The 576,716-nt window shown below is 37.7% G+C and overlaps 1 pseudogene; it reads left to right on the top strand.

Annotated features, from left to right (window-relative positions):
- The first annotated feature begins 170,052 nt into the window (after nucleotides 1-170,052).
- On the top strand, nucleotides 170,053-171,684 carry LOC138077163 (suppressor of cytokine signaling 6-like; annotated as a pseudogene).
- The last annotated feature ends 405,032 nt before the right edge of the window (nucleotides 171,685-576,716 follow it).

Below are 576,716 nucleotides of genomic sequence, written 5' to 3' on the forward strand. Positions count from 1 at the left end.
TACCATTTAAAATATAGCTCTTTTATTTAAGCATTCCATCTCAAATCACCTCCAATTCCAGGCTTCAATTTTTGTAGCTCCTAAATAGATGGGGAAACAGTGGAAACAGTGTCAGACTTTATTTTTGGGGCCTCCAAAATCACTGCAGATGGTGATTGCAGCCATTAAATTAAAAGATGCTTACTCTTTGGAAAGAAAGTTATGACCAGCCTAGATAGCATATTAAAAACCCGAGACATTACTTGGCTAACAAAGGTCCATCTAGTCAAGGCAATGGTTTTTCCAGTGATCATGTATGGATGTGAGAGCTGGACTGTAAAGAAAGCTGAGCACCAAAGAATTGATGCTTTTGAACTGTGCTGTTGGAGAAGACTCCTGAGAGTCCCTTGGACTGAAAGGAGATCCAACCAGTTCATCCTAAAGGAGATCAGTCCTGGATGTTCATTGAAAGGACTGATGCTAAAGCTGAAACTCCAATACTTAGGCCACCTCATGCGAAGAGTTGACTCATTGGAAAAGACCCTGATGCTGGGAGGGATTTGGGGCAGGAGGAGAAGGGGACAACAGAGGATGAGATGGCTGGATGGCATCACCGACTCAATGGACATGAGTTTGAATAAACTCCAGGAGTTTGTGATGGACAGGGAGGCCTGGCGTGCTGCAATTCATGGGGTCACAGAGTCGGACATGACTGAGCGATTGAACTGAACTGAACTGTCCATCTTACTTCACTAACTATTTTTCCAGAAAATACCACATTTCTATGGCCTTCCTTTTCATTATATTAATTTAGGGATATTTTAGAATTACATCTACAACCCTACAGAATCAAATTCCCTACCTATAAAAAATAGAATTGATATAGGGAGATTACTTAGTACAGATAATATACTATAAAAAGGAAAGTATATTTTCTAAGTTGGGTCTGTTCTAAGACAGAATGGACCACCATTTGAAATGAAGTCCTTGAAATAAGGTCTTCCATCAGAGATAAGTCATCATGGCTCAGGAGTCTCTATCTAGCATGGATCCTGCACTGGGAGAAGGATTGTATATTAGCTTCTAATCTGCTTGTTCTTTGGAATTAGGAGGGGAGGAGTCTTTATTGCAGTTAAAGTTATGGGATCATTTGGCAGTAATCCAAAATTCTGTTAAGATTCTTACCTTCAAGAGCTGGACATTAGTTTCCTTCTCCTTGAGGGTGGACTAAACTTAGAAATCAACTTCTAAAGAACAGAATAGAGTGCAGGTGATGATGTGTGACGTGATGACTATGCATTCTGGTCTCCTCTTTGTCCTCGTTCTGGGATAGCTTACTCTGAACATAGCTAGCTGTCAAACTATCAGGACACTAAAGCCATCCTAAGGAGAGGCCCATGTGATGAGGAGCTGTAGCCTCCTTCTAAAGTTGAAGCTTTCCATCAGCAGTCATGCCAGTGAGGCATGTGGCTGTAGAGCTAGCAGCCTGAATCGCATCTTCAGAGGACCCCAGCCAAGTTAATGCCTTGATTCTGCCTCAAGAGAGATCTTAGATCAGGACAACCTGGCTGACGACTGACCCTCAGAAATTACACGAGATAGTAAAAATGTTGTTAGCAGCTAAACTTTGGACTAATTTGTTACACAGAATGAATAGTAACTAACATAAATTCATGCCTGGAGTTCCTGATTCAAAGAATTTGAGGTGAAGCTAAAAATCTATGTTTAGTATAATCATCCTCTTGATTCTAGTGCAGTTACTCTATCACTGGGTATTTGGGAGCCATTTCAATCTTCCCTCCAGGGGTGTATTCGCTTGATTTTACCTATGCCTGAGGCCTACTCAAGTTAGTAATATCATTCTTCCTATTATTATCTCTCTTACTTTACCTTATAATCAAGAACATAACAGAAAAAGTGTTACCTGATAAGGATTATACTTATGAAAGTAGTACTTTTACATTTTTATTATGAAAATAATAACATATGCTTATTGTAAAACATGGAAAATTGTCTTAAAGGTATAAAGAATCCAAAGCATACTCATATATTCTCTCAAATATCTCTATTGCTTAATTTTGATATGCTTTCTTTATATTAATTGTAAAGAATCATGACACGGCTGTCATACAATTCCCCATCAATTTTTTTGCCTTCTACTGAAACAGTGACTGGCATACAATGCAGTTTAGTGAATATTTGTTACATAACTATTTCCTAAACATTTTCCAAAATATTTAAAATTCTTTAGGAGAAATAAATGACTGAACAATATTGCATCATGTTTATGTACTATCATTAATTTTAAACTCACTAAACAAAAATTTATAAACATACTGCCTAGAAAGGCAATGGTATTCTTACTTTGAAAGTGATTTTAAATGGTCAAAATTTCATAGGTGAAAGCATGGTTGTTATAATAAAACAAAGATAAAAGATTAAGGCCAGTGTGTAGCATGGGATTTATATACACAATATTAAAACTGTGCACCCAAATTTGATTCTAAACTTATCTGAATTGGGTGAAACAAAAACTTTTTTCTAAGAGGATAGAAAAGGGAGTAAATTACAGAAGAGAAGGGATGAGGTAATGGAGTGAGTGTGGATTATAGCTCTCCAGATAGCAATAGAAATCTACCCAATACTTCTCTAAATTATAAGCAGCAATACTGGGGAAAAGAAAGCCTGGCAGTGGGTTGATCTCTTACAAGAATATACCTCATTATAACATGACTTTCAACAAAGGAATGATGGAATGGAACTCAATGGTGACTGGGCAGTTTCTCCTGGCGTGGAAGAATGACAATTATAAAAACTTCACAGTGTATAGTTTAACCCTAAAGACAGTATTTTCTAAAATTAAAAAAAAAAAAAATCTATCAAGATGCAGGAAGCATCTTTATGTGTAAATTAGTGAAAAAGCAATCCCAACTATGCCTGTTAGATATGCAATATTGTTTTATTTATGAATCTAGTTTATAGGTTGAGGGGCGTGTCCTAAAGAGAAAATGTAGCTGACACATGCAATGGATTCAGAAAGTCTGAGAGATATAGGGCACACAGAGTGGTTGTGATTGTTACATATTGAGGGACATGAGAAATTCTAGAGAATGATGAACCCAAGTAATATTATGGTCATGGTCCTTATCTACTGGAGAGGATGATGAGAAAGAAAGGAGTGTGTCGTGTTCCGCATGTTGCTATTATTATGGATTCTAAATACGAAGGATAACAATGATGATAATAATAATATTTTGTCCTGAAAGAAGAAGGAATTCTTTATTGGTTAATAGCTCATGTATTGTTCTTCCTCATTTACTGTATTTTTTTCCATGATTTACTTATTTTAAAGAATATGAATGTAATGAATATGAAGATACAGGAAAGATGTCTGAATAGCTTATATTTAAAAGTTAAAGCCATAGCAATCATTCATCTGAATATATCTAAATCAATTGAAAATTTGATAATAATGCACACCTGAATATTATTTAGAAAACATGGTAAATTTTGTGAAAATAATTTAAAAAAATGAGAAAATCTCCCTTATGTAAGACTTCAACAAGCCAATTTAAAATCATTATAGAACCAAAAGGCAAACATTGGAAGCCCACCTAAACATCAGCTGCTTTTGTGAAAAAGAGAAAAAGTAAGTTTCCTGGAGCCCTTATACTAGCAATATTTCCTTCAGGCACACATGCCCCACTCTGACATATCAAGAAAATAAACCTGGTCCATAGTTTTAAAGAAATGTAATTTTTGGAATTTTTCAAATTTTTATTGAATGTTCAAGAGAATTAAAAGAGCCTGCCAAGACACAGTGTATGACTAACCCCATCTCCCTCCAAGTCTCCCAGACATTGGTGAATGAATCACTGAGTTAGTCTTTCAACAATCCATGTCTCTCTGGAGCTAATTCAGTGGTTGGTAATACCCTATATAATCTTACCACTGGACTTGTTCATCAGCAACAATATTTGGTTGAAAAAAAGTGAAAAATGATCCATCTGGTTTCTAAAGTTGAACTGATAACCAAATTGAAACAACCACCTAGCAGAACTAATTAATTGTAGAGAGTGGTTATGAATGCAGCGGGAAATACCATTTCACCTGAAAAATAGTTGTTTCAGAGGTTGCCTGGGACTGCCAAGTCTGTCTATGACAACATAATTTTCAGAGACTAAATTCTTAGAAGCACAAAATTGTGATTTGGGGACATTGTAAAGTCTTCACATACATAGGAGCCATAGAAACTAATCATCTTTCTTACATTTTACATTCTTAAACAACTAGTTTTATACTTGGTTTGAACAGCAGAGTAGACAAACACTGTGCCAAAGGTAGTTTGAGGGAGGGAGAGGAATCCAGATGTAGGCTCAGTTATATATGGAGCTCTGAATGAACCTTTACAGGTTTCTTAACCTCTTATTTGGTTATTATTTTTTTAATTATTTTTAAAATATTTTCTTGGCCACACCATATGCCATATGGGATCTTATTTCCCTGATGAGGGATCGAAGCCATGTTCTTTTCAATGGAAACACAGTCTGGACAATCAGAGAATTGCCCTCATTCAGTTTTCCTCAATAGGATGAGTACCATATTGCCTAAGGGCCACTTATTTTGAGAATTATATAAAAGTTAAAATATACTTTTAAGTATCCAATATAGAGTCTGAAATAGAGCAAATATTCAATAAATATTTGTTCAATGAATGATTCCAAGATGAAATAAATGAATAAATGATTAGGATTTCATATAAATTTCTTAAAAACCAGAAGAGGAAGGGAAAATGGTGATCTAAATCTTATTGACTATTCTACTTCCTTTCTGTCCCTAATACATTGACTAAGATGAGCTATAAAACAAAGAAGATTAAACAGAAAGTTAAATAAGAGTAATATTAGGAACTGCTACTGAGGAAATTGAAGCATTTTCTTACATTATTTAATAAAAACAATAGATTTTATAACACCAGCTGTGTGCCACACACCATACTAAGCACTTTACGTGTGTTTGCTCATTTATAATTCTGATGAAACGTTATAAAGTTGATGTGTTTCCCTGATAGTTCAGTTGGTAAAGAATATGCCTGCAATGCAGGAGATACCGGTTTGATTCCTGGGTTGAGAAGATCCACTGGAGAAGGGGTAGGCTACACTCCAGTATTCTTGGGCTTCCCTTGTGACTCAGCTGGTAAAGAATCTGCCTACAGTGCAGGAGCCCTGGGTTCAATCCCTGGATTGCGAAGATCCCCTGGAGAAAGGAAAGGCTACCAACTCCAGTATTCTGGCCTGGAGAAATCTGTGGACAGTATAGTCCATGGGATTGCAAAGAGTAGGACATGACTGAGCGAATTTCACTTCACTATAAAGTTGATGCTCTATATACCTGCATATCTTGCATGAGGTTATTATCCCCATCCACACATGAAAAACTGAAACTTCAGTACATTAAATAACTCTAACCAAGGCTTTATAGTCTACAGGTTCTGTTACTTTGACTGCTTCACCAAAGAAAAAAGTCTCTCCTTTGAAAGAATGTGAACGGACCAAGTGGATTTTTTAATAGCAGTGAAGAAGGCATATGACAAGGGATCTTAGAAGAAAAAGGGATGATCAGCAGATGGCAAGTCTTGGCCAGAGAATGAGATAATGGAAGTGTTAATTAGTCAGTCGTGTTCAAGTCTTTGGACCACCTGGGTCCTCTGTCCATGGCATTCTCCAGATCATCATACTGGAGTGGGTTGCCATTCCTTTCTCCAGGGGATCTTCCCAAACCAGGAATTGAACCCTGGCCTCCTGCATTGCAGGCAGATTCTTTACCATCCAAGCCACCAAGGAAACGCTAGTGAATTAGAATGAATGAAAATGAGAGTTGATGCTTAATCCTGGGACACTGCATTCCTATCTGTTAGGAGAAGGTAGCTGAACTGTGCCCATTCTGGGTGTCCTACATTATAACATTGTGAAGGTATAATTCCTTGTATTGAGAAAAGAACTTGGGATGACAGCTGAGCTATCTGTATCAATAATAGTTTCAGAAAACATTTACGTTAGCCTTCTTAAAGAGTTCTTCTTTTTTTTTATGTAGATGATCTGAAGTATTTTGTGAATTAGTTACCATATTGCTTCAGTTTTATGTTTTAGTTTTTTGGTTGTGAGGTATGTGAGAACTTACCTTCCCAACCAAAGACAGAATCTGCACCTCTTGCATTGGAAGGGCAAGTCTTAACCACCGGACCACCAGGGAATTCCCCACATTAGCCTTCTAATGACTATACATATGTTCTATTCAAACTGGAAAATACTTTCTTGTAAAGGATTTTAGCAAAGATGAACTAAAATGTAAAAACTGAGGTGCGTTTCATTATCAATGTTTGCCAAACTATTGAGTTAACTAATCTATTAATTGAAATCTTATTTTAAGTATGATGTATCTAACTGAGAAATTCCTTCACATGATCTTTGTCTGGCACTCTCTTTGTCTGGAATAATGAAATGAATTTGTTAATACTCAACAGTAAATTTTTCCTGTGTCTGGTTATAAGTTTGATGGTTTTGAAAAGCCCATTAAATTCATGGCTTTCACCATCTAGTTTTCTACTTATCACTAAATCATTTAGGTCTGTTACCCTATTTGCTGTGAAGTCAGGCTTATTTATATTCATATTATTCATCTCCCTCAAAAGTATTCAGCCTCCTTGTACTGATTCCTGTCAGTCAGAGAGGCAGCATCCCTTCCTGGATGAAAGACAATACTGAGTGTCCTGCTGTATAAAACTCATCTCTAATCAAAGACTTCTGATTTTCAGGAGGCATGACTCCACTGTCTACTTTGAAGCTTTTGTCTGCCAGGAGACCCATATCCAGCTAGTTGGGAAGTTTATCGTGGTGATCAAGTCTAGAAAGTAATAAAAGATATTTCCTTTCTTCTTCTTTCTCCACTTACTGATCCCTGTCTCACCAGCTCTCCCCCTCCAGAGATCTCTAGTTTTCCTGTATTTGAGGATGGAAATAAACATTCCAAATCATCACCCCTAACTTTTACATAGCCTGGGACAAGAGGACAAGTCAAGGTACATTTTCCTTATTTCCAAAGGTTTAAATATTCTAAATCAAACCAACAAACCATTAAAATAGAAGATGCCTATAATACAATTTGAAAAATATACCTTTGTTTTATAAAAATGACATTAGAATTTATAAATCTATGACTTTTAATATGACTAAGATTTGGAAAAATATTAGCTAAATTAGCATGATTTTTTCAGAAAATGCTACAAAAGTTATTTCATCATTTAGAGAATATCGCTTGTATAGTAATTTGTATTGCCTCTTAAAACAGCATCAAAATTCACACAGTCAATAATTATTTTTTTAATTAAAAAAAGAAAAGAAAGGGAGTATATAGTTCTCTTTTTAAAGCTACATTAATACAATACCTCCAAACACCTAGAGTAGATTATTTTTTAAAGCTGGAGGTGATAATTTATTACATATACCTCTATAACAAAATACATTTAGAATAAATGCTTAAAATAATTTTACATATATACAATGTAATAACGATAGAAGGTTATAAAGAAAATTGAAACTAGGAATATTGCTCATCTTATTAAGAGTCTTTTAAAGCAAAACTACCTTCATCCATGAATGGCATGTGCATGGCTAAAGAATACTTAAGCTCTACAGCCTGGCAACAGATACTTATAAGGGTACCCGGTATGCTCTCCTGCAGGGTCTGAAGAAAGCTGTTTTATTTTATTTTTTCTTATATGTATCAACTCTGGCACCATGATATTAATAATAAATTGTATTGTATTGTCATTCCTTATTGGTTAAATGAGCTTTATTTGAATACAATTGATTATAAAAGACTTGATTATGCATTCCAGGAACTTAATGTGGTAAGTTTAGTTGTAAAATTGGCCTTACACAGGGATTTATGCTTTTATTTTTCTTTTAGGGTCCTTTGGATCCCTTCTTTTCCTTCAGGCTTTGACAATAGTATAAAACCTGGGCCTCTAAATCAAACTGGCACCAGGAACCACAGTCACTACTCGTAGTAGCTTTCTTTCTGTAACAAATACCCGAATTATTTACCACTACCTGACATTGTTAATTGTAAACATTTTGAGGACATTGGTCAAAAGTCTGACTTGTACACTGACATATTCCCAGGGCCTAACAAAGGATCCAGAGCTTAATAAATTCAAAATAAGCATTTATTGAATACTTATGTGTACTAGAGCTTATTTTTCAAAATAAACTTGAAATATTACATTGATAATCAAATATAATTCATCTGCCCTCTTTTGTCTTCCCTATGAAACAAAGTCATTTACATGTAGAACTGTTTCTAAATCTTAATTCTCAAATATTTAATGTTCAACTTTTGAAGATATGAATGAAACTAGCCTTTATTCAAACTAAACTAAACTTCAGCAAACTAAATAATATATAAAACAGCTTTATGTTGGTAGGTGTGGAGAATGTGTGCTGGGCAGCTTCGGAGAAAGATGACTAGTAAGGTCTGAAGTTGTCAGGAAGGTGAGTGTGACCTGGCTCCCAAAGAAAGACTGAAAATTAAAATGGCTGAAAAGAGAGGAAAGGCAGTCTCTGCTGTGTAAAGAAAGCAATTATCATCATGCTTTTCAAGAGAGTAAAGTCATTAAAGACTCAGTAAGAGTATTGCTGGAAATAAGAATGCATTGGTAGAATGAAATAAAATAGATTGTTCACAACCTCAAATGCAGGAGAAGAATTTGAATTTGGAGAATTAGGCTATCATTAAAGATTTTGAAGATCAATATATTTGTTTTTTTATATAGCAGTAGAATGTTCTAATATGATCGCTGTGGAAGTTCACCTTCTAAATGGAAATGTGTGTGTGTGTGTGTGTTTGTGTGTGATTCTTAAAATGCATCGATGATAAATGGAATGGAGAGAATCAGATTAAGATAAGGTATTTGCATCATAACCTTTGGCTTCTCAAACTTAATGTTTTGTTTTGAACTCTGAAAAAAAAAATTACTTCCCCATAAAAGTCATGCACTTCAACCATAACTAACATAGAATTTGGAGTTGGAAGTATTTCAAGGATACTTGATATAGTAGCTTCTTTTGCCCAAGTTTGATGACATTTTGGTAACATATAAAAATGTCAGCATATGACAAAACCAAACTTAAACTAAAATAGATGAAGAATTTGAAGTGGTAAATCTTTGAAGCCAATTTTAAACTGGCTCAATTTAATGTCTTGTTTTATGTCACTGAATGTATGATTGATAAATATATGTTAAATAAACCATCAGGTTGATTCAAACTTCCTGATAAGAGCTGAGATTTTCCAAATTGGTGGAAAATGAATGATATTTTAACTTTCATCTTATATAAATATGTGAAATAATTTAAAAGGAGATATTAAAAATACTGGGGTTCCCAATGGCTCAAGTGGTAAACAATCTGCCTGTAATGCAGGAGACTCAAGAGACACAGGTTCAATTCCTGGGTCAGGAATCCCTTGCAGAAGGAAATTACAACCCAACCCAGTATTCTTGATTGTAAAATCTCATGGACAGAGAAGCCTGGTATTTGCAGTCTGCGCATGTATGCATGGTAGGACGCTTCAGTTGTATCTGACTCTTTGCAACCCTATAGACTGTAGCTTTTCAGGCTCCCCTAACCATGGGAATCTCCAGACAAGAATACTAGAGTGGATTGCCATGCTCTCCTCCAGGGGATCATCCCCACCAGTGACCAAACCCCCGTCTCTTATATCTCCTGCATGGGCAGGCAGGTTCTTTACCACTAGTGCTACCTGGGAAGCTCTGTATACTGTCCATAGGGTCACAAAGAATTGGACAGAACTGACATGTACACTCACACATTAAAAATACTATATCTGTATGTTTTTTAAAGTAATCAATCAATTCATGTTTTTAGAATCATAGTTTGAATATTGCTTCTTGGGGATTTCACTTGCAGAACAAAGTGTGTGTGTGTGTGTGTGTGTGTGTGTGTGTGTGTGTGTAAAGAAACAGAACGAGAAACTTTCTGCACAGCAGGTAAATAAAGTGGCTCCTAAGTCCTGAGGGTTCACTACTTTCTTCACCTTGGTCTAATGACTTCTTGAAGATGCCTTTTTATTCTCACCATTACCATAGATGGTATTTTTTTTATTACTCTTTTTTGAATACTCATTGAACTTATGAGGAGGTCGAGCAATTTGACAAAAATGAACATCTTCAAGCAGTGATTTCAGAAATCAGAACTACATGACCTTAAAGCCCCCCTGTTAAGCCTCTAGGCATCAGCCTTCCAGAGTTTGACAGTTTGCTCAGAGGTGCTTGAGATCAATAAAGCCCCAGTATTGCAAAAACAAAAGAGAATACTATCTATACAGCTTCCAAGCATGCTGCTAATTATAGGCATGCTACACTTTATAGCACCTCTCTATTTCCTTTATTTTTTAATAGAAGTTAGTATTAATATTTCGGTGAAGGCAATGGCACCCCACTCCAGTACTCTTGCCTGGAAAATCCCATGGACTGAGGAGCCTGGTGGGCTGCAGTCCGCGAGGTCGCTAACAGTCAGACATGACTGAGTGACTTCACTTTCACTTTTCACTTTCATGCATTGGAGAAGGAAATGGTAACCCATTCCAATGTTCTTGCCTGGAGAATCCCAGGGACAGGGGAGCCTGGTGGGCTGCTGTCTATGGGGTCGCTCAGAGTCAGACACGGCTGAAACAACCTAGCAGCAGCAGCAGCTGCATCAGTATTAATATTTAGTTCCAAAATAGAGAACTCATAAATGTTTTCCTTTTACTCAAAATTAAAACGTTACACATAGGGAAATTGGACTTTTATTATAGTGCTCAAGCAACCCCCTTTTTCTTTTCCCATCTATTTTCCTAAGACATCATAGTTATTAACTTAGCTTTGACCTTCTTGTCTCTTTATAATGCATTGACATTTATGGTGCACACACATGTATAAAATATGTAATATTTAATTATATAAATTCTATTATCCAGTAAATATTATTTTTCACAAGCTACTTTTATTCAACAGTAGATTTCTGTCCATTTCAACCTTATAAAATATTATGCAAAATTCTCACATATGAATATATCAGTTTAGAAATTACCTTCTTAATTTTTTTGTTTGTTTTTCTTTAATAAAAATCCTCTTTCTGATCTTGTTGTTTTTACTTGTGAATAATTTTCTAAGGAAGATGCCTCAAAGAATTACTGGATCATGTGGTATTTGTACTTTGTATTTTGATAGCAATTTCAAACTGTCATTCAATTTCCCCATGCCAATTTATTCTCTCACAAGAGTGTATACGCATTTCAATTTCCAAGCAAACTCACCAAGAGTTGATATCAAACGTTTTAATGTCTACATTCTGATATGTGAAAAATGGTATTGTTTAATCTGATTTCTCTGATTGCTAGTAACTTAGAAAATTTTATTCAATGTAGCATTACAGCGTTTTTTTTAATATCTTTGCAACTTGCCTGTTTCTATTCATTGCCCATTTTTCTAGATATCTGGTTGCCTTGCTTTTATTGTTTTGTGGTTCTTAACATGCTGAGCACCAACCTTTTGTTGGATATAATTTCATTTTCTGTCATAGAAGTTAAATTATTTTGCTTTTTTCATTCAGACTTCACCTTGTAGAGAATTACATTACAAAAGCCTCTTCAAGAAAGCTAGTAGGGACCACTGTATTTGTGTCTCAGGAGAGTCTTATTTTTAAAAATGCTATCAAAGAAATTGTGAAAATTGCATTTTGAATACTTTTTTAGTGTGCTTTTTTGAATCAGAAAGTGCAACAAAAATGCAGATTGGCATTCAGGACAGTTGGATTCTGATAATTTTGTTCCTTATTAATGATTTTTGGTCATGGCAATTAATGATTTTGGTATTGGCATTGATTTCACTGGGTGTAGGGCATCCTGATAGATACAACATAAAGTTTTCAGGTGCCTGGGCAGCCCAAGGCTGAACCTAATAGACCAATGGAGCTACAAGAAGCACAGCTATAGGAAGGGTCACAGTGATGGAGAAAGAAAAAAAAAAAAAAAGTATTTCCAAGATGAGAAAGACAGACAAAAAACAACGAAGAGCTGTACATTGGCAAGGGGATAACAGTGCACATTAATAAAAGTCTTTGCTTATCCAGTTCAGTAATAGTGGGCTCAGACTCTCTACTTTATATATAGACATTGCCTAAAGAGCAAATTCTTTGAAGAAATGCATGATGTATTCATGAGATTATTAAAAAATAATATAATTAGCATAAACACAAATGTTAATTTAAAAAATAAAGAATATTAGGTGGGAAGACAAAGGTCCAGCAAACATGGACTTAATAACATCTAATGCAATCCATGTACATAGAATTTTTTGTTTTCAAGATTCTTTCCTCTGTTCTCAGTATTGTTATAAGTGAAAAAAGGAAAAGGACAAGCTATTAATAAAATCCAGAACCTCCTTTCTCCACTCATGAACTGTGTAAATGGATGGTTCTAGCCCACCCAGTTATGTTTAGGGGCACAAAAGAAACAACTACAAGAGTTGCCCACCTACCTAGTGTTCACTGAAGCTACTCTCTCTCTCTCCCACTTTTTTTTTGTTTTTAAATCCTCCCAGTTTCCTGATCTCTTCTCAATCACAGATCCTATTAACTTCAGACCATTGAATGGCTTTCAGGCAGATAGCATGATCACCTTTTTAAATCACAAAGAGTTTTTTCTCTGGAGTCTGGAGGGGGAAATTTATTGGGATGGACAGTAGAAGACCAGTAAGAGAGCTCTCACAATATCCCAGGCAGGAAGTGAAGACCTGGATTTCAACAAGAGAAGCTGGGATAAAGCAGGCACAAGACAGCATACAGAGAAAGTTCAGTTCAGTCACTCAGTCTTGTCCAACTCTTTGCAACCCCATGACTGCGGTACAACAGGCTTCCCTGTCCATAACCCAACTCCTGGAACTTGCTCAAACTCATGTCCATTGAGTCAGTGATGCAATGCAACCATCTCATCCTCTGTAGTCCCCTTCTCCTCCTGTCTTCAATCTTTCCCAGCATCAAGGTCATTCAAATGAGTCAGTTCTTTGCATCAGGAGGTGAAAATATTGGAGTTTCAGCTTCAGCAACAGTCCTTCCAATGAATATTCAGAAATGATTTTCTTTAGGATGGACTGGTTGGATCTCCTTGAAGTCCAAGGGACTTTCAAGAGTCTTCAACACCACAGTTCAAAATCATCAATTGTTCTGTGCTTACCTTTCTTTATAGTCCATATCTCACATCCATACATGACTACTGGAAAAACCACAGCTTTGACTAGACGGAACTTTGTTGGCAAAGTAATGCCTCTGCTTTTTAATATGCTGTCTAGGTTTGTTATAGCTTTCCTTCCAAGGAGAAAGTGTCTTAATTTCATGTCTGCAATCACCATCTGCAGTGATTTTGGCAGTCAAGAAAATAAAGTCCGTCACTGTTTCCATTGTTTCCCTATCTATTTGCCATGAAGTGATGGGACCAGATGCCATGATCTTTGTTTTTTGAACATTGAGTTTTAAGCCAGCCTTTTCACTCCCCTCTTTCACTTTCATCAAGAGGCTCTTTAGTTCTTCCTCACTTTCTGCCATAAGGGTGATGTCATCTGCATCCCTGAGGTTATTGGTATTTATCCCTACAATCATGCTTCATCCAGCCTAGCATTTTGCATGATGTTTGTTGTACATAAGTTAAATAAACAGGGTGACAATATACAGCCTTGATGGACTCCTTTCACAATTTGGAACCAGTCCATTGTCCATGTTGGATTCTAACTGTTGCTTCTTGACCTGCATACAGAATTCTCAGGAGGCAGGTAAGGTGGTCTGATATTCCCATCTCTTTAAGTTTATTTTACACTGTGTTGTTATCCACACAATCCAAGGCTTTGGTGTAGTCAATAAAGCAGAAGTAGATGTTTTTCAAGAACTTTCTATGATCCAGTGGATGTTGGCAGTTTGATCTCTGGTTCCTCTACCTTTTCTAAAACCAGCTCGAACATCTGGAAGTTCTTGGTTCAGGTAGTGTTTAAGCCTTGCTTGAAGAATTTTGAACATTACTTTGCTAGCTTGTAAGATGATTGCAATTATGTGGAGCTTGAACATTTTGGCATTGCCTTTCTTTTGAATTGGAATTAAAACTGACCTTCTCTAGTCCTGTGGCCACCTCTGAGTTTTCCAAATTTGTTGGTATATTGATTGCAGCACTTTAACATCATATTTTAGGATTTGGAATAGCTCAACTGGAATTCCATCACCTCCACTAGCTTTCTTCATAGTGATGCAGCCTAAGGACCACTGCGCTTAGCATTCCAGGATGTCTGGCTCTAGGTGAGTGATCACACCATCATAGTTATCTGGGTATCTGGGTTATATTTATTGTATAATTCTTCTGTGTCTTCTTGCCACCTATGGTAGCCATAAATTTGCCTTCCATATTCATGACTCTATTTTTATTAAGTAAATAAATTTGAAGTATATGCTCTTATGACAGCTTTTGATTAAGAGGAAATTTCAATAAGAAAATGCCTAAGATAATGCCAAATATAGGTTTTTAATTATGTGTTTTGATTCTTGTTTTCCATGTGTATTTGCTATTGTAAAAAATATACAATAGCTTAGACTATGAGTTTTGTTTGCAAAGCCACATCTATCATCCTGTTCCTTAGTAAGCTATTCTAGTACAGGGTTTCATGATTTTAATTCAAAGTATTGTCTATACCTGTCTGGTGCTGATATGTTTCTCTTCTACTGAAATCACATGAAATCACAAGGCAAAGGCATTGTAACTTGTCTTGGACAAAGATACCAGATATGACATGTGATATCTAAAGATGTAGGCTGTTGAGAATGGAAAGGTAACAAAGGAGTAGATTGTATCTTATTCACTTTAGAGTTTCAAGAATTTTACTTGCCATGGAAATTTGCACAAAGCACAGGTTTGGTTTATTAAGCAATTGCCTACATTTCACTCAGCTGAAGTGATGGAAGACCTTAATCCTTGCAAACTGTCAATTAGAAGGAATTAACATCTGTCTTGAAGATGTGATTTTAGGTACATTTCACAAGACACTTAAGCTAGGCAGAATTATTTACTTTTATTTCTGAGCCAAGTTACTGACATGGGAATACAGAATTCTATTCTTACCAGAGTCACACCTCCCATATTCTATATTGCTATTTAATAGCTATTATCCATGGATAGTTAAAACCTATTAAAGTGCATATTTACTTATGTTTAAAATTTTTGTAGGCTTATTAATTTCATTTGAGTAAAAATGAAAATTCCGTTCAGTTAGTTAACTCTTTTATATATCGCTAAAGCATCTTTCTCAAAGGATTATAGAACTATAGGCACTTAAAATTAAAATGGAGCTTAAAGTCATTTAACATAGAAGAAGGTAATTGTAATAAATTGGATCGTATTTTGTGTCAGATAGTGATAAATGCTCTTCCTGCACTGTTTTATACTCTAGGACAATGATTCAACAGGCAGGCTTACATCAGAGTCAGCTGGGGAGCTTGTACCTAAATGATCCTGGGCCACTGTGATGTATTTAGCTCTCCAGATTGTCTGCCACATGCCAAAGTTTTTGGAGCATTGCTCTTAGAGGTGAAAACCATATCATCTTTATTTTGAACACTGTGAAAACTGAAGCTCATAGGTAGTAACTTTCAGGAGGTTGCAGAGCCAGTAAGTGATAGAGACAGTATCCAATCCTTTGGCTGATGCTGATGGGGTGGTACATTTTATAGCTCTGCTCTGTGAGTTGGCAACCAAATGGGCTGGCTGAGATTAGTGACGGCTGCTTGAAAGTCTGCATGGGAAAGGATAGCAAAATCACTTTGGGACTCACAGATAGATCATGACTAAGGTCTGGTGCCTGCAATGAATACAGGGCAGTCCCCCAGTTCAATATCTTTAATGTAAAAGTAACTCAAGAGGCATTCTGTGTTTTCATCCAACCACACTAACTCCACACTGGCTTTAGCAATTTCTGATGAAAGACTCCTTGTCTCAGGAATGTCTTATATATCTTATAAAAGTGTTGAAAGTAAAGAAAAACCCAGGAAATCAAGAACCAGGACACAAGTTCCAGTCTCTGCCTTGATAACTTGGAGTGTGAGTTTTGCCAAGATATTTTGTTGTTGTTGTTGTTGTTGGATAGCAGTTTCTCATGACAGAGTTGAGTTATTTGGACTCAGTCATCAGAATGCATTTTTCTTAGTCTAACATGATTAGTTCTCCATATTTTGACAGAAATGTTTCTAACAGTTTAGGGGTAATATTCTGACCCCCAATCTCAATGTTTTATCATTTCCCAAAACAATAACCATATGCAGAAGTGAATACACAAAGAAATACATTGCCAGGAGTTAACTTCAAAAGCCTCTCTAATTTGGGGGATGGGAAAGAGAGAGGCAACTATGTAAAGGATTGTAAAAATTGTGATGAAATCTGATAGTCTAAGAGAAAATTACTTACAAATAATGTGAGATCTTTCAGATTTAATGGTTAGGGAAAAAGTAAAGAATCTGTTCAAACTGTAATTAGTGGTGGTTTTTCAGTAGCCAAGTCATGTCCGACTTCGCTACCCCATGGACTGCAGCATGCCAGGCCTCCTTATCCCCTACCATATTCTGGAGTTTTCCCAAGTTCATGTCCGTTGCATCAGTGATGTCATCCAACCATCTCATCCTTTGTCACCCTCTTCTCCTGCCTTCAGTCTTTCCCATCATCAGGTTCTTTTCCAGTGAGTCAGCTGTTTATATCAGGTGGCCAAATGTTGGAGCTTCAACTTCAGCATCAGCCCCTGTAATGAATATTCAGGGTTGATTTTCTTTAAGATTGACTGGTTTGATCTCCTTGGTGTCCAAGGGACTCACAAGAGTTGTTGGTGGTAGATATCTATAAAAATCTACACATAATACACGTGTAGAGATTGTCCAGTCTGCTTTGGTCCATTTTTCTAAGATTTTTTTTTTTTCAAAAAGTGTGTTCCTTCTTTCAATTTTCATGAAGATGCCAGGAAATAATTATGTTTATTTTGCAGACTTTTCTACAAATAGATCCCTAACCAAGTATGTTTACAAATGTAGACAGGATACAAAAATGAAGTCCCCTACCCTTTCTATACTCTCATGCCTGTATGCTCAGTCACTCATTTGTGTCTGACTCTTGTGATCCCATGAACTGTAGCACACCAGGCTTTTCTATCCATGGGATTATCGTAGCAGAAATACTGGCTGCTGCTGCTAAGTTGCTTCAGTCGTGTCCAACTCTGTGCAACCCCATAGATGGCAGCCCATCAGGCTCCCCTGTCCCTGGGATTCTCCAGGCAAGAATACTGGAGTGGGTTGCCATTTCCTTCTCCAATGCCTGAAAGTGAAAAGTCGCTCTGTCGTGTCCGACTCTTCGCAACCCTATGGACTGCAGCCTACCAGGCTCCTCCGTCCATGGGATTTTCCAGGCAAGAGTACTGGAGTGGGTTGCCATTTCCTCCTTCAGGAGATCTCCCCAACCCAGGGATCAAACCTGAGTCTCCTACATTAAAGGCAGATTCTTTACCACTGAGCAATCTGGGAAGCCCTTCTCATAACCACCTTCTCGAGAGAGAACTTTTTTTTCCCTAGTCTTGTCTCCACAAGACTTTGAAATGTCATTTTGTAAAAATTACTGAAATTCTTTAGTCATTAGTTTTGTTGTCTCTAAAAAAAGTAAAATAGTTATCTCACAAAATTTTACCAGGATTAGATAACAATATGGAGGCATAAAAACTCATCAATGGATATTATATACATATATGTATCTAAAGGGATGTGATCACTACCAGGCAGGAAATATCAAGTCAAAGAATGACAAAGTTTACAGTCATTGTAAATAGGACAGCTAAGATGAAAGTGCACACTTCCAGACTCCCAGTTCAAAACCTTTTCCTAGTTGTCAAACTGCTTATTCATATTTTATGTGGCTCCTAGGGAACTCTTACTATGGGGAAATGCATTATAGAAACAGAATGCTTAAGAGTTTAGTTTGTCATCCTCATGGTTTTGCTTAACTGTCAGGGCACTTAACCTAGAAGACTGAAAATAACTCAGTACATAGAGAACAGGAGAATTCTCTGTGTTTAAATGTTTCTATCTCTGTCTCTTGCATCAGGTCTCCTTTCTTCATTAAAAGCAAGATGAATACAAGGAATCCTGCTCCTTACCCCAGGCATTATTTCTCTGCCTATTAGTCCCTCAGCCCCCAAATACACATCTCCCATCTAAATCCCATTTTCTAAGTTAACATCCCAGGTCTCTGAATCCTGGCCTGCATTAATATGCAATCCATTCTTTTTAATCTCTAATCTTTCCTATTGGCTTTTCCCTCAGAGTGCATCTTATTTTTACAGATCAATTTTATTTACATATTCCAGGCATGGATATCTGCCTTCTTTATGTAACTTTTCATTCTGTTAGGGAGAAAATAACCCTGCTCCCTCCAATCCCACTGTCAGCAATCTTAAATCTTAAATCATAGAAAGGGACCTAGCAAAGCACACAATTACTGAAAAGAAATGTCCTTAACAGTTATCATTTCTCAACATGACTATAACTCCAATCTACAAAAGCAGTATTCTTTGATTACTATCATCAAAAGCCCATTACTCTAAAGTGGACAGTACACATTTTGAATGATGTTATTAAGGTGTTTATGTGTGTGTGTGTGGCTGAAGTTGCTAAATAGTGAATACTTTACTCCTGTCCAGTCGTGCAGGGAGCATTGAAATATTTAAAATACGAGGCAATCAGGCACTGAACCCAATATTTACTCTCTGAATCACTTAGTTATATTTCATCAGCTCCCCTGGTCTTCTGAATTTTCATCAACAGAACATATATCATGAAATCCTCCAGTGTGGGGGAAGGTCATAACAATACCTTCCGGCGAGGTCTGTGGTGATGACATTAAAATCTGAAGATACATTCATTTCCTGAGATATGCTGTTCCCTTGTGAAATGAGGAGAGACCAAGCGTTCATCCTGAAGAAAATAAGACCAGTCTTTTTCGGTCTGCCCTTAAATCATGCAGAACTTGTCACTGCCTTCTGTATTCACTTTGCATAATACTATTTTCGTTTCCTCCTATGCATTTTCCCTCCCTACTATATTCACTGTATTCAGACATTGATCAGGCAGGATAAGTGAGCCCAACATATATCTTAAAAAATCATGACTGTGCTCATTTCTTTAAGACCTTGAGTTTATATCTTGAAATAGCTACTTCACCCCAAGAGAGAAAGCTTCACTGAGCTTATCATTTAAAGGGCACAGGTAGAGGTGAAGCACAGAGAGACAGCAGGAGCTCCATGGAAAATGGTCTGGATGGAGCAGCTGCATTTGCATTTCAGCTCTGTCAATTTGCAGCTGTGGGACTTTGGCAAACTATTTAACCCATAGGAACCTTTGATTCTTTATCTTTACATTAAGGATTATGGAAAATAAAAGACAAAAATTTATGATGTGTAGAAAACATCTTAAATTGTCAGTATTATTATTGTAAATGCAATCCTAGGCATGAAGTTTATTTTAAGGGTAAGGATTATTAAAGGTAAGGATTCTATCATTGACTTTTGTATTTTTTTAAATGTAAACATTGGTTAATGAGTATAATTTACTATTGAACTTAGCATTAGAAAGTGTGATGGAAATTTGATTCTATTATCTCCCTACTATATTTCTCTAAGCAAGAAGAAACTAATTTTTAACTTTGCTATTTTTAAAATGTGGAATTAATATCTGCTTCAAATGTATAACACCAGCATAAAATGAGACTCATGTAAAGCTGTGAACAGCAAGTGTTTAGTACATGATAGGGATATTTTGAGAAATATATATATAGTTTTTCTTTTTTCTCCTAAATTGAATTGGCTTTAGATAAATTTATTACTATCAAAATCAAGGTATTTAAAATATTATAAATTTTTAAAATATAGGATGAAAGGTAAAAGTGACAATTACAATGATAGATTACTTTTTATCACTGACTAAAACCAATAGAGAATATACAATATCAATGCAATCAGAATCAAAATCCCCACATAAGTTCCTAATATATATGCAACATCTAATCTTAACACTTTGGCCTTTAAGTTTTATGGCTGATGATATCTACAGATTGATTCTCAAAAAGCTTTATACTTTTCTGTTTCTTACATTCTTAACCGAAGATAAATGCTATTATTTGCAACCTTTGAGGAAATGGGGAAAATTTAATATATGTGATTGGGTCAAGATGTGGAATTATAGAAAGGCATTTTGATTAGAAGTCAGGCAATGTAGATCTGACCTCTGAGTCAAAATCATAAAATCACCAATCTGTAGTTGCAACTGTTCCTTTTGCAAGATTCCCAAGATATATGTTCTACAAAGTACTCATTTCCTATAATATTAATAGTCATCATAAGAGGAAAATATCAATGAGAAATGCTTTTAAAAAGAATTAACCCCCTTTGTGGATGAAATATAGAATTTTTATATGCTGACATGATGATGATATAATTGAAATGCAAAAAAAAAAAAAAAAAAGCCTCCATCATTTGCCTGGATCTACAACAACCTGCTCAAATTACTATTCTTTCCCCTGTTGCTCACAAAAATCCATCTTCCCTGGCCTTCCAAATATCCTACCCTTTATCTATGAGCAACACACCCTCCCTCAAAGCTTTGTATTGTTTTGTTTATCTTTGTTTATCTTCTTCTACATGTATCCATGCTTCCTTCACTTTATTCAAGCGACTGTTCAAAGGGCACATATTCAGAGATACTTCACTCTCCATGCAACATGAAATGGTACTCCAGTCAATCTTTATTTCTTCACTTGCTTTTTCTCTCTTCCCTCCTCCTCTTCTCTATCCTTTCCTCTCTCCCTCCTTTTTCCTTTTTCCCTTCCTCCTTTTTTTTCTACCTTCCTTCCTTCCCTCCTGTCTTTCTTTTTCAAATTTACAGGTACTTAACCTTGATCATTGAACTATCTATGCTTACTTAGACACTCAGTCATGTCTGATTCTTTGCAATTCCATGGACTGTAGCCCACCAGGCTCCTCTGTCCATGGAATTTGCCAGGAAAGAATACTGCAGTGGGTCTCCATTTCTTATCCCAGGGGATATTCCTGACTCAGTCTCTTTTGTCTTCTGCACTGGCAGGCATATTCTTAACCACAGTGTCAACTGGGAAGCCCTGAACTATCTTTATTGTTTCTTAATTGTCTGGTAATTGTCTTGTTCTCCAACTGATTCATAGGGACAGCACTAAAGCCCTTTGGTTCATGCTGAACCATGAACTTGAGCTCTAGAACAGTAGTCTTTACCGAGTACATGCACAAGGAGCATTGTTGATAAACAGTCTGTGGGAAAAAGTAAAAAAATTGCCACTAGCAGACCATACCATATTTGGAATAATTTCCAAATTTAGAAAGCAAAACAAGCCAAATACATAGATAAATCAAGGTAACAGCACAGCCTGAAATGCAATAAAGAGAGGTCCTGGGAAATTTCTTACCACCAGACAAAAGTCAGGAAATAAAAGGGTTGTACTGAGAGAAGTTAAACCTTCATGTGCCTCTGCTTACATTGCTCACGTGAAGGAGCTATCTGCAAGGGCTTTTGCTCCAAGATCATATCAGTCATAAGCTACTCCCTTAGCCTACTCAAGGCAAGAAAAGAAAGAATATTCTCCACATCCTTAGGAAAACCTGCTATCACCTGCAGCATACACCCTGCCTACCACCACCTCAGCTGATGGGTTTTAGCACATAATACAGACAGTTAAGCAGGAATTTGCCAAAACAGAATAATTAAAATTCACTAATTCAACCAACAATATGAAATGAGCCAAAATCAACAGAAAAGAGTGGCTCATAGTTGGGGAGGTCACATCTCCATAGAGATACCAAGAATATGTCTTTATTTCCAAAATTAACAGTTGGAAAACTTAACAGACTGGTTGTTGAATAGAATGAGTACAGATGAAGAGGCCATGAGTTGAAAGATGAATCAAAATAATTTTGTCTAAAATTTAGCTGTTGCTGTTATGAGTCATTTATGTGTGTGCAGCTCTTCATGACCCCATGGCCTGCAGCACACCAGGCTTCGATGCCCCGCACCATCTCCTGGAGTCTGGCCAAGTTCATAAATTGGTGATGCCATCCAACCATTGTATTCTTTGTTACCCTCTACTCTTTCTGCCTTCAATCTTTCCCAGCATCAGGGTCTTTTCCAATGATTCACTGTTCACATCAGGTGATCAAAATATTGGAACTTCAGCTTGAGCATCAGTCCTTTGAACGAACATTCAGGGTTGATTTCCTTTAAGATTGACTGATTTGATCTGCTTGCAGTCCAAGGGACTCTCAAGAGTCCTCTCCAGCACCACAGTTCCAAAGTACTGGAATTCCAAAAGTTCCAATTCTTTGGCACTCTGCCTTGTGGTCCAGCTTTCACAACCATATATGACTATTGGAAAGGCCATAGCCTTGATTATACAGATTTTTCAGCAAAGTAATACCTTTGCTTTTTAACATGCTGTTTAGGTTTGTCATAGTTTTCCTGTCTGTATGTACAGACAGACTAAGATATGATATGTCTGAAAGAAAATTGAGAAAGAATAAAGCTTAGCATATCATCTGGATGCAAAAATAAATGAGACTTATGTTGCCAGATTTTTGTCTCTGAGAAAGTTATCATTTAGATGAGAAAACAGGATTTTCTACATACAAACACATATAAAAACACATACCGTAAATCTCTGAAATATTTTCAAATGGCATGGGGTCTTCAAGCCCTAAAATGATAGTTATAAATTGGGGTCTCTTTCCAAACACAAGGGACATTTTAATGTACCTGAAGAATTTGAGGAAGTCTTCCTCAAAATAGACTTTATGGAATGCAGTCTGCTAGGTGTATCATGAATGTGTCATTAGTGGTTTATTTTTAACACACTATCTCATGAACACAAAATATATTTCATTCCTGTACATATTTACAATAACCAGTGATAAAGAAATATAAGTAAACCCTGAATACACGTTTTTGATATGGTGATACATTGTTCGGGAAAAGTGAATGGGAGAGGCAATAGCAGAGAAGAATGATAAATAGAAACATCTTCTTCTCAGAGGAAGAATGTCTGATCTCAGGGACATTAGACAAACACTCATCAAAATTACTTTTCTCTACCCCTGTCTTTGGTCAGAATGTAACAAAATTTGGTGATGGCATTTGTGTTTTGATGTGCTATTCTAATAACAAAGAGTTCAGTTAACTTCATTTATTCATTTGTGCTGACTCTTTGTGACCCCATGAATCACAGCAGCCCAGGCCTCCCTGTCCATCATCAACTCCCAGAATTTACCCAAACTCATGTCCATCAAGTCAGTGATGCCATCCAGCCCTCTCATCCTCTGTCATCCCCTTCTCCTCCTACCCCCAATCCTTCCCAACATCAGGGTCTTTTCCAGTGAGTCAACTCTTCACATGAGGTGGCCAAAGTATTGGAGTTTCAGCTTCAACATCAGTCGTTCCCATGAACAACCAGGATGATATCCCTTAGGATGGACTGGTTGGATTTCCTTGCAGTCCAAGGGACTCTCAAGAGTCTTCTCCAACATCACATTTCAAAAGCATCAATTCTTCAGCACTCAGCTTTCTTCATAGTCCAACTCTCACATCCATACATGACCACCTAAAAAACCATAGACTTGACTAGATAGATCTTTGTTTGCAAAGTAATATATCTGCTTTTTAATATGCAATCTAGTTTGGTCATAATTTTTCTTCCAAGGAGTAAGTGTGTTTTAATTTCATGGCTGCAGTCACCATCCACAGTGATTTTGGTGCCCCCCAAAATAAAGTCTGACACTGTTTCCACTGTTTCCCCATCTATTTCCCATGAAGTGATGGGACCAGATGCCATGATCTTCGTTTTCTGAATGTTGACTTTTAAGCCAACGTTTTCACTCTCCTCTTTCACTTTCCTCAAGAGGCTTTTTAGTTCCTCTTCACTTTCTGCCATAAGGATGGTGTCATCTGCATATCTGAGGTTACTGATATTTCTCCCGGTAATCTTGATTTCAGCTTGGGCTTCTTCCAGTGCAGCGTTTCTCATGATGTACTCTGCATATAAGTTAAATAAGCCAGGTGACAATATAAAGCCTTGACATACTCCTTTTCCTATTAGGAACCAGTCTGTTGTTCCATGTCCATTTCTAACTGTTGTTTCCTGGCCTGCATCCAGATTTCTCAAGAGACAAGTCAGGTAATCTTGTATTCTCATCTCTTGAAAATTTTTCCACAGTTTATAGTGATCCACAGAGTCAAAAACTTTGGCATAGTCTATAATGCAGAAATAGATGTTTTTCTGGAACTCTCTTGCTTTTGATGATCCAGCGGATGTTGGCAATTTGATCTCTTGTTCCTCTGCCTTTTCTAAAATCAGCTTGAACATCTCGAAGTTCATGGCTCACATATTGCTGAAGCCTGGCTTGGAGAATTTTGAGCATTACTTTACTAGCATGTGAGATGAGTACAATTGTGCAGTAGTTTGAGCATTCTTTGGCATTACCTTTCTTTGGAATTGGAATGAAAACTAACCTTTTCCAGTCCTGTGGCCACTGCTGAGTTTTCCATATTTGCTGGCATATTGAGCACAGCACTTTCACAGCATCATCTTTCAGAATTTGAAATAGCTCAACTGGAATTCCATCACCTCCACTAGCTTTGTTTGTAGTGATGCTTTCTAAGGCCCACTTGACTTCACATTCCAAGATGTTTGGTTCTAGGTGAATGATCACACTATCATGATTACCTCGGTTGTCAAGATCTTTTTTGTACAGTTCTTCTGTGTATTCTTGCCACCTCTTCTTAATATCTTCTCTTTCTGTTAGGTCCATATCATTTATGTCCTTTATTGAGCCCATCTTAGCATGAAATGTTCCATTGGCATCTCTAATTTTCTTGAAGAGATCTCTAGTTTTTCCTATTCTGTTGTTTTCCTCTATTTCTTTGCATTGATCACTGAGGAAGGCTTTCTTATCTCTCCTTGCAATTCTTTGGTACTCTGTATTCAAATAATCCAAGGGGAATTTAACCTGTTGTGTCTGATCACTTTAACTCACTAACAGAGTCTCTTCTTTGAGGGTTTTCATGCCTACAAAACTGACAGAACCTTTCCAATCAGTGAGCAGGGAGCATACTTGTTCTAGTAATCACACAAAGACAACTTCAAAAGATTCATGTTAAAGTAGAATATTAAATCTTAAGATATTTGAATAGTGCCTTAGCCAGAGTCAATGGACCATTTTCTCCCTTGCTTTGTATTTTGTGCAGCACTCATTTATTGCATATCACTGAATACACCCAACAGCTCTCTAGCAGATCAAATGTCTGAATGGGAAAGATCATTAAAAAGTGATTTGTATCTGTTAAGCCCAGGAAATAATCCTGCTAAATAGAAAGAAACCACATGGGGTGAGAATGCATCCTCATTCATTTTGTAATGTGGGTTGTTAGGGACTTTAAAACTTTCCTAATATCATGTGTAAAAACTAATCTGCAGACCTTATAACCTTAAAAATTCTCCTTCAAACAGAGCTCAAGTCTTTTATCGCCCCCTGTGGAGTGTGATGACAAAGCAGGAGCTGTAAGAGAAGACAGATCTAGCAGAAACCTATTTCTTGGGAATTTTCAATCAGTTTAAGAAACAAAACTCTGGGAAATGTTAGTTTCCAAATAAACAGTTTTGGTTGTTTTGTTTATTTTTTTCTCAAGGTTATCATAGAAGATACAATTCTATCTTCTGCTAGGTGTAGATACTGCTAGGAGACTAAGGCAGCACCCAGTGAAGTAAAGATCTTTCTTATAAGATCATGGATATGAATTTAAATGTAACTGGAAATGGATAGGGAGTGTAAAGTTCAGTCTAGCACATCTTGTGATAATAACTCGGGATGGAGGATTTTCTGATTCCTAAACAGTGTTGGAAATGCTTAGCCTTCTTTGTAATCAGATAGAGTAGGAGTACAGGACTTTTTTTGAGTCACAGTATTCAGTTACAACTCTTTCCTTTGCGTGTTACTTATTTGATCTTAGACAATGTCAGTAATCTATCTTTCTCTCAGTTTAAGGATGTTGTGATAGCTTTTTAGCATAGTGCATATAAAATGCCTAGCTCAGGGAGTCGCACGTAAACTTATTAAGATATTGTTCATTATATGAGTGCAGTGGATTACTCTAAGGAATAAAATATTTTCAATAGTATCTCTAAAATTCCAAGTAAATAATTGTCACTTCCTTTGAGATTTGCTATTGTTGTTGAGTCAGTCATGTCCAACTCTTTCCAACCCCATGGACTGCAGTATGCCAGGCTTCCTTGTCTTTCAAATTTTCCAGAGTTTGCTCAGATACATGTCAACGGAATCAATGATGCTATCCAATCATCTCATCCTCTGTCACCCACTTCTCCTCCTGCCCTCAATCTTTCCCAACATCAGGGTCTTCTCCAATGAGTTGGTTCTTCTCACCAGGTGGCCAAAATATTGGAGCTTCAGGGTCAGTCTTTCCAATGAAGATTTAGGGTTGATTTCTCTTAGGATTGACTGGTTTGATCTTCTTGTAGTTCAAGTGATTATCAAGAGTATTCTCTAGCACCACAATTTGAAAGCATTAATTCTCTGGTGCTCAGCCTTACATCTGTACATGACTACACCCTGCTTATTTAACTTATATGCAGAGTACATCATGAGAAACATTAGGCTGGAATAAGCACAAGCTGGAATCAAGATTGCCAGGAGATATATCAATATCAATAACCTCAGATATGCAGATGACACCACCCTTATGGCAGAAAGTGAAGAGGAACTAAAAAGCCTCTTGACGAAAGTGAAAGAGGAGAGTGAAAATGTCGGCTTAAAGCTCAACATTCAGAAAACGAAGATCAGGGCATCTGGTCCCATCACTTCATGGGAAATAGATGAGGAAACAGTGGAAACAATGTCAGACTTCATTTTGGGGGGCTCCAAAATCACTGCAGATGGTGATTGCAGCCATGAAATTAAAAGACGCTTGTACTTGGAAGGAAAATTATGACCAATCTACATAGCCAAGTCTCTGCCCCAACCAGTAACACTGAAGAAGCTGAAGTTGAACAGTTTTGTGAAGACCTACAAGACCTTTTAGAACTAACGCCCAAAAAAGATGTCCTTTTCATTATAGGGGACTGGAATGCAAAAGTAGGAAGTCAAGAAACACCTGGAGTAATAGGCAAATTTGGCCTTGGAATGTGGAGTGAAGCAGGGCAAAGACTAATAGAGTTCTGCCAAGAAAATGCACTGGTCATAGCAAATACCCTCTTCCAACAATACAAGAGAAGACTCTACACATGGACATTGTCAGATGGTCAACACTGAAATCAGATTGATTATATTCTATGCAGCCAAATATGGAGAAGCTCTATACAGTCAAGAGAAACAAGACCAGGAGCTGACTGTGGCTCAGATCATGAACGCCTTATTGCCAGGTTTAGACTTAAATAGAAGAAAGTAGGGAAAACTGCCAGGCCATACAGGTATGACCTAAATCAAATTAATTATGATTATACAGTGGAAGTGAGAAATAGATTTAAGGGCCTAGATCTGATAGATAGAGTGCCTGATGAACTATGGAATAAGGTTCGTGACATTGTACAGGAGACAGGGATCAAGACCATCCCCATGGAAAAGAAATGCAAAAAAGCAAAATGTCTGTCTGGGGAGGCCTTACAAATAGCTGTGAAAAGAAGAGAGGTGAAAAGCAAAGGAGAAAAGGTAAGATATAAGCATCTGAATGCCGAGTTCCAAAGAATAGCAAGGACAGATAAGAAAGCCTTCTTCAGCGATCAGTGCAAAGAAACAGAGGAAAAGAACAGAATGAGAAAGACTAGCGATCTCTTCAAGAAAATTAGAGATACCAAGGGAACATTTCATGCAAAGATGGGCTAGATAAATGACAGAAATGGTATGGACCTAACAGAAACGGAAGATATTAAGAAGAGGTGGCAAGAATACATGGAAGAACTGTACAAAAAAGATCTTCACGACCCAGATAATCATGATGATGTGATCACTAATAAAGAGCCAGACATCTTGGAAAGTGAAGTCAAGTGGGCTTTAGAAAGCATCACTATGAACAAAGCTAGTGGAGGTGATGGAATTCCAGTTGAGCTATTTCAAATCCTGAAAGATGATGCTGTGAAAGTGCTGCACTCAATATGCCAGCAAGTTCGGAAAACTCAGCAGTGGCCACAGGACTGGAAAAGGTCAGTTTTCATTCCAATTCCAAAGAAAGGCAATGCCAAAGAATGCTCAAACTGCTGCACAATTGTACTCATCTCACATGCTAGTAAAGTAATGCTCAAAATTCTCCAAGCCAGGCTTCAGCAATACGTGAAACGTGAACTCCCTGATGTTCAAGCTGGTTTTAGAAAAGGCAGAGGAACCAGAGATCAAATTGCCAACATCTGCTGGATCATGGAAAAAGCAGGAGAGTTCCAGAAAAACATCTATATCTGCTTTATTGACTATGCCAAAGCCTTTGACTGTATGGATCACAATCAACTGTGGAAAATTCTGAAAGAGATGGGAATACCAGAGCACCTAACCTGCCTCTTGAGAAATCTGTATGCAGGTCAGGAAGCAACAGTTAGAACTGGACATGGAACAACAGACTGGTTCCAAATAGGAAAAGGATTACATTAAGGCTGTATATTGTCACCCTGCTTATTAACTTATGTGCAGAGTACATCATGAGAAACATTAGGCTGGAATAAGCACAAGCTGGAATCAAGATTGCCGGGAGAAATATCAATAACCTCAGATATGCAGATGACACCACCCTCATGGCAGAAAGTGAAGAGGAGCTAAAAACCCTCTTGATGAAAGTGAAAGAGGAGAGTGAAAAAGTTGGCTTAAAGCTCAACATTCAGAAAACAAAGATCATGGCATCTGGCCCCATCACTTCATGGGATATAGATGGGGAAACAGTGGAAACAGTGTCAGACTTTATTTTTTTGGCCTCCAAAATCACTGCAAATGATGATTGCAGCCATGAAATTAAAAGACGCTTACTTCTTGGAAGAAAATTTATGACCATCCTAGATAGTATATTAAAAAGCAGAGACATTACTTTGCCAACTACAGTCCATCTAGTCAAGGCTATGGTTTTTCCTGTGGTCATGTATGGATGTGAGAGTTGGACTAGAAGAAGGCTAAGCACTGAAGAATTGATGCTTTTGAGGTGTGGTTTTAGAGAAGACTCTTGAGAGAATCTTGGACTGCAAGGAGATCCAACCAGTCCATTCAGAAGGAGATGAGCCCTGGGATTTCTTTGGAAGGAATGATGCTAAAGCTGAAACTCCAGTACTTTGGCCACCTCATGCAAAGAGTTGACTCATTGGAAAAGACTCTGATGCTGTGAGGGATTGGGGGCAGGAGAAGGGGACAACAGAGGATGAGATGGCTGGATGACACCACTGACTCGATGGGTGTGAGTTTGAGTGAACTCCAGGAGTTGGTGATGGACAGGGAGGCCTGGTGTGCTGCAATTCATGGGGTCACAAAGAGTCAGACACAACTGAGTGACTGAACTGAACTTGTAAAAAAAAAAAAAAATCATAGCTTTAACTATATGGTCCTTTTTTGGCAGTGATGTCTCTGCTTTCTAATATGCCATCTAGGCTTGTCCTTCAAGATTACACTTAATTTGTTCCCCATATAACTTGCTTTTCTTAGTTCATTGCACTTTGTGTATAAAACCTCTCCTCTGTTTGTCTCCTTTTTTCTTAGAAATGCCCTTTATTTTTCAACCAAAATATTGTTATTCAAGCTGACTACCAACTAATCCACACAGACACTCTTTCTTTTCTGCTTTTTTATGTCCTTTGAATGATTCCCTTGCATGAAGTCTGAATATCACTGTTCTATGTGTATCTAATATCAAGTATGTTGTGATGTGTGTAGGCCTTTTACTAATCTCAACTAGGCAACTATCTTTTCCAATGTGGAAGCTACACTCTGTTAGTTGTGTTGCCTAGAGTAGCCTGTTTAAAAAGAAATAATTATTTTGGTTTTCTTTTATGGTAAATAAATATTACAGTTGGTCCCTTAACTTTAACTTATCACTCATAAATGGCCTTTTCTTATGAAAAATAGGAAACTTTTTCTCAGCATCAAGAGTTCAGCTTTTCCATCAGTTAAGTTTTTCATTCTTTCACAATGATTTGTTGAATCACCTTGAAATCATTCAAATTGTTGCAAAAATATTAGTAAGAAAGACCAATGGAGTCTACACACTTGGGAAACACAAAATCAAATTAATCAGACGTATAAAACAACCAACTCTACTCCAATGTAGCATGTGTTCTACTAGAGATATACAAAGCCAGAAGTACCTCTAGGGTGAAAAAGAATATGGTGAATAGACAGAAAGAAAAAAAAAAAAAAGATAGATAGTTAGGTGGTAGATGAATAGATGGTGACTGGATAGAAAGAGACAGAAAGAGAGAAACAGAGACACAAAAATGATAACTAGATAGCTGAGTAGATACATAGACAGGTAGATCATAGTCACATGGTAGATCGATAGCTACATATATAGATTTTTTTTTTTTAAGCACTGTCTGGTATTCTTTTTTCTTTCCTTCAAATGTGGGGTTTCATCTGGAGTCATTTCACTCAGAACACTTTTCAGCAATTTTTTTCTGAAATCAGCAGAAGATAAAATCTCTCTACTTTTTCTGAGGCAAAATGCAATTATTTCACTTCATTTTCTCAAATCAAATTTGTGAAGTGTAATTTTACATATGTTAGAATGATCTGGCTTCAATGTGTCTTTTAAAGATTTTGGGCAGATTTACACATATGTAACCAACACTAAAGTAAAAATATAAAATATTTCTATTTGGAAAAAAAATAATAAATTATCTGTATCTCTATCAGGACAATCTGTGATATTGTCACAATCACTAAAATTCTTTCTAAATATACATTCAAATTATCTTTCTATAGTTTCAAATAAATAGAATCATATGATATGCACATTTTTGTGTCAGTCTCCTTTGTTTATAATAATGTTTATGAGAATCACTAATGCTGTTTTGTGGATCAGTACTTCCTGTATTTTTATTGCTGAGTAGTATTATGTTGTATGAATATACAATAATTTGTTTTTCCATTCAATCATTGATGAATTGTGTCCAAATTATACCTTTTTTGAAAAAAGTTTCTGTGACTATTTGTGTGCAAATTTTCATTTGAAGGTATATTTTCATTTTCCTTTGGTATATGCCTAGGGGCGTAATTTCTAGATTGTAATAAATGAATGTTGCATTTTACTAAGAACTGCTGAATTATTTTCCAAAGAGACTCTACAGTTGTGTTTCACACCATCACCCCACAACAGTGCTATGTAGTTTTGCTGCACTTTGTACTGTTAGTCCTTATAATTTTAGCAGTTAAATGGATTTAACTGTATCATACTGTGCTATTAATATGAATCTCCCTGTTATTAGAGTTTCCCTGGTGACATGGTGGTAAAGAATAATCCTGCCCATGTAGGAAATGCAAGTTCAGTGCTTGGGTCAGAAGATCCCCTGGAGAAAGAAATGGCAACCCATTCCATTATTCTTCCCTGGGAAATCCCATGGACAGAGGAGCCTGAGGGGCTACACTCCATGGGATATCAAAAGAGTCAGACACATCTTAGCAACTAAACAGCCTTACTATTAATTCTGTTAAATATTCCTTTTCATGTGACTATTGACTATTTGTATGTCTTTTCTCTGAAGTATTCAAATTTTGCCCTTAATTTTTATCTTTAAATTTATAGAAAGCAAAATTAACTTTATTTTTTGAATATAATTTCATGAGTTTTAATACAAGATTAGATTTACATATATCACACACAATTATTATTACTCCAAAACTAGTTAAGCATGTATATGTATGTGTTTTTTTGGACTCTGCTTTATTGACCAATATGTCCCTAAATCTTTTAGCCTTATAGTAAATCACTGTTGACCCATGCCTCCACGAGAGACTCCTGGACACTTAAAGACAAGTCTGGATCAGTCTCTTGTGAATTCACTGCTCCTTTCATCTGGGTCCAGGTGCACACAAGGTTTTGTTTGTGCTCCCTAAGAGTCTGTTTCCCCAGCCCTGTGTATGTTCTGTAATCAAATCCCACTGGCCTCCAAAGTCAACTTCTCTGGAAGTTCTCAATCCCTTTGCTAGATCCCCAGGCTGGGAAATCTGTTGTGGGTCCTAGAACTTTCTTAACAGTGAGAGAATTTCTTTGGTATAATTGTTCTGCAGTTTGTGGGGCATCTGCTCTTTGGATCTATGATGAGGTTAATGGTAACCTCCTCCAAGAAGGCTTAGGCCACAGGCTGTGTGACAGGTAGAAGCAACCAGAGTCCCTGCCCCCACAGCAGGCCACTGCTGACTTGTACCTCTGTAGGAGACTCAAACACAGACCTGACTCAGTCTCTGTGGGGTCTCTGGGTACTGGGGAGCACAAGGTTCTATTTGAGCCCTCCAGGTGTCTCCTGCTGCAGAGTTGGGGGTATTGAGTGCAGCAGTGCATGCACAGGACCTTTTGAAGAAGGTCGCCATTATCTTCATTACCTTCACCAAAGTTTGGCCTCAGGTCAACCAACAGAGAGGGAACAAATCCCCACCCATCAACAGAATATTGAGTTAAAGATTTACTGAGCATAGCCCCGCCCATCACAACAAGAACCAGTTTCCCCCAGAGTCAATCTTGCCCATCAGAAAGCTTCCAGAAGCCTCTTATCCTTATCAATCAGAGAAAGAAAGAATGAAAACCACAATCACAGAAAACGAATCAAATTGATCACATGGATCACAGCCTTGTCTAACTCGATAAAACTCAGCCACAATGTGTAGGGCCAGCCAAGACAGATGGGTCATGGTGAAGAGTTCTGACAGGACATAGTTCACTGGAGAAGGGAAGGGCAAACCTCTTCAGTATTGCCTTGAGAACCCCATGAACAGTATGAAAAGGCAAAAAGATATGACAGTGAAAGATGAACTCCCCAGATCAGTATGTGCCCAGTATGCTACTGGAGAAGAGTGGAGAAATGACTCTGGAAAGAAAGAAGAGATGGAGACAAGGTGAAAACAACACCTAGCTGTGGATGCAACTGCTGATGGAAGTAAAGTTTGATGCTGTGCAGAACAATATTTCATAGCAATTTTAGGTCTATGAATAAAGGTAAATTGGAAGTGGCCAAACAGGAGATGGCAAGAGTGAACATTGACATTTTAGGAATCAGTGAACTAAAATGGGCTGGAATGAGTGAATAGATGACCGTTATATCTACTACTATGGGCAAGAATCCCTTAGAAGAAATGGAGTAGCCATCATAGTCAACAAAAGAGTCGGAAATGCAGTACTTGGATGGAATCCCAAAGATGACAGAATAATCTCTGTTTGTTTCCAAACCAAACCGTTCAATATCACAGTAATCCAAGTCTATGCCCCAACCAGTAATGCTGAAGAAGTTGAAATAAAATGGGCCTATAAAGACCTACAAGACCTTCTAGACTAATACCCAAAAAAGATGTCCTTTTCATTACAGGGGACTGGGAGGCAGAAGTAGGAAGTCAAGAGATAACCTGTAGTAACTGGCAAATTTGGCCTTGGAGTACAAAATGAAGCAGGTCAAAGGCTAGCAGTTTTGCAAAGAGAACACACTGGTTATAGCAAATACCCTCTTCCAAGAACACAAGAGAACACTCTACACGTGAACATCAGCAGATGGTCAATACCAAAATCAGACTGATTATATTCTTTGCAGACAAAGAAGGAGAAGCTCTATACAGTCAGCACAAACAAGACCAGGAGTTGACTGTGGCTCAGATCATTAACTCATTATCATAAATTCAGACTTAAATTGAAAAAGAGGGAAAGCCACTATATCATTTAGGTATGACCTAAATCAAACCCCTTACAATTATACAGTGGAAGTGACAAAGAGATTCAAGAGAGTGGATCTGATAGACAGAGTGTCTAAGAACTATGTACAGAGGTTCATCACATTGTACAGGAGGCAGTGATCAAGACCATTCTCAAGAAAAAGAAAGGCAAAAAAGCAAAATGGTTGTCTGAGGAGGCCTTACAATAAGCTGAGAAAAGAAGGGAAGCGAAAGGCAAAGGAGCAAAGGAAAGATATACCCATCTGAATGCAGAGTTCCAATGAATAGCAAGGAGAGATAAGAAATCCTTCCTAAGTGAGCAATGCAAAGAAATTGAGGAAAATGATAGAATTAGAAAGACTAGAGATCTCATCAAGAAAATTGGAGATAGCAAGGGAATATTTCATGCAAAGATGAGCTCAATAAAGGACAGAAATGGTATGGACCTAACAGAAGCAGAAGATATTAAGAAGAGGTGGCAAGAACACACAGAAGAACTATACACAAAAGATCTTCATGACCCATATAATCATGATGGCATGATCGCTCATCTAGAGCCAGACATCCTGGAATGTAAAGTCAAGTGGGCCTTAGGAATCATCACTATGAACAAAGCTAGCAGAGGTGTGCTATTTCAAATCATGACTGCAGCCATGAAATTAAAAGGCACTTGCTCTTTGGAAGAAAAGCTATGACCAACTTAAACATAATATTAAAACACACAGACATTACTTTGCTGACAAAGGTCCATCTAGTCAAAACTATGGTTTATCCAGTAGTCATGTATGGATGTGAGAGTTAGACTATAAAGAAAGCTGGGGGCCAAAGAATTGATGCTTTTGAACTGTGGTGTTGAAGAAGACTCTTAAGAGTCACTTGGACTGCAAGGAGATCCAACCAGTCTATCCTAAGGAAATCAGTACTGAATATTCATTGGAAGGACTGATGTTGAAGCTGAAACTCCAATACTTTAGCCACTTGATGTGAAGAACTGCCTCACTGGAAAAGACCCTAATGCTGGGAAGATTGAAGGCTGGAGGAGAAGAGGATGACAGAGGCTGAGATGGTTGGATGGCATCACATACTTGATGGACATGAATTTGGGCAAGTTCCAGGAACTGATAATGTACAGGGAAGCCTGGCATACAGTTGTCCATGGGGTCACAAAGGGTCAGACATGGCTGAGCGATGGAATTGAACTGAAATCATACTCACAGAAAACTAGCTAATCTAATCACACTAGGACCACAGCCTTGTCTAATTCAATGAAACCAAGCCATGCCCGCTGGGCAACCCAAGACGGGTGGGCCATGGTGGAGAGGTCTGACAATGTGGTCCACTGGAGAAGGGAATGGCAAACCACTTCAGTATTCTTGCCTTGAGAACCCCATGAACAGTGTGAAAAGGCAAAATGATAGGATACTGAAAGAGGAACTCTCCAGGTCGATTGGTGCCCAATATGCTACCAGAGATCAGTGGAGAAATAACTCCAGAAAGAATGAAGGGATGGAGCCAAAGCAAAAACAGTACCCAGCTGTGGATGTGACTGGTGATAGAAGCAAGATCCGATGCTGTAAAGAGCAATATTGCATAGGAACATGGAATGTTAGGTCCATGAATAAAGGCAAATTGTAGTGGTCAAACAAGAGATGGCAAGAGTGAATGTCGACATTCTAGGAATCAGCAAATTACAATGGACAGGAATGGGTGAATTTAACTCAGATGTCCATTATATCTACTAGTGCGGGCAGGAATCCCTCAGAAGAAACGGAGTAGCCATCATGGTCAGCAAAAGAGTCCGAAATGCAGTACTTGGATGCAGTCTCAAAAATGACAGAATGATCTCTGTTCATCTCCAAGGCAAACCATTCAATATCACAGTTATCCAAGACTTTGCCCCAACCAGTAACGCTGAAGAAGCTGAAGTTGAACGGTTTTATGAAAATCTACAAGATCTTTTAGAACTAACACCCAAAAAAGATGTCCTTTTCATTATAGGGGACTGGAATGCAAAAGTAGGAAGTAAAGAAACACCTGAAGTAACAGGCAAATCTGGCCTTGGAATGCGGAATGAAGTAGGGCAAAGACTAATAGAGTTTTGCCAAGAAAATGCACTGGTCATAGCAAACACCCTCTTCCAACAACACGAGAGAAGACTCTACACATGGACATCACCAGATAGTCAACACCAAAATCAGATTGATTATATTTTATGCAGCCAAATATGGAGAAGCTCTACACAGTCAACAAAAACAAGGCCAGAAGCTGACTGTGGCTCAGACCATGAACTCCTTCTTACCAAATTCATACTCAAACTGAAGAAAGTTGGCAAAACCACAAGACCATTCAGGTATGACCTAAATTAAATCCCTTATGATTCTACAGTGAAAGTGAGAAATAGATTTAAGGGCCTAGATCTGATAGACAGAGTGCCTGATGAACTATGGAATGAGGCTCGTGACATTGTACAGGAGACAGGGATCAAGACCATCCTCATGGAAAAGAAATGCAAAAAAGCTAAATGGCTGTCTGGGGAGGCCTTACAAATAGCTGTGAAAAGAAGAGAGGCAAAAAGCCAAGGAGACAAGGTAAGATATAAGCATCTGAGTGCCGAGTTCCAAAGAATAGCAAGAAGAGATAAGAAAGCCTTCTTCAGTGATCAATGCAAAGAAATAGAGGAAAACAACAGAATGGGAAAGACTAGCGATCTCTTCAAGAAAATTAGAGATACCAAGGGAATATTTCATGCAAAGATGGGGTCGATAAAGGACAGAAATGGTATGGACCTAACAGAAGCAGAAGATATTAAGAAGAGGTGGCAAGAATACAAAGGAGAACTGTACAAAAAAGATCTTCACGACCCAGATTATCATGATGGTGTGATCACTAATCTAGACCCAGACATTCTGGAATGTGATGTCAAGTGGGCCTTAGAAAGCATCACTACTAACAAAGCTAGTGGAGGTGACGGAATTCCAGTTGAGCTGTTTCAAATCCTGAAAGATGATGCTGTGAAAGTGCTGCACCTAATATGCCAGCAAGTTTGGAAAACTCAGCAGCTCCCACAGGACTGGAAAAGGTCAGTTTTCATTCCAATCCCAAAGAAAGGTAATGCCAAAGAATAGTCAAACTAGCACACAATTGCACTCTTCCCACATGCTAGTAAAGTAATGCTCAAAATTCTCCCAGCCAGGCTTCAGCAATACGTGAAACGTGAACTCCCTGATGTTCAAGCTGGTTTTAGAAAAGGCAGAGGAACCAGAGATCAAATTACCAACATCTGCTGGATCATGGAAAAAGCAAGAGAGTTCCATAAAAACATCTATTTCTGCTTTCTTGACTATGCCAAAGCCTTTGACTGTGTGGATCACAATCAACTGTGGAAAATTCTGAAAGAGATGGGAATACCAGACCACCTGACCTGCCTTTTGAGAAATGTGTATGCAGGTCAGGAAGCAGCAGTTAGAACTGGACATGAAACAACAGACTGGTTCCAAATAGGAAAAGGAATATGTCAAGGCTATATATTGTCACCCTGCTTATTTAAGTTATGTGCAGAGTACATCATGAGAAACGCTGGACTGGAAGAAACACAAGCTGGAATCAAGATTGCTGGGAGAAATATCAATAACGTCAGATATGCAGATGACACCACCCTTATGGCAGAAAGTGAAGAAGAACTAAAAAGCTTCTTGATGAAAGTGAAAGAGGAGAGTGAAAAAGTTGGCCTAAAGCTCAGCATTCAGAAAACGAAGATTATGGCATCTGCTCCCATTACTTCATGGGAAATAGATGGGGAAACAGTAGAAACAGTGTCAGACTTTATTTTTCTGGCCTCCAAAATCACTGCAGATAGTGATTACAGCCATGAAATTAAAAGACACTTACTCCTTAGAAGAAAAGTTATGACCAACCTAGATAGAATATTAAAAAGCAGAGAATTACTTTCCCGACTAAGGTCCGTCTAGTCAAGGCTATGGTTTTTCCTGTGGTCACGTATGGATGTGAGAGTTGGTTTGTGAAGAAGGCTGAGTGCTGAAGAATTGATGCTTTTAAACTGTGGTGTTGGAGAAGACTCTTGAGAGTCCCTTGGACTGCAAGGAGATCCAACCAGTCCATTCTGAAGGTGATCAGCCCTGTGATTTCTTTGGAAGGAATGATCCTAAAGCTGAAACTCCAGTACTTTGGCCACTTCATGCAAAGAGCTGACTCATTGGAAAAGACTGTGATGCTGGGAGGGATTGTGGGCAGGAGGAGAAGGGGACGACAGAGGAGGAGATGGCTGGATGGCATCACTGACTCGATGGACATGAGTCTGAGTGAACTCCGGGAGTTGGTGATGGACACAGAGGCCTGGCGTGCTGTGATTCATGGGTGGCAAAGAGTTGGACACGAGTGAGCGACTGAACTAAACTGAACTGATAGTAAGTCATGGGATCAGGCTGTGTGATTCCTCCTATTTTATCGCTTTTTTCATTATTGTTATCTTTTTTTTTTTTAACTTAGCATAAGCATTTAAAAGTCATCCATGTCTTTTTGTGACTCAATAGCTGATTTCTTTTTATCTCTGAAAAATTCCAATTGTATAATTGTAGCTCAATATGTTAATTCAGTTGAAAGACATCTTGATCAGTTCCTGTCTTTGGTGATTGTTAATAAAGCTGTTATAAACGTTAGTGTCCAGGTTTTTGTATGGGCATAATTTGTCAAGTTCCTGAACTTTTGCTAGTCCAATCTGCCTTGATCCTCATCTTGACCACCCTTTTCCTCAGTTTCTTCCAGAGTCTTTAGGGTGAGATGCACTCATGGTCTCCTCAACCACTTTACAGACAGAAATTTGCTGTGGTTGCTTGTTCTGTCTCCCCCACACATGTAACAGCACCAGAGATGTCCTGCTGAGTCATCTGCATTTATTCAGAAAATCTTTGAGAATCCTGGTCAATGTGTTATACACCATAGTGAGCCCTAAACTAAACCTAGCATCAAAACATCTTCCTTAAACATTGGTTTGTGTTGGCAAGAGTTACTTTCAACTAGACTTCTTATATACAATGATTTTTGGTCACCAAATTATAGTCAGCTGTCTGAATCTGTCTCTTAGCCCTAAGGTAAGTGCCTTCCTTGTATTATTATTTTCTTTTTCCAAAATCTTCTCTGCATTGTTTCTCAGCTTATTATTGCTTTTTTCTCATTAATTATTTTTGTTCATAACACCCTTCTAGGAAGCCCTGATTCTACAGTAAATTAGCCATTTAAAATCATCACATTCTACAGCAGAAACCATCCTATGCATACACATTCTCACCAAGCAGAACAAATTCTCTGACCTTAGACAATACTTTTTCCCTACTTGTTCTTTTTTTTTTTTTCTGTTATTCTCATATTTTATTTTGTTTGAGAAAAAGTTAAGTTTTTTTTTACCACTTTCAATTACGTACAAACTTGTTAAATTTTAAATGAACAAACCTTATTTTAAAGTCCATCAGAGCCTTTTATTAGCTGTGTAATCTTGAGTAAAGCTTATAACTTATCTAAGCTTCATTTTTCTCTTATGAAAAATAGAGATACTATCCATTTTATAAGGTTTATGAGAGTCAAGTTTGAAAATATCTAATAAGTGCCTGGGAGAGTTATTTTGAACATATGAGCTCTTTTTCACTTGCTCTTATCTTATAGAATTTCATTTTCCAATATTCTTATCAAACCCTTCTCTGATTTGTCCTCTCAAGGCTATGATTTCCAAGTAGAGTAGTCATAGTGAGTTAAGAACAATACTTTGTTAGAACTTGTAAGTACCTTGTCATGCTAATAGTGAGATTGCTTTGTATATAAAGACTTATAGTCAACTTTGAAAGTCCTACCATGTAGGCGGCTGATAGCACATTAATATTCAGTAGAATAAAAACTGAATCTACATGTATACAACACATACTGCAGATGACTTCAGTGTTAAGTACTTTAAAATATATCATTATATATGTGTGCACAGATAGTATAAATGACATCTGCTTAACATTTAATGAGCACATACTATATACTATTATATAAATGTTATAGTTTTACATAGGTATAGTTTTTAAATTACTCACCATCACAAAGTCAGTCAGTGACAAACCTTAGCACAGAGCTAAGGACATAGTACACACTCAATATATAGTTGCTAAATCAATTACTGCAAGTTTTGAGATTTTATCCAAAGACTGTCTCTGTCCATTTCCATATTCTTACACCATATCACTGTAAAGTGATTTAAACACACCTCTCAAGGAGTGCTTTCTAAATGTAGCATTCAAAAGATTGTATAGCACAGGAAACTCTACTCAAAAGTCTGTAATGACCTATATGGGAAAAGAATCTTAAAAAGAGTGGAGATATATGTTTATATATACATGCATAGTTGTTTAACTTTGCTGTACAAGTGAAATTAACACTGCAACACTCCAATAAAAATTATTTTAAAAATTGGAAAATAAAAAACTGAGCACAACAGTTTCAGGGCACAGTCCTTTCCAGACACTTGACTTTCCGTTATAGATGTAGGTGGCATGTTAGCAAAGAGTCAGGTCAGGATGAGGGCTCAGACAAAGGACTTGTCAAGTATCAATGCTGTTCTCTCTGTATGCTAGAAAATTCTCATATTTTCCTGAAGATGGAAAAGACATGTGATTTCCCTGTAATAAAATTGTGACCTGGTTATGACTCCTCTAAAACATGTAAATATATCATGAGAATAAAGCTCTCACTATTCTACATCTGTGATGTGATCAACTTTTATTTTGAAGAGAGTAATCAATGACAATAGCAAAATCATTAGTAGGTAAACAAAAGTTATGTCATTCATATATGTCACCTCTATAGGTTAATTTCATTAATAATCATGATTGTTTCATGTTAACATCTACATTTAAAAGAAAGGATACACAGAGTTAAATGATAGAACCAGACACCAAGCCTAGTTTTATCTCAACTTTCAAGTCCATGCTATTTAAAGAAACGTGGGGCTGGGAGAAAGGGGAGAAGAGGGGCTTATGCTTCCACTTTGGAATTTTAACATAATTTAAAAGCCTATCTAGCCACATTGACAATACACTCGGTCTTGCCCTTTCCATTAACCAATCTTTTCTGAACAGAAAGAGCTTTAAACACCTCTATTACACCTCTGGTTAAAGTTTGTCCACCTAGGGACCAGGTAATTTTCCTTAGATCTTGGCATGATCTACTCATGTTGGTGGACACAAGTCTACCAGATAGACGCTTCCCTGCTAGATATTTACACTCTGTCTTAGACATATAACTCAAATACTGCCTTTCGAGGAACTCTTGGCATGGGTGTGCAAATTATGCCCTTCATGAGTGTCTTATATAAATCATCTGACAGCATAAGACAGCTTCCACATTCCAGAGGTGAATGTGTGGGACAGTAAAGGGCATGTCTCAGCAGCATTCCTCCCTTAGAAGGAAAAATAACAAAATCCTCTCCAAGAAGTCCAGCCCTTTTACCTTTAGTACTTGAGACCAATTATGTGAAGAACATCTTGGGCAAGATGGTATTTTACACATTCCAAATACAGTTTAGAAGTGGGAGACTCAGGACACACACATACACAGTCACTGGGACTGTATAGTTCTAAACAATTTTCACATTTTTCTTTAACATTTTTGCAACTTCTAAAACATCCCAAGTTGCTGAGATATCATATATCCCAGAGGTGCACTTAGATTTAATTATGTAATTAATCTTGGATAAATTCACAGGCCAAATTTATCAAGATCTACTTATTTGTTCATGTTACTTGCTTTTAAAATTTATGTGAAAAACTTTCTGATTTCTAAGCAAAACTGATTATCCTAAATCTATAAAGGAAAATATTGATATATTTTACCATAGGAGAAAGAAAAAAAATGAGAGCTAACATAAAGTTACCATAAGTTATATATCATGCAACAATTTTACTGGTATAAACTTATTTATCCTCATCAAGCCCTACGAGTAGGTTCACTTATTATACCCATTTTATAGATGAGAAAATTGAGGCACGGATAGGTTAGATAACTTGCCTAATATCACATTGGTAGTAAAGCAGTAGAACTGTAACTCACATCTAGATAGTCTAACATGTAGTACTACATTATCTTTCAAATATATTTATGACACAAAACAATGTGAACCAATTCAAAAGAATAAAAACCAAGTTAAAATTTGTAATCATAATATGATATATAAAATATTAATTTCATTAATTAAAAATAAATTATATAAATCAATAAGAAAAAATATTGCCACCTGAGATTTAAAAATCAGCAAAAAATATAAACACTTTAACATGTACAATGTCCAATGAGCATATAAAAAGATTTTTGGCATCAGCAGCAAAATACAAAAGGAATAAAAGTCAGAACAATAAAATAAGGATTTTCTGTCAGAAAAATAAAAATGAGAAAAGTTTAATGATTCCCAATACCGATTGTGTGTGGAGAGACAAGACCTCTCATAAAAGTTGATGGCAGTATAAACTGGCACAAAATTTCCAGAGAGCAATTTGCCAATGTCTTTAAAAATAAAAATGCATATATACTTTGGCCCAGCAGCTAAGGGATACATTTTTCCAATTCATCTTACACACTTTTACCAATTTAATATATAAGAGATGTCCATTGCAGCAACTTCAGTCACAGCAAAAACTTGGAAACCTGAATTAAAAAAAAAAAAAAAAACAAAAAACTCTAAAATTATGATACATAAATACAATGAAATATTATTAAACCATTCCAATTTAACCAATATACAAGATCTCTTACATGGATAATTAAGTTAAAAAATAAAGCAAGGAACAGTGTTTACAGTATAATTCCTTTTTTGAAAAATATTTCTCCATGAATCAAATAAGTGATTTTAAATGAAAGAAAAGAATTGGATCTGAGAGCACTTGACAAACAACGGTGCTGACCTGATGTCTATGTTCTTGGGCAGAGGGAGTCTTGCTCTCTTGGTTGTGACTGGAGTCCATTGGTTATCTAGTTTTGCCATGCTTTCACAAGCAGGCATCACTGCAGTGCTCTTTGCCAATGGTCTTATATATAATCTAAATAAGGAGATTGGTTTCATTCAAGTCAGACCAGGTTCATGTCTGACAGTGTCTTAGCTCTCTGGACCCTTTTTAAAGGGCAGTCTTTCCATCTTCTTAGTTTCTTCAGCGATATTCTTTCCAGAACCCACCTTCCTATTTCTTCATCTGTTTATGGTAGTGAACTCCTTTTTATCTTCCTTCCAAGTTGGCCAGAAAATTTGCCTTCAGGTTTTCCCACAGGTGGTCATGGAGAGAATGGGAAATTGCTAAAATCTGTCTGAGTGATGCACACGAAACTCCTCTATGAGTTAAAATAGGTTAAATGAAAAAAAAAAAAAAGAAGAAGCAAAAACACAACAACTAAACAAGATCTCATAGCACAGTTAAGACTTCTTTATTTTTAGGTCCATTTTTCCATTATGATTTAGTGGGGAAGTGGGGATGGGGTCAGAGGCTGGGCTCCACACAGTCATTCAGCCTCCTTGATTGATGAGTTTCCACTGTGTTTTTATTTTTTTAATAGGGATATAGTTGCTTAAAAGTGTTGTGTCAGTTTATGCCCTACAACAAAGTGAAACAGCTATATATATATATATATATATATATATATATATATATATATATAGATATAGATATAGATATAGATATAGATATAGATATAGATATAGATATACATCTACACATATCCCCTCTTTCTTGGACCTCCCTTCTATACTCCCGTCTCATCCATCTAGGTCACTATAGAGCACTGAGCTGAGCTCCCTGTACTATACAGTAGGTTCCCACTAGTTATCAGTTTCACATATGGATTTCCTGAGAACTCAGTTGGTAAAGAATCCACCTGCAATGCAGGAGACCCCAGTTCAATTCCTGGGTTTGGGAGATCTGCTGGAGAAAGGATAGGCTATCCACTTCAGTGTTCTTGGGCTTCCTTGGCTCAGTTGGTAAAGAATCTGCCTGCAATAAGGGAGACCTGGATTCAATCCATGGGGTGGGAAGATGCCCTGGAGAAGGGAATGGCTACCCACTCCAGTATTCTGGCCTCAAAAATTCCATGGACTGGAAAGTCCATGGGGTCCCATCACCAGTGCAAGAGGGTTCCCTTTTCACTACACCTTCTCCAGCATTTATTATTTGTAGATTTCTTGATGATGGCCATTCTGAGTGGTGTGAGGTGATACCTCATTGTAGTTTTTATATGCATGTCTCTAATAATTAGTGATGTTGAGCATCTTTCCACGTACCTCTTGGCCATCAGCATGTATTCTTTGGAGAAATGTCTATTTAGATATTTTGAACATTTTATTTTATTGGTTTATCTATTTATTTTTATATAGTGCTTTATGAGTTGTTTCCCACTGCATTTTTGCCACTCATCTTGGAAGTGATGACATCCTCCAGGGCAATGGTATGAAAGACAAGCTAAAGTTGCGTCACTTGGAAATGTTTCAGCCTGAACAAACAAAAGGTGTTTCAGTCCCAATTAGAAACTGTCCTGGGAGCATCCCTAACTGCAAAGGGATGAGAACCTGTTGTCCTCCCAACTTCCTAGAAACAGAAAACATTGAATACGAGTGACTAGAAGTTACTCTCAAAGTGGCACGCTGAAATCACCCACTGTTTCAAGTTAAAACAGAGCAGGGCATTGGGGGTCTGAGAGTTTGAGGGTCTTTCTCTATGTTAGGATCCATAAAAGCCCCCCTCGGACAGCTTGGTTGGCGGGTGGGGTGCCTGTAAAGTAGCTGAGAGAATTGCCCTGTAGGGGGAAGTGCACGGTGAGTAGTGTCAGATGGACAGGGCTTTAATCCGAGCTCTTGTGCTACAAGCAGCATGGCTGTGGACAAATCACAGACCTCTATATGCCTTAGTCTCTTGTCAGAGCCATGGCATTAATTTCCTAGGATTGTAAGATTAAACTAATATAGGTAAATTGTACTAATTACTCTAGCATGCAGCAAAATTTATATAATAAACTATAATAATGATTGCTATTATTTAAATTAGCTATATAAAGCTACTATATCAAGCACCTGGTCAATCAGTTCAGTTCAGTTCAGTTCAGTCGCTCAGTCGTGTCCGACTCTTTGCCACCCCATGAATCTCAGCACACCAGTTCTCCCTGTCCATCACTAACTCATGGAGCTCACTCACACTCGCGTCCATTGAGTCAGTGATGCCATCCAGCCAGCTCATCCTCTGCAGTCCCCTTCTTCTCCTGCCCTCAATCCTTCCCAGCATCAGAGTCTTTTCCAATGAGTCAACTCTTTGCATGACGTGGCCAAAATACTGGAGTTTCAGCTTTAGCATCATTCCTTCCAAAGAACACCCAGGATTGATCTCGTTCAGAATGGACTAGTTGGATCTCCTTGCAGTCCAAGAGACTCGCAAGAGTCTTCTCCAAAACCACAGCTCAAAAGCATCAATTCTTCAGTGCTCAGCTTTCTTCACAGTCCAACTCTCATATCCATACATGACCACTGGAAAAACCATAGCCTTGACTAGATGGACCTTTGTTGACAAAGTAATGTCTCTGCTTTTGAATATGCTATCTAGGTTGGTCATAACTTTCTGTTCAAGGAGTAAGCATCTTTTAATTTTATGGCTGAAGTCACCATGTGCAGTGGTTTTGAGCCCCCCCCCCCAAATAAAGTCTGACACTGTTTCCCCATCTATTTCCCATGAAGTGATGAAACCAGATGCCATGATCTTCGTTTTCTGAATGTTAAGCTTTAAGTCAACCTTTTCATTCTCCTCTTTCACTTTCATCAAGAGGCTTTTTAGTTCCTCTTCTCTTTCTGCCATAAAGGTGGTGTCATCTGCGTATCTGAGGTTATTGATATTTCTCCTGGCAATCTTGATTCCAGCTTGTGGTTCTTCCAACCCAGCGTTTCTCATGATGTACTCTGCATATAAGTAAAATAAGCAGGGTGACAGTATACAGCCTTGATGTACTCCTTTTCCTATTTGGAACCAGTCTGTTGTTTCATGTCCAGTTCCAACTGTTGCTTCCTGACCTGCATATAGGTTTGTCAAGAGGCAGGTCAGGTGGTCTGGTATTCCCATCTCTTTCAGAATTTTCCACAGTTTATTGTGATCCACACAGTCAAAGGCTTTGGCATAGTCAATAAAGCAGAAATAGATGTTTTTCTGGAACTCTCTTGCTTTTTCGATGATCCAGCAGATGTTGACAACTTGATCTCTGGTTCCTGTGCGTTTTCTAAAGCCAGCTTGAACATCAGGAAGTTCACGGTTCATGTATTGCTGAAGCTTGGCTTGGAGAATTTTGAGCATTACTTTACTAGTGTGTGAGATGAGTGCAATTGTGCGGTAGTTTGAGCATTCATGGTTTAGCAAAAGCTCTCTGGGAAGAAAGAATACCTCTTTCTGCAAGGTTGTAGCTGTCTTATGTCTTCAGAGCACTTTTACTGAATCAGGGTACCAATATGTTGATATGTCCCTAGAGCTCATGACAGTGGGGTTCTCAGGCTGCTCCGTTTACATCCACAGTGTAAAGAGACGCTTGACTTTGGGCATGGTGACCCCGGAATCCACTAGGGCTGAATGGTCTGGTTTTCACTACTGACACCTTGTAGTAGGGAGAGTAACTGCAATGGGAAAAGTTCCAACATGAGGTGAAAGCAGTCTCCTTGTTCCTCTTTTCCCTGTATTCTGACCACGGCTGAATCCTTTAAGGACAATTTTAAATCAGAGCAAAGATTTTGAAGATGTAATGAAAACATCCTTCTGAGCCTCCAAGACATTTAGTTTTAAAATAGAAAGGCCTGTGTCTATATTTCTTAACAATAAAATGGGATATACAAATTAATTATATATTCAGCCACATATATTTATTGAAATGGATAGATGCAACAATGCTTATGTTTATTTTTAGGTCTTATTTTATATTTTGTTGTTTCACACCTTTTGATGAACAAAACTGAGTAACCCAAAATGTGAGAATAATTAAAAGAAAGTTTATTCAGCAAAGCTTGGGGGGAATATTTGTTAAAACTAAATGGTATATTGAGGGACTGTCTGTTCACATAAGCTTATGAGTCAGTCTTAGGCAGGCATCTCTCCCTGCAGGAGGGTTGTGCTCAGCTGAGTTCTCATTTTAACATCATATTGGCTTCTTCAAGCCTCTGCTACTGCTGCTGCTGCATCGCTTCAGTCGTGTCTGACTCTGTGCGACCCCATAGACGGCAGCCCACCAGGCTCCCCTGTCCCTGGGATTCTCCAGGCAAGAACACTGGTGGGTTGCCATTTCCTTCTCCAAAGGGTGAAAGTGAAGTCGCTCAGTCGTGTCCGACTCTTAGTGACCCCATGGACCGCAGCCCACCAGGCTCCTCCGTCTATGGGATTTTCCAGGCAAGAGTACTAGACCCTGGCTTTTCTCTCAGCAAGTTTCTCCTGCTCTTGTCTAACCTAATCTATCAAGAGCATTTCACAGTCAGACTGATTAGTGAATATTTTCACTCTTGTCTCTGAGTTTCCTCTTTAATAACAGCTGGACAATCTGCAAGCACTGTTTTGTTTTGTTTTTTTTTTTTTTTTTAATAAGAAATAAAGGATTTTTCTCATCTGATTTGCTTTGAGCCACTGTTTTTCAAATTTCATGAAGACATAAATACAAAAGTTCAAATAAATTGTAATTTTCCATTGGCTTCTTCAAAGGCATGAAGCATCATCTCTGATTTCTACTGTCATCATTCTAATCCCCAATTTCTATTAATCCAGGATTAAAAAATCAATCAGCAGGAACTACAGGGACGATTACTGGAGCTCAGGATAACTTTAGGCATTATGGGGCTGAAAAGTAGATGTAACATTAAGTTTTAAAATCAGCTATTGCCCTACAATGGTGATAGTTCTTGTGATCACTTTAATATAGCAAACTGAAAAGGCAGCAGAATTAACCATTCAGTCACGCCACTCTTACATTCAAGTCTTTGTTTAAATTTGGCCAGATTCTTGATCTAAATGATCCATTAACCAAGATATATTTTTGTTCACTTTGCAGGAATAAAAAGGAGTTTGGTTGCTTCAAAATATTTTTTTCTTTTTGAAATTCAACTGATAAATATCAGCAGTAAAACAATTAATAAGTATATATATTTATTTTACAATATTTGTCATGAACAGTTTCATAATCATAAAAGTGAAGTTTTAAAATGTGAGGTTTTCATTTTCTACCTTTAAACCTTTAAAAAAATTTTATTGAAATATACTTAATTTGCAATGTTGTATTAATTTCTGCTGTATAGCAAAGTGATTTAATTGTATATATACATACAAATTTAGTTGTATATATATATATATATATACACATATATATACATATATATACATACATATATATACACACATATATATATATTTGGCCAAAAATTTCATTTGAATTTTTGTGTAAGTTCACCAGAATGTCCTTTTAGGCTAATGTTATATATGTATTTTTTTTTCACATTCTTTTTGATCATGCTTTATCACAGGGTATTGAATATAGTTCCCCGTGTTATACAGTAGGACCTTGTTGTTTATTCATTCTATATAAAATAGTTTACATTTGTTAATCCTAAACTCCCAATCCATCCTTCCCCCACCCCTCCATCCCCTTTGGCACAAGTAATGTTATATAAGTCTGTAAGTCTGTTTCTATTTCATAAATATATTCAATTGTGTCATATTTAAAGTAGTAAAAGCACCTAAAAATTCAAGGTCGGACTTGTTTTACAAAGATATTCAAACAATCTTAAAAAAGGCAATTTGAAAACTATTCAATCATAAGCTTAGCATAGTAATACAAATTTTCAAGTCAAAAGAAATACCAGGAATTCTCAGAGTTAGCTCCTTTCTGCTCAGTTTTTTTTTTTTCTTTTTTGAAACATTTTTAATGGGTAATTTTGATGTGGCAATGGAAAATAATTTAAATGATAATGTGTTCTGCAAAAATGACTCTTTTCCTCAGCTATGTCTATGAAAGATTCTTCATCCAAATCATGTTTTACTCACAACACTCATAAATGCCCTCTTATTTTCAAAGAAGACATTGCTGGGAGTTTGAAATTACCTGGAATTTTGGTGATACATTTATCAAGTTAGCAAAATTCTTAGATGATTTTTCTACCTTCAACACTCACTTTGAACCTGTAATTGTATACCTAGAAAAAAAACGTATATCTAGCAAAAGCCTTTCATTTAGGTTTAAAGAAACTGACATAGAACTTCAGTGACTTACTGAAGGTTACTAGAGAAGCTCAAGGGCTAAAATAGTGTTCCCCTGCCCCTCAGATCTGCCTAAGACCTAATATCATAGCCTCATTGTAGCCAGTTATGTGGTCATGGAGGGAAAGAGTGAAGACGCTCAGTCGTATCCCACTCTTTGTGGCCCCATGAACTGTAGGCTCAGTTTTCTCTGTCCATGGAATTTTGGGTTGCCATTTCCTGCTCCAGGGGATCTTCCCAACTCACTGTGTCTCCCACAGTGCAGACAGACTCTATCTTCTGAACCACCAGGGAAATCCCTTCTATGGTCATATTCCTGTTTAAAAACAAGTATCTGTTTTGTTATCTGGTAAGTCAAAGTTATGGCCTGTTGTATAGAACTAGATGGAACTGAAAGGTAAGATGAGCTTTATTAGCATTTTTATTATTCATTAGGATTTTTAAATTTTAGTTTTAGTGACTACTTCTTCAGGTAAGTAAAGTTATGGGAATTTGGGGTATAATTCTGGGAGTTTTGGAAGGGAGCGATAGAGAAGGGAATGACATTTTTCATTTCTAATTTTATTAGGAAAGATGATAATAGAGAAGAGAGGTTAGCAAAGTAAAAAAAAAAAAAAAAAAGAGAGAGAGAGAGAAATGAAATCCCACATGTCCATAATGCTCCCCATGTCAAGTGCAAGTTCCCACTCCATCTCCGGTTGAATTTCAGTTTTGTCAACTTTAACATTTTTAATATGTAAGCATATCTCCAGTACTAGAAGAGAAGTGATTAAAGGAGCGTTTGTTCTCACAGAAATTTCCTTAGCATCAGCTTTGAGGAATCTGTCTCAAATTGTCACATCTCTTTGTACTTGGTATGAAAATATGACTCATACCTCATTAAATAAACTGTATTATATTATAAATGGATCAGTGTTTTCTATATTGCTTTTTTGAGCTATGATAGGATCCACAGAAGTCTTTTCCATTGAGCCATTGAGTTTGAAATGTGTTTTCTGTAAAGAAAGGCGAAGAAAACATTTTCATCTTTTGGGGGGAAACATAAACATATTTTTATTGTATATTATGAGCTAGATATCTTAAAGAATTGAAACAGATTCATTGATGCCTCTCTGTCAATAATCTTCCATGGGGAAATGCAAGATGAAGGAGAAAAAATAACTTAATGCTGATGGTACCTCCACCAATGAAAGGACATCATTTTCAGTATATAATGTCTATTTCCTTTACCTGGGTATACAACCTGGCCTCTCCTGTTTCTTCCATGAAAGACTTTGCAAGTGGAAGTTTGCTGAAAGAATGAATGTGGAATGCCTTGAGGACAAATGGGATTGTGAAGCAAACTCCCATCTTATCCTTCAGGGAAACATCAGCAACAAATGTGGGAGAGGGGAGAACAGTGATTATTGTATAAAGGATAATGCTGCGGCAAACAAAGACATATATCCAATCCGCCTACCATAATTCATGGTAATGATGCATATGCACCCATTTTCACCTGCTGTAATGTTGTTCTACTTGGGCAAATGCATCGTAGCTGTCATTGTCAAATGTCACTTTCTTTCTTCATTTGTCTTTAACATTTAGCTACATTCCCCAATTCTGATGCATCATTTTAAACTGAAAATTATTTCTAAGTGTAACTAGACACCAGTAGTCTTTTAATCATGGGCCTGAAGTAATTCCTTTTTTTATATAATTAAATCACCGATTAATTTGTTGATATCATAAATATCAATATTTAATATACTTTGTCTACAATTTCATTGAAAAGTGAAAGTTGCTCAGTCCTGTCCTTTTTGTGACCCTACAGACTATATAGTCCATGGAATTCTCCAGGCCAGAATACTGGAGTGGGTAGACTTTCCCTCCTCCAGGGGACCTTCCTAACCCAGGGATTGAAGCCAGGTCTCCCACATTGCAGGCAGATTCTTTACCAGCTGAGCCACAAGAGAAACCCACAATTTCATTGAGCAAAGGTACAAATTATGATTATACAAATATATAAGACAAGTTTTATAATAATATTGATGTAGGGAGTACATTTTATTAATAAAATTTGAAAATGTGTAGTATAAATCATATTTATATCTGATATAAATATATAATAATAAATATTATAGCACTGTAGACCTTCATTTTATAAAAAAATTTGATGTAAAAATTGAGATCTAGACAATACTTTTCTATTTTCAAGATAAATAACATGTTGTTGGTGAAATCAAGCCCTAATATTGTTCATATTTTTAAGAGCTTTTGATGAAGCAATACTATAATTTTCTACAATAAACTATTTCAAAAAGTAAGAGAATTCTAACTTAGAATTGTAATTTTTAGTTTTCAATACCTAGTAAATTTCATTTGTAAAACATGAGTATTCAAAAGCACTTCTTGACTTTTACTGAATTTCTAAACTGAATTCAGTAAATAACATTTTGTTAAACTACCAACCTCTATTCATTCATTCATTCATCACTATTTATTGAGCATTTGCATGCTGTAAGGAATTCTGTTTGGTCTTATGGATTTAAATGTGAATAAAACAAGGTCTGTGCTCAGTTCCTTCAGATGAGTAGAGGGTGGAAAAACAAGTCTGCAAAACACAGTAGTTTGTCAAGTTCTCTGACAGCGTATTTCTGCCACCAGGAAGTCTCAGGAGATACTTTTTGGATCAAATGAGAAAATGATGTTAGGACCCATGCTGTCTCAGATCTCCTGGATTCCAGAATCAAGATTAAACAAACAAACAAAAGACATGTAACTGTAATAGCAAGAAGAATGAAATAAGTATAGTGATACTAAACAAATGAACATGAAGTGATAATATAGAGACAGAAACTAAATATAATCTTTATATTAGGGTCTATTTTACAAGAGATCTGCCATTTGAACAGGGGATAAGTAGAATGTTGTCTGTGATATAGTGATGAAATTATTTTGTACCTGGGACAAAATTATTATTATTTATTTTTATGTACAAAGTTTTCATTTTTAATATCTGGTTAAACAAAATATATCTTTTGTAAGCAAACCCATTACACGGCCAACAAAAAGCAATAAAAGCAAGAAAAATAAAAAGCCTATGATTACCCCTTACTGACCATAAGGGTCAGGACTGCTCCTTTCCTTAAAGGAAGTGTCTTGCCCTAAAGTATCAGCCTAGCTCCCTGCTCCTAAGCACTAGAATTAGGTATGAATAGAGAAACCAGCCCTGAAATGTGTGTCTTTGCATAGCCCATGGGCTCATGGACTCCAAGTGCAGAGGGACTCCTTTGAAGCACTGTCTACACAGGCCCAAGCAGACTGGTAGAGAAAAGTTTTCTCTTCCTCCTCCCAGGAAATGGTTTACATCACGGACAGTGCCAGTGGACCCAAGGTCCTGCTTGGGGGAACAATTTTTAATAACAAAGGCACAGAGAAATCCAACTGGATAGCAAGTTGGTAAAGGGTTGTTTTCCAATAAAACTGGAAGATCGTGTTGCATGTAGGATAGACCAGGATGGAGAAGCAACCCCAGGGCTTTAAGTTTCAGACTGCTTTTATCGTAATTTGCTCCAGGTCAGTGTCAGTTCAGAGTATATGCAGAAGAGGCTATGGAAGCAGGTTGACTGGGATCTTAGGTTCCTATACTATATGATCTTGAATAAGGGAATGGTCTTCCGTTTAGTTTCACAATTTCTTACTGGTTTTTCTAAATGAGACCCTGCTCTTTTCTGACTCTGCTTCTCTGTGCCTTTCCTGATGCTCATGCCACTAGAGTGTCACATCTTTCTTGTTCCCCTTTGAAGAGAGCCTTCCTCACTCCAGGTCTTTACACATGCTGTTGCCATGGCTTTTGTTTGACTACCTTCTCACTGGTCTCCCTGGGAAATCTTCCCAAGTCCATGTTCATCAGTAGCCTCATCCTCCAACCTGTGTTGTTGTTATTTCTCCACAGACCTCCTTAACCCATTTTCATAAGTGTTTCACTGTGAGAAATTACATAATTTATTGGTCTGTGTGCATGTTCATTTTTCTTTGTGATATTGACTCCCTGTGAGTGTGGCCTTTTCAGTCTTGTTCAGTGTTGCATGACCAAGGTGTGGCACAGAGTAATTTCTCACTAAATTCATGTGAGATGAGTGATGCAATAAAAATCAGCTGGCTTCAATTGTCTCAAACCGTCTCTACTTACCAACCAGAGAATTTAGGCCAAGAGTCTCCTCTAGCCCAACACACCACTGGGAAATAGAAATAGATGAATGATAATTTTTAATAATATTCCAAATATGTAGTTTTTTCAAGTAAAGTTGGACTAAGAAAGGCCAACATAATGCTTTTATCCTAAGACAAATAGCAAACTAATGTTGAACTTTGATGGGATCCAGTGAAATATTCTCTTAGGCAATCAAAATTTAGAAATGAAGAAAGTCGTTCAGCTGTCTGCTGCTCAGTGACTTTCACATGCAGTAACTTGTTTAAAACATTGATGAAGTCCATACCTTGAGCTTCACCCATGGGGCTATGCTCTTCAACAATCTTACCGTCTGAAGCAAAGATGGAGGTATCCTTGCTTTCAGGCCTGTGAAGTATGAGTCTGTGGAGAAAATGTCAGTCCACAGTTACCTTTAGGTTCCTTCTGTACTTTGCTTAAAGAATAGTACACTGTTCACAGCCAAATAATCCTATGGTCCCATCCAGTAAATTCCAAGAAGTCCAGCTATCTTCATTCCATCTCACTTTGTCTGTCCCTTTTAGTGCTAGCTGCCAGTGACTTTGCTCTTATGATCTTATCTCTTCTCTTAGCTTCTGTTGAAATGAATAATTGAGTTCATGATCTCTTTATCGAATGATTGTATAGGCACATCCTTAGTGTTTTCTTCAGAAAAAGATGTCTTACTTTTTGCTGTTTGGATAGACATGATTTTATAAATCTTCATGCTCTTCTCCTTTTTTCCATATATATATATATATATATATATATATATATATATATATATATATATATATATATATACATATATACCCTACCCTTCATTTCTCTCTCCTTTGGAATTTTGCTATAAGCAGCCAACAGGATCAAAGCTGCTTCTTCAACACCTCTTGCCTGGGAATCTCCTTAGCTAAAGATCTAATTTCCTTCTTCACTAGTTCTACCTTCCAAAAAACACTAGAACACTGTTCTGTAATGTCTTCATCACCTTCTACCAAGGATTGTTTTTATTTGAATAATACACTTCGCATTTATGTCTGATACTTCAGCAGAGTTACCCGTAAAGTCTATATTTCTAGGATGCACCCCAAGATGCTTCCAGCATCTACCCATTACCACTTCCAAAGCTGCCTCCACATGCTCGGTATACAAATATACATATTCAAATACAAGTGTATTTATTAGAGCAGCACCCCACTTCTCTATACCAAAATGAGTCCCAGTCAGTTCTGTATGCCATAACAAAATACCATAGATGAGGTGGCTTACACCATAGAAATTTTCCTTTTCACAGTTCTGGAAACTGGAAAGTCCAAGACCAAAATTTCAGCATGGTCAGGTGAGAGCTCTCTTCCTGGGTTGTAGAGCACTGCCTTCCCATTGTCTCCTCTCATGACACAGAGAAAGAGAGCAAATTCTCTTGTGTCTCTTGTTACAAGGTCAACAATTCCCCACAGATCGGCATCTTTCTCTTATTATTTCCTCCAACCCCGAATTTCTACCAAAGTCCCCATCTCCGAATGCTATAACACTCATGAGTAGAGCATAAACATATGAATTTTGTGAAAAGATACAAACATTCAGTTTATAACACTCCCGAAATTCAATGTCACTCTCTTCTGTCTACCACAAAATACATTTGCCTTTGGGGCCTTTTGGTGCCTTTTGTTACACTCTGAATTAGATTGTAAGGATTTAATAGCAGGGGAAGAACACTCTCATCAAATTATCAAACATTCAAATTCTACTTTTGCCATTCACTAGTGTAGTATTGGGTGAACTGCTCATGTTCATCAATATCCTGTCTCCTCTCCTAGAAAATGGGAATGCTCCCAGCTACACCATACCATTGTTTAAATAATTAAGAAATAATATATCTCACATGCATAGAATAAATGATAAATATATCTATATCTATCAATATTAATAACAACACAACTCATGGCTATTATTATATCCCCCATTTCAGAATAAAAATGATTTGAGATCAGGGATTTATATTCATCTACAAATATGATATCCATCTACCTAACATAACAATCAGGCCCAGGCAACACTTGTGCATATAAATGGCAGGGGTAATTGTGGAAGATTCTCTGAAAGAAAGTGGCTTTATTCTTGTTGACATGTGTGTATATGGATCAAGACTATTGCCCATGGTAAAAAGCTGAAATGGCCCAGAGCATGAGTAAGACTAGCTGAAAGTAAGCTTTCTTTGAGGATAAGAGAAGATGCAATAGTGCACTTAAGGAACAGAGTCAATATTAAAAAATCGATCTTCACTTTCAAGGAGTGAAAAGGAGGCTAAAGCCTATATATCTGTGACTAGAGAGGTGATCAAGATGAGAGTGTGAAAGGTAACAGAATGATGCCCAATGTATCCCATTTTGGCCTCCATCCAGCAGGTCTTTTCTCTCTCTGCTCTCTGATCAAAGAGGCAGATTTGTATAGACAATATCAAAGTGCTCCTGTGGATTCAAACATCAGGATCCCAGCAGAAGATTGGAGAAGGAAGGGAAATTAAATCAAGGTATTTATTCCATTGGCTTTTATTTCTTTTGGTTATTTTGAAAAGATTGTGTGCATCATTATGGTTTCTGTAAATGAAGATCAGTCGACCAAAGTACCTTTCAGTTCAGTTCAGTCGCTCAGTCGTGTCTGACTCTTTGCGACCCCATGAATCGCAGCACGCCAGACCTCCCTGTCCATCACCAACTCCTGGAGTTCACTCAAACTCATGTCCGTCGAGTCGATGATGCCATCCAGCCATCTCATCCTCTGTTGTCACCTTTTCCTCCTGCCCCCAATCTCTCCCAGCATCAGAGTCTTTTCCAATGAGTCAGTTCTTCACATCAGGTGGCCAAAGTATTGGAGTTTCAGCTTTAGCATCATTCCTTCCAATGAACACCCAGGACTGAGCTCCTTTAGGATGGACTGGTGGGATCTCCTTGCAGTCCAAGAGACTCTCAAAAGTCTGCTCCAACACCACAGTTCAAAAGCATCAATACTTCAGCGCTCAGCTTTCTTCACAGTCCAACTCTCACATCCATACATGACCACCTAAAAAACCACAGCCTTGACTAGATGGACCTTTGTTTGCAAAGTAATGTCTCTGCTTTTTAATATGCTATCTAGGCTGGTTATAACTTTCCTTCCAAGAAGTAAGCATCTTTTAATTTCATGGCTGCAGTCACCATCTGCAGTGATTTTGGAGCCCCAAAAAATAAAGTCTGACACTGTTTCCACTGTTTCCCCATCTATTTCCCATGAAGTGATGGGACCAGATGCTATGATCTTCATTTTCTGAATGTTGAGCTTTAAGCCAACTTTTTCACTCTCCTTTTTCACTTTCATCTTTAATAAGCCTAATTTGGCTATCTGGCTATTTCTATCTGGGACTTTGATAGAAGTGAGGTGATAAAGCCTAAGGAGGAGGCTGTGAATAGAAGCTGGCCATGGAGATTCTATCCTCTAGGGGAGGATGGTGAGCAAGTGACTAGGCAGCTTATGATCAAAGCATCAAAGAGACAGACAGACTCTTGCCTCAGTTTTCAAAAAGCTACATGATTTTAGGCAAGTTATCTGGATCATTGAACATCAGACATAAATAAAATATAATGAACAGAACTATCTTCCCATGAAATGTATTTAACGTGAAAAGAGACAGTGTCTCTTCAATACCCAAACTAGCACTGTTAATGACCTCTTGGTGGTCCCCAGAAAACCTCATTTTGCTGAAATGATCCAAGCTCTTTTACAAACTTGTTTCACCAGGGGCAGTAAGAAACAGGTGTCCACATTCTTTCTTCTCTTATTCTAAAGATATTGGTTGAAAGTGAAAAAATAATTTAAAAAATACTTTCCTTCAGTTCTAACAGTGCAACAAAGACCTGGTGCAGTTCCAACTACTATAAAAACATTTTCTTTCACAATGATAAATCCTCAGATAGTCTACGTTTCAAATAGTGAAAGCTTCATGTTGATTTGAAATGTAATAGTGGGTAACGAGAGAGAGTAGAAGCACTGAAATGGAAGTAAATCCTCAATATGGAATATACAGAATCTAAATAAGAACAAATGGACAGGATAATGAAATTAAAATTGCCTTTGCCACATGCTTTTTAAGCAATGGTAAAACATAATTTCTAAGGCAATTTCCACAACATCAACACCACCAGTTATCAGAGAAATGCAAATCAAAACTGCAATGAGGTACTAACTCACACTAGTCAGAAGGGCCATCATTAAAAAGTCTACAAATAATAAATGCTGGAGAGGTTATGGAGAAAAGGGAACTTTACTACACTGTTAGTGGGAATGTAAATTGGTGCAAGCACCATGGAGAATGATACGGGAGTTTCTTAAAAAATAAAAATAAAGTTGTCATATTATCCAGCAATTCCACTCCTGAGCACATATCAGGATCAAAGCTAAAATTCAAATGGTATATTCACTCCAGTGTTCATTGCGACACTATTTACAATAACTAAGACATGGAAATAGCCTAAATGTCTGTTGACAGATGAATGGATAAAGAAGATGTGGTATACATATAAAATGAAATAGTACACAGCCATAAAAAGAATGAAATAATGCCATCTGCAGCTACATGGATGCACCTAGAGTTTATTATACTATATAAAGTCAGACAAAGACAGAAACCATATGATATCACTTACGTGTGAAATTTAAAATGTGACAAAAAATGAACTAGAATAAAGAGAATGGATAAGCAACAAAATCCTACTGTACAGCCCAGGGAACTATATTTAATATCCTGTGACAAAAAATAATGAAAAAAAAAAAAAAAACAATGGATACATATATATGCATAGCTAAATCACTTTTCTGTAACAGAAATTAGTACATTTTAAATCAACTGTACATCAACAAAATAAATTTTTAAAAAGTTAATATAATACAAATTATAAAACAGAGTTGAGATGTACCTTAACAGACTCTCAGGGGAAAACCACAAACATCATCACCGACTACATTGCACCATTCACCCATATCTGACCTACACGATGACATTTAATACTCATACTGACAAAGGTCAAGGAAATTGTGAACTTTATTATTGATGTTAAGAAGAGGTGGCAAGGATACACAGAAGAACTGTACAAAAAATAGCTTCACGACCAAGATAATCACAATGGTGTGATCACTCACCTAGAGTTAGACACCTTGGAATATGAAGTCAAGGGGGCCTTAGAAAGCATCACTACAAACAAAGCTAGTGGAGGTGATGGAATTCCAGTTGAGCTATTTCAAATCCTGAAAGGTGATGCTGTGAAAGTGCTGCACTCAATATGCCAGTAAACTTGGAAAACTCAGCAGTGGCCACAGGGCTGGAAAAGGTCAGTTTTCATTCCAATTCCAAAGAAAGGCAGTACCAAAGAATGTTCAAACTACTGCATAATTGCACTCATCTCACACACTAGTAAAGTAATGCTCAAAATTCTCCAAGCCAGGCTTCAACAATACATGAACCGTGAACTTCCAGATGTTCAAGCTGGTTTTAGACAAGGCAGAGGAAACAGAGATCAAATTGCCAACATCTCTGGATCATCAAAAAAGCAAGAGAGTTCCAGAAAAACACCTATTTCTGCTTTATTGACAATGCCAAAGCTTTGACTGTGTAGATCACAATTAACAGTGGAAAATTCTGAACGAGAAGGGAATACCAGACCACCTGACTTGCCTCTTGAGAAATCTATATGCAGGTCAGGAAGCACCAGTTAGAACTGGACATGGGACAACAGACTGGTTTCAAATAGGAAAAGGCGTACATCAAGGGAGTATACTGTTACCCTGCTCATTTAACTTATATGCAGAGTGCATCATGAGAAACCCTGGGCTGTAAGAAACACAAGCAGAAATCAAGATTGCCGGAGAAATATCAATAACGTCAGATATGCAGATGACACCACCCTTATGGCAGAAAGTGAAGAGGAACTAAAATGCCTCTTGATAGTGAAACAAGAAAGTGAAAATGTTGGTAAAGCTCAACACTCAGAAAACGAAGATCATGACATCTGGTCCCATCACTTCATGGCAAATAGATGGGGAAACAGTGAAAACAGTGTCAGACTTTATTTTTTGGGCTCCAAAATCACTGCAGATGGTGACTGCAGCCATGATATTAAAAGACGCTTACTCCTTGGAAGGAAAGTTATGACCAACCTAGATAGCATATTCAAAAGCAGAGACATTATTTTGTCAACAAAAGTCCGTCTAGTCAAGGCTATGGTTTTTCCTGTGGTCATGTATGGATGTGAGAGTTGGACTGTGAAGAAGGCTGAGCGCCGAAGAATTGATGCTTTTGAACTGTGGTGTTGGAGAAGACTCTTGAGAGTCCTTTGGACTGCAAGGAGATCCAACCAGTCCTTTATAAAGGAGATCAATCCTGGGTGTTCTTTGGAAAGAAAGATGCTAAAGCTGAAACTCCAGTACTTTGGCCACCTCATGCAAAGAGTTGACTCATTGGAAAAGACTCTGATGCTGGGAGAGATTGGGGGCAGGAAGAGAAGGGAACAACAGAGGATGAGATGACTGGATGGCATCACCGACTCGATGGGCATGAGTCCAAGTGAACTCCAGGAGTTGGTGATGGACAGGGAGGCCTGATGTGCTGCGATTCATGGGGTCACAAAGAGTCAGACACGACTGAGTGACAGAACTAAAACAATATTAGTTTCGCCGGTGCTTTATTCAAATTTTCTTAGCACAAGTGTGTTTTTAAGGAAAGGGTTATTATTATTGTGTCTTTGCAAATATAAATGACTATTTAAAGGGTCATATTAGCCCTAGATCAGTTTATTACCTTGACCTTTACCATAGTCCCCTGACCAGGCGTTAAACTTGGGCCCTAGGCAATGAAAATGCCAAAGCCTAATCACTGGACCATTAGGAAATTCATGAAAAATCCCCATGCTGTGCCATGCAGCATATGGGATCTTGGTCCCCTGACCAGGATTAAATCTGCAGTGTCTGCAGTGGAAGTGTTTTAGCACTTTAGCACTGGACCACCAGGGAAGTCCCAAAACATGTCCTTCTTTTGAAAATTTCATCTGTAAAGCAAACTAACCAATTTCATCTGGAGGTAAATTAAAAAAAAAAACTCATCTCTCTATTTGTGTTTACTTGGTCAGTAACTTGAGGCTCAGGAATCTCCTGGGAAGGCAGCCCGAGCTATATATATAGTAACAGCTCCTGTTACATGAGCAAGCTCAAGTAAAGAAGCATAGAACCTTTGTAAAGAGGCTCAGATTTCAGGGAGACATTATTCAGAGAAATTGAAGAGATTAAAATGGCAAACAGCTGAATTCAGAAATAGAACAGGGGTCTGGATGTGGTTTTGGGAGAGAATGGTGAGATTATATGTATTCATCCACTTCTGGTCACCACTGTCACTCAGCTTATATAAACACATTGGGAACAAATAAATGAACACACAGGTGAGATCTAAAGCAAAATGTCTCTTTCCTTCAACTTACAATACATTGATTCTAAAGCCTCCCTCTCTTTTATTTATTTCAATTTTCTTATTGAAGTATAGTTGGTTTACACTGTTTCAGATATACAGCAAAGATTTACAATGTTTTAGACATTCATATTCTATTCCATTATAGGTTATAACAAGATACTGAATATAGTTCCCTGTGCTGTACAGTAGGTTCTTGTTCACCTATTGTATACATAATAGTGTGTGTCTGTTAGTCCCATATTCCAAATTTATCCCTCCCCTGATTTCCTCTTTGGTAACCACAAGTTTGTTTTATATGCCTGTGAATCTATTTTTGTTTTGTAAGTGAATTTGTATCACTTTTTAATATTTCACATATAGATGATATATTATTTTTCTCTTTCTGATTTGCTTTACTTAGCATGATAATTTTTAGGGCCACCTGTATAGCTGCAAATGGCATTATTTTATTATTTTTTATGACTGGCAGAAAGTGAAGAGGAGCTAAAAAGCCTCTTGATGAAAGTGAAAGAGGAGAGTGAAAAAGCTGGCTTAAAGCTCAACATTCAGAAAATGAAGATCATGGCATCCGGTCCCATCACTTCATGGGAAATAGATGGGGAAACAGTGAAAACAGTGTCAGACTTTATATTTTTGGCCTCCAAAATCACTGCAGATGGTGACTGCAGCCATGAAATTAAAAGACGCTTACTCCTTGGAAGAAAAGTTATGACCAACCAAATAGTATATTCAAAAGCTGAGACATTACTTTGCCAACTAAGGTCCGTCTAGTCAAGGCTATGGTTTTTCCTGTGGTCATGTATGGATATGAGAGTTAGACTGTGAAGAAGGCTGAGCGCCGAAGAATTAATGCTTTTGAACTGTGGTGTTGGAGAAGACTCTTGAGAGTCCCTTGGACTGCAAGGAGATCCAACCAGTCCATTCTGAAGGAGATCAGCCCTGGGATTTCTTTGGAAGGAATGATGCTAAAGCTGACGCTCCAGTACTTTGACCACGTCATGCGAAGAGTTGACTTATTGGAAAAGACTGTGATGCTGGGAGGGATTGGGGGCAGGAGGAGAAGGGGATGACTGAGGATGAGATGGCTGGATGGCATCACCTACTCAATGGACGTGTCTGAGTGAACTCCAGGAGATGGTGATGGACAGGGAGGCCTGGCGTGCTGTGATTCATGGGGTTGCAAAGAGTCAGACACGACTGAGTGACTGAACTGAACTGAACTGAACTGACCTGAACTGAAGGATGATTAAAGCTAATATTTGATTTGAAAGGAAAGATGGACCTCAAACCTGATTAATAAGAAAGGAATAAAAACCAGTTAAAACATGTTATTCTTAAGAAATTCTAAAGTTATTCTTAAGTAATAATGAGCTAATTTAATGTTCTAACCAACGTCCCAAACCACTTCCTCAATCATGTATTATATGTCATTTTCAAGTTTATTTTGATGCTTAAAGAGGTTGTATTTAGCTCTAAAAACATATTGGATGAGTTTAAAGATCTATGAATTATAGCTCTACCATACTGAGCAATATGTTACCCAAGGAGCTGGGCTCCATTGCATGATAAAGGGCCAACTGAAACTTAGAAAAAGACAAAGATCATCAGATTTTCATATGTAAGTTTTATTTATCCACTTGAAGAATTAAAATATTAACATTCATGCTTGCTTTGGCAGCATATACACTCAAAAGTTCCTACTATGTGTGTACTTGAAGGCCTTTATTAATAATTAAGGGAAGGCTGAATTAACAAAATTTTACAACCTGAGGACATTTATTGTTTAAATAACAAGAAATGTAAAGTTTGGTGGTCTCATGAATGATTTTGTAACTCACCAATGTTTGCTTTGAAGCTGCTGAAATTTTGTTGATCTTTTCCTCATGATCCTGAGTCACAATGAATGGAGTCCTAAGTAACAAGTAAAAGTGAAAGTGTTAGTTTCTCAGTCATGTCCGACTCTTTGTGACTCCATGGACTGTAATCACCAAGCTCCTCAGTCCTTGGAATTCTCCAGGCAAGAACACTGGAGTGGATAAATCATTCTCTTCTCCAGGGGATCTTCCTGACCCAGGGTTCAAGCCCTAGTCTCCAGAATTGCAGGCAGAGTCTTTACCATTTGAGCCATAGGGCTAAAACATGTTCTTAACAACAATTTATGATGTTTTCATCTGGAAAGGGAAGTAAACACTCAGTAGATCAATCATAACTCATCCTTTGAATGTTGGGGGAGGGAGCAGGATTATGTTAACAATGGGAACTGGCTTTCTGATTTAGGCAGTTAAAAGTGTCAAAAAATAAGAAATTTAATGTATATCAAAATCATACAGATTAAGTGAACTTTATATATATATATATATATATATATATATATGACTTCCCAGGTGGCATAGTGGTAAAGAATCTGCCTGCCAATGAAAGAGACTCATGTTCAATCCCTGGTTTGGGAAGATCCCGTGTAGTAGGAAATAGCAAATCACTCCAATATTCTTGCCTGGAAAAGTCCATGGGCAGAGGAACCTGGTGGGCTACAGTCCTTGGGGTCGCAAAAAGTCAGACATAACTGAGTGACTGAGAACAGAACAGTATATACGTATAGTAAAATTATGAAATTACCTAAATGTGTATCTAGATTGATATTATTGTTCCACAAGGATGTCGATAAAATTAAAGCAAGTTGTTAAAATGAAACAAAAACAAGAACAGATATCCCAGATGTGTGTTATTTTATTTGTATGTGCTCAGAGAGAGTTGGAAATCATCATTCTAACTTGTTACCATGAATTACTTCATTAAGAGGCAAGAATGGAGGTCTATAATTAAGTTTTTCTCTGTGTACTTTTACACTGGCTCATCACTTGCAATGGTTTTATGCTTGCTTTACCAAATAATGAACTTTTTTTTTTTTTAATTAAGAAAGGAACAATAAACAATAGAACAAATAACATATTCAAAGTAAAATGAAATGCTAATTAGCATAAGGATTGATTGCTGAGCATGAGTACAAGGCCAGAAGAGGGTGAAGTTAGAAACTGAAATTTAATGAGGACTTATTATATGCAAGAAATCACCTAGAGAAATGTGTAAATGTAATATTATTATTTCTATGATTATTGGGAAGGTAAGAAGCAAGAGTTAGAACTGGACATGGAACAACAGACTGGTTCCAAATAGGAAAAGGAGTATGTCAAGGATGAATATTGTCACCCTGCTTATTTAACTTGTATACAGAGTACATCATGAGAAATGCTGGGCTGGAAGAAGCACAAGCAGGAATCACAATTGCGGGGAGAAATATCAATAACGTCAGATATGCAGATGACACCACCCTTATGGCAGAAAGTGAAGAGGAACTAAAAAGCTTCTTGATGAAAGTGAAAGAGGAGAATGAAAATGTTGGCTTAAAGCTCAACATTCAGAAAATGAAGATCATGGCATCTGGTCCCATCACTTCATGGCAAATAGATGGGGAAACAGTGGTAACAGTGTCAGACTTTATTATTTTGGGCTCCAAAATCACTGCAGATGCTGAATGCAGTCATGAAATTAGGAGACACTTACTCCTTGGAAGAAAAGTTATGACCAACCTAGATAGCATATTCAAAGCAGAGACATTACTTTGCTGACTAAGGTCCGTCTAGTCAAGGCTACGGTTTTTCCAGTGGTCATGTATGGATGTGAGAGTTGGTCTGTGAAGAAAGCTGAGCACCAAAGAATTGATGCTTTTGAACTGTGGTGTTGGAGAAGACTCCTGAGAGTCCCTTGGACCACAAGGAAATCCAACCAGTTCATTCTAAAGGAGATCAATCCTGGGTGTTCCTTGGAGGGAATGATGCTGAAGCTGAAACTCCAGTACTTTGGCCACCTCATGCAAAGAGTTGACTCACTGGAAAAGACTGTGATGCTGGGAGGGATTGGGGGCAGGAGGAGAAGGTGACAACAGAGGATGAGCTGGCTGGATGGCATCACTGACTTGAGGGACATGAGTCTGAGTGAACTCCGGGAGTTGGTGATGGACAGAGAGGCCTGGCGTGCTGCGATTCATGAGGTCGCAAAGAGTCGGACACGATTGAGTGACTGAACTGAACTGAACTGAAGTTCATTATTATTTCATTTTGATAAATAAATAAACTTCTCCATGTCAAAAAGTGGGGAACTGGATTTCAAACCCTAGTCCTACTGACTTCAAGTGCCTCCAACAAGCCATAGCCAGTGACTTAGAAATTAAAGATGGTTATCAGGAAATAGTGGTGGAGTTTATGATGAGTCTTGATATAAAGCAGAAAGTTAGAGACTGGTAACACATTTGTACAGGGAATGAGTTTGGAACAGTTATGTTAGCTAGTTTGAGGATCAACTTGAGGACCAACACATAAAATATGGAAGAAATATAACTTAAAAATTACTGCTAGAGACAGATACTAGATCTTTCAGGCTTAGTTTAAAAAGGAAATTTAGTTTGGATTAGTTTTGTTTATGGAGAAATATTTAATTGGCAAATACATTAAGAATGAATACTCATAAAACTTCTCTGATTCTTTGCAACCCTATAGATTGTAGACTGCCAGGCTCATTTGTCATTGAAATTCTCTAGGCAAGGATACTCTAGTGGATAGGCTTTCTCTTCTCCAGGGGATATCCCTTACTTAGGGATTGAACCTGTGTCTGCTGCATTGCATGTTAATTCTTTACTGTCTGAGTCACCAGGGAAGCCCATCTTAATTTTTTAAATGTTCTAATAAAATAACATAGTCAGTGTATGTAGTCAATGTATGTAATTTAGAAAATGCCAAAAAATGAAAACTATTTATTAGTGACTTCTACCTTATACCAATATTATGGTGAATATATTTTCAGCACCTTCCCCAACACAATGTATTTCTGATAATTCTGAATATTCTAAGTCATAAGCTACATATTTTCCCCTTATATACTTTATATAGACCTTTTTTCTATGTCATTCAATATCTTTATACAACAGCATAATATTAATATATATTCTACATTAGATACTGTGCAGTCCAGGAAACTGATATACCTTGATTTATTTAATGATATATTTATATATATTTTATATGTATATTTTATTCTTCATAATTATATAGATATTCCAAATTTTTATTTTTCTGAATAAATCAAAGTATATGTAAAAAGCTAAAAAGAAATTAGAATAAGTAACAAAAACAGCAAAAGGTAGAATATAATGCTACAAATATTTATGGTCAGCAAAAAATTCCTTTAGCATTAAAAATTAAAGATAAATAAAATGATAGTAAAGATTTGTTACTTCCTTATTCTATCAATCAAATGTCTAATCAACTAGCTTGCTTTTGACCAGATTTCTTTATGCTAATATTAAATTCATAATATGCCAATATATACTTATATATATGTATCATCACTTCAGAATAATTGTATTAAGCTAAATTTGAAGGAAGATTAGCAAACAATATGCTGGTTTTCAACAATTTTTACTTTGAAATAACATTAGTGCAGGTGGAGTAACAACAATGTGAACAATGATGATAAAATGATGAAATATTTAACAGTAATAGCTCAACGTTCAGAAAACTAGTATCATGGCATCTGGTCCTGTCACTTCATGGCAAATAGATGGGGAAACAGTGGAAACAATGGCTGGCTTTATGTTTTTGGGTGCCAAAATCACTGCAGATGGTGATTGCAGCCATGAAATTAAAAGACGCTTACTCTTTGGAAGGAAAGTTATGATCAACCTAGATAGCATATTAAAATGCAGAGATATCACTTTGCCAAAAAACGTCCATCTAGCGAAAGCTATGGTTTTTCCAGTAGTTATGCATGGATGTGAGAGTTAGACTATAAAGAAAACTGAGCTCCAAAGAATTGATGCTTTTGAACTGTGGTGTTGGAGAAGACTCTTGAGAGTCCCTTGGACTGCAAGGAGATCCAACCAGTCCATCCTAAAGGGGATCAGTCCTGGGTGTTCACTGGAAGGACTGATGTTGAAGCAGAAACTTCAATACTTTGGCCACCTGATACGAAGAGCTGACTCATTGGAAAAGACCCTGATGCTGGGAGAGATTGAGAGCAGGAGAAGAGGGGGACGACAAAGGATGAGATGGTTGGATGGCATCACCGACTCATTGGACATGAGTTTTGGTGGACTCCAGGAGTTGGTGATGGACCAGGAGGCCTGGCATGCTGCAGTTCATGGGGTCACAAAGAGTCAGACACCACTGAGTGACTGAAATGAACTGAACTGAACTGAACTGAGTCTAAATCCCTCGAAGACAAATCATTAATTAAAAATAAGGAGGCTTCCTTGGTGGGTCAGCTAGTAAAGAATCTACCTGCAGTTCAGGAGACCCCAGTTTGATTTTTGGGTCAGGAATATCTCCTAGAGAATGGATAGGCTACTCAGTCCAGTATTCTGGGCTCCTGGTGACTCAAACGATAAAGAAGCTGCTTCAGTGCAGGACAGTTGGGTTTGATCCCTAGGTTGGGAAGATCCCCTGAAGGAGGGCATGGCAACCCACTCCAGTATTCTGGCCTCAAGAATCCTCATGGACAGAGGACGCTGGCAGGCTACAGTCAATGGGGTCACAAACAGTCAGACATGATTGGCCGATTAAGCACAGCACAGCACACAAGGAAGCATTTCCATTATGTTGATGGAAAAATCAAGCTCTTAGAGCCTGCTATTTTTTATCTTTTAGCCACCCTGCATGGCATGTGGGAACCTAGTTCCTTGACCAGATATTAAACCCATGTCCCTTGTATTGGAAACTTGTAGTCTCAACCACTGGACTCTCAAGGTCATCACACTCTCATCATTTATCTAAGGAAGCAGAAAGTGACTCATGTGGAATTTCAGTCAATGACTTACTAACTTCAAGAGCTTTATAACTTTGTACTCACAATTGCTCTACTTTAAAACCATATTTAGAACTTCAAGACTGGTGGTGGCTGTGTGTGTGTGTGTGTGTGTGTGTGTGTGTGTGTGTGTGTGTGTGTGTGTGCATGTGTGTATGTTGGGCAGATGGTGCATCATTGGAAAAGAAATGTCTGAACTGGATTTGGCACCTCATTGGAATAGTGAGGAAGCTCCTAATAAAAAGTGTTCCTGGGGAAAACCCACATATCTCAGTCAATACATCTCATTGTCCTATAAATGGTTAAAGATTCATATATTATTGAAAAACTTTACCATCTCCTAGTTACTGTGACTAGTGTCTGATAATAACTCATGCCTGTCCCTGTCTCACCACACTATCCCACCCACACTCTGAACCTCAGCTAAGGACTAGCTCGGAGGGCTCCTTTTTCCCAAGTTGGGATAATTTGGGTGCAGTTTGTAGTCTAGAACTCTCCATATCCAAGCATATCTGTTTGACCAGCTCCCACACCCACAGTTGCATTGTCAAGCATATGCAATATTTATATCTGGTCAGGAACATGCAAATATGGAAAACTAATAGAAAATGTCATTATAGGCTCATCCTTTTATTCTTGTATATTTATGTATCTGTTCACTTACTTGACTATTCATTTATTCATTCATTCATTTGACTATTATTTTATTCAAAATATTACCTAATTTTTTCCTTTGTTTATTCATTTTAAAAGTACACATATTTAATATGATAAGTTCTGTGGTTGCAAAGAGAACTGACACCGAATCCATCCATTCAGGGACTCCTGGTGTGATGAAGGAAACACATCCATAAGTATGCCAGTGTATTACAGAGTTGTTTTTTGTAGGAGAATCAATGCATGATCAAAGAGCAGTATGGCTGAGAGGACAAAATACCATTAGAAAGGCTTTATAAAGGAGGGAATAGCTGATATTCTTTTTATCAGGGGCAAAAGATGGTATAGTTGCTTCTCAAAGAAGAGAAAACAGGAAGGAACAGGCATTCTAGACAGATAACAGATGATGACATAGAAGTTAGGGCTTCCCAGGTGGCTCAGTGGTAAAGAATCTGCCTGCCAATGCAGGAGAAACCAGAGATGCCTGTTTAATCACTGGGTCTGGAAGATGTCCTGGAGGAGGAAATGACAACTCATTCCAGTATTCTTGCCTGGAAAATCACATGGAGAGTGTAGCCTGGTGGACTACAGTTCTTGGGGTTGCAAAGAGTTTGGGACATGACTGAGCATACACTCACACATGACACCAAAGTTAAAGAAAATTGGAGCCAGAGGGAATAAAAAATGGGAAGAAGAGTCAGGAGAGAGGTGTCTGGAAGGAAAGCTCCAGTTAGAGGCACCGAGTGCTATTTCAGAGCTGAGAATTCACAACACTCTCAGCCAGCCATCAGGAGCTTACATCAAGGGGCTGAGACAAGCTGGGATCCAGAATCATATGCTGCAGGGTGTGCTCCTGGAAAAAAAAACTCTTCTTGAACAAAAAAATACAAAGAAATTGTATGGAACTGAAAATAACTGCATGCATTGGAAAAAACGCTGAATGAAAAGACACAAAAAGACCAGAAGACCTAACTGCCACTCTGTAGTCAGAAGCAAAAACCAGATGTTGGGAGCAAAAGCAGGATGCTGTGCATGCCCCGCCATACTCAGCACCACAAGTTCAGTTTGGTTCAGTTCAGTTGCTCAGTCTTGACTGACTCATTGTGACCCTATGGACAGCAGCACACCAGGTCTCCCTGTCCATCACCAACTCCCGCAGTTTGCTCAAACTCATGTCCATTGAGTCGGTGATGCCATCCAGCCATCTCATCCTCTGTCGTCCCCTTCTCCTCCCACCTTCAATCTTTCCCAGCATCAGGGTCTTTCAAATGAGTCAGTTCTTCGCATGAGGTAGCCAAAGTACTGGAGTTTCAGCTTCAGCATCAGTCCTTCCAGTGAACACCCAGGACTGATCTTTAGGATGGACTGGTTGAATCTTCTCTCAGTCCAAGGGACTCTCAAGAGTCTTCTCCAGCACCACAGTTCAAAAGCATCAATTCTCCAGCATTCAGCTTTCTTTATAGTCCAACTCTCACATCCATACATGACTACTGGAAAAACCATAGCCTTGACTAGACGGACCTTGTTGGCAAAGTAACGTCTCTGTTTTTTAACGTGCTGTCTAGGTTTGTCATAACTTCTCTTCCAAGGTGTAAGTGTCTTTTAATTTCATGGCTGCAATGACCATCTAAGTGATTTTGGAGCTCAAAAAAAAAAAAAAAAAAAATGAAGTCAGCCACTGATTCCCCTGTTTCCCATCTATTTGCCATGAAATGATGGGACTGGGTACCATGATCTTAGTTTTCTGAATGTTGAGCTTTAAGCCAACTTTTTCACTCTCCTCTTTCACTTTCAAGAGGCTCTTCAGTTCTTCTTTGCTTTCTGCATAAGGATGGTGTCATCTGCATATCTGAGGTTATTGATTTTTCTCCCAGTAATCTTGACTCCAAGTTGTGCTTCATCCAGCCCAGTGTTTCTCATGATGTACCCTGCATATAAGTTAAATAAGCAAGGTGACAATATACAGCCTTGATATATTCCTTCTCAAATTTGGAATCAGTCTCTTGTTCCATGTTGGTTCTTGACCTGCATACAGATTTCCCAAGAGGCAGGTCAGGTGGTCTGGTATTCCCATCTCTTTCAGAATTTTCCAGTTTGTGGTGATCCACACAGTCAAAGGCTTTGGCATAGTCAATAAAGCATAAGTAGATGTTTTTCTGGAACTCTCTTGTCACAAGGAGGTGCATAAACCACCTAACCCATCCCTCAGGCCCAAACCCAGACACATCCCTACCTTTGTCCCAATTAAAGAGCCAAAACACCCCCCACTCCCAGCTCAGGTAAAGAGCCAAGGAAACTTTTACTTGTTTTCCCTCGCTCATGTGGGTGCATGGGCCACAATAAAGCCTTGCCTGAATTTCTTGTCTTGCCTCTAGTCAATTTCTATTGATTAAGGAGGCCAAGAACCCTCTTTGGTATCAGCACCAGGCAGCCATCCCAGAGGCCTCGTGTCTCTTGCACTGTTGGAGTGGGATGCAGGGTGAAACAAGGTGGTTGCAATTGTCAGAGGGAGAGAGGACCCTTCATCTTCTTCTCTTGGGAGAGAGGAAATTAGGAAAAAATTAAAAAGGTAATGTCCCCATTTGGAGGTGGTGCTAGGAATCAAAGGATGAGGAATAATTTAGGTAAAAGAAAAAACTCAGGGTCTCTGTGAGGGTGACTGGAAGAGGCTTAGTGAATGGGCATCATCATCACATACTCTTTAAAACCTTCTCTACTGAAAGAAAGAAACTGCTTAAATTTAAACAACATTTGTTATACAATAAATGTTTGATAATCCATTAAACAGAACAGTCCCTATCTTGAGAAGCACTAGACATCTCCCACTTCAACAGGTTTTCCATGAGTTTGATCACAGAATACAAATATCTGCCTTTGTGCCTTTCATTTTTGAATAGGTTAGCAGTTTTGAAACAGATTTTTCTATCCACTCAGGCTTAATTAAATCTGCAAATATAAAAGTGGGGTATTTCTAAAGATTGAGTGATTACATATAATTACCATAGCTTAATGTTCTTTTAGCTTATGGAATAATGTGTCTAGAGATAAAAATGTATAAAGTTTTAATAGATCTGAGATGTACCAATAAGGAAAGTTGGAAATCTGATGGTTCACTTAATCTAAAATCTTATCGTTTTTCCTTTAGAGACAGATAACCTAGTATTACAATCCGTTTTGTGGTTGTTGTTGTTGTAAATAGATTCTATTATTAATGATAAATTGAGAAATACTTTGAAAATTCACTCCCCATGAGTCATATTTCAGGACATTTTTGTTGAAGAAACAGGAACTATATGCAGATTAAATGGCTTTCTCAAAGCTTCCTCTTCCTCTCTAGGAAAAGGTTTATTATTTATAAGTGGTACTTGCTGCAATACAAGCAAACAAAATAAATATGTCTTTAACATTATTAAAGAAAAATGTCTTTAGAGTGTGGGGTCAGGACAGAGGGCTGACGTACCCATCTGTCATATGAAAATATTCAAGACATTGATACATGCACTCAAAGCATTAACAGTTACTTTTAACAATTATTAAGCTTTTCTTCATTCTTATTATTTTTCATATATTCAGCATATCTTTAATGATTTTAAAGGGAGAGAAATAAATATTTGTAAGTATCCACTAAATGTCAGATGTAATCATGCACAGCTTTGCATGAGACACTTAACCTAATCCACACAGCAGCTCAATGTGCTCTAATCTTGCAGACGAGCACACAGAAGCTCAGACAGGGAAATGCTACCCAAGGCAGTGCCAGGATTCCCAAAGAAATTCCCAAAACATTTCTCTCTCAGACCAAAGACCATGTTCTTTCTTTATCCCCCTTGTGTGTATATGCTAAGTCATGTCTGTCTCTTTGCATCCTCATGGATTGCAGCTCACCAGGCTCCCCTGTCCACAGAATTCTCCAGGCAAGAATACTGTAGTGGGTAGCCGTGCCCTCCTCCTGGAGATTCTCCCAACTCAGGGATTGAACCTGGGTCTCTTATATCTCCTGGATTGGCAGGTGGGTTCTTTACCACTAATAAAGGGGGATGCCACCTCATTCCCCCTTAACATGTCATATTTCAATGTATCCTAAACTAGTTTTTCAGAATTAGATGAAGTTCTCCTGCTAGAATTCTACAAGTGAGACATATCTTTTCCTTAAAATCAGACAGTTTAGAAATAAATTAAAAAAAAAAAAACTAAAACTGAACTTTTGTCCTTGTCTAAAGGAAAACCAAAAAAATTAAAACTGCAAGTACCAATTCTATTTTTCTCTTGAAATCAGTGAGATCAGAATTATTTCCTTGAAACCGAAAACCAGAAATGATATTCTGTTAGTTTGATCTATGATGTTTTTATATCTTCCTGAAGTTTCAGCTCTGAAATAGGCAGTTTCTTCCTACGTGACTGCTGGATTTCTATGTGGATTTCCTCTCTTGTTCTGCATGGTCATCATCCTCCTAGTAGACATTCCCAGAAAGGGCAGGTCTTGTCCACTTGTGTGAGATTTTAGGCATGACTCTGATTTAGTGGTTCCAATATCCACTTACAGTCGATGCCTGAGCAACTTAATTTCACATCAAATGGTCACTCCAGTGGGATTCCTCTAATGACTGAAATGTGGGATGACAGCTTATTTATTCTTTTTGCCTTCTCTCTTTTTAATTAAGATATTAAAAGGATAGACTCATATCAGCCATTTGTATGCTTATTGTATTAAAGCTGTCAGCAATCAAATAACCTTTAAAATGTCCAATTAGGGAAACACAGTCCCTAATTCATAAGTTCAAGACAACTTAAATAGGAGCCACCTGCTTACATAATAAAGATAGTTACTTACTTTCACATTTTTTTTTTTATTTAGCAATACTTAAAGATATTGTTCTACATGCTTTATGAATCTTAGCTCATTTAACTCCTCTGATAGTCTCATTTTTATAACACTTCTAAATTATCACCCATTTTATAGGTGAAGAAACTGAGTCACAAGAGAGTAATGTGATTTGCCAAGGTCACACAATTTTTAAGGGATGGATCAGAGATTTAAAGCCAGACAATTTACCTTACCTCCCCCATTTGTTCTGCTTCATAACCATCAGTGAACTGTGGTATTTGTTTCGGTCCTTAAACGCCTTTATTTCCTCCTTTTCCCATAGTCGTGCCAGGAGAGGTGGACTACATTAGCCGGAGAGAAAAAGCAAAGACTAACTTATGTACAGTTGACCTACACTGCAACATATACGGTCCAAATGAAATTCTACCCAAAAATATAATAATGCTAGACTCAGGAGAGAGCCATGGCCAAGGAACATAGGAGGAAAGTTAAGGGAGATGATGCCATTTTTAGTATCTGTAGTGGGCCTGACTGAAAGGTCATGCGTGCTAGCAATAAAAACAGTTTCCATCATAGCCTGGAATCCTTGCCTACTGGGGAATAAAGTTGCATGCATACTTTCATACTACTGAAGGAATGAGTCATTACACCTTTCCAGTCATTTCAGAGCATAGAAGTAGTGTTACATGAGGGACTTCATTATTTACTCACCAAATGAACTCATAAGGTAGATTTTTCATGACTGTCTTCCAGATGGGTTTACTGAGTGTTAGAGATAGGATGCTGTTGCTTAAAAGTTCACAGCCTCTAAGATAAGACTGAAATTCTCATTTAAATATAGTGTTTCATTTTGGGGAGATACCTCTTTCTAGGTTCATTTGAAAATAACCAACCCACCCTAAAAATACAATTGTGTGAGGAGATGATTTTCTATGTAAAGTCCAGTAATAGATTATCTTTGGATATCTCTCATGGCTTATTCTTTTATTTCTGTAATTATGAAACTGAAGACATTATGTTTAAAGTTGATTCTTGGCCAGTTGCAACCATTCTGTGTCTTTATTCAGTTCTGAATTACCCTAAAGGGAGTGTGGGTCAAAGGAATAATTTTCCCCAAAGTCTTGTAATTTAGTCAGAAGCATATTTTCAGTAAACCTTGTTGTTTAATAAAGTATTCCTCTCTTTTCATGTATTTTCCCCTTGACATCCCTCTGTGGCCTAAAAGTGAAAGTGAAAGTAGCTCCATCATGTCCCACTCTATGAAGACCCACGGACTGGAATTCTCCAGGACAGAATACTGTAGTGGGTAGCCGTTCCCTTCTCCAGGGGATCTTCCCAACCCAGGGATCTAATCCAGGTCTTCCTCATTGCAGGCAGATTCTTTACCAGCTGAGCCACCAAGGATGCCCAAGAATACTGGAGTGGGTAGCCTACCTAGACTATAAATGCAGCATCTACTTTGAGACTCTGGTTCTCCATTTAGGTCTATGCTACTCAAAAGGGAAAGAAAACTCATTATGAAGTTTCACTTATAATTCTATCATTATTTGAAAATTATGAGTAGTGTTATAACCAATTTCAGTTAGTGTTATAACCAGTTTTCTTTTATCTTCTTGAATGTGCAATTAATTACAGCACCTGAGTTATACAAAAATTGAGACTTTCATGGTTTTGTCAGGTTTTGTAAGCATAGATTACTCAGATCCAAGTATAATAATGCCTATAATTTAAGAGATCGACTGCAATTTGATCAAAAATTTCCAGTTGTGATCCATAATGAAAGGAATAAGGGGTGACTAAATGGCAGATAAGACTGTTTATTTCATTTGTCTTTTAGAGCCTATATGAATCTTTTCTGGGTTGATAGGTATTTAAAAATATTAGTTCAGATAAACATATTGCCATCCTGTCTTTCATTTTAAATGAATCCCATTTCTTCTGTTTGCATTTAAATTTACTTTAAAGAGTCACAAATAAAATATATTATATCATAAGAATCATAAAATGCAGGTGTTGGGATGAAAGAGCGTCTTAGTACCTGCCTTTTATGGGGACATAAAGGAGATATATAATACAGTTAAAAGAAATGTGTTTGCCTTTGTTTCCTCTGAGAAAGAATTCAACAGTACTTGGTCCCTCTAGAAAGAAATATGTAAACTAGCAATGTGTTTAAAAGTGAAAAAGAAAAAGAAGAAAGGATAAAGAAAGTGTTGCTTCAGAGCAGGAATGCCCATGTATGCATGCCATAAATATGATACTTTAATAAACGACATTATAAATATAAAATGTGCAGATAATTAAGAATGTGCATAGCATCACAGCCACTTATTTCACTTCTGTTTCTGAAAGATCTAAGTGTAATACGTATCTAAAAGTAATCACCACACCCAGAATGGGTGCCTTGACTTTGTACACATGAGTTGCATGTATACTTGTAAACCTTGCTAGAGAAAATGACAGATTAGTCCTGGGTTAGATTTGGCATCTTCCAAGATCCAAACAAATGTGAATTTGTAGATCAACGGCAGTCACCATCAATACATGTCTGTTACTGGCAGCCAAGTCATCAAAGGAAAGTTAAGAGAATGTCTCCATCAAAGAAATATCCAACAGCACCACCAGAGGGGAAGATCTATCTGTTCTTGAAGGGGCTTGATGCACAGATTTGGCTTCCAGGACCACATATATATCCATAAGCCTTTTACGTGGATGCTTCTTTTCTGGTTGTATTTATTTGTACCTAGATTTCAAATGGTTCCACAGGCTAACTCATCTTTTCCTAAGATAGGACAGGTGAAAATGAGCTGTCATTCTGAACTTCCTTTAACTCCTGGGAGTGGTGCCTTTGCACAAGGCTTAACTCTAAACCCAACTCTAACTTTGCCTTAGCCTCCAAGTTTTCTGCTAAAAAGCTGTTAGCATCACTCATCTCCCAGTTCATTCATCAAAGGAGCACTTCCCAACTTGATACTTAAAAATGTTCAACCAAAAAGTCCTCTGCTAGGCTATAGATTTTCTTAGGAAAAACAGATTTCACTTACTAACAAGACAGATTCAAGAGAAAATAGCAACTCTATGCATTTGCTCAGTAAGTCTGTTTGTGCAAAGATATTGTCACTGGGGGACCTCAGATGTATAACATACCATATACAACAAACTGTCAAGCATCAAAGCTACCCTGGGCCTTTGGGAGAGAGTGGTGGCAAGGGCTGGATCAGATATTTATTTAGATGTGAGAAAAGCAATGGAATACAGTCAGTGTGTTGAACTTACTTTCTGGAGCAGAGGACCATTAGAAGGAAAGTGACATTACAAGGTCCAAAGTTGACTGTCTCTAAAAACTCAGTGAAAGAAAATGGGAAGACCACTCAAAGAAATGAGTAATTGTGCAACCAGGATATGCCCAACCATTCTCTGTGGTTTGCTTGTTTCATCTTCTTTAATACTCATAGCCAGCCTGCAAAATAGAACTGTTACTTTCATTTACAAATGACCAAACTCAGGTTCAGTAATATATATTTTAATTTCAGCTGAAATTAAAGCTCTGAAAGAGGATTGCCTACCCCTTCGAATCTGCCACTCTTTCCACATTGCTCTTTTACTTGTGTTTATACATCCAAGACCTTGTGGGAGTGGGAAAAATGGCTCATTCTCATGCAGCTTATTGTCACCTCGTGTAGAGACACTCATCCAATTCTTATTTTTAGTTCATGATGATGTTCATATTTGGGTAATAACTGGCCTCAGATGACTTACGATGCTTGTTCACAAAATAAAAATAAAATAAATGCAATCACATGATAGTTACTGACTGAACATTTCCAGTGCATCAAATTATGGCAATTTTTAATGGAGAGACAAGAAATCTGTTCTTGAACAGACTTGTGTTTGTCAAGGTGGAGGAGGAGTAGAGGAAAGGCAGATTAGAAGTTTGAGTGTTGGCAGATGCAAACTATTATGTGTAGAATGAATAAACAAAAAGATCCCACTGATAAAACATAATGGAAAAGAATGTATACCTGAGTATAACTGAATCACTTTGCTGTATAGTAAAAATTAACACAACATTGTAAATCAATTACACTTCAATAAAATAAAACAAAATCTCTTAAGGAAGTTCCAGCTATGTGATATTGTATTCAGAGTGGATTAAAAAAATTAATAATAACTAGGTGTTCTCTAAAGTCCTAAAATTTTAATTTGAAGTCTATTTAATTTATATAAAATATAATTTATAGTGTATATAATATATAAACTATGTATTTACATTTTATAAATATAAATGCAGTTTACATTTTTGACATATTATTCTAAATATACTCTCCAGACTTGCTTAGAATCTATTAATCTTCTTTCATTTAATATGGTAAGAAATGAATAGACAGTAAGATAGAAACATACTTTTATTTCTATCTTTTGGCATCAAAACTTTTCAAGACAATACAAATTACCCAAATTAATTTACATAATATAAGGTAATATCTTTTGTTTTTATTCTAAGGAAGAGGAGGGAGAAGAGATGAGAAAACACTTAAAAGTGAAGTAAAAGAGGAAAAGACAAGGTGAAGGGAAGAAAAGGCAAGTCCCCACTGGGAATGCAAAGGCTTTCTTTTTTTTAATATAAATTTATTTATTTCAGTTAGAGGTTAATTACTTTACAATATTATATTAGTTTTGCCATACAAAGGCTTTTGAAGGTGGGTGTGAATAAATGTTCTGCTTGAAGCTGCTTGTCTTGCTTTCTGGTTACAGCCTTCAACTGTGATGGAGGGTTCTGAGCTACTGAGAGAAAGTTTAATTAATGCCCCTCTGAGGCCCTTTTTCGGAGAAGGCAATGGAACCCCACTCCAGTACTCTTGCCTGGAAAATCCCATGAATGGAGGAGCCTGGTAGGCCGAGGTCCATGGGGTCGCTAAGAGTCGGACACGACCGAGCGACTTCACTTTCACTTTTCACTCTCCTGCATTGGAGAAGGAAATGGCAACCCACTCCAGTGTTCTTGCCTGGAGAATCCCAGGGGCGGGGGAGCCTGGTGGGCTGACGTCTATTGGGTCACACAGAGTCGGACGTGACTGAAGTGACTTAGAAGCAGCAGCAGAGGCCCTTTTTAGCTCAGGGGCTAAAAGACTTCCACTGGTATCTTTATTACATATATATTACATGCAACTACTCATACACATATGCATTTACACACACATACATGCATTTTGTGTAAAAGCTATGTCTTTTACATGGTTTATTTAATCCCCCCTTTTTTGTTTTGGCAGGGGACTTACTGGGAACCATACAATTTAGGAGATTGAAATCCACTTTGGGAGTGTGAAGTTAAGCCACTGACTGCCAGGGAAGTCCTGTAATAATTTTTGAAGTAGTTTTTATTCCTATCCTCTTTTTCACACATTAAAAACAGGGTTTAGAAACATCAGATACTGCCTTGAAAATACATATAGTTAGAGTAATAATAGATTAGAATGTAGATGTATCTGTTAACAAAGCCCATCATTTGAAAATACCATAATATTTACATTTTTCTGATTAAAATAAACAAATAACAATGATCATAACAAACTTTTTAGTGTGTTTTCTACACTTAATATGTGCCAGAAGACTTTAAACGCATTTGCTAACTCATAAAGTCTCAATAATCATGATATATTATTAATCCTGTTACACAATATGCAGAGGGATTCAGGAGCCAGTTCAAGGTCACAATGCTAGGAAGAGGAGGATCTAGGATGTCAGTACAGAAAGTGCCTCAGGAGTCTGTGTCCTCTACCACTTTGGTTCACAACATCTCCTGGATGTCATAGAAACCACTTCAAAGTTGTATATAACATTAAAATGTCTGTTATTTGAATATAGAATGACAGTCTCAGACTTCAAACCAGAGTCTAACACAAAAATCAGTGCTTTTTCTACAAAATTAGTGGCTCTCAGACTTTTGATTTCAAGGGTTCATAAAAGATTTAAATAATACCATCTAATAATACTGTATGTGAAGTGAAGTCGCTCAGTTGTTTCCGACTCTTTGCGACCCCACGGACTGTAGCCTATCAGGCTACTCTGTCCATGGGATTTTCCAGGCAAGAGTGCTGGAGTGGATTGCCATTTCCTTCTCCAGGGGATCTTCCCGACCCAGGAATCGAACCCGGGTCTCCCTCATTGCAGGCAGACGCTTTACCGTCTGAGCCATGCATAGCTGAAATTTGCTAAGAGTCTATCTTAAAAGATATCATCACAGGAAATAAAATGGATAATTCTTTAGTGTGAAGGATATTGACTAGATTTTTTGTGGTGATTATCTTTCAACATACACAAATATTAACACATTATGTTGTATTGTTGTTTAGCTACCAAATCATGTCCAACACTTTTGCAACCCCATGGACTGTAGCCCACCAGGTCCTCTATCCATGAGATTTCCCAGGCAAGAATACTGGTGTGGGCAAAAATACAGGAGTGGTTGCCATTTCCTTCTCTGGGGGATCTTCCTGATCCAGGGGTCAAACTTGTGTCTCCTGCATCGGCAGGTGGATTCTTTACCACTTAGCCACTAGGGAAGCCCATGATTATATTATATACCTGAAACTAATATGATTATGTCAACTAAACATCATTTTCCAAAAAAAAAAAAAAAATAGTTTTGAGGCTACTACTAAATGTTGATTTTAGAGGTCACTTCCAACAGCCTATCTGGTTAGCAAGTAGCAAGAAATCAATATTTTTACAAAACTTCATATTTAAAATTCATAGCAATTCAAATTCTGAAACTTTTAAATTATGTTTACTCCAAGTAATTCAAACTTAGTTTTTTCAAAGTAGTTAAGAGGCCCCTGACATAGAAGGAAATAAAATTCTTAGAATGTTAGTATCAATAATTCCTTTAATGCTGCCAGTCTCTTCAAAAGTAATGAAAGAGTCAATAATTTTTAAATCAATATTTTCCTTCCAGAGCATAGTTCCTGTAGCATAGCTGGCTACAAGACAAACATAAACTTAATAGAAGCTTGAAAAAAGGTTTCTTATCAAGGTTTTTCCCTTCTGGAATTTAAATAGGGAATTTCAAATAAACTCTAAAAATAAATTTATAGGAAAATTAGCCATAGAACACAATATACAAATATTCCTCCTACCCTCTAATTGGGATATTTAAACAACTTCATTCAAGAGTCCATAAACAAATTAAAGTGCTATATAGTAAGTGCAATGAAAATGAAAGGAAGTCTCTCTTTAATGCAGCCTTCTGGCAACACTAAAACAGGAGCACTTCATCTCAGAAGCAGAAATTCTAAACCTTCCACAGCCGATATATTATTTTAATGCATGGATTTAGGTCAGAAGGCTTTTTGGAACCTGAAATAAATAAATCAATAAAGATCACCATCTCTCCTACTCATTATGTAAAGGAAGATGTCTTGAACCCTAAAATATATAAAAAAGCATCCTGTTTTATTTTTATTTTTCTCATTTTATTACGCACTGGTATTCTTTAGCATCATCAAGGAGCATTCTTTATAAAAAGAGTCACTTAATTACAATCTGCTGATTGGAAGACTTGGTGACAGATGATCCTGTGATCTATTAAGAAGCACAAACAGCAGCTTAGCCTTTAGAGAACCCTCTCTGAGACTAAGAGGACAAAGGAATAATATGTGAAAAGTAAGCTAGTGCCAGCGTGATGAGAACAGCATTCCCTCATAGGGAGCCAAGTTCTGCCCCTGTGGCCCAGGCCACAGGCACCAGGTAGAGACTCTGAACCCTGCAGGACAATTGTTTTAAATATCTCCTAATGATTAATTTAATAGCCCTCCCTTTCATGTGCTTTAAATCAAAATGTGGTTTAAAACCTCAGTGGTAAACAAATATCATCCAGCTACAGCGCTTTTTCTGGAGAGAGCAAAGTGGCTAGTTAGTTCATCTGTCTCTTTTGCACGTATCCAAAATGAGTCCTTTGAAGGCAAACAGGATATTGGTTCCTCTTCAGAGAAGATTCATTTGTTATTCTGTGGGTCTGATTATTAGACTGATATTGCAAATACTGGCTTGTTAATTAATTTTCAGCATGGCTTTAGAGTTGAGAAAACTCATTTCACTAAATGTCACATGAGAATGGGAAGAAAGAGGCTCAATTTTTAGTCCTCATTGCCATAATTAATTTAGATTTCTTACCAAAAAATTGCATGGAATTTTTTTCTTTATATATTTATACATACATACATACATACATACATACATATATATATATATATATATGTTTTTCAGAAACACTGAATTTAAAGAATTAAAAGGAAGTGTGAATTTAAACATTTTTCATTGAACTACAGAAGTGATCACCTATAAGTATTTAATTTGTGCTTCCCTGATAACTCAGTTGGTAAAGAATCTGCCTGCAATGCAGGAGACACCAGTTCGATTCCTGGGTGAGGAAGATCCACTGGAGAAGGGAAAGGCTACCCAATCCAATATTCTGGCCTGTAGAATTTCATGGAACACAGTCCATGGGGTAGCAAAGAGTTGGACATGACTGAGCAACTTTCTATGTATCTATGTATAACAATATTTCTATGCTCTTTGTTGTTTTTCTTTTTTGCTTTTACATATATATGTATATTTTATACATATACTTTTTACTCAAAAGTCTTTGCTACAAATTGCTAGAAACACTGTTCTCTCAGAAGCATATTCCATACTAATTGTCTGCCTTTGTCTTAACATAGGGACAGACTCCATTACCCCTTATTTCTGAACATTCTTTGTTTTTTTCCTTTGTGTTTTTTCCTTAGATCTCTAATATTTTGTACACTCTGCTGCTGATGTTATGCAATTAACTGCTTTTGAAAATTACAATCACTTTTTAATCTTACTATCAACTGAAAGAAATTATTTTATTAACAAGTCCCATGACAGTGGATCCTTACAAATGCCAGTACTCAATTCTTGTCAAATACTTGATGGGAATTTATAGGTAGTCATTGAACCCTCTTAAAAAAATCCTGTTGTCACTTTGACTATCTTTCCCTTGTTTCAAGCTTTAAGACAGAATTAAATGACAACTAGAGACTTCAGTTCAAAGTCAATTTTGTGGGAGAATTGTCACTATAATAAACTGTCTCATTTTACTTATTTATTCTCTGTTCATCAAAATATTCTTCCACCCATCCATCTGTATATCCATTATTCATGGTAATAACACTTGCTTTCATTTTCAAACATAGAAGAATCACAGTAAAAAATAGAGAAGTCCAACTTTATTATTATTTTAAAAATATTTATTTTGTGATCAGAGCAAAAATTTAAATTAAAGTTCTCCTTTTAAAGTGGAAGCAATTTTGTCAGAATCAGTTAGTTTTATGACCCAGAAAGAAAGTGTAGGAACTACTCAGAGAAGTGCTTGAAGAAATGAGAATAGCTCATTGACCTGAATTCTAGAAACATAGAATTAGAGGAAATTGGGATAGGGAATGTAGTGGAGGCAACTAGGGGTGTACATCCTTTTGCAGATGATGAAGACCCATGGATTTATTGTGTCGTCAAATATATTAGGAAAAAAGGACATGAGGGGATCAATTTCTTGACAATGTATTTGGGGTAGAGGGCACGCTGTTGTGTGCAGAAAAATCCTAGTTTTCCACTAGTTTTCCACAGTTCCTAGTTTAACTCCTGCAAAACTATGTTTCTGGAGGTGAGAGGTGGGAAGCAAAGTCCCATAATGGGATGAAACATTCTGTGTACCCCTTCAAACATGTGGTTGGTGGTGTCAGGGCAATAAAATAGTGTATCTATCACAAGAAAATACGTGCCTCAAAAATAATACCAGCAGGAAACATTTTGCAGGAACATGTGCTAATCTTTGAAAGAATCTTGCTCAATCTCTGATGTGCATGGAAGATAAAAAATGACTCAGCCTGTTTTCTAGTTTAGCTCAAAGGATGAAAGTCTCTGGCAGTGCCCTTTAGCAAATCGTGTTTATGAGACATTCAGAAGGCATAAGCACTCTCAAAATGCCTTTTCCACACATTTGGCTCTCAGCAAAGTCAAATTAAAAAGAAAAATATTTTGGAAATCTTATCAAATTTCCATCAGCTCATTAATATTCTTTTAATCTTCCATGTTCAGCAGTTTAATTTAGTTGATGTTTCTAATTTACATACAGACAACCCTCTTAATTGATTTAATCCCAGCTTCTGTCTTTCTAGTAAACTATTACTATTTATTGATTTTCATTAATATATACAGATCTCAAATTTCAGCTTTGAAAGCCAGAAGTTCTTTTTTGTGGTCTTGCCTTCTGAGCCAGATTACGAGTTTAATCTCTGTGCCTATTTATAGTATTCTAATCTTATTCATCTATTTATTAAATATATTTATTAAGTACTTATTCTGTCCTAAGCAATCAGTTCAGTTCAGTTCAGTCACTCAGTCCTGTCCGACTCTTTGCTATCCCATGGACTATACAGGCCAGAATACTGGAAACGGGTAGCTTTCCCTTCTCTAGGGGATCTTCCCAACCCAGGTCATCTGCATTACAGGCACATTCTTTACCAGCTGAGCCACAAGGCAAGCCCAAGAATACTGGAGTGGGTAACCTATCCTTTCTCCAGAGGATCTTCCAAACTCAGGAATAAAACCGGGGTCTTCTGCATTGCAGGTGGATTCTTTACCAAATGAGCTATCAGGAAACCCAATGCAATAATTCCATTCACCAGTTGATAAACATGCGGGTTGTTTCCAATTTGAGATTACTTTGAATAAATTTGTGTGCATGCATGCTGACACTTTTGTCATGTCCAACAGACCCTATGAACTGTAGCCCTGTAGATACCAGGCTTCTCTGCCGATGGGATTCTCCAGGCAAGAATACTAGAGTGGGTTGCCATGCCCTCCTCCAGGGAATCTTCCCTACCAAGGGATGAAACCCACTTCTGTCTTGTGCATTGGCAGGTGGATTCTTTATCACTGTCTCCACCTTGGGAGCCCAAAGTTAATATAAACATCTGTTCATAGGTTTTGTGGAGATGTATGTTTTCATTTCTATTGGGTAAATTCCTAAGAATGGTACTGCTGAGTCTTAGGATGATGTTTAATGTTATAAGAAACTGTCAAGCTTCTTTCTAAAGTCTTTATACCACTTGACATTCACAAGAGCAGTCTATGAGAATTCCAGTAGCTCTGCATACTTACCAGCACTTGACATTGTCTTTTATTTGAGCCAGACAACTTAATATATTCTTTTTTTTTTTTTCTGTTTGTTGTAATTTCCATTCATTCTGTAAATGTTTGATGTGTTTTTTTGTTGTTTAGCCACCAAGTTGTGTCCAACACTTATGCGACCCATGGACTGTATGCAAACCACCAAGCTCTTCAGTCTGTGGGATTTCTCAGTCAAGAATACTGGAGGGGATTGCCCTTTCCTTCTTCAGGAGTTCTTCCCCACCAAGGGATTGAACCCACATCACCTGCACTGACAGACAAATTCTTTACCGCTAAGCCACCAAGGACGCTCAGCACCTACTAAGGGTTCCTTAGGAGTGTATATTCTAATAATAATAGGATATGACAACTGTTAGAAATAGACAATGACTTTATAACTTCTCCTTGTGGCTCAAATGGTGAAGAATCTGCCTGCAATGAAGGAGACCTGAATTTGATCCCTAGGTCAGAAAGATCCCCTGGAGAACGGAATTGCAACCCACTCCAGTATTCTTGCCTGGAGAATTCCATGGACTTAGGAGCCTGGCAGGCTACAGTCCATGTGGTTGCAAAGAGTTGGACATGACTAAGAGACAACTAACACTAATAACACAATTGCTCAAAAGAGATTTGCCTAATTTAGACAAAGCTGAATCTTAAAAGATGTCTGCCTGTTATGTAGGAAAATTAAGACAGTGTATAAAATATTGTTGCTGTTTTTCAGTTACCCAGTTGTGTCCCACTCTTTGTGACCCCATGGACTGCAGCACACCAGGCATCCCTGTCCCTCACCATCTCCAGAATTTTGCTCAAGTTCATGTCCATTGCATCAGTGATGCCATCCAGACATCTCATTACCTGATGCCATCTTCTGTATAAGACATTAGCCTACATATAATTAAGTTCAAAATTGAGCCCAACAGATATTGCTTACTGGTTACTTGGCTCTCTTTATCTAAAATGTGTGAGTTTGGAGCTGTTGATCCTTGCAGAATATCCTTGTACTATATATGCCCTTTTTCATACTACAAAAGATTTTCTGCATTATTGAGTGATCACATATTTTTCTCAGTGTCAGTCAAAAGAAATTCACTCAACCTCTCTTTGCATGTTAAGTCACTTCAGTTGTGTCCGCTTCTGTGACCTGTGGACTGTAGCCCACCAGGCTCCTCTGCCCATGGGATTCTCCAAGCAAGAATACTGGAGTGGGTTGCCATGCCCTCCTCCAAGGTATGTTCCCAACCCAGGGATTGAACCCGCATTTCTTACATATCCTGCATTGGCAGGAGGGTTCTGTACTCTCCAAAATTTGCTGTTTGATGTAATTTATCTATAGTGAGAATAGAGTCCACCATTAACAAGGACAGACTAATATGCTTTCTGCTCTCACCTGACTAATTGCCCATCCTCAGACTTATTAAACTCATACCAGGTTGGCTGGACAATTTGAGCCAATGTCTACCACTTTTATTCTTAATGATACACCAACCTATTCATGGGGAAAAGAAAAAAAAAAAAAACAATAGCATGGAAAATCTTCTTAAAGTCTGTTTAAAAAAAAAAAAAAAGCATAACCACAATAAATCAAATGTATAGGAAAATCCCCATTGAATCAGACAGATTAGGCTGAAATAACAAACAACTGGCAAATCCAGGGCTTACAACAAATATTTAAGTTTTTTTTTTTTTTTCCACATTAAATAGTGACTTCAGTTTAGTGTGTTTCTGTTCCCCATAATTTTTAATCTGTAATCCAGACCCATATCTGGAGATACTCATATCTGGATATAGCAGGGGAAAAGATGAAGAGAAGATCTGGCATTAGAGTGAGAGAAAAATATTTTAAGGGCTGCTAAAATATCTGCTTGAAAATGGTCCTGAAAAAGTTATTATGCTAACATTCCTTTTACATTCATTTTATTGACTAAAATCAAAAGAGAAACTCCATCAAAAAATAGATTTTCCAACAGCCATAGGCCTGGAGAATATGGGAGTGTTTGAGAGAACAGTAATTATATTGAATGAATAGTCTAACACACACACACACACACAAATCTTCAAAATTCAGTTTTGTTTTCTTTTTGTTTGTTTGTTTGTTTTTCCTTTGTGCAGTGGAGATGGATCCAAATGGAAAGGATCTTTTCAATTGATTTTTTTTAATTGGAAAGAAAGAAATCCTGAGATCCTAAAACACAACTACTATCACTGAAAGCCTACCTATTATAAAAAAAAATAAATAAATAAATACCACTTATACTTCTAGTTTGGAGGGGCACATACAAAGCAGAAAAGAATTTTAGGACCTATTGAGATGATTTCCTTTAAAATAGACTTAGCTATTTGCTAAGAAGTATTGTTTTTTTTTTTTTTTCTGACTAGAATTCTTAATACAGGAGCCAAATACACTGAGCCTAATGAGGAATATTTTCTAACCTAGAAGAACAAGAAAGGGAAGGGAGGGAGAATTATTCCGTATGTAGAGTCATTTTCACCTCTACTAAATCAACTGATGATAATACAGGGATATTCAATCTTCAACAGACAACTGACTGCTAATGGGCTTTCTAGCAAGAAAACCACACAGACAAAGTTCTCTTGTGGAACAACTTGTGAAACTTGTCATCCTTCTTCTAGATTGATAAGTTTAATAATATAAATCTAAATCATTCAAGCCTTAGCACTGAGGGTGTAGTTGGAGGGTTTGAGGTTGATGTGCATACACTGTTATATTTAAGATGGATAATCAACAAGGTCTGGTTGTTGATAACCAACAACAGCACAGGGACCTCTGTTCAATGCTATGTGGCAGCCTGGATGGCAGGGGAGTTTGCAGGAAAATGAATACACATATACGTATGGCTGGGTCCTTTAGCTGTGAACCTGAAACTATCACAACACTGTTAACTGTCTATGAAAGAAAGTGAAAGTGAAAGTCGATCAGTCCTGTCCAACTCTTTGTGACCCCATAGACTATACAGTCCATGGAATTCTCCAGCCCAGAATACTGGAGTGGATAACCATTCCCATCTCCAGGGGATCTTCCCAATCCAGGGACTGAACACAGATCTCCCACATTGCAGGCAGACTCTTTACCAGCTGAGCCAGTACTTCAATATAAAATAAAATGTTTTTAAAACAGAAAAAAATCTAAAGATGCCCAGGAAAATAGAAAGGCAGATCCAAAAAGAAACCAAACAAGGTTTTGAGATGAATAGTAAGTTTTGTTAGGTGTGGACAATAGAATTTTGAATAAACAAAAATGAAAGCATAGTTCTTATGAAGAAACTTTACAACATAAAAGAATATATGCGTATACACACACACACACACACACACACACACACACACACACACACACACATATATATATATATATATATATATATACATGAAATATGCAGATGAAAAAGACTCTTGGAGATTAGCTCCATAAATCAGAATAAAATTGTACAAAAACTGCTTTATATGTACATCAAAGAAGCATGGCCTTGATGATTAATGAGACAGGGCAACAAATTGAGATAAATTTGAAGCCAACTGAGTTAAAAGAAAATTGTTCCAGTGAAGAATTTATGACTACCTAAAAAATGGTTAAGGTGGAAATGACATCGCAGAAAATTGACTTACAGATGTGCAGAAGGATGGCTCAAAGGTTTGCACTAAAACCCATGTTAAAGTGCAAACCAATCCATGGAGAAGATGATGGTGATGATCTCATTGCTTGAGCATGTGCTACATATCCTGGGCACTAGTATAGGGTTTCTAAATCTAAAAACATTTTTTATGACTGATGTACTGAAAAGGACTTATTGCCCAGGACCAGATATGTATCTGGCAAAAGCTTTGAGGTAACTTTCAAGGTAACTTAATATACTGCAATATGCAATTCTATTGAGAAGGAAAACCAATGAATTTAATCTAATAAGAAATGCTAAGTCAAAAATTCTGCAATATATTGTAATATAAGCTTATTCTTCCTAATATTTTAAAAGAGATCAAGATCCTTTGGCTATGTTTTAAAAGGCAAAATGCTGTCTTTGTTTTGTGGATACCTGCTCATAGCTTTTTGTGATTCAGAAGACATTTTATACTCTGAATCTGAAGATTTAGAAACCTACTCTTATGGTAATATAATTTTAAAAGGTGGTACATAACTATAAGAATATTTTTAAGAGAATATATAATCATAATATACATGCCCATTATTAAGGATCATTTAGTAACTTTTTCTCAGTGTGCATCAAGTATAGTAGAGCATTTTTTCTTTCTTCTTCTTTTCATTCCATTATAAAATTCATGTAATATGAATTGAGAACAGAATGTTAACATCTATACATTCCTAGGGGAAAAAAATCTATAAGCCCTGAATCCTAGATCCAGCCAATATAAATTATACTCTGAGTTCCAGGCTCACACATCTAACTGTATGTTTGACATTTTCCTCTTGGACATGCACTGAGCATTAAAAACTAAATATGCCAATGCTAAACAAATAATTTTCCCTTCTATATCAGCCTACCCACAGATAATAATAGCTCCATTTCTTGGTTTCTTGGGCCCAAACTTTGGGATATTTCCTGACTCTTCTCTTTCTCTTACACTTTATATCCAGTAAATCAGAACATTCTATTTTCTTTATCTCCAGGATTAATTAGAAATCCTGCATGTTCTGCCATCTTCACTATTTCCACCATAATCATATTACCATGTGTCTCATCCAGATTAGTGCAGTATCTTCCTAACTGTTCTCTTACCTTATACCCTTCTCTCTTCTTTGCTTGGTAGTTAAAGAGATCCCATAAAAGTTATCAGATCATGTCATTCCTCTGCTCAAAGCTACCCACTCACATCTAACTCAAAATAGAAGCCAAGAAGTTTACAATGACCTACACGACTCCACAGGATAAGACTCTGGTTTATACAGTGTCTCTGTACCATTGCCTATTACTCCCACCATCCCCCATCCTCCTAATACTCCAGCCCACTGGTCTCTTAGGTATCAGTTGGCGGGCCCTCCATTATTCATGTGAAGCAGGAACTTCATGTCCCCTATGCTCCTCCTCTGGAATACTCCACTAAATGACACTGGTGACACACTCATTCATCTTCTATAGACATTTGCTGAAAGGGAAACTTCTCAGCAGTAATATCCATGACAACCATGTTGAAGATTACTGTAGTTCAACATTTGCTGAGCCACTTAGCAGCTTTATTTTTCTTCATTAATCTTGTTGGCATCTGCCCTACTTAAATCCTTAATAATTTATTTATGCCACCAGTTCAGATCAATTCAGTCACTCAGTCATGTCCAATTCTCTGGGATCCCATGAACCACAGCACACCAGACCTCCCTGTCCACCACCAACTCCCAGAGTTTACCCAAACTCATGTCCATTGAGTTGGTGATGCCATCCAACCATCTCATCCTCTGTCATCCCCTGCTCTTCCTGCATCAATCATTCCCAGCATCAGGGTCTTCTCAAATGAGTCAGCTCTTCACATCAGGTAGCCAAAGTATTGGAGTTTCAGCTTCAACATCAATCCTTCCAATGAACACCAGGACTAATCTCCTTTAGGATGGACTGGTTGGATCTCCTTGCAGTCCAAGGGACTCTCAAGAGTCTTCTCCAACACCACAGTTCAAAAGCATCAGTTCTTCAGTACTCAGCTTTCAACTCTCACATACATACATGACCACTGGAAAAACCATAGCCTTGACTAGATGGACCATTATTGACAAAATAATGTCTCTGCTTTTTAATATGCTGTCTAATTTGGTCATAACCTTCCTTCCAAGGAATAAGGGTCTTTTCATTTCATGGCTGCAATCATCATCTGCAGTGATCTTGGAGCCCCCCAAAATAAAGTCTAACACTATTTCCACTGTTTCCCTATATATTTGTCATAAAGTGATGGGACCAGATGCTATGATCTTCATTTTCTGAATGTTGAGCTTTAAGCCAACTTTTTCACTCTCCTCTTTCACTTTCATCAAGAGGCTCTTTAGTTCTTCTTCACTTTCTGCCATAAGGGTCGTGTCATCTGCATAGCTGAGGTTATTGATATTTCTCCCAGCAATGTTGATTCCAGCTTGTGCTTCATCCAGCCCAGCGTTTCTCATGATGTACTCTGCATAGAAGTTAAATAAGCAGGGTGACAATATACAGCCTTAACGTACTTCTTTTCCTATTTGGAACCAGTCTGTTGTTCCATGTCCAGTTCTAACTGATGCTTCCTGACCTGCATACAGGTTTCTCCAGAGGCAGATCAGGTGGTCTAGTATTCCCATCTCTTTCAGAATTTTCCACAGTTTATTGTAATCCACACAGTCAAAGGCTTTGGTATAGTCAATAAAGCAGAAATAGATGCTTATCTGGAACTTAGCTTGCCTTGAAAAGTTTATTTCTTTATTCTATTAATTTTTATGAGTATTGATATATATAAGACATTTTTAAGCTTTGAAGAAAAATGAGTTTAAACTCATTATACAGCAGTACTCAAAAAATTAATAGAATAAAGAAATAAACTTTTCAAGGCAAGCAAAGTTAGACCTGCAACATCTCAAAAGAATAACCCTGATGTTATTATCCAAAGAAAAATATTCAATTTACACTTACCTTTCTCCCTCAATCTAGTCCACTGAGATCAATGAGATCTAGGTACCTTGAGATCAAAATTAAAGAAGATGAATAGATAGAAAAGAGTAGGAAGTTAATTATGTTAATACTAAAAAGATGCCACAAAGTTCTTTAGAAATGTGTAATAAAAATGCCGACTATGAGATAAATAACAAACATAACAAATACTCATGAGCTGAAAGAATAGTTTAAAATTACTCAAGCAATGTACATTAAGTTAGAAGGTGGCAAAGTTAATAAAATAAATGTCTCACAAGTATTTCATCTTAGGTGTTAATGTTGAGTAAATAAAATATGAATATAGTATATAAACAAAATATAGATGTAGACATACAGTTATGTTATTATGATCCTATGACCCAAAAATCATAGGATCACAACTAAACTTTGCAAGCATTGTAGAATTTCAAATTAAGGGACAGAAGCCATGTGCATATTTATGTGTAGAAGAGGTAAGGGAGTGGTTGGTATATGAAGAGGAAACATTGAAGAAATAAAACTGATCACAGAAAGTGAAGTAAGAAAATTGAAAACAAAGATGCAATTTAAAAGATACAATAAATATCTGCGATAAAATAAGACAGAGAGGACACAGTAAAACATGTTATATTAAATATAAAAGGACTGAAGTATTCCATTAAAGATAGATGCACTGGGCTATTAATAAAAATGACTTAAGTGTATAGCTATAAAAAATGATAAGTAAAAGATAAAAATAAAGGATACACAAAAATAGGGTACGATACATGCTCACTGCATTCAACACCACCAAAGTGTCTAAGCCACCCCTTCTGCCTGACCCTTGGACATACACTTACCCTCACCCCATACAAAGAACAAGTTCAGTGAGTGACCAAGTAAAAGTATCTGTTACAAAAAATAATATTGATCATAATTATAGCTCAAAATATTCAACTAAGAAAAGTAATAAATTATAAGGATAGAAAACAGAATCCATGAAATTATCGAAGATCATGGCATCTGGTCCCATCACTTCATGGGAAATAGATGGGGAAACAGTGGAAACAGTGTCAGACTTTATTTTGGGGGGCTCCAAAATCACTGCAGATGGTGACTGCAGCCATGAAATTAAAAGATGCTTACTCCTTGGAAGAAAAGTTATGACCAACCTAGATAGTATATCAAAAGCAGAGACATTACTTTGCTGACTAAGGTCCATCTAGCAAGGCTATGGTTTTTCCTGTGGTCATGTATGGATGTGAGAGTTGGACTGTGAAGAAGGCTTAGCACTGAAGAATTGATGCTTTTGAACTGTGGTGTTGGAGAAGACTCTTGAGAGTCCCTTGGACTGCAAGGAGATCCAACCAGTCTATTCTGAAGGAGATCAGTCCTGGGATTTCTTTGGAAAGAATGATGCTAAAGCTGAAGCTTCAGTACTTTGGGCACCTCATGGAAAGAGTTGACTCATTGGAAAAGACTGTGATGCTGGGAGGGATTGGGGGCAGTAGGAGAAAGGGATGACTGAGGATGAGATGGCTGGATGGCATCACGGACTCGATGGACGTGAATCTGAGTGAACTCCCGGAGATGGTGATGGACAGGGAGGTCTGGCGTGCTGCAATTCATGGGGTTGCAAAGAGTCGGACACGGCTGAGCGACTGAACTGGACTGAACTGAACTGAAATATGAGTTACATCAAATACAGGAGATCATCAAATAAAGGAGACTTTGTTTGAAAAAACAAAGGTAACATTAGTAAATTTTCAGATAAGTCTCTAAGAGTAATTAACCTCCAATTAAAATAAATACACATGTTTACCTGTGGTGGATACATGTTGATGTATGGCAAAACCAATACAATATTGTAAAGTAATTAACCAAAAATAAATAAATAAATAAATTTTAAAAATAAATTAATTTATATTTAAAAAAAGAAAAAGAAATGTGAAGCTTATGTAGTTAAAATATCAGTAGAGGTACAATAAAGGCTGCTCCTGCTAAGTCGCTTCAGTCGTGTCTGACTCTGTGTGACCCCATAGATGGCAGCCCAGCAGACTCCCCCATCCCTGTGATTCTCCAGGCAAGAACACTGGAGTGGGTTGCCATTTCCTTCTCCAATGCATGAAAGTGAAAAGTGAAAGTGAAGTCGCTCAGTGGTGTCTGACTCCTAGCGACCCCATGGACTGCAGCCTACCAGGCTCCTCCGTCCATGGGATTTGTCAGGTAAGAGTATTGGAATGGGTTGCCATTGCCTTCTCAATAAAGGCTAGATCATTAAGAAGAAAAAAAAAAAGAATTTGATAGATCACGGATGCCCATAAGAAATATTCAAATGAATGTTTATAGGATATATTCTTAATGAAAACAAAATTTATGATAATGAAGTAAACAAAGAAAACACTGAGAAACAAACCAAAAAAAAGTAACCATTTGGAAATTAAGAAACGTTTTCCTGATTTGGGAGAATGGCATTGAAACATGTATACTATCATGAAAGAATCGAATCGCCAGTCTATGTCCGATGCAGGATACAGCATGCTTGGGGCTGGTGCACAGTGATGACCCAGAGAGATGTTATGGGGAGGGAGGTGGGAGGGGGGTTCATGTTTGGGAACGCATGTACACCCATGGTGGATTCATCTCAGTGTATGGCAAAACCAATACAGTACTGTAAAGTAAAATAAAGTAAAAATTAAAAAAAAAAAAACAAAACAAAACAAAACAAAAAGTTCAAGGACAAATGTTACTTGGAAAGAAAGAAAACTAGAACATTTTAGGGAAAACCCTTTAGGACAATGCCTGACCTTTATTCAGAGGAAAAATTCTTTGTCAAAAATATTTTTATTAGTAATATAAAAAAATAACAAATTTGCATTTAAACAAATTGGAAAGTGATTCTAAGAAAGATGATAAATAAAGCCAATAGCATTGGAAAAAAACATTTCTAAGACTAAATAAACCAAGAACTGTTTCTTTGAAATGACCATTTAACAGATAAGTGTCTAGCAAGACTTCTTAAACCATGGAAGGATGAGAAAGGAAATTCAACCATATACTTGGAATAGATTATAATAATTATAAGAGATTCCAGAGTTTGGGCAAAATCAGAATTAAACCCTAGCTACCAGTGCTGTTCCCACCCCCACCCGCACACACACTCAACCCCAGCTAAGTCCAAGGAGTGAAGGAAAACGTTCTGAAACACCGTGAACACAGAAATACCAGTAGTCTGAAGAGAAAACACTTCCTGAAATAAGTGAGATGGATTGGAGGGATGTCTTCACTTTGACACCTTCCATTTGCTCTTTGTACCATGGGGAACATCACTTGTCCAGGTAAAGGCTAGGATCTGGGCCCTTTGTCACAATACTTAAATCTGGACAAACATCTCCTTCAGCAACAAAAGACAAAGAAACCATATGAAACTAAAAATGAATCCATGTATATGCAGTTGGGGCAAATTCTGGACAAAAGATATAAAGAAAACAACATCAACAACATAACAATTGCTGCTTTCGAAGAGCTCGGGACATAAACAGAGTGTTGGGAGCAAAAGAAGGGTACTGTGCATGGCCCTTGCACTCAACACTACCAGAGTGGTGACCAAATCACCTAAGCCACACCTCCGATGTGACCACTGGACATACCCTTACCTTCACCCCAAATAGGAGAAGGCAATGGCACCCCACTCCAGTACTCTTGCCTGGAAAATCCCATGAGTGGAGGAGCCTGGTAGGCTGCAGTCCATGGGGTCACAAAGAGCTGGACGCGACTGAGCGACTTCACTTTCACTTTTCACTTTAATGCATTGGAGAAGGAAATGGCAACCCACTCCAGTGTTCTTGCCTGGAGAATCCCAGGGACGGGGAAGCCTGGTGGGCTGCCATCTATGGGGTCACACAAAGTCGAACACGACTGAAGTGACTTAGTAGAAGCAGCAGCACCCCAAATAAAGAACAAGCTCAGCAAAGGAAAGTCACCTGCTGCAATGAGGAACCCTGACTATGTCCTCCTTCTCTTTGACCACCCCATGTGTCTCCTTCCCATAGGGACCATGTGACTTTCCCTTGGCAAAGGCTAGTATCAGTGAGGCACTAAAAAGAAAGCCAGTCACCTTACTGATGGAAGAGCAAATTCCATCTACCCAGTCTGTCTTAATGAGGGCTCTCAGAAGCTGGACATGCTTCTTGCTTAGGTTTCTTGGTACATAGTGTCAGTCAATACAACTGATAGTGTAGGCAAATATGAATTTACATTCAAAGTCATCTACTCATTGATAAATAAGCAGAAGGAACTAAACACCTTTTATAAAGTCCAATAGAATTAAAGCCACTGATAAGCAATTTAGTTAATAAAACAATGTGTGCATAGTAAATTGCTTCAGTCTTTGACTATTTGTGACCCTATGGAATGTAGCCCACCAGGCTCCTCTATCCATCAGATTCTCCAGGCAATAATACTGGAGTGGATTGCCATGCCCTTCTCCAGAGGATCTTCCCAACCCAGGGATGGAACCTTCGACTCTCATGCCTCCTGTACTGGCAAGCAGGTTCTTCACCACTAACACCACTGGGAAGTCAAATATAATACATATTGCAAAATAAGCATGTGAAAATATTAGTCATATGAAGCAGAAGCACACAGATATACAGAGAAATACCAAATAAAATGATAAGGATACCTTTTGTAGATAGTGAAATTTAAGATTAAGCACAATGGTAAATTTTGAATCTTCCAGACATTAAAAAGTGTATCTTCAGAAAGTTTCAATGACAAGATATAATCAGACAACTCATCAGCAATATCGAATGCAGAGGGAAAAATGTAATATTGTCTTCATAATTACAATAATTTTGATCCTAGAATTGCATATTCTTTTTTTAAAATATTTTTTTTTTTATTTTTATTTTTTTCTTTACAATACTGTATTGGTTTTGCCATACATTGACATGAATCCACCACAGGTGTACATGAGTTCCCAACCGTGAACCCCCCTCCCACCTCCTTCCCCATATCATCTCTCTGGGTCATCCCAGTGCACCAGCCCCAAGCATCCAGCATCCTGTATCGAACCTAGACTAGTGATTCATTTCTTACATGATAGTATACATGTTTCAATGCCATTCTCCCAAATCATCCCACCCTCTCCCTCTCCCACAGAGTCCAAAATTCTGTTCTTTACATCTGTGTCTCTTTTGCTCTCTCACATACAGGGTTGTCATTACCATGTTTTTAAATTCCATATATATGTGTTAGTATACTGTATTGATGTTTTTCTTTCTGGCTTACTTCACTGTATAATCAGCTCCAGTTTCATCCATCTCATTAGAACTGATTCAAATGTATTCTTTTCAATTGCTGAGTAATATTCCATTGTGTATATGTACCACAGCTTTCTTATCCATTCATCTGCTGATGGACATCTAGGTTGCTTCCATGTCCTGGCTATTATAAACAGTGTTGCGATGAACATTGGGGTACACGTGTCTCCTTTAATTCTGGTTTCCTTGGTGTGTATGCCCAGCAGTGGTATTGCTGGGTCATAAGGCAGTTCTATTTCCAGTTTTTTAAGGAATCTCCACACTGTTCTCCATGGTGGCTGTACTAGTTTGCATTCCCACCAACAGTGTAAGAGGGTTCCCTTTTCTCCACACCCTCTCCAGCATTTATTACTTGTAGACTTTTGGATTGCAGCCATTCTGAATGGTGTGAAATGGTACCTCATTGTGGCCTTGATTTGCATTTCTCTGATAATGAGTGATGTTGAGCATCTTTTCATGTGTTTGTTAGCCATCCTAATGTCTTCTTTGGAGAAATGTCTATTTAGTTCTTTGGCCCATTTTTTGATTGGGTCATTTATTTTTATAGAATTGAGCTGCAGGAGTTGCTTGTATATTTTTGAGATTAGTTGTTTGTCAGTTGCTTCATTTGCTATTATTTCCTCCCATTCAGAAGGCTGTCTTTTCACCTTGCTTATAGTTTCCTTGTTGTGCAGAAGCTTTTAATTTTAATTAGATCCCATTTGTTTATTTTTGCTTTTATTTACAGAATACTGGGAGGTGGATCATAGAGGATCCTGCTGTGATTTATGTTAGAGAGTATTTTGCCTATGTTCTCCTCTAGGAGTTTTATAGTTTCTGGTCTTACGTTTAGATCTTTAATCTATTTTGAGTTTATTTTTGTGAATGGTGTTAGAAAGTGTTCTAGTTTCATTCTTTTACAAGTGGTTGTCTAGTTTTCCCAGCACCACTTGTTAAAGAGATTGTCTTTAACCCATTGTATCTTCTTGCCTCCTTTGTCAAAGATAAGGTGTTCATAGGTGTGTGGATTTATCTCTGGGCTTTCTATATTGTTCCATTGATCTATATGTCTTTCTTTGTGCCAGTACCATACTGTCTTGATGACTGTGGCTTTGTAGTAGAGCCTGAAGTCAGGCAGGTTGACTTCTCCAGTTCCATTCTTCTTTCTCAAGTTGCTTTGGATATTCGAGGTTGTTTGTATTTCCATACAAATTGTGAAATTATTTGTTCTAGCTCTGTGAAAAATACCACTGGTAGCTTGATAGGGATTGCATTGAATCTGTAGATTGCTTTGGGTAGTATACTCATTTTCACTATATTGATTCTTCTGATCCATGAACATGGTATATTTCTCCATCTGTTAGTGTCCTCTTTGATTTCTTTCACCAGTGTTTTACAGTTTTCTATATATAGGTCTTTAGTTTCTTTAGGTAGATATATTTCTAAGTATTTTATTCTTTTCGTTGCAATGGTGAATGGAATTGTTTCCTTAATTTCTCTTTCTATTTTCTCGTCATTATTGTATAGGAATGCAAGGGATTTCTGTGTGTTGATTTTATATCCCACAACTTTACTATATTCATTGAATAGCTCTAATAATTTTCTGGTGGAGTCTTTAGGGTTTTCTATGTAGAGGATCATGTCATCTGCAAACAGTGAGAGTTTTATTTCTTCTTTTCCAATTTGGATTCCTTTCATTTCTTTTTCTGCTCTGATTGCTGTGGGCAAAACTTCCAGAACTATGTTGAATAGTAGCAGTGAAAGTAGGCACCCTTGTCTTGTTCCTGACTCTAGGGGAAATGCTTTCAATTTTTCACCATCGAGGATAATGTTTGCTGTGGGTTTGTCATATATAGCTTTTATTATGTTGAGGTATTTTTGGAGAAGACTCTTGAGAGTCCCTTGGACTGCTAGGAGATCCAACCAGTCCATTCTGAAGGAGATCAACCCTGGGATTTCTTTGGAAGGAATGATGCTGAAACTGAAACTCCAGTACTTTGGCCACCTCATGCAAAGGGTTGACTCATTGGAAAAGACTTTGATGCTGGGAGGGATTGGGGGCAGGAGGGAAAGGGGACGACAGAGGATGAGATGGCTGGATGGCATCACGACCCAATGGACCGTGAGTCTGAGTGAACTCCAGGAGTTGGAGATGGACAGGGAGGCCTGGTGTGCTGCAGTTCATGGGGTCACAAAGAGTCGGACACGACTGAGTGACTGAACTGAACTGAACTGAACTTAACTGATGTTCCTTCTATTCCTGCTTTCTGGAGAGTTTTTATCATAAATGGATGTTGAATTTTGTCAAAGGCTTTCTCTGCAACTATTGAGATAATCATATGGCTTTTATTTTTCAATTTTTTAATGTGGTGAATTACATTTTGATTGATTTGCGGATATTGAAGAATCCTTGCATCCCTGGGATAAAGCTCGCTTGGTCATGGTGTATGATCTTTTTAATGTGTTGCTGGATTCTGATTGCTAGAATTTTATTAAGGATTTTTGCATCTATGTTCATCAGTGATATCGGCCTATAGTTTTCTTTTCTTGTGGCATCTTTGTCAGGTTTTGGTATTAGGGTAATGGTGGCCTTGTAGAATGAATTAGGAAGTTTACCTTCCTCTGCAATGTTCTGAAAGAGTTTGAGTAGGATAGGTGTTAGCTCTTCTCAAACTTTTTGGTAGAATTCAGCTGTGAAGCCATCTGGACCTGGGCTTTTGTTTGCTGGAAGATTTCTCATTACAGTTTCAATTTCTGTGCTTGTGATGGGTCTGTTAAGATTTTCTATTTCTTCCTGATTCAGTTTTGGAAAGTTGTACTTTTCTAAGAATTTGTCCATTTCTTCCACGTTGTCCATTTTATTGGCATACAACTGCTGATAGTAGTCTCTTATAACCCTTTGTATTTCTGTGTTGTCTGCTGTGATCTCTCCATTTTCATTTCTAATTTTATTGATTTGATTTTTCTCCCTTTGTTTCTTGATGAGTCTGGCTAATTGTCTGTCAATTTTATTTTTCCTTTCAAAGAACCAGCTTTTGGCTTTGTTGATTTTTGCTATGGTCTCTTTTGTTTCTTTTACATTTATTTCTGCCCTAATTTTTAAGATTTCCTTCCTTCTACTAACTCTGGAGTTCTCCATTTCTTCCTTTTCTAGTTGCTTTAAGTGCAGAATTAGGTTATTTATTTGACTTTTTTCTTGTTTCATGAGGTATGCCTGTATTGCTATGAACTTTCCCTTTAACACTGCTTTTATAGTATCCCACAGGTTTGGGGTTGTTGTGTTTTCATTTTCATTCGTTTCTATGCAGAATTTGATTTCTTTTTTGATTTCTTCTGTGATTTGTTGATTATTCAGAAGTGTGTTGTTCAGCCTCCATATGTTGGATTTTTTAATGGTTTTTCTCCTGTAATTGAGATCTAATCTTAATGCATTATGGTCAGAAAAGATGCTTGGAATGATTTCAATTTTTTTTTAATTTATCAAGGCTAGATTTATGGCCCAGGATGTGATCTATCCTGGGGAAGGTTCCGTGAGCTCTTGAGAAAAAGGTGAAATTCATTGTTTTGGGGTGAAATGTCCTATAGATATCAATTAGGTCCAACTGGTCTATTGTATCATTTAAAGTTTGTGTTTCTTTGTTAATTTTCTGTTTAGTTGATCTACCTATAGGTGTGAGTGGGGTATTAAAGTCTCCCACTATTATTGTGTTATTGTTAATTTCCCCTTATATACTTGTTAGCATTTGTCTTACATATTGCAGTGCTCCTATGTTGGGTGCATATATATTTATAATTGTTATATTTTCCTCTTGGATTGATCATTTGATCATTATGTAGTGGCCTTCTTTGTCTGTTTTCACAGCCTTTGTTTTAAAGTCTATTTTATCTGATATGAGTATAACTACTCCTGCTTTCTTTTGGTCTCTATTTGCATGGAATATCTTTTTCCAGCCCTTCACTTTCAGTCAGTATGTGTCCCTTGTTTTGAGGTGGGTCTCTTGTAGACAATATATATAGGGGTCTTGTTTTTGTATCCATTCATCCAGTCTTTTGGTTTTGGCATTCAACCCATTTACATTTAAAGTAATTGTTGATAAGTATGATTCCATAGCCATTTACTTTATTGTTTTGGGTTCGGGTTTATATACCCTTTTTGTGTTTCCTATCTAGAGAATATCCTTTAGAATTTGTTGGAGAGCTGGTTTGGTGGTGCTGAATTCTCTCAGCTTTTGCTTGTCTGTAAAGCTTTTGATTTCTCCTTCATATTTTAATGAGATCTTTGCTGGGTACAGTAATCTGGGCTGTAGGTTATTTTCTTTCATCACTTTAAGTATGCCTTGCCATTCCCTCCTGGCCTGAAGAGTTTTTATTGAAAGATCAGCTGTTATCCTTATGGGAATCCCCTTGTGTGTTATTTGTTGTTTTTCTCTTGCTGCTTTTAATATTTGTTCTTTATGTTTGATCTTTGTTAATTTGATTAGTATGTGTCTTGGGGTGTTTCACCTTGGGTTTATCCTGTTTGGGACTCTCTGAGTTTCTTGGACTTGGGTGATTATTTCCTTCTCCATTTTAGGGAAGTTTTCAACTATTATCTCCTCAAGGATTTTCTCATGGTCTTTCTTTTTGTCTTCTTCTTCTGGGACTCCTATAATTCGAATGTTGGAGCATTTCATATTGTCCTGGAGGTCTCTGAGATTGTCCTCATTTCTTTTAATTCATTTTTCTTTTTTCCTCTCTGATTCATTTATTTCTACCATTCTATCTTCTATTTTACTAACCCTATCTTCTGCCTCCATTATTCTACTATTTGTTTCCTCCAGAGTGTTTTTTTTTTTAATCTCATTTATTGCATTATTCATTATATATTGACTCCTTTTTATTTCTTCTAGGTCCTTGTTAAACCTTTCTTGCATCTTCTCAGTCCTTGTTTCCAGGCTCTTTATCTGTGATTCCATTTTGATTTCAAGATTTTGGGTCATTTTCACTATCATTATTCAGAATTCTTTATCAGGTAGATTCCCTATCTCTTCCTCTTTTGTTTGGTTTGATGGACATTTATCCTGTTCCTTTACCTGCTGGGTATTCCTCTGTCTCTTCATCTTGGTTATATTGCTGCGTTTGGGGTGACCTTTCTGTATTCTGGCAGTTTGTGGAGTTCTCTTTATTGTGGAGTTTCCTTGCTGTGAATGGGGTTGTATCAGTGGCTTGTCAAGGTTTCTTGGTTAGGGAAGCTTGTGTTGGAGTTCTGGTGGCTGGAGCTGGAATTCTTCTCTCTGGAGTGCAATGAAGTGTCCAGTAATGAGTTATGAGATGTCAATGGTTTTGGAGTAACTTGAGCTGCCTGTATATTGAAGCTCAGGGGTGTGTTCCTGTGTTGCTGGAGAATTTGCATGATATGTCTTGCTCTGGAATTTGTTGGCCCTTGGGTGGTGCTTGGTTTCAGTGTAGATAGGGAGGCATTTGATGAGCTCCTATCAATTAATGTTCCCTGGAGTCAGGAGTTCTCTGATGTTCTCAGGATTTGGACTTAAGCCTTCTGCTTCTGGTTTTCAGTTTTATTTTTACAGTAGCCTCAAGACTTCTCCATCTGTTTTTGAAGACAATGATCTGCTTTTCTGGTTCCTGATGTCTTCTGCCAGCATTCAGAATTTGTTGTGAAGTTTGCTCAGCATTGAAATGTTTTTTTTTGATGAATTTGTGAGGGAGAAAGTGGTCTCTCTACTATTCCTCTGCTATCTTAGGACCCTCCTGCATATTCTTTTAAATGAGGAGAAACAATAAAATATTTTTAGGAATTCAGGATCTTAGATTGCTCATAATACAAAATCTCACTTTAACAATAATTTGATGAATCCCTTTCAGCAAAATAAAATAAAACAAAACAAATGATGTAAAAAAGTAAGAATAAATAAATTTGTAAAATATGTTGCTTTTTAAAGGAATAATAATTTTAAATTTTATATTGTTTAACATATAGCAACATATTAAAATCCAGCAGATAATACCAGTTCAATGGAGGAGGCACAGTGCAGTAGAAGTCAGTGCAGACTAAGGAAAAGAGAATTCTAAACTGCATAGCATGTTTGGAGAGAAATACAAACTTTATGAAATCCACAAAGTCAACTAGAAAAAGGTAAGCAGAAATATTACCAAAGGAAAAAATAAAAATATAGCTTTCAAATAATCAAGTAAAAAGTTTCTGTCCATTGAAAGTCAGGAAGGAAAAAGGAAAAGCATGATAATTCAAAAATATATGAAATAAAATGGTAGAAATGAGTTTTGATAGAGAAATAACAGTAAGCATAAATGCATTTGACTTACCCCTCAAAAACTCTTGGTACTATATTGTTTAAGAAAAACAAGACACAATATGACAATATGTGTCCTACAAGGAAACATCAGGGCTTCCCAAGTGGTACTAGTGGTAAAGAACTTGCCTGTCAACGCAAGAGACACAAGAGATACAAGTTCAATCCCTGGGTCAGGAAGATCCACTGGAGTAGGAAATGGCAACCCACTCCAATATTCTTGTCTAGAGAATCCAATGAATCGAGAAGCCTTGTGGGAAATGCAAAAAAATTAAATACAAAGAATTTGAAAAGAAAAGAAAATAACTCAGTAAGTATAAAGCAATTCTAATATCTTATAAAATAGAATGAAAGCAAACATTAAAAAAGTGGACCGATAATTATATACTATTAAAATAGCACATATGTACCTAATAATTTAACTTTCATATAATGATAAAAGACAGAATATACAAGTAAATAAACTATTTAAATATGACACTAAAATTATGAAAAAACCTCAAAAAGGAAGAGTATGAACAAAAATAAGCAATTATATATTAAATTGAAATAACAAATTTAGTAAGGTCTAACAAAAGCTATAGAAATTAATATACCATAAATAGAGAATACAGGTTCTTTTTGAATACAAGTGAATATGGTGAACATACTTAAAATGGAGCATATTCTAAGAGAGAAAAAAACAGTCTCATTAATTTGTATAGACTCACTATCATAAAGAATAAACTTTCTGACCATAATGTACATTAAAAAAAAGTATAAGACACAAATGCAGAGATAATCTTCATGTCTGGAAAGAAAAAAGTAACTTTTGCTTTAACAAAGTTAAAAATAAAACCTTTTCTTATATAGATACCAAGCCATAGCTAAAGCAGTTTTATAAAGAAAAACATATAATGTTAAGTATTTTATTTGTCAATAAATAAGAAATCCTGAAAATAAGTGAGTTAATTTTGATGGAGACTGCTACATTTCTAAGAAAAGTTGTTCTTGGCTTCATTCATAGCAATAGAGAGGTAGTATGATCATGACTCACACTGGGACTACAATTCTTGGTTCCCTTGTTAGAACACAAATAATAGAATGTGAGTATAAAGAGTTTGAACAATCAGACTTGTGTTTTTATTAGTAATTTTTAACTTACCTTTAAGTTAATGTTTATTTTACTCTTTATTTTCATTTTCATTTTCTGTTGAATCCATTTCAATCATTCTTTGGAATGCACATCTCATCCTCTGTCACCCCCTTCTCCTCTTGCCCTCAATCTTTCTCAGTATCAGAGTCTTTTCCAATAAGTCGGCTCTTCACATCAGAAGCCAAAGTATTCATCATCAGTCCTTCCAATGAATATTCAGTGTTTGTTTCCTTTAGGATTAATGTGTAGGATCTCCTTGCTCTCCAAGGGGACTCTCAAGAGTCTTCTCCAGTACCACAGTTCAAAAGCATCAATTCTTCAGCATTCAGCCTTCTTTATGATCCAACTCTCATATCCATACATAAACCACAGCTTTGACTACATATACCTTTGTTGGCAAAGTGATGCCTCTGCTTTTTAGCACATTGTCTAGGTTTGTCATAGCTTTTCTTCCAAGGAGCAAGTGTCTTTTAATTTTTTGCCTGTGGTCACTGTCTGTGGTGATTTTGGAGACCAAGAAAATAAAATCTGTCACTGTTTCCACTTTTTCCCCATCTATTTGCCACAAAATGATGGGACTGGAGGCCATGGTCTTCCTTTCTTGAATGCTAGAACTTGTCAGTTCATCACTTCCTTCTCTTGGATACACATTCTTTATTTGCTCCCTCTATCGCTTGTACTTCACCAGCCTGCTCTGGAGTTTTAGACCCTTAAAGTTATGGGCCTTATGAAGAGTCTTTTGAAGTCCATCTAAGAACTGGTTATCTGGGAGATGTTGCCCCAGAGTGGTCTCTTTTGGAGTTGGCATGTATGAATGCAGAGGTTGTTCCCCAAACTATTTCAAGATGTAGAGAAGTCTCTGGGGTATGAAGTGTGAAGGGCAGGGAATGAGCTTCAGGCAAAATACTGCCACATTGCACACACAGAAGGATGGTTAAAATGTGCAGTGAACAGGACTCTGCAAAAGTGACTGGAGTAGGCTGCAGACAAAGCACATTAAAATGAAATCAAAATATGTCTGATATACCTTCTAAAAAGCAGAACAACACTCACTTTGACTTTCTAAAAATCTATTTCACCATAGCCATTCTTCTCCCAGGCCCCCAGGTGGTGCAGTGGTAAAAAATGTGACTGTCAGTGCAGGAGATGTGAGTTCAATCCCTGGATCAGGAAGATCCCTTGGAGAAGGAAATGCAAACCCACTCAATATTCTTGCCTGGGAAATCATATGGACAGAGGAGCCTGGTGGGCTACTCTTTTTGACTCTTGCAAAATGAGTCAGACATGATTTAGTGACTAAACATATTCTCATCTTGGAAATGGCAACTCAAGTATTCTAGCCAATTTGGCAAGTATTCTAGCCCATGTTCTCGGACCATCTGAAAGCCATATATCCACCAGGGACTTCTCTTGGCTTTACCTTCAAAGTGTGCTTACAGATTTACCACTTTTTACTGCCTTCTGTAGGCTGAGCCATCATCATCTTCTGATAGATAACTCCATCATCACTTTAATAATGTACCCTCCAAAATGATCCTTTTTTAATATTTTTTATTTGACAGATTTCAAATTTAAAGAAAATTTGCAAGAAAGGTAAAGTATATATATATATATATATATATATTCTTCACCAAGAGACCCATTTGAATTTTGCCAATTTATCTAGTGATGCATTTTATAACAAAGAATTTAGCCCAAGGTCACATGTTGCACTCAGTTGTGTTTTCATTCTGTTTATTCTGGAACATATTTTCAGTCTTTTCATGACTTTGAGAAAACATTAAAAAAAAAACACAAATAGTCTAAAAAGTGACAAGTGTATAATTTTCAGAGTCATTTTTTGAAAAGATAAAAGAGGCAGATTGGATCACTCTGGCTAAAACTTTATACTGATTTCTTGTCTCACTTAGTAAAAGCCAGCATTTTTGCAGTGTCCTAAAGGAATCACATGTTTTAGCCCTCCCCTTCCTTGTCTACTATTGAACCTTATCTTCCAGAGTTTCCTAATTCCTCCCTCTTCTTTCCCTGACACCCTGGTCTCTCATTTTTGCATAAAAATAGCCAAGTTCTTTCAGTTCAGTTCAGTTCAGTTCACTTCAGTTCAGTTCAGTTCAGTCGCTCAGTCCTGTCCGACTCTTTGGGACCCCAAGAATCGCAGCACGCCAGGCCTCCCTGTCCATCACCATCTCCCGGAATTCACTCAGACTCACATTCATCGAGTCACTGATGCCATCCAGACATCTCATCCTCTGTCGTCCCCTTCTCCTTCTGCCCCCAATCCCTCTGAGAATCAGAGTCTTTTCCAACGAGTCAACTCTTCGCATGAGGTGTCCAAAGTACTGGAGCTTCAGCTTTAGCATCATTCCTTCCAAAGTAATCCCAGGGCTGATCTCCTCCAGAATGGACTGGTTGGATCTCCTTGCAGTCCAAAGGACTCTCAAGAGTCTTCTCCAAAACCACAGTTCAAAAGCATCAATTCTTTGGCGCTCAGCCTTCTTCACAGTCCAACTCTCACATCCATACATGACCACAGGAAAAACCATAGCCTTGACTAGACGGAGCTTAGTCAGCAAAGTAATGTCTCTGCTTTTGAATATACTATCTAGGTTGGTCATAACTTTTCTTCCAAGGAGTAAGTGTCTTTTAATTTCATGGCTGCAGTCACCATCTGCAGTGATTTTGGAGCCCCCCAAAATAAAATCTGACACTGCTGCCACTGTTTCCCCATCTATATCCCATGAAGTGATGGGACAGGATGCCATGATCTTCATTTTCTGAATGTTGAGCTTTAAGCCAACTTTTTCACTCTCCTCTTTCACTTTCATCAAGAGGCTTTTTAGCTCCTCTTCTTTTCTCCCATAAGGGTGGCATCATCTGCATAGCTGAGGTTATTGATTTTTCTCCCGGCAATCTTGATTCCAGCTTGTGTTTCTTCCAGTCCAGCATCTCTCATGATGTACTCTGCACATAATTTAAATAAGCAGGATGACAATATACAGCCTTGACATACTCCTTTTCCTATTTGGAACCAGTCTCTTGTTCCATGTCCAGTTCTAACTGGTGCTTCCTGACCTGCATACAGGTTTCTCAAGAGGCAGGTCAGGTGGTCTGGTATTCCCATCTCTTTCAGAATTTTCCACAGTTTCTTGTGATCCACACAGTCAAAGGCTTTGGAATAGTCAATAAAGCAGAAATAGATGTTTTTCTGGAACTCTCTTGCTTTTTCCATGATCCAGCGGATGTTGGCAATTTGATCTGTGGTTCCTCTGCCTTTTCTAAAACCAGCTTGAACATCAGGGAGTTCACGGTTCATGTATTGCTGAAGCCTGGCTTGGAGAATTTTGAGCATTACTTTACTAGCATGTGAGATGAGCGCAATTGTGCAGTAGTTTGAGCATTCTTTGGCATTGCCTTTCTTTGGAATTGGAATGAAAACTGACCTTCTCCAGTCCTGTGGCCACTGCTGAGTTTTCCAAACTTGCCGGCATATTGAGTGCAGCACTTTCACAGCATCATCTTTCAGGATTTGAAACAGCTCAACTGGAATTCCATCACCTCCACTAGCTTTGTTCATAGTGATGCTTTCTTTGGCCCACTTGACTTCACATTCCAAGATGTCTGGCTCTAGATTATTGATCACATCATCATGATTATCTGGGTCGTGAAGATCTTTTTTGTACAGTTCTTCCATGTATTCTTGCCACCTCTTCTTAATATCTTCTGCTTCTGTTAGGTCCATACCATTTCTGTCCTTTATTGACACCATCTTTGCAAGTTCTTTAGGGCTTCTGAAATGGCTGTTCTGTAGTATTTTTAGATTTCCTCATTTAGATTTTTGCTCAAATTTTCTGTTTTAATAAGCCCTATCGCAGCTAGTCTAAATTGCAATAAAGTTTCTCACATCCATCTTTGACCTGCTCTTATTTTTAAGAGCATCTACCCACTTCTGAGCTATTCTATATGACAATAGTTTACTATGTTCACTCTTTACTATAGGACTATTTTACATGCAGTGATTAACACAAACTCCATTAAGGACAGGATTCTATTATTTTTCACTGATGTATTTCAAGTTATTTAATATTTTCAGTAAAGTGTAATACCTGAAACCATGACTGAGACACAATCAGTTCAGTTCAGTTCAGTTGATCAGTCGTATCCAACCCTTTGTGACCCCGCGAACTGCACTACATCAGGCCTCCCTGTCCATCACCAACTCCCGGGGTCCACCCAAACCCATGTCCATCGAGTTGATGATGCCGTTCAATCATCTCATCCTCTGCTAATCCTTTCCCTCCTGCTCTCAATTTTTCCCAGCATCAGGGTCTTTTCAAATGAGTAAGCTCTTCCCATCAGGTGGCCAAAGTGTTGGAGTTAGGCTTCAACATCACTCCTTCCAATGAACATCCAGGACTGATCTCCTTTAGGAGGGCCTGGTTGCAGTCCAAGAGACTCTCAGGAGTCTTCTTCAACACCACAGTTCAAAAGCATCAATTCTCCGGTGCTCAGTTTTCTTTATAGTCCAACACTGACATCCACACGTAACCACTGGAAAAACCATAGCCTTAACTAGACAGACCTTTATTAGCAAAGTAATGGCATTGCTTTTTAATATGCTGCCTAGGTTGGTCATAACTTTCCTTCCAAGGAGTAAGTGTCTTTTAATTTCATGGCTGCAGTCACCATCTGCAGTGATTTTAGAGCCCCCCCCCCCCCCAAATAAAGTCAGCCACTGTTTCCATTGTTTCCCAATTTTTTTGCCATGGAGTGATGGGACCAGATGCCATAATCTTAGTTTCTGAATGTTGAGCTTTAAGCCAACTTTTTCACTCTCCTCTTTCACTTTCATCAAGAGGCTCTTTAGTTCTTCACTTTCTGCCATAAGGGTGGTGTCATCTGCATAGCTGAGGTTATTGATTTTTCTCCTGGCAATCTTGATTCCAGCTTGTGCTTCTTACAGCCCAACATTCCTCATGATGTACTCTGCATATAATATAAATAAGCAGGGTGACAATATACAGCCTTGATGTACTCCTTTTCCTATTTGAAACCAGTCTCTTGTTCCATGTCCAGATCTAACTGATGCTTCCTGACCTGCATACAGGTTTCTCAAGAGGCAGGTCAGGTAGTCTGGTATTCCCATCTCTTTCAGAATTTTCCACAGTTTCTTGTGATCCACACAGTCAAAGGCTTTGGCATAGTCAATAAAGCAGAATTAGATGTTTTTTCTGGAACTCTTCCTTTTTCCATGATCCAGCGGATGTTGGCAATTTGATCTATGGTTCTTCTGTCTTTTCTAAAACCAGCTTGAACATCAGGGAGTTCACGGTTCATGTATTGCTGAAGCCAGGCTTGGAGAATTTGAGCATTACTTTACTAGAGTGTGAGATGAGTGCTATTGTGTGGTAGTTTGAGCATTCTTTGGCATTGCCTTTCTTTGGGATTGGAATGAAAACTGACCTTCTCCAATCCTGTGGCCACTGCTGAGTTTTCCAAATTTGCTGGCAAATTTAGTGCAGCACTTTCACAGCACCATCTTTCAGGATTTGAAACAGCTCCACTGGAATTCCATCACCTCCACTAGCTTTGTTCGTAGTGATACTTTCTAATGCCCACTTGACTTCACATTCCAGGATGTCTGGTTTTAGGTGAGTGATCACACCATCGTGATTATCTGGGTCGTGAAGATCTTTTTGTATACTTCTTCTGTGTATTCTTGCCACCTCGTCTTAATATCTTCTGCTTCTTTTAGGCCCCTACCATTTCTGTCCTTTATTGAGCCCATCTTTGCATGAAATGTTTCCTTGGTGTCTCTAATTTTCTTGAAGAGATCTCTAGTCTTTCCCATTCTATTGTTTTCCTCTCTTTCTTTGCATTGTTCACTGAGGAAGGCTTTCTTATCTCTCCTTGCTATTCTTTGGAACTATGCATTCAAACGGGTATATCTTTCCTTTTCTCCTTTGCTTTTCATTTCCCTTCCTTTCACAGCTATTTGTAAGGCCTTCCCAGACAGCTATTTTGCTTTTTCGCATTTCTTTTTCTTGGGGATGATCTTGATCCCTGTCTTCTGTACAATGTCACAAACCTCCATCCATATTTCATCAGGCACTCTTTCTATCAGACCTAATCCTTTAAATGTATTTCTCACTAGATTCTCAATAAATATCAATTGAATGAATAAACAAATAGGAAAATGTGCAGCATTCAGTAAATACTATTAGTACAGTTGGTTGCTAATATAAGGGATAAAAGAAGAGAGTAATCTGATCTCATAGTTTTCCAAATGTTAATTTCTCTTGGATTAAATACTGAAATATGTAGAGCAAAACTTTAAGAGTGTTGGGGGAGTGTGTAATTTCCTTGGTTCTGTCTCATCACAACAAAAGTTGAAGCGAAGGACCACCAGCTCTTAGATGGATCTGTGTTACAGCTCTGTGTCACAGCTCAGTTTTATTTAGAAAATAAGGGAGAATGCATCTTTGTGGTTCAAAGGCATGGTGACCCAAAAGACACAACGGAGAGAGCGAGAGATCCCAGGCCCCTTGGCTCCTCTTTTAATATGCTTTTTCTTCTCCCACTGGACCTGCCTTATGTAAATTGGGCTAGTCAAGAGTGCTGTTTGTTCTACCTGAGGTCCTCACTCTGACCCTCGGACCTTCCTTTGTTCTATTTTCATGGCGTTTCCCTTCCTTGTCTTTGATCCAACACCATTCTGGACTCCTTTTTCCTATTTTAACCACCTAACAAGAGTTTTGAAAGAGGATATAGGAAATTATCTTCACTACTCTAAGTTGATAGGATTTCCAAAGCAAGACACAATTGCCCTAACGCAATGAACTATATAAAATAGACTTCGTACTTACTTTTTTAGAAAAATAAATAACATTAAAACTGATGAATAAATCTAAATAATTAAACTTTGAAAACAGTCAAATTCAGTTTAGTCACTTAATCAGTTCAGCACACCAGACCTCACCAACTCTTGGAGTTTAATTAAATTCATGTCTATTGAGTTGGTGATGTCATCCAGCCATCTCATCCTCTGTTGTCCACTTCTCCTCCCACCTTCGATCTTTCCCAACATCAGTGTCTTTTCAGATGAGTTAATTATTCGCATCAGCTGGCGAAAGTATTGGAGTTTCAGCTTCAACATCAGTCCTTTCAATGATTATTCAGGACTGATTTCCTTTAGGATCAACTGGTTGAATCTCCTTGCAGTCCCAGGTACTCTCAAGAGTCTTCTCCAACACCACAGTTCAAAAGCATCAGTTCTTCAGTGCTCACTTTTTTTTATAGTCCAACTGTCACATCCATACATGACTACTGGAAAAGCCATAGCTTTGACTAGATGGACCTCTGTTGGCAAAGTAATGTCTCTGCTTTGTAATATGCTGTCTAGGCTGGTCATAACTTTTCTTCCAAGGAGTAAGCATCTTTTAATTTCATTACAATCCACATAAATAAAATCAATTGATCTTTGCCAGGGGAATAGAGGTAACACAATGGAGTGAATACAGTCTCTTTCACAAACTGTTCTAAAAAATCTGGACATCTATATACAGAAAAATAAATCTAGATGCAGAACTTATATTATTCACAAATATTAACTCAAAATGGATCATATACCTAAATACAAAACTGTAAAAGAACTCCAAGAAGACAACAGCAGGAAAACCTATCTGACCTTGGGTATCTATGAAATAAATAAGTGATAAACTGGACTTCACTAAACTAAAAATCACACCTTATGCAAGACAGTATGAAGACAATTAGAAGACAAGCCCCTCACCGGGAAAACATTTGAAAAAGACCCATCTGTTAAATGACTGATACCCAAAATGTATGAGGAATAGTTAAAAACTTCAATGATTTAAAATGAAAAAAAAAAAAAAAAAAGCCATGCTAAAAAGTGGACAAAAGTCCTGAACAGAAATCTCACCAAAGAAGGCATATAGATGGCAAATAAGCAGATGAAAAAATGTTCAACATCATATGTCATCAGGGAAATACAAATTAAAACAGTCATGAAATACTGTCACACATCTATCTAAGTGATCAAAATACAGATTACTAGCAATACTAAAGGCTGGCAAGGATGTAAAGAAACAAGAACTGTTGCAACATTGCTGATGGAAATGCAGAATTACATAACAACTCTGAAGGACAGTTTAGCAATTAATTACAAAACTAATCACACTTTTATTCATAAAATCCGGGAATAGTGCTTACCCAAAGGAGTTGAAAACTTTATGTCCACACAAAAACCTGCAAACAGATGTTCATAGTAACCTTATTCATGATTGCCAATAGTCAAAAGCAACCAAATTGTCCTTCAGCAAGGAAATGACAAACTGTGGTACATCTAGATTATGGAATAGCATTCAGTGATAAAAAAGAAATGAGCTATTTAGGTATGGAGAAACTGAAAATGCATATTAGAAGGAAAATTCAATATTTAAAAGCTACTTATCCTATGGTTCCAATGACATGAGATTCTGGAAAAGGTAAAGCTATGTAATAAAAAGATCAGAGATCACCTGGGTTTAGGTGTATCGGAGAGATAAATAGCCAGAACACAGAGGATTTTTAGGAGACTGAAATACTCTGCATGCGAGTATGATGATGAATTTATGTCTGTATAATTTTGTTCAAATACGTGAAATATATAGGACCTAAAGAGAACGGGTGGAGAAGGAAATGGCATCCAACTCCGGTATTCTTGCCTGGAGAAACCTGTGGATGAAGGAGCTTGGTGGGCTGCTGTCCATGGGGTTGCACAGAGTTGGACACGACTGAAGTGACTTAGCATCAGCAGCAGCAGAGAGAACCGGATGGTAAACTACTGACTTTGGGTGATTATGATGTGTTAATGTAGGCAAATCCTTGGTTAAGAAAAAATGTACAATTCTGGTGAAAGATGTTGATAATGGGAGAAGCTATTAATATGTAGGAACAAAGGTATATGTGAAACCTTTGTTTTTCCTTCAATTTTGTTGTAAATTAAAGCTTCTATAAAAATAAAGTCTTTTAAAAATAAAACTAGAGTTTAATATAAAATTAAATGGGAATTGATACAATCAAATAAAATATTAAAATGAATTTATACTAATTAATGTTGATCCATTTAAGATTTGTCTGAAAGAACTGAAATATAAAAAATAAACTACATTAAGTGAATAAAAGGTAGAAATTCTAAAAGAAATAAATATAACCATAAATAAATTGGAAAAGAAATATAAATCCACAAAAAGCCTTGACTATTGAGTTTTTATGAGTTTTTAATCAAAATAAATACTCTTCCCTTAGTATCTTCAAAGGATTGGTTCCAGAGAAGCCTGCTGCATACCAGCATTTGCAGGTGCTCAAGTCTCTCATATAAAATAAAGTAGTATAAGACAGCCAATTGATCCTCTGTATCCTTGGATTTCCCAATCTCAGATTAAACCACCTGTGGATGGAAATTTCAATCCATGTTTAACTGAATCCATGGATGCTTAACTAGTGAATATGGAGGGCAAGTGCATATTTATTTTTTAAATATATTTGTATAAATGGACCCACACAGTTCAAACCTTTGTTGTTCAGGGGACGTTTGGAGTTTCAGCTTCAGCATCAGTCCTTACAATGAATATTTAGGACTGATTTCCTTTAGGGTTGACTGGTTTGATCTCTTTGCAGTCCAAGGCTTCCTAATATTTTTTGAGGCTTGCAAACCTTGCATCACCACCTTAAAAATATGTGGAAAAAATCATGCTATTTCATTGTTAATAATGATTCAACAATTCTACATTAATAGTTAGAAAATAAAACCCACTGATGTATTAAAATAGTACTCACTGACCAATCAATATTCATTCTGAAACACTGGAATGATTCATCGTCATGACATCTATTAATATCATTCATCCTCTCTTTAGACCAAAAAATAAATAGTAGATGTATGATTGTCCTAAGAGATACTGAAAAAGCATAATAGTATTTAATATCTAAACCTATTTTTAAATGCACTCTTAGAAAACTGGCATAATGTTCTATAACTTAAAATAATTATATATGAAAATAGTAATAGCAATAATAATAATTAAGGTTGAATAATAGTATAAAAGTGCTAGCAGACAGAATTATACAAGTAAATTTAAACTAAGAAAAACAGCAGAAGCTATTAGAAGGAAATATTATTTAAAAGAATTATAATCCTTGTTTGAAATAAACAAATTTAAATGGATAACTTATACATAATTACGACCTCAGCAAGGAGGTCAGTCTCAAAACAAAAGTACTCAAATCATTGCATTTATGACATATATTTAATAACTAATGAGACAAAAACAATGTTGGTAGTAAACTTTTAAAATAGCAACTAAACTACAATTTTAAAACATCATTAATAATTCAAGTTTTAGATTTATATTTGTATGGCTTTTTTTTTTTTTCCTGAGTGCATGCTCCAGAACATGCAGGGCAAAGCCCTTTTCTGGGGCTGCAGAAAGCAGGGGTAGAATTCCAGAAAAGTAGGAAGCCACAAAAAAGAACACTTGAAATCTATATGTGAACTAACGTCAAATCTGTATCTGATCCATGAACTGTACAAGTGTGGGAAAGAAAACAGAGAGTCAGATGGAAAACTAAAAAACATGCACAGAGATTTCAACTATCATCCAACAAGGAGATATTAATAGAATTTTTAGTTGTAATCCCACCAAGTTAGAGGAATAATCCACCAAGCTTCCTACTAAAAATCAAAAAAGGCCATAGTTAATGATTACAGAATATACACTATACCTAAGGATTTTCCCCAACACAAAGGACAAACTTTAACATAATCTCACTAATGAAACCAAGCATCCAGAAGCTCAAGGTTGTCAGCAAGGAATTTATCTACCTATTTAAACAGAAAGTAATATTATTCAGAGAACAAAAGGCAGAAGCCCTATAATATAAAGAGGTATAATGCACATCATACAACTGACAGAGTACACGGAAGAAACATGAAAATACAATTCATAGCTAAGAAAAAGAAAAAAAAAAAATCAGCCAATAAAGATAGATCTACAGTTCACACAGATGTTGGAATTATCTGACAAGCACTTTGAAGAACCGATTATAAATATGCTGAATAATATAAAAAAGATGTCACAATGAAGGAACAGATGGTAAATAACAGCACAGTAATGCAAACGATAAAAAAAAAAAAAGAACAATTTTGAATTCTAAAATAAAAAAAGTAGAATATCTGAAATAAAGGTTCAATGTATTGGTGTAATAACAAATAGATGGTAGAAAAAAGAATCAGTTCAGTTCAGTCACTCAGTCGTGTTCGACTCTACGACCCCATGAATCGCAGCATGCCAGGCCTCCCTGTCCATCACCATCTCCCGGAGTTCACTCAGATTCATGTCCATTGAGTCGGTGATGCCATCCAGCCATCTCTTCCTCGGTCATTCCCTTCTCCTTCTGCCCCCAATCCCTCCCAGCATCACAGTCTTTTCCAATGAGCCAGCTCTTTGCATGAGGTGGCCAAAGTACTGGAGCTTCAGCTTTAGCATCATTCCTTCCAAAGAAATCCCAGAGTTGATTTCCTTCAGAATGGACTGGTTGGATCTCCTTGCAGTCCAAGGGACTCTCAAGACTCTTCTCCAACACCACAGTTCAAAAGCATCAATTATTTGGCGCTCAACCTTCTTCACAGTCCAAATCTCACATCCATACATGACCACAGGAAAAACCATAGCTTGACTAGACGGACCTTAGTTGGCAAAGTAATGTCTCTGTTTTTGCATATACTATCTAGGTTGGTCATAACTTTTCTTCCAAGGAGTAAGCGTCTTGTAATAAAAAAGCTAAAAATGGAAAAATATACATTATGTGCCCTCTTCCACAGAGAGAAAAAAAAGACGAAAATATAAGTTAACAAAACCACAGTTACATGTAGGACGATACGAAGTTGTCTAATTCAAATATAAACAAAATTTCCAAAGGGTAAAATAAGATAGAAGAGGACAGAAAATATACTTGAAAAAAAAAAGCCGAAATATTGTCAAATTTCACACATGCTTCCAAGAATTTCAGCAAACTCTGAGCAGGATAAATATAATGAAGACCATTATGAAACACATTGCAGTCAAAGTGCTGGAAAGAGAGAGGAAATATTTTCAAAAGTGGATTACAAACAAGAAAATGATTGTAATAAATAATTCCAGGAACTAGGAGGCCATAAAACAATAGGGAAATATTTTAAAAGTTCTAAATAAAAAATAATTTTGTATTCAGGGAAAATTTTCTTCAAAATGGAATCTAAATAATTTTTCAGATAAAAGAGATGCAGAAAGATATTTTCAGGATAAAATGATACTAAACGGGAAGTTGGACCAACCAGAACAGATAAAAATATAAAAAGTGGATTTATTTTTATTATGATTTAAAGAAACTAAAGGTCTAAAAGTTTCACCAGTGAATTAAATCAAATATTTAAGGGAAATACAAATCTTTCTGAGAACAGAGGCAGAGAAAACACCCACCTATATTTTGTGTAATCAGCATAATTCGATACAAAAATCTAATCAAAATGTTATGAGGAAACCAACTATAAACCAATATTTTTCATGAACATAGACACAATCACCCTTAATTAAAATGTTATCCAAACTGAACCCAGCATTACATATAAAACTTTTTGGCCAACTGAAGTTTATACAGGGAGTTTGGTTTAATATTTGAAAATCAATTACCTTATCCAGCATAAAAACAAAATACCTTTTAAAAGAAAATATTTAAATGTTAGTTATTTGAATTGCCTGCTGCTAAGTTGCTTCAGTCCTGTCCAACTCTGTGCGACCCCATAGACGTCAGCCCACCAGGCTCCCCCACCCCTGGGATTCTCCAGGCAAGAACACTGGAGTGGGTTGCCATTTCCTTCTCCAGTGCATGAAAGTGAAAAGTGAAGGTGAAGTCGCTCAGTTGTGTCTGACTGTTAGCAACCCCATGGACTGCAACCCACCAGGCTCCTCCGTCCATGGGATTTTCCAGGCAAGAGTGCTGGAGTGGGGTGCCATTTGGATTGCCTAATCTCTGTTATCTCTCTTCAGGTTTCTGAATTACTTCTGCCAATTCACCATCTCCTCTTGAACACTTCTAGTAAAATTTCCTTTCAGTTGTATTATTCAAATCCAGATTTTCGTTTTTTAAAGTAATTTTATCTATATGGATATTCTCTACCTGATGAGATATTGAAGTAAATTTTCATTATTAAGCATGATTCCCATTATTTATTTGAATATGGTGTCTATCATGAAGTCTTCATGAAAGAAAGTGAAATCACTCAGTAGTGTCCCATTCTTTGCAACCCCATGGACTATAGCCTACCAGGCTCGTCCATCCATGGGATTTTTAAGGCGAGAATACTGGAACGGGTTGCCATTTCCTACTCCAGGGAATCTTCCCGACCCAGGGATTGAACCCGGGTCTCCCACATTGTAGGCAGACATTATTTACCGTCTGAGCCACCAGGGAAGTCCCAAGGTTTCTTCAGTTCTCAACTGTTCATGGCAGATTTTGTTGCTTACATTATGTTTTTCTTTTTCCTGCTGTATGTAAGTCAGACTTTCTTGTTTCTTTGCCAACTTTATAATTTTTTTTGAAACCTGATGATTATAGATAATATATTGCAGATATTCTGGTTTATTGTCTTCCCACATCTGCTTTCCTGTTTTTATTCACTTTTTAAATTTGTTCAATGACTGGCTGAACTATTTTAATGATGTCTATTTTCTTCTGCCATGTGACTCCTCTGATATTATTCTTCAAACTACACAGACTGGATATTTGCAAATTCACCTTGACAAGACAAAGATTTTAATAAGGCTCCTTCTTTCATTTTCTGACCACATTCAGCTATTATGTTTCACTAATTGCCAGCTGATTGCTCTATTATTTTCAACAATACCCTGGGGCCTCACTTATTCCATAGGCTGTTGGCATTCTTTGCAGTGGTTGTTTCTGAAATAGGTCTTTGTGATTTGTTCTTATCTCTAGAGGACCCTTCTTAGCTCTCTTTCTTTGTTCTCTCTGATAACATAGCTTGCTTATGATTTAGCTTGCTTACTATCAAAATTCTCATTGTTTTTTAAGAGTTCCCTTAGGACTGAAATTCTCCTTTCTCTGTTTTAAATAAGTTCAGCTCTTGAGGGGAGACCATCTCTAACTCTGGTCAAAATATCTGATCCAGAGCTCTGGTGCCTAAACCAGGGACGTGGTGTAATTCTTTTGGACTGGCACCCTTACTTTATTTTATTTTATTTTTAATATGTAATTTATCTGTTTGATTGCACTGGGTCTTTGCTGCAGTATGCTGGATTTTTTATCTTCATTGCAGCATGCAGGATCCTTAATTATGGTAAGCGAATTCTTAGTTGCAGCATGAGGGATCAAGTTCCCTGTTCAGGCATGCTAAGTTGCTTCAGTCCTGTCTGACTCTTTGTGACCCCATGGACTGTATGTAACCCATCAAGCTCATCTGCCCATGGGCTTCTCCAGGCAAGAATACTGAAATGGGTTGCCGTGCCCTCCTCCAGGGGATCTTTCTGACAGAGGTATTAAACTGGTACCTCTTAAGTCTCATTGATTGTCAGGCAGGTTTTTTTTACAGAATAACTTAACAAAAAAAGATCCTAATTAACTAGGTAACCACGAAGGTGTGGTCATTCACTCAGAGCCAGACATTCTGGAGTGTGAAGTCAAGTGGCCCTTAGGAAGCACTGCTGTCAGTAAAGCTAGTGGATGTGATGGAATTCCAGTAGGCCTATTCAAAACCCTAAAAGATGATGCTATCAAAGTGTTGCTCTCAATATGTCAGTGAAAGGTTGTTGTTGAATTACGACGCCGGGATTCTTGGCCCCCGGAGGAGAAGAATTCAATCCGGGGCCAGAGACGAGGCTTGATCGCTCAGAGCTTTTGTGTAATAAAGTTTTATTAAAGTATAAAGGAGATAGAGAAAGCTTCTGACATACTCATCAGAAGGGGGCAGAAAGAGTACCCCCCTGCTAGTCTTTAGCTGGATGTTATATAGTTACCAGCAGTCTGTTAATGAAAGAAAGGAATGTCTCAAAACTTAGAATGGCACCAGGCCCCTCACCCATGAGATGTATTTTGGGATAATCTTGGCTCCATATGGTTCATTTTGGGCCATAAAAGGATTAACTTGAATCTTGAAGAAGGGCAGAGCACCATGCAAATAGTGTTATTTACATAGATTAGAGGAACAGTATCAGTGTATAACATCAGGGTTTGGGGTAAATGCATAGTACATTAGCATAGCCTAAGATAAACATTTCCATAAGAAAACGGCATTTGTTAACTTCAGGTGAAACCAGGCGTCATGGCAACACAGAATTTTATGAGAAACCTCCTTTTAAATTTGTGTAGAGAAGGAAAAATATTGCTACTTTGTTTCCTCCTGCCGCTTAAGAGAGAAAAAAATGTCTGACACTTGCAGGTTATTTCCTCCGTTTGGAGACCTCTGGCCTTCCTGCCTGTTACCCTCTCATCAGCAAATCTGGAAGATCCAGCTGTGGCCACAGGGCTGGAAAAGGTCAGTCCTCATCCTAATTCCCAAGAAGGGCAGTACTAAAGAATGTTCTAACTATCAGACAATTGCATTCAGCTCCCATGCTAGTAAGGCCATGCTTAAAACCTTTCATGGTAGGGCTTCAACATTATGCAGACCAAGAATTTCCAGATATCCAAGCTGGGTTTAGAAAAGGCAGAGAAACCAGAGATCAAATTTTCAACATTCACTGGATCATAGAGAAAGCAAGGGAATTCCAGAAAAATATCTACCTCTGTTTCATTGACTATGCTACAGCCTTTGACGGTGTGGATGACAACAAATTGTGGAAAGCTTCTAAAGAGATTGAAATACCAGACCATCTTATCTGTCTCCTGAGAAATCTGTATAAGGATCAAAAAGCAACATTTAGAACCCTGTTGGAGCAACTGATTGGTTCAGAATTGAGAAAGGGGTACAGCAGGACTATCTGTTCTCACCCTGTTAATTTAATCTTATATGCTGAGCACATCATGAGAAATGCTGGGCTGGATGAGTTATAGGTTGGAATCAAAATTGATTGTGGGGAGAAACATAAACAACCTCAGATATTCATATGATACCACTCAAATGACAGACAAAGAGGAACTAAATAACATTTTGATGATGGTGAATGAGGAGAATGAAAAACCCTGTTTAAAACTAAATATTAAAAAAAAAAAAAAAACTAAGATCATAGCATCTGGCCCCATTTAGTCCAGTTCAGTCGCTCAGCCATGTCCGACTCTTTGCAACCCCATGAACTACAGCACGCCAGGCCTCCCTGTCCATCACCATCTCCCGGAATTCACTCAGACTGATGACCATCGAGTCCGTGATGCCATCCAGACATCTCTTCCTCGGTCGTTCCCTTCTCCTCCTGCCCCCAATCCCTCCCAGCATCAGAGTCTTTTCCAATGAGTCAACTCTTCGCATGAGGTGGCCAAAGAACTGGAGCTTCAGCTTTAGCATCATTCCTTCCAAAGAAATCCAAGGGATGATCTCCTTCAGAATGGACTGGTTGGATCTCCTTGCAGTCCAAAGGACTCTCAAGAGTCTTCTCTAACACCACAGTTCAAACACATCAATTCTTTGGCGCTCAGCCTTCTTCACAGTCCAACTCTCACATCCATACATGACCACAGGAAAAACCGTAGCTTGACTAGACGGACCTTAGTTGGCAAAGTAATGTCTCTGCTTTTGAATATACTATCTAGGTTGGTCATAACTTTTCTTCCAAGGAGTAAGCGTCTTTTAATTTCATGGCTGCAGTCACCATCTGCAGTGATTTTGGAGCCCAAAAAAATAAAGTCTGACACTGTTTCTATTTTTTTCCCATCTATTTCCCATGAAGTGATGGGACCAGATGCCATGATCTTCATTTTCTGAATGTTGACTTCATGGCAAATTGATGGAGAAAGGTGGAAGTAGTGACAAATTTCCTCTTCTTGTGCTCTAAAATCACTGTGGATGGTGACTGAAGCCATGAAATCATAAGATGATTGCTTCTTGGCAAGAGAGCTATGAAAAACCTAGACAGTGTGTTGAAAAGCAGAGACATCAGTCTGCCAACAAAGATCTGTATACTCATGGCTATGGTTTTCCCAGTGGTCCTGTAAGGTTGTGAGAGCTAGATCTAAATAAGGCAAGGCACCAAAGAATTGATGCCTTCGAATTGTGGTGCTAGAGAGGACTCCTGAGAGTCCCTTGGACTGCAAAGAGATCAAGTCAGTCAATATTAAAGGAAGTCAACCCTGAACATTCATTGGAAGGACTGATGCTGATGATGAAGTTTCAGTATTTTGGTCACCTGATGTGAACAACTGACTCATTGGAAAAGTCCCTGATGCTGGGAAATATTGAGAAGGAGAAGGAGGAAAAGAAGCAGAACCAGGGGGAGAAGAAGCAGAAGTAGAAGGAGAAGAGGGCATCAGAGGATGAGATGGTTGTATGGCATCACCAATGAAATGGGCATGAACTTGGGCAAATTCTTGGAGATGGTAAGGGACAGGGAGGCCTGGTGTACTGCAGTCCATGGGGTTGCAAAGAGTCGGAAATAATTGGGTGACTGAACAATACCTGAGAATCCCTGGTGTTTGCTAACCAGAGATCAAACCTGGCCCCTGCATTGAGAGCACAGAATCTTAGCCACTGGTCCACAAGGGAAGCCCCATGACACCCCTACTTCAGATGAAGTTTAAAGCAGATGTCATAGCTTCTGCTATGACTTTTTGAGTTTCCTTCCCCTGCATAAGAGAGTACTCTATGAAAGCACTTAGTACTCCATGAGTTCACTAAGTGCCTCTTGATGATCTAAGGTGAGGATGATTAGGGTTCTTGTATTATCATTCTGACACATCTTTCATGATATGAAAGGCTGTGTGAAAGAGAATCCCCAACTTCCCAGCAACACCAGCCTTGAATTAAGCCTTTGCAACTCAGATTTAGAAAAATAGGAATTTGGGGAGATTGCCCCTCCTGGGAGGATACTATAGCTCTTGACTGGATCTGGGGCTGGGCAAGGGCAATGCTCTTGGCTGCATCCACCTGAAAAGAGCTTCTGTTGTGCTGATCTGGGAGGAGGAAAGGAGGTCACACTTTGAATGCCACAGACTTGTTATTTTATTGTGTTTTAGTAGATTATCTTTAATAAATATTTCTTTACTTTCTGTATGCTCTTAGGACAATTTCCAGAGACTTTTTTTGGAGAGGGACATGCCACGTAGCTTGTGGGATCTTAGTTCCCTGATCAGGGATTAAACCCAGGCCTCTGGCAATGGTAGTATGAGGATCTACTGTACCATCAGGAAATTCCCTTTAGAGACTAAGTGATTGGTTTTTAAATAATTTTTACCAGTTATGCCCATTTCTTCAGAGCCTTGGAACTCTGGAACTTTCTGCTGCTGCTGCTGCTCTGCTACGTTGCTTTAATCATGTCCGACTCTGTGTGACCCCATAGACAGCAGCCCACCAGGCTCCCCTGTCCCCAGGATTCTCCAGGGAAGAACACTGGAGTGGATTGCCATTTCCTTCTCCTATGCGTGAAAGTGAAAAGTGAAATTGAATTTGCTCAGTCGTGTCCGACTCAGCGATACCATGGACTACAGCCTACCAGGCTCCTCTACCCATGGGATTTTCCAGGCAAGAGTACTGGAGTAGGGTGCCATTGCCTTCTCTGTGGAACTTTCTAAAGTGAAGAAAATGGTGTATATCTGAATTGAGATGCTAATTATAAAGTTGTAAACATCTACCACAACAATAAGTTGAAAATATGATTTCTGCTTTACTCTATACAAAATTTTACTACAACAAAAGATAAACTTTTAAATTTTAAATGAAAAACTTTAAATAAAAAATAAATTTTACTACAATAAACAATATTCAGAGTCCATATGAAGACTAATAACATTTCTACTGCAAAACATCTTTTATAAGTGTCATGAATACACACATACACAAATACACTCTGATTTTAATACATTTATCAGGCTCCAAACAGGAAAAAAGACATTACACATGAAATGGAAAAAACAAACAGGAAACAACAAAACTAGATTGGAGGGAGATAACACCTGGATGGAAGCTAGAACCAAAGTGGATATCTAACAATGAAATTAACACCAAAGAGGAGATCTTTATATATATATATATATATATATATATATATATAGTAAATATGCAATGTATATACTATATATATAGAGTAAATATACAATATATATTTATAAATACACAATTTGCATATATATATAGTAAATATACACATGATCTGATATATTATCTGTGACTAAAATAAGCACGTGGATATATGGGCTGGTTTCTTGCACTTACACAGATCCAGAGGTCTGGATTGGCTCCTGGTCCTGACCTTCTTTTCTCTGTGAGAGGAACTATTTCTCAATGGGGAGTTCCCTCTTGTCACTGAGCAATGTCAGCCTGATGGATGGGATGATGAAAGCAATATGCAGCTGTCTTCCTTCTTTTTGTTCAGTTAATCTCAGATTGTTGTACTACATTGCTGAAGTTTCTTAAGTGGGCTTTCCTAGAGCTATTTTTGTTTGTGGATGCCTGTCTAATGTGGATTTTTGTGAGGGGATGAAGGTTGGGATCTCCTATCCACCATCTCAATGCTGTCACCTCTGTTTGATAGATAAATGAAATAATTATTGTCAATATGTAACAAAACTTCTGACAAATGGAATGTTCTCAGAAAGATTAGCCACTATTGATATTCCTATTTTAATGCTTTATCATTCTATTCAGCAAAACCTCCAAGGATTATCTTAATGGATCTCCCCAACTCCTTTCAGAACTTATGACCTTTCTACCTCTGTGTAAGTTGCTACTTTTCTTCTCTCAAACCTGGACGGTCTATACAATGTTATAGAAAGGTAAGCTAAAGTATGCCATTTTTCAACCTTAGAAAACTAAGAACCAAAGAATTCTGTCTACATTAAGTTCAAAGTACTAACATATATATGGGCTAATATAAGCAGGGATTACTTTTTGAGGACAAGAACCATGGTAACAGCTAAATTAGTATACAATATGTATAATATATGGAGAAAGAAATGGCAACCTACTCTGGTACGTTTGCCTTTTCCATGGACAGGAGCCTAGCAGGCTACACTTCCATGGGATCACAAAGATTCAGACACAACTGAGCAACTACTACTACTACTATTATTATTATGTAAAATATAATATTACATCAAAAAATATTATCACATTTGTTCCCACTATAATAATGAAGGTAATGAAGGTAAGGTTTCTATTATCTATGAAAGAAAAAAAAAGTTGATAATATTTCCTAAAGGTAGAAAAACATGGATGCATATATTTTTCATTTTTATAATTGAAATCTATTATTTTTAAAGTGATAGTTGAATGGAAAACATTGTTATAACCTGGAAAATTTATTTATGAGAAAGTTTCTCTCTCACTAATGCAAAATAAAGAACTGTTAGTATATTAAGCATTAGTCTTCAAAATATGAATTGAGAAAACTTTTCAGAAAAGCATCTCTCTTTCTTGAACAAATCATATCTCGACCTTGCTTTCTCTGAGTAAGAATCTTTGGGTCTTTTCAGCATATCTTGCTTCTGAATTTTCAAATTATTGAAGCAGCCCAAATTTCCTAGTAATAAACTCTCAGCCAAAATCCTCCTGCCAATTTGGCTCCCATGAAAGGAAAGTATCAGCATCAGTTCAGTTGCTCAGTCGTGTCCGATTCTTTGTGACCCCATGAACTGCAGCTCGCCAAGCCTCCCTGTCCATCACCAACTCCTGGAGTTTACCCAAACTCATCCATTAAGTCGATGATGCCATCTAACCATCACATCCTCTGTTGTCCCCTTCTCCTCCTGCCCTCAATCCTTCCCAACATCAGGGTCTTTTCAGATGAGTCAGCTCTTTGCATCAGGTGGCCAAAATATTGGAGTTTCAGCTTCAACATCAGTCCTTCCAATGAACACCCAGGACTGATTTTACTTAGATGGACTAAAGGAAAGGAAAGCATAGTGCTTTTATTTCATCATGACTTTTGCTGTTTGCATTTACCATGCTTGCCCATTTAACTTTGTATTTCCTCATCTTCTTTTATTTTCTTCTTTTTTTCCACTATTGTCTATACGTTTGATTATTAATGTCATATACATGTTGCATATTCTTCTACTGGCAAACTGATTTAAATAGGTACAATGAAAATGTGCTCTCCAGAGCTCCCGTTTGGGGATATTCTCCTCGCATTCTTTAATCAGTTTTTCTTTGTTGGCCTATCTTTCACTCACCTGTCCTTTGGACCTATTCCATCTGGAATCTGTCAGCCACCCAAAGTCTGCATATTTTAATAGTGTTCAATGAATCCCTCATCCATTATTCATGAACTTTCTTTTCATCTGAATTTGTTTATTATGTTTATGGTGTGCTAACACAGCTTTGTAGAATTCGTGTTTGATCTCCTCCCTTAGTACTTGTCTATCAAATGTGTTGTCTGTCACTGCTCATTGTATTCATGCTAAGCAACACCCATTTAGAACATAAAAGTGATCAGGAAGCTTATTCAGTTCAAGTTTATTTTAAGTAAACTGAGGTCACTTTTATTAATAGTTAAAGAGAAAAGTTGATCATCCAGCAGGTGTTTCATCATTAGCAACAGTATCTCTACAATTGCCTGACTTTTCTTTAATCCTCTTTGGAGAATGGACATATTATATGTATAAAGTCTTCAAGTTATTAAGAGAGGAGGTCTTCCTCAATCTAAATCAAACTGTATCTAATCTGAACTCGCAGATTTACACAGTCCTATGCATTTGTCCAGTGCATAAGAATCATTGAAAACAAATATAAATGCCCTTTAAAAACTTGGTGCTTCTGTGTCTTGCCTATTGGAAATAGTGTTGCATATTCAGACTTGTGCTCATTCTCAATCACTCAGTCATATACACACTACTATATATAAAATAAATAACCAATGAAGACTAGTATATAGAACAGGGAAATTTGCTTAACATTTTTAATAATGCATAAAGAAAAGAACCTGAAAAAGAATATATATATGGCTTCCCAGGTGGAATAGTGGTATAGAATCTACCTGCCGATGCAGGAGATGCAAGAGACTTGGATTCGATCCCTGGGTCAGGAAGATCCCATGGAATAGGAAATAGCAACTCGTTCTAGTATTTTTGCCTGGAAAAAAAGAGTTGGACACAACTAAATGCACACGCACACATATAATTGAATCACTTTGCTGTACACCTGAAACTAACATAACATTGTAAGTCAATTATACTTCAATTAAGAAAAAAAATGTAAGCATGTTGCATACAAGCATTGGATTACTGGATGTGGAGGAAACACTATTTCGAAGGAACTTTCTTGGTCTCCACTAATAGCCTTTATTTTGTACTAATTTAGTCAGTTAAAGAAAAAAGGAGTGGGATCCTGATGTATCAACTGGTCTAGAAGTTCTTAGTGGAGAAATGGGGGAAAAAGAAGTACGGTTATGTTCATTTGTCTACTGCTCAATAATCATCCAATTCCCTGAGTATTTTACATTTTACAGTATACGTCACACCAGGACTCTGACTTAAAAATAGAGAGTATCAGTGTCCATGTACTGTTTTTCATCTGGGTGGGAGGCAGTGTGTCTAGCACTTTTGATAGATTATCACCTCAGTATTTTATTTCAAAATAATATTTCTAAGGTGATACTTAGTGGTCTGAAACTTTCACTTAGAACTTTGAACTTTCCTAACTTATTCTATCAATCCTCTCATACTGAGTTCTATGGTCATAGTTCCATTTTCTATGAATTATTTCTTAATGCTCTATACTTTGCAAAATCTGTACAAAGACTTATTTTCTGATCTCATAACTCTGTGAGTTAACTAGGCCCATTTAACAGCTGAAGAAATTGAGGAAGTGGCTTTTCAGGCGGCACTAGTGGTAAAGAATCCACCTGTCTGCCAATGCGGGAGATGCAGGAGAAATAGGTTCGATGTCTGGGTCAAGAAGATGTCCTGGAGGAAGGCATGGCAACCCACTCCAGTAATCTTGCCTAGTGAATCCCATGCACAGAGGAGCCTGGCTGGCTATGGTTCATAGGCTCACAAAGAGTCAGATAGGACTGAAGCAATTTAGCATGCATTAGCATACAGGGGATGGCATGGCCAAGAGGGCATGATTAATCCAGACCTGTAGGATGAGCCTATGACTCAAACTTCCAGACTAGGGTTCCCACTTTTTCCTCTAGGACTTCTTTGCCCTTCACCAAATGGAATATCCATGCCCTATTTCTCCATGAAGCCTGACACACTTTCCCTGACACTCTATTTATTCTGATACAAGCATATCAGCACAACCAGACACTAAGCTGGTAATTCTTTCCTCCACCCTGAACAAATCAGAAAACAAAGTAGACAGTTTAATAAGCAAGATTTCTCAATCCTATGAATGAAATGAAATCTAACACAAAGCAAGTCTTCTATCTAGTGGCTTCATTTTCCATCTCTTCTGTCTCCATTTGCTGCATTTCACCTTTCTCCTTTCCATAAGTTATGAAAGCGATGTTCCAAAACAAAGCAAGAAAAATATATCAAAACTTGATTCGAAAGTTTTGATCAACTAAAATTGATTTTCAAGGAAATCCCCCAAATCAAATAAAACTTTAAACTCAAATGTCTCCCCTGGTCCCATGCTAAGTCACTTCAGTCATGTCCGACTCTGTGCGACCCTGTAGATGGCAGCCCACCAGGCTCCCCTGTCCCTGGGATTCTCCAGGCAAGAACACAGTAGTGTGTTGCCATTTCCTTCTGTAATGCATGAATGTGAAAAGTGAAAGTGAAGTCACTCAGTCATGTCTGACTCTTAGCAACCCCATGGATTGCAGCCTACCAGGCTCCTCCACCCATGGGATTTTCCAGGCAAGAGTACTGGAGTGGGGTGCCATTGCCTTCTCCACCCCTGGTCCCATAGGGATTCCAAATATTATGACCCATTGAACCAGATCAGATAAAATCACATTTGCTCAAGCACAGAAACTTTCTTATTTTCTCATCATGATTTTCAGTACAAGGTATGCCTATAATCCACCCAGTGGATAAAGTGGATAAAATTACACCCAGTGGGTAAAGTGTATAATTGGTCTTATCACTATATCCCCAATCCCCTCTTCAGAGTGGATGTACCCATCCCTTGGCTGCTGGAATATCCATTGCTGATAGCTCATAGACACACAACCTACTGTGGGAGTTCTGCCTGACCCAGGGGCAGCCAGCAGCAGATGACTGGCTGACGGAGGACTACAAAGACCTCAAACCATGCTCCTCCTCAGAACACCTCTGTAAGACTGATCAACTCTAGAGCTTCATGTAAGATGTTCAGAGGCTGCAGCTACAGTCATCAGGGTTCACCTGCTCCCTGCTCTCCTTGTTTCTCTGGAAGTGTATGTCCCAAGAGTTTTCCTTAGTATGTTTTCTACAGGCAACACTCAGTTTCAGAGTTTGTTTCCAGGGAAACCAAAGTAGGATACCACATAAAACAGTGTCAGAGTAATAAAAACAATACAGCTATCATGATTTGAATAATCATCAAAACTTTGAAAAACTTCATTAAAGTTGTTACTTTATTACTCAGGTTACTTTCTTAGGAATTCAGTGTGTATATGGAGAGTGGGGTTGAGCTCATAGTCAGATCCATGATCACTTTCTGATTCAATTCAGTAATGATGAGCTAAATACCCCAGAGGAAATATTATTTTCCTCTCTTTGTTTCCACTTAAATGTCAATAAAACCCAAACATATGTAATAATTTAATTGAGCTAATAAACACCACTGGTAAAATCAAAGACTCATGGTCATCTTAAATGAATCTGCCTACTTGATTATCTTAAGGGGTTCTTGTGGGATTATCAGCCATGAATCACTTAGCTGATACCATCAATGTCTTCTGTAATCTTTATACTTGGATTTCAGAGTGAAAAAGCATGAATGCTTCTCATTTATAACAATGAATAGATTATAGCTAACTATTCATTTTATTTATTTCATCATGAGATATATATTTTTTTTGAGAAAATATGAGTACTTTTCCCCTTAAATTTACTGAGTAAACTGAGTTTTACTGAGTAATTGAGAGGCTACTTTGCTTTGAGATGACAAACTAGACACACATCTGAGAAAAGAACTAGTGTCTATTTAGCATGTACTCTCCATGTCCCGAAATATAGGGTGATGAAGAGTACCACCTGGATTGAAAGCCATGCTCACTCATTTCCTGATTTCAGGGGACTTCCAGAGAACCATATGTCTGCATCAGCCCCAGACACACATCTTTATTCAGCACTTCTGGTCACTGTTCTGGTAATATCTAGTCCACCGTTTACTACTCTTTCCTTCCAGTCCTCTGCACATGCTGTTCTAGATACTTAGGAAGCCTGCCTTCTGATTTCTTTGTGGGATGACCTCTCTATTTATTAAAGTATGCAATATAAGTTATAATTACAAATATCATTGAACCTGTCATGTAATAAACCTAGTGACTATTACAAAAGGACTCAACTTCCTTCGATTTGTATGACAAAATGGCAACTCTCTATTAAAAAAAATAAAAATTAAAGAACATCTTATAATTTACATAAATAAAAGAAAGGACCCCTTTCAGTAGTCTAAGCTTTCATAGATAGCGATTACTGATAACTGGGTGTCTGTCCATTTGCCTGGCTACCTTCAAAACATAATGAGTAGGTACCACCTTTACCAGGAAGATTCCCCAGCATAAATTTCATGTTCCTCTGGGTTCCTATGTTTAGCTGCTCATACTATCTCACAGCATATCACAACACACTGAAAGCATTGTTTTCCAGAAATATTGACAGTGAAAAATCAAGGTTGAGGCCATGAAATATTCATTTTTATGTCACATGAATGAAGCTAACCTCCAGGCTTATAGTAGATGTTTAATAAATAACAATCGAATTGAACTGAGTTGATCTGAGAAGTCTTGTACCATTTATGCTGTGAAATTTAAATTGTGGAGATTTGGCTAAAAACTTCCTGGAAAATGTTACCAAAGTCTTTGTAAATTTTCCTCCTTATAAGTGACATCAGAACTCTGCTCAATATAATGTACCAACCTAAATGGAAAAAGAATTTGATAAAGAATAGATACATGTATTTGTACAACTGAATCACTTTGCCATACATCTGAAATGATTACAATATTGTTAATCAAATATACTCCAATATAGAATAAAAAGTCAAGGACTTCCCTGGTAGTCTAGTGGTTAAGAATCCACTTTACACTGCAGATGACTCAGGTTCAGTCCCTGGTTAGGGAACTAAGATCCCATATGCCACAGAACAACTAAGCCCATGCAGCACAGCTAAAGAGTCCATATGCTGCAACTAGAGATCCCAAGGATGCAACGAAGATCCTGCCTGCTGCAAGTAAGACCTGATGAATACATAAATGAATACATAAATAGATAAATGCTAAAAATAAAAGTTAAAAATAAACAAAGTTGACATCAGAGTACTGTTCAGCCTTTTTGGTCACTACCGTCATCAAAGAAAAGTAGGGCAACCATTCAGAGCAGTCTAGTGATTACATTAAAAAGTTAGAGTGATAAGGCAGGACATTGTATCCCTGGGGAACAATCAATTATATCTTCAAACATCCTGTTTTTATTAGTAACAGCCAAACTCAAACGGCCTCCACAGGCCCCTTTTACTTTCATGATCAAGTCTTTCTACCAGTGTTGTCTGTTCCAAGTTCTCAGCTGCTTTTCCAACCTACTGATCCCTCATTTGCAGCCTCCTAGCTGTCATGGTCTTGCACATCTGTTTCTTTGCTCATGCTTTTCCTATTGCTTAGAATGTCCTCTCTATTTGAGGATCAAACTCTTCCTTTAAGAACCAAATCAAATTCTACTTCCATTGGGAGAGCAGATAAATGACATTCTATAAACATATTATAATTCTGCTTTTCAGGTTGACTCTTTTCATTAGTAATAATGTCTCTGGTATGTGTATCTTCTTGTCTCTGTACATTTGTCTATCTTACTTCCCGCTGGAGGGCAAGAGCGTTTCTGGCTCTGCAGCATCCTTACAGCATTGTGCCTTGGAGTCTAGTGTGTATTCAACATGCATCCCCTGCTTGGTTGACTGACTTCCCTGGAGCATTCACCTTAAATTAGTTCATTTCCAAATTGGCCTCATTTTGCTGATCCTTCCTTTCCTTGATGTCATCTCCCAGGGAGATTTCTTGTGATTTGATCCCATCTCATGATTTAAATGCCATGAAAATGCCAATTTCTCTCAAACTTGAATTCCCCACCTCAACCTTCTGTGATGGCATCCAGAATCATATTTCCTCCTGTTCCACTGGCATTCCATGTGGATATCTGGTGGACATTTTAAATGTTGTATGTCTGCAACTAAATTCTTTATTATCTTCTTTCACGTGGGGAAATAGGGCTTCCCACTTCAGGAAATGATGAAACCATTTCTTCAATTGCTCAGAACAAAAATCCTTTGACTCATCTTCTGCTCTTCTTTTTATCTCACCCCACATTAAGATATCCCTCCTGTTGACTCTATCTCCAAATACCCCAAGTCTAAATCCTTTGTGGCATCTCTCTTGTTGCCACCTGAATTTTGCCGTTTGGCATCTTTCATCCCTAGGTTGGGAAGACCCCCTGGAAAAGGGAAAGTCTACCCACTCCAGTATTCTGGCCTGTCGAATTCCATGGACTCTATATTCCATGGGGTCACAAAGAGTCAGACATGACTGATAAACTTTCACTTTCACATAGTTTCTTACGAGCCCTTTTATCCTTGTGTACTTTACACAATATTCTCAATATAGCATCCTTTGAAAGTCCAAGATAAGTCATCCTACTTCTGCTGCTGCTGCTGCTAAGTCGCTTCAGTCGTGTCCAACTCTGTGTGACCCTATAGACGGCAGTCCACCAGGCTCCCCCATCCCTGGGATTCTCCAGGAAAGAATGCTGGAGTGGGTTGCCATTGCCTTCTCCAATGCATGAAAGTGGAAAGTGAAAGTGAAGTTGCTCAGTCGTGTCTGACCCTTTGAGACCCCAGGGACTGCAGCCTACCAGGTTTCTCTGTCCATGGGAGTTTTCAGACAAGAGTACTGGAGTGAGTTGCCATTGCCTTCTCCAAGTCATCCTACTACTTACTTTGAAATTCTGCAATGGCTCCCCCATTTCTCTAATCATCAAAGCCATGCATTTAAAGTGGCTTACAAGGCCTTACACATCCTATCCTCCTTGACTCTACCCCTCCAACCCCCAACAAATACCTAATGCCTCTCTATTGTCAGTTTTCTCTTACTTTAACTTTCTTCCAGCCACTCTGCCCTCCTTGCTTTTCCTCAATAATGCCTCAGATACCTTGCATTGATTGTTGGCTCTACTTGGAAAAATCATCTCCCAGATATCATTAGGCTAACTTTTTATCTCTAAAGTGTTTGCTGCAATGCTACCAATTCAATGAGACATGTCTTGATCAATCTATTTAAGATTACAATCAATCCCACATCTAATACTCACAGACACCTTTACATTGCTGTATCTTTTCTTTTTTCATAACATGTGTCACTTTCTACCAATTCCTTTTGAAAAAATTCTGTATTGATCAGTTCAATTACTAGACTGAAAGCTTCATAAAGGCAGGGATTATTGATATTTTAGTCACTGATATAGCCTAAGAACCTACAACCATGGCTGAAAAAGAAACTTTCTTAAAAAAAAAAAAATTGTCAAATGAATGGGAACTTAAAACAAGATGCACAAACTTTGTATCTCTTACCATTTCTGTTTCATATGTTCCTGTTACTATTGAGCCAAATTTATCTAATTATGTTCAATTAGTTTAAGAAATCCCATTGTAGACTTGCTATGTGAAATTTATTTGGTCTTGATTTCAAGGAGCTTTATTGGAAGTCTCCTAGTACAAAAGAGACAGGTAAATAAGGAATATTATACCATCTTCTTTCTTTCTCTTGTCTAATTACTTTGGCTTGGACTTCCAATACTAGGTTGAACAAAAGTGGTGAAATTAAGCATTCTTGTTCTGTTCTTGATTTTAGCAAAAAATTTTTCAGCTTTTTAACCATGGTGTATACACACACACATATATATATAAATATATATATATATATATATATACACACACACATATACATATATATTATTGCTCAGTAGCTCAGTTGTGTCTGACTCTTTGTGACCCCATGGACTGCAGCATGCCAGGATTCACTGTCCTTTACTATTTCCCAGAGTTTGCTCAAACTCATGTCCACTGAATCAGTGATGCCATCCAACCATCTCATCCTCTGTCATCCCCTTCTCCTCCTGCCTTCAGTCTGTCTCAGCATCAGGGTCTTTTCCCATGAGTCAGTTCTTCACATCATGTGGCCAAAGTATTGGAGCTTCAGCATCAATGTCATTCCTTCCAATGATATTCAGGGTTGATTTCCTTTAGGAAATCACTATGGATGGTGACTGCACACATGAAATTTGAATTAAAAAATGTATACAGATATATAAATATATACCTATGTATATATGAAATATGCCTCAACCATGGAAAAGATTGAAATAGTGCCATTTGCAACAATATGAGACCTAGAGATTATCATACTAACTGAAGTAAGTCGTACAGAGAAAAACAAATATCATATGATACCAATTATATATGGATTATCAAATAGTGATACAAATGAACTTACTTACCAAACAGACTCACAGGTATAGAAAAAAGATTAATTGTTACCAAATGGGAAGAGATGGGAGAGACAAATTAGGAGTTTGCATTAACAGATACACACTATTATATATAATAAATAAACAAGGGCCTGCTGTATAATACAGGGAACTATACTCAATATATTTTAACTTATAATGGGAAAGAATCTGAAAAAGAATATGTACTTCCCAGTGGTGCTAGTGTTAAAGAACTTGCCTGCCAATGCAGGAGATTTAAGAGACTCAAGTTTAATCACTGGGTCCAAAGATCCCCTGGAGGAGGGCATGAAAACCCACTCCTGTGTTGTTCTCTGGAGAATACCATGGACTGTGCAGCCTGGAGGGCTACAGTCCACAGGGTTGCAAAGAGTCAGACAGGACTGAGGCATTTGCTGTACACCTGAAACTAATACAGCATTGTAAATTAACTAAACCATAATGAAAACTTAAAATACAGCAGAAGGAATAATGCTAAACATAGATATAAGCAAAAACAAAGTGGGGCTTAGTTCAAACAATGGTGACTGACTGGAGAGCCTGTCAAAGGGAAGATTGCATATAAGAATAATTCAATTTTGGCAGTGGAGAAAAGACAGAGGGGATTTCTGGAGATTGGGACAGATAGAATGATTGCAGACCACATGTGAAGAGTGCCTAGTACATGATTAGCACAGCAGTTACGTGGAGGTTTTAGCTGGAAATGAAATAGAGTGGGTCTGCTATAAAAGGCTCTCTACTCCATGCTAAGGCATTTGAGACATCCTGTAAGCAGTCAGGGAAAACTGGATATTTTCAAAATTAGGAGAGAAAACAGAATTCTTCCCTTCAGGGAAGTATGGGATTTGAGTTCACGAATCCAGCCTGGAAGGGAAGTCAACTCAGGGCAGCCTCACAGGGCACTAGCAAGTTTGTCTTATTAAATTGAGTTTGTGTCCCTTGACTTTATTTCCTTCATTTGGATCTAAGAATAAGCCATGATTTTGTGGACTTAATATAAACTGCAGTCTTAAGTTTGTTAATTAAAGAAATCGATTTTTTATGAGAAGCCATGAAGCCATTATCACATATAAACACTGTATCAAATGGGTCAGAGGTATTTTAGATTCTTTTCCCCACCTCACAGTTTCCTGCTAATTACTTTTTTATCTTGATTAGAAACAACTATCCCTCAGGCCCCAAGAAATAATTCCAATTAAGCATCACATAATGCCAATTTAAAAACCGAGAAGCCAGTCGAAGTACCCTTTGACTTGAGCTGGCTTTTCTTCACTGCTGCTGAGATACCAGAGTCAGAGAGGAACTTCTGTGCCCTTGAAGGGACAGGCAATAAAAACAGTTTTGAAATGGCAGGAGATTGGGCCAGCTGTCAGCCTCTGTGAAAATAAGCTGTGCAAAATGGCTGTGGGCTGTGGGACCCTAAAGGGGCAGGGTCAAAGGCAGCTTAAGTTGATTTATTCCCATGAAAAATGGAGTGGTTCTCAATCTGTGGTGTGGAATGTTGAGGATCACACACCAGGCATCTCATTACTTCTTTCCTTTGAAGACCAAGTTTCAGCCCAACAGGCAGCATAATCATGTCCCTAAGAACAGAAATGGCTTCCCAGGTGGCTTGTGCGTGGGTTCTAAGTCATTTCAGTCTTTTTTGTTTGCTTGTTTTTCTTTTATTTTATTTTTTATGTATTTTAATTGGAGGTTAATCACTTTACAACATTGTATTGGTCTTGTCCAACTCTTTGCGAACTTATGAACTGTTGACTACCAGGTTTCTCTGTCCATGAGGATTCTCTAGGCAAGAATACTGAATGGGTTGCCATGTCCTCCTCCAGGGGAATCTTTCTGACCCAGGGATTGAACCCAGGTCTCTTACATCGACATAAGAGTTCATGGGGTTGCAGAGTCAGACATGACTGAGAGACTGAGTAAGCCACAAGAGCAGAGCCAAGTACATAGTTGGGTTTCTTATTTTTTTGGCATCACATTTTATCTATCTTTATGATTGCCTTTGAAATCCTGAGGCAAGTTATTCACTGCCAAATAGCTTTGCTCTCCTCAGGATTGATCTTACTTTTCATCTTCGAAGAGGGGGAAAGGAGTTTTATAATTACTAGACAAATAAACAAGCCAAGTAAATCATACTCCATGACCCTCTCACTCACATTTTAATGACATAAAAGCAAGTATAACAGACATCTTAGGAAGATAAGGAAAGAAATAAAAGTGCAAACTGTGATGCGAGGACTGTCTGAAGTGAAAGCCAGTCTCCTGGGGGTAATTAGCGGGTGTTGGGTTGTGAAGGCAGAAAGAGGGACTTATAATTATATGAGCTACAGATGATAACCTAATTTCCTTCCTGCCTGTTGACCTTGTGTCCCTGATGAGTCATCGGCATTGGTTATTGTGTGGTCAGTCCACTCAGGAAGGCTATTCTCTTGCTCTCTGTAATCCCCTGTTCCGTTAGCACCTACTTCACCTGAACCCTACGCACCTAACTGACTTTCCTACATACGTGTCCCAAATCTCAGCTAGAGACTGTTCTTATCAAAGGGATAATGAGGGGGTGTGGTCATCTGCTGGTTTCCAATGAGCCAACCTGACAGCAATTCCCCTATAACTGGCCACCTTCCCTTCCCCTGTGAGCAAAGACTACTGAGGACCACTGCCATGTCCTACAACCCTGTGCTTCACACAATGAGTGTGTGTCCAGGACCTTGCTTCAGATATATAAGATCCCCCATCTATTACACTGTTGATGTCTCTGTCTCTGATTCTGACCCTTTCTTCAGTATTAAAGCTGGACAACTGCAAGACTATATGCCTGTGGTGTGTAGCCCAACTGTTATGTTCATAATAGTGTCCAAGAGAAGAATTGAGAGACCTCCAAATCATTCCTTTTTTCTTCTCACTCTATACCCTCTCTTTAGATGAACTTGCTCTCTTTCATCTAGCTGTGGGCATATTTAACCATTAACAATAATATCTATGTGCAAATCCAGTCATGCCTGGAATTCTCTACTATATTCCAGACTCTTAAATTCAGTGTTCTATTCGAACATTCCCATTGGATGTCCAACAGGCACTTCAAAATTAACATCACTGTCCTGTGGTCATGTATGGATGTGAGAGTTGGACTGTGAAGAAAGCTGAGCACTGAAGAATTGATGCGTTTGAACTGTGGTGTTGGAGAAGACTCTTGAGAGTCCCTTGGACTGCAAGGAGATCCAACCAGTCCATTCTGAAGGAGATCAGCCCTGGGATATCTTTGGAAGGAATGATGCTAAAGCTGAAGCTCCAGTACTTTGGACACCTCATGCGAAGAGTTGACTCATTGGAAAAGACTCTGATGCTGGGAGAGATTGAGGGCAGGAGGAGAAGGGGACTACCGAGGATGAGATGGCTGGATGGCATCACTGACTCGATGGACATGAGTCTGAGTGAACTCCGGGAGTTGGTGATGGACAGGGAAGCCTGGCGTGCTGCGATTCATGGGGTCGCAAAGAGTTGGACATGACTGAGAGACTGAACTGAATTGAACTGAATTGAACTGTACAGGGTAGCTGAACTCACTGTTGACATTCCTTTTCCTCACCCCTCCCCTGCTCCTTGAAATTTGCTTCTCTGTCCTTTCTATTCTGTCTAATTGTTTCCTCTGGAATCCATCTCATTCTCATCACCCTAACCATCATCACTATTCATTAGGACTTGCCTGTGTAATGGCCACAACTCAGCAGTTCTCACTGGACTCCTCATCTGTACCTTTATGAATACAAGAAGGATCTTTCAGGAATAAAAATATAGTCATAGCAGAACATTCCTGCATTTAACATAGATATATGGGAACTTCCGGGGTCGCACAGAGTTGGACACAACTGAAGTGACTTACCAGCAGCAGTCGCAGCACCTGGTGGTGGAGCAGTTAGCACTTTGCCTTCTAATGCAGGGGGTGCAGTTTTGATCCCTGGTTGTTGGGGAGCTGAGATCTCACATACTTTGGGGCCCAAAAACCAAATAAATAAATAAATAAACCAGAGAAGCAATAAAATACATCGATAGTTTCTTATTACCTATAGCAATGTTGCCTGTTAAGCATAAACTTCATAAATCTCACCCCAGATCAACTGGGTTAGCAATTATTTCAGAAACCACTCCCCAGCATGGTGTCACACACCTTGCACAATCTGGTTCCCATTTCACCTGTCATTACTCTTCTCCTTGCACCATAACACAGTCTATATTACAAACAGTTTCAATTTCCTAAGGATGCTCAGTCATGGGCACATGTTGTTACCTCTGTAAGGAATGCCTTTATGCCTGCTTTTGGAAAACTGAACCAATTCCCACTGTGCTGAGGGCTTATCTCCTAAAGCTTCTCTGTGAATGCCTTTCTGGTAGCATGTGGCACATAGACTAGTTATGATCTGTTTACCATACAGCTTTCCCCACTAGAAAGGAAATTGTGGAGGACAGGGCTTTACCTAGACTTCTACTCATATGTTCCTAGCACCTAGCATATCCCTTGGCACACAGAAGATGTGCAACAATGTTTATTAAATACATGTTCCCATCAATGCAAGCCCCCTTCTTCTCTTTGCTGAGAATAAGAACAGCAAATCTCACACATATTTCAAATAAGCACATCTTGCAAATGCACTCAAGATTTTTTTGCCCCTTTTATGCTCCTTTTATGTGAGATTCAGCTTCTCTCTTGGCCTTTGGAAAGCCACAGAGCCTGATGCTAACATCAGCACTTGTTCTGGCTGACATCCCTAAGCTGATACGTGACCAATGACTATGTGATCTTATCGGTAACACCATATCTAATTATCATGACAACAGCAGGATTACAAGCTGGCATGGGATTCTGATTTATTATTAATATCTCAATATTTAATTTTAAACAGAAGGAAACACCATAGACAGAACTTTAAGTGAAATTTTATGTGATTTATATGGAGAAAGAGTATCAGTCAGATGAGTTATTTGTCATTGTTAACGAAAATAACTCAACCATTAATAATTATGGTAAAAGCTGTTAGATTTATGTGCTAGAGTCATTATTAAGAACTTTGAAATAGTTACAAATGGGGAGGAAGATTGACACTTAAATTTACTAAAAGTATTAGTCTATTAAAACCATTGACAGTTTATCCCCACCAGATATCTTTAGGAAATTTTTTTGTCTTTTTTTTAAGCTAAGAAATAGATGCCTGTAAAATTAAAAATAATATAGGATAGAACATGAAAATTTATTATCTTATAATTTAACATGTATAAAGTTGAATGGTAAATTAGATTCCAAAACTTTCACCAAAATAAGAATGAAGTATTACATATAATTTGATTATGGTGGCTTGACTCAATGTAAACCAGGAATCAATTTTTAAAAGCTGTTTGAGAATTTTCGTCATGAATAAAATGTCAACTGTGCTGTCTTGAAATTTCAGTTCTTATAAAAGCACCAAACTCAGTTATAAAAAATTTATGGTGAATCATAGTTATGGCACTGTGTATATTTAAATGAAGTTTGGTAAAATAATTATTAAAATATTGTCAACTAATTTTGATGAAGGCAAAGGCTTTTGGGGGCACTTTTCAAGGTACTGCTTATTGTCAATGTTATGGTCAGTACATGTATACCTATTATCTATATATCACATGTATATATGCATAAACTATTATATATATGTGTGCATGCATAGCCGCTTCAGTCATGTCTGGCTTTTTGCGACCCTACAGACTGTAGCCTACCAGAATTCTCTGTCCATGGGATTCTCCAGACTAGAACACTGAAAAGGGTTGCCATGCCCTCCTCTGGGGCATCTTCCCAACCCAGGAATCAAACCTGTCTCTCTTACATCTCCTTCATTGGCAGGCCAGTTCTTTACCACTAGTGCCACCTGAGAAGTCCTAATACGGTCATTTTTATCATTCTTTTTTGAAGACAAGCTATGAGCTTTTACCCTCCTCATAATATATGAATGTTTAACCCATGTGGGATGTTGGCTATTACATTTTTAAAGGCTGGTTAAACAAAACAAAGCCTTAATATTGTCTCATGCAGATAACAATAATACAGGGCTTGCAGAGAAAGAGCTTCATTTGCTGGAACCTGCTGAATAAGGAATCGAACCGCTGTGCTTCAAGAGTGCAAGTATTTTTACACAAAGTCTGCTGTAAAGATGTACAAATCATTCCTCTCCAGGAAAGAGGCTGAAATTGCTATCATGCAAGGAAAGCCAAGATACAGATGGAAATTCAGAGGCAGTATTTTGTGTGCCAATTACACTGTTTCATCCTCATTTCTAGATATAAAGATTAAGGACAAATTTGTTTCAAGTCATTGTGAAGCAACAATTGCTTACCCAGATATAAGTAGAAAAATGTTAGAGTACTAGTCTGAACTCTGCTTCTGTAATATTTCAACACTAACTTTTTCCAAGCAGTGCTCAAAACCTCTATGTGTGACTTGATTTCAATGAAATCCCAAGACTACCACTGACCAAATCTTTAAACTGAAGAATTGAGAGTAAATTTGTCTTCACCTTAGTCAATTATCATTGAGAGGGTCTTATACCAGCAGTGTTGAATACCATTCTCAGACTTCCCACTGACCTCAGTGAAAATTCGGTTTAGTTTTTCTAATGTGCTGAAGAGATAAAACAGGAGCCATCTAGCACTGACAATGTTGATTAGTAGCAGCAAACATTGATATGAATGAAATTTGAAATTATGATAATTATGATATTATGGTAATTGCTGTATACAATTTTGGGTTTGTCTTTGTATCCCAGAAGTTTGATATATGATGTTAATATGCTGTCTCAATCTTGGTCTTGAATTTGGCTGAATATTGATTTAAACACTTAGACATTTCATCAAAATATCTACTATTCTCTCTCCCCTTGCAACAGTTCCCTGAAATGTGCAAATATAGAAGTGAGAAAGCTGAAGAATACTCCTTTCAAATCCACCAGCCCTGTGCTGACAAGTTCCTGACAATACTGTTAAATAGATTCTGTAAGTGACACAACATAAGGAACCCAATTAACCAAGGGAGGCTTGAGGCTATTGTCTCTTCTTCATCTCCTCCCACTCCATCCTATGTGTACTTTTCTGTTTTTTCCTTTCCTAAATTACTCTAATAGCCTTCATCTTTATCTTGTTTTCAATTAAAGTTTAACTATTAAATATCGCCTGCAGATTGCAAATAATTTGGAAATATTTTTTTAAGGTTTTATTTCTATATCGGATAACCCTCACCTGTTTTGGGAGTGCTTAACTACATATCATTAAACATACAGACCCATAGATTGGTGTTCTGAATGTTTTTATATTTTAGCTTTTTATTTTCATCTTTTATAAAATTATCAACATTATTCCTTGAGCTTTAATATTTCTCAATTCTTTTAATGTCTGCATACTGTTCTAACACTCACATATTTAAATATTACCTATTGTTAGACATTTGTTTTATTTATGATTGCTTTTCTCAACTAGATAATGCTGTCAAGAACTTCTTTTTGCCAAATATAATAAAACAAACAAGGAGAAACTCAATAATATAAGCTATTTCTAAATTTTCTCTTAGATTTAAAGCAATGAAAGTATAATCAAAGGATACAAACTTTTGAAATTATATTTATGTTTACTCTCATTTTGTTTACCATCATATATACAAACAATAGTATATTAGAATGCACAGCTCATTAATCTTCAACATTTAAAAAATCTTGTTTCCTGTTACTATTCTTTCTCTCATTTTCTTCTGTCTCTCCCTCATGTTTCAGATCATAATTAATTTAAGCCTTGCAAATTTATGGTGTTAAAAAGTGTTCTAGTTTCATTCTTTTACAAGTGGTTGACCAGTTTTCCCAGCATCATTTGTTAAAGAGATTGTCTTTAACCCATTGTACCTTCTTGCCTCCTTTGTCAAAGATAAGGTGTCCGTAGGTGTGTGGATTTATCTCTGGGCTTTCTATTTTGTTCCACTGATCTATATTTCGGTCTTTGTGCCAGTACCATACTGTCTTGATGACTGTGGCTTTGTAGTAGAGCCTGAAGTCAGGCAGGTTGATTTCTCCAGTTCCATTCTTCTTTCTCAATATTGCTTTGGCTATTCGAGGTTTTTTTGTATTTCCATACAAACTGTGAAATTATTTGTTCTAGCTCTGTGAAAAATACCATTGATAGCTTGATAGGGATTGCATTGAATCTGTAGATTGCTTTGGGTAGTATACTCATTTTCACTATATTGATTCTTCTGATCCATGACCATGGTATATTTCTCCATCTGTTAGTGTCCTCTTTGATTTCTTTCACCAGTGTTTTATAGTTTTCTATATATAGGCCTTTAGTTTCTTTAGGTAGATATATTCCTAAGTATTTTATTCTTTTCGTTGCAATGGTGAATGGAATTGTTTCCTTAATTTCTCTTTCTATTTTCTCATTATTAGTGTATAGGAATGCAAGGGATTTTGTAATGGCCTCTCTGCTCCTGAGGAGAGCTGTACAGGATCAAGAGAGGCTGAAGAAGATAGGAACAAGTGCAGGCTATGACCTGGGATGGTCACAGCAAACCAGCCAAAGCACTTGGCAAGTTTCAAACTGCCTCATCTGCCTTGTTCCCAGGAGTAACTGAGTGCTGCATGTGATCTTTAAAAGAAAAATTCTCAGTTTCTTATAACCCTCTGGTATGTCCTACTGGTTTTCAATAGTTAAGGGGATTCATCTTCCTGGTTGTTGGACCCCTAGGGTGTGGGTGTCCAATATATGGCTTGAACTGCTCACTTACTGGGAGGACCATTGAGCCATGTAATCCTGCTCTCTTTCTGTGTTGCCTGCTAGGGGTATGGGTCCCAATCTGATTGCTTCTCCTTTTTGCCTACCAGACCCATGTGGTTCTTTCTTACAGTGTTACAGAAGAGCCTTTCTGCCAATCTCCAGGTTGTTTTCAGCAATAGGGTTGCTCCATTTGTAGATGTATTTTGAACATATTCATAGAAGGAGACAAGCACAGCATCCTCCTACTGTACTACCTAGAGTTCCCTTCTGAAACCCCCAGCTTTCTTATATTTCACAATTTAACTTTGCTTTGTTAAATGTGATGTTTTTGTTCTCCACTAAATTTATTTCATTGATTATTTTCACTTTCATATATCTATTAATTCTATTTAGTTGCTATTGCTTCTAAGGCTTTAGGGATTCTTGAATAGCTTCATATTAATATATTTTAAATATTCATTTATTAAATATTACAGATTGTTTTACTAATATGTCAGGATCTTGTAATACTCTATCTTATAAAATCTATATATTATATATTTATATATGATTGTTTCTTAGGTAATTGGCAACTATTTTCTACTTTGAATTTCTTATCATTGGAGGTCTTCCTGTTGGAATACCATAGTGCATGGGTTGTATTTCTCTACAAAAAAGTTTTACTTTTGCATCTAAGAGGCATTAGAGACTTTTCATAAGTGCAGAACTGCCTTATAATATTAATAATTTGGTATAGGTATTTCTCAAACTTCTGTGTAGTGGATGTTACATGATAAATACAATCGCCTTCTGCAGTTCTTTATTTTTTTGCTTTATTTAATTTAATAGTATATAATTTTGGATTGTATCAATTTATAAATTGATTTGTCAATTGACTGTACCAAATTAAAATAAATATGCAATATTACTATTATTATTGACCTTTTAAATGTCAACATTGGTAGATTTTTTCTGACTCTATTAATTTAAAATTAAGAATATTCAGATGAAGACATGATGACTAGCCTAAATAAAACACATATACACTTAACTATATTCACACAAACACACATAATCCAATATTGTAAAGGCAATGCTAGTCATTAATTATTAATGATGAAAAAGTGTGTTGTAGATAATAGGGTAAATAATTTATTACTGCTTAGGGAATTCTTCCAAATGGAGGACAATACTGGATCATTAAAATTGACCAATACTTAGTTGGTGGTAATTTTACTTTTAAAAGTCAGCCTTAAAGATAAGAGTAAATGATCTAGGAAGGAAAGATGACCAACCTAGACAGCATATTCAAAAGCAGAGACATTACTTTGTCAACAAAGGTCCGTCTAGTCAAGGCTATGGTTTTTCCAGTGGTCATGTATGGATGTGAGAATTGTACTTTAAAGAAAACTGAGTGCCAAAGAATTGATGCTTTTGAACTGTGATGTTGGAGAAGACTCTTGAGAGTCCCTTGGAATGCAAGGAGATCCAACCGGTCCATCCTAAAGAGGATTGGTCCTGGTGTTCATTGGAAGGACTGATGTTGAAGCTGAAACTCCAATACTTTGGCCACCTGACGGTGAAGAGCTGACTCATTTGAAAAGACCTTGATGCTGGGAAAGATTGAGGGCAAGAGGAGAAGGGGACAACAGAGGATGAGATGGTTGGATGGCATCACCAACTCAATGGACATGGGTTTGGATGGACTCCAGCAGTTGGTGATGGACAGGGAGACCTGGTGTGCTGTGGTTCATGAGGTCGCAGAGTTGGACACAACTGAGCAACTGAGCTGAACTGAATTGAACTGAACCTTATTGAAGCCTACCTACTAGATAATGTGTAAACTCTGAGATTTACATTCTATTCTCTCCTTTACACTATATGTTCAAATAGTTTTTGAATAGTGATGGCTTTTTAAAAATGTGTATTAATTGATATACATTTCCATATTATAGTGCAATCACTACCATAAAATTAGCTAACATTTCTAGTTCATCATGTAATTATTGTTTATTTTCTGTGGTGGAAATAATTAAGATCTAGTCTATTGGAGATTTTGAGGTTTATAATAAAGTATTTTTGTTTATAATCACTACATTATGCTTTAGATCTTCAGGACTTATTTATTAGTTTCTAGTTTTACCTTTAAACAAAAATTCCTCAATTCCCCCACTTACAACTCTTGGGAACCTCTCTTCTCTTTGTTTACATGTTCATCTTTTATAGATTCCACATATAAATGACATCAGACAGTATTTGGACTTTCCTGTCTGACTTATCTTACTTAGAATAATTCCCTCAAGGTCCATGAAGTGTGAAAGTGAAAGTGTTAGTCATTCAGTCGTGTCCAACTCTTTGCAACCCTGTGGACTACAGCCTGCCAATCTCCTCTGTCCATGGAATGCTCCAGGAAAGAATATTGGATTGGGTTACCATTCCCTTCTCCAGTGACTTTTCCCAACACAGGACTTTAACCGAGGTATCCTGCATTGCAGACAAATTTTTTTCAATCTGAGCCACGAGAGATGTTATCACAAATATCAGGATTTCCTTCTATCTCGTGGCTGAAAAATATTCCATTGTAATATAAATGTCATGTGTTTCTTATCAATTCATCCACGGACACTTAGGTTGTTTCATATCTTGATATTGTTAATCAGTTCAGTTCAGTCGTTCAGTCATGTCCGTCTCTTTGCGACCCCATGAATTCCAGCATGCCAGGCCTCCCTGTCCATCACCAACTCCTGGAGTTCACTCAGACTTAAGTCCATCGAGTCAGTGATGCCATCCAGCCATCTCATCCTCTGTCATCCCTTTCTCCTCCTGCCCCCAATCCCTCCCTTTAATAATGGTGCAATAAACATGGAAGTGCAAGTCTTCGATGCCTTGTTTTCATTTCCTTTGAAACTTCTATCCAGAAGTGGAATTGCTGGATCACATGGTAGTCCTAATTTAATTGTTTTGAGGAACTGCCATAACTTTTTGATAGTGGCTGTACCAATTTATATTTTTAGTGCATCAAAATACATCTTGTTTATATGTATTTCATATTATTCAACTTTATTGAATTCCTTGATTAATTCTAAAAGTTTCTTGGTTGAATTTTAGAATTTTCTATATATAAAAATTCTCTGCAAATAATGAGAATTTTACTTTCTCCTTTCTGATTTGGATGTCCCTTATTAATTTGTCTTATCAAATCCCTTTAGCTAGAAATTCAGTATGTTTTTGAATAAGAGTACTGAGAGTGGGTATGCTTGACATTTTCCTGATCTTAGAGAAAATCTTTCATTTTTTTCTGTTAATTATAACTGTTTTTTATATATGGTTTTTATTATGTTGAAGTATATGTCTTCTATGCTCAGTTTGTTAAGGATTTTAACTTGAAAATATATACTTTGTCAAATTCTTCTTCATGATAATTATATGTTTCATCTTTCATTCTATTATTGTGGTATGTCTGTTACATTTATTAATTTGCTTATGTAAACCATTTTTATATTCCAGGGATACATTCTACTTAGTCATGATGTAGAACCCTTTTAATATATTATTTAATTCAGCTTGATAATACTGTGCATCAATGCTAGTCAGAAATATAAGTATACATTTCTCTTTTCTTGTAATATATGTATTTGGTTTTGGTATCAAGGTAACGCTGGCCTTGAAGAGTGAATTCAGAAACATTTTTTCCTCTTCATGCTTTTGATATAGTTTGAGAAAAATAGACATTAATTCTACTTTAAGTGTTTGGCAGAAGACACCAGAGAAGCCACCTGGTCCTGGGTTTTCCCTCTTAGGAGGTATTTAATTACTTGTTCTTTGTCTATTCAGATTTTCTGTTTATTTTTTAGTTCAGTCTTGATAGATTATGCATTTCTAGGAATTTATTCACTTCTTCTAGGTTATCCAGTTTTTGGCATATAATCACACACGTAGTCTTTCATGATTTCATATATTCCCTATTTTATTGTAATAACCCTTTCATTTATGTTTATTTATTCAGGTCTTCTTTCTTTTTATCTTTGTTAGTCTAGTTAAAGGTTTTTCAATTTTGTTTATCTTAAAAAGAAACAAGCCTCAGTTCAGTTCAGTTAAGTCGCTCAGTCGTGTCCGGCTCTGCGACCCCATGAATCACAGCACGCCAGGCCTCCCTGTCTCTCACCAACTCCCGGAGTTCACTCAGACTCATGTCCTTTGAGTCAGTGATTCCATCCAGCCATCTCATCCTCTGTTGCCCTCTTCTCCTCCTGCCCCCAATCCCTCCCAGCATCAGAGTCTTTTCCAATGAGTCAATTCTTTGCATGAGGTGGCCAAAGTACTGGAGTTTCAGCTTTAGCATCATTCCTTCCAAAGAAATCCCAGGGCTGATCTCCTTCAGAATGGACTGGGTGGATTTCCTTGCAGTCCAAGGGACTCTCAAGAGTCTTCTCCAACACCACAGTTCAAAAGCATCAATTCTTCGGTGCTCATCTTTCTTCACAGTCCAACTCTCACACCCATTCATGACCACTGGGAAAACCATAGCCTTGACTAGATGGACCTTTGTTGGCAAACTAATGTCTCTGCTTTTGAAAATGCTTTCTAGGTTGGTCATAACTTTCCTTCCAAGGAGTAAGTGGCCGATTTCATGGATGCAGTCACCATCTGCAGTGATTTTGGAGCCCAAAAAATAAAGTCTGACACGTTTACACTGTTTCCCCATCTATTTCCCATCAGTTTTGTTGATTTTTCTATTGTTTTCCAGATGGCTCTTTTACTTATTTCTGCTCTAATTTTTGATATTTCTTTCCTTCTGCTAGCTTCTTGCTTAGTTTTTCTTCAATTTCTAGTTCCTAGAAATGTAAAGTAGGAATTTTTAAAGATGTTTTATTTTTCTCAATATATGTACTTTTTGCTATAGTTGTGGTGAATTTAGCTTTATCTTGGGACCACTTATCCTGTTTCATGCATTTTTACTTGCTGTATATGGAGACAGAAAAAAGAGTATTTTTAGGCACATATAAAAATGAGAACTGCTTTTACCATCAATATTTTTAATAATGGATTTAAATATGTATACAAGTGGTATATTTCCTTCACAATTAACAAAATTGAGTAATTTTTAAGATTTTTTAGGATAAACATATGCAGACTATAAACATTTTTCCTGTTCTTTTTATACAATCTAGTATTCTTCTTAATTTCTGAAACTGCCTAATTCTCCCTATTTTTCCTGGGACAGCATGAAAACGCTTCAGTATAAATCTAGAATAATTATTGAATACCTCTCAGATGCAAAACAAGCTGCTGCTAGAACACAAGTATATATTGCTTTTAACTCTTCTCTCTATGGCCATTTCATATCCTTTTTTGATAAGTGAGAATGTGTGAGCCTGTGGGTAGGGATGTACCTTGCATAAATTTTTTATTGAATTCAAAACCTTTTATGAACTTAGGAAATACTGTTAGGTGACAGTGGAAGATTTAAACTGAAAAAAGTAATTAAAACTAGCCATGAATCAGAAATAGCTAGTAAAATTGGAAGATAAAAGTGAAAAAAAAAATAATGTGGTGATAAATGATGGTGAAACTTGAAAATTTTGAACTTAATTGCTAGAGAAACACACACACAATAAAACTGATTCTTCAAGAAATCAAGATTCCTAATGGAAATACCTTATTTGAGTCATCACAAAAATGGAAACCATAAAATTTTCCCTGTCCAACAAAATAATCAGTTTCATGGATAAATGTACACATGATTCAATGCCTCTATTCACTGGAGAAGAGACAGGCACGAATCTGAAATAATGCTCTAAATAATACTCTAACTATAGAATTATTTTTCTAATAAGTTCAGTCATTGTTGCACATACTTCATATTTTTATCTTCACTTAAATCAGTTCTGCTCCAAATATGACATGAGGAAAGATACTGAACATTAGTCATTAATGTGCTATGATTTATAGCAAATGGTTTTTAATATCCCTAAATTACTAAAAATCCTCTTTTATTTCATTTTTATAATTTTATGAAGAGAGCTAGAAAATCACAATGGAATTGGTTATCTGGGTTATTTCCAAATTCAAAAATATAATTTCCTTAATATTAACTCTCTTAAATTCTCTATATTTTACATCTTCAGTGTAAAAATAAAAGCAGAAAGAAAATATCATTTGTGAAATTGCCTTTAATTTAATATTTATGAGATAAAATGTTATAGGAATAGTATGTTCCCATAGATAAACATTGCACGACTATATATTCATTTTCTTTGGGGTAAAATATTTCTTGAACTTCATCTTTATGATGAACTAGGTTTCCTGGATTGTATATTTATTTAGTAAAACAGCAACTATTTGAGAAACTTCATTCTAAGATACCTTCAACTCTTCACACTTATCAACTCAGTTCACTACTATAATAAATATTGACTTCAATTATGAGCAATGTAAGTGCAGGTAACAGATAAAAATCTCAGTCTACAAACTTTAAAAAAGCAAATGTATTAGTCTAAATTTTAATTTATCTTTTGACCATCTTTAGCCCACTCTCACTCTTTGGAGTTAATCAAAATACAAAATGAGTCTTCTTTTACCTAAGAGGTAAAGAAGCTTCCTGCAGAGGGGTAGGGCTTGATCCTGCAAGAGGCATGCAGCCTTTATTTGTCATCTACCTTCCATGATATATTCTGAGATATATAGTGTTCCCATCAGACTTCATTGTCAGTTCACAGATACCTTTCCTGAGTCCTTCTTCATTTCACTGTCGTCTCCTTAGGTCTGAATTTCTTCAAGCAACATTTGCTTTTGCCCTTCTTGGCTACATGGAGTTTTTCTGGTGCTCCCATACTGCTCTGGGATCATCAGAAATGCTTAGAGGCATTTCTGCTCATTTACCTAGCCCAGGCTTTCTCAACCAGGATTCCACAATCCAACTATAATACATATCAATAAATGACTTGAGTAACTAGTTTCTCAATTTTCCAAGACTTCTATATAGTTAGTACAATTCTAGATATGTAGGACATTAAAGCTTAGTTCTCTAGTGGAATCAACTATTTCTAGACTCTTCAGGGGTGTAGTAGTATTTTCAAACCTAGCTGGAAACAGCCTGACCAGTGATAAGAGGAGTGTACAGAGCCCCTACTCAGCTAAATCCCCCCGGTGTTCCTTTGAATTTACCCCCTACCCTCAGCCAAAATACCATATGTAGTAGGGAAATCTTGCTTTGGTTCATTATTCATACAGTCAAAGCTCTCTTCAATGTTTAAGCCTAAACTCGAACATGACAAGCCAACAACTTGATATTTTCTTGTATTTTTGTTCTGCTGCACTATTTTTTTTCTGTAACAAATGAATGCAAAATTCCAAGTCAATCAAATAGGATTAAGGATAATGATAACAGCAGAGAAAGAGAGGGGGGTGTGGAGTAGATAGTAAAGGTTAATATTTCAAAACTATTTCTAGACTACAGAGATAACACAAAGGTGAAGAGAAAGCACTCATTCTCATGAGTTCACAAGCTAGAAGAAATCATATAATTTAGTTAAGTGGCCCACATAGATTATTTATAATTGCAATATGCAGGAAAGGAAAATAATACCCATTGAAATCAGATCATTAGAATACCTTTTATGTTTGGTATGGTGTTTCTGCTTGTTAGATTTTATAACCAGCATTTTATAAACAAGGAGACCAACATTCAGAGAGGTTAAGTGATTGAGATAATAAAGCTAGTTAATAATAGGGGCTGGTGCATAACACAGGTTGTTAGTCTTTCATTATTTTATATGTAAAGACAAAATTTTATATATGCTAAGGAAATCAGAACTTCAAAAATAAATGCTTAATCAACGTTAGTAGCAGATTCAAAGATTGTCAAGTGGGACAGAATACTTGGATCCCTTCCATGCCATCTATCAGTTTGTGCTGACTGACAGTGATTGACAGGAGGACACCAAGTTTTTTATGCACAAAAGTAAGTAAAATAAAAGTTCCAATAATATAAATAAAAGATATAAAACAAACAAATCAGAGAAAGCAGAGTAAGTAGTGGCATATACCCATGGGTGTACTTGCCTTCTAAAGATGCCTCTAATAAATGTGAGTTTGTCATTAATGCATGATAGAATTGTCTGGGTATCTCTTTACCCCTACTTTCCTCCTGCATTTTTGGAGTTTCAGGCTTTTTTTTTTTTTTTTTTTTCCACACCAGATCTGGGCAACAACTGAAACTCATTTATGAGAATATGCTGCCTAATGGAACAGACAGACTAGTTTCCTAGGGATAGCAAGGTTGGTACTCAGGCCTGCTTACAACATACTCCTGCAGTGCACCTAGCAAGTGGTCACTCAGGCTGTCCTAAATCACTGCCAAGGGAGAGAATTCATTTAGTTTCTGGATCATTTTTTATTTAAAAATGTTTTTGATATTCAACTGAAACCTATTTCCATATGATTTTACTGCATAGGGCCTGAAATGGGGACTACTGAGCAGCTATAATTTTACAACAATTCACAGCACTATGGAGGATTCCCATATGGCTACAGGCTTCACAACTATCAAGCTAAAACAGTAAATTTTAACCTTGATTGCACATTTTAATCACCTGGGGAGTTAAAAAATGATGATGTCTGGTCCCACTTCAAGAAATACAGATTTAATTGATTTAAATCTGATTTGATTGATTTAATTGATTTGTGGTATTATCAGGACATCTGGATATTTAAAAAATCCCCCAGCCTATTCTAATGTGCAGCCCATATAATAAATACTGGTCTAGAAGAATAAATGAACAGTTTGTCCTTCAGTCTTATCCTCCAAAATACTGGGTTTTCCCCCCAAATTAATATTTTATTCACTCTTTTTCCACCACAAATTGGATCCAGTGTACCAGATCAAGTGAAATGAGATTCAATATTCTGATTGGATAATAATAAATTATAATAACAAATTTCCTCAATATGTAATACTGAAATTGATACATGACTCATCTGCTTAATATAAATGTTCTTATATTTCAATTCTCCTCATTCTAGGCCCTTGGTAGAATTGTTACACTGAACACTGGCTTTGTTTCTTGGTAGGTATCAAGCCAATAGACACAACTGAAACTGCACAACATGGACTGGACTTAAACCCATAGGCTGGAACTTAAACCCACTGTCTTTTAATTGACATTACTCACCAGTCTCAGGACTTCATGAAGCTCAGATTCTTTACGTCATAACACAGAAATAATTTAGTAAGAAGTAAAGTGATAGATGAGAAATGGATTTATTTAGAGAGATGCACATTCCAGAGACAGAATACAGTCCATCTCAAAAAGCAAGAGACCATGAAATATGGGGTGATTAGTTGTTATGGACTGTGTAATTTCATGGACTAATGAGTGGGAGAATTATTCTAATGATTTTGGGGAAGGAGTGAGGATTTCCAGGGATTGGGCCACCACCCATTGTTTGGCCTTTTATGGTTGGCCTCAGAACTGTCATGGCACCTGAGGGTATGTCATTCACATGCTAATGAGAGTTAACCACCACTGATGATTCAATCATGCATATGTAATAGAACTTCCACAAAAATAATGAATGATTCAGTATTCTGAGACCTCTGGATTAGTAAACACATCCACATGCTCAAAGAGTGGCATACTCCAAATTCAATGGGCACAGAAAATTTCTGCCCTTGAAGTCCTTCCAGATCTTGCCCTTTGTCCCTCTTCTTCTGCTCTTTATTTGTATCCTTTATGGTAATTTTCATAATTAACTGAGATTAGTAAGTAAACATTTTCTTTGAGTTTTAAGCACCATTCTAGAAAATTTTTATCCCAAGGAAGGTGTATGGGAACCCGTGATCTGTTGGTTAGAGACACGTGCTGGGACTTGCAACTGGCATCTGAAGTAGAAGGCAGTTTTGCAGCACTGAGCCTAGAGGTTTTCCAAACTTATTCTTTCAGCTTTTGTCCTTAGTGAGAACTTTGTGAATCAGAGCCCGAAGCAAACTAACTAGTACATTCAGCCTGAAAAAGAAATCAAACTTTATTTTCACTGTAATACATTTAATTTATATCAATCATTTTGCAGATGGAACTTCTAGGTTAGAAGAGTATCATTTATTGAATAGATTCTTTTTTGTGTAAACATTGCACCATTAAACAATATATTCTGTCTATTCAATCTATTCACTGAGCCATTCAGCTTGACTTATTTGTCTTCTTTGCAAAGATATCATGAGACATTATATTAAGTATTTTCCTGAAGTCCAGACCTAAAATTTCCTTTGCTTGAGTAATCTATTGTTCCTCTCAGAGAAAGAAACGAGTTTAAGTCTTTTCAGTGAACTCTCGTTAAGCCCCACTGATCAATAATTTTTTTTTTTTTTAATGTAAATGGCTTCCAAACACTGGGATTTGGGAAAGTCCCCAGGTGGCAATATTTTAGTCAATTGAGGAATTTATTCACTGTACAAATTCCTAGTCTGTATCTCAGGGAAGCTATTTCAATAGATTAGGGGTCTACTTGGGGCTCTATATGTTTCACAAGCTCATGCTTTGATGAAAGTTTAATGTGAACCAGATATGGGTGACTGATTTTGATCAATGGTTGAATTATATTGGCATATTGGAATCAACTGTTTACTCTTTTTTATCTACACAGGACTGTTGTATCACTGGAGGCTCTGGTATAAAACTGGGTATAATAAAATGTTGAAAGGAAATTCAGTAAGCAATGAATGGTCATTTGAAAAATTTTCTCAGGTATCTCTGAAATCATCTTTCCTTGTTCACTAAGGACAAATGTTCTGAGTACTTAGAAACAAAACATCAGTTTAATAGAATAATTAAATTAATAAAGGTTCTTAGTTGTAAATAAAAACCGATTGTAAGTGAAAAGAAAGATTTACATTACTGTATTTTGCAACGTATAGAATTTCTAATGAGTTGTGAAATCAAGATTGGATACTAACTAGCCAAGAACAGTGTGAATAGCAAAACTGCTCTTCCATATTTTGGGACTTTGCTAATAAAAATGCTTCCTATCACCAAGTCTGGATACATATGATGCTAGGGGACCATAAGTAGAAACTCTACCTTAACTGACCCAGAAAATGCAGTCTCTAGCCTAGATCTAGTAACGCTGTTTCTGACACAAAGCCAAGCTGATCACTTTCCCCCTCTAAATCTGCAGAGTATAATCCATAGAATTTAGATACAAAAGAATGCATAGCTATGTATTTCTTTCTCTGTAGTCCCTATAGCACAAAAATGAATACTGGAGAAGGCAATGCTTGAGTCAGTTTGTAGTGTCAATCCCATCAACCTGGGTCATAGAATAGTGTCTTAGATTGAAATCAAATAGATCACTTTAACATGTTGTATCTACTTTCAAAGATTGTTTGCATGCATTCAGACTTTCAGTATGTGTCTCAGTCTTCAAGATGCCTTAATATCTCAGTTTCCTAATTTTTAAAATATATTCTTTGAATGATCTAATCATCTTTGTAATCAAGGAAACTCAGGTTGGAGAATTAAATAAAACAAAAACATTAGTCTTTGTTCCTCCACAGTAAGGAAGTTTTCAAGTGCTAGTTTTTAAATATACATTCACTTACATATATCAAACTGCAGGTGTATACATATTGCATATAATTAGAACAGCAATCAGGATCCTAGAGGCTTTGCAGAGTTGTCTCAGTTATTATTAACTCCAAAATCTTAATTATTTTTTCTGATTTACATGGGAGGCTTCTTCTAATATAAGTAATAACTTTGTTGTTTAATAAATATATTAAGTTGATGATTTAAGCTTCATGTGGGTCAAAATTAGCCCACAGGTGAATGATTCAAAACTTTGTTCATTATAAAAACAAAATATTTAATAAACACATATGAAAGCAAATATGGCTATTCTATTCAGAACTAAATACATAAATAGCTACACTAAAGTATATGCCAAAGAATGCTCAAAATACTGCACAATTTCACTCATCTCACATGCTAGTAAAGTAATGCTCAAATTCTCCAAGCCAGCCTTCAGCAATACGTGAACCGTGAACTCCCTGATGTTCAAGCTGGTTTTAAAAAAGGCAGAGGAACCAAATATCAAATTGCCAACATCTGCTGGATCATGGAAAAAGCAAGAGAGTTCCAGAAAAACATCTATTTCTGCATTATTGACTATGTCAAAGCCTTTGACTGTGTGGATCAAAAGAAACTGTGGAAAATTCTGAAAGCGATGGGAATACCAGACCACCTGACCTGCCTCTTGAGAAATCTGTATGCAGGCCAGGAAGCAACAGTTAGGACTGGACATGGAACAACAGACTGGTTCCAAATAGGAAAAAGAGTATGTCAAGGCTGTATTTTGTCACCCTGCTTATTTAACTTCTCTGCGGAGTACATCATGAGAAATGCTGGACTGGAAGAAACACAAGCTGGAATCAAGATTGCCGGGAGAAATATCAATAACCTCAGATATGCAGATGACTCCACCCATATGGCAGAAAATAAAGAGGAACTCAAAAGCCTCTTGATGAAAGTGAAAGAGGAGAGTGAAAAAGTTGGCTTAAAGCTCAACGTTCAGAAAACGAAGATCATGGCATCTGGTCCCATCACTTCATGGGAAATAGATGGGGAAACAGTGGAAACAGTGTCAGACTTTATTTTGGGGGGCTCCAAAATCACCGCAGATGGTGATTGCAGCCATGAAATTAAAAGACGCTTACTTCTTGGAAGAAAAGTTTTGACCAACCTAAATAACATATTCAAAAGCAGAGATATTACTTTCCCGACTAAGGTCCGTTTAGTCAAGGCTATGATTTTTCCAGTAGTCATGTATGGATGTGAGAGTTGGACTGTGAAGAAGGCTGAGCGCCAAAGAATTGATGCTTTTGAACTGTGGTGTTGGAGAAGACTCTTGAGAGTCCCTTGGACTGCAAGGAGATCCAACCAGTCCATTCTGAAGGAGATCAACCCTGGGATATCTTTGGAAGGAATGATGCTAAAGCTGAAACTCCAGTACTTTGGCCACCTCATGCGAAGAGTTGACTCATTGGAAAAGACTCTGATGCTGGGAGGGATTGGGGGCAGGAGGGGAAGGGGATGACAGAGGAGGAGATGGCTAGATGGCATCACTGACTCAAAGGACGTGAGTCTGAGTGAACTGCAGGAGTTGGTGATGGACAGGGAGGCCTGGCGTGCTGTGATTCATGGGGTCACAATGAGTCAGACACGACTGAGCGACTGAAATGAACTGAACTGAACTGAACTGAACTGAACTGAAAGTAAATAGGGCTACTGCTGTCTGGTCCTGGAATTGAAAATGGTAACAGGATGATGCAAATAAAGTGTGAGGTTTCCATGACAACCTACATTTCCTGAAGCTATAAAAACCACTTTTGCTTCAGGGGTTCTTTGGTCAATTTATAATAACTGATAACAGTTCTATTTCTGGGATGAATGAATGACTAACTGCTTATTTATGAAGAATAATAATTTGGTTCTGATGCATGTGTTGGAGTCATCTAAAAAATGTCTCTGATTTACATTCTAGGAAACTTACCTGTGAAGAACAGTTCACTTTACCATTTTTGAAATGATTATCCACTTAAGTGACTTATTTCCTAGATATAAATTTATTCAAATGCCACTAAGAGGAATAGTTATCTAATATATTAATGGCAGCTCTTTCCTATACCAAGCGATCATTTAATGTAAGAATTTACCAAAAAAAAAAAAAGAAGAAGAAGAAGATGGAATGGATAAATAAGGTGATTTCCTTTTCTGATAATGCAAAGTGAGAAGTTGCTACAAAATTCACCATCTCCTTTGATTAAAATTTAATTGGCTGGGAAAGCAAAATTGAACAGCTCAAATGTGAAGGTCTAAATTTAGGAGGTTTTATTAGGAGGGGTGTTTTGTCCTCCTAATGCCTCCTCGGGATTCAGATGAATCCAAGAATTTAACATCCTCAAAATGGAGAGAGAATTATAGGGCATTACATCTGCCTTGCTTTTCAGAGACATCATGTTATTCTTACTTGAATGACACACTAAGCTGGTTTGCAATTAGAGAAAGACTTCACCAGCTAAGCCCTTTTGAAATGCATGTACCACACGCATTTCCCTCCAGCCTCATTTTGGTCCCTTCTGGATGCAATTTGATATTTAAACAATCAGCAGGATGACAAGTGTGGACAGGACAAGCAGGATGTCTTAAATGACAAAAATTTACAAAAGACTCTACTTAAGGTGATTTCTCACATTGAAACCAGCCTATTGGGATGATGGGAAAATAAGAGAAAAAAGAGACTAGGGCAGGTTGAGACTAATAGACACAGAGATAGATGTTTGCAGCATCTTGTAGTGAGACAGGAGGAGAGGAATGAGGCAGCTGAGGCAGCCTACAAATGGAGGGCATAAAAAAGGCTGTGACTGACTGATGCCAAATGTGTGCATGATTTTTAGGTACTCTCTTGAATTACTCAATTATTGATCATACACAAAGTTTCTGTTGCTTAATGAGACATTCTTTTGCATTCTTCAAGTTCATTGTCAGTGTTTAATAACATATGGACTGTTACCTGATGTGCTGCAGAAGATGAGGTGATGTTATAATTGCCCTAGCTGACAAAATGAAACTCAAAAAGGCTAAGAGAGATTTTAAAAGCCAAGCTTTTATTTCTCCTATATTTAACTTTTAATTGGAAACATTTAGCTTTTATTTACTCTAAACAATAATGAATTTTCGTCAAAGAATGATATATCACATTAATGGCAAAGATAATACTCTACTTGCAGAAAGAAGGAAATATTGGATCTTGATGCTTTCATTTATTTATGAGGTTCAATTGTGCACTTCTTTAAAGTGCACTATATTCCTGCTCTGCTCCTCGACATTTACATAAAATTCAAATGTCCATGCTAATTACATTTGTTAAATTTTCCTTAAGGTGGAAGTCTGAGACTAATTTCAACATTTCAAATGCCAAACTAGAGATAATCAAGCATTATTTCATCAAGCATAGCAAACTGGAAGCAAGGAAGACCTTATATTGGTCCTTCTGTAAAAATTATTTCTTATAAATATGTCCATACATTTCCATCACTAATAATATACTGTTATTTACTTTTTCTTCATGAAAGGATAGTATATGACCTTTAGATGATAAATCTAAGATTTTGAGATATTAATGATGAATAAATAGTTAGAACATGAGTCAGGACTTCCAATCCAGTATATTCTCTATTATTTCAGGGCACGATATGACTAACAACACAGCAACATTGCTTCACAAGTTTATTAATGGTGGATGATGGCTCACTTAGCTTGAATTCTGAACTTTGTTCCTCTAATGAACTCAGGTACATGCCCACCTTAATCCATCTAAGAATCCTAGAATTCTAGCCTTACTTCTATTCAGTTCAGTTCAGTCGCTCAGTCGTGTCCGACTCTTTGCAACCCCATGAATCACAGCACGCCAGGCCTCCCTGTCCATCACCAACTCCTGGAGTTCACTCAGACTCATGTCCATCGAGTCAGTGATGCCATCCAGCCATCTCATCCTCTGTCGTCCCCTTCTCTTCCTGCCCCCAAACCCTCCCAGCATCAGAGTTTTTCCAATGAGTCAACACTTCACATGAGGTGGCCAAAGTACTGGAGTTTCATTTTTAGCCTCGTTCCTTCCAAAGAAATCCCAGGGCTGATTTCCTTCAGAATGGACTGGTTGGATCTCCTTGCAGTCCAAGCGACTCTCAAGAGTCTTCTCCAACACCACAGTTCAAAAGCATCAATTCTTCAGTGCTCAGCCTTCTTCACAGTCCAACTCTCACATCTATACATGACTACTGGAAAAATCATAGCCTTGACTAAACGGACCTTAGTCGGCAAAGTAATATCTCTGCTTTTGAATATGCTATCTAGGCTGGTCATAACTTTCCTTACAAGGAGTAAGCGTCTTTTAATTTCATGGCTGCAGTCACCATCTGCAGTGATTTTGGAGCCCCCAAAAATAAAGTCTGACACTGTTTCCACTGTTTCCCCATCTATTTCCCATGAAGTGATGGAACCAGATGCCATGATCTTCATTTTCTGAACGTTGAGCTTTAAGCCAACTTTTTCACTCTTCTCTTTCACTTTCATCAAGAGGCTTTTGAGTTCCTCTTCCCTTTCTGCCATAAGGGTGGTGTCATCTGTATATCTGAGGTTATTGATATTTCTCCTGGCAATCTTGATTTCAGCTTGTGTTTCTTCCAGTCCAGCATTTCTCATGATGTACTCTGCAGAGAAGTTAAATAAGCAGGGTGGCAATATACAGCCTTGACGTACTCCTTTTCCTATTTGGAACCAGTCTGTTGTTCCATGTCCAGTATTAGGACTATAATATTTATGTTTGGAGGATCACTTGATATAACTCAGTCAGAGGTACCACGGGAACATTTTATCCAAAGATAGGCACAATAAAGGACAGAAATGATATGGACCTAACAGAAGCAGAAGATATTAAGAAGAGATGGCAGGGACACACAGAAGACTATTAAAAAAAAGAAAAAAGGATCAAATGGCCCAGATGAACATGATGGTGTGATGACTCACCTAGAGCCAGACATCCTGGAATGTGAAGTCAAGTGGGCCTTAGGAAGAATCACTATGAATAAAGCTAATGAAGGTGATGGAATTCCAGATGAGCTATTTCAAATCCTAAAAGATGATGCTGTTAAAGTCCTGCACAGAATATGCCAGCAAATTTGGAAAGCTCAGCAGTGGCTACAGGACTGGAAAATATCAGTTTTCATTCCAATCCCAAAGAAAGGCAAAGCCAAAGAATGTTCAAACCAAACAACTGCACTCATCTTACACGTTAGTAAAGTAATGCTCAAAATTCTCCAAGCCAGACTTCAACATTACCTGAACTGTGAACTTCTAGATGTTCAAGGTAGATTCAGAAAAGACAGAGGAACCAGAGATCAAATTGCCAACATCCATTGGATCATTGAAAAAGCAAGAGAGTTTCAGAAAAACATCTACTTTTGCTTCATTGACTCCGCCAAAGCTTTTGACTATGTGGATCACAACACACTGCATAAAATTTTTCAAGAGATGAGAATACCGGAACACCATACCTGCTTCCTGAGAAATCTGTAAGAAGATCAAGAAGCAAGACTTAGAATTGGACATGGGATAACAGACTGGTTCCAAATTGGGAAAGGAGTATATCAAGACTGTATACTGTCACCCTGTTTATTTAACTTATATGCATAGTACATCATGAAGAATGCCAGGCTAGATGAAACACAAGCTGGAATCATGATTGCCAAGAGACATATCAACAACCTCAGATACGCAGATGATACCATCTTTATGGTAGAAAGTGAAGAGGAATTAAAGAGTCTCTTGATGAAAGTGAAAGAGGAGAATGGAAAAAGTTGGCTTAAATCTCAACATTCAAAAAATTAAGATTATGGCATCTGGTCACATCACTTCATGGCAAAGAGATGGGGAAACAAAGGAAAAAATGACAGACTTTATTTTGGGGTACTCCAAAATGACTGCAGATGGTGAATGCAGCCATGAAATTAAAAGACGCTTGCTCCTTGGATGAGAAGCTATGACCAATCTGGACCATCTATTAAGAAACAGAGACATTCCTTTTCCAACAAAGGTCTGTCTAGCCAAGGCTATAGTTTTTCCAGTAGTCATGTATGGATGTGAGAGTCGGACTATAAAAAAAGCTCAGCACCAAAGAACTGTGCTTTTGAACCAGGGCCTTTGGGAAGACTCCTAAGAGTCCTTTGGACTGCAAGGAGATCACACCAGTTAATCCAAAGGAAATCAGTCCTGAATATTCATTGGAAGGACTGATGCTGAAGCTGAAGCTCCAAGACTTTGCCCACCTGATGAGAATTGACTAATTGGAAAAGATCCTGATTCTGGGAAAGATTGAAGGCAGGAGAAGGGGACAACAGAGGATGAGATGGTTGGTTGACATCACCGACTCAATGGACATGAGTTTGAGTAGGCTCTGGGAGGTGGTGATGGACAGGGAAGCCTAGCTTGCTGCAATCCATGAGGTCTCAAAGTGTTGGACACGACTGAGCAACTGAACTGAATGAAATCACCCAGATTTTCAAGATGAGAGGTCTGAAGTCCAGATAAAGAGGAACAGTGATTATCCAGGTCAAACAGCCGCCTACATGAATGGCTGTTGCTGCTGCTAAGTCACTTCAGTTGTGTCCAACTCTGTGCGACACCAGAGACAGCAGCCCACCAGGCTCCCCGGTCCCTGGGATTTTCCAGGCAAGAGTACTGGAGTTAGTTTCAATTGTCTTCTCCCTACTTGAATGGGCAAGCATTTAATTGTGGTTCTCTCATCAATGTAAGGACTTCCCTAGTGGCTCAAAGAGTAAAGCGTCTGTCTACAATGCGGGAGACCTGGGTTCAATCCCTGGGTTGGGAAGATCCGCTGCAGAAGGAAATGGCAATCCACTCCAGTACTATTGCCTGGAAAATCCCATGGAGAGAGGAGCCTGGTAGGCTACTGTCCATGGGGTCGCAAAGAGTCGGACATGACTGAGCAACTTCACTTCACTCATCAATGTAATGTTTCCTCTGAAAATCACCAGCTATTTAACAGCTGTTTATGTTGCATGGAATTAGTGTATTTCTGAAAAAGTTACTTTCTATGGAGAAAATATTAATTTGGGATAAAAGCATAACTTTCCTACCTAACAGATTTTTACATGCATGAATTTGTTAGTGAAACAAATAAAAACTGTTTCCATGCAGAGAGAAGTTAAATTTGAGAAGAGTTTATTTTGGAAATGCTTTAAATTTGCAGAACAAATTATCTATGAATGTGTTCATTTAAATTCCTCTAGAACTTTAAAGAAATCCCACCTTCTTTATTTGTGTCAATTTGTGAGAAGCAGGCAATAGCTTGTAAACATAAATCCTCAATAATTTTGCATAACAAAGAACTTTGCTGTCTTCTGAACACAGCAACCATTACAGTACAAAGCATATACAGAAACAATTTATTTCACAAAAGAAAAATAGGAAAAAAAAAAAAAAAAGACCCTTGGGCTTACTAAAAGCACAATTTCTTCACTCTTTGCCTTGTGATCTGTCAGCAGACATAAACCCATAAGCAAAACAGACAGAGATGCTCTCCTTCCCCTTCCCCTTGTCCTTTTTTGTCCTATTTTCCCCTAATGGAAGGGGTCTGAAGGACTGTGCAGTAATGTTATCACTGTTTTAATTTATGGCTGTAGAGGTAGGGCTTAACACACAAGAGGCAACCTATCACAAGAGCTACACAAAACAGCCTCTGCTGCTGCTATCATTGCTGTTCACAACTGAGAATTTGGAAATTGATTTGGATGTCAAAAGAATTGAAGTAAATATTATTAACTTTAAATCATAGTAGCCTAAACCAACATCATATAAGCATATATATATATAAACATCATATAAGAATATCAGTTCAGTTCAGTCACTCAGTCGTGTCCAACTCTTTGAGATCCCATGAATTACAGCAGGCCAGGTCTCCCTGTCCATCACCAACTCCTGGGGTTCACTCAAACTCATGTCCATCGAGTCGGTGAGATACATAAATACATACATATATATATGTGAATATTATTCCTAATAAGCCCCTCTCAATCACATCTGGTTTATGCTAATCATAGGTGACTCCAGATGGGTTTATAGATAGCTTCAGGATGAGCATTGTAATAGGAATCAACCATTTAACTAGAGGATTGGAACTTTCAACTCCACCACCTAGACCTTCAGAGAGTGAAGAGGAGGCAAAAACTGAGTTCAATTGCCAATGGCCAATTATTAAATTGTTGTAAAGAGCAATATTGCATAGGAACCTCCAATGTTAGGTCCAATAATCAAGGGAAATTGGAAGTGGTCAAACAGGAGATGGCAAGAATGAACACTGACATTTTAGGAATCAGAAAACTAAAGTGAACTGGAATGGGTGAATTTAACTCAGATGACCATTATATCTACTACTGTGGGCAAGAATCCCATAGGAGAAATGGAGTAGCCATCATAGTCAACAAAAGATTCTGAAATGTGGTCTGTTAAGTCTACTAAGTTGCTTCAGTCATGTCCAACTCTGTGCGACCCCATAGACGGCAGCCCACCAGGCTTCTCCATCTCTGGGAGTCTCCAAGCAAGAACACTGGAGTGGATTGCCATTTCCTTCTCTAATGCATGAAAGCAAAAAATGAAAGTGAATTCACTCAGTCGTGTCCAACTCTTAGCGACTCCATGGACTGCAGCCGACCAGGCTCCTCCATGCATGAGATTTTCCAGTCAAGAGTATTGGAGTGGGGTGCCGTTGCCTTCTCCAAGAAATGTGGTACATGGATGCAATCTCAAAAATGACAGAATGATCTTTGTTCATTTCCAGTGCAAACCATTCAATATCATAGCAATCCAAGTTGTTGCCCCTGACCAGTAATGCTGAAGAAGCTGAAGTTTAATTGTTCTATGAAGACCTACAAGATATTCTAGAACTAACACCCCAAAAAGATGTTCTTTTCACTATAAGGGACTGGAATGCAAAAAAAGTAAGTCAAGAGATACCTGGAGTAATAGGCAAATTTGGCCTTGGAGTACATAATAAGAAGGTCAAAGGCTAACAGAGTTTTAGCAAGAGAATGCACTGGTCATAGCAAACACCCTGTTCCATCAACACAAGAGAAGACTCTACACATGGACATCAGCAGATAGTCAATACCAAAATCAGATGGACTATATTCATTTCAGCCAAAGATGTAGAGGCTATATACAGTCAGCAAAACCTAGACCAGGAGCAGATGGTGGTTCAGATCATGACAATCTTATTGCCAAATTCAAACTTAACTGAAGAAAGTAGGGAAAACTACTAGACCATTTAGGTATCACCTAAATCTAAATAAAATCCCTTATTATTATACAGTGGAAGTGTATGATCATAAAATCTAATTCAAGGGATTAGATTTGATAGACAGAGTGCCTGAAGAGCTATGGAACGAGGTTCATGACATTATACAGGAGGCAGTGATCAAGACCATCTCTGAGAAAAACAAATGAAAAAAAAGGCAAAATGGTTTTCTGAGGAGGCATTAAAAATAGCTGAAAAAGAAGATGCAACAGGCAAAAGAAAAAAGGAAAGATATACCCATTTGAATGCAGAGTTCCAAAGAATAGCAAGGAGAGATAAGAAAGCCTTCTTAAGTGAACAATGCAAAGAAATTGAGGGTAACAATAGACTGGGAAAGACTAGAGATCTCTTTAAGAATATTAGAGATACCAAGGGAATATTTCATGTAAAGATGGGCACAGTAAAGGACAGAAATGGTATGGACCTAACAGAAGCAGAAGATACTAAGAAGAGGTGGCAGCAATACACAGAAGAACTGTACAAAAAAGATCTTCATGACACAGATAACTGTCAGGGAATATTTAACAGTAGGATTCCTGGGTGCTCTTTCCTATGTCTCTTGAGACCTCTGTTCCTTATCAGTTCTTGATAAAAGCAAGTGGAGTGGCAAGCCAATCCCAGGACTGAGGTCAAAGATGGCATTCTTGCATAGGATTTCCTTCATTAGCTTTTCCATATGGTGAAAGGGATTATTTATGACCCTCTTTTGATATAGATTACCTTTAGGCCTTATGGCCTCTGTTGCTCCTTGTTTCCTTGGTAACTTATAAAGTCTGGTCTTTTGATCCCCTGGAGAAGGAAATGGCAACTCACTCCAGTATTCTTGCCTGGAGAATCCCATGGACGGAGGGTCCATGGGGTCGCAAAGTGTCCGACACAACTGAGCAATTTCACGGCACTTCACTTTGATCTTTATCTGAAGAAGCTACCTTGTAATACAGTGTATACTACTCACACAGAATTCAATAAAGCACCCTTGTTCCACCAGAGACTTGTGTCCCCGTGTCCTTCTTTCTCTCTCTCCCTCTCTCTCTCTCTCTCTCTCTCTCTCTCTCTCTCTCTCTCTCTCTCTCTCTCTCTCTCTCTCTCTCTCTCTCTCTCTCTCTTTCTGATTCCATGGAGCACGGAGGCCTACCAAGCTCATTTTCTTGCTTGGGCTTCCAAGTCTACTTGAGAGGGCACCCTGCACCTACATGAGTGATACAAGTTCTGTCCAAGGGCTTTATTGGTTTTCTGAGTAACCCAGGGAGTATTAGCCTCTTTCTTTCTTTCACTTTCTTATTGTCGACTCAGGACCACCAGATTCCGGTCCATTAAAGGACCCCAACAGGTAACCACAGTGGAGTGATCACTCACCTAGAGCCAGACATCCTGGAATGTGAAGTCAAGTGGGCGTTAGGAAGTATCACTATGAATAAAGCTAGTGGAGGTGACGGAATTCCAGTTGAGCTATTTCAAGTCCTAAAAGATGATGCTGTGAAGGTCCTGCACTGAATATGCCAGCAAATTTGGAAAACTCAGCAGTGGAGACAGGACAGGAAAAGGTCAGTTTTCATTCCAATCCCAAAGAAAGGCAAAGCCAAAGAATGTTCAAACTACCACACAATTGTACTCATCTCACATGCTAGCAAGATAATGCTCAAAATTCTCCAAGCCAGGCTTCAACAGTATATGAACTGTGAACTTCTAATATTAAAGGTGGATTTAGAAAAGGCAGGGGAACCAGAGATAACTGCCATAATCCACTGGATCATTGAAAAAGCAAAAGAATTCCAGAAAAACATCTACTTTTGCTTCATTGACTCCATCAAAGCCTTTGACTGTGTTTGACTCCACCAAAGCCTTTGTGTGGATAAACTACAAACTGTGAAAAATACTTCAAGAGATGGGAATCCCAGACCACCTGATCTGTCTCCTGAGAAATCTGTATACAGATCAAGAAGCAAGAGTTAGAAATGGACATGGAGCAACAGACTAGTTCCAAATTGGGAAAGGAGTATGTCAAGACTGTATACTGTCACCCTGTTTATTTAACTTATATATGGAGTACATCATGAGAAAGGCCATGCTGGATGAAGCACAAGTTGGAATCAAGATTTCTGGGAGAAATATCAATGACCTCAGATATGCAGATGGCACCAGCCTTATGGCAGAAATCAAAGAAGAAATAAAGAACCTCTTGATTAAAATGAAAGAAGAGAGAGTAAAAATCGTTTATAACTCAACATTCAGAAAACAAAGCTCATGGCATCCGGTCCCATCACTTCATTGCAAATAGATGGGGAAACGATGGAAATAGTGAGAGACTTTATTTTTGGGGGCTCCAAAATCACTGCAGATGGTGACTGCAGCCATGAAATTAAGACACTAGCTCCTTGGAAGAAAAAACTATGACAAACCTAGACAGTATATTAAAAAGCAGAGACATTATTTTGCCAACAAAAGTCCATCTAGTCATAGCTATGTTTTTTCCAATAGTCATGTGTGGATGTGAGAGTTGGACTATAAAGAAAGATGAGTGCCAAAGAATTGATGCTTTTGAACTATGGTGTTGGAGAAGACTCTTGAGAGTCCCTTGGACTGTGAGGAGATCAAACCAGTCAATCCTAAAGGAAATCAGTCCTGAATATTCATTGCAAGGACTGATGCTGAAGCTGAAACTCCAACTTTGGCCACCTGATACAAAGAACTGACTCATTTGAAAAGACCCTGATGCTGGGAAAAATTGAAGGTGGGAGGAGAAGGGGATGACAGAGGATGAGATGGTTAGATGGCATCACTGACTCAATGGACATGAGTTTGAGTAAACTCTGAGAGTTGGTGATAGACAGGGAGGCCTGGTGTGCTGCAGTCCATGGGGTCTTAAAGAATTGGACACAATGAGAGACTGAACTGAATCATTAAATTAATTATATCAGTGTAGTCATGCCTACATAAAATTGACTACTTAAAAATTCTTAAACATCAAGGTTTGGATAGTCTCTGAACTAATGAACCATGGCCAGATGAATGAACACAATAAAGTGCTGGGAGGGTGGTGTGCCTCGAGAGAGAGCATGAAGTTCTGCTCCTTGCACTTTCCCACTGTACCTCACTCATGCATCTCTTCCATCCGGCTGTTTCTGAGTTGTATCCTTTATAACATACTACTGAGTAAAGTGATACCCAGATTTTCTGTGAGCTGTTCTAGCAAATTACTGAACCTGAGGAGGGAGTTGTGAGAACATTCTGACTTTACAGTCAGAAATACGGGTAGCTGGTAATTATGATCAATGTCTGGAGTAGGTATAGTTTTGTGAGACTAAGCTCTTAGCCTCTGGGGTCTCCAATAACTGAGTAGTTAGGGTCACATATGAATTAAAGTGTAGGACACTAGTTGGTATATGAAGAGGTAGATTATTAGATGGTAAAAGGCAAACCCACACAATTGGTGACATAAGTGTTTAAAGGGAAAACTTTTTAGAGTCATGTGAAAGTGAATGTTCAAGTCACTCAGTCATGTCCAACAATTTGTGACCCCATGGATTATACAGTCCATGGAATTCTCTAGGCCAGAATATTGGAGTGGGTAGCTGTTCCCTTTTCCAGGGGATCTTTCCAATCCAGGGATTGAACCTAGGTTTCCCACAATGCAGACAGATTCATTGCCAGCTAGGCACCCAGGGAAATCCAAAATTTAAGTAAAAATATTCTCAACCAGAAAGGGACTGTTTTGAAACATTTTGTAAACCCTCATGTCTTGACTTTTCATGAAGAAAAAAGGAGTAAGGTTCTTATGAAATTTAAATTAGAAGAGTCAATGAAAACATTTTTTAAATATAAAATTAAATGAATTTTGGTCTATGTAACTTCCTGGAGACATTTATTATTTCATTTTATAGACTTAATTTATTTATATCTCTTTATCTCTGTCTGTCTGTCTCTTTCTTTCTGTCTCCTACATTTAATGAGGAATGGAAGTGTGTTAGTCACACTTCTGGAAAGAGAGTCTACAGTAATAAGTCTAAATCCTTTCAAGAGATTATAGGCTGAAAGACTGGTATGCAAACAAATACCTGCAATAGAATATAATTTAAAATAAAATAGATATTATCTCTCCTCCTCTGAGAGAGCACAGACAAAAAGCCATTGAGAAAGCAGGTGATATTTTAGATATTTATTTCATTTTCAAAAATGCATATCAGTGCAGTTCAGTCACTCAGTCCTGTCCGACTCTTTGTGACTTCATGGACTGCAGCACAGAAGGCTTTCCTATCCATCACCAACTCCCAAAACATACTCAAACTCATGTCCATCGAGTCGATGATGCAATCCAGCCATCTCATCCTTTGTTGTCCCCTTCTCCTCCTGCCTTCAATCTTTCCCAGCATCAGGGTCTTTTCAAATGAGTCAGTTCTTCACATCAAGTGGCCAAAGTGCTGGAGCTTCAGCTTCAGCATCAGTCCTTCCAATGAATATTCAAGAGTGATTTCCTTTAAGATTGACTAGCTTGTTCTTGCAATCCAAGGGACTCTCAAGAGTCTTCTCCAGCACCACAGTTCAAAAGCATCAATTCCTTGGCACTCAGCTTTATTTATAGTCCAACTCTCACATCCATACATGACTGCTGGAAAAACCATAGCTTTGACTAGAGGGACTTTTGTTGGAAAAGAAATGTCTCTGCTTTTTAATATGCCGTCCAGGTTGATCAAAACTTTTCTTCCAAGGAGCAAACATCTTTTAATTTTATGGCTGCAGTCACCATCTGCAGTGATCTTGGAGCTCCCCAAAATAAATTCTGTCACTGCTTCCATTGTTTCCCCAGCATTTGCCATGAAGTGATGGGACCAGATGCCATGATCTTAGCTTTCTTAATGTTGAGTTATAAGCCAACTTTTTCACCCTCCTCTTTCACTTTCATCAAGAGGTTCTTTAGTTCTTCACTTTCTGCCATAAGGGTGGTGTCATCCACATATCTGAGGTTATTTATATTTCTTCTGGCAATCTAGATTCCAGCTTGTTCTTCATCCAGCCTGGTATTTCACAAGATGTACTCTGCATATAAGTTATTAAACAGTGTGACAGTATACAGTCTTGATATACTTCTTTCCCAATTTGGAAACAGTTTGTTGTTACATGTCCAGTTCTAATTCTTGCTTCTTGATCTGCATACAGATTTATCAGGTGGCAGGTACGGTGTTCTAGTATTCCCATCTCTTGAAGTATTTTCCAGAGTTTGTTGTGATCCACACAGTCAAAGGCTTTGGTGGAGTCAATAAAGCAGAAGTAGATATTTTTCTGAACTCTCTTGCTCTTTCAGTGATCCAACAGACTTTGGCAATTTGATCTCTGGTTCCTTTGCCTTTTCTAAATCCAACTTGAACATCTAGAATTTCATGGTTCACTATTGTTGAAGCCTGGCTTGGATAATTTTGAGGATTACTTTGCTAGCATGTGCTGCTGCTGCTGCTGCTAAGTCACTTCAGTCGTGCCCGACTCTGTGTGACCCCATAGACGGCAGCCCATCAGGCTCCCCCATCCCTGGGATTCTCCAGGCAAGAACACTGGACTGGGTTGCCATTTCCTTCTCCAATGCTGAGATGAGTGTAATTGTGGGGTACTTTGAACATTCTTGTGCATTGCCCTTCTTTGGAATTGGAATGAAAACTGACACTTTCCAGCTCTGTGGCCACTGCTGAGTTTTCCAAATCTGGCCTACTGAGTGCAGCACTTTCACAGCATCATCTTTTAGGATTTGAATTAACTCAGCAGATGCCCCCCTGTGCCACTGGCCAAGTAGTGGGTGTGGGGCATCCAGCTCAGTTCCTTGGCTGTGGTTCTTCTCAGGCAGTCAGCCAGGGTGCCCTTCCTGGAGGAAGAGGAGGAGAAGAAGGAGGAAGGTGGTGGGAGGAGGAGTTGAGGAGAGGAGGACAGAGCATGGCAGTCGTGTCGGTGCTGGGCAAGGAAGCAGAGAGGCTGCAGCTGGAACATCACATTTGGAGGCTATGTTTGGGGATCGGTGGCTATTCCATTGTCCTTGGGAGCCAAATCTTGAGTAGTAGAGAACAAGGAACAAAGAAGAGATCACATCTCTGAAGGCCTTGGAGCCGAAGCCGTCTGAGCGTCAGTAAACCCCTGCAGTAGTCACCATGCTGTCCTGAAATCTTTCACCAGATTAATTCCACATTTTTACCAGAATGAATTATGCAGCAGAAGTCTCCCATAGTTTAGATTAAGCAGATCATCTTGCAGAATCAGGGGAGTAGGTGAGTGCTGTGATCTCTGCCTCAGCTTCCCCACTCATACAGAGTGGGTATTACTGTTGTTCCTCCCACCTTTAGCCACAAGCACCTGTGTAGCTTTATCTGGGTGGCATTTTTAAGGACATCACTTTTATGAACACGTTGAAACCTCACCACTAACTTGGGTGATGGACACCGATACCTCTAAGATCACACAACTGACGAAGATGGAGCTGGGATTCAGGTGAGCCAGAGCAGTCTGGCTCCAGACAGTGACTTCCAAAGAGGAAATGAAGCTGGAAGAACCCATGGATGCAGCCTTCCCTGCAGCCTACCCAGGTGTTCGATGATAATATCCCCGAGAGAAATTGAGCCTCTCATATCAGGTAACTAGTCAGAATGAAGAAAATCAGTCTTAAGATCTTCTGGAAATCTTTCAGCTTGAGTAAGAGCAAAGAAGATTCAGAATTCATGGTCGTATAGCAGCCAGCACAAGCCAGCAACTTCAGGAAAGAGGAGTCCTTGTTTGAGAGCTGCTACGGGAAGGAGATGGCTGGCTGTGATCTCCACGGTGAAGATGAAATGGGCAAGAATCGACCCAAGAGCGAGAGCCTCTTGGGCACACTGAAAAGACTGCTGAGCGCCTAGCAGAGGCCAAGGGCAAGGGTGGCATGGCGCTGGGGAGCTCAGTGGACAAGGATAGGTTCTCGTTGTCGTTGGCGCCCCTGGTGTTCAAGGATGTGCAGTCGCTGAAGCCCATGCACTCCATATTGCTGTGCAGCCATCACTACAGCCCCATGCCCTGGCCGTTGCGCCCCACTTCCACGGAGGAAATGTGCATCCGGATGGAGTTGCAGGTCAAGGCGCTGGTGCACTTGCCTGGCCCGGGTTGGCTCTCAATGGCCTGCACAAGGAATTCGGTGACCTCCGCCAGGCCGACCCTGTGTGTCTGGAGCTTCTGGACCCACTTGGGAGCTCCGTGTCCCATTCCGGGGACCTGTGCCTCTGCCTGGGTAAACACGTGCCAGTCTTCCTTGGACTGGTGGCTCGGGACCACATCCAGTACACTGTGCCTTTGGATGGCTCCTCCCCATTGGAGGTCTCTGCTGCCCCACCCCCGGCAGCCGGGGACCCCTTCCCCTACCACCAGCATGAGGACTGCAAGCATCCGGTCCACCGGGACCTTGTCGTGGCCCCCAAGCTCTTTACCCACTAGCTGGTGGGCAGCTTGCTGATGGGCACCACGGGGGTCTTGCTGCAGACCTTGAGGGTGGGCCTGGGTGGGCCCCGAACCGCCCCCACTCGCCCCCTTCCCCGCCCCCAACCCAGCCCAGAGAAACACACACACACACACACACACCACTACTACCTCCCCTGCAGACTGACCTGAGACAAAGGAACTTTACCAAGCTGACCTTCCCGGATGCCCACGTGGCTGAGAGCATGTGTGGCCACTTGAATTTCGATCCCAGCTCGGCCCCCAGTGTGGCCAGAGTATATGACTGGGTGCAAAGCAGTAGCCCCATGGTGATGACCAGCCTGATGGAGGAGCTCAAGAAGCTGGCCAAGCAGGGCTGGTACTGGAGACCTATCACAAGCTGGGAGGTGGTGGGCAAGCTGGTCAACACACCTGATGGCTCCTTCCTGGTGAGGAAGAGCTCCGACGACCACTACCTGCTCAGCCTGAGCTTCCGCACCCACCGCAGGACCCTCCACGCCATAATGGAACACTCCAACGGCAGGTTTAGCTTCTGTGAACAGCTCGGACATAGAGGGACACACATCTATCGTGGACCTGATTGAGCACTCCATTAGGGACTCGGAGAACAGGGCCTTCTGATAGGCTCGAGCCTGCCAGGCTGCGCCGCCTACCCAGTGCGGCTCAGCAACCTGGTGTCACGCTTCCTGCAGGTGCGCTCACTGCAGTACTTGTGCCGATTCGTCATCGGCCAGTACACCTGGATAGACCTGATCCTGACACTGCCCCTGTCCAACAAAATGAAGGATTACTTACAGGAAAAGCACTACTGAGAGAGAACCGCAACCTAGCATCTTGCACTTTGGGAGTAAGAAAGAGAGACTGAGATACAGTTTACAGACTTCATCGCTATCAGAATCTTTTGCTGCCATACTATTATTTTAGTTTTATGTGGAAAAGAGTATCCAGTTCGTTTAGGGGTGGGGAACAGTCCGCGAGGTGTCTTGGGTTTATTTTGGTTCTTTAAAAAGGGAAGTCTTGAGGTTTGAGGAAATGTGAAGTGTTTTTCATAAATGTGCAGAATAATCACAATATGAATGATCAGATTCTCCTTACTCACCCACCCCCAGTCCTTTGCTGTTATCCACTGTGATTTTATGCATTAAAAGCATATTTCATGTGTATCTAATCCTAAGTAAAGTTGAATGAAACTTATGGAATGAACCTGTTTTGTCTCTCTTTCAATGGATAATCTTCAAAGATAGTGTTGAGTCAGCATACCCGTGTGATTAATCACAGAGTTTACACCTACACCAAAAATGATTTTTAATTTCATGCTCTACAAAAATTTATTTGAAATTGTGAACTGAAATAACCTAGGGTAATGGAATGCAGGTCTGCTACATATCTTTCTGCCACATTCATTTCTAAATTGTTTGATGTTTTGCGGTCTTCTGGTTCTGAGAAGTCTGATTTTTCTGTTGATCATTTTCATCTTGTGGTTCTTCTGTTTTAATAAGTTGTCTTACACTAAAAAGTTGTAAAGAAATGTATACAACCTATTTAAAAATTGTTGCCTTTTCTGTCATTAAACTCTGGTACATATTGGCATAACATATAAAGATCTATGAAACTAGAACTATTAAAGAAATTAGATCTTAGTTTCCTGTGATAAGCAATTTTTGTTATCTATACTTTCCTCTGAAAAAATGTTTTATCTATGATTTCTTTAGCTTAGACAATATTTCTTGGGTGAACTTGATGGAGAAATGCTTTTCATAAATGGAAGAGATGCTCTTGCAACATTAAAGTCTATAAAGTTAAAAAAAAAAATACCTCAACTGGAATTCCATCACCTTCACTAGCTTTGTTCATAGTGATGCTTCCTAAAGCTCATTTGACTTCATATTCGAGGATGTCTGGCTCTAGGTGAGTCATCACGCCGTTGTGGCTATCTAGGTCATTAAGATCTTTTTTGTACAGTTCTTCTGTGTATTTTTGCCACCTCTTCTTAATATCTTCTGCTTCTTTTAGGTCCCTACCATTTCTGTCCTTTATCAAGCCCATCTTTGCATGAAGTGTTCCCTTGGTATCTCTAATTTCTTGAAGAAATCTCTAGTCTTTCCCATTCTATTGTTTTCCTCTATTTCTTTGCATTGATCACTAAGGAAGGCTTTCATATCCCTCCTTGCTATTATTTGGAATTCTGCCTTCAGATGCTTATATCTTTCCTTTTTTCCTTTGCATTTAGATTCTTCTCTTCTTTTCTTAGCTATTTGGAAGGCCTCTTCAGACTACCTTTTTGCCTTTTAGTATTTCTTTTTCGCAGGGATGGTCTTGATCACCACCTCCTGTACAATGTAATGAACCTCCATCCATAGTTCATCAGGCACTTTATCAGATCTAATCCCTTGAATCTATTTGTCACTTCCACTGTACAGTTGTAAGGGATCTTATTTAGGTGATGCCTAAATGGTCTAGTGGTTTTCCTTACTTTCTTCAATTTAAGTCTGAATTTGGCAATAAGGAGTTCATGATCTGAGCCACAGTCAGTTCCCAGTCTTGTTTTTCTCTGTTTAGAGCTTCTCCATCTTTGGCTGCAAAGAATATAATCAATCAGATTTTTGTTTTGACCATCTGGTGATGTCCATATGTAGAGTCTTTTCTTGTGTTTTTGGAAATGGGTGTTTGCTATGACCAATGCATTCTCTTGGCAAAACTCTGTTACCCTTTGCCCTGCTTCATTCTGTACTCCAAGGCCAAATTTGCCTGATATTCCAGGTATCACTTGACTTACTACTTTTGCATTACAGTTGCCTATAATGTAAAGGACATCTTTTTTTTTTTTTTTTTTGAGGTGGGGGGGTATTAGTTCTAGAGGGTCTTGTAGATCTTCATAGAACCATTCAGCTTCTTCAGCATTACTGGTTGGGGCATAGACTTGGATTACTGTGATACTGAATTGTTTGCCTTGGAAATGAACAAAGATCATTCTGTCATTTTTGAAATTGTACCCAAGTACTGCATTTTGGACTGTTTTGTTGACTATGATGGGTATTCTATTTCTTCTAAGGGATTCTTGCCCACAATAGTAGATATAATGGTCATCTGGGTTAAATTCACCCATTCCAGTCAATTTTAGTTTTCTGATTCCTAAAATGTCAGTCTTCACTCTTGTCATCTCCTGTTTAGCCACTTCCAATTTACCTTGATTTATGCACCTAACATTCCAGGCTACTATGCAATATTGTTCTTTACAGCATCAGACTTTACTTCCATCACTAGTCACATCCACATCAGCTAGGCATTGTTTTTGGTTTTGCTCCATCTCTTTATTCTTTCTGGAGTTATTTCTCCACTCTTCTCCAGTAGCATACTGGGCACCTATCATCCTGGAAAGTTCATCTTTCATTGTCACATCTTTTTTTTTTTTTTCCTTTTCATACTGTTCATGGGGTTCTCAAGGCAAGAATACTGAAGTGGCTTGTCATTCCCTTCTCCAGTTGACCACATTTTGTCAGACCTCCCACCATGACCTGACCATCTTGGGTCACCCTACACAGCATGGCTCATAGTTTTATTAAACAGACAAGGCTATGGTCCTTGTGATCAGTTTGAATAGTTTTCTGTGATTGTGGTTTTTATTCTGTCATTTTCTGAAGGGTAAGGATAAGAGGCTTATGGAAGCTTCCTGATAGGAAAGAGAGTGGGGGAAACTGTTTCTTATTCTGATGGGTAGGGCCATGCTCAGTAAATATTTAATCCAACTTTCTGTTGGGGGGCAGGGCTGTGTTCCCTCCTTATTGTTGACCTGAGCCCAAACTATGGTGGAGGTAGTGAAGATACCTGGCAACCACCTTCAAAATGTCTTTTCCACTTATTGCAGCACTCAGTGACCCCAACCCCACAGCAGGATGCTGCAAACCCATGCCTCTGCTGGAGACTCTTGGACACACAGGCAAGTCTGGATCAGTCTCTTGTGGGGTCACGGCTCCTTTCTCCTGGGTACTGGTGTACACAAGGTTTTGTTTGTGCCCTCTAAGAGTCTGTTTCCCCAGTCCTGTGTAAGTTCTGGCCGCTCTATGTTGGGGTTAATGGTGACCTCCTTCAAGAGGGCTTATGCCACACCAAGGTCTGCTGCACCCAGAGCCCCTGCCCCTGTGGCAAGCCACTGCTGATGCATTCCTCTGCAGAAGGCATTCAAACACTCAAAAGATTGTCTGGCTTCATCTATGTGGGGTCTCCTGGTGATGTAAAGTTTTGTTTGAGCCCTCCAAGATCTCTGTTGGGTATAGGGTTTGATTCTAAATGCAATTTTGGCCTTCTTACCATCTTTCTGGGGATTCTCCTTTGCCGTTGGGCATGGGGTATCCTTTTCTTGGTTGGATCCAAAATTCTCCTGTTGATGGTTGTTCACCAGCAAGTTGTAATTTTGGAGTTGTCTCAGGAGAAGATGCGTTCACATACTTTTACTCCACCAGCTTGGGATATTTGAATGGCCTTTAAACAATGCAAACTTTTAAAAATGAACAATAGAGATGAAAATGTTCTCAGGAAAATGGGGAGTAATTGAGCTTCTTTGGAATTGAATTCATGGAAGTAGAATAGAAATGTATAAGCTAAGACAGATAAGGCATATTGAAACTATATTGTGGAAGTTTTGATTTGAGTGCCAGTAACTTTGCATTTACTTCTTTAGGTAATGATGATCTTGTGTATACTTTTCAAAGAGAAGGTAGGTTAATCTAGTGTGTATTAAAAATCAGCCTCTAGATGGTAGAATGAGGAATGAAGAGGCAAGAGTTTGGGGAAAGGAAAAGAGATGGAGAGATTTTAATTAATCATGAAGAGTATCCAAAGCAAAAGAGTCACAGTGAAGAAAGAATGGATATGAAGAATATGAAGAATAGTTTAGAAAGCTGCTTCAATCATTCACTTTTAAAATTGTGATAAATATTAGGGATAAGATGTGACTTTCTTTCACTGCAAAAGAAGCTAAAAATATGAAGAGCAAAAAGCATGGAAATGAAAAAAATATATCAATATTGTGACACTGTCACAAGAGTTGGGAGTGGAAAGAGATATTGACAATTAAGCAAAGACTTGGTTTAAAAAACTTAATATGTAATACTAAAGAATATGAATTTATTCTGAGGTTTCTGGGAGACAAATAAAGGTTTAAGTGTAAAATGATTTAATCAGATTTGTGTTTTAGTATGACTTTTTAGTATGACTCAGACAGTAAAGAATCTGCAATGAGGGGGACCTGGGTTCAACCTCTGGGTTGAGAAGATCTCTGGAGAAGCAAATGGCAACCCACTCCAGTATTCTTGCCTGGAGAATTCCATGGACAGAGGAGATTGGCAGGCTACAGAGTCCATAGTGTTGCAAAGATTTGGACACAACTGGACAACTAACACTCAACAACTCAGCATAGATTCCCTGAAAATAGCAAGGGGTTATATTTGCAGCAGTAATGACATATATCTTAAACTTATCTTTTTTTAAGTTAAAGAGAGCATGTCAGCCTATGGATACAAATTTTGTAACCCTATATTACCACAATTATTTCCTGAAAAGTTATAAACTTTGTTTTGTCAGCTACAATTTTTCACTTTACAAGAGCTTTGTCAACAACTAAACTAGGTCCTTTGCCATCTGCCTCTGCAGAGACTAAACCCTGTTCTGCTGCAGCTGTTGACATTCCAACAACCCCTGCGGGAGTTCAGAATGGAGTGAGGCACTCTGTGCTCCAGGGAATCTGGTGGGACAGGTCTTTAGACAGTTGGGTGTTTACAGAAAAAGATTTTATGGTATCAATGATTTCATCTCCTCATATCTAGAAAAGCAATAAATCCTTTCATGGTGGCATGAGATCCTGTGACTAGCAGAAAACGTTTTGTAAAATGAATGCTTAATGGTCAGGAAGATGCATTGGAGAAGGAAATGGCAACCCACTCCAGTATTCTTGCTTGGGAAATCCCATGAACAGAGGAGCCTGATGGTCTACAGTCCATGGGATCACTAAGAGTTGGACAGGACTGAAAGATTAACACTTTCTTTTCACTTTCAATGTTATTGAACTCCACCTTCACCAAAACCTTATATATTGATCTTCCTCCCACTAACTTTTTGAAGTAGTCTCTCAGAGCTATCTGAGGTGCTGTGTGTCAGGCTGCAGTCCTCACTTTGCCCCAAATAAAACTTAACTTGTGACTCTCAAGTTGTACATCTTTTTTAGTCGACAGTCCTTATTGATAGTTTACATCTAAATATTGAATCTATTTTTGTAAAACAATAATTTTGAATTTAATCAATAAAATCTGACCATAAAAATATTTTCTACACATTACAAAATATTTTTTCCCTAAACAGGATGAAGAAGATTGTACCACTGCTATTCAGATTTTCTGCTCAGGAGAAGCAAAATGTCAGTGAACACTAGATCCCACTTTTGATGGAAGTACATTGAAAGGAGAGTAAAAAGTGACCCACACAGTTACTTAGACATTTCATGTTTAAACATCCACATTATATTTCATTAACAATGAATTCATAGGTGTTAATACATTTGCATTTGAATTGTTTATACTTAAAAAGCTGAATGACCTTGGAAAAATGGGAGAATTTTTCTTATTGGAATTTCTTCTGGTGTGAAATAATGAAGTGGTCCGTTCTTAATATGACTCAATTATCAAAGCTGAAGAAGTTGAAGTCATGTATTTGAGTGTTATAGAATCAACATGTATGTTTGATTGACTCAAATACATTGTGCATATACTTTTAATTGTTTAATAATTAAAAAAAAAAACAGCTACATATCCTCTACCAGTAATCTTAAATTACCTTATACAAAAAAAAAAAAAAAAAAACCTGAAGTGTAATAGAATAGACATTGCATTTCTTTCAACTCCTCTTACAAATTACCCTTATAACTCAGGCTCTGTTCTAATACTAATTGGCATTACAGAGTTTACAATTTTAACATGGATCTTGATAGACCAATCCCACAGTCAAAATGAAAGTATGAAAATACTTTATTTAAAATCTATTGCTCTTCATGAAGTAGCATGCCTAATAAAATAAACTGACTTTATGCCATAAAAATAATGTTCATCAGTGCATTGAAAAGGATTAGTAAAAGCAAGCCATACTAAAAGTTAGAATCTTACATGGAACAACTGACTAGTTCAAAACTGGGAAAAGAATAGGACAAGGCTCCATATTATCATGCTCTTTAATTAACTTATATATGCAGATGATACCATTCCAATGGCAGAAAGTGAGGATGAACTAAAGAACTTGATGAGGGTGAAAGAAAACAGTGAAAAAGTTGGCTTAAAGCTCAACATTCAGAAAACGAAGATCATGGCATCTGGTCCTATTACTTCATGGCAAATAGATGGGGAAAAATTGGAAACAGTGAGAGACTTTATTTTTGGTGGCTCCAAAATCACTGCAGATGGTGACTTCAGCCAGGAAATTAAAAGATGCTTGCTCCTTGGAAGAAAATTTATGACCAACCTAGACAGCATATTAAAAAGCAGAGACATTACTTTGCCAATAAAGTTCCATCTAGTCAAAGCTATGGTTTTTCTAGAGGTCATGTATAGATGTGAGAGATGGATCATAAAGAAAGCTGAGCGCCGAAGAATTGATGCTTTTGAACTGTGGTGTTGGAGAAAACTCTTCAGAGTCCCTTGGATTTCAAGGAGATCCAACCAGTCAATCCTAAATGAAATTAGCCCTGAATATTCATTGGAAAGACTGATGCTGAAACTGAAGCCCAAATACTTTGGTCACCTGATGAGATGAACTGACTCATTGGAAAAGACCTGGTTGGATTGTGTCACCAACTTGATAGAGTTGAGTTTGAGCAAGCTTCAGAAGTTGGTGATGGACAAGGAATCCTACCCATGGCCTGCAGCACTCCATGGGGTCATAAAGAATTGGACATGACTGAGCAACTGAACTGAACTGCAAATCACTGCAGACAGTAAGTGCAGAAATGAAATTAAAAGATGCTTGCTTTTTGGAAGGAAATCTATGACAAATCTAATGTATTAAAAAGCAAGAACATCACTTTGCTGGCAAAGATCCTTATAGTCAAACCTATGGTTTTTCCAGTAATCATGTGCTATTGTGAAAGCTGGACCATAAAGAAGACTGAGTACCAAACAATTCATTCTTTTGAATTGTGGTGTTGGAGAAGACTCATGAGTGTCCCTTGAACAGCAAAGGCATCAATCAAATCAGTCATTCCTAAAGAAAATCAACGTGAAATATTCACTGGAAGGACTGATGCTGAAGCTGAAGCTCCAATAATTTGGCCACCTGATGTGAAGAGCCAACCCTTTGGAAAAGACCCTGATGCTTGAAAGATTGAGGGCAAAAGGAGAAGAAGGCATCAGAGGGTGAATTGGTTAGATAGCATCCCTGACTTAATGGACATGAATTGAGCCAACACCAGGAAATAATGAAGGACAGGGAAGACTGGCATGTTGCAGTCCATTGGGTCACAAAGATCTGGACATGACTGAGCAACTGAACAACAACAACAGTTAATCATTTCAAGTTTCAATATGTTTAATAAGAACACCATGAGACTCAAAAATAAGACATATCCTTTTAAGGAAGTCCTTTTTCTCAAAAGTGTAGACACTACATTTAGAATTGAAGTTTAGACTGAAGGCTGAATTTGAGTTTTATAAAATAAACACCAATCTTCATTCACCTTTATCTACTAAACCCAGTTCCTACAGGAATCAACAACTTGAATAAGTTCACAGGAAAATGAAGCAAAGTTGCTTTGGCTAATGGTTTGTGAAAGAAGTAAATGCAGGGACTCATCTGAACCTTAGCTGTGTCAATTATGTAGATGAATAAGTAACAGGCTATCTTTCAAAACACTATAAATGGTATCAGTGGAATAAGCAATGAAAATTGAACTCCAGATGCTGGGTGATTTGCCAAGATTTCGATCAGAAGCACACACTTGCCAACTGGATTTATCATGGATGTGTGGTATTTACATAATAAAATTTAAATATTAATTTTATTCCTTGAAGTAAAAAGAAAATAATGCCAACAAAAGATATAAATGAAATAATTACATGCATATAATTAAATAGGGCTTAATATTTTTTTTTTAACATTTATATTCTCAAAAACAGCAAGTGGATTGGTGAAAGGATTCAAAAGATACAAATTCTAACAAATTCTGCATGTATCTCATTTTTTACCAAAAGTGCTAAATTCTATTTTGATTAATTATGTATGGACTAAATACTTCAGCTCTAATAATAGATATTTTTGATTAATATTTTGAAAGGCAACAAAACAAAAAGCCCAAAGATTTTGCATCAGCTCTGCGAAGTATCAGATCTTTGATTTGAGGTAATCTGTTCAGCCATTTTTGGTCAGCATTTTCTCATCTGTATAAAGGGAAGTCAGTGAAATACTTATTAGAAATCAGTTTAAGAATAAAAGTCTCTCTTAACTGAAATAAATTTATTCATTTACAGAAGGTGACTTATTTGAGTTTTATAACAAAAGTCATCAAAAGATCATTGGTGTGGCATCAAAAACAGAAAGTTCAAATTGGTCATGACGACAAGCTGAGCGACCTTGGGCAAATCACTAAGTTGACTTATGCGCTCAGACCTCTTCTAATGTTTCACGTTTCTCAGTCCATAGACAGTGACAATAAAAGCCTTCTCCCTCTTTGGCACACAAAAAGGCTTGCTTACTCAAAAGACTATTTCCCAAACAGAGCTTTCAGTGTGAAGTTGTATAATTTTGGTTGGTCTATATCAAGTCACCATAAAGGATTTTAAAACCAACACTCATTTGAGTTATAAAAAATTCATCAAAATCTAATTAAACTCCCCACAAAGCACACTTTATGCACTATTATACAAGAAAGTCACCATCTTGCAATAGTTTTTGGACGTTTAAGTTTCTAAATATTTCAAGGTGTGCTCAGTTTTCAATGACTTCCCTTGTGGCTCAGCTTATAAAGAATTTGCCTGCAATGTGGGAGACCTGGGTTCAATCCCTGGGTTGGGAAGATCTCCTGGAGAAGGGAAAGGCTACTCCAGTATTCTGGCCTCGAGAATTCCATGGACTGTATAGTCCATGGGGTCGCAAAGAGTACAAGACTGAGCAACTTTCACCTTCACTTTCAGTTTTGAATAGATGTGCTCATACCTTGTAATCTTTTATTTCTTGTTTGATCATGAAAAAAAAGTCTTTATAAGATAGCTGGATACATGAGACATTTGCATAAAAATTGCCATTACTATCTCAGGGTTAGAGTTTTAGGGTTCCCACATTAACTGCAGCTGTCCTGTTAATCCACCTTTCACAAACCACCGATCTTTGTTGCCAAGAGACAGTTTAAGAAATGCTACAGCAAGTGTTCATTTTTGATTCCCAGTTGGAGATTCATTAATGAACCCTTCTGCTTTCCAGCAAAGCATGTACCTGAGTCCTCTCTAGCTAAAATAAAGTAAATAAATGAATGAATAATAAATATTTACATAATGAACAATCTTGCCTTATTTCCTACTATCCTAAGAACAGAAAAATGCTCATTCATCTTGCTTAATCTCTGACTTTCATTTATTCTGCAGATATAATACAAGGGAGGACTGGGGATCTTCTTTCTTTACAAGAAGGGTTAGAGTGTGTGTCCAACAGTGACCAGAGGTTTTGCTGAGACAGTGCTCTAGAAAACACTTACTTGTGAGATATAAGTGCAATTAAACATCATCCAGAGAAAAATATGTCAAATTTAATAAAATATGAAAATTGATGTCTATACCATTATAGGTATGACCTTACTCAAAACTATTAATTTATAAATAAGTAAAACTTAGAACTGTTGTATCTTTTTTCCCTTTTCATACTGTTCTTGGGGTTCCCAAGGCAAGAAGGTCAAGAAGCAACACTTGGAACTGGACATGGAACAACAGACTTGTTCAAAATTGTAAAAGGAGAACATCAAGGTTGTATAATGTCACCCTGCTTATTTAACTTCTATGCAGAGTACATCATGTGAAATCCAGGACTGGAAAGAAGAACAAGCTGGAATTGCGATTGACCTTAGATATGCAGATGACAACACCATTATGGCAGAAAGTGAAGAAGAACTGAAGAGCCTCTTGAAGAAAGAGAAAAGAGAAAAGCTGACTTAAAACTCAACATTCAAAAAACTAAGGTTATGATATTCAGTTCCATCACTTCATGGCAAATACATGGGGAAACAGTGGAAACAGTGAGAGGCTTTATATTCTTGAGCTCCAAAATTACTGCAGATGGTGACATCAGCTGTGAAATTAAAACACACTTGTTCCTTGGAAGGAAAGCTATGATCAGCCTAGACAGCATATTAAAAGTAGAGATATCACTTTGCCAACAAAGGTCTGTATAGTCAAATCTATGGCTTTTCTAGTAATCACATGTGGATGCAAGAACTGAACCATTAAAAAGGCTGACCATTGAAGAATTGATGCTCTTGAACTGTGATGTTTGAGAAGACTCTCAAGAGTCCCTTGGGCAGCAAGGAGATCCAACCAGTCAATCCTAAAGGAAGTCAGTCCTTAATACCATTGGAAGGATTGATGCTGAAGCTGAAACTCCAATACTTTGGCCACCCAACACAAAGAACTGACTCATTGAAAAAGACCCTGATACTGGGAAAGATTGAAGGCATGAGTAGATGTGGATGACAGAGGATGAGATAGTTGGATTGCATCGCCTACTTGATGGACATGAGTTTGAGCAAGCTCCAGGAATTGTCCTTGATGGACAAGGAAGCATGGTGTGCTGCAGATCATGGAATCACAAAGAGTCAGACATGACTGAATGACTGAACTGAACTGAACCCTTCAGGGGAGGATTGCATAATATTCATTTCTATCTCCCCAATAAGCAACAACCTAGAATATAGAAGAACAGATTTTGCAAATTGTGGATAATCCATTGGTGAGCTGTGAAATTCTTTTGGTGAATCCTGACTAGCAGACAGATTAACGAAAAAGAAAAAAATAAAGAAGAAGAATAAGAAATAGATAGATAGGAATATGAGAGCATAAGTCAGAATGTCAGAAAGTCAACATGCTCTCAATACCATAGTCTTCAGCTTTTTCTTCCTCTTCTGAGGATAAATTATATAGATTGACTTATCCTTTCAAAATATGTATGTTGAAAACCTGCACAAGATGATATTAGAAGGTGGGAACATTATAGTTGATTAGATCATGAGGGCATTTCCCTCTTGAAAGGATTAGTGCTCTTAAAAAGAAAGTGGAGTTGCTCAGTCCTGTCTGACTCTTTGAGACCCCATGGATTGTAGCCTGCCAGGCTCCTCCATCATGGAATTTTCAAGGAAAGAATATTGTAGTGGGTTGGTATTTCCTTCTCCAAGTATCTTCCAAACCTAGGGATCAAAGCCAGGTCTCCTGCATTGCAGGCAGATTCTTCACCACCTGAGCCACCAAGTAAGTACACTCTTATAAAAGAACTCTCTAATCTGTTCTACTATGTGAAGACACTGTAAGAAAACATCATGTATGAACCAGAAAGTGGACTCTCACTAGATGCAGAATCTATAGGTAGCTATCTTGCCTGGAGAATCCCAGGGATGGGGGAGCCTTGTGGGCTGCCGTCTATGGGGTCACACAGAGTCAGACACGACTGTAGTGACTTAGCAGCAGCAGCATGGGAAATAAATGCCTGCTGTTCATAAGTAACCCAGTTTATTATTGTTTTTGTTGTTGTTAATACCAGCCTGAATAGACTAAGAAAAAGATGAGTCATTACATGATTCCCCTAGGCATTCTTCTGTTCCACATGACAAGCACAAAAGTAGTTTTAATCTAGTGGATTGGCAGAACTAAAATTACTGGATTCATGGATTTGGTACTTTGTTGAAGATGGCTATAAAAGGTTCAGCTGGAACTGTTGACTAGACAGCCTACATATAGGTTTTCTGGTACAACAGTTTGGGAATAAATAAAAATATTTCAAAACAAAAACTGAGAGAGTTTATTTTTAGCAGACATGCCTTGTAAGAAATGCTATAAATGTTCTTGAAGCCGAAAGCAAGTGACACTGGGTGGTAAGTTGAATGTACACACCAAAAAAAAAAAAAAAAAAAAAAACACTGAAAAAGAAAATTATGTAATCTTGAAGAAGCAAAAATACATAATTCTTCTTTTTTCTATGAACTAATTTTACAAAAAATATAAAGCAATATGTATATAATATTATTGACGTGCTTGTAATATATGGAAATGTCACATATTTAATAATAATAACAGCACAAAGTTGATGGGTAGGAAGAAAGCTGTCTTGAATGAAAGAATTAGCTCTATATGGTTAATCAAGTCCGCAGGAACAAATGGAAAGAAACAAAAATGATACATAAGGAATTTATATTATAATAACCTCCCAAAACATATATTTGCTCCTTTTTTGTTTTTGTCATTTTAAATAGATATAAAATTATGGAGTGTAATAATAACTCAGAAAGGAGAAGAACATGGGGATATATGAGTGACATTTCTCTAACTCACTAAAATTGTCAGTAAAACTGCAATTTTGATAAGCTGAAATATTTAAGGTAACCTGTAGAGCAATAGCTAAAATAAAAAACTTAAAAAAGAGCAAACATTAATAATGGAATTAATTATTACACTACACTAGCAAACATTCATTTGCTACAAAAGAAGGCAAGGAGATTTGTTGTTGTCCAGTCATTCAGTCATGTCTGGCACTTTGTGACCCCATGGACTGCAGCACACCAGACTTCCCTGTCCTTCACCATCTCCTGGAGCTTGCTCAAACTCATGTCCATTGAGTCAGTGATGCCGTCCAACCATCTCGCACTCTGTCATTCCCTTCTCTTTCTGTCTTCTATCTTTCCCAGTGTTAGGGTCTTTTCCAATGAGTTGGCTCTTCACATCAAGTGGCCAAATTATTGGAGCTTCAGCTTATAGAAAGAAAGAAAAAGCATTTATGTGCTAGAGGAAAGTAAAGTAAAAAGATAAAGGCAGGAATAAATCAAATCATATCATTGACAATCATAAACATTGACGACGAATTACTTAAGCAATGTAATCAAAAAGCAGGGAAGTGGGAGACAAATCCCTGGCTGGACACAGCAAAGTTTATTTTCACTGTGCCATGAGCCAAAGCTGCCTCCAGGATGGCTGAGAAATCTGACAGGGAAGGTGGATCTGAGGGGTTCCCCACTTTTTAGCTCACCCACCTTCAGTGATACAACCCCTGGGTTGATTCAACCAGCATGCTGGTTGAATCTTGGGTCTGAGGGAGCAGACAATTACTATTCTCTCCCCTGTCATGATGCCCTCTTTTGTGGGGACTCTCCTGTAAGAGTATTCCTCAGCAAGAGGGTGCCCATCATAAATAACAACAGCAAAAATGCAGAGAATGTAAGACTGAAAAAAATATGATCCAGTTGTATGCTGTCTACAGGGAAAATATTAGATTCAATGATACAACTAGGTTAAAACTGAAAATATGGAAAAACGATATGTAAAGCACAACTGCCAGAATGTTGGAAGTGGTTATATTAATATCATAAAAAATAGACTTTAGGGCAGAAAGAAATTATTAGATTTAAAGATGGGTATTTTACCAAAAAAAATAAATAAATAAAATAAACAAATCATGAGGAAGATATAACAATTATAAATATATTTGCCTGTTACTCCAGGTATTTCTTGACTTCCTACTTTTGCATTCCAGAGACACATGATATACCAACTGAGCTATGAGGGAAGTCCCTTGTAATGAAAAGGGCATCTTTTTGGGTGATAGTTCTGGAAGGTCTTTTAGGTATTCATAGCACCATTCAACTTCAGCTTCTTCAGCATTACTGGTTGGGGCATAGACTTGGATTATGGTGATATTGAATGGTTTGCCTTGGAAACAGAGATCATTCTGTCATTTTTGAGACTGCATCCAAGTACTGCATTTTGGACTGTTGTTGACTATGATGGCTACTCCAATTATTCCAAGGGATTCTTGCCCACAGTAGTAGACATAATGGCGCAGGAAGCAGCGGTAGGCCGGAACACTAAGCGCAGGCGGCGGTGGCGGGCTGGCACACTAAGTGCGGCCGAGAGCTACCCCAAGTCTGAAGTCAGGGACAGCGGCCCAGAGTGCCAGGCTGTGACAGCACAGGAACGGCTGGGAGGAGCCACCCCGCGTCCGAGGTCAGGGGCAGCAGGGAGAAGCCACCTCGTGCCCGAGGCCAGGGGAGGTGACCCTGAGGAGCCACCCCAAGCCCAAGGCCAGGGCTGGCAGCCGAGAGGAGCAACCCGAGGAGCAGTGGCTGAGCAGGCACAGGAGGGCGTAGAGGAGCTATCCCACATTGAAGGTCAGGAACGGCAGTGGCAAGGACATACCCCTCGTCCAAGGTAAGGAGCAGCGGCTGTGCATTGCTGGATTAGCCGTGAAGAGATGCCCCACACCCAAGGTAAAAGAAACCCAAGTAAGATGGTAGGTGTTGCAACAGGGCATCAGAGGGCAGACACAATGAAACCATACTCACAGAAAACTAGTCAATCTAATCACACTAGGACCATAGCCTTGTCTAATTCAATGAAACCAAGCCATGCCTGCGGGGCAACTCAAGACAGGTGGGTCATGGTGGAGAGATCTGACAGAATGTGGTCCACTGGAGAAGGGAATGGCAAGCCACTTCAGTATTCTTGCCTTGAGAACCCCATGAACAGTATGAAAAGGCAAAATGATAGGATACTGAAAGAGGAATTCCCCAGGTCATTAGGTGCCCAATATGCTACTGGAGATCAGTGGAAAAATAACTCCAGAAAGAATGAAGGGATGGAGGCAAAGCAAAAACAATACCCAGTTGTGGATGTGACTGGTGATAGAAGCAAGATTTGATGCTGTAAAGAGCAATATTGCATAGGGACCTGGAATGTCAGGTCCATGAATCAAGGCAAATTGGAAGTGGTCAAACAAGAGATGGCAAGGGTGAACATCGACATTCTAGGAATCAGTGAACTAAAATGGACTGGAATGGGTGAATTTAAGTCAGATGACCATTTTATCTACTAGTGCGGGCAGGAATCCCTCAGAAGAAATGGAGTAGCCATCATGGTCAACAAAAGAGTCCAAAATGCAGTACTTGGATGCAGTCTCAAAAATGACAGAATGATCTCTGTTCATCTCCAAGGCAAACCATTCAATATCACAGTTATCCAAGACTATGCCCCAACCAGTAACACTGAAGAAACTGAAGTTGAACGGTTTTATGAAGACCTACAAAACCTTTTAGAACTAACACCCAAAAAAGATGTCCTTTTCATTATAGGGGACTGGAATAAAAAGTAGGAAGTCAAGAAACACCTGGAGTAACAGGCAAATTTGGCCTTGGAATGCAGAATGAAGAAGGGCAAAGACTAATAGAGTTTTGCCAAGAAAATGCACTGGTCATAGCAAACACCCTCTTCCAACAACACAAGAGAAGACTCTACACATGGACATCAACAGATGGTCAACACCAAAATCAGATTGATTATATTCTATGCAGCCAAAGATGGAGAAGCTCTACATAGTCAACAAAAACAAGACCAGGAGCTGACTGTGGCTCAGATCGTGAACTCCTTATTACCAAATTCGGACTCAAATTGAAGAAAGTAGGGAAAACCGCTAGACCATTCAGGTATGACCTCAATCAAATCCCTTATGATTACACAGTGGCAGTGAGAAATAGATTTAAGGGCCTAGATCTGATAGACAGAGTGCCTGATGAACTATGGAATGAGGTTCGTGACATTGTACAGGAGACAGGGATCAAGACCATCCCCATGGAAAATAAATGCAAAAAAGCAAAATGGCTCTCTGGGGAGGCCTTAGAAATAGCTGTGAAAGAAGAGAGGCAAAAAGCCAAGGAGAAAAGTAAAGATATAAGCATCTGAATGCAGAGTTCCAAAGAAAAGCAAGAAGAGAAAGCCTTCTTCAGTGATCAATGCAAAGAAATAGAGAAAAACAACAGAATGGGAAAGACTAGAGATCTCTTCAAGAAAATTAGAGATACCAAGGGAACATTTCATGCAAAGATAGGGTCGATAAAGGACAGAAATGGTATGGACCTAACAGAAGCAGAAGATATTAAGAAGAGGTGGCAAGAATACATGGAAGAACTGTACAAAAAAGACCTTCACGATCCAGATAATCATGATGATGTGATCACTAATCTAGAGCCAGACAACTTGTAATGTGAAGTCAAGTGGGCCTTAGAAAGCAAAACTACAAACAAAGCTAGCGGAGGTGATGGAATTCCAGTTGAGCTGTTTCAAATCCTGAAAGATGATGATGCTGTGAAATTGCTGCACTCAATGTGCCAGCAAATATGGAAAACTCAGCAGTGGCCACAGGACTGGAAAAGGTCAATTTTCATTCCAATCCCAAAGAAAGGCAATGCCAAAGAATGCTCAAACTACCTCACGATTGCACTCATCTCACACGCTAGTAAAATAAAGCTCAAAATTCTCCAAGCTAGGTTTCAGCAATACGTGAACCGTGAACTTCCCGTTGTTCAAGCTGGTTTTAGAAAAGGCAGAGGAACCAGAGATCAAATTACCAACATCCGCTGGATCATGGAAAAGCAAGAGAGTTCCAGAAAAACATCTATTTCTGCTTTATTGACTATGCCAAAGCCTTTGACTGTTTGGATCACAATAAACTGTGGAAAATTCTGAAAGAGATGGGCATACCAGACCACCTGACCTGCCTCTTGAGAAATCTGTATGCAGGCCTGGAAGCAACAGTTAGAACTGAACATGGAACAACAGACTGGTTCCAAATGGGAAAGGTGTACCTCAAGGCTGTATATTGTCATCCTGCTTATTTAACTTCTATGCAGAGTACATCATGAGAAATGCTGGACTGGAAGAAACACAAGCTGGAATTCAGACTGCCGGGAGGAATATCAATAACCTCAAATATGCAGATGACACCACCCTTATGGCAGAAAGTGAAGAGGAACTAAAAAGCCTCTTGATGAAAGTAAACGAGGAGAGCGAAAAAGTTGGCTTAAAGCTCAACATTCAGAAAACGAAGATCATGGCATCTGGTCCCATCACTCCATGGGAAATAGATGGAGAAACAGTGGAAACAGTATCAGACTTTGTTTTTTTTTTTGTTTTTTTTTTTTGGGGTGGGGGTGGCTCCAAGATCACTGCAGATGGTGATTGCAGCCATGAAATTAAAAGATGCTTACTCCTTGGAAGAAAAGTTACGACCAACATAGATAGTATATTCAAAAGCAGAGACATTACTTTGCTGACTAAGGTCTGTCTAGTCAAGGCTATGATTTTTCCAGTAGTCATGTATGGATGGGAGCGTTGGACTGTGAAGAAGGCTGAGCACCGAAGAATTGATGCTTTTGAACTGTGGTGTTGGAGAAGACTCTTGAGAGTCCCTTGAACTGCAAGGAGATCCAACCAGTCCATTCTGAAGGAGATCAGTCCTGGGATTTCTTTGGAAGGAATGATGCTAACGCTGAAACTCCAGTACTTTGGACACCTCTTGTGAAGAGTTGACTCATTGGAAAAGACTCTGATGCTGGGAGGGATTGGGGGCAGGAGGAGAAGGGGACGACAGAGGATGAGATGGCTGGATGGCATCACTGACTCAATGGACTCAGGTCTGAATGAACTCCGGGAGTTGGTGATGGACAGAAAGGCCTGGTGTGCTGCGATTCATGGGGTCGCAAAGAGTCAGACACAATTGAGCAACTGAACTGAACTGAACTGAACCTAGACAGCATATTAAAAAGCAGAGACTGTTTTGCCAACAAAGGTCTGTGTAGTTAAAGCTTTTTTTTTTTTTTTTTCCAGTAGTCATGTATGGATGTGAAGGTTGGACTATAAAAAAAGCTGAGTGCCAAATAATTGATGCTATTTAACTGTGGTGTTGGAGAAGACTCTTGAGAGTCCCTTGGACAGCAAGAAGGTCTAACCAGTCAATCCTAAAGGAAATCAGTCCCAAATATTCATTGCAAGAACTGATGCTCCAATACTTTGGCCACCTGATGCAAAAAACTGACTCATTTGAAAAGATCCTGATGTTGGGAATGATTAAAGGTGTGAAGAGAAGGGGATAACAGAGGATGAGATGGTTTGATGGCATCGCTGACTCAATGGATATGAGTTTGATTAAGCACTGGGCATTGGTGATGGACAGTAAAACATGTACTGCAGTCCATTGGGTTGCCAAGAGTCAGACATGACTGAGTGGCTGAAGTGAACTGAACTCTACCACCTAACAACAGAGCCCAAAATGCATGAAGCAAAACTAAAAATTTAATGAAGAAACAAACAATTCAGCTACAATAGTTCAAAACTTTAATAACTCACATACAGCAATAGATTGACTAACTAAACAGGAGTTCACAAGAAAGTAAAACATAAGAAAATTTCAAAAATACTTAAAAAATAAAAGAAGATATTTGAATGTCATATATCTGGTATCACATTTGTATTTAGAAAATATAAAAAATACTTAGAATTTAATAAAGGAACATAGTTTTAAAATGGGCAATGTATCTGAATAGATATTTTTCCACAGAAGATATACAAATGACCATAAGCACATGGAATTTATTCAACATCATTAGTCATTAGGAAAGTACAAAGCAGAGTCTCAAGAAGATACTTTGAAACCAGTAGGATGTAACTAAAAAGCAAACAATAATAAGTGCTGCAAAGGAAGCAGAAAATTTAATAATCCATACACTTGTGATGGGAATGTAAAACAGGGCAGTTGCTTTGGAGCACAGTTTTATAGTTCCTCTAAATGTTTAACAAAACGTTGCCAGGTGATCCCAAAATTTCACTCCTAGGTACGCTGCTGCTGCTAGGTCGTTTCAGTTGTGTCCGACTGTGTGTGTCCCCATAGATGGCAGCCCACAGGCTCCCCTGTCTCCAAGCAAGAACACTGGAGTGGGTTGCCATTTCCTTCTCCAATGCATGAAAGTGAAAAGTGAAAGTGAAGTCGCTCAGTTGTGCCTGACTCTTAGCGACCCCATGGACTGAAGCCTGCCAGGTTCCTCCGTCCACGGGAGTTTCCAGGCAAGAGTACTGGAGTGCGGTGCCATTGCCTTCTACAACTCCTAGGTATACACGAAAGCTAAATGAACACATATGTCCACACAAAATTTTACACAGATTTTTTTTAGTTCTATTTATAATAGCCAAAATGTGTCAATAATTCAAACATATATCAATTGAGAAATAAGTGCATACAGTGTTTCTTGTCTTTGTAATGAAATGTTCTTTGACATAACAAAATGTGCTCTGATATATAATATGGCATATGTGAATGTTTGTAAACATTATGCTAGATTAAAGAAACCAGTTACACAAAAACATTCTATCTCCCAATTTATAATATATATCCAGAACAGGCAAATACCTAGACAGCTGAAATAGATTAGCGATTGTAAAATTATGGTGAAAGGGACCAGGTAAAGTGTGGAATGTCAATAATAAGGGTGATCACATTTTGAGAAATTATTTTTTCTTGAAGAAGAATAAACTCAAATTTTAATCTAAGCAGAAAAGCTGAAGGTATGCTACCATTCTCTATTTCCATACATATTTGGAGCAATACTCTTCATTTTTTAAAAGAGAATAATAACTATCATTTACATATGAGTAATACAGAATATTTTGAATACTCTTTGCTCACTTACAACAAAGAACTACAGAATGTGTTCTCTTAAGAAGCACTCTAGCAAGGAGTTTCTGCTGCCAGTAACAAAGCTGCTACAGCTGATATCTGTATAGAGAATTGTAAAACCATTGGCTTTCCCCAATTTTTGTAATTCACATAAACTGGTCTCTTAGGTATAGAAAATTTAAAAACTAACTTCTGCCACTCAGCTCAATTGAAAATTTTTCAACTCAAAAGAATATACCTTTTATAAAAATTGTAAATATATTCTTGAGAAAATATTTTGTATGCATTCAACACCTCCCTTTCTTCCATTTTTCTCCACTTTCCTTTAAACCTACAAATATCATCTCAAATTTATTTTCATGACTTCATAAGACAAGGGAAATGGAATGAGAAAATGATTTTTCAATCTTACTGGGAAATGTGTACTAAAACAAGTTAATTGCAAAGCCAAGAAAATTACTGTAATTTTATTTGATTGTTAACTAATGATAGAATGTGTTTCATAACTTAAAGAAATATAAATATATGATTATTTTCCTTCAATAGTAAATGAAGGAAAGTGGGTATAGAATGGCCAAAAATTTGATTTCAATATTTGAAAATACCTTAGTGAATTTTAGAATAGCTTGGTCTATATATTTATATGTTTAGCCTCCTCTTTTAATTTTCTACTTTCTGTAGATAAATTTTCATGAAGGCCATTGTCAGAGGGGATTATCAAAGCAGCAGACTGGCACTGGCACTCCATAATTTGATGTTCAGGGATACTGACAGCGTGGACCAACAGAGGTAAGTTTGTTGACCACAATCGTTTGTTTGTTTGTTTGTTTGGTTTTGTTTTGCTTTATATTTATGCCTCTACCAATAAAAAGAATAAGAATATGCCATATGTTAAATGACATTAAAAAATAAAGACTTATTTGTAGCCCTGCTACCCTGACCCAAAGAATATTCCAGATATTGTTTCACTCACTGCCTTATCCACAATGAAATTTTATAGTAGTTTTCTTTCCTTCTTTCTTTTTTATTTTTTTACTCTTTTTATGTGGACAAGTACCTTATTGATCAAATAGTTGTACCAGTAAGAGATATATTGAACTAATTCTATAAATTTATTCTATTTCTGTAAAGAAAATATAGTTTATGAGATGTTCCCAAACATTAACTATAGAACATCTTTTAAGATATGGTCCTCATATATATGACTTATATAAATAAATTTTCTCTATCTTAATATATTCATATGTTAAATTAATTCTATCTTGATTAATAAGCCTCACTATTACATACTTACAATTTCCCACAAAAAAAGGCAGTTGTCCAAAATTTTACTTAAACAACTCTATTTAAGCTGAAGAAGTCATTAATATACTTTCCTTAAGAAGTACATTGGTCAGAAATTGATCCAAGTTCTCATTTCAGGTAATGAGATATCTAAGAAGAGGGCATTTGATTATATACCAGAGATATCAAAACTAATTTTAATGATCACCATAAGGCTTCCTCTTGGATCTTTCAGATTCTTAACTTTAAAATTAAATGATAATAATAATTAGAATAATTCACTTATTATGTGTCAAACACCATTTCAAGAACCTGAGACCATCTTATTTAATCCTCATGATGTCTCTCAGAAAGAAGTGACGATATTGTATATTTTTCACTAAAGATTGAGGCTTAGGTATGTGAAGAAGATGTTCATGGTAGAGTGCAGCAGAGAGGGAACTCATGCCAATATCCAGTTTTTCACCCACTGCACTATTCAGAGAATGAAATCTCATCTAACTTTAGAGGCCCCTGAGAGTTACAGATATATCACCCAATGGTGGCACCTTAGAGACTGTGACAAACTGTGCAGGAAGAAGATGACATTTGGGGTGAGGCCCCCTCATTCATACTTAAGCAGTGACTACACATGGTTCTGTGCACTTAGACTAGCTCCCCTAAGATGTCATCTAGGAGTCTCCACTTCTCACCTGTGAACTCTGTGAACTTGAAGAAACCATATGACCTTGAGAAGGCAGAAGCAAAGAGCACCTGTCAATCATCCCTGCTACTGCTATTCTTTCATATCAAGAACCCACAGAGAAATCTATCATTCTATTGTAATATGGGGAATCCTTGTAACACCTGGTAAACTTATTCTCTTAATTTATGGCAAGGCAATGTAACTGGAATACCAGAGCTGGAAAGAGTGACATGTTGGAAAGAAGACACTATAGAATAAACCTATGATTTAATGGAAGTCACATATTGCAATGGAATGATGCTGAAGCTGAAACTCCAGTACTTTGGCCACCTCATGCGAAGAATTGACTCATTGAAAAAGACTCTGATGCTGGGAGGGATTAGGGGCAGGAGGAGAAGAGAATGACAGAGGAGGAAATGGCTGGATGGCAACACTGACTCAATGAATGTGAGTTTGAGTGAACTCCGGGAGTTGGTGATGGACAGGGAGGCCTGGCGTGCTGCAATTCATGGGGTCACAAAGAGTCGGACACGACTGGGCAAACTGAACTGATAAAGAATATTCAGTAGTGGAAAGAACATGAAACATTTGAGAGCAGGACTTTAACATCTGTTTGGTCACACACTAGGCTCATGATCATGGGAAATCATCTGAGCCTCAGTTTCCTCATCTGTACAATAGGGATTATAATAATAATGCTACACCCAAGCTTGTTAGGAATGTGATATGACCTAATGGAAGAAATGAAAGTGAAATTGCTAGTCTCTCAGTTCAGTTGTATCTGACTCTTTGCAACCCCAGGGACTGTAGCTTGCCTCCAGAAGCCTCTGTACATGAAATTCTCCAGTCAAGAATATTGGAGTAAGTTGCATGTCCATCTCCAGAAGATCTTCCCTACCCAGCGACTGAATCTGGGTCTCCTGCACTTCAAGCAGATTCTTTATCTTCTGAGTCACCAGGGAAGCCCAGTACATAGTGCATGACTAAGATGCTCTGCTTATATTAGTTTTATTCTATCCCATTCACTCATAATATGCATAAATATGTTAATATCTTTTGGAGAGTAGGGCTTATGCATATGGATTGAGATTCATTATTCAAATGAGAGGTAGAATAATGAAGTGAGGTACAAAGGCTTAGTATAAGAAAGGTCTTGAATAGAGTTTCTGTGTCCTGTCTCTTATATGTTACAAGGCCCTTTATTCACTGTAACAAAATTTATGATTCTTTGTTGCATATATTATTCCTATCAAGGCCGTATTTTCATAAGATTCCAAGATAATAAATGCAAATGTTTCAATAATGCCTGCTACATGTTATTCTAGCAGTTCAGTTAGACTCTCAACAAATGCTGGTTATTTTAATTAACTATCTCAAGAATACAGAAAATAGAATTATTGTAGGTTGATAGAAGCAAAAATGGATTTATGCTAGAAATAAGACAAACTAAGCATTGAAAGATTTTAAGCATTTTGCCTGATACAGAAGAATAAAATAATGTTGGTAAGAGGAAAAGCCTGTAAAAATGTTCATACTAGTCAGGATTCTCTGGAAACAGAACCAACAGGCTAGATGGATAGATAGATAGATACGTAGATACACAGACAGACAGATAGATAGAGATTCTGCAGAATTAGAACTCATATAATTATGTAGGTTGAAAAGCCCCACACTCTGTGTTTGGCAAAATGGAGATATAAGCCTCATTCTAGAGTTCTTATCTGAGTCCATACTCATGACAACCAGGGGAGCTGGTGTTATAAATTTCTGTCTGAAAGCTGGGATGCTCAAAGTGTGAGAAAAGCCAATTTTTTATTTCAAGTACAAAGGCTGGAAAAGATTATATCTTAGCTCAAACAGTCCAGCAGAAGGTGTTCTTTCTTAATCAGCTTTTCTGTTCTTTTCAGGTCTTTGACTGGATGCAAACCAAACCCATCAGAGAAGACAATCTGCTTTACTCACTCTGCCAGTTCAAATGTTAATCTCCTTTGGAAGTACCTTTATAGACACACCCAGAATAATGTTTGACCAAGTATCTGCATACTTCATAAACGGGTCAAGCTTTCCCATAAAATTAGACATCATATCTTCAAATCCTTTGCATATCACTACTGTCTCTAAAAACCTAGGGCTATATTTGTTTTATTCGTTTTAATTTTCAAATGCAAAATGCTCCCACTGGGGCGTCAGCTCCATGGGTGTGCTGGGGCTGACATACCAGCTTGTGAAAACTGATTATTAAACTCTCAGGAATTTTGTGGGCTAGTTGTTCATTTTTTGATAGGTTGAACTTGATCATAGTTAGTGTATTTATACCACAGAATTTAGCAAACACTGGAAATCAGATATGTTAAAAAAAAAAGAAACGGAAAGATAATTATTAAACATTATAACACTGCTATGATGTCTAAGGATCAGTGAAAAATGAAGAATTTTATGGAATATTTAAGATTTATTAAAGTTTTCAAATGTCCCATTTTGTTCAATATGTGATTTTATAATACATGACTTATTTATATTTCTTGTGAACATATATATCATTATTATTGCTATTATTGGAAAAATTACAAAAAGATTAATTTTACCATGGTAGCCTAAATTAAATAAATGTACGACCTGGCCAGACATGGATCACAGTCAGTAGATGTAACAATGTAGGTTCATCTTGATAAAATGATTTAGCTTCCCTGCTCACAACTACATTTCTTCTTCTAAAAGTAATTTAAATCAAAGTCAGTCTTTAGTTGCAACTTTGCATGAAGCAGGTACATATGCTGATTTCAATCCTCCAAAATGGTGTTTTTTGCAACCGCATATTCTCAAATAATTTTTAATGGGCACTATCCTGCTTGTTTGAAAAATGGAATAAACTTGTCCTAAAATCAGGATGGCCATGTGGCATTATTCGAGTGAGCTTGAATTAGGAATCAGGTGTTAGTCTGGATCCAAATCGTAACTCTGCCACTAACTTTCTGAGTAATCTTGAACAGCTCTACTTTTTATAAAATAACAAACTGTACTATATATAGCCATATTTCAGAATCATCTAAAACTTTCTTAAGGGAAAAAGATAGCAGCCTAAAAACTAAGCCTCTCTCCTACATTCTCCTAAACTGGATACCAGTTGCAGCTACTGAGTAGAATTCTTTTGTCTGAAACTGTGCATGCACACACAAATATGCACATATATATGTACACACAGGCAACATATAGATGTTTGGATAGAAAAGAATAAAGAGGAGGAAGAAAGAAATAGAAAGAGAAAGAAAGAGGCTTGTCTCATCATTTACTCAATTTAATTATTTCCAAACTTTTTTCATCTATATCTCTAAACACTTTTCTAGAATATTTTGAATTAAATCTCAATTACCACATTATTTTTTCTATAAATATTTTAGTGTGTGTGCACAAAGTTCATAAAGATGTAGTGACACGAGATCTACCTGTAGTGTGACAGTGTGGGGGTTCCATTAATCCACTCTTCATCAAACACAGTAAAAATTATTACCCAAAATTGCCACTTCAGGCCTTTGAAAAGGAAGGTCTTAAGGATAAACAATGAATAAACAGCCATTCTAGCGCATTGACAAAAATTTAGTAAGAAAGATGAACGTTTGGATGAGGACTTCTTTTTCCCTCTCCTCTCCAATCTCAGAGAGACGCCATTCTAGATTACTTTATTATAATTATTATTTTTTTTTTTTCTAGGTTGCTTTAGCTAGTAACTCAAGGCTCCTTCTCCAGTTGTCTCTCAGTCTGAGAACTTCATTTCTGGTAGGAGCAGGATGTCAGAGCTTCTCATCCAGGGCCCAGCTTCTATTGTTGAAGCTAAGCCCTTAAATTATAAGCCTCATTAGACACAGCATAGTAAGAAGAGTGGGGTCTTAATCATCCTTGTCTTTTTCTAACCTGCCTCCTAGACCAAAGGTGTCACTCAGAGAGAAACTTGCCATTGTACCTACACCTTACACCATAGTTCTTGTTTAGAGATTTTGACTGGAAAAGGAAGATGTAAAACAGAGAACTCTTTAAAAAAATATCAAAGTATAGTTAATTTACAATGATGGATCAAATTATGTTATATAGCAAAATGACTCAGTTATGTGTGTGTTTGCATGTGTATAATAATAATCTCTATCAAGGAGACACAACAATTATAAACATGTGTGCTTAATAACAGAGAAGCAAAATATTGAGTTGGCCAAAAATTTTGTGTAAGTTTTTCCATACAATTTTATGGAAAAATCCAAATGAACATTTTGGCCAACCCAATACATCAAACAAAACTGACAGAAATGAAGGGAGATATAGAAAATGGTTATACTTCAAGCCTACATTATTCCACTTTCAATAGATTGAACAATAAACAGAAGATAAAAAAGAAAATAGAAGACTTGAAAAATGCTATGCACCAACTAGAATGAGTAGGCATCTATAGAACACTCCCCACAACAAAACATACAATTTTTTCATGTTTGTGGCAACTTTTCCAAAATAGATCATATGCCAGGCTATAAAAAAACTTCAATAAATTAGAAATGATAGAAATATTACAAAGTACATATTCTGACTAAAATGAAATAAAATAAAGATAGGGTGAGGAGAGAAGTGGGGGGGGTTCAGGATGGAGGGGATGCATGTATATCTAAGGCCGATTCATATTGATGTATGGCAAAACCTATTACAATATTGTAAAGTAATTATCTTCCAATTAAAATAATTAATTAAAAAAAAAACAGCAGGGAAAATATAGGGACCAAAAACACATGAAAATTAAACAATTTCATTTGAACATTAGAAATCACCAAACAGACAAAGACTCAGAAAATTCTATTAGATGAAAGAAAAAGAAGAGATAGCATAGCATTTATGTATCTGAAGCAGTCCTTAGAGGCAAATTTATCTATCCAAATATCAACACTAAGATAGAAAAAAGATCTGTTAAAAGCCAGTTTTAGGGAAGAGCTTAACTAAGTTAGGAATGTGATAAGCTGTCTTAGTTCAGAGGATTAAGTCAAGAAATAGAAGATCAACTGAACAGGTTACACAGGAAAGAATCAGTATCCATTGGTCCAACCCAGGACAAAGGGCATGGGTAATATATACTTCGTATATATAAAAAATAAATAAATACTGTTTTTAACTACATAAAATGAATATAATAAAATATAATGCATGAAATTGGAAAAACAAAATTTAGAAAGGACTGTGGAGATGCATACAAAAGTGCCACTAGCTCTGGCTTCAGGTAAAGAGCAATAAATATAAACCTGTTCAGGACTTTCTAAATATATACAGTGAGGCATGAGGTCTAACTTCCTCAGGAAGCCTCTTGATTCTGATCTAAGTTGGACATCAGTTGCTTTTCTCACTATCCATTTTGTTGTTGTTATTTCCTTACTAGAGTCACATGTTTTATCCCAGTTTCTTTGACTTTATCAAATTCTGCTTAACTTTTCTTGCATGGTTTCATATATCCATGGATAGATAAACTGGTGACTCACTTTTTCAAGAAAACTTTCAAGTTCTGTTCCTGCCTCCCTATCACTTTTGTTCATGAATCTGACCAGGTATTCATGGTCCTGAAAGGATGTTAACTAACTCCTGAGAGCTAGTCACGTTTAAGTTTGGTTATTCTAACAAGACACAGTTCAGTTCAGTTCAGTCGCTCAGTCGTGTCCGACTCTTTGTGACCCCATGAACCGCAGCACGCCAGGCCTCCCTGTCCATAACCAACTCCTGGAGTCCACCCAAACCCATCTCCATCGACTCGATGGTGCCATCCAACCATCTTATCCTCTGTCGTCCTCTTCTCCTCCTGCTCTCAATCTTTCCCAGCATTAGGGTCTTTTCAAATGAGTCAGCTCTTCACAACAGGTGGCCAAAGTATTGGGGTTTCAGCTTCAGCATCAGTCGTTCCAATGAACACTCAGGACTGATTGATCTCCCTTAGGATGGACTGGTTGGATCTCTTTGCAGTCCAAGTGACTCTCAAGAGTCTTCTCTAAAATCACAGTTCAAAAGCTTCAATTCTTTGGTGCTCAGCTTTCTTTATAGTCCAACTCTCACATCCATACATGACCACTGGAAAAACCATAGCCTTGACTAGATGGACCTTTATTGGCAAAGTAATGTCTCTGCTTTATAATATCCTGTCTAGGTTGATCATAACTTTCCTTCCAAGGAGTAAACATATTTTAATGTCATGGCTGCTATCACAATCTGCAGTGATTTTGGAGCCCAGAAAAATAAAGTCAGCCACTGTTTCCACTGTTTCCCCATCTATCTGCCATGAAGTGATGGGACTGGATGCCATGATCTTAGTTTTCTGAATGTTGAGTGAATAGACTATTAAGGATATGAGGTGGTTAAACAGCTACTATTTACTGAAGGTTTACGTTGTCCCAGGTACTGTTTCCCAGGTGGTGCTAGTGGTAAAAATTCCACCTACCAGTCCAGGAGATATAGGAGTTGTGGGTTTAATTCCTGGGTTGGGAAGACTCCCTGGAGGAGAGCATGGCAACCCACTCCAGTATTCTTTCCTGGAGAATACCATGGAGAGGAGTCTGATGGGCTATGTATGGTCCACAGTGTTGCAGAGTTAGACATGACTGAAGCTAATTACAACCACACAGGTACTGTTTAGCTATCACATTGACAGTCAAAGAACTCTAAAAGGTATCAGTGATCAATTTTAAAAATTTATCTTTTTATTGGAGTATAATTCATTTACAATATTGTGGTAGTTTCTGTTATACAATAAAGTGAATCAGCTATATGTATACATATATCCCCTCTGTCTTGAACTTACCCACCGACCCCTCCATCCCTCCCCTATGAGTCATCATAGAGCACAGAGTTGAGCTCCCTGTGCTACACAACAGCTTTTCACCAGCTTATATTTTACACTGCTGCTAAGTCGCTTCAGTCGTGTCCGACTCTGTGCGACCCCATAGATGGCAGCCCACTAGGCTCCCCTGTCCCTGGGATTCTCCAGGCAAGAAGTGGATTGCCATTTCCTTCTCCAATGCATGGAAGTGAAAAGTGAAAGTGAAGTCGCTCAGTCGTGTCCGACTAGTAGTGACCCCATGGACTGCAGCCTACCAGGCTCCTCTGTCCCTGGGATTTTCCAGGCAAGAGTATTGATATTTTACACATGATAGTGTATATATGAAAGTCCTACTCTCCCAATTCATTCATTGCTCAACTTTTAGATGAGAAAGCTGAGACTTACAGAGACCAAGTGGCTTGATCAGGTCATAGCTACAAAGTAGGTAATGACTATACCTGGATCTTTGCTTTCTCCTGAACCTTTCAAATCACTTAAGAATCTTTTCTGAGCAACGCTAGTAGAGAAATGCCAACTATATTTACTCTGAGGTTTTCTAATTTAACAGACCGAAGAGGATATCCCCTGAGAAGAAAATCACTACAAATGAATTCATTTTCCCACGTGACTGTTTTAGAACTATCCATCAGTTTTCTACACCCACATGTCACTTAATTAACCTTCCTTGAATATAATAGAGCAGGCACAACACACTCAAATGATAAGGAAGCATGGATCATAAGCCCCTTGGGATGAGCACTAGTTCCCTCACGTGCTGCAACAAGGCATATGAGCTATAGACTCAGGAATTTTAACTTCTTGAAAAATATCATAACTTCTGCCAACAGCCCTGCCTGTCATGTTTTACTGAGATTTTGAAATAGAATTTAGAAGTTAAAAATAAGGTCTACAACATGCAGTGCCACATGATGGACTTGGGCATGACTTGAATGGCAGCCAATCAGAAACTTCTATCAGGCAACACTCAGAGTTCCAAAGACAGTATGCCTATGAGTTCTGAAACATGTATATGTAAAGCTCTAAATGGAAAAGGAAACCTCTGGGTCTGAAATGTGCTTGGTCTGTGCCATGCAGCTATTAATTTGCACAGTAGATGTTTAAAAACTCAAATATCTTTCAGATGGTACCCATTTTATCAAAATTACACTGTAATTTAACTGAAAATTAAGTCAACAGAGAAGTATACAGCTTGGGTCCAAATAATATGGTCAGTTGTGTCCCTTTACAAATAGAATTTAAAAACATTGGCTTACCCCATATCCTCAGGTTTGGCCTCCTTAGCCTAAGTCACCCTTCTCCAGCTTCACAACAAGATCACTCCTCCTTGTCAAATACAAATACTGCTTAACTTTCTGCCCAGTCCTGTCAGTATTTCAGAAATATTTAGTTCCCTTTCTCACTTATATATCTTCATCTGGGATTTTTTTCTGTTGCTTGCGATATTTATTCATCTTTTAAAATAAGTACTGAATGAATTAGATGCATATAAGAGCCTTATGTTTTTGTGTTTCCTCTCCGTGTATCTAAAACAGTCAATTTGTGCTTCTGTATTTCTAATGCATTCTCTTACTGCTTTCCTCTTAAAACATGTATTCATTGATCTCTCTTCTAAATAAAGCTCTGTGGAAGGGAAAAAATGAATTTGAAAATACTTCTACTTCAAGGAGATTAGAGTCTAATGGACAATCATTCCTTTCTGAGTATTTCAACATGATAAAACTTTAGAGAAAGGATTTGGAATGTACAAGAAAGCCTTAGAACTAATTTGTCTATTTTTAGTACTTAATTACACATTTTCTACTTAATATGTTACCCCCTAGAAAGCAGAAACTAGATAGTGGTTCTCTCTATATACACATGACTGCCTGCAGAAGTGGAGAGTAATACATTATACTATTACACAATGAAATGCACTGATTAAATTAGAAACAGAGTTGTGTAGCTGAAGATCTCAGTTTTGAAGGAAAATAAGAAAGAAATTGTCACTGGAACTTTTGAAGACTACCTCATGCTTTGTCTGATGGGAAGAACCTCAAAGGTCATCTGTCAGTTCAAAGAGGTTTAGAAAAATATGTGGAGACCTGAAAATGTCTGTATGTCTTAAGGGCAATCTTCAGGGATTACTGTGGTCTGATGAAGCAGACCATCCTTTTAGTCACTTGGTAATCTCACTGTTGTCTCAATCTCAATGCTTCCAGAAATGAATATATATTATTTCCTTTTTAAAATACATTCTTTCATCCATCTAATTATTCTTTCAGGCAGTATCCTGTGGCACTCCATGGCTCAGAGTTTCAAAACTGTACATCAACTTGGTCACTGTTGCTCAGTCCCACATTAATGAGCTACAAAGCCTCTGATTGCAGTCTAAAATAATTATCTTTTCAGATCCTACACTTCTATTTTTTTTAACCTCACTTTAGATAGGTAAACTTCACCTAAAACATGTAAAATTAACGTTTAAAAAACTGTATGGTTATATGGATGACTAGCAAGGTAATGTTCAAAATCCTTCAAGCTAGGCTTCAACACTAAGTTAACCCAGAACTTCCAAATGTACCAGTTGGATTTAGAAAAGGCAGAGGAACAAGAGATCAAACTGTGAGGTCTAATAAGATGTCAGTGGTCTTTAAATGTCCTTGAACAAACAGATGTGAGAGAAAGTATGGGAATGTATCTATATTTTAAAATGTTAGCACTTGAAAAGGAAAATAAACTATATCCCTTGAAAGTACGACTTTAAATGGCTATTTATTTGCTCATATTGCTTTATGATTGAAACAGAAAATATCAATCTGCTTAGATTCTTTTTATAAGCAAAAGTTATTTAACAAAGCTATAAATTACATTGCTGTGGCAAGAAAATAAGATCAGTTGGGCTGAAATGATCCAGCTGTTTTCGGTTTTGTCTTTTCAAAATATGTTTTTTTTTTCTATTTCTTTGCACATATATTTGTATTTGTTTATTGTAAATAGAGTTCATTGTGGCAATGATTTGAAGAACACATTCCAATTCTTTCAACCCTGTGATTATGCAGCTTCTGTGTTGAGTTCTTTTTGGTTGTCAAAGTAGGCAAGACTTTTTATGCTGAGCTGTCTCCATACTGGCAGACTTAGAAAGGATAACACGGATTTCATCAGCTCTAACAAAATGCCATACATTTCACATCCTAGAGCTTGTCAAGATCCTACTGCATAGCATATCTTAACTTCCAATATATCTATATTACATTTTCTCATTTGTGTTCTCCAAAGTATTTCCATTAATTTTTTTCTATCATATGCATAGAGTTGGTTTTAATATTTTGTGATGTGATTTGAAAATGATTAATGTATTCTGCCTTGCAGCAAAAACATAATATCACCAGGAGGGACTGTTTTCGAGGAGAATTCTATGGTTTATCAGACTGGAGAAATTTATTCATAAATAAGTAAGGTGTTCTATCAGCCAGCATGAGTGTCCATGGTCTCTCTCATTAAATTATGCATAGATAATGTGTTCCCATACCTGCTTTTTTAACTGAATCTAATGACTAAGATCAGTTTATCCCACATGGATGGAATCTCAATATACTGAACTTTGAGGCTGTCACCTCTCTCTAGAGGAATGTGGTCCATAGGAAATGAATACTTCCATTCATAGCAATCTACATAGAACTCCTTAGAATCCACCAGCCCTATCATTTAGACTTCCCAGAATGATCACCTCTATAGTTGAATCCATTAGATGAAAATTGGCTGAGAAATTATCAAATGTAACTATAAAAACTAGGTAATATTTGTGTATATGGCAGGTGGGAGGTAAAGCCAAATATGCAAATCAGAGCTAGAGAGATAGGCTGTTTAAAAAAAAGAAAAGAAGAAGCAGTGTTCAGGAGAGAGGATGACATGTGGAAAAGTAGTGATACAAAATAAGGAAAATGAGAACTCTCAACAGAAAGATATAAACATAGAGCTTACAGCATAATACTGCATTTATCAAGTTTGGGCGGCACTGCTTTCAGGAGTTGAGAATAACCCGCAGAGGTGAGGGTGACCTTTGAGTTTCTGCACTCAGTTCAGTTCAGTTCAGTTCAGCTGCTCACTCCTGTCTGACTCTGTGACCCCATGAATTGCAGCATGCCAAGTCTCCCTGTCCATCACCATCTCCCAGAGTTCACTCAGACTCATGTCCATTGAGTCAGTGGTGCAATCCAGCCATCTCATCCTCTGTCGTCCCCTTTTCCTCCTGCCCCCAATCCCTCCCAGCATCAGAGTCTTTTCCAATGAGTCAACTCTTCGCATGATGTGGCCAAAGTACTGGAGTTTCAGCTTCAGCATCAGTCCTTCCAATGAACACCCAGGACTGATCTCCTTTAGGATGGACTGGTTGGATCTCTTTGCAGTCCAAGGGACTCTCAAGAGTCTTCTCCAACACCACAGTTCAAAAGCATCAATTCTTCAGCACTCAGCTTTCCTCACAGTCCAACTCTCACATCCAGTCATGACCACTGTAGAAAACATAGCCTTGAATAGACCGACCTTTGTTGGCAAAGTAATGTCTCTGCTTTTGAATATGCTATCTAGGTTGGTCATAACTTTCCTTTGTGCTGAGATAAATGAAAATGATGATAATTTCAGCATCTCAAAATCAAATCGGGATACTTTTTCTATAAACAAAGCCACCTCAAATACACTCTACACCTTTTAGTGAGATTTTAGCATTTACAAAATATTTCTTATTGAAGGGAAGAGGTGTGCTTACATAATCAAGAGCACTAAAGGCATCCTGATTCAGTTTTGACAGCATTTAGCATAGAGTTTTCTTGTTTTAAATTTTTCTCTTTAAGAACCACTGATCTTAATTTTCAATAAAATTATTTATCAAGGTAGTCTTACCAAGACTACTAGAGAAAATGAGTCTTTGATCTTTAATTGGAAGAGTCATGAATTAGTTGACAAGGAGGGGTGCAAGAAATAAATTGTTATCTTCCTTCTCCCTGACTACACCTTCTTCCACTTCCTGTTACTGACATCATATATTACATTTAAATTCTAGAAAATGATAAAACATGGAATTAAGAAGGTGAGAAAAGTACACAACTATGCATATTCATATATTTTCCTCTACTGGAAAACTGTATTTAAATACGGTTTAGAGCTGCTGTCTAGAGTCCTTTCATTTCAACTTGAAGTTCTCCATTTATTATTTCTTTTAGGGCAAGACTAGTGGTAATGAATTTCCTCAGCCTTTGTTTATATGGGAATGTTTTAATTACTCTCTCATTTTTAAAAGGATAGTTTTGGTGATTATGATATTCTTGGTCAATAGATTTTTCTTTTTCTTTTATATTTTAACTATATTATCCCATTGTTTCTTGACCTGCAAGGTTTCAGCTGAGAAATCCAGATAATTTTATGGAGGATTTCCTACATATGAGTCATTTTCTCTTGATGCTTTCAAAATTCTCCCTTTGACTTTCACAGGTTGATTATAATGCATCTTGGTGTGGATTTCTGGATTTGAGGAGTTCATTAATCTTCTTTTATTTGTGTGTTCATGTCTTTCCACAAATTTGGAAAATTTTTGATCATTATTTCTTCAAATAATCTCTTGGTCTCTTTCTCTCTCCCTGTCTCTGCTCTTTCTGGGACAGCCATAATGCACATAATGGTTTATTCAATAGCTCATTATAAGTTCCATAGGCTCCAATTCTTTTTCATTTTCTCCTATACAATAATTTTATATAATCAGTCTTTAAGTTTATTACTTTTTCTGCCCCTTCAAATCTATTGCAACATTCAATCATTGCATTTTTAGCTCCAGAATTGTAGATTTTTTTTTATAATTTATATTTTTATGCTTTCATTTTTTATATATTATTTTCCAGAATTACTTTAGTTATTTTTCTGTGTTTTCTTTTAGCTCTTTGAGGTTATTTAAGACAAATGTTTTAATTTTTTTTTTTTTTTGGTGAGTCTGAATCCTATGATTCCTTAGACTCATTTTTGTGAGATTTATTTTTTTTCTCTTTGAATGAGTCACATTTTCCTGTGTCTTTGTGTGCTCAAAATCATTAATCGAAAATTTGACATTTGAGAAAAAATCCAGCCACATCTTTGCAAACTGGCCCCGTGAAATGGAGTATCACTAATTAGCTTATGATAGCTTTAGTTCTTTGCATGATGTTCTGGACATGTGTGTGTGTGTATGTGTGTGTGTGTGTATGTATGTATGTGTGCACACGCTTCTCTATTCATCCAAATACATATTCCTGATTTTAAATGTCTTAATTTACCTAAAAGTCTCATTCTTGTTTCTTATCAGGGCCTTAGATATTTAGATCTCTGTATATAATCTTTTACTTCCAGACACCTATGGGTCTCCAATTCCCCTGACTTTTTTTACCTGCTAGAATACCTTCCACAACTTTTACTCGTCTTCCAAAGCATACCCAAAAACGATGTTTTCATTCCTGTCTGAACTCCAAATTAAGTAAGACAGAAACAAATCCCTCGTGCAGCCCCAGACAAGACAAACATTCACTGCAAGATAGTGCCACTTCTCTCCTTTCATTTTAATGAACAAACAGGCAATTTTGGATGGCTTGTTCCTAATAGTTCAAGCTGTGTTTCACTGAGAAGGTGATTGGGCAAGAATGAGATTTAAAACAAAAATAAAATGCAAACATTCCTACTGTATTTGTGCTTCATTTTCTTGTCTTGATTGAGATTTCATTTGGTTGCCCCAGAAGCTTGAATGATTTCTGGAACTCCTACAAAGTTATTCCAGTTAGTCTGTTGTTGTTTACTTCATTTTTTGCTGTGTCGGAACAAGGGCCTGGAGCTACATAGTTTGTCATGTTGCTAGTATCATTTACTTAGTGCAAATTATTTCTGAAAGTACATGAGACTTTGGGAAATATAAGGCTATACTCCACGTTGGCAAAAGACAACATTGGCTGGTTGCACTGCATGGGAGAAGAAGATTATTTCCCATATAGCCTATGTAGGAGAGGAAGACTGAAGCTGAAAACACTATTGGACAGAAAATAAAAGGAAGAGTTAGAACTTCTTTTTCAGGAACTTCAAAAAGAATGAAGAGGTGGAATTATCTGTGTTTCAGATATAGAATGTGAGATTAAATTGCTGCAGTCATAAAACCCTTTCTATAAAAATAGCATATATAAAAAATAGCATATAAAATTAATAGCATATTTAATTTAATAGGAAAATACTGAACTCCAATAGAAATTAAAACTGTTTGTGGTTTCCTGTTGATGATGTTATATGACAGAATGGAATTCCCATTCACTGAAAATGGCAACATAAATTGGTATAAGCTTCCTTGAGAAACATTTCACTATCGTGCATTAAATACTTACTGAGCTTTTGCTAAGAGTTAGCCCCTATGCATAGTATATAGAAATAAATGATTTCCATTCTGTCTTTATATATATTCTTACTTCATATGAAAGAGATAGATATATTTTAAGTAACCACACATTTTAAGTTACCATACAGTTACATATAAAATTAAAACAGTGACATGTAAAATGAAAAAAAAGATACACCAAGCTGACAGAGAGTAGAATAGGAGAATCTTCCCTAAATTGGAAGATCAAAGAAAAATTTCTTCCCACAATTTTGAGTTGAAATCTAAAACAAGAATACTAATCACTATAGTAAGAAGCAAGGGGAGAATTTAAAGTGAAGGGAATACTACAGTCAAACCCTTGAGACAGTAAACAGAGCAGAACATTTGAAAGATTCAAAAATACAGAGTACCTGGGAAACATATGATAGGATTTTGGAAAAGTTGTTCTAAATGAAACCAGATTATTCAGGATATTGTTTGATATATTAAGTATTATGGCATTTATTCTAAAGCAAATGATTAGAAGGTAATAAATTAGGAACAAAAATTTAGGGGTAGGAGTGGATCTAATATAATGAGATATTCATTTTACAAGCACTGGCAACAGAATATAGAATGAATCTGATAGGATAAATAGTGAACATAAAAGAAGGTTGCTTTAGTATAGGTGAAACTTACTGATGACTTAGGTAGGATAGGAAAGGAAAAAGGGTGGACAGTTTAGAAAGATATGTAAAAGGAAAAATGTATACTTGATGACAGAATGGATATGAAGTGAAGTGAAGTCATTCAGTCGTGTCCGACTCTTTGTGACCCCATGGACTGTAGCCTACCAGGCTCCTCCGTCCATGGGATATTCCAGGCAAGAGTACTGGGGTGGGTTGCCATTTCCTTCTCCAGGGGATCTTTCCAACTCTGGGATCGAACCCAGGTCTCCCACATTACAGGCAGATGCTTTATCATCTAAGCCACCAGGAAAGCCCCAGAATGAATATAGGAACTGTTAAAAAGGAATTGTCAAGAGTAGTTCCTAGATGTGGGGTTTGGGCCACTGATTAGATGATGGTACTATTTATCTAGGTAAAACTGAAAGAGTTCTGATTGGGATGAAGGTTTTAATATTTTACATTTGGTGGGAGGAGGGAGCATCTGAGACAATATGTTTACATGTTTCCTTTCCTTGCTGCTGCTGCTGCTGCTGCTAAGTCACTTCAGTCATGTCCGACTCTGTGAAAACTGCATTTTTCAGTTAACTAGGATCTAGGAAGTGCTACTTCTGGCCAACAGAATGTGAGCAGATGTAAAATAGTCACTTCCATTTTTGGTGATCTTCTACTCTAACCTTTTTTTCTTGTTTTGGACACAAGAATGGAATTACAAAATAGCTCAGGGATATTGTGGAAGGAGACTGAATCCCTAAGACATTACTTGGAGAACATCTGCCTAATCTTGTTTTAAATTTCACAGAGCTATGAATAGACATGTGTAATGTTAAGTGATTATGATGTCTAAATGTGCTTGTTGTTGCCTCATCACAGACATAGAAGGGTCTTTGAGACACTCTTGTCTTATGTGAATAAAATGCGTATGTCAATGGAGAAGTTAAGCCTTAAATAGTCAGTATGTAGATGATAATTAAATCATTAGCACAGGAGGGACTATCTGATAAGGAAATATGGAGTGAAAAGACAGGAATTGATGTTTAGTATTGTTCAAAGACATTGCAAAAGTTAGTGAAGTGGAGTATAAAAAGTATTTAGTTTATGAGCAAGGAAGCAATTGGTGATCTTTGGAAAAGTAATCATTGCCTGGTAATTTGAAAGTCAGCCAGAAAGAAAAACACCAATACAGTATACTAATGCATATATATGGAATTTAGAAAGATGGTAATGATAACCCTGTATGCAAGACAGCAAAAGAGACACAGATGTATAGAACAGATTTTAGACTCTGTGGGAGAGGGAGAGGGTGGGATGATTTGGGAGAATGGCATTGAAACATGTATGCTATCATGTAAGAAACGAATCACCAGTCTAGGTTCAATACAGGATGCTTGGGGCTGGTGCACTGGGGTGACCCAGAGAGATGACATGGGGAGAGAGGTGGGAGGGGGGTTCAGGATTGGGAACTCATGTACACCCATGGCGGATTCATGTCAATGTATGGCAAAACCAATACAGTATTGTAAAGTAAAATTAAGAAAAAAAAAAAAAAAAGCAAATGGGAGTAGGTTGAAGAATGGAAGGTGAAAAAATAGGAAAAAATGCAGCAGTGTGTATAATGTTCAATGAATTTTTATTTTATTTATTTATTTATTTATTTTTTCTAGGTTGGTCATGCTTTTCTTCCAAGGAGCAAGCATCTTTTTTTTTATTTTTTTATTTTTTATTTTTTATTTTTTTATTATTTTTTTTATTTTAGAGAGTATCTTACTTGTCATCTAAAAGAGAATCAAGGAGGTTTAAATATTTAATATTTAAATTGAATATAAAGAACATGGAATAGTCAATATTTCATGGTACTGAGAATATAGAGAGTTGGGTGATGCTAAGGCCTGCAGAAGAATTAACCCTGGGTAGGAAGAAGGAAAGTTCCTCCATTGTAACCAGAAGGGGAAAAAAATGGACAAAAGCTTGAATCTTCAGTAGGTTAGTTATAAAAAAAAAAATGGAAGATGTACTTCCTCTCTGTGCTCTAAAGGCATGAACATTTGCTGAGAGGGGATGAGAACAAAAACATGACTGAAGATCTTGAAAGCAGAGAAATAATGAACTGACTAGAGAAATATGGTTTGCAATGGTCAAAGAGAGTAAAAACTTATATAACTTCTATAACTTTTTCTAGAAATTAATCTCCTGAGAATGAACTCTAGGGAAATAAAAAATCCATTATAAACCTTAACAACGACTATGTTTTTATTATGGTTATATAATATTGCAAAAAGGGAAAAATCTAAATGCTGAAGAAGTATGCTCAGTGAATTATACTACATTTGAAGCATGGATGATCATAGATTCATTAATATATGTATGAATATTTAATAACAAAGGAAGGAGATTTTATTAAGTGAAATGAAAGTTCAATGTTGAAATTTTGTATGAATGTGTATATGCATCATCATAAAAATATAAGATTGAATATAATTTCTAAATTGTTAAGAATTAATTTGCACTGGTGACAAGATATTGGATGTTTATTTTTATATATTTTATATATTTCAAGTTTTGACAATGTGCATACACTATAAGAATAGTAAAAATGTACTTCATTTGATTTTTTTAACTTTTGTTTCAAAGCAATTTCAAACTTGCAGAAAAAAAATAGCAAGAATAGCAAAAATAATTTTCTTTATTAGGCTCTCAGATGCCCCCAAATGATCACAGCTTTCTCCATTTCCTTTCTTTTGTTATTCTCCATGTATATGTACATATTTTTGAACACATAATTTTCCTGAATCTAAATATTTTTGTTTGTTTTTTTAAAACAAAAACTTAACTAGAATAAGCTTATCAACATCCAAAATTAATATTGATATATTATTTCTGTTTATAGATGATCAAAAGTTAGCCAGTTGTTTAACAATCTTTATAAAAGAAAATTAAACCTTAATTTGTTTTGCATTTAGAATCATGCATTTTTATTTTTCTTTAATATAGGAGAGACTTCTGGTCTTTCTTTACATATAATTTTTGTTATTTTTTTTCAAAGCACAGGTAAGTTATCTTATAGAATGTCCCTCAGTTTGAGAGTTTCTATTATTTATTCATGATAAAACTAAATTTGATATTTTGGCAAAGATGCTATAGAAATGATGCTGTATCTTTCTCAGTGCATCATGCCAGGAGGTCCATGATGCTGGCTTAACACCTGGGTTTGGACAGTGTCTATCAAGCTCCTCAATTTTAAAGATCCTATTTTCCATTTATGATTAATAAACATTTTATGAGGAGAAACATTGAGATGTTGAAAATACTCATAATATTTGTTACTTCTCAAACTTTTACCTGTTAGAATAATCCACTGTTCATTCTTGACTCAAATTATTACTATGATTGTGGGCCAATCATGACTTTGTAATTTTATTATTTCATACATACAGTAAGAAGTCCTCCATCTTTCAACTTACAGAAGAAATCCCATCAGCACTTCCATAATCTCTACTCTTAGGAATATCTTAAATTGTCAGGATACTATCTGATGAATTATCATTTAAATATATACTCTGAATGAGCCGATGCTTTTATGAGGTGCATTTTGCTTTGTGTTCTGGGTTAGGTTTATGTGAAGAGAAGTAAGAAGATGTCTACAGTAATACCCAGGTTTCTCTCTTGTGTTTCTTAGGTATCCTATCACCCATCTGTGCTTTTGTCCTCACCATCTACCATCACAGTGACTTATCACTTGATCCACTAAGTTCGCCCTTTTCTCCACTGGAAAGTCTTTCTCTTCATCTGTAGTGTCTAACTTGGTACTGGCCTCACATTGGATGCTCAGGATATGTATATAGAAGGGATGGACAAATCAAGAAATGACTCTAGTACAGCAGTCTCTCCCACCATCAGGGGCTTTTCCAAATGAGTTGGTTTTCTGCATCAGATGGCCAAAGTAGTGGAGCTTAAGCATCACTCCTTGCAATGAGTTTTCAGGGTTGATTTCCTTTAGGATGGACTGATTTTATCTCCTTGCTGTCCAAAGGACTCTCAAGACTCTTCTCCAACATAACAATTCAAAAGCATCAATTCTTTGGCACTCAGCCTTCTGTTTGATACAAGTCTCACATCCATACATGACTACTGGAAAAACCACAGTGTTGACTATACAGATATTTGTCAGTAAAGTGATATCTCTGCTTTTTAACATGCTATCTAAGTTTGTCATAGCTTTCCTTCCAAAGAACAAGAATCTTTTAATTTCATGGCTGCAGTCACCATCCACAGTGCTTTGGAGTCCAAGAAAATAAAATCTGTCACTGTTTCCACGTTTTTTGTATTTGCTATGAAATGATGGGACTGGATGCCAAGATCTTCATTTTTTTAATGTTGCACTTTAAGCCAGCTTTTTCACTTCTCTTTCACCCTCATCAAGAGGCTCTTTATTTCCTCTTCACTTTCTGCCTTTACAGTGGTATCATCTGCATATCTGAGGTGGTTGATATTTCCCTCAATAATATTGATTCCAGCCTGGAATTCATCCAGTCTGACATTTGCATAATGTACTCTGCATATAAGCTAAATAAGCAGAGTGACAGTATGCAGCCTTCACATACTACTCCTTTTCCAATTTTGTACCAGTCTGTTCCATGTCTGGTTCTAACTATTGTTTCACAACCTGCATACAGGTTTCTCAGGAGATAGGTAAAGTGGCCTGGTACCCACATCTCTTGAATTTTCCACAATTTGTTGTGATCCTCACAGTCAAAGGCTTTAGCATAGTCAATAAAGAAGTAGTAGATGTTTGCTGGAATTCTACTTTCTTCATGATCCAACAGTTGTTGGCAACCTGATCTCTGATTCCTCTGCCTTTTCTAAATCCAGCTTGTACATCTGGAAGTTCTCAGTTCTCTTGCTGCTGAAGCCTGCCTTGAAGTATTTTGAGCCCAACCTTTCTAGCATGGAAAATGAGGGCATTATATGGTACTTTGAACATTCTTTGGCATTGCCTTTCTTTGGGAAGAGAATGAAAACTGATCTTTTCCAGTCCTGTGGTCATTGCTGTGTTTTTTAAATCTGCTGACATATTGAGTGCAGCACGTTTAGGATTTTAAATACCTTATCTTTTAGGATTTTTAAATAGCTCAGCTGGTATTTCATCACCTCCACCAACTTTGTTTGTGGTAATGCTTCCTAAGGCCCACTTGACTTCACACTCCAGGTTGTCTGGCTCTAGGTGAGTGACACCACCACCGTGGTTATCTGGGTAATTAAGACCTTTCTCATGTAGTTTCTCGTGTTCCCCACCTCTTTTTATCTCCTCTGCTTCTTTTATGTCCTTACCTTTTCTGTCCTTTATCATGCTCATCCTTGAATAAAATATTTTTTGATATCTCCAATGTTCTTGAAGAGATTTCTAGTCTTTCCAATTCTATTGTTTTCCTCTATTTCTTTTCATTGTTCATTTAAGAAGCCCTTCTTATCTCTCCTTGCCATTCTCTGGGACACTGCATTCAGCTGTGTAAATCTTTTCCTTTTTCCCTTACCTTTTACTTCTCTTCTCACCGCAGCTATTTGTAAAGCCTCTTCAGACAAACACTTGGCCTTCTTGCATTTCTTTTGCTTTGGCCTGATTTTGGCCACTGCCCCCCATACAATATTGCAAACCTCTGTTCATAGTTTTTTATGCACTCTTGTCTATCAGATCTAGATTTATTCATGTAGATAATATATTAGAATGGATAGTATATACGTTATCATCACTTTATATACATTTCCAAGGCTAACTCTGGGAAGAGGTCATGACATATTGTACAACAAAATTGTTTCACTTTAAATTAATGATATATTTCTAATAACTACTGGCCTTTCAAGTAACTTATTAGATGCATTGTAATGTGTACACAAATTGTCATTAAAAAAAAGAGTAATAGAGAAGTAAATATTCCCTGATGCAATTATTATAGATGGGAAATGAGAATGCATTTAGTGTTACCCTGAAAGGTTCTGAGACCTCATTCAGAAAGGCAATATCTTCCTCATTCATCTCATGAAACACCAACAATTGAAGCAGTGTCCATTTAAAAAGGGGAATGTAGACATCTGTCACTAATATTCCATGGACAGGAATTCTAGTTCCAAATTAAATCAAACAAGACAATGCAAATCACTTAAATCCTTGGTGTTTTGTGTTTACCTTTATCAGTTTCTTTGAATCATTAACTATATTCCAGGGATATGGGATAGGATATTACAACTAGGATGTGGATATTGATACAATCAAGATGTAGAACAGTTTTATCACCACTAATTTGTTCTCTATTATAATTTTGTACTTTCAAGAATGCCATATGAATGGAATCGTGCAATGTGTAACCATTTAGGATTGGCTTTTTTCACTTTGCCTAAGGACCAGGAGATTCATGCAAGTTGTGTTGCATATTGAAGGTTCATTATTTTGTTTTAGGGAACCATTCCCTGATACAGATATACCACTTTGTTTTTGTTTTATATATATAACTGCACCAGGTCTTAGTTGCAGCACACAGGATCTTTAGCTGAACCATGTGGGATCTAGTTCCCTGACCAAGGATTAAACACAAGCCTCCTGGCATTGGGAGCACAGAGTCTTAGCCACTGGACCACCAGGGTAGTCCCTATCACTTTGTTCAATCATTCATGTTGAAAGACTTGGGGGTTGTTTTTGGTTTGGAGCTACAAACCAAATAATTTAATATGACAATTTTAAGATGAATAACTTAAGATGACAATATGGTAGTTGTACGTTCAGATTTTGTGAATTGACAAAAGTGTTTTCCGTAGTGGTTGTCTCATTTTACATTCCCACCAGAAGTATATAGTGATATGTTTTTTTCTGAATGCTCTAAGCATTTGGTGTTTTCACTATTTTTTTTTTCTAATTTTTGTTTTCTATAACACTATCTCATTTTGGTTTTCATTTGCATTTCTCTAAAGACTAGTAAGTTTAACATCTTTTCTCATGCTTATTCCTCACTTGGATATACTCTTTGGAGAACTGTCTTTTCATGTTTTTTGCTTATTTTATAATCAAATTGTTTGATTTTACTGTTGAGTTTTGTATTCTTTTTTCTAGATACCAGTCCTTTGTCAGATATTAAATATTTTATCTCAGTTTTCAGCTTATATTTGCATCCCTTTAAGAGTGCCACATAAAAAATAAAGCTCTTTTCAAAATTTTTCATAAAGTTTAACTTATCCTTTTATGCATAGTGTTTTTGGTATTAAATTGAAGGGTTTTTTAGCTAACCCTAGATCCAAAACATATTCTTCTGTTATTTTTCTAAAAATTTTATAGTATAAAGTTTTATATTTAAGTCTGTCATCCATTTAGAATTAAATTTTGTTTAAGGTGTGAGGTTTAGGTGAAAGTTCAGTTTTGTGTACATGTGTGTCTAATTATTTCAGCACCATTTGTTGAAAATGCTATATGCTTTCTGTTGAATTACTCTTTCATGTTTGCCAAAAATTAGTTGAACGTAAATGTGTAGGTATATTTCTTGGCTCTTAATTCTGTTCCACTGGTCAATGAGTCTATATGTTCAATTTTGTTCCATTGATCTATGGGTCTATGGGTCCATCTATCCCTCCATTAATACCAAACTCTCTTGACACTGTAGCTATATAGCATTAATATCAGAGAGAGTGGTCCCTTCCACTTATTCTTTTGATAATTTTTGTTATTACAGGGCCTATACCTTTCCATATAAATGTTAGAATAAAATCATCCATTCTGTGCCACTGAAACTCCCATTGTTCACTCTTGGCAGTTGAGAACTGTCTTTTAGGGCTCAGAAGGAGTCTCCTCAGCTGAGCTATCTATTTCTTCCAGGTGGAGGAAGGAATTTCTCCAGGCTATGGGAATACTTCTTGCTCTAGAGAGCTTATTCTCATGATATCCCTTCCCCCTCTCCCCTCATGTGGAGTAGAGAGAACTTTATGAGATGCACTTATGAGGCAGAATATCCCTAGCCATGCATTTCCAGATGGAAGAGAAGAGTCTCAAGTCTAGCCTGGAGTGATGTGAAGCCTTTTTTGATGGGTCAGTTTGTCTTGACTATGGTCCTTAGTTATTTAATTAAAGACTAATCTAGGTGCTTTTGCAAATGGATTTTGCAGATATAATTAAAGCCCTAATCAGTTAGTTTTAAGTAATGGTGATTAACATAGATGATCAGGTGTGTCTAGTTGAATCTGTTGAAAGGTGTTAAAACATGGCTATGACTTTGCTGGGAGAAAGAAGAGATTCTACCTGTGAAAACCAACTTTTTTACAGGTCCATGGGATTCTAGTCCTGTTCATGATCTTTATTCCTGACTTCTTGTGGGTAACAGATTCAGTTTGTGCTTGTGGGTGTGAACTTGCCTGTTATCTTCACTTCAGACTACCTGCTTTATTGGTTCCTCTCCGGTCAAACCCTGACTGATATAATCAATGACTATAATTTAGTAGTGTAGGTAAAAATGAATCTTCACTGAGTCAAACATTCACCTAATGGCTTAAGAAGAAATCTATCCCAATTAAATAAATAAACACAATTGATAGACAATGGATTCAATGACTGCATTTCTGTTAGTTTAGCCTAGAAAAGACCAGTGAATAAACAATCTGGCCATTTCAGTGTCTTAAGTGCAAATTTAGATCATTGTGCCATCAATCAAATTAGTAATGTGATAGGCAGGCAGCCGTTAGGACAGCTGAAGAAGTAAATCAAGCACAATGGTTACACTGATGGAATCATTGTTGTCCTGTGTCAGAGTCTAGATTTCTTTGTGAATCTAAGTATCAACTCAATCAATAAGTAATTGACCTTCCACTATGTGTCTATTATTTAATAGATGCTTCCCAGGAAATAGAAGTTAACACATTTCTGGCTTCAAAGAGATTTCCTTCTAACAGTGCACAACCTTAAATGGCTTCATTATTTAGATTAAAACATTAATTTAATGTCTGCACTGAAGCAAAAATGTCATGCTAAAAATGTAAGTATAATGAGAAAGGTAGAAATAAAGTTGCAACATATTTATGCACAGTTAATTACTATTTTTAGCAAGACAGAAATTTACTGGATTATTCATTCAGTCTTCAACAAACTGTTACCTCTCACAGCATAATCTTTGCATAGTCATAAGACTTGGGGATTTGTGCAGTATAAAGTCAAAGAGATGATTCTAGGTTTTCAATAGAATGAGGATTTTAATTAGCCACATAATTTCTAGTGAAATCATGAAGACTTCATGGTTGCATCAAGCCTAACATAGCCTATATCACGATGAATAAACCAATGTAGCTATAAAAAACTGCTTTCTAACTGCAGTGTTATGTAATATTTTTTCCATTTCTTCATGCTTCTAAGACTTCTTTTGAAACCTTCTCATCATGATCAAATAAGTCATATTTATACCATATGACAAATATAGAGATATTGATATTACTGATAAAATCTTGGACCTCAGTTTAGCTGCAGAAATCTTATAGTTTTACGCTGGGCTCTCAGTTAGTTTACTCATCACTTTCCCCTCCTGAATAGTAAAGAGCCTCCCCTTGACTCAGCGTATGCATGCTCAGTCGCTTAGTCAAGTCTGACTCTTTGCAACCCTATGAACTATAGCCCACCAGACTCCTCTGTCTATGGGATTATCCAGGCAAGAATACTGGAGTGGGTTATCATTTCCTGCTCCAGGGGATCCTCCTGACCCAGGGATCAAACCATGTAACCTGCAGCTCCTACACTAGCAGGTGGATTCTTTACCACTGAGCCACCTGGGAAGACATGTGATGCGGGGCCATACTTAATAAACGCCATTAGACAAATGCACAAATTACACAAATCTACATAACAATCAGTGGGAAACAGTGAGTCCAAACAGCATGAGAACATGCTGATTTGCCTTGGATGGCCCTGGGAGGAGAGAAAACGGCAACTAATTTTAGAGGATACAAAGATATGTTGATCAAAAAAGACTAGACTTCATATGCTGCCATACGCTTGGAGAGAACACATAGTTTCCCTAAGTGAAGCCGTGTAAATAGTTACAGAACATCTTTTCAAAGTCAAATATCGATCTGATGTGTGACACAGGGATTAATGATTCAGTTCCTGGCCTCAATAATCTCTTAGTAAAATAGAACAAATGCTAATCTAAATTAATTTTTAAACTGCATAAATGCTGTTATAGATATGTGCACAGTGACAGAACAGAGCTCTCCTCTTGACTCTGATTGGTGAGGCCCCCAGAACCCGCAGAGAAGGGTCTGTCAGATCTGTTTTGGATGATTGGTGGACTTCGTTGGGAAGATTATTCAGGCAGAGGAAATGCAAAAACAATTCACAGGGGTGGGAAGCAAGATACCATTGGATTTTACAAGTAAGAGAAATAACATACAAAATTTGGAGTCTCCTGCTTTTAAAATTTAAATGAGCATTTTGAAGAGCTTCCACTCCTCATTAAATGGAAGTGTTTTGGTGTATTAGCCTGATTTTAAATATTTCTCTTGGATAGATTTGATTATAAATTATTTGGCAACTAAATTTAATTGTTAAGGAAAATTAACCATTTACAATGTGGATTATATTCATTCATCTGCCAGCCCAACACAGGTGACAAATACATCTAGGCAAAAATATGGATGCCTACGTTTACTCTTTGCACCTAAAGAAGAAAAAAAGAATTCATCATGCATTGATCAGGTTGTAATTCTCATCATGTTTTGTTTTTGTTCAGTTGTTCAGTCATGTCTGACTCTTTGCACCCCATAGATTGCAGCACACCAGGCTTCACTGTCCATCACCAACTCCCGGAGCTTGCTCAAAGTCATGTCCATTGAGTCGGTCATGTCATCCAAACATCTAATCTTCTGTTGTCCTCTTCTCCTCCTGCCTTCAATCTTTCCAGCACCAGGGCTTTTTCCAATGAGTCAGTTCTTCGCATCAGGTATTGGCGCTTCAGTTTCAGTATCAGTCATTCCTATGAATATTCAGGACTGATTTCCTTGCAGTCCAAGGGACGCTCAAGAGTCTTCTCCAACACCACAGTTCAAAAGCATCAATTCTTCAGTGCTCAGCTTTCTTTATGATCCAACTCTCATATCCATACATGACTAGTGGAAAAACCATAGCTTTGACTAGACAGACTTTTGCTGGCAAATTAATGGCTCTGCAAGATGTGAATATAAAATAGTGATCAGTCTTCAAACTGAGTATTTTTAAAATTTTTATTAAAATGTAATTGAGTTACAATGTTGTGATAATTTCTGCTGTACAGCAAAGTGTTTCAATTGTATATATGTAAACATACACATATATATATATATATTAGTCTTCATAGTATTTTCATTTGTGGTTTATTATAGGATATTAAACATAGTTCCCTGTGTTACATGGTAAGATTTGTTGTTTATTCATCTCATATATAATAGTTTGCATGAATATCCATTTTTGATAAAGGAGAGTGTTTGAGAAAGAATAATCCAAAAACACATAAAAGATTTAATAATACATAGGTAACAAGTAAAATTATAAAATATATTTGTATTAGAATAAAAAACAATGACCCCATTTTCAATGAGACAGTGGTATTGATTTGAATGAAATATTTATTTCTATATTCATGAGTATATTTAAGAGACATATGCTTACATATTATTGATGCAAAGAATTAATAAAAATAGGACAAAATCAATCCATAGTATTTTAACAATCATATTTAAAGGTGAAGGTTTAATGTGATTTAAAAGTCTAACAATAGTGATCTGAACAACTAAATTGTTGCACATAGAATAACCTAAAATGGGTATATCAAATCATGTCGTTACTGTTTTTAACAAACTTTTCAGTTACTATGTACCATGAATTGTTATAAGCATATCATGTACATATATACTGCATATCTATAATAATTAACCATCCCAATAATCCTATAAAGAATGTATTATTCATGCTTTCATTATAAAATGAGAAAATAAAATTTAAAATTAGTTAAAATTCTGTCCAAATTCAGACACAAAGTGGATGAGAAAAACTCAGATTTAAACTCAAAATTCATGTTTTGGTGGCCTCCAATAATATTGCAGAAGTACTTTTGCTTCAATAGGTGGAAAAAAACTGTTTAGGGAGGGTAGGATTATTGGTAATGTTTTTCTCCCTAACTTTCCTTTTCTCAGCATTAAAAACTTGTTCATTTTGATAGGAAAATATTGATTATATTTCTGTCAAAACTTGAAATTGTGCAAAATCTGTTAAACATTCCAGATACTCTGGTTTGCACTGCACCACTAGGGCTCCTGTGCATATTTTCCACCCTGCTCATCTAGCTTTCCAGAGTTTTGAACCATGCTTCCATATACTTATCCCAGGATTCCTTTCTTTTCTGATTGTCAATCACTACTGCAAAGGCCCAGGCTCTGACGCATCAAATAAACTCATTTCTGAGGATTTGGGGCAACCAAGCTTCCTTTGATTCTTCAGAGAGTGAAAAGATTAATTTTCTTTCAGAGTTTTGACTCAAAAGATTTAAAAACCTACATTTTTCCACCTCTTTTTCTATCGTGACTGAAGCTTTTCAAGGCCTTGGAATTAAATACAACTGGAGAAAAGTTGCCAGTGCTATAGGACAGAAAAACGTACTATGTTTTTAATTATGTGTGAAACAAGAAAGAATTGCCCTGTTCTTGCTATGTGTATATTTGTTTGTGTCCCATTCCCCTTTGCAACAAGGCTATCTCCAGAAAGTAATGAAATTTACTTTCATTAAATGAAATGAAATTTACTTGAGAAAACCACACAAGAAATTTTTAAAAAATGATCATGGAAAGGATTTTTTTTTTTTTTTGCCTTCAGAATCTAAAATGTTTTAAGAATACAAAGAATATATATATACATATCTACAAGTAAATATGTATGTATTTGTGTATATATAAACACATACATATGTTAGGAAAATACAAAGGTATACATACACACATGCACACACACATGCAAACACACACAAACCAAGAGTTCTAAGCACATTTTATTTTTTTTATGAACAATGTACTATGTACTTGCACAATTAAATTTGTGAGACTCACTGGGAAAAGCTGAATGAAGGCTTCCTTAAATCTAGAAGAGCAGCAATAGCTTGAATGCAATTTTCTTGCTGGAGGAAACACTACTATACTAGCATGGGTGCATGTGTATAGTACAAGCTCAATGATGCTATGACAAACATAGACAGCATATTATAAATCAGAGACATTACCAACAAAGGCCCATATAGTCAAAGCTATAGTTTTTCCAGTAGTCATGTATGGATGGGAGAGCTGGACTGCGAAGAAGGCTGAGCACTGAAGAATTAATGTTTTGAAACTGTGGTGTTGGAGAAGACTCTTGAGAATCCCTTGGACAGCAAAGAGATACAACCCCTCAATCCTAAAGAAATCAGTCCTGAATATTCGTTGGAAGGACTGGTGCTGAAGCTCCAATACTTTGGCCACCTGATGTGAAGAACTGACTCATTGGAAAAGACCCTGATGCTGGGAAAGATTGAAGGCAGGAGGAGAAGGGGACAACAGAGGATGAGATGGTTGGATGGTTTCACCAACTCAATGGACATGAGTTTGAGCAAACTCCAGGATTTGGTGGTGGACAGGGAAGCCTGGCATGCTGCAGTTTGTGGGGTCACAGAGTCGGACATGACTGAGCGACTGAACGAAACTGAACTGAACTGAACTGAACTGAATGATGCTAGGCAGGGTAGTTGGCTACATGGTGTTCTTAGAGAGAACCTGGACCTAGAACTGCATCCAAAACAATAAGGAATAACCTTGTCCTAGGTTGCACTTTTACAAAAATAGAAGGGACCATATAGGCTTGTATCAAGGGTTTCTTAGCAGACACTAGGGGAAGAGTGATTAGTAAATTTATCCTCAACATGATGCTCAGCCTGAGACTGCAGAGATCTTCCTACAAACTCTGGGATTCATGTCTCTTCAGTAATCTAAGACACAGAAGATTTCTTTGATTCTATGTAGAAGAGTGGTTTTTAAATTTTAAATGAGATTATTTTCTCTTTTTATTCAAATTGTTTATTATTAGTCTATAGAAAAGCAACATTTTCTTTGCATTAATTGTATATCCCACAAATTGACTGAATTCCTTATTAGTTCTTACAGTATATTTTGGTGGAGATGTAAGAATTTTTTAACATATAGTTTCATATCATCTGCACATAGTGACAATTAAACTTCCAATTTGGATGCATTTTATTTCTTTCTTCTCTGCTTGCCATAGCTAGGTCTTTCAACACCTTCAAATTGAATTAGTTAGAATGAACCTCCTTATCTTGTCCCTGATTTTAGAGGAAAAGCTTTCAGTATTTCAACATTGAGTATAGTGTTATCTGTGGGTTTGTCATAAAGGACTTACCATGTTGAGATATGTTCCCACTATATAAATTTTAATGAGAATTTTTATCATCAGTAGATGTTAAATTTTGTCAAATGCTTTTCATCATCTATTGATATGATCATGTGACTTTAACCTTCATTTCATGAATGTGATATATCACATCAATTTATAGATATTTATAGATATTGGGGATTCCCTGGTAGCTCAGAGAGTAAAGAATCTGCCTATAATGAAACAGACCCAGATTCAGTCCCCAGGTTGGGAAGATCCCCTGTAGCCAATATCACTGATGAATATAGACAGAAACATTCACAAAAAATACTAGTAAGCCAAATTCAATGGCCAAATTAGTAAGCCAAATTCTGTCCTTGAAATTTTCCAGGCAATGATATTGGAGAAGTATCCTTGACTGGAGATTTCCAAGGACAGACAATGGGGTTGCAAAGAGTCAAATACAACTGAGTGACTTTCACTTTATAGATACTGAAACATTCTTGCAAGTCTGGAATAAATTCCATTTGATTGTGATGTATGATCCTATGTACATATTATTAATTTGGCTTAATAATATTTTTGTGAATTTTTCCATCTACATTCATCAGGGATATTGGCCTGAAATTATCTTTTCCTTGTGGTGTTTTTGTCTGGTTTTGGAATCAGGGTAATACTAGCCTTGCAGAGTGACTTCATAAGCATTCTTTCATTTTAAATTTTTAAGTAACTTGAGAAGTATAGGTATTAAATCTTCTTTAAATGTCTGGTAGAATTAGCATGTGAAATCATATTGTCCAGAACATTTGTTTGTTGAGAGTTTTCTTTTTATTATTACTGATTCAATTTCATATCAATCTGTTCATATTTTCTAATTCTTCTTGATTCAGTCTTGGGGAATGGTATGTTACTAAGAATATTTACATTTCTCCTAGGTTATCCATTTTATTGATGTACAATTGTTCATAGCAACCACTTATGATTCTTCATATTTCTCTAGTGTTGGTTATAACTTCTTATCTTTCATTTTTCATTCCATTTGATCAGGTCTCTATCTTTCTTAATAAGTCTGGCTAAAGGATTACTAATTCGTTGTTGTTGCTTACTATTTAAAGGAAACCACCATTAGTTTCATTGATATTTTCTAAATTTTTGTCTCTATTTTATTATTTATACAGAAAGCTGAACACCAAAGAATTGATGCTTTTGAGCTATGATGTTGGAGAAGACTCTTGAGAGTCCCTCGAACTTCAAGGAGATCAAACCAGTCCATCCTAAAGGAAATCAGTCCTGAATACTTATTGGAAGGACTGATGCTGAGCTGAGACTCCAATACTTTAGCCACCTGATGCAAAGGACTGACATTTGAAAAGACCCTGATGCTGGGAAAAATTGAAGGCAGGAGGAGAAGGGGACGACAGAGGATGAGATGGTTGGATAGTATCACATACTCTGTGGACATGAGTTTGAGCAAGATCTGGGAGTTGGTGATGGACAGGAAAGCCTGGTGTGCTGTAGTCCATGGGGTCACAAAGAGTCAGACATGACTGAGTGATTGAACTGAACTGAGTAGCTTTCTGTTGGCCTCCTTAGGATTTTCTATCTCCTTAGGATTTTCTATCTATAGCGTCACGTCATCTTCAAACAGTGACAGTTATGCTTCATCATTAATTTGGATTTCCTTTATTTCTTTTTCTTCTCTGACTTCCATGGCTCGAACTTCCAAAATTATGTTAACTAAAAATGGTGAAAGTGGACCTCCTTGTTTTGTTAGAGGAAGTGCTTTCATATTTTTTACCATTAAGAATGATGTTTGCCGAGGCTTTATTGTATATGGCCTGTATTATGCTGAGGTAGTTTCCCTCTAGGAGAAGGCAATGGCAACCCACTCCAGTACTCTTGCCTGGAAAATCCTAGGGACAAGGGAGCCTGGTAGGCGGCAGTCCATGGGGTCGCTAAGAGTTGGGCACCACTGAGCGACTTCACTTTCACTTTTCACTTTCATGCATTAAAGAAGGAAATGGCAACCTGCTCAAGTGTTCTTGCCGGGAGAATCCCAGGGATGTCAGAGCCTGGTGGGCTGCCGTCTATGGGGTCACACAGAGTTGGACACGACTGAAGCAACTTAGCAGCAGCAGCAGTAGTTTCCCTCTATGCCCATTTTCAGTTCAGTTCAGTCGCTCAGTCGTGTCCAACTCTTTGCGACCCATGAATCACAGCACACCAGGCCTCCCTGTCCATCACCAACTCCCGAAATACACTCAGACTCACGTCCGTCGAGTCAGTGATGCCATCCAGCCATCTCATCCTCGGTCGTCCCCTTCTCCTCCTGCCCTCAATCACTCCCAGCGTCAGAGTCTTTTCCAATGAGTCAACTCTTCGCATGAGGTGGCCAAAATACTACAGTTTCAGTTTTAGCATCATTCCTTCCAAAGAAATCCCAGGTCAAAGGCTTTGTCATAATCCATTTTAAGGAGAGTTTTTATCATAAATGTGTGTTGAATAGTGTCAAAACACTTTTCTGCAAATATTGAAATGATCATATGATTTTTATTCTTCAATTAGTTAGTATGGTTTATCACATTGATTGATTTGTGGCTATTGAGGAATCCTTGACTCCTGAGATAAATCCCACTTGATTCAAGTGTATGATCCTTTTTGTGTATTGTTGGATTCAGTTTGCTAGTCTTTTGCTGAGGAATTTCATATCTATGTTCATCAGTGATATTGGCCTATGATTTTCTTTTTTGTATGTGATATCTTTGTCTGGTTTTGGTATCGGGGTGATTGTGGCCTTGTACAATGAGCTTGGGAGTGTTCTTCCTCCTATACTTTTTTGGAAGTTTGAGAAGCAAGGGTCTTAGCTCTTCTGTAAATGTTGGATAGAATACACCTGTGAAGCCACCTGGTCCTGGACTTTTGTTTGCTGGAAGATTTTTAGTCACAGTTTTAACTTTATTTCTTGTGAATGATCTGTTCATACTTCCTATTTCTTCCTGGTTTGATCTTGGAAGGTTGTACCATGATAAGTTTATTTACCAGTTGTCTGTTTTTTTTGTTTGTTTTCTTGTTTTCCTGGCATATAGTTGTTTGTAGTAGTCTCTTATGAGCCTTTGCATTTCTTCAGTGACAGTTGTAGCTTCTCCTTTTCCATTTGTAAATTATTAACTTGAATCCTTTCTCCTGTTTTATTTATGAATCTGGCTAAAAGTTTATCAATTTTGTTTGTCTTCTCAAAGAACTAGCTTTTAGTTTTATTGGTCTTTGCTACTGCTTTGTTCTTTTTTATTTCACTTATTTCTGTAATCTTTATGATTTCTTTCCTTCTACTAATTTTGCATCTTCTTTGTTCTTCTTTCTCTTGTTGCTTTAGGGGTAAGGTTAGGCTGTCTATTTGAGGCTTTTCTTGTTTCTTGAGGTAAGATTGTATTGCTATAAACTTCCATCCTACAGCTGCATTTATTGAACCCCACAGGTTTTGGGTCATCATGTTTTCATTGTCATTTATTTCTAGTATATTTTTGATTTCTTTGATTTCTAAAATGACTCATTTGTTATTTAATAGCTTATTGTTTAGCTTTCATGTGTTTATGATTTTTGCAGATTTTCTTTTCCTGTAATTGACTTCTAATCTCATATCACTGTGGTCAGTAAAGATGTTTGATATGATTTTAGTTTTCTTAAATTTACAGAGGCTTGATTTGTGACCAAAGATGTGACTTATTGTGGACAATGCTTCATATGCACTAGAAAAGAAAGTATATTCTGCTTTTTTCAAAATGAATATTCCATAAATATCAATTAAGCCTACCTAATCTAATGTGTCATTTAAGGCTTGTGTTAATTTTTGTTGTTGTTGTTTTCCTGTCTGGAGTGTTAAAGTCCTCCACTATTATTGTGTTACTATTGATTTCTCTTTTTTTGGTGTTAGCATTTGCCTAATTATTGAGGTGCTCCTGTGTTGGGTGGATAAATATTTAGAATTGTTAAAACTTCTTTTTGGATTGATGCCTTGATCATTATGTAGTGTCTTTTCTTGTCTCATGTAAAAGTCTTTATTTTAAAGTCTTTTTTTGTCTGACATGAGTATTGCTACACCAGCTTCCTTTTAATTTCAATTTGTACAAAATACCCTTTTCCATCTCCTCATTTTCCATCTATATGTGTCCCTAGGTCTGAAGTGGTCCTCTTGTAAGCAGCATATATATTGGTCTTATTTTTGCATCCATTCAATCACTCTGTATCTTTTGGTTGGATCATTTAATCCACTAACATTCGACTTAATTGTTGATATTATGCTTCTAGTAACATTTCCTTAATGTTTTTGCTTTTTAAAGATTTTTATGTTGACTTTTTAAATGTATTACTGAATTTTTTACAATATTACTTCTGTCTTATGTTTTGTTTTGTTTTGTTTGTTTGTTTGTTTTTGGCCATAAGTCATGTGGGATTTTGTCTCCATGACCTGGGATTAAACCTGCACACCTTGTATTGAAAAATGAAGTCTTAACCACTGAACCACTAGGAAAGTCCCTTGGGTTTGTTTTTAATAGGTCATAGGTCTTTTTTTCCTCTGGTGTTTCCCACCTAGAGAAGTTCCTTTATTTGTTTTAAAGTTTCTTTGGTGATGTTAAATTCTCCTAGCTTTTGTTTGTCTGTAAGCTTTTGATCTCTCCATTAAATCTGAATGAGATCCTAGCTGAGTAATTTTGCTTGTAGGTTTTTGCCTTTCATTGCTTTAGATATATGTTGCCACTTCCCTTTTGGCCTGCCCAGATGCTGGTGAATTATCAACTGATAACCTTGTGGGGAGGGACTTCCCGGGTAGCCCAGCTGCTAAAGGATCCACCTGCAGTGCAGGAGACCCCAGTTTGATTCCCTGGATTGGGAAGTTCCACTGGAGAAGGGATAGGCTACCCACTCCCGTATTTTGGGCTTCCCTGGTGGCTCAGACAGTAAAGAATCCACCTGCAATTTGGGAGAACTAGGTTCGATCCCTAGGTTGGGAATATCCCCTGGAGGAGGGCATGGCAACCCACCCCAGTATTTTTGCCTGGGGAATCCCCATAGACAGAGGAGCCTGGCAGGTTACAGTCCTAGGGTTGCAAAGAGTTGGACATGACGGAGTGACTAAGCCCAGCACAACACAACCTTTTGTGGATTCCCTATTCATTATTTGTTACTTTTCTCTTGCTGCTTTTAATTTTTCTTTGTATTTAATTTTTGTTAACTTATTAATATGTGTCTCAGCGTATTTTTCCTTGGGTTTATTCTATATGAGACTGCACTTCCTGGACTTGGATGACTATTTCCTTTCCTACGTTAGGTAAGTTTTTGACTATAGTCTCATCAAATATTTTCTCAGACTCTTTCTTTTTCTTCTGGGACACCACCTATAATTAAAATGTTGATGTGTTAAATGTTGTCCCAAAGTCTCAAACTTCCCTCATTTCTTTTCATTCTTTTTTCTTTATCTTGTTCCACAGCAGTTATTTCCACCATTCTATCTTCTAGCTCATTTATCCATTCTTCTGCTTTAGTTATCCTACTATATTCCTTCTAGTTAATTTTTCATTTCAGTTATTGTGGTGTTCATCATTATTTGTCTGTTCTTCAGTTCTCCTAGGTCCTTGCTAATTATTTCTTGTATCCTCTCAATCCATGCCTCCATGCTATTTCTGAGATCTTGGATCATCTTTGCTATCTTTACTCTGAATTCTTTTCCAGGTAGATTGCCTGTTTCCTTTTTATTTGAGCTCCTGAATTTTTACCTTGTTCCTTTACCTGCAACATATTTTTCTGTCATTTCATTTTGTCCTATTTATTGTGTTTTTGGTCTCCTTTCTGTGGACTATAAGATCATAGTTCCTTTTGCTGTTGGTCTCTGCCCCCTAGTGGATGAGGTTGGTACAAAGATTATGCAGGCTTCCTCGTGGTGCCTATGCTCTGACAGGTGGAGCAGTCTCGTCCCTCAAAGTAACTAAGATTATGGCATCTGACCCCATTACTCCATGGCAAATAGAAGAGGAAAAGGTGGAAGAAGTGACAGATTTCCTCTTCTTTGGCTCTAAAATGACTGCAGATGGTGACTGCACCCATGAAATCAGATGACAATTCCTTCTTGACAGGAAAGTTACGACAAACCTGGACAGTGTATTGAAAAGCAGAGACATTGCTGACAAATATCCATAAAATCAAGGCTCTGGTCTTCCCAGTGATCATGCATGCTTCTGAGAGCTGGACCGTAAAGAAGGCAGAGCACCATAGAATTGTCGCCTTCAAACTATGGTGCTGGAGAAGGCTTCTGAGAGTCCCTTGGGTAGTAAGGAGATCAAACCAGTCAATCTTAAAGGAAATCAACACTGAATACTCATTGGAAGGACTGATGCTGAAACTGAAGCTCCAGTATTTTGGTCACCTGATGTGAATAGCCGAATCATTTGAAAAGACCTGGATGCTGAGAAAGCTTGAGGGCAGAAGAGTGTGTCAGAGCATGAGATGGCTGGATGGCATCACAAATACAATGGACATAAACTTGGGCAAACTTCGGGAGATGGTGAGGGAAAAGGAGGCCTGGCGTGCTGCAGTCCACTCCTTGCTGCAACACAAAGAGTCGGAGACAACTGGATGACTGAACAACAACAGCAACAATATATCTAAAATGACAAAGCCTGGGTGTTGAGTAATGCTGAGTCCATGTTAGGTCCCATCCCTGGCTACCTAATATTAGCTATTTAGCTAATACACTTTCTCTAAGATAATTTTCAATTTATTGTTGAGTCTGTCTAATTTGGACCTCAGTTCAGTTCAGTTCAGTTACTCAGTTAAGTATGACTCTTTGCGACCCCATGGACTGCAGCACACCAGGCTTCCTTGTCCATCACCAACTCCCAGAGTTTACTCAAACTCATGTCCATTGAATTGGTGATGCAATCCAACCATCTCATCCTCTGTCATCCCATTCTCCTCCCACCTTCAATCTTTCCCTGCATTAGGGTCTCCTAAAATGGGTGAAAATGGATCTTTTCATCAGGGTCTTTCCCAACATCAGGGTCTTTTCATCAGGGTCTCTTCGCATCAGCTGGCCAAAGGATTAGACTTTCAGTTTCAACACCAGTCCTTCCAATGAACATTCAGGACTGAATTCCTTTAGAATGGACTGGTTGGATGTCCTTGCAGTCTAGAGGACTCTCAAGAGTCTTCTCAAACACCACAGTTCAAAAGTATCAAATCTTCGGCACTCAGCTTTCTTTATAGTCCAACTCTCACATCCATACATGACTACTGGAAAAACCATGGCCTTGACTAGATGGACCTTTGTTGACAAAGTAATGTCTCTGCTTTTTAATATGCTGTCTAGGTTTGTCATAACTTTCCTTTCAAGAAGTATGTGTCTTTTTATTTCATGGCTGCAGTCACCATCTGCAGTGAAATTTGGACCTCACGCATCAATAAAGTTATTAAATTGTTATTACTTGATGATTTACTACAGCTAAAATAGTTTGCCTTTCACACACATCAGGCAATACACTAACATAACTCAGGAATGAGCATTAAAATTTGCAGTGGTCCTAAAAGTCTTTAATTATAAACAATGTGAAATTTCATTTTTAACTCATTTTGAAAAGTGCAGAAAGCATTGCATTCATTGTGTATGCATTACACTAAATCCCATGAAATACTCCATTGATTTTATTATCCTTGTCATTAGCAGCTAAATGCTTGTATTATTCTGCTCCCTGATAGTTAGAAAACTTGTTAAAACATTATTTTCTATGTCTTTGCTCTGCCTCAATATTTGCTGCCCCTTACCTATGTCTAGGTTTTAGTGGGCCTATTCCTAATTTATGACATTTTACCCTTGAGGGTTCTCAAAGTGGAGTCCCCGGGCCCTGTAGGTTGCTTTTCCCAAGAATATAGCTGCGTACATAGGGTCATTTTATTGAATCCAAATGATAAAATTGATATGCCCCAGGATAAATGCAGATCACCTATGCTTGCCTGCTACATGTAGCTCTTCAGTTCAGTTCAGTTCAGTTCAGTCGCTCAGTCATGTCTGACTCTTTGCGACCCCATGAATCGCAGCACGCCAGGCCTCCCTGTCCATCACCAACTCCCGGAGTACACTCAGACTCACGTCCATCGAGTCAGTGATGCCATCCAGCCATCTCATCCTCTGTTGTCCCCTTCTCCTCCTGCCCACAATCCCTCCCAGCATCAGAGTCTTTTCCAATGAGTCAACTCTTCCCATGAGGTGCCAAAAGTACTGGAGTTTCAGCTTTAGCATCATTCCTTCCAAAGAAATCCCAGGGCTGATCTCCTTGAGAATGGACTGATTGGATCTCCTTGCAGTCCAAGGGACTCTCAAGAGTCTTCTCCAACATCACAGTTCAAAAGCATCAATTCGTCAGTGCTCAGCCTTCTTCACAGTACAACGCTCACATCCTTACATGACCACAGGAAAAACCATAGCCTTGACTAGACGGACCCTTGTTGGTAAAGTAATGTCTCTGCTTTTGAATATACTATCTAGGTTGGTCATAACTTTTCTTCCAAGGAGTAAGCGTCTTTTAATTTCATGGCTGCAGTCACCATCTGCAGTGATTTTGGAGCCCAGAAAAATAAAGTCTGACACTGTTTCCACTGTTTCCCCATCTATTTCCCATGAAGTGATGGGACCGGATGCCATGATCTTCATTTTCTGAATGTTGAGCTTTAAGCCAACTTTGTCATGCTCCTCTTTCACTTTCATCAAGAGGCTTTTTAGCTCCTCTTCACTTTCTGTCGTAAGGGTGGTGTCATCTACATATCTGAGGTTATTGATATTTCTCCCAGCAATCTTGATTCCAGCTTGTGCTTCTTCCAGCCCAGAGTTTCTCATGATGTACTCTGCGTAGAAGTTAAATAAGCAGGGTGACAATATACAGCCTTGACCTACTCCTTTTCTTATTTGGAACCAGTCTGTTGTTCCATGTCCAGTTCTAACTGGTGCTTCCTGACCTGCATACAGATTTCTCAAGAGGCAGGTCAGGTGGTCTGATATTCCCATCTCTTTCAAAACTTTTCACAGTTTATTGTGATCCACACAGTCAAAGGCTTTGGCATGGTCAATAAAGCAGAAATAGATATTTTTCTGGAACTCTCTTGCTTTTTCATGTAGCTCTTACTAAAGGTGTAATTTAGAGAAACAAAACATTTTACTTCTTTGATCTTCAGTTTTTTTACTGCAATATCTACCTTTTAATATTGTTTGGGGATCAAATGAGGAATAACTAATATCTACTATTTGCCAGAATTTTTTCTAAATGCTGTATTTGCTAGTTCTCTTAATATTTGCCAAAACCTTGTGAGACTGAAGCAATTATCCTTCCCATTGTACAGATGAGGCAAGAGCATGCAGATTCATTTTCCCTAGCTACACCACTAGAAAGCGGCAACACAGGATTTGAACCTGGGCAGTGGGACTCTTGGAGTATTGACCTCTCATGTAGTCGCATGGTAGAGTGCCCATGGAATCCCCATGCCTTCCCAGTCCTGCTGCCAACTGGGATTGGTACGGAAGGTGTGCAAGTAGTGCTTCTTGTCACTACACTTCTCCCAGATTTTGCAGGAGCCAAGGCACAGACTTGTCTTTGTTTTATAGGTGTATTTTGTCCTGAAGAGCTGAGCATGTACTCATTCATGCCACCATAAAGCAACTTTTCTAGATTAAGATGAATTAAGCAAAGAGAAGTCAATGACAGTAAAGAGATCAACCATTAATATTAATAATCAGGATAAAATCACAGAGTCTAAATTTGATGGAAATAATTACTGGAAATTCACTTTTAAGATGAATTAAAGACATGTTTTAGATACCATAGCACTTTCCAGGTCATAAATATGCTTTTCTCATATTTCGCCACCAAGATGGCTCTATCGAAGGCATTAACAGCTCTATTATAGCTGAAGAAATTTGAGGTCCCTGAAGGGTATAGAATTTGACAGAGAAGACAGGTTAGCAATGGAAAAATTGGATTTGAAATCTGGATTCTTCTTATAATTAACTAGAGGTATCTTCAGTTAACAATGCATTCATGTTTTAACATATTTTTCCCCTATATAATCAGGGCCATATAGCAGAGCAGAAAGAAATAGGCTTTGGTGCAAAATGAATCTGAGGTCTAATATAGAGCTTTCCATTGGCTTTCCATTTGGCTTAATATCCTTATTCCCCTGGGTCCCAGGATCTCCTATTCATAAAGAAGCCTTTACACAAAAAAATGCTTAAACAACATGAGAGTTCAGAAATGCAGCAAAATCAGTGGCAGTTCTATATGTATTATGATATGTTTATTTTACATTAAGTTTTCATCTGCTGCCTTATCTCTTGGAAAATCTGCATGTGACTCACCTCAGAGCTGGAGGCTTCAGAGACACTGTCTAGAAATGCCTTCTACTAAGAATGGGCCACAGTGAAAAACAGACTCAGTATGTGGTAAGGAAGGAATATGTTTGCTGCTACAAAAGCCAGGAATGTCATGTCTCCTTTCAGTTCAATTCAGTTCAGTCGCTCAGTCATGTCCGACTCTTTATGACCCCATGAACCTCAGGAAGCCAGGCCACCCTGTCCATCACCAACTCCCGGAGTTTACCCAAACTCATGTCCATCAAATCGATGATGCCATTCAACCATCCCATTCTGTGTCTTCCCCTTCTCCTCCTGCCCTCAATCTTTCCCAGCATTAGGGTCTTTTCCAATGAGTCAGCTCTTTGCATGAGGTGGCCAAAGTATTGAAGTTTCAGCTTCAACATCAGTCCTTCCAAAGAACACCCAGGACTGATCTCCTTTAGGATGGACTGGTTGGATCTCGTTGCAGTCCAAGGGACTCTCAAGAGTCTTCTCCAACACCACAGCTCAAAAGCATCAACTCTTCGAAACTCAGCTTTCTTTATAGTCCAACGCTTACATCCATACATGACCACTGGAAAATCCATAGCCTTGACTAGGTGGACCTTTGTTGCCAAAGAGTGTCTCTGCTTTTTAATATGCTGTCTAAGTAGGTCAAAACTTTCCTTCCAAGGAGTGAGCATCTTTTAATTTCATGGCTGCAATCATCATCTGCAGTGATTTTGGAGCCCCCCAAAATAAAGTCAGCCACTGTTTCCACTGTTTCCTCATCTATTTGCCATGAAGTGATGGGACCAGATACCATGATTTTCATTTTCTGAATGTTGAGCTTTAAGCCAACTTTGTCATGCTCCTCTTTCACCTTCATTAAGAGGCTATTTAGTTCTTCTTCACTTTCTGCCATAAGGGTGGTGTCATCTGCATACCTGAGGCTATTGATATTTCTCCTGGCAATCTTGATTCTAGCTTATGCTTCTTCCAGCCCATCATTTCTCGTGATGGACTCTGCATATAAGTTAAATAAACAGGTGACAATATACAGCCTTGATGAACTCCTTTTCCTATTTGGAACCAGTCTTTTGTTCCATGTCCAGTTCTAACCGTTGCTTCCTGACCTGCATACAGGTTTCTCAAGAGGCAGGTCACGTGGTCTGGTATTCCCATCTCTTTCAGAATGTCTCCTTTAAGATGGGGGAAAAGGTGCAGTCCTTCTCCAGGAGCCCATTCTACATCAAGCCTGTGAATATGTGGGTGGTATTTTGGACATTGGTGATACAAAAATAAGGTGTTCTGAGTCATCAGAAAATTATTGGAAGTTTGGAACAGCAAAATCTATTCTAATAATGGAAGACTTGAGAAAAGGTCATGTTTCTAAGTTATTTGTTTGTTAGATTTTCCAAAGTTAGGTAAGATTACTTAAGCACCAGCAGAAAACCTGAGTAGGAAGTAACATGAATTGTCTTTACTTTCCCCAAAGGCCCACACATCAAGCAAAGAATGATGGAGATAAAGATTGGGTACCTAAAGAATCAAAAGAAGGAATGTGTATAAAATGAGGGCAGAGTAAAGATATTGCATCCTGTTTCAAAGATCTGAGCACTTACTTGAAACCATAACTTTTCCTGCCCAGAGGAAGAATTAGAGATTTTTTTTTTTTCTTTAACCACTGTATAAAGTGGCATTTACTTTTCTTTCTAAAGTAGATAAAATATTGGACAGAGTAGTTGAGAACCAGAAGGGAAAAGTAGCAGAAACTTTCAAAAGATGAGAAAGGAAATACAAGAATAGAAAATAAACTCAGCAGCAATCTTAATTTTTGAAAGGATTGAAGGAAAAAAATACCCCTGGGAAATTTCTATATGTATGCTTTTACTCAAAACGTTCTACAGAAAAATATGATGAGAGAGGCACTTATATATTTTGATTCTGAAAATGGGGAGAAAAATAGTAGAGGCTATGTGCTATAAAGAAAACCAAATGAAGGGTTAAAAGACAATCTCAACTCAAACAAAATAGCTACATCACTTTAGTTAAATATCTCATTCACACAGTGTTGATTATAATGCTATCATTTTTTATCACAAAATTGTTCAGAGGATCATATTCTATACAAATACAGCTATATAATAATAATAAAAACACTTGTAAATAGTTTTAATTGTATTTTCAATAACTTCTCAATTGACATGCATATGGGGTTTGGGGGATACAATATTGCATTTCAGAAAATGACAGATGAAACTATCTTAATACATTATGAAGAAGCTCAAGCAAAATTCTTTAGCAAGTATTCATAATAAAAGTTGAATAAAGAACACAGTAATGTGAGTTTTGATTCAAATACAGAACAATAGGTATCATTTTTTTTTGAATTCAGAAGAAATTCATTGCATAAAAGCTACTTCATTAACATAAATTTTCAGAGAAGAATGTTCCCTTGCTCTCTTTGAAATACAATCCATGCAATTATTTTAAAAATTAATTAGATTGACTAGTTTGGGCTAAGTAGAAAGTTCTCAGGGATCAGTATGGATCTAGTTTACATTTTATTCATATATGATTCTTCAATTCTGAGTCTAAATTTCAATACAACAGATAGAAAAGTGAATCAATCAGTCAATTTATTGGTATTTTTCCCTTTAAAAATTTTTTTGGAAAACATACATAACATGAAATTAATCATTTATTAATTCTTAAGTGTACAGTTTAGTGGTATTAAGTATATTCCTAATGCTTCTAATGAAACCATTGCAACATAGATCTCCATAACTTTCTTCATCTTGTAGAACTGAAACTCTGTACCCAATAAACAATACTTTATGACTAAACAACAACATGGTAATCATATTTTTATTTATTTACTTTTAAATTATATTTATTTATTCTTGGCTGTGCTGGGTCTTCTTTGCTGAGCACAGGTTTTCTCTGGTTGCAGTGAGTGAGGGCTACTCTCTAGTTGCAGTTGTAGCGGCTTCTCTTGTTGCAGAGTATGGGCTCCTGGGGCACACAGGTTTCTGTAGCTGTGGCACTTGGGCTCTGTAGTTGCAGTGTGTGGGCTTTATTGCCCTGCAACATATGGAATCTTCCCAGACCAAGGGTTGAACAGTGTCTCCTGGATTGGCAGGAGCATTCTTAACCACTGGACCATCAGGGAAATCCTATATTGTTAGCTGTTTGAGGAATCACCACATGGTTTACTATAACAGCTTACCATTTTACCATTTTATATTCCAAACAGCAGGGCACAAAACTTACAATTTCTCCACATCCTCATCATTACTGGCTAAGAAAATAGAAACAAAACAGAAAACCGAAAATTTTGTCTGTGTTGATTGTAGCCATCCTAATCGGTGGAGTAAAGTGATATTTCATTATAATTTTGATTTGAAATTTCCTAACAATTAGTGAAATTAAACAGATATTTCATGTGCTTATTGGCCATTCATATATTTTCTTTGGAGATATGCCTTTTCATAACCTTCACCCATTTTTGAATTTAGTTTGGTTTTGTGTTGCTGCTGTCATTCTTAAATACAAGGCACTCTATATATATTCTGCATATTAATCTCTGTAGCATAAGTATGCTTTACACATATTTTGCATGTTGTAAGTTGCCTCTTTGCTCTGTTGATATTGTCTTTAATGCACAAATTCTTAAAATTTCATGAAGTCTAATTTGTCTATAATTTTTTTTTGTTGCTGTTGTTGCCTGTAGATTGGTCTCACATCCAAGAAGCCATTTGCAAATTCAGTTCTGTGAAGATTTTGCCCTATGTTTTCACTCTTAAGAATTTTATAGTTTTAGACCTTACATTTAGATCTTTGATGCATTTTGAATTAGTTTCTGCATATGTTGTTGGTTAAGGATCCAACGTCTTTCATTTGCATGTGATTATACAGTTTTATCAGTGTCATTTGTTGAAAATATTGTCTTCTCAATGAATGATTTTGACATCCTCATCAAAAATCATTTAACCATATATGTAAGGTTTTATTTCTGCTCTCTCTATTCTATTCCATTTTTCTATATGTTAGTATTTATGCCAGTATTACATTCTTTTGATTCCTGTAGCTTCAGAGTAAGTTTTGAAATCATCAAATGTGAATCCTTCAAACTTGTTTATTTTTTAAAATATTATCTTGGTTAATTGGGGTTCTCTGGGATTCCATATGAAATTCCTGGTTAAGTCACCTTTCTCCTATGTGATTAAAATGAGTGCTTAGTCCACATCCCATATTCCATATGCACATTTGCAGATATTTACACAAAATAATGACATTGAGTAGTTCATTAAAATGTATCTCAGGATGCATCTGAGGTAGGATCCACTAAGATGATGCAGGATGTGTAAAAATGTCAAGGTTCTTACATACTATGCTAAGGAGTTTGTCTTTCCTCTAACTTTCTACCACTTCTGTCCCAAATACACCAATGTTTTCTGTGTCCTAAAGAAAAAAATCACCTTCTCAAGGATAAGACACTGACAGGGTTGTGGGTGGAAAGGAGTATAACACAGAACCATGTAAAAACTTCATTACCATTCTCACTTCCATGATTTCATTGTCTGTTTTTCTCTATTTAATCAGGATGACCCTCAAGTTCCAGTAGACAAGTAGATTTATTGTCTTTACTCCAGGATTGTGTCTGGTGTTCAACAGGTACTCAAAACATGTTTGTGGAAATAAGATGAGGAAAATTCAGGAAAAGAACACATTGACTCAATTTGTATTTGAAATACCAAGTACTCTTTTTGATCAGGTATGAATTCCATTCATGCTAGGTGGTAAGTACAGTGAGGAACAGAATATTTAAGGAAAAGATATAAATCTTGCTGTCAAGAGAGAAAAGTAGACATCTTTAACCCCATTTTGTAAATGAGAAACATAGGAGTAAGAAAGTAATGTAACTTGTTCAAGATCGCTCGGTTAAAAAGCATCAGAGGGAAAATTCTTTTTTTTAAAGTATTTCTGATTCTTTTTACCTTTTGGTAGATTTCAAAAATTTGTGGATAACAAGAACTATATGAAATAATTATAAAATGGTCATTATATAAAATAATGATGGACCATCTACTTAAAAATAGAAATTCTTTCTAGAGACCAGGAGAGGCAGAGAGAATTAGCATATTTTTTGATGTCTACCAACACCCTATCAGATGATAATTCTTAAGAAACAGAAAACTTATGAAATCCCCACAATCATGAGTCAGATTCAAGATTTGAAACAAAAAATAAATAAATTTCCAAGACATTGTGAGGTATCTATGTAAACTATGGCAGAGGAAAGAACGCTGAGGTAAATCAATATGCTTGTTATGTAAATTACTAAGCAGATGATTATGTGAAAAACTCAAAAGTAATAAGCGTAATAAATGTCTCAGTGTATCTTAGTGAAATTAAAGAGAGAGAACTCCAAATACCAAAATGGACATATATTTAGCATTTTTCATGTTATAACGTTATAGAATGAATTGGGGTAAATAAACACACACACACGAACAAATATGGATTTAATTTTCACTAAGATTTGTGGAATGTCTTTAAATTATGATGATTTCAACTAGTTTTTGTTCTCTCAAATTCTCTATCAAATGTTGCAGTTACTGTGAGCTAACAGTAACAAATTGCATTGCATTCTGCTTACCACAGCATATAGTAAGATTGCTTAGATAATTTGTTTTAAAACTGCTTTATCTTTGTAATTAGAATGTAAAATGATTACCATTTCAAATAGTTATACAGGTTTGAATATTTCCTATTTTGGTGCTTTTCTCTTTCCTGAAATGTATTCAAACTTTACTTATTTATGAATTGACTCTTATCTTTGAGCTAGATGTATAAAATTTAAACAGCTGACAAGCTCTTTATGAAAAAAATGTGCACATATACACTAAAAATACAAAACTATAAAGTTCTATGCTATTTTCTTTTTTTTTTATTTTTTTATTAAATTTTAAAATCTTTAATTCTTACATGCTATTTTCTACTCACCTTCTAGTAGTAGCCACATACATACACACAGACATATATCACAGATGAATCCTTTAAAATTCCATATATACTTAAAATTCAAATTCATGACAAATGCTATAATATTACAATCCAGGCTGTTGATTAATTTAGGTGAGATATGAGGAACTGCTTATTGGTAAAGGTCAGGATAATGGGTGTGTGTGGTGATATTGTCTCTCTCTTATTCTGGTTGATGCAAGAGCACCTTCACTTTGAGAAACTTACTGAACCATGCACTTATGATATATTGCAATTTCTGTACACATATTTCACTTTATTAGAAAAATGTTCTGGTCTTACATTTAGATCTTTAATCCATTTTGAGTTTATTTTTGTGTGTGGTGCTAGAAAGTGATCACAATGTATGGCAAAACCAATACAGTATTGTAAAATAAAGTAAAAATAAAAATTAAAAAAAATCATCACCAAAACATTAAAAAAAAAGAAAAAGAAAAATGTTCAAAAATATCCAGAGATATTAGAGGAAATAAATTGGCCACTTACCATTCTGAAGCTTCCCTGATAGCTCAGTTGGTAAAGAATCCACCTATAATGGAGGAAACCCTGGTTCATTTCTGGGTAGGGAAGATCCACTGGAGAAGGGATAGGCTACCCATTCCAGTATTCTTGGGCTTTCCTTGTGGCTCAGCTGGTAAAGAATCCACCTTCAATGCAGGAGACCTGGGTTCAATCCTTGGGTTAGGAAGATCCCCTAGAGAAGGGAAAGGCAACCCACTCCAGTATTCTGGCCTGGAGAATCTCCATGGACAGAGGAGCCTGGAGGTCTACAGTCCATAGGGGCACAAAGAGTCAGACATGTCTGAAGTGATTTAGCATGCATGAAGAAGAGGATAAAAATGAGAGGAATAAGAAGGCAAGAACTTGAAGTCAATCAGGAATGCCATGTAGCAGACTCTTTCTCTTATCAGCAAAGAGCCAAAGACAGACGTAGGTGTTTCTGCTGCTGCTGCTAAGTCGCGTCAGTCATATCTGACTGTGCGACCCCACAGACGGCAGCCCACCAGGCTCTTCTGTCCCTAGGATTCTCCAGGCAAGAATCCTGGAGTGGGTTGCCATTTCCTTCTCCAGTAGGTGTTTCTATGACTACACATTTAGCATTGCATGATTATGAACATTTACAGACAGAATGAAACAGTTTGTATAAAATTTTGTGTCTGACTTTTTTCATTTAAAAATGGTTTGAGATACACCCATGTTGTATCATACATTAGTATTTCTTTTTAAATCAGTGAGTAGTGTTCTGTTTTTGTTTTTTTGTTTTTTTTCCCCAGTGAGTAGTATTCTATTATTTAAATATGTGTTTATTAATTCAGCTCATGGGGGACATTTGAGTCTCTTCCAGTTTGGGGCTATTATGAATAAAGTCATCTTATACCTTTTGTACAAGTATTATTATATACATGTTTTGAATTCTTTTGAATAAACACCTGCTAGTAGAATTATCTCAAAAGGTAGGTATGCTTAATTTTATAAGAAATTTCCAAAGATTTTTTCAGTCAGCAATATTTGATCTCATTTATATGAAATATCCAGAATATGTAATCCATAGAGATCACAAGCAGATTAGTGGTTGCTGGGACTGGAAGAGAAAGGAGTGTAGAGTGACAATTTAATGGGTACAAGGTCTCCTTTGGGGGTGATGAAAATATTTTCAACCTAGATGGAAATGATTATTACAAATCATTGTGAATAAATATCACTGAATTGTACAGTTTACAATGGTTAATTTTATGTTATGTGATTTCTATCTCAATGAAAAAGAAATGATGGCAGGGAAAACAAATAATCACAATAATTAAGAAAAAAGAAAAAAACTCAATTTAACTTAAATGTCATTCATGCTGCTATTGGATTTTTAGTTATGCCTCTTTGTATTTTTATATTGTCTGCCATAGGAATTACATTGTGCATTCTTAACTTTCCAAAGCTTATTTCAAATGAATTTTGTAGATCACTTTACTTATGATACTTTTTACTCTACAAGAGTAAACTTGACTTTCCATCTAGGTATTTTTTATTATTTTTGACATATTGTAATTCTGCTTATATTGCAAATATCAGAGTAAAATAGTATTATTTTTTCCTTAAAGAGTTGTCCTTTATAGTGATAAAGAGAGAAATAAAGATCACATTTCATAGTTACTCAGATATTTAGTATTTCTATTTTTTATTCCTTTTTATGGCTTTCCAAAACATTTTCAATTTTATCGAGGTATTATTAGCATATACTGGTGTGTAAGTTTAAAGTATACAACACGATTTCACATCCATCACCTCACACAGTTCAATTTTTCTTTTCTTATGATAAACACTTAAGATTTACTTTCGTAGAAACTTTGAAACATGTAATTCTTAACTGCTGACTTCATGGTGTATATTATATTCTCAGAACTTACTTATCCTATAACTAAAAGTTTTACCTTTTAAACACTACACTCGGTTCCCCTACCTCCAAACCCCAGCTCTGGCAACCAGCAATCTGTTCTTTGTTTCTCAAATTTGATGCCTACCGTATTTATCTCCCTCTACCTGGCTTACTCCACTTAGCGCAATATACTCAAAGCCCTTTTATGTTGTCACAAATGTCTTACCTTTTTCTCATGACCAAATAATACTCATGTTTCTTAATTCACTCATCTGTCAATAGAAACTTAGGCTGTTTCCATATCTTGGCTGTTGTAAATAAAGCTACAGTGAACACAGAGATGTAGATATTTCTTTAGTTTAGCAATTTTGTTTCTTCCAGATATAAATCCAGAAGTAGACTTGTTGGTCATATAGTAGTTATATTTTGAGTTCTTTGAGAACTGTCCATAGTGTTTTCTTTAGTCTCTGTATCAATTTTACCCCAACAGTATACAAGGATTTCCTTTTCTCCACACTCTTAGCCCCCACACCTCTCCACACTTCCCCACACCTCTCTCTCCCTCTCTCCCTGTAACAGATGTTCTAAAAGAGTGAAATGACTTTTCTTTGTGATATTGATCTGCCTTATCCTGATCATTACTGATGCTGAGCACTTTTCATGGACTTGTTGGCCATTTGACTATCTACTTTAGAAAAACTAAACCTATATTTTCAAGTACTTTGTCCACTCTTTGCTATTGAGTTATATTAATTTATTTTTGGAGGGTATTAACCCTTTATCAGATGAGTGACTTGAAACTATTTTCTCCCATACAGTAGGTGATCTTTTCATTTTTTGATGCTCCATTTTTTAAAGAAGATTTTTAGTTTGATGTAGTCTCACTTGTTTACTTTTTTGTCATTGTTGTTGCCATTAGTGCTTTAAGTATCATATCCAAGAAAATCATTGCCAAGACTAAGATCAAGAATCTCCTTACTTATGTTTTCTTCCAGGAGTATTATGGTTTCAAGGCTTACATTTAATGCTTTAACCCATTTCCAATTAACCTTTTATGATTGGGACAAGATACAAGTTTAAATCCAATCTTTTCAATTTATTATTTATTTATTTATTTATTTTAATTGGAGGTTAATTACTTCACAATACTCTATTGGTTTTGCCATACATCAACATGAATCCACCACAGGTACACACATGTTCCCCATCCTGAACCCCCCTCCCTCCACCATTTATTGAACAAACTATCTTTTCTCCATTGTGTATTCTTGGCTCCCCTGTTACTATTACTTGGCAATATTCATGAATTTACTTTTGGAGTCTCAATTATGTTTCATTGGTCTATGTGTCTGTTTATAATGCCAGTGCCATAATGTTTTGGTTTCTGTAGCTTTATAACATAGCTTGAAATTAGGAAGTCAGATGCCTTCTGCTTTGTTCTTCTTTTTCAGAATCATATTGACTATTCAGGGTCTTTCATGGTTTCATGCAACTTTTAGGAATATTTTTTCTACTTTTGTGAAAAATACCTTTGCAATATTGATAGGCATTGCATTGTATTTGTAGATGTATTTGGGTACTATGAATATTTTTAAAAATACATTTCTCCATTTATCTGTGTTTTCTTTTATTTCATTCTTCAATATCTTACAGTGAAGAGATCACTGTAGATCATCAATGATCTCAGTGTACAGATCATTCACTCCTTGGGTAAATTTATTCCTAGCTATTGTAAATGTGTTCTTAAATTTTATTTTTCTAATAATCCATTTTATCATATAAAAACAACACTGATTTTTGTATGTTGATTTTGTATCCTTAAACTATGAAACTCATTGATTAGATCTAAGTTTTTGCGGATTATTCAAGCTTTTCTATAGCCTAAAATCAAGAAAAGTGAACGTGAAAGTTGCTCAGTCATGTCGAACTCTTTCCAAACCACTGGACTATACAGTCTATGGAATTCTCCAGACCAGAGTACTGAAGTGGATCTTCCCAACCCAGGGATTGAACCTAGGTCTCCTTCATTGTAGGCAGATTCTTTACCACAAGGGAAACCCAAGAATACTGGGTTGGTTAGCCTATCCCTTTTCCAGTGGATCTTCCTGATCCAGGAATAGAACTGGGGTCTCCTGCATTGCAGGAGGAATTTTTACCAACTGAGCTCTGAGGGAAGCCATTATTCTAAAATCATGTCATCTGCAAATAGAAATAATTTTACTTCTTCCTTTCTTTTCTGATGTCTTTTTTTTTTTTTTCCTCGCTTTATTGCTTCAATAGCACTTTCAGTACTGTATTGGATAGGAGCAGTGAGAGTAGCAATCTTGTCTTATTCATAATCTTAGAGGAATAGATCCTATCCAACAAGTCTGAAGTTAGCTGTGGGTTTAGCATATATGGTCTTATAATATTGATATGTACCCCTTGCATATCTATTTTTTAAGCTTTTAATCACTAAGGATAGATTTTGTTAGTTGATTTTTCTGCATCTATTGAGATGATCATGAAGTTTATCTTTTATTCTACTAACAGGATATTCATATTTACTGATTTTTGTATGTTGTCTCATCCTTGTATTCTGAGGATGAATCTGTTTTGATTGTGGTGTTTGATCCTTTTAGTATGCTGTTAAATGTTTTGCTAATATTTTGTTGAGAATTTTTGCATCTATATTTATCAAGAATATTGGCTTGTAGTTTTCTTTTTTGTGATGTCCTTAGATGGCTTTGACATCAGTGTAATGTTGGCCTTGTAAAATGTATTTGACAGTGTTTCCTCCTATTCAATTTTTTCTTTTTCTTTTGTAAGAGTTTGAGAAGGACTGGTGTTAATTCTACTTTAAATATTTGGTAAAAATCACCAGTAAATCCATCTGTTCCTGTATTTGTGTTGCTGCTGATTTAGGGAGGTGTTGATTACTAACCCAATCCCTTTACTTGTTATTAGTCTGTTCATATTTTCTATTTCTTCGTGATTCAATCTTGGTAGGCTGAGGGTTTCTAGGAATTTATTCATTTCTTCTGCGTTGTCCAATGTGTTGGCACATAATTCTTCATAACAGATTTTTATGATTCTTTGTATTTATCTGATTCAGCTCTAATGTATTTTCCATTATCTATAATTTTATTTATTTGCATCTTCGTTTATCTCGGTTAGTCTAGTTAAAGTTTTGTCAGTTTTATTCATTATTTCAAAGATGCACTCTGTTTTGTTAATCCTTTATAGTTTTGTTCTCTATTCTATTTATTTCTGCTTTAAATGTATTATCTCATTTCTTCTATTAACATTGGTCTTAGTTTCATTTTCATTTCCTAGAACTTTGAGGTGTAAAGTTAGATCGTTTGAGAGTTTTTTTTTTTTTTTCCTTGATGTATATTTAATCATTAAAAACCTTCTTGGAACTGCTTTTGCTTGATTCTGTAAATTTAAGTATGTTATTTTTCCAGTTTTATTTGTCTTAAAATGCTTTTGTATTTCTGTTTTAATTTTTTATTGGATGGATTTGTTGTTCAGAATTTTGTTGCTTAATTTCCATGTATTTTTATTTTCTCATTTTCATGTTTTGGATGTCTAATTTTATGAAATTGTGGCCGAAAAGGTAAATGATATAATTTTAAATTTATTAAATTTTCTCAGAAGTGTTTTGCACCCTAACATATAGTCTATCCTATAAAACATCTGTACACACTTGTAAAGAATATATATTCTGGTAACACTGCATGTAATGTTCAGTATATGTCTGTTAGGTTTATTTGGTTACAGTGTTGTTCAAATATGCTTTTTTCTAATATGCTCTGTCTAGATTATCAATCCATTGTAGAAAATGCATATTAAATTTGTCATTTCATTTCTGGTAGTATTTGCTTCATACATGTCAGTTCAGTTCAGTCACTCAGTCGTGTCCGACTCTTTGAGACCCCATGAGTCACTGCACGCCAGGCCTCCCTGTCCAACACCAACTCCCGGAGTTCACTCAGACTCACGTCCATTGAGTCAGTGATGCCATCCAGCCATCTCATCCTCGGTCATCCCCTTCTCCTCCTGCCCGCAATCCCTCCCAGCATCAATCTTTTCCAATGAGTCAACCCTTCCCATGAGGTGGCCAAAGTACTGGAGTTTCAGCTTTAGCATCATTCCTTCCAAAGAAATCCCGGGGCTGATCTCCTTAAGAATGGACTGGTTGGATCTCCTTGCAGTCCAAGGGACCCTCAAGAGTCTTCTCCAACACCACAGCTCAAAAGCACAAATTCTTCAGCACTCAGCCTTTTTCACAGTCCAACTCTCACATCCATACATGACCACTGGAAAAACCATAGCCTTGAATAGATGGACCTTTGTTGGCAAAGTAATGTCTCTGCTTTTGAATATGCTATCTAGGTTGCTCATAACTTTTCTTCCAAGGAGTAAGCGTCTTTTAATTTCATGGCTGCAATAACCATCTGCAGTGATTTTGGAGCCCCCCAAATTAAAGTCTGACATTGTTTCCAGTGTTTCCCATCTATTTGTCATGAAGTGATGGGACCAGATGCCATGATCTTCGTTTTCTCAATGTTGAGCTTTAAGCCAACTTTTTCACTCTCCTCTTTCACTTTCATCAAGAGGGTTTTTAGTTCCTCTTCACTTTCTGTCATAAGGGTGGTGTCATCTGCATATCTGAAGTTATTTATATTTCTCCTCGCAATCTTGATTCCAATGTAGTGCTCCAATATTCAGTGATAAATACTTTACATTGTTACATATTTTTCATTGATTGACACCTTTGCCATTATATAATGACCTTCTTTGTCTCTTTTCACCATTTTTAGCATTAGGTTTATAAGTATAAAGTATAAGTATAGCTGATTATAAGTATTTGCTTTCTTTTCCTTATTATTAAACATATTTTTCACCCATTATTTTTTCTCAGTCTAGGTATACTTTTATAGCTAAAGTGAGTCTCTTGTAGGCATCATATCATTAGCTCTTTTTTGTTTGTTTGTTTGTTTTTTCTATTCAGCCATTCTACATCCTTTGATTAGATAATGTAATTCATTTACACTTAAAGCAGTTATGGACTTACTATTGCCTTCTTGTAAATTATCTTCTATTTTCTAGAGCCTTTGCTCCCTGCTTCTTTTTCTGTTTCCTTCTGTGATTTGACTTTTAGTAACAATATGCTTTGACTTTATCATAATCTTCTGTTACTATTACAGATTTATTCTTTTTAGATTGCTATGAGACTTACCTAAAATACCTTTTTAATAGATTCTATTTTAAACTGATAGAAGGATAACTTCAATAACACATGTTAACCTGATATTTTACTTCTCCATCCCACACACACACACATTTTAGGTTACTGATGTTACAATTTATATACTTTTATATTATGTATCAAATAACATATTATAGTACTTAAGGTTATTTTTAATACTTAATTTATGAATTATATTTTTAAGTAAAGTATGCACCACCATTTAATATTAGAAACTTTAACTATATATTTATCATTCTCAGTGAAATTTACCCATTCATTCTTATGTTTTAAAATTTAATCAGCATTTTTTTTGTTTCTACTTGAAGAAATTCCTTTAGCATTTCTTATAAAGCAGGATTAATGGTGATGAATGCTCTCAGCTTTCGTACGTTCAGGAAAGTCTCTCTCAATTTCATTTTTGAAGCACAGCTTTCCAATGTATACTGGTTTTTTGAGATTCAATCTTGTGTTAGTTTCTGGTATATAGAAAAGTGATTCAGTTTAGATAGCTAGATAGATAGAATGATAGATAGATAGATAGATAGATAGATAGATAGATAGATAGATAGATAGATAGAGGTAAATATAGTTATTATTTTCCATTTTATTTCCCATTATAGTTTATAACAAGATATTGAATATATTTCCCTGTGCTATATGGTAGGACCTTGTTTTTATCCATTCTCTATATAATAGTTTGCATCTGCTAATCTCAAACTCCCAATCCATCCTTCCTGCAGCCCCCTTCCTTTCCCAGAAATTTATTCTCTATGTCAGTGAGCTCGTTTCTGTTTTATAAATAAATTCATTTGAGTCATAGTTTAGATTCCACATATAAGTGATATCATATGGTATTTGTCTTGCTCTAACTTACTTCCCATAGTATAATCTCTAGGTCTTTCCATGTTGCTACAAATGGATGAGTGGCAACATTCATTTTTTCAATTTTCTTATGGCTGAGTAATATTCCATTGGAGATTATATATATATATATATATGTGTGTGTGTGTGTGTGTGTGTGTGTGTGTGTGTGTGTATGTATGTATGTATGTATGTATGTATGTATGTATGTATATGTATATGAAGGAAATGCAACCCACTCCAGTATTCCTGCCTGGAAAGTCCCATGGACAAAGGAGCCTGGTTGGCTACAGTCCATGGGGTCACAAAAGAATCAGACATGACTTAGCAACTAAACTAAACCCAGGTCTCCTGCATTGTAGGCACATTCTTTTACCATAAGAGCCACCATAGAAAGTTATATATATACTCATATATGAATAATATTCTTGGTTGACAGTTTTGCTTTAAGTATTTGAAGGTATCATTTCATTCTATCCTGGTTTGCAAAGTTTCTGTTGAGTGATCTGCTTATAATTTTGTGTAATATGTCCTTGTATATGACGTCTCTTTTCTTCTGATGTTTTTAACCTCCTGTCTTTTCCTTTAACTATTAACAATCTAATTATAAATTATCTTCATGCAACCCTCTTCAGATTCAATCTATTTCAGGTCCTTTGGTCATTATGAGTCTGAATATCCATTTATCTTCCCAGGTTTGGGAAGTTTTCAACCATTATTGCTTTAAATATACTTTCTGTGCCCTTCTCTTTAACTCCCCTGTCTATGGTTTCCATAAGCCATAGAGTTTCTTCACGATTTTTTATTATGTTTACCTTTGGCTCCTATGAGTGAATAACTTCAAGATCACTGAGTCTTTCTTTTGTTTGATCATGTCAGTTATTGATGCTCTTTCAATTTATTTTTAAAAGTTAGTCATTGTACTCTTCAGCTGCAGGTTTCTGCTTTTCTTTTTGGTAAGATTTCTGTTTTGTGCTTTTTCCCAGAAATGCATTTATATTTAAGAGTACTCCATATCTATTCTGATGAAAAGTCTGATTTCAATGGTGGAATTTCAGTCATCACATTTTGCCAGGAAGGGGAGCATGGCCAGGAGAGAAAGAACTCTAAGAAGACCATCACACAATTATACATATACATATACATATATATATGTATATGTATAATGTATTATAATATTATATATATTGTATATATTATATATATTATATATATATCAATCACCATTATTGTTCTCATATATTTTAGAGTTATGAATGACTATTTTACTACTAAGAATTGGGAGCTATAAGGAAACTACATAAAAATAAAGAGTTATGCTTTATTTTAGAAAGCAAGGAATTAAAATCAGTGATATCACTTAGTTTTACAAAGAATAATCACAAATTATGAAGTTCATTCATTTTGTTAATATGTAAAATATTTAGTCCAAATGCATGGAATATTACACATACTTCATAAAATTTAGAAGACTTTCAAAATACGACTTTTAACAATTACCTATTTGCATATATAGAGGTGGAAAAGAGGGTTCTATTTCAAACCACCTGGATCATTATAACAGACTCAATATATCAGAAGGATGTGTTGTTAAATAGATAGCTATAAAGAAGGATAAAATTAATTTTACAGTACAGTGCTCCTTCTAAATATGTGTGTTTGCTGGAAGAATTTGGTCTTGCTTTTTGAATAAAACGTGACTTTTTCTTCTTGGTGTTCTACCAAGTTTGGACCCTCAGGGAAATTAAGCAGACTGGTCACATTTTATCCATATGTAAATTCATGTCACCAGACACTTCTGTATTATCTCCCATAATTTGGCAGAAATATTAGTTTCAGAAAGTTGTATCATTGGGGACCCATACAGTAAGCATAGATAAGTTGATTGGAGGTTTTATGGGAGTCTTATAGAAATTCTTAATGTAGCTTAAAAATATCTAAAAGTCTTCCTTTTCTTATGCTTACTTTTGATTTTATGAGTCCTTAATAAATAAATAATTGCAATTCTAAATAAAATTCTAAATGTAAATTTAATATTGTATATTTACATCTATATTTTTGGAGAAAATTGATAATTCTGTAATTTTTGTTTCTATCAAAGGACAAAGACTATTATTTAGATTTCTGGAAATAAACAGTTTATCACTCAAATGACAAATATCCCCAATGAAGATCATCTTTTCTCTGGCACTCTCTGGCTTTATAAGTTTTTATGTTATTTGTCATCATAATATAAACTGTGAGAATTGTATTAAATAATTCTACAAATTGTAAAGCAAAATGTATTTGCTGTGATTAATATAGCATAACTTCACTGAAAAAAATAAAGTGATGGCAGTATGTTAAATATTCCAAAACATTGTATATTGCTATTCTAGAAGGCTTCTTCCTCTTCCTACCTCAATTTCTTTTTTCTTCCTCTCACTCTCCTATTCCCTTCCTTTTTTCTCCTCATTTACATTTTTTCTCCTTCATTTCTCCTCTCACTCTCTTTCCTTCTGTCTTTTTTTTTTCACTGTCTTTTTTTAGGTACATTAGCAAATAAGATATAGTTTGTGTCCTTAAGCCACAAACATATCCTAAAAAACAAAGAAGTTTATAACTTGAGGACAATCATTATTGCTCAGTTTTTTTTTTTTTTTACTATATATTGCTGAAAGTTTACATATTCTACTCTAATTAATTTCCCCATTGCAGATTCTCCACTCTAGAATATCACCTACTATTTACTGAAGACTAAAATATTGTGTGTGTGTGAGTGTATTTCCCTACATACAAATATTTAATGGTTCCAATCTACTTTATAAAGATCATTCAGATCATAGTTTCTGATATCATTCTCCAGTAAAAGAAACCAGGGCTTCTTGGAGAAATGGTTGATTATAGTACCTAAGAAAGAAATATACCAAATGAGTCCAGAGAACCCTGTGGTGCTAGAAAGTAAAGTGCTCAAAAAACAAACCAACGGATATATGTCAAAAGCACACAGCAGCCACTTGAAAGACTCTATAAAACCACAGCAGGAACAATTTGAGCAACCAAAATAAATAGCATAGTAGTGCATTTTAAACCAAATGTCTATACTGATTTAAATAAATGCTTGAATAAGCAAGTAATGAAAGAGAATAGACATATTTCCTAGACAAAAAAATTGCAGATAATTTATGTATATACAGCCTCCTTGAGAAGGTGAAATGTAACTCTCCAACCCTGAAGTATGGAGTAAATAAGGAACCTCTGTACAGAATGGAAAGGGGGAAAGAGTAATTACAGTAGAGAAACCTGATAAACACTATTCAACCAGGTAATCAAGGCCAACATCAACAGTAGTAACTATAACTAATCAGTGTGTATCTTTAATATGATCTAATGGAAATGACACTCCACCTCTGTAGTCTAGCTCCAAAAGTCCTTAACTCAATTCTAACCGTGAGAAAAAATCATCAAAATGCAGACAAATTGAAGGACAGTCTATAATACCCAAATTGAGGCTCAATCTACAACATATTTGAGCAGTATTCTTTAAATTTATCAAGCTCATCAAAGAAACAAAGTGTAAGAAGCTGTTATAGCCAAGAAGAGCTTGAGGAGACATGAAATTTAAATGTAATGTGGTGTCTTGGATGAAATCTTTAGACAGTAGAAGGAAATTAGGTAAAAACTAAGAAAACCTAAATCAAGTAAGGGCTTTAGTTAGTTTTAAAAGCTAACAAAATAAAATCCTCTATCATATTTAAAATTAAAGTAATATATGCTATTTTAATAAGAGAAATGTCACAATAACAATTAGGTAGATATACATATTTGAGTGGGGTTCCCAGGTGGCTCTAGTGGTAAATGCAGGTAGATGTAAAAGACAATGGTTAGATCCCTGAGTCAGAAAGATCCCCTGGAGGAGGGCATGGCAACCCACTCCAGTATTCTTGCCTGGAGAATTCTATGGACAGAGGAGCTTGGAGGGCTATGATCCATAGTGTCACACAGAGTCAGACCTTACTGAAGCGACTTAGCATGCACACACATAAATATTTAAGTAAAGCTACTCAACCATTTCACCTTGTATCCTTAAGGTAATCAACAAACAACCAGGAGTAAATTAAATCACAATTTTTTCTTACTTGTAGATTCATATAAAGCCACATTTAAACACAAATATATTTTACCAAAATAGTCATGTTTTACACATTTTTTCCCATATTGCACTTTTCACTTTTCTTGCATCACTTACACACCATAAGTATTACTCTGTTTAAAGTGAAGTAGTTTCTCTTTTTATTTCCATTGCATCTTCCCCCTCCACAGCTCCCCTCTTCACCCTCAGGTAATACACGTTAACAGTTTATATTTTTCTCCATTCTCTAATATCTATTTGTACAAAATATATGGATAGCTATAGAAACACACATGCAAGGGTCATTTTTCCTATTTCTGTCAGCATTTGTTTACAAAATATAATTTTTATTATAAGCTGCTTCTCTATATATTACATTTATTACTCAGCAATATATCATAAAAATTCCTTCAGGTAGACAGGTAGCATATAGATAATACATGTTCATATAGATAACCATAATTTATCTCACTATTTAATGCATATTGACTTTATTTTCAGTAATTTCATACTACAAATAATGCTATAATAAATATAACTATATGTCTATATATCCTAATACCTGATGCATTTATTTCTTCAAATGGAGTTGTTCAAAACATTAGTAATAGATTTTTTTTCTAACAACATGTGTGTGTTATCAATAAGAAGTATTATAGATCTCAGTTTTCCCAATGTGGTGGATTAAAAATAATGACTCATATTAATTTGGTCTGAATTTCTGCATTTCCCTGACTCCTGACTCTGTTTTTTTGCTTTGTTTTGTTTTTGTTTTTCATTAGAGTACTGGTTATTTCAGAAATCTTAAAGTAATGCTCAAAATTCTCCAAGCCAGGCTTCAGCAATATGTGAGCTGTGAACTCACTGATGTTCAAGCTGATTTTAGAAAAGGCAGAGGAACCAGAGATCAAATTGCCAACATCCACTGGATCATGGAAAAAGCAAGAGAGTTCCAGAAAAACATCTATTTCTGCTGTATTGACTATGCCAAAGCCTTTGACTGTGTGGATCACAAGAAACTGTGGGAATTTCTGAAAGAGATGGGAATACCAGACCACCTAACCTGCCTCTTGAGAACTCTGTATGCAGGTCAGGAAGCAACAGTTAGAACTGGACATGGAACAGCAGACTGGTTCCAAATAGGAAAAGGAGGACGTCAAGGCTGTATATTGTCACCCTGCTTATTTAACTTATATGCAGGGTATACCATGAGAAACGCTGGACTGGAAGAAACACAAGCTGGAATCAAGATTGCCAGAAGAAATATCAATAACCTCAGATATGCAGATGACACCACCCTTATGGCAGACAGTGAAGAGGAGCTAAAAAGCCTCTTGATGAAAGTGAAAGAGGAGAGCAAAAAAGTTGGCTTAAAGCTCAACTTTCAGAAAACAAAGATCATGGCATCCGGTCCCATCACTTCATGGGAAATAGATGTGGAAACAGTGGAAACAGTGTCAGACTTTTTTGGGGCGAGGCTCTAAAATCACTACAGATGGTGACTGCAGCCATGAAATTAAAAGACGTTTACCCCTTGGAAGAAAAGTTATGACCAACCTAGATAGCATATTCAAAAGCAGAGACATTACTTTGCCGACTGATTTCCATCTAGTCATGGCTATGGTTTTTCCTGTGGTTGTGTATGGATGTGAGAGTTGGACTGTGAAGAAGCCTGAGTGCCGAAGAATTGATGTTTTTGAACTGTGGTGTTGGAGAAGACGCTTGAGTCCCTTGGGCTGCAAGGAGACCCAATCAGTCCATTCTGAAGGAGATCAGCCCTGGGATTTCTTTGGAAGGAATGATGCTGAAGCTGAAGCTCCAGTACTTTGGACACCTCATGCGAAGAGTTAAGTCATTGGAAAAGACTCTGATGCTGGGAGGGATTTGGGGCAGGAGGAGAAGGGGACGAGAGAGGATGAGATGGCTGGATGGCGTCACTGACTCGATGGACCTGAGTCTGAGTGAACTCCAGGAGATGGTGATGGACAGGGAGGCCTGGTGTGCTGCAATTCATGGGGTCGCAAAGAGTCGGACATGACTGAGCGACTGAACTGAACTGAACTGAACTGAAGACCATGGCATCTGATTCCATCACTTCATGGAAGATAGATGGGGAAACAGTGGCAACAGTGGCTGACTTTATTTTTCTCTGTTCCAAAATCACTGCAGATGGTGATTGCAGCCATGAAATTAAAAGACGCTTACTCCTTGGAAGGTAAGTTATGACCAACCTGCTAAGTCACTTCAGTCGTGTCCGACTCTGCGCGACCCCATAGACGGCAGCCCACCAGGCTTCCCCGTCGCTGGGATTCTCCAGGCAAGAACACTGGGTTGGTTTGCCATTTAATTCTTCAATGTATGAAAGTGAAAAGTGAAAGTGAAGTCGCTCAGTCGTGTCCGACTCTTAGCAACCCCATGGACTGTAGCCCATCAGGCTCCTCCGTCCATGGGATTTTCCAGGCAAGAGTACTGGAGTGGGGTGCCATTGGCTTCTCCAATGACCAACCTAGACATCATATTAAAAAGCAGAGACATTGCTTTGCCAACAAAATTCTGTCTAGTCAAGGCTATGGTTTTTCAAGTGGTCATGTATGGATGTGAGAGTTGGACTGTAAAGAAAGCTGACATTCGAAGAATTGATGCTTTTGAACTGTGGTGTTGGAGAAGACTCTTGAGAGTCCCTTGGAATGCAAGGAGATCCAACTAGTCCATCCTAAAGGAGATAAGTCTTGGGTGTTCATCGGAAGGACTGAAGTTGAAGCTGAAACTCCAATACTTTAGCCACCTGATATGAAGAGCTGACTCATTTGAAAAGACCCTCATGCTGGGAAAGATTGAGGGCAGGAGGAGAAGGGGACAACAGAGGATGAGATGGTTGGATGGCATCAGTGACTCGATGGACGTGTGTTTCGGTGGGCTCTGGCAGTTGGTGATGGACAGGGACGCCTGACGTGCTGTAGTTCATGGGGTCACAAAGAGTCAGACACGACCGAGCGACTGAACTGAGCTGAACTAAACTGGTTATTTGAATTTGCTCTATTGGCCTATTTATCTACTTTTCCCAATTTTCTATTGAATTGATTATTTATTCTTCATTTTTAAAAGCTTTCTGAACTTTCTAGATATTAAACTTTTATTGCAATGTACATTGTACCCCAGTACCCTTTTGTAATTTTAATATGTAACCCAAAAACTAGGTGGCTTAAAGCTGCAACATCATCCTTCTGTTTGGGTATAGCTGAGTATTCTTAGGGACAGCTCCTCCAGAATGTCTCCTCTCCTAGGAATTCTGTCAATTAAAAAGGTAGTTTACAGGAAAAAACTTTGCTATTGTTGTTCTGTTGCTAAATCATGTCCAACTCTTTGCGGATTGGACTGCAGCACACCAGGCCTCCTGTCCCTCACTGTTTCCTGGAGTTCACTCAAGTTCATGTGATGCTATCCAACTATCTCCACCCTCCTCCTTCTCCTTTGCCTTCAATCTTTCCCAGCATCATGGTCTTTTCCAATGAATCAGCTCTTCACAGCAGGTGGCCAAATTATTGGAGCTTCAGCTCAGCATCAGTCCTTCCAATGAGTATTCAGGGTTGATTTCCCTTAAAATTGACTGGTTTGATCTCCTTGCAGGCCAAGGGACTCTCAAGAGACAGAAATTTATTTCTTCATAATTCCAGAAGCTGGAAGTTGGAGATTAAATTTTTCACAATTTTGGTTTCTTTAGAGGTATCTTCTTTTGATCTACAGATGGCCACTTTCTTCCTGAATCCTTAGATGTCTTCTGTTAAGAAACATCCATGAGATCCATGATGCTTATTTTTGGGTCCAGATTTCCTTTTATTATATGAACACTAGTCATATTAAATTAGGGCCCACCCTAATGGAGTCAATTTAACTTAATTATCTTTTTAAAGGCCCTGCCTGTCTCCAAAAAAAGGTCACATTTTTAGAGTTTCAATATATGAATTTGGTGAAGAAGCAATTCAGTTGATACCACTTGATTCCATTGCAAATTTTTATACTAATACTTTATTAAGTTTATTATAGTTGCATTCTAATATGTATGCCATCAATGAAGAGATCTTCCCCTTCAGTATATGTTCAAATATTTCAAACATGTTCAAACAGTGCTATACATAGATTCTTCTCTATAAACTTTAAAATAATTTTGTCCAGTTAATTACAACTAAAAATACAAATTCCAATTTCAATTGCATTAAATACTTATATTAATTGAGATAATTTATACTTTTAATAACAATTCTTTCCATTCAATAACATAAATACCACTTGTTTATATCTTGATAATTTGCTTCCATAAGACAATCTAGTTTCTTCAAATAACTTTTAAGAATATTATGTAGACATGTTAATAAGCACATGTTACAAGACATCATGATACGGCATTATTACACAATAAGACTAGAAATAGGAGGTCACTTTCCCAAACTAATAAAGGTGTCAACAAAATACGTATAGCTGAAATCATACTGACAGAACAGTCAAGGATATTCTCTCTGAATTCTCCCACTTAACATTGTGCTGAAAGTCTTTATCAGTGCAGTGTCATAAGAAAATTAATTTCATACAGATTGCAAAATTAAATATAAACTTGCCTTTATTTACAGACAGCATGATTACGTACACAGGAAGACCCAACCTTCCAAAAACAAAACCAAGAATCTCCTAAAATATTAACTTCAGGGAGTTTAACAAGACTACAAAATATAAGGCCAACTCAAAAATTGTTTTTTAAGATTTTTCTTTTTATGTGGGCCATTTTTTAAGTCTCTTATTGAATGTGTTACAATATAGTTGTTGTTTTATGCTTTCGTGTTTTGGGTGCAAGGCATGTTGGAGCTTAGCTGCCCAAGCAAGGATCAAGCCCATACCCCTGCATTAGAAAGTGAAGTCTTAACCACTGGACCACCAGAGAAGTCCCTCTAAAGATTTTTTTTAATATAATATTTTGATAAATTATAAAAAAGTAAAATCAAATTTAAAAATACAGTATAATTTATAATTGCCCCCCAAAATGAATAGTTTTAAGAAGCTGATGTTCAATCATTCCAAAATGATAATATTGTTGAAAATATTATCATTTCTCCATTGAATTCCTTTGCATCTCCATCACAAATCAAATAGTCATATTTTTGCTGGTCTCTTTCTGGACTTTCTATTTCCTCCCATTGATCTCAGTGCCTATTTCCTCAAAAATGTTGTACTATCTTGATTATCTTAGCTTTATATTATATCATAAAATTGAGCCGTAAGATTTCTAAAGATGTTATTCTTCTATTTCAAAATTGCTTTAACTACCTAGTTCCCTTGACTTTCCATAAAAATTTTAAAATTAGCTTGTGATGTCTTTTTTAAAAATAAAACATTTAGTATATAACACAGAAGTATCACACTGGATATTTATCTTAGGTCAGATGTTTTTAAACTCTTCTGTATTTTATTTTGGTGAATATTTCAAGGTTTATTGGCCATACAGTTTTCTGTTGCAAACTCTCAACTGTTTTTATAGTGTAAAAGAAGACATAGACAACAATTAAATGGCATTGCTGTACTGTAATAAGATTTTATTGCATAAGCATACAGTGGGCTGGGTTTTGCCTGAAGGATGTAGTTTCTCAAAACTTGACCTAGATAAATGTAAACACAGAAACCTACATGCATAATTTGTAAAAATTTTGTTTAAATCACCACAAGCCACAAACAAACCAAGTATCTTATGATTACTAAATGGATAAACAAAAATGTGGTACCCCCATATACTGTAATACTACTCAGTTGGAGGAAGAATAAACTGTTGCCACATACAACCTGAATGACTCTCAAAGGCATTGTGTTGAATGAATTATAACAGTGTCAAAAGACTACACGGTGTATGATTCCATTTGTATGATCTTACTGAAAGGAACAGTAGTAACATAGAACCCATCAGTGAATGTGTTAGGGAAGGTACAACATTGTGGTTTATAAGATATATACATCTGGTCACTCAGATGACAAAAATATGTCTCATATATATAGCTTTTGAACTCTTGGAATTTCCTTAGAGGTAAGAGAAATAGGAGTAGCTTTGTTACAATATTTGAACTTCATAGTCTCCCCTGTTCTGAAAAATAAGATGTTTCAGAGCTGCTAAGGCTAAATGAGTATATTCTTATTGATAACTAACTTTCCAGTCCCTTTCCATTACAAATAGATTTATGCTAACAAGATGACTTTTGGAAAGCACCTAAGAATGAGAGCTGGTTGCCAGAAGAACCAACCAAGAATAGAGGGTTGGAACTTTCAATCTCACCCCTCATTTTGCGTTAGAGAGAGGGGCTGGAGATCAAATCAACCACCAATGCCAATGATTTAATCAATTATGCCTGTATAATGAGGTCTCCATAAAACCCCAGAAAGACAAAATTCAGAATGTTACTAGGTTGGTAAACCAGAATCCTTCCACATCCTACCATGCTGATCCTCAAACTTCATGGGGACAGAAGCTCCTAACTTCAAGATCTTACCCTATGTATCTTTTTATCTGGCTATTGATTCATATTATTTAATAATTTGTATAATAAACTCATACACTAATGAGTAAATGGGTTTCCTGTGTTCTGTAAGCCACTCTAGAAACTTAATAAAACCTGAGGAGGCAGTCTTGTGAACCTCTGATTCATATGTAATTGGTCGGAAACACAGGTAACAACTTGGACTTGCCAACAACATCCGATGTAGGAGCAGTTTTGTGGGACTGAGCCCTTAACCTGTGAAATCTGATGCTATCTCCATGTAGACAGTGTTAAATTGAGTCAGGTTGTAGGACATTCAGCTGGAGTCAAATAATTGCTTGAGTGCATGGGGAGAAAATCCCACACAAGCTGGAACTGTGTTTGGAATGGTGAGAAGTAGAACAGCATGAATTTAAAGGAGAGTATAAGGGAGGTTTACAGGGAGACGGATCAGTCTGCATCCTGATGATGGTGGTGGACACAAACCTACACATATGTTCAATTTTATAAAGCTGTAGATAAAAGAAAAATACATGGAAAGTAAAAGGATATCATTCAATTCATCTTAGTTTAAATGGAAGGTGAGCTTGCAGTCCTCTTTAATCCATTAGAGTCATTTAGATTTCTATGCACATTTGTAACATGTACATCTCTTCCTTTCTGCTACATATATATATATATACATACATATAGAGTATACACACACACACACACACACACACACACACACGCACACTTCTATTGGCTTCCCCGGTAGCTCAGCTGGTAAAGAATCCACCTGCAATGTGGGAGATCCGGGTTCAATCCTTGAATTGGGAAGATCCCTGGAGGAGTGCATGGCAACCCACTCCAGTATTCTTGCTTAGAGAATCCCCATAGACAGAGGAGTCTGGCAGGTTACAATTCACGTAACTGTAACAAAAAGCTGGACATGACTGAGTAACAGGCAGGAAGGCCAGGGGTCTCCAAACGGAGGAAATAGCCTGCAAGCATCAGACATTTTTGTCTCTCATAAGCGGCAGGAGGAAACAAACTAGTGATATTTTTCCCTTCTCTGTACGAACAAAGCTAGTGGAGGTGATGGAATTCCAGTAGAGCTATTTCAAATTCTGAAAGATGATGCTGTGAAAGTGCTGCACTCTATATGCCAGCAAATTTGGAAAACTCAGCAGTGGCCACAGGACTGGAAAAGGTCAGTTTTCATTCCAATCCCAAAGAAAGGCAATACCAAAGAATGCTCAAACTACTGCACAGTTGCACTCATCTCACATGCTAGCAAAGTCATGCTCAAAATTCTTCAACCAGGCTTCAGCAATATGAGAACCGTGAACTTCCTGATGTTCAAGCTGATTTTAGAAAAGACAGAGGAACCAGAGATCAAATTGCCAACATCCGCTGGATCATGGAAAAAGCAAGAGAATTCCAGAAAAAAATATCTATTTCTGCTTTATTGACTATGCCAAAGCCTTTAACTGTGTGGATCACTAGAAACTGTGGAAAATTCTGAAAGAGATTGGAATACCAGACCACCTGACCTGCCTCTTGAGAAATCTGTATGCAGGTTAGGAAGCAACAGTTAGAACTGGACATGGAACCACAAACTGGTTCCAGATAGGAAAAGGAGTACGTCAAGGCTGTATATTGTCACCCTGCTTATTTAACTTATATGCAGAGTACATCATGAGAAATGCTGGACTGGAAGAAACACAAGCTGGAATCAAGATTGCCAGGAGAAATATCAATAACTTCAGATATGCGGATGACACCACCCTTATGGCAGACAGTGAAGAGGAGCTAAAAAGCCTCTTGATGAAAGTGAAAGAGGAGAGCAAAAAAGTTGGCTTAAAGCTCAACTTTCAGAAAAGAAAGATCATGGCATCTGGTCCCATCACCTCATGGGAAGTAGATGGGGAAACAGTGGAAACAGTGTCAGACTTTATTCTTCTGGGCTCCAAAATCACTGCAGAGGGTGACTGCAGCCATGAAATTAAAAGACCCTTACTCCTTGGAAGAAAAGTTATGACCAACCTAGATAGTATATTCAAAAGCAGAGACATTACATTGCCGACTAAGGTCCATCTAGTCAAGGCTATGGTTTTTCCAGTAGTCATGTATGGATGTGAGGGTTGGACTGTGAAGAAGGCAGAGCACTGAAGAATTGATGCTTTTGAACTGTGGTGTTGGAGAAGACTCTTGAGAGTCCCCTGGACTGCAAGGAGATCCAACCAGTCCATTCTGAAGGAGATCAACCTTGGGATTTCTTTGGAAGGAATGATGCTAAAGCTCAAACTCCAGTTCTTTGGCCACCTCATGTGAAGAGTTGACTCATTGGAGAAGACTTTAATGCTGGGGGGGATTGGGGGCAGGAGGAGAAGGGGATGACCGAGGATGAGATGGCTGGATAGCATCACTGACTCGATGGACGTGAGTCTGAGTGAACTCCGGGAGTTGGTGATGGACAGGGAGGCCTGGCGTGCTGCGATTCATGGGATCGCAAAGAGTTGGACATGACTGAGTGATTGACTGAACTGAACTGAATACAAATTTAAAAGGTTTCTCTTAAAATACTGTGTTTCCATAATGACACCTGTTTTCACCTGAAGTTAACTATTTTCAAACCTAGAGATGACCAATCCCTTTTTCTTATGGACATGTTTGTCTTAAGCTATGCTCATGTACTATGCATTTACCCCAAACTCTGTCTTCAAACTCAGTCCCCCTTTTGGCTCAGAACCTACTTGACAAACCAGTATGTTATACCCAGATATTGTTCCTCTAATCTATGTAAATGAAACTGTTTGTATGGTGATCTGCTCTTCTTCAAGATTCAAGTTAATCATTTTATGGCCCAGGATAAACCATTTGGTGCCAAGATTATCTCAAAATGCCTCTTTTGGGTGAGGGGCCTGGTGCCATTCTGAGTTTTAAGACATTCCTTTCTTTCATTAACAGACTTCTAGTGACTATATAACATCCAGCTGAAGACTAGCAAGGGGGTACTCTTTCTGCCCCCTTCCAATGCTATGTCAGAAGCTTTCTCTATCTCCTTTCTACTTTAATAAAACTTTATTACACAAAAGCTCTGAGCGATCAAACCTCATCTCTGGCCCCGGATTGAATTCTTCTCCTTCGGGGCCAAGAATCCCTGCGTTGTGATTCAATAACAATCTTTCACAACTATGCATAGCACAGCACATACACATATATGTATATATACATATGTATATATAACTGCAGAGCTTCTCTGATGGCTCAGTGGTAAAGAATCTGCCTGCCAATGCAGGAGACATGGATTCAATCCCTAGGTCAGGAAGATCCCTTAAGAAGGAAATGGCAACACACTCCAATATTCTTGCCTGGGATATCTCATGAACAAACCTGGCAAGCTACAGTCCATGGGGCCATAAACAGCTGTACATGACCTAGTGGCTAAACAACAGCAAACATATATAACTCTAAATGGAAAGTAACCTTTAAAATTTTAATAAACACTTTTAAGATTTAATGGGGTTTATTTAAGAATAGTCTATAAGAATTAGACAATAACATTTTAGCTCTCCTCTTATTCTTACTGTTACAAGTGCATCTGGCCTTGACATAGCTGGTTAGTTAGGTACAGAATTTGGCGGTAGTTCTAACTCATTTGTTCCATTCTGGGCTGTAATGGAGCTTTCTTCCTGGAAACCCTGGTCAGGAGAGCTGCCTCATCATAATTTATTCTGGCATAATAAGATGGATTAGACACACTGGACATGTTCTTTGTAGAGAAAGAAGCCCTGGGAGTGGTAAAAACAACAGTCTTTGCTTTTTCCACTGTGAAAAGAGTTAATTTTCTGTGGTGATTTTTTACTTACTTATTTTTTAATATAGTAGTGAAGGCTTTGCTTGCTAGCAGTGATCTGCTGATTTTCATGTGCTGGTGGTCAGTTTCCATGAAGGTGCTAGCATTTCTTGCTTGGATAATTACTTAAAATACATTTATGGGAATTAACCAAACCGAGTATGCTCGGCAGCCCAGGACTCACCTCAGCACCCCTGGCTGTGCACAGTCAGAGCAGAGTCCATTAGGAGCTGACAAAGGAATGAAGGTAAGATGGGAACAAGGAAAATGTTCTTTAGGCATGAAAATCAGCAAGAACCAAGTGCTCAAGCCCAGGGCCCTAAATAAATTAGAGTGGGCCTAATGAAAAGCAGGCAGCAGAGCTCAGGGAAATTGAATTTTCAGCTCCCTGCCTGCCTCTGTTTATGTGCCCCTCTGGTAATTGACCATTTAGGAGCTGATTTGAGTTTTACAGCTGTCATCACAGTCAAGTGCAGGGCAATCCATCATCCCATTGCAATCTAAGTCAGTCAGATTCACTCTGGATGCTCTTGATTTGATGCTGCACCGACAAGTTCTCCAGTGCCTTCTCTGGCCCTTCTCTGCTCAGCCTCCTCACATTCTGCAGCCCTATTAGCCTAACCAGGACACAGCTCATTGTTGGAAAGGAAAGGAACAAGAACTCACAACTAGCATTTCAGATTGAGTGAATATTCAGATAAAAATGAAGAAGCCTAGAGAGATAAAAGGATAGAATTTTACTTGAGATTCTGTGACTACTCTGTATTTTCTATTGAGAGAAATCACTTCAACTTGTCTTTTTTCACATTTCTGATACTTAGGAATCTCATATGAGGAGGGTTTTTACATTTTTCAGTGTTTTTCAAAGACTCTCAAGGCTGCAAACTATGTAAAAGACATCAGACTTCTTTAATTATCTGTAGGTATATTCACATGTTGTACTTTCACACCGAAATGCCACTGTCATCTTTTCTCTGCCATGGGCTCCTCCAAAGGCATCCACAGGTCACCCCTTCTGGCACATAGTTATCTGGTACATCCCTTCCTCTGCACTTTTCTACACATACATGCTAAACACTGTAGTCCACAGCCTTTCTACCAAAACATGACACTAATATTTTTATAGACTCTCTGCTCACTCATGTTCAGCTACTTTAAACAAAATCTCCATCCAAACATTTCCTGTTACTCCTTCCCTTACACACACATACACACACACACACACACACACACACACATCCTCTCAATCTGTGTGTTCTTTGTCTCCTATGTGAGAGTTTGTTGGCAACATTCGTCTAAGAGAGAAACTTGACCTTGTCTTACCTTATCCTTGGTTCCTCATAGCCTTCAAATCCTGTTCATTCTCCTTGACATCAATAGAATTATTTTACTTTTTCAGGAACCGGTCACCAGTTCCCACCTTCAGGCACTGTGTCTCCACAGTACACTCTGCTATCACCTTCCCGCTACAGGCTTGGCCCCTCCATCCATAGGTACATCCAGGGATCTTTCTATGGCACAGATCTGGTAGTATCACCCTGTTAGGCTTTGCCATGTTAGTCCTTTCCATAGTTCTGAGGATAAATATGAAGCATAGCTTATCCGATTTCATGTAATCTTGATCCTCTTTGATGTCTTCTTAACTTAATGATACATCATGGAGAAATTACAATTTTACATTCTCGAGTTTTGTTTTTCCTTTTTAAGAAGAAATGTGCCCTGAACCTTTCTACCTAGAAGGCACTTACTCTCTCTTTTTCTGACTTCTTAACTCCTTCCCATGTTCCAGGTCTCAGAGTTTGGAGGTAACCCCTCTTGGAAGCCACCTTCCAAGTTCTCTAAGGCTGTTTTTTGGATGCCATATAATTTACTCTAATATGACTATATCTGTCCCCAGTCCTCATCCTCTTCACTCATCAGTGCTTTGGTTTCTTTCAGTGTTTGCCTCCCTCCTTGGGCCATGCTTTCCTTAAAGATGAGGTCAGGTCTATATTACTTACTATTGCAACCCTAGAGGCCAGTACAGTGGCATATTAGGTCCTTAGTTAATAGAGGCTACTATGTTTTCCTGTATTCTACAACCTTGCCAGGCATTCTCTGTTTTACAGAGGGGAAGTCTGAGAATAAAGAAAATCAGAACTGCCCCAAATCGAGTGACTCTTAAATAGTAAGAGTTGGAATTAGAAATGAATTATTTCTGATTCTAAATTACACACTTCTCTACTATGATAAGCTGCTTTCCAACCTGTAAAGTGATCTATAGTAGATCACTTTAGATCTATGTGTGGTAGATTGAAGTGATCTATAGTAGATCATAGCAGATCTATGTGTGGTAGATTGAATAATTGTCTTCTAAAGATCCCACAACCTCATCTTGAGAACCCATAAATGTTACTCTATATGGGAAAATAATTTTAGGATTGTGATTATTTTTAAGAATTAGAGGACACAGAGCTTAATCTGTTCAATCTGGATGGGGCCAAGGGATAATCATCAGTGTCCTTATCAGAGTGAAGCAGAGAGAGATTTTATTGTAGAAGAGGAAGCAGGATATGTATGAAGTTGGTGTCACAAGCCAAGGAATACAGGCAGACTACAGAAACTAAGAAAGGCAAGGAGAGAGAACTGGACTAGAGTCTCAAGAAATGACTAGGCTTGCTGATGCTTAGCCTTTAGCCCAGTAAAACTGATATTGGACTTCCGACGTCAGATTTATAAAAGAATAAATTATTTTAAGCCCCCATATTTGTGGTGACTTGATACAGCAACACTATAACAAACCTAGACAGTATATTAAAAGGCAGAGACAGCACTTTGCTAACAAAGGTCCGTATAATCAAAGATATGTTTTTTCCAGTGGTCATGTATGGATGGAAGAATTGGACCAAAAAGAAGGCTGAGCGCCAAAGAATTGATGCTTTTGAATTCTGGTGTTAGAGAAGACTCTTGTGAGTCACTTGGACTGCAAGGAGGTCTAATTAGTCAATCCTAAAGGAAATCAATACTGTATATTATTGGAAGGACTAATCTAGACAGCATATTAAAAAGCAGAGACATTACTTTGCCAACTAAGGTCCATCTAGTCAAGGCTATGGTTTTTCCTGTGGTCATGTATGGATGTGAGTGTTGGACTATAAAGAAAGCTGAGCACTGAAGAATTGATGTTGGTGTTGGAGAAGACTATTGAGGGTCCCTTGGACTGCAAGGAGATCCAACCAGTCCATACTAAAGGAGATCAGTCCTGGGTGTTCATTGGAAGGACTGATGCTGAAGCTGAAACTCTGATACTTTGGCCACCTGATGCAAAGAGCTAACTAATTTGAAAAGACCCTGATGCTGGGAAAGATTGAGGGCAGTAGGAGAAGGGGATGACAGAGGATGAGATGGTTGGATGGCATCACCGACTCGATGGACATGAGTTTGGGTAAACTCTGGGAGTTGGTGATGGACAAGGAGGCCTGGCTTCCTGTGGTTCAGGGGGTCACAAAGAGTTGGACATGACTGAACGACTGAACTGAACTGAACTGAATGGTGAAGCTGAAGCTCCAATACTTTGGTCACCTGACACAAAGAGTTGACTCTTTGGAAAAGACCCTGATCCTGAGAAAGATTGAGGACAGAAGAGAAAAGGGCAACAGAGTGAGAAGTTTGGATGGCATCACCAAATCAATGGCCATGAGTTGGAGCAAACTCTAGGAAACAGTGGAGAACAGAGCTCCAGAAAGGAGCCTGGCATGAAGCGGTCCATGAGGTTGCAAAGAGTCAGATAGAACTTAGCAACTGAACAACAACAAGGAAACCAACACAGGGTGTAACAAAGAGAAACACAGCATATGCAGTATATATTTGATAAATATGTGAACAGTATTTTTTTTCATTAAATCCAAGTTATTAAATGGCCATCTGCTCTCCTGTGTAAGACAGATTCAGCTACAACTATTCCCTGGATGGAAGGCTATAGAATTCATTGAAAAACTTGAGTAAAAATACATTAATTATAAGGTTTTTTTAAAGTTATTTTATTATTTTATTCCTATTGTTCTCTAGTAATCAAATCCAAAAGGAAACAGTCATAGAGTTGGGTCATGACTTTCAAAAAGCTATGTAAATTCTGTGATAAAATAACATAACTCATTTTTGCTGTCTGAAAAATTGCTTAAATACAAAGTGTTGCTTTAAGATTGCTGTTGGTGTAAGACCTACTGTGTAGCACAGGAAATTATGTTCAATATTTTGTAATAAGTTATAAGGGAAAAGATTCTGAAAAAAGAATATATATTCTTATATATGATGTATAATATAATGCATATATTATATGCATATATATGATATTAACATATATATTATACATTATGTGCATATGTGCACATGGAGTCCCAAAAGAGTCAGGCATGACTTTCTGCTGCTGCTGCTGCTGCTGCTAAGTTACTTCAGTCGTGTTCAACTCTGTGCAACCCCATAGATGGCAGCCTACCAGGCTCCTCTGTCTCTGGGACATGATTTAGTGACTAGTCAACAACAACATATATTCTTTCCGTGTGTTTAGTCATTCAATCATGTCTGACTCTTTGCAACTCTGTCCATGGGATTTCCCAGGGAAGAATACTGGAATGGGTTGCCATTTCTTTCTAAAATCTTCACTACCCAGAGATCAAACCCTCATCTCCTGTGTCTCCCATGTTGCAGGCGAATTCTTTACCAGCTGAGCCATTGAGGAAGCTATATATATATATATATATTTATAGATAGATAAATATATAGATATGTATATATATATATGATATGTAGTATATATAACTGAAACTGTGCTGTACACCTGAAACTAACACAATATTTTTACTTAAATATACTTCAATTAAAAATAAATACAAATAAAAAGCAAAATTGCTATTGGGGTTAATGCATAATTGGGTTTCTCATTACAGTATATATATATGTGTGTGTGCATATATATATATATATATATATATATATATATATATATATATATACACACACAAAAGGCACTTAGTAAACTTCAGTTAGTTTGATCCTATATGAAGGATGCAGGCCTCACTGGAAGCCTCTGACTGGCCTCATGACCTACAGGGATAGGGACATTTCACATAGTTACAGCCTACAGCCAGTACCAGCTGTTTTCTGTAATTTCCTCCCAAAGTGGGCACTCAGCTTCAGTCAGACTCCTGAATTTCTTACATTTTCTTTCTTGGCTTCTGGCATGCTCAGTCATTCTCCAGAAATTCCTTACATGTCTCCTCCTTTCCCACTGCCCTCTTCCCAAGGTCTTAGTTCATACTCTCTTCTCATGTGGATTTTTCTTTAAAATGTACCTTCTTCCTACACTGTTGGTGAGAATGTAAATTGATGAAAGACAGTATGGAGAACAGTATAGAGGTTTCTTAAAAAAAAAAAAAAAAGAGTTAACTTATGATCCAACAATCCCACTGTTGGGCATGTATCCAGACAAAACTATAATTCAAAAAGATACATGAACCCTTATGTTCATAGCAACACTGTTTAAAATAGCCAAGACATAGAAACAACCTAAGTGTCCATTGGCAGATGAATGGAGTGGTATATATATACACAGTGGAATACTACTCAGCCATAAAAAATGAAATAATGCCATTTGCAGCAACACAGATGGACTTGGAGATTATCATACTAAGTGAAGTAAGTCAGACAGGGCAAGACAAATATCATATATATCACATATATATAAAATCTAAAATATGACACAAAAGAACTTATCTGTGAAGCTGAAAGAAGCTCAGAGACATAGAGAACAAGCTTGTGGGGAAAAAGGAGGTTGGGGGATGCATGGACTAGGAGTTTGAGATTAGCAGGTGCAAACTATTGTATAGAGAATGGATAAACAACAAGGTCCTATTGCATAGCACAGAAAACGATGTTCAAAATTATATAATAAACCATAATGGAAAAGAGTATTAAAGAGAATGTAAATAAATATGTAGATATACATATATACATGTATATGTACATATATATATAAAATAGAATCACTTTTCTATACACCAGAAACTAATATAACATTATAAATCAACTATAATTCAATTAAGAAAAGAATGTTACACTTGATGCCCCAGCAGCTTCATATGCCCTAGAGTAACTGTCAAAGTACTTTCATTGGCCTATAAAATCCTATGGCATATGTTCCTTCTTACACATTCTGAGCCACATGCATGATTTTCTGTGGGCCCTGGAGTCTATAGGGCACATTCTTGCCTCAAGATGTGTGCATCTGTTGTTTCTTGTCTGCACGCGCCTCCCACAGATACCCAGGTGACTCCCTGTCTCACTTTCCCTAGGCCTTTCCATAAACTTCATCTTCTCAGGAGGGCCTTACCTGGCAACCTAAGCTAAAATTGCAAACTCCTCATATACCTCCCACATGTTTCCCTTGCTTTCTTTTCCTCCTGAGCACTTATCACCACACAATATACTACAAAGTGCTTACTTATTTACTTTGCATATATGTCTACCTTCCCCCAGAGGCTAAGCTCTGTGAAGGCAGGAATTCTGTCTGCTTTGTTCAATGTTATACGCCTGGCTTCTTGAACTAGTGAATGAAATTTGCTCAGTCATGTCCAGCTGTGTGCAACTCCATGTGCTATACAGTCCATGGAATTCTCCAAGCCAGAATACTGGAATGGGTAGTCTTCCCCTTTTCCAGGGGATCTTTGCAACCCAGGATCAAACCCAGGTCTCCCAAGTTGCAGGTGGATTCTTTACCAGCTGAGCCACCAGGGAAACCCTTCTTGAACTAGGCCTGGCACAAAAGAGGAATGTGAAAACTGTTAAATAAACAGTTTTGCAACCAAACCAGAATCTCCTTATTCAGTCCAATCTTCATATAGCATATTTTACCTTTCAAAAAAGTTCAAACTATCATCAGTTCCACTTTTGAAATTCATTCAGTTCAATTCAGTTCAGTCACTCAGTTGTGTCTGACTCTTTCCGACCCCATGGACTGCAGCACGCCAGGCCTCCCTGTCCATCATCAACTCCCAGAGTTTACCCAAACCCATGTCCATCGAGTCAGTGATGCCATCCAACCATCTCATCCTCTGTCATCCCCTTTTCCTCCTGAATTCAATCATTCCCAACATCAGAGTATTTTCAAATGAGTCAGCTCTTCGCATCAGGTGACCAAAGTATTGGAGTTTCAGTTTCAATGTCAGTTCTTCCAATGAACACTCAGGACTGATCTCTTTAGTATGGACTGGTTGAATCTCCTAGCAGTCCAAAGGACTGACATTCATTAGTGGTCCTCTGCTAAGAACAAGGTAAAATTCATATATCCTACTTGGCTTTACAAGTTATTATGCAGTCATACCTCAAAGTTGCCTCCTTATCATCCCTCTTCATCACATACACACACCAGAAACCTCTACACACCTGCTTTAGTTTGTCCCATTTGCTCTGCCCCAGATCCCGTGCCTGATATACTCCTGTCCAGAGACCCTCCCTAACACACTCCTCCTGGGTCCTACACATCTACACATCAAAGTTTGAACACTAGCTCTTTTGCAAAAATCTTCAAATTCTCCAGAAGTTCAACTTCCTTTCTCTTTATAATTGTATCTTTAGAACAGTCCCAGATTTCAAGGTAGGTATCTGCTTGTGTCTGCCTCTGTCAGTTGGCAGGCAAAATTCTACTGTATAGTTTAGATTAGGCCATAGGGTATTAGCAAAATGCCAAGCATATATTTAATAAAGAACAATTGATTAAATTGAATGAAAGAAGATAAGCAGGAATTGCCTTAGTTTGGGAATTTAGAGCAATTTCCAAGACCTCCGCTTCCAAACATTTTCAGGTTTTGTAATATATAGAAACTTTATATGTAATGTCCCAAGAATCAGTTCAGTTCAATCGCTCAATCGTGTCTGCTTCTCTCAGACCACATGAACTGTAGCACTCCAGGCCTCCCTGTCAATTAGCAACTCCCAGAGTTTACCCAAACCCATGTTCATTGAGTCAGTGATGCCATCCAACCATCTCATCCTCTTTTGTCCTCTTCTCCTCCTGCCCTCAGTCTTTCCCAGCATCAGAGTCTTTTTCAGTGAGTCAGCTCTTCACATCAGGTGGCCAAATTATTGGAGTTTCAGCTTCAGCATCAGTCCTTCCAATGAACACCCAGGACTGATCTCCTTTAGGATGGACTGGTTGGATCTCCTTGTACTCCAAGTGAGTCCCAAGAGTCTTTTCCAACACTACAGTTCAGAGCATCAATTCTTTAGTGCTTAACTTTCTTTATAGTCCAACTCTCACATCCATACATAACCACTGGAAAAACCATAGCCTTAACTAGATGGACTTTTGTTGGCAAAGTAATGTCTCTACATCCAGAATACTAACAAAATTAACATCTCTGGCCTTCTGAAACTGGATGCACAGAAGATGAGGCACTCTGGATTGAGAGTTTATTTTTGTGCTCTCTGGGTCTCTGCCCAAAATGTATAATTACTTAAACGGAAGTATTATGTGCTGGGAGCCAGCATGAGGAACTCCGCCCATGGCAAAGGTCAAGAGAAAGGAGGCTTCGACATATGCAAAGGCTGGATCGAGCCTCAGGAAACCCCCTGTTGCCGAGCATCTACTCTCAAAACCAGAGTCTACCTACTTTACTGTTTCATGCTCTCACCTACACCTCTGACTTTATGGTGGGCTGTTCCCCACCAGTTCTCTTGGAGAAGGAGTAAACTTGCAGCTCCAGTCAATAAAAATTCCTGGGCATGACAAGAGTGTTTCAACTTACAAACTCCTCTCAAGGTTCTCTAGCCTGCCTGAGTGGGTTCATCTGGCCACATGTGATTATTTACAGCCTCCCAACCGTGAGAGGCATGAGATGTTTTAAATCTTTCTAAATACAGACTCTTTTGAGAAGTTAGAAAATTATTAGTATAGTATAGTGGGTTGATTAAAAATTATATTGGTGAAGGGTTTTTCATTTGTTGAGCCAATATTTGCTGCTAAATCTCCATATTCTCTGCCCTTATAATGAATATAACTAGCATATAGGAGAAATAAGTATTAACCTTTAAGATTAATTATGTTAAACCTTAGGCTAAGCAAATTCCTTTTATTTAATGTAACCCACTACACCCTCACCCTATAGAAATGCAACTTTATTTGGAGGGTGGCGCTTGGTTTAAGAAAAAAATCACCCCTGGAAAAAATAAGTTTTCTGGTTGACTGACCATTATCAGAAAAGGCCATAAAATGTCAGCAGGCCTCATGGCCAGAAGATGATGTAAAACCCATAAGACCTTTGTATACATTTATATGAAGCACCTGATTTTGACAAGGGTCAGGTCTGCTGACCCCTGCATGACTCTGTATTCATCCCTATGTATAACAAAAAGTATATAAGCAAACCTGAAAAATCAAGAAATGGGATCAGTTTCTGGAAAGACTTATTTCCCCGTGTCATTTCTTTCTTGCTCCCTGTTTTTCTGGCTGAATTACCATCTGGAGCGTGGGTGCTCGCCACGTCTACTTACTTGCCCTGGCTTCTAAGACCCGTGAGAGAGAGAGCCCAAGACGGGGCACCCTCCGATATTCAAATGGGCACCGGTGGCCCAACATAGATAGTGCAAATTCCTTGTCTTGGAATTTTATTGGTATCTCACATAAACCAAGTTATTCAGCCTCTTTTTCTCCACTAATATTTCCTACTACACTATCAGTTTCTAATCTCTCTATATATCTGTAGTTAAATAAGTTTTTTCCTAGGACGCCAATTCTGTCTTTCCTTTGAATTACCCTGGATCCAACCGGGGCTGGACCCCGGCAATTGTGTACTTCACTACTACATTTATATAAAAAACATTGATCTGTAAAAACGTAAAAATATGGCTCACTTTTCCTAATTTCCCTATTCATTATTAGTCTGAGTTAATGAAAAGGAAATTAATTCCTTATTAGTCTAGCTATGTTAATGAAAAGGAAGCCATCTAATTACACACATATGGAGTACTGTATTCTGTAAAAACTAACAAGGTCACATAGTTTTCTCTAACATCCTGATCTTAATATCAAAAAGGGCCAACCTTTACTCCTAGAACAAGGATTTTATTTTTAGGTGATATTATCTAAATTTCAATAAAAATATTAATGGAAGTTCTAACATATTTATTTTTAAAAAGTAAAAAGTATAATTTATTTTAAAAAAACTAAAAAGTAGAGGTAGTGGCCCTGAGATTGGGCCTGCTAGGGGCATACTTCACCTATTGTGAGGCACATCCATTTAACCTCAGGACTCCATGAATCAGGATTTGAAAACCAAAGTGGTAGACCCTTGCTCACAATAGGAAATGTATGATTTGCAAAGGGAGTGGTGACCTATACATCTTTAAAAAAAAATTGCCAGGTCTGTAGTGACACAGTTGTTCTAAAAGTCAAAAAGTAGAAAAGACTAAATAGAAGCCATCATCCTTGAGCAAGGAAAGTTCCAAAAGAGACTGAAGCACTTCCAGGAGCACATGGAAATGGTACGAAGATGACCAAGCAGAATAAAACAGAAAAAATGCAAAAAGTCACTGTGAAGGAACCACTGGTGAGAACAGAACTTCAATTGAACAGACCAGACCATCCCTGGGTGAGCAGGAAGGCTACCTGAGCTGATGGATGAGTGGAGCAGTGTGACAGAAGAGAGGACATGGTCAACAGGTACACGATGCTTTCCTTTTTACTGGAGCGTCTACAGCTCAGCCATTGCTTTGCTCCCGTGAGCTGTTTCATTGACATGAGAAGCTGTAATCCTATAGAAGCACATCCTGAATCTGCTTGAAGTCTTCTTTTATTTATTTATTTATTTTAATTGAAAGAAACCTGCTTTACAATGGTGTGTTTTCTTGAAGTTTTAAAGTAAAATATCACTCAATAGTCAAAGTTAAAATGAAAAATCTTAAAGGATTGCCACATTTGATACTGACATACTTTATCTTAGTAAGGCCAGTCAGAATGATTTATTTCCAGGGCTGGGCAGATTTCTGTTTTTTTCAGCCACATTCCAGACCAGGAGTTGGCTCATTCCAGGGCACTAACTTACCCTTTGCCTACCATCTAAATTGTTATTTTATTTCTAGCTCTTTTGTTTGAGGTAAAAATATTGAGCTGAATTCTCATACATTGCATACTAAAATATATAAACTTGTACTCTAAAACTATCAATGAACTGGCTCCTCAAAATTGAAAAATATCCAGGCTAAGGATGACCCATCATTGGGGTCTCCCATCTCTCTATCTCTGGGTAGCTTTGATGATAGAGTCATTTAACTGAAATCACCTGTTTAAGGTTAGGGCATCATTAAGATTCCAAAGTGGAATGATAGTCCCTGAAGTGAACACATGGTAAAAAGTGTTTAAAAGCTTAGAGAAGTCGTCTCCTTCAAGGATAGCATCTAAGGGCAAAGAAATTCTTTGACCAAGGGTAAGACCCAGGCCAGAAAGGAGCAATGTGGGTCCAAGAGAGCCTAGAGGCATGTATTTAATCATGAGGAGTGAGTGAGGTGTGTAAGAAGGGGTCTAATTCAGGCCATGGAATGACAGGGGATTGAGTAACACCAAAGATGGACACAAAACAAGTTAAGTTCAAGAGGTTGAGGCTATTCCAGTGATGGTCTAACACATATGATTGACTTAATGTACAGGACACACAGCAGACCACGGCTCCAGTAAATCAGACCCAGTCATGGGCTGAGTGTCCTGGTAAGAATGTCATACTGACCCAGAGGATGACTTGGGCGCAAGAGCAAGCCTGTAAGTATCTCCAGACAGCACTGATGGGTTAAGGCACAGTGTTGAAATTTATTTCTTCTCTGATACAAGGACTGAGGGTCAATCTTAGGTTCACAGCACTGCTACAGAATGGAGTCCACTGAATGAGGATTGAAGCCAACCAGTAGACAGTTTATCTTGAGGAGAGCTTGACCACTGACATCTTGACATTCTCAGGAGAAAGTAGTTTTGGAAGACAATGTAAGTCTCCAGAAGGGTGTGTGTGTGTGCGTGTGCATGTGTGTGTGTGTGTTATAAAGCAAGCAGAAACATTGAAGTCGTACATACCTGATGTCCTTTGGACTGGTTTTGTGACTTGGAAAATGTGACTTGGAGGAAGTAACACTAGTTTTGAAGGAGGTATGTTTATGGAGTCCTAGAAGTCAAGATTTCTCACATTATTACAAATAAAAGAAAAAATGTGGAACCAATGAAATTTACAAATATTTATTTTCAGTTAAAAATATTAAAAGGAAAAAATGTATTTTATTTATTTATTTATTTTTTCTTCAGGAAGGCCTTTTACTCATTTTGAAGCCCCTTTTCATATCAACTTTTATTTATTTATTTTAATTTACATTTATTTATTTTAATTGGAGGCTAAAAATGTATTTTAAACCAGACAAGTAGAAACAACATAGTGTCAGCATAAAGGACAGAACATTTAGACATTTAGATTACCTATATTTAACTTCAAAGGCTTAAAATACCTTCACTGATGTATAGTTATCATGGCTGAGTGATTAAGCACAGCAGCAATGTGATATATAAAGGTAGATTTATATTGGCTCAACAATAAATAATCTGTCTGCCCATGCAGAAGATGGAGGTCTGATCCCTGGGTCAGGAAGATCCGCTGGAGAAGGAAATGAATATCCATTCCAGTATTCTTGCCTGGAGAATCCCATGGACAAAAGAGTGTGGCAGGCTACAGTCCATGGGGTCACAAAGAGTCAGACACAAATTAGTGAATAAACAACAACAAATTAAATATTAAATGCATGCATTAAATATTAAATATTAACTTCGTGGGAGTTTTTCAGGTCCTGCTTTGTTCTGAATTTGAATGATTTGGTGTAGCTTAAAGACATTCATCAGATATGGTAATTATCCTCTGAACTGTGTTTGTCTCCCAAAATCCAAGTGCTAGATGCCCTTAGATTTCAAAAACAAGCACTAGAGCTCACAAGTGTTTAGGATCTCCCTCCATCTCTGATGCTTCCATCTGTAAATGCTCCCTGCTCCTCTCACTCTGCCTTCCCTGCTGATCCCCCGACCTCAGGCTAAAGAGGGTTGCAACTTCACCCAGAATTTGTTGTATCTCCTCCAAGTGATAGAGAAGCTCAGACTTAGGCAGAAGCCCTTTGATATGAAGAGGGTTCCCAGGGAAGGGGCTCTGGTCAGCTTAATTCATGTGAGATTTCACACTTAGCTCTGATAGAAGCTGATCCATGGGAACCCAATTGTTCCTATAATTATCAGGTGACTGGGGAAAGTGAGTGAATAATGAAACGTCTAGAGTAAGAAAATTTTGAAGTGGACCTATGCTGCCAGAGTAATGTAATCCAAGGGCATATGAAGGAGTTTTGAGCAATGTCACAGAGACTGCTCTTATCCATTCCCCTTCCTACACCAACAGAGATCTGTCCATAATTCTGAAAGGAAGAGTGTTGAAAATAATCACGGAATTGCTATTCAAAATATAAAATGTACCTATGCAGAGTTAACACTAGCAGCATTCTTAGACTGTGACTCTGACCAGGTACGTGTGTGTGGGTGTGAGGCAGCAGGTAAACTGACACTTTTCAGAGTGACCATACTCAGAATAGTAGCAGCACAGTCTATAATCATGCCCCTTAGTAGGAAGTTGCTACAAGCCTTCATGGGTGACATCAGGGAATGTGAGTGTTTAACAGGGAGGAAAGAAAAGTTTCAGGTGTCATAAGGCAGTTGAGGGGACATGTTCAGGAAAATATGAAACTAACTCTTGGTGACTTAAATAACTTGGGAGTCTTAGGAGAGTTGAAGTGGTGGCCCTGTCTGTTTTTCAGTAACAGGATACATTAAGGTGCAAAATGCTAGCACAGGTGACTTCAGGTGAAGCTCAAAATCATCTTTCTCCTCCTCTCTGTTCAGCATTGGGCTGACACATCCCAGTCCTCTGGTCCTTCTTTACTTAATAAGCAACCATTATTGGAGACCCTAGCCTTTTGAATCTACTAATATGGTATTGCTTCTGACATACCTCCCAGTATGAAATCAGGAGGCTACCTGGTGGGTATGGACTTTGAACAAAGGATTGTAATCCTGACTGATGGTAAGAACCAGAGGTTCTGAGCCTCCTCTCACATACTTTGATTACACAGTGCCAAGCAGGAAGATTCTAGTCCAGACCCATTTAAGTGAAATAGATTACTCCTTTGATCCTTGAATTCTCCAACTGCAAAGCAAGAGTGCTTTTACTTTCTATATCCTCTCTAGGAAATACTTCTAGAAATCAAAGGGAACATTAGAGATGTGAAAATAAAGGTACTATTGTACTTAGGAACTAACCAATTGAGTGTGTTTAGATAATCAGATTTCCCAAAGCCTCTGCAAACAGAATCACTTGCAAGTTTTCATAGAGACAAAGATCCTAAACCAAAACCCATTTTAAGCAAGACTGATGAAGCTAAGATAAATAAGGCAATAGGCCAAGATGAGAATTTTGGGTGAATCCAGCTCCTTATGGGCTTCTCAGACAGCACAGGTGGTAAATAATCCACCTGCCAGTGCAGGAGACATGGGTTCAGTCCCTGGGTCCAGAAGGTCCTCTGGAGGATGAAATGGCAACCCACTCCAGTATTCTTATCTGGAAAATCTTATGGACAGAGGAGCCTGACAGTGTACAGTCTGTGGGATTGCAAAGAGTCTGACACAACTAAGCATGCATGCACATGTACATGTCCAGCTCTCTATGGCTTCCCTGACCAAACTGCTGATTTAACACAAAGTACAGGGGATCCAGAGGATGGAGAGAAGGAACTATCAGGTCTCTATTTGATTTAAGAAAGAGAAAAGCCTAGGCTATGTGTTTAACTGATTAAAGACTTTGAGGAGGTAGAATTTTTTGAACCAGAAAAATAGGAAACTACTTTAGCAGATTGAAGCCCTTTATACTAACAAGTAAATTTGCTATTAATAACAATTCTCTTGAGAATTGAAAAGACTGGAGTCTGCAGTGAAGAATGCATGCTTAGTTTTACCTTGGAAAATAAAGGACAAAATGAGTGAGGAGGCTGATGCTGTTTAATTTGTGCTTTTGTTCTTTATTTGATGACTCTGAGAAACATTAAGTGGCTGGTCCATACACAGCTAATTTCAAGGTTGCATTTTTAATTAACTGCTTATTTAATTAAGAATATGCAGGCCACTGACTCAATGGACATGAATTCGAGCAAATTCTTGGAGCTAGTGGAGGACATATGAAGCTGCTGTGCTATACAGTCCATGGGGTCACAAAGAGTCAGACACAACTTAGCAACTGAACAACAATGACAACATGCAGGCCACTTTAACTTTATAGAGGCCCAAAGTGGTCTTCTACAACTGACCATGGTTTAGTAGCAACTGAGAGTACTCTGACCTTCTAGCATACTTATTCGGACACAGATGCTCAATTCTAAACTATTTCTGGGAATTCCATGGCAGTCCAGTGGTTAGAACTCCATGCTCTCGTTTTGACAAGGACCCAGGTTCAGTCCCTGACTGGGGAACTAAGATCCCACAAACTTTGCAGCGTGACCAAAAATAAATAAATAAATAAATTAGGAAATGGAATTTATGTGAAGTACCAACATAAGCAATAGCAATTTTGGCACTTAAGAAAGAAATGGATCTACAGACATGTGATGATTAACTCTACAATGAATTATAAAAAATAATGATAATAATAATATTCAGTGACATTTTGAGGATGTGAACTCAGTAATAATAAGTGTCACCATATTCAATCCCTTCCAAAAGCCTATAGAGTCTTCTCCCCATTTTTTGATCCAGTTTTTTTCTTTTTTTATTGAGCTACTTTGGCTATTTGTATATTTGGGAAATTAATCCCTTTTAAGGAAGACAAATATCATATCATTTACATATGGAATATAACAAAATAATACAGTTAAACTTATTTATAAAATATAAACTGACTCACCAACTTAGAAATTTATGGCTACTAAAGAGGAAATCTGAGAGTGAGGGATAAATTAGGATATTGGGATTAATATGTATACATTACTGTATATGAAATATATATACAGAAGAGACTGGAGGGCTACAGTCCAAGGGATCACAAAGAGTCAGAAACAACTTAGAAACAACAACTGTCAAAGTTGTCTATGTAAAATAGACAACTATATAAAACAGGCCTACTGTATAGCACAAGGAACTCTAGTCAGCATTCTGTAAATACTATATGAGAAAAGAATCTGAAAAAGAATGTATATATGTGTGTGTGTATACATATATTTACACACACATTAAACTGATTCACTTAGCTATACATCCAAAACTAAGCATTGTAAATCAACTTGTAAAAATTTGTAAAATTTGTAAAGTTTGTAAAAATTTTTAAAAACCTATGAGATAGATAGCTAATTGTTTCTTTGCCCAAGATAAATTAAGATGTTAAAAATTAAGCCCAAGCTAAAATTACTAGAAAGTAACTGTGGGCTCATCTGACCCCCACAACGCCTACGGTTTCACTCACTTCCTCACATAGCCCAAATCACACAGGAATTCTTGTGCAATCTGACCCAGGCCTGAATCCAGTTCTATTTAGGCTTCACTCTGTGTCTACCAAATTTCCACTGTGAGTCTACATGTTTGTTTCCAACAGTTACTATGGGTGACTTTCTTCTGACTCTAGAAATCCCCTTGCTGAGGCTAAGTGACTGTCAGCAGAGAACTTTGGTGAGAGGATGGCTGCAATTTGTTTCAATTTGTTTTGTTTTATGAAATCATTTATCATTCTGCTCCTTTGTACATGCCACACTACACTAAAGTTCAGAGAATAATAGGAAGATACACTCATTTGCAAAACTTTTACATTCATCAGTGTTTCAAAATAACAAAGTGAAGCATGACTTGTGATAAATAAGAATGAAAGAAAATGCCATATATGAAAGTTCTTTGCAAATTGTGGAATGCAGACCAAGTGGATATGAGCGCCCCATTTTGATCCGTGTCATCTGTGAGTTAGCAATGGAAGTTATCATTTTTGAAATCTATCAGTGAGGAAATATTTGGCTGGTACAAAGAGCAGAGCTCATAAGAAGAGTCAGCAAGTCAGCAGTTATTCTATTACATTCATTCATTCATAGACTCGTTTTTCAAATATCTTTGGGCAGATATTCGGCTGTATTTAAGATCAAAAAATACAAAAAAAAATATTTGACTTAAAAATCTCACAGTAGAGTAAAAGTGACAGATATACACACAATAACAATGCAGCCTCAGAAGCATTATTACAGAAGTAAGTGTAAACACAAGGTCATCTAACAGGGAGTAGCAATATTGAAGGAGACGGATTCTTCACTCCTCATGAATTACTCTGCTATCACCCTTCTGTGGAAATCAAAACATTATATTGAAGACTCTGAAGTCATTTTTTAAAATTCTGAGGCTTATTGCAAATATCAATGTGCTTCTTTGCCTTCCTGCCGGGTTGCACAAGAATAATAGCAAATGATAAGAAAATCACTGATGTTCCCTAGCTGATAGGGGGTTTCCTGCTTACTTTTTTAGCCCATATGCCACATTGGTCTGTGCTTTTTTTCCCCTTAACTGTTTGGACGATTTACTTCTATTAGGAAATCCAGGGAGAAACCGAGCAGTAAACTGAGCATTTCTTAAACTACAGCCCCAGGCTGAGACTCTGTGGGGATTAATAATGAATTTTGGAGGGGATTATGAGCTGAGATGCTTAGGAGACATACACTTACCAGAAGCCCACAGGTGATTGCACATCTGGGGAAGGAGAAGATGGGATCAGAAAACTTCAGGGCAGGAGCCACACGAGAGGAGCAGGACATCCTAAGTAAACCCAGCCTGTGAGCAGATCTACCTGCTTTAAAATCATGGTGCTGGGCTTCCCTGTTGGCTCAGTGGCAGAGAATCCATATGCCAGTGCAGGAAATATGGGTTCAACCCCTAATTCATGAAGATCCCACATGCTGTGGAACAACTAAGCCTGTGTGCAACAACTACTCAGCCTGTGGTCCAGAGCCTGGGATCTGCAACTGTTAAGCCCACAGGCTGCATCTACTGAAGTCCACATGTCCTAGTACCTGTGTTCCACAACAAGAAAGCCACTATAATGAGAAGCCTATGCACTGCAACTAGAGAGTAGCCCCTGTTTTCTGCAACTGCAGGAAAGCCCACACAGCAATAAAGACCCAGCACAGCCAAAAATGAATGAATTAATTAAATAGAAATAAATAGATAAAATATAAAATAAAATCCTGGTGCTGCCACTTGAATAACAAACTAATAGTAATAATAATAACAATAACAGTAATTATAACAGTAATAGCATAACAACAATGATAGCAATAACTACTAATAATATGAATAACAGTAATAATAATAACCAAGACATATGAATAAATATAAAACTTGATATTATTATTATCACTACTGCCATCATCATTATTTTTAATACAGAATGAATAAAAAAGTAAATATATATTTATGTTTACATTTTTATTGGTATGCGTGTCTGTGTTTAAGCCAAGTCCTAACACCTTTTTTCTTTAACTGTTCCCTCCTTTAGTCATGTGTAAGTGCATCCTTCTCTCTTTGCTGTTGAAATGTACATCTATTCTGAAAGACACTTGCTGACAACAATGGCTAGAGAAGAAAAAAAAAAAAGTGTTGTAATTCTCTAATGGCATGAGATGGGATCAAGTCAGGACCTTTCATGTCAGCACTAGAGAAGGGCAGGAAAGGGATTCAGCATTGAGAGTATTCGAATATTGACTCTTCTTTCAATCAATCCCTCATCCATGAGCAGCTTCTCTACGCACTGTTCCATATACAGTTGCCTTTTGACAAAGTTGGGGAGTTCAACTGGCAAAGTAAAAGGAAGGGCTGCATTCTACTCTTTATCTTAGCTCTGTCATTTCTCAGCAATTCTATAGCTTTGCCAATATAGCACAGATTAGCAAGTCCACAACTACAGTTGTCATCCAAAAAATGCAATGGGCTATTCTTGTGATAGTCTATTCATTGAATTGGGGATGGAAATATGCACTCTCCGAGCCAAGAATGCATTGGTGCTTCTGTTTTCCTGTTCCACAGGAAATGTCTCCAAATGTGTATATCTTAATAAACTTAGAATGTAGACTATTTAGTACTTCTTATCTTCAGATATAGCTCTTAAGTACAGTTCTGAGACTATATATATATATATATATATATATATATATATATATCTCCTGAAATCCTGTTACTTTTTAAATATACTGTTAACTTTCTCCTAGAAACTTAATTCCCTTGATATTTCTGAGACTAACTTTCAGAAGGTGTGTGATCACCAGCTATACTTGGTCCATATATGATTTACACTTGGTGGTAAGATATGGGCTATATGGAAAAATCTTTGTGAAGCACTGAAATTAATTTTCACTATTGTCAAAAAGAGTTTGATATACCTTTTTACTCATTCATTTGCTTCACATATTATTTTTATATTTTTATATTGGAGGATAGTTGATTTACAATGTTGTGTTAGTTTTAGATATACAGCAAAGTGATTCAGTTATAACATACATTGTTTTTTAGATTATTTCCCCATGTAAGTTATTACAGAGTATGGAGCAGATTTCCCTATGCTACTCATTCAGTATATCCCATTTGGCTTTCTATTTTATACACAGTAGTGTGTGTATATTAATTACAACATCCCTTCTACATAAACTTTTGAAGTTTTGCCATGCACCAGACATGTGCATGACATGTGCACCAGTTCTAAGCAGGTGTAAGAAGTTACTACTATCATTTGGGAGATAGATGATTTTAGAGTCAAGAGACCACATGAGAGAGAGAGATCTACTAATCCTGGAGAGAAGGAACCAGAGAAAATTTCCTTCCCAGAATCTGGAAACATCATGCTTAACCTTAAAAGATAGAGCAGAAAGGAGTTTAAAGACAAAGCTTGCATGACGTAAACGTTTTGGAGTTTTGAAAAGGAATCAAAACTCAGTGGGGATAAATAAAATAGGAGTGGCAGCTCTCCACGTAAGACAGCACAGCATTGAAAGAGTCAATTAAGGAGAAAGCATCAAGAACCAGAGGAAGGTTAACAGCATCGAGTGCTATAAAAAGCCAAGGAGGATGAGAAATGATCCTGGGGATGGGGGATGCATTTAAAAAGCTACACGTGGGCTTTGAGAGGGCAGTTACAAGTAAAGGTAGAAGGAGGAAGCTAAATTGCAGTGGGTAAAAAAATAGTGAATGGCCAGAGAGGAAGCAAAACCCTTTTTATGGTTTATATTTTCGTTCTTCTGTTGATGTGTAGTTGATTTACAATGTTGTGTTAATTTCTGCTATACAGCAAAGTGATTCACTTACATGTACATACACATTCTTGCTTTAATATTCTTTTACATTATGGTTTATCATGGGATATTGAATATAATTCTCTGTGCTATTCAGTAGGATAGCTTTTTTAATTTATTTATTTTAATTGGAGGCTAATTACTTTACAATATTGTAATGGTTATGTATAGAAATCAAGCACTTTTTAAAATTCCTATAAGGAGTTTGGCAGGACAAGAAGGAAAGGGGTAGTAATGGTGATAACCCTTTTTTACCTCAAACACTAAGGATACAGGATATGTTTGAAAGCAGAAATGGAGGGTCAAGTGGTGATAAAAAGATAAAAGTAGAATTGAAGGAATGAGGTCCTAGAAAAACAGGAGGGTGTGAGATTCAACGTGAGCAGTCATGTCAAGAAGTAGTGATTCAAACCATCAAAAGGAAACAAATTCATGTTTTATTCCTTGTATTGAAAATTAGAATTGATTGACATACTTCTTTGTCTTCTCAAACTACACCCTCAGTGCTACCCTGCCACCGAAGATACTGACTTCCAGAAAAGAAATTCTTTCTTATTTTTATTCATTTATAATAGTTCTCAATTAAAATGTGAGTGATTAATAAGGATCAATAAGCCCCTAAAAGCAATAAGTCTAAGGTCAGAGATAGAGTGGCAATAAAACATTGGTTTACATCCAAGTTTACCACAACACTGCTGTTTCCTCTGGCTCAGAATTTCCGGTTCCAATATGGGTGGGGAGAGGTAAGTGTTCACACAGGCACCAAGTGAAAAATGGGGAAATAATTACCTGAAAACATTTTTCTGTTTTCAAAAGTTATAACTGAGCTTTCAGAAGTTTCCCTTCATAGAGCTTAATAAAAGGAAACATGAATGAAAAATAGATCTAAGATAGTCTCTCCTATAGAAAAATTTGTGGGGAGAAAGAAAACAAGAATAAAGAGTTTCTGCTAGTAATGACAGATCAGAGATATCTTTGCACTGGGCCCCTCAACTCCATGATGTATTCTGTTGTTTTGAGGCAAGAAGCAAGAGATAAGACAAATGTGTAATTACTTCTTGACCCACTCTTCCTAGTTTTCCATTTTCATGAGATGCCACAATTCATTATCTGCCTTGATATATACAGAAGAATGGGGACGCTTCATTGATATTCATTTATTCAGCAATCTGTAATCTATATTTAATGGAGTACCAGACTGTGGCATAATAAACCGTTTAGAAAGATAGCTGCTGCACACAGGGGTTATTGCTTGCATAACCTGTACTTATTTTTCATTACAAAACTAAAAGAGCAAAACATAATTCATACCAGCAAATGAAGTTAACATTTAATGGCTTGAGAAATGATAGTATGAGCTTGTACTATGTCAGGCACTGAGTGGCTGTAAAATAAAGAAAGGAGTCCCCCAAATATTGCTAAATAAAAAAACCATTTTTTAGTGCACTGTGAAATATGGATGCCAAAGAAAAGAATGAGATTCCAGTTCATCAGATACTAAGTAATTGGCTTGACTTGAGGTTAGGGGAGCTATTATCCCCTCAGAGGCAGCCTCTATATGGAAGCCTGTCATGTGCTCATAGTCTGTTAGAGTCTTCCTGCTAACTAAGAGCTTAGGACACTTCATCATGAACACACCTACTGAATGTGCACCAGGTGTGGAAGCTAAAGTCACCAGGAGTCTGTGATGTAAGTCTCTGTTGGCCTTGAAGCACCAGCTTCATCAAATGCCAATGCCATGGCTTACAGATGCTGCCCTGGGGAACAGGGCAAGTCTGACATAATCTTTTATGAGTTGGTAGCAAAATTAAAATTACAAGATCAACATTATAAGTTTTTCAGATAGTTAAATGTATTCAATGTAAAAAAACTTTAAATTATTCTGAAATTGTGTTTTTCCAGGCTGGTTCTAAGTCATTGTTTTTATTATGAAATAATAAATAGGTGGTAAGGGTGATTGTCTTTTTTATGTTATGAAACCTAGAATCAAAATCAGTCACCTGATGTCAGTTCTAAAGAAATCCAAAATTCTTGGAATCATGCTTTTAGATTTCTCATTCTCAAAAGGTGATATAGGTTATCCTATATGTAGAAACCATCTCAATATTCATAGAAATTGCTTCAAATTATACTTTATTTAGCCTATGCTCAACTCCACTGATGAGGTGCCATTTTTTCTTCCTTCTGTTCCCAGTGTTTCTCCATTTATAAAAATTTGACTGATAGGAAAATATTTACACATTTTATGACCCCTCATTTTCACCACACATGAGTAATTTAGTTTGACATAGTATATCAATAAAGTGTATTATTATACCGCCTATTATAGTTTTTGGAAGGTAGAAAAAATAGCAAGAAATAAATCACTGGTTTTATTTCCATAATAGCATTTCTTTCTCATCTTGTGGCTCAGAAAGTAGAAGCACATGTTTGGTTGAGGCATGGGTTATGCCACTATCAGACATCTGCAACAATGGAAATAACCAGAGCTACAAATGAAAAAAGACAACCAATAGTGCTCAAAAAGAAGATTTCAGATACATCTATATAGTTTCAACCCATTTTTATTTGTTCTTATATGTAATCACAACCCTTCATGCCACTGTTTGAGTATGAAGGATAATTTATATTCGTTCTGAAGATAAATGGAACAATGCTACAAATTGTACAATGAAGATCACAGTAAAAACCAGTATAAAAATGGTTGGATGGGGATACACAGATCACAGAGTCTGGTTTATGGCAGGCCAATTCAACAAAGGACAAAGTCTGTAAATTAAACACAAAGATCACAAAGGAGGAATTAGTACATGATCAAACTGTGCTGAGGTAGTAGTGCTGTCAAAAATGGATGTCTTACGTTTATCCTTATTATGATTGGCTGATCATAGACAACTTCCATATTTTGTGTCAAGTTCTTGTAGGGATACAGTGATTTGTGTGGGACAGGAGTAGGATAAAGAAGCATCTAGCAATATCTCCAGATTAGGCATCTAGAATATGAGATACCCTTCTATATGTGCTTTGAACATTAAGCAGTTCAACTCATAACTCTTTGAACATGCCAGGTCACCCTGTAACTAAACTCATCATCACCACCATCATAAACACCATGATCATGCTCACCATCATCATACCATCATACCATGTTACCATGATGGTAACATACTGTCATCAACTCCTTACAACTGTCATCATGGTTGCAGTTAAAAAGTTTTGAGTTTTCATTATGCAGCAACCATCTTGCTATATCTCTTACAACTATTATTTTATTTCATCTTCACAAAACTTTATAAGCTATTTGCCATTATTTTTTCCACTTTACAAAGAGAGAAAGAGACCAAGAAAAAGAAAGTTTAAATGGCATGCCCAAGGACAGAGAGAATAATAGAGCTGATATTGGAATTCAGATTTGTTTGACCCTGAAGTCTATTCTACTGTTCTCTACTTTATTCCCTTGGTCATTAAAGTTCCCTTCAATTTGTGGAAAGAGCACTGGTATAAATGGCAATGGTCAAACTAAATTTCCTTTCACTTCTGTTGGAAATAATAATAATAGGTGAGTATATGTTACATGGAGTAGGCAATGGCACCCCACTCCAGTACTCTTGCCTGGAAAATCCCATGGACAGAGGAGCCTGGTGGGCTGCAGTTCATGGGGTCGTGGAGAATCTGACACTACTGAGCGACTTCACTTTCACTTTTCACTTTCATGCATTGGAGAAGGAAATGGCAACCCACTCCAGTGTTCTTGCCTGGAGAATCCCAGGGACGGGGGAACCTTGTGGGCCGCTGTCTCTGGGGTCGCACAGAGTTGGACACGACTGAGGTGACTTGGCAGGAGCATATGTTACATACCTGGATAAGGAAATAGCAACCTCTTGCCTAGAAAATCCTATAGACAGAGGAGCCTGGTGGGCTGCATCCATAGGATCACAAAGAGTTGGACACAACTGAGCATCTGAGCATGCATATACCACACAAATAACCCTAAATATGATTACTCAACTCTAGTTTCCCTTCTCAAAGGGCCACTATTTTCATCAGAATACTCCACTTTGGTTCTATTCATATATCTCTTAACTCCTCCTTCAAAAGAAGCATTGAATAGATTAAATTCCTTGTATTTCTGCTGAAAAAGTGTCTTTTGATAGGCTTCAGTATCAATAATATTTTGAAAAATCAATAAATATTTGTTGGTTACCTGATAAATTCTGTGGCTGAAAGAAACATTAGGTCCACTTTACTGTAGCAAGTCAAATGTCAGAGAGGCTAAGTAACTTGCCTTAATTTATAAAATGGATGGTAAGAGCATATGGACTTGGCACCAGTCCCTCTAATAGGTGTCATCTTCTGCCTATAGTAATACTGGCAAAGTGAAATATGTTATTCACTAGATATCTTCACCATGGGCAATCTGTAGAAAGTAGGTGGTTTCTTTTGGTTATATCTGGTACCATAAATAAACTAAATCCTCGCTGCACCATGCATGAGGAGGAGGGAAAACAGAACAACCCCCTTTCCAAAATAAAGATAAAAATTGAACAAACATACATAAAAAACAAACAAACAAAAAACTTCTGGATGTCAGATTGTCCATACAAAATCCCTGGATTTTGTCCCTTTGCCTTGGTCTTCAGGGTTAATGCTTCATCCCCTTCTTGATTCGCATTAGAAATTGTATAATCTCTCTAAATACACAAGCAAGCCCAAGCTCAAATTTTTGTTGTTCTGATCCACGTTTTATCACCCTTCTGGTTTCAAAAGTTTCACTTGCACAATTTCTGCTTTTGAAAATGGAGAGAAGTAGAATGGATAACACATTTGCCATCCATTCTGTTAGTGAATTAGTGATCAAATGTCACCCACAAACTGGATGGTTAATGATTTTCTTCGAGCTGAAACAAAAGTTGATCACTGGAAAATAGAAACAATGTTCTATTACTCTCTGCTTTGGATGTGATACAGGGTTTACTGAGAACTCTATTTAAAATTCAGCAACACAATTATCACAAACACTGCACAAAGTGAATCTTCAAGTCTAGACAATGAGAAATTCAGAAAGTAATGACTAAATCAATAGTACCTATAACCTGGGAGGGAGGGACTGCCTTATCTCCAGTATTGATAGTTATTTGTAATATACAAAGGTTTACTTAATGTTCAGATATAAATGAGAACACAGGCACTTATCAGCTGAATTGATTTAGAAATAGCAAAATGAAGGACAGAGAAAACATACTTAATTCTTTACTTGGGTAAAGGCAATTCATGTAATTTTAGTTATATAGTTAGAGACAGGACTTAGAAAGTAGTATAAATAGGAGATGGTTAATGGTAGCCAAGCCCTACAGAGCTGGACTACAGAAAGTGCATTATTTTTGTTCAAATTCAAGGTTGGAACTTCTTGGGGTGGGTGGGGCTGCAGTTGTGGACATCTGACCATAAGTGAACAGCTGGGAGGGTGGAGGGAGGAAGAGGAAAGAAATATGGCTGGTGAACAGACTTGATGCTTCTCTCTTGGGAGCAAGGCAAGTAAATGGACTACTTATAACATTTTTCTATATATGTGTGGTTAATTAGCACTTATTGAATGATGATATGGAGGTCTAGCCTATGTTTTTTGAAAAAGAAATTAAGAAAATATGAAATAAGTATCTGTAATGAATAAAGAATACCAAACATTTGTTACTATCATGGAAAAATCATCTATTTCTCTCAAGTGAATGAAGACAGGATGAGTATTTTACACTGCCATCTCTTCAACCTAGTATAAGAGTTCTCTAAATCAAAGAATGCCTAATTAAGAACCCCTGACACAGAACAAATAACTGCAAATATGGAAGGAAGAGAGAGGTCTTCCCATTGCCAGTCCATCCCATTAAGAAGCTTGCACAATCATCTTACTCTCATTCAGAAGAGGACAGAGAGAAGAAGCAAGAAGAACTACAATACCACAGCTTCCAGAAGGAAAACCATAACCACAGAAAGTTAATCAAAATGAAAATGCAGAGATTTATGTCCCAGATGAATAAACAAGATAAAATGCCAGAAAAACAATGAAATCAAGTGGAAACAGACAACATTCCAGAAAAAGAGTTCAGAATAATGATAGTGAAGATGATCCTGGATCTTGGGGGGAAAAAAGGGAAAAGATGTAAATAACATTTACCAAATACTGAGAAGAACTATAGCACACACAGAGATGAGAAATATACTCAAAGGAATAAATAGCAGAATAATTGAAGTAGAAGAATGAATAGCTGATTAGCAGACAGAAAGATGGAAATCACTGTTGCAAAACAATATTAAAAAAAAAAAGAATAAAAAGAAATTAAGACCACCTAAGAAACTTCAGATTGATTATATTCTTTGCAGCCAAAAATGGGGAAGCTCTATACAGTCACCAGAAACAAGACTAGGAGACGACTGTGGCTCATAACATGAACTCCTTATTGCCAAATTCAGACTTAAATTGAAGAAAGTGGGGAAAACCACTAGACCATTCAGGTATGACCTAAGTCAAATGCCTTAAAATCATACAGTGGAAGTGAGAAATAGATTTAAGGGACTAGATCTGATAGACAGAGTGCCTGACGAACTATGGGTGGAGGTTCATGACATGGTACAAGAGACAGGGATCAAGACCAACCCCTAGATAAAGAAATGCAAAAAGGCAAAATGGCTATTTGAGGAGGCCTTATAAATATCTGTGAAAAGAAGAGAAGTGAAAAGAAAACTTGAAAAGGAAAGATATAAGAATCTGAATGCAGAGTTCCAAAGACTAGGAAGGAGAGATAAGAATGCCTTTCTTGGTTATCAAGCAAAGAAATAGAGGAAAACAATATAATGGGAAAGAATAGAGATCTCTTCAAGAAAATTAGAGATACCAAGGGAACATTTCATGCAAAGATGGGTTCAATAAAGGACAGAAATGGCAGGGACTGAACAGAAGCAGAAGATATAAAGAAGAGGTGATAAGAATACACAGACGAACTGTACAACAAAGTTCTTCATGACGCAAATAATCACTATGGTGTGATCTCTCAACTAGAGCCAGACATCCTGGAATGTGAAGTCAAATGGGCCTTAGGAAGCATAACTATGAACAAAGCTAGTGAAGGTGATGGAATTCCAGTTGAGCTATTTCAAACCCTGAAAGATGATGCTGTGAAAGTGCTACACTCAATATGTGAGCAAATTGGAAAACTCAGCAGTGGCCACAGGACTGGAAAAGGTCAGTTTCCATTTCAATCCCTAAGAAAGGCAATGCCAAAGAATGCTCAAACTACAACAGAATTGCACTCATCTCACATGCTATTAAAGTAATGCTCAAAATTCTCCAAGCCAGGCTTCAGCAGTACGTGAACCGTGAACTTCCAGATGCTCAAGCTGGTTTTAGAAAAGGCGGAGGAACCAGAGATCAAATTGCCAACATCCACTGGATCATCAAAATAGCAAGAGCGTACCAGAAAAATATCTACTTCTGCTTTATTGACCATGCCAAAGCCTTTGACTGTGTGGATCACAATAAAGTGTGGAAACTTTATTAGAAGTTGGGACTTTATAGAAATGGGACTACCAGACCATCTGATCTGCCTCTTGAGAAACCTGTGTACAGGAGAGAAAGCAACAGTTAGAACTAGACATGGAACAACAGACTGGTTCCAAATAGGAAAAGGAGTACATCAAGGCTTTATATTGTTACTCTGCTTGTTCAACTTATATGCAGAGTACATCATGAGAAAAGCTGGGCTGGAAGCACAAGCTGAAATCAAGATTGTCGGGAGAAATATCAATAACCTCAGATGTGCCAATGACACCACCCTTATGGCAGAAAGTGAAGAACTAAAGAGCCTCTTGATGAAAGTAAAAGAGGACAGTGAAAAAGTTGACTTAAAGCACAACATTCCAGAAACTAAGATCATGGCATCCAGTCCCATCACTTCATGACAAACACATGGAGAAACAGTGGAAACAGTGGCTGACTTTATTTTTCTGGGCTCCAAAATCACTGCAGATGGTGATGGCAGCCATGAAATTGAAAGACACTCCCTCCTTGAAAGGAAAGTTATGACGAACCTAGACACCATATTAAAAATTAGAGACATTAGTTTGTCAACAAAGGTCCATCTAATCAAGGCTATCGTTTTTCCAGTAGTCATCTATGGATGTGGGAGTTGGACTATAAAGAAAGCTGACCACCGAAGAATTGATGCTTTTGAATTGTGGTATTAGAGAAGACTCCTGAGATTCCTTTGGACAGCAAGGAGATCCAACCAGTCCTTCTTAAAGGAAATCAGTCCTGGGTGTTCATTGGAAGGACTGCTGCTGAAGCTGAAACTCCAATACTTTGGCCACCTGATGCAAAGAGGTGACTCATTTGAAAAGACCCTGATGCTGAGAAGATTGAAGGCAGGAGGAGAAGGGAACAACAGAAGATGAAATGGTTGGATGGCATCACCAACTCAATGGACATGAGTTTCAGTGAACTCTGGGTGTTGGTGATGGACAGGGAGCCCTGGCATGACGTGGTTCATGAAGTAGGAAAGAGTCAGACACGACTAAGTGACTGACCTGAACTGAACTGAAGAGACCTCAGGGATAATATTAAATGCACCAACACTTGCATTTTAGGGTCCCAGAAGGATAATAGAAAGAGAAAGGACCTGAGAAATATCTAAAAAGACATAGCTGAAAAATTCGCTAGCATGGGTAAGGAAATAGTCAGCCAAGTCCAGGGAGCACAGAAAGTCCCAGACACAATAAACCCAAGGATCAACACACAGAAACACATAATAATCAAACTGACAAAAATTAAAGACAGTGCTACAATATTAAAAGCAACAAGGGAAAAATGACAGATAACATAAGGGAAGTCCTATGAGGTTATGAGCTGATTTCTCAAAAGAAACTCTAAAGCTAAAAAACAATGGCACAATGTATTTAACATGATCAAAAGGAAGAAACTACAACCAAGAGTTCTCTAACCAGTAGAACTTTCATTTAGATTTGATGGAGAAATCAAAAACTTGACTGACAAGTGAAAGTTAAGAAAATTCAGCACCACCAAACCAGCTTTACAAAAAATGCTAAAGGGACTTCTCTAGGGAGGAAACACAAGAGAAGGAAGGGTCTACAAAAAATAAACCCAAAATAATTAAGAAAATTGTAATATGATCATACATATCAATAATTGCCTTAAATATAAATAAACACACCAAACAAAGGACATAGACTGGCTGGGTGGATAAGTTCAGTTCAGTTCAGTCACTCAGTTGTGTCCGACTCTGTAACCCCATGGACTGCAACACGCCAGGCCTCCCTGTCCATCACCAACTCCTAGAGTTTGCTCAAACTCATGTGGTATATTGATATACCCCATCAATAAATTGAAGAATAAAAAATATCCAATCATCTCAAAAGATGCTGAAAAATCTTTTGACAAAAGTCAGCACCCATTTTTATGAAAGTTCTCAGAAAGTAGGCATGGAGGGAACATACTTCAACATAATAAAGGCCATAAATGACACATCTACAGCTAACATCATATTCATTGGTGAAAAGCTGAATGTATTTCCTCTAAGATCAGGAAAAAGGCAAGGATGTCCCTTCTCACCCCTGTTATTCAACACGGTTTTGGAAGTCCTAGCAACAGCAATCAAAGAAGAAAAAGAAGTAAAGTGAATCTAAATTGGAAAAGAAGAAGTTAAACTGTCACTGATTATAGATGACATGATACTCTACATAGATCTTAAATATGCTACAGAAAACTACAACTCATCAATGAATTTGGTAAAGTTCCAGGTTACAAAATTAATACACAGGAATATGTTGTGTTTTTATACACTAACCAACAAAGGTCAAAAAGAAAAATTCAATAAATATCTCCATTTACCATTGCATCAAAAAGAATAAAATACCTAAGGATAGGCCTACCTAAGGACACAAAAGACCTGTACTTTGAAAAGTATGACATTGAACAAAAAAAATTGAAGAAGACATAAACAGATGAAAAGAAATACCATGTTCAAGGATTGGAAGAATCAGTGTTGAAAAAATCACTATATTTCCCAAGGCAATCTACAAGTTTAATGCAACCTGTATCAAATTACTATCAAATTACCAATGGATTTTACAAAGAACTAGAACAAAAAATGTTACAATTTGTATGGAGACACACAAGACCCTGAATAGCCAAAGAAACCTTGAGAAAGAAAAATGCAGCTGGAAGAACCAGGATCTTTGATTTCAGACTATACTACAAAGCTACAGTCATCAAAGGAGTATGGTACTGATGCAAAAATAGAAATATAGTTCAAAGTAATAGGATAGAAAACCCAGAAATAAACCCACACACCCATGGTCAATCAATCCATGGCAAAGGAGGCAAGACTGTACAATGCTGGAAAAGAAGTCTCTTCAACAAATGGTGTCTGTAAAATGGTACTGTTATATGCAAAAATATGAAATTAGATCATTCTTTAAAACCACACACTAAAATAAGTCCAAGATAGATTAAAGACCTGAATGTGGGACAAGACACTATAAAATTCCTAGAGGAAAACATTGGCAGAACACTTTCTAACAGCAGCATTATTTTTTCTGATACATCTCCCAGAACAATGAAAATAAACTAATGAGACCTACTTAAACTCAAAAGCTTTTTCACGGCAAAAGAAATAATGAAACAGCAAGACAACCCACAGATTGAGGGACAATATTTGCAAATGATAAGACCAACAAGGAATAAGTCTCCAAAATTTACAAACAGCCCATAAAGCTTAACAGTATCAAAGGAAGCAACATAATCAACAATGAGATTTCTCTTCACACCAACCAGAATGGTTATCCTGAAAAAATCCATAAACAATAAATACTGGAGAGAGTGTGGAAAGGAGGGATTCCTCCTACAAGTGTTGATGGGAATTTAAAGTGGTATAGCTGCTAGGAAGAACAGTATGTGGGCTCCTTCAGTTCAGTTCAGTTGCTCAGTCCGACTATTTGAGACCTGATGGACTGCAGCACTCCAGGTCTCCCTGCCCATCACCAACTCCCAGAGTTTACTCAAACTCATATCCATTGAGTCGGTGATACAATCCAACCAACTCATCCTCTGTCGTCCCCTTCTCCTCCTGCCTTCAATCTTTCCGAGCATAATTCAGGGTCTTTTCAAATGAGTCAGCTCTTCACATCAGGTGGCAAAATATTGGAGTTTCTGACTGAATATGCTCTAGTGTATGCTTATAACAGTCACGAATTGGACCCATTTCAGACAAACTAAGAGATATGTCACCCTGCTGTATATATTATTCTTCTAGCAGGAAGAGTGAACTTTTTGATTCTAAGTAAGATCTCATCAATCTCCTTCTTAAACTGCTCCCATGGCCTTTTATTCCATGAGGAATAAATTACAAATTCCATACTGGGACTTATAGGTTCTTTCTCAGGTCTCATCCCACTTTGCTCCATGTCCCCCAGCCTCTCCCTCATTTTGCTGTGAGTACCCAGTAAAGCTGGGTACTTTATTTTGCTTAAAGTATCCAGCTTGGTTGCCTCCTGAGGCTTCCGTTGGTACTTCTCATTCTGTCTGCAAAATTCTTTCCCTCTCAGTTTGCACAGCTGACTTCTCAGTCTTCAAATGTGCTCACACAAAAACTTCTCTAAGTCTTTGTTGATTATTCTATCAAAAAACATGTGCCCACCCTTTTACTCTTGTACTATTAACCTAATCAATTGCCTTCATGGGACTCAGTCTCATCTAAATATCTATTTCAATTTTTACTAACTTACTTTCCCTTCTAAAATGCAAGCTTTCGCCTGTAGAAGCTTGTTGTGTCTTCAGTACTTGAATCAAGGTTTTCAGCTGTAAGGTAGGAAAAATAATCATCTTTCTACCCTTCTAAGTTCTTGACTGGAACTGGAAGCATAAGACAGGTTAACAAAAGAAAAACAAATAGAAATGCCTTATCATGCTTAAGTATATACAGGGGGCACTCAGCAAAAAATAAGTAACTGTCAGCATTGGAGAAGGAAATGGCAACCCACTCCAGTGTTCTTGCCTGGAGAATCCCAGGAACGGCAGAGCCTGGTGGGCTGCCATCTATGGGGTTGCACAGAGTCAGACACGACTGAAGTGACTTAGCAGCAGCAGCAGAGGTAACAGAATTCAAGCTTCAGTACCAACTTCAGCTAAAGACAAAAGAGAGAAGAGTATGAGGGAGGCTAGTGAGGGGAGTGACCAGGAAAAGTAACAAGCGTAAGATTTTGTACACAGGTTTAAGTCAGTGCCTCCTCCATTGCTACGAGTTTATTTTGATTTAGTCATCTTTGTCTTCTTGGTACGAAAAGTATATGTGTGTGTGTCTGTGCTCAGTGGCTCAGGCGTGTCAGAATCTTTGTGACCTAGGGATCGAACCAGTGTCTCCTGTGTTTCCTGCATTACAGATGGCTTCTTTACCTGCTAAGCCATAGGGGAAGCCCACAGAGAGGTAAACATCCTTACAAATGGAGATTTCTATTAAACGTAAATTTTCTTACTAAAAGATAACTTTTATTCTATTTTCAGAGCTTCTAATATGCTTACTGTTTCTAAAAACAATAATCTCAAAATAACCCTTATGCCAGGGATATGTTTGGGGTGGCATATACTACAACCCTAAGTAAATGCATAATATTTGTAAAGGCATTCTTGAGACACACTGTGGCTTCAGTTCCAGACCACTACAATAAAGTACATATCTCAAAAGTGAGTCACATTAAATGTTTAGTTTTCTAGTGCATATAAAAGTTATATTCATGCTATACTATAGTCTATTAAGTGTGCAATAACATTCTGTTTAGTCAGTTCAGTTGTTCACTCATGTCTGACTCTTTGCAACTCCATGGACTGCAGCATGCCAGGCTTCCCTATCCATCACCAACTCCTGGAGCTTGCTCAAATTCAGGTCCATCGAGTTGGTGATGCCATAACTTTATGTCTGTTTAAAAAAAGTGAATGACAATTTAAAAATACAAAAAATTTACAAAAGTAACATAGAAAAATTGCAGACCACCATAACAAAGATAATAATAAGGAAAATGCTTGAAATACTACAAAAATTACCAAAATGTGACACAGAGACACACAATGAGCAAAAGTTGTTGGAAAAAAATGGCACTGATCAACTTGCCGGGCCCAAGTTTCCACAGAGCTTCAGCTTGGAAGCAACACAATATCTGTAAAGTATAATAAAGTGAAGGGAAATAAAATTGTAACCGAGAAAGATCCTATGGAGGCTTCCCAGGACAGATTCCTCCCCCCTATCCTCTGCTTTAATTCCTCTCTAAAGTACCCAAATAATGATAACTGATATACCTTTCCCAAGTTGTTTACTAGAAGCTAGAACCTCCACTAAATGAAAGGTGTTAACTACTTAATTACCAGGAGCATATAACCCGCAGGCATACTGGAGCTTGAGGATTGATGTTAACTCTGTGGCACCACCCTGGTCCTGTTACCTCATGTGCGTGCTTACACATGTGTGTCTGTCCTTCTCTTGCGACCCCAGGGACTGTAATCGACCAGGCTCTTCTGTCCATGGAATTTTCCAGGCAAGAATACTCGATTGGGTTACCATTTCCTCCTCCAGTGGATCTTCCTGACCCAAGAATCGAACCCAGGTCTCCCACATCACAGGTAGATTCTTTACTGTCTGAGCCACCAGGGAAATAACTATAACAGTATGTGTATATTTATTTAAAGAAAGAGAAAGAATATTTTAAAATAATAAGTCTGTGGTTCAATCATCCACAGGCTTCTCTGAGAATGTTATATAATACACTATCTGATTGGCAGGGTAGAGTGAGGAAAGTGTTAAACTTGGTTGATGAGGATGAAAAGTTGAGGAACCAAAGATGAATAATCAGATGTCTGATACCTGGTGGAGGCAGCCTCTATATTGTATCTATTATGAGTGACACAGATGCAGAAAACTGTATTCCTCATGCCACTACACTTACATACAGCGTAATTTTCTTTCCAGAAATCCTCGGCTGCATAGCCTGAAGGTATTCAATAAAACCTAGAGGGAACACTGAAAGTGAATCATACAGATTTGACATTTCCAGTTCTGCTGTGACCGCCAGACCAAAATATAGTCTGCGGGCCCCTTTTTCATTAGCGTGAAACTGCCGGGTTTTAAAACAGTTTATCCATTGAATTAATCTCTAAACCGCCTTTCACACAGGGCAGAAACAGCTCTCTGCACTGCTCTTCTTCTTCAGAAATACTCTTATTTTTATTTGTATGCATTCTGAGTAATGAATAACGATCCTTTGTGTTTAGAGAATGCCATTTTCTAAATAGCTCCTAGCATTTTCTAAATGTTAACTCATTAGATCTCATATGGTCCAGAGTCATCTATCACACAGAGGTAGGTCAAAAGCATTATATTTCACATTTTACAGATGGAAGAGTTTTAGGGACTTCAACCCAAGGTCACCTGCAGTCAGACACCAAACAGGAGAAGACAAGGCCCAGAAATATTACCCTGGAGTCAGACAAATCTCAGTTGGCACTTTGAGAGAGTCAAGCTGGCTGCTGAGGTCACATAAGGACACTGCTATTTGCATTCTCAGAGATCAAGCTTTGGGTGGAGCTGGGTCATATGTGGCTAATTACACTGCTGGCCCCTACTCACTTTATCTGGCAAAGTGTGATTAAAATGCGTATTAAAACATGTCTTCCAGGTTTGTTGCTCATTTGTTCAGTCATGTACAACTCTTTGCAGCCCCATGGACTGTATCCCACCAAGCTCCTCTGCCCATAGAATTTTCCATGCAACAATACTGGAGTGAGTTGTGATTTCCTACTCCACGAGACCTTCCCAATCCAGAGGTCAAGCCCAGTTTCCTTTGTCTCCTGCATTGGTAGGTGGATTCTTTACCACCGAGCCACCTGGGAAGCCAGATTCATTACATCACAGGGAACTCAATTAAGATCCAAGTAACTCTGCTCTGGGCACCTTGCTGAGGTTTCCTAAAAGTATATAGTTCTATTTCTCACATTACTTTTCTTCCTGGGAAGAGAGTGCTTCTCAAGTCATCCTCCAGCCTCAGGAAACTGAACTCTGCTTTGTAATTTCTAGTTCCCACCTTGAAGCCCTTTCTTTTTTTCCATGAAGCAAGAACTCCAAACAGTAACACACTGCATGGATTGCTGTGCAGTTTTCCTGGCTCCGTGTCCCTTTTTCCTCATTGTTACCACCCTGGGCTTGCATCTTACAAATAAAAGCCAACTCTTTAATTTTGCCTGAGTCTCTGTTTCTAGAGGATACAGGCTAGCACAGCAGACACTGAAAAATTCTTAGCATAGCACAACAGAACTTAGATTCCTTTTTGTGTCTATAGCCTAGTTATCTGTTTTCTAAGAGGATGTGGTTTCATTACATTTCTTAAAGTATTGAGAACAGGAGGGAAAACACAGACTTAGAGAATATTCAGTCCCACTGTCTCAATTTTATATCCTGTGTCTGTTGAAAGGGATGTGTCAAGTGTCAGAAATATACCAGAATTCAAAATACGATTGAAGTTATATTAGTTATACAGCTTGCGAAACTTAAGTCACAATTATATTTATTTTGAGTCAATGCCAATATTCAAAACATTCATTAAATTATAAACTGCAACAGAACAGCACAATTCCTGTCACCTGAATGGTGATATGTACTATTAGTCATGTAGGAATCTTCCCTTCTCCTCAGGAGATACATTCACAGACCCCTAGTGGATAGCCCAAACTATGGATAGTAACAAACTCTATAAATACTATGTTTTTTCTATATATACATACCTATGATACTACTTAATTTATAAATTAGACACAGTAAGAGGTGAAAAAAAGCTGTTAATAAAAAGAACAATTATGAAAATATACCGTAATGAAAGTTATGTGAATATAATATCTGTCTCTCTCTCTTTCTCAAAACATCTTACTGAACAAATTGCATGCCTTTCCCATCTTTTTTATTGAGTAAAATATGTTTTAAATTCTATGTGCACACTAAATTGCCTCTGTTGTGTCTGACTCTTAGAGACCCCATGGACTGTAGCCTATTAGGTTCCTCTATATAATTTTCAAATTTTCACACACGTGATTTCATGTGATCCCATAATAAACCTTATCCCCCACACTCTTATACTGCCTCTTCCTCTGTCCTTCTGTCTGGCAGTCATTAGTTTGTTCTCTATATCTGTGAGTTTCTTTTTTTTGTTGTTATAGTCACTAGTTTGTTGTATTTTTTTGGAGTTCCCATTTAAATGTTATCACTACTATTCTTTCTCTGTTTTATTTACTTTCCTTAGTAAAATGTCCTCTAAGTCCATCCGTGTTGCTGCAAATGGCAGAAAGTAATTCATTTTTATGGCTGAGTAATATTCTACTATATATATGTATATACACACACATATATATATATATATTTATCACATTGTCTTTATCCATTTTTCTGTTGATGGACACTTAGGTTGCTTCCATATCTTAGCAGTTGTATATAATGATGCAATGAGCATTGAGATACATGTATGTTCTTGAATTAGTGGTTTGCTTGCTGTTTTCATACACACACACACAAACACACACACACGAGTGGAATTCCTGGGTCATATGGTAGTTTTATTTTTAGCTTATTTGAGAAACTTCTATTTGCTTTCTAAAATGGCTCATCAGTTTACATTCCCACTAATATTGTAGGAGAACTCCCTTTTCCCTACATCCTCGCAATACTTGTTATTTGTGTTCTTTTTAATGACAGCCATTCTGACAGTTGTGAGGTGTGATCCCATTGTGGTTTTGATTTGCATTTCCCTGATGTTTAGTGATATAGAGTATTTTTTTATGTGCTTGTTGGCCATCTGCATTTCCTCTTTGGAAAAATATCTATTCAGCTCTGCTGCCCATCTTCACTAAGTGTTTATTAAGCACTGTTACTGTATATTTGCAGTTTGAGGTACAACAGCAAAATTAGCACAATTTTCTTTACATAATTTATGAATAAAAGATATGAGTATAATATGTTCTTACTGTACATATTAGCAACTTTGACATGAGATGTATTTTGTTTTTTAAGTAGAATTTTCATATTTTACTTCAACTAAACACTTTACAGCTTCTCTTTAATGTATCTGCATCACAGTTCTTGTGCTTTATGGCCATTATGAAGTAAAATAAAGGTTACTTGACAAAGTAGTAAGTACTGATATAGGTGACAATCAATATGATAACCAAGATGGTTACTGAGTGACTAAAAGTAGGATATGATGGGCAAAAGGAAGGTTCATGTCCCCAGGAGGAGAGTGCAATATTTCACCATGCTATTCACAAAGGTTCTCAACTTAAAACTTATACAATTTTTATTTATTGAGACTATTGAATCATTTATTTCTTGAATTTTCCATTAAATATTTTTGTACTGTGATTAACAGAGGTTAGTTGAAACTGAGGAAAGGAGGAACTACTGTGTAGTGTGTAGTGTGTACTGTGTACATACAGACAAGAATAGTAGCAACAATGCAGGAACATGGTGGGAAAGGCAACTGCTTACCATCTCATCTAAACTCTCATTCCATTGTCTATTTACCAAGAGAAATGATTTTTGCAAAAGTAAAATGATATTTTGGCCCTTTGCAAATATCACTGTCTAGTACTTCTTTGATTTTCACTTGGGAGGAAAGCTGTACAAGTAAGCCAGTCGTTACAATTGCAAGGCCCTCTCTGAAATCAGGGTGGATTCATGTTGATTTATGGCAAAACCAATACAGTATTGGAAAGTAAAATAAAAAAAAGAAAAAAATAAAAAGAGAAAATCACCTGCAGTACCTCTACACAAATTAAAAAAAAAAAAAAAAAGAAAGAAAGAAAGAAATTTGTGGGTAAGAAAACAAAAAAGGCAATACATATTTAGCCAGCATTTATCTATCTAATTCACTCTATTTAATAGCCTAAGGAATGTCATAAAATAGTTGTACAGTCCTCTTGCTGACATATGTCTGGTTCATTTCCAATTTTCTCTCATTGCAAGCAGTTTTGTATCCATCACATTTACCCATACATTTCTATATGCATGACTCAGTAAATCTGAAGAGACAAATAAAAGTTTCAGACTTTAAAAACTTTTTTAAGAGAAATCACTAATTCAGCATCTTATTAATGTGTAAAGAATGTCTGTTTTTCTACCCCACTGTTAATACTGGGCTTTAAAAAAGGTTTTATTTTTTTTTTCCCACTTTGATGGAAGAAAAGAGTAATTCTTTTCATTTTTCCTTGTTTCAATGACATTCACTCAGGTGCTTTCTAAGGGGAATGTGTGGAGTTTCCTTAAAGCCCATGGTTAGCCTGGAAGTGAAGTGATTTGAACAAAACAACTTAAAATCTCCTCCTAAAATTATATGACTCTGGATGAATAGATTAAGAATATGTGGTACATATATAAAATAGAATGCTACTCAGCCATAAAAACGAATGAAATAATTCCATTTGCAGCAACATGTATGCTACTAGAGCTTATCATACTAAGTGAAATAAGTCAGACAAATACCATATGATATCACTTATATGTAGAGTCTAAAATATGACACAAATGAGCTTATCTATGAAGCCAAAACAAAGTCACAGACATAGAGAACAGACTTGTGGCTGCCAAGAGGGAAAGATATCAGGGAGGGATGGATAGGGAGTTTTGGGTTAGCAAATGCAAATTATTACATATAAAATGGATAAACAACAAAGTTTTACTGTATAGCACAGGGAACTATATCTAACGTGGTGTGATAAACCATAATGGAAAAGAATATTAGAAGTATATTAAAAACTACAAATTGAATTACTTTGCTATATAGCAAAATTTCACTTATTCTTAAACCAACTATACTTTAATAAAAAATGTATATGTGATTTGATTTAAAATGGGCTTCCAGATATGACTTTAAATTAATCCCAGAATTCTGAGGCTGTTGAATATTTGGAAACTCTGCTATACTAAGTGATTACCAAAGTCTCCCCTGTCTGTATCAGTTGGGGCTCAACCCAAAATGGTGATTAACAGGAAATATATATTTAGAAGTTTATTGTAAAGGCTGACTTAAACAGTTGAGGGGTACAACTATGGAAATAAAAAATCCATAGGGTTAGCCTTCACAAAGGCAGATTGGAACTGCTGTCTGGCACGAGTGGAAGTTGCTGGCGACAGGTAGAATTTCTTTTGGAAGCCTCAGTTATGTTCTTAAAGACTCTCAGGTGTTTAAATCAGACTCTACAAGATTATTTAGGAAATATTCCTTATTTAAAGTCAACTGATGAGGGACTTCAATTGCACAAAGTACCCACACAGTCACACATAAATCTGTGTTTGATTGGATACATAGGGACTGCAGTTGGGTTAAGTTGATACATGAAACTAACTAACTTGATCATATCTCATTTCATATTTGTGTAATCTGAGAAGATGGTGTGTCTTAACATTTTTAACATTTGTCATTGCTGTATCTCTAGCTAAATTATATCATTACCAAGGACAAGTCATTGAATGCTAACTGCTTTATATGTGTAGTTCCCTGGTGGCTCAGACAGTAAAGCGTCTGTCTACAATGTGGGAGACCCGAGTTCGACCCCTGGGTTGTGAAGATCCCCTGCAGAAGGAAATGGCAATCCACTCCAGGACTATTGCCTGGAAAATCCCATGGGCAGAGGAGCCTGGTAGGCTACAGTCCATGGGGTCGCAGAGAGTCGGACACGACTGAGTGACTTCACTTCACTTTATATGTAATAACCAAAATTTGGAAACAACCAAAATATGTAAATGGCTAAAAAATAGTGGTGTATCTTACAATGGAACACCACTCAGCATAAGAAGGAAGGAGCTATTGCTATAATTGGAAGGAAAGGATTTCAAGGGCACCTCACTGAGTGAGAAAAGTCAACCTCAAATGTTGCATCCTTTATGATACCACCTGTATAATGTTCTGGAAATGACTAAATTTTAGAAATGGAGAATGAACTAATGATTGCCAGCTTTTAAGGATAGTAGAGAGTACAGAGGTGAATGAGATGATAATATGAACAAGGAAGCTCTTTATGGTGATAGAATACCTCTGTATCTTGTATCTTGACCTGTAGTAAATTGACCAATCTACAGATGTGATAAAATAATATAAAACTACAAATGGAATCTCTCTCAACCATTTTCACAATTTCTTGTGGATCTATAATTATTTCAGAATCAAAATGATCATACTAACCAAGGCAATCTACAGATACAGTGCAACCCCTATCAAAATGTCAATGGTGTTTTTCACAGAACTAGAACAAGTAATTGTAAATTTTCAAGGAAACATGAAAGAGCAAGAATAGCCAAAACAATCTTGAGAAAGAATAGAGCTGGAGGAATCATGCTCCCTAACTGCAGACTATAGTGCAAAGTTGGAATAATCAAAGTAACATAGTACTGGCACAGAAACAGACACATAGATCTATAGAACAGAAAAAAGGAGACTCACAGACACAGAAAACAAACTCATGGTTGACCATGGGGAGAGGGAAGGAAAGAGGGGGCAACATAGTGGTAAGGGATTGAGAGATACAAATTATTAAGTATAAAATCAACAACAAGAATATATTGTACTGCACAGGGAATATAGCAAATATTTAATAATAACCCTTACTTATTGTTATGGGCAGTCTCTGGTGGCTCAGATGATAAAGTATCATCTTGCAGTGTGGGAGACCTGGATTTGATTCCTGGGTAGGGAAGATCCCCTGGAGAAGGGAATGGCAACCCACTCCACTATTCTTGCCAGGAGAATCCCACAGACCGAGGATCCTGACAGGCCACAGTCCATGAAGAGTCAGACATGACTGAGTGATTAACACTTTCACTTACTTTCATTAGTTATTATAATTATAGTTTTAAATATGATCTAGTGTTTTAGACATGAACCATGACTGGTTGGAGGCTCTTTAGTCAAGCTAGCATCTAACAGCCATGGAGTCCTAATATCAACTGGAGTTCATAGTTTTGATGGATGCTAAAGAGACTGGTGTATAAAATAGATCTTCTCTGGTGGCTCAGATGGTAAAACATCTGCCTACAATGCCTACCATGTGGGAGACCTGGGTTCAATCCCTGGGTCGAGAAGATCTCCTGGAGAAGGAAATGGCAACGCAACCCACTCCAGTATTCTTGCCTGGAAAATCTCATGGATGGTGGAACCTGGTAGGCTACAGACCCCCCCATGGGGTCGCAAAGAGTCGGACATGACTGAGCGACTTCACTTAACTTAAGGAGACTGGAGCCATGGATATGGGCTGGGGGGACTGTAGATATAAGAGACCTGGAAGATGCGTGGTCGGGGTGTGAGGGGGCTGACAGTCCAGGACTTGTTGCACTTCTGCTAACCCTTTCTTTTTCTCTGTTTTCTGGAGCAGAAACCACAGGACACCATAAGCTTAAGGAACATTAACCAAAGAATTTTTACAAATTTCTAGAAGTCAAGTGTGAGCTAGATAGAGAGAGTGAAATTCTTGGGGACCTCAGTCATAGAAAGATCTCCAATTGTACAAGTTTTTCCCTCTGGGAACCTCACCAAGATATCATAGGGAGGATAGGAGTAAATTCTGAGAAAACTTCTCTACTTCCTGAGTAACCTGATAGAGAAAGGGGAAGAATAGCATATTGATTTTTACATCCCAAGTACTACTAACATAATACTTGGTGCATAAGAAAATTTCAGTAAATATTTGTATAATTGAAGTACGTGGAACATTCATAATTCATCCTCAATTTCAAGAGAGGAGAATGTTTACCTTTTTTATTTACCAGTTCATATTTGATGGTGGCATATTGAAACACCCAATTGTCAGCTAATAGCTCAGCCAGCATACTCTGTATTTCCATAGCTTTATCTCTACCAATAGGTCTTTTTGTCTCTTATCATTGTGTGTGTGTATATATATATATATATATATATATATATATATATATATATATATATATATATATATATATATATATATCCTGCTCACTCAAATTGCACCCTTACAGAGGAACTTTTTTGCTATCAGGTGTTTATGCCTGTTATAAGCTGCATCCCCTCAGGAGAGATAATATTTGATGATGTAATCAGTCTTTTACATCTCTTCTTTAAAAGAGATAGCCAGAAAACTGCTGATGACTGAGGAGTGGCTAAGTTAAATGCCAGATTTGAAAATTGTTTAGTACTGGATCATGAAGTAAATAAAAGTAATCACATTTAAGGAGCACTACTGAGTCACAGGTCTTGATGTGAAGTGATTTAAAAACTTGAAACAAATGGCTTCCAGAGAGTCTCTTGCCATCAAATTTCCATGTGTAACTGTTTCAGACTCAGGGGAATTCCTTAGCCCTGTTCTAGGTTTCTATAAAGTCCAAAGTCATGTGTCTGTATCTCATCTGAAGAGTTTACTTCCTCTATGCATCTGGTTACCTTAATCTCACAATGTCCTGTGCATGTAACCTGGACTTAATCTGAGTGGAAACTTGGAGTGATGCTAGTTGGTTAAGTAAATTGCAATTTCACTTTACTTCCTATGTTGTAAGAAATTTGTAAATCTGAATTCAGATGATACATTTAAATCTTGACTTGAACACTGACTCTTTAACTGTCTTAGTCTCTGTGTATCTCAACTTCATCATCTTTAAAATGGGTTATTGGCAACTATACAGGGATTTTATGTCTGGTTGTGCTAAGTTGTGTCTGATTTTTTGTGACTGCATGGACCATGGACTATGGGGTTCATGGAATTTTTCAGGCAAGAATACTGGAGTGGATTGCCATTTCCTAGGCCAAGGGATCTTCCCCACCCAGAAACTGAACCCACATTTCTTGCATCTCCTGCATTGTCAGGCAGATTCTTTACCACTGAAGCACCTGAGAAGCCCAGGGAGCTATGTGGGTCAAGGCAAATCATTTGTTATATATATTTTTTAAATATACATGTTTGAGATTTAAGAAGGTCTTTTCCAAGCTGAATCCTCTCCCCAAAGTTTTCAGTCAAAAATGCTTGGAAAATAGAAATGGTAACAGAGAGAGAAAACAAACAAAAATTACGACTTATTCATAGTAGAGAGGTTCACATTCACTCTTGGAAGGCTGTGAAGTTGTTCTGAAGACAAACAGAAAACTTAGGGAAGTCAGTTACTTGCAGTTTCCTCCCTACCTCAACCCGCCCTCCCTGACATGCAATCTAAATTTTAGAACAAACATGCACCAGAAAAATAGATCTGGCAGGAGCCAAGAGGAATGCTGAACTGATCACAAGTAGATCGCAAGAGAGGAAGATGGCTTCCTGCTTGGAGGAGCCAGGTTTGTGCCCATTTCTCCCCTGTAATTAGGACTTGTAGGAACAACTTACACATGAAGACAAGAAGCAGGAAAACAGAAATATCAGCCTGAGTCTCTGTCTGTAAAGTCAAGGAGCAACGCAGACCACATAGGGGAGTGTTGAGGGTTTTAGATCATTAGGGCAGTCCTCTTCCTGAGGACTGGGAGAGGTAGGAAGGAGATAAAGAAGGAATGAAAGTCCTTTAATATTTTTTGACATAGAGAGTAGGGGTAAAACTTGGCCATTCCCACAGGCAGCAGTAAAGAAGTGGACTAAAAAAAAAAAAAAAAAAAAGCAGAAGTACACATGGCTCTTCCCTTAGCCCACCAAGAGGAAGTTGTTGGCATGATTTTTCTAAAGCAGTTACAGTTTAAACTTGGATTGTGTACTTCCTACATTGCTTTGGCTTCTTCCACTCTTTTCCTGACTTTTTCTAGAAATAACTCTTCAAATGCACAAGCTTTGAAGAAGGGAGAGAGCCAGTTCAGGAGTATCTACTTTGGGTCTTTACCAATTAAGAGATGTTAGATAACCAACATAGGAAACTTAATTTAAGAAAACAAAATTGACTTGATTCATAGAATTGAAAGTCTAGTTTTTAAGTTTGATGTTGAGTTTAGCTTAGTCTAAGGACTAAATAATGCAGCCAAGGTTTCATTTCTCTGTAACTTTTGCTTGATGGCTAGTTTTTATTTTAAAAATTATTTCCAGTTTTATTGAGATGCAGTTGACAAATAACATTGTGTAATTTTCTGTATCTTTCCACTCTGTCTTCTGTTACTTAGATTCCATGTCTTGACTTTAGGCGATTGCAGGTTCCCATCTTTCTTCCTGCTTTATGTCCTCTAGGAGGGAAAAATGAAAAAAAGAGAGAATGCCTCTTCTCAGTAAGTCTTGTACATATCCTGGGATTTTCTCTCATTGGAATCAACTTGGAACACATGCCTACCCTGAACCAATCATTATTACTAATTCTTTCCACAAAAGACATTTGAGGGGCTATTGCCAGAAGAAATGAAGAATCCATGCTGGAGGTCCTAAAACAGAGAGTTTCTTATGAAGCAATTACAGTATTGCATTTCAAAGAACATATTTCTATGTTCAGGACACTTAAAAAGGAAAATTAGGCAGTGGAAAAAATCTCTGAGGCCAAAGAGGACAATTTTAATAGTATCTGTTTCCTTCTCCAACCTGCCTCCTTAGTGATAGTCTTTGCTTTGTCCCCTATGTATTTTCTTTTTCTTCATACTTAAAAGGTTTAGTTTTAAAAAAGAAAGGAAAAAAAGAATAATGTGTGCATATATATATGTTTATCAAATATATCTTAATATATTATATAATGCAATATAATATTTTATACCATTTATAAAATATATTTTAAATATATGTGTGTATATTCAGTTCATAGGACAATTTATGTTGGACAAATCTAACCTAACTTCTCAATTACCATATAACACTGCATCATTAGGTTTTGTTAGAACACATTTAATGCTCCTGCTGCTAAGTCACTTCAGTCGTGTCCAACTCTGTGTGACCCCATAGACGGCAGCCTACGAGGCTCCCCCATCCCTGGGATTCTCCAGGCAAGAACACTGGAGTGGGTTGCCATTTCCTTTTTCAATGCATGAAAGTGAAAAGTGAAAGTGAAGACATTCAGTCGTATCCAACTCTTAGCAACCACACAGACTGCAGCCTACCAGGCTCCTCCATCCATGAGATTTTCCAGGCAAGAGTACTGGAGTGGGTTGCCATTGCCTTCTCCACACATTTAATGAGAGGGAGATTACTATTTTGCAAAACTGCTTGCTTCCTTTCCAGACATCTTAGGTTATTAGGAATTACACAGCGCAATGCTTAAAAACCTGTGCACCAAAGTTTCACCCTCTCCCCCACGATGGCTTTACAGAGATCTGGAAATAGTACCCACTGGAGCAGTTTGGAAAAATGACTTTGTCATTTCTTTGTCCACATCTTTTCAATATTTTTCCTCCCAAAATCAATCGTGGAAGGCGGATAAATGATTACAGTGAGAATTCAGGAACAAAATGTTACTTTTATAATCAAAGAATTGATTGAAATCATGCATAGTGTCCCACTCAGCAGCAGTGTTGGGGAAAGTCAGCTAAGATCGCTATGGGATTCCTGAGTAGACATATGCTTACTTCTGAGGGAAAGAGAGAGAATTCAGAGAATGTGCAAGAAAAGTACTCCTGCTTCTAAGAACTTCTTTGTTTAATCAAGTTTATTATTTTCTTCCTCCCTATCTCCCTTCTTTTCTTCCTTTCTCTCTTTCTTCCTTCCTTTATTTATTTCTTCCTTTCTTTCTTTCTCTATCTGTACCAGTTAGATTTTCCTGCAAGTGATTTGTTACAATGCAAGTACTTCAAGTCTCTTTTCCCCACTGTTTCAACTGAAGAGAAAATAGCTGATTTCCTACTGTTATCTCATTTAATGTGAGGCATTTATTCTTTCCATAACAGGGAAAGACTGACTGCTAATTCATTTTTAGGTAGTTTGTATATGCATATAAGATACAGATAGAGTTTTTATTTAAGTGGCTGGCAATGCTTGTCATTCTTATACTAGAAATGAAAGCATGTGACTGTGTTCTGAAGTCCCAGGACTGGACCCCAATTCATCAGCATGGTATCTTGCAGATCTTTTAGGCACAGTCCATAGATCATAAGTGTTAAGGAACCCTTCCCCCATCCCTAATAAATGGCTGTAGTATTGCAGTGATATTTTTAAGGATTCTAGAGGAACTCACATTTCTCATTCAGTTGTCTTACATCAAAATAAGACTGTATCTGCAGTTTACACATGATCATACTGTACCTCACAAAACCCCATGCAGGTATAATCAGCATCTTTTCATAGGTTAGAAAGTCAGTCTTGCCAGAAGGAAGTGATTGCCTAACAGAACACAGAGCCAGAAAAAATGAAACATAGATATGGAAAAGTTGAGGAGTCAGGCTAATGAACTGAGTCAGTTAGCACTAGAGGGTGATCACTTAACACTTCATTAATGATAAAAATCAGGTCTGTCTGTGATATCGCCAGGTAGCCTTAGAATGTGTGTGTAGAAAGGGCAAGTGAATGTTTGGAGAGAAAGGGTGAAACATATGAAAGACCTACTGTGTGTTGGTCCTTTATGCGTATGTTATCTTAAAGAGACCAAGTCCTTGGAAGGAAGCATAATCATATTCACTTATGGAAATGAGAGAACTGGGCCTCTAGAGCATAGATGGTTTATCCAATTTTAATAACTTTTGCAAATATTGAGGGAAAGAACTGGGATTTGGCTTGAGGTATTTCTTCCGCCAAATGAAAATGTTAGGAAAGATGCATGAGCCAATATTTCCACCCAGAATCGTCCTCATTCTACATCAACAACATCCATCCATCAAAAATTCAAGCACTTTCTTTTTTTCAGGCTGAAATAATCATCATCTATTCTTCTGGCAAGCTTATTAAAATTGAAATACCCTTTGCTTCAAAAATTTTGCAATCACTTTTGATTGAGTGAGCGATTCATTTATTGCTTTATGCATTCATCAAACACACAGCCTTGTAAACTATGTAATTGACATAGAGATAAATAAAGTAAGAAGTCTTGTTCTGAAGGAAGTCCTTGTCTCTTCAGAGAGAGAATATGTAAAAATAGCTAAAAAGGAATGGAATAAAGGAATCTGGGAGTGTGGCAGAAAAGTTATGGCTGCATAGATGACTGAGTAGATGAGCGAAAGCTTCATTAAAAAATGTCAGACTAGTGTCCTATGAGATGATTTTTAAACAGAATTAAGGAATCAATTGCTTGATGATATTAAATGCATAATACACATAGGAAACAATGAGCTAGTGAAGATACAAAGACATTTGATAAAATAAATAGCTTCCTCTATTTAGCCCCTATTCTATGCCAAGGTGTTTATGTATATTTATTCTTCATCTAACATAATATTTACTAATCATCCTTAGAAACAAATAGATTGAGTAAAGACTCTGAAGACTCTAAAGACTCTTGGTTTAATAATTTACATTGGTTTCCATGGACGGAGGAGTCTGGCAGGTTACAATCCACGGAGTTGCAAAGAGTTGGACATGACTGAGGATATACTCATGCACTGATTTTGTTCTATTGTACTTTGTTTATAGTGCTTCACAAATATTGCCTCTTTTTTTTATTTACAGATAGCAGGTTTGCAGCAATCTTGCATCCTGCATGTCTATAAGCACCAGTTTTCCAACATTATTTACTCACTTAACGTCTCTATGTCACATTTTGGTAACTCTTGCAATATCTTAAACTCTTTAATCATTGTATTCATTAGGGTGGTCTGTGATCAGCGATCTTTGATGTTACAGTTGCCAAAAAAATTATTATTCACTAAAGTCTCAGATTATGGTTAATATTTCTGAGAAATAAAAAATGTTAAAATTAAGGAATGTATTTAGTGTTTTTTTGCACATAATGCTATTGCACATTTAATAAACTACAGTAGAATGTAAGCATAGCTTCTATGTGCACTGAGAAGCCAACAAATTTCTGTGATGCTGCTTATTGTGGTATTTGCTTTATTCAAATGGTTTGGAACCAAATCTACAATATCTCTGAGATATGCCTATACTATCTTTTTCTCACATTCATTGCCCCCAATAAACTGTAACTATGAAGAGTAAGCTAGCCAATGTAAAAAATAATAATAATTTACATGGAATCATAAAATAATGCATTTAAAATTCAAATTCACTTCTAAAATCATGACCCTTTTACTTTTCAATACTGTCTGTTATGAAACTCCTGAATTGAGGGGATTAACATGCAAGGTGGAAACATAAGATTTACAGATGGGAAAATAAATGGCTAATAATATGAAACAGTAAATAAAAATGATTGATAAATAATAACTAGGGAAGGCAGTTATTCCAGTGGGCTAAAATGATAATTTATAACTAGGGAAGGCAGTCATTCCAGTGGGCTAATAATTCTCCACATAAAAGCTAAAATTTGAATTCAGTCTAAAAAGACATTAGAAGAAGTGGCTCAGATGGTAAAGCGTCTGCCTGTAATGCGAGAGACCCAGGTTCAATCCCTGGGTCGGAAAGATCCCCTGGAGAAGGAAATGGCAACCCACTCCAATACTCTTGCCTGGGAAATTCCATGGACTGAGGAGCCTGGTAGGCTACTGTCCATGGGGTCGCAAAGAGTCAGACATGACTGAGTGACTTCACTTTCTTTCTTTCACTTTACTCACACCCTCCTTAAGTCCAATATCTCATGTCTAGAAACTGCAATAGTGCATTTACCTCTGATGATTCCTTTGGGTTGTTGGTTCAGCTCTGTAGGGGCTAAAACATGAAATAATAGTGAGGAGGTTATCTAGGGACTGTAAATTCTGGCTGTCCTTGCAACATGGAAGTGTTCTCTCCACTGCCTACCTTGCAGAAAGAGCTCATTAATTTATTAGGCAGGCTCTAGATACACTGAAGGAAAGGTCATAATGCAGACAGAGAACAGTGTGAACAAAAGCATGAGATAGACCCACAGAGTACTATAATAGGAGAGTACATCCAAAAGTCTCTCTGGGAAGTTCAATGTAAATAGATGATATTGACAATGCAGCCTGAGGTGTGTCTGTGCACAGGCTTAAATGGAGTGAATTGGTATGTGAGTTTTCTTCCTTTTAAGTGTTTTTCTTAGTACTTTTATTGAGATATAATTTGCATACATAAAATTCACCCTTCATAAAATTCACTATTTTAAACTGTATAATTCAGATAGCAAATGTTGGCAAGGATATGGAGAATGCAGCCTGCCCAGTTGATGGGAATGTAATTTATTGCAGTAATAGGAAAGTTATTTGGAGATTCTTCAAAAATTAAAAAATGAAACTATCATATCATCTAGAAATTTCACTCCTGGGTATTTATCTAAAGAAAACACTAAAAACACTGATTATAACACATACATGCACCCTTATATTCTTTGCAACATTATTTGCAATAAACAAGATGTGGAAGCAACCTAAGTGCCTGTGGAAAGATGAGTGAATAAAGAAGATGTGATATATATATATAAAAGATTACTCAGTAATAAGAGAAGAATCTTGATATTTGTGACTACAGAAATGAACTTGAAGGGTATTATACTAAGTGAAATAAAGTCAGACAGAAAAGAGAAACACTTCATGATTTCACTTATATGTAGAATCTGAAAAACAAAAACAAAGCAAATAATCAAAAATATAACAAAACATAAACAGTGTTAGAGATAAAAAGAATAAACAGGTGTTTGCCAGAGGGAGGACAGTGGAAGAGGAAAGAAACAGTTGATAAATATTGAGAGATAAATTTTCATTTGCAAAATAATGTTATTGGTATGAAGTGTACAGTGCAGCAAATGTAGTCAATAATTAAGTGATATTTGTGTATGGTGACATAACTAGAATTATGCTGTTGTTGTTCAGTTGTTCAGTCATGTCCAATTCTTTGCGACATCAAGGACTGCAGCACTCCAATCTTCCTGTCCTTCACTATCTCCCAGGGTTTGCTCAAACTCATGTCCATTGAGCTGATGATGCCATCCAATCATCTCATCCTCTGTCAGCCTCTTCTCTTCCTGTCCTCAATCTTTCCCAGCATTAAGGTCTTTTCCAATGAGTCAGCTCTTCACATCAGGTGGCCAAAGTATTGGAGTTTAGGTTCAGGATAAGTTCCTTTCAATAAATGTTCATGGTTGATTTTCTTTAGGGTTAAATGGTTTGATTCCTTTGCTGTCTAAGAGACTCAAGAGTCTTCTACAGCACCACAGTTTGAAAGCATTAGTTCTTCAGTGTCCAACCTTCTTCAAGGTCCAACTTTCAGATTCATACATGACAACTGGAGAAACCATAACTTTGACTACACAGACATTTATTGGCAAAGTTTTGTCTCTGCTTTTTAATATGCTATCTAGGTTTGTCATAGCTTTACTTTCAAGGAGCAAGTGTCTAATTTCATGGCTGTAATCACCCTTCACAGTAATTTTGGAGCCCAAGAAAATTGTCAGTCACTGTTTCCATTTATTCACCATCTATTTGCCACAAAGTGATAGGATCATATTCCATGATCTTCTTTTTTTGAATGATGAGTTTTAAGTGAGTTTCACTCTCCTGTTTCACCTTCATGAAGAGGCTATTTAGTTCCTCTTCACTTTATGCCATTAGGGTGGTATAATCTGCATATCTGAGGCTATTGATATTTCTCCTGGCAATCTTGATTCCAGTTTGAGCTTCATCCAGCCCAGCATTTCATACAATGTACTCTGCATAGACATTAAATAAGCAAAGTGACAATATACAACCTTGATAGACTCCTTTCCAATTTTGAACCAGTCTGTTGTTCTATGTCTGATTCTACCCATTGTTTCTTGACCTGCGTACAGGTTTCTCAGAAGGCATGTAAAGTTGTCTGGTATTCCCATCTCTTAAAAATTTTCCACCATTGGTTTTGATTCATAAGTCAAAGGCTTTAGCATAGTCAATAAATTAGAAGTAGATGATTTTTTTTTTCTGGAATCCCTTTTTCTATGATCCAACAGATTTTGGCAATTTGATCTCTGCTTCTGCTGCCTTTTCTAAATCCAGTTTTTATATCTGGAATTTCTCAGTTCATGTACTATTGAAGCCTACCTTGAAGGCTTATCGTAGTGGTCAATTTGAAATGTGTAGAAATATTGAATCATTATGTTGTATAATAAGTACTAACAGTGATGTAAATAAACTATATTTCAAAAACAAACAAAAAGACTTATAGAAAAAGAGATTAAATTTGTGGTTACCGGAGATGAGAGTGGGGTCGTGGGGGAGGGGATTGGATGAAGGCTGTCTAAAGTTGCAAACTTTTAGTTATAACCTACAACATGATACATAAATTAGCACTACTGTATCTTATATATGAAATTGATGAGTTGATAAGAGTTCTCACCAAAGGATAAATTTTTTCTGCTTCTTTAATTTTGTATCTACACGAGTTGAATGTTCACTAAATTTATTGTTATAATCTTTTAATGTTGTAGGTGAGTCAAATCATTCTGCTGTAAACCTTAACATACACTAATATATGTCAGTGATATTTCAATAAAACTTCAAGAAAAAATAAAGTGTACAATTTAGTAGTTTTTAAGATACTCACAGCATTATGCACCATCACCACTATTTGTAAGTGTGTATTCAGTTGCTCAGTCATGTATGACTCTTTGAGCTTCCCTTTTGGCTCAGTGGTAAAGACTCTGCCTACAATGCAGGAGACATTTGTTTGATCCCTGGGTTGGGAAGATCACTTGGAGTAGGAAATGGCAACCCAGTCCAGTATTCTTACCTGGAGACTCCCATGGACAGAGGATCCTAGTGTGCTATAGTGGGATTGCAAAGAGTTGGACAGAATCGAAGCAACTGAGCACGCATGCACATACAGATGTAGGACTCTTTGTGACCCCTTGTGACCCCACAGCCCACCAGGCTCCTCAGTCCATGGAGTCCTCCAAGCAAGAATACTGGAGTGGGTTACCATTCCCTATTCCAGTGTATCTTCCTGATGCAGGGACTGAACCTACATCTATTCATCTCCTGCACTGGTGGGCAGATTCTTCACCACTGGGCCACTTGGGAAGTCCCTTACCACTGTTTATTACCTATGAATTGTTGTAGGTTGAAGACACAGAGTCAAGGATTTGGATAAAAAATCTCAGAACACACTCCCCAAATTCAAGAAAAGTGAAAAACATGTAGATATCTTTGAGGAATTTCTCCACAGACCGTGCTAATACAGACAAGACTAAAGTCCAGGAGGAGAATAGTGATTTATTTCATGTCAAGTTTAATTTCTTATCAGTGTTCATGTTGTCTTTGGGACACAATACCTGGTGTATTACCTGGTATTAAGTATGTGTTGAATGGATGAATATTTCACATACCTCTAGCTGGAAAATCAAACTTTGGTGTATGCTTATGAGTGTTTTCAAAATGCACTCAAACTGAAGCTGAATAGGATCTGCTATATGCTTCCTCTTACTGTCCATCCTGGACCACTATTACCCACTGCATTTTATTTTGTAGATTCATCACCTACCACTATAGTTAATTTTATAAAAATAATTTATGATTTTAATTATTAATTTAACAGCTCCTCCAAAATTGTTTAATAGAGTCCTAATTTTCCCCTCATTTCCTTCTATATTCTTATGTATATCATCCTGACTTCTACTATTTTCAGACTTATTTCTTTGATTATAGACATCACACATCAGGTGGAATTTTGCTGATTCTTTTCTAAGACCTTGAGATCTTATTTCCTGAAAGCTCAGTATCTGGACTCGTTGATGTGGGAGTCCATGTAATCCTTATTTCATGTCATTATTTGGTCTTCTTTTCAATATATTTGGTCTTGGACTGGATGCTCACTGTTGTGGGAATTAGTTATTGAAGCTAATGCAAACATGGACTAGAGCACATGCTAGTTTGGCCCCAATCCAACATCCATCACTACCTATTTACCTTCAGTTTCAGAGAAACTTTTCTGTTGATTCAAGGGAAGATTTCCTCGTCACCTGTTATTTGAGAAAAATAAAGTGTGAAACTTAATTTCCCTGGCATTCACGTTATGACTAAGAAGAAAACCAACCTCTAGATGAAAATGACCCCAAGTAGAGCAGTGGGCTTCTCTGGTGGCTCAGACGGTAAAGAATCTGCCTGCAATTCAGGAGTCCTGGGTTCGATCCCTGGGTTGGGAAGATCCCCTGGAGGAGGGCATGGCAACTCACTCCAGTATTCTTGCCTGGAGAATCCCCATGGATAGAGGAGCCTGGTGGGCTATAGTCCATAGGGTCGCAAAGAGTTGGAGATGACTGAGCAACAAATTAGAGCACAAAGCAGTGGAAGGAAGCTGGGTCCTTTTAATATCAATGAGTCAGCTCTAACTCTCCACATTGTGTTACATGAAATAATCCAACTTTTATTATTTAACCCCCAATTAAGGAAGTTTTAGAAACAGACCAATGCAGATATGCCCAAAGGACATAGATTTCAAATGAAAGAGCTCCAAATGGGAGCTAGATAGATAGCTCTATCTGAGGGACAAAAATAATGCGGTACTGGATCATAACCCAAGGAATATAGTAAATATTCAGGATCTCTATTTATATAAATATATGAAAGATTTCACAAATAAGTAAATGGGGGAGGAGAGCCAATTCTCCAAAAATAATGACAGCAAAACTATGACTAATAATTAATGTAAATATTTTCCCCTCAAAGTGGTGAAGCATAACTATATCCTTATGTGGAGGCTGCACCTAGTGGCATCATGCTGAAATAGAGGGGTGGGCGAGGTAATTTTACTGTAATTTATCAACACTACCTCAGCCACGTGATCAAGGGGCATGTGAGAAGTACATGCCATGCTGATACTATCTACTCTTCAAATGATGATATAGGAATGCACTTTATCTCTGTGGTCTTCCTCTTCCAAACTATTCCCCAGTCTAACCCAAGGGGAAACATTAAACAAACCCAAATTCACAAAAATAGTCTACAAAGTTTATGATCACTCTTGCTCTACACTGTTATGGTCATTGAAAATAAGAATTCTGGGAAACTCTCCCAAAGAAGAGAAGTCTAAGGAGACATCATATCTCAGTGTCATATCTCAATATAACCTCACTCTGTGGGGCCCCAGAAGTGGCTTAGGAAATCTGAGCAGAATATAATCTTTAGTTAATAATCATGTGCCAATATTGTTCCCCAAAAACATCTATTTCTCCTTTATTGACTACACCAAAGCCTTTGACTGTGTGGACTACAACAAACTCTGGAAAATTCTGAAAGAGATGAGAATACCAGACCACTTGACCTGCCTCTTGAGAAATCTGTATGTAGGTCAGGAAGCAACAGTTAGAACTGGACATGGAACAACAGACTGTTTCCAAATAGGAAAAGGGGTACCTCAAGGCTGTATATTGTCACCCTGCTTATTTAACTTATATGTAGAGTACATCATGAGAAACACTGGGCTGAATGAAGCACAAGCTGGAATCAAGATTGCTGGGAGAAATATCAATAACCTCAGATATGCAGATGATACCACCCTTATGGCAGAAACCCAAGAAGAACTAAAGAGAGCCTCTTGATGAAAGTGAAAGAAGAGAGTGAAAATGTTTTCTTAAAACTCAACCTTCAGAAAATTAATATCATGGCATCTGGTTCCATCAGTTCAGTTCAGTTCAGTTGCTCAGTCAGGTCTGACTTTCTGCGACCCTACTTCATGGCAAATAGATGAGAAAACAGTGAAAACCGGCTGACTTTATTTTGAGGGGCTCCAAAATCACTGCACATGGTGACTGCAGCCATGAAATTAAAAGATGTTTGCACCTTGGAAGTAAAGTTATGACCAACCTAGACAGTATATTAAAAAGCAGAGACATTACTTTGCCAGCAAAGGTCCATCTAGTCAAAGCTATAGTTTATCCAGTAGTCATATATGGATGTGAGAGCTGGACTATAAGGAAAGCTGAGCGCCAAAGAATTGATGCTTTTGAACTGTGGTGTTGGAGAAGCCTCTTGAGAGCCCCTTGGACTGCAAGGGGATTCAACCAGTCCATCTTAAAGGAAGTCAGCCCTAAATATTCATTGGAAGGACTGATGTTGAAGCTGAAACTCCAATACTTTGCCCACCTGATGTGAAGAACTGAGTCATTAGAAAAGACCCTGATGCTGGGAAAGATTGAAGGTGGGAAGAGAAGGGGACGACAGAGGATGAGATGGTTGGATGGCATCACCGACTCAATGTACATGAATCTGAGTAAACTCCAGGAGTTGGTGATGGACAGGGAGGCCTGGCATGCTGCAGAGCATTGGTTCTCAAAGACACGACTGAGTGACAACTGAACTGAATAAGTTTTCTTTAATTAGAACAAATATATATTAATGTAAAATGTCAATAATAGGCAAACTGAATGTGGTACGTGAACACCCTGTACTACCTTTGCAGCTTTTCTGTAAATCTAAAGTTCTCCTTATTTTTTTTTAATAATTCAGTGTCTCCATATATTCCTGAAGGTTTCTTTTTGATCAACAAATATTCCTATTTTTAACATAATCAAATTAATTGAACTTTTCCCCTTTTATCAGTAATTTTCTTTCTGCTTTTTAATAAACTTGCCAGTTCCCCCTTCTTGATGTGAAAATATTCTTCTATGTCTTCACCTAGAAGGCTTTTGTATTCAACTTTCATATTGAGATAGCCTGGAATTAAATTTTATGGCTGATAAGTGATTGCAGATTTTTCTGTTGCCAATATTTATTGGATCTTTGTATTTACCTCACTCTAGGGAAGGTCAACTTTAAGTTTTTTCATGTGATATGATTTTACCATTTCTGAAGACTAAGGGAATTAACTAACAAATGACACTTGCCATCATGCTTGTAGCCAACAGGCCATCTAAAAAGGCTAACCATTCACTGCTAACAAGTGAACAGTGCAATAAAGTCAATTCTTATTTTTTTTTAATTTATTAAAGTTTAGTTAATTTACAGTATTGTGTTAATTTCTGCTGAACAGCAAAGTGACTCAGTTACATATATGTGTATATATATATATATTTCATATTATCTTAATAACATTTCTAATATCAGTTTATACAGGATATTGAAATAGTTCCCTGTGCTGTACAGTAGGACCTTATTGTTTATTCATTCTCTACATAAGAGTTTGCATCTTCTAGTCCTAAACTCCTGGTGGATGCCCCCTCTACCCTTATCCCCTGTATCAACAATGAGTCTGTTGTCCAGGTCTGTCTAGGTCTGTGATTCTGATTTTGTTTCATAGGTAAGTTGATTTGTGTCATAGTTTGCTGCTTCTGCTAAGTCGCTTCATTCGTGTCCGACTCTGTGCGACCCCATAGATGGCAGCCCAGCAGGCTCCCCCATCCCTGGGATTCTCCAGGCAAGAACACTGGAGTGGGTTGTCATTTCCTTCTCCAATGCATGAAAGTGAAAAGTGAAAGTGAAGTCGTTCAGTTGTGTCCTACTCTTAGCGACCCCATGGACTGCAGCCTACCAGGCTCCTCTGTCCATGGATTTTCCAGGCAAGAGTACTGGAATGGGGTGCCACTGCCCTCTCTGGTGTCACAGTTTGGATTCTACATATAAGTAATATCATATTGTATTTGTATTTTCCTGTCTAAATAAAGTCATTTATTGACTGGACTTTGGCAGTGCCCAGAGCTATTCATTCTGTTGCAAAACCGCTTCCATCCTGGAAAGGGACATGAACCAGTGCAACTGTCCAGGCCCTTATTTGATACATTTCTTTGCTCTTGAGAAAAATTACCTTCATAAATCTTGAAAGTTTTTCATAGCATCCCCCCAAACTATCTCTCTGGTTTTACATATCATGATTCTTACCACTAGCTCATATTAATATTCTTTCCATTCTTCAAAGATACTGCTCTAGTGACCTAATATTGCTTCTACCAGACAATAACCTTCCCTGATGTGGATATTGCCTGCTCCATATTTTCCTGGGCTAATTTTTATTCTCCCTTCAAATTTTAAGATTAAATAATATTTGAAGAAAGAATAAGATAAATAATATTTCTTCAGAAAAGTCTCCTATAATTCATCCAAACGAGTGCATTCTCTCATTATAAGTCCCACAGCATCATTTTATTCTCCTTTGGAGCCCCATAATTATACTTGGTTAATTACTTGCATACTTATCATAGTCTATTTCTCTTAATAAATTGAGGTTTTCATGAAATAGCTGCTTCAGAATCTACCATAGAAATGAGTAGACAGATTATTCTTTAAGAACACTTATGGAATAAATGAGAAGGGAGATATTTTTATTTTATTTTATTTTATTTTATTTTATTTTATTTTTTTTAATTTTAAAATCTTTAATTCTTACATGTGTTCCCAAACATGAACCCCCCTCCCACCTCCCTCCCCATAACATCTCTCTGGGTCATCCCCATGCACCAGCCCCAAGCATGCTGTATCCTGCGTCAGACATAGACTGGCGATTCAATTCTTACATGATAGTATACATGATAGAATGCCATTCTCCCAAATCATCCCACCCTCTCCCTCTCCCTCTGAGTACAAAAGTCCGTTATTCACAGCTGTGTCTTTTTCCTGTCTTGCATACAGGGTCGTCATTGTCATCTTTCTAAATTCCATATATATGTGTTAGTATACTGTATTGGTGTTTTTCTTTCTGGCTTACTTCACTCTGTATAATCGGCTCCAGTTTCATCCATCTCATCAGAATTGATTCATGAAAAGATGCTCAACATCACTCATTATCAGAGAAATGCAAATCAAAGCCACAATGAGGTACCACTTCACACCAGTCAGAATGGCTGCGATCCCAAAATCTGCAAGCAATAAATGCTGGAGAGGGTGTGGAGGAAAGGGAACCCTCCTACACTGTTGGTGGGAATGCAAACTAGTACAGCCACTATGGAGAACAGTGTGGAGATTCCTTAAAAAATTGCTAATAGAACTACCTTATGACCCAGCAATCCCACTGCTGGGCATACACACCAAGGAAACCGGAATTGAAAGAGACACATGTACCCCAATGTTCATCGCAGCACTGTTTATAATAGCCAGTACATGGAAACAACCTAGATGTCCATCAGCAGATGAATGGATAAGAAAGCTGTGGTACATACACACTATGGAGTATTACTCAGCCATTAAAAAGAAGGGAGATATTTAAACAACTGTCACTGAAACTTATTTTAAGTAATTAGTCTCTAAGAAAATTATTTGGGTAATTCCCTGGTGGTCCAGTGGTTAAGGCTCTTCAATTCCACCTCAGGGGACATGGGTTTGAATCCTGGACAGGGAATTAAAATCCCACATTGTGAAGGTGACAACAGAGGATGAAATGGTTGGATGGCATCACTGAGTCGATGGACATGAGTTTGAGCAAGCTCCAGTAGTTGGAGATGGACAAGGAGGCTTGGTGTGCTGAAGTCCATGAGGTCACAAAGAGTCGGACCTCACTGAGCAACTGAACTGATGCTGAACAGTGTGGCAGATAAAATGAAATAAAGTAAAATAAAATATTTTAAAAAGATAATTCTGTAAAAGAATAAGTACCTGAAACAGAAAGTGAATTTCTAAAAGCATAAGTACTTTAAAACTAAGAGGCAGTTGAGGTGTATAAACTGCTCTGAATTAGGATAGCATAGTTGAGCACAGAGATAGAACAGAAATGAGGAGAACTTGAGAAGGAGATGTGGAGAATGAGGCTGAGAAGGAGAAGATAGCAAGTTTTTCCAAGGAGTAGCGCTGTCTAAAAAATACTTTGTTTTATTTCTCCTCCTTTTCCCCCCTCCATCCTCCTTCTCCTCATTCTTCCTTTAGTATTCTCTCCACCTCTTCAAACTGATGCTCACATTGGAGTCTCCAACTTATGCCTTGATGCATGATGTGGGTATGGTTGCACACCAGAAATCAAAGAACAAATCCATATCCCACCACTCCCAGTCCAGGCCAATGCACAGCAAAGTGTGATGCTCTAGACACACTGATGACCTGAAACTGACCTGCTTCCATATCAGTGGAAGCAAGGACTTTGGATATTAGGTGATGTAACACCCCTTGAAATTCACAGACATCTTGGAGGGGAGAGGGTATGGCATTTCCAGACAGACAGTGAAATGGGAGCATGAACCAATTGTATCTAAAGGGTAGAGATACCCTGGCAATACTTCTTTCAAGGCCCAACATCATTTGGCCCTCTTCTCTGTCTTCTTCAGATTTTAGTAACTTCTCACCCTTCCTTATTCCCTTTGCCCTCTTCCAGGCCCCACACATTATTCTCTCTGCATGATGTGCTCTTCTAGGGAACTTCTTGGCCTTGACTCCATGTTACTCTGGCCACAGGTCAACTTAATCATAATGTTTAAAGGTAGTGTCCTTGTATTCCAAATCATGCTTTTCCATCTTACCCAGTTCTGTGATCTTTAATGCATTTGTTAGTATCTGACTTACAGGGTTGGCCAAAAAGTTAATTTGAGATTTTCTGTAATATGTTCCAGCAAAAACCCAAACAAACTTTTTGGCCAATCCATTATTTTATGTATTTGTTTCCTCCTGTATTATGTACAATATACTCTACAATGACAGATACTTTTCCATCTTGTTCTCCACAGCATTCCCAGAATCTAAATAAGTTCAAGGTTAATAGTAGATCTTATGTTAGTAATTGCTGAATAAATGAAATGATCTAGGTGTAGTTCACTTCAGTCAGTGAGTCATGTCTGACTCTTTGTGACCCCATGGACTGGAGCACGCCAGGCCTAGAGTTTGCTCCTAGAGTTTGCTCAAACTCATGTCCATTGAGTTGGTGATGCCATCCAACCATCTCATTCTCTGTCGTCCCCTTCTCCTCCGACCTTCAGTCTTTCCCAGCGTCAGGGTCTTTTTTAACGAGTCAATTCTTCGTGTCAGATGGCCAAAGTATTGGAGTTTCAGCTTCAACATCAGTCCCTCAAGTGAATATTCAGAACTGATTTCCTTTAGGATGGACTGGTTGGATCCCCTTGCAGTCCAAGGGACTCTCAAGAGTCTTCTCAAACACCACAGTTCAAAAGCATCAATTCTTCGGTGCTCAGCTTTCTTTATAGTCCAATTCTCACATCCATACGTGACTACTGGAAAAAACATAGCCTTGACTAGACGGACCTTTGTTGGCAAAGTAATGTCTCTGCTTTTTAATATGCTTTCTAGGTTGGTCATAACTTTATTTCCGAGGAGCAAGTGTCTTTTAATTTCATGGTTGCAGTCACCATCTGCAGTGATCTTGGAACCACAAAAAATAAAGTCTGCCACTGTTTCCAAAGTTTCCTCATCTATTTGCCATGAAGTGATGCCATGATCTTAGTTTTCTGAATGTTGAGTTTTAAGTCAACATTTTCACTCTTCTCTTTCACTTTCATCAAGAGGCTCTTTAGCTCTTCTTCGCTTTCTGCCATAAGGGTGGTGTCATCTGCATATCTGAGGTTATTGATATTTCTCCTGGCAATCTTGATTCCAGCTTGTGCTTCTTCCAGTCCAGTGTTTCTCATGATGTACTCTGCATATAAGTTAAATAATCAGGGTGACAATATACAGCCTTGATGTACTCCTTTTCCTATTTGGAACCAGTCTGTTGTTCCATGTCCAGATCTAACTGCTACTTCTTGACCCGCATACAGATTTCTCAAGAGGCAGGTCAGGTGGTCTGGTATTCCCATCTCTTTCAGAATTTTCCACAGTTTGTTGTGGTCCACACAATCAAAGGCTTGGCACAGTCAATAAAGCAGAAGTAGATGTTTAATGAATAATTGCATATACAAATGAAGAGGTAAGGAACTGACTTGTAAGATCCTAGATGATTTGGAATTGCTCAAAGACATTGGGAATGGAAGTCAAGGGAATAATGCATTTACTTTTCATCCTTTCTGATCTTTCTTTCCTTCTCTCTTGGTCTTTTCCTGCTTCCTAGCATACCTACCAGGAATTTCAGCAAAGTGGACTGCCTCCCTGAGCATTGCACAGGAGCCCTACATGGGGATATGTGTCTGAGTCCTTCAGGGGAAGGTGTGTGTGTGTGTGTGTGTGTGTGTATGTGTGTGTGTGTGAGTTTGTGCACATGTGTGTGTGTTTAAGTCAAAATGTCTTCTAAATGACTCAGCCTTGGAGAGTCATATCAACCTCAGTAAATAAGGGCCTCGTGACTTTTAAGTGGTGGATCATTTGTGTGTCTGAACAGGGGTGAGGACCTATGATTTTCAGATGCTGCTGTTGCTGCTGCTAAGTCTCTTCAGTCGTGTCAAACTCTTTGCAATCCCATAGCTGGCAGCCAACCCTCCATCCCTGGGATTCTCCAGGCTAGAATACTGGAGTGGGTTGCCATTTCCTTCTTGAATGCATGCATGCTAGTTTGAGACAAAGGTTATAGATGTAAATTGATCATAGTCCACAGTTGGGTGACTGAAAGGACCACAAGGAAACAAAGTCATATTAATTTTAGAGGTGGAAAATGTTTAACCAGGAAAGTTTACCATGGACATCACAAAATTAATGATATTAATGTCATATATGCTAGCCATCTATGTGTATGACTGAGCTCTTTTGGGCTGCTAAAAAGGAAGCAACATTTGATTTTTTAAATATCAATTATTTAAGGCAGGTATCTCTTTACCAGTGATATACACAGAGAGTTTTATTTTTACTTTTTGTTATAGTGCATTATAAAACCTACTATTAATATTTTCTTAATTAAAGAACACAACAGCATCAAAATGATGGCATATTATTTTGACAGTTTGCTATCTTATGAGTAACAAAATTTGAACCTCAGTACAAATATACAAGTAAGCATCTTTTCTTACTTTATGAATACTAATTGAGAAACATACATGAAAAAATATGAGAAAATTTTTAATATATTAAAGTATTTCATTTTGCTATACTCTACTCGTAATTATTACCCAAGTAACAGCCATGAAATTAAAAAAGGCTTACTCCTTGAAAGAAAAGTTATGAGCAACTTAGATAGTATATTCAAAAGCAGCAACATTACTTTGCCGACTAAGGTCCATCTAGTCAAGACTATGGTTTTTCCAGTAGTCATGTATGGATGTGAGAGTTGGACTGTGAAAAGAGCTGAGTGCCGAAGAATTGATGCTTTTGAACTATGGTGTTGGAGAAGACTCTTGAGAGTCTCTTGGATTGCAAGGAGATCCAACCAGTCCATTCTAAAGGAGATCAACCCTAGGATTTCTTTGGAAGGAATGATGCTAAAGCTGAAACTCCACCTCATGCAAAGAGTTGACTCATTGGAAAAGACTTTGGTGCTGGGAGGGATTGGGGGCAGGAGAAGAAGGGGACGACAGAGGATGAGATGGCTGGATAGCATCATTGACTTGAAGGATGTGAGTCTGAGTGAACTCCGGGAGTTGGTGATGAACAGGGAGGCCTGGCTTGCTGTGATTCATGGGGTCGCAAAGAGTCGGATACAACTGAGCGACTGAACTGATCTGAAAGGCACTCCTAAGAAATATATTTCATCACCATTTATTAACGTCAATGTTTTGTTTCCTTACTATCAAACAACGTCAGGATTAAAGATAATTTCAACAGTTTTGTTGAATTTCGCAAATATATGCAACATGTATCCTTTTCCATAATGACACATATAAATATGATCTCAAATGGTTGCTCAGTTTTTATAATTATAATTAATGAGAAAACTTGGACAGGGTTTGCAGTTATTTAAACTGCTGAATAGGAGAGAATTAAAACTGGTGAAAAAGTTTAGAAAACTAAATCAGCCCAGAAGATATAATGTTTATATATGTGAATTTTAGAAAAAGAGAATAAAATATGAAAGGGTGGCAATTATCAAAGAAAAGAATTAAAAAATTTGACTTAATCATGGAGAATATGAAAGTCTGGCCCAGAGATCAGCAAACTTTCTATAAAGGACCAGACAGCAAATATGATAGTTCTTTTTTGTTTTTTGGTCTCTCTTGCAACTACTCAACTTTATGTTATTAAATTTAGGCGATCTGTAAACAAATGAGCCTGGCTCTATTCCAGTGAAATTTTATTTATGGATATAGATATTTGAATTCCATGCAGTTCTTCAGTTCAGTTCAGTTCAATCACTCAGTCGTGTCCAACTCTTTGCAACCCCTGGATCGTACCATGCCAGGCCTCCCTGTCCATCACCATCTCCCAGAGTTCACTCAAACTCATGTCCATCGAGTTGGTGATGCCATCCAGCCATCTCATCCTCTGCGTCCCCTCTTCCTCCTGCCCCCAATCCCTCCCAGCATCAGAGATTTTTCCAATGAGTCAACTCTTAGCATGAGGCAGCCAAAATACTACAGTTTCAGCTTTATCATCATTCCTTCCAAAGAACACCCAGGACTGATCTCCTTTAGAATGGACTGGTTGAATCTCCTTGCAGTCCAAGGGACTCTCAAGAGCCCTCTCCAACATCATAGTTCAAAAGCATCATTCTTCGGCGCTCAGCTTTCTTCACAGTCCAACTCTCACATCCATACATGAACACTGGAGTCATGAAATCATTGTCTTTTTTCTTCCCTTTTAAAATGCAATCACATGTGGGTCCTAGAAAGTCAGGGGGCAAGATAAGTTTACCCCACAAATTGCCAAAGCCTAGCAAATTTGGAAAACTCAGCAGTGGCCACAGGACTGGAAAAGGTCAGTTTTCATTCCAATCCCAAAGAAAGGTAACGCCAAAGAATGCTCAAACTACCGCACAATTGCACTCATCTCACATGCTAGTAAAGTAATGCTCAAAATTCTCCAAGTCAGACTTCAGCAATATGAGAACTGTGAACTTCTGATGTTCAAGCTGGTTTTAGAAAAGGCAGAGGAACCAGAGATCAAATTGCCAACATCTGCTGGATCATGGAAAAAGCAAGAGAGTTCCAGAAAAACATCTATTTCTGCTTTATTGACTATGCCAAAGCCTTTGACTGTGTGGATCACAAGAAACTGTGGAAAATTCTAAAAGACATGGGAACACCAGACCACCTGACCTGCCTCTTGAGAAATCTGTATGCAGGTCAGGAAGCAACAGTTATAACTGGACATGGAACAACTGACTGGTTCCAAATAGGAAAAGGAGTGTATCTAGGCTGTATATTGTCACCCTGCTTATTTAACTTATGTACAGAGAACATTACGAGAAACACTGGGCTGGATGAAGCACAAGCTGGAATCAAGATTGCCAGGAGAAATATCAATAAACTCAGATATGCAGTAGATGCCACCCTTATGGCAGAAAGTGAAGAAGAACTAAAGAGCCTCTTGTTGAAAGTGAAAGAGGAGAGTGAAAAAGTTGGCTTAATGCTCAACATTCAGAAAACTAAGATCGTGGCATCTGGTCCCATCACTTCATGGGAAATAGATGGGGAAACAGTGGAAACAGTGTCAGACTTTATTTTTTGGGCTCCAAAATCACTGCAGATGGTGATTGCAGCCACGAAATTAAAAGACACTTACTCCTTGGAAGAAGTGTTATTCCCAACCTAGACAGCATATTAAAAAGCAGAGACATTACTTTGTCAACAAAGGTCTGTCTAGTTAATGCTATGGTTTTTCCAATAGTCATGTATGGATGTGAGATTTGGACTGTGAAGAAAGCTGAGTGCCAAAAAATTGATGCTTTTGAACTGTGGTGTTTGAGAAGACTCTTGAGAGTCCCTTGGACTGCAAGGGGATCCAACCAGTCTATCCTAAAGGAAATCAGCCCTGGGTGTTCATTAGAAGGACTGATGTTGAAGCAGAAACTCCAATGTTTTGGCCACTGATGCAAAGAGCTCACTCATTTGAAAAGACCCTGGTGTTGGGAAAGATTGAATGCAGGAGGAGAAGGAGATGACAGAGGATGAGATGGTTATATGGCATCACTGACTCAATGGACATGAGTTTGAATATATTCCAGGAGTTGGTGATGAACAGGAAGCCCTGGCCTTCTGCAGTTGGTGTGGTTGCAAAGAGTAGGACACGACTGAGCAACTGAACCTAACTGAATATAACACAGCTCTATGGATGAATCTCAGTAGCTCTGCATGAAAATATCAATAGAAAATAAATGAGACTTAAAGAATCCTGACTACTGAAACCAAAAAATTGCTGATCATGGGAGATTGGGATTTTCAAAAAATGGTAAGGCAACTTTTGGAAATGCTTGATCAGAGTGTCCTGCTAATTCCCAGGAAACAAAATATTAGTGATGCATATTTACTAACTGCAAAGAGTCTTTTGGAATTCCCATAATTCAGAGTTTGTACTTTATTTTCTAAATAGTCCACTCATTTCAGGCTCTAGAATCAATCTCTCTTTTCCATTCATTCCATGTTTCATTCCCCACCCCTGTCTCAGCATCATAACCAATGAAGACTTCTAGATTCTCCATATCCTGTTCCATCATTCCTCCAGAAATGTATTTTTATTCAACAGTGAGGTGAAAGAAAATGATAGAAAGAATAGTACATAATGTCTATGGGTATTTATAGATGACTGGTCTGTAGAACACTGTTCAGCCAACAGGGAGAAGGAAACAGAGTAATATAGATAGTAACATTAATAATAGATAACTTTTATTAAGTACTTCATAAATGCAAAGTATTTTCTAAGCAGTTTGCATAAATACCATTGTCTAATTCTCACAACAATTCTATAGTTATGAACATTTCCCCATATTATAAATGATAAAATTTCATTATTAAAAATAAATTGCCTAAATATGTATAGTTAGTAAATGATAGAGCTTGAAATTATCACTTGGTTTCTAGCTACAAAGCATATGCTCATAACCTACTGCGCTCTAATTATGTGAATCCACTACAAAAGACACTAACAAAAAGATGAATTAAGCTAAAATTAAGTAAAATTAAAAATCAGTGTTTAGTAATATTTTGAGTGCTCCCTAGGCTTATGTGATTAGTGGCTACCATATTGGACAGCACAGATTTAGAACATTACCTAAAATATAGGGTAAGCCTCCTCCCAAACCAGTGCCTGATATTTGCATTGAATCTATGTAGTTTCCGTGTGAAAATAAGATCACACAAATGCACTAATACAGAATTGACTGAGTATTGTTCTTTGTTAATGCAGAATTTCTCTGTTAAGTATTCATCCACGTCATGCTTTTTGGAGGCCCCTCACACATGCTGCTGGTGAATCACTGCCCTAAAATTGCCACTATCTAATGGGAGGCACCATTAACCCCCAGGGTGCTAAAGCTTGAGAGTACCAGTATTAAATAAAATTTAGAGGAATGAGAAAGTGAAAAAATGCATGGACACTCTATGGCTTATTCATTTTTGCCTCATATTCTGTTCAGATCATCCCAAAAGAATATTCTAGATAAAATGAATTTCAGAGTTAATATCTCTTTTACATTTTAGAATTGGTCTCCCTGTGATTTTGTATTTCTCTCCCTCTCTTTTGTTTTCCTCTTTTATCAGACACACACATACACACACATACACACACACATACACAAACACATGTGTTAAACCTAGAATGACCTAGAGAAGATGATTGTGTTGTTCTGAGATCCTTTGCTTCTGACTGTTCTTAATTCTGAGACACAGGTTCATGCTGGTCCAACATTCTTTATGTGAATTCTCTCTCTGGGGAGGCTCCTTGGTTCCCATGGACCAAGACTTCTGCTGAATCTTTCTCACTAAAACTCACTGAATGTGCATTGACATAGCAATGACCAAAGCTGAAATGTCTTCTTAGAATCAGGCTTCAGTTCAGTTCAGTTCGGTTCAGTCACTCAGTCATGTCTGACTCTTTGCGGCCCCATGAATCACAGCACACCAGGCCTCCCTGTCCATCACCAACTCCTGGATTTCACTCAGACTCATGTCCATCGAGTCAGTGATGCCATCCATCTCATCCTCTGTCGTCCCCTTCTCCTCCCGCCCTCAGTCCCTCCCAGCATCAGGGTATTTTCCAATGAGTCAACTCTTCGCATAAGGTGGCCAAAGTCCTGGAGTTTCAGCTTTAGCACCAGTTCTTCCAATAAACACCCAGGACTGATTTCCTTTAGGATGAACTGGTTGGATCTCCTTGCAGTCCAAGGGACTCTCAAGAGTCTTATCCAACACCACAGTTCAAAAGCATCAATTCTTCAGTGCTCAGCTTTCTTCACAGTCCAGCTCTCACATCCATACAGAATCAGGCTTACAGTGCTTGCTGCTAAGTCGCTTCAGTCGTGTCCGACTCTGTGCGACCCCATAGATGGCAGCCAACCAAGCTCCTCTGTCCCTGGGATTCTCCAGGCAAGAATACTAGAGTGGGTTGCCATTTCCTTCTCCAATGCATGCATGCATGCTAAGTCACTTCAGTCATGTCCGACTTTGTGCGACCCCATGGACAGCAACCCACCAAGCTCCTCTGTCCACAGGATTCTCTAGGCAAGAGTACTGGAGTGGATTGCTATTTCCTTCTCCACTTAAAGTGCTTAAAATGATGCAATTCCATCCAAACCCACTTAAAGAGGCCTAAGTACACTTCATTCTTACCTGGATTGTCTTTAAATGAGATTAATCATTGCATGTCTTATAGATTGCATAGTTAATACAAATGATAATTTATACTCCAGTGTCACCCACACAATCTTGGGTCTTTTTACATTGTACTTAAGTTTATTAACACCCCCTATTGTCAACCAAATGTCTTCTCTTCCTAGAAATTCCTCTACTTTCAGTTTAAGAGATTTCAGCGTTTGATTTTTTTCTTATTTCTCCTAAAGGTACTGTTACTGAACTCAGGTTTGGCTACCTGCTGCTCAAAAATCAATACTAGACTTGGTAGCAAAGTTAAATTTGCTATATTCAGAAGGACTGCAACTTGAGAAGTTGGTCTCATGTTCAAAATCACCTCCTCACTGCTAATAAGTGAACAATACCTTTTAAAGGGGAATTTCAAGGATATATAGGTTGGAGGAGAGTGCTATATGCATAGTAGCAGAGTGAGATCTGACAGTCATCTTGAAATTGGTGATGTGGTGGCCTTATCAGTATCATCTTGATTGTTGTAAGTACAATTAACTTATTGTTCCAGGGTTGGTTTGTTTGCATTTCATTGAGGGCAGTTCTCAGATTGTATGAGATTGAAGAGTTTATGTTAAAGCTACAGTCTGGTCATAGTGTGGTTAATTTCTTTCCCTGGTGAGAGTGTCAGTTTCTGCAAAGCAGTTCAAAATATACAGCTCAGAATGTGATCTAGGGATGTATCTGGTGATGGGTTCAAGGGTTCCCTTGATCCCTGATCAGGGAACTAAGATCCCATTTATCTCGCAGCCTAAAAATCAAAACACAAAGAATTAATAATATTGTAACTAATTCAATAAAGACTTTTAAAATGGTCAACATCAAAACCATCTTTAAAAAAAAGAGTCCAAAAGACTGTTCGATACATCTGTGTCTCTTTTGCTGTCTCCCATACAGAGTTATTGTTACCTTCTTTCTAAATTCCATATATATGCGTTGGTATACTGTATTGGTGCTTTTCTTTCTGGCTTACTTCACTCTGTATAATAGACTCCAGTTTAATCCACCTCATTAGAACTGATTCAAATGTATTCTTTTTAATGGCTGAGTAATATTCCATTGTGTATATGTACCAGAGTTTTCTTATCCATTCATCTGCTGATGGACATCTAGGTTGCTTCCATGTCCTGGCTACTATAAACAGTGCTGTGATGAACATTGGGGTACACGTGTCTCTTTCGATTCTGATTTCCTCAGTGTGTATGCCCAGCAGTGGGATTGCTGGGTCATATGGCAGTTCCAGTCTTTTGGACTCTGTGGGAGAGGGCGAGGGTGGGATGATATGGGAGAATGGCATTGAAACATGTAAAATATCATATGCAAAACAAATTGCCAGCCCAGGTTTGATGCATGAGACAGGGTACTCAGGACTGGTACACTGGGATTACCCAGAGGGATGGGTTGGGGAGGGGAGTTGTGGGGGTTCAGGATGGGAAACACATACACTCAAGGTGGTTTCAACTCAATGTATGCCAAAACCAATACAATATTGTAAAGTAAAATAAATTAATTAATTAAAAAAATTTTTTAATGAAAAGGGAACCTATGGGAGAATGGAAGAAAACATTTGCAAATCATACACCTGGTAGAATGTTAATATCCAAAATGTACAGAGAACTTACACGTTTTAATAGCAAAAATACAAATAATACAATTTTAAAATGAGCAAACATACAGATGGTCAAGAGTTACATTAAAAGATGCTTGTCACTATCATAAGAGAAATGGAAGTTAAAACCACAATGAGATATCACCTCATACATGTTAGAAAGGCTATCATCAAAAAGACAATAAATAAATGTTGGTGAGGATGTGGAGAAAAGGGAACCCCGGTGCACTGCTTGTATGAATGTAAATTAGTACAGCCTTTATGGAAAACAGTATGGATGTTCCTCAAAAAGTGGAAAATAGAACTACCACGTGATCCAGCCATTCCACTTCTGGGTATTTATCTGAAGAAAATAACACTAACTCCAAAACGTATATACACCTCCAAGTTCCTTGCAGCATTATTTACAAAAACCAAGATGTGGAAACAACCTAAGTGTCCATCAGTGGATGAAAGGACAAAGAAAATGTAACACACACACACTCGTGAGCACTGGAATATTATTTAACCATAAGAAATAATTGAAATCTTGCCATTCAGGATGACATGGATGGACCTTGACAGCATCATGCTAAGTGAAATGTTAGATGGAGAAACACTAATATCATATGATCCTACTTATCTATGTGATAAAAAAAAAAAAAAAACAAGCTCATAGATTCAGAGAATGGATTGGTGGTTGCCATAGGGGAGGCATGGGAAGTGGGTGAGATGGGTGAAAGGTACACACTTATAAAACAAAAATTTTGTTACTGTACAAAAAAATAAATAAATAAATAAAAATTTAAAAAGAAAACTATCTATATTCCTTGAGACAGAGCTAAAGGCCCCTGACTTTGTTTAATGGCTAGATTATATTATTTTGTCTTGTTAGAATATTTTCCTTTGCTTCTGTATTTTATTTCTCTGATTACACTTATTTTTGGTTAAAATTTTTCTACAGATAAAAGGCAGGCAGAGGACATAGTAGATTATTTCCTGGGAAGGCCCTATAAGGTTCCTCTAGTAACCTTGTATTTCCAAAATTCAGTACCCAGTATCCCACTACAGAAAAATACCCACTGCAGCATTGCCCAGTCCATTCAACTTGGAGGTAGATAGCACTCAGATTTTGTTGCCCATGATACTTCTTTAAGGAATGTGCAAGAAAGCAGACCACCTAACCTGCCTCTTGAGAAATCTGTATGCAGGTCAGGAAGCAACAGTTAGAACTGAACATGGAACAACAGACTGGTTCCAAATAGGAAAAGGAGTATGTCAAGGCTGTATATTGTCACCCTGCTTATTTAACTTCTCTGCAGAGTACATCATGAGAAATGCTGGACTGGAAGAAACACAAGCTGGAATCAAGATTGCCAGGAGAAATATCAATAACCTCAGATATGCAGATGACACCACCCTTATGGCAGAAAGTGAAGTGGAGCTAAAAAGCCTCTTGATGAAAGTGAAAGAGGAGAGTGAAAAAGTTGGCTTAAAGCTCAACATTCAGAAAACAAAGATCATGGCATCTCGTCCCATCACTTCATGGGAAATAGATGGGGAAACAGTGGAAACAGTGTCAGACTTTATTTTGGGGGGCTCCAAAATCACTGCAGATGGTGATTGCAGCCATGAAATTAAAAGACTCTTACTCCTTGGAAGGAAAGTTGTGACCAAACTAGATAGCATATTCAAAAGCAGAGACATTACTTTGCCGACTAAGGTCCGTCTAGTCAAGGCTATGGTTTTTCCAGTGGTCATGTATGGATGTAAGAGTCAGACTGTGAAGAAGGCTGAGCAACGAAGAATTAATGCTTTTTGAACTGTGGTGTTAGAAAAGACTCTTGAGAGTCCCTTGGACTGCAAGGAGATCCAACCAGTCCATTCTGAAGGAGATCAACTCTGGGATTTCTTTGGAAGGAATGATGCTCAAGCTGAAACTCCAGTACTTTGGCCACCTCATGCTAAGAGTTGACTCATTGGAAAAGACTCTGATGCTGCGAGGGATTGAGGGCAGAAGGAGAAGGGGACAACAGAGGATGAGATGGCTGGATGGCATCACGGACTCGATGGACGTGAGTCTGAGTGAACTCTGGGAGATGGTGATGAACAGGGAGGCCCGGTGTGCTGCGACTCATAGGGTCGCAAAGAGTCGGACACGACTGAAAGACTGAACTGAACTGAAGAAAGCAGAAGAAGCATCCGAAGAGTAAAAATAATAATAATAATGAGATAGTGAGTCCTTCATATGTGTACTGGCATGGCCTGGACTAGTGTGAAAGAGTCCATAGAAACTAAATGCTTGGTAAAGGTATAATTTTCCCTTGGACAGACTGAGTGAACAGGTGACACATCTTGCAGTTGTATTACCCATAGATGACAAGGGTTGACTGGAATCCACAGGAGTCATTAAAAGAAGCCAGGGTTCTAGTAGCTGTTTGACAGCAAGCAACTGGGACAAAAAGAAAAATGCATCTCATAATGAAGACAAGGAAATGCAGTTTGCAAAAGTATCATCAGTGAGAAAATACAGAAAATGGGGATGACTTACATCGAAGAGAAAAAAAAAAAAAGTAATTCATGAGATAACGTATGAGTGGAAGTGATTTGTGTCAGACACTCAAGGAATATTTTTTTCTTTTCTTTGCCTCATAATGAAACCATTTCTGGAATATATAGTTTCTCTTCTCATTTTACAAAAAAAAGAAACTGAGATTCAGAAAGACCAAATAATTTTTCCTAAGATTCTGCAACCAATGAGCACTGAAACCAAAATAGGCATCACATTTTCTAAACCTCAGTATTCATTCCTTCTTTACTGTCCACTGTTGGAACTATTACAAATATATTTGTAGACCAACAGTGGAGTGAATATATCAGTTTCATCTCATACCTGAGAATAATAACTCATTTTGTGCATATTTTACAATGGCTTTTAATCTTCTATAGACATAAGTATTCTTGAGAATCCAGAGATCAGTTTCTCTCCAGACAAATGTACCTATGTGCTTGCATATACACCAATACATCGCATACAGTTTTCACATGCCCTGAAGCCCATCCCTGAACCATGAGGAAGGCCTTGATAACTATCTCTCTCTCTCTCTTTTTTAAATCTACTTTTACTTTTTCTTCAGCTGTTATATTAGGTGTATCATCATCCTAAGCTGTGAATACTGAGACTCTGAAATGCTAAATGATGTTCAGAAATGCATAATTCTGACCCAACTGGTAATAGAATTCACTTCTATCTCTTTACAATAAAACACTCTGTACTTTCTACTGCTTTCTATTGCAGTTACTAAGAGCAGTGGTATTTAAATATTTCTAGCTTGGGGAAAATGTGCATGTGGAACATGTAGCATTTTATAGAAGAGCACAAAATATTGACTAAATGAGATGATATCTTATCCTGGATTTACAGATGGATAAATTTCATATCTTAAGAGAAGATATGAAACATTAAAGTCAGAATATTTTATGTTTTTTTTTTTTCTATCTGAAAATGTCATTCAATATTAGAAAAAAACTATCAATGGCTTAAAAATATTAACCTAGATAACTAATACATGCACATGGCTTTATCTTGGTTATCCACATTTCCCATGTTCATATTCATTTCTGTACATATTTTTGCTAGGATGTTGAAGAAGAAATCAATACAAAATAATCTAAAAGCATTAAAACATTATTATATATATATATATAAGGCATTAATCAAGTTGAATGGTTAACATATATTAGGTACCTGCTATACAATAAACTGGATCATAGAAAAAGAAAGAGTTCCAGAAAAACATCTATTTCTGCTTTATTAACTATTCCAAAGCCTTTGACTGTGTGGATCACAACAGACTGTGAAAAATTCTGAAAGAGATGGGAATACCAGACCACCTGACCTGCCTCTTGAGAAACCTATATGTTGTCAGGAAGCAACAGTTAGAACTGGACATGGAACAACTGACCGGTTCCAAATAGGAAAAGGAGTACATTAAGTCTGTATATTGTCACCCTGCTTATTTAACTTATATGCAGAGTACATCATGAGAAACGCTGGGCTGGAGGAAGCACAAGCTGGAATCAAGATTGCCAGGAGAAATATCAATAACCTCAGATTTGCAGAGACACCACCCTTATGACAGAAAGTGAAGAGGAACTAAAAAGCCACTTGATGAAAGTGAAAGAGGAGAGAGAAGAAGTTGGCTTAAAGCTCAACTGTCAGAAAACGAAGATCATGGTATCCGGTCCCATTACTTCATGGGAAACAGATGGGGAAACAGTGGAAACAGTGTCAGACTTTATTTTTCTGGGCTCCAAAATCACTGCAGATGGTGATTGCAGCCATGAAATTAAAAAAACACTCCTTGGAAGGAATGTTATGGCCAACCTAGATAGCATATTCAAAAGCAGAGACTACTTTGCAAATAAAGGTCTGTCTAGTCAAGGCTATGGTTTTTCCAGTAGTCATGTATGGATGTGAAAGTTGGACTGTTAAGAAAGCTGAGCACTGAAGAATTGATGCTTTTGAACTGTGGTGTTGGAGAAGATCTCGAGAGTCCCTTGGACTGCAAGGAGATCCAACCGGTCCATCCTAAAGGAGATCAGTTCTGGGTGTTCATTGGAAAAACTGATACTGAGGCTGAAACTCCAATACTTTGGCCAACTCATGTGAAGAGTTGACTCATTGGAAAAGACCCTGATACTGGGAGGGGTTGGGGGCAGGAGGAAAAGGGGACGACAGAGGATGAGATGGCTGGATGGCATCACCGACTTGATGAACATGAGTTTGGGTGAACTCTGGGAGTTGATGATGGACAGGGAGGCCTGGCGTGCTGCAATTCATGGGGTCGCAGAGTCAACATGACTGAGTGACTGAACAGAACTGAACGGATACAATAAACTGTGGAAAATTTTGAAAGAGATGGGAATACCAGACCACCTGACCTGCCTCTTGAGAAACGTATATGCAGGTCAAGAATCAACAGTTAGAACTGGACATGGATCAACAAACTGGTTCCTAATAGAAAAAGGAGTACATCAACGCTGTATATTGTCACCCTGCTTATTTAACTTACATGTAGAGTACATCAAGAGAAACGCTGGGCTGGCAGAAGCACAAGCTGGAATCAAGATTGCCGGGAGAAATATCAATAACCTCAGCTATGCAGATGACACCACACTTATGGCAGAAAGTGACTGCTACTGCGAAGTCACTTCAGTCGTGTCCAACTCTGTGTGACCCCAGAGACGGTAACTCACCAGGCTCCCCGGTCCCTGGGATTCTCCAGGCAAGAATACTGGAGTAGGTTGCCATTTCCTTCTCCAGTGAATGAAAGTGAAAAGTGAAAGTGAAGTCGCTCAGTCTTGTCTGACTCTTAGTGACTCCATGGACTGCAGCCTACCAGGCTCCTCCGTCCGTGGGATTTTCTAGGCAAGAGTATTGGAGTGGGGTGCCACTGAAAAAGCCTCTTAATGAAAGTGAAAGAGGAGAGTGACAAAGTTGTCTTAAAGTTCAACATTAAGGAAACTAAGATTACGGCATCTGATCCCATCACTTCATGGGAAATAGATGGGGAAACAGTGGAAGCAGTGTCAGACTTTATTTTGGGGGGTTCCAAAATCACTACAGATGGGGATCGCAGCCATGAAATTAAAAAAAAGCTTACTCTTTGGAAGGAAAGTTATGACCAACCTAGAAAGCAGAGACATTATTTTGCCAACAAAGGTATGTCTAGTCAAGGCTATGGTTTTTCCAGTGGTCATGTATGGATGTGAGAGTTGGACTGTGAAGAAAGCTGAGTGTTGAAAAACATGCTTTTGAACTGCAGTGTTGAAGACTCTTGAGAGTCCCTTGGACTGCAAGGAGATCCAACCAGTCCATCCTAAAGGAGATCAGTCCTGGGTGTTCTTTCGAAGGACTGATGCTGAGGCTAAAACTCCAATACTTTGGCCACCTCATGCGAAGAGTTGACTCATTGGAAAAGGCCCTGATGCTGGGAAGGATTGGGGGCAGGAGCAGAAGGGGATGACAGAGGATGAGATGGCTGGATGGCATCACCGACTCGATGGACATGAGTTTGGGTAAACTCTGGGATTTGGTGATGGACAGGGAGGCCTGGCGTGCTGCAATTCATGGGGTTGCAAAAGTCAGACACAACTAAGCGACTGAAGTGAACTGAACTGATATGCTAGCCTCATTAGATTCTGGGGATAGCAGAGGTAAAAGTACCTTCATTGGTCTCAAGTATTTTCTGGTCTTGTAGAAATCTGCAAGAAAGAGTTATGGGCATATAGATAAGAAAAAGATATGGTTAGTCCACTTGTTGCTGAGGTGATGATCACTGCTTGTAGTAAAACTGACATTCCCTGCAGGCTAATGTAGGGAGACAAGATGACCAGCTGAAGAAATATTATCCTTGTGGTGAGAGACATAGCACTACGTTGGCACAGAGGAATTCCTGTGGAGAGAATCAGCAAAAAACAAACAAACAAACAAAGGACTACATTTAACACTTCTCATCAATTTATCCTACCCATACACTAGTTTCTCTTTACATATGTTACCATATATGATATCATATATGAGATTATTTCAGTGGAAAATAGTACTCATCAATACATGTGGCCACAGAAAAGCATATGGAGAAAGATCCTGAACAGTGTCCTCTGTGACTGAGTAACGAGATTCTTCATTCTCCATTCTCTTCATCCCCCTGTACTCCTCTTTTACTCTGCCTTCCCTACCCCTTCCCTCTTCCTCCTCCTCTTTTCTTCCTTAGTTTCTGCTTCTACTCCTTCTCCCATTTCCTTTATAAAGGTAATGCACTCTCTTTAAATTTTATTATCTGATTTTCTTTCAGCCTATTAATTTATTTATTTGGCTGAATCAGGTCTTAGATGCAACATGCAGGATCTTCATTCTCTCAATGCAGGATATTTTGTTGTGGTGGGTGCATGCCCAGTTGCTCAGTCTTATCTGATTCTGCAACCATGGACTCTAGCCCGCCAGATTCCTTTGTCCATGGGGATTCTCCAGGCAAAATACTGGAATAGGTTGCCATGCCCTCTGCCAGGGAATCTTCCCAACCCAGGTATTGAACTCAGGTCTCCTGCATTGGAGGCAGATTCTTTACCATCTGAGCCATCAGGGGAGCCTGGAAAATACAGTGAACACCAAAAATTATTGCTACTTTTGCTGCTTTTATTTTATTTCTTATTTTTTAATATAAATTTGTTTATTTTAATTGAAAGTTAATTACTTTACAATATTGTATTGGTTTTCCCATACACCAACATGAATCCACCACAGGTATACATGTGTTCCCCATCCTGAACCCCCCTCCCTCCTCCCTCCCCATGCCATCCTTCTGGGTCATCTCAGTGCACCAGCCCCAAGCTTATGTCTTCTTTTTCCCTTTTTTGCCCTTGCTCTTTCCTCCTATAGTTATGGGTACAACTTTCAAAATTACATTATAGACATCTTCACACTTCACATTTCACACAAAAATACGTCAACATGTAACTGCTGAGGACAAAGCCATTTTCCTGAATGATGACAATGTCAGTTAACAAATGAGGTTAACTTTGGTAAATAATATTACCTGATAGACAGTCTGGTACCATTTCACCAGTTGTTACAATGGCTTGCTTTACAGCAGTCTTTACTGGGGAATAGTTGTTCAAACTTGGAGAACCTCATCTACTTTTGCTCACCATAGTCCATTAGTCTGGTTTAATGTGCAACTGTCCTAACACATTTATGAGTTGGCCAATTTTCTTGTGGAGTGTTTTACTTTCTGGATTTACCTCATAATTAAATTCTACTTATATCTTTTGTTGCCATAGTATGTGCTTCATAAACCAGTGTACATCAGAAAGCACACAACTTCAGTTTGACTCATTATTGATAATGTTAAGATAGTGCCCTTGGATATGATAGAGTAGTATCCATTAGATATCTCCATTGAAGATGTACCTGTTTTTTTCCCAATCATAAACAAAATTTGAGGTGATACTTTGAGCCTCTCTAAAATTATTTGGTCCCCAAATTTTTCACCCAATCTTTTAATATCAGATGATAATGCTTGCTTAAATGAATGATTACAGCAGAGGTGTAAAATGGTGATTATATAATTCCATAATTTCATTTATACTAAGTAGCTAGCATTGTTTGGTAAGGAATTATATTCTGACCATTTGTTCTTTTCTTTACTATATCTACAGACTCATATTTTATTTTTTTTATATTTTGTTAATTTCCTTATCCTTTGAAATTCTTATGTTGTCTGAATTTTGGTGACTTGGAACCATTTTGTGACTCTCTTTTTTTTCCATGCAACTACCACATTCTGAACAACTCTAATGGTTAGATACAACAATATGTTCCAAGGCCACTGTATTATCCCCAACACATACCTGGAATCACCACTTTCTCCAAAGAAACCTGATAATATTGGGTGTGTGATTTAAACCAAGATTTGAGCACTAAGTGTACTCATGGACACTGGAATTCCTTCTAGTCTCTTTTCAGTGACTTCCTACTGACCCTTCCAATTCCAGTCTTCCTCTAAGTTTGAATCTCTTCCTTCCTCTAGGAGAACACTGTTGTTGTTTAGTCCCTAAGTTGTATCTGACTCTTTGTGACCCCATGGACTGCAGCACACCATGCTTCCTTGTTCTTCACTATCTCCAGGAAGTTGTGCAAACTCATGTTCACTGAGTCAATGATGCCATCCAACTATTCCATCCACTGTTGCCCCTTCTCTTGTTGCCCTCAGTCTTTCCCAGTATCAGGGATTTTTTCCAATGAGTTTGCCCTTCTCATCAGATTGTCAAAATATTGGAGCTTCAGCTTCAGCATCAGTCCTTCCAATAATTCAGGGTCAATTTCTTTTAGATTGACTGGTTTGATTTCCTTACTGTCCAAGAGACTCTCAAGAGTCTTCTTCAGCAACCACAATTCAAAAGCATCAATTCTTCAGTGTTCAGTCTTCTTTAAATCCAACTCTCACATCTGTACATGACATGTGTTTTAATTTCATGACTGCAGTCACTGCCCACAGTGATTTTGGAGACCAAGAACACTTTTCCCCATCTATTTGCCATGAAACAATGGACCAGATGCCATGATCTTAGTTTTTTGAACGTTGAGTTTTAAGCCAGCTTTTTAACTCTCCTCTTTTACCTGCATCAAGAGGCTCTTTAGTTCCTCTTCACTTTCTGCCATTAGACTGATATCATCTGCATAGCTAAGGTTGTTGATAATTCTCCCTGAGAATTATCTTGATTCCAGTTTGCACTTCATCTAGCCCAGTATTTCACATAATGTACTCTGAATATAAATTAAATAAGCAGGTGACAATATTGATGTACTCCTTTCCCAATTTGGAACCAGTTCATTGCTCCATGTCCAGTTCTAACTGTTGTTTCTTGATCATCATACAGGTTTCTCAGGGGACAGGTAAAGTGGTCTGGCATTTCCATCACTTTAAGAAATTGATCCACACAGTCTAATGCATTAGCATAGTCACTGAAGCAGAAATAGATGGCTTTCCATAATTTCCTTGCTTTTTCTATGCTTCAACAGATGTTGGCAATTTGATCTCTGGTTCCTCTGGCTTTTCTAAATCCAGCTTTTACATTTGAAGTTCTCAATTCATGTACTGACAAAGCCTAGCTTGAAGAATTTTGAGCATTATGTTGCTAGCATGTGAAATAAGTGCAATTGTACAGTAGTTTGAACATCCTTTGGCATTGCTTTTCTTTAGGATTAGAATTAAAACTGAACTTTTCCAGTCCTGTAGTCACTAGTTAGTTTTCCAAATTTGCTGGCATGTTGAGTGCAGCACTTTAACAGCATAATTTTTTTTAGGATTTGAAATAGCTCAACTGGAATTCCATCACCTCTACTAGCTTTGTTGATAGAAATGCTTCCTAAGGCCCACTTGACTTCACACTTCAGGATGTCTGCCTCTAGGTGAGGGACAACACCATTGTCATTATCCTAGTCATTAAGACCTTTTTTTTATAGTTTGATGTAATCTTGACACTTCTTTCTAATCTCCTCTGTTTCTGTTAGGTCTTTACCATTTCTGCCCTTTATTGTCCCCATCTTCGCATAAAATGCTCCTTTAGTATCTTCAATTTTCTTGAAGAGATTTCTAGTCTTTCCCATTCTATTGTTTTCCTCTACTTCTTTGCTTTGTTCACTTAAGAAGCCTTTTTTATCTCTCCTTGCTATTCTCACAAACTCTACATTCAGTTGGGTATATCTTTCCCTTACTGTTTTGCCTTTCACCCCTCTTCTTTTTTCAGCTATTTGTAAGGCCTCCTCAGACAACCATTTGCCTTCTTGCATTTCTTTTTCTTGGGGATGATTTTGATCACCATCTCCTTTACAATATTATGAACCTGTGTCCGCATTTGTTCAGACACTCTATGCCTTGAATCTATTCATCACTTCCACTCTATACTCATAAGGGATTTGATTTAGGGTCAAACCTAAATGGCCTAATGGTTTTCCCTACTTTTTTCAATTTAAACCTGATTTTGCAATAAGGAAAGGATGATCTGTGCCACAGTCAGCTCTAGGTATTGTTCTTTTTTTAATTTTTTTTTTTTATTTTTACTTTATTTTACTTTACAATACTGTATTGGTTTTGGCATACATTGACATGAATCCGCCATGGGTGTACATGAGCTCCCAAACATGAACCCCCCTCCGACCTCCCACTCCACATCATCCCTCCGGATCATCTCCATGCACCAGCCCCAAGCATGCTGTATCCTGCATCAAACATAGACTGGCAATTCGTTTCTTACATGATAGTATACATGTTTCAATGCCATTCTCCCAAATCATCCCACCCTCTCCCTCTCCCTCAGAGTCCAAAAGTCTGCTCTACACATCTGTGTCTCTTTTGCTGTCTTGCATACAGGGTCATCATTACCATCTTTCTAAATTCCATATATATTGTTCTTGCTGTCTGTATATAGCTTCTCCATCTTCAGCTCCAAATAATATAATTAATCTTAGTATTGACCATCTGGTGACGTCGATGTGTAGAGTTGTCTCTTGTGTTATTGGAAGAGGGTGTTTGCTATGACTAATGTGTTCTCTTGGCAAAACTCTGTTAGCTTTTGCCCTGCTTCATTTTGTACTCCAAGGTCAAACTTGCCTGTTACTCCAAGTATCTCTTGACTTCCTACTTCCAGAATATCAGTGGACTTCAACATGGATCTGTCTATCAGTATCTATCTATGTATCTCCTATAATATACAAAAATGAATAGTTTAAGATTTATGATAACCTGACCTCTAATAACATGAAATCTACTAAAGTTTTCTATGTTTCAGCAGTTATATTGAGTCCTTGGACTATATTCCACTAATGGTGAACAATAGGAAGAATCTGTTCAAAAGTTAACACTGAATGACTCTTTTTATTTGTACTTGTGCTATCATTCAGACATACAATTGCAATTCTTTTTCAATATTAGGAATTTTCTTATTGATCACATTTCATTTAACTTTTTAACAAAATAATTCAACACCAATATGGTTCAAAAGTCAAGGGTGTAAAAGTGTATGGTGGGAGAAGTTCACTCTTATTACCTCCACTCTACCCTCACTCACCTAGTTGGTGGAATCATTTCAGTATTTCATGTCTTATCCTTTTGTGTTTATCTTTGAGAAAAAAAAAAAATCTCCCTTTTTCTTACACAAAAATCTGCATATGTATATGTCTGCATGCATGTGTGTTTGTTATATTTATCCCTGGTGGCCCAGATGGTAAAGCATCTGCCTACAAGGTGGGAGACCTGGGTTCAATCCCTGGGTCAAGATGATCCCCTGGAGAAGGAAATGGCAACCCACTCCAGTATTCTTGCCTGGAAAATCCCATGGACGGAGGAGCCTGGTAGGCTACAGTCTATGGGGTTACAAAGAGTCGGACACGACTCAGCCACTTCACTTTCACTTTCACTTTCATACCTAAATTACTATCAGCTAATATAGATATTATTCCTCATTCCTCATTCTTTTCTTTTTTTTTCCTTTTTTTTCCCCCTTATTCTTTTAACAGTGCAAATGTATCATAGTTTATTTAGCCAATTTCCTACTGATGGGAATTGTTGGGTTTTCTAATATTTTGCTATTTGTGATATGCCACAATGAATAGCCTTCTGCATCTGATGCTTCATATTTCTGAAGGTATATTTTCAAGGTAAATTCCTGGAAAGAGCAGTTCTTGGCAAAAGGATTGTTGAATTTGTGGCATTATAAAATACTCCCAAATCTTCTTCCTTAGCCTGACTTTACTTTACACCTGCATCAGCACTGTAGGAGAATGATGGGTTTCTATATGAAAATCCCCAACAGAGTATTGTCAAGTCTTTGAGCATTTGCCATCTGATAAGTAAGAGATGGTCTCATGTAGCCATCACTCACAAGTGCTTAAATGAATGAAATTGAACACATTTTTATCTTTAAAGTATTTGTATGTCTTTTCTTCTAAGTTATCTGTTCACATTTTCCCCACACATTTTCCTACAACATTTTGATCTTTTTTTTTTTTTTTTTTTTTTGTCCTTTTAACAGTCCTTTATGTATTTGGAAGCTGGCTTTTCATATTTAGTGTAAGTTGAAAAACGAAATTTCCCCCATACACCATTTTTCTTTTCGACTTTGCTTATGTTTATACATACACACAGAAACTTTTCTACATAGCCAAATATATCAAATTGTTAAAACTATTTCATAGAAATTCCAGACCATTTATAACATACAAGTAATCTAAATGGATCTCTAAATTTGAGGCATTCAGCTTGTACTTTAAGACAGCGGAAACATACATTCAGGTAAGTGGATGGGCGCTTAGAGCAAATGTCTCTCCTGTGCTTAAGAATGGGAAGGATGAACAGGCTTGTGCAAATGAGATCCTTAGTATGTTAGAGCAGTGTTAATCAAAGGTAGCAGCACTCTGTGCATAGTAAGAGTTTGTAAATGATAGTAATGTAAATTAGATCATTAAGATGGAAGACAGATCTTGTGCGCATCTTAAAATCAAGGACCCAGGCATTCATCTTTTTAGTGCCTATAAGTCTAGCAGCTGGAAAATGCTCCACAAATATTTTCAGAAGCCAATGAATTCGATCTAAAATGGAGCAATAAGGAACGATCACAACAATGGAGTAAAAATATTAACAGTACTAATTTAGATATATCCTTGTGCATGCCGTTTTAAGTAATTCTGTTTTCTTGAATGTTCAATACAAATTTCACTGGAAAAAAAAAAAATCAATCACTGTGTTAATTCAGACTGGCCATGCAGGCAACAGGGCTTTGTTCTGTTAACAGTAAAATATCTCTCAAATGGATGAGGGCATAGGAATCAGAGAATGTTACTGTTTTGCTTTATTCACACAGCACTGAGCATCTTAGATACCTACAAGAGACTGTCTCTACATTCTTATGGATTACTAACAAATCGTCTGATCTCTAGAGAAATGACTAGTCACATCCATTCTGATCTTGCTTATATCCTCCTTGCCATTCTCTGAAAGATCAGGCTGACTTTCTGAAGACAAATAATAGATAGGCCCACTCCTGGGGAACATAGCATCTTGTTCTCAAGTGCTCACAGGGGAAACTTTCACAGGAATCTTTTTTTTTTCCCCCTTCTAAAACCCAGTGTTTGGTTTTTGAAATAATGAGAGGCTGAACTTTTGTTCAGTTGTTGAGTTTCCTTTTGGTAAAATGCATGCATTCTTGATTAGCTGGACCTAAGATATTTCAAGATATAATCAGCACAAATACAAATATATGCCAGCCCAGATCATAAGCTGGAAAGAACAGGCAACATCTCCCTGCCAGACCATTGCTTTTTTGCTCCTTCTCTGGATAGTTTCTTCCTAATAGACTGCTGGGCCCAGCTACTTCTTATGTCCTCTCAACATGCATCACAGAGAATAAACATACGATTACCCAGTTCTGACAGCCTCAACAAAGCACATCAGATGATTCTTTGTTCCTTTGAGAGTGCTGAAGAGGAAGCCCTATGTGGATGACTCAAAATGTCACTCTCAAGTAAAAGGAGAAAGGGATAAAAAAGAAAGCTGTTAGCAATCCTTGTCAATACAATGTCCACATCTATAAACCCTAACCTTAGCAGATCAGATTCCATTTCACCAGACCATACTATTCAGGCATTAAAATGGAAGGAAAGAGAACAGACAGAGGACATTCATCTTTTTGGAAGCACACTTCTTCTATTAGCATGGACTACAATGGCACCCCACTCCAGTACTCTTGCCTGGAAAATCCCATGGACGGAGGAGCCTGGTAGGCTGCAATCCATGGGGTCGTTAAGAGTCGGACACAACTGAAGTGACTTAACAGCAGCAGCAGTATGTTGTTAGAGAAACAACTCTCATTATGTTCTCCCCCATACACAAAGAAGTAGAGATTCAAGCACAGTTGCGCTAAAAAGAAGCTTATTGATTTGATATCTGTTATTTTCATGATTGTTACACTGTTTTATTCTGTGCTATATCCCTGACTTGCTTCCAAGTTGATGCCCATAAATATTTACTAAGAGGATTTCTGGCCGTAAGTCTTAGATCTGCAGCATCAGCAACAGTAGAAATGCAGATTCCTGGGCCCCCATCAGAAATGCTGAATCAAATATCCTAAGTAGATTTTTTGATGATGGCCAATTTGACTGGTGTGAGGTGATATCTCAGATTGCAAGTTTGGGATTGATATGTACACACTGCTGTATAGCTGCAGCAACTGATGGGATAAATCTCCAAAATATAGAAAACAAACAACCAACCCAATAAAAAAAAAAAAAAGGGTGGATATAGAGATGGCCAAAAAGGACTAATTAATAGAGAAATGCAAGCCAAAACTATCTCACATCATTCAGAATGGCCATAATCAAAAATATCTACAAACAAACAATTCTGGAGAGGGTGTGGAGAAAAGGGAACACTCTTACACTGTTGGCGGGAATGTAAACTGATAAAACCACCATAGAGAACAAGATGGAAGTTCCTTAAAAAACAAAAGACAGAATTACCATATGACTTAGCAATCCCACTCCTGGGCATATATCTCAAGAAAATCATGTTTCAAAAAGATACATGCACCCCAGTGTTCATTATAGCACTATTTACAATAGCCAGGACATGGAAGCAAGCTAAATGTCCATAAACAAAGGAATGGATAAAGAAGATGTGGTGCATATATACTATGGAATATTACTTAGCCATGAAAACAACAACAAAATAATGCCGTTTTGCAACATGGACCTAGAGATCATCATATTGAGTAAAGTAACTCAGACACAGAAAGACAAATATCATATGATATTACTTATATGTGGAATCTAAGACAAATAAATTTATTTACAAAATAGAAGAAACATCACAAATGTAGAAAGAAACTTATGGTTACCAGGGGATAATCATGGGGAGGGATGAATTGGGAGATTGGGATTGACATATATGTACTGATGCTGTTGATGCTGCTTAGCCACTCAGTCATATCTGAGTCTGTGACTCCATGGACTGTAACCCACCAGGCTCTTCTGTCCATGGAATTCCCTAGGCAAAAGTACTAAAGTGGGTTACCACGCCTTCTGGGGAATTTTCCCAATCCAGGGATTGAACCCAGGTCTTCTGTATTGCAGGCAGATTCTTTATCACTGAGCCACGAGGGAAGCCCCATATACACACTACTATATGTTAATATTAATATTAAATAGGTGACTAATAAGGACGTACTGATTAGCACAGGGAACTCTATTCAATACTCCATAATGGCCTATATGGGAAAATAATTTTTAAAAAAGAGTAGATGCATAACTGATTAATTTTGCTGTACACTTGAAACTAACAAAACATTGTAAATCAACTCTACTCCAACAAAAATTTAAAAAAATAGATAACCAACAAAGAGTTACTCTATAACACAGGGAATTCTGCTCAATATCCTGTACTAACCTAAATGGGAAAAGAATTTGAAAAAGAATGGATACTTGTATATACATAGCATAATCACTTTTCTATATACCTGAAACAAACACAAGATTGTTAATAAGCTACATCCCAATATAAAATTTAAAAAAGAGAAATTCTAAGTGAAGCCCAGAAATCTGTGTTTTAACAGGTCTTCCAGATGATGCTGGGGGCTTCCCAGGTGGCACTAGTAGTAAAGAACACACTTCTCAATGCAGGAGATGTAGGAGACAAGGATTCTATCCCTGGATCCAGAAGATCCTCTGGAGAAGGGCATGGCAACCTACTCCAGTATTCTTTCCTGGAGAATCTCATGGACAGAGGAGCCTGGTAGGCTGCAGGCCACATGGTCACATAGAGTCAAACACAACTGAAGTGACTTAGCATGCACATACCAGGTGATGTTGATGCATGCTCAGGTGTGAGAGCACGTGTTTACTAAAAGAAAAAAATATAAGGAGGAAATAGAGTGGGTAGACGCTGGTCAAATTACGTTTTTAAAGTGACAAGTTTGTACTCCTTTCAGGCACCAGCTCTTTAGGAAGCAATCCCTCTGTCTGCTACCAGCTTGCTAGCTAGGTTAGTTGTTCCTTCCTGATTATCCAGCTGCAGCACTGCCTTAACCCAGGCACTATTGATTCTTTCCTTACGTATTCTGACTTCCATTAACAGGTCATCTTGACAATTCTATTAATTTCTGTAGTCTCAATGATAGCACAGTTCACAGAGCACAGTGGGAACAGGTGTTTGTTGTACAAATAAGTCTATACAGTGTTCCTTTGCAAATATGAATGTCTACAGTCATATCCCCTATTTTTGATGAAGGAGTACATCAGTGAATGAGAAAGGCAGAAAAAAGAGTGTCCTTTAGAATTATTACATAAAAATAAGAATATTCCAATATATATTTTTCTAAATATTACAATTGAATTTTATTTTTATTTTGAATATTTATTGAATTTTATTTTTTCAATTCTTTAATTTTTTTTATTGAAGTTTAGTTGATTTATAATATCATGTTAGTTTCAGGAGTATAGCACAGTTATTCAGTTATACATATATCTTTGAAATGTGCTCTCTTTTCTAATGGTCATGTATGAAATACATAGAATCTTGGAGACAGATTCTTCCTTTACATATGTGGAATAGCACAAAAACTTAGTTGACAAATAATACACACTGTATTGTTTTTATGGGAATACCATAACAACATACCACAAAGAAGGAAACTTAAAAATTTCATGTATTGTCTCACAGTTTTGGAAGCTACAAGCCTGACATCAAGATGCTGTCAGAGTTGGTTCCATCTGAGCCCATGAAGAAGGGATCTGACACAGGTCTCTCTCCTTGTCATGTAGGCATTTGTTTTCATGTCCACATGGCATTCTCCCTGAATGCCTGCCTTCAAATTTCCCATTTTTAACACACCACTAGTTATATTATTGAACTCAAATTCTGTTGCTCACCACTCAAAAACCAATAAGTTGAGAGGAAAATATATATAAAGGAAATATGCTTTAATCAGCAAAGCCAGCAGCCTAAGGAGAAGGTGGACTCATGTCCAGAGACTAACTCTGAAGATGCTGCTTGACTAGGACAGTTTTTAAATGAAAAAAAAAGGGAAGAATCTCAGTGAATCATAGAGGTAGGAGGTTTGATTCTGTATCCTTCTCCATTGTGTGCAGACTGGCTGATTCTTCAGATGTTATCTTGCTAATTGACCTGCCTGTAGGATTTATTGTGTGTTTGTGTGGGGGGATGTGTGTGTGGCAGGGGCAGGGAGGATTGCGGGCAGAAAGCTAGGCATTTGTTTGGACTGCTTCATTCTTCTTTTTAATCTAGGAAAAGAATCAACAGGTTAGACAAGGCACAGTGTGTACATGAGTCAAGAGTTAGGTTAAATTGTCTTGTGATCTCATTCCTATAATCAAGGTCTTTTAAGCTTATAGGGGAACAGAAATGAACAGAGAAAGGGCAAAAGAGCTGTTTTCAGTTGTCTTTTATTAGGGCCCCCCCCTAAAAGCTTGGTTTCAACTTGATTAACCTCTGCAAAGATCCTATCTCCAAATAAGATCACATTCTGAGATACTGAGGATTAAGACCTTGACATATGAATTTTAGAGGGACACAGTTCCACTGATAATGTATCCCAGCTGTTCTCATGCTCTTGAAGTATACATGGCCTGAGAAGAAGCAAGTAACAAGACTCAGAGTCTGGTGGGGTTCCTATGACAATTTAATGTTTAATGACAATGCCGGGCTCCAGGATAGCCTTAGCTGCTGTTACTTTGCTTGTTCTGTCTGTCCCTACTGGACCTGATGCTATGCCACTTCCAGCTTAAAATGCACTTCTTGTTCACAGTTTATAATTTCTAAAATGCATCTTACATTACAATGAGATGTTCATTATGATGAAGTATTTATTTTTCCTTTGGAAAACTTACTACAGTTTCAAGAGTGCATCTCAAAATCATCGTTTTAGAATCAATTGCCATAAATCCTGCTATTCAATGAGAACCTATTAAGCATTAGCTTGTAGACACAACTTCATAAATCTTAAATCAGTTCTATAAAGTTTATGTATCTCCAATTTGTAAATAGGAGCAAGGATCTGCAGGCATTTATAAACTCTCTGAAGGTTACACACAATCAGATGGCAAAGCTGAGATATGAAACCAGGTTTGTTGAATGCCTTGGGCCCTTCCACTATATACAGTTCTAATAAGGTAGAAGTGATCGTTTTGGTTTGTTTGTTTGTTGCATTGTGCTGATTGTGTTCTGTGAAAGTCTGTGACAGAGCCCAGCTTCGTTCAATATATGGGCAAGCCTATTTGCCTCCAATGTCCTTTTGGTCAGAGAAGCATCTGGTGTCCTGCAGAATTTACATTTGTTCCTCAGATCACATAATTATCAATTTACTCTCTTCATTGTCTTTATTATATAGTACATAATGCTGTCATTATGAATAAGATTGTCCTCATTAAATATTCTTCCATTTATACATTTTCTCCCTAGTGAAACTAGAAATCTTTTACAATCAGGAATTGTGCCCTGCATTTTCTGCACCCATGGTGTCTTATGGGCTTCTTGGGTGGTGCTAGTGGTAAAGAATCCACCTGCTGATACAGCAGACACAAGAGACCTGGGTTGGGTAGATCCCTTGGAGAATAAAAAGGCAACCGACTCCAATATTCTTACCTGGAGAAATCCCATAGATAGAGGAGCATGGCAGGCTGTAGTTCATGGAATTGCAGAGTCAGACATTACTGAGCACTTAGAAGGAGCAACATGGTGTCTTATGAAACACAGAGAAAACAAAAATTAAAAATAAAAGCAACATATAGGTACTTAATAAACGTTCATTTTCTATGCCAAGATTTAAAAAGCCTCCTGAGATAGTGGTTTGTCACGTAGGTAAACCTGATAACATCCTAATATGCTAGTGTAATATACTCTGTGTAACATGCATATAGATGAATAAAGATCATCTGAAAAATGTTCTCCACTTTTATTAGGTTACTCAGAGGTGGCAAAACCTGTCCAAGTGCTGCCACTCCTTATCCGTGTCACCTAAGACAGACATTAATAGTTGATCTTGGAGTTTTTTTACTGCTGGGCTCAGATGCAGACTCTTGACAGTTTTGCAATACAACACTGTAGGAAATCACCACCAATCTATTAGAGATGACATAGAAAATGAAGCCAATTTGACATCTTGTCTCACTTACCTGTTTTTTTAAAATTTATTTTTATTTCAGGATAATTGCTTTACAATGTTGTGTTAGTTTCCGCCGTACAATGAAGTGGATCAGTTCCATTTACATAGATCATCTCCTCTTGAGCGTGCCTCCCAACCCCCTCTAGGTCATCACAGAGCATGGAGCTGAGCTCCCTGTGCTATACCTCAGTTTCCTACTAGCTATCTATTTTAACACAACATAGTGTGGAGAAGGCAATGGCACCCCACTCCAGTACTCTTGCCTGGAGAATCCCATGGACGGAGGAGCCTGGTGGGCTGCAGTCCATGGGGTCGCTAAGAGTCGGACACGACTGAGCAACTTCACATTTACTTTTCACTTTCATGCATTGGAGAAGGAAATGGCAACCCACTCCAGTGTTCTTGCCTGGAGAATCCTGTGGACAGAGGAGCCTGGTTGGCTGCTATCTATGGGGTCACACAGAGTCAGACACGACTGAAGCAACTTAGCAGCAGCAGCAGTGTGTATATGACAATCCTACACTTTTATTTCAAATCAGATAGAGGAAAACAAATATCATATATTATTGCATATGTGTGGAATCTAGACTGATGGTACACATAAGCCTGTTTGCAGGGCAGGAATAGAGGCAGATGTACCTGTTGTTTGGATAGTGGAAAATGCAGAGCATTTAGGAAGAAGAATCATTGAATTAGAACGTGGTCAGCAGATATTTGTGACCTGGAAATCTCCCAAGTGACCACAATTTAAACATTCTATTGATTCAGCTCCAGTAAGCTTAACCCTGATTTTAAAATTATACCTGTGTGACACCATGGATGGACCTGGAAGGTAAAAGATCAGACAGAGAATGACAACTATTGTGATTTCACTCACATGTGGGGTATTTTTAAAATAAATGAATAAGTAAAACAAGATAAAAGTAAACAGATACAGGGAGCAGATAGGTGGTTATCAAAAGAAAGGGATGTAGGGAAAGGGTAAAATGGGTAAAGGGGGTTCATTATTGCAGTGATGGATAGAAACTAGGATTTTGGTGATGAGCCTGCTGTAGTGCAGGTAGAAGCCAATAGTGATGTTGTACAGAGGACTTTTGGACTCAGAGGGAGAGGGAGAGGGTGGGATGATTTTGGAGAACTGCATTCTATCATGTATACTATCATGTAAGAATTGAATCGCCAGTCCATGTCTGACGCAGGATACAGCATGCTTGGGGTTGGTGCATGGGGATGACCCAATGAGATGTTATGGGGAGGGAGGTGGGAGGGGGGTTCATGTTTGGGAACACATGTAAGAATTAAAGATTAAAAAAAAAAAAAAAACTTATACAATTTTATAAGTCAACATTACCTCAATTAAAAAACAAACTTGGATATGCCATATGTTCAGTTTGAGTTAGTCCAATGAGCAAATATTACTGTTAAAATATTAAAGTTCTATATACCCATTAGGACTAGACATGGAACAAATGACTGGTTCCAAATCAGGAAAGGAGTACATTAAAGCTGTATATTGTCACCCTGATTATTTTACTGACATGCAGAGTACATCATGAGAAATGATGGACTGGATGAAGCACAAGCTGGAATCAACATTGCCGGGAGAAATATCAGTAACCTCAGATATATAGATGACACCAGCCTTATGGCAGAAAGCCAAGAAGAACTAAAGAGCCTCTTGAAGAAAGCAAAAGAGGAGAGTGAAACAGTTGGCTTAAAGTTCAACATTCAGAAAACAAAGATCGTAACATCCGGTCCCATCACTTCAAGGCAAATAGATGGGGAAACAGTGGAAACAGTGACAGACTTTATTTTTGGGAGGGCTCCAAAATCACTGCAGATGGTGACTGCAGCCATGAAATTAAAAGACACTTGCTGCTTGGAAGAAAAGTTATAACCAACCTAGAGAGCATACTAAAAAGCAGAGTCATTACTTTGCCAACAAAGGTCGGTCTAGTCAAAGCTATGGTTTCTCCAGTAGTCATGTATGGATGTGAGAGTTGGACTATAAAGAAAGCTGAGTGCTGAAGGATTGATGCTTTTGAACTGTGGTGTTGGAGAAGACTCTTGAGAGAGTCCTGAGGACAGCAAGGAGATCCAACCAGTCCGTCCTAAAGGAAATCAGTCCTGAATATTCTCTCGATGGACTGATGTCAAAGCTGAAACTCCAATACATTGGCCACCTGATGTGAAGAACTGACTCACTTGAAAAGACCCTGATGATGGGAAAGATTGAAGGCAGAGGGAGAAGGGGACAACAGAGGATGAGATGGTTGGATGGCATCACCGACTCAATGGACATGAGTTTGAGTAAACTCCAGGAGTTGGTGATGGACAGGGAAACCTGGAATGTTGCAGTCCATGGGTTCACAAAGAGTCAGACACGACTGAGTGACTGAACTGAACTGAACTGAATATACCTACTAAGGATCCATGATTATCCATAGTTATTAAATGAAATACAATTATAATGTAAATTTATAATAAAAACAAATTAACAAATAAATATTACAGTTGTGCTGAAGGAAGGAAAAATTGGTTCAGAAGTTACCCAAGACAAACTTGGTCTGTGACACTCTGCTCTTCAGGAGTCCATCCTTCAGGCTTTTATAAACTATTAATGCTCAGACTCTTCCCCAAGTCTCTTAAGTTTCCCAGTTTAATCATAAATCCCAAGGAAGGGGTCCAGATAATGGTCTTTTTAAAATAGCTCCCCAGGTGATTTCAAATGTTTAAAGTCAAAATATTATATATTTTGTACTAACTATGTTGTTGTTTAGTCGCTAAGTCATGTCCAACTCTTTGTGGCCCCGTGGACTATATATAGCCTGCCAGGCTTCTCTGTCACTATGGGATTTCCCAAGTAAAAATACTAGAGTGGGTTGCCATTTCCTTCTCCAGAAGATCTTCCTGACCCAGGGATACAAACCCATGTCTCTTGCATTGGCAGGTGGATTCTTTATCTCTGAGCCATGAGAGAAGCCCTTATAATAACTCTAAATTGAGTATGACTTTTAAAAATTGTGAATCACTATATTGTACACCTGTAACATATATAATATTGTATATCAACTATAATTCAATAAAAAACAAGAAAAAAAAGGAATAGCAAGTTCAAAAAAACAAACAAACTCACAGAATTCTAGGACAAAAAATTTCATCTGCTTTTACAAAGTAAGTTTATAAACATCTTCACATAACAACCCTTTTAGCTCCCTCTGTGAAAGGATAATAATGTAAATTAAAGGGACAAAAAATGTTTATTTTGCTATGCTATTGTTGTTCAATTGCTAAGACATGTCCAACTCTTTGCGACCTCATGGAATGCAGCATACAAGATCCCTTACAAGAAATGCAGTAGCCCATCATAGTCAACAAAAGAGTCCAAAATGTAGTACATTGTTCAGTTCAGTTCAGTCGCTCAGTCATGTCTGACTCTTTCCAACCACATGAACCACAGCATGCCAGGCTTCCCTGTCCATCACCAACTTCCGGAGTTCACCCAAACCCATGTCCATCGAGTCGGTGATGCCATCCAATCATCTCATCCTCTTTTGTCCCCTTCTCCTTCTGCCCTCAATCTTTGCCAGCATCAGGGTCTTCTCAAATGAGTCAGCTCTTCACATCAGGTGGCCAAAGTATTGGAGTTTGAGCTTCAGCATCAGTCCTTCCAAAGAACAACAGGACTGACCTCTTTCAGGATGGATTGCTTGGACCTCCTTTCAGTGCAAGGACTCTCAAGAGTCTTCTCCAACACCACAGTTCAAAAGCATCAATTCTTCGGCGCTCAGCCTTCTTCACAGTCCAACTCTCACATCCACACATGACCACAGGAAAAACCAGAGCCATAGACAGGCCTTAGTCGGCAAAGTAATGTCTCTGCTTTTGAACGTGCTCTCTAGGTGGGTCATAACTTTTCTTTCAAGGAGTAATCATCTTTTAATTTCATGGCTGCAGTCACCATCTGCAGTGATTTTAAAGCCCCCAAAAATAAAGTCTGACACTGTTTCCACTTTTTCCCCATCTATTTCCCATGAAGTGTTGGGACCAGATGCCATGATCTTCGTTTTCTGAATGTTGAGCATTAAGCCAACTTTTTTCGCTCTCCACTTTCACTTTCATCAAGAGGCTTTTTAGTTCCTCTTCACTTTCTGCCATAAGGGTGGTGTCATCTGCATATCTGAGGTTATTGATATTTCTCCCGGCAATCTTGATTCCAGCTTGTGTTTCTTCCAGTCCAGCATTTCTCATGATGTACTCTTCACAGAAGTTAAATAAGCAGGGTGACAATATACAGCCTTGACGTACTCCTTTTCCTATTTGGAACCAGTCTGTTGTTCCATGTTCAGTTCTAACTGTTGCTTCCTAACCTGCATACAGATTTCTCAAGAGGCAGGTTAGGTGGTCTGGTATTCCCATGTCTTTCAGAATTTTCCGCAATTTGTTGTGATGCACACAGTCAAAGGCTTTGGCATAGTCAATAAAGCAGAAAGAGATGTTTTTCTGGAACTCTCTTGCTTTTTCTGTGAACCAGCGGACGTTGGCAATTTGATCTCTGGTTCCTCTGCCTTTTCTAAAACCAGCTTGAACACCAGGGATTTCACGGTTCATGTATTGCTGAAGCCTGGCTTGGAGAATTTTGAGCCTTACTTTACTAGCATGTGAGATGAGTGTAATTGTGTGGTAGTTTGAGCATTCTTTTGCATTGTCTTTCTTGGGTTTGGAATGAAAACTGACCTTTTCCAGTCCTGTGGCCACTGCTGAGTTCTCCAAATTTGCTGGCATATTGAGTGCAGCACTTTCACAGCATCATCTTTCAGGATTTGAAATAGCTCAACTGGAATTCCATCACCTCCACTAGCTTTGTTCATAGTGATGCTTTCTAAGGCCCACTTGACTTCACATTCCAGGATGTCTGGCTCTAGATTAGTGATCACATCATCATGATTATCTGGGTTGTGAAGATCTTTTTTGTACAGTTCTTCCGAAGAACTGTACATGACCATTAGAAAAACCATAACCTTGATTAGATAGGCCTTTGTTTGCAAAGTAATATCTCTGCTTTTTAATACGCTGTCTTGGTTGTACTTTGCTGCCACCTCTAAAACAGCAGAATGATCTTGGTTCATTCCCAAGGCAAACCATTCAACATTACAGTAATCCAAGTCTATGCACCAGCCACTGATTTTGAAGAAGCTGAAGTTGACTGGTTTTATGAAGAAACATTTATTTAATGTTTATTGGATTTGACTGAATTACCATTTTCCATCCAATATGGTAGCCTCCAGTCTCATGTAGCTACGAGCACTTAAAATACATAAACATATTATGAGCTGAAAGTGTACAATACATACCATATCTTAAAGACCTTAGACAAAAAAGTAAAATACCTCAGTAATAATTTCTACATATTGGTTACATGTTGAGGTGGTAATATGCATAAATGTAGATAGATAGATTTAAATTATATTTAAAATATAAAAAGTGGAGATCCAGTATAGGAGGGTGTTTGCTGATAATAATACCACTAAAGAAGATGCTTCTAAGAGTATTTAAAGGAAGGCTATTGGCAAAGAGAAGTCCACAGCAAACTTTCACAAATGTATATATAATAGTGAGAAAGGCCATAGTATCTCATGACAATCCTTGGGTTGCCCACATGGATGGACTCCCGGATTTCACTTCCTCACACCTGACTACCCTGAATCTGTTGGATAGGAACACATCATCACACATGGTAATGACTTTTAGAATCACAAGATTTGTGAAATCTCTGGTTATTCATAGGTATTTCCACACAGCATTTGGCTATTTTTTTCTGTCCTATTAGAAAGTATTTGCCTAGAGAAAAAAATAATTGTTTCAAATTCACAAATTACCTAAAGGAACTTCCTTCAAAATCACTGCTTCTTTTTGTTTGCTGATATTTAGTTTCAATGAAGCTTTAATGCTTCTTTTTTTTTGTCCCCCTTGAGAAAAGAATATTCTGAAGCCTTCATGGAGAATAACTTTCAGAGAATTGTAGGGGGTATTTTTCTCCCTGGTGCAACGAAATCTGCTATTGTTGTGCTGTGTTTTATTAAATAAAAGAAACTATTTCTAAAATTTGTTCATCTCATCACCTCTGAAACTCTTTATTACACTGATAGATTTTCTCAACAGCAGCTTCATCACATGTGAAGTAAAGTGGTCAGAAAACCACTAACAGAAAGCAACAGAAACTTGTATCATAGGAATAGAAGTGCAATGTCCAGTTATGGGCCCCTCTTGACTTATTCTGGCCATAGCACTACTACTCTACTACAAAAGCCTTCTTAAAATAGACTAAACCCATATCCTATTCCAAACCATCATCAGTTCAGTTCAGTTCAGTAGCTCAGTCCTATCCAACTCTTTGTGACCCCACGGATTGCAGCATGCCAAGCTTCCCTGTATATCACCAACTCCCAGAGTTTACTCAAACTCATGTCCATTGAGTCAGTGATGCCATCCAACCATCTCATCCTCTGCCGTTCCCTTCTCCTCCCACCTTCAATTGTTCCCAGCATCACGGTATTTTCAAATGAGTCAGCTCTTCGCATCAGGTGGCCAAAGTATTAGAGTTTCAGCTTTAACATCAGTACTTCCAGAGAATATTCAGGACTGATTTCCTTTAGGATGTACTGGTTAGATCTCCTTACAGTCCAAGGGACTCTCAAGAGTCTTCTCTAACACCACAGTCCAAAAGCATCAATTCTTCAGCACCCAGCTTTCATTATAGTCCAAATTTCACATTCATACATGACTACTGGAAAAACCATAGCTTTGACTAGATGGTCCTTTGTTGGCAAAACAATGTCTGTACTTCTTAATATGCTGTCTAGGTTAGTCATAACTTTTCTTCCAAGGAGCAAGTGTCTTTTAATTTCATGGCTGCAGTCACCATCTGCAGTGATTTGGGAACCCCAAAAAACAAATAAATAAATCAAATCTGTCAGTGTTTCCACTGTTTCCCCATCTATTTGCCATGAAATGATGGGACCAGATGCCATGATCTTCCTTTTCTGAATGTTGAGCTTTGACCAACTTTTTCACTGTCCTCTTTCACTTTCATCAAGAGGCTCTTTAGTTTTTCACTTTCTGCCATAAGTGTGGTGTCATCAGGATATCTGAGGTTATTGATATTTCTCCAAGCAATCTTGTTTCGAGCTTGTGCTTCATCCAGCCTGGCATTTCTCATGATGTACTCTGTGTATAAGTGAAATAAGCAGGGTGACAATATACAGCCTGACATACTCCCTTCCCAGTTTGGAGCCAGTCTGTTGTTTCATGTCCAGTTCTAATTGTTGCTTCTTGACCTTCATACAGATTTCTCAGGAGGCAGGAAAGGTGTTCAGGTATTCCCATCTCTTTAAGAATTTTCCACAATCTGTTGTGATCACATAGTGAAAGGTTTTGGTACAGTCAATAGCAGAGGTAGATGTTTTTCTGGAATTCTTGCTTTTTTGATGATCCAACGGATGTTGGCAATTTGGTCTCTGGCTCCTCTGCCTTTTCTAAATCTAGCTTGAACACCTAGAAGTTCACAGCTCACATACTGTTGAAGCCTGGCTTGGAGAATTTTGGGTATTTCTCTGGTAGTGTGTGAGATGAGTGCAATTGTGCAGTACTTTGAGCACTCTGACATTGAGTTTCTTTTGGATTGGAATGAAAACTGATCTTTTCCAGTCCTGTAGCCCCTGCTTAGATTTCCAAATTTGCTGACATATTCAGTGCAGGACTTTCACAGCATCTTTTTTGGAATTTGAAACAGCTCAATTGTAATTCCATTACCTCCACTAGCTTTGTTCGTTGTGATGCTTCCTAAGGCCCACTTGACTTTGCATTTCAGGATGTCTGGCTCTAGGTGTGTGATCACAATATCATGATTATTTGGGTCATAAGATCTGTTTTGCACAGTTCTTCTATGTATTGTTGCCACCTCTTCTTAATATCTTCTGCTTCTGTTAGGTCCATACCCTTTCTGTCCTTTATTGTGCCCATCTCTGCATGAAAAGCTCCCTTGGTATCTCTAATTTTCTTGAAGAGGTCTTTAGTCTATTTCATTCTATTGTTTTCCTCTATTTCTTTGCATTGATCACTAGGGAGGGCTTTCTTATTTCTCCTTGCTATTCTTTGGAACTCTGCATTCAAACAAGTGTATCTTTCCTTTTTCCTTTGCCTTCTGCTTCTCTTCTTTTCACAGCTATTTGTAAGGCCTCTTGAAACAACCATTTTAACTTTTTGTATTTCTTTTTCTTGTGCATGGTCTTGATTACTGCCTCCTGTATAATGTCACAAACCTCCATCTGTAGTTCTTCAGGTACTCTATCAGATCTAATTGCTTCAATGTGTTTCTTGCTTCCACTGTATAATTGTAAGGGATTTGAGTTAGGTCATACCTAAATGGTCTAGTGGTTTTCCCTACTTTCTTCAGTTTAAGTCTGAATTTAGCAATAAGGAGTTCATGATCTGAGCCACAGTCAGCTCCCAGTCTTGTTTTTGCTGACTGTATAGAGCTTCTCCATCTTTGGCTGCAAAGAATATAATCAATCTGATTTTGATATTGACCATCTGGTGATGTCCATGTGTAGAGTCTTCCAAGCCATCATAGCTGAAGTAATTTACAACTAGTGCATTCTTGATGTTTGCCTCTTTATAAATTGATAATTTTGATCCACTTTCCACTATCTTTCCCTTCTCCTTGAAATGCTTTGATGAATATTTTAGCTTGAAATTAGAAAAGGCTACCAATTAAGGGGTTCTCCCTTCCCCATGCTGGTTGATAAAATTTTACCAGAATGTAATACTGCCAGAGGAGGAATTGCAAATTTTGTAATGCAACCCAGAAACATAGCTAGGGCAATGAGTGGTGATAGTAGATGCCAGAGAAAGAAAATAGGGTAAATAATGTTGACATTATTCTGCCTATTAATATAAAATAAGATTTATGTTAGGTCTAGTGACTCCTTAGCCTGGGGTTACCATTTTCCTGTTTGTATCCAGAAGGATCCCAACAATTTCTTGAAGTTGAATTTATACAGCCTCTAAGAGATGTGACCTCTTACAGCCAGATCATCTATATGGAGGCTACTGGTCCAACTTCAGAGATTCATGAAGTTCATGTCTCCATCACTTTGAAGATGCACTATATAGTCCTGGGATTTGGAATCAGTCTAAAGGCAAATCTCAGGTCTGATTCTAACTACTTGATATGACAGTTGATAAAATATCTTCTCACAATTCTCCAGGAAATTCTTCAGGTGAAATACCCAACAGGTGTGCACTTTTTGATTTATAGCACCTGGTCAAGGAGCTCTAAGCCGAATGCAGGGATCTGACAGATAAACAGACAAGCAATCATGGTAAAGTGCCTGATATAGAAAAGTGCAAGATCATTCATGGATGCAAACAAAGGAAGTTTTTTCAGAGAACATTAACACTCCCCTAGTTTTAGCAGAGAAAAAGTCAGTGGCTGGACATTCTGAGCAGTCTGCACTTCACCCTCAAATCTGCATCCTTGGGACAATATATATTAACAACTTTGCTCAGGACTGAGAGACTCAGTAGGCATGAGTTGCTGAGTTAGCCTCTTCATGGGACCATGAAGCTTTATTCTTCGCATTGCTGAAGTACAAACTGGTGAAGGCATGAAATCTTTATTTCTTTGCAGAAAATGACCCTGAAAAGAGAACCAAATGCTAATGTTTGCAGTAGCAATGAAGAGAAAGGGATGATTCTTAGCCAGAAAATAGCTTTATAAATAACTTTGGTCTTATATTTATAGAACTATTCATAGTTGATAGGGTTCAACTACATTTTTACTTATATTTACGGCATCTAGGGTTGGAATTGCGGGCTACAGTGTATGCAAATTGGGGGAATTTAGGATATTGTAGAACATTACTTGTGAATGACCAGGATCTGCTCATTTCTGATCATTATGGCTAAAGTATAAAGAAAATCATACACTGAAGCTCAACTCCCAGCAGTGCAGCTTGTTCTGATGTATTATTCCCCTCACTAATATCACAGCTTCTGTGATGGCTGGAGGCACACAGTGGAAAACAGAGAAACGCGGCTGGGCTCACAAGCACATACCATGATGACTTTTTACTGTTCTTCATGCTTATACCTCTTGAATGAAACTAAAACTAATTTTCTGAAAATAAATAGCCATTTACTCAAATGAATTATTTAACAAAAAAACATTTTAAATTTTAATGTGTCATCATGCAAATTCTCATTGTTGTTTCATGTTGGTTATTCAATGAGACTCATGACTTGTTTGATAGATGATACAGGATGAAGCCTTTGAGCAGAAATCTTTATGTTACTGGTAGAACAGCAACTCCTCAGTTCTTGTCCCCTTGAAGGAAAAAATTAAATCAAGAGACACAGTAGAGTTTCAAGCAGTAGGAGTTTCTTAATCAAAGCAAAAGCACACTGTCGAGAAAGGAGAATAGGCTCTCTGGAGACCAGAAGCAGCCCCACAGTGAGGGTAAGGTTCATTTTCTCAGAGTAGTGATAACTCCTCTGTGTCCTGTGTCTTTTCACTGACAAGTTGATTGATGGCTTAAGATTATATAATTTTTCTCCTTGTGGAAAGGCACTTACCATTAACACTGAAGCAAGACCCAGGGGGCAGCGGGTGGGGGTGGAGATGAGTTTGGGGGTGGGACTCCGAGATAATTCATGTAAATAGGACATAATGAACCCCAGGGGCATTCAGTATCACCTTTTAGTCTTGATGTACCAATGCTGGTGCTGGTGGTTTGGAAAACCCCTGTTGGGTGTTGATATCTTGTTTGGGCTTGATAAGAGTGGCAACTTAGCAGTCTTGATCACAAAATGGTGGCTCTCTGGGCATGCTCTGGTCAAAACTTCAAGATGGGGCAGGGAAAGATGACCCATCCAGGATGGAGTGGGACCTGCTCATGTCTGATTAACAGCCTAACATTTATAACTGCCCTCATTTTCCCTACTGAGCACTGAGGAGATTAAAACTGGTTTCCAGTCCCAAGGTTTGAGGCCAATTTGTGAGGTTATTATATTGTGCTAGCTGGGGTCCCTGAGGCTGAGATAGATTGTAGGTGACAACTTCATAAAACAGAAATGAACCATGGGACAAGGGTGAGAAGAAAAGAAGTCGAACACTGATAGAAAGAAGGATGAGGGAGATACGAGTGTGTGTGTGGATTTAGAATACAGAATGAAGTACTCATCTCTCTGAATTTTGCTTTTGCATATTCAGGGGCCGAAACCCAGTGTACGGTTTTCTCTTGCTACATTGGACAGAGAGTAGGGGTTTAGTGAGTTTAACTCAACATCATCTCACTCTTAGAGTTCTTAGACTAAGATGCTGGAAAATGATCTTTTTGAGAAATTATAATACTGGATTTTATAGAATTTGCTCCCAAATACTAGCTGCTTATAGAACTCTATTTTCCCTTTTTGGAAGCACAAAGTACTCCCTATTATGTTGTGTCACTTGTAGTTTGGTGTAGAAATGGAACCAAATTGTCTCCAGAGAAACATGAGTGTGAACGATACTTGCCAATTCCAGATATGGTTCAGAAGAAACCTTTCAGAGGTACACCTTGGTAGTGTTTCCTTCTGAGGATAGGATGCCAACACTGAGACATGTGAGGGGAAGTTAGAGTCATCAACAGAAGAGACCCTGAATTGCTTAGTTAAGTGCAGGCACCTGTAAAGCAGGAAATCCACTTTGGACTATTATGTGAGGGGAAAAAACAGACTGCTGCTGTATCTGAGCAAGAACACACTAGGGTTGATTTCTAGCAGCCATTTCACCATGCTGGTGATGCTTTGATTGACTCTCAGATCCACAACGGGACCTTCCGTGCCCTGCTGTGTGCCCAGGGAGCCTATGTCCATAGACTGCACCCCCTTGACACCTTTGCCCTCCAGCTTTTGGTGGACTTTAACCAACAGGGTATAATAGCAGCAAATTAGAAGATGGGAGAATCCAAGAGGAGATACGCCAAGAGGAGAAGGGAGGAGGAAGGTGTTTATCTTCATTCTCCTTGGTTTTTCTCTGGTAGCTACTCTAAAGCAGCTACATCTCTCACTGTATGAAGGTGACACCAAGCCTTCCCTTGTCCTTCAAACCAAGAGTGCCCCCAGATTTAACTGTCACTAATACCTGGGTAAGTTGCCATTTTTATTTGTTCCCTCAGTCCTGCCCACACCTTTGTAAATAGGTCTTTCCTTTAAAATCTATTCATTTAAACTGTGTTGATCAGGATATCTATTCCTCTGCCACTCTGGCAGATAACAAACTCTGTTACTATCTCATTCTATAACCATACCCTTTCTGGATAATGTCCCTCAACCCTTTATTGCTGATTTCCAGAGAAACATATAAAAGGAATTATTTCTTGTCTCTTGTTAGGCTCACCATGAAGACTGTGCAAATAAAGGCCCAGAGAAGGAAATGGACTTTCCCAAAACATTCATCATCTTAAGCACAGAACCAGGCCTCTGGCTGAAAAAGAGTGAGCATGAGGAGGAGAACGTTCTAAAGAAAAAAAGAGCAGCATTGGAACTAGAAACATCATAGTACTTTTCCCACTGACATTTCTTTGTCTGAATGGCTGGGAAGGGTCACCTTGGGAACATTCCTTGCCATCTGTTCTCAACCAGTTAGGAATTAGATAGGAATGTTGGCAAGAAGTGTGTTGGGTACTCATCTTAGACCTTGGAACCTGAGCTTCCCATTGTGAGCCCTCAGGTTTTACTCAGAGTCCCCAGATTCTGCATTGATCTTTAGGGAAGATGTGCCTGAAATCAACATGTGGGGTTGGCCTAGATCCCCCCAAGGAGAGAATCTCCTCTTGACATTATGGCAATAGAGACATAGTCACCATCTTCATCAATAAGATTCGCAGATGGAACCTGCTTTGGGGAAGTCTGAGAGCTGACCCAAGGCTGTCCTGGTTAGCTGGGGGTTGAGGGGGAGGGGATGTAGGGTCCCCAGCCATTGTAGAAAGCTGCAAGCAGATAGAAGAGCTTGAAACAGGAGTGGAAACCCCATGCTGTAGCTCTCAGAGAAATGTGATTGCTTTCTCTCTCTTGACCTTCCTCACCATCAGCTTTATATTTCAGGGACACCAGAGCATGGAGAGGTCAACGTGACCCCTTAGGGGGCCTTGGCTGAGAATTTTTACTGCCTTCTCTCCTAAATACCTGATTTTTCTAGTCTTATTTCCCTGACAACTTCAAAATAGCATTCAAAGTAATATCTGGGAGAAGGCATTGTGGGTTCTTTGGGGGGCGGGGTCTGTAATTTATGAGGCTTTGTGTCTCTGGCACCTCCACCAGGTTCTGGTAGGTAGCAGGTATTCATAGAATATTCACACTCCTAATGACAACCAATGAATATTGTTGAGAAGTCCCAAGATATCGGGAGACAGGAACTAATTTTAGTGTACGTTTTCCACAAATTGTGAGTTTTAAAGCTTGGAAGACCACCTTTAGGAAACTTAAGAAAAACAATGATCAAATACCCTTTTTCAGGAGATTTTAATGCTATGGTAAAAATACATTCCATTGCATTTATAGGGCTAAAACTACAAATTTCTGTGGTGAGTCAAATTGTGAGAAATTATATTACAGCTAGTATGTCAATTACTTAGCCATTGAATTAATCATCAGATATTCCTTTATTCTTATTTTATATCTTTGAAACTCCAAATACCGTGAATTCCATGCACCTTTACAATGTTTAACAGATAATTCTGTTTTAAGTGCCCTCCTATCCCATTACAGATCACCTACCTTCTACACTGTTCATCAGAATTTTTGTTTTTAAATATTCAGCAGATTGCATCATTTAAGCATTAATAAACTTCAGAAGCTTTAAAAAAAATTATAACTCATCTTCCCTGACCTCTTAGATCCTTCTAAACTTCAGTCTAAGAACATAATCAAACAAGTGGCCCACTCTATTAGCCCTGTCTTCTGTTGTGGTTCACTTGTTTATCTCCCTTTCTCTCTGGAATTGCCCTTAGAAAAAATTCCAGCCCAATCTCATCTGAAGGCTCAAAGAATATTTTTCTGGCTGAATTTATAATGGTCACTCTACTTTTCTAAACAGGAGCTGAGGAGAGGGGAAAGACAGAAACACGGAGAGCGCAAAGGTTGGTTTTCTGTTTGAAAAGAAAATTGAGACATAATTTTGAACTGAAATATCAAAGAATCCAGGATCTTAATAGATAAATAATCTATGATTCAGATATATTAAATAATTTGCCTAAACTCACTGAGCATGTTATTACAAACTCCCAGTTGAATCCTCTTTCCAACTTTCAAGAGTCCATTTATCTAACATTTGTTGATTAACCACATGAGGTATCTGTCCATGGAATTCTCCAGGCAAGAATATTGGGGTGGATAATCTTTCTTTTCCCCAGGAAATCTTCCTGATCCAGGGATCAAACCTGGGTCCCCTGCATTGCAGGTGGATTCTTTACTATCTGAGCCACCAGAAGATGTTGCTCAAACTCGTGTCCATTGAGTTGGTGATGCTATCCAACCATTTCATCCTCTGTTTCTCCCTTCTCCTCCTGCCCTCAATCTTTACCAGAATCAGGGTCTTTTCCAATAAGTCAACTCTTCCCATCAAGGGACCAAAGTATTAGTGCTTCAGCTTCAGTATCAGTTCTTTCAATGAATACTCAGGGTTGATTTCCTTTATAATTGACTGGTTTTATCTCCTTGCAGTCCAAGGGACTCACAAGATTCTTCTCCAGCACCACAATTTGAAAGCATAAATTCTTCAATGCTCAGCCTTCTTTATGGTCCAGGTTTCACAGAATCTGCCTGCAATGCAGGAGACCCCAGTTCGACTCCTGGCTCAAGAAGATCACTGGAGAAAGGAAAGACTACACACTCCAGTATTCTGGCCTGGAGAATTCCAAGGACTGTATAGTCCATGGGGTCTCAAAGAGTTGGACATGACTGAGCAACTCTAACTTCACACTCACATCTGTATATGACTACTGGAAAAACCATAGATTTGGTTATATGGACCTTTGTTACAAATGGATCTCTCTGCTTTTTAATCATTGTCTATGTTTGTCAGAGCTTTCCTTCCAAGGAGGAAGCATCTTTGAATTTCTCAGTTGCAGTAACCATCTGCAGTGATTTTGGAGCCCAAGAAAACAAGGTCTAATCTGAACCTACCCTTTTAAATTTAGCACAAATTGCTCTTTAGAGAAACCCTCTTGACTCCTCCTGCACCTCCATGGGGCTAGGGGGGCATCCCTTGTGTTCCACTAATGTATGGATATTCTCTGCCATGGCATTCAGAACTGCATTATTGAATCTGTGTTCTTGAGTGGCAAGAGGGCATATTTCCTAGACATTCTGCCCAGGCTGGCACAATTCTTGGCACAGACAGGCTTTATTCATGCTGAGATGTATGCCAAAGGAAAGGGAGATTAATCCAACAAACATATGTTGAAGATTTAAGTTATGGGAAGATCTAGTCCCAAGATCCATTTGTAAATAAATGACAGGAATTGTCTAGTTGGAGAATGAGGTTTATTTAGTGACTGAAGATGAGGTGTGTGCTGGTGTTCAAGAAGTTCAAGTGCTGGTGTCCATCTCCTTCTCTTTCAATGAGTATTGGCCTTGTGACTTGCTTTGGTCAGGGACATGTGACAGAAGTGATATTATGCTAGTTCAAGGCTAGTCTTCAGGAAACTCTGCAGTTTCTGCTTTAATTCTGTGAAAACAGATGCCATGCAAGAAACTCAACTACCCTAAGACTTCCATGTTGTGAGGAAACCCGAGATACCTCTGTGGTGAAAGCAAGGGAAGAAACATTCCATATCATCATCTATTTTAACTTAGCATTTTTCTTTTTCTTTCCCTCTTGCCCATTGGGACATAACTTTCTGTTGAAATGTTCTTTGTTTTTTTGGTCTTAGTTTTGTAAATTCAGTTCAGTCACTTAGTCATGTCCAAAACTTTGTGACCCCATGAACTGCAGCATGCCAGGTCTCCCTGTCCATCACCAACTTGCAGAGTATACCTAAACCCATGTCCATTGAGTCAGTGATGTCATCCAACCATTTCAGCCTCTCTTGTCCCCTTCTCCTTCTGCCCTCAATCTTTCCCAGCATCAGGGTCTTTTCAAATGAATCAGCTCTTCCAATCAGGTGGCCAAAGTATTGGAGTTTCAGCTTCAGCATCAGTCCTTCCAATGAACACCCAGGACTGATCTCCTTTAGGATGGACTGGTTGAATCTCCCTGTAGTCGAAGGGACTCTCAAGAGCCTTCTCCAACACCTCAGTTCGAAAGCATCAGTTCTTCAGCGCTCAGCTTTCTTTAGAGCCCAACTCTCATATCCACACATGACTACTGGAAAAACCATAGCCTTAACTAGATGGACCTTTGTTGACAAAGTAATGTCTCTGCTTTTTAATATGCTATCTCAGTTGGGCATAACTTTCCTTCCAAGGAGTAAGGGTTTTTTAATTTCATGGATGCAATCACCATCTGCACTGATTTTGGAGCCCAAAAAATAAAGTCAGCCACTGTTTCCACTGTTTCCCCATCTATTTCCCATGAAGTGATGGGACCAGTTGTCATGATCTTAGTTTTCTGAATGTTGAGCTTTAAACCAACATTTTCACTCTCCTCTTTCACTTTCAACAAGAGGCTCTTTAGTTCTTCTTCACTTTCTGCCATAAGGGTGGCATCTACTGCATATCTGAGTTTATTGATATTTCTCCCGGCAATCTTGATTCCAGCTGTTTCTTCCAGCCCAGCATTTCTCATGATGTATTCCATATAGAAGTTAAACAGGCAGGGTGACAATACACAGCCTTGATATACTCCTTTTCCTATTTGGAACGAGTCTGTTGTTCCATGTCCCGTTCTAACTGTTACTTCCTGACCTGCATACAGGTTTCTCAAGAAGCAGGTCAGATGGTCTGGTATTCCCATCTCTCTCAGAATTTTCCACAGTTTATTGTGATCCACACAGTCAAAGACTTTGGCATAGTCAATAAAGCAGAAATAGATGTTTTTCTGAAATTCTCTTGCTATCTCGATGATCAAGCAGATGTTGGCAATTTGATCTCTGGTTCCTCTGCCTATTCTAAAACCAGCTTGAACATCTGGAAGTTCATGGTTCACGTATTGCTAAAGCCTGGCTTGGATAATTTTGAGCATTACTTTACGAGTGTTGTAAATTGCTTCTGCTGAAACATGGAAATTTAGCAAAATTATGTAAAGGTGATTGTGAAGTTATAGAATGGCTAATACATTTATAATTATATAATAGAGAAGGCTAAGCAGAAAATAATTTCAATATGTCATTATAAAGACTCTGCCTTAGGTAGACTTAATTTAAGATAAATTTAAAGCCACTCGACCATGTCTGACTCTTTGCGACCCCATGGGCTAATGCACATGAGGCTCCTTTGTGCGTGGAATTCTCCAGGCAAGTATATTGGAGTGAGTTGCCATTTCCTTCTCCAGTAATATAAGATATGTACCTTCATATTCAGAAATTTGGATGTTCATATGTGGGTGAAGCCTTCTTTGACTTTTTGGACCAGACCACACACCAGCTTTATGTAGACAAATTAATATGCTCTGCTTGATGCCAGATGAATGTAGCTGAATCCAGTGGATCAACAGGATTATGAGGAATAATGAAAGTTAATTTCTCAGCCACTAGTTTTGGGAGTGGTTTGTTATACAGCAAAAGGCAGCTGAAAGATATGGGATGTGAGATTTGGATTGGGTGCCTCACAAGTTGTAATGTTAGTATCATTCCTTGTAGACTAGTTTTATGCCATAAAACATCAATAATATTTTTGGAATAGAATCAAATTCATACACAATAAATGCAATCACAAAAGATATATTTCTCCCCAAAAATTAGCCATTCAAAAATATTGCCTAAGGTTACAATAAAAGGCAAAAATGGCATCGTGCTTAAGAGAATGGATTCAGGAATAAATAATACTATTACTACAGTACTCTTGCCTGGAAAATCCCATGGACAGAGGAGCCTGGTAGGCTGCAGTGCATGAGGTCGCTAAGAGTCAGACACGACTGAATGACTTCACTTTCACTTTTCAGTTTCATGCACTGGAGAAGAAAATGGCAACCCACTCCAGTGTTCTTGCCTGGAGAATCCCAGGGACGGGGGAGACTTGTGGGAGGCCGTCTATGGGGTCGCACAGAGTCAGACACAACTGAAGTGACTTAGCAGCAGCAGCAGCAGTGAGAGTAATAATAGTTATTGACTGTGACTGTTTATCCACCTAATGTTGTATATTGTCACCCTGCTTATTTAACTTATACAGAGTACATCATGAGAAACGCTGGACTGGAAGAAACACAAGCTGGAATCAAGACTGCCGCGAGAAATTTCAATAACCTCAGGTATGCAGATGACACCACCTTTATGGCAGAAAGTGAAGAGGAACTAAAAAGCCTCTTGATGAAAGTGAAAGAAGAGAGTGAAAAAGTTGGCTTAAAGCTCAACATTCAGAAAATGAAGATCATGGCATCTGGTCCCATCACTTCATAGGAAATAGATGGGGAAACAGTGGAAACAGTGTCAGACTTTATTTTTTGGGGCTCCAAAATCACTGCAGACGGTGACTGCAGCCATGAAAATTAAAAGACGCTTACTCCTTGGAAGAAAAGTTATGACCAACCTAGAGAGCATATTCAAAAGCAGAGACATTACTTTGCCGACTAAGTTCCGTCTAGTCAAGGCTATGGTTTTTCCAGTAGACATGTATGGATGTGAGAGTTGGACTGTGAAGAAGGCTGAGTACCAAAGAATTGATGCTTTTGAACTGTGTTGTTGGAGAAGACTCTTGAGAGTCCCTTGGACTGCAAGGAGATCCAACCAATCCATTCTGAAGAAGATCAGTCCTGGGATTTCTTTGGAAGGAATGATGCTAAAGCTGAAACTCCAGTACGTTGGCCACTTCATGCAGAGAGTTGACTCATTGGAAAAGACTCTGATGCTGGGAGGGATTAGGGGCCGGAGGAGAAGGGGACGACAGAGGATGAGATGGCTGGATAGCATCACGGACTCGATGGATGTGAGTCTGAGTGAACTCCGGGAGTTGGTGATGGACAGGGAGGCCTCAAGTGCTGCAATTAATGGGGTTGCAATGAATGGGACACGATTGAGTGACTGAACTGAATTGAATGTGTTGAAAAATTTTTCTTACTTAATCCTCACAAAATGCCATGGAAATCGTTTGTCACAGTTTAATGTAGAGAAATTTAACTCTACCTGTTTTGTAAACTACATTACTGATTCCAAGTATTCAAATGTACTTTTTTTCTTCTCCATAAATGTAGATCTAGATCTTGTCCATATAACGAGACAGGCAAATAATCCATGTTATTAATCTACTATATTGTATTATTAGATATCAGCAATCCCTGCACCATTGCCAGCAACAACAAAATTATTGATATGTTTTTAGTGGCACGAGTGGGTAGACAATTTCCTGACTCAAATATGGTAAAAACAGGCTTAGAAAATGTTAAACATATGTCTTGACTCTGAGATATCTCAGAGATTTTTGTTAATGCTAATGTGCTCTGTGAATATAATGTAACCTTTTTGGTGGAAATCATTTGACCTTGAAATCCCTTCAGACCATCAATTAACAACATGTATAGATAGTGGTATTCCTCACAACACAGGTTGGAAAATGCTATTATAGACAAAGGAATGAGGTAGTCAATTGATTGATTTTTAACTGAAACAACAAGCTTGGGGGAAAAAAGTAAAGTCAATATATAGACACAGTCCTATTTGACATTATTTAATTTTGCATTAAATAGAATAAAATATTATATTTTATCAGCACACGCTATGTTATTTTATATTAACAATTAAACTGGGGATGACCCACTGAGATGTTATGGGGAGGGAGGTGGGAGGGGGGTTCATGTTTGGGAACACATGTAAAAATTAAAGATTTTAAAATTAAAAAAAAATAAATTAATAAATTAATTTAAAAAAAAAAACCTATGCAGATGTAAACATTTTAAACATCATTTCTGGTGTGGAGGCCCAGGAGAGAGGCCACGTTCCAGACACATGTTACTGCTCTCAGGAGGATTCACAAATAGAGATTTTATTTTCCTTGTAGCCTAAACTATGTTGACCTATGACTTGCAGAGGAAATGCTCAGTGATGTTAAATAGGGCATGGCATGAATATTTTTTCTGCCCATTGATGGAATGAATTTCTTTGTAGCTCAGATTCCATTCCAGAAGTAGATTTTCCCATCAGAGAATGGAGTGAAATGTCTGCATTGCAGTATAATAATAACACACATAGGACTGAGCGACCAGAGAGGAGAGAGAAACTATCCCTGTATGATGTCTAAAGCAAATGGCCACTTCACAGAACATACCGAAAGAATCTTTCAGAATCAGCTGAAAAAATTTTTCTGAAATTAAATTTTAAACAGATGTTTTAGTGGGGAGTATAAATAAATTTGAGTCTGGCAAAGATATGCCCCAAAATAAGGGTCCAATAATCTCAGTGTAATAATGTCAAACAAAGAAAAAGACTGAATATTAAAAATCAGAATTGCTATAATTGTTCCCCTATACTTTTTAAAAGATGAAATGAGTTAATATACAAACCCAATCTGTATTACTTTGAGTTTATGCTTATGTGTGGTTTAGAAATAATAAGTTATACAAATTTCTAATTCAGTATTGTGAATTTATATAATTTCTTCCCAGGTGGCACTAGTGATAAGGATCACACTGGCCGGTGCAGAAGATGCAAGGGACTTGGGCTCAATCCCTGGGTCAGGAAGATACCCTGGAAAGGGGCATGGCAACCCACTCCAGGATTCTTGCCTGGAGAATCCTCATGGACAGAAGAGCCTGGCTGGGCTACAGTTCATGGGGTCACAAAGAGTCAGACATAACTGAAGTGACTTACAATGCACACATTGTGAAATGAAATAATACCATTTGCAGCAACATGTATTGACCTAGAAATTCTCATACTAAGTGAAGTAAGTCAGAAGGAGAAAGACAAACGTCATATGATGTCACTTATATGTGAAATCTAAAGAACTGATGAAAATGAATTTATTTATAAAACAGAAACAGACTCACAGACTTCAAAACAAACTTACAGTTTGTGGAAATGTGTGATACCGAGGGATACATTAGGAATTTGGGATGGACATACACACAATACTATATCATGGAAAAAGCAAGAGAGTTCCAGAAAAACATCTATATCTGCTTTATTGACTATGCCAAAGCCTTTGACTGTGTGGATCCCAATAAACTGAGGAAAATTCTGAAAGAGATGGGAATACTAGACCACCTAGTCTGCCTCTTGAGAAACCTGTATGCAGGCCAGGAATCAACAGTTAGAACTGGACATGGAACAACAGACTGGTTCCAAACAGAAAAAGAACTATGTCAAGGCTGTATATTGTCACCCTGCTTATTTAACTTCTATGCAGAGTACATCATGAGAAACACTGGACTGGAAGAAACACAAGCTGGAATCAAGATTGCTGGGAGCAATATCAATAACCTCAGATATGCAGATGACACCACCCTTATGGCAGAAAGTGAAGAGGAGCTAAAAAGCCTCTTGATGAAAGTGAAAGAGGAAAGTGAACAAGTTGGCTTAAAGCTCAACATTCAGAAAATGAAGATCATGGCATCCGGTCCCATCACTTCATGGGAAATAGATGGGAAAACAGTGGAAACAGTGTCAGACTTTATTTTTTGGGCTCCAAAATCACTGCAGACGGTGACTGCAGCCATGAAATTAAAAGACGCTTACTCCTTGGAAGAAAAGTTATGACCAACCTAGATAGTATATTCAAAAGCAGAGACATTACTTGGTGACTAAGGTTCGTCTAGTCAAGGCTATGGTTTTTCCTGTGGTCATGTATGGATGTGAGAGTTGGACTGTGAAGAAGTCTGAGCACTGAAGAATTGATGCTTTTGAACTGTGTTGTTGGAGAAGACTCTTGAGAGTCCCTTGGACTGCAAGGAGATCCAACCAACCCATTCTGAAGAAGATCAGTCCTGGGATTTCTTTGGAAGGAATGATGCTAAAGCTGAAACTCCAGTACTTTGGCCACCTCATGCAAAGAGTTAAGTCATTGGAAAAGACTCTGATGCTGGGAGGGATTGGGAGCAGGAGGAGAAGGGGACGACAGAGGATGAGATGGCTGGATGGCATCACGGACTCGATGGATGTGAGTCTGAGTGAACTCTGGGAGATGGTGATGGACAGGGAGGCCTGGCGTGCTGCGATTCATGGGTTCGCAAAGAGTCGGACACGACTGACTGACTGAACTGAACTCAACTGAACTGATATGCATAATTAATTTAAATGTAAATGGATTAAATGCTCCAACCAAAAGACACGGCCTGGCTGGATGGATGCCAAAGCAATATCCATATATTTGCTGTCTACAAGAAACCCACTTCAGTCCTAAAGACACACATAGACTGAAAGTGAGAGGATGGAAAAATATATTCTATGCAAATAGAAAGCAAACGAAATCTAGAGTATCAATCCTCATATCAGACAAAATAGATCTTAACATAAAGATTACAAGAGATAAGGAAGGATGCTACATAACGATCAAGGGATCAGTCCAAGAGTAAGACATAACAACTGTAAATATCTACACACCCAACATAGGAGCACCTCAATACATAAGACAAACACTAACAGACATAAAAGGAGAATTTAACAGTAACACAATAATAGTAGGAGGCTTTAACACCCCACTCATACCAATGGACAGATCATCAAAACAGAAAGTTAATAAAGAAACACAAGTCTTAAATGATACATTAGATGAAATGGATCTCATTAATATCTTCAGGACATTCCATCCAAATGGAAGAATACACCTTCTTCTCAAGTGCACATGGGACATACTCTAGGATAGACCACATCTTGGGTCACATCATGCCTCAGTAAATTTAAGAAAATTGAAATTATATCAAGCATCTTCTCAACCACAACATTACGAGACTAGTTATCAATTACAAGGAAAACAAAAAACCTATAAGAAACACAAGCACATGGAGATTAAGCAAAATGTTCAGTTCAGTTCAGTTCAATTCAGTTGCTCAGTCGTGTCTGACTGAGCCTGGTAGGCTACAGTCCTTGGGGTCACAAAGAGTTGGACACGACTGAGCAACTTCACTTTCACTTTCTATGGGTACCTTATTTTTGACAAAGGAGGCAAGAATATACAATGGGGCAAAGACAGCCTCTTCAATAAAAGGTGCTGGGAAAACAACAGCTACATGTAAAAGAATGAAATTAGAACACTTCCTAACACCACACACAAAGATAAACTTAAAATGGATTAAAGACCTAAATATAAGACCGGAAACTAAAACTCTTAGAGGAAAACATAGAACACTCAATGACATAAACCAAAGCAAGATCCTCTATGATCATAGAGTAATGAAAATAAAAAGAAAAGTAAACAAGTGGGACCTGATTAAACTTAAAAGTTTTTGCACAGCAAAGGAAACTTAAGCAAGGTGAAAAGACAACATTCAGGATGGCAGAAAGTAATAGCAAATGAAACAACAAGGATTAATTTCCAAAATATAGAAGCAGCTTATACAACTCAATACCAGAAAAATTAACAACCCAATCAAAAAGACCTAAACAGACATTCTCCAAAGAAGACACACAGATGGCTAACAAAGACAAGAAAACATGCTCAACATCGCTCATTAGTAGAGAAATGAAAATCAAAACTTCAATGAGATATCATATCACACGGCTCAGAATGACCATCATCAAAAAATCTACAAATAATAAATGCTGGAGAGGGTGTGGAGAAAAGGAAAAGGGAATGCTCTTGCACTGTTGGTGGGAATATAAACTGATACAGCCACTATGGAAGACGGTACGGAGATTCCTTTAAAAACTTGAAGAAAACCACCGTACGACCCAGCAATAAGACACATGTATCCCGTTGTTCATTGCAGCACAATTTACAATAGCCAGAACATGGAAGCAACCTAGATGTCCACTGACAGATGAGTGGATAAAGAAGTTGTGGTACATACACACAATGGAATATTAGCCATAAAAAGGAATACAGTTGAGTCAGTTCTATATGAGGTAGATCAACGTAGAGCCTATTACACAGAGTGAAGTAAGTCAGAAAGAGAAAGATAAATATCATATTCTAACACATATATGGAACAACAGACTGGTTCCAAATAGGAAAAGGAGTACATCAAGGCTGTATATTGTCACCCTGCTTATTTAACTTATATGCAGAGTACATCATGAGAAACGCTGAACTGGAAGAAACACAAGCTGGAACCAAAATTGCCGGGAGAAATATCAATAACCTCAGGTATGCAGATGACACCACCTTTATGGCAGAAAGTGAAGAGGAGCTGAAAAGCTTCTTGATGAAAATAAAAGAGGAGAGTGAAAAAGTTGGCTTAAAGCTAAACATTCAGAAAATGAAGATCATGGCATCCGGTCCCATCATTTCATGGGAAATAGATGGGGAAACAGTGGAAACAGTGTCAGACTTTATTTTGGGGGGCTCCAAAATCACTGCAGATGGTGACTGCAGCCATGAAATTAAAAGACGCTTACTCCTTGGAAGAAAAGTTATGACCAACCTAGATAGTATATTCAAAAGCAGAGACATTACTTTACTGACTAAGGTCCATCTAGTCAAGGCTATGGTTTTTCCAGTATTCATGTATGGATGTGAGAGTTGGACTGTGAAGAAGGCTGAGCACCGAAGAATTGATGCTTTTGAACTGTGGTGTTGGAGAAGACTCTTGAGAGTCCCTTGGACTGCAAGGAGATCCAACCAGTCCATTCTGAAGAAGATCAGTCCTGGGATTTCTTTGGAAGGAATGGTGCTAAAGCTGAAGCTCCAGTACTTTGGCCACCTCATACGAAGAGCTGACTCATTGGAAAAGACTTTGATGCTGAGAGGGATTGGGAGCAGGAGAAGGGGACGAAAGAGGATGAGATGGCTGGATGGCATCACTGACTTGATGGACATGAGTCTGAATGAACTCCGGGAGATGGTGATGGACAAGGGAGGCCTGGCGTGCTGTTATTCATGGGGTCGCAAAGAGTTGGACATGGTTGAGCAACCGAACTAAACTAAACTGAACTGAACACATATATATGGAATCTATAAAAATGGTACTGAAGAATTTATTTGCAGGGCAGCAGTGGAGAGACAGACATAGAGAATAGACTTATGGACATGGGGAGAGGGGAAGAAAGGGTGAGGTGTATGGAGAGAGTAAATGGAAACTTATATTACTATATGTAAAATAGATAGTCAATGGGAATTTCCTGTGTGGCTCAAGGAAACTCAAACAGGGGCTCTGTATCAATCTATAGGTGTGGGATGGGAAGGAGATGGAAGGGAGATTCAAAAGGGAGGGGATATATGTATACCTACAGCTGATTCAATGGCATCCCACTTTAGTACTCTTGCCTGGAAAACCCCACAGACGGAGGAGCCTGGTAGGCTGCAGTCCATGGGGTCGCTAAGGGTTGGACAGGACTGAGCGACTTCACTTTCACTTTTCACTTTCATGGATTGGAGAAGGAAATGGCAACCCACTCTAGTATTCTTGCCTGGAGAATCCCAGAGACGGCGGAGCCTAGTGGGCAGCTATCCATGGGGTAGCACAGAGTCGGACACGACTGAAGCGACTTAGCAGCAGCAGCAGCAGCAGCGTGGCTGATTCATGGAGAAGGCAATGGCAACCCACTCCAGTACTCTTGCCTGGCAAATCCCATGGATGGAGGAGCCTGGTAGGCTGCAGTCCCTGGGCTCTCTAGGAGTTGGACATGACTGGGCAACTTCACTTTCACTTTTTACTTTCATGCATTGGAGAAGGCAATGGCAACCCACTCCAGCATTCTTGCCTGGAGAATCCCAGGGCCAGGGGATCCTGGTGGGCTGCCCTCTCAGGGGTCGCACAGAGTTGGATACAACTGAAGCGACTTAGCAGCAGCAGCAGCAGCAGCAGCAGCCGCATGGCTGATTCATGTTGAGGCTTTACAGAAAACAACAAAATACTGTAAAGCTATTATCCTTCAATTAAAAAGTAAATAAATTTTAAAAATCTGAAAAAAATTTTACATGTATTTTATGCTAAGAAGACTAGAAAAATTTAAACATAATTGTTTTCTCTGACATTTGGCCTCTTCTCTCCCCTGTTGTGCTTTGTGAATCTGTGTTTTGCAGTTAGCAAAACATCCCCATCAGCAGAAATAACATGCTCAACTATAAGGAGAAACATTCTCCTGTCTTCAACAAGACAACTCTTTAATAGTAATATCCTTTTTTTGATAGGGAATAACATGGTGTTCAGATCTGGATTGTGTAAACTGTCAACAACATGTCTCTTAATGTAGATGTTTGTCTCAAAACATATAACTGCCTCAAATTCTAAAGAACAGAACTTTCTCAGAGTTTTCTGAGATGCTCTTCATGGATTATAATCCTCACATTTGGCTCAAATAGAATTTTCCATTCTTTTCTTAGATGGATTGATTAGTTTTTTATCAAGAATATTAATAGCTGATTGTCTTCAACAAAGTCTTTTTAATAACATTACACATTAAATGTGCCTTTCCAAGTAATTTTATGGCCAGTGAAGATCTTTTTTGGAAAATTGCAGTGAAGATTCTAAAGTCTAGTATGTTTCTGTTTCTGTAATGTTCTTCAAACAGCTTATTTTTGACTGAGTGTACTTATTACAATGGCCTTTTTAGGGGAACTTGGGTTGGTGGAATGTCCAAGATGCAAAGTTGCTAAATACTATTAAAAGGCAACAACTAAAACTATGGTTAGGGTGTACTGTGAACTCAAATAGAGTAAGATCCAGATTATTTAGGCTGCATAATTTGTCTCAAAACAATATGCAGTTTCTCATATATAATATGCACATGCATATTATATAATAAATACACACATATTATGTAAATACACATACACATTGGAGAAGGAAATGGCAACCCATTCTAGTATTCTTGCCTGGAAAATTCCATGGACAGAGAACCCTGGTGGACCCCAGTCCATGGGGTCACAGAGTTGAACACAACTGAGTGACTGAGCGCACATAGTATAGGTATATCTATACACATGGAGACACACTTATTAGTGTGTATATACTGTCACAAGATAGCTTACAAAGAGCAAAATGGTAGAAACAAAGAACATTTGACTCACACACAAAATAACACATAATCTTGGAATAAATGAAAAACCTTTCATTAAATGCATGTATTTAAAGCACCACGTTTATTTATCAAAAGCTTTAAATTGTGATTTCCATATTACATAGTATCCACATGGAAACTTTGCCAAAGATTAGGGTTCCGAAACTGTTTAGTCTGTGTACAGAGCATATGGGTTATTGTCTAATGGACTTGTGGTTATAACACGGTTCTGACAATTTGCAAAGAAATAATTGAGGACAAAGTCAGTTGCTCCCTGTCCTTAGCATTTCAAGTACAACTGAATTCAGTTTCCACTGGCCATGGTGGTGTCAGTGTACCACATCTAGCAATTCAAGCAACTTTGCTTATATAGTGTTTCAGTATGCAAAGATTTATGAAATGTAATATTAAGAAATATTTCCACCTTTGAAAATTATATTGATTTCTGTTATTTGGACTGTTTTGTTTATGTATTTTAACTAGCATTCCCTAACAGTACCAGAAAAAGGATTTTCAGTACTTTATACATCATGAAAAATAGTAAGCATTTACATGTAAGTTGGAGCTAAAATTTTAAATTCTTTTTAATTCAGGTGTAATATGCATATGATAAAATTTATCTTTTTAAAGTATACAATTAAATGAGTTCTGTCAAGTTGAGTACAGTAGGGTTACCACCATTATGATCTAGCTATGAAGCATTTCCATCATTCCATAAAGTCACTCAAACTCTTTTTACTCCCACCCCTGGCAACTGCTGATCTTTTTTCTGTCCTTCAGTTTAGTCTTTTCTAGAGTATCATATGATTGGTATCTTCCGCATGTAAATCTTGCACTTGGTTTCTTTAACTTAATGTAATACTTTGAAACTCATTTATATTGTTGAAAGTGTAAGTAATTGATTCTTTCTTATTGTTGAGGAATATTCCACTGTATGGATGTATCACAACTTATTTATTCATTCACTAGCTAATGAGGACTTGAGTTTTTATCCAGGTCTTTGTGTGGACATATGTTTTCATTGTTCATGATATAAGTCTAGGAATTCAATTGCTGAATAATATAGTAAGTGTGCATTAACTTTAGGATAACCTCCATAAATGTTTTCCAGAATAAGAGTTTCAGTTTATCTAAATTATTTGGTAAAGTGTCTGCTCAACTTTTCACTTCTTTTTTTTAATATAAATTTATTTATTTTAATTGGAGGTTAATTACTTCACAGTACTGTATTGGTTCTGCAATACATCAACATGAATCCATCACAGGTATACATGTGTTCCCCATTCTGAACCCCCCTTCCCTCCCCCTTCCCCATACCACCCCTCCAGGTCGTCCCAGTGTACCAGCCCCAAGCATCCAGTATCATGCATCGAACCTGGACTGACTATTCATTTCATATATGATATTATACATGTTACAATGCCATTCTCCCAAATCATCCCACCCTCTCCCTCTCCCACAGAGTCCAAAGGACTGTTCTATACATCTGTGTCTCTTTTGCTGTCTCGCATACAGGGTTATCATTACCATCTTTCTAAATTCCATATATATGTGTTAGTATACTGGTACATATACACAACGGAGTATTATGCAGCCATTAGAAAGAATACATTTGAATCAGTTCTTTTTACTTCTTTAAAAATTGAAATGTTTGTTTTATTACTGATTGCCAAAATTCCTTGTCTATTTCTTGTTACAATCCCTTTGTCAAACTATTGATATATGTTGGGAAATATTTTCTCTTATGTGTAGCTTGAATTTCTAATGTTTAAACAGTGTTTCTTGGAGAGCAGAAAATTGTAATTTTGACAATGTACAATTTACCATTATTTTTATTTTATGATACATATTTTTGTGGCTTTTAAGAAATCTTCACATAATCCACAATCAGAAAGAATTTCTCCTTTTTTTCAACCAAAAGTTACAAAATTTTATAGGTTATTGGTTTTACATTTATACCTATGACCTATTTTATGTTAGTTCCTCTATATGGCAGAAAGTGAAGAGGAACTAAAAAGCCTCTTGATGAAAGTGAAAGAGGAGAGTGAAAAAGTTGGCTTAAAGCTCAACATTCAGAAAATGAAGATCATGGCATCCGGTCCCATCACTTCATGGGAAATAGTTGGGGAAACAGTGGAAATAGTGTCAGACTTTATTTTTTTGGGTTCCAAAATCACTGTAGATGGTGACTGCAGCCATGAAATTAAAAGACGCTTACTCCTTGGAAGAAAAGTTATGACTAACCTAGAGAGCATATTCAAAAGCAGAGACATTACTTTGCCGACTAAGGTCCATCTAGTCAAGGCTATGGTTTTTCCAGTAGTCATATGTGGATATGAAAGTTGGACTGTGAAGAAAGCTGAGCACCGAAGAATGGATGCTTTTGAACTGTGGTGTTGGAGAAGACTCTTGAGAGTCCCTTGGACTGCAAGGAGATCCAACCAGTGCATTCTGAAGGAGATCAACCTTGGGATTTCTTTGGAAGGAATGATGCTAAAGCTGAAACTCCAGTACTTTAGCCACCTCATGCGAAGAGTTGACTCATTGGAAAAGACTATGATGCTGAGAGGGATTGGGGGCAGGAGGAGAAGAGGACGACCGAGGATGAGATGGCTGGATGGCATCACGGACTCGATGGACGTGAGTCTGAATGAACTCCCGGAGATGGTGATGGACAGGGAGGCCTGGCGTGCTGTGATTCATGGGTTCACAAAGAGTCGGACACGACTGAGCCACTGAACTGAACTGAACTGATGGTATGAAATAAAAGTTGAAGATTATTTCATATTTTGAATATAGCATTCAACTATTTTAATCATTTGTGAAGAATACTGTTGTCAAAGATATTGACATATTGAAGTGTCTTGGTATCTATGCTGGCAAACAATTGACCATATTTATGTGAGTCCATTTCTGAATTCTGCTTTCTTTGCTGTTACTCCACATGTCTGTCCTCAAAATAGTACCAGAAGGTCCTGATTACTAGAATTATCAGAGTGAATCTTTAAACCAGGCAATATAAATTCACTAACTTTGCTCTTCTGGTTCTTTATTTTTATATTAAAGTTCTTTACATTTATATATAAATGTTATAAATAGCTTATCAATTTATGCAAACATCTCCTAGGATTTGATTAGGATATGTTGAGTCTATTTGTCAGTTATGTTTAATAATATTGAGTCTTGTGATTCCTCAGCATAGAATATATCTTCATTGGTTTAGGTCACCCAATACTTTTCTTAGCAATGTTTTACTTTTTTCAGTGTATCGCTTTTGCACATATTATATTTTATTACATTCATCTGTATCTCAATTTTATTGCTTTTATATATTATTAATATATTACTCTTATAAATTCTACTTTCAGCTGTTCACTGTACCTGTGTATAATTTCAATTTATTTTGTATTCTTGTTTTTTATCTTGCAACTTTGCTAAGGTCACTTACTATTTCTGTAACTTTTTGCAGATAATACAATTTCCATATAGAATGCAAATTAAGAAAATTTTGCCACCTGTCTTCCAAACTCTGTGCCTTTCATTGCTGTTATTATTATTGTTATCCTTATTATATCATTTTGTGACTCCAAGCAAGTGACTTTTAAACACATATTTATAACCTATTAGATTTTTTACATATGTAATTATGTTTTAAATTTATAACACTACAAGTATAGATATTATTGTTGCCATTGTAAAAATGAAGAAGCTGAGGCTCAGAGACTTTAGTTTACTGACTTAGTACTAAACCACATTTTTCAAATTAAAAATTATATTACCATTAAACTTCTATTCTAATGACCCTACCACAACCTAAATTTAGTCATTTCTTGTGGGATCTGCGGTATCCTTTTTCCCCTGTAAAAGTGTCCCTTTATCTCTAAAACATTTGCCTCCCCGCCCAGAATTCCTCCTTCCCTAACTTGTTCCATCTCACCTTCCTCTGCTTTCCCCAGACAGGAGTACAGAGCACCTGCTGTGGCCACACAGTGAATCAAGAATTGGGAGTTAGTGAAAGGCATGCTGGCTGACCTCAAGCTCACAACAGGTAGTTCAAAGACAGTGAATTATTGAAGTGACTTCAAGAGTCAGACGTGAGATGTGGTGGGTATAGAGAAGAAGGAATATATTTGACTGTATAACCTATTCAGAAAGAATTTACCCCACAAAAGAAAAGTGCAAAAAGAAAATTTAATTTTGGTGTCTTCCAAGAAAGTGTAAGATGTCAGATAGAGAGTAATGAAAAAAATAATTTGCAATGTATGTTAGTTACATTTAAGACAGCAAAATGCACGTGACTCTAGGTGTTTCAAACAAGGGATTTAATACAGAGAATTACCTACTGAGGCATGGTAGAATTGTAAAGATAAATAGAAAACACTGAGGCAAACTTGGATTTAGAAATACAAGGTTTCCATTTCCTTCTCCAGGGATCTTCCCAACCCAGGGATTGAACCCAGGTTTCCCGCATTCCAGGCAGAGGCTTTAACCTCTGAGCCACCAGGGAAGGTTGAAATATGAGGTACCTTCTACCTAACATTCTAGGGCTGGAGGGATTTAGGAAAAAAGATAGCATTAGCAGGATTAAAAAGCCAAGGTTGCTCACAGGAGTTAACATCATGATAGGGGATTATAAGTGGAGTTGGAACCTTCCTGTAAACACAGTTCTTGGGCTGCTAGAGAAAGGAAAGAAAAATTTACAAAGAAATGCCCTGTCTTGGTCTGTCTCATGGTGAATTGGGTGAGAAAACATATGGTCCAATATGAACTTGATTATCTCTTAAAGTCAGTTCTATTTTAGCTACTGGGAAATCTTGCCTTTTTTTATTATTCCAGTACCAGCGTTTTCTGCTAATGCTTTGCTTTGTTGGCATCTGAGTATCCTTACTTGTATGCCATATGCAGTTTTATGTCTTCCTTAAACATGTCTTCCTTAAATTCCAATTGTGATACTTGACTTCCAGCTAGGGGGGTCCATCTCTTCTCACCTCTTTCCTAGTCAGTATATACAGTAAACATTTAATGAGCCCTTCAGTTCAGTTCAGTCACTCACTCATGTCCGACTCTTTGCGACCCCATGAATCGTAGCACGCCAGGCCTCCCTGTCCATCACCAACTCCTGGAGTTCATTCAGATTCATGTCCATCGAGTCCGTGATGCCATCCAGCCATCTCATCCCCTCTCGTCCCCTTCTCCTCCTGCCCCCAATCCCTCCCAGCATCAGAGTCTTTTCCAATGAGTCAACTTTTCGCATGAGGTCGCAAAAGTACTGGAGTTTCAGCTTTAGCATCATTCCTTCCAAAGAAACCTCAGGGTTGATCTCCTTCAGAATGGACTGGTTGGATCTCCTTGCAGTCCAAGGGACTCTCAAGAGTCTTCTCCAACACCACAGTTCAAAGGCATCAATTCTTCGGTGCTCAGCCTTCTTCACAGTCCAGCTCTCACATCCATACATGACCAATGGAAAAACTATAGCCTTGACTAGACAGATATGCCCAAAAATGTGTACTGGGTAATTGGGGAAAAAAATAAATAAAACTCACTTATTCAATAAATGTCTACTGACCACAATCAAGTGAATCATTAAACTGTGGCTTTATTGTCTTGTTTGAGGTGTATTATAACAATATTTTATACCATTTATATCCTATGTAATTATAAAATCCAATATACTATCAAAGATAAGCAATTTCGTGGTTATTTGCCACTTTAAAATATCCAGCATTTGTTTGTATCTCATTAATACAAATAATGAAAAAATGATTTGTTTTAATCTGTTATAAACTGATTTATTGTGCAGTGACTGTAATATAGTAGAGTTATATTTAATTGTTAACTTTGCCTACTCAAACACATATTAGGCGACAATCCCCAAAATAAGTATTTAACTTTGCATCAGATGTAAAGGAGACTTCTGGGCATTATAATTAAAATTATTTTGAGGCAGACAGAACAGATTTAGAATGTTCTGTAATTGAGAAAATTTACTTTATAGTGATTTACATGTACATTTTACTGGGGACATGTTCTGTGTATAGTGAATAAATAACTTCTATAGTATTAAAAAAGAAAGAAAGAAAAAAATAAATGCCTTCTCTTCACTTCCTCTGTCTTCAAATTTTCTGTTAGGGTCTCCTATTGAATGAATGTAGCAGAAAGTAGAAGGGCAAGCAATTCTAGAAAAATAAATTTACAGTAATAGAAGGATGAGGAAATAACATGAGAGAAAACAGGCAAATGATGGTATCAGCAAGCAAGGGCTGTGAAAAGAAGGCCCAGAGGAGAGTCTTAGATATGGAAGATGGTAACGATAACCCTGTATGCGAGACAACAAAAGAGACACAGATATATAGCACAGTCTTTTGGACTCTGTGGGAGAGGGTAACGGTGGAATGGTTTGGGAGAATGGCATTGAAGCATGTATATTATCATGTGTGAAATGAATAGCCAGTCCATGTTCAATGCATGAGGCAGGGTGCTCAGGGCTGGTGCACTGGGATGACCCAGAGGGATGGTATGGGGAGGGAGGAGAAAGGAGGGTTCAGGATGGGGAACACATGTACACCTGTGGTGGATTCATGTCAATACATGGCAAAACCACTACAATATTATAAAGTAATTAGCTTCCAATTAAAATAAATAAATTTATTAAAAAAAAATAAGACTGTGTTCTTGCCTCACTTGTGTTCTCTGCTGCCTACTATTCTCTGTTTGCATTTCACAGCTGCTAAGGCCACAAATGGCCAAAGACGAGCTATAATATGATTTTTTAGAAGTGGATTAGAAGATCCATATTATTATATAGCTAGATATTAATATATACTATAAAATAAATTTCAATTACAATGTCAATGCTCTGTAGAGACTGAGATTGAATAAAAGTACTTAAAAGATTATTTGAAAGTATCAAGTCTTGAGAATAAATAGGTCATCTTGCATTTTTTTTTTTAAATTTTGAATTGCAAGGACAGCAAATCTGGACTACATAGCCTGGAATTATAGAGCTGAGGATTAGCCTCAGAGTATACAAATAGATCAAAATGTACGAAAGAATAAGGTAGCAGACCACCTGGTATGTAAGAACATGATAAATGGCCATGATGGCATTTTAACTCAGCGGTAAAAGGATGGATTGTTTAGTAAATGGTACAGACACAGCTGGCTATCCATCTGGAAGAATATAAAACTGGACTCTTTTTTTTACCTCATATTAAAAATAAATTCCAAAAGGATTAAAAACTTAAATGTGAAAATGCAAGAAAATCTGGGAAAGTCTATGGACACCCCCAGGGCAAAGTGGGTATGAACCTACTTGATTTATAAAAAAGTTAAAATCATCTATAATGAGATAAATCAAAACACAAAAGAAAACAAATTCTTGGACAGGTATTTGGAATGAGGAAAAAATATGGATGACCATTATGAATAAAATACAAAGATCTTTTACAAATTTATTAGAAGAAAGCAAATAATGTCAGTGGGGAAAAAACTGGGCAAAGGATTAGAAGAGGCAATTCACACAGAAACAAATCCGAATGTCCTGCAGATATGCGCAAAGATGCTCAACACAGTAACTATGAGTGAAATGCAAATTAAAGTGACAATGAATATTTCTTTACCTTTATCAATGTAGCATTTTTTTTCTTTTTACAAGGAATGATTATACCTTCTGAAGTTAGACATGTGAAAAATAGGAAACCCTCCATTGCTAGACTGATGTTAACCTCTTTTAATAAATGGTTCATAATACTAAAAATTGAAAGCACATATTCAAAGGAAGCCCCTGGTGGTCTAGTGGTTAGAACTCAGAACTTTCATTGCCATGGCCCAGGTGCAGTCTCTGGTTAAGGAAGTAACATCCCCCAAGCCAGGTGGCCTGGGGAAAAAAAAAAATAAAAATTTAAAACGTGTATTCCTTCTGACCCAGAAAATGTGGCTCTGGGAATTTTTCCTATAAAAATCAAAGCTAAAGTTCATAAAAGGACTACCTATAAGTAGAGAATGTTGGAATAAAATACTGTCCATCTATAGCAAGGAGTATTAAGGAACTATCTTGGAATAATACCAATTGACTTGGAAGGGTTTTTATAAGATTAAGAACAATAGTATACATGAGATGTCACTTGTAGAGAAATGATATTGAGCAGCAAATAATCATATATACAGCTATAGAAGCTTATACAAGTACATGGAAAACATGAAAGAACTATAAATTTGATTATATATAAGCTATGAATTTGGTTTTCTAGTAAAAATGGGCTTTTGGTAGAGACAGCAAGGAGGTAAGCATAAAGTATGAGGCAAACAAACCTATGCAAATCCCCATCTCTATGTATGATTATGCTAATATAGTTACATGAAATTCTGTGTGTATATATACATGTGAATGCACATATATGTATGTATATGTACATATATGATTGTTCATAAAAACAAAAAATGATGAATAACCAGTTCAGTTCAAGAGTTTTCTTACCTGCTGAGTTTCTGAAGGTCTGAACATAACCCTTGCCTTGTGGCTGGTGCCAACAGTGGCTTTTTTGCTGTGCATGTGGCAAGAGTTTTGCTGGAGAGCCTAGTTCTGCAGTTCACACTGCTTTTTCTAAACAAGCTATGGGATTAATTAGGATCTATGACACTGTTTATCTTTATCATTTATTTTAGTATGTGGTTTTCTTAAGTGATTACTCTAAAGCTTAGTCAATTACTTTTTTCTTTCCCTTGGGTTTTCCTGGTGTTAGAATTTTTATTTGCATCCATTTCAGAAGCATCAAGAAAGTAGAAATCATTTTGCCTGCCTCAGCCTTAGTTTTTTCACCTGTGAAATGAGGATAATGATAGCCTCTTTGTCCCTGTCTCAAAGGGTTCTGGTGAAAATTAAGAAGATAATTAACTGTGTATTAGCTCCTAGTAGAGATGTACCATGTAAATACAGCTTCTTAGTGTTCACAGTTTTTCACCTCTGCTATTTCATATAATTTTCACTTCTGTATGAACTGCTTGGAAGGGAACATAGTCCACCAGGTCTGCTATAACTAAGCAGAAGGTAAAACACTGGGAAATTAGGCAAAATCAAAGTAAAATCACTTATTTGCCGACAATCAGCCGTTTTGCAACAAGGTATTTAGAACTTGGAAAAAGTGACCCAAATCACAAGACTGATTTTAGTAGTCTCCCAAAAACAAAAACAAAATCCCTTCTCAAAACCAACTCTTCCCCATCCTTACAGCTCTAAGTTGTAATTCCAGGACCTTACTTTCTGTCTCATTAACTGCTGACCTAAGTCTCTACCCTCTACCTCTTCTGGATACAGCCTGATCTCTGAGCTGTCATTAAAGCAAAGTTTATTATTTATTTTTATTTATTTTATTAAAGTACAACTTATTTACAATATTTTATTTGTTTATGGTATACAGCAAAGTGATTTTATACATACTTTCACATACATATATATATTATTTTTCATATTCCTTTCCTTTATGATTTATTATAGCATATTGAATATAGCTCCCTGTGTCATACAGTAGGACCTTGTGGTTAGAAAGATCACTCAGAATTTTTAAAAGGTTTGCTTTGTTGCTTTTACAGTCTATATATGAGAGTTGTTTACACATGATCTTTCTAAAACACACATCTAGTCCTTTATAGTCTAGGCTGAACATTGTTAATTGGTACTCCTTTACCTTCCAGACACAATCCATTTGCTTTCTACACAGTATCAGGTTGCCCTGAGGGACTGGACTCTTCCCCATATCTCAAACCTCATTTTCATGTCCTATTGACCACTCCCTTTGTTTAAGGCCACCTCCAGAGAGGCTGTGGAAATGTAGCCTGTTACCAGCAGTGCCCAGCTAGTACCAGCCTGGTCCTGTAGGAGATACCCCTCCCCCAACATTACTTAATCACTCATCAGTGATAATGGCTCAGGGCCCTGGTCAACCTCAGGAGCTAGGATTCGGACTTTAGGGCTGTGGCTGTACTGCCACAAGCCCATTGAATAAGGCAGGAAGGTGTACCCACATGGGTGGAAGTTATAAACCATGACTAAACTGATGAAATCAGAGCCTAAACCAGTGGTGTGCTGGCAAAGGTAAACAATGCGCTCTCAGAGAGGGGGAACTCTGATTGTTGTAGCATCAGAAGACTTCTGTAGTGTAAATACTCCTATTATGCAAATTTAAAGATATAATTTTTTTTCATTGCTCTCAAAATTCCTGATAATTTAAAACTCAGCTCTCTCAAGTACGAACCAGCAACAAAATAACCATACTGCAAAACAAGCCGCTCCTGGGACACATACAACAGTCTTCTGATAATCTTAGCTGGGAACTGTGGCAAATAAATAAGCAAAGAAATAAGCACAGACAAACCAAGACTGGAGCCAAAACCAACCCAATATGTGAGAAGCATGGGGGGAGTACACCTGGGAGGAGGGGAGAGAGGTGATCTTTTATGAGAAAAGTCCAGGCATATGAAGCAATTCCCTGCAGATGCCTTACATGTAGCCAGGAGGTGCCATGGGCTCTCCTGTTGGTACTTTCAGGCCACAGGCTACAGGTGGTGCCTCTCTGATTGGTTTCTAATATGGATGTATTGAATATTTCATCTCTGGAAATTCCCATGACAACACTGGAATGTAGGAATTATTTTTCCCACTTCATAGGTAATGGAACTGAGGCTCAGGGAATTTGAGTAACTTTCTGTAGCCCCCATACTTACCAACTCCTTATGTCAGGGTGTCTGGATCCCTGTGCATCTTTCATGGGGCTGTTTTGATATACATGTTATATGCAATTTGATTAACACTCAGATCTTGAAATCAGAGACTTGTTGATTGTATGCTAACCTATATTCAACCTATATTTTCCAAATGGATTGTTTGATAATAGTTTCAATAGCATAATAAAAAAATTAGCCATCTGACAACAAAAATCAACCCCCACTTTCCTCCTGAGTAGTCAACTGAATGAGGCAAGGTGACCATCACTCTTCCTTTTTTAAATCTTTTTGTTGAAATATGGTTTATTGAAAATGTGTTCTTTTCAGGAGTAAAGCAAAGTGATATATATATGCATATTCTTTTTAAAGTCTTTTCCATTATAGATTATTACACAATACTGAATACAGTTCCTTGTGTTATATAGTAGGACCTTGTTTTTTATCTATTTTATATATAGTAGTGTGTATATGTTAATCTCAAACTTCTAATTTATGCCTCTATATCCCTTCCTTTCCACTTTGGTAACCAGAAGTTTATTTTCTATATCTGAGAGTCTATTACTGTTTTATAAATAGTAAGTATACTTGTGTCATTTTTTTTAATCCCACATGTAAGTGATACCATATGATATTTGTCTTTCTTTGTCTGACTTCACTTAGTATGATGATCTCTAAGCTCATCCATGTTGCTGCAAAAGGCATTATTTAATTATTTTTTATGACTGAGTAATATTCCATTGTATATATGTATCACATCTTCTTTCTGGGGGTTCCCAATTGGCACAGTGGTAAAGAATCCACTTGCTGATGCAAGTGGAGATGCAGGAGATGGAGGTTTGTTCCTGAGTCTCCCATAGGAGATGAGAAAAGAAAATGACAACCCACTCAGTATTCTAGCCTGGAAAATCCCACGGACAGAGGAGCATGGCGGACTACAGTTCATGGGGTCGCAAAGAGCTGGACATGACAGCGTGCATGCATACACACCACATTTTCTTTATCCATTCATCCATTGATGAAGGTTTCTTCCATGTCTTAGCTAATCACTGTCCCTTTTAATGCTGAAAGTATAAATTCTTATGTCTGTGGGTTATTAAGCCCCTTACAAGTGCAAGTTATTTTACATATGTCTTCTCATTTCATCTTCAGGAGAATATAAAAGAAACCTATTCTCATGCACACCATATGGCTGAGAAAGAGAAGCTCAAACATGTGAAATGACTTGCCCAAATCTATACAACTCTTAGGTGATAGAGTCAATATTCACACCTGGGTCTACCCGATGTCCGACTCTATGCTCACACTTTTTGATGACACAACATCTTCTGTCACCGCCTCCCAGGAGACAAACAGCACTGTGGGCAAAGCCGTTTCTTCCACATGAACTCTGCTGCTTTCAACACATTTAAATCCAAAGCCACAAATCTAAATATGTGCTACTCAGCACACGGTCACCTCTGTTCAATAAAGGCTGATTAGAAACTTCAGGGAGTTATGATATGTCAAGACCCACTGGACCTCTTGCTGCAGCTTTAATCATAATTGGAGCTTGTCTAAGATCCCTCTGTTCATCTGTACTAACATATAGGATTTTAATCACATTTGCAGCTCTATGTCATTATGAAGGAGAAAAAGTCCCTTGCAATGTTGCTAATTGACCTTAATCCAATGTGATGTGTAATACACTCAGCTGGATCCTCAGGCACTCTAGAAACAGAACAGTAAAACACCTCTTAAATCCAAATTATATTTGAAATAGCAGATCAAATTATTTCGAGCATCCTCAAACAAACCGTGGCCTGCTGAAATTTATCTTGTGCTTTCCAAACAAGGCAGAGACTCCAGCTTGACATGCTGGATGCTTTATGAGTTCATCTACCTTGAAAGTCACACAAGCATCTTCTTAATGGGCTGCATGGCTGATGCCTTTGAGGAGATGAGTAGTCTGGCATAAGGGCAATGATTTCACATCTGTGCTGGCTCTGAGGTCAGGCTGAGCTGGGAGGATCAGATGATATGTCTCAGAGTCAGACATACTAGTGCTCATTATCAAACTGTGATTTTGCGTAAGTAACTCAGTGCTGCTGAGGCATGGACCCTTCATTTATACAGAGCTAATAATTATATGTGCCTTGCAGACTTGTGATATTTAGTGACAATGTGAGGAAATAGCCTTGTAAAAGTGAACTGAGCATTTTAGTAAAGTTGCTCACAGCCATGTGAAATGACAACATGGCCATATGAAGTGAACTCTATTCCTATTCTGGTTTTAATTAACATTTTATTTTTAGATAGTATAGATAAACAGGTGTGAGAAATGATACAGAGACATCGTATTTGTTTCTTATCCAGATTTCCTCCAATAGTAATGTCTTGCAAAACCATATTCCAGTACCACAACCACATGCCCTGCATTGTGACAGTCACAGTGAAGAATAATTAGGTTACTACAAGGTCTCTGTACTATTCTCATTATTTGTTCAAACTTTTTTCACTTCAGTTCAGTTCAGTTCAGTCACTCAGTCATGTCCAACTCTTTGCGCCTGAATGAACTGCAGCATGCCAGGCCTCCCTGTCCATCACCAACTCCCGGAGTTTACGCAAACTCCTGTCCAAAAGTCGGTGATGCCATCCAGCCAGCTCATCCTCTGTCGTCCCCTTTTCCTCCTGTCCCCTGTGCTGGATCTCTGTTGCTTTGTACAGGCTTTCCCTAGTTGAAGAGAGTGGAAGTCTCTCTTCATTCCAGTGCTTGGGCTTCTCATTGGGGTGGTTTCTCTCATTGCCAAACACAGGTACTAAGCACATGGGCTTCAGTAGTTTAGGTATGCTTGCTAGTAGTGGCAGCTTGAAGGCTGGAACCAAGGATTGAACTCATGTTCCTCATATTGGCAGGCATATTCCTATCCACTGAGTCACCAGGGAAGTCCTGTACTATTCTTCTTTAGACACCCCTACCTACATACTGAACTTTTCATGGTGTCCTTAACCTCTAGGAACCACTAATCTGTTCTCCATTTCTATAATTTCATCATCAAAACATTTTATGTAAATGGAACCACACAGTATGAAAGCCTTCAGTATTAGGTTTTCTCACTCATCATAATTCCTCAGAGATTCATCTAGGTAACTATATGCATCATCAGTCCAGTTTAGTTCAGTCACTCAGTCGTGTCCGACTCTTTGCGACCCCATTAATTGCAGCACGCCAGGCCTCCCTGTCCATCACCATCTCCCGGAGTTCACTCACACTCACGTCCATCGAGTCCATGATACCATCCAGCCATCTCATCCTCGGTCATCCCGTTCTTCTCCTGCCCCCAATCCCTCCCAGCATCAGAGTCTTTTCCAATGAGTCAACTCTTCCCATGAGGTGGCCAAAGAACTGGAGTTTCAGCTTTAGCATCATTCCTTTCAAAGAAATCCCAGGACTGACCTCCTTCAGAATGGACTGCTTGGATCTCCTTGCAGTCCAAGCGACTCTCAAGAATATTCTCCAACACCACAGTTCAAAAGCATCAATTCCTTTGGCACTCAGCCTTCTTCACTGCCCAACTCTCACATCCATACATGACCACAGGAAAAACCATAGCCTTGACTAGACGGACCTTAGTTGGCAAAGTAATGTCTCTGCTTTTGAATATGCTATCTAGGTTGGTCATAACTTTTCTTCCAGGGAGTAAGTGTCTTTTAATTTCATGGCTGCAGTCACCATCTACATCATAGTTCATTCTAAATCACTGTTGAGTGGTATTCAATGGCAAGGATGGACTATAATTTGTTTAACAATTTTCTTGTTAACAGATAGCTGGTGGGAACTGCCTACCAGTCCACTGGTTAGGATTCCATGTTTCCACTGCAGCAGCACAGATTTGATCCCTGGTCAGGAGATTAAGACCCCACATGACACACAAAGTGGCCAAATGATAATAATAGTGATAATGATAAAATAAAGGCCAGCTGGGTTGTTTCCAGTTTTTTATTATTTTAAGTGAAGCTACTATTAAGTGAAGTAATGCTCAAAATTCTCCAAGCCAGGCTTCAGCAATACGTGAACCGTGAACTTCCAGACATTCAAGCTGGTTTTAGAAAAGGCAGAGGAACCAGAGTTCAAATTGCCAGCATCCGCTGGATCATTGAAAAACCAAGAGACTTTCAGAAAAACATCTATTTCTGCTTTATTGACTATGCCAAAGCCTTTGACTGTGTGAATCACAATAAACTGTAAAATTCTGAGGGAGATGGGAATACCAGACCATCTGATCTGCCTTTTGAGAAACCTGTATGCAGGTCAGGAAGCAACAGTTAGAGCTGGACATGGAACAACAGACTGGTTCCAAATAGGAAAAGGAGTACATCAAGGCTGTATATTGTCACCCTGCTTATTTAACTTCTATGCAGAGTACATTATGTGAAAAGCTGGGCTGAAAGAAGCACAAGCTGGACTCAAGATTGCCAGGAGAAATATCAATAACCTCAGATATGCAGTAGATGCCACCCTTATGGCAGAAAGTGAAGAGGAACTAAAAAACCGCTTGATACTTTCGAAAGTGAAAGAGGAGAATGAAAAAGTTGGCTTAAAGCTCAACATTCAGAAAACTAAGATCATGGCATCTTGTCCTATCACTTCATAGCAAATAGATAGGGAAACAGTGGTAACAGTGACAGACTTTATTTTTGGAGGCTCCAAATTTACTGCAGATGTTGATTGCAGCCATGAAATTAAAAGAAGCGTACTCCTTGGAAGGAAAATTATGACCAATTTAGACAGCATATTAAAAAGCAGAGACATTACTTTGTCAACAAAGGTCTGTCTAGTCAGTTCAGTTCAGTTCAGTCACTTAGTCGTGTCCGACTCTTTGCAATCCCATGAATCGCAGCACGCCAGGCCTCCCTGTCCATCACCAACTCCCGGAGTTCACTCAGACTCACGTCCATCGAGTCAGTGATGCCATCCAGCCATCTCATCCTCTATCGTCCCCTTCTCCTCCTGCCCCCAATCCCTCCCAGCATCAGAGTCTTTTCCAATGAGTCAACTCTTCCCATGAGGTGGCCAAAGTACTGGAGTTTCAGCTTGAGCATCATTCCTTCCAAAGAAATCCCAGGGCTGATCTCCTTCAGAATGGACTGGTTGGATCTCCTTGCAGTCCAAGGGACTCTCAAGAGTCTTCTCCAACACCACAGTTCAAAAGCATCAATTCTTTGGTGCTCAGCCTTCTTCACAGTCCAACTCTCACATCCATACGTGACTACTGGAAAAACCATAGCCTTGACTAGATGGACCTTAGTCGGCAAAGTAATGTCTTTGCTTTTGAATATGCTCTCTAGGTTGGTCATAACTTTTCTTCCAAAGAGTAAGCATCTTTTAATTTCATGGCTGCAGTCACCATCTGCAGTGATTTTGGAGCCCCAAAAAATAAAGCCTGACACTGTTTCCAATGTTTCCCCATCTGGTTTTTCCAGTAGTCATGTATGGATGTGAGAGTTGGACTATAAAGAAAGCTGAGTGCCATAAAATTGATTCTTTTGAACTGTGGTTTTGGAGAAGACTCTTGAGAGTCCCTTGGAGTGCAAGGAGATCCAGCCAGTCCATCCTAAAGGAGATCATTCCTGAGTGTTCATTGGAAGGACTGATGTTGAAGCTGAAACTCCAATACTTTGGCCACCTGGTGCGAAGAGCTGACTCATTTGAAAAGGCCCTGATTCTGGGAAAGATTGAGAGCAGGAGGAGAAGGGGACGACAGAGGATGAGATGACTGGACCACATCACTGACTCAATGGACATGGGTTTGGGAAGACTCTGGCAGTTGGTGATGGACAGGGAATCCTGTCGTGCTGCGGTTCATGAAGTCACAAAGAATCAGACATGAATGAGCAACTGAACTGAACTGAACTATGAACCTTTGTGTATATTTCTTAATGGAAATAGTTGAATTTCTCCTGGGTAAGTCCTCTAGAGTGCAGTTGTTGGGCCATATGGCAGTTGGGGGCTCAGTTGTATGAGAAACTATCAACTTTTCCAGGGAGGCTGTGCCATTTTCATTTCCATCTGTATGAGTAATCTAGTTTCTCTGCATCCTCTAGGGCATTTGGTGCTGTCACTATTCTTTACTCTGTCCATTCTGATAAGGGCATGACATCTCATTTTGGCTTTATTATTCTTTTTTTTTTTTTTTTCCTAATGACTAAAATGGCTGAAAACATTTTTATTTACTTATTTTCCATATTTATTATCTCTTTGGTGAAATCTCTGTTTACGTCTTTCATCTATTTTCTAAGTGTATTTTTACTGTTTAGTTTGAGATTTATATTCTAAAATTTGTATCAGCCCTTAGTTAGTTGTGTGACTGATAAAAATATCCCTCTAGTCTGTAACTTGCCCTTCCATCCTCATATCAGAGTTTTCCACAGAACAAAAGTTTTTAGCTTCATGTTTACTAGTTTATTAATTTTCTTTTTATGTATTATTGTGTTGTTGGTGTCAAGTCTAAGAACTCTTTGCTTTAGCCTAGATACTGAATATTTTCCCTTATGTTTTGTGTAAAACTTTTGTGTAAAAGTTACATCCTATTTCATATTATGTTTAAGTCCATATGTTTAATTTTTGAATAATGTATGACATTTAATTTAAGGTTTACTTTTATGTTAAGTTTACATTTAAGTTACAGTGTACCTACAGATATCCAGTTGTTTCAGTAACCACTGAGTTACTGTGGCACCTTTTTCAAAAATTAGCTATATTTGTGTGGGCCTATTTCTGCTTCTTTACTCTCTTCCATTGACCTTTGTCTCTCTCCATCAATACCACATTATTGATCATTGGCGGGTGAGCCTTATTATAAGATGGAGTGTTTTCTCCCACTTTATTATTTTTCTACAAACTTTTTTAGCTGTCTAGAGTTCTTGTATTTAATCATATATTTATATTTATATAATTTATATATTTATAATTTATATATTTTTATTTAATATACAATCATATATTTTAGGATATGCTTCTCTGTGTCTACTAAATTCTTCCTTGAATTTTGATAGGAATTGGAACATACATGCATGTTAATTTAGAAAGATTTAGCATCTTTACTATGTTGTCTCCCAACCCATAAACATGTATGCCTCTCCATTTAGTTAAGTCTTCCTTGACTTTTTAAATTCATTTTGTTTTCAGTATATTGATTATGCTTATGTTTTGTTAAGTTTATGCCCAAGTGGTTCATCTTCACTGGAGCAATTGAAATGCTACAGTATATTTTTAATTTCAGCTTCCCCATGTTCAATGTTAATCTCATTTAGGAGTAAAATTTTTTTAATTTCGCTTTGTATTGTATCCTGTGACTTGATGAACTTACTTACTAGTTATAGAAGCTTTTCGTAGATTCTTTAGGATTTTCTACATAGAAAATCATATCAGCTACAAATGGGGTGATACTGCAAATAAGGTGATTACTGAGAAAAATATGTTTTTTGTCTCTTTCTCACAAACAGGTCTATTTTTCATATTCTAGAGTTTACTCTGTGCTATTTTCTCTAGGCTAACACATGAGCAGCAGGTAGGAACTAGCAGAAACTTTCAAAAATCAATCTCATTAATTCCTGTACATGGAGGGGAGTAGCTCATATTTATTTTCCCACTGACATGCATTACACCACATAGAACATTTCTATCTCACTTAGGCAGAGTTATCTACAGTCAATTTGACAGCTGTTAGAGATTGTGGCCAGCCATGAATATGCAAATTCCCAAGCCCTTATGTTCTCCACCACAGGACACAGGAAAGTGGGGGCCTTTCTTACATGACTGGAGACAAAGGATCATTCTCATTATCTATGGTAACCAAAGAGCATTTCTTAATATATAAGAATCTCCAAGAAGTTTTCATCATCTTCCAATTTACTTGCATATGTAGTAGTGTTTGAGGAGAGGATAAATCAACATATTAACAACAAAAACAAAGCCTGCATTGAATCAAATAAGCCTAATCTATCCCACTTTTTATGGGCCTTTTAAATAGATATTAAACTGGACTGAGATACTATAATGCTTATAAAAGAAGACTTGGCAAAGGTAAGTTTATTTATTGACCTTTTAAAATTTAATCGACCCACCAAAACCTTGAAATCCATAGGCAGATTCTTTTATAATCAATGGGATGTTTTCAAAAAGCAATTTCTGAAACCCCATTTGGCACTTCTTCCCTGCTTCTGTGAGATTCTGATTTGTTAGATACTGAATGTTTTCATGAGATCTTATTTAAAACTAATTCCCAGGCAACTCTGCTTCACAGGCACACCTTTGAATGACTGACCAAGCAACTTTAGGTTTCTGAGAATCTTAGAGAACAATTCAAGTGTGCTTGGGGGTGGGTATCACCCTCAGGAATTTGAAGATTTGGGAATGAGTAGAAAGAGGACACTGTGGTCTTGTTGGACCTTCTCAGACAGAATATGGAAGGGACTAAGAACATCTTCTCCTGCCATGTAGAACTGGGGCAGGAGGTATGTGGTCCCCATACCCAGGGTGAGCAATTAGAGTTTGTTCTCTGTGGACAGAAACACCAAAATATCAATAGCAGGACTGAAGAGAGAAAGCTGGGCCCTGCCCAGATAAGAGACAAGTGACCACATGTTTCTCATTCTGAGAGTCAAGGAGACATTCTTGACTAAAACCTCCTTGGAGGTCAAAAGGGGAGTGATGCCAAGCTAGTGATGTTCATCACTAAAGAAAGAGTCACAGGCCTCTTCACTTGAATCCACTTTGACTGGAATCCACTTTGACTGGGAGATGAGTGCACACACTAGGGAAGATCATGAGATATATCAAATATAGACTCAGAACCAGGCAAATCAATATGATTGGCCAGAGGAAACCCTGAAGAAATATCCCATAAAAATAAATCAACCTACTATGAGGGCAGAACTGTCTCTCTGAGTCAAACCATGTCTATCCACACATACTGTACTCTTTTTCCTTTAAATAAAGACTTTACTTTTTTCACTACTTTCCATTTTTATGGGAATTCTTTTCTGCAAAGCTAAATGGCCAGGGCCTTGTCACTGACCACTGGTCTATGGCTAAAATTCAGTCCTTTCATTGCAGCTACCTGACCTCAGCCTCTGACTGGGAACCAAAACCCTGTTTCAAGCCATTCCAGGCTGAGACCATCCACCCAAGATCAGAATGTAATGCTCAACATCTCCTGGTCTGTCCATCACTAAAGGAAGACCCTGTCTGTGTAGTAATTTTGGCTTTTCCATTTCCAAAACAACCTCTAAGGATGAAGCTGTAAAATGAGGGGTTTGAGGTTTGCCCCTCTGCTGAAATTAATTTTATTGTGCAAATATTCCCTATAATAAATCACAAATAATTTATTAAGCTCAGAGGAAAATAGCTTAAGATGAAGACAAAAGTTGAATTTATTATTTTATCTACCAAAAACCTCATCTATTGTTGTGAATACCATATTTTCTGTGTAAGGAAAAGGCATATCACATATGCATGAAAATCAATGGATCTTTATTGTATCCAAACCGTACTGATGGAACTAACAAATGCATAATCAGTCTAGCCCATTCCTTTGAAAATAAATTGATTTTTCAGCACTTTTCTTCAAACTCAGTTGATTTGAAAATAAAATCATTTTCTTTCTTTCTGACACCAGTACATTTTAAATGTGAGCATTTTCTCTTCTCATGATTGTTTTCTGTGATTTTTTTCACACCGATTGGACATATCTAATTATCCAAATAGCTATTTAAATAGAATGCATTTTCAGTAATGTCTTTAAAGTGCCGCTTATGGAGATAAAGCTTTCCATGACCTTTAAACCACAGCCACCTTTCTTGGTTCAGTGCTGAATGAAATATGGCATCACAGATAATCTTGACACCACTACTTACATATTGGTATCAGAATCTGCATGTTTTTATTTTTTAATTGCCAAACACGGTGGCTCCATGGCCATAAAAGGTGATTGAAAGTCTTTGTACAATATGTGAAACTGGCTGTTTTCCACTTACAATAGAATATGAACAGAGTTTTATCACCAATGCTTATTTTCTGTTGACATTTTAATGAAAATAAATGTAGATTGGGTTGCACCACTCTGTTCAGGCTTGAAGACTATACTATAGTATGTGAATCAATATTCTCTCCACTTTGAAGATCAACCTAAATGCAAGTACAATAGCTTTTCTAGAGTCATCTAGTACAACTTTGGTGTGAAGGTCTGAATCAGTTGGCTACTAAGGTACATTATATTAATTATTTTTATTTGTATATGTGTGTTTGCATGGTGTTTTCTTGAGCACTTAAACTGCAATTATTCTTCTCATCTCTCATGTATAATTGATATAGCTATGCTCTTATAAGGGCTTCCCTGGTGGTGCAGAGGTTAAAGTGTCTGCCTGCAATGTGGGAGACCTGGGTTAGATCCCTGGGTCAGGAAGATCCCCTGGAGAAGAAAATGGCCACCCACTCCAGTATTCTTGCCTGGAGAATCCCATGGACGGAGGAGCTTGGTGGGCTACAGTCCACGAGTTGCAAAGAGTCGGACACGACTTCACTTTCACTTTCACTTTCATGCTCTTATAAGGATTGTCTTTAACATATTATCCACATAAATGTCAGAGTATGGAAATACATTACATATATGTATATGTATAACTGGAGAAGGAAATGCAAACCACTACAGTATTCTTGCCTGGAGAATCATGTGGGTAGAGGATCCTGGTGGCTACAGTCATTGGGGTTACAAGAGTTGGAAACAGCTTAGCAACTAAACCATGACCACCATATATGTATAACAATTGAGATATTATTGCACTGTTCTCGGTTTGAATCAGAAGGACTAGATTGAATTCCAATGTTTGTGATCAGTTCAGTTAGTTCAGTTGCTCATTTGTGTCTGACGTTTTGCGAACCCATGGGATGCAGCACGCCATGCTTCCCTGTTCATCACCAACCCCCAAAGCTTACTCAAACTAATGTCCATTAAGTCAGTGGCACCAACCAACCATCTCATCCTCTGTAGTCCCCTTCTCTTCCCACCTTCAGTCTTTCCCAGCATCAAGGTCTTTTCCAATGAGTCAATTCTTCACATCACCTGGCCAAAGTATTGGAGTTTTAACTTCAACATCAGTCCTTCAAATGAATATTCAGGACTGATTTCCTTTAGGATTGACTGGTTGAAGCTTCTTGCAGTCCAAGGGACTCTTCAGAGTCTTCTCTGACACTACAGTTGAAAAGCATCAATTCTTGGGTGCACAGCTTTCTTTACAGTCCAACTCTCACATCCATACATGACTACTGGAAAAACTATAGCTTTGACTAGATGGACTTTGTTGGCAAAGTAACGCCTCTGCTTTTTAAAATGTTATCTAGGTTGGTCATAGCTTTTCTTCCAAGGAGCAAGTGTCTTTTAATTTCATGGCTGCAGTCACCATCTGCAGTGATTTTGAAGCCCCCAAAATAAAAAGACTGTCCCTATTCCCATTGTTTCCCCATCTATTTGACATGAAGTGATGAGAACAGATGCCATGATCTTAGTTTTCTGAATGTTGAGTTTTAAGCCAGCTTTTTCACTCTCCTTTCTCACTTTCATCAAGAGGTTCTTTAGTTCTTCTTTGCTTTCTGCCATATGGGAGGTGTCATCTCCATATCCAAGGTTATTGATGTTTCTCCCAGCATTCTTGATTCCAGCTTATGCTTCATCCAGCCCAGCATTTCTCATGATGTCCTCTGCATGCAAGTCAAATAAGCAGAGTGACAATATTCAGCCTTGAGATACTCCTTTCCAAATTTGGAACCTGTCGGTTGTTCCATGTTCAGTTCTAACTGTTGCTTCTTGGCTTGCATACAGATTTCTCAGGAGGCAGGTAAGGTGGTCTGGTATTCCCATCTATTTATGAATTTCACACAGTTTGTTGTGATCCTCACAGACAAAGGTTTGGCATAGTTAATAAGGCAGAAGTAGATGTTTTTCTGGTATTCTCTCACTTTTTTGATGATTCAGCAGATGTTGGCAATTTGAACTCTGGTTCCTCTGCCTTTTCTAAATCCAGCTTGAACATCTGGAAGTTCATGGTTCACATACTGATGAAACCTGGCTTGGAGATTTTGAGCATTACTTTGCTAGCATGTAAGATGAGGCCAATTGTGCAGTAGTTTGAGCCTTCTTTTTTATTGCCTTTCTTCAGGATTGGAATGAAAACTGACATTTTCCAGTCCTGTGGACTGCTGAGTTTTCCAAATTTGCTGGTATATTCAGTGCAGGATTTTCACAACATTGCCCTTTAGGATTTGAAACAGCTCAACAGGAATTCCATCACCTCTACTAGCTTTGTTCGTAGTGATGCTTCCGAAGGCCCACTTGAGTTTGCCTTCCAGGATGTCTGGCTCTAGGTGAGTGATCACAGCATCATGGTCATTGGGGTCATGAAGATCTTGTTTGCACACTTCTGTGTATTATTACCACCTCTTCTTAATATCTTTTGTTTCTGTTAGGTCCATACTATTTCTGTACTTTATTGTGCCCATCTCTGGATGAAATATTCCCTTGGTATCTCTAATTTTCTTAAGAGATCTCTAGTCTTCCCCATTCTATTGTTTCCCTCTACTTCTTTGCATTGATCACTGAAGAAGGCTTTCTTATTTCTCCTTGCTATTCTTTGGAACTCTGCATTCAAATGGGTTTATCTTTCCTTCTATTTTTTACTTTTAACTTCTCTTTTCTCAGCTATTTGTAAGACCTCCTCAGACAACTATTTTGCTTTTTTGAATTTCTTTTTCTTGGGGATGGTCTTGATCACTGCCTCCTGAACAATGTTGCAAACCTCTATCCATAGGTCTTCAGGTGTTCTGTCTATCAGATCTAATTCCTTGAATCTATTTGTCACTTCCACTGTATAATCATAAGGGATTTGATTTAGATCATACCTGATTGGTCTAGTGGTTTCCCCTACTTTCTTCAATTCAAGTCTGAATTTGGCAATAAAGAGTACATGCTATGAGCCACAGTCACCTTCAGTCTTGTTTTTGCTGACTATATAGAGTTTCTCCATCTTTGGCTGCAAAGAATATCAATCTGATTTTGGTATTGACCATCTGGTGATGTCCATGTGTAGAGTTTTCTCTTGTATTGTTGGAAGAGAGTGTTAGCTATGACCAGTGTGTTCTCTTGGCAAAACTCTGTTTGCCTTTGACCTGTTTCAATTTGTATTCCAAGGTCAAATGTGCCTGTTGCTCCAGGTATCTCTCGACTTCCTACTTTTACATTCCACTCCCCTATAATGAAAAAGATATCTTTTGGGGGTATTAGTTTTAGAAGGTCTTGTAGGTCTTCATAGAACCATTCAACTTCAGCTTCTTCAGCATTACTGGTTGGGGCATAGACTTGGATTACTATGATATTGAATGGTATGCCTTGGAAACAAACAAAAATCATTCTGTCATTTTTGAGATTGCATCCAAGTACTGCATTTTGGACTCTTTTGTTGACTATGATGGCTACTCCATTTATTCTAAGGGATTTTTTCCCACAGTAGTCGATATAATGATCTTCTGAGTTAAATTCACCCATTCTAGTCCATTTTAGTTCACTGATTCCTAAAATGTCGATGTTCACTCTTGTCATCTCCTGTTTGACCGCTTCCAATTTGCCTTGATTCATGGACCTAACATTCCAGGTTCCTATGCAATATTGCTCTTTACAGCATCAGATTTTACTTCCATCCACCCAGTAACATCCACAACTGGGTGTTTCTTTTGCTTTGGCTCCATCTCTTCATTCTTTCTGGAGTTATTTCTCCACTGATCTCAGTAGCATATTGGGCACTTACCGACCTGGGGAGTTCATCTTTGAGTGTCCTATCTTTTTGCCTTTTCATACAGTTTATGGAGTTCTCAAGGCAAGAATACTGAAGTGGTTTGCCATTCCCTTCTCCAGTTGACCATGTTTTGTCAGAACTCTCCACCATGACCTGTCCATTTTGGGTGGCCTTACATGACTTGGCTCATCGTTTCATTGAGTTAGACAAGGCTGCGGTCCATGTGATCAGATTGGTTAGTTTTCTGTGATTGTGGTTTTCATTCTGTCTGCCCTCTGATGGGGAAAGATAAGAGGCTTATGGAAACCTTCTGATGGGAGAGACTGACTGAAGGGGAAACTGGGTTTTGTTCTGATGAGTGGGGTTATGCTCAGTAAATCTTTAATCCAATTTTCTGTTGATGGGTGGTGCTGTGTTCCCTCCTTAGTGTTTGATCTGAGGCCAAACTATGGTGGAGGTAATGAAGATAATGGCAACCTCCTTCAAAAGGTCCAAAGCATATACTGTTGTATTTCCTGCTCCCAGTCTGCAGCAGGCCACTGCCAATCCATGCATCCTCCAGAGACTCCTGAACACTCATGGACAAGTCTGGGTCAGTCTTTTCTGTGGTCATTGCTCCTTTCTCTTAGGTCCTGGTACACACAGGCTTTGTTTGTGCCCCCAAGAGTCTGTTTCCTCAGTCCTGTGTAAGTTCTGGTGGCTCTCTGGTGGGGTAATGATGACCTCCTCCAAGAGGGCTTGTGCCATACGCAGGTCTACTGCACCCAGAGCCCCTGCCCCTGCAGCAGTCCACTGCTGATCCATACCTCCACAGGAGACACGCAAACACAGTTCTGGCTCAGTCTCTGTGGGGTCTCTGGGTCGTGGTGTGCACAAGGTTTTTTTGAGCCCTCCTAGAGCCTCTGGCGGGTATGGGGTTTGATTCTAAACATGATTTTACCTCTCCTGCCGTCTTGCTGTGGCTTTTCCTTTGCCCTTGGATGTGGGTTACCTTTCCTTGATGGGATCCAACATTCCCCTGTCAATGGCTGTTCAGCAGCGAGCTATAATTTTTGAGTTTTCACAGGAAAAGATGAGCACACATCCTTCTATTCCACTGTGACTGGTACATTGTGGTGATTTCTTTTTTCATGAGTTGAAATGTACAGCAACAATAACAGGTTTCTGAGTTTTTAAGCAGCTTTCTCCAATGCCTTATATTTTGTATTTTATTCTAGTTACACCAGTCTTCCCATGGTTCTTTGGAAAAGCCAAACTCCCTTCTGCATAGGATCTTTGCATATGTTGCTGTTTATTCAGAATGCCATCCCACTTTTCATGCCGTTTTCTATACTTTCCCTAATAACTTCTACTCACCCCACAGATATAAACTCAGATTTGATATTTGTTTCAGCAAATCCTTCTTTACTGTCCATCACTGTACAGTCCACAGCATTGAAAATCTCATCATAAACAGTGTTTGTCTCAGCCACACTGAGTTATTCATCAGATCATGAGGAAAGGGTGGAAACAGAATAAGTAGGAGGGCCTTGAACACATAGAATTTTATCTCTTGTTATTGATTTTCACCAGGGAGTGAGGAAGTACATAACATGATCAGATTTGTGTTTTAAATGAATAACACTGTTAGCAAAATAATTGATAAAATAACATGGATTTTAAGAACATTCGTGAGTAAAACGTGATTAGGATTGGATGATTGGCTTGATATGGATGACAGAGGAAAGAGTCTGAGGCACCCTATGAGTTTCTGGCGGGTGACTGGCTGACACTGGCTGGGTAAGTTGTGAGATGTTGAGACAAGAAGAGACATAGATGAAGATGGATGGAAGCAAGAGGAAGGACAGTTCTGTCCAAAACATACTGAGGCTGAATTAATGCAAAGCAGTCAACTGGAGTGTGACAATTGCATAGAGACAAGGGTAATATAGCTGATAGTTTACATCACAGTGACTTCAGGACTCGATCAGAAAATGAAAACATGAGCATTAAGATGGGACAAGAAAATAGATAACTGACCAGTAACAGAGATAAAGACAGGGAAAAGGCTCAAAAACCTCCAAAGTAAACATTGCCAAAGCTATTAAAGGATGTTTAAGAGACATCAAGATCAGGAGCAAAATGTAGCTCAAGGAGAAGAATGATTTAGTGAATCAATGCAATGTAATCTTCAGATTAGGAATATATTGCTGAGTATAGTTTTTATGGAATGGTGAGAGACAGAAGGGTAACTGTGTAGAAAATAAAATTATTTTGTTGTGAGTGTCCCATGCACCAGTACAGCATATAGTAGAGGTTTTGACAAAAATTCCTTGCTTGCCCAAACTTTAGCCAGGCTCTTCAACTTCTCCTATGTCCATATATGCATTCCCTTATAAAATTCATTTTTAGCAAGAACCTTGATAAATCAGTGTAACCTGACCCACTCCCTTCAATTTCTAATAAGGTTCTTCATCACCCAAGGTGATGCCTGATCATCTTAACTTGTTCACCCCAACTCTGCTTCTTGGCTATGAACTCCCACTTGCCCTACCTCTCTTTTCCAGTGTAATATTTTATTGCACTGGTCTCTATAACTAACGCAATGATCGTGAATAAAGCTACTTTACCATCTTTAACAAGTGTTATTGAATAATTTTTTTAACAGTTGTCCTATGGTTATCATAAGTCCTAATTGCCATTGTATTGATATATACCTGTGTAATATAACAAGAATATCATGATAGAAACAGCAATATATCACCTTATATCAGTCAGAATGCCCATCATCAAAAAGTCTACAAATAATGATAGAGAGGGTGTGGAGAAAAGGGAACCTTCCTATACTGTTAGTGGGAATATAAATTGGTGCAGCCACTATGGAATACAGTATGGAGGTTCTCTGAAAAATGAAAATAGAATTACCATATGATCCAGCAATCCTACTGGACTTTTTCTGGGCATATATCCAGAAAACACAAAACTCTAATTCAAAAAGATACATGCACACCAATGTTAACAGCAGTGCTATTTACAATAGCCAAGACATGGAAGCAACCCAAATGCCCATCAACAGACAATTAACTTAAGAAGACCTGGTACATATATATAACAGATTACTCAGCCACAAAAATGGAAGACATAATGTCACCTGTAGCAACATGAATGGAAGTAGAGAATATTATATTTAGAGAATTCAGAAAGAGAAAGACAAACATATGATATCACTTACATGTAGAATCTTGAAAAAAAAAAAAAACAAATGAATTTACATATGAAATAGAAACACATTCAGTCATAGAGAAAAAACGTATGGTTACCAAAGCAGATAGGTAATGGAGGAGGAATAAATTAGAAGTATAGTGTTGACAGATAAAAAATACTATACAAAAAATAGATAAACCACAAGGATTCACTATATAGCACAGGGAACTATATTCAATATCTTATATAACTGAAAATAATCTGAAAAAAATATATATATATATACATAAAGCTGAGCCACTTTATTGTACACCTGAAACTAACACAGTATTATGTTAGCAATAGTTCAATTTAAATATATATATATATATATATAAATTAAAAAAAAAATTTTGAGACTTGGCCACACAGTTTTTAAGCAAATAAGGAATCTGAGGTCCAGAGACATGCAAGCACAAGCTTCAGGATCATGTGTTTGTCTCTGTCACGCAGTTTCAATGACCATCAGGTTCCCTGGCCCCATTCATGACACAGTCCTTAATAACCCCATGGAACTCTGAGGGCAACACTTTGTCTTTCAGATCTCAGCAGCTTTTCCTGATCCCTTAACAACCTTGATATCTGAAAGGTGACCGGATACAAAAATCAAGTCATAAAAAAATAGAAAATTATTCAGTAAGATTTTTTTAATATCATTACAATGCTCCCCCAAATATTCTCCACATTAAATGTACATCAACATTGCAAATCCTATGCTATGGTGAATACCTTGTGTTATTATCAGAAAGAGATAAATAGCATTTTTATGACTGCATATGAAAGGTTCAGTTCAAACTGAACAATTTCATTAAAATACATGACTTTTTGAGACAATGTTCAAAGTCCTCTGGTGATTTGATCTCCTAGTATTAGGGCCATGTATGCTATTTCACTCACATACAGCATTTTACATAAAATATTTGATCTCACATAAAGTAAAAGAATAATGTAGTCAATATTATGTTAAAAATAACATTGGGGGAGAAACAATTCCAAAATGGTGGAGTAAGGACCTCCAACATCCTGATCATTCATAAGAGGAAAGAGAAGAGTGGCAAAAAATGTCAAAGTTAAGATTCTTTTAGAACTTTAGTAATTAAAAAAGGTTTTAAACAATATGCTGCTGCTGCTGCTAAGTCACTTCAGTCGTGTCTGACTCTGTGCGACCCCAAGTACAGCAGCCCACCAGTCTCCTCAATCCACAGGATTCTCTAGGCAAGAGTACTGAGGAATTTTCATTCAAGAAATATCAGAACAGCAAGCTTTATGATGATGATTCCTTTCTATTCCCAGCTCCATGACCACCTGGAAAACCAACAGACTCCCAATCACAGTAGTTCTGAAAATTAGCAGCCTAGACTTTATTTTTGGGGGCTCCAAAATCACTGCAGATGGTGATTGCAGCCATGAAACTAAAAGACGCTTACTCCTTGGAAGAAAAGTTATGACCAACCTAGATAGTATCTTCAAAAGCAGAGACATTATTTTGCCAACTAAGGTCCGTCTAGTCAAGGCTATGGTTTTTCCTGTGGTCATGTATGGACGTGAGAGTTGGACTGTGAAGAAGGCAGAGCGCTGAAGAATTGATGTTTTTGAACTGTGGTGTTGGAGAAGACTCTTGAGAGTCCCTTGGACTGTAAGGAGATCCAACCAGTCCATTCTGAAGGAGATCAGCCCTGGGATTTCTTTGGAAGGAATGATGCTAAAGCTGAAGCTCCAGTACTTTGGCCACCTCATGCGAAAAGTTGACTCATTGGAAAAGACTCTGATGCTGGGAGGGATTGGGGGCAGGAGTAGCAGGGGATGACAGAGGATGAGATGGCTGGATGGCATCATTGACTCGTTGGACATGAGTCTGAGTGAACTCTGGGAGTTGGTGATGGACAGGGAGGCCTGGCGTGCTGTGATTCATGGGGTCGCAGAGTCAGACACGACTGAGTGACTGAACTGAACTGAACTGAGGTGCAACTGGAATAGGCAGAGGAGATTCAGAGTTCCAAAGGTTTTAATTCCCAGAAAACTGTTATTTAACCTTTCTGGATATTCCCCATTTACAAAGTTGGTTTTCATCTGACTTGACTCAGAACTTGCTCAGTTAGAACAGCTGTTTCCCAGATGACATTTTCTGAAAAATGCATGCTGAAGTTGTTTAACGTTAGAATTGCCTGGATGGGGACTTCCCTGGTGGTTCAAAGACTAACATTCTGCATTCCAATTCAGGGGCCCTGGGTTCAGTCCCCGGTCCGAGGACTAAATCCCACATCCCACAGTTAAGAATGTTCATGCCACAACTAAATATCCCACATGTCACAAGGAAGATTGAAGATACCATGTGCCACAACTAAGAGTTGGCACAGCCAAATAAATACAAAAATAAATAAATATATAAAATAATTGCATGGGTGATGGTAAAAGTTGGACAAACAAAAAGATGACAAAAAAACATTAAAAGAAAGCTATGGAATGAGATGCCCATGGTGGACTTTGAAAAGCTCTGAAAAATTCCTGAAAATCTAGAAGGCCAGGCACTTTCATAGGACTGGATGCATGCCCAGGGCTGTGTCATGGATGGGAGAAGCCCCAGCTCTCACCACTGAGTGATGGTGTGGTTCTATATGAACAAGAATCGAACATCAAGGAAGAGTTGTAAACCACTAGAGTGTTGAAGGGTCTTCCCAAGTGACACTAGTGGTAAACAATCTGCTTGCCAATGCAGGATACATAACAGACGCAGTTTCAATCTCTGGGTTGAGAAGACTCCCCTAGAGGAGGGCAGGGCAATCCACTCCAGTATTCCTGCCTAGAGAATCCGATGGACAGAGGAGCCTGGCGGGCTGCAGTCCATAGGGTCATAAAGAGTTGGACACGATTGAAGTGACTTGCCACACACACACAGAGCACTGAAGATGTGTCTTAATATATGCAAAAAGGCCCTCAGCAAAGACTAGGGAGCATTTAATGAAATCTCTGTGCAACAATTTACTGACCCTAAGTTAAATGAATAAAGACTAATGTGGCTACACATGAAAAATAATACAAAACTTACAGGATTAATTTAAAGTCACTAAACAAAAAACAGAAGCAGCAACACCAAACGCTGAAGGAAAGAAGAAAATATAATCTCTAGACTTGCCAAACTGTATTATTTAAATGTCCATATTTCAACAAAATTATGAGACATGAAAACAAATAAGAAATACTGGCCTGTATGCTAAAACAAACACCAGGCAAAACCAGGTAGGCTGTCAACTCTCACCACTTCTATTCAGCATTATACTGAAAATTATTGGCAGAATAATTAGATTAAATTAAAAAAAAAAAAAAAAGGTATGCAACTTGAAAAGGAATATTAAAACTATCCTTACCTGTAGATATGCCTATGTACAGACATGACTTTGTATGCAGAAAATGTACATGTGTCCTCAAAACAAACTATTAGAACTAATATACAAGTGGGGCAAGGTTGTAGAATACAAGATAAAATCACAAAAAAGCAATCGTGTTTCTCTGCCCAAGCAAGGAATGATCCAAAAAAGGAAAAAAAAAAAAAAGTAAGGAGAAAATTAAGATTTATAAGCTATCCAAAAGGAAAAAAAAAAACATTAAGGGATGCATTGAACAAGAGAAGTATAAGACTTGCAAAATGAAAACAATAAGGTATTGTTGAAATAAATTTAAAAGAATGTAAATAAATGTATAGATATCTATGCTTTCTGGATTAGAAGAATTAACATTGTGATATAAGTTTGCCAAAACAGATTCAACATATTCCTTATTGAAGGCTTGTTTGGTGATCTTGCAGAGATCATAACACATATATACATACATAACACATTCACGTGGAAATGTAATAGACACAAAATAGTAAGAACTATTTTGTAAAAGCTATGGTTTTTCCAGTAGTCATGAATGGATGTGAGAGTTGGACCTGTAATGAAAGCTGAGCACTGAAGAATTGGTGCTTTTGAATTATGGTGCTGGAGAAGACTCTTGAGAGTCCCTTGGACAGCAAATAGATCAAACCAGTCAATCCTAAAGGAAATCAACCCTGAATATTCATTGGAAGGACTGATGCTGAAGCTGAAGCTCCAAAATTTGGCTGCCTGATATGAAGAACTGATCCATTGAAAAAGACCTTGATGCTGGGAAAGATTGAAGGTGAAAGGAGCAGGGGACAAAAGAGGATGAGATGGTTAGATAGCATCACTGACTCAATGGACATCAATTTAAGCAAATTCTGGAAGATACTGAAGGACAGGGAAGCCTAGTGTGCTTCAGTCCATGGCGTCACAGAGAGTTGGACACAATTTAAGGACTGAACAATAAAACAACTATCTTGAAAAAGAAAGACAAAATCTGGATGACCCATACTTCCCAATCTAAAAAATTACAAAGCTACAGTAACAAAAGCAGTGTGGTCTGGCATAGGACTAAATATATAGGCTAATAAAATATAATCGAGAGGCTAACAAAAAATAATCTCAAGTTTGTGACAAATTAGTTCAATAAGTTTACCAAGGCAAATGTTTTTATTAGAAATGGTATTGAGACAGCTGGATATCTTTGTGTAACAAATAAAGCTGTACTTCTACATTATTTCATAGGCAAAAATGAATCAACATGATTCCTAGACATAAAAGTAAGTGCAAAAGTAAAAAACATTAAAAAAATATATGACATTGGATTAAGCTATGGGCAAGCTATGGGCTCTTAAGCCCATAGATTTTTTAATATTTTAACATTTCATTAATGTGTGGAAGAAACAGAATAGAGTTTTAAAAATATTCCTTCAAGGTTTTAATCAACATCCATATCATGCTTACCAAGGAAAATACAGATAAATTGTATTTTATTGAAACAAAAAACTTTGTAATATTCCATCTAAGAAGTCAAATCAAAAAGTCAATCTACAGAAAGGGAGAAAACACTTGCAAATTATACAACTAGTAAGGGTTAGCCTCAGTTCAGTTCAGTCGCTCAGTCATATCTAACTCTTTGCGACCCCATGAATTGCAGCATGCCAGGCCTCCCTGTCCATCACCAACTCCCGGAGTTCACTCACATTCATGTCCATCGAGTCAGTGATGCCATCCAACCATCTCATCCTCTGTTTTCCCCTCCTGCCCCTAATCCCTCCCAGCATCAGAGTCTTTTCCCATCTAGACTAAAGAAATTTCACAAATATTTGAATTATTATATGGGTAAAAGACTTGAGATGTTTTTCCAAAGAAGATATACAAATGATCAATGAGACCAAGAAAATGCTTAATATCATTAGTCATTAGGAAAATGCAAATCTTAAGTCACAATATTGTATTTCTTCACACTCACCAAATACAAGATGAACAATGCCATGTCACATTGAAGATGTGGAAAAAATGAATCCTCATACATTCCTGTTGGAATTGTAAAATTGTAAACCACTTTGGAAAAGTTCTGCAATTTCTGCCAAGGTAGGTAGGTAGATTTAGTCACAAAGCCATGTCCAACTCTTGGGATCCCATGGCCCACCAGGTTCTTCTGTCCATGGGATTTCCCAGGCAAGATTATTGGGATGGGGTTGTCATTTACTTCTCCAGGGGACCTTTGCTACCCAGGGATCTAACTGGGTCTCCTACATTGCAGGCAGACTCTTTACCAACTGAGCCACCAGGAAAGCCCAATAGAATTATCAAATGACCCAGCGACTTTACTCCTAGATGTGCACCTGTGAGAACTGAAAATATATGTCTACACAAAGCATTATGTACAGATATTCATAGCAGCATTATCCACAATAGTCAAAAGTGGAAATGACCCAAATATCCATCAACTAATGAGTGGACAAATAAAATGTGTTTTATTCATACAATATAATATCATTTTTCTTTAAAAAGAAATAAAAATGACACATGTGACAACATAGATGAATTTTGAAAACATTTTGTGAAAAGAAAGAAGTCACATACAAAATAAAAGGTATTGTATTATTCCATTTATATTAAATGGCCAACTTTGGTAAATGCATAAAGACAAAGTAGGTTAGTGGTTTTGAAGGGATGGGTTGGAAGTGGCAAATTGGAACTGATTTCTGATGTGCAAAGAGTATTTTTTGGTGTGATGAGAACATTCTTAGATAATAGTGATCGTTGCACAATTCTATAAATATACTGAAAACACTGAGTTGTGCACTTTACAGGGGGAATTTCACAGCATATGAATTACATTTTAATAAAGCTGTTATTGGGGTAAAATGAAGGAGAAAGAGGAATTCTCTGCATCCAGAAAGAAGATGCAGGCATTGGGCCTTGCAATGTCCTGATCTGACACAGTGTGCTGAGACTGATGTAGTGGTGGGTGTATCCTTCAGGAGTATCACCTCAAATCTGTTCCACATTAGGAATTACCATAGTCATCACTAGGCTTAAAAATAGATACTGATCAATGAAATATCTATATCCCCACTCTTCAGGTTTTTCTAGATTATAAAATTTTACAATGATCTACATGGCCCTCTTTTTTTAATATAAATTTATTTATTTTCATTGGAGGTTAATTACTTTACAATATTGTATTGGTTTTGCTGTACATCAACATGAATCTGCCACAGGTATACACATGTTCCCTATCCTGAAGCCCCCCTCCTCCTCCCTCCCCATACTATCCCTCTGGGTTGTCCCAGTGCACCAGCCTCAAGCACCTGGTATCATGCATCAAACCTGGACTGGTGACTCGTTTCATATATGATATTATACATGTTACAATGCCATTCTCCTAAATCATCCCACCCTTTCCCTCTCCCACAGAGTCAAAAGACTGTTCTACACAGCTGTGTCTCTTTTGCTGTCTCTCATTCAGGGTTATTGTTACCATCTTTATAAATTCCATATGTATGTGTTAGTATACTGTATTGGTGTTTTTCTTTCTGGCTTACTTCACTCTGTATAATAGGTTCCAGTTTTATCCATCTCATTAGAACTGATTCAAATGAATTATTTTTAATGGCTGAGTAATACTCCATTGTGTATATGTACCACAGCTTTCTTAACCATTCATCTGCTGATGGACATCTAGGTTGCTTCTATGTCCTGGCAATTATAAACAGTGCTGTGATGAACATTGGGGTACACATGTCTCTTTCAATTCTGGTTTCCTTAGGAATATATCTACCTAAAGAAACTAAAGACCTATATATAGAAAACTATAAAACACTGGTGAAGAAATCAAAGAGAACACTAATAGATGGAGAAATATACCATGTTCATGGATCAGAAGAATCAATATAGTGAAAACGTGTACAATACCCAAAGCAATTTATAGATTCAGTGCAATCCCTATCAAGCTACCAACGGTATTTTTCACAGAGCTAGAACAAATAATTTTACAATTTGTATGGAAATTCAAAAAACCTCAAATAGCCAAAGCAATCTTGAGAAAGAAGACTGGAACTGGAGGAATCAACCTGTCTGACTTCAGGCCCTACTACAAAGCCACAGTCATCAAGACAGTATGGTACTAGCACAAAGACAGAAACATAGATCAATGGAACAAAATAGAAAGCCCAGAGATAAATCCACGCACCTATGGACACCTTATCTTTGACAAAGGAGGCAAGAATATACAATAGATTAAAGACAATCTCTTTAACAAATGGTGGTGGGAAAACTGGTCAACCACTTGTAAAAGAATGAAACTAGAACACTTTCTAACATCATACACAAAAATAAACTCAAAATGGATTAAAGATCTAAATGTAAGACCAGAAACTATAAAACTCCTAGAACAGAACATAGTCAAAACACTCTCTGACATACATCACAGCAGGATCCTCTATGACCCACCTCCCAGAATATTGGAAATAAAAGCATGGCCCTCTTTTTATTTTATTCTCACACATTACTGCCAAAGTCATATTTGGGATCTGTAAAACACAACTACTGAACGTAAAGGTTGTTCACAAGCATATTCTTGAGATTACAATTTTACATTAATTGAAAATTCAGCATAAACCTCTACTTTATCACACTTCAAGATTATTATAATTTCCTTTTAAACCCAATTGTTTTTTCAATTAGAAATTCAAATGATTTTTAAAGTTTCTATCTTCACCTTTAAGTGACAGAGACACTCCACATAGATTATTTTAATTACTTTTAAAAATATTCTGCAATGAGTACATTTTTAAATGTCAATTAAAATATTGTGATAAGAAAACCAACTATGTTAATGAAATATAAAGTGATAAATATCTAATTATTTTTGAAGAAAATCTCCATTAGAAGCTTTTAATATTTCATTAATGTGTGGAAGAAACAGAATAGAGTTTAAAAAATATTCCTCAGAGGTTTTAACCAATCGTTTTTATTCTCTTAGAGCTGTATGTCATTTTTAATTTGCTTGTACCTGATCTTTAGCAGCTGAAGCAGTAGGCATTAGTTAGAGGGTTGAGGACAAGTAAGGAGAGCATGTTATCTTCAGATAACTTGATTGGTTTAAGATCACTGAAACCCAATGCACATAAGGAAAAAAGCAACAAGAACCTTTTCATTTATCTCATGTAATCCTCTGAAACAGATCTGTAAAGTTAATACCATACACAAGAGAAAATCACTCAGCTTCTGTAGGTGTCTTGCATCAACTCGCCAAGTCCTAAAAAAGCAGAACTGAGCCTCAAACACATTTATGTAATTCTATAAATGTTTGCCTTTATAATAACTGCCTTCCTTAAAGTTTCTGCACTGGAGAAAATGTTGCGGGGTTGAGTGAGGTGGAAAATGAATAAGGACTTGAAAAACAAAAAGGAACATTGAAGGGATTTGCATCTCATTTATCCCCAGTAATTATGCCCGAGCCCACTGAGCTTGGCTCACAAAACCCATTCCTGTGAAACCTTACTGAGCTAAGAGTGAAATTCCAGGTTATGTTTCTGTAAAGATAGACAATCCCAGCAAATGAACTCCTTAGTCAAAAGATGATTCCTGGCAAAAATTGATGACTATACTATGCTAACTAGCTATTTGATGGATAATCAAACTCTATTGCCAACCAGATTTGAGATGGATATTTCATGCACATGTAGCCCCAGAATTTCAAATTGAGCCATCACTTCAGTAATAGTGTTTCTATCAAGAGTATGGCAGTGGGAGAGAAGTATATCAAAGTGTGAACATGACACAATTTCCTTCACTGACCAGCCTTTCAAAATAGAAATTGAAATGAACATTTCCTCAACATATGTTGTGCGTTCAGCTATGAAGTGGATTATTTTTAAAACATATAAATTAAAGGTCCAGCTCACCCCTATGATCTATTTATAATATAACCAGTTAGCATAATTCAGCATATATATATACAATAACAAATCAATTCCAAGTAAGTAAATAAAGAAGTCGTGAAGTTTTAAGGAAAGTGGAAAAGGGATTTATCATTTGATCATAAGATTTCAAACACATTAATTAGCATCTGTCTCAGTTTTCTTGTCTATAAAATGGTTATATATTCTATTGGCTATATTGTTGTTATGATAAATGACATACATGGAAATGCCTTACACAGCTCTTGACAAATATTCAATGTTCAATAAAAGCCAATTATTATGTAGTAATTAACAAATTGCAATTACAGCTAAATCATTTATGATCTGAAACATGTCACTCATCTTTGGTTAGAGTCTAGTCAACATAAATGTGGGAATAAATCTAAACAAGGAATCCTAAAGATTCCTTCCAGGAAGAAATCTTCTGGCCCCAGTTAGAATGATCCTAAAGATCATGTAATATCCAATTTGTCAAACATCTGCCCTTGTGTATTGATAAATGTGACTTAACCTAGGACACAAATTACCTTGACACTCTAGCATAGAAATTGGAAATGCTGTTTTCATGTATTTAATAGCTGTCCCACTCAATAGTGCCCATGTGACCTTTAAATATCACAGAAACTGAGTGGCAAAGGAGAATAATAGTGGCATTTTAATTGATTGGTAAATTATTGAGCAGCATTAGCTAATACACCATAACACCTTTTCTCTCTCTCTGCCCAAAGTCCATCTCACTGGAACAAATCATTCTGTTCTCTGGAGAGTTCCTGTTTTTCTTACATGTGGATCTATGATCCATTTGACCCTTTCTTCTGTGGTATAACATATACATCATTTAAAAAATGTATGTAAATAAATATGAGGAAAAATAACTATATGAAAATTGTATGCTAAAAAGCAAATGTCATTGTGGACTACATTTCACTGAAGTTCTGACCATTCAGAGTAAAATATAAACAGAATGCACCTTGAATTTATTCTTGCTACTTTTTAATATAATTTTAAAAATGAATTTAGTGATGAATTTAAAGTTCTTTTGGGCATGATTCTCTGAGGTTTCTAAATTTCTGACCTTGATAGGAATTACCAAATTTTGATACTAACATCAAAGGAGTGACTAAATGATTTTTATCCCATAATATGCCATTACCACTTCTGGAATCATTTCATTTATAAAAATCCAAATATAATCTTCCCAACCCGTGCTGAGGTCACTGCTTCTTGGGAAGAGAATGTTCAACACTCCAGATATCAAGACTAAAGACTCTTTAGCACTGTTTCGTATTTTTTAATCTTTTCCTTCCAATTAGATCTCAATTTTCAGAAAAGCCTTACAGGTCTCCAACACTTACTAGGGGACACAGATGCATCAGGAGCAGCCTGTGTGACCATGAGATGCATTATTTGAATCACAATCTCTTAATTTATAAAGTTCCGTGAGTTGTTGTAAGGAAGAAATAAGAAGCCTTGATGTTCCCTATTCGGCGTATTCTGAGTGGCACAGAACTGTGCAGACCAGAGCCCTTCAGAGAAAGCCTTGTGGCCCCAGCTACTGAGAGTGTGGTCAGCAGACAGTTCCCTGCCCCTATGAGATTTGCCTCAGCTGCAAAGAATTGCCTGGCGAAGGACACATCTGTCCCAGAGTAGCCCGTATTTAATGACTAACAGCCAATCAATTTTAATCCAAAGCAATAAAGCTCTGATTATCCTTTCAGGATTTCCTTGTGCCCAATCTTAGCTGCTCACCCTCTCTTCCACTAATGTTAATCCATGAAAGGTACCCTCCCTGTAGTGCCAGAGAATAAAACCTGCAATAGAGCTTGATACATGCCTGTATAGTGTCTTCTGTCATGTCCCAGTATTTGCGAACCCATGGACTGCAGCCCACCTGGGTCTTCTGTCCATGGGATTCTCCAGGCAAGAATACTGGATTGGGTTACCATTTCTTCCTCCAGGGGTGAATTATAATATGCTGTCTAGGTTTGTCATAACTTATTCCCCCCCGCCCCAAGGAGCTGCTGCTGCTGCTGCCAAGTTGCTTCAGTCGTGTCCGACTCTGTGACCCCATAGATGGCAGCCCACCAGGCTCCCCCATCCCTGGGATTCTCCAGGCAAGAACACTGCAGTGGGTTGCCATTTCCTTCTCCAATGCAGAAAAGTGAAAAGTGAAAGTGAAGTCGCTCAGTCCTGTCCGACTCTTAGCGACCCCAGGGACTGCGGCCTACCAGGCTCCTCAACCCATGGGATTTTCCAGGCAGGAGTACTGGAATGGGTTGCCATTGCCTTCTCCCCGCAAGGAGCAACCCTCTTTTAATTTCATGGATTCAGTCACCATCTGCAGTGATTTTGGAGCCCAAGAAAATAAAGTCTGTCACTGTTTCCATTGTTTCCCAATCTATTTACCATGAAGTGATGAAACTGGATGCCATGAGCTTTGTCTTTTGAATGCTGAGTTTTAAAACAGCTTTTTCACTCTCCTTTTCATTCACTTTCATCAAGAGGCTCTTTAGTTCCTCTTCACTTTATGCCATAGGCTACAGTCCATGGGGTTGCAAAAAGTCAGAAATGACTGAAGATACTGAGCACTGGGGAAGTCCCTGGAGCTTGATGCATACTGATCTTATTGCTGTATCTTTATCTCTTCCTCCAAGGATAGAAAGCCCAACCATCTTGGTTCTCTGAGTTAAATGCACCCATTCCAGTCCATTTTAGTTCGCTGATTCCTAGAATGTTGACGTTCACCCTTGCCATCTCTTGTTTGACCACTTCCAATTTGCCTTGATTCATGGACCTGACATTCCAGGTTCCTATGCTCTTTACAGCATCGGATCTTGCTTCTATCACCAGTCACATCCACAACTGGGTATTGTTTTTGCTTTGGCTCCATCCCTTCATTCTTTCTGGAGTTATTTCTCCACTGATCTCCAGCAGCATATTGGGCATCTAATGACCTGGGGAGTTCCTCTTTTGGTATCCTATCGTTTTGCCTTATCATATTGTTCATGGGGTTCTCAAGGCAAGAATACTGAAGTGGCTTGCCATTTCCTTCTCCAGTGGACCACATTCTGTCAGACCTCTCCACCATGACCCGCCCGTCTTGGGTTGCCCCACAGGCATGGCTTGGTTTCATTGAGTTAGACAAGGCTGTGGAGAGCGAAAAAGTTGGCTTAAAGCTCAACATTCAGAAAACTAAGATCATGGCATCCGGTCCCATCACTTCATGGGAAATAGATGGGGGGAAACAGTGTCAGACTTTATTTTGGGGGGCTCCAAAATCACTGCAGATGATGACTGCAACCAAGAAATTAAAAGATGCTTACTCCTTGGAAGAAAAGTTATGACCAACCTAGATAATATATTCAAAAGCAGAGACATTACTTTGCCAGCTAAGGTCCGTCTAGTCAAGGCTATGGTTTTTCCTGTGGTCATGTATGGATGTGAGAGTTGGACTGTGAAGAAGGCTGAGTGCTGAAGAATTGATACTTTTGAACCGTGGTGTTGGAGAAGACTCTTGAGAGTCCCTTGGACTGCAAGGACATCCAACCAGTCCATTCTGAAGGAGATCATCCCTGGGATTTCTTTGGAAGGAATGATGCTAAAGCTGAAGCTCCAGTACTTTGGCCACCTCATGAGAAGAGTTTACTCATTGGAAAAGACTCTGATGCTGGGAGGGATTGGGGGCAGGAGGAGAAGGGGACAACCGAGGATGAGATGGCTGAATGGCATCACGGACTCGATGGATGTGAGTCTGAGTGAACTCCGGGAGATGGTGATGGACACGGAGGCCTGGCGTGCTGCAATTCATGGGGTCACAAAGGGTTGGACATGACTAAGCGACTGAAATAAACTGAACTTGGTTCTCTGATCATCTCTCTTTCTGTATTATCCAGTGTTGTTCCTCTGATAAGATCCGTTATGCTAATATCACTTCAAAACTCCCTGGCCTTATTGTTCTACATTCCCCAAACACTCACTCCAACACATATACCAAACACATAAGCATGGAATAACTTAAGTCACCTCCAACAGTATCTCACATTTCTTTGCTCTATGAAACATTTTTTCCTCTCTCAAAATGCCAGAATATGGCTGAGAATTAAAGATACCAAGGGAACATTTCACATAAAGATGGGCTCAATAAAGGTCAGAAATGGTATGGACCTAACAGATGCAGAATATATTAAGAAGAGGTGGCAAGAATACACAGAAAAACTGTACAAAAATTTTTTTTTTCATGACCTAGATTATCACAATGGTGTGATCACTCACCTAGAGCCAGCCATCCTGGAATGTGAAGTAAAGTGGGCCTTTGGAAGCATCACTATGAACAAAGCTAGTGGAGGTTATGGAATTCCAGCTGAGCTATTTCAAATCCTAAAAGATGATGCTGTGAAAGTGCTCCACTCTCTGATAATGAGTGATGTTGAGCATTTTTTCATGTGTTTGTTAGCCATCTGTATGTCTTCTTTGGAGAAATGTCTATTTAGTTCTTTGGCCCATTTATTTGATTGGGTTGTTTATTTTTCTGAAATTGAGCTGTAGGAGTTGCTTGTATATTTTTGAGATTAGTTGTTTGTCAGTTGCTTCATTTGCTATTATTTTCTCCCATTCTGAAGGCTGTCTTTTCACCTTGAGTATAGTTTCCTTTGATGTGCAGAAGCTTTTAATTTTAATTAGGTCCCATTTGTTTATTTTTGCTTTTATTTCCAGAATTCTGGGAGGTGGGTCATAGAGGATCCTGCTGTGATGTATGTCAGAGAGTGTTTTGCCTATGTTCTGTTCTAGGAGTTTTGTAGTTTCTGGTCTTACATTTAGATCTTTAATCCATTTTGAGTTTATTTTTGTGAATGGTGTTAGAAAGTGTTCTAGTTTCATTCTTTTACAAGTGGTTGACCAGTTTTCCCACCACCATTTGTTAAAGAGATTGTCTTTAATCCATTGTGTATTTTTGCCTCCTTTGTCAAAGATAAGGTGTCCATAGGTGCGTGGATTTATCTCTGGGCTTTCTATTTTGTTCCATTGATCTATATTTCTGTCTTTGTGCCAGTACCATACTGTCTTGATGACTGTGGCTTTGTAGTAGAGCCTGAAGTCAGACAGGTTGATTCCTCCAGTTCCATTCTTCTTTCTCAAGATTGTTTTGGCTATTTGAGGTTTTTTTGTATTTCCATACCAATTGTGAAATGTGATCCAAAAGTCTACAAGCAATAAATGCTGGAAAGGATGTGGAGGAAAGGGAACCCTGTTACACTGTTGTTGGAAATGCAAACTAGTACAGCCACTATGGAGAACAGTGTGGAGATTCCTTAAAAAACTGGAAATAGAACTGTCTTATGACCCAGTAATCCCACTGCTGGGCATACACACTGAGGAAACCAGAATTGAAACACGTGTACTACAATGTTCATTGCAGCACTGTTTATAATAGCCAGGACATTTAAGCAACCTAGATGTCCATCAGCAAAAAAAATGGATAAGAAAGCTGTGGTACATATACACAATGGAGTATTATTCAGCCATTAAAAAGAATACATTTGAATCAGTTCTAATGAGGTAGATGAAACTGGAACCTATTATACAGGGTGAAGTAAGCCAGAAAGAAAAACACCAATACAGTATATTAACACATATATACAGAATTTAGAAAGATGGCAATGATAACCCTGTTTGTGAGACAGCAAAAGAGACACAGATGTATAGAACAGTCTTTTGGACTCTGTGGGAGAGGGAGAGGGTGGGATGATTTGGGAGAATGGCATTGTAACATGTATATCATATATGAAACGAGTCACCATTCCAGGTTCAATGCATGATACTGGATGCTTGGGGCTGATGCACTGGGACGACCCAGAGGTATGATAAGGGGAGGGAGGAGGGAAGGGGTTCAGGATGGGGAACATGTGTATACCTGCAGCGGATACATGTTGATGTATGGCAAAACCAATACAATATTGTAAAGTAATTAATCTATTAAAATAAATAAATTTACATTTAAAAAATAAAGAAACAAATGACTTGGAGCAAATATCATATAATATCACTTACATGTGGAATCTTAAAATATGATATAAATGAACTTAGTTACAAAACAGAAATAGACTCACAGACATAGACAACAAACTTATAGTTATCAAAAGGGAAAGATAGGAAGAGGGATAAATCAGAAATTTAAGATTAACAGAAACAGACAACTATCCATAAAATAGATAAACAAGGACCTACTGTATAGAACAGGGAACTATATTCAATAGTTTGTAATAAACTATAATGGAAAAGCATCTGAAAAAAAAAAAAAAAAAGAAAAGAAAGTACTCCACTCAATATGCCAGCAATGTTGGAAAATTCAGAAGTGGCCACAGGACTGGAAAAGGTCAGTTTTCATTCCAATCCCTAAGAAAGGCAATACCAAAGTATGCTCAAACTACTGCACAATTGCACTCATCTCACACACTAGTAAAGTAATGCTTAAAATTCTCTAAGGTAGGCTTCAGCAATAGGTGAACCATGAACTTCCAGATGTTCATGCTGGATTTAGAAAAGGTAGAGGAACCAGAGATCAAATTGCCAACATCCACAGGATCATGGAAAAAGCAAGAAAGATCCAGAAAAACTATTTCTGTTTTATTGACTCTGACAAAGCCTTTGACTGGGTGCATCACAATAACCTGTGAGAAATTCTGAAAGAGATTGAAATATCAGACCACCTGACTTGCCCCTTGAGAAGCCTGTATGCTGGTCAGGAATCAACAGTTAGAACTGGACATGGAACAACAGACTGGTTCCAAATAGGAAAAGGAGTACGTCAAGGCTGTATATTGTCACCCTGCTTATTTAACTTATATGCAGAGTACATCATGAGAAACGCTGGGCTGGAAGAAGCACAAGCTGGAATCAAGATTGCCAGGAGAAATACAGTAGCCTCAGATATGCAGATGACACCACCTTTAAAGCATAAAGTGAAGAAGAACTAAAAAGCCTTTTGATGAAAGTGAAAGAGGAGAGTGAAGAAGTTGACATAAAGCTCAACATTCAGAAAACAAAGATCATGGCATCCAGTCCCATCACTTCATGGGAAATAGATGGGGAAACAGTGGAAACAGTGGAAACAGTGGCTGACTTTAGATGGTGATTGCAACCATGACATTAAAAGACACGTACTCCTTGCAAGGAAAGTTATGACCAACCTAGACAACATATTAAAAAGCAGAGACATTACTTTGCCAACAAAGATCCATCTAGTCAAGGCTATGGTTTTTCCAATAGATATATATGTATGTGAGAGTTGGACTATAAAGAAAGCTGAGTGCCGAAGAATTGATGCTTTGAACTGTGGTGTTGCAGAAGACTCTTGAGAGTCCCTTGGATTGCAAGGAGATCCAACCAGTCCATCCTAAAGACGATCAGTCCTGGGTATTCATTGGAAGGACTGATGTTGAAGAGGAAGACCCTGGTGCTGGGAAAGATTGAGGGCAGGAAGAGAAGTGGATGACAGAAGATGAGATGGTTGGATGCCATCACCAACTCAATGGACATAAGTTTGGGTGAACTCCAGGAGTTGGTGATGGACAGGGAGGCCTGGCATTCTGCGGTACATGGGGTCACAAAAAAATCAGACACAACTGAGTGACTGAACTGAACAGAATATTCAATTGATTATATGTACCATATTTTCTTTATCCATTCCTCTGTTGGTAGACATTTATGTTGCTTCCATAAAAAAACAATAATAATGCCATCTACAGCAACATGTGTACCTAGAGATTGTTATATTGAGTGAAGTAAGTCAGACAGAGAAAGACAAATATTGTATAATGTCAGGAAGATCCCCTGGAGAAGGAAATGACAATCCATGCCAGTACTATTGCCTGGAAAATCCCATGGACAGAGGAGCTTGGTAGGCTACAGTCCATGGGGTCGCAAAGATTCGGACACAACTGAGCAACTTCACTCACTCACATGTGGAATCTTAAAACAAACAAACAAACAAACAAACTACAAACAAACTTATCTATAAAACAGATATACAGTTACCGATGTAGAAAATAAATTACCAGGGGATACAGAGAAGGCAATGGCACCCCACTCCAGTACTCTTACCTGGAAAATCCCATGGATGGAGGAGCCTGGTAGGCTGCAGTCCATGGGGTCACAAAGAGTTAACACGACTTCACTTTCACTTTCACTTTTCACTTTCATGCATTGGAGAAGGAAATGACAACCCACTCCAGTGTTCTTGCTTGGAGAATCCCAGGGATGGCTGAGCCTGGTAGGCTGCTGTCTATGGGGTCACACAGAGTCAGACACGACTGAAGCGACTTAGCAGCAGCAGCAGCAGCAGGGAGTGAGGAATAAATCAGGAGATAGGGATTGACACATACAGGCTACTGTACATAAAATAGGTAACAAATAAGGATACACTGTATAGCACAGCGAATTCTGCTCAATACTCTTTAATGGCCCATATGTGAAAACAATCTAAAAAATAGTGGATATATGCATAACTGTTTCACTTTGCTGTATACCTGATATAAAACTAACACAATGTCATAAGTCAACCATAAAAGAAAGAAGTGAAAATGTTACTGGCTCAGTCATATATGACTTTGTAACCCCAAGGACTGTAGCCTGTCAGGCTCCTCTGTCCACAGAATTCCCCAGGCAAGTATACTGCAGTGGGTTGCTATTCCCTTCTCCAAGGAATCTTCCTGACCCAGGGATTGAACCCAGTTCTCCCATATTGCAGGCAAATTCTTTACCATCTGAGCCACCAGAGAAGCCCTACACCAATAATTTTTTTTTTAATTCTACAATAATTCTTCTCTCCTTGAATATTTAGCTTTCTCAGTATCTCTGAGACACCTTCTTGGGTCCCTTAATTTGTGTTTAATGTGGCTCTCTGGCTTCCTCATGAATGCAACCATTGGGCTATGATGTACATTTTTAGGTTTATTTGCCACCAGTCTGAAAACTTATAATGATGATGGTGGACAGTGAAAAGCACACTCATTTCCATAGCTGTAATTCATAGCAGAAGGTTCTGGGTTTGTTAAGCAATCAGAATCATTTGTTTAAAGACTTTATGAATGAGCAAGTGAATTAATGAGCAGATGAAATGATGTTTTTCTCAGTGTGTCAGGTTAGTCGCATTTCTAGATTTTCCCTAGTGATTCAGGAGTGAAAAGGCTTTGACATGATACCAAACCAAGATGAGTTGGGCTATCTAATAATCTTGCAACCCATGCCCCAAGAAAGGAGGAAGACAGGGACCTTGGCAAGGTGTTCAAAAATATGTCCCCAGATATACTTATGGTGGCAGTATGTGTATAACTTTCTCCCTGTATGGATACTAAAATTAGCTCATTTAAAGAATCATTCAAATTTCACTTCCTATACAACTTCAATATGAAGATGCAGTTGGGATTGAGACAGTATTGGGGCATGACACACAAGAGATGACTTGTATGGGTACATTCAGAGGATGAGCATATGATCATAAGTGGGTCATAAAGCAAAGGAGGGGAGAACATCAATACAATGGGTTAGAGATGACAATTCAGGAACAGAAGTGGAATAAGGAAAAAGCAGTTTCTCCAGAGTCAGGTGATGGAGTTTTTAGGCTCATTATATGCATCTTAAAATGGGGGTGATCATATTTAATTCATAGTAATATAATGAAGATTTGTATCCTCTGCGGTGAAGATTGGAAATATGTTGGGAATGTGGACACAGGCAATAGGACCATCACTAAATGCCTTCTATCTGTCTAATGACAGATGGTAGAAGACTACTTTCTTCCCAGTCCTGCTTAGGAACAGTTCTGCTCTACAATCACTCATGTTTACATAATTGTTCCTGGCCTTGATTAAGCTTAAACTCTTGCAGTCCAGGCATCATCAACAAAATATCCATTCTAAGATGGGTGGGGGGGGGGTGGGGTGGGGGGGAGGGTGGAATGACCTTCCCCAATCACAATCAGTCACATTTAAGAAATGGTATTTTCCCCTTGAAAACAGACCAATGTATGTGTCTTGAATCTTCGTGGTTTCCCTCGATTATTGATCTCTGGATAAAAAGAGACTGATAGCAACAACCCAGAGGACAAAACCTCTAGAAAGATAAGGTTTCTCTCTTACTTCACTGCTGACCCTTCAAGTTGTAAGAGGTCTGGCTTCCCTTAATTTCCGTGGGCTACACATGGAGGATAGGAAATAGTTCCAATGCATCTTAACAAACATACATGGAAGAAATGTAAGTGCTATCCTGCTATGTCACAGGTACCAGGGTCAGCCAGAGGACAAAATAAGTAAAAGAATAATAACAAAAATCTCATTTAGCACTTGCTTCTTTTCAGCCACATCAACAAATTAGAACGATGATGGATGATGAACAAACTCAGGTAATCCATAGGTTGTAGATGAGCCTGTCTATTCTGCCTTAGCAATTGACTCACAGGCCAGCAATCAAGATGGCAGTGGATTTTGTTCCCATTCCAGACTTACAGCACAGGGATTTGGAGAGGGAAAGATAATTTATAGAAAGGAATTGAAATGAGCCTTAAGTAATTAGTAAAATTTCCAGGTTCACAGCAACTAAATTCTGGCCCACTGTGATGTCAGAGGAAATTGATCCTAAACATTTATGTAGTTCAAGACATTGGTTCTGGCAATGGGATATAGAGAAGAAATGCAATGGTTTCATTAAGACTGGGACTTTAGAGCCAGTCTGCCTGGGGATGAGCACATTGTAAGGCTTTGGCCGTCACGTCCTGCTCTTGGTTTGCTTCATGTGACACTAGTTTCATGAAGATAGGAATACTTGCCCACAGGATTGTTGTACAGATACAACAATATGTCAGTAGAAATTAGATTGATAAATTAATACAAATTAGAGGTTTAGAACAATGTTTCAATTATTCCCCAATAAGTGGTAACAATTAGAAACATTAATGAGAAGAAAGACAGAGTCATTCTACTCCTTCTAACCTTCAACAGAACTCCAGATTCTGCCTCCTGCTGCCCTGATGTCAATCCTTGCAATCATCAATGACCTTGCATTATATGCTGCTGTACCTGGCTCCATTTCCTGCATCATCATGCTCCTCGGCACTTCATCTTAGAACTGTCCTCCCAAACTCACAGGTGAGTTTCTATACCTCAATCTGCTCAGATGCAGCATCTTCAGGTTTTAATTCTGAAAATGCCTCACTTCCTATCTATGAAATCAGTCACATCTTTTAATATAATTTGGCCTCAGTCATCTACCTATTATAAAAAAAAAAATTAAGAATACATGATCTCTGAGGTCATTTTCTACTTTAATCTCCTGTGATTTTAAGACTACATCCTGAGATTTACTTAAAAAAAAAAAATAATCCAGTTACACCTTATGAATCTAACACAGATACAATAGATGGTCCCCAAGATGGATGTGGAGTTCAGTATTATCAAGTTAAAGATCTCTGGACCCAGGTCATAATGTGAGAGGTGTTTATCCCTGGTAAACTGAAGTATTGCTAGTAAGAGATAAACTTTACTCATTGTCAAAGGAAAGCCAAGGATATACTGAGGAATGTGGCCAAAGAGGGCATGACCTGATCCTCCTTTTGGAGGGTAAAAGTTAATGATGAACTGGAGGCCAAGATAGTCAGCAACAGAAGAAATAACTTAGAAACAAGTGCTCTAAGAAAAAGCCTGAGACCTTGCAAAGGTGGGGAAAAAAAAGAAAAACTAAAAACCTCTGGGAACTCTCTGTGTTAGTAGTTTTTCTTTGGCAGAGATTATATTTTCAGAGGACTGAAAGGAGATGGACAATGACACTTCCTTTTAGAAGCCAAACAAAAGCACAATTCACTGTGACATGAAAAAAAGGAAATAATTCAATATCTCCTTCTGGATTTGAGCAGCACCAAAGTGTGTGTGTGTGTGTGCACAAACTCCTAAACTGGAGTCAAATGAGATGTAAAAAATACCCCAGACAAAAACCAAGTGGAAAACATTAAAGAATTAAGCCCGAATCAGGAATCCTGAGGTATTGCTATCTCTCTTTCCTCTTAGCCTCCATATGCTCATTCTGAAGATCTCCACAGTGTTCGATCCTTTAATTTTCTTCCCTATGTATAAGATAATTTGTTTCCAGTTGAAGTAACATCTGTTTCTGTAGATAATTAAGTTATTAGATGCTGATCAATTTAATAAAGCTACAAAGCTTTCCTGACCTTTTTATGCATAATCAATGACTTTAGATGCAAAATGTGAAAATTTTACATTAAAAAAAATGACCTAAATATTTCATTAAAAGACATTTTGTAATTATGTGGCATACTTATATTTTATACCTCCTATAGTTAATGCTTCTATTCAACCAGTTATAATAGATATCATTTCCAGAGTATTTTAGACATTTTGTGTATATTTTGCACACAATCTTTCCAGTAGTTCTGGGAATAATATAATAATATAAATAATTATTAATATTAGCTATTTTACAGATGGCTGAGAAAGCTGGAAAACCCATGAGGTCTCCACAGGTAGAATTAGAATTCAAACTTCGGCCTCCTGACTTTGGAGTCCAGCCTTTATCTTAAACCTCCCCTTTTTCCTCTTCATTGCACCCCTAATTGGATACATGTTTCCAGGGCTATTAACTCTGTACCCTGCTTCTTGTTTGTTGTTTGACCTGTGATAGTTTAGGGTGAAATCAAGCAACTTTGATTACCATAGATTTCAAAAGACATCATACAAAGCCCAGAATTCTTTGTTTCTAAAATTTTGGCAATTAGTAGATAGACCACCTTCACTATGAATAGTGGGGGTAAATTTCCAATTTGTTAAGAGGTCAGTGAAAGAATGAATCAGGAATGAGGCTAAACAGTGCAGATAAAACTTACATCTTGATGTCCTTCTAGTCGTAGAGAATATGTTGTTATTGTTTAGTCGCTAAGTCTTGTTCAACTCTCTTGTGACCCCATGGACGGTCTCGCCAGTCTCCTCTGTCCATGGGATTTCCCAGGCAAGAATACTAGAGTGAGTTGCCATTTTCTTCTCTAGGGAATCTTCCTGACCCAGGGGTCAAACTCACGTCTTTTGCATTGTAAGTGGATTATTTACTGCTGAGCCACTGGGGAAGCCCATCATAGAGAATATACATATTCTTTTTTTAAAGCCAAAATGCAGTTTATGCCTTTCAACTTAACCTTGTGTGCTATACAAACATGAGAATATAAATTAACAAAAGAGCTTATTTACGCTTTGCTGTCAAATCTAATCATTTTTGTTTCATTTAAGACATTCTTTTTGTTATTCATAAAGGTAACAACAACACCAACAACAAAGTCAGCCATGTAGTATAATTGACAAGGTAGTAGCCACCTGGATGTGAATCTTGTTACAGTCCTTCCAGGCTCAGTCTTTGTTCTTTGCCTCAGGTTTTCCTGAGATGAGAGTTCTCTCTTGTCTCTCACATAGCTATTTTGAGGATTGATGAAAGAGTGTAAAATGCAGACACTCTGAAAAGTTTGAAGAGCTAGATCAATCTAAAGTACTCTTTGGTAATAAATGATTGTGTTTGTTTTCATATAGCATTAGATTTCCATCTCATGGGTGTCATTATTTTCATGTGCTCATTCTAAAATGAACATTTTATCAATGTTCAATGCAGGCAACATAATACTTTTATTCATAAATTGTTTTATTTCAAAATGAAAATGAAACACTCATTCTTAAGTTTTCTAGTTGCTCTTCCCTACTTTTGTCACATGCCACATCTTGGGGAGGCAAGAGGACTGAGAATGACCACAGTGCAGTCTTAAATTCCTTTAATTATTTTCCAACAGCTGGGGCATTAGAGTATACAAGTCTTTGGAATTAGTAAATGGTACTTCAAATTTGACATGTAAATATATCTGATTTTAGGTATTAAGTATATAATGGAAAATACACTGGGATTGTTGAGATTAACATACACACACTACTATACAAAAGATAGATAATGAACAACGACCTACTACATAGCACAGGGAACTATACTTACTATTTTGTAATAACCTGTAAGGGAAAAAAATCTGAAAAAGAAGAGATGTATTTATGTGTATAACTGAAATCACTTTGCTGTACACATGAAACTAACACAACATTGAAAATCAACTATATATATATAACCAAATATTAAATGCAGTTTAAAAAATCAAGGATCTTGGCTGTGGATTCCTATGCTTATGTTGTGCTACTGGTACATCCCTCATTGTTCCTAAAATTCTTTTTTTGTAAATTTGTTACTTTATTTTTGCATTTTGGCCAATCCCAAGGTTTCTAAGTTTTTGTATACATAAAGTTTTACTGCCATGTGTTTGGTTATAATTATGTTATTTTTTTACATGTGAAATGACAGAAATCTCTATTTTGGGAGAGAGTTCTGAGGAATTGAAAAATATCTTTAAGAAAATACAATTTTTATAGCTCTCTGACTCTTGGCTTGTAGGAAAAATCAGACTAAATCCTGGCTTAGTCTTTATTTGAAACAGTCTGCATTTGTGTCTGTTGTCCTGGGGTTCCATCTGGCTTAGCACTTCTCAACTGACTTTCCATATTTAGTCCAGTATTACTTTTTCATTGTATTATATTTTTGATTAAGATGTAACTTGCATACAGTAAAGTTGAAAAGCCTTTAAGGTTCAGCATAACACCTTTTGCATACATGTACACCTGTGTAACAGCTGTCCAAATCAAGACACAGTAAACACTTCCAGCAACCTAGACTCTCCTGGCACATTTTGGTTGATGCCTCCTCAGAGGAAATCTATGTTCTGACCTCTAACATTATAGATTAATTTTGCCTGATTTTGAACTTGATGAAAATGGAGTCATTACCAAATGTTATTGTAAAAATCAGAAGTGGTTTGTTACATTTATGCTTTGTACTTTAAGCTTCTTCCATTCTCTCTTCTAATCATGTATGAGGAGCATGCAGAAAATAGTTCTGACTTTGAAGTGAAGTTGCTCAGTCATGTCCGACCCTTTGTGGCCCCATGAACTGTAGCCTACCAGGCTCCTACATCCATGGGATTTTCCAGGCAAGAATACCCAGAGTGGGTTCCCATTTCCTTCTCCAGGGGATCTTCCCAACCCAGGGATCGAACCCCGGTGTCCTACCTTGTAGGCAGACGCTTCACCATCTGAGCCGCCAGGGAAGTCTCTGGTAAATTTCTGACTTTATGTGTGGTTTAACATGAAAATGATCAGACACAATGTGTCTTTCGTTTCTATATCCTCACCAGTCACAAGGAGCACATTCAGAGTATATACATACAAATAAAGTGCCCTTAGGCCAGAGCAACTGGCCATATCCCAACCTTTTGGTTCTAGGTTGTAGGTGAGGAATATTCTTTTCTGTTGTCCCTGATGACCACTTGGCAGGTTGCCATGGCCCCTGTCAAAATCAGCAATACAAAAAGCCACCAGGCCTGCAGTAGGTGGTATCAGTGGGAAATGATGAGAGGTTATTAGATATGCATAGAATGTGATGGAAAATAAAGGGCTGAGCATTCTGCTGCAGAGATAGATGTGCAGAAAATAATCCAAGCAGTCTTGCTGCAGAGGTTTGGTCATTTACAATATGGTGCTAAACTACAACTATTTGTTTATTGTTTGTTAATAGCTTTTTCCTTTATGTTGTAGTGAATGTTTTCAATAGCAATATGGTCAAAAGAATGAAAGGTGTTGGATGAAAAACGAAATACAGTTAACCTTTGAACAATGGAGCGTTAGGGGAGTTAACCATTCAAGAAACCAAAAATCTCTGTAGAACTTATATTCAATCTTCTGTATTCACAATTTCTATGTCTGTGATTCTACGTCCTTGGATTTAACCAATTTCTAGATCTTGTACTACAGTGGTATTTACTATTGAAGAAAATCTCTGTATAAGTGGACCAAGGCAGTTCCAATCCATGTTGTTTAAGGATCTGCTATCCTGGATTATCTGTTTTCAAGAATGCTGATACAGCACATGTATTCAGTATGTCAACATTCATTGTTAACATTCAGAAATCATCATGTTTTCAGCAAAACATGAAAATCAAAACATAAAGATGAAAAAAGCATCATGATCTACTTCAAAGTTAGCAATTATCTTAAGATGATGCTTAAAGATGATGAAAATCATTTAATATTTGTACCTAGAGAAGGCATGTTTAAATATTATTCTAATGCATGTTTGCTTGTTTCTGGATGAAATGACCATTTGTTGTAGCCAACCTCCAAAACCACTCCCAATGATTCCTCCTTCCTGAGATCGATACCCTTTTGTGGTTCCTTCTCATATATTTTGTACAAGTACTTTCAAGATTAAGTTATAAAAGACTGTTTTCCATCATGGATCCTCTCTGCCTTGTCCACTCTTATATTTTCAGATCTGGAGGTAAGCCAGACATTATGTCTTAAGAACACACAGGCACTTTATTGTGTTATAGAGAAACTCACATGGGGAAAAACTAAACTCTGGCTAATAGCCAGGAAAGAATGAAAGAATTCTAAAAGCAACCTTAACTGTTCTGTAGGAGTCTCCTGGAATGAGCACCAAGATGACACTCACAAATATTCCAACTCCTTTCTCATGAAACTCAGAAAAAGCAGAGAAGAAAAATGTGTCCTGACCCTAACAGACTATCTAAACCACTTCATCTGCAGTCTTAATTTAATAATATCCCTTACTTTAAATTAATTTTTCTAAACACTGTTGAGAATGTTTTTTTTTTTTTTTTTGGAAGCCAATTAATTTTATTTTATTTTTTTTTGTCTTTTACAAAGACTTCACATTCAGCTTAATTTTATTGTCCATATATGGGAATGTTAATTTTGTATTTGCCAGTCATAAAACAGTGATATCAAACCATCACTGATTGTATTTAGGTGGAGAATAGGGGTAAGGAAGGAGGAGAGAAAAAATGATTATTTCAAACCGAAATGTTTTATTAGTAAATAACCAAGAGATGAAGACTGGAGGTCTTTGCACCTACTATTGACCTTCTTATTTCAGCAAAGACTTTGCGAGCCTTGAGGGCTGTCATTTAACATGCTTTGTTCTTCTCTCTCATTCTGTACTGTTTTTGCCTCCACCAATGAACAATCAGTCTCCCCTAAAGATGTATTTTCTCTGGTTTTGATTTCTGCTTAATCATGCCTTTATTTATTAATGTATTGTAACCACCCCCCAAACTTGGTGACATAAAACAACCACCATTTATTATTTATCATGATTCTTTGGGCTGACTGGATCCTGATGTGTGTGATTCTTCTGTTCCACATGGCCTTGCTGAGGCTGCCCTCAGCTGGCTTATGTTGTGAGATCTAAGAAGTTTTAACTCACATATTTGTATCAAGGCAGATGATAAAGAATCTGCCTGCAGTGTAGCAGACTTGGGTTTGATCACTGAGTCTGAAAGATCCCCTGAAGAAAAACTGACTAGCCACTCCAGTATTCTTGCTTGGAGAATTCCATGGACAGAAGAGCCTCATGGGCTATAGGTGCAAATAATTAGATATAACTGAGCTACTAACTCTCACTTTCACTTTTTTTCACACTTCTGTATGGTCTTTTCTACCAATGTAGTGTGGGATTCCTCACACCATGGCATCTCTGAGTACTCAGATTAGGCAAATTACTTGAAGAGCAAAAGCAGAGGCTTCCAGGCTTCCTCCCATTCTAGTAATCAAAGAGTCATGAGGCAAATCTAGAAACAAGAAGAAAGAAGAAAATGGATTACATTTCCTAATGGGTAATGGATGTGTATATTTAAAGGAAGGAAGAGTTGATGATGCCCCACCTTTGGAGATTCCAACACATTCACAGCTCCTACCTACTGACTCTATTTCAATCATTTTTCACGCTTGCTAACTTCTATATATGTTTAGTTTTTAATTTCCCCCAATTAATTAATAAACCTAATATCTCTGATCCAAATTTCTCACTGAAATAGCTATTCAGATGATTGCCATTGCTCTTTCATGCAATAAACTTTCAATGAAAAGCTCTTCATAGATCACTGATCAGTTTATATAACTAGTGATTCATGAATTTGATGTTGTTTTTTCAACCAACTGACTGCAGGCACCAAGGACAAGAACAGGTGTTATAGTGAAAGGCAGACATGGCCTGCTTCATCAGAGCAGGGTAGGTGGGAGTCGTCACAACCTTCAGGAAGATGTTGTGACTCAGAAGGATGCACCTTGATTCACCTGCTCTATGCAAGATGTCTCTTAACTAATGAATTGATATGAGGCACTGACTATATAGTTAACTGGACTTTTAATTTTCTCTCTTTAACAATGTTTCTTGCTTATCTGAAGCCCTCTACTTTTGGAGTGTGATAAAAGCAATCCATCACACAAATATCAAGACTGAATTAGATGATTAGTCAATCTCTAAAGAATTCTGGGCTGTTTGTTCCTAATTTCTCACATTGCAGACTACTTGATCACATGGACTTCTTAGAACACACATGTCTCTTTCAAATATCTTTGAGTTATGTAATTCATATAACGAAGACATCTCTCCACTGTAGACCTCTCCACAAACTTCATTCTCCCAGAGACTTCTTTTGATTGTTTTACATTGTAGTTGCAAAATTTTGAGTTTTCTTCTATTTTTGTCTTATTATGGAAAACTTAATAATAAATATATCCAAACATAACTGTGATGTAATTTCTTACTATATGATGCCCAGAAAGAATAACATGTGATAAATGAGAAACAATAGACTGACAGAAGCTTCATACCCCAAAAGATTGAGATTTTGTACCAAACGACTGGAATCACTTGCAGAGTTAGCCAATTTCTATTGAAAGAATGAATTCATCCATTTTTCTTCTGCTTTTCTTTTACTTTTTTTTTAATTGGAGGATAATTATTTTATAATATTGAGGTCTGTCTCTTCTTTTAAAAAGATGAAAATACTGTATATAGGTTTCTGTATACTCACCCTGTGCACTGTCAAACCAATGCTTCTAATTTGATAGTTCAATTCAGTCATTCAGTCGTGTCCAGCTCTCTGTGACTCCAGGAACTGCAACATGCCAGGCCTCCCTGTCCATCACCAACTCCCTGAGTCAACCCAAACTCATATCCATTTAGGCAGTGATGCCATTCAACCATCTCAGCCTCTGTTGTCCGCTTCTCCTCCTGCCCTCAATCTTTCCCAGCATCAAGGTCTTCTCAAATGAGTCAGCTCTTTGCATCAGGTGGCCAAAGTATTGAAGCTTCAGCTTAAACATCAGTCCTACCAATTAACACCCAGGACTGATCTCATTTAGGAAGAAATGGTTGGCTCTCCTTGCCATCCAAGGGACTCTCAAGAGTCTTCTCCAACACCACGGTTCAAAAGCATCTATTCGTCAGTGCTCAGCTTTCTTTATAGTCGAATTTCCACATCCATACACAGCCACTGGAGAAACCATAGCCTTGACTAGATGGACCTTTGTTGACAAAGTAATGTCTCTGCTTTTTAATATGCTATCTAAGTTGGTCATAACTTTCCTTCCAAGGAGTAAGCGTCTTTTAATTTCATGGCTGCAATCACCATCTGCAGTGATTTTGGAGCCCCAAAAAATAAAGTCAGACACTGTTTCCACTTTTTTCCCATCTATTCCCCATGAAGTGATGGGACCAGATGCCATGATCTTCGTTTTCTGAATGTTGAGCTTTAAGTTAACTTTTTCACTCTCCTCTTTCACTTTCATCAACAGGCTTCTTAGTTCCTCTTCACTTTCTGCCATAAAGGTGGTGTCATCTGCATAGCTGAGGTTATTGATATTTCTCCCAGCAATCTTGATTCCAGCTTGTGCTTCTTCCAGCCCAGCGTTTCTCATGATGTACTCTGCATATAAGTTAAATAAGCAGGGTGATAATATACAGCCTTGATGTACTCCTTTTCCTATTTGGAACCAGTCTGTTGTTCCATGTCCAGTTCTAACTGTTACTTCCTGACCTGCATACAGGTTTCTCAAGAGGCAGGTAAGGGGTCAGATATTCCCATCTCTTTCTGAATTTTCCACAGTTTATTGTGATCCACACAGTCAAAGGCTTTGGCATGGTCAATAAAGCAGAAATAGATGTTTTTCTGGAACTCTCTTGCTTTTTCCATGATACAGTGGATGTTAGCAATTTGATCCCTGGTTTCTCTGCCTTTCCTAAAACCAGCTTGAACATCTGGAAGTTCATGGTTCACGTATTGCTGAAGCCTGGCTTGGAGAATTTTGAGCATTACTTTACTAGCGTGTGAGATGAGTGCAATTGTGCAGTAGTTTGAGCATTCTTTGGCATTGCCTTTGGAATGGATTTGAATGAAAACCAACCTTTTCCAGTCCTGTGGCCACTGCTGAGTTTTCCAAATTTGCTGGCATATTGAGTGTAGCACTTTAACAGCATCATCTTTTCGGATTTGAAATAGCTCAACTGGAATTCCTTCACCTCCACTAGCTTTGTTCGTAGCGATGCTTCCTCAGGCCCACTCGACCGCATTCCAGGATGTCTGTCTCTAGGAGAGTAATCACACCATTGTGATTATCTTGGTCATGAAGATCTTTTTTGTACAGTTCTTCTGTGTATTTTGCCACCTCTTCTTAATATCTTCTGCTTCTGTTAGGTCCCTACCATTTCTGTCCTTTATTGAGCCCATTTAAAGACATTTACTCCTTGGAAGGAAAGTTATTACCAACCTAGATAGCATATTAAAAGCAGAGATATTATGTTGTCAACAAAGGTCCGTCTAGTCAAGGTTATGGTGTTTCCAGTGGTCATGTATGGATGTGAGAATTCAACTATAAAGAGAGCTGAGCACAGAAGAATTGATGCTTTTGAACTGTGGTGTGGAGAAGACTCTTGAGAGTCCCTTGGACTGCAAGGAGAGCCAACCAGTCCATTTTAAATGAGTTCAGTCATGAGTGTTCATTGGGAGGACTGATGTTGAAACAAACTCCAATGGCCACCTGATGCGAAGAGCTGACTCATTTGAGAAGACCCTGATGCTGGGAAAGATTGAGGGCAGGAGGAGAAGGGGATGACAGAGGATGAGACGGTTGGATGGCATCACTGACTCAATGCACATGGGTTTGTGTGAACTCCAGGAGCTGGTGATGAACAGGGAGGCCTGGTGCTGTGGTTCATGGGTTCGCAAAGAGTCAGACATGAGTGAGCGACTGAACTGAACTGAACTTGCATGAAGTGTTCCTTTATCTCTGGTTTTCTTGAAGAGATCTCTACTCTTCCCCATTCTATTGTTTTCCTCTATTTCTTTACATTGATCAGCATTGATCGCTAAGGAAGGCTTTCTTATCTCTCCTTCAAATGGTACTCTGCATTCAAATGGTATATCTTTCCTTTTCTCCTTTGCTTTTCGATTCTCTTCTTTACACAGTTATTTGTAAGGTCTCCTCACACAGCCATTTTTATTTTTTCATTTCTTTTTCTTAGCGATGGTCTTGATCCCTGTCTTCTGTACAATTTCATGTACTCTGTCTATCAGATCTAGGACCTTAAATCTATTTCTCACTTCCACTGTATAATCATAAGTGATTTGATGTAGGTCATACTTGAATGATCTAGTGCTTTTCTCCACTTTCTTCAATTTCACTCTGAATTTGGCAATAAGGAGTTCATGATCTCGACTGAACTGAACTGAACTGAACTGATTTGAGCCACAGTCTGCTCCCTGTTTTGTTTTTGCTGACTGTATAGAACTTCTCCATCTATGCCTGCAAAGAATATAATCAATCTGATTTCAGTGTCAATCATCTGGTGATGTGTATGTGTAGAGTCTTCTCTTGTGTTGTTGGAGAGGGTGCTTGCTATGAGAAGTGCCTTCTCTTGGCAGAATTCTATTAGCCTTTGCCCTGCTTCATTCTGTACTCCAAGGCCAAATTTGCCTGTTACTCCAGGTGTTTCTTGACTTCCTACTTTTTAATTCCAGCCCCTTATAATGAAAAGGACATCTGTTTTTGGGTGTTAGTTCTAGAAGCTCTTGTAGGTCTTCATAGAACTGTCCAACTTCAGCTTCTTCAGCATTACTGGTTGGGGCATATACTTGGATTACCATGAGATTGAATGTTTGCCTTGGAAATGAACAGAGATCATTCTATTGTTTTTGAGATCACACCCAAGTACTGTATTTTGGACACTTTTTTGTTGACTATGATAGCTACTCCATTTCTTCTGAGGGATTCTTGCCCACAGTAGTAGCTATAATGGTCATCTGAGTTAAATTCACCCATTCTAGTCCATCTTAATTCTCTGATTCCTAGAATGTCAATGTTTACTCTTGGCATCTCCTGTTTGACCACTTCCAATTTTCCTTGATTCATGGACCTAAAATTCCAGGAGCCTATGTAATATTGCTCTTTACAGCAGCAAACCTTGCTTCTATCACCAGTCCCATCCACAACTGGGTGTTGTTCTTGCTTTGCCTCCATCCCTTCATTCTTTCTGGAGTTATTTCTTCACTGACCTCCAGTGAGCACCTACTACCCAGGAAGTTCATCTTTCAGTGTCCTGTCTTTTTCCCTTTTCATACTGTTCATGGGGTTCTCAAGGCAAGAATACTGAAGTGGTTTGCCATTCTCTTCTTTAGTGGGCCACATACTGTCAAACCTCTCTACCATGACCCGTCCATCTTGGGTGCTCCCATATGGCATAGCTTAGTTTCACTGACTTAGACAAGGCTGTGGTCTATGTGATCAGATTGGCTAGTTGTCTGTGAGTATGGTTTCAGTCTGTCTGCCCCCTGATGCCCTCTCTCAGTGCCTACCGTCTTACATGGGTTGATAATAAATGGCTTAAAAGAGTTTTCATTTACCTCATTAATTATTTATTCCATTTCTATTACTTATTTGTGGCTTTCTGAATATTTGAGATATCCTCCCTCATGAAGCTCAGAAAAGTAGAAAAAACACGCATATAAATTAAAACTTCTTGTGAGATACAATTAGACCACAAAGGAGAAAATACTTTTTTTACTGAGAAAGGGAAAAGCAGAAAAGTCTTCATGGGAAAAATTGAATTGAAATCTGAAGTTGTATTTTTTATGAAAGTCTTGATTGCTGTTAGCAATTCATATTGGGTTTCTTTTCAGTTGAATCCGCTCACCTGGGTGTTTTATAAGATATGATCCATTGAGATATTTTCTCTGACTCATGAAGTTTTTTAAAGTGTATTTTTTTATATAGATTTCAAGCCTGATTTCACTCTGGTTAGAGAACGTACTCCATGTGATTTCAGTCATTTGTTACTGACCAGCATATAGTCACCTTTTTAAAATGATCATGGTAGTTTTCAAAGACCATAATATTCTGTAATTGGGTGCAATGTTTCATACATATGCAGTGAATTAAGGCCATTAAAATTGTCTATATATTCATTAATATTTTTGCTTATTATATTAGTTACTGAGAAAATTATATTGAAATATCTCCACTTGTATTTAATTGCCACCCTACTATTTCTTCTCATAATTACTTCTACATTTCATATATGTAAGTGCATATATTTGGCTACACTTTACTTGTGGGATCTTTAGTCATGGCATTAGGGATCCAGTTACACCACCAGGAATCAAACCCAAGCCCCCTGAACTGGGAGAATGGAGTCCTAACCACTGGACTACCAAGGAAGTTCCCTCTACATTTTCTTTATTTGCATTATTGGAGAAGTTTATACCAGTATATCCACTTTGGAAAGCAGTTTGACATTATTCATAACAGATGATTGTTCACATGCCCTATGACTTAGTCATTCCAGACTTTGATATATTTAAAAAAGAAATGTTAAAAAATTTAAAAAAAGATAATTTAGAACAGCAGTATTCATAACACCCAAACTTGAGATAATACATGTGTCAGTCCATAGTAGAATGAGTAAATAAATTGTGGTATATTCTTCTATCAACAGAATATCCTAAAGCAATGAAAATAACAATTGATATATAAATTTAATAACATACATAAATATCAGAGCCAAGGTTGAGGCAAAGAACACAAATACAAAATAATGCATACTATATGACTCTATAAAACACTAAAGAATCATAACTTTACAGCGATGGATGGAAATTGAGAGGGAAAGGATGTGAGGTGGCTATCTGAGAGATTTAAATGATCATTTAATTTATTAAATTGATGATTATAAAAAGGAGGTTGCCTTCAGCTAATTCTTGAGTGGAACATTTATGTGTTGTGCACTTTTCTGTATATTTCATATATCAATTTAAAATATATATAAAAACCAGGGGATTGGCCAAGCTGGCAGAGTATGAAGACCTTGAGCTCACTTTCTCCCACAGGCACCCCAAAATTACATCCATGTATAGATATATTATTTTATGAGAAAAATCAGAAGACTAGTAGAAAATATCTTCAACAACTAAAGATAAAAAGAAGGAACCACAATAAGATGGGTAGAAATAGCAAAGATGTTATACAGTTAAGACCAGGTGGGTGACTCACCAATAGGAGGAGAATTACAATTGCAGAGCTTCTTGCCTAAGAGTGATTGGCCCAAGACCAATATCAAGTTCCCTAGCCCAGAGATCCTGCACAAGGAAAATGAACCCCTAGAACTTGTAGCTTTGAAGACCAACAAGGATTACTCTCAGAGGAGCTAAAGAGCTATGGAACACAGACTCCACCCTCAAAGAGCACACACAAAATCTTCAGGACCCAGGGCAGAGTGGTAGTTTCAAAGAAGCCTGGGTTAGATACATCTGCTGATCTGGAAGAACCTCTTAGGCGAGCAGAAGGCAGCTGGGGCTCACCCCGGGAACATAGACACTAGCTATAGCCATTGGGAAAGTTGGATCTACCACATGGACTCTGATGCTGGTAAGTGCCACTGTAGACTCTTCCTTCAGGCTTTTTATCTCTGGGACCTGGACCCACCCACCTGCTTGTCAGCACCAGTACTGAGACACCTAAGCCCAAGAAACTTGCCTGGCAGAGACACAGCCCCATCCACTAGCAAGACTACTGCCTTAAAGGCCTCTGAGCCCACAGTCACCCCAGGACCTCTGTATTCTTTAATAATAGGGATATTAAAATTTATGAAACTCAAAAAAAATATGGTAACACCAAATAATATATATTAGTGTTCTCCAAAGTTTTCATCACATAAATATTCTGTACATGTGTCCTTCATATATTGATGTTGTGGGGTCCGTAAATCCTATACACAGTAGTGCTAGTTCACAATATAAAGTGTATATTGTATACAAAAATAGAAAGTTATAAAGTTCTATATGAACAGAAATTTTATCATTTTCTTTCAACACCTCAGTAGATCAGCTTGAGATGCTCTTTTGAGAGTAGACTGTGAATTTTACCTGAAATAGACCACTTCTCTGTTACTGAGGAGTCTACAGAAGAGCTGATGGTAATGTGCTATCATTCAGAATATTCAGATAGCCTGTGTCTTTCATCCTTAAGAAAAAGATTTTCATGATTTTTAGAAATTAAGAGCAAGACCTTCATATAAGAACTGACGTTGACATAACTCAGAGAAAGACAGCTTGAGTCTTCGACATCCAGTCATTTACATTCTGGGAAGCTTTTCCTCCTTTGGACTTACTTTTTGGTGGAGAGTTCATGGAGGAATTGAATTGAATCTTGAGACAATCATTAAATTGTTAAAGGAACAACCTCCGTAATTGACATCTCTCGGGTAATAGGAATTTGATTTGATAAGGGGAATTTTGAGTGATTATTTAACTTTATTTTTTTACCTGGATCATAATCATAATTAAAAAGGGATTAGCTTCATGTTAATTCATTTAGTGGGATATTTGTGTTTCGTACATTTGCCTATATATTTGAATATCAAAAGAGGAATTAAGAATGAAAAAGTCCTATTGAATGGCACTACATTCATTCAGGGAACTATATTAAATATTCTGTAACAAACCAAAATGGAAAAGAATATATATATATATATATATATATATATACACTCCGATGTATACATATACACCTGAATCACTTTGTTGTATACCAGAAACTAGCACAACATTTTAAATCAACTATAATTCAATAAAAATAAATATTTTTTAAAAAAAGAATGGAAATGTTTACAACAATTCAAGTCATAGCTTCTATGGAGTGTCTCTATTAAGAATTTAGAACAAAGCAAAATAAAATAAAACAACTAAAACAAATTTCCATGTGTATTTTCCTAAAAAGAAAATTATTTCTTGAAGAGTTGGTTATAGAGCAAATAAGCAAGTTTACAACTTAGGGATTTCTGTTTAACTAACACAGCCAGAAGGCTCACCTCATGGTACTACTATATAAATATTCTTCTCAGAGAATGTGTAAGAGGCTAAATGAATCTCTTGAATTGGTTGCCATCTTTGTATTACTGGAGGCTGAATTATGCAGGAATTGATGATAACTGAAATTAAGACTTCAACAGCTTGTTCAGTGAGAAGAAGAAGGAAAATACAGATTACAGATCTATTTTTACTTAAAAGACACATTTATATTTAAGTAAAGAGTATATGAATCAGAAAGTTGAAAAAAGTACCCCAATTTTTGGTTTCATTTACGATATACAAAGTATAGATGTCACTCTTACAAGTCACTCACATCCTTACAGACAGAAAAAAGCTGAACAAACTGAAAATCAATGTCTATTTTTGGGTCCATTGAAGAAAAAAGATTTGAGTACCAACTGCCTTCCTGTAATCAGGAGAGACATGTGAATCCAAAGAATCACAGCTGAGATATTCCTACCTGGAGTAGAAGATGTTGGAGCTATAAATTGGGAGGAACTCTTAAATGGTAACTTTGACACAATGCCAGAGATGGTGTGTAAACTAACATGAGAAACTCTTGGAGGCCTCAGTCCTTGGGTGCTTCTAACAGTCATGTGGCTTTTACCTACAGTAATCCTACCAGGTTCTGATAGCATTGATCAAGAAACATTCACTCATGTCTCTCACTAAGGATGGAAAAGGATAACAACTGTGAAATTTTCCCAGAGTGGTCCATATAATAACAGCCTATACTCTGAGGGGAAAGACTTTTACCAGAGTTTTATTCCAGCTGATAGAAAGTCATTCTGCCCACTCTAGTCCTTTCTAGCTTTTTGTCTCATAACTGGACATGGAACAACAGACTGGTTCCAAATAGGAAAAGGAGTATGTCAAGGCTGTATATTGTCACCCTGCTTATTTAACTTATATGCAGAGAACATCATGAGAAACACTGGACTGGAAGAAACACAAGCTGGAATCAAGATTGCCAGGAGAAATATCAATAACCTCAGATATGCAGATGACACCACCCTTATGGCAGAAAGGGAAGAGGAACCCAAAAGCCTCTTGATGAAAGTGAATGAGGAGAGTGAAAATGTTGGCTTAAAGCTCAACATTCAGAAAATGAAGATCATGGCATCTGGTCCCATCACTTCATGGGAAATAGATGGGGAAACAGTGGAAACAGTGTCAGACTTTATTTTTTGGGGCTCCAAAATCACTGCAGATGGTGATTGCAGCCATGAAATTAAAAGACACTTACTCCTTGGAAGAAAAGTTATGGCCAATCTAGATAGCATATTCAAAAGCAGAGGCATTACTTTGCAGACTAAGATCCGTCTAGTCAAGGCTATTGTTTTTCCAGTGGTCATGTATGGATGTGAGAGTTGGACTGTGAAGAAGGCTGAGCACCGAAGAATTGATGCTTTTGAACTGTGGTGTTGGAGAAGACTTTTGAGAGTCCCTTGGACTGCAAGGAGATCCAACCAGTCCATTCTGAAGGAGATCAGCCCTGGGATTTCTTTGGAAGGAATGATGCTAAAGCTGAAACTCTGATACTTTGGCCACCTCATGCAAAGAGTTGACTCATTGGAGAAGACTCTGATGCTGGGAGGGATTGGGGACAGGAGGAGAAGGGGACGATAGAGGATGAGATGGCTGGATGGCATCACTGACTCGATGGACGTGAGTCTGAGTGAACTCCGGGAGTTAGTGATGGACAGGGAGGCCTGGCATGCTACGATTCATGGGGTGGCAAAGAGTCGGACATGACTGAGCGACTGAACTGAACTGAACTGAACTGAACTGAAGGTACAATAACAGTGCAAGACAAACATTGTGTCAAGTCCACAGCACATAGACATAGGAGGAACGGAAAGGGAGAGAAGGGAAGGAAGACATAAATATTACGTGATAAAAGACTTATATCTTAGACTATGAAATTTAAGTCTAACATGATTTTAATGTTTTTGGCAGATCACAGTAAAACTTACTAGTGAGTTATTTATGAAACAAACCTCATCCCTCTTTTTAAATATTGACAGAATTTTCCCTATTCAGTCTTTTAGAAACTCTTTGGTCCATACATGAATGCTAAAGATCAATGATTCAGTTCAGTTCAGTCTCTCAGTATTGTCCAATTCTTTGTGATCCCATGTACCACAGAACGCCAGGCCTCCCTGTTATCACCAACACCCGGGGTTCATCCAAACATGTCCATTGAGTCGGTGATGCCATCCAACCATCTCATCCTCTGTCATCCCCTTCTCCTCCTGCCCTCAATCCTTCCCAGCATCAGGGTCTTTTCAAATGTGTTGGATCTTTGCATCAGGTGGCCAGAGTATTGGAATTTCAGCTTCAACATCAGTCCTTCCAATGAACACCCAGGACTCATCTCCTTTAGGATGGATTGGTTGGATCTCCTTGCAGTCCAAGGGACTCTCAAGAGTCTTCTCCAACACCACACTTCAAAAGCATCAATTCTTTGGTGCTCAACTTTCTTTACAGTCCAACTCTCACATCCATACATGACCACTGGAGAAACCATAGCCTTGACTAGATGGACTTTTGTGGACAAAGTAATGTCTCTGCTTTTTAATATGCTGTCTAGGTTGGTCATAACTTTCATTTCAAGGAGTAAGTGTCTTTTAATTTCATGGTTGCAGTCATCATATGCAGTGATTTTGGAGCCCAAAAAATAAAGTCAGCCACTGTTTCCCCATCTATTTCCCACGAAGTGATGGGACCAGAGGCCATGATCTTTGTTTTCTGAATGTTGAGCTTTAAGCCAACTTTTTCACTCTCCTCTTTCACTTTCATCAAGAGGCTCTTTAGTTCTTCACTTTCTGCCATAAGGGTGGTGTCATCTGCATATCTGAGGTTATTGATATTTCTCCTATCAACCTTTATGTCATTTAGAAATTCTCTTGAGATACCGGTGTGTTATTTAGATCGGTCAGAAAGTTTGAATGCATGTAAAGAAATTTGGTGTACTCTTACAAGCGTTTTACCATTCATGAGTTTATTAACTTCATTTTCACAAATGTTCAGTCTATGATATTCTGTCCAAAGAGTCTTCTTTTTTTGACAGAGAAGTAAAACAGCGAAGAAGGAGTTTGAGAGCTTTGTTACACCAACATAGCCTCTTTTAATGTTTTTTGTTTATTTATTTCTATAAATATACTTAGAAGGTAAGAGTATGCATGTATGTGTATGCCCATCTTCATATATGAATATTTTATTTTGAAGCATTTATGTTACCTTGGACATATATGACTTGGAACTTTTTAATGTATTTAATGAATACATGTCATGCACCTGTATTATCATTGCCTATTCTATAATCAGAGAAGCAAATGGCAACCTACTCCAGTATTCTTGCCTAGAGACTCCTGTGGATGGAGAATGGCAGGTTGCAGTCTGTGAAGCCACAAAGAGTTGGACACAACTGAGTGATTGAGGACACATTCTACAGCAGTGTCATTTTACCTCTTACCTAGTAAGTTATTTTGAAGTCAGATCATAGTGTCAAAATTAGATATATTTCACCAATAATGCAAAAGGCATATAATTTTGTATTCACAATCTTTTAATGAGTCTGAAAAAGCCAGGATTTTCCTCCAGCATTGCAAAGGATTGAAGTTACACATAAAGTTCTTGGCCTATGGAGAAGAACCAAGTTTTAAGAAAACTCTTGAATGATTCCTGTAGAGTACAAGGTAGAAGGGTTTAAATAAAATATAATGCTAATTTCTAGTCCCAATTGGCAGATGATAAAATTGAGACTTTAAGAGTTTATAGAAGCTCAAAGAGCTAAATAAGATCATATAACCATGTGTGTGTGTGTGTGTGTGTTTACACAGGTGTATATAACCTTATTACCTTCATTTAGCCCCTGAGAGGTTCTGTAACTTCTTCTTAAAGTACTCTGCACACACACACACACACACACACACACACACACACGTATATGATGTATATAGATATGAATTTGGGTTATCACCCTACCACTGTGAATAGCAAGAAACATATTGAAAATGATCTAGTGAGTATAAGAATGAAGGAGAAAGTATAGTAGAATCAGTAGTGGCTCTTAATGCAGGATCAGGAAGGGAGAAAATCTCCATTCTGATCACTCTGCCTTCAGGGATTCAGATCTGATAGCTCTGCTGGATCCCAGGGACCCGTGCTCTCTGATCCTCCATCGTTATTCTGAGGTACGGTTGTGCTTATAAATGCAGTGGAAAGGGGGAGAGAGAGGAGAGATACCCCACTTCCTGATGTTTGATGTCGGTATTCCTATTCAACTCACTGTGAAGATCTGTGAGTCCTTAGGCAAATTAATTTCTTAAACCTTGCTTTCTTTGTCTGTAGAAAGGATTGGAGGGAATTCCTTAGAGGAATATTGTAAGGAATAGTGCCTTGTATATACAGACTGTTTTGCATGGTATCTGGCTCATGTGAAGTATTAACTGAGAAAAATACAGAATCTCAGCTTTACTGATTCTGAAGGAAGATTGTGTTGGAAGTACAGGTGAGCAGGAAGTCTTCCCAGAGGAGGAAATATAGGAAACAAAACCTAAGGTATAATTTAATAGAAAGAAGTATCACAAGTCTGTGCTCAGAGAAAGCTGGGATCACAACAACCAAGTTATGACAGATTTCCTGCTCACAGGTGTGTCTGCAAACATCTCATTAATCCCACATGATGGGTGCTGGGAAAGAAATACAGGGAGGAATGCTAATCCAGCTCTCTCTCTCTTTCTCTTTCTCTTTCTCTCTCTCTCTCTCTTTCTCTTTCTCTTTCTCTTTCTCTCTCTCTCTCTGTCTCATACACACACACATAAATACACACACATCCACACAAGGAGAGGGAAAGTGTACTATGCAGTCTCCTTCCAGGCTAGGTCCTGAATGGGTTCATGATATCATGGTGCATGGGCTTCAGGGTCATGACAACAATAATCAGAGAGTAGAGTTTCAAGAGTCACACATCATTAAGTGTAAAGGAAAAGGCAAAAGGGCAAAGGACAGCTACAAAGATATTGATGTGAGATGGCAGCTACTGATGCTAGCAAAGCTGCTAGGGGCAAGCAAGGAAAGAGAGGTCCTGAAGAAATTCCACAGCCAGAAAGTAAATATGAATTTTCTCCAGTGGTAGAATCTGTAGCCTTTGATACAACGATACATCTCAAAAGGGGATTTCTGAATCTGATCATTAGTAGACAATAACCTCAGTACTGGGCTTCCCTCGTGGCTCAGAGGTAGAGACTCCACCTGCAATGATGGAGATGCAGGTTCAATCCCTGGGTTGGGAAGATCCCTTGGAGAAGGAAATGGCAACCCACTCCTGTATTCTTGCCTGGGAAATCCCATGGACAGAGTTTTTGCAACAGCCCACGAGGTTGCAAAAAAGCAGACATGACTTAGCGACTAAACAACACCAATAAAAAACCTCAGTGCCAGAGTATGGAGTGACGGATACAGACAGCAGAATACAGACCCGCTGTCTCTCCCAGAGGCCAGCTGACATAATCACACATGCTAGGTGTCCCCCAGTGACCTCACTCACCTGGAAGCTGAGAGACTTAAACCACGTGACTCAGCAGTTCAGCAGTGTCCTCCAGGGAGCAGCAGGATTTTTAGTATTCCACTGTCAGTCTGTAGAAATACTACAAATATGGGGTTGTCAACACTTCTCTGCAGTTAGTTTAATATGTCACTGTCCTACAGCTTTAGGGCACAAACTTTAGGTCCACAGTGGTGAACACACTGAGAGCAATGCAGACGAATTAGGGCATTCAAACAAGGAAAGCCAGATTAGAACCGTAAACAAAACATGTTTCATGCAAGATAACTCTCTGAATCATTCTCAGAGAGGATAGAGACAAAAACATTTAAGAATTTATACCTTTTTTCTTGTCCCCAGATCTGAATTTTCCATCATAGTCCCATTGCCATTTTATGATAAAGTTCTGACACCAAGATATGGGATCATTTATGAGGCTGCAGGAACATAAGACAAAATCGCTAAAAAATAAAATAAAATAATCGCTCATTTTGATTTAGTCTTCTCCTCTGCCCAGTAATGACTTTGGATGCCATCCTATTGACCTTCCCTGCTTTTGTTCCCATCCAAATTGATACAGTATGCAATGTTATAAATTTGCCTGGCTCTCTTTCAGCTCATTGCTGGACCAAACACTTCCCCTGCAAACTGGGTGATAATGAAGCTGTGGGTGAGGTGGCCTCCTGTAATCAACGATCATTACAGTGGGGCCTGACTTTAAAGTAAGTGATGAATAGGCAGTCAGATCCAATAGAGCTGGGGAGATATTGATCAAGAAGCAGCCTTGTTAAGTTAAAAACTTGACGTGGAGTTCTACAGGCAACGAGCATTAGCTGCAAATAGCAGGTTCAAAAAGATTTCTCAATAAGGTTTGTTACCAGCTGGACCAGAGAGAATGCCAATAATTTTACATGCATGGAATATGTTTCCTCATGGAAGTGGCCACCATCCAGTTGCAAAATATATACTATAAGATCATATAACACGCACATATAAATTTTAGAGAATAGATCTAAACATCTACTTACCTTCCACCAGCTTAAGAAACAGAATATTTCCTGTATCTCAAAGCACCTGCCCTCTCTCTCCATGCCTGGTTTCCACTGAAGCCCCTTCACTCATTCTCAAATGTAACTCCAAAACATTTTTGTGATAATAATTTCCTTTATTTTCATTATATTATGTCACTTGTCGATGGGTACATTAAGAGTGTATTGAGGGATAAATTAGAAGCCTGTGATTAACCTAGTGCTGCATATAAAATGACAGTCAATAAGGACCTACTGTATAGCATAGGCAACTTTACTAAATATTCTGTAATAACTATGTGGGAAAAGAATCTGGAAAGCAATGGATATATGTATATGCATAACTGAATTATTTTGCTGTATACCTGAAACTATCACAACATTGTAAATCAACTATAATAAATGTTTTAAAATAATATGCTGCATTTGTTTTGTGTTTTCTAACGCTTTATAAACAAGCATTATGTTATTTGTCTTCTATGAGTTTCTCCTTTGTTTCAAAATCTTATCTTTGAGGTTCACTCACATTGTGCTTGTGACCTTGGCTCACTCAAGTTTAGTGTTTCACAGCAGTCCACTGTTGGAAACACCATAATTCATGTGTTTTTCCCTACTGTTGAAAGATATTTGTGGGCATTTTGTCTATTTAGTTTATTATTATTTAAAAGCTGAGACAAATTTGCTCCCATATCTTGTTTTGCTCATTATAACACATTTTAGAATCAGTTTATCAAGTTCTAAGAAAAAGTACTTTGGAAATTTGATTGTAATTCCACTCAATCTGAGTCAATTTAGAAGTGAAATTGTTATGATAGTATGAATTCCCATTTATTTATGCCTCCTTTAATGTATTTCAATATCATATTTTCTACATAGATATTAAGCATAACATTTGCTAGATTATCTCAAGTAATTTTTTATGATCACTATAAATGGTATCTGTATTTATTTTCTAAGGCTGCCATAACAAACTGCAAAAAATTGGGTGATTTTTAAAAAAACTGAAATGTATTCACTCACTGTTTTGGAGGCTAGAGGTCCAAATTCAAGCTGTCAGCACTGCCATACCTCCTCTGAGATTCTGGGCAGAAACTTTGTTGTGTCTGCCTTCCTTCTCTGGTGGCTGTGAACCATTTGTAGTCCTTGACTTAGAGCTCCATGTCTCCATTCTCTGTGTTTATCATCATGTGGGGTTCTCCGTGTGCCTGTTCCTGTGTTTCTTCTCTGCTTCTTATAAAGACACCAGTCATATTGGATTAGAGTACATCCTAATAACCTCATCTTATTTGATTATATCGGTAAGGACCCTATGTCCAAACAATGTCATATACAGTTACCAGGGATTGGGATTTCAACACTTCTTCTAAAGGAAGATATAACTCACAACAGTGTCTTCATTCTTTTCTTGCATCTTTCTAATTGATTTCTCACTGATATAAACAATGCAAGTGACTTCTACACATCGATTTTAAACTCAGGTTAATATAACCCAAGAACACCCCCACCGACAGACTATGATAAGAAAATAGCCATTCTGAGTTGCTGCCTAAGCATTGAACTGTACAACAATCCTGCTTACACCCAGAATCTGGACATTAAAATAAGGCCCAAGTTTAGGATTCCAGGAATTAGGATTCCCAGTGTTGCAGTGAAAAGGAAAAAAAGAGGACTGAGTTTTTCTCTTTCCTTTTCTTGAGAACAACAAAAAAAAAAAAAAACACATAAAGAGAGCAGTGAGCAGGCCTGAATATTCTTATTTATTTATTTATTTATTTATTTTTTCACTTTAACTGCTCCTAACTCTGCATGTTTGTAACTAAGTTTGCTTTTCTGCCCTCTAATTCAGCAGGAGCTACAACTCACATTTTCTCCTTTGACTCTATGCTAAATACAACCCTTATCTGGTGTTTACCCTTACAACACCCTCTGAGCCATCGGGAAGCCCAAGAATACTGGAGTGGGCTGCCCTTCCCTTCTCCAGGAGACCTTCCTGACCCAGGAATCAAACCAAGGTCTCCTGTATTGCAGGCAGATTCTTTACCAGCTGAGCTAGCAAAGCCCAGATACATATCAGAGCCACCAAACTGCCAGACTCAATTACTGGGTTACTTATGCCAGTTTATGACTGTGTTTGAAACAATCCAAGAGGAAGAAACCAAGATCCTATCACCCTTGTTCTTTATCACCAACTCCTGACTGCAAGTCCTTGCCTTATATAAGCCCCTAGACTTCTCATGGGGTGGTGAGGGACACAGTTTTTGAGGCATGAGTCTACTGTGTTCCCCTATCCACTGGCTGAGAATAAAAACCAGTTTTCTATTCCCTCCAAACTGTATTTTTCATTCTGCTTCGGTGGGCTGAGAAGGCGAAGATTTTGGCGTCAACAGCAGCACAAGCTCCTACCTTGCTTTTCCTGGGGCACTTTTAAAAATAACCACTTAGAGTTGAGCCTTAACAAAGGTGGAACCCCCCCACCCCCACCCCCACCACCTTATATAAGTTAATAGATGCTTGTAGCCCTGTTCCTGGGGATCTGGGACAGAGGACTGCTCTCCCATGGCTCACTTTTTTTTTTTTTTTTTTAATCTGGAATATAAATGGTTTATTGCATTTATGAGGTCAACAGAGGCAGAAACCACCCTCATAAGGGATTTTCCCAGTGTTATACTGACCAATAATTCTTCCCTGCACAACTTTTTTTTCCTAAATTTTGTGGTATTCAATGAAATAAGACTGAAAACTGTGAACTCTCCAGTATGTAATGAGGCTAAAAAAAAAAAAAAAAAGGTTTCATACATTCATCACATCCATAAGGCCATTATCCAGTGTGAACATTATGGTGTTCTACAAGACTTTGGCTTTATTGACTATGCCAAAACGTTTGACTGTGTGGATCACAATAAACTGTGGAAAATTCTGAAAAAGATGGAAATACCAGACCACCTGACCTGCCTCTTGAGAAACCTGTATGCAGGTCAGGAAACAACAGTTAGAACTGGACATGAAACAAGAGACTGGTTCCTAATAGGAAAAGGAGTACATCAAGGCTGTATATTATCACCCTGCTTATTTAACTTATCTGCAGAGTACATCATGAGAAACACTGGGCTGGAGGAAGCACAAGCTGGAATCAAGATTGCAGGGAGAAATATCAATAACCTCAGATATGCAGATGACACCACCCCTGTGGCAGAAAGTGAAGTAGAACTAAAGAGCCTCTTGATGAAAGTGAAAGAGGAGAGTGAAAGAGTTGGCTTAAAGCTCAACATTCAGAAAACGAAGATCATGGCATCTGTCCCATCACTTCATGGCAAATAGATGGGGAAACAGTGAAAACAGTGGTTGACTTTGTTTTGGGGGGGCTCCAAAATTACTGCAGATGGTGACTGCAACCATGAAATTAAAAGACGCTTACTCCTTGGAAGGAAAGTTATGACCAACCTAGATAGCATATTAAAAAGCAGGGACATTACTTTGTCAACAAAGGTCCATCTAGTCAAGGCTATGATTTTTCCAGTAGTCATGTATGGATGTGAGAGTTGGACTATAAAGAAAGCTGAGCACCAAAGAATTGATGCTTTTGAAGTGTGGTGTTGGAGAAGATCTTGAGAGTCCCTTGGACTGCAAGGAGATCCAACCAATCCATTCTAAAGGAGATGAGTCCTGGGTGTTCATTGGGAGGACTGATGTTGAAGCTGAAACTCCAATACTTTGGCCACCTGATGCAAAGATTCGACACATTTGAGAAGACCCTGATGCTGGGAAGGATTGGGGGTAGGAGGAGAAGGGGACAACAGAAGATAAGATGGTTGGATGGCATCTCCAATTCAAAGGACATGGGTTTGGGTAGACTCTGGGAGTTGATGATGGATAGGAAGGCCTGGCATGCTGCGGTACATGGGGTCACAAACAGTTGGACACAACTGAGCAACTGAACTGAACTGAACGAGACTAGAGTTGTAGATAAAGTAATTCAAATATTTCCTACAATATGTACCCCACCCTTTCTGGGATCCATTCGTAGTAAACTTTGGGAATTCCTTTATGTGGGTGTACTAAAAATGTGCCTCTGTACTTTCAATCACAATGGTCCCTGGACTTTTTACTTCTCCAAAGCTGGATCTTGGATGCTGAAAGAGCACCCTGCCTACCCACTGTGGTAGGCTTGTGTCTCTTCATTTAGCAGATCTTCATCTGCTGTTCTTAACATCTTCTATTCTTAACCACCTCTGTGTTCTCCAACACACACATCCAGAATGTTACCAAAATTTTGCGCACACTATCACCCAGTCAAGTTGGCACATGAAAGTAAGCATCACAACTCCTTTACATTTTTTTTAATAACTTTAATTGTTTTTCTTTGATTTACTGTATGTCTGGGAACTCTATTACAAAGAAGAAAGAAAAGTGATAAATAATAATCTGTGTCTTTTTCTTGTCCATTGATTAGGAAAATATTTCCAACATTTCACTATTAAGTACATCATTTGCTGTAAGTTTTTGTTTCTTTCACACTGTTGATCAGTAACTATGTAAAGAAGCTTTATTTTTTTTATCCTTAATTTGTTAGATGATTATTTTTTGAAAATCATGAATAACAATTATGTTTCGTAAAACATCTTTTCTATATTTGTTGAAATGATCATATAATTTTTTTCTTTAGCTAGTTAGTATATTAAATTATAACTGTCAACTGGAGAAAATGCACAACCTGAAAGTTGAGAGTTGTGTTTTATGCAGCAGACAAAGCTGAGGATTTAAGCCTGGGACACAGCCTCTTAGATGCTCTAAGGGATTGCTCCAAAGAGACAAGGGAGGAGCCAGGATATATAGGAGTTTTGCAACAAAGGCCAGCTGCTGCTGCTGCTGGTAATTCACTTCAGTCGTGTTCGACTCTGTGCAACCCCATAAATGGCAGCCCACCAGGCTCCCCTGTCCCTGGGATTCTCCAGGCAAGAACACTGGAGTAGGTTGCCATTTCCTTCTCCAATGCAGTGAAAAGTGAAAGTGAAGACGCTCAGTAGTGTCTGACTCTTAGCGACCCCGTGGACTGCAGCCTAACAGGCTCCTCCATACGTGGGGTTTTCCAGGCAAGAGTACTGGAGTGAGGTGCCATTGCCTTCTCCAAAAGCCAGGTAGTAAGAACATTAAAAGAGTACTGTTATAATTAAAGAAAATCAGTTACCTTAAAGACTTAAGCGCTTTTCTATGTACAGGAAGATGCAAGAACCTGGGCTCACTGAAATCATTCCTTTGGTATGCACCTCAGTTCTCTTGGCCAGTATTCTGTTTGCTTATCCTGAGTTCCCTCAGGGCTCACCTATGGAGCATCTATTGTGTGATGGCTTAATGGCTGCAGCATCCTTTGTTTACTGACATGGCAGGTGGAATTTTAATTCATATAACAATCATTTTTCTAATAGTAATTTGAAAATTTTCTGGATACGTCCAGCTCAGTTTAGTTGTCTGTTAATATTCCTTGTGACTTTTTCTTGCATATGTACTTTTAAGTGTATTGGCTTTAATTTTCCTCATGGATTTGAGATCAACATAGTGTACACTCTATATGAATTATAAATATTTTCTCTTTTCTTATTCTTTAGAGGAATTTATATAAGATTGACATCATTCTGTTACCAAATCCAAGTTTACTCTGTTCACTGCACAATAGGGCAATAAATCTGATAGAAGAAGGGTTGAGAAAAGGAAGGGACTTTATTCTGGGAGCCAACTGACCAAAAAGACAGCAGGCTAGCATCTCAAGATAACCATCTTGTCAGGGCCTGGATGGCAGTTTCTTTTATGGATCAGAGATGAGGGGGAGGTGAGGAGACAAACTAAAAAGACTTCAATCCTTGCAAATATCTCCTAGAATGGCAGCCCCAGGTAGGGGGATGTGTTATTTTTACTTCCTTATAATCCTTCATGTGAGGGGTTATCTTAAATTATCTCCCAGAGGCAGGCCATTATGTATGCCTACAATGATAAAAGTGGCAAGGTGAGGTGAGGTGAGGTGAAGTCGCTCAGTCGTGTCTGACTCTGTGTCCCCATGGACTGTAGCCTACCAGGCTCTTCCATCCATGGGATTTTCCAGGCAAGAGTACTGGAGTGGGTTGCCATTTCCTTCTCCAAAGTGAGGGTTAAAGTCACAGAAGCAGATCCAGTATGATTTCAAAATTAACACTTCCTGGTTACAATTCTTTTCTAAAAGTTCTATAGAACTTATCAGTAAATTATAATGAATTCCTAGGATGAATTCCTTTGTGGGAAGGTTTAACTTGTGAATTCAAATTTTAAGGTGTTTTAAAAATGTATTTACTATTTAGTGTTACTTCTGATAGACTGCATTTCTAGGAGTTTGTTGCATTAAGTTTTCAGGTTTATTGCCGTGTCCTCTGACACTCTTTTTAACAATTGATCTTTAGTACTCTCCCTATTTTCATTCCTGATACTTGAAGTTTGTGCCTTCAGTCTTTTCTTCCTTATTAAATCTTGCCCCAGATTTAAACCTCTTATTAGTCTTTTCAAAAGGCCAATTTTGCCTTTGTTAATTCTCTTCTTGTAATTTTTTCCATATTAATTTCACTCTTCTTTTACTTTGTCAGAATTGATTTATCTTAGCTTTTAATTTTCAACATTTTCCATTTTATAATGAAAACTATTAATTCCCTCTAAGTAGGGCTTCCCAATTTTGTCACAAGTTTTGCTTATAGTGTTTTAATTTTCACTTTGTTCAGAACAGTTTTTAATTTCGCATTGATCCATAAGTTTTTTAGAAGTTGACATTTAAATTTCTAAACATATGGCTTATTCTTTTTCCAGTCATTTATTTATAACTTATCATGTTAAAGTAAGAGAATATAGCTCATATGAAACCAATCTTTGAAATGTATTGAAAGTCAGTAAAGTCTATGTAGCATATGAAAAATTTACAAAATGTTTATCATATATTTATTCAAAATTGCATTTCCCTGTTTCTGTGTGCAATTTTTATATACATTTCATCAAGGTTATTATTCAATTAAAAAAAAAAACCTCAAATTATTTTTGTCCATTTTTTCTTTTACTTTTTTGGGATGTCTTTCAAGAGCAACTTACTGTTAGATGTACTTTAAAATCTGCTGAGTTTGTAAATTTTAGAATTATTTCTTGTAGTTCAATCAGTTATTTCTCTTTATATCCCAATCCTATTTCTTAGGATATAAAGGTTAGAATGGTATATTTTCCTGATAATGCAATATGGATAATTATAGAAATATTTTTAATTTTTTTTTCCAATTTAGCTGCACCAGTTTTCTTCTGATTAGTATTTCCTAAGATAGGTTTTTCCTGTTCTTTACCCTTTTTTGTTTTTGTTTCATCTCTTGGAAACAACAAAATGCTTGTTTTGCTTTTCAACTCGATATCTTTGTCTTAAACATTTTTTTTTTCACTTTTACTGATGTATTTGTATTTTCCTCCAACATCTTAAGTGCTTTGTATGCACTTGGTTTTCATTGCAAGCTTATTTCTCTTCAACCTTAATCTCATTATTATTCTTCAACCTTATTCACATTATTTTTTATTTTCTCTACTTGTTTGGATGTTACATCTTATTCATTATTCTTTAAGCATATAGCCTGAATTTTTAAGACTACATATACGATAAATAAAATGTTAATTTAATCAAAACCTTATAGTTTTCCTAAGATAGTCATAAAATATTTTAACTTTCATTATCCCTTTCACTTGAAGTTATATTGTGTCCCAGTTTGTTTTTTTTTTAACTTTTACAGTGCCTCACCCTTAACACATACACACAAACTAGGTATTACTATTTTTATATATCAATGAATATTTAGATTATGTATTAACTATATATTAATGTATATTAAGAAAATATTAACCAATATGAATGATTATAATTCATTTCAAATTCCATTTCAAAATGTTTACATGTAATTCTTTTATTTCTGCTTTAAAAAGTCCTTTAGAATTTTCTTATAAAAGTATTTTGAAAGTCCCTCTGCCCCAAATTATTCTGATTCATCTTCATTCTTGAAAACTATGCATGAAATAGAATTATTGGGAAAGATGTATTGAATTTCAGCACATTAGAGACAATATTTCAATATGTTTCAGTTTTAATAGTTTTCTTTAATAAGAACACTTTTACTAATATTTCACTAATACTAATGTTCTTTTGAGGCTGATCTATCTTTACTCTATAGGTCCCTTTACATTTTCAGCTAATTTGGTATTCTGTAATTTTACCATGATATGTCTAGGAGTAATATTTTTAATGTTATTTTAAGGTTAGTTACTCATTGATGTTTCTGAATCAGAGGTTCATGGAGTGAATAAAGTGGAATATAGACCAAAATGAAATATCATGAAAAGAAAGAGATTAAGTCTACACACAGAAACGTCAAGGAAACTTGAAACCACATAGCTGAAAGTATATATATATATATATATATATATATATATATATATAATGTATAATATTATAATAAGCTTCCTTGGTAGCTCAGCTGGTAAAGAATCTGCCTGCAATTCAGGAGACCAAAGTTCGATTCCTGGGTCAGGAAGATCCCCTGAAGAAGGGATGGGCTACCCACTCCAATATTCTTGGGATTCCCTGGTGGCTCAGATGGTAAACAATCTCCAGCCTGCAATGCAGGAGACCTGGGTTTGATCCCTGGGTTGGGACATCCCTTGGAGGAGATTCTTTCGAACCAACATTCCTAAGGGAACAATGCAAAGAAACAGAGGAAAACAATAGAATGGGAAAGACTAGAGATCTCTTCAAGAAAATTAGAGATATCAAGGGAACATTTCACCCAAAGATGGGAACAATAAAGGACAGAAACTGTATGGACCTAACAGAAGCAGAAAATATTAAGATGAGGTGGTAAGACTACACAGAAGAACTATATTAAAAATATCTTAATGACCCAGATAACCATGATGGTGTTATCATTCACATCAATTTGGAATGCAAAATCAAGTGGATCTTAGGAAGCATCACTACAAGGTGATGGAATTCCAGCTGAGTTATTTCAAATCCTAAAAGATGATGCTATTAAAGTGCTACACTCAATATGCCAGCAGATTTGGAACACTCAGCAATGGCCACAGGACTGGAAAAGATCAGTTTTCATTCCAATCCAAAAGACAGGCAATAACTACTGCACAATTTCCCTCATTTCACATGCTAAGAAAGTAGTGATCAAAACTCTACAAGCTATGCTTCAACAGTTCATGAATTGAGAATTTCCACATGTTCAAGCTGGATTTAGAAAAGGCAGAAGAACAAATTGCCAACATTTGTTAGATCATAGAAAAAACAAGAGAATTCCATATATGCATCTACTTCTGCTTCAATGACCACACTAAAGCCTTTGACTGTATGTATCACAACAAACGGTGGAAAATTCTTAAAGAGATGGGAATACCAGACCACCTCACCTCCCTCCTGCAAAACCTGTATGCAGGTCAAGGAGCAACTGTTAGAATGGAATATGGAACAATGAACTGGTTCAAAAGTGGGAAAGGAGTACATCAAGGCTGTGTACTGTCACCCTGCTTCTTTAACTTATAGGCAGAGTATACCATGCAAAATGCCAGACTGGATGAAGCACAAAATGGACTCAAGATTTCCAGGAGAAATATCAATAACAGATGACACCACCCTTTTGGCAGAAAGTGAAAGGAATTAAAGAGCTTCTTGATGAAGTTGAAAAAGGACAGTGAAAAGGCTGGCTTAAAACTCAACATTCAAAAGCTAAGATCATGGCATCTGATCCCATCACTTCACCGCAAATAGATGAGGAAACAATGAAACAGTGACAGACTATTTTCTGGGGTCCCAAAATCACTGCAGATGGTGACTGCAGCCATAAAATTAAAAGATGCTTGAAGTGAAGTGAAGTGAAGTGAAGAAGTGAAGTGAAGTGAAGTGAAGTGAAGTGAAGTGAAGTGAAGTTGCTCCGTCATGTCCGACTCTTTGTGACCCCATGGATTGTAGCCTACCAGGATCCTCCCTCCATGGGATTCTCCAGGCAAGAGTACTGGAGTGGGTTGCCATTTCCTTCTCTAGGGGATCTTCCCAACCCAGGGATCAAACCCAGGTCTCCAGCATTCCAGGCAGATGCTTTAACCTCTGAGTCACCAGGGAAAAGATGCTTACCCCTTTTGAAAAAAAAAAAAAAAAAAAGCAATGATAAACCTAGACAGTGTATTAAAAAGCAGAGACATTACTTTGCCAGCAAACTTCTGTATAGTCAAAAACAGTTTTTCTAGTAGTCGTACAGATGTGAGAGTTGGACCATAAGGAAGGCTGAGCACTGAAGAACTGATGCTTTTGAATTGTGGTGTTTGAGAAGACTTTTGAGAGTTCCTTGAACTGCAAGGAGATCAAACCACTCAATCCTAAAGGAAATCAACCCTGAATATTCACTGGACGGACTGATGCTGAAGCTGAAGCCCCAAAACTTCGGCCACTGGATGGCAGAGCTGACTCATTGCAAAAGACCCTGATGCTGGGAAAGATTGAAGACAGGAGGAGAAGGGGATTACAGAGGACAAGATGGTGGGGTGGTTTGATCGACTCGATGGACATGAGTTTGAACAAGCTCTGGGAGTTGGTGAAGGACAGGGAATCCTGGCATGCCTCAGTCCATGGGGTCTCAAAGTGTTGGACATGACTGAGGGACTGAACAACAACATTATAACATTTAAATATAATTTTAAGAATTTTTAGAAAACTGTATCAAGTTCTGTACAGTTATTCACAAAGCATACACACCAACACTTTAGAATGGTTGTTTATTTTTTAGTTAATATTTATTAGAGTATAGTTGCTTTACAATGTTATGTTAGTTTCTGCTATGCAACAGGGTGAATCAGCCATACATATACATATATCCCCTCTTTTTTTAGATTTCCTTCCCATTTAAGTCAGCACAGAGCACTGAGTAAGTTTCATTGACCTATCCCTAATAGTTTATCATTAGTTATCTATTCTATATATAGTATCAATAATGTATATTCAGTTCAGTTCAATCACTCAGTCGTGTCTGACTCTTTGAGACCCCAGGCCTCCCTGTCCATCACCAACTCCCGGAATTCACTCAGACTCACATCCATCGAGTCCATGATGCCATCTAGCCATATCATCCTCGGTCGTCCCCTTCTCCTCCTGCCTCCAATCCCTCCCAGCATCAGAGTCTTTTCCAGTGAGTCAGCTCTTCTCATGAGGTGGCCAAAGTATTGGAGTTTCAGCTTCAGCATCATTCCCTTCAAAGAAATCCCAGGGTTGATCTCCTTCAGAATGGACTGGTTGAATCTCCTTGCAGTCCAAGGGACTCTCAAGAGTCTTCTCCAACACCACAGTTCAAAAGCATCAATTCTTTGGTGCTCAGCTTTCTTCACAGTCCAACTCTCACATCCATACATGACCACTGGAAAAACCATAGCCTTATGTTGATCTAATATTCCAATTCATCTCATCCCCTCATTCCCCACCTTGTTGTCCATACATGTGTTCTCTATGTCTGTGTCTCTTTTTCTGATTTTTAAATAAAATCATCTATACCATTTTTCTAGATTCCACACATATGAATTAGTATACATTATTTGTTTTTCTCTTTCTGACTTAACTGTATGATAGGTCAATCTCCATATCTACATATGACCCCATTCTGTTGTTTTATATGGCTGAGTAATATTTCATTTTATAAATGTACCACATCTTCTTCATTCATTTCTCTGTTGATAGACATTTAGGTTGCTTTCATGTCCTGTCTACTGGAAATAGTGCTACAATGAACAGTGGCGTCCATGTGTCTTTTTGATTTATATTTTTTTCTGGATATATGTACAGAATTGGGATTGCTGGATCATTTGCCTTGCCTTGCATGTGTGCACAGTCATGTCCAACTTCTTGCAACCCTGAGGACTGTAGCCTGTCCAAGCTCTGTTGTTCATGAAATTTTCCAGACAAGAATACTGGAGTGGGTTGCCATTTGCTGCTCCAGAGGATCTTGCTGACTCAAGAATCAAACTTTCATCTCCTAGATCTGCTGCATTAGCAGGCAGACTCTTTACCACTGCACCACCTGGGAAGCCCCAGGGATTGCTGGGTCATATAATAGCTCTATTTTTAGTTTTTAAGCAACCCCTTTACTGGTCTCCACACAGGCTGTACCAATTTACATTTCTTAACAACAGTGTTAAGAGCATTCCCTTTTCTCTACACCTTCTCTAGAATGTATTCTTTGTAGATTACTTGATAGCCATTCTGAACAGTGTGAGATGATATTGTATTGCAATTTTGATTTGCATTTCTCAAATAATAAGTAATCTTGAGCATCTTTTCCTGTGTTTACTGGCCATAAGTATATCTTCCTTGGAAAAACCTATTTAGGTCTTCCACTCAAGTTCATAAAGTTGGAGGGAAGATAGAACAAAATGAGGATGTTGCTGTTCAGTTGCTAAGTCATGTCTGACTCTTTGGAGCTGCATAAACTGTAGAACCCCAAGTTCTTCTATCCTCCACTATCTCCTGGACTTTGCTCACATTCATGTCCATTGAGTTGGTGATGCTATCTAACCATCTCATCCTCTGCTGCCCTCTTCTCCTTTTGCCTTCACTCTTTCCCAGCATCAGGGTCTTTTCCAATGAATCAGCTCTTCACATCAGGTGGCCAAATTATTGAAGCTTCAACTTCAGCATCAGTCCTTCCAATGAATATTCAGGGCTGGTTTCCTTTAAGATTGACTAGTTTGATCTCCATGCTGTCCAAGGGACTCTCAAGAGTCTTCTACAGCACCACAGTTGGAAAGCATCAATTCTTAGGCATTCAGCCTTTTTTATGTTCCAACTCTCAAATCTACTGGAAAAAAAACATAGTTTTCACTTAATGTATCTTTGTCTGCAAAGTGATATTTCTGCTTTTTAGTACACTGTCTAGGTTTTTCACAGCTTTCTTTCTGAGGAGCAAGGGTCTTTTACCATGCAGCCACCATCTACAGTGCCGCCACCATCTACAGTGCAGTCACCATCTATAGTGATTTTGCAGCACAAGAAAATATAATCTGTCACTGCTTCCACTTTTTTCCCTTCCATTTGCCATGAAGTGATGGCACTGGATGCCATGAATATAGTTTTTTGAATGTTGAGTTTCCAGTCAGCTTTTCACTCTTCTCTTTCACCTTCATCAAGAGGTTCTTTAGTTTTGCTTCACTTTCTGCCATTAGAGTGATATCATATGCATATCTGAGGTGATTGATATATCTCCTGGCAGTCTTGATTCCAGCTTGTGATACATCCAGCCTGGCATTTCACATGAAATAAAGGATAACGTTTAGAAAACTCCTACACTGTTGGTGGGAATGTAAACTGGTATGGTAACTATAAAAACTATAGAGAACAATTCTCTATAGCTGCTGCACCAATTTACATTTCCACCAACAGGGTAAGAACATTTAAATGAGAAAATGAAAATCTAGACTTTATCAGAAACCATATTCACCTGGCATGGAAAATACCTCTCTGTAGAACACAGCCACACAGAACCAAACAGAAGTAGGAAAAGCATTGAGAAGTTTGCAGAAGACTTTAGTAATATGATTTCAAACCCTGAGGTTCTGCTTTGGGCAATTCATCCTTGACCCTAATAGATCCTGAAAAGGCTGAAAGACTGAAAGTGTAGACGCTCAGTCATGTCTGATTCTTTGTGACACCATAGACTGCAGCCTACCACACTCCTCCATCCATGGGATTTTCCAGGCAAGAGTACTGGAGTAGTTTGCCATTTCCTTCTCTAGGGGGTCTTCCCAAACCAGGATCCAAACCCGGGTCTCCCACATTGTGGACAGACACTTTACTGTCTGAGCCACAAGGGAAGTCAAATGAAAGTGTGAAAGTGAAAGTCGCTCAGTTGTGGCTGACTCTTTGCAGCCCCATGAACTATACAAGTCCATGGGATTCTCCAGGCCAGAACACTGGAGTGGGTAGCCTTTCTCTTCTCCAGGGGATCTTTCTAACCCAGGGATCAAACCCAATAGATCCTAGAACTAGCAATTTCCTTTTTTGCTTATGTTAATTAGCAGATCTTTATTTCCACTATATACAACAATGCATTTCTTCTCACTTGAAACTATTACATTTCTCTTCCTATCTCCAGACTCAAAATTTCCCATTTCTAGTAGTTATTTAATTTAGTGTAGAGATGATAGATGCATAAATACAGATGGGGCCATTCATGAAGTCCAAATTGCCAAGGCTTAAGTAACAGAGACATGAGTATATTGGCAGGCAAATAATGTCACTTTTTTTTTTTAATTATGACTGGAAGTTTTGGTGAAGTTTAGAGTGCTTTGATAACAGACTATTTCAATTCTGTCATAGGAAGATTTGTTATCAATTGTCTCCTTTTCTTTATTCCAAGCAGCTTTTTATATGTCCAAAAGCAGGACCCACTAGTATGGTCTATTAAGCAAAATATTATTCGTTTTTTCTTCATATCTATCTAAACATAAAATTGGATACTAATTCCTAATTCAACATTTATTGAGTTCCTACTAATACCATACATGTTACATACATACCTACTACACTATATACATACCAGGTGTAATACAAGGCACTGCCATCATAAAGATAAATGAAGACCGTGCACCTTCTTTAAGGGACTCACAGTAAAGTAGGGAAGACATATGAGTAAGTTAAAATTTGTATGAAAGTGTGATAGAACAAGATAATGTAGACACATTCCTCTTTGCTTCTTCCAACTAAGAACAATGAGAAAGCAACATGAAAATAACAAAAGAAACAATCAAAAAGAGATAGGAAGGCATGAAAGATGAAGGCAAACTGGTTTGAGACCCCAGAACTAGAAGAACAGTACAGGAGCAGGTTATCTTGGTTCCTTTACCCAAAAAAAGAAGACACCCTGTTTTCTGACCTCCAGCCAAGCAACAGAAGGCAGCCCAGGTACAGTCACTCTTCATAGGGATTCAAGGAAAGTTCATCTGACAAACTCAGAAGAATCCTACATCACAAGCAAAGGGGATCAGTAGGGAGCCACATCAGTAGTCACTGGTCATAGAAGTCCCTCTCCCTCCTATACAGCTTGAGAGGCCTGTCTCTTAGAGATACAAAGGTGGCCAAGTAGAATCAGTGACAGGGACCCAGTCATGATAGCAGCTTGTTCAAAGAGGCTCTGTCTGTCTTCATGCCTGGACCCCTTTCCCTTCTAAAAGACTCCAGACCAGGTGGGTAGAACCAGCAAGAGTAATTAACATTAATTTTATATAATATCTTCCAAAACTACAAGGGAACAGACATGTCTAACTTTATTTATGATACTAGTATTGTCCTTGATGGTGGTGGCTTAGTTGCTAAGTCATGTCTGACTCTTGCTACCCCAAGGATTGTAGAGCCCCAGGCTCCTTTCTGTTCATGGGAATTATCAAGCAAGAATATTGGAATGGGTTGCCATTTGCTTCTACAGGGGATCTTCCAGACCCAGTAATCAAATCCAGGTCTCCTGCATTATCAGAAGACTCCTGCATTGCATGTGGATTCTTTACCAACTGAGCTACAAGGAAAGCCCTATTGTCCTTGATACAAAAACCTAAATAAATAAATAAATGAAAGATAGTACAAAAATTAAACTGCAAAACATTATCTCTTATGAATATAGACAGAAATATCCTCAGCAGAATATTAGCAAATAAATCTATCAGTGTATAAAAAGAATTATGGTCCATGATCAAGAGGCATTTATTCCAGATACTCAAAGCAGGTTTAACATTCTAAAATCAATGAATATAATCCAACATATCAAATATAATGTTTAAGATATTGATTAAATTAAAATAAAAAGATGGAAAGTTATACAAAAATAAGATCTGAAGAGACTATAACACTGTTAAACAAAGTAAAATTCAAGATAAGAGATATACAATATAAAGGATAATCAGGCATGCTACACAATCATAAGAGGTAAAATCTTTAAGAAGATATATCAACTGAAAATTTACTTGCCCCTTAAACAGAGTATCCAAAGTACTTGAAGCAGAAACTGATCCAACTGAACAAAACAAAACAAAAAAAGATTCACAATTAGAGTTAGGGACATCAATAATCCTTTCAAAGCAATTGATAAAACAAATACACTAAAAGTTATTAAAGATATTTACTACCTGAACATCACTGCCAATCAACATGTCCTAACTGACATGACCTAACACTTCATCTAGCAGTCTGAAAAAATTCTTTTAAGTATGCATGGAACATTCACTATGGTAGAACATATTTTTAGTTATAAAACAAACTTGAATTTAAAAGGATTGATACCATACAAAGTATGTTCTTGGACCAAAATGGAATTAGACTGGAAATCAATAACAAGATAATTTTCAAAAAGTTTCAAATCTTTAAATATTAAACAGCATACTTCTAAATAACCAAATGATTGAAGAAGATATCACATTGGACACTATATAATAAAATTTTATGTTAAATGAAAATGAAAATACTGCATATCAAAAATTCCAGAGTAAAACTAAAGCATGCTTAAATGGAAATTTATAGCACAAATGCTTATATTGGAAAAGAAGAAATGTCTTGAATCAATTAGTCTTCAGACTTGAAGAACTAGGAAAAAAAGAATAAAGTAAACATAAAGCAAGCAAAGGAAAGGACATAATAAGGTTTAAGGAAGAAACCAATAAAATAAGAAAAAGAAAAACCAGTAAAGAAAGTAAATGAGACCAAAAAAAATTGTTCTTTAAATTCAATAAAACTGATGCACAAGTGGGTAAAGAACAAGCAAAACAGATTTGGCAGTATCATACACATTCTACAAGCTATACAATGATAACAAAGAAATGTTAAGAACACTACTGTGCCAATAAATTTGATAACCTACCATTCAATACCACAGTAATCTAACTCTAACCCCCAAATGGTAATACAGAAGAAGCTGAACAGTTTTATGAAGATATATAAGACCTACTGGAACTAACACCCCCAAAAGATGTCCTCTTCATTACAGGGGACGGGAATGCAAAAGAAGGAAGTCAAGAGATACCTGGAGTAACAGGAAAATTTGGCCTTGGAGTACAAACAAAGCAGGTTAAAGGCAAACAGACTTTTGCCAAAGCAGGTTAAAGGCTAACAGAGTTTTGCCAAGAGAATGCACTGGTCATAGCAAACATTGTCTTCCAACAACACAAGAGAAGACTCTACACATGGACATCACCAGATGGTCAATACTGAAATAAGATTGATTATATTCTTTGCAGCCAAAGATAGAGAAGCTCTATACAATCAGCAAAAACAAGACCTGAAACTGACTGTGACTCAGATCATGAACTCTTTATTGCAAAATTCATACTTAAATTGAAGAAAGTAGGGAAAACCACTAGACCATTCAGGCATGACATAAACCAAATCTCTTAAAATTGTATGGTGGAAGTGAGAAATAGATTTAAGGGACTAGATCTGATAGACAGAGTGCCTTAAAAACTATGGACAGAGGTTTGTGACATTGTTTAAGAGGCAATGATCAAGACCATTCCAAGAAAAAGAAATTCAAAAAGGCAAAATGGTTGTCTGAGGAGGCCTTACAAGTAGCTGAGAAAAGAAGAGAAGTTAAAAGCAAAGGAGAGGGGGTGGTCCTAAGATGGCGGAGGAATAGGACAGGGAGACTACTTTCTCCATCACAAATTCATCAAAAGAACATTTCAATGCTGAGCAAACTCCACAAAACAACTTCTGAATGCTGGCAGAGGACATGAGGGACCCAGAAAAGCAGATCATTGTCTTCAAAAACAGGTAGGAAAAAATATAAAAGATGAAAAAAGAGACAAAGGAGGTGGGGAGGGAACTCCATCCCGGGAAGGGAATCCCATCCTGGGAAGGGAATCTTAGGAAGAGAAGTTTCCAAACACCAGGAAACACTCTCCCTGCCAAGTCTGTGGTGAGCCTTGGAAGCACAGAGGGCAACATAACAGGAAGGAAAAACAAATAAATAATTAAAACCAACAGATTGCAAGCCCAACAGTAACTCCCCCAGTGGAAAAGCAGGGCAGACGCCTGCATCTGCCACTAGCAAGTGGGGGCAGGACAGGGAGGCAAGGGAGGCGCGGGATGCAGTGCTTTTTAAGAATCGGGCAGGAACGCCCCGCGCATAACCAGAATGAACTAACTTGGGCTAGCAAACCAGACTGTGGGATAGCTACCACGTGAAAAGCTTGAACATAAGACACCGCCAGGACCTCACACAGAACAAAGGATGGGGCGAAAATAGCTGGCTGCAGACCACCCCCTGCTGGGCACAGGCAGCCAGAGCCATAAGGGCTGGAAGGGGGCAATCGCAGCCCAGGAGAGACTTTTCCTACCAAACTGCAAGCAGGCTTCTTTGCTAAGACTTCTGGGGGTTCTGGACAGTCACCATCTGCCTCACAAGGGGTGCCAGCGGTACATCCAGAAAACTGAGCAGCAGAGACGGGAAAGGAAATAAGTTTCAGTGACCGCACTCAACAAACACCTGAGCTACTCGGACCTGGGAAGGGCACAAAACGCACTACCAACCGAATCTGCGCTTCTGAGGGCTACCTGAGCACCGAACCTGAGCGGCCTAGAGCCAGCCTCAGATGGTTCCCGGTGGAGCAATGTAGAGCCTGAGCGGTTTGTCTGCCGTGAGCAGGGGCAGGCCCAGTGGGGCTGAGACACTGCATGCACAAGACAGTGTTATTTGTTTGCAGCATCCCTCCCTCCCCACAGCGCGACTGAACAAGTGAGCCTTAAAAAAAAAAAAAAAGTGTCCACCACCGCCCCTCCGTGTCAGGACAGAAATCAGACACTGAAGAGACCAGCAAACATAAGTTAAACAGAGGGAACTGCCTTGGAAGTGACCCCACACTGCCCACAACACCAGAGAAAGGGCCAGATATATCTTTACTATTTTTGCGGTCATACTTTTTTTTTTTCTTTTTTTCCTTTTTGTTGTTGTTGTTGTTTTTTGTTGATGCAGTTGTGTGGTTGTTTTTCTTCTTTTTTTAACTTTTTATGATTGTTAAGTCCTCTATTCCTCCTTTAATTTTTATTTCTATAACCTACTATTAATTTTCAAAAAAAAAAAAGACCCTATTTTTTTAAAGCAAACACCATATATAGTCTATGTGTGGTTATTGTCTTAATAATTCTTGTGGTTTTGTTTTTTTCTTCTTCTTTTTCTTTTTCTTTTCTTTAATATTGTATTTTTGAAAATCCAACCTCTACTCTAGATTTTTAACCTTTGCTTTTTGGTATTTGTTTTCAATTTTTTACAATTAAAAACCCAAACTTCACTACCCAATTTTACCTGAGAGTGAGATTACTGGCTTGACCACTCTCTCCTCCTTTGGACTCTCCTTTTTCTCCACCAGGTGGCCTCTGTCTCTTCCCTCCCTCTTCTCTTCTCTACCCAACTCTGTGAATCTCTGTGTGTTACAGACGGTGGAGAACACCTAAGGAAATGGTTACTGGCTGGATCTGTCTCTCTCCTTTTCATTTCCCTCTTTTACCCTCCTGGCCACCTCTGTCTACTTTCTCCCTCTCCTCTTCCCTGTATAACTCCACAAATAACTCTGAGCGGTCCAGACTGTGGAGCACACATAAGGAAGTGATTACTGGTTAGCTTGCTTTCTCCTCTTTTGATCCCACCTCATCTCATTCCAGTCACCTCTAACTACCCCCTCCCCCTTCTCTTCTCCATGTAACTCAGTGAAATTCGCTGGGTGTCCCTTAATGTGGAGAAACGTTTCATCTTTAACCTAGATGTTTTTTCATCAGTGCCATAAGATGGAGAAGTCTTGAGGCTACTGTAAAAATAAAACTAAAAACCAGAAGCAGGAGGCTTAAGTCCAAATCCTGAGAACATCAGAGAACTCCTGAATTCAGGGAACATTAAGCAATAGGAGTTCATCAAATGCCTCCATACCTACACTGAAACCAAGCACCACCCAAGGGCCAATAAGTTCCAGAGCAAGACATACCATGCAAATTCTCCAGCAACACAGGAACATACCCCTGAGCTTCAATATACAGGCAGCTCAAAGTTACTCCAAAACCATTGACATCTCATAACACATTACTGGTCACTCCATTGCACTCCAGAGAGAAGAAATCCAGCTACACCCACCAAAACTCCAACACAAGCCTCCCTAACCAAGAAACCTTGACAAGCCACTGATACAATCCCACCAACAGTGAGGAAGCTCCATAATAAAGAGAACTCCGCAAATTCCCAGAATATAGAAAGGCCACCCCAAACGCAGCAAATAAACCATGATGAAGAGACAGAGGAATACTCAGCAGGTAAAGGAACAGGAGAAATGCCCACCAAACCAAACAAAAGAGGAAGAGATAAGGAATCTGTCTGAGAAAGAATTCCAAATATTGATAGTGAAAATGATCCAAAATCTTGAAATCAAAATGGAATCACAGATAAATAGCCGGATACAAGGATTGAGGAGATGCAAGAAAGGTTTAAGAAGGACTTAGAAGAAATGAAAAAGAGTCAATATATAATAAATAATGCAATAAATGAGATCAGAAACACTCTGGAGGCAACAAATAGTAGAATAATGGAGGCAGAAGATAGGATTAGTGAAATAGACGATAGAATGGTAGAAATAAATGAATCAGAGAGGGAAAAAAAAACGAATTAAAAGAAATGAGGACAATCTCAGACACCTCCAGGACAATATGAAATGCTCCAACATTCGAATTATAGGAGTCCCAGAAGAAGAAGACAAAAAGAAAGACCATGAGAAAATCCTTGAGGAAATAATAGTTGAAAACTTCCCTAAAATGGGGAAGGAAACAATCACCCAAGGCCAAGAAACCCAGAGAGTTCCAAATATGGTAAACTCAAGGCGAAACACCCCAAGACACATATTAATCAAATTAACAAAGATCAAACACAAAGAACAAATATTAAAAGCAGCAAGAGAAAAACAACAAATAACACACAAGGGGATTCTCATAAGGATAGCAGCTGATCTTTCAATAGAAACGCTTCAGGCCAGGAGGGAATGGCAAGACATACTTAAAGTGCTGAAAGAAAATAACCTACAGCCCAGATTACTGTACCCAGCAAGGATCTCATTCAAATACGAAGGAGAAATCAAAAGCTTTACTGACAAGCAAAAGCTGAGAGAATTCAGCACCACCAAACCAGCTCTCCAACAAATGCTAAAGGATATTCTCTAGACAGAAAACACAAAAAGGGTGTATAAACCCGAACCCAAAACAATAAAGTAAATGGCAACGGGATCATACTTATCAATAATTACCTTAAAGGTAAATGGGTTAAATGCCCCAACCAAAAGACAAAGACTGGCTGAATGGATACAAAAACAAGATCCCTCAATATGTTGTCTACAAGAGACCCACTTCAAAACAAGGGACACATACAGACTGAAAGTGAAGGGCTGGAAAAAGATATACCACGCAAATAGAGACCAAAAGAAAGCAGGAGTGGCAATACTCATTTCCGATAAAATAGACTTTAAAACAAAGGCTGTGAAAAGAGACAAAGAAGGCCACTACATAATGATCAAAGGATCAATCCAAGAAGAAGATATAACAATTATAAATATATATGCACCCAACATAGGAGCACCGCAATATGTAAGACAAATGCTAACAAGTATGAAAGGGGAAATTAACAATAACACAATAATAGTGGGGGCTTTAATACCCCACTCACACCTATGGACAGATCAACTAAACAGAAAATTAACAAAGAAATGCAAACTTTAAATGATACAATAGACCAGTTAGACTGAATTGATATCTATATGACATTTCATCCCAAAATAATGAATTTCACCCTTTTCTCAAGCTCACACGGAACCTTCTCCAGGATAGATCACATCCTGGGCCATAAATCTAACATTGATAAATTCAAAAAAAATTGAAATCATTCCAAGCGTCTTTTCTGACCATAATGCATTAAGATTAGATCTCAATTACAGGAGAAAAACTATTAAAAATTCCAACGTATGGAGGCTGAACAACACGCTTCTGAATAACCAACAAATCACAGAAGAAATCAAAAAAGAAATCAAAATATGCATAGAAACAAATGAAAATGAAAACGCAACAACCCAAAACCTGTGGGACACTGTTAAAAGCAATGCTAAGAAGAAAGTTCATAGCAATACAGGCATACCTCAAGAAACAAGAAAAAAGTCAAATAAATAACCTAACTACACCTAAAGCAACTAGAAGAGGAAGAAATGGAGAACCTCAGAGTTAGTAGAAGGAAAGAAATCTTAAAAATTAGGGCAGAAATAAATGCAAAAGTAACAAAAGAGATCATAGCAAGCATCAACAAAGCCAAAAGCTGGTTCTTTGAAAGGATAAATAAAATTGACAAACCATTAGCTAGACTCATCAAGAAACAAAGAGAGAAAAATCAAATCAATAAAATTAGAAATGAAAATGGAGAGATCACAACAGACAACACAGAAATACAAAAGATCTTAAGAGACTACTATCAGCAATTATATGCCAATAAAATGGACAACGTGGAAGAAATGGACAAATTCTTAGAAAAGTTTAACTTTCCAAAACTGAACCAGGAAGAAATAGAAAATCTTAACAAACCCATCACAAGCACGGAAATTGAAACTGTAATAAGAAATCTTCCAGCAAACAAAAGCCCAGGTCCAGATGGCTTCACAGCTGAATTCTACCAAAAATTTAGAGAAGAGCTAACACCTATCCTACTGAAACTCTTCCAGAAAATTGCAGAGGAAGGTAAACTTCCAAACTCATTGTATGAGGCCAACATCACCCTAATACCAAAACCTGACAAAGATGCTACAAAAAAAGAAAACTACAGGCCAATATCACTGATGAACATAGATGCAAAAATCCTCAACAAAATTCTAGCAATCAGAATCCAACAACACATTAAAAAGATCATACACCATGACCAAGTGGGCTTTATCCCAGGGATGCAAGGATTCTTCAATATCCGCAAATCAATCAATGTAATTCACCACATTAACAAATTGAAAAATCAAAACCATATGATTATCTCAATAGATGCAGACAAGGTCTTTGACAAAAGTCATCATTCACTTATGACAAAAACTCTCCAGAAAGCAGGAATAGAAGGAACATACCTCAACATAATAAAAGCTATATATGACAAACCCACAGCAAACATTATCCTCAATGGTGAAAAATTGAAAGCATTTCCCCTAAAGTCAGGAACAAGACAAGGGTGCCCACTTTCACTGCTACTATTCAACATAGTTCTGGAAGTTTTGGCCACAGCAATCAGAGCAGAAAAAGAAATAAAAGGAATACAAATTGGAAAAGAAGAAGTAAAACTCTCACTGTTTCCAGATGACATGATCCTCTACATAGAAAACCCTAAACACTCCACCAGACAATTACTAGAGCTAATCAATGAATATAGTAAAGTTGCAGGATATAAAATCAACACACAGAAATTCCTTGCATTCCTATACACTAATAATGAGAAGGTAGAAAAAGAAATTAAGGAAACAATTCCATTCACCATTGCAACGAAAAGAATAAAATACTTAGGAATATATCTACCTAAAGAAACTAAAGACCTATATATAGAAAACTATAAAACACTGGTGAAAGAAATCAAAGAGGACACTAACAGATGGAGAAATATACCATGTTCATGGATTGGAAGAATCAATATAGTGAAAATGAGTATACTAGCCAAAGCAATTTAAAAATTCAATGCAATCCCTATCAAGCTACCAGCCATATTTTTCACAGTACTAGAAACAAATAATCTCAAGATTTGTATGGAAATACAAAAAACCTCGAATAGCCAAAGCAATCTTGAGAAAGAAGAATGGAACTGGAGGAATCAACTTGCCTGACTTCAGGCTCTACTATAAAGCCACAGTCATCAAGACAGTATGGTACTGGCACAAAGACAGTAATATAGATTAATGGAACAAAATAGAAACCCCAGAGATAAATCCACACACCTATGGACACCTTTTCTTTGACAAAGGAGGCAAGAATATACAATGGAGTAAAGACAATCTCTTTAACAAGTGGTGCTGGGAAAACTGGTCAACCACTTGTAAAAGAATGAAACTAGATCACATTCTAACACCACACACACAAATAAACTCAAAATGGATTAAAGAACTAAATGTGAGACCAAAAACTATAAAACTCCTAGAGGAGAACATAGGCAAAACACTCTCTGACGTAAATCACAGCAGGATCCTCTATGATCCACCTCCCAGAATACTGGAAATAAAAGCAAAAATAAACAAATGGGATCTAATTAAAATTAAAAGCTTCTGCACAACAAAGGAAACTATAAGCAAGGTGGAAAGACAGCCTTCTGAATGGGAGAAAATAATAGCAAATGAAGCAACTGACAAACAACTGATCTCAAAAATATACAAGCAACTTATGCAGCTCAATTCCAGAAAAATAAATGACCCAATCAAAAAATGGGCCAAAGAATTAAATAGACATTTTTCCAAAGAAGACATATGGATGGCTAACAAACACATGAAAAGATGCTCAACATCACTCATTATAAGAGAAATGCAAATCAAGACCACAATGAGGTACCACTTCACACCAGTCAGAATGGCTGTGATCCAAAAGTCTGCAAGCAATAAATGCTGGAGAGGGTGTGGCGAAAAGGGAACCCTCTTACACTGTTGGTGGGAATGCAAACTAGTACAGCCACTATGGAGAACAGTGTGGAGATTTCTTTAAAAAATTGCAAATAGAACTGCCTTATGACCCAACAATCCCACTGCTGGGCATACACACAGAGGAAACCAGAATAGAAAAAGATACATGTACCCCAATGTTCATCACACCACTGTTTATAATAGCCAGGACATGGAAACAACCCAGATGCCCGTCAGCAGAAGAATAGATAAGAAAGCTGTGGAACATATACACAATGGAGTATTACTCAGCTGTTAAAAAGAATACATTTGAATCAGTTCTGTCGATATGGATGAAACTGGAGCCAATTATACAGAGTGAAGTAAGCCAGAAAGAAAAACACCAATACAGTATACTAACACATATATACGGAATTTAGAAAGATGCTAATGATAACCCTGTATGCAAGACAGCAAAAGAGACACAGATGTGTAGAGCGGACTTTTGGATTCTGAGGGAGAGGGAGAGGGTGGGATGATTTGGGAGAATGGCACTGAAACATGTATACTATCATGTAAGAAACGAATCGCCAGTCTTGTTTGATGCAGGATACAGCATGCTTGGGGCTGGTGCATGGGGATGATCCAGAGAGATGATATGGGGTGGGAGGTGGGGGTGGGGGGTTCATGTTTGGGAACTCATGTACACCCGTGGTGGAGTCATGTCAATGTATGACAAAATCAATACAGTATTGTAAAGTAAAATAAAGTAAAAATAAAAATTAAAAAAATAAAATAAAATAAAATTTAAGAAGAAAAAGAAAAAAGAAAGTTAAAAAAAAAGCAAAGGAGAAAAGGAAAAATATATTCATTTGAACGCAGAGTTCCAAAGAATAGCAAGGAGAGATAAGAAAGCCATCCTCAGTGATCAAAGCAAAGAAATAGAGGAAAACAATAGAATGGGAAAGACTTGAGATCTCTTCAAGAAAATTAGAGATATCAAGGGAATATTGCATGCAAAGATGGGCACAATAGAGGACAGATATGGTATGAACCTAACAGGAGCAGAAGATATCAAGAAGAGGTGGTAACAATACACAGAAGAACTATACAAAAAAGGTCTTCATGACCAAGATAACCACGATAGTGTGATCACTCACCTAGAGCGAGACATCCTGGAATACCAAGTCAAGTGAGCCTTAGAAAGTATCACTACAAACAAAGCTAGTGGAGGTGATGGAATTCCAGTTGAGCTATGTCAAATCCTAAAAGATGATGCTATGAAAGTGCTGCACTCAGTATGCCAGCAAATCTGGAAAAATTAGCAGTGGCCACGGGGCTGGAAAAGGTCAGTTTTCATCCCAATCCCAAAGAAAGGCAATGCCAAAGAATGTTGAAACTACAACAAAAATTGCACTCATCTAACACATTAGCAACATAATGGTCAAAATTCTCCAAGACAGGCTTCAACAGTACATGAACTGTGAACTTCCAGATGTTCAAGCTGGACTTAGAAAAGCCAGAGGAACCAGAGATCAAATTGCCAGCATCTGTTGCATCATTGAAAAAGCAAGGGAGTCTCAGAAAAACATCTCTTTTTGCTTTATTGATTATGCCAAAGCCTTTGACTGTGTGGATCACCACAGATGTGGAAAATTTTGAAAGAGATGGAAATACCAGACCAGCTGACCTGTCTCCTGAGAAATCCGTATTCAGGTCAAGAAGCAACAATTAGAACCCGAAATGGGACAATAGACTAATTCCAAATTGGGAAAGGCATACGTTAAGGCTGTTGTCTATTGTCAACCTGCTTATTTAGCTTATATGCAGAGTACATTATGCGAAATGCCAGGCTGGATGAAGCACAAGCTGAAAGCAAGATTGCTGAGAGAAATATCAATAAACTTTGATACACAGATGACAGCATTCTTATGGCAGAAAGCAAAGAAAAACTAAAGAGCACCGTGATGAAAGTGAAAGAGGAGAGTGAAAATGTTGGCTAAAGTCCAACATTCAGAAAACTAAGATCATGGCCTCTGTTCCCATCATCTCATGACAAATAGATGGGAAATAATGGAAACAAAGAGAGACTTTATTTTAGGGGACTCCAAAATCACTGCACTGGGAGAAATATCAATAACCTCAGATATGCAGATGACACCACCCTTATGGCAGAAAGTGAAGAGGAACTCAAAAGCCTCTTGATGAAAGTGAAAGTGGAGAGTGAAAAAGTTGGCTTAAAGCTCAACATTCAGAAAACAAAGATCATGACATCTGGTCCCATCACTTCATGGCAAACAGATGGCGAAACAGTGGAAACAGTGGCTGACTTTATTTTGGGGGGCTTCAAAACCACTGCAGATGGTGATTGCAGCCATGAAATTAAAAGACGCTTACTCCTTGAGATGAAAGTTATGACGAACCTAGATAGCATATTCAAAAGCAGAGACATTACTTTACCAACAAAGGTCCGTCTAGTCAAGGCTATGGTTTTTCCTGAGGTCATGTATGGACGTGACAGTTGGACTGTGAAGAAGTCTGAGCACCGAAGAATTGATGCTTTTGAACTGTGGTGTTGGAGAAGACTCTTGAGAGTCCCTTGGACTGCAAGGAGATCCAACCAGTCCATCCTAAAGGAAATCAGTCCTGAACATTCATTGGAAGAAATGATACTGAAGCTGAAACTCCAATACTTTGGCCACCTGATGCAAAGAACCAACTCACTGGAAAAGACCTTAATGCTGGGAAAGATTGAAGGTGGGAGGAGAAGGGGATGACAGAGTATGAGATGGTTTGATGGCATCACCAATTCAATGGACATGAGTTTGAGTAAGCTCCAGGATTGTTGATGGGAAGCCTGGCATGCTGCTGTCCATGGGTCACAAAGGGTTGGATACAACTGCGAGACTGAACTGAATTTAACTGAAAAGAAATGGACAGATTCTTGAAAGCCACAAGCCATCAAAATTCAATCAAGAATTACATTCTTATTCAACATCTTTTCCAGAAGAAAAAAATCCAGGTTACATAGTTCCCTGGTGAAATTTACCTATTACTTAATAAGAAAGTTATATAAAATTATAAAAAATATTCCAGAAAAAAGTAGAATAAGTAGGAAGATATTCCAATTTATTTTATGATGCCAACATCATACTGATACTATTATGAGACAAAGAAAGTACAGGAAATGAAAAGTAGAGATCAATACCTTTATGAATATAAACATCCTTAGCAAATGGCTAGCAAATGGACTCCAGGAATAAAAAAAGTATGGATGATAAGTGAGGTTGTTCATAGGAATGCAAGGTTGGTTCAATATGGAAAAGCCAATCAATGTGGCCAATAAAAGTCCTTACCCAAAAGAAAACTAAGGAAAGAAGAGTAAAACCCAGATTAAATGGACAGCAAAGACATTTCTTAAAAGATATCTTCTTATTTGAAGTAAGACAACTATTTATTTGAAGAATAGAAATTAATAAAATTGATACTTAAAAAACAATGGAGAAAGTCCATGAAATCAGAAGTGATTTGTGACTTCCCTCGTGGTCCAATGGTAAAGATTCCAACCACGACATGAATTCAATCCCTGACCAGGGAAGATTCCACATGCCTCAGAGCAACTATGCTCGAGCAACTAAGCCCAAGCACCAGAACTACCAAAGTGACTCTAGAGCCTGCGAGCCACAGCTAATGAAGCCTGGGCATGTGCTGAGAGCCTGGCAAGAGAAGCCACTGCAATGAAAAGCCTGAATACCACAACAAAGTGTAGCCCCCACTCACTGCAACTAGAGAAAGCCCATGTGCAGCAAGGAAGACCCAGCATAGACAAAAATAAATAAATAAACATTTTTTTCCAAAGCATTGACTTGTTTTAAAGAATTAATAATATTGATAAACTACTAGCAAGACTGACAAAAACAAAAGGAGAATTGAATGACCAACATTAGAAATGCAACAGGGAATAACATTAGAGATTCCACAGCAATACGGATACTAAGAAACATTGCTTGCAACTTCATGCTCATAAATTTGACAATTTAGGGTAAATGAATGAATTCCTTGAAAGACTTAATCAAGATGACAGTCTGAATGGTCCTATAGCCATTAAGAAAAAGAATCAATAAGTTAAAAGCTCTGGAAAAAGAAATGTCAAACCATAAAGGGTTTCACTTGAAAATTCTACCAAACATTTGAAAAAATTTGCACATAACCTCTTCCAGAAAAATAGTTGAACAAAATCTTTCCAATCCATGTCATGAAGCCAGCATTATGCTAATACCAACAACCTAAAAAAGTGATACACAAAGGGAAATTATAGACCAACATCTCTAATGAACTTAAACCTCCAAAATCTTTACAAAATATTAATAATTGAACCTGTCAATTTATAAAAAAAATAATTACATCATAGAATTAAGTAGGCTTTTTTTCCCCATGTATACAAGGCTTTAACATTTGATAGTCAATCAATGTAATCTTCCTATATCAACAAGTTAAGGAAAAAAAGTCATGTCATCTTACAAGGGACACATAAAACTATTTGACAGACTCCAACTGCCATGCATGTTAAAAACTCCCAACAACTTAAGCGTAGAAGAGAATTATCTCCACTTGATAATGAGCTTTCCAACTTGGTCCAGTTAGGCTTATCTATACAATATTGTTTTCATTACTGCTACAACGTCTCCTTTTCTTCTTGGACATTGTTTACAGGCCTTACTCAGAGCCTCTTCCAGGAAGCCTTCCATGACTAAAACAATTCTCATTTATTAGCCAGTTCAACATAAACAGTAATGTATTATATACGTTACAAAATATAATAGAATAATATTGTTCATTGTTACTACATGTCGCATTAACTTTCATCTATCAATGACACCAGAAGATACTCTTATTCTTTTAGATTCTTTTTCATATTCTTTTCCATTAGGGTTTTTTTTTTTTTTTTTTTTTTTTTTTTTTTACAGAATACTGAATATAGTTGTCTGTGCTATATAGTAGGAGCTTGTTGTTTATTCATTCCTTCTATAATGGTTTGCATCTGTTAGTCTCAAATTGCCAATCCAATCCTCCACCAACTTCTTTGGCAACCATAAATCTGTTCTCCATATCTGTGAGTCTGGACACCAGGAGATTCTTAAGGACAGGAATTGAGAATATAGTCTCTGTATTAGCCACAGGGCTTTCTAATTTAATAAACTAGTTGTAAGTTCTGAGTAAACATAATTAAAGAAACAGGAAGAGAAAGTAAAGTAAGTTAAAAATAAGAGGGGGATTGAGAGAAAAAGAGCACTAGTGTGTAAGAAAATGCATGTTCTATTTTACATAGCATTATTTTAGTAAATCAAATCATTTTCACAGCTTCATTTATGTCATACTTAAAATGGAGAGAAAAGTACTGGCCCTAATTATATTAAAACTATTGGGCTAAACTAGAAATGGGGACGGCCCTCAGAGAAGGGTACCTGGGAGGACACGAGAAGTCTCTCCTAGGCTGATGAGAAGCAATCACCACTATGGTGTCTAGGTGTGGAAAGAGGGCACAGAGGGTGGGGGGTAAATAGGTGGAGGGAGTTGGGATAGAGTGCTTCCTCAAGAAGGGTGACTTTGGAGGTATAAACCACTTGGAGGAGCAGCAAGTCTTCAGGTAGGAAGCTCCAGAAAAGAACTTCAGTGTGAGCGAATCACTTTATAAACAAAGTGGAAAAGGAGGTAGTGCTTGGAACATGTCCATAAAAGATAAGAAAAAACAGTCAGAGCACCCAGATCTGACTTGAGGGTCAAAGAAGGTTTTCCTGAGAAAGCACAGGATACTGTGAATCTTCAAAAGTGACAAAGACTCTACTAAAACTAGCATAGGTGAAAAGAGAAAATGATTGATTCATGTAACTAAAAGGCTAAGGGCACAGCTGTTCTCAACATTTATGGAGTTGGTCTGGAAGATATCTCTGCTTCTTCCATTCTTGCTGGTCGCATGTTCTCCTACTATAAGCACATTTTCCCCTTGTGGTGGTGAGTGTTGAAGGGAGCTTAGGATGGCTAGGGTTGGCTGGGAAATCATAAAACCCAAGCTTGCCTCATTTCATATTGAAAGTATCTGTAGGAACTATCAGTCCTCTATCCCAGGGTCCCTATACAAACTTCAGAAAATAATTCTGATTAACTCAGCTTGGTGGATATGTTCATTCCTGATATATACTCTGTAGCTAAAGAAATAAGAGTGTTATATAGGAGAAAGGTCAAACATAGGTCCTCTGCCCAACAGTGGAGGAGGAATGAGACTGCAATATCAGTAGATCCATCAGAATGACATAAAGTAACGGAGTTCCTCAAAACATTTTATTTTTATTGAAATCACAGGGAAGCGAGGCAGAACAGAATAATAGAAAACACATTTCCTTTGGGTTCTAAGAAATGTACATGTGGCTTATGGTCCTCCTGCCCTTTCTCAGTTGTCTCTGAAGGTCTGCTTTCCTTCTCTTCATCCTTTGTTTATGGATTGGTTTCCCCCAGGCTTCCAGTCTGTACTCTCTTCTAGACAGTCTCCATCACTGTTGCAGTTTCAATTTTCACTTCCCACAACATGAATCCCAGAACTACACATTACCTAATGCTCAACTGCTACTGAATATCTCTTGCAATTTATTTTACAGATATCTCAAATCTAGAATGTCTAATATCAAATTCACTAGCTTCCCTTTTCAGCTTATCCTTCTTCATATATTCTACACCTCAGTTAATGGTACCCATTGTTCAAGCATAAGGTGCAAAATGGTTTTTCTCCTTTTGATCCCAAACAATGCTGCCAGGACAAATTCAGTTTACCTCCTAAATTTTTCTTGAATCTTTCTTATCTCCAATTTCACATCATGTTCAGGTACTCTGTATCACTCCCTATTGCTTAAAACCACTATTTATTGAGAATTCACTTTGCTTTATATCAACCCTAGAAATTATACTTTTGGGAGGAAGAAAATGACCAATTGCTTTCTTCTTTGTTCATTCTTTTTCTGCTCATCTGCAAGGCAAAAGTCACCGCTAATATGATTTAGTTGTCAAAATACAATAGCATTACACTTAACAAGCATATGTAAGTATTTGGAGACATTTAGAAATAATTAGGGGAAGAGTATTACTGGAAATTTGGGGCAAGGCCAAGAATGTTAAAACTCCAACAATACACAAAATAGCACCACTCAATAAAGGATTGCCTCAAAAACATTTTTTTGTCTCTGTTGGAAAATCAATTTAGAATATAAATTATGCTGTGTTTCGAAGCCAGAACTCGCTCACAAGATGTTTGAAAGAAACATATTGATGTGTGGTTCTCCCTTCCACTTTCATAGCTGTGAGGACCTCTGGAGTCTGGCGATTTTGGGGGGTTCATTCATCCATTCACTCATTCAGTGTTATTTGCTAATTGTTGAGCAATTACCGTGCCAGGTACTTGGCTAATTGCTGGATAATAAGCAATGCTGACCATTTTTCCTACAAGGAGCTTAGAATAAAGTTAGAGGGAGAAGAGGCAACTAACAGTCATATAAATAAATGCAATTAAAACTTAAGTTCAGTCGCTCAGTCGTGTCCGACTCTTTGCAACCCCATGAATCGCAGCACGCCAAGCTTCCCTGTCCATCACCAACTCCCGGAGTTCACTCAGACTCACGTCCATCTAGTCAGTGATGCCATCCAGCCATCTCATCCTCGGTCGTCCCCTTCTCCTCCTGCCCCCAATCCCTCCCAGCATCAGAGTCTTTTCCAATGAGTCAATTCTTCGCATGAGGTAGCCAAAGTACTGGAGTTTCAGCTTTAGCATCATTCCTTCCAAACAAATCCCAGGGATGATCTCCTTCAGAATGGACTGGTTGGATCTCCTTGCAGTCCAAGGGACTCTCAAGAGTCTTCTCCAACACCACAGTTCAAAAGCATCAATTCTTTGGCGCTCAGCCTTCTTCACAGTCCAACTCTCACATCCGTATGGATGTGACCACAGGAAAACCATAGCCTTGACTAGATGGACCTTAGTCGGCAAAGTAATGTCTCTGCTTTTGAATATACTATCTAGGTTGGTCATAACTTTTCTTCCAAGGAGTAAGTGTCTTTTAATTTCATGGCTGCTTACATAAAAGCAATGAAGGGAAGATACATGGACCTAAGACGTAGAAATTAAAGAAGCAGGAACTTTGAACCTGTGCTGGGCACAGGAGATTCTCTTGCAAAACTGAGACATCAATACAAAGAAAAGGTAGGAATTAACTAAGCAAAGATGAGCGGAGAGTGCAGAGAGCGAAAAGAAATTTCCTAAAGGAGTAAGCAACAACTTCAAGTATCATGGTAGAAAGAATACATTGGATTTAGAGACCCAAAGGGGGACCAGAGGAGTTGGCACAGCCAATCAAACTCGGTGTGTGGACAAGATGAACTGGAGAGACAGGAAGGACCCAAACAATATATGAATTCACAGCCCATACTGAGAACAGAAAGCCACAATCCGAGTGATACAGGAAACCAATTAAATATTTCCAAAGGGGTTGATGTTCTCATACTTGCATTTTGTGACAGATCACTCTGGCCCCATCATAAAAAAACAGATTCGGGTGATGCAAGAAAGGATGCAGGCCTGCTCAGTCATGTCTGACTCTTTGCGACCCCATGAACTGCATCCCACCAGGCTCCTCAGTCCATGGGATTTTCCAGGCAAGAATACTGGAGTGTGTTGCCATTTCTTCTTCCAGAAAGAAACTATACAATACACCAAATGGGCTGCAATGGCATCAACCCTGTGAGCAGGGTGATTCTGATAAAGTGGTGGCAGAATATATGGGAAAAACAAATAGAACAGTCAGAACAACTTAAAAAGGAGAAGAGAAATACTTATTTTAGAATTAATTTGAAATGCTGTACTTCAACTCTGATTTCCAGAATTCTTACCTAGGTTATCAGGCTCCCCCCAGACATTAAGATTGATAACTATTTTCATACTTAACATATGCCATCTATCACTCAACGGTATTTTGTTTGTTTCTAAGAAGCTTCATTTAAGGGGCTTGTATAAAACCAAATCTTAGTTTTTTTTAAAAAAAAAATGGAGCTAACTTTAAATTTCAGTTTAGTTACGTTCAGTTGTGTCTGACTCTGCGACGCCGTGGACTACAGTACACCAGGCCTTCCTGTCCATTGCCACCTCCCGGAGCTTATTCACACTCATGTCCATTAAGTCAGTGATGCCATGCAACCATCTCATCCTCTGTCATCCCCTTCTCCTCCTGCCTTCAATCTGTCCCAGCATCAGTGTCTTTTCAAATGAGTCAGTTCTTCGCATCAGGTGAAAGTACTGGAGTTTCAGCTTCAGCATCAGTCCTTCCAATGAATATTCAGGACTGATTTCCTTTAGGATTGACTGATTCTGTCTCCATGCAGTCCAAGAAACTCTCAAGAGTCTTCTCCAAACTACAGTTCAAAAGCATCAATTCTTTTGTGCTCAGCTTCCTTTATAGTCCAAATCTCCCATCCATACATTACTACTGGAAAAATCATAGCCTTGACTAGACCAACCTTTGTTGGTAAAGTAACACCTCTGCTTTTTAATATGCTGTCTAGGTTGGTCATAACTTTTCTTCAAAGGAGCAAGCATCTTTTAATTTCATGGCTGCAGTCACCATCTGCAGTGACTTTGGAGTACGTCAAGGCTGTATACTGTTACCCTGCTTATTTAACTTATATGCAGAGTACATCATGAGAAACACTGGGCTGGAGGAAGCACAAGCTGGAATCAAGATTGCCGGGAGAAATATCAATAACTTCAGATATGCAGATGACACCACCCTTATGTCAGAAAGCGAAGAAGTACTAAAGAGCCTCTTGATGAACGGGAAAGAAAAGAGTGAAAATGTTGGTTTAAAACTCAACATTCAGAAAATTAAGATCATGGCATCTGGTCCCCCCACTTCATAGCAAATAGATGGGGAAACAGCGGAAACTTCAAATCTAGTTCTGTCTTAATTAAAAGTCTTGACTCTTCTGAAATAATGTCATATTTTTTGTCTTTATGCAATGGCCTCCTAACTGTGATTCTGGCCTCAAATTCTACCATACAACTCAGTGATTCTCAAACAGTCAGACGAGTAGCATCAGCATCACTTGTGAATTTGTTAGGTATGCAGCTTTCTCCAGCCCCATCTCAGTCCTACTGAGTCAGACATGTTTCATGTTAAGACTGCGGGATATCTGATGCATGAATACATTTGAAATCTGGTGACTTAATTCATTTCTACACTGTTTCTATAAGAAATGCCTTGAACATTCCTCAACCAAGAGTCATAAATAGTGAATGAATTCTGAAAAACAGATCCCTTCCCTACAACTTATTCAAACCTCTCAAGGATAATCATAGTCATGAAGGTTAGTGACTTCATGATTCTTTTTTTTAACTATTACTCCAATCTCCTAGGATAGTGTTTGGAACATAAAAGGCACACAGCACTTGCTGACTGAATAAATATGATGACTGTCTCTTCTGACTGTCACTTTTCTACTTTGCCCTTCACTTCTCATAATCAGTCTTGCAATTTAACTTCAGTTGAGCCTATTTTCTTACAATTATTATAAGGGTAAATTACTGATACCTAAAGGAGTATAAACATCATTGTTTCTATTGCTCAATACCCACACCTCTTTCCAAACTCTTTGCTTAGGAGAAGGAGTCATTGTGGTTAAAGTGAGCTATTCCCAGTGCATTTTTAAAAGCCTTATCCTCTCTCCCAGCAAAATGTCAGGAGCTATTTGACTATGAACACATAATCTGGTAGGTAATAAAATAAGCATAGGTTTGATAATCATATCTTTAAAACTAAAGGACTCAAAGGAATTTTAAATAAATGATTTCTCTAAATGAGTAATTATATTAATTGCTATAACCAGAATTTAGCTTATCAGTTAATACGCCCTGGTGAATTCAGTGACATGGATCCTTCCCAAGGGGCTTGTGGCCATCAGGAGGCCATTCAGACAGGATGGCATGCCCACAGAAAAGCTAAGTGAGAAATATTATCTCAGCAAAGCTGTAGTCTGAACTGGAAACACATGGGCAGAGGAAGTTAATGGACACTGCAGAGGCAATAGACATATGACACTAATCACTAAGAAAATTCATTAGATATTTAAATTACATACCCTAGTGTCGACCTATTTAAATGGACCTATTGATCTTTCAGTCTCAATAAAATTGCCTTCATCTTGATTACATGCTAAACCTTGTAGATCTTGAGAAAACATCTCTTTTCCAGAAATCTGTTTCTCTATATATATTATATTTTAATCATTTCTTCCTTTCCTTCTTTCTTTTTCTCTTTCTCCCTTCTCCACAATCCTAAAATTTACAGAAATATATAATGTGTATTGAAGATCCACTATATTATATACAAAGGGAAAAAGTATAAAGGGGGAAAAAAAAAGAAAACAAGCAAAATATTCATTCTTTCCTCCAGGAACTTCCTACCTTGCCTTTGAGATTAGATTGTCTCCAGTGATTGCATCTGCCGTTAAGTCACGGGATAATACAATGGTTAAAGGCACAACAATTGCAGGCACACTGTCTGGATTCAAATTTAACAATATCTAGCTGTGTAATCTCACCAAGTTGACCAATTTTCCAACCTATGGGATGGGGAAAATAATAATATTTTATTTTATATATATACATGATTATTATGAAGAATAAATGAGCATATTCTAAGAAGAATTTAGGGCATATAACACAATGTAAATGTTATTTGTTATTTAAGTGCAGTAATAAAAATATGAAGCAGATATCACCTCCCAGGATGGAGAAAAGATGCACTAAAAAGACTATACCTAAAACAACAGTATTTGAGATAAAAATTTAAGAATTGAAGTACCATTGTATTCATTTGTTAAATATATATTGACTTTTTAAATATTATATACTGGGTATGTATATATTTCATGCAATAGGTACATTAAATAAACTGATTGTGTATGTGCATGTGTATGTGTGTGTGCTCTAACCCATGAGTGTAAAGACAGACAGACTCTTTCAACTCAACATGGGGCTATAGAGATGATCATTTTAACCAGAGTGTTCACTTGGAGTTGTCCAGTACTGTCATCAGACATAGCACCTTGACTTTGGCCTCTTCTAAATCTTGCACTTTTTTCCCTCACTGACAGTCTTTCCTAATAAATATTCTGCAAACTCCATCTCAGAATTGGCCTCTAAGAAAACCCAGTCTAGAATAACTGGTCACCTGGGCTTATACAACCAGATTTTTCAAAGAAGGGGGCAAGTATGTCTTTTACAGTATTCCCACTTTCACATAAGAAAAAATTGGGGTTTAGCTATGAGAAGAGGCTTTCCCCTATGATGAAACAAAAAGTAGTAAATCCATGGCTCAAATTTTAATTGCCTCATTTAAGCCCCACACTCACTTCAATATTCATGGAGAATAATCTGAATCTTCCAAGACAGTTTTGGTTTAGTATAGTTCAAACTTCTGCAATAACTGTATGATATTTTATGTTTTCATACCTGTAATAATTTAGGTTAAAATACATTTTCAACTAAGATAAACCTTTTTTAATTAACAGTGTCTGAAAGTTTCCTTCAGAAAATATAATAACCATCATTTTCTGTAGAATCCAAAATTTATATTTTCAACAAATTCTATACTTACTTTTATTTTTCTTTTTGTGATTTCCTGTAGAGATTTAAAAAAAAATCAATACTTGTGTTAATCATCCATTACTGTCTAGTATTGCTTACATGGGGAACAGTTTAGGTCAATACTGTTGAAACATGGAAACACTTTTAAGTCTCTTTGGAAGCTTTTCAAAAATACAAATTCTAGACATCTCTCCTATCAAGCCAAGTAAATTAGAATCTCTGAGGAAGGACTCTAAACATTTTATATTTTGTAGTTCACCAAAAGATTTTAAAGTGAAGGTAGTATTACAAACCACTGGTTTAGTGTGACTGGCTTCATTTAGATAGACTGGCTTCTTTTAAAGCTATGACTGATAAGATTGTAGCATTCATTAATGCACTAATTCTTTATTTCTTTAAAAGTTTATTTCTGAAACAAGCATTTTCAAAGCACTTATCCTGTGTCAATAATTGAACTAAACCATAGGTATCCATAATTGAAAAACATGCAGTCTTCCACTTCGAATAATTCCTAGTGGGAAGTGGAAAAGGATAGAAACATTTAAAAAATTCAACTGCAAGGCTTGATAGTTTGTGCAATGAATTAGAGAGTCAGAAGAATGGCAACTATTTTTTAATTAAATTTTTCAATTAATTTAAAGTAATTTTTAAATATAATTTTCATTTTATATTACAGTTGATTTACAGTGTTGTTAGTTTCAGGTATACAGCAAAGTGATTCCATTATACATATACATATAGTCATTCTATTCCAGATTCTTTTCCCATATATGTTATTACAGAATATCAAATAGAGTTCCCTGTGCTATATAGTATATTCTTATTGATTTTCTATTTTATATATAGTAGTGTGTCTGCATCAGTCACAATTAACACATAATTTGTCTGTCACCCCTGTCTTCCCCTTTGGTAGCTGTTTGTTTGTTTTCTAAGTCTGTGAGTCTATTTCTATTTTGAAATCATTGTTTAGATTCCACATCTATGTGATATCACATGATATTTGTCTTTGACTTACTTCCCTCGGTGTGATAATCTCTACATCTGTCCATGTTGCTGCAAATGGCATTATTTCATTTTTTTATAACTGGAAAGAGATGTGAATACCAGACCATCTTACCTGTCCCTGAGAAATCTGTATGCAGGTCAAAAAGCAACTGTTACAATTAGACATAGAAAAATCAACTGGTTCCAAATTGGGAAAGGAGTATGTCAAGGCTGTATATTGTTGCATTGCTTATTTAACTTATATGCAGAGTACTTCATGTGAAATGACAGGCTGGATGAAGCATAAGCTGGAATCAAGGTTGTCAGGAGAAATACCAACAACCTCAGATATGCAGATGACACTACCATTATATGGCAGAGAGTGAAGAGAAGCTAAACTGCCTCTTGATGAAGGTAGAAGAGGAGAAGGGAAAAGCTGGCTTAAAACTCAACATTCAAAAAATTAAGATCATGGCATCTGGCCCCATCACTTCATGGCAAATAGATGAGGAAACAGTGGAAACAGTGAGAGACTTTATTTTGGGGAGCTCCAAAAGCATTCCAGATGGTGACTGTAGCCACGAAATTAAAAGATGCTTGCTCCTTGGAAGAAAAGCTATGACCAACCTAGACAGCATACTAAAAACCAGAGACATTATTTTGTCAATAGAAATCCACAGTCAAAGCTATGGTTTTTCCAGCAGTCGTCTATTGATGTGAGAGTTGGTCCTTTAAGAAGGCTGAGCACTGAAGAAAGATGCTTTCCAACTGTGGTGTTGGAGAAGATTCTTGAGAGTTACATGGGCAGGAAGGGGGTCAAACTAGTCAACCTTAAAGGAAATCAGTCCTGAATATTCATTGGAAGGACTGATGCTGAAGCTGAAGCTCCAATTCTTTGGCCACCTTATGCAGAGTCAACTCATTAGAAAAGACCTTAATTCTGGGAAAGACTGGAGGCAGGAGGATAAGGGGATGACAGAGGATGAGATGGTTGAATAGAAACACCGACTACTGGATATGAGTTACAGCAAGCTCCAGGAGATGGTGAAGAACAGGGAAGTCTGGCGTGCTGCACTCTATGGAGTCTCAGAGAGTCCGACATGACTGCACTTCTGAACAGCAACAATATTCCACGTACCATACTTCTTTATCCATTCCTCTGTTGATGGACATTTAGGTCCATGTCACTGGTATTATAAATAGTGCTGCAATTAACACATTGTTTTCAAATTACAGTTTTCTTGGTAAGTTTTTAAACTCATATTTGTGGGTTATGGAGAGCTTCCTTGAGCAGGTTATTGTAAAATTGTCCCAAAGGACTCATAATTTTTATTACCAAAGATCAAAAGGATAAAATATTTGCAGCAGACAAAATAGATTCAGAGAACAAAATATGATATTTTATTGAAGTACTACAAGGAGAATAAATTCATATTCAAAAATCACGTCACACAAATTTAAAAGTATTCTTATTAACATGTCAAAAAGTTCTACAGAATTCTAAAAATAAAATATTTGCTTTTTGTGTGCTCAGTTGCTCAGTATGTTCAACTCATTGTGACCTAATGGACTGTAGCCGACCAGTCTTCTCATTCCATGGAATTTTCCAGGCAAGAATACTGGAGTGGGTCATCATTTCCTACTCCAGAGATCTTCCCAAATTAGGGATCAAACCCACATCTCCTGTGTCTCCTGCATTGGCAGATAGGTTCTTTACAGCTGTGCCACCTGGGAAACCTTAAAATACTTGTTATTCTATGTGAATTCAAATGTTTATATAGAATCAAACACTAGACATAGGCTACAATTCTGAATCACATCTATACCTCAAGCATGATGTTAGACGGCAACAGCTAAATCGCTTCAGTCGTGTCTGAGTCTGTGCGACTCCATAGACGGCAGCCTACCAGGCTCCTCCGTCCCTGGGATTCTCCAGGCAAGAATACTGGAGTGGGTTGCCATTTCCTTCTCCAATGCATGAAAGTGAAAAGTGAAAGTCAAGTCGCTCAGTCGTGTCAGACTCAGCAATCCCATGGTCTGCAGCCTACCAGTCTCCTCCGTCCATGGGATTTTCCAGGCAAGAGTACTGGAGTAGGTTGCCATTGCCTTCTCCAATGATGTTAGGAATATTTGCATATATAATTTTATTCAGTAATCTTGTAATGAACACAGTATCATCTTTATTCTTCAGGTTAGATAAATTAGGCTCAGAGAGATAAAGTACTTATACAAGGTCATATCTCTCAAGAATTCAAAGTAAAAATAAGAATTTTAAAAGTGGAAGCATCTGTATTTTTTTTTCTACTCTCAGCCTTATTTTTAAAATAATGAGCTAAGAATTACAAACTATGTGCGGTCAAATATATTTAAAATAAAAAGGTTACATTCAATGGTTTCATAATAAAAATATAAATATACATATTTCTTGAATAGTCAAAAATAATGCAAATAAAAACATACTACTTGACATATAATTTAATTTATATGCAATAGTTTGTAGCCATTATTGTTTTAATAGTAATTTATTATTATTGTTATTGCAAGCAATATTATACATAACTTGCAATTATGTTTTATAGAAACTTTTAACCTTCTCAGTATTTTCAAAAAAATTATCTTACATGATATTTACATCAGTTCTACAAAGTAGGCTATCTCTATTTTAAAGATAAGGAAAAAGTATCTTCAGGTTTAGTAACTTTGAAGAAATTATAGACAGTGGGTAAGAAAGATAAAATTCAAAACAGTATCATGGTCCTCTACTTGCAGTTGTGATGCAACAGTTTTTATCAAGCCAATCCTCCAGCCAGGAACAAGTAGGAAAACTGTAACACACATACAACCATATTCATTACATTAGTGAAGAATATAGAAGTGAGCTCAATACATTACTCCCTGAAGGTTATTTGCCACTGATTTTCAAGCATAAAATAATGAGATAAAGAAAAATAAAGCAGTTTCTAAGAAGCTGAGAAGAAGAAAACACAGTTTTTGAGAGCCTCACACTACTGTGTACATTAAGAAATATCATTTAACAGAGGTGATGATATGTGGTAATTATGGCAACATACTACATCAGAGCAAGAGAAATATTGGGAAATTTCCTTCTCATATGCCAAAATTTTACAAATGGGGAAACTCATGCCCAGACTGGGGACTTATCTGTCCAAAACTTCACAGCCTCTTAGTGGCAGAGACAAGTCCAAAATCTAGCCACCTAATCGCAACCCATATGTTCTCTTTCCACCAAATGAAACTTCTGATGTTGACTTACAGTGTGGTTTGTAGTAGAGTCTTTATAAATATATATACGCATTACCAACTGCAGGGCAGATCCTCATCTCTGAGGAAATGCCTCTGGGACTTATTCCTGTACCCTCCCTTGCTTTCACAGCTACACTCTGAAAACCAGGGGTTTGTTTACAGACTGAGTGCAGAGAACCTCATACAAATTAAGAAGTTTAAACACAGCAAAGAAGAGTATCTACTGGTGAACATTTTCTGAGTTTATTTTATTGCTGTTTTAGTAGTTAAAACTATTCAGTTCAGTCCAGTTGCTCAGTCATGTCTGACTCTTTGCGACCCCATGAATCGCAGCACGCCAAGTCTCCCTGTCCATCACCAACTCCCAGAGTTAACTCACACACGTCCATCAAGTCAGTGATGCCATCCAGCCATCTCATCCTCGGTTGTCTCCTTCTCCTTCTGCCCCCAATCCCTCCCAGCATTAGGGTCTTTTCCAATGCATCAACTCTTTGCATGAGGTGGCCAAAGTACTGGAGTTTCAGCTTTAGCATCACTCCTTCCAAACAAATCCCAGGGTTGATCTCCTTAAGAATGGACTGGTTGGATCTCTTTGCAGTCCAAAGGACTCTCAAGAGCCTTCTCCAACATCACAGTTCAAAAGTATCAATTCTTCAGTGCTCAGCTTTCTTCACAGTCCAACTCTCACATCCATACATGACCACAGGAAAAACCACAGCCTTGACTGGACAGACTTTAGTCAGAAAAATAATGTCTCTGCTTTTGAAGATACTATCTAGGTTGGTCATAACTTTTCTTCCAAGGAGTAAGCGTCTTTTAATTTCATGGCTACAGTCACCATCTGCAGTGATTCTGGAGCCCCCCAAAATAAAGTCTGACATTGTTTCCACTGTTTCCCCATCTATTTCTCATGAAGTGATGGGACCGGATGCCATGATCTTCGTTTTCTGAATGTTGAGCTTTAAGTAAACTTTTTCACTCTCCACTTTCACTTTCATCAACAGGCTTCTTAGTTCCTCTTCACTTTTTGCCATAAGGGTTGTGTCATCTGCATATCTGAGGTTATTGATATTTCTCCCGGCAATCTTGATTCCAGCTTGCGTTTCTTCCAGTCCAGCATTTCTCATGATGTACTCTGCATATAAGTTAAATAAGCAGGGTGACAATATACAGCCTTGACGTACTCCTTTTCCTATTTGGAACCAGTCTGTTGTTCCATGTCCAGTTCTAACTGTTGCTTCCTGACCTGTATATAGATTTCTCAAGAGGCAGGTCAGGTGGTCTGGTATTCCCATCTCCCTCAGAATTTTCCACAGTTTATTGTGGTCCACACACCCAAAGAGTTTGAAATAATCAATAAAACAAAAACAGAAATTTTTCTGGAACTCTCTTGCTTTTTCCATGATCCAGCAGATGTTGGCAATTTGATCTCTGGTTCCTCTGCCTTTTCTAAAACCAGCTTGAACATCAGGAAGTTCACAGTTCACATATTGCTAAAGCCTGGCTTGGAGAATTTTGAGCGTTACTTTACTAGTGTGTGAGACGAGTACAATTGTGTGGTAGTTTGAGCATTCTTTGGCATTGCCTTTCTTTGGGATTGGAATGAAAACAGACCTTTTCCAGTCCTGTGGCCACTGCTGAGTTTTCCAAATTTACTAGCATATTGAGTGCAGCACTTTCACAGCATCATCTTTCGGGATTTGAAACAGCTCCACTGGAATTCCATCACCTCCACTAGCTTTGTTCATAGTGATGTTTTCTAAGGCCCTCCTGACTTCACATTCCAGGATGTCTGGCTCTAGATGAGTGATTATCTGGGTCATGAAGCTCGTTTTTGTACAGTTCTTCTCTGTATTCTTGCCACCTCGTTTTAATATCTTCTTCTTCTGTTAGGTCTATACTATTTCTGTCCTTTATTGGGCCCATTGTTCCATGAAATATTCCCTTGGTATCTCTAATTTTCTTGAAGAGATCTCTAATCTTTCCCATTCAGTTGTTTTCCTCTATTTCTTTGCATTGATCGCTGAAGAAGGCTTTCTTATCTCTTCTTGCTATTCTTTGGAACTCTGCATTCAGATGCTTATTATCTTTCCTTTCCTCTTTGCTTTTCACCTCTCTTCTTTTCACAGTTATTTTTAAAGCCTCTCCAGGAAGCCATTTTGCTTTTTTGCATTTCTTTTCCATGGAGATGGTCTTGATCCCTGTCTCCTGTACAATGTCACAAACCTCATTCCATAGTTCATCAGAAAGAATGAAGGGATGGTGCCAAAGCAAAACCAATACCGAGCTGTGGATGAGACTGGTGATAGAAACAAGGTCCAATGCTGTAAAGAGCAATATTGCATAGGAACCTGGAATGTAAGGTCCATGAATCAAGAAAAATTGGAACTGGTCAAACAAGAGATGGCATGAGTGAACGTCAACATTCTAGGAATCAGTGAACTAAAATGGACTGGAATGGGTGAATTTCACTAAGGTGACCATTATATCTACTACTGTGGGCAGGAATCCCTCAGAAGAAATGGAGTAGCCATCATGGTCAACAAAAGAGTCTGAAATGCAGTACTTGGATGCAATTTCAAAAACGACAGAATGATCTCTGTTCATTTCCAAGGCAAACCATTCAATATCACAGTAATCCAAGTCTCTGCCCCAACCAATAATGCTGAAGAAACTGAAGTTGCATGGTTCTATGAAGACTTACAAGACCTTTTATAACTAACACCCAAAAAAGATGTCCTTTTCATTATAGGGGACTGGAATGCAAAAGTAGGAAGTCAAGAAACACCTGGAGTAACAGGCAAACAGCCTTGGAATGCCAAGAAAATTCACTGGTCATAGCAAACACCCTCTTCCAAAAACACAAGAGAAGACTCTACACATGTACATCACCAGATGGTCAACACCGAAATCAGATTGATTCTATTCTTTGCAGCCAAAGATGGAGAAGCTCTATAGAGTCAACAAAAACAAGACCAGGAGCTGACTGTGGCTCAGATCATGAACTCCTTATTACCAAATTCAGACTTAAATTGAAGAAAGTAGGGAAAACCGCTAGACCATTCAGGTATGACCTAAATCAAATCCCTTATGATTATACAGTGGAAGTGAGAAATAGATTTAAGGGCCTAGATCTGATAGATAGAGTTAAAGCTGTTAAGAATTGTAAATAAATGTATCCACTCACCCAAGCAAACTGTAATGATGTAGAATAATTAACGCTACCTTTCTTTGGTATTGGTTTTAATTATTCATCTGCCTGCTAATTTCTTCATCTTGCTTAAGGATTTTTTTTTTTTATCATTCTGTTTCTGATTTTGTTCAATAAGATTTTAACCAAAATATAATCAAATGATAAAACTAGTAGGAATCACATTTAGTAAGTATAGCGAAAAGGCATCATCACTTTTCATGTCTGTCAGTGAAGTAAACATATACAAGGTATATGTGAGTGAAACAAGATATGCTTCTTTTTTAAAGTTATCTTCTCTATACTAACCCTAGGACACCATAACTGTCTCAGACTTGCCTTAAAGCTGATAAATTTAGTTCTCACTTGACACTTTTTGTAAATATATCTTCACTGAAGCATGAAGTTCTGCTCTTCCTCAAGACTATTCCTCACTTCAACATGCATATTGTCTGGGAGATGGGCAAGAAAATCTTCTGGAGTCATCTAGCTTAGCCATCATTTCTCCTTTGCTTATGAAACCTTTCTCCAATCTGTTCATCCCTGGATATGAGGACCAACTCCCTACTGAGCAAACATGGCCCTTTTCAGGGCTGTGTGAATAGAGACCAGGGTTGCCAAACATGTACTCAGATGACCTGGATGTCATTTTAAAATGCAGTTTCTAATACAGTAGGTCTAGAGTGAAGCCTGCATTTCTAACAAACCCCTGGGTAATGACAATGATAAAGATTCTTAACACCACAATTTGAGGAGCAACATAGATATTAATCTAGATGACAGACATTTGTGATATTTTTGAGGTTATAATATCCACCAAATCAGATATCTACATCTCAATTTAAAAGCATGTATTTTTTATCAAGACTTTCAAAAGTTTCAAAAAGGTCTTCTATCACAAAGTTTCTTAATAATCCTCCTCTCATTGGTCTTCTTTCTGTCTACAGAGTATCATATGACTAAAAAAGTAGTGGATGTATTATCAAGAAAGAAATCTAACTTCTGTCTTAGTTTAACCAACAAGGTTTCACCATATATATTTTTATCTAAGTTCTCTATATAAGGGCCAGTTTTCTTTCTGTATCCTATACCAGGATAATCATTGAAGTACACCCTAAATCCACTCTCAGTGAATCAGAGGAATAACAACAGTCCATAGTATTGCAAAGTACCTGGATGAAAAGAAAAATTGAAAGTTTCAAAGCAAAGTGTGATCTTCAGATGGCTCTTTTTTAATGCTAAGCAAATGCACAATCACATAGGGTTATATTTGTACCTAATTCTAGAGAACAGAGAGAAAAATACTGACCAGTAAACTTTAACCCCAAAGTCTCATTATTTCAATGGTGAATCCCTAATGGTTACCTTTATTCTAATTGAAGTTAGGTCAACAAAATCCCTGCATGACCCTTTTTCCTTCCATTATCTCTTATCACTATTTTTTTCTCCCCAGTTTGAATTCTAAAAAGACAAAGTGATGGTGAGATCCATGTGCACCAGCACGGGTTCAAACTGTGATTCTCCCCTTGTGACAGGACCCAGTGGGCACTATCACACTTCTTAGTTATTGTGTTTGCTTTTTAATCTGCTTTCTCTATTCCCTTTCCCCTGTGATCCATTCTCTTGCTTTTATTTCATGAAACAGCAATCTATATGCTGTACAGAGTCTGTTAGATGAGCAGCAATCACTATATTATTGTCAGAATCATAATTATGATCCTAACTTCCCTCTCCTTCCCCAGGGAAACTGCCTTGATTTCTCAACTCAAGTACTTGCCTATTGTTTTGTAGTCTCTTTATTTGTCAAACTGAAATAACTAGAAGAAATTGTAATTCTCTTTCAAAGAATGCTGAAGAATAGAGATGATGGTCAAAAGTTATTTGAAATGTTGAAAATCTTGAATTAAACTAGAATAGTTATTTTAAATCATAGTTTATTATGTAATTGAACAACAATGTAGTAGGTTTCCAGCATATTGAAAATAGTAGTTTTGTTTCACACAAAAAAAATTTCTACACATTTTTTCTTCAAGAAAAATGTAGTTTTTATTATTCTTCAAAATCTGCTAGTCTCAGACTTTTCAAAAGAAACTTCACTCAAGAATGTTTCCATTTACAAGTAGATATAATAATCATGGTTTCTTTTATTTTTTCAGAAGATGGTTTGGGGAGGGTTCCACATTACTGCTACATCCCTTGACAGTCTAGTTTCTAGAAAAACAGAGGTTCATCTTCCACTGTCCAATTCTAACCTAATAAGGTAGTTATTTCACTGTTGACAGCCTTGTACTTTCTTAATAAATCCAGAGATTTCTCCTATAAGAAATGTGCATTTTCTTACAGACATGAAATGACCATTAAGAACCGCTAGTAAAGCATCCATGGCTTTTAGTGCCTGGCTCTATTTCTTCTAGTTTAAAGATTTTAAGAAAGAACTATTACAATAAAAGAGTATATTTTTTTTTTATTATCAACAAGCCAGATGTATTTCTCATTTCCTAATAAATGGGAGTGGTAAAAACTGTTCAAATAGCCAGGATTTGTGTTTTGTTAAGTTGAAAATTTAAATAAAAGATACATGTTTAAGAATAAAAGATAAATTACAATTTACTTGTAGAAAATATCTCTCTAAATGGAAACAGTTTTGCAGACTATAATCAAGAGTGGTTGAGAGCAATGGGATCTACAAGCAGAGAGTGGTGCCATGAAAGGGGGAGTGGTTCAGGACAAAAGAGGAGCAGGGTCATCAAAGGAAATGGTTTGTCTTATTCTGTGGTTCTTTTAGAATCATAATGGCTGAAAATAGGAGGAGATCCACAGTGAGGTCTAATCTTACCCTCTTTAAGTAAAGAAATTGATCAGTTAGGAAAGGTGACCCTCTATTTATCTCTGAGGATTGTTGGCTTTGAATATTTTCTCTTAACAATGCTTGCTTTCATGGAGAGAGGTTAACATTCCATGCTATCAGGAATTTAAAAAAAAAAAAGCCTTTACAAGTATTCCAAGAGAAAATAAGGTTGGTAAGGGTGTGCAAACATGGAGAGCAAAGAGGCACAATTTTTTGTGTATATACCATGTGCTGAAATCCAGGCTAAGATGCTTTCATATGTATTTTCTTGACTAAACAATCATATTCTCTACTGTTTAAATATTATTAGCACTGAAAAAATAGCTTACTTGTTTATAGGTGGGATAGTTGGTAAGTATTAAACCAATTTCAATCCCTTATTTTGATGTTCCAATCACAGCACATCATACTTCACATACATTTTACTATGATGCAAATAATATATCTGCACTGTTTAAAATGGTAGCAGCTAACACTGGACAAGGAGTATCTCCTTACCGCCACCGTTCCTGACCTTCAACGTGAGATAGCTTCTCTAGGCCCTCCTGTGCCTGCGCAACCACCGATCCTCAGGTTGCTCCTCCCGGCTGCTGCCCCTGGCCTCAGGCGTGGGGTAGCTCCTCCTGGCTGCGCAGCAGTGGCCACAGGACTGGAAAAGGCCAGTTTTCATTCCAATTCCAAAGAAAGGCAATGCCAAAGAATGCTCAAACTGCTGCACAATTGCACTCATCTCACACGCTAGTAAAGTAATGCTCAAAATTCTCCAAGCCAGGCTTCAGCAGTACGTGAACCGTGAACTCCCTGATGTTCAACCTGGTTTTAGAAAAGGCAGAGGAACCAGAGATCAAATTGCCAACATCCGCTGGATCATGGAAAAAGCAAGAGAGTTCGAGAAAAACATTTTTTTCTGCTTTATTGACTATGCCAAAGCCTTTGACTGTGTGGATCACAATAAACTGTGGAAAATTCTGAAAGAGATGGGAATACCAGACCACCTAACCTGCCTCTTGAGAAATCTGTATGCAGGCCAGGAAGCAACAGTTAGAACTGGACATGGAACAACAGACTGGTTCCAAATAGGAAAAGGAGTACGTCAAGGCTGTATATTGTCACCCTGCTTATTTAACTTCTATGCAGAGTACATCATGAGAAACGCTGGACTGGAAGAAGCACAAGCTGGAATCAAGATTGCGAGGAGAAATATCAATAACCTCAGATATGCAGATGACACCACCCTTATGGCAGAAAGTGAAGAGGAGCTAAAAAGCCTCTTGATGAAAGTGAAAGAGGAGAGTGAAAAAGTTGGCTTAAAGCTCAACATTCAGAAAACGAAGATCATAGCATCTGGTCCCATCACTTCATGGGAAATAGATGGGGAAACAGTGGAAACAATGTCAGACTTTATTTTTTTGGGCTCCAAAATCACTGCAGATGGTGACTGCAGCCATGAAATTAAAAGACGCTTACTCCTTGGAAGAAAAGTTATGACCAACCTAGATAGTATCTTCAAAAGCAGAGACATTATTTTGCCGACTAAGGCCCGTCTAGTCAAGGCTGTGGTTTTTCCTGTGGTCATGTATGGATGTGAGCGTTGTACTGTGAAGAAGGCTGAGCGCCAAAGAATTGATGCATTTGAACTGTGGTGTTCGAGAAGACTCTTGAGTCCCTTGGACTGCAAGGAGATCCAATCAGTCCATTCTGAAGGAGATCAGCCCTGGGATTTCTTTGGAAGCAATGATGCTAAAGCTGAAGCTCCAGTACTTTGGCCACCTCATGTGAAGAGTTGACTCATTGGAAAAGACTCTGATGCTGGGAGGGATTGGGGGCAGGAGAAAGGGACAACCGAGGATGAGATGGCTGGATGGCCACTCGGACTTGATGGACGTGAGTCTGAGTGAACTCCGGGAGTTGGTGATGGACAGGGAAGCCTGGCATGCTGTGATTCATGCGGTCACAAAGAGTCAGACACGACTGAGTGACTGAACTGAAGTGAGCTAACATTGTGTGACTACTAAACCCTGATATTTGCTATTGTGAATGAGAACATGAATATTGCATTTTATTTAATTTTGATTACTTTAAATTTAAATAGACACAGTTGGCTAGTGGCTCTCCAATGGGCTGCAAAATTCTACGCTTCTATGGACTGCTACTCAATAGGAGTGCAGCACAGTTTCTTTAGTGAAAAGTGTAAAGGATTTTCATTAAACTACCATTTTCTTCCCCTGTCTGGTATCATTATTTCTCCCCCAATCTTATTTATTTTTCTAAAATGCAGACATCAGTATAAACAGTAAAATAAAGACCTCTGAAAGTTATCTTTTTCATAAAATCAATAAGATAACAAACAAAAATTGTGAGAATCAACTTGCTCAAAATTCTGGAAATTAATCAGATGGTTGTAGCAATGTGATTTATTCCAGAAAATAGCTAAATTCAGTAAAACTTCAGTAAGAACAGTGAGTTTTGAGGTATTTTCACTTGTCCTATCTCCACTCATACCTCTCCAGCTTCACAGTATCCTTGAAAATCTATTGCCTGAAATCACAGTGAAAATAAGCAGCTTGGCAGGCACCCTAGGAGGAAGAATGGTGTTGAAATTCCTTTGAAGCCTAATTCCTAGAGAACTGTCATTAATTTTCCTGTCTGCTAGGTCACTAGAAGATCCCTCTTTCAAGGCTGTCTTTATTTGACCTGACTCAGAGCTTGCCCAGTGTGCAAAACCTTTCCCAAGGGCATTTATCAAAAACAATCAGAGGAAATTTAACTTTGCAGCTTGCTGAGGCAGTGGATAATAGTTGGGGCATATAATAGGCTAATTGAAAAAAGCTCAAAAGGAAAATCTAGGGAATGGGATGTCCATAAGTGCTTTGAAAACCTCTGGCATATTTCTGGGAATACAGAAATTTCATGATACTGAGAGGTTAACTTATTTATTCAAAATGAAACATCTGGTAAAAATTAAAACCAGTATTAATCTTATGTATTCAGTTCACATCACATTACGATGCTTCAAAAATACACAAGACGAGCACCAATCATAGGGTTGTGTGCATGATCAAGACTGTGTACATATTAAAAAAAGACTTGGAATGTTCTAAGTTCCAAACTTGGCCTAACATTAAGAATCTTCTGCCCAAGCTTGAAGATAAATCGGTGTACTCAGATGCCAGACTGAGTATTGAAGCTGTACTTCAAAATATACATATAGTTCTTTGGGAAATATTTTAAAAACTATTGATTCCATGTATTTAAGAATTATTATCCAACCACAAGGCTAACAGAGACCTCAGTGAACACACACACAGATAATAGCACAGACTTAAACAAAGAACAATAATAAAAACAAACAATAAAGACAAGTCCTGAGGAAAAGGGGTGAATGTGATTTCCAGAATGCTAAATTGTATTAACATATCCTGGTTTTAACAAAAGGAAATAGAAGACATGCAAAAAACAAAATGTTGGTTTATGTTGGTATAAACCAAATGTTGGCAGCAAAAACTAATAGCCAGTATAAACTATCCCTGAGGAAGCCCTTACACTGGACTTAATAAACAAATATTAATATTAGAAGTATGTGCAAGTGACTAAAAAAAATCCATAGCTAAGGAACTAAAAGAAAATATGAGAAACATGTTTCACAGAATAGAGAATTTCAATGAAGAGAGCAAAAGTGTAAAAAGAATCAGAAGAAATTTATATCAAAAGTTTATACTGAAATGGAAATCTCACAAGCAGGATTTGGCAGCATAGGTGAGCAGGAAGGAGAAAAAAAATGTCCATGAACTAGAATAGATGAAATGAGATTATCTAGTCTGAGGAACAGAACAAAAAAGAGAAATGAATAGAACCTCAGAGGCCAGTAGAATATCATTAAGTATAGGAATATATGCATAATAGGAATCACAGAGAAAAAAAAGGAGGAGGGAGAAGAAAATATGTGAAGAAATAGTAACTGAAAACTTCCCAAATGTTATGAAAAATATTAATCTATAGAGTCGAGAAATTCAACAAAGTGCACATAGGATCAATTCAAAGAGTTCCGCAGCTAGTTTTGAAAGTCAACAAAGCTTATGTCCATGAGACACACAAATTACAGCAAACAAAGAAACAATCTTTAATAGGCTGTGAGAACTCACTGTGTTTTTCCCCTTAAGTCTCAACACAAAGAGAGCAGACAGAAATACCCATATCCCAGACTGTCTCTGAAAGAGGTCTATCTGCATGCTTTAGAAACTGCTACCAGAGAGCCAGCCTTATAATTTATCATACATCTAAAGGCTGACTGTAATTCCTTACGAATTCTAGGAGAGTTGGTTTATACTGCTAAAGACAACTCGTTCAAACATGGTACAAAATGCCAACATATCCCTGGAAGAAATTTGTATATACATCTGCTGTTACCAAATTTTTGGGTTCTGCCCAAGGGTCAGGCCCCCAGATAACTAGGCTCTAATAGCCAGTGCAGTTTTCATCTACAAATACTGTAGGACAGTAAAAAATAAAAGCAGCTATTAACAGGTGCAAGAACAATGCCTTCCCCAGCCATATCTATACAAATGGGCCAAGTGCAGAGGGAGAGGGCAAAAATGTCAATCTTCCAGCCGCTGACTGAGATCCTCCCATTTGGGATACTGACAGATCTTGGCACACCCTGAATGACTGGTAGTCACTAAAAAATTTTAAAAGGCAACTTGGAAGTCACAAATGTTTCAGAGATAACCAAGAACTCAGGACAGGCTGAAAAATAATAGTTTACTCCTACATGAGATAACTCCATCAATACTCACAGAAGTGATTGTTTTAACTCAGAGAGGTGATTGTTAATGTGCAAAAACCAACACAGAGAGTCAAGAAAAATGAAGAAATAAGGGGATGTGTTTTAAACAAATAATAAAATAAAATTCCAGAATCAGACCACAGTTAAATGGAGATAAGTGATTTACACAATAAAAAGTTAAAAACACTTCTCATAAAAATGCTCACAGAGGTCAAGGAAACAACATGAGAAAAGTGAGATTTTCAACAGAGATTGAAAGTATAAGAAGGTACCGAACAGAGATCACAAGTCATGAACCCAATAACTGAACTAAAAACTTCAATAGAGGGATTCAACATCAGACTAGAGCAAGCAGAAGAAAGTATCAGCAAACCTGAATATATGGAAGCAGGATTATCCCATCCAAAGAGCAAAATTGAAAAAGAGAATATAGCCTCAAGGACTTTTGGGACATCATTAAGCAGATGATAATATGCATTTCAGAGGCCCTAGAAACAGGAGACAGATAGAAAGGAACAAAATCTCATTTGAAGAAATGATGACTGAAAACTTCCCTGGACAATGAAACAGATATTTAGATCAAGGAGGCCACATCAAATTACATGAACTAAAGAGATCTATACTAAGACACATTATAACTAACTGTCAAAAGCTAAAGAAAGAAACTGAAAAGTAGCAAGAGAAAAACAACTTGCTACATGCAAAAGAACTCCTATGAGCAGACTTTTTAACTGAAACTTTACAGACCAGAAGGGAAAATAATGCTATGTTAAAGTGCTGAAAGAAAACTGCCAACCAAGAGTACTCTACCCAGCAAAGTTGTTCTTCAGAATGAAAGTAACTGAAACTTTACAGACCAGAAGGGAAAAAAATGCTATGTTAAAGTGCTGAAAGAAAACTGCTAACCAAGAGTACTCTACCCAGCAAAGTTGTTCTTCAGAATGAAAGTACATATAAAGAATTCTCCAAATAAACAAAAGCTGAAGGATTTCATAAACATCAGAACATCTTATAAGAAATTTTAAAGAGATTTCCTCTAGTTAAATGTAAATGATAGATCATAATTTATGAAACAAAACAAATATTAACAAATTTAAGAAGATTGAAATCACATTAAGCATTTTTCAGATCATAATTATTTCAAAGAAAAAATCAATTAAAAGAAGAAAAATGAAAAATTTTTATATATGCGGAGATTGGCAACCTGCTCCTGAAAACCAGTGAATCAAAGAAGAAATCAAAAGAGAAAGCAAAAAAATGTTTTGAGAAAAGTAAAAATTGAAATACAATACATCAAAACATACGAAATAGAGAAAAGAGGGCTTTAAAATGAAAGTTCATAAAATTAAGCACCTACATTAAGAAAATAAAAAGCTCACACAATCTAAACTGTAGCCCAAAGAACTACAAAAAGAAGAACAAACTAAGCTCAAAATTAGGAGACAAAAGAAATAACAAAGATCATAGCATAAATACATACAGACTAAAAGACAATAGCAAATATTAATACAACTAAGAGCTATTTTAAAAGATAAAAAGAGACAAATTGTTAGCGAGACTTAACAGAAGAAGAGAGATTCAAATAAGTAAATTAGAAATAATGAGGAAATATAATATCTGATACTGCTGCTGCTAAGTCACTTCAGTCATGTCTGACTCTATGTGACCCCATAGATGGCAGCCCACCAGGCTCCCTCGTCCCTGGGATTCTCCAGGCAAGAACACTGGAGTGGGCTGCCATTTCCTTCTCCAATGTATGAAAGTGAAAAGTGAAAGTGAAGTCGCTCAGTCGTGTCCGAACCTTAGCGACCCCATGGACTGCAGCCCACCAGGCTCCTCCGTCCATGGCATTTTCCAGGCAAGAGCACTGGAGTGGGGTGCCATTGCCTTCTCCATAACTGATACTACACAAATATAAAGGTGGCTATGAGAGTACTCTGGAAAATTGTATACCAACAAATTGGACAACAAGAAAAAAGAATAAGTTCCTAAAAGCATACAACCTACTAAAATTGAATAATGAAGAAATGGAAAATCTGACAAAGTAATAGCTAAAAAGGAGACAGTCAGTAATCAAAAACTTTCCAACAAAGAAAATCTGCTAGACTCCTTCACTCATGAATCCTACCAAATTTTAAAAATAATAATAATTATTATTATTATCAAACTCTTCCAAAATGCTAAAAAGAGGAGAGAGCACTTCCAAACTCATTATAAGAGGCCAACATTACCCTGACACTAAAACTAGATAAGGAGAAAAGTACAGGCTGTCTTCAGTGACCACAGGTACAAAAATTACAACCCAATATTAGCAAACCAAATTCAACAATATTCTAAGAGGATCATACATAGTAATTAAATAGAATCTATTCCAGAGATGCAAGGATCATTAAACATGCAAAAATCAATAAATATGATGAACCATATTGACAAAATAAAGTTTGCAAACCATATGGTCATCTAAATCTATGCAGAAAAGATATATAACAGAAGTCAACATTCAGAATAAAAACTTTCAACAAATGAGGTATAGTGGGAGATATCTTAAAAGAACACAGGTCATATATGACAAGTCCACGGCTAACATAAAACACATCAGTAAAAAGATGGAAGTTTTTCTTGTAATACTGAGAACAAGTCAAGGATGCACACTCTCCACTTTTTTAAACGTAGTACTGGAAGTCACGTCCAGGGCAACAAAGCAAGAAAAAGTAACAAGAATCATCCAAACCAGAAAGAAAGAAGTAGAGGTGTCTCTATTTGCAGATAGCTTAATAATAGTTATAGAAAACCGTAAAAAACTATGCAAAAAATTATTCAGTTTAGTTCTTTTCAGTCATGTCAGAATCTCTGTGATCCTATGAATCACAGCACACCAGGCCGCCCTGTCCAACAAGAACTCCCAGAGTTCACTCAAATTCATATCCGTATAGTCAGTGATGCCATCCAGCCATCACATCCTCTGTTGTCCCCTTCTCCTCCTGTCCCCAGTCCCTCCCAGCATCAGGGTACTTTCCAACGAGTTAACTCTTCACATGAGGTGGCCAAAGTACTGGATTTTCAGCTTCAGCATCTGTCCTTCCAATGAACACCCAGGACTGATCTCCTTCAGGATGGACTGGTTGGATCTCCTTGCAGTCCAAGGGACTCTCAAGAGTCTTCTCCAACACCACAGTTCAAAGCATCAATTTTTCAGTGCTCAGCTTTATTCACAGTCCAACTCTTACATCCATACATGACTACTGGAAAAACCATAGCCTTGACTAGATCGACATTTGTTGGAAAAGTAATGTCTCTGCTTTTCAATATGCTGTCTAGGTTGGTCATAACTTTTCTTCCAAGGAGTAAACGTCTTTTAATTTCATGGCTGCAATCACCATCTGCAGTGATTCTGGAGCCCAGGAAAATAAAATATGACACTGTTTCCACTGTTTCTCCATCTATTTCCCATGAAGTGATGGGACCAGATGCCATGATCTTAGTTTTCTGAAAGTTGAGCTTCAAGCGAATATTTTTACTCTCTTCTTTCACTTTCATCAAGGGGCTTTTTAGTTCCTCTTCAATTTCTGCCATAAGGGTGGTGTCATCTGCATATTTGAGGTTATTGATATTTCTCCCTTCAATCTTGATTCCAGCTTGTGCTTCTTCCAGCCCAGCATTTCTCATGATGTACTCTGCATAGAAGTAAGAAATAAGAAATAAGCAAGGTGACAATATACAGCCTTGACATACTCCTTTTCCTGTTTGGAACCAGTCTGTTGTTCCATGTCCAGTTCTAATTGTTGCTTCCTGACCTGCATACAGATTTCTCAAGAGGCAGGTTAGCTGGTCTGGTTTTCCCATTTCCCTCACAATTTTCCACAGTTTATTGTGATCCACTAACTCAAAGGCTTTGGCATAGTCAATAAAGCAGAAATAGATGTTTTTCTGGAACTCTCCTGCTTTTTCCATGATCCAGCAGATGTTGGCAATTTGATCTCTGGTTCCTCTGCCTTTTCTAAAACCAGGTTGAACATCTGAAATTTCACAGTTCACGTACTGCTGAAGCCTGGCTTGGAGAATTTTGAGCATTACTTTACTAGCATGTGAGATGAGTGCAACTGTGCAGTAGTTTGAGCATTCTTTGGCATTGCCTTTCTTTGGGATTGGAATGAAAACTGACCTTTTCCAGTCCTGTGGCCACTGCTGAGTTTTCCAAATTTGCTGGCATATTGAGTGCAGCACTTTCACAGCATCATCTTTCAGGATTTGGAATAGCTCAACCACAATTCCATCACCTCCACTAGCTTTGTTTGTACTGATGCTTTCTAAGGCCCACTAGACTTCACATTCCAGGATATCTGGCTCTAGGTGAGTGATCACACCATCGTGATTATCTGGGTCCTGAAGCTCTTTTTTGTACAGTTCTCTGTATTCTTGTCACCTCGTCTTAATATCTTCTGCTTCAGTTAGGTCCATACCATTTCTGTCCTTTATTGAGCACATCTTTGCATAAAATGTTCCCTTGGTGTCTCTAATTTTCTTGAAGAGATCTCTCGTCTTTCCCATTCTGTTTTCCTCTATTTCTTTGCATTGATCGCTGAGGAAGGCTTTCTTATCTCTCCTTGCTATTCTTTGGAACTCTGCATTCAGGTGCTTATATCTTTCCTTTTCTCCTTTGCTTTTCACCTCTCTTCTTTTCACAGCTATTTGTAAGGCCTCCCCAGACAGCCATTTTGCTTTTTTGCATTTCTTTTCCATGGGGATGGTCCTGATCCCTGTCTCTTTTACAATGTCAAGAACCTCTGTCCATAGTTCATCAGGCACTCCATCTATCAGATCTTGTCCCTTAAATCTATTTCTCACTTCCACTGTATAATCATAAGGGATTTGATTTAGGTCATACCTGAATGGTCTAGTGGTTTCCCCCACTTTCTTCAATTTAAGTCTGAGTTTGGCAATAAGGAGTTCATGATCTGAGCCACAGTCAGCTCCCAGTCTTGTTTTTGCTGACTGTGTAGAGCTTCTCCATCTTTGGCTACAAAGAATAGAATCAATCTGATTTTGGTGTTGACAATCTGGTGATATCCATGTGTAGAGTCTTCTTTTGTGTTGTTGGAAGAGAGTGTTGGTTATGACCAATGTGTTCTCTTGGCAAAACTCTATTAGCCTTTGCCCTGTTACCCCAGGTGTTTCTTGACTCCCTACTTTTGCATTCCAGTCCCCTATAATGAAAAGGACACCTTTTTTGGGTGTCAGTTCTAAAAGGTCTTGTAGGTCTTCATAGAATCGTTCAGCTTCTTCAGCATTACTGGTTGGGGCATAGACTTGGATTACTGTGATATTGAATGGTTTGCCTTGGAAACAAACAGAGATCATTCTGTCGTTTTTGAGATTTCATCCAAGTACTGCTTTTAGCACTCTTGTTGCCTATGATGGCTAGTCCATTTCTTCTGAGGGATTCCTGCCCACAGTAGTAGATATAATGGTCATCTGAGTTAAATTCACCCATTCCAGTCCATTTTAGTTTGCTGATTCCTAGAATGTTGACATTCACTCTTGCCATCTCCTTTTTGACATCTTCCAATTTGCCTTGATTCATGGACCTGACATTCCAGATTCCTATGCAACATTGCTCTTTACAGCATCAGATCTTGCTTCTATCATCAGTCACATCCACAACTAGGTATTGTTTTTGCTTTGGCCCCATCCCTTCATTCTTTCTGGAGTTATTTCTCCACTGATCTCCAGTAGCATATTGGACACCTACTGACCCAGAGAGTTCCCCTTTCAGTACCCTATCATTTTGCTTTTTCATACTTTAGAACTAATAAATACAGTAAATAATATAGTACAAGATCAGCATATAAATATAAATTATATTTCTAACTAACACTGATCTTTCAGATGAGAAATTTAGAAAGCAATCCTATTTACAACTGCATCAAAAAAAAATGATTAAAAATAAATTTAAACCAAGATGTGAAAGAAAACTACAAAACACTAATGAAGAAAATTGAAGAAATTGTCTTCAATTCTTGAGAAATATTCTGTTTTCATAGATCAGAACAGTTAATACTGTTAAAATGTCAATATATCATAATATCCAAATATTAATAAATCTACAGATTAATTGTAATTCTTATCAAAATTCACATGACATTTTTACAGAAATAGAAAAGAATCCAAAATTTTTTATGGACCATTAAATAGCAAAAGCTTATCTGTGAAAGAAAAATGATTCTGGAGGTATCACATTTGCTATTTTCAGAGTATATTAAAAAGGCACAATAGTAAATATAGTATTGTTGTTTTTGTTCAGTTGCTAAGTTGTGTTGACTCTTTGCAGTCCCAAGCACTGCAGCATGGCAGTCTCCTCTGTCCTCCAAGAGCAAATCTCCTAGATTTGCTCCAGCTCATTTCCAAGCTCAGTAGTTGATGCTCTCTTATCCTCTGTCACCCTTTTCTCATTTTGCCCTCAATTTTTCCCAGCATTAGGGTATTTTCCAATGAGATGGATCTTCCAGTCAGGGGACCAAAGCATTAGAGCTTCAGCTTCAGTCTTTCCAATGAATATCGAGGGTTGATTTCTTTAGGGTTGATTGGTTTAATCCCCTTTTAGTTCAAGGAACTCTCAAGGGTCTTCTCCAGCACCACATTTCGAAAGTAACAATTCTTCAGTGCTCAGTATTCTTTATGTTTCAACTCTCACATCCATACCTGACTACTGAAAAAACCATAGTTTTGACTATATGGACCATTGTTGGGAAAGTGATGTCTCTGATTTTTAATATGCTATCTAGGATTGCCATTAATTTTCCTTCAAGAAGGAAGTGCCTTTTAATTTTGTGACTAAAGTCACCGTCAGCAGTGATTTTGAAGCCCAAGAAAATAAAATCTATCACTGTTTCCACGTTTTCCCTTTCTATTTGCCATGAAGTGATGGGACTATATGCCATGATTTTTTTTTTTTTTTAATATTGAGTATTAAGCCAGCTTTTTCACTCTGCTATTGCACCCACATCAAGAGGCTCTTTAGCTCCTCTTCACTTTCTGCATTAAAGTATTATCATCTGCATATCTGAGGTTATTGATATTTCTCCCAGCAATCTTGATTCCAGCTTGTGATTCAAGCCTGGCATTTCATATGATGTACTCTGCATATAAGCATGGTGACAATATAGCTTTTTTTTTTTTTTTTTTTACTCCTTTCCCAATTTTGAACCAGTCCATTGTTCCATGTCTGTATTCTAACTGCTGCTTCTTGGCATGTATACAGGTTTCTCAGGAGATAGGTAGGTTTGTCTGGGATTCCCATCTCTTGAAGTCAAAGGCTTTAGTGCCATCAATGAAGCATAAGTAGATGTTTTTCTGGAATCTCCTTGCTTTCTCCATGATCCAAAAAATGTTAGCAATTTCATCTCTGGTTTCTCTCCCTTTTCTAATCCCAGCTTTTACATCTGGAATTTCTCAGTTTACTTTCTGCTGAAGCCTAGCTTGAAGCATTTTGAGCATAACTTTGCTAGCATGTGAAATAAAGGCAATTTTATGGTTCAAAAAGAAAAAAAAAATAGAAAGCCCAGAGATAAATCCATGCACCTATGGACACCTTATCTTCGACAAAGGAGGCAAGAAGATACAAAGGAGTAAAGACAATCTCTTTAACAAGTGGTGCTGGGAAAACTGGTCAACCACTTGTAAAAGAATGAAACTAGATCACTTTCTAACACCATTCACAAAAATAAACTCAAAATGGATTAAAGATCTAAACGTAAGACCAGAAACTATAAAACTCTTAGAGGAGAACATAGGCAAAACACTCTCTGATATACATCACAGCAGGATCCTCTATGACCCACCTCCCAGAATTCTGGAAATAAAAGCAAAGATAAACAAATGGGATCTAATTAAAATTAAAAGCTTCTGCACAACAAAGGAAACTATAAGCAAGGTGAAAAGACAGCCTTCTGAATGGGAGAAAATAATAGCAAATGAAGCAAATGACAAACAACTAATCTCAAAAATGTACAAGCAACTTATGCAGCTCAATTCCAGAAAAATAAATGACCCAATCAAAAAATGGGCCAAAGAACTAAATAGACATTTTTTCCAAAGAAGACATATGGATAGCTAACAAATACATGAAAAGATGCTCAACATCACTCATTATCAAAGAAATGCAAATCAAGACCACAATGAGGTACCATTTCACACCAGTCAGAATGGCTGCAATCCAAAAGTCTACAAGCAATGAATGCTGGAGAGGGTGTGGAGAAAAGGGAACCCTCTTATACTGTTGGTGGGAATGCAAACTAGTACAGCCACTATGGAGAACAGTGTGGAGATTCCTTAAAAAAAATTGCAAATAGAACTGCCATATGGCCCAGCAATCCCACTACTGGGCATACACACCAAGGAAACGAGAATTGAAAGAGACACATGTACCCCAATGTTCAGCGCAGCACTGTTTATAGTAGCCAGGACATGGAAACCATCTAGATGCCCATCAGCAGATGAATGGATAAGAAAGCTGTGGTACATATACACAATGGAGTACTACTCAGCCATTAAAAAGAATACATTTGAATCAGTTCTAATGAGGTGAATGAAACTGGAGCCAATAATAGAGTGAAGTAAGCCAGAAAGAAAAACACCAATACAGTATACTAACACATGTATATGGAATTTAGAAAGATGGTAATGATGACCCTGTATGCGAGACAGCAAAAGAGATACAGATATACAGAACAGACTTTTGGACTCTGGGGGAGAGGGAGAGGGTGGGATGATTTGGGAGAATGGCACTGAAACATGTATACTATCATGTAAGAAACGAATCGCCAGTCTATGTTCGATACAGGATACAGGAAGCTTGGGGCTGGTGCACGGGGATGATCCAGAGAGATGATATGGGGTGGGAGGCGGGGGGGGCGGGGGGAGGTTCAGGATTGGGAACTCATGCACACCCATGGCAGATTCATGTCAATGTATGGCAAAACCAATACAGTATTGTAAAGTAAAATTAAGTAAAAGTAAAAATTAAAAAATATATATATTGAAAACTTTTTGGCATTGTCCTTCTTTGGGAATGGAATGAAACCTGAACTTTTCAAGTCCTGTGGCCAACTCTGAGTTTTCCAATTTGCTGACATACTGAGTGCAGCACTTTAACAGCATCATCTATTAGGAATTTAAAAGCCTCAGGTGGAATTTTATCACCTCCACTAGCTTTTTTCTTTGTGATACTTCCTAAGGCCCACTTAAAACAATCCAGGAAGTCTGGCTTTAATTGAGTGACCACACCATTACAGTTATCAGGGTCCTTAGAATCATTTTCGTATAGTTCTTCTATGTCTTCTTGCCACTTCTTAATATCTTCTGCCTCTGTTAGGTCCTTGCCATTTTGGCCCTTTATCATGCCTAGTTTTGCATGAAATTTTCCCTTGATATATCTGATTTTCTTGAAGAGATCTCTCAGTTCAGTTTAGTTCAGTTCAGTCTCTCAATCGTGTCCTGCTCTTTGCACCCCCATGAATTGCAGCACACCAGGCCTCCCTGTCCATCACCAACTCCCAGAATTCACTCAGACTCACGTCCATCGAGTCAGTGATGCCATCCAGCCATCTCATCCTCTGTTGTTCCCTTCTCCTCCTGCCCCAAATCCCTCTCAGCATCAGAGTCTTTTCCAATGAGTCAACGCTTTGCATAAGGTGGCCGAAGTACTGGAGTTTCAGTTTTAGCATCATTCCTTCCAAAGAAATCCCAGGGCTGATCTCCTTGAGAACGGATTGATTGGATCTCATTGCAGCCCAAGGCACTTTCAAGAGTCTTCTCCAACACAACAGTTCAAAATCATCAATTCTTCAGCACTCAGCTTTCTTCACAGTCCAACTCTCACATCCATATATGACAACTGGAAAAACCATAGCCTTGACTAGATGGACATTTGTTGGAAAAGTAATGTCTCTGCTTTTGAATATGCTATCTAGATTGATCATAACTTTTCTTCCAAGGAGTAAGCGTCTTCAAATTTCATGGCTGCAGTCACCATCTGCAGTGATATTGGAGCCAATAAATAAATAAATAAAGTCTGACACTGTTTCCACTGTTTCCCCATCTATTTGCCATGAAGTGATGGGACCAGATGCCATGATCTTTGTTTTCTGAATGTTCAGCTTTAAGCCATTTTTTGCCCTCTCCTCTTTCACTGCCATCAAGAGGCTTTTTAGTTCCTCTTCACTTTCTGCCATAAGGGTGATGTAATCTGCATATCTGAGGTTATTGATGTTTCTCCTGGCAATCTTGATTCTAGCTTGTGCTTCCTCCAGCCCAGTGTTTCTCATGATGTACTCTGCATATAAGTTAAATAAGCAGGGTGACAATATACAGCCTTGATGTACTCCTTTTCCTATTTCGAACCTGTCTGTTGTTCTATATCCAGTTCTAACTGCTGCTTCCTGACCTGCATACAAATTTCTCAAGAGGCAGGTCAGGTAGTCTGGTATTCCCATCTCTGTCAGAATTTTCCACAGTTTATTGTGATCCACTAACTCAAACGCTTTGGCATACTCAAGAAAGTAGAAATACATGTTTTTCTGGAACTATCTTGCTTTTTCCATTATCCAGCAGATGTTGGCAATTTGATCTCTGGTTCCTCTGCCTTTTCTAATATCAGCTTGAACATCTGGAAGTTCACAGTTCACGTATTGCTGAAGCCTGGCTTGGAGAATTTTGAGCATTACTTTACTAGCGTGTGAGATGAGTGCAATTGTGCAGTAGCTTGAGCATTCTTTGGCATTGCCTTTCTTTGGGATTGGAATGAAAACTGACCTTTTCCAGTCCTGTGGCCACTGCTGAGTTTTCCAAATTTGCTGGCATATTGAGTGCAGCACTTTCACAGCATCATCTTTCAGGATTTGGAATAGCTCAACCACAATTCCATCACTTCCACTAGCTTTGTTCGTACTGATGCTTTCTAAGGCCCACTAGACTTTACATTCCAGGATGTGTGGCTCTAGGTGAGTGATCACACCATTGTGATTATCTGGGTCTTGGAGATCTTTTTTATACAGTTCTTCTGTGTATTCTTTCCACCTCGTCTTAATATCTTCTGCTTCAGTTAGGTCCATACCATTTCTGTCCTTTATTGAGCCCATCTTTGCATGAAATGTTCCCTTGGTATCTCTAATTTTCTTGAAGAGATCTCCAGTCTTTCCCATTCTGTTGTTTTCCTCTATTTCTTTGCATTGATCACTGAAGAAGGCTTTCTTATCTCTTCTTGCTATTCTTTGGAACTCTGCATTCAGATGCTTATATCTTTTCTTTCCTCCTTTGCTTTTCGCCTCTCTTCTTTTCACAGCTATTTGGAAGGCCTCCCCAGACAGCCATTTTGCTTTTTTGCATTTCTTTTCCATGGGGATGGTCTTCATCCCTGTCTCCTGTACAATGTCATTGTACAGAAGAGATCTCTAATCTTTCCCATTTCATTATTTCCCTATATTTCTTTGTGTTGGTCAAATAAGTTGGCCTTCTTTTGTCTACTTGCTATTCTCTGGAACTCTGTATTCAGTTGGGTATATCTTTCCTTTTTTCCCTTGATTTTCATTTCTCTTCTTTTATCAGCTATTTGTAAGGCATCTCTTTGCCTTTTTGCATTTCTTTTTCCACTACCTTCAGTACAAAGCTATGAACTTCTGTCCATTGTTCTTTAAGCACTCTGTCTAGCAGATCTAATCCCTTGAATCTATTTATCACCTCTACTGCAACATCATAAGCGATTTGATTCAGGTCATACCTGAATGGTGTAATGATTTTCCTTACTGTCTTCAATTTAAGCCTGCCTTTTGCAGAAATTTTGAGTATGGGGCTCATGATCTGAGCCAAATTAACTCCAAGTCTTGTTTTTGCTGACTATATAGAACTTCTCCATCCTCAGCTGCAAAGAATATAATCAATCTGGTTTTGGTATTCACCATCTGGTGATGCTCATTTGTAGACTCATTTCTTGTGTCATTGGAAGAGGGCATTTGCTATAGCCAGTGTGTTCTTTTGACAAAACTCTGTTAATCTGTGCCCAGATTTATTGTGTATTCCATAGCCGAACTTCCCTGTTACTCCAGGTCTTCTGACTTTCTACTCTTATATTCAGTCCTCTATAATGAAAGGACAACTTGTTTGCTGTTAGTTCTAGAAGGTCTTGTATGTTTTCACAGAACCAGTCAACTTCAGCTTTTTTGGTATCAGAGGTTGGGGCATAAACTTGGATTACTGTGATACTGAATGGTTTGTCTTGGAAAGGAACTGAGATCATTCTGTTTTTTATGAGTTTGCATCCAAGTACTGCATTTCAGATCTTGCTGACTGTAAGAGCTACTCCATTTCTTCAGAGAAATTCTTCCTACAGTAGTAGATATAATGGTCATCTGAATTAAATTCACCAATTCAGGTCCATTTTTATTTCACTAAAATGTTCCTAGATGTTCATATCCACTCTTGCCATCTCCTGCTGGATCAGTCTGATTTACCTTGCTTGATTCATGGACCGAATATTCCAGGTTCCTATGCAGTATTGTTTTTTTACAGTATTAGAATTTACTTTCACAACCAGACACATACACAAATGAGTGTCTTTTCCTCTTTGGCCCAGCCACTTCATTCTTTCTAGATCTATTAGTAATTGCCCTCTGCTCTTCCCCAGTAGCATATTGGGCACCTTCTGACATAGGGAGTTCATCTTACAGTGTCGTATCTTTTTGCCTTTTCCTACTGTTCATTGGATTCTCACAGCAAGAATACTGAGTGGGATGCCATTTTCTCCTACCAATTTACCATATTTTGTCAGAATTCTCCACCATGATCCATCTGTTTTGGGTGGTCCTGAACCCATGGGTCATAGCTTCATTGAGTTACACAAGCCCTTTTGTCACAACATGTGATCCATGAAGGGGAGTCAAACATTTAGAGAAAATTAATTCCAGTTCAACACTTTCTATTGAAAAACTGAATGCTTTTTAATTAATTTTACAAAGTCAGTATTACTATCGTATCAAAACAAGACAACGAAAGCACAGGAAAATAAAACTACAGACTAACATAATTTATCATTTCACATGCAAAAATCCTTAAAAATAATACCCCAAATACTGCAACATATGATTATACAGTATGAGCAAGTGAGATTCATTCCAGAAATACATTATTTCAACAGGTAAAATTCAAACAAAGTAATACATCTTATTTATAGAATAAGAGACAAAAACTACTTGATCACTTCCACAAGCATAGAAAACAGTTGAAAAACCCAACACTCTTTCATGATTAAACAAGCACTCTACATTAGGAAATAAAGAAAACTACTCATTCTAGTAAGTTCAGTTCAGTAACGCAGGCACATCCTACTCTTTGTGACTCCATGGACTACAGCACACCAGGCTTCCCTGTGCATCACCGACACTCAGAGCTTGCTCAAATTCATGTCCATAGAGTTGGTGATGCCATCCAAACATCTCATCCTCTGTCATCCCCTTCTCCTCCCACCCTCAATCTTTCCCATCATCAGGGTCTTTTTGAATGAGTCAGTTCTTCCCATCAGGTGGCCAAAGTAGTGGAGTTTCAGCTTCAACATCAGTCCTTCCAATGAATATATTCAGGACTGATTTCCTTTAGGATTGACTGGTTGGATCTCTTTGCAGTCCGAGGGACTCTCAAGAGTCTTCAACACCACAGTTCAAAAGCCTCAATTCTTCAGTGCTCAGCTTTCCTTGTAGTCCAGCTCTCACATCCATACATGACAACAGGAAAAACCATAGCTTTGACTAGATGAACCTTTGTTGGTAAAATAATGACTCTGCTTTTTAATATGCTTTCTAGGTTTGTCATAGTTTTTCTTTCAAGGAACAAGCAGCTTTTAATTTCATGGCTGCATTCACCATCTGCAGTAGTTTTGGAGCCCCCCAAAATAAAGTATGTTACTGTTTCCATTGTTTCCCCATCTATTTGCCATGAAATGATGGAATCAAATACCATGATCTTAGTTTTCTGAATGTTGAGTTTTAAGCCAGCTTTTTCACTTTCCTCTTTCACTTTCATCAAGAGTCTCTTTAGCTCTTCTCTGCTCTTTGCCATTAGAGTGATGTCATGTGCATAACTGAGGTTATTAGTATTTCTCCTGGCAATCTTGATTCCAGCTTGTGCTTCATCCAGTCCAACATTTTGCATGATCTACTCTGCATATAAGTTCAATAAGCAGGGTGACAATATACAGCCTTGATGTACTCCTTTCCCTGTTTGGAGCCTATCTGTTGTGCCATGTCCAGTTCTAACTGTTGCTTCTTGACCTGCATACAGATTTCTCAAGAGGCAGGTCAGGTGGTCTGGTATTCCCATCTCTTTCAGAATTTTCCACAGTTTGTTGTGATCCTCACAGACAAAGGCTTTGGTGTAGTCAAAAAAGCAGAAGGAGATTTTTTTTCTGGAATTATCTTCTTTTTTTGATGATCCAACAGATGTTGGCAATTTGATCTCTGGTTCTTCTGAGAATCAGAGGAACAAGTAGTTTTTGTTCTTTTTCTAAATCCAGCTTGATATCTGGAAGTTCACAGTTCACATACCTTTGAAGCCTGGCTTAGAGAATTTTGAGCATTGCTTTGCTAATGCGTGAGATGAGTGCAATTGTGTGGTAGTTTGAGTACTCTTTGGCCTTGCCTTTCTTTGGGATTGGAATGAAAACTGACTTTTTACAGTCCTGTGACCACAGCTGAGTTTTCCAGATTTGTTGGCATATTGAGTGCAGCACTTTCACAGCATTATATTTTAGGATTTGAAATAGTTCAACTGCAATTCCATCATCCCCACTAGCTGTGTTCATAGTGATGCTTCCTAAGGCCCACTTGACTTTGCATTCCAGGATGCCTGAGGTGACTGGTCACACCAACATGGGTATCTGGGTCATAAAGTTTTTTTGTACAGTTCTTTTGTGTATTCTTGCCACCTCTTCTTAATATCTTCTGCTAGTAAAGGGCCTGGGGAAAACACATAGCTAACCTCATACATAATGGTGAAAGACTGACTGTTTTAATCACAACATGAGGAAAAAGACAAGATTTCCATTGTCTCTACTTCAAAATTGCACTTAGGGGTTTTGCCATGGGATTTGGAAAATAAATTAAAGGTGTCCATATTATAAAGAATTAAAAGTATTTATAGATGATATGATATGCTATGCTAGTTTTCTATGGCTCCCATAACAAAGTACTACAGATGTGATGGCATTAAAAACCGAAATGTATCATCTCTTAGTTTCAGAAACTGAAAGTTAAAACTGAAGATGTCAGCATGGTTGAATTTTGCTGAGGGCTGTGAGGGAAAAATCCATCCCAGACCTCTCTCCTGGCTGTCTTTTCCTGTATCCCTTTACATATCTTCTTTTTATGTGTGTCTCTGTACCTAAATTTCCCTCTTTATGTAAGAACACTGATTATATCTGGTCAGATTAGGTGCCACACTAATGAGTTGATTTAACTAGATTACTTCTGTAAAGAACTTTTCTCCAAATAAAGTCAGATACTGAGGCATAGGATTCTGGAATATCCTGGAATATTCTTAGTCATATTCTAGAATTTAAGACTGCAATATATAAATATGGAGGGGGGCACAATTCAACTCATAACACTTGTATATAGAAAATCCTAAGAAATCCACTGAAAAATTGTATAAGAAATGAATGAATTTATAATCATTATAAGATATGATTAGTATGCAAAAATTCACTGTGAAACTAGTGTAAAAGACAATAAGAAACCAAAATGAAATTAATAAAAGAATCAATTTAAATAATATGAAATTATGAATAAATTTAACAAAATAAATACAAGATTTGTACAATGAACAGCACAAAACTTCATTGAAAGATGTTAAAGAACACTTCAACTAATGGAAAGACTTCACATATACAAGAAACATCCAACTTGTTCTACAGATTCAATGCAATACTTATACCCACAGAGATGTTATGGGGAGGGAGGTGGGAGGGGGATTCATGTTTGGGCACACATGTAAGAATTAAAGATTTTAAAATTAAAAAAAAAAAAACAACAAAGCTAAGTTCCTTGCAGAAACTGATAAGCTCATCCTAAAATTTACATGGAAATTCAAAGGACTTAAAAGAGCCAAAATGTAAGCATAAAATTGGAGGACTCACACTTACAGATTTTAAAGCTTATTGCAAAACTACAGTAGTTGGAGATAAGAATATACAACTGAGAAAAAGTGGTGCAGGGAAAACTGGAAAACTACATGTAAAAGAATGAAATTAGAACATTGTCTAATATCATATATAAAAAATAAGCCAGCATGGATTACACACTATAAAATTCCTAGAAGAGAACATAAGCAGAACACTTCTATATAAATAGCAGCAACATTTATTGGATCTCTTACAGCAAAAGAAACAAAAGCAAAAGTAAATAAATGGAACATAATTAAAAACATTTGCACAGTAAAGGAAACTGTTGACAAAACGAAAAGACAACCTACTGAATGGGAGAAGATATTTGAAAACAATGTGACCAATAAGTGGCTAATATGCAACATACTCCTACAATTCAACATCAAAAAGAAATATCTGATTAGAAAATGGGCAGAAAAATTGAATGGACATTTTTCCAAAAGAGAAATTCAGATGGTCAACAGGCACATGTAAAGATACTCAACATTGCTAGTCATCAGGGAAATAAAAATCAAAACCACAATGAAATATCACCTCACACCTGTCAAAATGGTTACCATCAAAAAGAATACAAATAACAAATGCTAGTGAGGATGTGGATAAAAGAGAACCCTCACACAGTTGATAGGAAAATAAATTGCGATGCCACTTTGGAAAACAATATGGAGCTTTTGTACAAAATTTAATAGAACTACCAAATAACCTAGCAACTCCACCCCTGAGCACATATCTAAAAAACAAAAACAGTAATTTGAAAAAATATGTGCACCCCAATTTTCATAGCAGCATTATTTACAGTTGCCAAGATATGGAAGCAAACTGTGTCCATCAACAGATGAATGAATAAAGGTATGTCATATATATATGTATATGCACACACACCATGAAGTACTACTCAGCCACACAGAAGAATTAAATTTTGTCATTTGCAGCAACACATTTTTACTTGGAGGGCATTATACTATGTGAAATTAGTCAGACAGCAAAATACAATTATTCAATTATATCACTTATAATGTGAAATCTAAGAAATACAACAAACTATTAAATAGAACAGAAAAGAGTCAGACTCACAGATATGGAGAAAAAACTAGTGATTACCAATGGGGAGAGATAAGGAGGAGGAGCAATATAAAGGTAAGGGGAACACAGAGGGGTTATTATGGTATCGTATGAAAACTGAAAGTCTATTTTAAAAAATTCCTCACATATACGGTCACTTAATTTTTGGCAAATATCTCAAGACAATTCAGTGAAAACATGAATAGTTCTTTTCAACCAACAGTGCTAAGATAGCTGGATATTTTCATTTAAAAGAAGCATTGCACTTCCGCCTCACACCATACACAAAAATAAACTCAAAATGAATTTAAGAGGTAAAAATAAGATCCTAAATATAACAGCTGAAACTATGAGACTCTTAGAAGAAGTCATAGCTGTAAATCTTCAAATCTTACATTAGGCAATAATTTCTAGGCTATGGCACCAAGAGCACAACAGCAAAAAAGGAAAAAGTAGATAAATTGTACTTAATCGAAATTTAAAACATTTGTTTTTCCAAAGATACCATTAAGAAAATGAAAGACAACCTACAAGTTGGAAGAAAATATTTGCAAATCAATATCTGACAAGAGACTTCTATCCAGAATATATAAATAATTTTCACAAGTTAATAACAAAATGACAAACAGTGAAAAATGGACAAAAGACTTACAAAGACGTTTCCTCAATGAGGATATACAAATGTCCAATAAGTGCATGCACTATCTAGACACTAGAAAATCGCAAATAAAAACCCCTGAGATATCACTTCATACCTCCTAGGATGGCTATTGTCAAAAAAAATAACAAGTGTTGACAAAGATAAAAATAAATTGGAATCTTCATATGCTGTGGAAATGGATAACAGTCCAACCACCTCGGAAAACAACCTGGACATGTCTCAAAAGTATAAACATAGGTTTGTCATATGATTAAGGAATTTCACTCCTAGGTATGTACACAATACAAAAGTAACCATATATATACCCATTTTAAAACTAGCACATAATTTTTTTTAATATTCCCACAACTCTATAATTATTTTTATTTTTTTATTTATTTTTTTTTAATTTTTATTTTTACTTTATTTTACTTTACAATACTGTATTGGTTTTGCCATACATTGACATGAATCCACCATGGGTCATATCATTATTTATAATAGATGAAAATTGGATAAAAAACATATTTCTGTCAATTGAATGGGCGAATAATGTATCTATCCAATGAAATATTACTCAGCAATTAAAAGAAATACACATGCAATAATTTAGATAAACTTGGAAAGAAATATGTTAAGTGAAAAATGCCAGATACAAAAGGCCATGTGTTATATGATTCTATTTACATATAATGCCCTAAATTGACAAATCTATAAAGAGAAAGTAAATCAGACTCTGCCAGGGGCTGGGGAGCAGAAGAAATGGGGAATAAATACCAATGACTACTGGTTTAAATTTGGGGGTGATAAAAATGTTCTAAAATTGATTGTAGTGATGGCTCCATAACTCTGTGAATGTACTAAATACCACTAAGTATAATATAATCATACATATATAGTATATAGTATAATTTAAATTGCATAAATTTGTAGTATGTGAAATATATATGTAAATTAAGCTGTTATTAAGGAAAGAAAGGAAGAAAGAAACTTTCAAAGCTCTAGGGAAAGTATATCACATGAGTGTCTGTGATATTAACGACAGTTATAAAGTTTGCCTTCCATCCAATCAGTATCAACCTGTTGAAGACTAGAAGAAAAAGATCTGGAAATGTGGTTGGGGTATGTTATCATTCAAGAAGATGATGTGATCTCATGAGTGGGAAGGACCACTAGAAATAAGGGCTGAGTAGAAAGTGATATGTGGGCAAATAAGTGAGGTACTGCTTGATTTTAGGAAACTGCAGGCAAAAGATTTGAGAAATATCTGAAGAACCTCTGAAGCACCGCACAAGAACAGTAGACAGCTGTAGATGCCCACCAGAGCCAGAGAGCACCAGTGGAAATTCATGGCCAACTCACCCCATGCCTCAGGCTTCCTTCTCCCTCCTACCCACAAATTTTTCTTTGTACATCCTGGAGGAGTTGAGAAGCAAAGGGACTGGTACTCTTCTTTATTGCAGAGTCCCAGTTTCCAAAAGACCTGAACTGAGGAAAGAATAGGGTTCAAATTTAGATGAAGTTCACAATTCTGATTATTATATTGGACTGAATATTTTACTTAGCTATGAAACCACTTAGCCCTGTTTTTTTTTAATGTGATTAAATTTTTATAAGAACTGTCAAAAAATATTATTCAAGGGATGAGAAAAAGAGAATATATTTACTACCTTTAAATATGTAGCAGAGAAAAAAATACTATTTTTCCTGCTTCATCCTGCATCAGTGTCTCAATCGTTCAATGTAATAGACCTATACTTAGACTAGATACATAGGTAGATAGATAGGTAGATAGATTAGCATTAAGCACAAAGCATGGCATGCAGTAGAGGTCAGTAACAGCTAGTTCTCTCCCCTTCAACTTTTCCTCCTCTATGTGCTTCAGAGTGGAGACTGAAGGTAGCTAGTCTTAACGTGAGTCCTGGAGCTATAATGAGGATAGTTGTTTTCCTGAGAATTTTCGCATTTAGGGAAGACTGAAAACATGAAACTTGAGCATCTACAATGGCCAGTAGAGGGAGGGGAAGTTGAGCTGCTAAAACACTAGTCTCATAAATCACTGAGATTTATTTGGCTACACTGCTTGACTGAGCAGAAATTGGAGAAAATTGAGTCTGTAAGTTCCCCCTGATCAGTTGATGCTGTCACTTAAGTGTTCCCACGTGTGAAAACAGAGTCAAAATGGAGTTGGTATTGCTAAGAGAGTCTCTAAAATGCAGCACTAGGGTCATTCCGGAAAAGTGTGGCTTATGCATATCTCAGCCTGGATCGAATCTGACCTTTCCACCACTCATTGTCATAATGAAGGCATTCACAACATCTGACAGAAATCAAAATATGTATTGGATCCTTACTCTAAAATACTCCTGACAGCCTATCTACTTATCAGGCCTCGACCCCAAATAACTCATGATTCCTTAAGGACAAATATTTCCTGGTTTACATCAGTAAACCACAACTCTTATCGGTCAGCTTCTAACGACCTTGTGACTTTTTTGTCTTTAGAAGGCCCTGACTCTTCTTTTTTCTCAGAACACTCTTTTGGTTTTACCTGAATCTGTGTTTCCTGAATTGCAACACCTCAAGTAAACTCTTCTTAATTGCAGCTTTCTGCTTTGTTTTTGGCCAACACATGTCATCTGACACAGGAAGCAAAATGGGGTTAGAATTAGGGTTAGGGTTAGTACCTTAGTACTCACCTGGGTTAGTACTCACCTTAGGGTTAGTGAGTACTATTTCTCACCCTAAGTACTAATACTGAGTACTTAGGTGAGTACTAAGTCACAGTATACTAGAGAGCCCTGGGCTGAGAGCAAGGAGGATGTGGTTTTATGGAGTATGTCAGACCACACCTGGGGAATTAACACTAATGGGAACCCAAGGGACATTCTGCCAAGTATATAGAAAAATGCTCATGAAAAGAACCATCCCACTAATTTCTGATCTGGAAGCTCACCTGGATTAACAAATCCTGGGTGAGTGATCCTTTCCTGGAAGGGACTGAATACCTGAGAAAATGTGTGCCTAGACTCCAGAGTGTATCCTGGCTCAGGTGACTCAGGTCAGATGACTCTTTTTTCCCCCATCCTTTATACCATCCTGTGCTCAGATAGGCAGATTTCTGCTGTCACCTGATGGCACTAACTTAGTCAGTGCAGACAAAAGGAATCTATTACTTTAGTCCTGAAGATGTTCTGAATTCAGGTTAGAAAACCCCAGTCAGGTTTGCTTCCTGCTAAGCATGATGACCTCAATAACTGGCCTCAACTTTCGGAAATTCCCCATTCTAGACCAATTTTTTTCCTGTTTGTTTTTCCCTCTCTTTTATTTCTTAATCTTAAAGCTGGAGGGGCCATTTAAAGTTCCCTGATTCCTACCTCTCCCTTGTGTGGGTCTCTAAATATATCCTCCAGACCTCAAGCAAATCACAGGTCTTCTCTCTCAGCGTCAGTGATGAGAACACTGGTCTTAGCATTAGAAGCATGTGTGGTTTGGGGGTGAGTAATCCATATATATAATTAGTCACGCATGCTGCTGCTGCTGCTGCTGCTGCTGCTAAGTCACTTCAGTTGTGTCCGACTCTGTGCGACCCCATAGACAGCAGCCCACCAGGTTCTGCCAATCCCTGGGATTCTCCAGGCAAGAACACTGAAGTGGATTGAATTTCCTTCTCCAATGCATGAAAGTGAAAAGTGAAAGTGAAGTCACTCAGTTGTGTCCAACTCTTAGCGACCCCACAGACAGCAGCCCACCAAGCTCCTCTGTACATGGGATTTTCCAGGCAAGAGTACTGGAGTGGGGTGCCATTGCCTTCTCTGAGTCACACTTGAGTTGATTTAAATTTCCTCATCTCCCAAATGAAGGGATGATTTATGTCAATTCCATTTAGTGTTGAAGTAAACACAATGAGCCTTAAATCACTTCAGGACCCATAAAAGAGCTTCATCATTGTCTTTGCAACTTGTTCTATTGCCTTACCCTCTTGGGACTAGAACCACAGTCCAGAATGTTGATTTTACTCAAATTAGCCATGTGTTCCATACTTTTCTCTTTAATATGAGCTTCATCCCTTCTCCATCCTATCCTCCCAGTTTGTCTAATTCTGGCACATATTTTCTGCTGTGATCCAGTGCCTTTCAACCATTTAGACTTCATATATTTTGTGGTTGTTTGTTTCTTTGCTGTGATTTAGTGCTTTGTTTTAACGACACCCAAGTATTAGGTTTTACACTCAGTACTAGAATAATTATACTACAGAGCTTACCTATTGGGCCCTGCACTATCCTTTATTCCACATCCCTTTTCAGATATTGATAAGCAATCCATATAACATGATTACAACCAGGTGGCAAATCTCTAATAAAGAGGTAGAAGCAGTTTAGCGTGTTAAAATCTACCTTAGCAAGTCCACCAGACCTCAGTGACTCTTGGCAAAAGAATGAAAGAGTTAGACATCATAAATGCCAAATGGAGACAAAAACATGCTTAACAAAACCTAAACGGGCTGTTTTATACTTAACTATTTTCTATGCAAACCTACCAGAAGCATTTAGGTGTCAGGTCTCAATTTCAGTTTTAAGCAAGGAGGTGTATAAATAGTCTGACAATAGTTGATGAAACATAGGGAGAAACTCAGAGCAGATATTCATCACAGAAACAATAGCGAGTGGCCATGAATTCTAGCAACTCTCTCTTTAGGCTATAGTAGTAATTGAGTAAACAGAGATGAATGGATATTCTAGCCAGCAAACTTTGAATCCCACAATGCTGCTTGACCACAGAATTTTCTGTAAATATATGATTGTTTACCTTAGATTTTGGGTGCTTCTTGTGACCAGAGCCTATGATTAATTCTGTAGCACACCAAAGCTCTTTTCATTCTACCCAACACAGACCAGAACCCTGCAATTGCTTATTGGGTTTACTATGTGAATTCCTGTAGGGTTGATGATGAGAAGAAATCATTTTCAAATTGCAATTGCTATAACAATTATAACTGAACTCACAATAGTTTTAGTTGCTTTACCTTTATAAAAAAGAGTAATATAAAAAATATAATATCCAGAGTTATTTTGGTTTTCTACCCCTCCTTTTTTTTTTTTTTTTGTAAATTGGGGCAAAAGTCAATTTTATAAAGCATACTATTTTAACCACATTTAACTGTACATTTCTGTGTGGCACTTAGTACATTCACATTGTTGTACAAATCTCAAAATCATCCATCTGAATTTTTCACTTTCCTAAGCTGAAATTCTGTCCTCATTAAACACTAATGCCCATTGCCCCTCCTCACCCTCCTGCCAAGATCCTGGCATCTACCAATGTACTTTCTGACTCTATTAATGTGACTACTCTAGGTGAATTATATAAGTGGAATCAAACAGTATTTGTCTGCACTGACTGTACATTGGAATGCAATATTAAGGTTAATTTAATCTATATACATAAAAAACCCCAAGACTGTTTCATGTATACAAAATGCTTAGTACACATACTTGGACAAGCACAGCAGCACAGAATTTGCTATTGGCAGATGAACCTGGATATCTTTATTGTGTGATGCCCAGTAAGATCACCAGTCTTTCATGTTAGCAGTAGCTGTTGGCTGACAGAAAAATGGTTGTGTGACTAGGGACCAATTTGAATGAGACTTGGCAAAAATTATAAATCTGACTCAAGAAATGACATTTTGCAGTAGCAGAGATCAACAAAAACAAATGTGAGTGTCATCTTATCTCAAAAAAATCAGACTTAGAATCCCTTTAAGACATAGCATTCTGAAAGTTTTAGGCAGGCACCACAGTGATCATGCATTTAGTGGCAAAGAAAAGAAGAGATGAGCAAGCTGAATTCACTACAAATAGGGACCAGTCCCACCAAGATATGTGTTCTTGCCTTTGATTATGAACACATTTTTTCCCTACAAACTAGTAAAAAGAAACCGAAAATCAATCAAGATATAGAGAGGAAATCAAGTAAGACATAGATTTGAACTTATTATTCATTAATACTAGTATGTTGGAATTGTTCCTTGAAAGAATTTTGGCTAAGGAGAGAGAATGATCATTTTTAGTTGATAATACTGTTCTTGCACTATTCACAAAAGCCAAGACATAGAAATAACCTAAATGTCCATCAACAGATGAATTAATAAAAAAGATATGGCATATAAACACAATGAAATGTCCCTTGACCATAAAAAGAATGAAATAATGTAATGAGTGAACCTAGAGTTTATCCCACTAAGTGAAGTAAGTCAGCAAAAGAAAGACAAATAACATATGACATTACTTATATGTCAAAACTAAAATATGACACAAATAAATATATCTATGAAACAGAAACAGACTCACAGACATAGAGAATAGACTTGTAGTTGTCCAGGGGGATGGGAGTGGGAAAGATGTAAACTGGAAGTTTGGGGATAGCAGATACAAACTATTTTATATATATAATGGATAAACATGCTACTGTATAGCAGAGGGAACTATATTCAATATTCTATGATAAACTGGAAAAGAATATTTAAAAAGAATGTATATATATATATGTATAACTGAGTCACTTCATATATATATATTATTTATATATAATCAGTTTACTGTACAGCAGAAATAAACTATATTGTAATAAAAATATATATTGATAATAAAATATTACTCAATACAAATAAGTAGAACATTCTGATAGAAAAAGAGATCTGTGCATTAAGTATTATTGAATTCAAATTACAAAATAAATACAGAACAGAATCTCAGGCAACATCTTTTCACTATTAAAGCGTATACTGGCAATTTTGTTTTAGTAAAACATAATCCATAAGACATTACAGTGCATATGTGCCCAGTTGCTCAGTCGTGTCTGACTCTTTGCAATCCCATTGACTATAGCCCACCAGGCTCCTCTACCCATGTATTTCCCAGGCAAGAATACTGGAGTGGGTTGCCATTTCCTTCTCCAGGGGATCTTCCCAATACAGGCACTGAACCCACATCTCCTGTGTTTCCTGCATTGGCAGGCAGTTTCTTTACCATCTGGGAAGCCCCAGTTCTTATATTTGTATGAGCTATATAATTCGACAAAGACTGCAAGTATGCAAAGATTGAATCTCTATTTTGTGCATACTTGAGCAATATAAAAAAGTGATTTCTGTCAATAGATAATGTCAGAGTTTCATTACTCTCTAGAATTGTTATTTTGCAACCATGCTGGCATATTACAATTATTGGGGAGGATGCATTTCTGGTGATTATTTAACTGGTGTAAGTTGAGGCACTGAACTCCAAATCACTTTCAGTACCCATCTCCCTGTTCATTCGGTTCAGTTCAGTCGCTCAGTCATGTCCGATTCTTTGTGACACCAGGAATCACAGCACGCCAGCCCTCCCTGTCCATCACCATCTCCCGGAGTTCACCCAGACTCGCGTCCATCGAGTCAGTGATGCCACCCAGCCATCTCATCCTCTGTCGTCCTCTTCTCCTCCTGCCCCAAATCCCTCCCAGTATCAGAGTCTTTTCCAATGAGTCAACTCTTCACATGAGGTGGCCAAAATACTGGAGTTTCAGCTTCAGCATCATTCCCTCCAAAGAAATCCCAGGGCTGATCTCCTTCAGAAGGGACTGGTTGGATCTCCTTGCAGTCCAAGGGACTCTCAAGAGTCTTCTCCAACACCACAGTTCAAAAGCATCAATTCTTCGGTGCTCAGCTTTCTTCACAGTCCAACTCTCACATCTCCCTGTAAACAGTATTAAAAAATGGAAAAATAATAAGAATGTAGAAAACTTGAACATCATTAACCAAATTAGCATAATTTGCCTTTATAGATCATTATTCCTAACAAATGTAAATTTATTTCAATTGCAGTTGGAATCCTCATGAAGACAGATTACTTGTTAGCCCATTGAAAGAAATTTCAGCAAATCAGGAAACAATGGGAATATTTTATAATATAATTTCTGATTACAACATAATTAGAATTCCATGTCAATGGGTTTCCCTGGCCACTCAGTGGTAAAGAACCAATGCAGAAGATGTGGGTTCTACCCCTGGGATGAGAAGATTCCCTGGAGAAGGAAATGGTCACCCACTCCAGTATTCTTGCCTAGGAAATACCATAAACAGGATCCTGACAAGATACAGTCCATAGGGTTGTAGAAGAGTTAGACACAACTTAGTGAATAAACGACAAAAAAAAAGTCAATAGCATATTTTTAAAAATACAAAAAAGTTTGGAAATTAAGATACTTCAAAATAATAGTTGGACAAAAATGAATTGCAAGATATATTAGAAAATATTTTGAATTGAATAATAATGAAATTACATCTTATCAGAACTTGACAAATATAGGCAAATAGCATTTTGAGGAAGTGTAATAACTTTAGTTATTTTAGAAAATAAAAAAAGTTTAAAATCAATTGTCTTCATTCCTACCCTCAAAAGTTAAAAATTAAAAGCAAATTAAATCCAAAGTAAGTAGAAAAAAGACGATAATAAAGCATTATTTAGTGTATTAGAAAAAAATATCAGAAAAGTTAATAGACTAAAATTGGTTGCTTTAAAATATTAATAAGATTGAAAATTCTTAGATAAGAATGACTAGAATACTTATTTTTTTAAGTGCTGCAATCAGAAAGAAAACCAAAAATATCTCTATATATCCAAAATTTATGACCAATTATCTATAAATTTGACAATTCGTATGATGGAGAAATTATATGAGAAATTCAGACTACCAAACTGACTCCAGATTAAACAGAAAATATAAAACAGTCTTATATTTAGTAAAGAATATGAATCCACATTTGAAAAATCTTATTTTAAAAAAACACAAAATAATGGTGCTGATTCATGCTATTAAACATTTATAAGTGGAACTAGTACTTTGCCTTAAGAAACTCTATGCATTCTTTTTTTTTTTTTTTTTTTTTCTCTTAAAAAGATGTTGAGTCGCCACAATCCTGATACCAAAGCTTGAGAAAGTCATTATAAGAAAAGAAAATTACAGGTAATCACTTGTGGTCCAATGTTAGGACTTTGTGCTTTCACTGCTGAGAGTGCAGGCTCAATCCCTGGTCAGGAAACTAAGATTCCACAAGATGAGTGATGCAGCCAAAACAACAACAACAAATAAAACAGAAAAGAAAAATAACAGACTAACACACCTCTTGAATAAACAACAAAGTTTTTTTTTTACTAAATATTACCAAACAAATTCAGCAATGTATAAAAAATAATAATGCATTGTATGTCCTTGTAGGGTTTATCCTGGGCTCCTCAGGTGACTCAGCATGAAGAATCCACCTTGCATCCACCTCAAATGCAAGAGACACAGGTTGGATCCCTGGTTCAAGAAGATCCCCTGGAGAAGAAAATGGTAACCCCCTCCAGTATTCTTGCCTGGGAAATCCCATGGACAGGGGAGTCTGAGGGCTGCAGTCTATACGGTTGCAGAAAGAGTGGCACAGGTCTTAGCAACTAAAAAACAACAACAATAGGGTTTATCATAGGTAATCCTTTGATTTAACCTTCAGAAAAATGTATCCATGTTATTTATAACATTAACTGAATTAAAGGAGAAAATTATAGTTGCAGAAAAAGCCTTTGTTGAAAGTCAACATCAATTCATGATTAAAAACAGAAAACTAGGAATAAAAGGGAACATTGTCAATACAATGTAGGACATCTACAGAAACCCTACAGCAAACATTACATTAATTACTAAAATGTTGAACCCTTTTCCAAAAGATCAAGGAAAACAAGGATAACTTTTCTTACCATTTCAAATCAGAATTAGACATCCAAACAAGTCCAATAAAGTAATAAATATTATAAAAGGTAGTACTGTAATTATCCACAGATGGCATGACTGTGAAGCTAGAAAAGCTTGTGGAACATAAAACACAAAACAAAATAATTTGAAACTAATAACCAAATTTCTTTAAATTGCAAAATACAGCGTTTGATAGCTGTTAATTTTGGGAAATGTCAATACAAAATTATTTCATTTGAAATAATATCAGAAAAAGGTAACATACCTTTACTTCCTATTTGCTAGAATGGGTAATTTTTTGGTTGACAGAAATGTTTTATAATGTATTATTGTATGGTAATTATATGGGTGTAGATTTTACCAACTTAAGACTTGTGCATTTCTCTGTATGTCAATTATATTTCAATTTTACTCTGTGGGCGAAGACGAGGGTGGGATGATCTGAGAGAATAGCACTGAAACATGTATATTATCATATATGAAACAGATTGCCAGTTCAGGTTCGATGCACGAGACAGGGTGCTCAGGGCTGGTGCACTGGGATGACCCAGAGGGATGGGATGGAGAGGGAGGTGGGAGGGGGGTTCAGGATGGGGAACACATGTAAACCCATGGCTGATTCATATCAATGTATGACAAAAACCACTACAATATTGTAAAGTAATAAGCCTCCAACTAAAATAATTTTTTTTAAATTAAATAAATATGGTTCAGTGCAGTTCAGTTCAGCCGCTCAGTCGTGTCTGACTCTTTGTGACCCCATGAAATGCACCACTCCAGGCCTCCCTGTCCATCACCAACTCCCAGAGTTCACTCAAACTCACGTCCATCGAGTCAGTGATGCCATCCAGCCATCTCATCCTCTGTCGCCCCCTTCTCCTCCTGCCCCCAATCCCTCCCAGCATCAGAGTCTTTTCCAATGAGTCAACTCTTTGCATGAGGTGGCCAAATATGGTTATGTTATTAAAAAAAAAAAAAAGCTATTTAAATCTTTTGTGTCTTTCTCTTTTGTTTATTGATCTTCAGGAATCACTGCTCTACTGGGTTCCATGGGGAAGAGATTTTACCATTTTTTTGTTTATGTGACATTTCAATGGAGAAATGAATAAATGTTTATAATGAAGATATAGGAAGAGGAGAACAAACTAAAGCAGATGACATATTATAACTAAGACAGACCACATAAACTAAATCTTGCATTAAATATCTTTTCATTATTCCAAGGGCAGAAACTTCTATAAGCCAAGTGTTTTATCTGGAATTTGATCAAAAATCTAGTTTTATCAATTTCTGCTGTATTTTTAAATTTGAATAAAAACAGCTGTATGAGTGGCAAATATAAAAATATACTTTTTTCTATTAATAGCAATAAGTTTGTTCTTGTTGTTCAGTCTCTAAGTTGTGTTTCATTCTTTGCAATCTTATGGACTAGGGCACACCAGGAGCCTTGGTCCTCTACCATCTCCTGGAGTTTGTTAAAATTCATGTCCAATGAATTGCTGATGCTATCTAATCATCTCATCCTCCACCACCCCCTTCTCCTCTGCCTTCAGTCTTTCCTAGCACCAAGGTATTTTCCAATGAGTTGACTCTTCGAATCAGGGGGCCAGATGTTGGAGATTCAGCTTTAGCATCATTCTTTCCAATGAATATTCAGGATTGATTTCCTTTAAGATTGATTGATTTTATCTCTATGCAGTCCAAGCAACTCTCTAGAGTCTTTTCCAGCATCACAGTTTGAAAGCATCAGTTTTTTGATGCTCAGTATTCTTTATGGTCCAACTCTCACATCCTTACATGACTACTGGAAAAACCATTATTTTGACTATTTGAACTTTGTCAGCAAAGTGATGTCTCTGCTTTCTAATATGCTGTCTATATTTGTCATAAACTTCTTTTCAGGAAGCAAACCTCTTTTAATTTCATGGCTGCAGTCACAGTCCAGAGTGACTTTAGAGCCCAAGTAAGTAAGATCTGTCACTGCTTCCACATTTCCCCCATCTATTTCTCATGAAATGATGTAATCAGAAGCCATGATCTTAGTTTTTTGAATGCTGAGTTTCAAGCCAACTCTTCTTTCACTCTCATCAAGAGGCTCTTTAGGTCCTCTTCACTTTCTGCCATTAGGCTACTATCATCCACATATATGAGGTTGGTGCTATTTCTCCCTCCAATCTGAATTCAGTTGGTGATTCATTTAGCTCAGCATTTCACATGATGTACTCTGCATAGAAGTTAAATAAGCAGGGTGACAATATACAGCCTTGACCCAGTCCTTTCCCAGTTGTAAACCAGTCCATTCTTCTATGTCTGATTCTAACTGTTGCGTCTTGACTGCATACAGGTTTCTCAGAATGTAGGTAAGGTGTTTTGGTATTTCTCAACTCTTTAAGAATTTTCCACAATTTGTAGTCATCCACACAGTGAAAGGATTTAGTCAAGTCCATGAAGCAGAAATAGATTTGTTTTTTTTTCTGGAATTCCCTTACTTTCTCCATGATCCAATGAATGTTGGCAATTTGATTTCTGGTTCTTCTGACTCTTTAAAACCCAGCTTGCACAGCTGGAAGTTCTCAGCCCTCGTTCTGCTGAGGCCTACCTTGAAGAATTTTGAACATTAACCTCTCTAACATGTGAAATGAGTGCAATTATATAGTAGTTTGAACATTCTTTCATATTGCCCTTCTTTGGGATTGGAATGAAAACTGACTTTTACAGTCCCATGGCCACCTCTGAGTTTTCCAAATTTGCTGACATATTGAGTATAGCATTTTAACAGCATCATATTTTAGAATTTTAAATAGTTCAGCTCGAATTCTGTCACCTCCAATATCTTTGTTCTTATTAATGCTTTGTAAGAAAACTCCGCTTCATACTCCCGGACGTCTGATTCTAAGTGAGTGACCACACAATCATAGTTGTCTGGATGGTTAAGACCTTTTTCGAGAGTTCTTCTGTGTATTTTTGCACCTCTTTTGCTATCTTCTGCTTCTGTTAGGTCCATACCATTTCTCTCCTTTTTCATGCCCATCCTTGCATGAAATGCTCCTATGATATCTCCAAGTTTCTTTTTTTTTTTTTTTTTTTTTCTTTTTTTTTTTTTCTTTTTTTTTTTTTATTAAATTTTAAAATCTTTAATTCTTACATGTGTTCCCAAACATGAAACCCCCTCCCACCTCCCTCCCCATAACATCTCTGTGGGTGATCCCCATGCACCAGCCCCAAGCATGCTGTATCCTGTGTCAGACATAGACTGGCGATTCAATTCTTACATGATAGTATACATGATAGAATGCCATTCTCCCAAATCATCCCGCCCTCTCCCTCTCCCTCTGAGTCCAAAAGTCCGTTATACACAGCCGTGTCTTTTTTCCTGTCTTGCATACAGGGTCGTCATTGCCATCTTTCTAAATTCCATATATATGTGTTAGTATACTGTATTGGTGTTTTTCTTTCTGGCTTACTTCACTCTGTATAATCGGCTCCAGTTTCATCCATCTCATCAGAACTGATTCAAATGAATTCTTTTTAACGGCTGAGTAATACTCCATTGTGTACATGTACCAAAGCTTTCTTATCCATTCATCTGCTGATGGACATCTAGGTTGTTTCCATGTCCTGGCTATTATAAACAGTGCTGCGATGAACATTGGGGTACATGTGTCTCTTTCAATTCTGGTTTCCTCGGTGTGTATACCCAGCAGTGGGATTGCTGGGTCATAAGGTAGTTCTATTTGCAATTTTTTAAGGAATCTCCACACTGTTCTCCATAGTGGCTGTACTAGTTTGCATTCCCACCAACAGTGTAGGAGGGTTCCCTTTTCTCCACACCCTCTCCAGCATTTATTGCTTGCAGATTTTTGGATCGCAGCCATTCTGACTGGTGTGAAGTGGTACCTCATTGTGGTTTTGATTTGCATTTCTCTGATAATGAGTGATGTTGAGCATCTTTTCATGTGTTTGTTAGCCATCTGTATGTCTTCTTTGGAGAAATGTCTATTTAGTTCTTTGGCCCATTTTTTGATTGGGTCGTTTATTTTTCTGGAATTGAGCTGCATAAGTTGCTTGTATAATTTTGAGATTAGTTGTTTGTCAGTTGCTTCATTTGCTATTATTTTCTCCCATTCAGAAGGCTGTCTTTTCACCTTGCGTATATTTTCCTTTGTTGTGCAGAAGCTTTTAATTTTAATTAGATCCCATTTGTTTATTTTTGCTTTTATTTCCAGAATTCTGGGAGGTGGATCATAGAGGATCCTGCTGTGATTTATGTCTGAGAGTGTTTTGCCTATATTCTCCTCTAGGAGTTTTATAGTTTCTGGTCTTACATTTAGATCTTTAATCCATTTTGAGTTTATTTTTGTGTGCGGTGTTAGAAAGTGATCTAGTTTCATTCTTTTACAAGTGGTTGACCAGTTTTCCCAGCACCACTTGTTAAAGAGATTGTCTTTACTCCATTGTATATTCTTGCCTCCTTTGTCAAAGATAAGGTGTCCATATGTGTGTGGATTTATCTCTGGGCTTTCTATTTTGTTCCATTGATCTATATTTCTGTCTTTGTGCCAGTACCATACTGTTTTGATGACTGTGGCTTTGTAGTAGAGCCTGAAGTCAGGCAAGTTGATTCCTCCAGTTCCATTCTTCTTTCTCAAGATTGCTTTGGCTATTCGAGGTTTTTTGTATTTCCATACAAATCTTGAAATTATTTGTTCTAGTTCTGTGAAAAATATGGCTGGTAGCTTGATAGGGATTGCGTTGAATTTGTAAATTGCTTTGGGTAGTATACTCATTTTCACTATATTGATTCTTCCAATCCATGAACATGGTATATTTCTCCATCTATTAGTGTCCTCTTTGATTTCTTTCATCAGTGTTTTATAGTTTTCTATATATAGGTCTTTAGTTTCTTTGGGTAGATATATTCCTAAGTATTTTATTCTTTTTGTTGCAATGGTGAATGGAATTGTTTCCTTAATTTCTTTTCCTACTTTCTCATTATTAGTGTATAGGAATGCAAGGGATTTCTGTGTGTTGATTTTATATCCTGCAACTTTACTATATTCATTGATGAGCTCTAGTAATTTTCTGGTGGAGTCTTTAGGGTTTTCCATGTAGAGGATCATGTCATCTGCAAACAGTGAGAGTTTTACTTCTTCTTTTCCAATTTGGATTCCTTTTATTTCTTTTTCTGCTCTGATTGCTGTGGCCAAAACTTCCAGAACTATGTTGAATAGTAGCGGTGAAAGTGGACACCCTTGTCTTGTTCCTGACTTTAGGGGAAATGCTTTCAATTTTTCACCATTGAGGATAATGTTTGCTGTGGGTTTGTCATATATAGCTTTTATTATGTTGAGGTATGTTCCTTCTATTCCTGCTTTCTGGAGAGTTTTTATCATAAATGGATGTTGAATTTTGTCAAAGGCCTTCTCTGCATCTATTGAGATAATCATATGGTTTTTATTTTTCAATTTGTTAATGTGGTGAATTACATTGATTGATTTGCGGATATTGAAGAATCCTTGCATCCCTGGGATAAAGCCCACTTGGTAAGACAAATGCTAACAAGTATGAAAGGGGAAATCAACAATAACACAATAATAGTGGGAGACTTTAATACCCCACTCACACCTATGGACCGATCAACTAAACAGAAAATTAACAAAGAAACGCAAACTTTAAATGATACCTTAGATCAATTAGACCTAATTGATATCTATAGGACATTTCACCCCAAAACAATGAATTTCACCTTTTTTTCAAGTGCTCATGGAACCTTCTCCAGGATAGATCACATCCTGGGCCATAAATCTAAACTTGATAAATTCAAAAAAATCGAAATCATTCCAAGCATCTTTTCTGACCATAATGCATTAAGATTAGATCTCAATTACAGGAGAAAAACTACTAAAAATTCCAACATATGGAGGTTGAACAACACACTTCTGAATAACCAACAAATCACAGAAGAAATCAAAAAAGAAATCAAAATATGCATAGAAACTAATGAAAATGAAAACACAACAACCCAAAACCTGTGGGACACTATAAAAGCAGTGCTAAGAGGAAAGTTCATAGCAATACAGGCATACCTCAAGAAACAAGAAAAAAGTCAAATAAATAACCTAACTCTACAACTAAAGCAACTAGAAAAGGAAGAATTGGAGAACCCCAGAGTTAGTAGAAGGAAAGAAATCTTAAAAATTAGGGCAGAAATAAATGCTAAAGAAACAAAAGAGACCATAGCAAAAATCAACAAGGCCAAAAGCTGGTTCTTTGAAAGGATAAATAAAATTGACAAACCACTAGCCAGACTCATCAAGAAGCAAAGAGAGAAAAATCAAATCAATAAAATTAGAAATGAAAATGGAGAGATCACAACAGACAACACAGAAATACAAAAGATCATAAGAGACTACTATCAGCAGTTGTATGCCAATAAAATGGACAATGTGGAAGAAATGGACAAATTCTTAGAAAAGTACAATTTTCCAAAACTGAACCAGGAAGAAACAGAAAATCTTAACAGACCCATCACCAGCACGGAAATTGAAACTGTAATCAGAAATCTTCCAGCAAACAAAAGCCCAGGTCCAGACGGCTTCACAGCTGAATTCTACCAAAAATTTCGAGAAGAGCTAACACCTATCCTACTCAAACTCTTCCAGAAAATTGCAGAGGAAGGTAAACTTCCAAACTCATTCTATGAGGCCACCATCACCCTAATACCAAAACCTGACAAAGATGTCACAAAAAAAGAAAACTACAGGCCAATATCACTGATGAACATAGATGCAAAAATCCTCAACAAAATTCTAGCAATCAGAATCCAACAACATATTAAAAAGATCTCCAAGTTTCTTGAAGAGATCTCTAGTCTTTTCCATTCTATTGTTTTCCTATATCTCTTTGCATTGCTCTTTTAAGAAGGGCTTCTTTTCTATCTTTGCTATTCTGTGGAACTCTGCATTCAGTTGGGTATATCTTTTCATTTTTCCCTTGTCTTTTGCTTTTCTACTTTCCTCAGCTATTTGTAAAGCCTCCTCAAACACCCACTTTGTCTTCTTACATTTCTTTTTCTTTAGGAGAGTTCTGGTCACTGCCTCTTTACAATATTATATGAACTGCTATCCATCAGGCACTCTGGATCCAATGCCTTGAATCTATTCATCACCCCCACTGTATAATCATAAAGGATCTGATTTAGGTCATATCTGAATGACCTAAAGGTTTTTCCTACTTTCTTAAATTTAAGCCTGAATTTTGTAATAGGAGCTCATGATCTCAAACACATGTCTTGTTTTTGCTGACTATAAAGAACTTGGCCACCCGATGTAAATAACAGACTCATTTGAAAAGACCCTCATGCTGGGAACCATTGAAGGCCGAAGGAGAAGGGGATGACAGAGGATGAGGTGGTTGCATGACACCACCAACTCAATGGACATGAGTTTGAGTAAACTCCAGGAGTTGGTGATGGACAGGGAGGCCTGGCATGCTGCAGTCCATGGGGTCATGAAGAGTTGAACATGACTGAGCAACTGAAGTGAATTGAACTGATACACAGCTTCTCCATCTTCAGCTCCAAAGAACACAATCAATCTGATTTTGATATTGACCTTCTGATGTCCATGTGTAGAGTCATCTCCTGAGTTGTTGAAAAATTGCATTTGCTATAACCAGTGTATTCTCTTGACAAAACTCTGTTAGCCTTTGCCCTGCTTCATTTTGTACTCCAAAACCAAACTTGCCTGTTATTCCAGATATCTCTTGACTTCCTACTTTTGTATTCCAATCCCCTAAGATGAATGACATATTTTTTGGTATTAGTTCTAGAAAGTATTATAGGTCTTCACAGAGCTGGTTAGCTTTAGCTTCTCTGGCATCAGTGGTTGGGGTATAGACTTGTATTACTCTTTGGTTTGCCTTGGAAAAGACCCGAGATCATTCTGTCATATTTGAGGTTGTACCCAGTACTTAATTTTGGACTCTTTTGTTGCCTATGAGGGCTAAGCCCTTTCTTCTAAGGGATTCTTGACCACAGTAATAGATACAATGGTCATATGAATTAAATTTGCTCTTCCCATTCATTTTAATTCGACTTTCATTCTTGCACCTTAATTCACAGACCTGACATTCTAGGTTCTTATGCAATATTGTTCTTTACAAAATCAGTCTTTCCTTTCATCACCAGACACATCCACACCTGAGCATTCTTTCCTCTTTGGCCCAGTCACTTCACTCTTTCTTGAGCTACTAGTAATTGCCCTCCACTCTTCTTTAGTAGCATATTGGACACCTTCCATCCTTGGGGGCTCACCTCCCAGTGTCACATTTTTATGTCTTTTCATACCACCTGTGTGGTTCTCAGAGCAAGAATACTGGGGTGGGTTGCCATTTTCCTCCCCACCCCCATGGATCATATTTTGTTAAAACTCTTCATTGTGACCCATCTGTCTTGCATGGCTCTGCAAGGCATGGCTAATAGCTCCTTGAGTTATGCAAGCCCCTTTGCCATGACAAGGCTGCAATTCATTATGTGGGTAGTAATAAGAGGAGCACACAAATAACAAAACTCAGCATTGACATGAAACTGATATATTTTCTTAAGCAACTGTTTTCACTCAAAAAGTATATGAATAGGAAAAGCAAATCACTTGCATCTTATATGTAATCACTAGGTCATTCACTAATAAATACACTTAGCATTTAGTTACTCTGCTAGATACTAAATCAGCAGTGAAAATATACATTTATAAGAAACTGTTCTTTCCAAGCGACTTCACTTTCGTTTTTCACTTTCATGCATTGGAGAAGGAAATGGCAACCCACTCCAGTGTTCTTGCCTGGAGAATCCCAGGGATGGGGGAGTCTGGTTGGCTGCAGTCTATGGGGTCGCACAGAGTCGGACACGACTGAAATGACTTAGCAGCAGCAGCAGCAGCTCTTTCCAAAAACAAATTGGCATTCTAGTTGGAGAAAAGATAGACAAATATAAGAATGACTGCAATTTGAATGAGACCGGTGCAGAGTAACATAGATTTCTGGTGTTTCTTTGGAAAAAATTCACAACAAACTGTGGGAAATTCTTCAAAGAGATGGAAATACCAGGCCACTTTACATGCCTCCTGAGAAACCTGTATACAGGTCAAGAAGCAACAGTTAGAACTGGACATGGAACAATGAATGGGTTCAAAATTGGGAAAGGAGTGTCAAAGCTGTATATTGTCACCCTGCTTATTTAACTTACATGCAGAAAGCATCATGAGAAATGTCAAGCTGGATGAAGCACAAGTTGGAATTAAGATTGCAGGGAGAAATACTGATAACCTCAGATATGCAGATGACACCACTCTAATGGCAGAAAGCAAAGAGGAACTAAAGAGCCTCTTGATGAAAGTGAAAGAGGAGAGTGAAAAGCTGGTTTAAAATTCAACATTCAAAAACCAAAGATCGTGGCATCTGGTCTCATCACTTTATGGCAAATAGATGGGGAACAATGGAAACAGTGAGAGACTTTTTTTACTTGGACTTGAAAATTACTGCGGAAGTTGACTGCAGCCATGATATGAAAAGATTCTTGCTCCTTGGAAGAAAAGCTATGACAAACCTAGATAATGTATTAAATAACAGAGACATCACTTTTCCAATAAATGTCTATACAGTTAAAGCTATGGTTTTTCCAGTAGTCATGTGCAGATATGAAAGTTGGACCTTAAAGAAGGTTGAGCACTGAAGTATTGATGCTTTCAAACTGTGGTGCTGGAGAAGACTCTTGAGAGTATCTTGGACAGCAGGGAGATCAAATCATTCAATCCTAAAAGAAATCAACCATGAATATTTGTTGGAATGATTAATCCTGAACCTGAAGCTCCAATACTTTGGCTACCTGTTGCGAAGAGCTGACTCATTAGAAAAGATCCTGATGCTGGGAAATATTGAAGGCAAGAGGAGAAGGGGAGGACAGAGGACAAGATGGTTGGATGACATCATTGACTCAATGGACAAGAGTTTGAACAAGCTCTGGGAAATGGGAGGTGGTGAAGGACAGGAAAGCTTGGGGTGCTGCAGTCCATGGGGTTGCAAAGAGTTGGATACTACTGAGTGACTGAACATCATGGGTTTCTGCTGTTTCTTTGGAAAAAGTAAATATATGCCATGCCTTGTCAACTCCACCATACATCTCTGTGAGAAGCAAGTCACCCCATTGCCCATCTCTTTCCCTTATTCTCCAATCTCAGATTTTTGCTTAGGTTTTGCTATATCTAGATGGTTTTCCCCCATTTTTCCCTACCTGCTATATCTTCATACCCATTTTTTAAAAAGACCCAGTCCAAACTCCTCCAAACAACTTTCACTTGTGTCTTTCTTTTCTGTACCCCTCTGGTTCTCATATGCGGCCATGTCCTTTCTTTTCCTGTTTCATAAAAGTTTTTCTTTGCTATGTTGCATATGGTATGTTTCCATCAAAGCAATATCTTCTCATACTCAGCACTCACTCACAGCATTGGACCATAGTTGTCACATGGAAGAGATACAAAAGTATGGGTTGGTGTTATTAACACACAATACTGAGGGCATATGGTGCATGAAACACATGGTTGTTTTTCTTTTTTCCTGTTAAAGTGCTTGAGGATAGGTGGGATCCAGACACCTTTTATCCACTCTCCTGTTATCCAACCCAGCTGCTGAAAAAGTGCAAACAAAACAAACAGAGGCTGTAGCATGCAATTTCTCCTTTCAGCAAGTGAGCTGACTATATAAGTGGAAAATCAGTAAAATACAGTTCAGAAACAATGATTGCCATTCCTGAATTTCTCTGGAGCAGGAATTTGCTAGAGTGGCAATGTCATTGGCTTGAGGTACAAAGATAAACATTCTGTTCTATCTGTGCCAAAAGAGAATAGGCCTGGATACCCTTGGGAAAAGCTCTTTCCCCCTGCAATGGGATGCTGTGTTGTGCTTTAGCCACTCATTCACATCTAACTCTGGAGGCAGCCAAAAGATATATTAGGACTACCTTTATGTATGCTTAAAGATCTGGTATAACTTGATCCCTGGAAACTTTTCAGTATGGAGTGCACAAGGCACTGAGAAAGGCTGAAAGACCACAGTCTCTGGCAGCTGAAAATGAAGGGTCACCAGCCACATTTCAGAACAAGGGCTCCAACTTGTCCAATCCATGGCTGGAATGAAAACTGACCTTTTCCAGTCCTGTGGCACTGCTGAGTTTTCCAAATTTGCTGTCATATTGAATGCATCACTTTAACAGCATCATCTTTTATGATTTAAAATAGCTCAGCTGAATTCCATCACCTTCACTAGGTTTGTTCATAGTAACGCTTCCTAAGGCCCACTTGACTTCACATTTCAGGATGTCTGGCTCTAGGTGAATGATCACACCATTGTGCTTATCTGGGTCATTAAGACCTTTTTTTTTTTTTTTTTTTTTTTGTACAGTTCTTCTGTGTATTCTTGCCATGTCTTCTTAAAATCTTTTGCTTTTGTTAGGTCCATGCTATTTCTGTTCTTTATTGTGCCCATCTTTGCATGAAATGTTCCTTTGGTATCTCTAATTTTCTTGAAGAAATATCTAGTCTTTCCCATTCTATTGTTTTCCTCTATTTCTTTGTATCTTTCCTTTTCTCCTTTGCCTTTCACTTCTCTTCTTTCCTCAGCTATATTTATAAAGACTCCTTGGACAACCATTTTGCCTTTTTGTATTTTTTTCCCTTAGGGATGATTTTGATCACAGACTCCTGTACAGTGTTAGGAATCTCCATCCATACTTCTTCAGGCATTCTCTCTATCAGATCTAATACCTTGAATCTATTTGTCACTTCCACTATATAATCATAAGATTGTTGATATATCTCCCAGCAGTCCTCAATCCAGCTTGTGATTTATCCAGCCCAGCATTTCCCATGATGTACTCTGCATAGAAATTAAATAAGCAGGGTGACAATGTACAACTTTGTCAGACTCCTTTTCTAATTTTTAATCAGTCAGTTATTTCGTGTCCAGTTCTAACAGCTGCTGCTTATCCTGCATACAGGTATCTTAGGAGACAGATAAGGTGGTCCAGTATTCCCATCTCTTTAAGAATTTTCCATTTTTTTGTGATCCACACACTCAAAGGCTTTAGTGTAGTCTATGAAACAGAAACAAGGATGTTTTTCTGGAACTACCCTGCTTTCTCCATGATCCAACAAATGTTGGCAGTTTCATCTCTGGTTTCCTTGCCTTTTCTAAACCCAGCTTGTACATCTGGACTTTCTTGGCTCATGTACTGCTGAAGCCTAGCTTGAAGGATTTTGAGCATGAGCTTGCTATCATGTGAAATGAACACAATTGACATTGCTCTTCTTTGGACTGGAATGGTAATTGACCTTTTTCAGTCCTGTGGCCTTTGCTGATTTTTCCAAATTTGCTGACATATTGAGTGAAGCACTTCAACAGCATCATCTTTCAGGATTTTAAAAAGCTCAGTTGGAATTCCATCACCTCCACTAGCTTTGTTTGTAGTAGTAATGTTTCCTAAGGCCCACTTGACCTCACACTCCAGGATGTCTGGTTTTAGGTGAGTGAGCTCACCAGTGTGGTTATCCAGGTTATTAAATCCTTTTTTGTATAGTTATTCTGTGTATCCTTGCCACCTCCTCTTGATATCTGCTGCTTCTGTTAAGTCCTTACAATTTCCAACCGTTATCACTCCCATCCTTGCATGAAGTATTCCCTTGGTAGTTCCAGTTTTCTTGAAGAGGTCTTTAGTCTTTCTGATAGTAATACATACGTATTTTGGCTGGTCTTTCCAGTTAAGATAAAAGCATTGACCAGTATAGATAGATATCAGTCCAACAAACAGAAACTGCTAAACACATTTTGTTGTTGTTGTTGTTCAGTCACTCATTCATGTCAGACTCTTTGTGACCCCATATACTGCAGCACACCAGGCTTCCCTGTCCATCACCAACTCCTAGAGCTTGCTCAAACTCGTATCCATGGAGTCAGTGATGCCATCCAACCATCTCATCCCTTGTTGTCCCCTTCTCCTGCCTTCAAACTTTCCCATCATCAGGGTCTTTTATAATGAGTTGGCTGTTCACATCTGCTGGCCAAATTATTGGAGCTTCAGCTTCAGCACTTTTGCCTATTCTAAATTTCTTCCATTCAATTACATTTCTTCAGACACTAATGTCTGATTCTTTTTGAATCTCACGTCAGCTTGTTTCAGAGAAATAGGAGGTGATAGCAAGTGATTGCTAAGTGACACTTGAATGGGATTTGACCAAAAAATTGAATATACTTGGTCTGGGTTTGAAACCTAGGTTTCTCACTCATGCTGTTGTACTATAATCAGAAGTTTTAAATTCCTTAGGCAATACATTTGACCTTAAAACACTGCTATGCTTCAGGGATCTTCATAAGTTGTAGTACCTCTTTTATCCAGCCCAGCTTCGTTACCTCTAAAGCATTTGCAAATGAGCTTCTGTATAGGAGGGTACTAGCATGTTTATAGCCATAAATTAATGGGTATTTGAGAGAGATTTTCTATGACAACTATTTTAGGTTATTTGAAGATCATTTTTGTTTTAAAAGATTGCTTAACTTGAATTTGAGACCTTGAAAATAGCAAGTAATTCAAACAGTCTAAGTAGCAAGTATGATACAGCTATAATTATCTGAATATGTTAACATTTAGGGAACAGTCAGGAGCATTACTGGCCTTTAGAAAAATAGAATGCTTCATGTAGACACTAATTAATCAATAAAATCCTAACTGGATTTTATTAAGTATTGAAAATGACATTTCAACTTAAATATTCCATGTACAACTCTGACCCCTTCCCAAGCAGCAATAAAAGCCAATTAGGGTGGTATTCATATTATAATTATGAATGCTATGACCACCCTCATCGACATTAATATTTTTACAAATAAAGAGAACACAGTAAGGGAAGAATCAGGTAAGTACTCCTATACAGATGCCTCAATTTTTGGCTATTGTTGAGGGATTCAATATTACACAAAAGTTGCTTTTAAAGAATAGAAGGTTTGGAATTAGAAAGCTTGAGAAAGTATCCATGTTTTACTAACTAACTATCTGAGATCAGCGTCTCCCTCTGTAAAATGGGAATAAGAGTGGTTGTTTTCAGGACTATGTTGAAGATTAGAATTTATGTATATCAGTGATCCAGCCAAGGACTGGATGAGATGAAGTCATGCAGGAAGTGGAAGAGCTAGTGTAGAATACTGAAGTCTGTGCTCCAGGAATTTTAGGAAGAAACCCAGGATTCATCAAATCCTACCTGCCATTTTCACTGCAGAAGCCCTTTTGACTGAAGTCCCCAAAGATTATATTGCAACCTCTGCTTGAACATTTGAATATATTCCCTCATTGGGTGCCACAGTTTCATTGCCAATATTGTTAGAGCATGCATAAGTTAACCACCTTACTGATTCTCATCAGAATAACATAAATTGAACATATTGAACATATTAATAACATAATAATAACATATTGAAATTATTTTCTAGATGAATTGTTCAGGAAATACAGTCATATGTTTAACCGACTTTGAACATAAGCTGCCTCGGGTCAAATTCTAGCCCTGTCATTGACTTGCTCTGTTACCTTGGACTGGTTAACCCCCCTATGCTTTGCTTTTCTCATCATTAAATGTGAATAGTAATTCCTGTCTCTTCTATGCACTGTGAATATTAGCTATTACTCCATTCCTTACCTTTACCTTTTTCATATTCTCGAACATTCTTTGTAGAATATGATGTACAAGCCTTTGTCCAGCACAATAAGACTTCCCTGGATGTCAGTTTAAACATCAAAACCCATGTTACATTGGCAATTTTGATTCTCATCTTTGTGGGATGAGCTATGTATATTCAGATCTGCTTGATAACAAAATATTTTCCTTTTTACAGTGCAAGGTAAGGAGACAGAAGCTTAGAGAAGTGAGGTCAGGAAACTTGTCCACACTTCCCAAGTTTGTATGTGGAAGGTCGAGATCAGAGCAGTTGCAGGTGCCACAGACTTGACACTTAAGGGCCTTTGAGGTCTCTCTAGCATCACCATTTCCTTCTCCATAGCATCAGCCACCAGTAGGCAAAGAAAGGAAACCAGAAAAGATGATACCACAGTTGTGAGAAACTGAGATCCTGGCTTTGTAACTGGCCACCATGAAAAGGAGCAATGCAAACCAGGGTTAATAGACATCACAAAACTACTTGATCCAGTAGCAGCCAGAAAGTTTACCAGTGATACTCAGCAGTCAGGTAGGAGAATCAGGCTGATTCCTCCTGGGAAAGGCAGACTGTGGTGCTGTGATACAAACACTCAGCTAAAAATGGTCTATTCCTTGCATACAAAGTGTAAGAGCATCTTAGCAATGAGAAGAGATGTGTGCAGTTCATCAGTGACCTTCTGAAAACAACATTTTGTTCACAAGATGAGTTCAATAGTCAGATGGGAAATCTGACTAAGACTATACTTGGGGTGGTGCCAAGAGTGATGATAACTTTAAAATCATATTATGTAATTAGTCATCTCTTCATATTTATATTGAATATTCTTTATAGAAATAGGCCTGATTCTTAGGACAATAAAGACAGTGCTATCCAAATGCTGCTGAGTTAAGACTTGTTCCTAAAATGCAGCCTGAAAGGGAGGAACATTCTTAGACTGTATCTCAAGGTGGTGTAGACTGACTGCTCTATAGACTCAGAATGTCATCTTGAATTAATTTCCGAGCATCACAAAGTCAGAAAATCATTGAGATAGGTCCTAGATCAAACCTCTTTACAATAAACCCTGGACTTCTTTTTAAGCAATAGTTCCTATGATATAAATTAAGCAAAGATATCAAAATCAAAATGATTTTTTAAGATCAAAAGTTATTACGTGAATTATTTTATTAATTAATCTATAAATTTTCCCATTATAAGCTGAAGTTTTGAAAATTTGGTTTCATATACTTTCTATATTTTAAATTAATTCTAATTTAAAGGGCCATTAAATAATTATGTGATTCCATTTATATGAAATATCCAGTATAGGACCATTCATAGTAACAGAAGGAAGATTAGTGGTTATCAGTGGTGGCCGGGAGGGGAAATGGGGAGAGGCTGCTCAATGAGTATCTGGTTTCCTTTTGAGGTGATGAAAATATTCTTAAACTAGATGTGGTTATGGTTTACAACAGAGTAAATGTCACTAATGGTAAGATTTTTGTGTGTGTGATGTGTATTTTACTACAAAAAAAAAAAAACACAAAAAAAATAACTTTAGAAATATTTTGTCCTTTGGAAGTTATTGGAGTTTCATTCCAGGGTGGGGGGTTGGGGGGGACTGGGAACAAAAATAGACTCTTGTTCTAATCCTGGCTCTACCACTATGAGCTATGTGACCTTGGATGACTGGCTTGATTCCCCTGAACCTCATGAACCACATAAGCTTTTTGGAGGAACGGCTAATGCAGATCAAAAACCTTGCAAAGTATTTGATGTATAGCATGTGCTTAGTAATAATAATAGCCACATAGTCATGGATTCTCTAAGGTGATATAATAGGTAAAAATACAATGATTTAGAGGTTTGTTTTATTGTAAAGAAATTTGCTGAAAATGTGCAGCAGTGATTCCAATAAGAATGACGATGGTGTATTCATATTAGTCCACTAAGTTATCATCTTTTATTTCTCCCTGAGCTGGAATTCAGTGCAGAGAATATTTTTGACATTTAAATAAGACAAAAAAGAAAAACATTGTCTACCCAAATTATTGAGTTTCTGGGGTTGATAGAAATACCATTTCTTGAAAAACTTAAACTAGGAGGCAAAAGATCAAGTTAGTAAGTATAAAATATAAAGGATTAGATTGATAAAGAGGTATATATTTCTGGAATGTAAGAACTTTACTGACATTTCTTGAAGGGTCTAATCTTGGTTTGATGAATTGGATAAAAGATATGTGGGCCTCTCAGATGGTGCTAGCAGTAAAGAATCCACCTGTCAATTAAGAAGACATAAAAGATGCAGGTCTGATCCCTGGGTAGGGAAGAGCCACTGGAGAAGGGCATGGCAACCCACTCCAGTATTCTTGCTGGAGAATCCCATGGACGGAAGAGCCTAGCAGGCTACAGTCCATAGGGTTGCAAAGAGTTGGACATGACTGAAGTAACTTACCATGTATATACGTATATATGACAACAACTAGTACAGATACTATTGTTATCCTCCCTTTTGAAATGAGAAATTTGAGGCAATTTGATTTGTTCCTTCCCCCTTATTATACATATAGTAAGATACTAAACCAGTATTATAAATTGAGGTACTATACTTCCAGGAACCTCGGTTTTAACCACCATACAATAGCTATGTCTCTATTCCATACATTTAATTTTACTTTTGACTTGAGGCATTTTTAATTTGCATCTTTATGAAGACAAGGAATTTATTTATTTGTTGTCCATAATGTGCAGTATTTAGCATCTTAGTTCCCTGACCAGGCATTGAACCTGCACCCCTGCAGTGAAAGCATGAAGTCTTAACAACTGGACCACCATGGAAGTCCTAAGGAAAGTGTTTATTGATACTTATTAAACATGAAGTATAATGAGAACTTTATATAGTATGATTGTTGTTGTTTAAACACCAAGTTGTATCTGACCCTTTTGTGACCCCATGGACTGTAGCCCACCAGACTCTTCTTTCCATGTGCTTTTCCAGACAAGAATACTGGAGTGGGTTGCCATTTCCTTCAGGGATATTCCTGACCCAGGGATTAAACCCATGTTTCCTGCCTTGGCAGATGGATTCTTTATTACTGAGTCACCTAGGAAGTCCATATGGTATGATACAGCTAGCTATATAGTCATCTACAATAAGCCATAAATGTTTTTCTTTGTATTCTCTTAAAATTTCTAATTCTTTCTAAGCAAGAAACTTCTGGGAAGTTTTGTTGTGGACAACTAAATATTTGTATTAGGTGTTCAGTGTCCTTTTTGTAGCTTTTCCCTTCTAGACATTTTGAGGTTCTATTTCATGGAAAAAAGCCCAGAAAGATGAAAAGCCGAGTAAGAAATAAATACTATTTTAATAATCTTGAAGAGACCTCTGTAATCATCCAGAAAGCAGATGTCACCATTTAGGATGTCACTGGGTACAAGTTGTAGAACACACTATGAAACTGACTTAAATGGTAGAGAATTTACTGTTTCACATAAAAGTCTTCTAGAGCCAGGCTATATTTGGTACAAATGTGTAAAAGCTCAGTACTGACTTCTGGGACACACACACTTTCTCCTTCCTGCCTCCAGCACTATCTTCAAGGTGTTGGCTTTCATTTGGAGATGTGTTGCTTCCTGGTTGCAGGAAGAGAACTTCACCTCCAAGTATCACATCCTAACACAACTGTGCATAACACAGAAAACTGTATTCAGTATCTTGTAATAACCTATAGTGGAAAAGAATATACACATCTGAATATACACATCACTTAGCTGTACACCTGAAGGTATCACAAAGTTGTAAATCGAGCATACTTCAATTAAAAGATCATATGATCCTCTTGATCGATAGAGGAAATTCATTTAACAAAATTCAGCACTCTTATGTAACAAAGGTTCTGAATTACATGGATATAGAAGGGGAAAAAATCTCTGCAAAATAAAAGCCATATATAACAAACCCGCAATTAATATCATACTAAGCAATGAAAAGCTGAACAATGAAAAGTTTACCTAAGATCAAGAACAAGACACAGATTTTCACTTTCATGACTCCTATTCAACATATTACTAGAAGTCTTCAGTTCAGTTCAGTTCAGTTGCTCAGTCCTATCTAACTCTGCAACCCCATGAAGCGCAGCACACCAGGCTTCCCTGTATATCACCAACTCCCGGAGTTTACCCAAACTCATCTCCATTGAGTCGGTGATGCCATCCAGCCATCTCATCCTCTGTCATTCCCTTCTCCTCCTGCTCCCAATCCCTCCCAGCATCAGGGTCTTTTCCAATGAGTCAACTCTTCACATCAGGTGGCCAAAGTATTGGAGTTTCAGCTTTAGCATCAGTCCTCCCAATGAACACCCAGGACTCATCTCCTTTAGGATGGATTGGTTGGATCTCCTTGCAGTCCAAGGGACCCAAGAGTCTTCTCCAACACCACAGTTCAGAAGCATCAATTCTTTAGCTCTCAGCTTTCTTCACAGTCCAACTCTCACATCCATACATGGCCACTAGAAAAATCATAGCCTTGACTAGACAGACCTTTGTTGGCAAAGTAATGTCTCTGCTTTTGAATATGCTATCTAGTTTAGTCATAACTTTCCTTCCAAGGAGTAAGCATCTTTTAATTTCATGGCTACAATCACTGTCTGCAGCGATTTTGGAGCCCCAAAAAATAAAGTCTGATATTGTTTCCACTGTTTCCCCTTCTATTTCCCATGAAGTAATGGGACCAGATGCCATGATCTTTGTTTTCTGAATGTTGAGCTTTAAGCCAACTTTTTCACTCTCCTCTTTCACTTTCATCAAGAGGCTTTTTAGTTCCTCTTCACTTTCTGCCATAAGGGTGGTGTCATCTGCATATCTGAGGTTATTGATGCTTCTCCCAGCAATCTTGATTCCAGCTTGTGCTTCTTAGCCAGAGCATTAGGCAATAACAAGAAACAAAAGGCAACCAAATCAAAAAGGAAAAAGTAAACCTATCTCTGCACATGACATGACCCAATATATAGAAAACACTAAAGACTTCACCAAAAATGTTAGGGCTAATTAATGAATTCAGTAAAGTTTCAGGATATAAAACCAGCATGTAAATAAGTTGTGTTTCAACACAAAAACAATTAAAACTCTGAAAGACACATAACAATATGCTGCTAACAATAGCATCAAAAAGAGTAAAAATTTAGGAATAAATTTAACAAGGAAGTGAAAGATCTGTATACTGCAAACTATAAGACTTTGATGAAATAAATTTAAGCAAACACAAGTAAATGGAAAAATACTATGTGTTCATGGCTCAGAAGAAGTAAGATGGTTAAAATGCCCATTCTACCCAAAAATATCTATATATTCAGTGCAGTCCTTACTAAAACTTCATGGGTATTTTTCCTCAGGGTACAAAAAAAAAAATCCTAAAATTAGTATGGAACCACATAAGAATAGCTAAAGCAATTTTGAGAATAAAATAAAATTGGAGGCTTCACACTTTCTGATTTCAATCTATATTACAAAGCTATAGTAATCAAAACACAGGTATATACACAGACGCACAGGCCAATGGAATAGAATAGAGAGCCCAGAAATAAATCCATGCATATACAGTCACCTGGGCTTCTCTAGTGTCTCAGTGGTAAAGAATCCACCTGGCAATGTAAGAGTTTAGTTCAGTTCAGTCACTCAGTCATTTCCAACTCTTTGCAATCCCATGGACGGTAGCATGCCTGGCTTCCCTGTCCATCACCAACTCCTGGAGCTTGTTCAAACTAATGTCCTTTGAGTCGATGATGCCATCCAACCACCTCATTCTCTGTCCTGCCATCCCCTTCTCTGCCTGCCTTCAATCCTTCCAAGCATCATGAACTTTTCCAATGAGTCAGTTCTTCAAATCAGATGGCCAAAGTACTGGAGCTTCAGCTTCAGCGTCAGTCCTTCCAATGAATATTCAGCACTGACTTCCTTTCGGATTGATTGGTTTGATCTCCTTACTCTCCAAGGGACTCTCAAGAACCTTCTACAGCACCACAGTTCAAAAGCATTAATTCTTTGGTGGTCAGCTTTCTTTATGGTCCAGGTCTCACATCCATACATGATTCCCACAAAAAACCATAGATTTGACTAGATGAAACTTCATAGGCAAAGTAATGTCTCTGCTTTTAATACACTGTCTAGGTTGGTCATAGCTTGTCTTCTAAAGATCAAGCATCCTTTAATTTCATGGCTGCATTCACCATCTGCAGTAATTTTGGAGTCCCCCAAAATAAAGTCTGTCACTTTTTCCATTGTTTCCCCATCTATTTGCCAAGAAGTGATGGGATCAGATACCATGATCTTAGTTTTCTGAATGTTGAGTTTTAAGCCAGCTTTTTCACTCCCCTCTTTCACATTCATGAAGAGGTTCTTTAGTTCCTCTTCACTTTCTGCCATTAAGGAGGTGTCATCTGCATATCTGAGGTTATTGGTATTTCTCCCGCAATCTTGATTCCAGTATGTGTGTCTTCCAGTCAGGCATTTCACAAGACACACACTGCAAATAAGTTAAATATGCAAGGTGATATTACACGACCTTGACATACTCCTTTCCCAATTTGGAACCAGTCCATTGTCCCATGTCAAGATCTAAATGTTGCTTCTTGACCTGCCTACAGATTTCTCAGGAAGCAGGTTAGGTGGTCTGGTACTCCCATTTCTTGAAGAATTTTCTATAGTTTGTTGTCATCCACACAGTCAAATGCTTTAGCATACTCAGTGGATAGAAGTAGATATTATTTTGGAATTCCTTTGCTTTTTCTATGATCCAGCAGATATTGACAATTTGATCTCTGGTTCCTCTGTATGAAACTAGATCCCATTTTATACCATTCTCAAAAATTAAATAAAAATGGATTCAAGACTGAAATATAAGCCCCCAAATTATAATGTTCCTAGAGGAAAATACAATGGAAAGTCTCCTTGATATTGATCTTGGCAAGAAACAAAAATGTAAAAATAAATAACTACAATCACATTACCTCAAAAAATATCTGGACAGCAAAAAAAGCATCAATCTATGGAATGGGAAAATGGGAGTTAATATTAGAAATATATAAGGAACTCATGCAGGTCAATAGCAAAATAATAACAATGGGAGTACAACCTGAACAGACATTGTTCTAAAGAAGATATAGATGGTCAACAAGTACATGAAAGTGTTCACCATCACAAATAATCAGAGAAATGAAAACCAAAGCCACAATGGGATATCACCTCATACCTGTTAGAATGGTTATTAAGAAAAAGAGAAGAGATTAAAAAGTATGTGGAGAAAAGGGAACTATTTTGTTCCATTGGTGGAAATGTAAATTAGTCAAACATTATGGAAAAAAGTATAGCATCCTCAAAAAATGAAAAATAGAGCTGCCATATAATCCAACAACTCCACTTCTGAGTATATATCTAAAAGAAATCAAACCACTATTTTGAAAAGATATACACATCCCATGTTCATTGAAGCATTATTCACATGCTGCTGCTGCTGCTGCTGCTAAGTCACTTCAGTTGTGTCCGACTCTGTGCGACCCCATAGACGGCAGCCAACCAGGCTCCTCCGTCCCTGGGATTCTCCACACAAAATTCCCTTGTAGCCCAGTGGTTAGGATTCTGGGCTTTCACTGCCATGACCTGGGTTCAGTCCCTGGTCAGGAAACAGATCCAGCAAGCTACATGGCATGGTGAAAAAAAAAAAAAAGAAAAAAGTGTATATATAAACATATATATGTGTATATATATAATGGAATATGACTCAACTTTATAAAAAGGAAATCCTGCCATTTGCAACATGGATATTAGATCTGGGTAATATAATAGTTAGCATAGCGACCTCAGTTGGCAATATTTGTTATATAATTGAAATTTGCCATGAGTAGATCTTCGACCCCATAGACTGTAGCTTACCTGGCTCCTCTGTCCATGGGATTTTCCAGGCAATGGTACTGGAGTGGGTTGCCATTTCCTTCTCCAATGAGCAGATCTTAAATGTTCTCACAACACACATATACACACACACTGTAAAAATGTGAGGCGATTAATGTTATCAAAGTGACACTTTTGTAACACATACATATTTCAAATCACCACATTGTATACCTTGAACTTCTGGGGTGGCTCAGATGGTAAAGAATAAGCCTTAATCAATATCTGTATGTCTGAATCCATATACCTTAAACTTACACAATTTTGTATGTCAAGTTTATCTCAATAAAGCTGGGGAAAATATAGAAAATATCTTTAATATAGAGGAAAATGCCTTTTGGTAATCTAGGAAACTGTGTCAAATATTGTAAGTCTAAGGTTCATGTAGCCCTTTCTACTTGCTCCTCAAATCTAAATCTAGAAGCCAGAATTCCCATGAATACAGAGGCAGACTGTGAAAACAATAACAAATTAACAGGTTACTGCCTAAAGAGAGGGACTCACCAGCTTGGTTTTACCTATAAATTGCAGACAGATTAAAGATGTAGCAGGAGGGTTTCCGCTTGTCAGTTTGAAGACCTTTCCTTTGTACTTTTCAAGAAGCAACAGCACAAGAGTGCCCTTTACACATAAGCAATGTATGTGAAAATAGAAAGTTCAGGACTTGTCAGAAGGACACAGACCCTCAGTGGGGTTCAATTAATTGTCTGGATTCTGATCAATCAGAATATTTAATGTCTTTTTCCATGAGAGATTTTGATCAAGGGATAAAGAGTCTAGCAAGTTGGTGGGAAAAAGAATAGCAAGCATTCCCCTGCCCCCGTATTAGTATTCTTGGCTGGAATTATTTTTGATTGATTGGTGTCAAGTGTCTGTGAGTTCTCCTGATCCTCCTCTGTGTGCACCTACCTATTTTGCCTCATCTCATTTAATTTAGGAAAAAAAGGGCATTCATGAATTAGAACAGTTACTTCTCTCTGAAGAAAGTGCCTGTTTTTTGCACATGCAAATGCTCAAAATTCATTTTCAAATCAAGTCTCTATACATTGATACTTCTGAGGCCTTGAATCTTTCATCATGCTCTAAAAATTGTTGACTTAATTTTTTTACGGTGCTGGAGCTGTCTTAGGACTGCCTGCCTGGCTCTTTAATGTCTCTCTCGCATCTGAGTATAATCGAGAGTTGGACCATAAAGAAGGCTGAACATTGAAGAATTGATGCTTTTGAACTGTGGTGTTGGAGAAGGTTCTTGAGAGTCCCTTGGACTGCAAAGAGATTAAACCAGTCAATCCTAAACAAAATCAATCTTGAATACTCATTCTAATGACTGATGTTGAAACTGAAGCTCCAATACTTTCGCCACCTGATGGGGAGAACTGACTCATTAGAAAAGACCCTGATGCTGGGAAAGACTGAAGACAGGAGGAGAAAGGGACAACAGAGGATGAGATGATTGGATGTCATCATTAACTCAGTGGACATGAGTTGGAGCAAGCTCTGGGAGATGGTGAAGGACAGGAAGCCTGGCATGTTGCAGTCCATGGAGTCGCAGTGTCAGACATGACTGAGCGACTGAACAGTAAGTCTAAGTTTTGGGTCTGTGTGTTGAATCACTGCATCAGTGAAGAATATTTGACTTTAGGGATGCAAATAACAAAGAACGTCTTTGTTTTGAAAAAATACTTCTGATTGAGATCTGAGCAGAAATTTAACTGTAGACTCCTTGAGTAGAGTCATAACATCCTGTGTGAAACTATTTAGCATCATCTCCCAGACCCCCAAAAGCAAAGGGGGCATTAACAATTAATCACTGCAGGTCACTCTGGTCTCTAGGAACTGATAATACAAAGCTAGAAATGAATTTAAGTTGTTTTTCCAAGGTCTTAGTCTAACGAGAGTCACACACAGGTAAGGGTGATACAATACAAATTTAGAGATTTGAACAAAATAGCACAGAGGCTACAGAAGAGATAGATCCTAAGTGTTTAGAGCAGCCATCAGATTTCTGTAATTACTGTACCTTGCATAGATGTTAGTGATTGGTCATCTACCTAGCCCTATTTGTGTGTATAAAAAATAGAAAATTACTTGAAACCCAGTTATAAGTCTCCAATCTAAATTTCAACAAAGCTGTTGTCTTGGAAAATATGTGATGGGCCACTGAGTGGACAAGTGAGACTGTCTGTCTTAATGCCTATAGAAATAAAAGTAACACACACACAAAGTTCCCTCTTTTAAGAAGGCTCAAATTTTCCTTCTTCAATAAAACTGCTCATTTTCTTTTTGCTCCTGTAATTTGTCTTTGCCACACAAATGTGAAACATTTTAATGAAGTCCTACTGTTCAGAATAAAGAACATTTTGGAGCCTTATGAAAGCCTCAGAAAGCTCACTGAGAGTTTCTGAAAGCTATCTGAACTCACTGGGCTATCCTGGATTGGTTCTTCCATTGCTACAAGATATTATTACTGAACTGGAAAATTTTTAATGTATCAATATTAGACAAAAGACTAATAAAAAAGACAAAGTCATTTGGAGGAACAGTTCATGAAGTAAAAAACAAAACAAACAACAACAACAATAAAAAAAAAAAAACAGAAAAATTTAACTGTACCTCAGTTCGGTTCAGTTCAGTCACTCAGTTGTGTCTGACTCTTTGTGACCCCATGAATCGCAGCACACCAGGCTTCCCTGTCCATCACCAACTCCTGGAGTTCACTCAGTTTCACATCCATCGAGTCAGTGATGCCCTCCAGCCATCTCATCCTCTGTCGTCCCTTTCCCCTCCTGCCCTCAATCCCTCCCAGCATTAGAGTCTTTTCCAATTTATCATCTCTTCGCATGAGGTGGCCAAAGTACTGGAGTTTCAGCTTTAGCATCATTCCCTCCAAAGAAATCCCAGGGCTGATCTCCTTCAGAATGGACTGGTTGGATCTCCTTGCAGTCCAAGGGACTCTCAAGAGTCTTCTCCAACACCACAGTTCAAAAAGCATCAATTCTTCGGAGCTCAGCCTTCTTCACAGTCCAACTCTCACATCCATACATGACTACTGGAAAAACCATAGCCTTGACTAGACGGACCTTAGTCAGCAAAGTAATAATGTCTCTGCTTTTGAATATGCTATCTTAGGTTGGTCATAACTTTTCTTCCAAGGAGTAAGCGTCTTTTAATTTCATGGCTGTCGTCACCTTCTGCAGTGATTTTGGAGCGTAAAAAAATAAAGTCTGACACTGTTTCCACTTTTTCCCCATCTATTTCCCATGAAGTGAAGGGACCAGATGCCGTGATCTTCATTTTCTGAATGTTGAGCTTTAAGCCAACTTTTTCACTCTCCTCTTTCACTTTCATCAAGAGGTTTTTTAGTTCCTCTTCCCTTTCCACCATAAGGGTGGTGTCATCTGCATATCTGAGGTTATTGATATTTCTCCCAGCAATCTTGATTCCAGCTTGTGTTTCTTCCAGTCCAGCGTTTCTCATGATGTACTCTGCATATAAATTAAATAAGCAGGGTGACAATATACAGCCTTGATGTACTCCTTTTCCTGTTTGGAACCAGTCTGTTGTTCCATGTCCAGTTCTAACTGTTGCTTCCTGACCTGCATACAGATTTCTCAAGAGGCAGGTCAGGTGGTCTGGTATTCCCATCTCCCTCAGAATTTTCCACAGTTTCTTGTGATCCACACAGTCAAAGGCTTTGGCATAGTCAATAAAACAGATATAGATGTTTTTCTGGAACTCTCTTCCTTTTTCTAGTGTTATACAATTAACATGTAATTAGTTTTAGGAAACACTAAAAGTGGCTATAGTTGTTCCCTTCTGCATGTTCTCAAACAAGATAGAAAAGAAGAATGAGGTTGTTTAAAAAGTTAACATTGTCAGACTAAAAACTGCCCATCTAGAGGAAAAAAAGATTTACCCAGTTAAATGTGTTGATGTTAAGAGCAGAACTAATAATAATTTTGAGCTCTATAATTTCCTTTTTGGGGGAGAATACATAAAATAGCATTTCAAAAAATATATTATTTCACCATGTATGTATCAAGTTAATGCTACAAAGAAATTGCTAAATGAAAAAAATGCCTGGATTCTTTTAGCTCACAAAAGTAACCTGGTGTTTTATAAAACTGTGTAATGTTTCTTAAATGTAATTTACAAACTAACAGCATCACAATAACCAAGGTGCTTAATGAAAACTAAGATTTCTGAATAACTCATTCAGAATCTCTGGAAGTGCTATTTTGCAGTTTCTATTTTACCAGGCTCTGCATGAGTATTAGTTTCCTATTGCTACTGTAACAAGTTGCTGCAAATTTAGAGCTTGTGCGTGCATGCGTGCTAAGTTGCTTCAGTTGTATCCGACTCTTTGCAACCCCATGGATTATAACCTCCAGACCCCTCTGTCAATGCTCAAATGTCATCTCTTACTGTTCTGGAAATGAGTTTCAATGGGCTGAAGTCAAGGTATCAGAGGCTTTCGTGAGCTCAATCAGAAAACAAGATTTCTTCTAACTTCTGGAGATCACCTCCATTTCCTCATTCACTGTTCCTTCCTTCTATCACTTCAACTCCTTCCTTTCCTTGTCCCATTTTCTACTCCTTCTCTGATCTCTAGTTCCCCTCTTATAAAAACTCTATGATGATAAGGAAAGCACCTGGTGAATGCAAAATAATCTCCCCATCTCAAGATTTTGACTTCAATTACATTTGCAAAGTCCCTTTTATCATATAGGTCTTCCCTGGCAGCTCAGATGGTAATGAATCTGCTGCAATGTAGGAGACCAAGGTTTAATCCCTGGGTTGGGAAGATCCCTGGAGAAGAGAATGGCTACCCACTCCAGTATGCTTGCCTAGAGAATTTCATGAACCGAGAAGCCTGCTGGGCTACTCCTGGTGAGTCTACGGAGTCACAGAGTTAGACACGACTGAGCAACTAACACTTTTCACTTTTACCATATAAGGTGACATTTCCAGATTCCAGGGATAAGGACATGGACATCTTTGGAGAGGGGCCATTATTCAGTCTACTAATGGGTGCTGTTTAGCAAATGAACATTTAAGAATCATTGTCACAGAGTAGACAAGGTATCTTTGAGTAAGAGGATGTTTAAATTTGTAAAACTTTAGTAATGATCTAATCATTGGCCAGATACACATGACATTCTAAGAAATTTAAATAAAACTAAACTATTATTAGACCAATATCCTACTCAAGTGTATAAATAGTTCAATGGAAAAGTTAAGAATGGGATAAGTTTTTAGAGATTGCTTTGTTGTCCCTTATGGAGACAGAGAGGGTGGAAAGGGCACATGACTTCTTTTAATTCATATTCTCTGCTATATTTATGAACTTTTAACATATTGGGACATCTCTAGTGGGCTCAAGTGGTAAAGACTCTACCTGCAATGTGAGAGACCTGAGTTGAGAAAATCCCCTGGAGAAGGGAATGGCTACCCACTCAAGTATTCTTATATGGAGAATTCCATGGACAGAGGAGTCTGGTGGGCTACAGTCCATGGGGTCACAAAGAGCTGGACTTGACTGAGTGGCCAACATTTTCACTTTAACATATTAATCATAGCCATCTAAAATTCCTTCTCTGGGCACTTTTGAGTCTGGTGGATTGAATGCTTTGTCTCTTGAGAGCAAATTATTTTCCCTTGATCTTTCTTGGTCTTATGGTTTCTCTCTCTTCGCTGAGCATCATGTGTAGAACAGAGGGGCTTGGGACAAATACGACAGAGGTCTAGAAATGAGCATGCCTCTTCTACTAGGTTGTTAACATGGAGAATGCCAAGCTGGCTAGCCACTGATCTAAGATTTGGATTTGGTTTTGCTCTCGTTACCTTCAGTTTACCACCAACTCCAGACTCCTCTAGAGTCACCTGTGCTTCAAGGTGAAATTGGGTTGCCAGATATTTTTCTTTTACCATCCTCAAGTCAGCTTCCCCATACACCTGCTACAGTGACTTTTAAAAAAATCAGTAATATGCTTTCTGCTGTATTAATTTAAATATGATAATTTTCTGTGACTAAAAATTACATAAATCTGTCAGATTGGGAAACATTTTCTGTTCCTTCAGATCACCCTTGAATCCTTACTCCATAGCCCACCCTTGGTCAGCAACATCCTTGATCAGAGCCTCTCTTTTTGGGAAGAAATTTGTCCTTTTAAAGTGTTCATGTGATTAGATTGAGCTGACTCAGATAATGTTCTTATTTTAATTTTAACTGATTAGTAACCTTAATTACATATGCAAACTCCCTTTGCCATGTGATATAGTCTTGAGAGAAACATCAAGGGACAGGAATTATGACAGCACCATGGAATTCTTCCTACTACATTCTGCCTTGTGGTCTCCATAAAGCCAGCCTATATAATATGAAAAATATATCTACAACTCCCAGTGTTCTGAAGGATCTCATGTCATTAAAGCTTTAAAATTCAAAATCTCATCTATAGCTCATCAGCTCAAAAGTTCAAAAATGCATCACCTTAATTAGGTATGGATGAGGCTTCTAAATGTAACCTATTAAGTGTCATTCCTCACTATCTATGGGCCTGTGAAAATACAAAGACAAGTTACCATTTCTAAATACTCCTAACATACAATGGTTAACATAATAAATATGTACATTCCTGTCTAAATGCAGGAGTAATTGAAGGAATTGAAAATAAAACCAGTTTTGAAATCCAGCCTGGAAAAATCAGACAGAACCTTGATTACATTCCAGCCTGGAATAATCCTCCATGGTCCTCGTCACTGTCTGCATGCTCTTGGTTTTGTCCTCTGAGCTTTCTTTTTTTGAGTTATTACACATTGTCTGCAGCTGACTAGTTCTGTCAGTCTGTCTCCTAGTTTTATTAGCCTGTGGTGATTTCTTTAGGAACCTTCAAAAGCACTAAACTGACCAGAAAGGGAAAAAAGCAAGGTATGGAGAATGGAGTCAAGATAGCATCACTTTTGGAATCAAATATTAATAGACACATTAGTCATGGTTGTTGTTGTTTACTGAGCTCTGCCTCTTGACAGTTGTATGACCCTGCCTAACTTATGTGACTACTTTGATCCTCACTTTCTTCATCTCCAAAACGAGGCTTTATTACCAATTTTGTAACATTCTTACAAATGCTAAATAAAGTAAGGTGTTATTACCTTATAAAGTACTTAGCCCAGAGGCCAAAATTTGGTCAATGCATGGAAATTACATTGTTGATATTTTTCTCTCTTCCTCTTTCTTTTCTGCTATTGTGAATTCCAAACAATAGTTTTCATTTATAGCTGACATTGGGCTTCCCAGGTGGCTCAGTGGGTAAAGAATCTGCCTGCAATGCAGGAGATGCTGGAGATACGGGTTCGATTCCTAGGTCAGGAAGATCCCCTGGAGAAGGACATGGCAGCCTACTCCAGTATTCTTGCTTAGAGAATCCCATGGACAGAGGAGCCTGGCGGACAATGGTCCCATAGGTCACAGAACTGGACATGACTAAAACAACTGAGCACAGCACAGCACAGCATAGTTGCTACTGCAGTCTCCTCAGTTCAGTTCAGTTCAGTCGCTCAGTCATGTCCGACTCTTTGCAACCCCATGAATCACAGCACGCCAGGCCTCCCTGTCCATCACCAGCTCCCAGAGTCCACCCAAACTCATGTCCATTGAGTCAGTGATGCCATCCAACCATCTCATCCTGTGTCATCCCCTTCTCCTCTTGCCCTCAATCTTTCCTAGCATCAGGGTCTTTTCCAATGAGTCAGCTCTTCGCATCAGGTGGCCAAAGTATTGGAGTTTCAGCTTCAACCTAAGTCTTTCCAATGAACACCCAGGGCTGGTCTCCTTTAGGATGGACTGGTTCGATCTCCTTGCAGTCCAAGGACTCTCAAGAGGCTTCTCCAACACCACAGTTCAAAAGCATCAATTCTTTGGTGCTCAGCTTTCTCTATAGACCAACTCTCACATCCATACACGACCACTGGAAAAACCATAGCCTTGACTAGACAGACTTCTGTTGACAAAGTAATGTCTTTGTTTTTTAATATGCTGTCTAGCTTGGTCATAACTTTCTTTCCAAAGGGTAAACGTAGCTTTAAAGGTACTGACACTTGAGTTTTACTTTCAGAGTTTCTTACTTAATCGGCCAGGGATCTGGTGTGGGATTTGGTATTGGTTAAATCCTCCAGCTAATTCTAATGTAAAGCTAAAGTTGAGAATCAATTTATAAAGTTAAGACTTTGTAAATTGTGACTACCACCTGAGCCTTCTCTATGACTTTCCCCTTTCAACTCATTCATAGGTGGTCCATGCACAGGCAGAGTAGGGTTGGCCCAGACAGTGGGCTCTGAAGAATTCCTTAAGGCCTTTCTCTGGAACATCCCCTCCCAAAGCCCCTTGCTGCTGCTGTTGCTAAGTCGCTTCAGTCGTGTCTGACTCTGTGAGACCCCATAGACGGCAGCCCACCAAGCTCCCCCATCCCTGGGATTCTCCAGGCAAGAACACTGGAGTGGGTGGCCATTTCCTTCTCCAATGCATGAAAGTGAAAAGTGAAAGTGAAGTCTCTCAGTCGTGTCTGACTCTTAGCGACCCCATGGACTGCAGCCTACTAGGCTCCTCCGTCCATGGGATTTTCCAGGCAAGAGTATTGGAGTGGGGTGCCATTGCCAACCCCCCTTAGATACCTACATATTAATACCTCTAATAAAGCACATTTTTTAGGGAGGCTTACAAGATCATGTTGAGATTTGTGTTGCTTTGTTGTATTTTGTTGTGTTGGGGTACTCACATAATGTCAAGGGTACCATCCAGACATACTTATTTACAGTTTGTCAATGGAAGTGAAAAACTGGGTGGAAATGAGACTAACTGAGCTGGGACAGCCTGGGGTGTGTATGGTCAGAAGTGTGTAGTCAGAGAGAGTAAAGTAGATGAATATGACTTTGTGCAAGCTGGTACAGGAGGTGTTCTGAAGGCACTGATTTTGAAAGGAAGACAGAAGCATTAAGGAAGGAAAGATATATACAGAAGAACTATACAAAACAGGTCTTAATGACTCAGATAACCACAATGGTGTGATCACTCACCTAGAGCCAGACATACTGGAGTATGAAGTCAAGGGGACCTTAGGAAGCATTACTGTGAACAAAGCTAGGAGGTAATGGAATTCCAGCTGAGTTATTTAAAAATTTTAAAAAGAAAGATGAGAAAGAGGGAGTTGAGGAAAAAGAGTTCAGAATGGATAAAAGATCCAAGAAAAAAAACAGTGACTTTACACTGTAGTTACATATATAGTGCATGTGTACTCTATGTAGTACATTTATACAATAGCTATAGCTATTAAAACATGTTCTTATGCCTTCTAGAATGTACAGGTCAGCATCCTTCCTATTATTAGGGGACATTGGAGTCTCAAGCTGGAATAAAGATTGCCGGGAGAAATATCAATAACCTCAGATATGCAGATGACATCATCCTTATGGCAGAAAGTGAAGAGGAGCTAAAAAGCCTCTTGATGAAAGTGAAAGAAGAGAGTGAAAAAGTTGGCTTAAAGCTCAACATTCAGAAAATGAAGATCATGGTATCTGGTCCCATTACTTCATAGGAAATAGATGGGGAAATAGTAGAGACAGTGTCAGACTTTATTTTTTGGGGCTCCAAAATCACTGCAGAAGGTGACTGCAGCCATGAAATTAGAAGACACTTACTCCTTGGAAGAAAAGTTATGACCAACCTAGATAGCATATTCAAAAGCAGAGACATTACTTTGCCGACTAAGGTCCGTCTAGTCAAGGCTATGGTTTTTCCTATGGTCATGTATGGATGTGAGAGTTGGACTGTGAAGAAGGCTGAGTGCCGTGATGCGTTTGAACTGTGATGTTGGAGAAGACTCTTGAGGGTCCCTTGGACTGCAAGGAGATCCAACCAATCCATTCTGAAGGAGATCAACCCTGGGATTTGTTTGGAAGGAATGATGCTAAAGCTGAAGCTCCAGTAGTTTGGCCACCTCATGCGAAGTGTTGACTCATTGGAAAAGACTCTGATGCTGGGAGGGATTGAGGGCAGGAGGAGAAGGGGATGACCCAGGATGAGATGACTGGATGGCATCACTGACTCGATGGACGTGAGTCTGAGTGAACTCCAGGAGATGGTGATGGACAGGGAGGCCTGGCGTGCTGCGATTCATGGGGTGGCAAAGAGTCAGACACGACTGAGTGACTGAACTGAATTGAAGTGAACTTGGAGCCTCAAGAGAAAGGTAGAATTTCAACAACAGCACCATATTTAATTATGTTGCTTAAATTGTTTAATTAAGTGGCTCGGTTACTCTGTTAATCTGTAGGCAATTTCTAAGCATGCATTAAATGCAAAGCATCCTGAGGACTTTTAAACACATCCAATCTTCAGAATCTGTATGTGAAGGAAGCAGTTGCTGCTGTAATTTCCTGCTGCTGATACCTATTAATTAAACTTCTTAGGGATGGTGGCAGGAAGTGGAGGGAGAAACAGCTGGTTGGTCAGCGAGCCTGCGTTTAGTGCTAGTTCCGGTACCCACAGGGTAGGTGACTTAGAGGAAGTTGGGTCACCTCTCTCTGATCGCTGGTCTTCTGGTCTCAACATTATATACATATATCAAATTAGATCCAGCCAGTGCTGACATTTCCAGACTCAATGATAATACACTCAGACATTTAGAAAGTCAAGAATATAGAAAATTTACATTGATTGACTTTGTTTGGAAGATTCTCAGAAAAAAGTCACCAAAAAATTCCTGAAAATTCTGACAGCTATATAATAATTCCCCCCACCCATACCCCACCTTAGGGAATCAGGTTGTATTTGTCGATACAAACATTGGAAAGGAAGCTATTCAACAAAGGATTCTGAACTTTTTCCCATAACAAAAGCGTACAGAGAAACATAGGACAGAGCCTCTTACAAGCTTATAATTTGTCCTTTTATTCCAAATGCAGTCAAAGAAAGCTGTGATGAGATTGTAGACCTGATCAAGATTTATAATTAAATTTTGCATAGAAATCTTGCCTTCAGGAAAGTTGATATGAAAGATCCCTTCACCTAAGCTTCTTGAGGAAGTTTCCTGGGCTTTGGGTTACAGGCTGGTCTTGATCTCTGTCCCTCTCACCAGGCAAGCCATGCCACTCTAGTGATGAAGACTATTTGGGTGATTGACACCTCCCCTCTTCAGGGCAGTATTAGCAATTTCTACCTTTAATTTTGTGCAATGCCTTTGATGTCTCTGACACATTATGTTATACAATGCATAAACCAACACACATGTTGTCCCAGAAAACACAGGTCTCCTAACTGATGGTCAGATCAATGGCTGATAACAAAAGGTCTTATTCATTTAATGGTACCAGAGCCAAGGAGTAGCCTGCACAGCTCAAGTTTGGTTTCCACTTTATGTCTATAGACTGATTGCTTCATTTAGTGAACTCACTCATTTCCTCTAGCTGAACCTCTAGTCCCAGGGTTTAGAATAGTGGAATTTATGTAGCTGACCAAGAATGATTTGTCCAAATTGGTTATTCCAGAGATAAGATCACAAAATATGCCTCTTTTAAGAAATAAAAGTCTTTAAGGAGTACAAAGCTATGGTAACCAAAACAATATGGTACTGGCATAAAGACAGACACATAGACCAATGGAACAGAGTAAAGAATCCAGATGTAAACACTTGCACATGTGGTCAAATGGTTTCTTATAAGGGTGCCAAGACCATTCAAGGGGAGAACAGTCTTTTCCACAAATGATGTTGGGAAAACTGGATATTCACATGAAAAATATCAGAGTTGGATCCTTATCTTACAGTATAAAAAGAATTAACTCAAAATGGGTCAAAGAGCTAAAACTACAAAAAGCTGAGAAGAAAGTATAAGGGGAAGTCTTCAATACAATGAAAAATAGATAAGTTGGACTTCATCAAGATTTAAAACTTTTATATATCAAAGAACACAGACTGAAATGGCAGGCTTGAAATGGGAGAAAACAATTTGAAAATCACATAAGGGATTGATACCAAAGTATATAAAAACTTCTACATCTTAAAAAAAAAAACACAAAATTTAAAATATTCAGTTTTACTATGTGAAAAACATAAAGAAAGCATAAAAAGTATATAGTATATAACTCCATTATTCAAGAATTTTAAAAATTTCTCACTTTATACTGAATGAATCTTCATAACAACCTTTCCTTTTTTAATCTCTGGCCATACTTCTCTCAAGATATAATCATCTAAAAGAAGTTAGTATTTGCAGGATTCATGCTTCAGATTTTATATTTACAGTTTTTAAATGAAAACACTTTTATTTTCATTCACTTAGATGGAATTTGTTGGGTTTGCCTTAAAAAAATTCTCCTAACTACTCCCTAGGAAAGCATCCCTTGTAAGTATCTTTCCAGACTAGGATTCACGTGTATTGAGGCAATACCTGTTTTCATTTTTGTTTTTCATTAGAAAGGAGGCATGGCCTGTTTTAAGAGCCTCTGATTGGGTTACATGGGGTGAAAGAGTGAAAGACTGTTGGTACTGAGCTCCCAAGTTCAGGAATCCAATTTAAGAGGAGAGAGAAAAACAAAAGAAGGCTGTTTAAAGCAAAATAGAACAGAATGTGTGTGCATTCATGGATGCTAAGTTGAGTCTGACTCTTTGCAACTCGATGGACTGTAGACCGCCAGGGTCCTCTGTCCATGGGCTTCTCCAGGCAAGAATACTGGAGTGGGTTGCCATGCCCTCCTCCAAGTGATCTTCCTGACCCAGGGATCAAATCTTCTTCTATTATGTATGTCTCCTGCATTTGCAGGCAGGCTCTTTACCAGCATGTGCAAATCCATCTAAATCTAAGGCAATATGCTATTGTTGAAATGTAAACTGAGCTGGAGGTGGTGTGAGAGAAAAGAAAATGGGGCAGAGGGATAAAACTGAGGAGGCACCTTGGCAGAAATCAGATGACAAAATGCCTTGTGAACCATACCAGGAATTTAAGTTTATACTTAAAGATGACAAGCAAGTGATCAAAGGTTCATGTGAGATCACTCTGGCATTAGTTGGGAGGATGGGTTGAAGAGTTAGTGAGACTCAAGAAGTGCTTTGCTGAAAAGCAAGTCCTTGAGAGGGAAGTGGAATCTGGTTGACTCAAAGGTAACAAGTAGGAATAAAATGTAGGTGACAGAATGAACAGTCTTTAGTTACCGAACACCTGTGGAGATTAACCTGGAGACTGCTGGTATGTTTTCCAGATTCTCTGTTTAATCATCTGTGCTGAGATGGGGAAGAAGGGTAGGTGTTGGAGTGGGGTTTTGTAGAGGAAGGGGTTGCCCAGGCCTGCATATTTGGAGGCAGAGATGATCCATCTCTTGGCTTAGTCTACAGAACTCACCCAGATAAAACTTTTACTTTGAAGTAATGATACCCTGTCCCATCCACCTTTAAGTACCTCTATTACAGTCCTATAGAAAAAGAGATGAAAATGCCTATCTAATATCTGGATTGCTCATGTGAATTGGATTTGTTTTCTAGGAAAACTCGAGTCTCCTAAAATTTTATTAGTATTACTTAAGGCAATCGCCAATGCAAGTGTCCACTGACAAAAAATGAACAACCTAAAAGTTGAGAATTATGTTTTCTCTGTAGTCTTGCCGAGGACTTAAGTCCAGAAGCCAGCCTCTCAGATTGCTCTGAGGGACTACTCTGAGGAGATAAGGGAGGAACCGGATATATAGGAGCTCTGACAATAAAAACCAGGTAGTTGGAACATCAAAAGATTTCTGTTAAAGAAAAGCAGGTATCTCCAGTGAATGAATTCCATACACTTCTCTGTGTATGGAAAGATGCAAGACTCTAGCTCATTGGAGTCATTCCTTTGATAGGCACCTTAACTGTCTGGGGCCAGTATCCTATGCTTTCTCATCCTGGATCTCCTCAGCACATGCAGTCAGGGTGGCTGCAGTGGCTGATGGATTGATGACTGAAACATCCTTAGTTTACTCATATAGCAGGTGATATTCGTTATCCACACAAAGAAACCTGCTTCTAGTCTTCAAGGAACCACTAGGCACTCTTTGAAAACATGTAGGACCAGTCCTGTTCACATGTTTCTCTGAAGCTAGTCACTGATATACAATGACCCTACAATTAGTATCTCAGCTCTTTCCAGGCTGTCAGCTGTCTGCCTTAACTTTTTGTCTCTAATATCACCTTTTCTGTCCCCTTGCAGCTCATTTCTTTTCCTTGGGTCAGAAGTTTCATTATTACTGCACAACTAAGCTGACTCCCTGGTCAAGATTTGCAATAAAAATACGTTATTGTTTCCCTGGAGCAGTCCCTTTCTCCTCAGAGCTGCCTGACCCTTTTCCTTTAACCCTTACCCTGAGAGTGACATTCTTGCTGGCTGCTGAGTAAAGGAACACTCTTCCCCATACACAGCTGTTTTGCAGGATTTGCTAATAGAGGATTAATTCTTTCCTTTCAGATGCAGTTTGTCAGAGACAATGAGTGAACAAAGAGGAACATTAGGAATTGGAGATAGATTCTTTGGCTTTGTCTGACATTGACTCCTATTCAGTAAACCAAGTTTCCTGATGCTGCTGTGACAAAGTATTACTGCGGGTGGAGAGCTTGGAGCTATAATGTATGCTACTGCCATGCACAGCCACAGCTCTCTGCTTGGAGCTGGAGTAGAATGGACCCCTGTTAATTTGAGTCTGAGCACATGCTCCTTTCTCATTTGCATCCTGGGTAGCTGGGCTGTTCAACCCATATAGGAGCCTAGTGGGCTTGGCCCTTTGGGGTTCCAGAGCTGAGAGCCTCATTAAGACATGCAGTTTGCTTTCTGATACAGTGGAATAAACACTGTGGGCTTCAGTCTCAGACTCTCATTCTCTACCTATTTAAAATAGTAAGAAGTATTTGCTGAGCCTTTAACACAACTGGATACATGTGAAATGTATCCATTTCCTGGCAACATGCTGAGGAGTCATTGCCTAGCAATGCATTTGTTCTCCACTTCTATGATTTCCCAGACCATTTGCCATTTACCTGTCCAGACATGATGACTGTTGCTCTGATTTCTCTGGCTCTCTGACCCCACTTTAGATTCATACCTTAGTGAAATGGCCCTCAGGAACCACTACTCTAATTGCTCTTTCCCTCCACTTTGTCCCCCTACAGTCTATCTGATAGAGTCCTGGACAATGGTCAGTATGGTTGTAAGAATCCATCCACCAGCAAGGTCACCTCCAGCTTATAATTATAATAGAACTTAAGTTTTATTGAACGTGTCTATGTGTATTAGTTGCTCCGTCGTGCCTGACTCTTTGTGATGCCATAGGCTGTAGCCTACCAGGCTCCTCCATCCATGAGATTTTCCAGGCAAGAGTACTGGAGTGGGTTGCCATTTCCTTCTCCAGAGGATCCTCCCAACCAACCAAGGGATCGAACCTGGGTCTCCTGCATTGTAGGCAGATGCTTTACCGTCTGAGCCACCAGAAAAATCCATCATTAATGAATTTACTTGGAATTAAATTTGTATTTATTAATATGTATTATAAATATAGGTCTAATAGGTTTAATTATAATTATATAATTTTTAAAGGTAATAAATACTGAAAAACTCAACATTTCATAACATCAAGGTTCTGAATAGTACTGGGAACTGTATCAAATATCCTGTGATAAACTATAATGGAAAATAATATGAAAAATATATGTGTGTGTGTGTAACTGTCACTTTGCTATACAACATAAATTAAACACGACTTTGGAAATAAAGTATACTTCAATAAGATTTTTATAAGTTCACCATTTCATAGTGATTTTAGTGCCCCTGACCCTTGTATATGCTCTTAACATTATTTATATGTATAATATTAATAGAAGTATGGGTTATGGTGTCCAATAGTACATCTCTTCCCAATTCTGGATTCAGAAGTATCACATTAATAGTTTAAAATCAGCCATGAAGCTATTTAGACCAGAGAAATAGACAAATGCTACAAACCAAACCTTGATTGACTGTTATATTGATTGTCTACATAAAGGATCACCAAATTGAAATCAAATAAAAATTGAAATCACCAAATAAAAATCAAAGAAAACCCTGCTACACAGACTTTATGTGGCATGCAAAGCTTTAAATATTTAGTACCTTACTCTTTACAGAAAATTTCCTCACCCCAGTACAGAAAAAGTTTTGATAGATGATGGCTATTGACCAAATTCAGCTTGCTACTTGTTTGTATAAATAAGTTTAATTGGAACACAACCAGGCGCATCCATTTATGTTTTGTCTATTGCTGCTTTCCTACTGCAATGGCAGAGCTAAGTATTTGTGACAGAGACTGCATGCCCTGCAAAGCCTATACTATTTATGCTATGACACTTAATAGTAAAAATTTCTGACCCTTGGCTACACTAGAGAAAGTCATGAAAAAAAGTTAGTAATGCAGATTAAATTTCAAAATATGTTGTCTCTCTAGTTGTTCCATTGCAAATAGCACAAAAATTTAGGGAACTTTCTTTCTTTGTGTTTAATCTTTGTTAATTTGATTAGTATGTGTCTCAGCATGTTTCTCCTTCTTCTGATTCATGTTGATGTACGACAGAAACCAACACAATATTGTAAAGCAATTATTCTTTAATTAAAAATAAATAAATGAAAAAAAAAAAAAAAGAATCTGACTCAAGAGAGGGCCTACAGGATTTATTCTGTCTACCAACATTCTACTTTGATTGTTTGTCAAGTTCATAGAACTATCCTTAAAAACTATAGATTTTACTGTATGTGAACTATACCTCAATAAATCACTATAGCTTTGCACAGTAGTTTGAAATCACAGAGTATAATATCTCCTGCCTTCTTCTTTTAGGCTACTGGGGGTCTTGTGTGTTTCTATACAAATTTTAGAATTATTTTTTCCTAGTTCTGTGGAAAAAAAGAAAAAATAACACCTTTGATGTTTTGATAGGAATTGCATTGAACCTGTAGACTGCCTTGAATAGTATGATCATTTTAACAATATCAATTCTTCCAATTAAGAACACAGTATTTTTTTTGATCTGTTTATCTTGTCTTCAGTTTCTATCACCAGTGTCTTATACACACACCTAGAGTCTATGTGTGTCTTTTAAATAAGAAGTGAACCTCTTGTAGGCAGCATACACATGGATCATTTATTTTTTCTTCATTCAGACACTCTGTGTCTTGTGATTGATGCATTTAGTCCATTAACATTTAAACTAAATAATGATAGCTATGTATTTCTTTCCACTTTATTAATTGTTTGGGGCTTTTCTATAATTCTTTTCCATTTCTTTCTTCTACTTTTGCTCACTTCCCTTGTGAATTGATGACTATCTTTAGGTTTGGGTTTGGTTATCTCCCTCATATTTTGTGTGTGGGTATCTATCAGGTTTTTGGTTTATGGTAAACACTATATATGTTAGCTGATGATCTCAAATTTAAATACATTCTAAGACCCTACAATTTTTATAATTCCATTTCACATTTAATGTTTTTGATGTGATATTTTACAATTTTTGTGTGTATTCCTTACCTATTTACTGTGGATATGGATGATTTTACTATTTTTGTCTCTTAAGCTTTTTACTAGCTTTTAGGTCATTTACTGTATATTTGCCTTCACCAATGAGATTATTTTCTTTTATAGTTTTAATGTTTCTAGCTGTGATATTTTCTGCTTAGAGAAGTCCCTTTAACATTTCTTATAAAGCCAGTTTTGTGATGTTGAACTCTTTTAGTTGTTTGGTTGTAGGTTTTTTTCCTTTTATCACACTGACAGTCAACTCTCTTATGGACTGCAAAGTTTCTGCAGAATAATCAGCTTATAGTCTTATGGGAGTTCTCTTCTATATAGTTGATTTTCTCTAGCTTCTTTTAAGATTCACTCTTTATCATTAATGTTTGCCATTATAATTACAGTGTGTTTGGGTGTGGATCTCTTTGGGCTCATTTTGTTTAGGACAGTCTGTATTTCCTGTTTCTGACTTGCTTTTACACAGGTTAGATAATTTTTCAGTTATTATTTCTTCCAATAATTCTCTGGACTTTTCCTCTCTCTTCTCCTTCTGGAACCCCCTATAATGCTAATGTTAGTAGGCTTGATGTTGTCTCAGAGCTCTTTTGAATCATTCTCAATTTTTTTTAATTCTTGTTTCTTTCTATTCAAGTTGTATGGTTTTCATTTCTCCAGGTTCCAATTCACTGATCCATCATTTTGTATCATCTAATCTATTGTTGGTACTTTCTAGCATCTTTTCATTTATTGTATTCTTTGAAAACCTCACTGTGTTCATCCATTTTTTCTCCTGTGTTCAGTGAGCTTTTTTATTATCATTATCTTGAATTCTGTGTCAGTTTTATTGTTTGTATCCACTTCGTTTCATTCTTTTTCTGAGGTTTTGTTTATACCTTCATTTGAAACATATTCTTCTACCTCTTCATTTTGCCTAATCTTTTTTATTTCTGTAATTAAATCAGTTATGCTTCCTGTTCTTGGGGACGTAGTTTTGTGTAGGAGACAGCATATGCGTTCCAGCCCCTCTCTCTTCTCTGGTAAGGATTCCTGCTACGTGGGCTGCATGTGCCTCTCTACTGTGGTACCAGCTCTTGTGGAAGTACTGGTAGCTGGAGTTGGCTCCAAGCCAGGTTGGCTTGAGATCCTGCTTTGTGCTGTCACTGTGATCCCACTCAAAACCCAGGTAGGCTTTCATGCAGTCGACTGTACAGCTTGGTGATGTTTGGCAACTCTGGACCTGCCAGTAGGCAAGCCCATGTCCCTTCATGACTGGTAGCATGGCCCAGGAAGCATGGGGCTGCTGCCAGCCCACTGGAAGATAGTAAGTCTCCAGGATTAATAGGCTAGAAAGATAGTTCCAAAATGGTGCTTGCCAGTGCTGATATCATTGTAGTAAAATGAGCTCCCCAAAATGACTGTGACTAGCATCACTGTCCTTAGGGCCTGCCTCATCCCTCTCCAAAAGGCTTATCAAGATCAGCAAGTGGGTCTGACTCAGACACCTTTCAATCTACTGCCTTTGACTCAGAGTTTGTGAGATTTTGAACATGCCATTTCAGGCCAGAGTCTCCATTTTCTATACTTCTCTGGCTCTCCCTTAGGTTAGACTTGCTGGTTTTCAAAATCAGACCTTCTGGGGGCTCATATTCCAAGTTCAGAAAGAAAGACCTCCAGACTGAGGAGCCCTGGGTGGAGCTTGTTCCCCTTTGTCGTTGGGGAGAACCTGTATGACTGTGATATCCCTTCCATTTGTAGGTCACTAAGCCAGGGGTGTGGATCCTGATCATACAAAGGCTCCCTCCTTCCTACTCATCTCACTGCAGCTTTTTCATTATATCTTAAGTTGTGGAGCATCATTTTTGTTACTCTTCAACTCATTTACATAGACAGTTGCTCTGTATTTAGCTTTAGTTTTGGTGTACTTGTGGGAGGAGATGAACGCACTGTCTTTCTACTCCACCATCTTGGATACAACCCATTAAATAGTATTTTGAAAAATCAGAGCTGGCAGTGGAGAAAGAATTTTATATTGCAAAAGTTCTCAAGTGTCAGAAAAGGAACTGGGTTCAACATGAGACCTTTCAGTTTCTAATTTGATTCTTTCAGGATTTAAGTTCCTCTGCTCTATAAAATTAAGTCACTACAGGATATGGTCTTCCAGGCACTCCCCATGCCTTACATTCTGTGCAAGAGGAGAATCTCAATAATAGCTTCTGAGTTTAGGCCCAAGTTGGCATGTCTGGCACACAACTGACTTGGTCACTTAGGAGCCAACTCATAGAAAGTGGAAGAAACTGCCACTGCTGGAGAGAAGACACGTATGTCATATTATGAGCTGGGCACTTCACAAGGTGACATGCAAAAGAGTTACAAGGTGTCAGGAACAATGCACGTAAGTCAAGGAGGATGCTAATATCCCAAGTAGATCTAGTCACTAAACCTCAATGATTAAGAAGGGAGAAGTGTTTACTCTAATTAAACTTTGTATATTGAGATAATTATACTGGACATTTAACTATAGGAAATCATACAGAAAAATTCAATATGTCCATTTTCCTACCCTCCCTTAGTGGCAATGTCTTGCAAAATTACAAAACAAAATCAAGCAAGATATTAGCATTGATATAGTCAAGATATAGAACATTTTCGTCAGCAGAAAAATCTCTCGTGTTCCCACTACATCCACTTACCCTTGATTCTCACTCCCTCCTTTAATACCTAGCAAACACTAGTACAATATATGGGCTTCCCTGATAGCTCAGGTGGTTAAAAATCTGTCTGCAATGCAGGAGACCCCAGTTAAATTCCTGGATAGGAAAGATTCAGTGGAGAAGGGATAGGCTACTCCAGTATTCATGGACTTCCCTTGTAGCACAGCTGGTAAAGAATCCACCTAAAATGCTGGAGACCAGGGTTTGATCCCTGGGTTGGGAAGATCCCCTGAAGAAGGGAACAGCTACCCACTCCAGTATTCTGGCCTGGAGAATTCCGTGGACTATATAGACCATAAAGTCACAAAGAGTTGGACACGACTGAGTGACTTAAAAAAAAAAAAAAAAGAAGAAGAAGAACACTAGTAGATTCTACTTTTCTCCATCTTTTTAATTTCATGTTATATACACAGAATCAAACAGTATGTAGCTTTGGGGAGTTGACTTTTTGTGACTCAGTGAAATTCTCTGGAGTTTTATCAAAATTGTTGCCTGTGTCAATAAATTGTGCTTTTTGTTATTGAGTAGCATTTCACAGTTTGTTTAACCATCCACCTGTTAAGAACCTCTGAGTTGTTTTTTATCTCTTCGAAATAAGGTCACTCTAAGGGGACGACAGAGGATAAGATGGCTGGATGGCATCACTGACTCAATGGACGTGAGTCTGAGTGAACTCTGGGAGTTGGTGATGGACAGGGAGGCCTGGCGTGCTGCGATTCATGGGGTCGCAAAGAGTCGGACACGACTGAGCGACTGAACTGAACTGAACTGAACTGAAATATTCATGGACCCAGTGGTAAAGAACCCGCTTGCCAGTGCAGGAGACACAGGAAATTCAGGTTCAATTCCTGGGTTGGGAAGATCCCCTGGAAAAGGAAATGGCAACCCACTCCAGTATTCTTACCTGGAGAATCCCATGGACAGACTAGCCTGTCAGGCTACAGTCCATAGGCTCACAAAGAATGGGACATGACTGAAGCGACTTGGCACTCACGCAAACATTCAGTTGTGTAAACATGCTTTCTTTTCTTCTTAAGATTTATTTATTTATTTATTTATTTATTTATTTATTTACTTTTGGGTTTGTTGGGTCTTCATTGCAGTGCTTGGGCTTTCCCTAGCTCTGGTGAGCAGGGGCTACTAGTCGTTGTGGTATGTGAGCTTCTCATTTGCAGCGTCTTCTCTTGTTGCAGAGAACAGACTCGAATGCTGGCTCAGTAGTTGTGGAACATGGGCTTTGTTGCTCTGTGGCCTGTGGGATCTTCCCAGAACAGGGACCGAACCTGTGTCCTCCACATTGGCAGGCAGATTCTTAAGCACTAGACCACCAGGAAAGCCCTTGAACGTAAGTTTTTATTTCTCTGGAATGGGTGAACAAAAGTATTTAGTCATGTGGTGGTTGCATGGTTAGTATTATAAGAAGTTGGCAAGCTGTCTTCCAGAGTGGCTGTTCCATTCAATATTCTCAACAATAATGTTTAAACAACCCAGTTTCATCACATTCTCACTAATATTTGGTATGGTCTTTTTTTTTTTTTCATTTAAGTCATTCTGACAGGTGTACAATCATATTTCATTGTGGCTTTAATATGTATTTTTGTTGCTGATCTTATATAGTATCTATATAACCTTTTTGGTAAAATATCTCTTCATGTCATTTGTCCAGTCCAAACTTAATAGCTTGTTTTTGCTGTTTGCTTTTCTTCCACGAGTTATTATATATTCAAAATATTACAGATTTCCCCTACTGAAAGTAGAATGTTCCTATAAAACCTTTCTTAGCCAAAATGGAATAAAGAGAAGCATTTAACCTAGGACACATCTTGCTAAGGGATGCATGAAATAAATCAAGATAAGGCACAGATGCCCACAGTCACAGGTCAAGGTTTCATTGGCTTGATCCTGAGATGTTGAGTATAATCCTCGGAAGGAGCTGAGGAGAGACACTCCTGCTGCTCCTCAAGATGCAAACTTTCTCTTTAACTGTTCCCTGCGAAACAAATGCTGAACGCTATTCTCCCTGTTAGCCTTTCTTTGCAAATCCAAAAATTTTCTTGGAATTTCTTTCAGTTGGCAAAAACAAATGCTCATACAGATCTTTCCTAAGAGTACATAACAAATACTTTCTCCCAGTCAATGGCTTCTCTTTTCATCATCTTCATGAGGTTTTTTCCTCAGCGCAAATGTTTATATTTTGATGGCATCAATTTTTTCAAATTTTCCTTGCTTTTGGTATCATCTTGAGAATTCTTTGCTTAACCTGATCCTGAAGACCGTGCAGATGTCCTTCTATGGGTTTTTGGTAAAATATTTGGAACTTTATGTTTTCTGTTTAAGTTTTGATCCACTTTGAGTTAATTTTTGTGTAAGGTAAGATTTGATAATATTTTATCAAAGATTTTTATGTTTAATTTCATGAGAGATATTGGTCTGTAGTTTTCTTTTTTTAACATCTTTCTCTGGTTTTGTTAACAGCTTAATATTTTATAAAATTAGTTGGAAATTTTTTTCTTCTGGAATTTTTTTGTTTCTTCTGAAATTGTTTTTTTTCTGGAAGAGATAGTAGAAAACACAGGTTATAGATAGATAGATCGACACAGGTTTGATCCCTGGTCTGGGAAGATACCATTAATTAATTAATCAGTTCCACATATTTAATTCTTTAATATTTGTCAGAATTGTAGAGCTCTACATTGTATAATTAGAGTTTTATAATAAAACCAGATTGGCCTAGAATTTCTTTTGGGGGAGCCTTAAAATTACAAATTCAATTCCTTTAATGACTAAAATACTACTCAAGTAGTACTCAAGTATTTCATCTTGTTAATTTGTGATTAGCTTTTTTCTAAATTGTCACATATATGAATGTAAAGTTGTTTACAAGTATCTCCTAATTATCTCCTTCCTGATTGCAGGGTTTACTGAGATATCCCCTATATCTTCTATTTAATTCCTAATATTGGGGAAATGTGTTACTATTTTTCTTTTTACTTCTGCAGTCTTATCAGAATTTTATCAATTTTACAGATTTGTTCTGAATAATCAACTTGATGCAGTTATAGTGTTTTTAGTGGTTGTGTGGTTTTTTTTCTTATCATTTTGTTTAGTTTTCTAGTGGCTGTAATTGAAAGTTGCTGAATGGTTTCTATCTCTTTGTGACCCCATGGACTGTAGCAACGTTTTCCCGGTGGGTGGCACTATTGGCAAAGAACCTGCCTGCCAATGCAGGTGACACAGCAGACACAGGTTTGATCCCTGGGTTGGGACAATACCCTGGAGGAAAGCATGGCAACCCACTCCAGTGTTCTTGCCTGGGGAATCCCATGAACAGAGTGCCTGGAGGGCTACAGTACATAGGATCACTGAGTCAGACACTACTGAAGTGACTTAACATGCACGCATGCACCATATGTAATGGTTTTATAATTTTTGTTTCAACCATCAAATATGATGTAATAAAATCATGATTAAGATAGGCTAGCATATTTCTCCCTGCATTCATTTGTTTCAAACTTTTTCTTTCCAAAGTTTCAAGCCTCCTTCTGTTACATTTTGTTTTATTTAGAGATCCTTCTTTAGCAAAGCTTTAGAGTTAGGTGTACTAACAACTTATTCTTCTAATTTTCCTTCATTTGAGAGTATATTTATTTCCCTTTCATTCCTGCAAGATATTTTTGCTGAATAGAGAATTCATGGTTTGCGATTCTTTTTCCTTCAGTACAATTGACCTTTAATAGACTGCATGGGAATTGGTGTGTCAACCCTTCCACCATCAAAAACATGTATAACTTTACAGCTGGCCCTTTGTGTCTGCAGTTCTGCAACTGTGAATTCAGCTAACTGTGGATCATATGTACTGTAGTCCACATTTAATGAAAAGAAAAATAAAAATAAAAGCTATGTGTAAGTAGCCCCATTCAGTCCAGATGTGTGTTGTTCAAGGATCAACTATACTTAAAAAAAAAAAAAAAAGTTTTATTTCCTTCTGGCTTCCATTGTTACAAATGAGAAATCCACTATTATTCAAATTGGTGTTTCCCCATAAGTAATGTATCTTTTCACTCTTGACACTTTCAAGAATTTCTCTTTGGCTTACATTCAGTTCAGTTCAGTTCAGTTCAGTCGCTCAGTCGTGTCTAACTCTTTGCGACCCCATGAATCGCAGCACGCCAGGCCTCCCTGTCCATCACCAACTCCCGGAGTTCACTCAGACTCACGTCCATCCAGTCCGTGATGCCATCCAGCCATCTCATCCTCGGTCGTCCCCTTCTCCTCCTGCCCCCAATCCCTCCCAGCATCAGAGTCTTCTCCAATGAGTCAACTCTTCGCATGAGGTGGCCAAAGTACTGGAGTTTCAGCTTCAGCATCATTCCTTCCAAAGAAATACCAGGGTTGATCTCCTTCAGAATGGACTGGTTGGATCTCCTTGCAGTCCAAGGGACTCTCAAGAGTCTTCTCCAACATCACAGTTCAAAAGCATCAATGCTTTGGCGCTCAGCCTTCTTCACAGTCCAACTCTCCCATCCATACATGACCACAGGAAAAACCATAGCCTTGACTAGACAGACCTTAGTCAGCAAAGTAATGTCTCTGCTTTTGAATATACTATCTAGGTTGGTCATAACTTTTCTTCCAAGGAGTAAATGTCTTTTAATTTCATGGCTGTGATCACCATCTGCAGTGATTTTGGAGCCCCCAAAAATAAAGTCTGGCACTGTTTCCACTGTTTCCCCATCTATTTCCCATGAAGTGATGGGACCAGATGCCATGATCTTTGTTTTCTGAATGTTGAGCTTTAAGCCAACTTTTTCACTCTCCTCTTTCACTTTCATCAAGAGGCTTTTTAGTTCCTCTTCACTTTACTGAAGTTTAATTATGATATGTTTTAGCCTTGACTTCTTTGAGTTCATCTTTTGCAATTTGTTCACATTCTTGAATTGGTAGAGTTTTGTCTTTTGCTAAATTTGATGTTTCTGTAATTATTTTTTTGA

The sequence above is a fragment of the Capricornis sumatraensis genome, chromosome 3 (assembly GCF_032405125.1).
Source record: "Capricornis sumatraensis isolate serow.1 chromosome 3, serow.2, whole genome shotgun sequence".
NCBI lineage: Eukaryota > Metazoa > Chordata > Mammalia > Artiodactyla > Bovidae > Capricornis > Capricornis sumatraensis.